Source organism: Rhinatrema bivittatum, chromosome 1 (genome assembly GCF_901001135.1).
Source record: "Rhinatrema bivittatum chromosome 1, aRhiBiv1.1, whole genome shotgun sequence".
NCBI classification, from domain to species: Eukaryota; Metazoa; Chordata; class Amphibia; order Gymnophiona; family Rhinatrematidae; genus Rhinatrema; species Rhinatrema bivittatum.
In genome coordinates this window covers 507,645,428-508,168,872 of record NC_042615.1, presented here as the reverse complement: position 1 = coordinate 508,168,872, position 523,445 = coordinate 507,645,428, and the positions used below count along the sequence as shown (strand labels likewise).

Below are 523,445 nucleotides of genomic sequence, written 5' to 3'. Positions count from 1 at the left end.
AACGGCAGGGGAGAAGAAAAACAACCAATAAGGGCTGAATAACATAGTCTGGGTAAAACAAATAAGCATGGGTGTAGCTTGCTTATTGCGGTGGTTACTTCCCCTACTACCCCTAACTAATCAAGCTTGATATTTCATTTGGATGCAGCTCCATCACTGCTCTCTACATTAATGGTGGGGGTGGAAGGGAAATAGAACCAAAGAGCTAAGAGAAACAGATAAGTATGAGAAAAAAAATGTGTGAAGCTTGCTGGGCAGACTGGATGGGCCGTTTGGTCTTCTTCTGCCGTCATTTCTATGTTTCTATGTTTCTATATGCTGGAGTAGGCATTTTTATTTCTCAAACCCTCACTTATGAGTATCTTCATCACATTGCAGATCCCCTTGGGCGTTATTTACTATTGAAGCTGAAAATTAGTGGGGGAAACTTTTACTTTTCTTAACATCATTGCCCCCCAATACAGATCAACCCGCCTTTTTGAGAATATTAGTTAATGTGCTCGAAAACCATGCTGAAGGATTGATAGTGTGCGGTGGGAATTTTAACTTCATTAGGAATACCAGGCTCGACACATCCCATTATAGGTTGACCTCGTGTGTTAAAGCGCACTCAGAATTGTCGCCATTGATGGATAGATGGGGTATTGTAGACATTTAGAAACGACGCTATCCCACTTCTAGGTCTTATACTTTTTATTCTAAGCCCCATGTGACATATTCAAGAATTGACTACTTTTTAATAGACAAGCTCTTACAGAACAGAGTCCTGGAAGCTGGGATAGGAGACATCATGTGGTCTGACCACACCCCTATATGGGTCTCATTTCAACCTTTGGAAAGAGACTTGGGATTAAGATATTGGCGACTGAATGATAGTCTACTTCAGGATGAGGGATTTTGTAAGTCTATTAGTGATAAGCTTAAAGAATATTTTCACCTGAATACAATCCCCACAGTGACTGCTGGTAATGTCTGAGAATGCTCTAAAGTTGTTATGAGTGGTTATTTTATAGCTCAGGCCTCTTTCCTCAAGCGAGAGAAGGAAAAACAGAGATCTGCTTTGCTAGATAGACTGGCGACTCTCTCACGTCTCCATATGAAATCACAGTCCTGTTCGGTGTTACAGCAACTGAATGCTGTTCGAAGTGAATTGCATGTTTTAGAATTTGCTCAAATAGCCTTCATGTTTGAATGCCCTAAACAGACATTCTTTGAGGGGGGTAACAAGGCAGGGAGAATTTTGGCACGGAAATTAAAGGCTATATCTGCCCATGATGCTAATAGGAACATAGTCATCTCCACCTCTGCAATAAGGGAATGTTTTACTGATTTTTATTCCTCTTATTTGGAATCTGTTTCACTCCCTTATTTGTCCGAAGAACAAATACAGTATTTGGAAAAGCCCAGTAGCTCACCAGAAGTCTTACAGTTTATTAAATTGCTTAAAAATGGGAAGTCTCCAGGATTGAACAGGTTTACGGTAACTTATAAGCAATTTTCCTCTGTGCTTATAGACACTTTAATGAAATTTTTCAATAGCCTCAGGGATGGAAGCTCTCTCCCACAACATTCAAACATTGCGGGGATTACGATTATTGCAAAACCAGGCAGGGATCCAACTTTCTGTGGATCCTATCGCCCAATTTCTCTAATTAACATAGACCTTAAGATTCTAGCCAGAGTACTAGCAGGGCAATTGAATGTGGTACTTTCTGGATTAGTATGCAAAGACCAGGTGGGTTTTATCCCCCAATGCATGGCGGCTGATAACGTCCGGAAAGTTACAGATATTTTATGGTTGGCTAAGAAGAAGAATATTCCCTTCCTTCATCTATCAATCGATGCTGAAAAGGCGTTCGATATGGTTCACTGGCCAATTTCTTTTTGCAACACTAGAGAAGATGTGATTCGGTCCCTACTTTTTAAACTGGCTAAAGCAGTTATACTATGATCCGTGTGCATGTGTTAAAGGGGGATACGGTAGTAGCTTTCTTGTGGGGAGAGGGACACGTCAGGTGCCCTTTATCCCCGCTTTTGTTCACCTTATTTTTAGAACCGTTTGCTTTTAGAATTAGGATGTCCAAGGGGGTTTGTGGTGTACAGAGCGGAGATACGAACCTCAAAATTTCCCTCTTTGCGGATGATATTTTATTCACTCATGCTTTCACTGCAGAATGTTACAAGTGAACTTAAGCTCTTTAGTGCAGTTTTGGGGTTTAAAGTCAATTTAGATAAATCTGAAATAGTGAATGTTACCCTAATGTATAACGAAGCTAATCTATTGAAAGCAACCTTCCCTTTTAAATGGGCAAAAAAGTCTATAAAATATTTAGGAATTCTGATTGGGCCTGATGTGCAGGATCTCTTTGCTCTGAACTATCACCTGTTGGTGAAGGCCATGGAGGGAGATTTGCTCAGGTGGGATAGAGAACACTTCTCATGGCTGGTGTGGATCACTATTGTAAAAATGAACATCCTTCCATGTTTTTTGTACTTTATCACTCTCCCAATTTTCATTAGCTCAGCTATCCTGCACATGTGGCAGAAGAAAATCTTTGATTTTATCTGAAGGAAACGCCCCCAAGGGTCTTGCACCTTCTTTTGTACCAACCAAGGGAAAGGGGGAGTCTGGGGGTACCAAACTGGAATAGTACTGTGCTGCTTCCCAACTGAGGGCTATCTTGGATATGCATAGGTTAACCACGTCCAAACATTGAGTTCAGCTAGTTCACCATATACCCTGTTTCCCCGAAAATAAGACATCCCCCGAAAATAAGACCTAGTAGAGGTTTTGCTGACTTGCTAAATATAAGGCCTCCCCCGAAAGTAAGACCTAGCAAAGTTTTTATTTGGGAGCATGCCCGTCGCACAGAACACCAGAGCATGCAGCTGTGATTTTTTTACCCTGCAGGATTCACAGTTAGTTGTCATCACAAACCAGCATAACCAGACAACTATTCAGAATATGATAAATGTTCATTTTTTTGTTCAACAATATATGTGAATTCTTCTTCATGGAAAAATAAGACATCCCCTGAAAATAAGGCCTAGTGCATCTTTGGTAGTAAAAATTAATATAAGACACTGTCTTATTTTCGGGGAAACAGGGTAGCAGAAGGGTTGCCTCTGAGTGCTTTGCCTTGGCAGCCGCAGGAAACTTGGTACATGAGGAGAGACTTACCATTTTCTTTACACACGATGCTAAGGGTTTGGTCCAAATGGAAGGCTCAACTAGTAGGACGGCGAGATTATTTCTACTCTCTTCATTTATTTTATAATAAAAACTTCCCTGCAGGATGCCTTAATAAGGCCTTTCAGGGATGGTGAACCTGAGATATAACACGATTTGAACATATGTTTTTTGGGGTCTCAATCATGACAAGTGATGACTTTAAGGCCAAATATAATTGGGAAGAGTTGGACTTCTTGGCTTATCAGGTGCCTCCGATCCCCGGAGATATCTTCCGATTTAGCACAAGGAAAAACTCTCTCTGAGCATTTATGTGGGGAAGTTGATAGGAAATGAGGTTTGATCTAAAAGATTTACTCTATTCTTAATAACCCTATTGGACAACCCTTCCCTCATATTGAGGCTTGAGAGGCAGACCTGGGGAGGAAGCTTCCATTGGAAAGCTGGGATCAGGTATTTGTGTCAGTCCATAAATGCTCCATCTCTGCAACGTTACAAGAAAACTGCTACAAGTTGCTTGTCAGGTGGCACCTCACACCGCCCAGATTGCATCATCGATACCCATCCCTTAGCGATCTTTTTTGGAGAAGTTGTGGTGAAGTAGGCACTTTTATTCACATCTGGTGGGGTTGTAAGAAGATTTCCTTTTTCTGGACTGTGGTAATTACATGGCTAGAGGAGATCTTAGGGGCTGGAGGTTTGTGATATGGGTCTTATTTTCCTTAATGTTCCATTGCAATCTTTAGGGAAACATCAACAACTACTTTGTCAACAAGTTTTTATTGCAGCTAGATGTGAACTTGCACTGAATTGGAAATGCTCTGAAACGCCTTCATTACAAAAAGTACAACACAGAGTGCATTACTATTGCCAAATGGCATCTAATTCAGGCACCCTGTATAACTCCCCCATAATTTCCTCTGGGTTTTGGATATTAGAGCCCCAACAGTATAAATGGAGAAGTACATTTGATGGCTTACCTTAGAATTTCCACTTTAATTATGGGAATGATATTACTTATTCTAATTATACCTGAGTGGTTAATTTGAGAGTATACTCCATTTATTCTTTACATGAACATTTACATATGCTGATAATGGATAACATTTCTTATGTTTTGATGTATGTACTCTCTTCAGGATAACTGCTATTTGAGATTGTAGCATTATGGAGCTCAAGTGATTTAATAACCTTTTGGTTGTACTACTTGCAGGTGAAGGGGTGGAAGTGGGGGGGGGGGGGGGTTATATATTTTATTAATTGTAATGTTTGACTTTCAATAAAATCTTTAATTACAAAAACAAATAAGCAAGTATGAGCTTGATCCAGGCTCATAGGCCAACTTTTTTCAACTGCAGAAGGCCTTAGAACAACACTTTAACCTGGCGGGGCTGTTAAGAGACCATTAAATGGTTTAGAAAGGTACCTAAGTGAGCCATATGCTAAATGGAAAAGGGTAGCTATGATGTATTGGAGTATTCTGGAAGAAAGTATGGTATTAATACCTACTTTAATTGCAGCCTGGAACGAAGACTTGGGGGTTGACCTGGATGCTAGAACATGGAAACATGTTTTGGGATCGGCACATTGTATTACTATATGTACTAAAAGAACAGAGCTCATGGTCAAATTGCTACATAGAACGTATCGCACTCCTTTGTATTACTCCATGGTTTTTTCCTGGGGCAAGCCCTCTGTGTTGGAGAGGATGTGGGAAGCGGGAAACATATAAACATGTGGCGGAATTGTCTGGACATAAATCAGTTATGGTCACAGGTTATGTGGGAGATTCTGATATTTTTGTTGTCCGTATACATGTCATGCCGTTACTGGGCCTTCTTGGGAGGTGTACAGACTCGCTTTTACCTATAAAGTTCCATAAACTCTTGGGTCAGCTATCGCTACTTTCTGGAAATGTATTCCACATATGGCGTATTGGAGAGCGCAGGTACAAGATGTGGCTGATCTTGAGAAACTTTGATATGATTTGAAAGGAAAATCCTTTAAATATGAAAATATTTGGAGTAGCTATTATAAGTATCATGGTCTCCCACAGCCAATTTCTGAGGGATGGAAGGTTGAGAGACTTACTTATTTTAATGTTCATCTTTATATTTTTCTTTTCACTGGTTCACAAGTGAACATGCTGTACTTGTTAAGATGTTTATCAATGACTACTATGTGCCTGCGACTGTGACGATAACTACTGCCTTTCCATTCATTGTTTGCCCAAAAATTCTTTAAGTAAATTTCTTTAAAAAAAATCAATTAATAGAGACAAAACATAAAAATATTACTAAAAATAATGAAAGAAAATCTTTGAGCATATTCTTTATTTATATATACAGTATATATCAATATATATAGCTAAAACTGAAGTCCTACCATGGCTATGTTTTCAGCAGCAAATGCCTGTGTCAAGGGAAATTAAGAATATAATGTTGACCTCTTGAACATTCCTTGAGGTATTGAAGAAATGACTCTGAAGATGTTACTTGTTCATATATGTTCTCTCTTGTCCAAGAATCTCTTCACAGGGGAGGAAAAACACTTGTAGATAGGAATCTCAAAATCCCTTGCAGGAAATACAGTAAAATAAAAACTCTTGTATTGAAACAAAATAAGCCAGATGGGTTAACAAGTCTATAAAACAAAATTTGACTTCATTACACAATTTAAAATAAGAACTGAAAAACATATAAAGAAAATTATCTGCATGTCATAAAAAAAACATGCAACCCATAGTGGGGGGTTTTTATACCCCATGGCACACAAACATTTTTCTTCAGTGCTGCTCCAGCTAGCAAATGTACTCCCATGTTTGACTTTTAATCCTGGAGGGATTCTTTTTATGGGGGTAAACTCTCGCTTTTGGCCTGGAATATGGTGTATTGCTTCACAGTGTGTTTAACTAATATAGATGCATCCCATGAGATGAGAGGCTGTGATAAATCAGACAGGACCAGGTGTGGGTGTTAGAATAAGTTTACTAAATGGTAATCATAAATTAAACTCCATTTGTCAATAATGTTGAAGTTACATAGACTGCTGGTACAAGTGTATTTCTATGTAGGTAGGTATCCTTTTATTGAGGCATCTGGGTAGAGCTCTATGGTGATATTTACTGTGCAAAGCTCACCCAGCAGCTATCTGGGAATCCTATGTGAGGGGTTCCCAACTTCATAGCAAAAAGACCTACCATAAGTCGTCATCTCCTCGGACACCCAGCCTGTCCTGGTCCTATAGTGTGCAGATCCAGTTAGGGTCTCCCAATCTTGTTCTTTCATCCTTAGGTGATATTTCTGGGGACTTCTCATGGGGAAAAGTCAAATGGGATCAGGCTACCTCAGTACTGCAATCCTAGTAGGGAGGGGTATCAAAAAGCTCCCCACTGCTGTTCAGGTCCAAAAAATACTTCAAAAATTAAACTAGGTACATCTGCCTTCACAGTCTCTCGCAGCAAGATCCATCACTGGTGCTTGTCCACCTAGGGTTTAGACCGAGCTCATAGGACTTTGGTCCTCTGGTGAGAGCCCTTTCCCTCCAAAAGGGTATCTGGCGAAAAAAATTTCTCATCTGTAAATTAGTAGGAGAAGGACCCTCTGGTAGGGAGTGCTCAATGAGGTGTCACTTCTTACTGAAACTCCATCTTGGTGAAACATAGAAATGACGGCAGAAGAAGACCAAACGGCCCATCCAGTCTGCCCAGCAAGTTTCACACTTTTTTTTCTCTCATACTTATCATACTTATCTGTTACTCTTGGCTCTTAGTAACCTTTTGGTTCTATTTCCCTTCCACCCCCACCATTAATGAAGAGAGCAGTGATGGAGCTGCATCTAAGTGAAATATCTAGCTTAATTAGTTAGGGGTAGTAACCGCCACAATAAGCAAGCTACACCCATGCTTATTTGTTTACCCAGACTATGTAATTCAGTCCTTGTTGGTGGTTGTTCATTCCCCCTGCTGTTGAAGCAGAGAGCTATGCTGGATATGCATTGAAAGTGAAGTATCAGGCTTCTTTGGTTTGGGGTAGTAACCGCCGTAACAAGCAAGCTACTCCCCGCTTTTTTGTGAATGCAAATCCTTTTTTCCACATTTCCTCTTGCCATTGAAGCTTAGAGCAATGTTGGAGTCTTAGAGCAATGTTGGAGTCGCATTAACCGTGTGTATGTTTATTGAATAAGAGTATTAACTCCAGGTAGTAGCCGTCATTCCCGCAAGCCACCCACTCTTCATTCACGTCCTCTTGATTTTATGGATCCACAGTGTTTATCCCATGCCACTTTGAAGTCCTTCACAGTTCTCGTCATCACCACTTCCTCCAGAAGGGCATTCCAGGCATCCACCACCCTCTCCGTGAAGAAATACTTCCTGACATTGGTTCTGAGTCTTCCTCCCTGGAGCTTCAAATCGTGACCCCTGGTTCTGCTGATTTTTTTCCGACGGAAAAGGTTTGTCGTTGTCTTTGGATCATTAAAACCTTTCAAGTATCTGAAAGTCTGTATCATATCACCTCTGCTCCTCCTTTCCTCCAGGGTGTACATATTTAGATTCTTCAATCTCTCCTCATAAATCATTTGATGAAGACCTTTCACCTTTTTGGTCGCCCTTCTCTGGACTGCCTCCATCTTGTCTGTCTCTTCGGAGATACGGTCTCCAGAACTGAACACAGTACTCCAGGTGAGGCCTCACCAAGGATCTGTACAAGAGGATAATCACTTCCCTTTTCTTACTCGATATTCCTCTCTCTATGCAGCCCAGCATTCTTCTGGCTTTAGCTATCGCCTTGTCACATTGTTTTGCCGACTTCAGATCATTAAACACTATCACCCCAAGGTCTCTCTCCTGCTCCGTGCACATCAGCCTTTCTTCCCCCATCGAATACAGTTCATTTGGATTTCCACTCCCCATATGCATGGCTCTGTACTTCTTGGCATTGAATCTCAGCTGCCATATCTTCGACCACTCTTCCAGCTTCCTTAAATCCCGTCTCATTCTCTCCACTCTTTCCGGCATGTCCACTCTGTTGCAGATCTTAGTGTCATCCGCAAAAAGACAAACCTTACCTTCTATCCTGTCCGCTCGCTCACAGAGATATTGAACAGGACCAGTCCCAACACTGATCCTTGCGGTACACCGCTTAAAACCACGCTCTCTTCAGAGAAAGTTCCATTTACCATCACACATTGTCTTCTGTCCATCAACCAGTTTGCAATCTAGGCCACCACCTCGGCACTCACTCCTAAGCTTCTCATTTTATTCACCAGTCTCCTGTGCGGGACCATGTCAAAAGCTTTGCTGAAATCCAAGTAGATGACATCGAGTGCTCTTCCTTGATCCAATTCCTTGGTTACCCAGTCAAAAAAGTCAATAAGATTTGTCTGACAGGATCTTCCCCTGGTTAATCCATGCTGCCTCTGGTCCAGCAATTCTCCCAACTGTAGATAGTTCACTATTCTCTCTTTCAACAGTGACTCCATTACTTTTCCCACCATCGAAGTGAGGCTAACCGGTCTGTAGTTACCAGCCTCTTCTCTGTTCCCACTCTTGTGAAGCGGGACCACCACCGCTCTTCTCCAATCACTCGGCACCACTCCCGTTTCTAGGGATCTATTGAACAGGTCACACAGCGGACCCACCAGCACATCTCTGAGCTCCCTCAGTATCCTGGGATGAACTTCATCAGGCCCCATGGCTTTGTCCACTTTCAGTTTCTCCAGCTCTTCCCATACATTTTCTACTGTAAATGGAGTTACATCTACTCCACTCCCCTCCAGTTTCTTGTTAACTAGCGACGGTCCTTCTCCAGGGTCCTCTTTAGTGAACACAGAACTGAAGAATTCGTTTAATATTTCTGCCATTTCTTCATCTCTCTCCACACATTGATCCTTTCCACCTTTCAATTTCACTATACCACTTTGAACTTTTCTCTTTTCACTGATGTATCTGAAAATGTTTTGTCACCTCTCTTTACCTCCTTGGCAATCCTCTCTTCCGCTTGACTTTTTGCTGTCTTGATTAATTTTTTCATCTCCCTCAGTTCTACCAGATATTCTTCTTTGTGATCCTCCCTTTGGGATCTTTTATATTTCTTGAACGCTGTTCTTTTAGCCTTTATTTTGTCAGCCACCTCCTTTGAGAACCAGATAGGTTTCATTTTTCTTTTGCTTTTCTTTACTTTTCTAACATATAGATTAGTTGCCTTGGTAATTGCTCCTTTTAGATTGGTCCACTGTTGATCCACATCTCTCTCGTTCTCCCAGCCTTTTAGTTCTTCCTCCAGGTACTTCCCCATTTCATCAAAGTCTGTGTTTTTGAACTGCAAAACTTGGGTTTTTGTGCTTCTTTTTCGTATCCTTTTTGTGATATTAAACCATACCGTTTGATGATCACTGGTGCTGAGGTGGGCACCCACCTGGACGTCTGAGACATTATCTCCATTAGTGAGCACTAAGTCGAGTATAGCTCCTTCTCTCATGGGTTCCATTACCATTTGTTTGAACAAAGCTATTTGCAGGGCATCTACTATTTTTCTACTATTATTAGATTCTGCAGATGGGATTCTCCAGTCTACATCTGGCATATTAAAGTCTCCAACGATCACCACTTCTCCCTTCTTTCCTATCTTTTGGATGTCTTCAACCAAGTGAAGACTGGTAAATATACAATTTTTTAGAAGAAGAGTCCTCTGACACAGACCCTGTATTTCGCCAGTCCGGCTGCGTCAAGAGGGACAGAATTTAATGCCACCAACCTATAACAGAAAATACAGGTATACATAGACCAGTCCAAATATAGGGCAAAATACAGGTAAAATAATTTCAGAAAAATTCAAGAGACCTACCGGTGTTCCATGCTATATTCATTCACAGGGAGCACACGACACATACCATACAGAAGGATTTTAAACGCTCACATTTTGGCGGGGTCCGTGTCGGGTGACTCTTCTAAAAATTGTATATTTACATGTGGAGTTGCCAATTTGGAATACTACAATAAATATTTTTGACAGATCAACAAAAAACTTGCTCTGCACTTGTCGTGTCTATATAAGGACAGTGACATCTGGTGGGCAACCCGGAGTTGGGGGTAGTTGTCACAAATATATGTTCCAAAAATATATAGCAAAATGTATGACAAGTGCTTTAAATAAGATCACATAACTTATATTGTAATTAAAATTTATATAAATAAAAAATGTATACATATCCTGTGTGGGTTGAATAAAGTAAAAAGGTTTCTACTGAGCTTTATTGAAAGCAAAGTCACTTATTAAAGGTGAGTAATAAAATATTTGATTCTTTTTTTTCACTATGTTTATTGTATGCTAATTATAGTATTCATGCATGTATTGTGAGTCTTAAAATATTTTGGACAAAGAAGAAATTTATAGAATGGCTTTTATGTTTTGAAAGGGTGCAGAATCCTGTAGTAGTAGATGAGGAAACTCTGTGGTCATTTCCATGCTATTAGGGAGCTGAATTCTTTATTCTCCTAGGAAAGCAGGATGGTAGTCCTCACATGGGTGACATCATCAGATGGAACCTGGCATGGAAAACTTTTGTCAAAGTTTCTAGAAGCTTTGACCAGCACACTGAGCATGCCTAATCTGCTGCTATCCACACATCCACACGAGGTCCCCTTCAATCTCTTCTTTTCTGCGGTGCAGTTGCCTCACAGTTTGTGGAGCTCTCAAAACTGTTCTTGTTTTCTCGAAAGTCAGAATGGCTAGGACCTAGGAAGGGGGACGAGGTTTTTTCCTGTTTTCCTCGCCGGGTCCCCCTTCACAGTCGGTGCCTCCTTGGTCTGGTAGATTTTTGCTGAATTTTTCAGTTTGCGGTCGATTTCCCGCCCCCCCCCCCCCCCCCACCCCCCTTCACCTCACGGTGACCATCTGTCATTGATCGCATGCCAGGTGTTTTTTCATGGCGTCGACCATTTTTTGTTGGTGCCCCCAGTGTCCGTGGACCATGTCCATCACGGATCTGCATGAGATTTGCATCCTCTGTCTGGGGGCTTTGCATGATGTCCATAGGAGTCTGTGTGACCAGATGACCCCCAAAGGCTGTTGGGCGCACCAAGATAAGATGGAGAAACTTTTTGGGGCCCCAAAGTCTGCTCCTTCTACCCCTGCGTCTGAGCCATTGACCCCAAGAGGTCGTGGGGAGCCTCTTGATGCGCTCCCCCTCACTGTTCCTCTCTCTAGTACTTCAAAGGATCGTGGAAACGGTGATAGATCCTCGATTTCACCACTCTCCTGTACATCGGGATCCTCCGCTTCCTCGGTGCCAGGGAAAGACAGGGCCAAGAACCGAGGGAGATCCCAAAAACCACCACCGGTCGCCATCGTCACACGGTTCTGTTTTTGGGGCAGCACCGGTGGCTGCCAGGCCACCACCAAAGCAACACTGGACATCAGAGGCCCCATCCTCCGATGCCTCCGGTAGTCCCAGGCATTCCCCACCGATATATGTGCCGGACACTGTGTCACCTCGGGGACCCGAGAAAAAGCCGGTAATGCCTCGTCCCCCCTTCCTCTGTCCTAGCCATTCCGACTTTCAGGATGAGTTGGACTGCAGGGTGCAATCTGCAGTGCTGCAAGCGCTTCAGAGTGTTGAGCTGCCAGTGTTCCTGGCCCCCATACTGGTGCCCAAGCCTCTACCATCGATACTCGCACCTCTACTCGAGCGTTTGGTCATCCTTTTTAGGCGCCTTTCCGATGCAACCGGTGCCTGAGGGGCCTTTGGTTCCCCATTAGCCACCGATGCCCTCCACCGGAGCAATCCTGATTCTCGAGTCCTCCGAGGAGGAAGATGCGTCCAGTACCATATTCCCCAGGCCATGGTTCCCTGAACCTTTGCCAAGTCATTCCGGCCTCCCGCGGCCTCTGGTTCCCTTAACACCAGGGGAACCATTGATTTTTGCGGTGCTCTCTAGGCCTCCGAAGCCATCAGAGCCCAGGGCGGATCCCCCTCACGGTCCTTGCCCATGCCACACTGGTCCTAGTGAGGAGGAGGAGCCCTATGACCCTTGGAGTGATGACTCCACAGAGTTGTCCTCCACTTACTCGGAGCACCCCCTCTCTGAGCCCTCTCCACTGCAGGAGAGTTGCCGGTCACCCCCCCCCCCCCCCCCCCCAAGGAACTGCCCTTTGTGGGGTTTGTTAGGGCTATGTCTGAAGCCATTCCCTTTCAGTACTCACAAAGGAGGATTCATGACATAAGATGCTGGAAGTACTCCAGTTTGTCGATGCTCCTAAGGAGATTGTGGCGGTTCCCATCCACGACATCTCTAAGGATCTCTTTCTCTGGATGTGGGAGCACCCCATTTCTATTTCCCCCATCAACAGAAAGGCGGATGCCACCTACTTGGTGCAGCAAGCCGTGGGGTTCAAGAAGTGGCACCTCCTCCACCAGTCAGTGGTCATGGTATCTGCTCTAAAAAAAAAAAAAAGGCCTGGTGCTCCCGCATGCCGCATCTGCCCCCCCAGGGTGAAATCATAGGGACCTTGATGCACTGGGCAGGAAAGTCTTCCAAGGCGCTATGTGGTCGCCTGCATTGCCGCCTATCATCTCTACATGACCCAGTACAACTGGAACCTCTGGAAATGGGTACAGGACTTTGCTGAAAACCTGCCTCAACAACAGCAGGAGGAACTTTCGGGCATCGTCCTGCTGGGTCTGGCGGTGGGTAAGCATGAGGTGCGTTCTACCTATGATGTCTTTGAGACCGACCCGCGTGGCAGCGGTAGGCATCAGTGCCCAGAGAATGGCCTGGCTCAGAGCTTCCAGTCTCCGTCTGGAGGTGCAGGACCAGCTAGCTGACCTCCCCTGCAAAGGTGAAAACCTTTTTGGGGATAAGGTCCGGGATGCAGTAACACAGTTGAAGGACCATCATGACACCCTTCAACAACTTTCCATTAGCGCCTCTGACGCTCTGCCCTTGGCCAGAAGTCCCAGAAACCCTTTCACAGGTAGAGGAAATATTATCCTCTGGCCTCCAGGGCTCAAACATCTCGCAACAGCTCCAGGGGCCATTCTCGCCAACAGCGAGTGCCTAGACTCTAGCCGGCACCACATGCTTTTGACTGGCGGTGAGGGAGCAGAAGTCAGTTGACCATACCCCTGACACTGGATCCACCAGTGGAGGCATGCTCCTTGGCTTCACCAATCGCTGGGAAGAGGTCATGTCAGACCACTGGGTCCTTACGATCATCCGTCAGGGGTACCATCTAAACTTCATTCGGCTCCCAGAGGCCTCTCCCCCATGTCCATTGTGGAGTTCTTCCACCCAACAGAACTCTCCGCCCTTCTTGTAGTAGGCACAGTAGAACCCATCAGCAGGGCCAAGGGTTCTATTCAATGTATTTCCTCATCCCGAAATGGAATGGCAGCTTTCGCCCCATTCTCGACTTCAGGGCATTGAACAAGTTTCTTGCAAGAGAAAAGTTCAAGATGGTCTCTCTGGGCACGCTGATCCCACTCCTCTGACAAGGAGACTGGCTCTGCTCCCTCGATCTCAAAGAGGCTTACGCTCATATTGCCATTTTCCCCAGCCACGGGAAGTACCTCCGCTTTGTGGTGGGAAAGGCTCATTACCAGAACAGGGTGTTGCCCTTCAGGCTAGCCTCAGCCCCTCGCATTGTCACCATATGCCTGGCGGTGGTGGCTGCCTATTTCAGGCGTCGGTCGGTACATCTTTCGTATCTAGATGACTGGTTGGTCAAGAGCGATTCCTGCACAGGGGCCATGAGTGCTCTGGCCCTAACGGTGCGGATGCTGCAGACTTTAGGGTTTATCAACTACCTTAAGTCTCATCTTTATCTGTCTCCTCAGCTGGACTTCATCAGAGCCAGACTGGATAAAGCAAAGGCGAGAGCGTTTCGGCCCTGAGATCGGGCTCTTGCCCTTGCCTCACTGCCCACCTTTGTTCGGAACAACCAGCAGGTATCCACCCGCCCTCTGCTCTGTCCTGCTAGGCCACATGGCAGTTTCCATCCATGTAACCCCTTTCACCCGCCTGTGCATGCGGAGGGCTCAATGGACCTTGTGGTCCCAATGGTGACAGGCTTCCCAGGACCTCTAGACTCATATCGTAGTCACTGACCCTCTGCGAGTATCTCTGTCCTGGTGGGAAGATCTCTCCAACATGGAAAGGGGGCTTCCCTTCCAAGTTGCTCTGCCTCAAGTGGTCCTAATCACAGATGCCTCCCCTCAGGGCTGTGGAGCCCATGTGAGCAGTATCCACACGCAGGGTCTCTGGACTGTCTCCAGAGCCTGCTGTCAAATAAACTTCCTGGAGCTCTGGGTGATCTGTTACGCCTTGTGGGCATTCAGAGACTAGTTGTCGCACAAGGAAATCCTCATTCGGACGGACAACCAAGTAGCGATGGGATTTATCAACAAGCAGGACGGCATGGGCTCATTCCTGCTCTCTCTGGAGGCGGTGCAAGTGTGGACCTGGGCCCTGTCACTGGGGATGGCTCTGCGAGTCACGTACCTGCCGGGGCATCTGAAAATGCTGGTGGACTACTTAAGCTGCTCCTTCAAGCCCCATGAGTGGTCCCCTCAACCCAGAGATAGTGGCCAAACTTTCACTGGTGGGGCACACCAGATGTTGACATTTTTTGCCTCCCCCCCACAGCCACAAAGTGAGCAAGTTCTGCTCCCTGTGGTCCAGGGGCAGGCATCTGACCTGCGATGCCTTCTCCCTCCACTAGGGGGGGCCTGCTATATACCTAACCTTTACCACTCCTCTTGAAGACATTGTTGAAATATCAACAGGACAGAGGGACTATGATTCTTGTGGCGCCCTTTTGGCCCTGACAGGTCTGGTTCCTGCTCCTGCAGGACCTATTGGTGCAGACCCCCGTCTGGCTGGGACGGTGCCCGACCTCATCTCCCAGAACCAGGGCACCCTGTGCCATCTGAACCTCTGGGCATTGGTACTGACAGCTTGAATGTTGAGTGTGTAGTCCTTCAGCCCCATGCACTCTCGGACTCTGTCTCCCAGGTACTGGTGGTGTCTCGGAATCCTTCCACCAGGAAGTCCTACAGTTTGAAGTGGAAAAGGTTTTCCATCTGGTATACGGAGCATGACTTGGATCCTTTTTCATATCCCCTCCCTCGGCTGTTGGACTATCTGTGGCACCTCTCTGAGTCTGGGCTTCAAACCAGCTCAGTCAGGGTCCACTTTAGCGCTGTCAGTGCATACCATCGAGGTGTCTCTGGCACACCTGTCTCAGTGCAGCCTTCAGTTGGCCGTTTTATGCAGGGCTTCCTCCAGCTGAAGTCCCCCCTTCAGCCTCCTGTTGCATCCTGGGATCTCAATGTTGTGCTGACATGGATCATGTGCTCTCCTTTATGAACTGCTGCAATCCTGTGATTTGAAGTTCCTCACCTGGAAAGTCATAATCCTGGTGGTGAATACTTCGGCTCGCAGGGTCAGTGAGCTTCAAGCTCTGCTGACGCACCCGCCATACACAAGGTTTTTCTACAATCGTGTAGTCTTAGCACACACCCTAAGTTTCTGCCCAAAGTAATGACTGACTTCCACCTCAATCAGTGCATTATTTTACCCACCTTCTTTCCGAGACCTCATTCCCACCCGGTGGAACGGGCTCTTCATATCTTGGACTGCAAAAGAGCCTTTGCTATTGTATGTGTATGTTGTGCATGTAAAAAAAAAAACAGAATTTTTTTTATTTTTTTTTTTAAAAGCTAAGGGTGAAATTGGCCTGAAGCAGGATAAAACGGATGCGCACCTTTGCAATTGTGGGCACCTAGCATTTGAGCGCTAGGGATGCACAATTCTTCCCTAGCACATCCTTTTTTATGCAGTTCCTTATTTACATACTGCATCGGGCGCCCTGTGCGCACGTTAGGAAAACGGGCACTGAATATGAGCGCTCATTTTAAACACGTCTTATTGCATCAGCCTGTGAGTTTGTACCTGAGGCAATGGAGGGTTAAGTGACTTGCCCAAGGTGGCAGGGAGTAGCAGTGGGTTCTGAACTATGGTTTGCCTGGTTCCCTACGAGCTGCTCTAACCATTAGGCATCTCCTCCGATGTCCCGAGAGCACAGCAGACCTGATCAGAGGTAGTGGAGGAAAACTAAGGACCTAGGGGGGGGCTTTGAGAAGAGAAGAGTCAGTCAGCCAGCCCACCTCCTAGTGCCCTAGGAAACAAGATGTTAACACAGATTAATGAAAATAACTTCGTTGATGTTAAAAAGAAAAAAAGGAATGGCACCCAGGAGGCTACCAAAGATAGAAATCTGCTCTGACATAAAGATTAAAGAGAGGTGTACAGCAAGAGGCTGCTGGTAATTTTTCTTCAGTTCAGAAATTTCTGTCATATAGCGATAATATATGTATGTATGTGCATGCATACACAGTCTTATTCAGCTGCCACTTTAGTTTTAATTATGTGCTGCAGTGGAATTTCAGAATGTACCCTTTTTAATTTAAAAAAAAAAAACCAACCCAGCAATAATTCAATTAGCAGTAGCGGAGCCAGCGTCCTGCCTGCAGGGGCCAGCTTTCTGCTACCTGGTATCTCACCTCCCCTTTGGCTCTTGTCAGGCAGTGCTTGTATGCCGCCTTTCTCCTTGCTACTTCCCATCTGGCTGTTGTCAGGGAGCTATGACACAGCCTTGCCCTTTCTAGCTTTTTTTTCAGGGACCTCCTCCTACCTAACCTCTGCTCTTACTCCTGGTCTTGTAGAAGTCAAGACATCTTTTCTGCAGTCTAGTGCAGGCATCCATCTCTTGTACCAGGAGTGGGCAAACTTTCTATAATGTGGGCCACATTACTGGTGCTTATCGGGGCCAGGGGTCGGGTCCCCTTTAGAACTCCATGAGCGGAGGAAAGAGGGGGCAGCAGTGGGCAGTCACAGTGACAAATACACTGCCCAGTGAGGACCAAAGCAGCAATCATACCAATAAGATTAATTATCAAGCAAGTTAAATAGAACAACATCTAGATATTTCAAAAACTCATATAAAAATGTTCCAAACACCCATAATAACATATTTCAACACAGACACATCAAATAATATCGAATAATTAAATCTAGTAAGGATTTAAAAAATTTTTCCCCATTCTCCATACCTGGGAACTTTTGATTTCCAGATACTCTAAGATTGTAGTGGATTTGCTGCACAGGCAGAGAGGAAGGAGGAGTTATTGCAAACATATGTGCTCTTCTTTCTGTCACTCACACACATATATACATGCTGTCACCCACCCATACCACACACACATGCTTAATGTTCTCTTATCCACCCATAACCACATACTCTCTCGCCCACCCATACCACACATACAATGCTTTCTCGCCCACCCACACATGTACGCATGTCTCTCTTTTCTCCCTCCTGCAGCATGCGATGCTCCTCTTTTAAGGCCCCACCAGTCGCGCCGTCAGTTCTGCTGGGGAAGCAATGCTGCTTTCTTCCTGCTGAGGTCCTCTTCTTCCTACCCCACCAGCTGCATAGTCATTTCCGCTGGGGATGCTCTGCTGCTCTTCTTCCTGCCGAAATACTCCTCCTCTTCTTAGCTGCCAGTCGCGAGGCTCTGCTAATGCTGACGGAGATGTCGCTGCCGACACCTAGCTCAACAAAGGCCTTCGATGTCAAACCATTGTTGATGACATGGATGCAAGGTCTGTCATTGGGTCAGGTTTGGCCACACCTGTCTTATACCTTAAGAGAAATCATCAATGGCACGTAAAGTTGTTATAGAACACCTGTGAACCAAATACATGGTATAAAAGAGGAACACAAGTCTCCTCTTTTATACCATGAAAAACATCCCAAATATCACAACTTAATCTAAACAGTACTACAACTGCTGCAGGCTTCTAAAAAGATATTTGGGTAGCCTGCACGGAATGGTGATTACAAGCCTCATAGCAAAGGTACAACAGCATTGTACTTACAAAAAAGGCTGCAGTGACCTGCATGGAGGGAACATGGCTAAATCTGCTTGGCTAATGATTTATGGAGTTTTCCTCCATGAATTTGTCTATACCTCCTTTTTAAACCCTGTTATGCCAGTTTGCATTTACCATGCCCTTGGGCAACAGATTTCACAGCTTTATTGTGCTCTAAATAAAAACAATATTTTCTACAATTTGTTTTAAATTGGCTGGTTGTTAGTTTGTTGGAGTATTCCCTTGTTTTAGTAATATTTGAAAGGGTAAATAACCATCCTTTATTTACCCATTCCACCCCACTTGTGATTTTTATAAACTTCTATCAGATAGAAACAAAGAAACATGATGGCAGAAAAAGACCATATAGCCTATCTAGTTTGCCCATCCACACAACTGCTCAGTTCTACTGCCCTTTCTCAGAGATCCCCTTTGCTTGTCCCATACTTTCTTAAATTCAGATTACTGTCCTTATTTCCTCCACCTCCATGCATCCACCACCCTTTCTGTAAAAAAATGTCCTTCAGTCTGCACCTTTCACCCTCATCCATGATCCTTTGTTCCAGAGTCTCCTTTCTATTGAAAGAAACCCATTACTTGTGCTTTGATATCTCTGAGGTATTTAAATGCTTTGGATGAAGAGGAAAAATCATATCAGTCTAGTCAGAGAGGTTATGCCCCCAACCAGTAGATGGAGAGCAAGTTTGCTGACATCACCCCTTTTAGGGTCTTGTGCTCCCACATCACCAATGTAGTGAGAGCCTCCTTCATGTACCACCATTGAATTAGACAACAATAGTTTTAAAAAGCAGATTAAGACCTGGCTTTTTCAACGAGCTTTTAATGAGGTCAACTGATTCCTTCTTTCTCTTACTTTGCTATTGGGATGATAATAGGAGATACTAAGGGTTCACAGGGATAATAAGGCGTAAAACATGACAAGAACTGCCAAGGTTTAGGCCTGGTTAATGATAGAGGGGTAGCTAGAAGGGCTTAAATGGGAAAATTAGGTTTTAAGACTTTTATTTTGTTTTTATGTTTTAAGTTTTTTAATCTAATGGATTTTATTTATTTTTAGCTTATTACTATATTGGAATCAACTATGTAATTTTTAGTGAGTTTTTAGTGAGTTATCTGTTTTACGAGTTCTTGGTTTTTATGAATTCTGCTACTGCAAATTCTAATCATTGTTAACCGCCTTGATATTATTTTGAAAGTCGGTATATAAAGTTAAAAATAAATAAATAAATAAAAATAACTACGCCAATACTTTAATCAAAATAACTTAGCTTCAATCATCCATGTTCTGATCACCAGCCAACTAGATTATTGCAATGCCCTACTTAATGGTATCTCCAAGACAACATTCAACGTTTACAATTTGTCCAAAACACCACTGCCAGATTCTTGGTAGGCGCCAAATCTTCAACATCCTATATTTACCGTATTTATTGCATTTATATACCATCATTCTGTGACCAATCATAATAGTTTACAAAAAGGTTAAATCATAAAATAAAATCATAAACTTACTATAAAACACTCATACAATAAAAAGAAAAGAAATAAAACAAAGCCATTAATAAAACAAATTGTTCAAATTATAAAATCACAAAGAGACAACAAAGGAGAGAGGAGGACAGCGCTGAGCTTTTTTGAAACATACTATGTGCCGATTTTGGGATTTGATATAAGTGAATACATAGCTATATACTTGGGATTTTGAGGAGAGGACGACGCTAATTTTTTCAAGTTAATATGTTTAGGATATGATAGATTTTTGGTTATATATATTTATATGTTTACATAATTAAATATTGTGATATAAATTGGTTGATAAGAATGCATATGTATAATTGATTGTATTTTGTATTTTTTAATTGTGGATGGATGAATGAGTATGCATGTGATAGAAGGCTTTTAGTTGTATAGATAGGGATTTCTGCAATACATGAATAAATATTGTATTTCATAGTACATTTTCTCTGAGAGAGGTAAGAAATGTAGCAGGAGCTGTGAGAAAGAGAGGGAATGAGAGCAGACTTGTAATTTAGTATTGACGCATTGACAGGTTCAGTTAGCTAGACCATTGCCACTGGCATGCTAGCTGCCATAGAAGGGTGGCAGCCATCTTGGAAATGCAGAAAGGAGGGATTTTGTAGCTGGAGCCTCTCACTGTTTTCCCACATGCTTGGAGATGTTAACAGGGCCCTCAGGGTCTGTGGGTACTGTAGCATTCAAGTTAGCTGCTTCTTTTTCCGTGTTGTAGGAGCCTAGTTTGTATTTGGTCAGCTTCTTTGCTCCATCAGGCCCTATGTTAGGGTAAATTCAGCTCCTGGGGTCCTCCTCCTTCTTGCTCTCAACTCAGCCTATTGCCTCTGGGTTTCTAGTTGCATAAGGGCTAGAAAGGAGGGATGGGGAGGATCTCAAGAGGTGAGTCCTCCAGTTTAGATGTTTCACTGGATCTCAAGGAAATGAGACATTGGAAGTGAGGATGAGTTAGAGGAGGGGAAATATTTTCCAAGGGGATGGAGCAGCTCATCGAAGGTTTGCCTCTTTAGTAAGGGGGGAATTCTGTCCCTTGGTTTCTCTACCCTTGCGGGTCCAGAATATTGCAGAGAGAGAAAATTCAGAGGATCCCTTTAGGGGTTTGCAAAAGCTGCCCAAAGCTTGTTCTCTTCATAAGTCAATTAACAGGTTGATTGCTGTGGACTGGGACTTTCTGAAGGACATATTAAGGGAAAGTATGACTTTGCTAAATAGGGAGATGCTGAGGGCCTCAAGATGGACACATTGGTTTGTGCTGTCATTAGAAGGATCACTTCCTGTAGAGGGGGTGCTTCCCTCAAGAATGCAGAGGATAGGGGACTTCCGGTCATGTCCTAAACTGAGAGGAGGCAGTTCTCTCACACTTCTGTCTTTCTCTAATTTTTTCAGTTATCCTAGCACAAGTTGGGGCCTGTTTTTAAATATGTCTCAAGGCAAAGATCAGGGCAGCTGATCCATCCCTTCTAGGAGGGCTGAGGTGACTCGTAAAAGAAAAAACGGACATCAACAGTGTCAGCAGAGCGCGTGTCGCGTGACGGGGAGTCAGCCTCAGAAGAGAGCAGGAAGTGGAGGTTGGTGACAAGGAGCGTTTTTGCCGAGAAAATCACACAACTTCTTGATGCACAACTTAGCATTATTTAAAAAAAAAAAAAAAAAAAAAAAAAGGTGGCAAATGTGGCTCAAACGGTTCACGAACATACGGAAAAACTTGAAGAGGCAGTAAACTGCATTGCAGAAGCTGAGATGACACTCACAACGGCCGGTGCCAAGATTGGATCACCTTGCTACTGTTTTATTTGACAAACTTGATGACCTAGAAAATTGGTCTTGTTGGTTGTAATATACATATAGTTGGGTTACCGGAAAAAGCTGAAGGAGTTATGCGGTCTGATTTTTCTCAAAATGGCTGCCGGATATTTTGGCCTTTCACTGCCCTAAAGGATATGTAAAACTGGATAGGGCACATGGATCCTTGGTACCCATGAGCATGCTAGGCCAAGGTCAGTTATAATTAAGGTCCACAAATTCTGCAATAAAAGGAAAAATATTAAATGCTGCCAGAGAGGCGGGCTTGCTTCAGTTTCAAGGTAACAGTCATGATTTTTTCCTGATTTTTTTTTGACTGAGCTCCAAAAACGGCGCCAAGAATGTGTCGGGGTGAAAAAGGATTTGCAGTGATTTACCCAGCTAAGTTAAAGGTTTTTGCAAACGGCAAGACGCTACTTTTTTATAGTGTTGCTGCTGCAGAAAAATATGTTAGAGTATTCTACAGACATGCATTTTGAGCCATGATTTTATTCATATTTGAAATGCTTCCTTATTGGGTCCAAGCCCTCGATACTGACTGGAGGTTGGGAGAATTTGGAACATTATGCTTGGCGCATTTACATTTGGCTGCTCTCTTTCTGGCTTCAACACCCACGACAGATGAAGCATTTCTGTTCTGTTTTTTTCCCTCTTTCCTTTTAGTGTACTCTCTGGTTGTGCTTATTGGTGGTGTGTTATTTTTTTCCATCTCTGCTTTGGCTGACATGAAGCGTATTGGGCAGGAGCAGTTTGCCGCTACCCTTTCAATGATTGAGAATGCTGACTGATTTGCAGGTTCCAGGAGCCATTTGGAAGTCCTTGGAGCTCTGGATTACTGGGATCAGCCTATCTATTGCTATCTGGAAACTAGTCTATATGTTTAGAAATGGCTACAAGATCTTATCTCAACTGATCTCAGTTATTTTCTGCTGGTGGAGAAGAACAAGCTACCCACCTCACTCCGCCAAGAAACCTGCCCCAAAATATTCAAACAGAACCTGAAGACCTGCCTCTTCACCCACTCCTACACCTAACTGCCTGCCTCCCCTCTCCACCCCTCCTAGTTCAGCTTAATCCCAGGAACCTACAGCATTTCAATCTGGACTTACCCGTTATTTAACCTGTATATAACATGCTTTACTGCCTCCTTGTAACTTGGTGATGTAATCTCCCCTGCCTCCTTGTAAATATGTAATATTATCTATATCATTTTTTAGATCACCTCTTCCCTGCACCCCTACCCTCCCTAGTTCATTCGTTCACTGTCTCCCTTTTACTCTTGCATTCCTTGTTCTTATTGTTACTTGTTCCATGTAAAGCCTGTTGCTAGTTTTGTTCTTTGTAAACTGACGAGATGTTCCCAACGTACGTCGGTATAGAAATGCCACTAAATAAATAAATAAATACATAACTTTAGTTTGTGGACTGTAATCCTTGGCTATTTGCCTCTTTTCTGACTTTTCTTTTTCTTTTCAGCTTCTCCTTGGCAGATTGCATATGTTTTACATGTTTGGAGGTTGGGCTTGGGTGGAGCTGAACTGATGGGAGACTGCAGTTGTTGCACAGCTCTTGGCTGGGGGATTTGGGAGCTTTTCCTACTAAGGTAATCGGTCCCGAGTGATATCCCACCGGTGTTTTCCCCAGCATTATGAGTTTGGGGGAGGCTTGGAGGTTCAGGGTTGGTGGGTTACTGGGGTAGTTGAGTTGCTTATGGTTTTTCATGTTTCGGAGGGCCTTAGGGTAGGGGGTGAGGGTTTGGGATGGTGAGGTTTGCAGGGCATACTTTTTCACAGTTTGACTTTTGATTTAAATTAAAAGTTCAGTGAGAGGCTTCAGATATATGGTTTTTAGGAGACTTGGTCTCTGTTCTTATTAAGAAACTTGCCCTAAGGTTTATGATGCGTTTCCTTATGGCTGGTTATACTTCTTTGCTAACTCTATATTACTGCATGGTAATTATCACGAATAAAATTAATTATGTTTCTTTGAACGTCCAGGAAATCTTTTCCTCTGTTAAAAGGAAGCATATATTGCAACTTGTGCATAGAAATTATGCACAGATTCTTCTTCAGGAGACCCATCTGACTGATAAAGAGCATGCCAAACTAAAACAGGGATGGGTGGGTCAAATCTATTTCTCTTCTCATAACTCCAGAAGTAGAGGGGTCTGTGTATTGATTGATAAACATCTCCCTCTGGCTGTTAAGTTCCATCATATAGATACCGATGGGAGATATGTCATATTGGACAGTACGCTACACTCTGATAACTTTATGCTTGTCAACGTCTCTGGCCCCAACCAAGGTCAGGTGGAGTTTTATAAAGCATTAACTGATACTATAGCTGTGTTTGGGTATGAAAATCTTTGTCTGGGAGGGGACTGGAATGTGTGTTGTGATTCCCTGTTAGACAAGATATCTCACCTGAACGTGGGATCCTCCTTTCCACCTAGTACCAAAGATTTAATAGACACTTCATCTTATTGATTTATGGTGCTTACATCATCCCACAGTTAGCGATTATACTTTTTATTCGCCGCATCATAACATGTACAGTCGACTGGATTATTTTTTATGCTCCCCACAGTTTGTGTTTTATGTTCATGATAGTAACATTTTACCTATCACATTGTCGGACCACGCACCTGTTACAATTTCTCTTGATCTGGGGGCATCACGGAAAATGAATGTAACATTGCTTGGCTGTACCCACTTCCCGACTCTCGTGAAGGAAGTGAGATCTGATTTTAATGAGCATAATCTGGAAGGAGATTACTCTTCTTTACTGAGGTGGGAGACCTTTTTGCCTGATTGCGGGGGAAGCTGATTAGCTATCCGAGTTTTCTTAAGAAAGAAAATAAGAATAAAATTGATAGCCTTACCGCTAAGATTAGGTTATTAGAGGTAAAACATAAACAAGATTGCTTGGCTAAAACTTATAAATAATTGGAAGCTTGCAAGAAAGAACTGAAATCATTGGAGGTGCATAGGATGGAAAAGGCCCTTAAGTTTACCAAACTTAAATTTTATCAGCATGGGGATAAGGATGGTGCCTTATTAGCTAGGGCAGTCAAGAAAAGACTTGAGAAATCGCATATAGTGTCGGTCAAAAGAGAAACTGGGGATGTTACGGTTGACCCTGGGAAGATTGAGGGATTGTTTGTTCAATTCTTTTCTCATTTGTACACTGATGATGTACTGGCTTCTGTTGAAAGTATAAAGAATTTCTTGGATACTCTAACTTTGCCCAGAATTGATGAGGAACAGGTGGAGAAATTGGCAGCCCCTATAATCCTTGTTGGAATTACAAGGGGCTGTTAAAACATTGCCGGGGGGGGAGGGGGTATCCTATAGATTTCTATAAGAGATTTTTGCCGGAAGGTGCTCCTTTTTTGGGGTCATTATATAATGTCGAAGGAGAACAAAGTGTGGATTTGGGTGACCTGGCAGATGCCAATATTTCTTTGATTTATAAAGAAGGCAAAGATCAGGAGGACTGTTGATCGTTTAGACTAATTTTGCTCCTTAATTCGGATCTAAAGATCCTAGCTAAGGTACTGCAACTTAGGCTGGAAATGATTCTTTCTGTTTTGATCCATAATGACCAAACAGGGTTTAAGGGTTGAGCATCCATGTTCAACACTTGACGGTTGTTTAATATCTTGCATATAGCCCGGTGCAGAGGAGTTTCAGGATTAATACTTTCTCTAGATGCTGGAAAAGTACTTGATAGGTTGTCCTGGTCTTTTTTATTTGCAGTTTTATAGCGTGCTGGTTTGCCCACCCATTATATAGCATGGGTTAAAGCTATGTATAGCCAACCCAGAGCCCATTTACTGATTAATGGTCTCCCTTTTTTACTATTGCCCGAGGCACCAGACAGGGCTGTGCCCTCTCTGCTCTTACTCAACTTAGCTATAAAAACCCTTAGCGGCTTCCATAAGGTTGAATCTGGAGATTAGAGGGGTTCAAATAGATCGAACTGAGCACAAAATTTAATTGTACGCTGATGATGTGCTATATATTTGACTTCTCCAAACTCCTCAGGTCCAATTTGCTAGCACTTTTGGGAGGAATATGGGTTTCCTGTCTGGCTATAAAGTAACAGGGACAAATCGGAAGTATTCTTGTTAGGACCTCATGTGTGTTCTTCCTGCTTGCTTATGTCAGTTTCGTCTGTGGGGAATAGCTTTAATATTTGGAGATAAATATTGCCAAAGATTTCAGACTTTTGTACAATAAAAATTATGCGGTTGCCATTCATACTCTGAAACAAAAGCTTGCTGGAATGGGTAGACTTGCCTCTTTCATGGGTGAGGAGGATAAACCTGTTGAGATGAATGTCTTGCCTAAATTACTTTGTTTCAGCATATCCCGTATTTGTACCATTGACAGTGTTTGACGAACTGCACAGCCATACGGCTAAGTTTATTTGGAACACTAAGAAGGCGAGAATACGTCTTCAACAGTTGTGGATACCCAAGAGGCAGGGGGGAATGGCTTTGCCCAACTTAAAATCTATTATTGGGAAGCAAGACTGGTGTCCTGAAGTCATGGTTTGGTCATGTGAATGTACCATGGGTTTCATTGGAACGATCTCAGATATTTTGCCATTTCTCCCGGTTGTTTTGTCCCTTCAGCATAGAGTCTGGGGAGGGTAGCCCTATTTCTGGCCTATACTCTTAAGTTTTGAGAATAAGCACAAAGATATCTGTTATGGAGCCCCGTGAGGAGCTACAGTACTGGGCTAGACTCAGAATGCACAAACACAAAGTTAGTTGTTTATTATACAGCTTGAGGTGTACCACCAGAGGTGGCAGAAGTGAGGCAAGTCTGGTAGTAGCAGTCTCAGGGACCTTCGGCAGAGGGAGCCCTTCTCACCCCGTTGGTATAGGAAGGTTCCGAAGCAGGTTTCCCAGCAAGGTAGTACTGTGGATGAGATAGACTGAGAGTTAGAGTGCTCACTAGATGTTTGCTGTAGGTATGCGATTCCACCAGGTTGAAGAAGATATTGCAGGCACCGAGGCAGGGAGAGTAGGCCCTCGAGGAGTGAGTACCTGTTCCCTGAAAGGCACCTGAAATAAAGCAGAGGGCCCCCGAGGAGCGGGTACCCAGGTTAGCAATTACCCCGAAGGGCAGAGAGAGAGCTTCCAGCGGTAGCACGGAAGCTGCTGAGTAGCGTAGACAGGAATGGATTTGAGTCCTTGCTAACTCGAGGAGCTAGCAAATTAGAATAGGTTATATACCCGGATGGCGTGACGTCAGCAAAGGGGAATGCCCCGAGGTTCGCGCCAAGGTTGGAATAAAGACATGGGTGGCGCGCGCACCCTAGTAGTTACCTGGGAGGAGCATGGCGGGAGGCTGCACCATAACCGTTCCGGGGATGTCAGAGAGGTCGGCTTGTAAATGCACTGGTAGCCATCTTTCCTAGGTAAGTGGGAGGAGCCGTGAACAAGGTGAGGCAAACGGGGCGAAGCCGTCTAGCACCGACGGACACAACAATATCTGACTGTTAGTAAAAAGATCTCGCCCCTTATATATCACCAATATACAGGAATACCCAATTATCCAGTTGCACTTTTTCTAGAGAGTTCCAGGAATGGAGGTGGTTGGGTCTTTCAATATAGCCCAACTTTGGGATGATTTTGGTCTTTTATCTTTTAATGATCTCCAAGAGGAGTATGACTCACTGATAAAAGCACATTATTTATTTAAAGTTTTTTTATACCGGTATTCGTCGAAACATATCGGTTTACATGTAACGTGTGACAAAAGGGGGAAATACATTAAACATGCAAATATTTTGCAGTTAAGGAAAGCGCAAGCAGGTCAATTTAATATCTCTGTTGCCGCTGCAACCACCCCTAAACCAGATGGAGGTGTATTTGATGGATCCTGATGCTTTCATTATTAACAAGCAATATATTGGGGGAATATTGCTTGGTAAAATTTTGGGGCAACAACTTCCCTCTGATCTAATTGATAAATGGAATGCGGATCTGAACACTAATTATTGACTCTAAGACCAGGAAATCTATTTGGGAACAAGTGCATCACAGTTCCATTTGTATTAAGCTTACTGAATTAATGGTGAGAGTGTTACATAGAACAGTAACGCTGGAATTTTTCTACTCTATTCATTTGACTTCAGATGCACTGTGCTGGTGAGGGTGTTGGGAAATAGGCACATGCATCCTTATGAGGTGGCAATGTCAGGGAGTTCGTTATTTCTGTACTGAAGTCACTCAAATTGCCCCTTTACAGGTCTTTTTGGGAAGGTGGGTTGCTCGTTGATTCCCAGAACTTTTCAAGCCGTTAATAGGCCAGCTTTTATTGGTGACCCGATTCAATGATTGCCACCTTTTGGAAGAGTAATCTTTGAATAGATCATTGGCAGGATCAAGGTACGGGTTGTGGCTAATCTTGAATACTTACAATACCCTCTTCAAAATGCGAGCTTCAAATATGACAAGATATGGGGTGTTTATCATCAGTTTTATGCTGTTTAGTATACTTGTGTAACTACTGCCCAGCTGTTTGGGCTGAAGGACTATCTCGTCATGTTCTTTGTGTTTTTGCTTGGAATCCTAAGTCGATGTTTCCTGCAGAATGTATTTTCATTCTTTGTATTGCTTTGAAACATAAATAAAGAGTTTAAAAAAAAAAAAGAATGCACAGGATAGCGATTAAAGCAGTGCTTAAACAGGCATTTGAAGTATCCCAGTCTTACTCTTCAGGTAGCTGTGTGCAGTGGGATTGTAGTACACACTGCATTCTTGTCTCCTGACAAGCATTATGTCAGTGTTGATGAAACAGCTCAGTTGGAACCAGAGGTGGTCCTTTTAGATGAATGTCTTTTATATTTTGGTTTGAACTTCAGGTAGGGGTATAGCATCTATTTTGGCAGTCTGGTATTTTTTTGTGACTATGGAACTGGTCTACTGATACTGTTTCCCAAAGGATGTTGGGTACATTTTCTTTCAAAGGGAAGTTTCTGTATAGTGAGCACTTTGTGAAGTATATGAAAGCCATTGGGGAGTCTAAAGTTCTCTGATACTAGAGGATAGACCTAAAGGAATTTCCTGTTACACTCCCATTAAGAGTCTTTCGGGCTCTGAAACGTGGAAACAGGCTACAGCAATGTAGACCTTTATAATAGGTCCCGATCTCATGGATTGATGAGTGGAGGTATGGATGGATGCTCTTAACAGTGCCATTTGCACTCGAAGCTCGAAATGAAGGATTGAGAGCCCAGTCTTCGGCACAGGGGATAGGTGGACGTTTGTTGGCCTTTTACCGAAGCTGGGACCAGATTTCTTCAGATTAGTGGTTTCTTGGTTATGCCCTTGAGTTTTCCCGTCCTGCTTCAGATGCTTTTATGGTATTCCCTTGTTATTCTACTCAGAAGAGGGAGGCCAAATAGGTTACACTCAAACATCGACTTTCACTTGGGAGCTTTTGGCCTGGTTCCAGCATCCCAGAGAGGTCAAGGATGGTATTCCATCTATTTTTTGTTTCTAAGAAGGAGGGTGCCTTTAGTCTTGTCTTGGACCTGAAGCAGGTTGACAGAGCTTGAAGGTGACTCATTTCTAGTTGGAAACATTAAGGTCAGTTATAGCAGAGATACAATAAAGGGACATTTTTTATCATCCTTGGATCTGTTGGAAGCGTATCCTCTTATATCTTAAAGACATATCATAAGAAATGTCTTCGATTTGTAGCACTGGGGGGTCACTTCCAGTTTTAAGCCCTTCCATTTGGTCTGGCTGCTACCCCTAGAATCTTTTCCAAGGTGATGATGATAGTAGCAGTGACTCTTCATCAGAGAGAGTTTTGGTTCAGACATTTGTTGACTGGGCGATCTCAGCACAGGAGAATACATTAGGTTTCAGCCAGAGTGGTTCATTGCTTATAGGGATGGGTTTGTCAATTTCAACAGGAGTAAGTTGGTTCCTTCCCAGCAATTGGAATATCTAGGAGCCTGTTAGCCAGAGAGAGAATCTGGAAACAGGGTTGAGTGAAGGACTTGTTAGGATATCAGAGTCCTTCAACCTGTAATTAGCTGCAGATGTTGGGTTTTCATAGTAGCAATGTTGGATTTGTTCCCTTGCTTGAGGGATCATATGAGGTTCCAAAGGGGGGGGGGGGGCCCGTGTGGATAAAAATGGTCCCCTTAGTCTCAGATTTACTCCAAGAGGTTCCATTGCCCTACCAAGCCAAGAGGAGTTGGTTTGATGGTTAGTGACTGACATATGAAGGTTGGAGTGGCTTTTTGACACTCCCTTGTGGATTTCGGTAGCAAGAGGCACCAGCCATCTTGGTTGGGGAGAACACTGTCAAGGACAAGTGGCTCAGGAATTTGGACCTCTTGAGGTCAGGTGGTTATCAACCAATGGAAATGAATGTGTTAAGGAAAATCCACTTGCATTTTGCTTCTCTTCTACAGGGGCATGCAGTCAGGTTTCTATTGGTCAATTCTATGATGATGGTGTATGTGGATCAGCAAGGAGAGGGGGGAACCAACAATCCTTGGATAGCTCGGAGGGCAAGCTAAATTGATATATTAGATAGAAAACCGTATAAGAATGCTCAGTGGGAGTAGAAAAATGTACAGGTAGATTATTTTAAGCCAGAATATTCTAGAATGAACCATGTCAGAGAAAGGTACTCTCTCTATAGTGTGCAGATAAGGAGAATAAGTGATAGACTTGATGTCCTCCAGCAGGAAGGCAGAGGTGAAGTGCCTTTCAGTCGAAGAAGAAAATCAGGGGTCATCAGGTCAGATGCCATGTGTTTCTGCCTTGGCTCCTGCTGGGCAGGAATTTGCTGAGGAAAGCCAAACATTGAGGCCTCATTTTCTGTTAGCTCCCATTTGGCCAGGACACCCTTGGTATGCAGATCTGGTTCAGATGTTGGGATCCAGTGACATTTCCTCATTCCAAAGGGTTATTGTTTCAGGGACCAGTAGTCCTAGAAAACCCATCTTAATTTTGTTGTGGCCTGGCCCTTGAGAGGGCATGTTTTGAGATCTGGTATGCAGGAATGGAAGTGTAGGCCAAAGAGTGTTATTGCCCTTGATTTGGATTCTTGCATGAGGGCTGGAATAAAAAGTTGGCCCTTAGCTCTTTGGTGGTGCAGGTAACTGCTTTGCTTGTTACAGAGGTCATCTGGTGGGGAAGGTCATTGTCTTCCCATCTGGATGTGTTTTGTATCCTACGGGGGGGGGGGGGGGGGGGGGGGTGTGTGTGACATATTTGTCCTTCAGTGATAGTCCCTGCATGTGATCGAAAATTTTATATTCCTAATCGGTCATCTGTTAGAACTAAGGAGGAAGAATTTTGATTAAACTTCTGACTTTTAAGGTACCGTTTTTGATTGCAAGCTTCTCAGCCAGACATAGAGCTTCAAGCACTTCTTGTAAGGAGCCCTTCTAGACTTTTTTTATATTTTAATAGAGGAAGTGGTTTATGTCCACAGGGTACCTTAGTTCCTTCCAAAGGGGGGTGTCTTTTCATCTTATTAAGGTGGTTTATCTGACTTCCTTCTGGAGGGAGATATATCAATTGGAGCCTACTTAGTTACTTCATCTGGATCTGAGAAGAAGGTGACCAAGTATTCAGGAAATTGGATTACTCTGTCCTTTTCAGCAGTTCCAGGAAGTGTGAAGCAACTGCAAAGATGTTGATAGCTCAGCAAAGTAGAGGGATCATAGCCTATGCTGTTAAGGGTTTACTTTCTCCCAAAAGGTTCTAGTTTCTCTTTATTAGGGTGCAGGGAGCTGACTTCACTTGGTGTCACTATGAGAAAATCTACAAGGCAAAGACTTAATCTTCGAGGCATTCATTTTCAATGTGTTATTGCCTTCATGTCTGAGCCAGGGAAGAGGCAGCCTTTGGCTTGGTGGCCATAAGAATGAGGTTGGCAATTTCCTGCATACAATCCCGTGTGTCTGGACTGATCTGGCTGGATAAAGAGGAGGGAGAAATGTATACTTTCCTGATAATTTCCTTTCCTTGAGTCCAACCAAACCAGTCCAGAACCTTTCCTAACTGCCATGAAAATCTTTCTACAGTATCTATTAACTGTACAAATTCTGATTGCTCTTGCAGGAAAATGTCATCATTGGCAGCTTTGTTTGGGCCAAGCATGGGTTCCTCTCAGGTAAGGAACTATTGGATTTTTGTTGATTTTAATTCTAATCCATGCCTTATAGCATCCCTTCCTTGTTATTGGAAATACTGGAAGGGACCCTATAAGGGATGATGTCAGCAAATCTCATATTCTCTGTCTCCTCTGCTAGTTGGAGGACATAACCCATGATTCTGTGTAAGGGTGCTTTGAGAAATTTATTTTTCTATTAAATCAAATTAGTTTGGTGAGCATGAAGAAATAAAAATAATTACAGCAATAAAAGTGTACTGATCAGGCTTGTAGGAATAGAGCTTGCACTGATCAGGCATATAGGAATAGTCAAGGCTACTGAAATGCTAAAACATTTGTTAAAAGTCAGCACTGAGATTTGTTTCTGCATTTTGGACTCAGTATAGAAGAAATCATATGACTTACAAGAATCCAGTCTTAGTAGCATATATGAGATACATATATGAGCATATACATATATATATATATAGCATATATGAGATGCAAACAAACGAACTCATTGTTGTACAAGTTAGAAGCAGTGACATATTTTACTGACTTTAACAGCTCAAAAGAGCTGAGCTGGCATTTACTCTGCATTGTTTGGTAAGTACTGTTTACCAAACAATAAGATATCTTATAATAAAAGACTAAAGATTTTTCTTTTACTGGCTGTTGGCATTCAGTGTTTACTACTGCCCACAACATTTGGACTGATCTGGCTGGCCTCAAAGAAAGGAAATTATCAGGTAAGTATAAATTTCATAGACACATAGAAACATGACAGCAGAAAAAGACCATATGGCCCATCCAGTCTTCCCATCAGTCCAATTAATTGAGCATTATAATTCTCATCACTTCCTTAGAGATCCCCTGTATTTATCCCAAGCTTTCTTGAATTCAGATACTGTTTTTGTCTCCACCACTTCCACTGGGAGGCTGTTCTACACATCCATCACCCTCTCTGTATAAAAAAAAATTCCTAAGATTACTCCTGAGCCTTTCCCCTTTCAACCTCATCTCATGACCCCTTGTTCTAGAGCCTCCTATCCATTGTAACAGGTTCACCTCATGTACATGGAAATCTTTGAGATAGTTGAATATCTCTATCCCACCAGATCTAAGAAACGAACCGTGCCTCTTAACGTTTAGGAAAAGACTTAAGACATGGCTTTTCAGGCAAGCCTTCCCGAACTCCACCTAACAAGATCCATCAATGACTCCTATGCTAAGTAGCTGTATATAGTGGACTCCATATTTATTTTGTTCTCTTGTATATATAGAGGACTCCTTATTTACATTGTACACTTGTATATAATTATCCTCCTCTATCTCTTTTATTTCTTATAATCCCAGTTCATGAACCCTTGTTAATTGTAACTGCTTCTCTTCTCCACGTTTATTTATGTTTTTGGTTATATTTTTGCACCCCTGTTTTCTGTAAACCGACATGATGAGAACGAGTTCTTGAATGCCGGTATAAAAAAAACCTTAAATAAATAAATAAATAAATAAATCTCTATCATAGCTCCCCGTCTTGTCTTTCTCTAGGGTATTCATGTTTATATCTTTACGTCTAACCCCATATGCTTTAGAACAAAGACCACTGACCATTTTAGTAACCATCGTCTGGATGGACTCCCCCCTGTCAATATCCTTTTAAAGATACGGTCTCCAGAATCGTTCATAGTATTCCAAGTGAGGTCTCACCAAGGACCTATACAGGGGCAATATCGCCTCCCCTTTTTCTGCTGACCTTTCCTCTCCCTATGCACCCAAGCATCTTTCTGGCTTTTACAATTACTTTATCCACCTTTTTTACCACCTTCAGATCATCAGATACAATTACCCCAGATCCTGCTCTTCCTTTGTGCTTAGAAGAATTTCACCTCCACTACTGTAACTTTCCCTTGGGTTTTTGCATTCTAAACACATTACTTTGCATTTTTTAGCATTAAATCTTAGCTGCCAGACCTTAGAACTTTCCTCGAGTTTCGCTAGATCCCTCAGGTTTTCCATTCCTTCCTGATCACCCTGTTACAGATTTTGGTATCATCAGTAAAAAGACAAACCTTTCCTGACAACTCTTTTATTTATTTATTTATTTCAAGATTCTTATATACCGCGGTACGTATAAAGATACATCACCTCGGTTTACAGACAACATTAATTTTAGCAACAGGCTTTACATAAAACAGTTTATACAAAATTAAACAGCATGAATATATTAATAACAGATTTTACAATTAACCGTTTTAAAGAATATGTAAACAATTCGCATCTTTAAGCTTTACATTAATCAAGTTTCCATAAACCAAAAAATAACTACTGTAACTATAATAAACCAAATAGTTTAACATAATGGAATAAACCGGAATGTGATTTAAGCCATAATCTGTTGGAGGGAACATTAAAGACAAGTTTAGGTTGCTTCACAGAAGTTACAAACATGAGAAGGAGGGGGATGGGGACCAGTGGGATTATTGATGTGATACAAGCAGTGGGAGTGGGAAGAACATAACGATAACAATGATCAGATGAGAGTTAAAACAATAAAACTGAATTTTACTTTTAGTCCTTGATCATTGATAGAAAGCCTGTTCAAACAGCCATGTTTTGAGATTTTGTTTGAAAGTTTTGTGGCAGGAGTCGAGACGCAAGTCCAACGGCATATTGTTCCAGATTTTAATACCAGCAATGGTAAAAGACCGTTCTCTTGTAGATACGTGTTTGATGTGTTTGAGGGGATGGGGGGTTAGTTTTGCTTGGTTGATATTTCTTATTGGTCTATTAGAGGTGCGTAATATGAACTGATCAGTGTTCACTGTGGAAGGGTCTGGAGCATAAAAATGTTGCTCATAAAAATGTTGAAAAGAACTGGTCCAAGTACCTAGCCCTGAGGTACACTGCTAGTAACAACCCCCCTTCTCAGATAAATCTGCATTTACCACTACTGTTTGTTGCCTCCTACCCAGCTAGTTTCCAACTCAGTGTGTCACTCTAGGATCAATATCAAGGGTGCACAATTTATTTATAAGTCTTCTGTGTGGAACTGTGTGAAAGGCCTTGCTGAAATCTAGTGCTCTCCCTTGATCCAACTCTCTGGTCACCTAATTGATCAGATTCGTTTAACAAGATATACCTCTGGTAAACCATGTGCCTTGGATCTTGCAATCCATTGGATTCTAGAAATTGCACTATTCTCTGTTTTAGCAACATTTCCATTAGTTTGCTCACCACAGAGGTCAGACTAACTGACCTGTATTTCCAAGCCTCCTCCTTACTTCCACTTGTATGAATAGGAATCACATCTGCCCTTTTCAAGTTCTCCAGAACTACTCCAGACTCTAAAAAAGCATTGAAAAGGTCAGCCAAAGGAGCTGCCAGGACAAGTCTTAAGTTCCCTTAGTACCCTCTGATGTATCCCATCTGGTCCCATTGCCATATACTTTAGGATTAGTTAGCTCCTCATGAACACACTGTTCTGAATATCTATTGAGGTTTACCTCACTTCCAATCTTACTTGTGTTTGTTTGTGGTCCTGCTCCAGACCCTTCCACAGTGAACACTGAACAGAAACATTTGTTAAGCAATTTTGCTTTTTCCTCATCAACCTCTACATATTCCTCCCCTTTATCTTTGAGTCTCACAATACCACTTTTGCATTTCCTTCTATCACTAACATATCTTAAAAAAAAAAGTTTGACTCCCATTTTACCGTATTTGCTGTTTTATTTTCTATTTGAATTTTTGCATTCCTAACTACTTTCCCAGTGCTGTTAATATTTCTAGATATTATTGCTTGTCTTCCTCTTTCTATGACCTCTTAAAGTTTGTCTATGTATGCTAACCTTTTCTCCCTTACCTTTTCAACTTTTTCAGAGAACTATAACAGTATGTTTTTATCTCTTTCCTTTGTTTACATTCCTAACAAAAAGGTTAGTTGTCTTTATAATATCTCCTTTTATTTTTGCCCACTGCCCTTCTACTTCCCCCTACATTTTTCCATCCTGCTATTGATTCCTTGAGGTACTCCTGTATTTTGAGAGTTAGTTTTCCTGAAGTCTAGGACCCTCGTCTTAGAATGAACCTTCAACCTTTGTGTCCTAATATTGAACCATACCATCTGGTGGTCATTGGTTCCCAGATGAACATCCATAAACATCAGAAATATTGTCCCCATTGGTAAACACCAGGTCCAGTATGCCCCCGCCCATGTGGGTTTTCTTACCAGTTGACAGAACAGTTCTCCTTGCAGAAAATCCAGGATCTCCCTACTTTTAGAAGATACTGAAGTTGGGATGTCTCAATCAACTTCTGGAAGATTGTTACATTTGGCCGGTCGTGAGACAGACCCACAACCGGCCACAATCACCGACAAGACCATGAACACAGACACCGGACCCACCATGCCTTTCTTAGGTTCATGTACATGCACAACCATGTGCACTTTAAAGACCCCGCTGCAGGAAAGCCTCTGCTGGCATGCACTGATGATGTCAGTGGCTCCTCTACTTAAGCGCCCACCCAGTGCTTCAATGACACCTCAGCAATGGGTCTGCTGCCTTGTGCAGCACGTGTTGCTCCTTCATTCCTGATTGCTCTTGCATTCCTGTTCGCTCCTGATTGTTTCTGTGTTACTGTGCTCCAGCCTGCCTTACCTTGCCCACTCTGTCTCATCTAGTGCCTCTTGTGTGTCTTCATCCATCCTTGGCCTGATCTCCTAGTGCTGATCTCTTGCTTTGGACTTGACCACGATTGCCTGCCACATAGACTTTCTTCTTGCTATACACCAGACTATACTTGCTTACCGCCTGCCCCAACCCTTGGCTTGTTCTGAGTATCTTAAGTCTGCTGCCTGTCCTGACTCCAGTGTGCCCTTGGACTCTTGCTCTCTCTACCACCTTAGGGACCCACTTAAGTCCTGCCGGCCGTCAGAACCCAAAGGGGTTCAACCTGTGGGGGGAGGTGACTAGTATAGGCGAAGCTCCAGTATGTCCCACTTCAGGGTGTATTCGCCAGCTGTCAACGTAGGCTATATATGTTTGCCTATGAGGCTGCGTCAATTATGCCATAGCAACAAAGGCTCACTCTCATGCCACTCATCACAGATTAAAATCCCCTAACAGCAGCACCTTCCTTTTCACAGCAATCCTGTGAATATCTTCCATTAAATCTCTATCCAATTCCTCTGTCTGTGATGGAGGTCTTTATATTACACACATCAAACTATATAAAGGTAACTGGTATTCCTTTTATCAACAGTCACAATATAGAACCACATCAGCAAATCACTGTTTCAATTATTTATGTATTTGTAGGACCTCTGATCTACCTGAGTGTGTTGAGCATACAGACTCATTTGTAGTGTACAGGTCCAAATTTACTTTATTAATCGCGAGGAAATTTTTTTAGAAATTTTTTTTGAATTTTTGAATATTCCTTTTCTTTAAAACGTTTCTAGACCCAAACTGTTATTAATCGTTGTGTGTATCACAATCGCACAAACCTTAGAAACAGAGCCAAACTTTCAAAATAGAAGACCACTTTGCAGCTCTAAATGCTTTTCTATTATAAAAGTCTCAAAGGTATACTCATCATTTCGAATGTCCCGACACGAACGTGTTTCAGACCGTCCTGGTCCTGCTTCAGGGGCAAAGACTGATCCGGAAGAATTTTGGGTCTCCAAAGATGACTTTATTACGGTTCTATTTCATTTCGCTCCATTATGTCTGCAGTCGGCATCCTCGACCGCCATTTCAACCAAAAAAACATGGCGGCTCTTCTGGTTTAAATACGCAAGTCCAGCATACGGAAGTGCCAACCTCAGTCTTCTATTAGGTCGTCCTCTAAATTGAAGGACTACTACTAGAGATGGAACTGCGCTGGGTTATAGGCTCCGATTGCGTCGTCCTCTATTTTAACTATTCACAGCGGGACGAAAATTAAAGCAAGTTTCCAATTTGGTCATTTAGACGGATGAAGAGTAGCAACAGATAGTCTCCCATCTCATCGGGAGTAAACAAAGTAATATCAAAACAATGCTTATGAAAGGATACGAACCAATTACTAAAAATCAAAAACGGCTAGAAGGTGAAACAAAACATATTTTAAAGCACATTGTGCCCACAGAATATATAAAGTTTGTAAAACAGAGAATGGTGAAATTAAATCAAAGAATACCAATTAATTTTGTCATTAAGTCCCAGTGGTTCAACTGAATTGAGACGGTGTATCCAAAAATGCTCCCGGCGATTTAAAAAAATCTGGATGTCGCCGCCACGGTTATTGGCCTTGGTATGTTCTAAGATTGACCATCTCAGATCTGTAAATTGATGCCCTAAACGGGAACAATGTTGAACTAAAGGTGCAGTGAGCTTGCCAGTCTTAATGCAGCTCCTATGCTCAATAAGTCACGTTCTGATCTTTCTCTTTGTACGGCCAACATATACCTTGTCACAAGGGCATTGAATTACATATATCATGCATTCTGAATCACAGTTCGTCGAAGCAGATTGTCGTACCATCATTGTAGAGTTGGGTAGATTCCATTGTGTACCTGTAATCACCAAGGCACACATGTCACAATGTCCACATGTTTGATGTCCCCCAGTATCTGGGGAAAATCTTGTAGACTGAAATGCCGAATGTACCACCAGATCACAAATGTTAGACGCTCTAGAGAAAGCGAATCTGGGGGTGGAATTAAAAATGCGATGAAGGGCAAGAACTTGCCAATGAGATTGTATGATTTTCACCACCTCATGGCTACGGGAAGAATAGCGTAAAACACACGTCAATTCCTGATTGTAGAGTTTTTGTTGGTACTGGAGTAACAAATCCTGATTTGCGAATAGAGCACGTTTGAATGCCTTTTTGATTATCGCCCTAGGATACCCTTTTTGAGTAAAACGTTCTGCTAACTCACCAGCTTGTTTTATGAATTCGGCTTTGTCTGAACAGATTCTGCGCAAACGTAAAAATTGTGAGATGGGGAGGCCATCCTTCAATTTTTTGGGATGGTAACTCGAATATTGAAGGAGATGGTTGCAGTCTGTCTCCTTACGAAACAAAGTGGGGTACAATTTTTGTCCGTTCCATTGGATTAATATATCTAAAAAAGATTCAGTGTTCCGATGGTAGTGCGCAACAAACTGAAGATGGGGATTGCAATGGTTTAACCCCTGTAAGAAATCCAACAGTTCTGCTTCAGACGCCTGCCAGATGCACAGAACGTCATCTATGTATCGTCTCCACATTAGAATCTTGGAATACCATGTAGATGTATAAATATGTTGAATCTCAAATTGAGTAACATAGAGATTAGCAATATCTGGGGCTACAGTCGCCCCCATTGCTACTCCTTGAATTTGAAGATAGAATATCGCTTCAAATTTAAAAAAGTTCTTGAAAAGCACCAATTTCAATAATTCTAAGAGAAAACAGGTAGGAATCCTGTGTGGACGTGGTCGTGAATGTAGAATGCCTTCAATCAAAGTAAAGGCTTCATCTTGTGGTACGTTGGTATATAATGAAGTGATGTCTAATGTGACAAGCCAACAGTCTTCTGGTAGTGATGGTAATTCGGCCAAAAGCCGTAACATATGGGAAGTGTCTTGTAGAAAAGAAGCTGCCTCCCTTACAAAGGGTTTAAGAAAGAAATGCACACAACGATTAATAACAGTTTGGGTCTAGAAACGTTTTAAAGAAAAGAAATATTCAAAAATTCAAAAACATTTTCTAAAAAAATTTTCCTCGTGATTAATAAAGTAAATTTGGACCTGTACACTACAAATGAGTCTGTATGCTCAACACACTCAGGTAGATCAGAGGTCCTACAAATACATAAATAATTGAAACAGTGATTTGCTGATGTGGTTCTATATTGTGACTGTTGATAAAAGGAATACCAGTTACCTTTATATAGTTTGATGTGTGTTTTACAATTTTGGAGGTTCTGGAGTAAAAGTGTTTTGGGGCATATTGTGTGTGATTGATATCGTGGTCTTTATATTACACCAGTATAAATAGATGTTCCATTCCCTTTTTCCAGATTAACCCACGGTGCCTTCACCTTAGCTCATAAGCCCAGAAATGCTGTGGCTTTAATACTGTTCTTTATATATAATGCCACGCCTCCTCTTCCTTCCTATCCAGTCCTTCTTGAATAAATAGGAGCCAGGTATAACTATATCTCAGTCATGGTTTTCTGTGTACCAGGACTCCATGACAACTAGTATATCTAAATTGGGTTCTTCAATGATTGCCTGTAGATCTGGGACTTTATTCCCCATACTATGAGCATTAGTGTACATAGCTTTTCAAGTATTGCCTTTTTTCCCCATATTTCCCATCTCTATATGAGTATTTAATGTTTTGCTTAGCTTAGGGTTTTGTTCACCCAGCCCAATGATTCTAGTTTAAAGTCCTCCTCAGTAACTTTGCTATTCTGTGTTGAAAGATGCTGCACCCCTTCTTAGACAAGTAGATCCTATCTCTGCTCAGCAATCCCTGAAATATCATCCCATGATCCAGGAAGCCAAAACGCTCATGTTGACACCATCTATGCAGCTATTCATTCATCTCTAGAATGCAAGCTTCCCTGCCTGTGCTTTTATCCTTAACTGGGAGGATTGAAGAGAGTATCATCTGTACACCTATCTGGTTTATAATCTCTCCCAGAGCCATTAAGTCACTTTGATACAATCTGTGTGGTACGATCCAGTATTGTTTGTACCAATATAGATGAGCAGCATTGGATAGTGGTCAGTAGGCTTGAGGATTCTTGGCAATCTCTCCTTGTCTTGTACTTTGGCACCCGTGAGACAGCATGCTTCCTGGGATAACATGTCTGGTTGGCAAATGGATTGCCTCCGTGCCCCTCAGAAGCGAGTCACCACCAACCTCTGCCTCCTAGTTGCAGTGCTTGCTGTGCCCATAGCTTTGGGGTTTGCATGTCCTGGTTCCTCCCCATCATTTTTTATTTTTATTTATTTAACAGGTTTTTTTTTTGTTTTTTTTTTACTCCTCCTCCTCCTCCTCTTCCAGGGCTGCATACCAGTTCTTTAGTTCAAAGGAAATCAGAGCTGTGGTGTAGGATCTAATAGCCGTAGTAATCTGGGTCCAACTGTCATCTCGTGAACCAGGTTCACCTTCCACTCTGCTTGAGTTCTCCATCTTAAATGTCTTTGATAAGCATTTCATTGATGTAGTCCTCATTCTCCCAGATGCTTCTGTCTTTGACACCTCTTTCAGTTCTGCCACCTCTTTTCTTAGGGAGCCAATCTGCAGACATCTTTCACACTGAACCGGTTCCTCACTGTGGATCAGAACATCTGTTTGGACAGCAGCAAAACTGGTAACAGTAGCAACAGGTTTAGTGATACAATGTTTTCCCGGCCATCCTTCAGTTGCCGGTAGCTTCTGGTACCTGTTGAAAGAAATGTGAGAGACCTTATTGACTTTTGTTTTTAATTAAATTCCATCTTAATAAAACCTGTAGTAAATTTACAGTAAGGGGTTGTGAGGTGCACATGCCATTAGGTGCACACTTCCGGTCCTCTTGGGCTGCAAGGGGTGTGGAACCTGAAACCTAGATTCGCTCATTGTTACCTCTAGAAGTCCTCTCCCAGGGGCTGTTGGGTAGGATATGCAAATGAGCCTTCCAGTCCTCTTCTGCTCCATATCTCCCCTATCTCATCTTTCCTCTGGGATATACATGTATAGATCTTTGTCCCTCCCCATATGCTTTACAATGAAGATTAGTAACCATTTTAGTAGCCATCTTTTAGAGTTATTCCATCCTGTTTATATCCTTTGAAGGTGCGATCTCCAGAACTATACACAATATTCCAAATGAGGTCTCATCAGGGACTTATACGTGCAAGGGCACTATCGCCGCCTTCTTTTTTTTTTCTGTTAACCATTCTTTTTCTTATGCACCTAAGCATCTTTCTGACTTTTGCTGTAACCTTATCTACCTGTATGGACACCTTAAGATCACTGCATAGGATAGTCCCCATATCCCCTTCCTGTCCTATGTACAAAGGAACTTCACCCCTAAGCTGTACTGCTGCTTGTGGTTTTTGCAATCTAAATGCATGACCCTGCATTTCGTAGCATTAAATATTAGCTGCCAGGCTCTAGATTATTCTTCAAGCTCATTAGCGTCTCTAGACAGAAGTACTGGGGAGAGGGCAAGCTATGTATGGAAGGGAACCATTCAAAGTGACATTTCCACACATCAAGCCATCTCCTCCATTACTTTAATTTTATTTATTTCAGATTTCTTATCGCTTGCTTATCACAGTAGGTAACAAACACATCAATAATATAAAACACACAAACAATATAGAACAAAAATATAGTGCAAGTATTAGGATAAAGCCAATATGAACAGATGAAATTTAAATTTGCTTCAAAATAGTTTAAGATCTATTAGAATTCTAAAGTCAATTAGTAACTCATTCCATAAGACAGGCCCAACTATAAAAGACACTTCAAGAAAAAGGCCTAAAGGTCTTCTATGCCATAAAGAATCCCAGCCAGGAGGCACTAGGGTATCCAAGATGGCGCACTAGCAAGGAGTTTGTGAGCGTTTCTCTTTTCCTGCTGGCTGAATTTCTCCCTTCAATGCCACATTTGGCTTGGAAACGGAGGGCAAGAGAGCGGGAAGGCTCAGCCACTCCCCCTCTAAACCCTCCTATCGGTCTGATGGATGCTCACAACTGAAGAGGAGCCTTTACTGTACCTCTGGGAGTTGGCTCACTGGAGTTGGATTGGGGGGAAGTGGAGCCCCGACCACCTCCCTGAGCTCCTAACATCTTTGCCCCTGGGAACCCAGCAGAAGCATAAGAGCAGTCTCTGCAGCAAGATCGGGAGCCCTTGGAAGAAGTGGGTGGTGAACTTTCGAGTGCTGAGCCTGGGGGGACTGCAGGAGGACGCTTCAGCACTTCAAAAGATCATTGTGGGAACAGGGGAGGCTGCTGGCAGGGTTGCAGCACAGCAGGATCGAGGAGAACCGATGTATTCCCTACAATTCTACTCAGTGGAACTGGTAAGACCAGTTATGTTCAGTTTAGAGACTATCTGGGAAGCTACACAGACTGTGAATACAAATATTATGGCTCAAACTAATCCTCTTATTGAGAATGCTAAGAGTGTGGAGTCCCGTTTAACAAAGTTGGAGAAAGAAAGTTCTGAAAAACAAATGCTGGAAAGTTGTACTATAAGATCTGAAAGCACTGCTGTTTTACAACATGCTTTAATTAAAGAAAATCAGTCTTTCCAATTCAAACTTGAAAACATGGAGAATCAATTAGAGGAAGAAATCTTCGATGCATAAACTTTCCTAAACTACCACATGTGCTTCCTAAAGATATGTGGAATAGATATCTGATGGAAATATTTAAAATTACTGAACAGACTCTCCCTCTAGTTTCAAGGGTGTATTACATTCTGCCCTTTAAGAAGAGGCTTTGGATAAAAATGGTATGCAAGTCTTAGCCCCAACAGAAGTTTCAAAACTGGATATCTCGGCTATATTAGAAACATCTGAAGAGAATTTGGCTAAACCAGCAACACTGGTTGTTTCATTTCTCCTTGAGTTGGACAGAGAATGGGTTTTGAAGCAGTATTTCAAGTATCGGATGCAGCCCTTCCTAAATAATAGAGTACAAATATTTCCTGACTTGGCTAGGCCTACACAGACGAGAAGGCATCAATTTCTTATTATGAAACCCCAAGTTTTAGAACTAGGGGATTTTTTTCCTGCTCAAGTTACCTTGTAAGTGTGTGGTCAAGATATTAGGGGCTTGTCATATTTTTTTTACCAGCCCTCTCAGTTATCTTTTCAGTCCAATAAAGTAGGGACTCCTTCTTCTTCCTCACCTGTTTAAAAGCTGAACAAATATGTTAACGACTAACCCGTAAAAGAAATGTATAAAAGCTGCCCTCTGAGCTAGTTTTCTTTTCCTTTATTGAATTATAATATTATTCCACTGAGATTATTATTGGATCCTCTCATATGTGGACTTTAGAAACATATATCCTGATAAGTTTTTCCTGTGAAAATACTATTTAGTACTGTATTATCAGTTTTTTCAGTTGGATGTATGTATTGCAGCTCAAGATGGTTTTTTTTTGGAATGTAATTTTTGAAAATTCATAAATAAAGAATTAAAAAAAAAAATCCCAGCCTGTTTCAACCACCCAGTGAAACTACCATTATAATTATTTGATAATATTATTCAACCAATTGTTCTATATGGAAGTGATCTGGAGTCTATGTAGAATGGGTCAAAATCTCAATATAAACCCTGCACCTCCAGTTCCATAACACATGCCACATTCACTGAAATTCCCCATTTACAACTTACCAGACAAACATATATTCAGATCGTGATGGTTTTTCAGGATCAACAACATGCTCCTTCCAATGCCACTTTGTGAAGTAACACAAAATCCTGCACAAAACACACTCAGAACTTACCTACCATACCATAAAAGCATAAATACCTAGGGTTCAAAAAGCAACAACCCTACCTACAAAAAGGCAGCTGTTACGCTTGGGCTCCGGTCAGGAGGCGTGAACACCACCCAGCAGGGTGGCTCCAGGTGGAGAGAGACAGGAAGCTTAGAAACAGTGTCTGGTTCCAGGCTGGGTCAGGGCAGGCAGCAATAAGCAGTGTCTAGTTCAGGCTGGGTCAGGGCAGGCGGCAAGGAGCAGAGTCTAAGTTCAGGCTGGGTCAGGGCAGGCGGCAATAAGCAGTGTCTGGGTCCAGGCTGGGTCAGGGCACAGTAAGCAGGGCAAGGCAGGTCAGAAGGCCCGTAGGCCACACACACACACACAGAAGGCCCGTAGGCCACACACCATAAGCGGGGCAAGGCAGGTCAGAAGGCCCGTAGGCCACACACCATAAGCGGGGCAAGGCAGGTCAGAAGGCCCGTAGGCCACACACATACAGAAGGCCCGTAGGCCACACACCATAAGCGGGGCAAGGCAGGTCAGAAGGCCCGTAGGCCACACACACACAGACAGAAGGCCCGTAGGCCACACACCATAAGCAGAGCAGGGCAGGTCAGAAGGCCCGTAGGCCACACACCATAAGTAGAGCAGGCAGGTCAGAAGGCCCGTAGGCCACACACCGTAGTCAGGGCAAGCAGGTCAGAAGGCCCATAGGCCACACATACACAGAAGGCTCGTAGGCCACACACCGTAAGCAGAGCAGGCAGGTCAGAAGGCCCGTAGGCCAGGTGAGAACAGCGAGGAAGGAGGCCCGAAGGCCGCGCAAGGAAAGGCCCGAAGGCCGCGCAAGGCAAGAGCAGGGAGCCCAGGTGAGCTCGATGCCGAAGCACCGAGGCAACTGTCAGGCAGGGTTATAAGGGCACACCCAGAACATAGAGTGGACAGAGGAGATGGACTGGACCTGTCCGGAAAGCCAGCACTAGAGGGACCCCTGGTGGTGAGGCGGTTTGCACTGCAGCCAAAACTGTAACAGTACCCCCCTCCTCAAGGCCTCCCCCTCCTCCTGGGTCCCATCTTAGCAGGGGGTACTCAAAGATGAAATCTGGCCCCTCCGAGGGCAACAACAGCTGGAGCAATTCAACAGGCTCAGATGGCTGAGTTAGAAAGTCTGTTAGTGGTACCGGTTTGAGCCCCTCCGGGGGTGGCAGCAGGACCGGTTTAGCAGGCTCCTCTCGGGGTAGTGCAGCTGGTTCGGGCCCCTCTCGGGATGAAACAGCAGGCTGGAACACCTCTCCGGGCGTTGTAGCAGGATCGGACCCCTCTCGGGGCGATGAAGCGGCCTTGGCCCCCTCTTGGGGCGATGCAGCGGGCTTGGCTCCCTCCTGGGGCGATGCAGCAGGCTTGGCCCCCTCCTGGGGCGATGCAGCAGGCTTGGCCCCCTCTTGGGGCGATGCAGCAGGCTTGGCCCCCTCCTGGGGCGATGCAGCAGGCTTGGCCCCCTCTTGGGGCGATGCAGCAGGCTTGGCCCCCTCCTGGGGCGATGCAGCAGGCTTGGCCCCCTCCTGGGGCGATGCAGCAGGCTTGGCCCCCTCCTGGGGCGATGCAGCAGGCTTGGCCCCCTCTTGGGGCGATGCAGCAGGCTTGGCCCCCTCTTGGGGCGATGCAGCAGGCTTGGCCCCCTCCTGGGGTGATGCAGCAGGCTTGGCCCCTCTTGGGGCGATGCAGCAGGCTTGGCCCCCTCTTGGGGCGATGCAGCAGGCTTGGCCCCCTCTTGGGGCGATGGAGCAGGCTTGGCCCCCTCCTGGGGCGATGGAGCAGGCTCGGCCCCCTCCTGGGGCGATGCAGCAGGCTCGGCCCCCTCTTGGGGCGATGCAGCAGGCTCGGCCCCCTCTTGGGGCGATGCAGCAGGCTCGGCCCCCTCCTGGGGCGATGCAGCAGGCTCGGCCCCCTCCTGGGGCGATGCAGCAGGCTTGGCCCCCTCTTGGGGTGATGAAACAGGCTCAGATGGCAGAGCAGCAAGGTTAGAAGCAGTGCACATAGAAGACACAGGTTGCACTGCTGTGGGCTTGATACCTCGAGCCGAACCCTGAGGCTCCTTACTTTGTTTCCGGAGGAGCAGTTTAGAGAAGGCACAGGCAGTTCTAGGACGTCTAGGGAAGGTGCTCGTTAGTGTCCACTTGGCAGCTGTGGGAAGCTGAGCCCTGCTAGAGTTAATCAGCTCTCTCCGTTGTAGAGAAACCTGTTCCCGAGGCTCTAGCACTGGTCTCACAGAAGCCTTCTTGGCCAGGTAAGTCCTGGGTTTTTCTATCCACAAACTGCCAGCAAAAATGTCTGTTTTAGTTGAGCCAGAAACAGAATACTGGTTAGGAGAGCTGATAGCTTTTTCTAATTGCACAGCTGGTCCTAGAGCAGAACAACGGGGGCAGGGTTTGCCTGGTGGTAACAAACACGGAAGACAGGAGCATTTCCACCACCCTGGTTTAGGAGCCAGACAGTTCAAACACTCCTGATAGACAGAGACATTTTTCTTGTTGCAATTATTGCATGACCAGTGTTCCTGACCAACAAGTTCACAGGCTAGACAGTTCTGATAGCTTGGATAATTCAAAGTCTGACAGGAATTGCAGGTATAAAACTTTAAAGAAGGAGGCATCTTGAATTAGTGAAAAAGTTGACTCACCGGCAGGACACAGACCTATCTCTTCCCCTGGAAAATGTGATGGCTTCGGCATACTGTTACGCTTGGGCTCCGGTCAGGAGGCGTGAACACCACCCAGCAGGGTGGCTCCAGGTGGAGAGAGACAGGAAGCTTAGAAACAGTGTCTGGTTCCAGGCTGGGTCAGGGCAGGCAGCAATAAGCAGTGTCTAGTTCAGGCTGGGTCAGGGCAGGCGGCAAGGAGCAGAGTCTAAGTTCAGGCTGGGTCAGGGCAGGCGGCAATAAGCAGTGTCTGGGTCCAGGCTGGGTCAGGGCACAGTAAGCAGGGCAAGGCAGGTCAGAAGGCCCGTAGGCCACACACACACAGAAGGCCCGTAGGCCACACACCATAAGCGGGGCAAGGCAGGTCAGAAGGCCCGTAGGCCACACACACACAGAAGGCCCGTAGGCCACACACCATAAGCGGGGCAAGGCAGGTCAGAAGGCCCGTAGGCCACACACATACAGAAGGCCCGTAGGCCACACACCATAAGCGGGGCAAGGCAGGTCAGAAGGCCCGTAGGCCACACACACACAGACAGAAGGCCCGTAGGCCACACACCATAAGCAGAGCAGGGCAGGTCAGAAGGCCCATAGGCCACACATACACAGAAGGCCCGTAGGCCACACACCGTAGTCAGGGCAAGCAGGTCAGAAGGCCCGTAGGCCACACACCGTAGTCAGGGCAAGCAGGTCAGAAGGCCCATAGGCCACACACCGTAAGCAGAGCAGGCAGGTCAGAAGGCCCGTAGGCCAGGTGAGAACAGCGAGGAAGGAGGCCCAAAGGCCGCGCAAGGCAAGGAAAGGCCCAAAGGCCGCGCAAGGAAAGGCCCGAAGGCCACGCAAGGCTAGAGCAGGGAGCCCAGGTGAGCTCGATGCCGAAGCACCGAGGCAACTGTCAGGCAGGGTTATAAGGGCACACCCAGAACATAGAGTGGACAGAGGAGATGGACTGGACCTGTCCGGAAAGCCAGCACTAGAGGGACCCCTGGTGGTGAGGCGGTTGCACTGCAGCCAAAACTGTAACAGCAGCACTGCAAATATTATATTGGGCCCTAGAATACCAATGCACGTCCTATTGGGGGAACAGAACAAACTAGACTGCTACAGAACCCTGTATAGGAACTACATGCTGGCAGAATCCCTTACCCAGGTGTCACTTGCAGAACATGGACAGACCTCTCACTGAATACAAAGTAAAGGATCACAAACCCTGACAAACTTGACTTTATTAGCAATGGAATCCTGAAGAAAGAGAAATAAAAAATACATTTCTTCCTGTACTTTGCAAAATACAAAAACAGAGATGCACATTTTCAAAAGCTGACACATTCCAATTCTCTAAAAGCTTAAAAGCAATTTTTTTTTCCTTTTCTCTTTTTATTTTCTGGGCATTTTCTTTTTCTAATTGGGTTGGTCCTGGTCTGTCTTTTCCACTTTCATCTTGTTGGTCTTCCAAGTCTTTTTCCAGGGTCTCCTTTTCATTATTTATTTCTTCTTTCTCCTTTTAATCTTAATTCTGCTTTTTGGCACTTCAGAGCAGATTACATTCAGGTACTGTAGGCATTTCCCTGTCCCCAGAGAACTTACAATTCACATTTGTACCTGAGGCAATGGGGCGGGTAAAGTGGCTTGCCTAAGGTCACAAGGAGTGGCAGTGGAATTTGCTCCCTGGCTTCCTTGGTTTGTAGCCCACTGCTCTAACCACTAGGCTACTTCTCTTGTCTTCTTGCCTTCTTTCTTTACATCTCTCTCTCTCATTGATCTTTTCCTTTCATCTTTTCTTCTTTCTCTCTTATCCATTCATAACTATTTTATCCTGATTCTCCTCTTCTGTTACCCTTCAGACCTCAGTTTCCCTCTTTTCATCTCCCACTCTTGCTTCTCCTCTGCCCCTTCATTTCCCTCTCACTTCTTCCTCAGCCTCTTATTTCTCCTTTTCCATCCAGTCCTTAGTCCCTCTTTTCCGCCCTCTCCTCTTCCTCCTGATTATCATTTCTTCACTAGTCTCAGTTCCTTCCCCTTCTGCTATGATCCAGTCCTCCTCTTCTCTCTCACCTCCTCCCTGGATTCCTGTTCCTCCTCCCAGACCCATTTCCACCACACTCACCCCTTTCAGACCTGCTCTTTTCTCTCTGTCCCTCAGACCATCCACAGTCTGCTGTCTTGTTTACACTGCCTCGCAACCCCTTTCCAGTCCCTTCAGGTCCTTCACACCATCTCTCTCTTCCTCCCTTTCTTCAAGAGCTATTTCTCTTTCTCAATCCTCCCTTGAAAGGCTATTATTTATAACCCCCTCTCTTCAAAGACTTTTCTCCCTCCTCAGGATCTTCCCTCCAGATACTCTCATCCTCTTCCCCTCTCCTTCCAGGGGCTCTTCCCCCTTTCTCAGTCCTTCCATCCAGGTGCTCTGCCCCCCCCCCCCCCCCATGCTCTCCCTCTCACACTTCAGGCTTTTTTCCCTTCTCACCCCCTTCCTTCTAGATGCTCTCCCTATTACCCACAGACTGTTTTCCCTTCTCATCCCCCCTCTTTCCAGATGCTTGTATACCTGATCATATTTGTCTGATAAGACCAACTGCTGGTAAAACCATGCTGCCTCAGGCCTTGAAATCACTGCCGCAACAGAGGATGGTGCAGCTTATGGAATCCAATTTACTCACCACCAAGGTCAGACTAACTGGCCTGCAGTTCCCAGCCTCCTCCTTACTTCCACTTTTGTGTAGAGGAACCACATCTCTTCTCCAGTCCTCCAGAACTACTCCTGATTCTAAAGACGTATTGAAAAGATCAGCCAGTGGAGCTGCCGGAGCATCTCTAAGTTCCTTAATAATCTTGGGTGTATCTCATCCGGCCCTATCACTTCATCTACTTTAAATTTAGCTAACGCCTCACAAACATGCTTTTCTGAAATGTGTTTGAGGTTTACCTCACTTCCAATCTTATCTCTGTTTTCTTTGGTTCTAGCCCTTCCTCAGTGAACACCAAACAGAAAAATGTATTAAGCAATTCCACTTTTTCTTTGTCAACCTCTACATATTTTTCCCCTTTTCTAAGTCTCATAGTGCCACCTTTGCATGTCCTTGTATCTTTAAAAAGGCTTATCTTCCCTTTTTACCTAATTTCCCAGCTTCTCTTACTTTCTCCAGATATTGTCACCCGTCTTCCTCTTTCTGCGATCTCTTGTAGTTTATGAATGCCAACCTTTTTTTTTTCCTTACCTTTTCAGCTGCTGCTTTAGAAAAACCATAGCAGCCTTTTCTTCTCTTAGCTTTGTTCACATTTCTAACAAAATGTTAGTTGCCTTTATGATTTCTGTTTTTAGTTTTGCCCACTGCTCTTTTACTTCCCCAAGATTTTTCCATTCGACTAATGACTCCTTGAAGTATGCAACCATTTTAACAAAGTTTTCCTAAAGTCTAGGACCCTTGCCTTAGAATGAATCATCAACGCTTGTACTCTAATGCCGAACCACGTACAATGGGCACTAATATACATAGTTTCCAGATGTTGCCCTTTTTTCCCCATTTCTATACAATTGTTTAAAGTTTTTCATGCCCTGAGGGCTTTTTTCACCAGTCCCTAATGACCCTAGTTTAAAGTTATCTTTAGTAGGTTTGCCAGTCTGCTCTAGAAGGACACGCTGTGTCTTGTTTGATAGGTGGATACCATCTCCACCCAGCAGTCCTTAGAATGCCTTCCCATGGTCCAGGAGGCAGAAACACTCACATCAACACTGTCTATGCAACCATTCATTCACCTCCAGAATGTGTGAGAATCTCTGTCTCAACCTTTATTCTTGACTGAGGGAACTGAGGAGAAAAGCACCCATGCACCTATCTGCTTCACCCTCTCTTCCAGAGTCGTGAAGTCAAATGTGATATGTTCAGAGGCGTAGGAAGGGGGCCAGTGCATTTGTGTTGTCTCCCCTGCATGCCCCGCCCCTCCCCCCTCCCCCCCACCATCACCTGCCAGGGCATCACCACACAGCACCAACACGCAGGGAGGAGTGGAAACCCCACTAGCATATTACCACAGGGTGCTGCCATGCAGAGCCAGTGCTTATTTATTTATTTTATTTAAAGGTATTTATATACCGTTTTTTAAAATAAAATTTTATCAAAACGGTTTACAACATGTTAAAAATAAAAATAAAATATAACTAAAATAAACTTAAATACATAAATTTGACTAAATAGCTAGATGATAACTAGCTAAAAACAAATTATTAATTAAAATTAAAATAAAATAAAGGTAGCGTGCCTTGAGCAAGGAGGGCAGGGAGGGTAAAAAGGGGGAACGAGAGGGGACGAATCGTAATATCCTTAAAGAACACTGATGGGAAGATAGGGGAAGGGAGAAGTTAAAGTGACATGTAACTGATGAGAGAAATTTGGGAGATGAAGCTTCATTTATGATCAGGGGGTTGCTTAGTGGAAGTATTAAATGCTTGTTGAAAGAGGAATGTTTTTAGAGCTTTTTTGAAATGATGAGGATTTGATATTAAGCGAAGAGGGTTGGGTAGTGAGTTCCAGAGTGATGGTCCTGCTACTGAAAAAGCTCTTTTCCTGGTGATGTCTAATCTGGCCTGTCGTGGTGATGGAATGTCTAAGAGATTTTGAGTAAGTGATCTTAAGTGTCGGGTGGGTTTGTAAATACGGAGTAAGGTGCAAAGCCAGGTGGATGAGGAATTATTAATTAGACTGTGAATGATTGAGATTACTTTATATTTTATCCTGTACTTTATGGGTAGCCAATGAAGAGAATGTAGGATGGGTGTAATATGATTGCGAATGGAGGTACCAGATAATAAGCGAGCAGCACTATTTTGAACTAGTGCTAACTTTTTTGCAGCCCTGTGCAAACAACTACTGTGCTGGACCCTCCCTATTCTCTCCTTTTTTTTTTTTACATTTTAATTTGTATTCTTTTTCTAATCAGGGTTAGTGCCAAGGCTATTAGGCACCCTAAGTGAATCTTACAGCCATGTACCCAGCCTTCCACTCACCACGGCTTTCTCCACACACAATTTCAAATTATGAATTTATAAAAGATTTTACATGAAAAAGGACACAAAGTACAGTCTTTTGAAATAAAAATAGCACAACAGCATGAATATTATATTTATGTGCACTGCTGTAGTGTCAACCAGAAAATACTGCATAGAAGCCAAAAAGATACTTGGAACATATACGGTTTTAAGTAGGACTATTGTAACACATGTAGGGTGTGGGCTTGGTCCTCACAAAGCCATGAGCAAACTATATTACAATATAATAAATCTCCCATCCTGAAAGTGCACCAACTGCCAGCACTCATATAGTTACAATCCTATGACATGGTGACCCTGCAAAAATTATACCTCCTATCAAGAAAACAGAACAAACCAAGCTTCTATAGAACCCTACATAGAAACGACACATTAGCAGAATACTAATCCTCAATCACACATGCAGCACACATAAAGACTCTCACCAAATAGAGAATAAAGTGACCATAATATTTAAATAGTAAAGTGCAGACATAAAGGGGCCGATTTTAATTCCTATGCGTGCGGGGTACATTTGTGCACACTATCCGGCATGTTATAAAATCCCGAGTCGGTGTGCGCAAGGGGATGCACACGTGCACCTTGCGTGCGACAAGCTTGAGGGGAGCCCCGATGGCTTTCCCCGTTCCATCCAAGGCCGCTCCGAAATCGGAGCGGCCTTAGAGGGAACTTTTTTTAGCTCCCTCCTACCTTTCCCTCCCTTCCCCTATCTAACCCCCCAGCCCTACCTAAATCCCCCCCCTACCTTATTTCTTTGAGTTATGCCTGCCTCTGGCAGGTGTAACTTGCGCGCGCCGGCCAACCCCCGGCACAGGCCACTGTGCCGGAGGACACGGGACCGCCCCTGGACCGCCTCCGAACTGTCACCCCGGCCACGCCCACGGACCGCCCATTTATGAAAACCCCAGGAATACGCGTGTCCTGGTGCTTGTGTGCGCTGCCGAGCCTATGCAAAATAGGTTCGGCGCGTGCGGGGGTAGGTTTTCGGGGGTTACGCACGTATCCCTTTGAAAATCTACCCCAAACTGAATTGGAAAGTGCAACAAAGCAGACTCTGTATGTATTGCACCAATGGAAGAACAGAAACATCACCATTCCTCAGTGAACATCAAACAATGAAATCAAGAAATACAAAGCATCAAAAATAGTGAAACCATGTTAATAAAAATATTTCAGAACAGAATAACATCCAATACAAAACTTATATAATATATTTTTTTATTTCACAAACACCAATACAATATTTTAAAAAAGCACACTCATCAAATAACACCCGATTAATTAAAATCAGTAAGGATAAAAAAAATCACTCTACGTACCTGGGAACTTTTGACTTCGGTTCACCACACGATTGTTGTGGAGTAGTGGGAGGGGAAGGAAGGTATACAAGCATTCTCCTCTCTCATATATATACACACTTTCATCTTTATGCTCACACACACATACACGCTGGCTGGCTCCCTCTCTCTCAGGCACACACACACACACACACACACACACACCCTCACTGGCTCCCTCTCAGGCACATGCATGCACACACACACACACACACACCCCCTCACCCTCACTGGCTCCCTCTCTTTCAGGCACATGTGCGCACACCCACACACACACTGGCTCACTCTCTCTCAGGCACATGCATGTACACACACACCCACACACACACACTGGCTCCCTCTCTGTCTCTCTCAGGCACACACACACACACACACACACACTCTCTCACTGGCTCCCTCTCTTTCAGGCACATGCGCGCACACCCACACACACACTTGCTCCCTCTCTCTCAAGCACATGCATGTACACACATACACACTGACTCCCTCTCTCTCAGGCACATGCATGCACACACACACACACACACTGACTCCCTCTCTCAGGCACATGCATGCACACACACACACACACACTGGCTCCCTCGCTCTCTCTCAGGCACATGCACGCACGCACGCACACACACACACACACACACACTGGCTCCCTCGCTCTCTCTCAGGCACATGCACGCACGCACACACACACACACACACACACACACTGGCTCCCTCTCTCTCTCTCAGGCACATGCATGCACACACACACACACACACACACACTGGCTCCCTCTCTCTCTCTCTCAGGCACATGCATGCACGCACACACACACACACACTGGCTCCCTCTCTCTCTCTCAGGCACATGCATGCACACACACACACTGGCTCCCTCTCTCTCTCTCAGGCACATGCATGCACATACACGCACACACACTGGCTCCCTCTCTCTCAGGCACATGCACGCACACACACACACACACACACTGGCTCCCTCGCTCTCTCTCAGGCACATGCACGCACACACACACACACACACACACTGGCTCCCTCGCTCTCTCTCAGGCACATGCACGCACGCACGCACACACACACTGGCTCCCTCGCTCTCTCTCAGGCACATGCACGCACACACACACACTGGCTCCCTCGCTCTCTCTCAGGCACATGCACGCACGCACGCACACACACACTGGCTCCCTCTCTCTCTCTCAGGCACATGCATGCACACACACACATACACTGGCTCCCTCTCTCTCAGGCACATGCATGCACACACACACTCTAACTCCCTCTCTGTCTCTCAGGCAAATGCACGCGCGCACACACACACACACACACACTGGCTCCCTCGCTCTCTCTCAGGCACATGCACGCACGCACACACACACACACACACACTGGCTCCCTCTCTCTCTCTCTCAGGCACATGCATGCACACACACACACACACACTGGCTCCCTATCTCTTTCTCAGGCACATGCATGCACACACACATACACACACTCTGGCTCCCTCTCAGGCACACCCTTGCTGGCTTCCTCTCTCTCAAGCTTGCAAACATACTGACTCCCTCTGTCTGAGCACATGCCTGCTGGCTCCACTCCCTTTCCTCTCCACTTCTTCATACTCACACAAATAGGATGCTTCCACTCTCTCCCCCCCCCCCCTTTCATGCTGGCACAATTCCATCTTCTCCGCACACACACTTGCTGGCTCCACTCCCTCTTCTCTACACATATACAGGCTGGCTATACTCCTCCTTCACACATATACTCAGGCTGGTTCTACTCTATACTTTCATTTTTTACTTCTTTCAGATCTCTGGGGTATAAACCATTTGGTCCAGGGAATTTACTATTTTTTAATTTGTCATTTTGCCGTATTACATCTTCCAGGTTCATGATGATTTGTTTCAGTTCTTCTGAATCATCACCTTTATATACTATTTTCAACACAGGTATCCTTTTCAGTAAACACAAAACCAAATAATTCATTTAGTCTTACCACAAGACTATGTCTTCTGTAACCTCTTGATCATGTAACAGGCCAGTCGACTCCCTTACAGGCTTCCTGTTTCAGATATATTTTAAAAATATTTTTATTTTGAGTTTGTCTTTTTTTTTGCCTGCCTTATCAATGTTTTACATTTAACTTGCCAATGCTTATGCTTTTACCTATTTTCTTCAGATGGATCCTTTTTCCAACTTTTGAAAGAAGTTCTTTTGGTAAAACAGCCTCTTTCACCTTAATCTTTCAAATAAGCTGGCAGTTGTTTAGCCTTTCTTGCACCTTTTTTAATGCATGGAATTATCTGGGCTGGGATTCCAAGAAGGGATTTTTTTTTAAGTTCACACCTGATGTAAATTCTTAACATTTGTAGCTGCACCTTTTAGGGATTTTTTTTCTATTTTCCTCATTTTATCAGTCTCCCTTTTGGAAGTTAAATGCTAAAGAAGAAGATTTACTTAATATCCTCTCAGTCATTAAATCAAATTTGATTGTACTGTTGCCAAGTGGCCTCACTATAATTACCTCTTGCAACAAATCCTATGTTCCACTAAGAATTAGGTCTAAAATGCCTCCGGTTTGCAGTGGTTCACAGACCAGCTGCTCCATGAAGGAGCCATTTATTTCATCTAGACGCTTTACCTTCATAGCATCTCCTGATGTGTCATTTACCCACTCAAAATTGGGGTAATCTCCCATTATTACTGTGCTGCCAAATTTGTTAGCTTTCCTAATTTCTGTTAGCATTTGGCCAGGTGGACAATAGTATACCCCCACCACTATACTCTCTCCTATCACACATGTAATTTCCACCCACAAAGATTTTACTGTGCGTTCAGTCTCCTCCCAGATCTTTATCCTGTTGTGCTCTATGCTGTTGGAGTTGCTAGTAAACACTGAATATCAACAACCAGTAAGAGAAACATCTTTAGTCTTTTATTATAAGATATCTCATAATAGGTGCAGTGTGGCTTACCAAATAATGCAGAGTCAACCCCAGCTCAGTTCTTCTGTACCATTACACTCAGTTAAATACATGACCAATGGGTTAGTTTGTTTGTATAACATTTTCCAACTGATTGGAATTATAATTTTATCTCATATATGCTAATAAGACTGGATTCTTGTAAGCCATATGATTTCTTGTAAATTGAAACCAGAAACAAAACGTAATGCTGACTTTTAACATACTAATTAATCTTTAGCATATATTTTAACATTTTAAGAGACTTGACCATTTCTATAAGACTGATCAATGCAATCTCATTGTGATGTAATTAACTATTTCTTCACTGCCACCACACTGGTCTGGCTTCATAGAAAACTCTCAAAACACCCTTATATTCACCCCTTTGTCATATTCAGTATGACAATATATGGTTCAAGCTCCAATATTGCTGGCCACCATCCTATGTCTTTGGTTGGTTCCATGCAGGTCCAGCCCATGGAGCAATAGGTTAGGCTAGAACTCTTACTCATCATAGGGGTGGAGACTCTGGGTTAGTCTTAAGTTAGGCAAGGTTGATTTGTAACATTTGGAATTCCTTTTTTTTTTTTAATCTCTGGAGGGGGAGAATAGGAGGAAAATAAGAGCAGTCTAAGAGCTTCTTCTTTGAGTGGCGATCAGAAAGTTCAATAGCAACACGAAGTAAGAGTAATATTACAGAAACCATAAACTGGTAGCAGACTTACAGTATGGATTATTCACACATTGAAAGCCAAGGAATAAGACAGCAACAATAAAAAAACAAAAACAAAATGCAACTGCAATAATAATTATGCACATCAGTTTCTTTCCTAAACCATTTTGGGTGCCAAACTGGTTTAGGAAAGTCCTATTTTATTGGATAGGCTGCAGTTTATTGGCTTTGATTCAAATGGCCAATATAAAAAGATCCATTGGAAATAAGATAGTCAAAGCAGTACCAAGCCTTTCCAGAATACAAAGTGAGTGTCTTATTGCAGGTGTGCCTGCCCCATGGCCCTTTGCACACATAGGGGCAGATTTTCAAAGGGGTACATGCATAAGATACACATGTACCCTCCCGAAAACCTGCCCCAACCTTCCCCTGCGCGGGCCGAGCCTATATTGAATAGGCTCAGCAGCGCGCGCAAGCCCCGGGATGCGCGTAAGTCCCGGGGCTTTGCTAGGGGGCCGTGTTTGGGGGCAGCGCAATTTTTGGGGGCGTTCCAGGGGGTGTGGTGCTGGCCCAGGGGCGTGGCCGCAGCCTCCAGACCAGCTCCAGGACCGGAACATGGCACGCCCCTATCTAAACCCCCCCCCCAACAAAGGTAGGGGGGGTTAGATAGGGCTGAGGGGTGGATTAGGTAGGGGAAGGGAGGGGAAGGTGCGGGGGGGTGGAAGAAAAGTTCCCTCCGAGGCCGCTCCGATTTCGGAGCGGCCTCGATGGGAACGGAGGCAGGCTGCGTGGCTCGGCGTGCGCCGACCCCGGATCTTAGGTGTCCCCACATGCGGTCGATGATTGCTGCGATCCCCTACACAACGGCCACTGCGGTTTCGCATGCCCTGTACCAGTCTGCTGGTGAAATATTATCATGCAGGAGTGAGAGGGTATAGGGATCCTTAGCAACAGCCAATCAATATGTCCTTGCGGTACCAGGTCGCTGAAAAAGGAAAGAAAGAGAAAAAAAAAAATTTCCCCACCGCTTGCAATACACCCGCTGATGATTGAAGAAACTGGAGCAATATCACCCGCTCACTCACCCGGGGCGTCCCGCTGCCTCTAGGGCTGTTGGTCACTGCAATAAGAGCCAAGCAACAGGAGGACTCAAGGGCAAGGACTCTTAAAGGCAGGCAGTAACGCCACTCGGCACCAGAGGATATAGTAATATGGCCGCCGCCATTTTATAGCAAATACAGCGGACTGTATCAAAAAAACAAAATCACACATAGCGCTGGGATACGTACCTTAAGAATAGTCCATATTTGAGTCAAGGGAGAGTGGGCAGTACTAGCAGAGACGCCGATTTAAAGGGCTGTATTTTGGCGTGAAACACTGCGCCAATAGGATCACACCAACACAGAACACGTAAACCAATCAAAAAGGACTTGACTCAAATATGGACTATTCTTAAGTGGTTGAAATTACACACTTTGTTAGTCCCTCCCGACGCAGCTCTGAGCGAAACACGGTCCGTGTCGGGGGACCTGTTTGACAACTGCTGTATACTGTATTGAGCTCTTGGAGTAGCCGCTTATAAAAATAAACAAGACATTTGATTGACCACATTATCTAATTTTTGGACTGTGTACTCGTTCTGCCTCTTCTTTTTTTTGTGTGTGTAACTCTGAATATCAGACATGCTGTCACTGAAATAATTTCTTCTTTATGTAATCTCCTCTTGGTTTAAGCATCTCTAATGCAGGGGCTACAGCAATGGCCAGGGCCCTCTTTATCTTTCTGGTCCTTTCCTTTTTCCATGCATCTAGACTTTTAGCCCTGGGTGCTGGGGTTCAACTGGCAGGGAGGAGGATCACAGCCTCTGGAGCCCATTACCAATGAGGTATTTCACGTTCCTAGACCAAAATGTAAAGGTGAGGGTTTATTAATAATTAGTAAAAAGGAACTAAAACTAGTTCTCTGCAAAGTAGACATTATACCACCCTGTGAAGTGGCAATACTAAAATCTCATCAGCTAAACATAGGACTGGCCTACTCCTCTCCCCCCCCCCCCCCCCCCCCCCCGGTTTACTACAAAAAGATTGCTCACCACTGATAGAATTAGAATTATTCACAAGGTATTTCCTACTCTAGAATCTTCAATAATTGTAGGAGACTTTAACCTTGAGGTAGATAAAATACCAAGAACCTTAGCATGCGAAATGTTTCTAGAAGCTATGGAAGCAATGGGATGGTCACAGTTTGTCTCGAAAGCAACAAACAAAGCAGGCCACACTCTAGACCTAATATTTGCTAGCACAAATAACTGCTTAATCAATACCTCACACACACTAGTACCCTGGTTCGATCACCAACTAATAAAAGCGGAAATAGCCATCACCAACCAAACCCACAATAGGATGGATAATAAGCCTACATTAACCTTCAGAAAAAAACCTGAGACTGAAGTTCTGGCAGAAGCAATAGAAACTAAAATACATGAACTAGATCTATCCAACACAATAACAGCTTTTGACTCCTGGGACAACATAATCAATGACATAGCTGAAACCCTTAGCCATGTGCAGATGAAAATTATTAACAAAGAAAAGAACAACTCCAAACAAAAGAAACCCTGGTACAAAGAAGAACTAAAATGCATGAAACAGAACCTTAGGAAACTAGAAAAACAATGGTAGAAATGCCATTCAACTGAATCCCTAGGAAAATACAAATCCTGCCTCACAAAATACCTTACACTAGCCAATAAAGCAAAAAAGAAGTACTACACTAAACAAATTCATGGGGCTATATTTAATTCTAAACTTCTCTATGAAATAGTGAAACATCTAATACAAGATCTGACATCTTACATTTCAAGAAATACAACTTCACAAAAGCCTCTGCAACAAGTATGCCACCCTCACTAACAGGTCGATTCAGTAAAGTCTGTGGGAGAGCCGGTGCGTGCGATGCAGTATTCAAATAGGTGGCGTGGTAGAAACGGGGAAAAAGGAGGCACTGGGGATACAGTATATGCGCTCCATCGGAGCGCACTGTACTGTATCGGCCTGTAACAGACAAAATCGATAATTTAAAAAAACATTCACAGTCACCCAACAGAAGAACATGAAGATCAAGTAACACTGTCAAATGGTTCATCATTTGACAAGGTATCAAAGCTGACAATTAGCCAAATCATTAATAAAATGAAGCCTGCCACTCACCCTCGTGACCCAATACCAGCCAGCTCATTTTAAACACCAAATCACACCAACAATCACATCCATGATTAACCATTCACTGTCAGAGGGAATCATATCCCAAGGCCTAAAATAAAACAGATCCTAAAAAAGAAGTCTGGTAGTACAGATTGATTGGGACAGTTATCATCAAATATTTAACTTACTGTTTCTAGTAAAAGTTCTGGAGAAAGCAGTTTAACACAACTTGAACACCACCTGGAAGAGCACAATATCTTATACCCAAATCAATTTGATTTTAGGAAAAACCACTCAGTGGAGACATTACTCCTTACATTATCGGACTTAATTTATGAGGTCTTGACGCAGATGAATCCTACTGTCTAGTGCTAATCGATTTAACAGCAGCCTTTGACACACTCAACCATAATTTATTATGCCACCAGCTGAGAAACATTGGGATCGACGGTACAGTTAGCAAATGTTTCTCTTCATTTCTAGACAAAAGAACTTTTCAAGTCAAACTAAGCACCCAGATATCTGACACCTTCCCATGTGAGACAGGTGACCCTCAAGGCTCAGCCCTCTCAGCAACACTATTCAATATTTACATGCTCCCAATATGTAAATATTGGGACTTACTAACAAATCTCGAAATAAATTTCTTCTTGTATGCAGATGACCTACAGTTCTAAATACCACTTTCCAGATCATTTGAAAATGCAACAGAGATAATATCTACTTATATGAAAGCAATACAAAAAGAACTTTCGCAAATTAAATTTACACTAAACCCTAAAAAGACAGAAATCATTTGGCTGAGTCAAAACACATTGATTGTTAAACCACCTGCCTTAGACTAGGCAATTTTCGGACTTCCGGCTATGATGTCAAAGGAGACGGAAGCAAAAGGGTAGAGCTCCGTGGCCCCGCTCTCCTATTCACCAAAAAGCTTCTTCTCCCGGTGCCATCTGCCATTTTTTTTTCTGTTCGGTAGTCTCTCTGAAGGAACGGCAAGCCCCAGAAGCGGCGGGAAGCAGAGGGTGAGCGCGAAAGATACTTCTCTGGACTTTACTTCATCAGCGGCAGCGCAGAAAAAAATGGCGGCGGACGTGTTTTTTTTTGTGTGTTCACTCTGTAGCCGCATGGTGCTGAGGATTGCCTCCGGGGCACCCGACTTTGTGTCCCTCAGGCTACCCGGCAAATTCTGTTGACTTTCACTGTTCTGCAGCCGTATCTGGAGTGCGCATCAGCATTGAGTGCACACGAAGACTATCCCTCCGGACCGCAACTTACCCGCGGGAGTGCTATAAAATGGCGGCGGCCATATTACTATATCCTCTGGTGCCGAGTGGTGTTACTGCCTGCCTTTAAGAGTCCTTGCCCTTGAGTCCTCCTGTTGCTTGGCCCTTATTGCAGTGACCAACAGCCCCGGAGGCAGCGGGACGCCCCGGGTGAGTGAGCGGGTGATATTGCTCCAGTTTCTTCAATCATCAGCGGGTGTATTGCAAGCGGTGGGGAAATTTTTTTTTTCTCTTTCTTTCTTTTTTCAGCGACCTGGTACCTCAAGGACATATTGATTGGCTGTCGCTAAGGATCCCTATACCCTCTCACTCCTGCATGATAATATTTCACCAGCAGACTGGTACAGGGCATGCGAAACCGCAGTGGCCGTTGTGTAGGGGATCGCAGCAATCATCGACCGCGTGTGGGGACCCCTAAGATGGCTGCTGTACCGGTGGGCGAAACTGTGACATCCTCCTTTACAGAAGAGGCCCTTAAACAAATATCACAGAGGGTTACGGAGGCCATAGATGGAAGACTCATCAAGCTTCAGAACTCTTTAGAGGACATTAAGGGCGTCGTGGAAAACCAGTCCAGAAGGTTGGATGCCGCTGAAACGACCATTTCAGATCTTGATGATAGAATGACTGAATCGGAGCATCAGGTGCTGGTCCTGCAGGGACAACAATGAGACTTGCTTGCTAGGATGGAAGAGCAGGAGGACCGTGGGCACAGGAATAATTTGAAAATTATAGGCCTCCCGGAACACGTAAAAGATGGAGAATTATGGACTTTTATTGAGAAGTGGCTTCCGGAACAGGTTGCGTTGAATCTGGAGGGGGAGCGCCTGCAATGTGAACGAATTCATCGAATAGGCCCTCTCCGGGATGATGCAGGAAGACCTTGGCCTGTGATGGCACGTATTTTACATTGGGAACATAAAACACAGTTGATGAGAGCCTTCCGTCAAAAGGCAGTGGTGGAATACCAAAATAATCGCATTTTGTTGTTTAATGATTTTTCCGCCAGCACTGCAGCTCAACGGAAACTGCTGTCACCGGCCTGTACAGCGCTCCATAAAAGGGGCATTCATTTTGCGCTGTTATATCCTGAGAATTTACGTGTTCATCACGATAAGGTTCTTTTTTTTTACCACTAAGGAAGCAGCCGATGGATTCATCAAGACTCTTCCAAGGCTTGCAGAGGAGTAAGACGTGCATGTCTGTAGTTTCAGCTTTCCGTTTTGTGGATTTGTTTAAGTTCAATTAGAAGCAATCAGGGAGTGCCAACATGGTTCCTTCAAAGAATGTAGGGGCTACCGGAGAGGTTTCTTCTGTTTTATTCGCTTTTCCTGCCAGTTATATTTGAGCTCCTGGAACATCCAAATACGCCTGCAGTGGACGTTGCCCTGTCTGCGCAGGGAGACTACTTACTCATCTTTCCCGGTCCCAAGGTGTTTCTGTTCCTTGCCTGGAAATGCATAACTATTGCAGTATGGAGGTTCTGGGGTTATCCGGAGAAATATTTTGTGGATGTTTGAGGAGGGAGCGGGGCTGGAGGTGGAACACCCTAAACCCCAATGTTCTGAGGGGGTTGGGTGGACCGATACCTCTTGGAGCGGGGATGTTGAGAGCTGCGACAGCTGCGCTTGGTGTGGATGGCTGTGATGTGTGATCAGAATGTGGGTTTGAATGTGTGGATGCTTGTGGGGGGGAAAGGGGAGGGGGAGGGAACCTCTATGCAGATGCAACGGGCTTTATTTTACTTGTTGACTTGGTATTTAGTACTTTATCCTCCAAGACCCAGGCTGGGGGGTCTTGAGAGGTCTTATGGGGATGGTATCACTGCCACCTATGTTTATCTGGGTACCTGGTATGGCACAGGTTAAAATTGTTTCCCTGAATGTGGATGGTATTCATTCACCGATCAAACGGAAAAAGTTATTCACCATGTTTAAACGTATGCATGCCCATGTAGTATTTCTTCACGGAGAGGGTGGTGGATGCCTGGAATGCCCTTCCGGAGGAAGTGGTGAAGACCAGAACTGTGAAAGACTTCAAAGGGGCGTGGGATAAACACTGCGGATCCATAAAGTCAAGAGGCCGCCAATGAAGAGTGGGTGACTCGCCAGAATGATGGCTATTGACACAATACCCTTATTAAATAAAATATACGCATGCTTACTGTGACTCCTACATCGCTCTAAGCTTCAACAGCAAGAGTAATGGAAAAAAGGATTTGCACTCACAAAGAGGGGAGTAGCTGGCTTGTTACGGCGGTTACTACCCCAAACCAAATATGCCTGATACTTCACTTTCAATGCATATACAGCATAGCTCTCTGCTTCAATGACAGGGGAGAAGAATAACTGATACTTCACACATCCAGCAGAGCTCTCTGCTACAACGGCAAGGGAGAAGAAAAAGGGTTCGCACTCAAAAAGCGGGGAGTAGCTGGCTTCTTACGGCGGTTACTACCCCAAACCAAATGTGCCTGATACTTCACTTTCCATGCATATCCAGCATGGTTCTCTGCTTCATTGGCATGGGAGAAAGACTGATACATCACGCATTTCCAGCATAGCTCTCTGCTTCAACGGCAGGGGAAAAAAAAAAAAACAAAAACAAAAAACTGATGCTTCACGCATATCCTGCATAGCTTCAACGACAGGGGTGAAGAAAAAAGGATTCGCAATCACACTTGTTACTTGTCACTGGCTTGTTACGGCGGTTACTATCCCCAAACCAAATGTGCCTGATACTTCACTTTCAATGCATATCCAGCATGGCTCTCTGCTTCAAACGGCAGGGGAGAAGAAAAAAAACCCAACAAGGGCTGTACAACATAGTCTAGGTAAAACAAATAAGCATGGGTGTAGCTTGCTTATCGCGGCGGTTACTGCCCCTACTACCCCTAACTAATCAAGCTAGATATTTCACTTGGATGCAGCTCCATCACTGCTCTCTACATTAATGGTGGGGGTGGAAGGGAATAGAACAAGGAGCTAAGAGAAACAGATAAGAATGAGAGAAAAATGTGTGAGGCTAGCTGGGCAGACTGGATGGGCCATTCGGTCTTCTTCTGCCGTCATTTCTATGTTTCTATGTACAGGAACGCATCTTAATGATAGTGAACATGCTCAGTTAAGGAGGGACTGGGTAGGCTAGTGCTTTTATTCTTCCTTCAATTCGAGACAGTGGGGGTTGGCTATTCTTGTACATAAAAATACGCTTTCCAGCTAGTGCAGACCTACCAGGATCCAGAGGGCAGGTATATTATTGTTATAGTACACTATATGCACAGAAAATGGTGTTATGTAATATCTATGCTCCAAATGTCTACTCTTCTTCCTTCTTTGCCTCTCTGGTGAGTCGATTGGCAGAGTTCTCAGAATGTCGGATGGTGCTTGGTGGAGATTTTAACATAGTGGCTAATCAGCAGCTTGATATCCGACCTTCTAAACCTGTTAATCTGCAACATCAGAACAAGGGGGTTACCCTGTTATGTGACGAATTACGGTTATTGGATATATGGCGGGTGTTGCATCTAGGTGAATCTGACTTTACATTCTATTCAAACCCACACCAGACTTATTCGCGGCTGGATTACTTACTGATTTCAGAGTCATGGTTCCTGAAAGTGACAGAGGCTAGTATTGGCACTATCTCCCTTTCTGATCATGCACCTGTAATGATGACGCTGAGCTGCGGACGTACTACTAGACCCCCATTTTCCTGGCGCATGCGTCCAGATCTTTATGCAGATAAAGCTTTCATACCTACTTACAGAATGTTGGACGGAGTACTTAAAGTGTAATGTTACTCCGGATGTAGGTGCGGAGACAGTGTGGGAGGCAGGAAAGACGGTGATGCGGGGAGCCATTATAGCATATGTAGCTAAGGTTAATAAAAAATGTAATGCGGAAATCTTAAGATTAACTGCCATTCTTAAAGATGCTCAACAGCAGCATATGACTACATTGACAGCCAATTCTAAGGAGACTGTTGATCGGGCTAGGGAAGCCCTTAATGGTCTGCTCCACCAGAGAGCTTCTAAATCCCTGAGGTATTATCGTTCTCAATTATACAAACATGGAAATAGGACTAGTAAACTAATGACCCACCTTATTTGGCCTAAAGGGCAACGGGCGTCGGTGACGGGAATCCGGGATCAAGCAGGAGGTATTTTAAACATGCCATCAGACATAGCACGCTGCTTTCGGGAATACTTTCAGTCCCTATATGGCCCTAAGACTATGGATGCCAGAATGGCTGACTCTTTATTCCGAGATCTCCCATGGCCTTCGTTGACAGTAGAACAAGCCCAGAAGCTTAACAGACCTATCACAGATGGGGAAATTTACTCAGTTATACAGAAGCTCAAATTGGGTAAAGCCGCTGGGATGGATGGGTTAGGCTCAGAATTTTACAAGGTGCTGAGATATACTGTTCTGACCCTGTTGCGACAATATTACACTGACCTTCTGTATACCCAAAATATAACTGAGGGGACCAATCGTTCTTTTATTGTTGTTATCCCTAAGCCCGGAAAAGATCCCCTGGAGGTGGGTTCTTATAGGCCCATTTCCTTGCTGAATGTTGATATTAAAATCTTAGCGGCAGTGCTTGCGACCCGCCTGTCTGAACTGCTGCCTCTCCTCATCCAAGAGGATCAGACAGGTTTTGTAAAGGGGCGACAGGGAGTACGTAATTTATGTAGGTTACTGGCGGTCCTCAGTTACCAACCGGCAGCGGAGGCTTTAGTCTTAAGTTTGGATGCAGAAAAAGCATTTGACTCCCTGTAGTGGGAATACCTGTTCTGGGCCCTGCGGCGTTACGGGCTCTCGGGAGCATTCCTTCAATGGCTGGAGGCCCTTTACAGTAACCCTAGCGCATCTATTTTACTTAATGGGGAACTCACGGAACCCTTTCCCCTCCACTGTGGTGTCCGACAGGGGTGCCCGCTGTCCCCGCTACTCTTTGTGTTGGCCTTAGAGCCTTTGGCTATCCAGCTGCGCGGGGACCTGGGGTTCTCTGGGATTAGTGTAGATGGTTACCCTCTAAAGACAGCTTTATTTGCTGATGACATCCTTTTGTTTGTAGGAAAACCACGTACTAGTGTACCCATCATTATTAATCTGTTTGACAAATTTTGTCGGGTGGCAGGGCTAAAAATTAATTATGGAAAGTCGGAGGCCTTGGCATTAAATGCTCACCTCCCGGATTCTTGGGAGGGTTCTTTCCCCTTTCAATGGGCACCTGACAAGATAAAGTTACTGGGCATATGGGTTCCCCGTCATTTGGAACGGTTGTATGAATTGAATATCACCCCGTGTATCTTAAAGCTTAGGGCGCAACTGCAGATTTGGGCATCCTTACCTCTATCCCTGTTTGGTAGAGGGGCTCTAATTAAAATGGTGGTCGTCCCCTGGCTCCTATATTTATTGCATATGATCCCCTGCTGGCTAAAGGCCGTGGACCTTCGGCAGTTACGAATGGGCCTCCAACATTTTCTATGGAAGGGGAAACGAGCCCGTCTGCCATATATGGTTTTGGAACGCCCTAGAGAACAAGGGGGATTAAATTTGCCTAACTTTCGTCTTTATAATGTGGCATGCCAGCTTCGCTATGTGGGTGAGTGGCTCATGGGGAATTACTCTTACTGCGCACATGGAATGTTAAATAGGATGTCCCAATCTGAGACCCCTTTAAGCATTTTGCAGTTGCGCCCGGGAGTGCGAAGCCGCTTAGCCTATCCCAGAGTGCTTTTGTTACCAAGTATTCGAGCTTGGCGGTGGTTGCAGTGGCTATGGGGACAGCGAGGGTTCATATCCCTCCTTATGCCGTTTTTGGGAAATGCAAGTTTTCTGCCAGGGAGGGACAGCAGGGCTGTTTTCCAGGACTGGGAAGACAGAGGTGTGGTATTTTTGTTCCATTTGTTGGACCCGGTCTCCCCTGTGATTCAAGACTTTGCCACCTTGGCCCGCACATTTCAGCTGCCTAATAAATACTTCTATGCGTATTTGCAAGCCCGTCATTACATCCAGTCTCTTCATTGGTCTGCCGAGGAACTGACAAAAGAAATAGCGTTTGCCAACAAGGTCTTTTATAATGCCTGTTTAGCTAACACGGTCACTGGATGGAAATCTTTGGGTCAATCTCTCAGACAGGATGGACATTTGCAGTGATTTGCGACCCGATGGTCGACTATGTTGGGCATACCGCTCACTCCGGACTTTATGAAAAGTTGTTTTAAGACCCTCTATCAGTTGTTGCCGGATGTTGGACTCCGTGAAGTACAATATAAAATTCTCCATGGTATCTACTGTGATGACGGCCATAGATATCAAATGAAGTTATCTGCTTCCCCTCTTTGTAGCAAATGTGGAATTACTGAGGGCCATCTGTATCATCGTTTGCTGGAATGCCCAAAAGTACAGTCGTTTTGGCAGTATGTCATTGCAGTGGTTAATAAAAGTACTGGAGCCGTTCTTAAGATTACGGGTCGTCTCTTACTGACCCATCAACCAGTGGGACCAATGCCAGGTATCCGTTCCAGAGCTAAGTTTGAGCGCATGGCAATATTGACGGCAAGTTGCACCATCCTAGCCATTTGGACTGATCCAGATGTACAGCCCACGGGTGATGCTTGTTTAAGCAGGATGGCCTCACTGCTGCAAATGGAATATATGGACTTTTGTATTGGTAAACGAGCGCCGGACAGATTGTATTGTACCTGCTGGAATGCTTGTTATGCCCAGTTTCCTACAGCCTTGCAAAATGAACTAAGCACTAATGGTTATAAACTTACTTGGTCTTAATGGAGGTTCCGGGATAGGGGGGAGGGGGAGTGGAATGACTGTGACAATGATTGTGGTATGAATGGAAATGGAAATGAAGATAGAATTGGAGTGGTAAGTGTGTAAGGTAAGTTCATGGGGGGAGGGAGACTGGGTATAAGACAAAAAGGGGAAAAATTACCTTAGGAAGTGTGATAACTGGTAGGTTCAAGTGTTGTAGTGTTCGTTTGGCATAGTGTTTGTAATGGGCACAAGTTATTGCTCAAGTTCTGTTATATTGTATGCCTGAACCGGTGTATCGCCTTCCTATCAATAAAAATTATTTTGAAAAAAAAAAAAAAAGATTAGGCAATTTTCAAATTAACCTTTCAAATCAAGTATGGGATCTAGGTGTACAGGTAGATGAGAACCTCACTATGCAAATGCACATCGGGAAATTGATTATGACAGGATATGCTAAGCTGTGGATACTACAAAGATTGAAACCACTATTAACCTTGGTGGAAGATCGTACAATACTGCAATTTTTAATATTCTCTAACCTTGACTACTGTAACTCCTTACTTCTAGGTCTTCCAGCAAGTCACTTAAAGCCACTACAACTATTACAGAATGCTGCAGCAAGACTATTAACAGGATCCAGAAAATATGATCATATTACCCCCTCACTGATTGTTCTACACTGGTAACCAGTACAATCCAGAATCTACTATAAAGTAATAACGAAATATTCCACATAGTTCATTTCAATAACAGACTGCTAGGAGTGACACTACAACCCTAAACGAACACTAAGATTCCAAAATAAAGGACTCCTGAATATCCCCACTATATGGAACACCATTTGCCGCAAATAAGAGATAGAGTATTCTCCTTAGCAGATCCAAGGCTCTAGAACTTTCTACTAGAAACTCTATGTATGCTAACAAATAGAAAGAAATTTAAAAGTGAATTAAAAACATGGCTATTCATTAACACATATAATTTAATTTAAAACTCAGAATATACGGACCCAATAAAAGACAAGAAAGACAAATGATAATCGCAGCATGAAGAATAAATCAAATGAGAGAATGCATGATTCTCAAACAACCCACAGACTAAGAATTGAAAACCATGTTATTTGTGATTACTGACTCTCCTTGCCTTATGTTCTGGTTGTAATTCCATTTGCCCCAGAAACCAATCATTTTGTTTTGTTTATGTTTATGTTTATCTGTTACAGTCATCTTGTAAACTGTTGTGATCTATACATGGAATGACCGTATATAAACTGTCTAAATAAATAAGATGGCCCTAGAAAGGGCACAGTCAGTGGCATGCGGTGACATTATTAGTTGGGATTCAGTCTCGCTCCCTCAGCCTCCTTTCCACTTCCAGCTCCCCCCTCCCCCCTCCAAACTTCCAAGTGCCCAACAAACTTGCTCCCTCCATTCTCTCTACCCTCCCATACATCCTTCCCCAGCCCTTCAGCAGTCTCGCATCCTCTGTCCCCTTTCCTCAACATATAAAAGACAGTTGGAACCTATATGGCATTTGGCTTTTTGTAATCTGCATGGAGTATGGGTTTGGCCTTCAGAAAGCCATGAATAAACAATTACAATATAGTAAACGTCCTGTACTGAAACAGTACTAACTGCCAGTACTCAAACAGTAAAAGTCTTACGTATAAAAATGCAACAATGCAAATATTACATCAGACCTTAAAACACCAATACACTACCTATTAGGTAAACAGAACAAACCAGGCTGCCTAAAACTTCCTGCAAAATAAATACCTTTACTTAAAAATATTGTACAAGAACTTTTAAAACTATATATGCCCTCTTCTTCAGATGTCAGATCAGAGACATTCACATCTAAAGATGGGTCCTATACTTTCTCAATAGCTCAGGTACAGTATTTTGGGATAATATTTACATAGCTTCAGTAAAAGCTGTCACAGCCTGCCAAGAGCACAGTTTATCCCAAGAGACAAATCTCCCATATCAAAACAACACTAACTCCCAGGACTCAAACAGCAACAACCTGACCTAGGAAAGAGCAGCACTGCAAATATTACATCAATAAAATATTTAAAAACAGCAGACATATCAAATAACTTCCAACAATTAAAACTAATAGGGATAAAAAAAAATTCTCTGCTTTCTGTAACTGGGAACTTTTGATTTCCAGTCACTTTGAGATTGTCCTGGATTAGTTGGAAGGGGGTACGAACTTTATCTCTTTCTCCTCCATACACACATGTACTCAGTGGCTCTTTCTTATAAACACACAAACTCACTCACTCACACACACACACACACCCACACCCCTCTCCCTCTCACGCAGACAAAGGCACTCTCTTGTAGGGAGATATCTCATGTTTACTACTGGATCACCAAATATGAATCATAATAGCCAAGAAACAGAGAGGCCACAAGCACTGTCACAGCAAGAGAACTTTTACCCAGGTGAACTTTAAAACTGCCCTGTCTCAGTGGAAAATGAAGAACTTTTGTCCTGTTCCACTGAAGGAAACCTTATCAGATCTGCCTGTTTGCATGTTAATGTGTCAATAGGAGCAAAGCAGACAGGGAGACAATAACTTAAGCTCCTAAGCAAGTGTCAGGGATGAGCCAAGGCGACTCCATAGGTCAGAAAGAACCCGGGGGGGGCAGTCAGAGATGGAGAAAAATGCTGACAGTTCCAGACAGCTTGGGCTTACAGATGTGGCAGTTCTCCCCCTGTAGAAATGGGGAGGGGGAGGAAGACCTGCAATGTGGCAAAAGACCACCCACCACGAGGCTGTGCATGAGATTATGCATATTCATCAGCTGGGAAGTATAAGACAGGGGGGCAAAGAAGGAAAAAGGGATAGTGACCCTGAAACCAATGGGAGGAAAAGGCTGAAGTGAGGGACCCCTGAAAAACAAAGGGAGAAAGAGAGCATAAACCCTGGGAGAAAACCCGGAGTTCAAATCCAGGAGGAGCAAGACCCTGTGCCAAAGTATCCCCAAAAAGTGAAAGGGGGCCAGAAACAGACCAGCACTCCCTGCTATAGAGAAGGGATTAAGACTAGGTTGTGGCCAGGTGATTGGAGAGAGAAGACCCCCTGCTCAGGTTGTGAAGAGTGACAGAGTCATAAACGTTGAGGGGTGAGAGCTATCCCATACAACTGGCAAGTACCCGAGCCAGAAGCAAGTCTCCTACCTGGCCAGCTTGCCCGCTCTGCCAGTACCAAGCCCAAAAAGCAAGCCTCTCCCCTATGCACATTCTCCAGCTCTCCAGTCAGAACCTGCTTCAGAGGTGAACAGAGGTATCACCTAAAGTTGGAATCAGGGGTAAGTAAGTTAGCCATAAGTGTTAATATATTGAGCAGGCTAAGGTTTAGAGCAGGTCTGTCACCATCCATGATACAGAACTTTCTTTAGGGAAAACTGATGCTTAGTGGCCAGGATGTTAGAGACTGGCATTGTTATTTTCTAAATGCTGTGTCCTGCCAAATCTGACAAATAAAAGTCTTATTTCTGAGGAGAATGCACGTTGTCTTTTCCTGACTTAAGGTCGCAAGTAAGGTGGAAGGGCTGCTGGCAGTGTCTTGTAGCAGACAGATCCTTGCACCCCTAAACTTGCTTACACTCTCACACTCAATAGCTTTGTCCCTCACCCATACAAAGGCACTCTCTCACATGCAGTGGTTCTTGCTTCTTCACACACACACACACACACACACACACACAGCCACACTCAGTGGCTCTCTCCCCTTATACACACATACAGGCAATCTCACAGTGGCTCGCTCTCCCATATAAACACACATTCAGTCTCTCACACTTGGCGTTTCTCTCCCTGACACACAGGCACTCTCTCACACTCTGGCTCTTACACACACAGGCACTCTCACACAAAAAAAGCATTCTCACACTCAGTGGCTCTCTCTCCCTCACACATACACACACATTCAAATTCAGTGGCTCACTCTCCCTCCTACACACCCATCCATGTACTCTCTCACATTCAGTGGCTCTCTCATTCCCCTCCCCAGGCACTCTCTCATACACAGTGGCTTGTTCTCCCTCCCTAACTCACACATACATACTCAGGCACTCTCACATTCATGTCTCTCTCCACACAAACACACACACAGGTACTTTCTCACATTCAATGGCTCTCTGCGCACACACACACACACACAGGCATTCTCACATTCAGTAGTTCTGTCTTCCCTCACACACACACACACACAGACACTTTCTTACACTCAGTTTCTCGCTTTCCCTCACTCAAAAAGGAATTCTGGCTTTTACACACACAGGCACTCTCTCACACAAAAAAGGCACTCACACTCAGTGACACTTTCTCCCTCACACATACACACACACACACACACATACTCAGGCATTCTCTCACATTTAGTGGCTCTCTGTACACACAAACACATGCACTGGCATTCACATTCAGTGTCTCTCTGCATGCGCACACACAAACTAGCACTCTCACATTAAGTGGCTCTGTTTCCCTCACACACACACACACACACACACACACACACACACACACACACACTCAGGTACTTTCACATTCAGTGGCTTTCTGCATGCATGCACACACACACACACACACACACACACTTTCACAATTAGTGGCTGCTCATTCTTAAATGCACTCACGCTCTCTCTCACTCATTGATTTACACAGGTTCAGGGCCTCCCCCTCTCTTCGCTATGCCGCTGGGCCGCAGGTCCTCTCTTACTCTGACCCCCCCCCCCTCCTGCAGTGGCCTGCCCGGTACTCGTATTCAGCCACCAACAGGATGGACCTCCACTGGCCAGCTGCCAAGTTGTGCGGTCTCCTGTCTTCTTTCCTCCCACCACAGGATGGGTTCTGCGGTGGCAGCGGCTTGCCCGATCACAGGTTCTTTGTGGGTGGTATGGACCATGTCAGTCACATTAATGCAACGTGAACTCCTGTTGCCATGGGGCAGATCACATGATAAACTGCGAGATCAGCCCTGTGGCAGCAGGAGATGAAGTTCACTTATTCACGACTCCTGCTGCCAGCTGTGGGAGTAAGGAAGTGAAGGTTGAATACAGCTTTGGCTTGGGCAAGGCTATGATTTATCCCTGTCCTACTTATAAAAATTTTAAAAATAAAGTAAATGGGTCAGGACTGAGGATTCACTGAATCCCTTGAAGGCTCTGACCACATGCCACTGGGCACAGTTGACTGAAGGCCAGCCAGAGAGGGGGGGGTTCAACCCAACCCAGTAGGCAGTTCTCCTTAAAAATTATCTCTCATATACGGTAGCAAATGGGGAGGTCGAGAGTGAAATCTGGGAACAGCTACTCATCCCCCAAGCCATATAGAATTCAGGTTTTGAGATTTGATCAGTGATCTGCTAGGGGCCATCTTGGAGTTGCCAGAACCTGAGGAAAAATCCTTCCCAGATTTTATTGGCTGGGCATTTACAAACAAGTAGAAGAGTTCATGCAGGATAAGGACTTCCAGTCACTGGACAGCAAAAGACCTTGGCATAGTATATGAAGAGAACTCAACCACTTTGTCAGGCTTCTCAGCTGGTTGCCAAGCTCATGTCATGTTGTCTAACTGGCTAGCAGACTGTATCACACATCACTATGCTCTAGCTGGCCTCCAGATTCTGTCAAAACTATAAAGTAAGAGTGATCGCCACCTCGGTGACTTACCTAAGAGCCATGTCCATTGAAGAAATCTGCAAAGCTGAAACTTGGTCATCAGTTCACACCTTCATGACCCTTTACTGTCTAGACAATCTATCAAAAAGTGGCAGTAACTTTGGGCAAGCAGGTTTACATAGCCTGTTTACCCTCCACGCTCCACAGAGTGGGAGTGGGGGGGGGGGGGGGGGGGGTCCTGGTTGCTTTTTCAGTAAGTGAAGCCTTTAACTTGGAACTCCCCATGTGTCATGGCTAATTCAGCCTTGCTTGTTGAGAGAGAAAGCAAGTTTGCTTACTGTAAATGGAATTTTTAGTAGACAGTAGGATGAATTAGTTATGCATAATACCTACCTGTTTCCCTGAAGAGTTGACTACCTAGCTAAAGCTAAGCTTTGAAAACAACTGAGGGGCTCATGAGGCAGCGCATGCACAAGAACTCCCTGCACATGCTTAGTAGAGTAAGAGCTCTTTGAGCTAGGAGAGACGGGTCCATTCAGCACTGTTGGATGACATCACCCATGTGTCATGGCTAATTTATTGTGCTATCTATGGAGAACCCTGTTTACGGTAATCAAACTTCATTGTTTAAACAATGTTAGAAACCCAGATAAAACATATTTCATGCATTAAAAAAGTTCAAAGGAAATCCAAACAACTGATAGCAAGGTGAAAGAGGCTATTAAAAAACAAGAAAAGCATATTTTTAAAAAGTAAGAGAGATCCAAATGAGGAGACTAGGAAAGAATATAAGCACTGGCAAATTAGATGTAAAATATTAATAAAGCAGACCAGGAAAGAATATGAGAAGAAGCTTGCTAAAGAGGCAAAACCTAATAATAAAAATGGTTTCAAGTAATTCAAAAGCAAGAAGCCTGTAAGGGAAGACAGTTGGCCCACTAGATGAGCAGGGGGTAAAAGAGGTGCTTAGAGAGGAAGGGCCATAGCAGAAAAACTGGACATCATCCAGGTAGATGTAGGCTTTTATGTCAAAGGTATGGATCAGTTGTGTTGGACTTGAGGTATTTTGAAGCACACTTTTGATATTATGGAGCCTTGGGAGACCCCAAAGTCTAGTATCCATGGTGCTGATGTGTGGGCAGCAAAACGTACAGTTTGTTCTCTATCTGACAGAAAGCAATAGAACCAGGTAAGAACTTACCGCTTAGTTCAGCATCCACTAATCAAGATAACAAGGTGTTATGATCAACGGTATCAAATGCCGCAGAGAAATCTGGTAGCACCAACACTGCCGCCTGGCTTTTATCACAGCATCTTAGGAGATCAATCGTCAGGGTCACTAGGCCTGTTTCTGTTCTATGTTTTTTTTTTTATGAATCTGGATTGATATATGGGTCAAGCAAGCTTTTTCTGTTAGCCAGTCATTCAGTTCAGCTTTTACTGACAGGTCTATTAATATCCCTAAGAATGGGATATTTGACACCAGGCAGAAGGTTTCTGGTTTGTCTGGATCCAAGTTGGACTTTTTCATAAGTGGCCATAATACAGCTTTTTTTTTTTTTTTTAGATCTGTGGGAAGCACATCCTCAATGAGGAAGACATTTTTAATTTTAGTTCCCCATGCTCTGAGGCCTTCACGTGCTAGCTTTATTAGCTTGGATGGCATGGATCAAGGGCACATGTTATTGGCCATAAGGCAGTCAGCATCCTCCTGAGATCATCCTCCATGATTGGAGTGAATGAATCCCACATCTCTGATGTATTTGGCACAGCCAGTCTTGTTTTTTTACTCCGGGAGGGGAATATCTTGATGTTGTCAACAAAGGATCTTTGTTTTGTTTTCAAAGAAGGTGGCAATTTTGTTTGCTTTGGCTGTGATGGTTTTGTTAGGACAATTATTATTTCAAATAATTTCTTGACTGGGTTTGGGGCTTATGCAGTAGAGTGGGGGAATTATGATCTTTGAAGGTGATGTTTTGGAGGAACTGAAGTAAATAACTATGAATCTAGAAGATGTATTGGAGCAACTTGATGAACTAAAAAGTAATAAATCACCAGGTTCACATGGTATCCATTCCATAGTTTTAAAATAATTCATATATCATATTGCAGACCTGTTACTAGTAATCCGTAACCTATCATTAAAATCGGCCTCTGTGCCTGAAGACTGGAAGGTGGCCAATATAATGCCAATTTTTAAAAGGAGCTTCAGGGATGATTAGAAAAATTATAGGCCAGTGAGCTAGTTGGTGTCAGACAAAATATTAAAAGCCATAATTAAGAACAAAATTACCTGGCATATGGACAGATGAGATGGATAGATGAGGCTCATCAGAAAAGTTACAGGATAGAAGGTAATGTCCTGCTCTGGGTTGGTAACCGATTAAAAAATAGGAAACAGTTGAATTAAATGATCAATTTTCCCAATGCAGGAAGGTGAATAGTGGTGTGCCCCATAGATGTGTACTGGGATCAGTGCTGTTTTAACATTTACATACATGATCTGGAAAAGGGAGCAATGAGTGAAGTGATCAAAGGTGGAGAATTAGAAAAATTATTCAAAGTTGTTAAAACACAAGTGGACTGTGAGGGCCTCAGAAGGACCTTGCCACACTGGGGCCCAGGACATTTATAAGGCAGATGAACTGAGTGTGGACAAGGGCAAAGAAACGCATATAGGAAGAAATAATCCTAACTGTAGGTACACAATGCTGTGTTCTGTTTTGGGAGTCATCACCTAGGAAAAGGATCTTATGCTGAAATCTTCGGCGGGAAATACCTACAGTACCTGAATGTAATCTGCTTTGTCTCCCAATTTGGCTTCAGGAAACACTTTAATACCGCATCTTTACTCCTTTCCCTATCCGATTATCTCCTCAGAGGCTTGGACCAAGGCCACAGCTACCTCCTTGCCCTCCTCGATATCTCGGCGGCTTTTGATACCATCAGCCACCACCACCTCCTGACACGGCTAGAAAGCATTGGCATCTCAGGAATAGCTCTCGCCTGGTTCAAATCCTATCTCTCAAATAGAAAGTTCTCTGTTAAAATTGGAAACAACCTATCTGCCTCTTACCCCTTACAGCAAGGAGTCCCACAAGGATCATCACTTTCTTCAACACTATTCAATGTTTACCTCACCCCTCTCTGCCAGCTCCTCTCCGACCTCAAACTCAAATTCTATCTCTATGCTGATGATGTTCAGATCATCATTCCCATTCACAACTCTATATCTGATGCCCTGGAGCACTGGGAAAATTGCCTTGCATCCATCAACTCCCTCCTCACCAACCTTCAGCTTGCCCTCAACACGAACAAAACGGAACTCCTCCACATCTCCTCGCAACCCCCTGACCTCCTGCCTAATGACCCCAAACTTAAACTTCTCACAGCGCAACCCTCCGTTAGGGACCTCGGAGTTCTCCTTGATCCCAATCTTAGCATGAAACCACACATCAACTCTATCCTCAAAACAGGCTTCTTCAAACTTAACGTTCTTAAGAAACTCTGACCCCTTCTATACTCCCAAGATCTCCGCACAGTGATTCAAGCCACCCTCACCTCCAAACTAGATTACTGTAATGCCCTCCTCCTAGGGCTCCCCTTGTCTTCGATAAAACCCCTCCAACTATTGCAAAATGCCACTGCAAGACTCATCACTAACACTCGTAAACACGAACACATTACCCCCATCCTCAAGGATCTACACTGGCTCCCCATCCTCTCCCGTATACACTACAAAACTCTGACCATAGTACACAAGTCTATCCACACCCACAACTCCAACTGGCTCGAACTCCCTTTCACTGCCCCCCTGTCCACCCGAGCTACCAGATCTGCCAGCAAAGGTACCCTACATATACCCTCCTTGAAAACAGCTCACCTCTCCTCCACCCGCGACCGTGCTATTTCCATTGCCGGTCCGGCTCTCTGGAACTCCCTACCAGTCCACATGCACCTTGAACCATGTGCAATCAAATTCAAAAAGAAACTAAAAACATTTCTATTCAATCAAGTCTACCAAGAATAGCTCATCCCATCCTCACTATAGCCCATCCTCACTATAGCCCTCACCCCCCGATGACCACCCATTCCCAATTTTAAGGAATTAATTACTTTGTAAATTGTTATGATCTCTTGTTTGTTAATCTATTCTTCCATACTGCCTCTTGTTAACCCCCCTCCCAGTTATCTTTCCCTGTTGAAATGTACTTTCCAAGCCTTTCAGTTAATATGTGAACCGGTATGATGTCCCCACTAATACCGGTATATAAAAGTTTCTAAATAAAAGTTTCTAAATAATAAATAAATAAGTGTCATAAAAGGTGGAATATAAATCAATCAAATAAATACATAGAATAAAAGAGAGAGTATTATAATGCTTCTGGATCAATCCATGGTGCAACCACACCTTGAGCATTGCAGTTCCAATTGCCCCATCTCAATAAAAGACATAGTGGAACTAGAAAAACACAGAGAAGGGCAACAAAAAATGATAGAGGGGCTGGATTACCTCCCTTATGAAGAAAGGCTAAACAGGTTAGGGCTCTTCAGCTTGGAGAAGAGGTGACTGAGCGGGGACCATGACAGAGGTTTATAAAATCATGAAGGGAGTAGAACAGATAAATAGGAAATGGTTACTTAATCTTTCAGATAGTACAAAAACTAGGGGATGCTCCATGAAACTGACAAGTAGCAGATTAAAAAAACAAAACAAAAAAAAAACTAGAGAAAATATTGTTTTTATTAAATGCACAATCAAGCTGTGGAATTTGATGCCAGAGGATGCGTTAACAGTAATTAACATAACTGCATTTAAAAAGGGTTTGGACAAGTTCCTGGAGGAAAAGTCCATCAACAATTATTAGCCAGGTAGACTTGGAAAAGCCAACACTGGGAGTGAGCAATAAGAAATGGATGTATTGTTTGGGATATGCTGTGAAGTTCCTAGTAACCTCTTTTGGCTACTGAGGGAGAAAGGATGCTGGGCTCAGTGAATCTTTGGTCATCTTATGTTCTTACATAATCAAAGCTTGAGCGGAGAGCAGGTCTCCTTTACATGGTGCACACGATCACAGCCTGAGCAGAGGGCAGGTCTCCTTTACATGAAGCACACGATCACAGCCTGAGCAGGGGAGGCAGAGCTCCTTTACACTGTAACAGTGGTCAGAGAGACGTACAGCGAAAGAATTTCACTTGCAGAGCCTTCTCTGGCATTGTTAATATGTACTGCCGATAACTCTTGTGAGCAGTCAGGAGGAATGATCACAGCCACTTTGCAGAGTGCAGCCTCCAAGGGAGTGGATTTTACTTGTTTGTCACTAATCAAGTGATACAGCAGAGGCCACTGCCTCAGCAGGGCACTAGAAGCCTGCTAATATTCCTAACTGCCAATCTATCCAGACATGCAGAAAGAAGAATCTTAGGAAAGCAGATTCTGACAGCTATGCACACCAATAGATGGGCTTGCATAGGGAAAAGATGAGAGCTAGAGCTATGAGATATTAGAGTAGAAATAACATCCCAGGCATTTCATCCCCTCTATCTCACTGCACCACATACTGCAGGATATAAAGAATATCCTCAGACATTTCTTCCCTTCTATCTCACTACATCGCATTACAGGGAATTAAGAACATTCCTAGACATTTCTATTCTTTCTAACTCACAGTATCACACTGAAAGGAATAAAGAAGATCCCCAGGCATTTCTATCCTTTCTATCTCACTGTATCACACTGAAAGGAATAAAGAACATCCCCAGACATTTCTATCCTTCAATCCCACTGTATCACACTGCAAGGAATAAAGAACATCCCAGGCATTTCTATCCCTTCTATCTCACTGTATCACACTGCAAGGAATAAAGAACATCCCCAGGCATTTCTGTCCCTTCTATCTCACTGTATCACACTGCAAGGAATAAAGAACATCCCCAGGCATTTCTACCCTTTCTAGCTCACTGTATCACACTGCAAGGAATAAAGAACTTCCCCAGGCATTTCTGTCCCTTCTACCTCACTGTATCACACTGCAAGGAATAAAGAACATCCCAGGCATTTCTATCCCTTCTATCTCACTGTGTCACACTGCAAGGAATAAAGAACATCCCCAGGCATTTCTGTACCTTTTATCTCACAGTATCACACTGAAAGGAATAAAGAACATCCCCAGGCATTTCTGTCCCTTCTATCTCACTGTATCACACTGCAAGGAATAAAGAACATCCCCAGGCATTTCTGTCCCTTCTATCTCACTGTATCACACTGCAAGGAATAAAGAACATCCCCAGGCATTTCTTTCCCTTCTATCTCACTGTATCACACTGCAGGGTATAAAGGACATCCCTAGGCATTTCTATCCCTTCTATCTCACTGTATCACACTGCAGGGAATAAAGAACATCCCCAGGAATTTCTAGCCCTTCTTTATCTCTGTATCACACTGTAGAGAATAAAGAACATTCCCAAGTATTTCTATCCCTTCTATCTCACTGTATCACACTGCAAGGAATAACGAACATCCCCGGGCATTTCTGTCCTTTCTATCTCACTGTATCACACTGCAGGGTATAAAGAACATCCCCAGGCATTTCTATCCTTTCTATTTCACTGTATTACACTGCAAAGATTAAAGAGCATCCCCAGGCATTTCTAGCCCTTCTATCTCACTGTATCACACTGCAAAGAATAAAGAGCATCCCCAGGCATTTCTAGCCCTTCTATCTCACTATCACACTGCAAAGAATAAAGAACATCCCTAGGCATTTCTATTCCTTCTTTATCTCTGTATCACACTGCAAGGAATAAAGAACATCCCCAGGCATTTCTAGCCCTTCTATCTCACTATCACACTGCAAAGAATAAAGAACATCCCTAGGCATTTCTATTCCTTCTTTATCTCTGTATCACACTGCAAGGAATAAAGAACATCCCCAGGCATTTCTATCCCTTCTTTATCTCTGTATCACACTGTAGAGAATAAAGAAGATCCCCAGGAATTTCTATCCCTTCTATTTCACTGTATCACACTGCAAGGAATAAAGAACATCCCCAGGCATTTCTATCCTTCCTATCTCACTGTATCACACTGCAAGGAATAACGAACATCCCCGGGCATTTCTGTCCTTTCTATCTCACTGCATCACACTGCAGGGTATAAAAAACATCCCCAGGCATTTCTATCCTTTCTGTCTCACTGTATCACACTACAGGAAATTAAGAACATCTGCCAAAGCATCAATCTCTGTATCACACTACCCCGATCCTGCCCTTATCCTTGTATCACTAGGCCCTTTACCCTGTCCTTAGGGCTCTTATTGCTTTAATAACAGGGAGGGGGGTAGTCTCTCATTTTTCCAGATGCTCACCTCCACACATGATCACACAGCTCCCCCAACTGTGGAGCTCTGTCAAAGATGAGGGGGATGGGTGGGGGCCAGCAGGGGGTTTGGAGGGAGAAATTTGCTTCAGTTGTGGATAAACAATCCCGGGGAAGGAAAGAGTGGAAAGCCTGTTATCAAGCCAACTAAATAATGCATGAAGCACAGTTTTCCATGCCTGCACTGCCTTTAACTCTTTGTATGCCAAGTTTCAGTGCTTGTTAATCCTCCTCCCTTTCACAGTAATTCATTTTCCTCCTCTCTCCCCTTGTACAGCAGCGCTGGGGAGCACACGGCATTGATGATCCTCGCTCGTCCCACAACAATTCCTCTGCTCCCTGTCCCTTCTCAGCAGCGCCGAGGAGCGCACAGCATCAATGATCTTCACTCTTCCCACAATAATCCCTCCCTCTCCCCTTGTACAGCAGCGCTGAAGAGCACACGGCATTAATGATTTTTATTATTCCCACATTAATCCTTCCCTCCGAGGTTGTATGGCAGCTGAGGAGCACACAGCATTGATGATCCTCATTCTTTCCCCAACGCACAGGCACAGACACACACACACTTACATAAATACCCTGCCTCTACCTATCTATCGCTATTTCTACAGATCCTTCCTGCATGAACTGAGCGAGAGTCTCCCAGAGAGGAACCAGCAGCTTGGCATCTGAAAGAGCACAGGCACAGAGACAAGCACATGAGACAAGCACATGAGAGAGACAAACACACAGACACCCTCCGTCTCTTCCTCACCCACTCTTTGGATTTTCTTTCTCCTCCCATCTTCTCTCTTTCCCCCCACCTCAGTCTCTTTACATCCTCTCCAGTCTCTCGTCCCCCTTCTCCCCCCTGCTCAAGGGCTCCCGACCAAGGCTCGGAACAGCCCCTGACATGTTCATTCAAAACCTGCCCCCCTGACCTCTCCCCTCTCTTCCCCTGCCCTGCCCTTCCCCATCCCGAAGTCCCCCGTCCTCACCTGAGATCCCTCTCTCTACCACCCCAACCGACCGTCTCCGCCAGCCACTCTCCCTGCGTGGGAACGATCGGAGCAGAGTGTCCCAGGTAAGTCCTGACTTCACTTTCAGGCTTTGAGCTTCTCTTTAGGTTCAGTCATTTTTGCTCTGAATCTGCTTTTGTTGTGGATTGGGGGGGGGGGGGGGAGGGAGAGTTTTTTCCTGAGTGCTTTTTCTCGGTTATCGGACAGGGCTCTGCGGGGGTCCAGGAGCAGGTGCTTGTCATGGGTTTTAATGGAGGCTCAGGGGTTTGGAGGAGCTGTCTCTCTCTCTCTCTCTCTCACACACACACATATGTGCACCGAGATTATAATGATAGCTATGTCTGCATGTGGTACTGATGTGATTACCTGTAGCTCTGTAGCCGCTTTTGGAAAATGTGTGCGTGTGTGTGTGTAGGTGTCTACACCTATATATGCCATAGTATGTGTATATGTATGTAAATGTGTATAACTCTACATTTTCTGCGCAATATGTGTATGTGGAGGTGTGTATAATTATGTGTGGGTGTTTAATGTAATGTAGGTGTGTAGAAGTCGTGTAGAATACTCTGCGTTTGACTGGGTATACCGTGCATTTACCTAGCAGTGTACCATTGTGCGTGGATGTACAATGTACTCTAAATGTGTGTGTGTGTAATTGTGTGGAGGTGGCATAAAATGTGTGTATCCTGGAACCTATGTGGGTTCATAAGGTAGCGTACAAGGTAGTGTGGCTGCAGATGTGTGTAATGCTCTGGGTAGGTGTACAATGTGGTCAGTGTGTGTATGTGTGTGTGTCTCTCAGCAGTACACACAGGGGTATGGCTTGCATACTTCCTTGCACACAGCTGAGGTTAATAATCCTGCACTTAATCCAAGACTGTTTTCTCCCAAGTTGGAGGGTGGGGGCATTCATATGTGCCCCTTTCTGCCTCTAGTCTACAGGATGTGTCACTCTATCCAGCCCTGGCCCTAGAAACACGCACTAGGAGGATAAAAAAAACCACAAGGTCCATCCTGTCTCGGCTCTGTCTTCCCTTCCTATTGCAGTGCCTCAGCCCTAATTGCTCTTTGCCTTTCTCTTCACTTTCACCACAGCTCCCACATCTGTCCAGCTCCCTATCCAGTTAATGTAAAGTGTCCCCAATTGTTCTCTCTGTTTCCGAAACCTGTCCTGGCGACCTCCACAGCCAGTCAGATTTTCAGGACGTCCATAATGAATATATGGTACATGAGATCATTTTGCATACATTGGAGACCCGGCATAAGCAAATGTATTCATGCATATTCATTGTGGATATCTTGAAAACCTGATAGGCCATGGAGTTCACCAGGTCAAGTTTGGGAAGCCTTGCTCTACAAAATCTCTCCGGCATTTCTTTCTCATTTCTTGCTTGCTGTCTCTCCATAATTTTTTCCTTCTTTCTTCTCCTTTCTCCTCTTGCCTTTATTTATTCCATCCACACTTTCTCTCCTTTTCTCTCCCATTCTCTCTAACTCCCTCATTCTGAATCTCTCCTGCTTCCCTTTGGCTCTTATCTGCCTCCTCACGTTGACACTTTCACAAGATGCAGGCCACGGTCCTTCCACTCCTCCTTTCAGAGAGAGCCATGAGATTTTGAGCATGCTGGGGAGATATTGCAATTAGGAAAGTCCCGATCTGTCAAGTGACTTTATGTCTTTAGGTAATTGGGAAGCTAGTTAATAGCTCCAGGTGCCTGTGACCTGTGAAAATACACAACGGCCAAACATGAACATGAAAAACTGCGGAACAGCTAATCAATGTGAGTTTGATCAGCCTCTGCATTGCACATGTATGTCAGAAGATCACACAAGAAATCAAAGTCGGGGACAGAAGATTTTCAAAGAGAAGTTCAGGGACTGTAGGATTTATAGAAAGTGCTGAACAGATATAGACGGACAGCAGCAGTACAAGTTTCCCTCACACCCGCTCACACACACACTGCTCCATTTCGCAAAACAGTACAGTAGTTAGTGTGGTATTATCATTTAGGGGCTGAGTTAATACACCGAGCGTTAAAACCGTGCTTTGAAACTCAGCACACAGTTTCCTAATGTGCCTGCTGAACAATTTTAAAACTCCTGATGCAGTAAGCTAATGGTATGCTAATGCAGCGGGAGTAAAATGTGGACAAACCCAAAAATGCACGCAGAAAATGCTTAGCACACATAGAAAACAGGGGAGCTGATATTCAAAACAGCTGAGCCCTAAGTTAGGTGCCTTGGTTTGAAAATCAGTGCCAAGCTGCTAACTATGTTTCCCCACCCTAACTCTGCCCTGTAGCCACCCCCATTCTAGAATCCTAATGAAACTAGAAGCCTAAATTTAGACACTCAGCCCTAGTAAATTTTCCAAAGGGCTAATTTAGCAGTCTAACTCCAAAGGTCAGGAGTATAAACTCTTAGAAAATTGGCTCCCATGTTTTTCTTGCGTAAAGGCCAATATTCAGTGTTGCGTAGGAGGTGGATCCTTGGGCTGAGGTGGGGTTGACGCAACCCGTAGGCGAGGGCCTACGGGTCCCCACTGTCAGCAGGCGGAGTGGGCTGAAGCTGGAGGCCACTGGAGCTTCACCTATACCAGCCCACGTTCCCCTCGGGTTGAGCCTTTGAGTGCCGGGGCCGGCAGGACTTAGGTGGGCCTCAAGGTTAAGTACAGGTAGTAGATGGTTCAGCCCAGAGACAGCAGCCAGCAGATGATGTGGTCCTATTCTGGACGGGATATGGAACAGGAACTCAGGCACCAAGGAGCAAGAAGGAACTGAAGGTGCCTGAGCAAAGGGAGGCCAAAGCCTTAATAGTCCATGTCCAGAGGATAGGGATAGAGGCATCACTGTCAAGCTTGAATGGAAGCTGGCGGCACTTGGAAGGTGTAGCAAGCAACATGGAACTCTGGACTCAAGAAAGTGTGAGGCGAAGTCATTCGTAGCAATGGTCAAGGCACGGAGAAGGCAGACATGGTCAGACTAGCAATGGTCAAGGCACGAAGGCAGGCGTGGTCAGACGTAGCAATGGTCAAGGCACAGAGAAGGCAGGTGTGGTCAGACGTAGCAATGGTCAAGGCACGGAGAAGGCAGGCGTGGTCTGACGTAGCAATGGTCAGAACCAGGAAGTCAATCAGCACACAGACGAGACGAACACAGAACAGGATCCAGGAGCTTGGAGAAACAGGAACACAAAGCAAGGCTCACGGAGAAGCAGCGAGTACGAGGAAACCTGGAACAGGAAACCAAGGAGACCTGTTGCAAAGGCAACGCTTCAGTGCGAGGCCTGAGCATTTAAGCGCTGAGGGAACTGACGTCAGCATCCGGGTCAGTGACCAGATTCCCGCCGCGGGCCCTTTAAAGGTTTCACTGGTGTGCGTGTGTGCGCCTAGGGAGGGGTGTGGTGCCGCCGGCGGCGTCTCTCTGTGAACCCCGTGGAGAGGCCCAACGGATGGAGGCATCCTGGCTGGAGGTCCCAGGAAGCGGAGCAGGGCCGGAGGTGCTGGTGGAAGTCCGAGGTCAGGACAGGCAGCCCACCGCCGCCAGCGACGAGGAGCTGGAGCCCGAAGATTCTGTAGAGAGGTGAGAGGGCCGCACCGCGGGGCTGCCGTGGGCGGCAAGCGTAACATTCAGCTGCTATCTGGCTGAGCAAGTTAACCAGCTAAAGTTATCTGGGTCAGTTGGCTAAAATACACAGCAGTGCGGCTTTTTACAGTGAGCTGGATAAGTTATAGGACAGCCAAATAGCTAATCTAGACTTATCTGGCTCACTAAGCCAGAAAGCGGCTGAATATTGACATTTATCTAGTTAAGTTAGCCGGGTAAGCAGCTCCCTGGAACAACCCTGTCCCACCGTTTACTTTTCCGGCTGTGTGTTTAGCTGGATAAACAGTTAGATGGCTAAGTGGTGGCCACTGAGTGCGACCGAATATGCAGACAGTGTAACTTAGCCGGCAAAGTCGTAACATAACCAGCTAAGAGGCTCTGAGTATCAACTTCTTAAATCCCAAGTACAGGTCCTAAAGTTTCCACACGTAGACTAACATCAGCCCTAGAAACTTTACTCCACCTCGGACTAGGAGTTACGTTTCCAGTGCTAAGAAAATACGAGTTAAGCCAGTGCATCTCTCTGCATCTGGGGTGGGGGGGGGGGGGGTGTTAATACCTAATGTCATCATTACCATTACATTTTCATCAGAGGATGCTAGCCTGCATGCAGATTGTTGTGCATAAAACTCGTTTGTTGTATCAGGAGTCAAGTTTGCACTCACAAAAAAAAGTGTGCACACACGTAAGAATAAATTTGTGCCGTTTGCAGAGCGCACCTTGTTACACTGGCCTCCTAGTTTAGCAAGTTGTGTTTTCCCAGCACAAGCAGTTTGGGTTTAGACCTGTTGCTGGCCATTTTCAAAGCCGTTTGTTTTGGTGACTTGGCCTGCCTGATCACCGGCCCCTTCGGAGCTGTTGAAAGGTTCATTTGAGGTTCACAAAGTGCACACTTCTAGCTTCACTAAAATGTGTCCTTCCCCTGGGTGCAGGAGCGGTTCTGTAATGAGGCAGGGTGAGGTGGTCGCTTCAGGTGGCAGAATTTTGAGGCGGCAAAAAATGCCCCTCTCAGAACGTCACTGTGGCGTCCGCCTCACCTTGCCTGCCTCTGCTGCAGCTGCTGGGGGCCACCGCCAGAACCCAGGCCAGTGGCGGCTGAAGAACAGAGAATGACTGGGGGCCACCACCGCATCTCAGGCCAGTGGCGGCCAAAGAGCGGAGAATGGCTGGGGACCGTCACCGGAGCTCAGGGCAGCAGCAACCGAAGAATGGAGAGAGGCTGGAGGCTATCGCCGGAGCTCAGGCTGGTGGCGGCTGAAGAAAGAGAAGAGGCCCCTCGTGAGAGAAAGAGGCAGCTTGCGTATGTGGTGTGTGTGTGTGTGTGTGTGCTTGTGCTTGTGTGAGAGGCAGCATGCGTGTATGTGAATCTGAGAGGCAGCTTGTGTGTATATGCGCCTGTGTGAGGCAGCTTGCTTGTTTGTGTGTGTGAGAGATCACGAGCCTGGGGAGGTGAGAGAGCATGTGTGAGGGTACTTGGGGATGGGGGGGGGGGGGGAGAGCATGTGTGAGGGTGCTTTCATGTGGGTGCCAGAGAGAGGGAGCCTATAGGGGGTGGGGAGGGGGGCACAATCTCATCCTTTGCCTCAGACAGCAGATTGCCTTGAACCACCCCTGCCTGGGTGTGTCTATGTCAAGGGGGAGGGGGGAGTAAAATAATGTGCTTAATTGGCATTTTCAAAAATATGCAAGCTAAGTCAACATATGCACCCCTTCCTGCCTCCTTTTACCACCTGCAGAACTAGGAGGTGCAAAGCAAGCATGTGGGCACTTTTAGCCAGGATTTTAAAGTGAAACCAATGGTGTAATTTTCAAAATCTTGCTACAGCGTGCGCATTGTAAAAATGCACGCACATGTGTTGTGAAAGCACTTGAATACAGCCCGAGTACCTCAGCTGCCTCCAACTGACTCCCCCCTCCCCCCTTCAGGGGTGAGTCTTCAAAGGCCCTTATCCGGATAGACTGCATTGGCTGAAAATTGTCCTCGTGAGGACCTCTGATGAGCTTCTGCAATGAACGCACTTTCAGCTGGATTATGAAAAGGCAATCTCGGGACGTATTTAGGACAGGGGAGTAAATCACATAGGTATGTCTGCCTTTTCAAAGGAAGGACCCACTGTTTTGCGCTCGCTTGGATGACCGCAGAAATAGTAGGAGGAAACCCTCCCCACGCGGGCATTTAGGACACGCATGCTTGAAGATCCTTTTCAAAGGGAAATTCCGCCGGCCCATATAGCCTTGCACCTTGGCAGTTTATTCAAAATTGCCCCCCCCCAGATTAGTTGAAAAGAAAACCGAACCATGCACTTTGGAGGTAAAATGGATGTCAGGATGTAGAGCCTATCGAGAAAAATGCCGATCCATCTGGTCTCCAGATGAAAGAATGTTTTTGAAACTGTTTTTTTTTTAATTGGCTACAGATGTATAGGCTGTGTTTTACCATCCCTCTCTACCCTCCACTCCCCCACCCCCATCCCAAATGCCATGTGGAAGAAACTGAGAGACAGTTCTAAGTAGACTGAATATGATGGCCTTAATTTTACCTCAGCTATTTTCAATAACTGACTTGCTGGTTTATTTGCCAAGCTCCTGCAGAATAACAATGGATCAGAAAACTCAGGCTGTGTTCTGAATGTGACCTTGCTTCTGCCTGATTGAGAGCACATACCAGCTTGAAGCAGAAACAGTGGCACGTGTGTGTGTGTGCGTGTGTGTGCGTGTGCGTGTGTGTGTGTGTGTGTGTCTGTGATTTTCTGAGTGCCTATGTGTCGGTTAGCTGTGTGACAGCTGTGAGCCTGGTGATGGAGCGCTTGGGATATATTTTTTCTCTGTCTTTCTTTCTCTGGAGCGCTGTATATGGTTTCCAGGAGTGGAACAATAGTCTGTGTCACCGATTCCCCTGCAATGTCCCTGACCCCCCGGAGGAGGTAGGGCTGGATTCAATGAGAGCAGCTTAGCAACTTCTCGACTGCTGTTAACTGCAGTCAGAGCCTGGAATTCATATAATAGGAGACACCCACATCCACACTAACACACACACACACACTCACACACACATACACACACACACACACACACACACACACAGCCTCCCCCCACCCCAAACACAGTCATAAATACCCTCAAAGCTAGTTCCTCAGAAACAGTGGAGGGGGTTAAGGCGATATTCTGGGGGTGGAGATAGTGAATTTAGGGGATATTGTACCTTTGCATACATGGCGGGGAGAACAATTTCCAAAGGGATTTGCCTGGGTATATTTCCTTGGGTTGAAATTTGACCCTCCTGTCAGCAGTGAAAATTCACAAATGTGTGCACTTTGGCCCTGGAGAAAAGGGGCAAGGCCGGCTCAGAGGGAGGGCGGGAATTAAGGTGCACCCTTTAGTACAGTATGCGGAACGACTGCCATCCCTGAATCTTCAAAGGGAGGTCTGCAATGAGTTTCCCTTTAGGAATTAGTGATATGGGTTCATGGGTACAGCAAGCTGTCCGGGGTATTTCAATGTTGTCCCCAACCTGACTCCCCTGAGGCTACAGAGTCAGTGACAGAGCCGGGGATTAGAGCTAAGGCAGGGAAATAAAGTGACTCCCCTGAAGTCACACACTCCGTGACAGAGCCGGGGATTACAGCTGAGGCACAGGGAGATAAAGTGACTTCCCTGAGATCACACACACACACACATACAGTTAGTTACAGAGCCGGGGATTAGGGCTGAGGTAAAGGGAGATAAAGTGGTTTACCTGAGCTCACACACAGAGCGTTAGTGGGGAGCTGGGTATTAGAACTGAATCACAGGGAGATAAAGTGATTTGTCATAGGTCACACAAAAAAATTGGGTCCGTGACAGAGCCAGGAATTAGAACTGAACCACATAAATACAGTGATACTTCGGTTCTCGAACATAATTCGTTCCAGGAGGACGGTCGAGAACCAAATTGTTCGAGAACCGAAGCAATGAAACCCAATAGGAAATAATGGAAACTGGATTAATTCATTCCAAGCCCCAGAAAATGCCTATTTACTGGCCTAATTTGTATATAATATGTAGAAAAACATGAGTCTCAACAAGAAATAAAACATTGGCAGCCTTTATAACAGCTTTATTCTTAAGGAAAGTAGAGATGGTTGATTTTGGCACGCCATACTCAGCAGACAGATCCGAAACACGTGTGCCCTGTTCATATTTGGCAATGATTTCTTTCTTCAGCTCAATAGTTGTTCTCACAGCTTTCCGTGTTCTGGCTTTCTTTGGACCCATGTCTAAGGGTTAAATTCAGTGTAAAGCGTGACTCTCTCCACAAAGCGTGACTCTCTCTCTGCACTCACACTGATGACGCAAGCAAGGCGCGCTGGGCCGAATGAACGCCATTCGGCTCAACTCGGCTCATCTCGGAAGTTCGAGTTCCAAATATTTGTTCGGATTCCAAGACAAAAGTTTCTCGAATCTCCTGGTCGAATACCGATTTGGTCGAAAGTCAAGGCGTTCGAGAACCGAGGTATCACTGTATATAAAAAAAGAAAAAGAAAAAAAAAACCTGAACCACAGAGAGGTAAAGTAACTCCTCCTGAGATCTCACACCAACAGGCCGATACAGAACGGTCAGTTTTCAAAACCCGTGGCTGTCAGCGGGTTCGAGAACCAACGCCAGTAAAATTAAGCGTCGGTTGTCGGACCCGCTGACAGCCTCCACTTCCACTAAGGAGGCGCTAGGGACGTGCTATTGTCCCCAGTTCCTCCTTATTAGCGCGACACCTAATTTAGATAGAGAATCGCATGCCCAGGAGAGGTGCCTGGGCATGCGTCGGGAGAGCGGGCGCTCGCCTTGGTGCGCCGGCTCTCCTGCATGTTTTACTGAATCGGCCTGAAAGTCAGTGATTGGAACTGAACCACAGAGTGGTAAAGTGATTCCTCCAGAGGTCACAGGGAGACTCACTGACTGAGGTGGGGGTTAGAGCTGAGGGCCAGGGAGATAAAGTGACTCCCCTGCAGTGACAGGGCTGCAGATTAGAAGGGAATCACAGGGAGATAAAGTGACTCCCCTGCAGTGACAGGACTGGGGATTAGAAGGGAGTCACAGGGAGATAAAGTGACTCCCCTGCAGTGACAGGACTGGGGATTAGAAGGGAGTCACAGGGAGATAAAGTGACTCCCCTGCAGTGACAGGACTGGGGATTAGAAGGGAGTCACAGGGAGATACAGTGACTCACCAGAAGTTTTACAGTCGGTGAAACTTTCTCTGTGGTTTAACCCCTTTCTCTTTCATTCTCTGGTGTTATTTCACGCCAAACAGAAACTGTTTTACGGGGGGTTGAAAGTGGCCCTGCATTATAGAAACATAGAAAATGATGGCAGAAAAAGACCAATTGGCCCAACTAGTCTGCCCAGCAAGCTCCCACACTTATTTTCCCATACTTATCTGTTTCATCAACCTTGTTGGTAACTGTTTGATTCAAATTTCCTGCCATCCCCTTGCATTGATGCAGAGAGTAATGCTGGAGTTGCATCAATGGTGAGCAGCATAAGGCTTATGGTTAAGGGTAGTAATCGCCGCATCCAGCAAGTTCCTTGAGCCCCAACCCCCACCCCTTCCTATTGCATGGAGATGTTTCTCCGCCCCTCAGAGCCCAGTCATGTGAAGTGTCCCAGCCTCACCCCCATACCACCATCAAGACTCCAGCTTCCTGCACTGTCCCCCCTCTCTCTCACCTCTGTCCCTCAGTCCCTGTTTCCTTCCTCCCTTTCACTGCTTTTCTTGGTCTCAGTCTCCTTCCTTTTCTTTCTGTCTCGCCCCACTCTTCATCACTCTTTCTCACTCTCGCTAGCCTCAGCTCTCCCATAGTCCTTAACTTGTAGCCAAATTGCTTACCGTCAATCTTATAAACGGCCTGGTATGGCCCCTGAGTAAGATGTTATCTCAACTGGCTTCCACGAAAAAAATGCAACAAGTTCTTCCAGGAAAAATACAAAATCAATCGTTGGCACCCAGCAGCAGTTGATTGCATATTGCATTTCTGACATATCTGTCTGGTTTTGATTTTATGAACGATGCATGAAAAGAGGGATGGCTGTGCATAGGGTATTTACGTTCCTTGCGCGATCGGATAACTGGTGGCGAGGACAGGAGACGGAAAATGAGAGAAGTGAAGTGGAGAGCAGGCGATGATAGTGTGGAAAGGGGATGGGATACAGAGAAGAGACAAGGAGGTCAGAAAACAGATGGCAAAGAGACCTGCCCATGGAGATCCAGCGGGAGACCTCAAACTTCTTTTCCACTGTGGGAGATATCTAAGCTGAATTTTCTAGCTCACCACTTATGAAGGCCAAAATGTCCCATAATGGCCCAAAAAAAAAAAAAAAGATGACCCCCCCCCCCCAATGCACAGGGCCAGTGCAAAGTCCAATTGCAAATATCCCAATGAGTTTCCCCTCTATGTTTCACAGCATTGTAAGCAATGCTGCCTAAAGTACATGTTCCCTTTGCCTGTTATAAACTGTTTCCCACAATTTAGTTGGATAATGAGAAATAGAAGAAATAGACTATGCTCAGAGCTGCTTAAGCATTTAATTAATTATCCATAGTGCCTACCACAAATTACTTCAGCAGGCTGTGCATCTCCGTGTCATGCGCACAGCTTTGGCCACCCTCGTCGTTCAGTGCTGTGTATAGCGCCATCACCCGTACAAAGAAGGCCAGCGGGCGTGTATCCGCAGACAGTGCCTCAGATAAGGCGATCCTATTTTTCTGGATGTGACATTTCTGTGGTCCATCTTGTTTCTATATTTCGTAACCGGGACTTGCTTCATCAGTGCTCTAATCATTCCTGTAACAAAATGCAATCTAACACTTGAGCCACTTTATTTACTGTACTAATTTTAGAGTAAAGAACCCCGTAGAGATGTAATAATGAGGTAATGATGAGACAGGGAATTTTGTAGAAAGATGTTCTTATAAAGAGAATGTTTTTTATAACAGCAAGGGACACTCCGGGCAGTGTGAAAACGAATTCTTATAAGGGAAAGGCTGTTGTAAGGAGGATGTATCATTTCACAATTTCTTCTTTGCCTTCTCTATCCCTCTCCCCTATTTTTGACCCCCTATAATATAATTTTTGGTCTTTTAGGGAACCTCAGACCCCAGGATGCTTTTTGCTTGTGGCTGAATGAAGCTACAGTTGGTTCACCCTCTTAAAAAAAAACCAAAAAACTAAACACAAACAAATACTATGACTCCAAAGTCCCTGTGACAGTTTTCTGTCACAAACTCCTACCGCCTGCCTTAGCATATAGATCATACAGGAAGCTGTATGCCATTAATCTGGGCTACTCCGGGAAGAGACAACTACGATTCAGTAAACAGCAGTACGATATAATTTATACCCAGGAGAATAGATGAATGGCTTACAGTGCTCCCGCAATGTAATTACTGCTGGTAAGTCAAGTAGAGAGAGACAGGGACAACGAAAGGAAGGAAGAGAGAGACCCAGTACGAAAAAGATAAACTGAGAAAAAGGATGACAGAGAGCAAGAAAGCACAAAGTACTGGATCTTAAAGACTAGGAAATGTAATCTACTGTCCATGATTTGACAGGCCTCACAGTGCTAACGATTCCATATTTTAAGTACTGGCTGAGGCATTCAGTGGCATGATAGACTTGAGGTCTTAGATCTTAAGGACCGGCTGATAAATTTCTAAAGCCCTCAAGACCCCGAGCCCTGGATGTCAAAGGCTTCTTGGCAGCTCCACTGCACCGAGATCAGGGTCTTAAAGGACTGCCCTGTGGATCTTGGATGCTGAATACAGTCGGATTCCTCCTCACTGAACCTTAATGACTGGCAGATGAACCTTACATCTCCCGGGTCTGTGCTACCTTTATGGACTTGGTGGTGGTTCCTGTTGCAGCATGGAACTTAAATCATAGATCTTTTGGACTGGTCCGCGGATTCTGGAGCACTTGAGAACCGATATGTTAGGGACTGGTTGGTGGTTTCTGGTGACACTGTGGGTCTGCTGAGTTGGCCAAAATGGAATCTTTGGCACTGAATATTCCAAGTTTCCCAAAAAATGTATTTATTTATTAAGGGCAGTACCTTGACCAAGACCCCATGTCTGCTTCCGCATGAGACTTCAGGTTCCTAGTATGCCTGAGACACTAAGACAGAGAGTGTATGTGTGTTAGACGTTTCTAGGCCATGTTTTAGTTTTAGCAAATACCTGAGAAGTCTGCGATGAGCTAATTGTAGCCTGCAGACTGCTGCCAGAACTTACCAGCCTGCGGCAGACGCTGGTGCTGGAGGAGAGGACAGGGAGGGAGGAAGTGCTACCGTCACTTCCATGACCCTGGATTGACGTCAGACCTCATTTAGAAGCTTGTTAGTGGCTGCCTTTGGGATTTTGATGTTACAAAGAAGTGCGGGGGAGACAGGCAGTGGGGGGAACCTCAGTTTCTCAGAAGACAGAGAGGTGACTGGAGAAATTTAATGAGGGAGTAGCAGGCAACATGAGTATTTTTATACTGACTTTATTCCATGGGGAAATCATTTCATTCTTTTTGTTTTATATATATATTTAACACAACACACATGGATTCCAGCCTGAGGAAAAAGCAGGCTTCTCTCTTATTTTGGCCTTTTTTTTCTTTTTAAGCCTCTATTTTTGACCCCACCTCCCCAGACGATGTACGAGGGAGGCTGTGGAGATCCTTCCCAACCCAAGCTCTGAAGGGGTGCCCCTTTCTCAGATGCACCAAAAGTGCCTTTCTTTGGCTGCCATGGTGGCAGCAGGCATCTTCCCTCCCTCTCTCCCCAGATCTCAGCGCATACCCAGGCCCAACCAGCCCCCAACAAAAGTAGTTACCTTTAACAGCACCCAATGGATTCCAACCTGTGGAAAAGACAGGTCTCCTTTAACAATGTGCACACACTGATTCCAGGGATGCAGAGCCCGGCACCTCTAAGTCACTGGTTTCAGGGGACTGGATGGGCCTAGGGGATTGACACAGAGATACAGAGCCCGGCACCTCTAAGTCACTGTTTTCAGGGGACTGGATGGGCCTAGAGGATTCACACAGGGATACACCCGGCACCTCTAAGTCACTGGTTTCAGGGGACTGGATGGGCCTAGGGGATTGACACAGAGATACGGAGCCCGGCACCTCTAAGTCACTGGTTTCAGGGGACTGGATGGGCCTAGGGGATTGACACAGGGATACGGAGCCCGGCACTTCTAAGTCACTGGTTTCAGGGGACTGGATGGGCCTAGGGGATTGACACAGGGATACGGAGCCCGGCACCTCTAAGTCACTGGTTTCAGGGGACTGGATGGGCCTAGGGGACTGGCACAGGGATATGGAGCCCGGCACTTCTAAGTCACTGGTTTCAGGGGACTGGATGGGCCTAGGGGATTGACACAGGGATACGGAGCCCAGCACTTCTAAGTCACTGGTTTCAGGGGACTGGATGGGCCTAGAGGATTGACACAGGGATACGGAGCCCGGCACCTCTAAGTCACTGGTTTCAGGGGACTGGATGGGCCTAGAGGATTGACACAGGGATACGGAGCCCAGCACTTCTAAGTCACTGGTTTCAGGGGACTGGATGGGCCTAGAGGATTGACACAGGGATACGGAGCCCGGCACCTCTAAGTCACTGGTTTCAGGGGACTGGATGGGCCTAGGGGACTGGCACAGGGATACGGAGCCCAGCACTTCTAAGTCACTGGTTTCAGGGGACTGGATGGGCCTAGGGGATTGACACAGGGATACGGAGCCCGGCACTTCTAAGTCACTGGTTTCAGGGGACTGGATGGGTCTAGAGGATTGACACAGGGATACGGAGCCCGGCACCTCTAAGTCACTGGTTTCAGGGGACTGGATGGGCCTAGGGGACTGGCACAGGGATACGGAGCCCAGCACTTCTAAGTCACTGGTTTCAGGGGACTGGATGGGCCTAGGGGATTGACACAGGGATACGGAGCCCAGCACTTCTAAGTCACTGGTTTCAGGGGACTGGATGGGCCTAGAGGATTGACACAGGGATACGGAGCCCGGCACCTCTAAGTCACTGGTTTCAGGGGACTGGATGGGCCTAGAGGATTGACACAGGGATACGGAGCCCAGCACTTCTAAGTCACTGGTTTCAGGGGATTGGATGGGCCTAGAGGATTGACACAGGGATACGGAGCCCGGCACCTCTAAGTCACTGGTTTCAGGGGACTGGATGGACCTAGGGGACTGGCACAGGGATACGGAGCCCAGCACTTCTAAGTCACTGGTTTCAGGGGACTGGATGGGCCTAGGGGATTGACACAGGGATACGGAGCCCGGCACTTCTAAGTCACTGAACTGATTGGCTCAGGGGAATGGGACAGGGATAAAGAGTCTGTCACCTTTAGGTCACAGATATTAGATGAGCATGGGAGACTGGCACAGAGATACAGAGTTGGTCACCTCTAGATCACTGGTATAAGGGAATTAACTGGCAGTGTAGGCCTTTTAAATTATTCAGTTTTTAGAAAAATGGTGAAACTGTTATTTTTCAAGATGGCATTCACCCATTTTTTAGATTTGTATTCTACTGTATGCTGTTTTTGGAATACCTGTAACATGCTTGCCAACTGCGTGTGTTAATTGTTAGAATTTCTGTTATTATAGTTTTGAAATGTATTTTTGTAATGTTATGTAATAATCCGCCTGGAGAATAAGTTATGGGGAGGCAGAATTCAATACTAGCTAACTAAATAAATGACCAAGAGATGGATACCGGGCTGCGCAGCTGCCTGGGATGTTTTGCTGAGAACAGGGACTTCGGCAGCAGTACCCTGTGTGCTGTGTAATATAAGAGTACACACAGCCAGCAGTGCTACTGACAGGGGAGGCAGAGGGAGAGCCCTGAAAAAAAACAAATGAGAGAAAAAGGGGGTGGGTGGGGGGAGGAAACTAATGTGAGAATTGTCTCATAGGAAGCTGCTAATTTATGAGCTGTAAGAGTATTCAGTATTCAAAGCTCTTAGCTGTGGGTTCCAAGCCAGGGGAACACCAGCTCCATATTATGTTTTCTCTGAAGACAAGCAAACGCTCACCAGTCACACGGACAAATGGGTGAGGTGACTCTGCCTGGCAATGAGCGGAACAGACTTTTCCAGAGCTTTCCGGTAAAGATGAAAAGTCATTGCTCTACCCCCAATATTCAGTTCCCAGTCCTCATGGCCAGGATGTTGAGGGGATATAATTAGATCTCTTGGGGGTTGTTTTTTATTAGGTGGGGGTTTAGATGTCGCAAATCCTGTCTTGTAGAAAGGTAACCAACTGTATTAGAGTTCATCTCCCTATGACTGGCACTTATCCCCAGCATATAGATGGAAACCCTATTTTTATATAGCTGTTAGTTGTCATATTCCCTCAGGATTTGTTTCTGCTGAAGCCTCCCTCCATGTCATGGGACAGCAGTGTGGTTCTAATCTTGCTGATGAAAATCCCCTTTGAATTATCATGAGCTCAAGCTTCTGACCTGCAAAGTCACATTTCTGGTGACGGTCACCTCAACCCAAAGAGTGAGTATGCTCCAGACTTTAATGACTTAATCGCCTTGCAATAGATTTTAACATAATAGACTGTTGCTTCATACACATTCCAAGTTCCTGCCCAAGGTAAGAACATAAGAACATCCATACTGGGTCAGACCAAGGGTCCATCAAGCCCAGCATCCTGTTTCCAACAGTGGCCAATCCAGGCCATAAGAACCTGGCAAGTACCCAAAAAACTAAGTCTATCCCATGCTACTGTTGCTAGTAATAGCAGTGGCTATTTTCTAAGTCAACTTAATTAATAGCAGGTAATGGACTTCTCCTCCAAGAACTTAGCCAAACCTTTTTTGAACCCAGCTACACTAACTGCACTAACCACATCCTCTGGCAACAAATTCCAGAGTTTAATTGTGCGTTGTCAGTTGTCCAACCTACATTTTCCCCCAAGCCACAGGCTCATAAGGGTGAAGCAGTATGCCATATTTCCGATTGCAAAAGAGCTGATGCCTTGGGAAAGAACTCCATGGAGCTGGCCCAGAAGTTCAGGTGGCAAGTGCTGCGAATGACCACGTGGAAGGTCCCTGGCATGATCCCTGAGTTAGCTTTTCTGCTCCCTGGGTTGACTGAAGATGCTGTCGAGGCTGCCTTCACAATTCTCAGGGTAGGGGAAGAGGAGAGGAGTCATGGTCTTTGCTCAAGGGTGACACCTGGTAGCCAGATTCAAGGCCTTGATTGTAGGGTTTCGGAAGGAGCCTTGGTGCATGATCCCTGGCCTGGGATCATCGCTGCAGTGACCAGGAGAGAGGGAGGGTTTATAAAATAGAGGAAAATATACCTGTCCGAGTGCTAATGAAGGCTCATGGTGCCAGATCCCAACTCCTGACTGAACTGAAGTACAGTGGAGCAGGAGGAAACTATGGGGGTAAAAAAAAAAAAAAAAGAAAGAGCTCCACAAAACTGGAGGAGGTAAGAGACAAAGCAGATACAAAAGAAAAGAAGAAAAATGAATACATTACCAAATCCGTTTAACAAGCCAACAATAAGTCTTAGTACTGCAATGCTAATGTAGCCCCCGTTCCATTCTGGTCCTGGGCACGGGGCACACAGGGAGAGCCATGAGCCACGCAAGGCCCCATGATCATCCCAGGATTCCTGCAGAAGGAAGAAAAACAAGTTTTAAAGAAGCTTATTATTTTGTCTCGGGGGGGCTCTTCTGCACACCAGTCAGTCACACAAAAATTCATTCTCAGCTTGTTGTTGAAAATAAAGCCTTTCCTCATAAAACTGATGGCAAAACACAAGTCCAAAAACAGCACACATGGTACTGGACACCAGTACTGTAACAAACTTCCCCAGCACAAAAACAAAAACCACAGTCTCTTCCCGTCTCTCCTTCAAGCAGGCCAGCTCTTTGGGACAGGTACCCTCTTCTTCCCTGGGCCCTCCCAGTACCCGTTCTTCAATATTAGCTCTTTTTCTCTTGGAGTCTTGGGCTGGGGGCAGTTGGACCAGTGTTTGACTCAGGTGGATTTTCCCTGACAGGTGACCCTTTCTCCTAGCACCTCCTGGTTCATCAACTCTTCCAAGCACTCTCCCTCTCTCTCTCTCTCTCCCTCTCTCTCGTGGACTCCCAGGCAACTTCCACCCTGGAATTCCTCTCCTCCACTCAGCTCTCTGGGACCTCTCTTAGGAGATGGCTCCACCCACCCCTCAGGACTCTAGGGCTTAGAATCCTACTTCTTACATTTCTCAACTTCTCCTCCTCTTCATGTTGGAGCAGGGGGTTTCCTACCGCTCTTTTACTTCTCCCAGGGGGGAGTGGTGCTCCTCCTCATCCCACTGACATTCATTTGACATCACCAACAGGCAGGGTCTGGTGACTCCTGCCTCTCTGGCTCAGCGAGGACTCAGACGTACGTACGGTGCAGTCAGAGCGTGGGATCATGGGCATGCTGCCTAAAACAGATAGAGGAGGAGCCTGGAGCCATTATAGCCAGTAAGGTTGAATACTGGGAGGGGGGGGATTCTTGGATGGGGGGGGGGGAGGAAAGAGAAACAAGTAAATACTGGAATCTGCTTCATATATTTACAGCAGAAAGCGTGAGATCACAATTTGTGCTGTTTTCAGAGCAGCACTAGGTCTTGCTGATGGTCCTTTGGAATTTGTTAATAGCTTCTGTCCAGTTGCAAAATCCTAACCAAATTCAATCAATCTGACCAAGAAATATTTGGAAGAGAATGATGTTGCCCTTACCAATAAAATGAAAGAGAGGTTGACTGGAAATGTGGTTAGTTCTTTGACGTTTGATGAATCACCAGATATTCTTGTCGGCCCTACCATAGCGATCTTGTTTTCATATTTGGATTTTGTTATGGAGAAGCCTGCAGTCTTTTTGACAAATTTACAGTTTGTAACGGCAGCAAACAGCCAAACGGTAGCACCTTGTGTCAGTAAAACTTGAAATGAATATGATCTTTCCTGGAATAATATGACAGCAGTGAATAGCGACTCAGCTTCCCACTGCGCAATTCTCACACAGGATGTGAAGCTGAATGAAAAACCTCACTTGCTTTGTTTGTCTTTCCCTGCTCTCTTTCTGCATGTTGCTGTGTCTCTCATGCGTTGTCCAAAAATGGGTGATTTAAAGAAGTTCAAAATCGATTTTGGTGCAGTTTCCAAGCATTCCAGTATAACAAAAAAAACCCACCTCTTTTGCGATAGCTGTGACGAGATTGTGTTTGAATGCAGCATTCCAATTCCTGCTGTACCAAAGATGGTTTAGTTTGTTTCTGCCTGCACAGAGTGTGCAAAATGCATGGCGGGTCTTAATGCATCTTTTAGATCAGGAACAGTTCAACAGCAGGAAAGCCAAAAAAACCCCTGAAAATGTAAGCAACTCAACAAGAAGTTAGGCAAAACCTTAATGCAAAACTTGAATTTCTGATTGAAACATTTCACCCACTGTATGAGCACAGAAGAAACTGGAATCCTGTCGTTCTCAGCAAGCTGTTTTCTCTAATACAGAGGTGATGGCATTCTGGCTAACAATATCACTGCAGAACTTTCTCGCAAAAGCACATCTGGAGAGATTCCAGAAAAAAAAACAAACCAAACCCCAGATCTTTTCATGATCATGTTGCCGGTTGATGAGCAGGAGACACTCACAAATTGTTGTCAAAGTTTTCCTGAAGAGCTGTCAAAGAAGTGGGAAGCTACTGTTACTTACAATCTGTCCCCTGAAGCTTTTTCACGGCGATGCATCATTCTGGAAAGTAATTACGTTATTTGACTCTCATCGCAGAAGTGTGGCCTCAACAGATAACATTTCAAGATGATTTTCGTGTTATGTCACCCTTTCTGGCTTCAATGAAGAAAGTGATAAACTGGAAAGTGAATTCCATGCATACATGGCAGTGCCGCCTGTTCCAGACAGCCACCCCATCCCTCCTCTTGAATTCTGGAAAAGCCACCGCACCGACTTTCCAACCTTGAGGCGTGCTGCTTCTCCCATCCTCGGTGTCCCACTTGGCTCAGCTGATGTGAAGAGAGTGTTCTCTACGTTTTGGCTGCATCCAAGACTGCAGAAGAATAAAAGACGCTTTAAAAATATTGCTGTCGGCCCACGCTACATACTGAAGTCCCCCCAAGGACATATAGATAATTAAACTCCAAAGAAGGAGCAACACATGCTCAGCTAACAAAAACCAAATGAAACCAAAAGATGAGGATATATGTACACTATTGGTGATATATCGGTGTGACCAGAGCGGTCAGTGAACGTATTTGTTGTGAAAATTTTGAGATTTACAAAAACTGTACATACTGCACTCTTGTGTAAATATAGCCTCATCTTCAGGACATAGCTATTGCCAGGCCATGCCTGTGGTGGTCCGTTACTTAAATTCTCAGGATTTTATTCAAAAGTAAACTGTTGATTCAGAGAAAATGGGTATCTTTTGAGGATTTGTTAATGAATTGTGGCATAACTGTTTAGAGGGTTGTTTTACAATCTAGAGCATGCAAACAGTAAATTTCTGTTTCTTAAAAACAATCAATCTACTTCCCCCTGTCCTTGCTTCAGTCCACCAAGCTAAACTCCAGTATTCACCCCGAAAAGTGAGGACTAATTTTTTTGCCCACTGATTTTCTCCCATTTTTATTCTTGTCAAAATAAACCCTGATAAATTCCCAGGCAAAATAAGAAAAAAAAAAAAATTGAAAATGAAGGTCCCTACACATTCTGCAGACTTGGAAAAGGCAGAGACATGTTCCTAAGGCTAAAAGGGGCGCCCCTAGTATAATGAAGAAACAATAAACAGCTCATCTGAGCTCATTTGAATAAACAGAGCTTGTATCAGTTTGTTTTCCAGTTTTTCAAGCACTTTTAAAGCAGAGTACATTCAGGTACTGTAGGTGTTTCCCTGTCTTCGGAGAGCGTACAATCTAACAGGGTCATTCATCAAATACACATGCAATCTCTATGGCGTCACACACTAGCATGCAAATAAGATAATGAGGGGAAATTATGCAAATGAGGGACTCCTAATGCCTTTAGCGGTAAAATAAAACACAATAAAGTGGGATTTAAAGTACCAAATAACACCTTTTTTGTTAATGGTAGATGGGAAACATTTTTTTTATCTCGCCATAGCGGCCGTTATTGCGGATTCCAGCTATTATCGCACGTGATAATAAAGGCCTTCTCTCAGATACACCTGTGCAGCCCTGTTGGCCCAATAAAAACAGCATTTATTACCTGTCCTGTTTTCCTAAAGGTACAATGTTAGGGGGAAGTCTGCTAGTAGTGGGATACTTGTTGCTGCGGGTTGCTCAACAACAGCAACTGGCAAGGGAGATTCAAACGCCTCCAGAGCCAGAGCTGCTAGCCTCACTGCTGGAGAACCCTGGCCCCCGGCAGGGCTGGCTACACAGGAGACCATGCCTGCTGGGTATGCCGGAGGAACACGTGGCTACCAGGTATCCCCCTCAGCTCTCAGGCTATCATGGAATTATATCAAGAACTCAAAGGGGATCTGGAGCCGGTCACGGAAAGGTCCCACACTATACCAGGCCTCACCAAATGCTGCGTTCGTGCCTGCTCTTCGCCTCGTTCCACCCTCTCTACCTCTGTGGCGACTCCCTTCGGGTCTGATGGACGGCTTGCTGCCGCGGCGTCTCCATGCCGCTTCTCCCAGGCGTCCCTGGACCGGCTCGACGCTGCGTAATCCGTCATGTTCCTGATGTCGTAGGGTGCGCGCGCACGCTCCGAAGTATGTACCAGCAAGGGCGCGAACCTCAGGGGCGTCCCCCTGTATTGACGTCACCCCGCTTCCAACATAAAAGGTCTTCACTTGCGCTTACGATTTGAGTTAGCAAGGACTACGAATCAAACTCGGTCAAGGAATACGAATTCGTCCAAGCTACTCTGCCTCCTCGGACTTACCAGAGGTACCCGCTCCTCGGGGGCCTTGCTCTCTTTTCTCTATTTCAGATTGCAGATAGGAACCGGTACTCGCTCCTCGAGGGCCCATGTTCCTGAATACTCTGAAGATTCTTTACTGCCTGGAAGCTATCGCAGATACAGACATTCGTGAGTTACCACCGCTCTCTCAGAGCTTTCTCTGGAACCAGGTACTCGCTCCTCGAGGGCCTAACTCCTTCCAGCTACTGAGCCTTTTTAAGAATCTATGTGCATGTGTCATCTACTACTGGCTATGTATACAGCATAACCTTTCTACTCACTATCTATAGTCTCTCTACAGCTCAGCAACCCTGGGATCGCAGTTCCAGTATCTGAGGGACTTCAGCCCTGCCGGGCACATCAGCTCACTACTGCCAGCTCTGGTGGTTCTACTAACCTGTCTAATAAAGAACTGTCTGTGTCTGTCTCCATACCCAAGCCTAGCCGGTGGTTCCTCTCAGGATATCCTCCTGGGGGCGCTGTCATCTGCCATCGGCCCAAGGATTCACCTATTTACATTAGAGTGCTCACTCCTCCCACTTTAGGAGCTGAGCACAACAGACTGCTATCTCTCATCTGCTTGCTCCTCTCATCAGCATTGCAGATCCTAACAGATTGCTAACTCCTCCCCTCTGGAGGAGCAGATTACAACAGATTACTAACTCTTCCCTTTGGAGGAGTAGATCTCAACACCAAACTATTGTGGGCCCTACATTTTATGGCATCTGGCTCCTCCCAAACGGCAGTTGGGGGTCATGAGGGAAATGTCCCAAACCTCTTTTTCCTGCTGTCCAGGCCAGATCATAACAGATGTACAAGGCCGCATTCATTGGTAATTAACATTCCCTCATGAAATGCAGGACTTGCTGGAATTGAAGTGAGGGTTTTATGCCATTGTTCTGGGAGCTATTGACTGCACTCACTTAGCCATCATCCCATCCCGCGGCAGGGAGGCTCTGCCACTCCATCAACGTGCAAGTGGTCTGTGACGCTCGAATGTGCATCCTCGATGTGGTTGTTAGGTGTCCAGGAGTCACGCATGATTCCTTTTTATTTAGGCAGTCTGGCCTGTTTGAAGATTGTTAAGACGGCCTCTACGATGATGGCTGGCTCGTAGGTATCAGCACTGCTTCTTTCTATAGTCCCTCTCCAACTATGTGTTTACAGAAAACAGCACTGACAAGGGGGGGCTGTTAGGGATGTGACTGCATCGGTTACATGACAAGTGGCTTGCACAGTTAGGTCTGTAAGCCATAGTGGCAGGGCCCAGCTTTCCCTCTCCATGCTGGAGAGGCCTGTTAATGTTGCAAGTCTCTTAGAGGTATGTACAGATCACCAACCCAAGGCAGTGTAGGGTTGGGAGCCAGTCTGTTCAAGACTGCCTGGTCCCAAGCAACAGCAGGCCTCATCACTGTCTGCTCTTGTCCAGCGGGGAGTCTCTAGCCTCCACATCTCCGTGACTCATCCGCAGTGGTCACACAGCAGCTGACATGGTGTTAGAGCAGGCTGCAAGTAAACAGAGGTGCATAAGCATTAGGCTGGCTAGTGGACAAGTAAGGTGGCTCCAGTTAGCAGAAGATTAAAGTGCCACCTAATCTATGCACCCAAAACATATGCAGCTACATAAGACGGATTCTCTGTAGGCCTAGCCTGCCAGTGTATATATATGGCAGAGTAAGCTGTTCTGTGTGGTAGGCTCACAGACTAGTTATCGAGATATCTTCGACAGAAAAGTGGGTAAGTAGGCCTCTATCTAGAAAAAAAGACTACATAAAATAGCGTTCCTGGCAGGCCTCCTGCCACCTCCCCTGCCCCAGGTCTCATCAAACCACCAGCCCAGACCCCCTCCCCTAACCCATTAATCAGGTGAACCTGAAAGTATCAGGCATGAGGGCACCATTTCTCCTCCTCCTTTCCTTCATCTCTGCATCCCCCAAATCAGTTTGAATCATCTAAATCAGCCTCCCCAGCAGCTGAAGCTCTTCCAACTAGGCACAACCCCCCCCCTCCCCAATACCAACACAAAACAGCCCACTCCAAGTATTGGCTGGAAGAGCCTCAGGTGCCAGGGGAGAGGGGAGGTGTACACTACAGGCAGATATCTACTCATTCAGAAAAGTGGCACAGCAGCATATCTGAGCTCTGACGCTGCCAGTTTTCACATCCCCCACCCTCTCAACTGAATGAATAAACAATGTCAAGCCAAGGTGGAATGTTTGCTAACAATGTGTGAGGCCATTTTCTCCCCACCTACTACCACTGTAAAAAGTGTAAGAAAGGATTGCTTGTGTCCAAAGACAGCATGTGCTAATTGAATGCGCACACAGGGGTACATTTTTTTTAAAAAAGCGCGAGCGCGTACTTTTGTTCGCACACCAGGCGCAAACAAAGGTAAGCCGGATTTCAATAGATACGTGCGTATCTTTTAAAATCCGGGATCAGCACGCGCAAAGGGGTGCACATTTGAGCACCTTGGGCGCGCCGAGCCCTGCGCACGTTGCCCGTTCCCTCCGAGGCCACTTCGAAATCGGAGCGGCTTCAGAGGGAACTTAACTTCCACCTATCCCCACCTTCCCCTCCCCTCCCCTACCTAACCCGCCCCCCCCCCCCCAGCCCTATCCAACCCCCCCTACCTTTATCGAAAAGTTACGCCTGCCCGAAGCAGGCGTAACTCGCGCGCGCCGGTGGCCCGCTGGCACGCCATCACTCGACCCAGGGGCTGGTCCGGAGGCCTCGGCCACGCCCCCGGATAGCCCCCGGGCCAGCACCATGCTCCCCGGAACGCCCCCCGGAACACCCCGAATGTCGCGACACCCCCAAGCCTATGCAAAATAGGCTCGGCGCGCGCAGGGTTTTTTTTTAAGGGTTACGCGCGTAACTTGTGCGCGTAACCCTTTTACAATCCACCCCACAATGCATGCTCTGATGTATGCATTGTAGTGGTAAGGAAGAAAACAATAAGTCCAACATCATTTCTAGACACAGACAGAAGCAGGCTAACACAGCACATCACTCACTCAGAAACACACATCGGTTAGGACATTGTTGTTTACAAACTACCTCCAGCACTTTATCTACTGAGGCCCATTTTTGCTGTTCCTCGTGTGTTCATCATCTACCGTCACTGATGTCTGCACCAAGCTTGTCTCTACCTGCTAATGAGGTAGTCAGAGGCTTTACTCCTCACAGAAGATTGTCTGCATCTGGCAGCCAGACAGGCATCTGTCAGAAGCCTGTATGCTCACTGATTTGTCCTTGTTATGGACATGGGCCCCTTAAGACCTGAAATGCCCCTAAATGTTGGTCTTTCTACTTAACAACACTGTAAGTGCTGAAGACATCATGCCTACTACATAGTTTGGCCTCTGTTGGAAACAGGATGCTGGGCTTGATGAACCCTTGGTCTGACCCAGCATGGCAATTTCTTATGTTCTTATGGTACCTCTGGGAGCTGTTGGCCTATACATTTTACACAGTGGCAGGATTCTGAAAGAGGATTGTTGATGACTCATGAGGTCATCGGCTGACAAAACCTCTCTATCCTTAATGCTATGCACTGAGTTTAGGACTGAGAGTCTATCAGCACACCTGCCTTGGTCTTGGTATCCATTAATTATAAAATGTGCAAACAGCATAGGATACCCATCCTATAGGAAAGCAACTATGCTATGGCAAGGGTCTCAAATATGAAAAGACCTGGAAGGCTGCAACTCAGCTTGGAAATGTACCATTTTTCTAGCTTGTGCCATCACTAAATAGATTCTGACCTATCCATTTTTCAGAGGTGACTTTCAACAACATGTGAAGGCATGACACTATCCTATTTCCAATCCAGCTTTCAGAGAGTCAGACCAGCATCCTTGTCTAGCGTCCCCAAGCAGTTAACATAGCCAACATATCATCCAAGGACTAAGGCCCTCACCATCTGTACATGAGAGTTGACTGTTTGCTTATCTAGGTGTAACAGGGCCCAGAAGGGCATGGTGGTGTGCAACCCCTATGAGATATAGTAGCTTGCAATGACCTGTGAAAAGTTTGGGATTGCCATAATATTGGACATGTGCTTACCAAAAGTCTGTACGTGAAGGCCTGCTAGGTGAGCACTCAGATATCAGCACTTGTGATACTATGCTTCTGATGTACATACAAATATATTCAGATGCACATGGATATCAGCTAGGGAATCAGGCTATAACATGTAAAGTCTGTACTTGAAGATTCTAAGTGTCAACTCGTAGCTTCAGGCTGCGCCTTTAAGCAGCTGAGCTACTTGTGCTTTCTCAGATTTCTAGAGCACTTGGCTCCATGTTCTAGGCCCTGCAGGAGTTCCATCATACCTATGCGACTATCTCACCAACATGTGAGTGCTAGGACAGGGTCCAAGGCATATCCGAGGCAAGCAATAAGGTGCAAGCTAGGGCAAGCACTATACACTGTGTTGACAGTCCTACACAAAGGCTATGACAAGATGTGACTCTTTTGGATTGACAATTAATCTGATTACATTAGGCAAGCTGCATCTCTTTGGTGTCAGGTTTATTTGCTGTCAACTTTTGTTTACTACTGTCTATTGCATCTATTGCTCCATTATCATGATGTAGCCGAACTCGAATTAAGTGGTTTCTGTTATAAACTGACCCAGACAGAGGACTCACGATTAAAAGAAAGACAGAGATGAGACTAGCTAGTAGCACTCTGCTAGGCTTTCTTCCATGGAAGGGAAAGGACTAGATGAGGACTAACAGGCAAAGTAGCATTGTATGACGCTTTGCCGAAGGTGACTGCCAGTCTGTGGGTTCTCCCCAGCTTCTGCTGGAGACACAGGGGATCCTCAGATAGATCTGGAATGACGTCTAATGGGATCCCATGCAGTAGAGCCAGATTATGGAAAACACAGCAAAGCAGCACTATCTCGGCGTCTCTGGGTGGGGTGTACATTAAAGCTCCTCCCATTTTCTCCAAACAGCGAAATCTACTTTTGAGAACTCTGAAGGTGCGTTCTATGACACAGCAGGTAGAACATAAGGCCTTGTTGTACCTTGTCTCTGCCGGCATGTTGGGCATAGCAACAGGCATGAGAAGCCAGGTCCTGCAATCATATCTCGAATCTCCTGCAGCAAAGAAAGAACGGCTGCATCATTCACACCATCGTGACTTTGTGCTCGCACTGCCAACCCACAGATTGTTATAAGATACTAGAAGCTAAGTTCTAGCTTTACGTGAGCCTTAAAAGGCTCTTTCTAAACCCAAAGTTCATGCTGCGTTTTACAGAGACACTATATGAAGGCAATAGCACTTGCTTAAGCTATGTCAGATCTTCCTGAATGGAAAACCACATATGGGGTTCCTATACAATGTGTCCACGTCACTCCTAAACAAGCTATCGCTACCCATTTCTAGCACTCCTTTAACATTGAAGCTGGACATCATAGATATCAACCTGGTGGTATGATTGTGCATGTCCCTGGTTGTTCTGCGGTATATCTTCCAGGGATACATATTTGTCAGTGTGACGAGGATTGGGCCAAAAGGCACAGCCTCCAGTTTCTATTTAACCCGTGTGATATTCCTGACAAACCATGGCTGACACTAACAGGGCACATCTGACTCGGGAGTCCCTGAACTACGGATAAAAATCATTTGTGGTTGACAAGTGACATTTGAACAGCTCCAAAAGGGAGGATTTGAACAGCCACGTGCTTAAAGTAAACAAGTATAAAGTCTGTAATGCCTGGTCACACACAGAGCTTTGTGGCCAGTGCATTGTTTGGGCACAGGAACTCTGAAGTCAGGATGGGCCCAGAAGTTTTCTTCCATCTAGATGGCACAGGAGCTCTGTAGTCAGGTCAGGCCCAACAGTCATCTTTCATGTATCTAGTCAGGACAAGCCCAGCAGTCTTCTTCCATCTAGATGGCACAGGAACTCTGTAGTCAGGACAGGCCCAACAGTCATCTTTCATGTATCTAGTCAGGACAAGCCCAGCAGTCTTCTTCCATCTAGATGGCACAGGAACTCTGTAGTCAGGTCAGGCCCAACAGTCATCTTTCATGTATCTAGTCAGGACAAGCCCAGCAGTCTTCTTCCATCTAGATGGCACAGGAACTCTGTAGTCAGGACAAGCCCAGCAGTCTTCTTCCATCTAGATGGCACAGGAACTCTGTAGTCAGGACAAGCCCAGCAGTCTTCTTCCATCTAGCTGGCACAGGAGCTTTGTAGTCAGGATGGGACTGGTTTGTTTGAACAAGTCATCTCTGAGTAAAATTAGTTACCCTTTGCCAACAACTTTGGGTCCTCAATGGCCCCTTTCCTCACCTGGGCATAACTTTGGAGGGCCTACCCCTGGACCATTCCGAGAGCCGGGGACTGCTGCGTGGAGTTGACTCCTGGGAGGATGGGGATGGCACAGGTGGAGGCTCTGGCAATCTTTGAATTAGTGCAGGATGGCAGATGCCGAGTTGTTGATGGAGGTTGCTATGGTGGTAAGGCTCTGTGTAAGGCGCCTGCTCGGTATTGGGGTTCCTGATGTGAGCCCTCCTCAACCGCACCAGCTCTGCCTGTATTTGGTGCAGGTGGAGCCCATGCCTCCTCGCCATGCGCTCGAGTATTTCGTGGACTGATCTTGTGGTGCTGCTGGGGCTGAGGCACTGTCTACAGGTCCAAAACTGGCGTATCCGGGCTGGTGGCCTGATCAGGCTGGGTGTCTGTGCATCTGCTGGGGAATGGGGGTGCTGGAGGCAGCTGGGGATTGGGCAGCTTGGTCTCATGATATCAGGCTGGAGAATGTGAGGTTCATGCCCAGCTGGAGGGGTGAGCAAAGGGGGTGGAAGCAGCCGGTGCTCTTCTAATGGTGGCTGCTGCTGCTGCTCCTCCTCCTCTTCCTCTTCCTTGCTCCACTATGTCTAAGTGTCCAATTGCAAGGTTGCAGTTCTAGCTGCTGCACTGCTGGTCTCTGGGGCTGCGCTGCTGGTCGTGGAGGCTTCACTGCTGGGACCGGTGGTTTCCTGGGCTAGAGCTTTGGAAACTGCACAGTGGGACCGGATACTCACAAATTTTCTCTCATAAACACTCTTACATGTTTACACTTACTTTCACTGCTCATTCTCTCACATTCTCACATGTCCATTTACATCTTTACTTCTGCCATCCTCCCATCAACACACACAGTCACTCACTCACGTCTCTCCCTCTTCCATACACACATGGCCTCTCACTTTCACACCTATGCTCACTTGCACTCAGCTCTCTCCTACTCCTCTACATACACTCTCAGATCTCTTCTTCCTACACAAATACACACGCTCACAGACATGCTCAGTCATTCTCTCTCCCCCCCTTTCAAAACACACTAGCAACAGCAGACTCTAAGTTGGGCTCCTGGAGCAGCAGCAGCCTCTTCCTTCTGCTCCTGTGCTGCAGAAATGGACGCTGCCTGTTTCTTACTCCTCGTTTGATGCACGGGCAGGAAATCGTAATGTTGATTGGCCAAGGCAAACAGGATGGGGTGGGCAAGTGACTGGATACAGGAAACAGGCTGTGCAGGAGCAGGTGGTGTCACGAGGAAGCGAAGTTAAGAGTTAAAAGGTCCGGAGATGGTAGAAATCACTGTCGAATTCCTCCTTTTTCAGCCGCGCAAGACCAATGACGTTCCTTCTTCTTTCCGGGTCCAAGCAGATTGGTTTTGCTGCAGCGCCCGGAGATTTCCGGTATTGGCCCGGAGACCTGGTAATTCTTTTAGAATTCCGGAGTCTCTGGGCCAAATCCGGAGAGTTCCCAGGTATGGGCTCCTCCTCCCGTCTGTTGCAGATATTTGTTATGGCTCACCTCTTTGGTCTTGAGCTGGCCCTTGATGTCGTGGTAGCGTTGGGCCACCTGCTCTCCAGTCCTCCTTAGTCAATTGCCCTGGGATATAGCCTGGGCGATTGTGTGCCAGTTCTGTCCCTTGGCTGCCCTGGACATGCTGTAGTTCTCAAAATCCCTGGGATCAGCATCTTGTTGTCCTCTATGCTGAACTTGTGTGTGCAAAGACGAGTCTGCCCTGCTGCCTGACTGCCAGATGATTGGGCTGCCACTTCCACTTCCGGAGAGTTGTCACTATCCTCTCTCTCGCACCCACTCCCCTCCCTTTCTCCCCCCTTGCACCTGCCCTGCTAACTGCCCTCCTCTGCTCTCTCTGTCTATCCCTAGCCTGCTGTCCTCCTTCCGCCACACTCGCCTGCCTATCCCCTCCTCCCTCCCTCCTCCTCCCTAGCAACTCCTGTCCTTACTCCTCCTCTTCCTATCAGTTCTGCTTTCCTCCTCCCTCCTCCTCCTCCTCCCCTTCCTCTCCTCGCGCATCCCCTCTTTTCTCGCTTTCACACCTCTCACTGTCCATCCTCTTCAGATCTTCACTCCTCACCACCACCACTCCTCCACACCACCACCGCTCTTCACCACCACCACCATCACCACTACACAAAGATAAAGTGACATACTTTACAAACAAACAAAAACTTCCACACACAGATAAAGACAAGAGACAAAGGTTAAGGTAAACAGATGAGAACAGAAGACTGGACAACACACTCAGAAATTGTTGGTTAAACTCCTACTCCAACCACTACCCAACAACTCACCTTCTCTCTTTCCCACGCCTGACACATCTTCAAAGAGGCAGCTGCAGGAATCCTGTAGATATACAAACAAAGAAAATGATGCGCGCTGCGGTATTTCAGAAATTTCTCTAGCCACGCCCCTTTTTTAAAGTTGCGGATGCTAACGCGTCATATTTCTGCTTTATTTTTAGCATTTTGATGATTCTAGGCCTAAGTTTGTACCTGAAGCAATGAGGGTAAAGTGACTTGCCCAAGGTCACAAGGAGAAGGTGTGGGATTTAAACCTTGGCTTGCAGCCCGCTGCTCTAACAACTAGGCTACTTCTCCACTTAAAGGAAGAGACTCCAAAGGTGCTGCAACTTATTTAGCCAGAAAACCAGACAGTGAGGTTGGGTCCCAGAAGATATATTCTGCCTAAAGTGCAGAGTAACATAAAGAAAAGGTGACATCCAGTTTCAAAACGTCTGATGATAATGCCAGAAAACTCTTCCTTTATGTTTGCACCCAGGACCAAACCTCTGGGCGTAACCTAACCCTATAGCTCATAAAGGTTTTTACAAAGTTTTTTCATAATCCAATCTTTGTTTGGTACTAAAACAAAAACAAACAATAAAGTTTCCAGAACAGTGAACCCTTCCAGGGAACTCTGCAGTTTCTGTATTGACAGAAGTTTCACAGCAGGAGCAGGAGACAGATAGAAAGCTTTGGCAGGAAAAGGTAAATTTTCCTTTGGAATTAACAGTCTATCAAATTGCTTTCTTAAATTCAATACCTAAAAACAGCATTTACCTGTTGAATATTAACCACACATGTATTCCTAAATGGAGGGAATTTAGTATCATTTCCACTCTTCAAGAATTTACTAAATTATCTTTAACCACTGCCAATTTAAGAGATTGATAGTCTTCGAATGGCTCCTGCAATTTGATCACACTGGCAGGAATGGAACTGATAGCCCTCTGCTGAGAGTCCACTTTACTTTCTCATACAGCGTAACCCTTTTTTTTTTTTTTTTAGTGGATTTCACTGTTGCCTGAGGGTATACAAAAGAATATGTTTCTGGGGGGCTGACTCCACTGGCATATTTCGCCCTAGCTGCATGTCCCAAGGTGTGGGTCCTTTTCTATGGGGGGAAAGGTTATTGTTTTTGGCCCAGGCAGTGGTGTGATTCTCCTTCCTGTGTGTGTGTGTGTTGCAATGTCTCTTTCTTTCTGTGATGATGTGCTGCAAGGACCAGGCAGCAGGGGTGGCTCAAGACAATCTGCTGCCTGAGGTGAGGGATGAGATGGTGCTCTCCCCACCACCCAAGGCACGGTACAGGTCAAATCATCAAAAGGGACAAGGGGCTCTCATAAGAACATAAGAACATAAGAACATGCCATACTGGGTCAGACCAAGGGTCCATCAAGCCCAGCATCCTGTTTCCAACAGTGGCCAATCCAGGCCAAAGAACCTGGCAAGTACCCAAAAACTAAGTATATTCCATGTAACCATTGCTAATGGCAGTGGCTATTCTCTAAGTGAACTTAATAGCAGGTAATGGACTTCTCCTCCAAGAACTTATCCAATCCTTTTTTAAACACAGCTACACTAACTGCACTAACCACATCCTCTGGCAACAAATTCCAGAGTTTAATTGTGCGCTGAGTGAAGAAGAACTTTCTCCAATTAGTTTTAAATGTGCCCCATGCTAACTCTCTATGTAGTCTGGCTCTTTTGTTGATTTCAAATACTGCAGAAGGGGGAAAACAGGGGTCAGATTTCTCAGAAGAGTGGCAGATAGAGTGTCAGTGATAATGTCTGTAGAAAGCTGGCAACCCTGCCACGCTCCCAGGAACCGTAAGACCTGCCTCCCACCTTTTCCCCAGAGTTTTCCCCTGGGGAAGTGGAAGATGGATGAATGGTAGGGGGGGGGGGGGGGGGGGTGTCTCCGGCCCAGTGCAAGGGCTTTAGGAATCCTAGGTGTGGCTTTGCAGTCTTGTGCCCATGCTCCCTGTCCTCATCACACATAATTACAAATTCTGCATTTATAATAATCAATTTTCCATGAAAAATAACATTGAGAGTACAGTCTTCTGAGGTAAAAATATCTCAAAATATCACAACCCTGCAAAAAGCAAAATTGGAATGCATATGGTATTAGGCCTATAGTAGTATATGTTGGTGTGGGCTTTGCCCTCAGAAAGCCCAGAAGAAACTGAATTACAATTACAATATTTGTAAACCTCCTATATTAAAAGAGCACTAACTGCCAGCCCTCAAATAGTAAAAATCCTAACTATGAAAAGGCAATGCTGCAAAAATTACACCAGACCCTAAACACCTAAACACCTCCTATTAGGAAAACAGCACAAGCCAAGCTACTATAGATCCCTACACAGAAACTACACCCTAGCAGAATACCTCACCTCATTCACACATGCGGAATACAGACAGACTCTCACCAAATACAAAAGAGACCAGAAAGTATAAACAGAAATGAATTGGAAACCTCAACAACCAGACTAAGCAGAGCAATAATGGAAAAATAGAAATGCCATTCCTCAAAACAATAAAATCAATAAATCATAATAGTAGAAACATACTGATAAAAAAATTTCAAAACAGCTGATGAATAAAAACCAATAATTAAAAACTCATAAAAATTATATTTCCCAAACAATATTTAAAATAGCACACATCAAATAACACCCAATAATTAAAACTACTAAGGATAAAAAATCCCTGTTTTCAACACCTGGGGACTTTTGATTTCCAATCATCCTGAGCTTTTTGTGGATTATTGGGGGGGTGGAGCGGGAAAGGCGGCAGGGAGGGTGATCTTCTTCCTCTTATATGCAGTATACACACACATTCATGCTCTCTTTCACACACACACACACACACACACAAACACACACAGATACTCTCACACATTCTCTTTCACACAGATACATATGCTCTCATACATGCTCTTTCACACACACACACACACACACACACACTCATACACACACACATGCTCTCATGCAGATGCTCACATATGCACACAGATCTCACACATGCACTTTCACACACATGCACACAGATGATCTCATACATGCTCTCTCTCACACACAATTGCTCACGTGTTCTTTACACATATACACACACACACACAAAACATATACTCTTTCACCCACCTAACCACACACCCACACACTCACACCCTTTACCTCACTTACATCTGTTCTATCTTCTGGGGTTTTTTTGGCTGCCGGCAGTCGTTGACCTTTTTCTTCCTCAAGCAGTGGTGGGGCCTCCTCTTCATTATGGCTGCCAATGGTCTGCAGGGCCTCATATTCATTTTCGATCGCCAGTGGGTTGGACTCCACCAGTGACCCTAAGGGCCTCCTCTTCATTTTTAGCCAGTGGCCAGCAGGGCCTCCTCTTTATTTTTGACCACTGGTAGGCTGGGCTCCGTCAGTGGCCAGCAGGGCCTCCTCTTTATTTTCAGCCACAGGCAGGTTGAGCTCCATGGTGGATTGGGCTCCGCTAGTGGCGTGCTGGGCCTCCTCTTTTTTCACCCAGCGACAGGGAGTGAGAACCCCGTCGACATGTAGCAAAATATGTATCTGGTGGCAGGGTGAGGCATCCACCAGGTGTTTTGGAGGGCACTTTTTGATTCTTCAAAATTTTGTCACATGAGGCACCTGCCTCATTATAGAACTACCCCTGCCAGACGGGACACAATGTTGGCTGTTCAAAATAAATTTACTGTGATTCTTCAGAAAAAAAAAAGCAAACAAATGTCCAGTCAAATAGAGAATCTGCATCAAATTACAACTGGGTTTTTATGCTGGTTTCTGTACTTTTTTTTCTCTTTGAGTAGGTGTCCTTTTGTGTTCATGAGATGAGGCTTATCATTCCTGTGCTGAGTGCATAAACTGTCCCAATGGGCCAGGGGACTATGAATGAGAGGATCCCCTAAGTCCCAGACAAAATCCTACCCTGAGCCCACAAAATTCAGTCTTCGTTTCCCCAGCCTGTGCTCTGTGTTCTGTGGGGTAGAAATCCAGTGGTGCGCCCCAGGATCTTTATCTTTCTCTCCAATCCCCTGATGAATGTGACCTCTCTGGAGAAAAGGGTCTGGTGTTAGAGTTTGGAATCAGCTCTTACAGCCAAGCTCCAGTGTGAGGAGGAGTGGTACGAAACCTCCTCACCAACAAAAGTGGAAAAAAACTCTCCGATCCAAAAATCTCCTCTGGAGTAAACGCCATTCCTACAGCTCTTTCCCTCACTTGGACAGGCGCTCACAGCTCTTCAGTTCTCTGGTCTCCAGATCCGGGGGACACTCATCACCAGGTAGTTCCCAGATTTTGCCACCAGTCAAAATCTAAAAGTAGTTAAATTCTTAACCAGGTTTCTCTTCAAAACGGGAGGCAGATCCTCACAGGCAGGCAGTGCATTGTTAAGAATCTCCTCTATAACAGAAAATACCAAGTCAGATTGATAAGCCTTAACTCAGCTGAGCAATCAAAACTAGCCTCAAAAGGCAACTCAAAATCACCATATTTACTAAGTCACTAGCCCCCCAAGTGGACTAAGGAAATAGCATTCACAGCCAACCTTAAAGGGAGGTGCTTTAAGGGATGTTTTCTCCCACTAAACTGGAAAAATACCTCTGTTAGGGATCTAGGCTATCTAGTGGAGATCTGGGGATCTTTACACTCTTCCCTTACCCCCAAAAATTGTTTGAATGGATGGACACATACACATATATCAGTTTTTAAACTTGCTAGACATAATAAACATATCACATAGTAAGATGTTGTTAATACCTAATCTATCCACCAGGGTACGTTTTCACAAGTGGAACCTACTACCTGCGTAGGCTTTATACTCAGGGTCTTACTGTTAAACACTCAATCGTTTAAATACCATTACACTTACAACATTAACCAAAAGTCATTTTTCCTTTTATTCTCCTGTGGCAAGAACTTCACCTAGTGCGTCATCACCCACTATATCTCACCATTCAAGATTTACCAACAACTGTATGGTAGTGGGAACCACCATAAACCCTTAGAACATACTTAAATGCTGTTACATCAACTGAGTCTCTACAGGGAAAACCCACAGAAACAGGCACCCTTGGCCTCCTCCGACCAAGAAGTTGGAGAACGATGGGCTTCAATAGCCCTTCCACCGACTGGCTGCAAGGCTCATCCAGAGGACTCAGTCCCATCAAAGGTGACAAATTCAAATACTCCAAGAGGTATCCCCCACTTTTGAGGCTAGTTTTGATTGCTCAGCTGAGTTAAGGCTTATCAATCTGACTTGGTATTTTCTGTTATAGAGGAGATTCTTAACAATGCACTGCCTGCCTGTGAGGATCTGCCTCCCGTTTTGAAGAGAAACCTGGTTAAGAATTTAACTACTTTTAGATTTTGACTGGTGGCAAAATCTGGGAACTACCTGGTGATGAGTGTCCCCCGGATCTGGAGACCAGAGAACTGAAGAGCTGTGAGCGCCTGTCCAAGTGAGGGAAAGAGCTGTAGGAATGGCGTTCACTCCAGAGGAGATTTTTGGATCGGAGAGTTTTTTTTCCACTTTTGTTGGTGAGGAGGTTTCGTACCACTCCTCCTCACACTGGAGCTTGGCTGTAAGAGCTGATTCCAAACTCTAACATCAGACCCTTTTCTCCAGAGAGGTCACATTCATCAGGGGATTGGAGAGAAAGATAAAGATCCTGGGGCGCACCACTGGATTTCTACCCTCAATCGCTTAAGCAATGAAAATACTTTATACCCTATTACATCTGCTGGTGGAAGATCTCTCCTCCTCTTCTCCCAACTTCCAGCTTCTCACACATGGTCTGTGAAAGGAAAATTACTTTTAATAGGGACACAGGACTAGACTCAGATGATATACCAGTACCTGTAAAGGAAAAATAAATTAGTGCAAAGGTTAAGATTCCAACCTGAAAAGGAGGAATTAAATAATTAAACAATTAATTGGCAAAAAGGAATCAGTGAACACCACTTTTTTGGTAAATTTTATCATTTTATTTTTTTCTAGAAGGATTTTTTCATAATTTATTTTCAACCCAAACAATATACTTTTCAACAATTAATATAAATATACCAAAACGTATTAATAAATGCTATCTATCTAGCTTCATCACTAGACAGCATAAAACATGCTTTCCTTTAGGGCTAAACACTATTCATAACAGTAACTATGAGGATCTCCTGATCTGCTAGGCCTCTTGGTGTTCAGGTCTTCTAGTTGATGAAATCCTCGAAGAAAACACAGTTCGTGAACAACTTCTTAGCTGCTCAACTCAAACATTCATCTGAAAATAAGAAGAACAGACAAACAACCAGAAAACACTTAGTCCATCTTTTCCTTGGATTCAAGAACAGTTCTAGGTGGCTCCCCTCACTGTTGGGCCCGCTCTTCATCTTCCGCCTTCTTCCTTGGTCAGGCCAGCTGCTTTGTCACTGGCTTGGCTTGTGCTGCCGCAGCTACTTCTTTCAGATCCAGTTGGGGGGGTTTTCCCAGCCCAGCTGCTGATTGTAACCTGGTCAAAAACCGCTGGAAAATGAGAGATCCCACACCAAGGAACTGATACTCCAGGACCAGCTCCAACTTCCATAAACAAGGCAACTCTGCAGCAATGGCAGCTGGTGTTGATGGCTTGAGGCCGCTAACAAGCGTGACATTCTGTGCACTTTACAGCTATGGTCTACTGCCAGGGACATCTGCAGATGGCCTCAATACTGCACCAGCTTTGCCAGATTGGGGGGTCCCAAAAACGTGGCCTGGCCCAACTATGGTGTATGCCCCATTGTCACCTGATCATCTGACTTTGGAGTGCTGTGGTGGACTACCATTTCTGTTTCTAGCCAGGATAGCGCTCAGTGTCTCTGCCATCCTCTCTTTGTGACACACACGTTCTGCCACCAACTTGATTGGGACTCCAGTGGTTCGATTTTTCGACTGAGGCTTGCTGCTTGCAGGACTGCACTGTTGCCGCGTCTCTCGCATGCTGCTCCTCGTGCTAAGCCAAGCATCACTAGCAAGCACTGTTTTTAATCTTCCCCCACTGGCTGTGCATCACAGATTTCATCGATCACATCATACGCTTGCGTCCTCTCCTCTTTCGTGCACTTTCTGTTCCGCTGCTTTTGAAAGACAGCCGTTTTTGTACTTTTTGCGGTTTTTCACTATACTTTTCCAAAATGCAGCATGGTTGCAAAACATCACAGTTCTCACCAGTAACACGATTCCGCATCTTCACCGCCCTTGAGCCCCACGTTCCCAGGTGCCATTTATGTAATCCTTTTTTTCATGCATTTGACTGTTCCAAAAGGTACATAAAAGTATTTGTTTCTGCGACTGACTCCACTAGAACCTTTTTCTCCTCCTGACCATCTGTGTCTGCAGGGAGGAAGGCAGACCTTCTTGAACCAGGCGGTGGTATGGTTTTCCCTTGGATCTGTTTTTGTGATGCTGGGCTGCAGGGACACACAGGCAGGACACAACTGGGAAAACTGGGCTGGGATAGCCAGCTTCCTGCCACATCAGACCTTTCCTCCAGAGAAGTCCCATCCATCAGGAGGGCAGGAGAAAGGAGCAAGATCTGGGGACCTCAATTGGATCTCCACTCTCAGGGACACAGAACACAGGCTGGGGTGAAGAAGACTGAACTTTCTGAGCTCAGGTAGGATTTTTCCAGGACTAAGGGAATCCCCTCACTCATTGGATTCCCCTGGCCCGCTGGAATAGTTTATTCATTCAGTGCAGGAGTAGTAAACCCAACCCTAAGGAACCCGAGATTAAGAACAACTACACAGAAAAGGTGGTAATCAAATCAGTGGAAGAGCCCAATGTAAGGAGCCCAGCTGTAAATCAAATAAAAGTTACTGATTTCTCCAGAAATAAAATCAAAGTTAACCGTGGGACGTTACAGCCAGCTGTGCTAGAGCCAGTGGTGCCAAGGTAGAAGGTAGAGCTGTACTGGAACCGCCGCCAATAGGTAAGTTGGGGGAGGGGAAGCATGAGCAAAGGTTGGCCTAGGGCACCAGATACTCCTGCACCAAGCCCTGTGCAGGAGAAGGTTGATCTTGGAATCGGCTGATTCTCCTATCAACTCCACAGGGCCTCCTTAACCTTTAACAGTTCTTTCTTCTAGGCTAGTTCCCTGGAGGTGATATCCCAGGGCTAGAAGAGCTCTGCAAAGAGCGGGCTGGAGCTTGCCGCTGCTTTATTCTCATCTCCCAGGAGGGTTTTCACTGCAGGGCTATTTACTTTGACCCAGTTCCAACTCCTTGACCCATCCTTCAGCTAAAGGAACATCATGCAACTCTTTAAGAGTTGTAGACTGATGAAACGTTGGCAGGCCTGCTCTGTTTTGGCATCTTCAGATGGAAATGTGGTCCCCTGGAAAGAAAAGAAGAAGATTCATGCCCTTACTGCTTCCTTGTTGCTCCTCAAGGGGATCCCAAAGGAGCAAGTTCCTTTGGCTGTCCCCTTCGGTTGCAATCGGCAGCCTGAAGATGGTCAGCCTGAAATGATGTCAGCAGGAGGAGAGAGGACTGAACCTCATGCAACTGCAGTGTTCAAAATAGCAACAGTGATCAGAGCACCCTCCGAGCACTCAGCGGCATTCGGAAATTGTCTTCTCAGAGCTGCCACTTTCAGTATGAAGTGGACTTCATGTCTTTAGAAAATCCACCCAGCTTTTTTTTCTCTTTTGAGCCCCAGCAGGCCTGGCAATACAGTAACAAAACATACCATTTCCATTTAAAAGGCTAGCAGACTGCATCTCCTTCTGTTACTGTCGGACAGCATTGATTGTAGAGAGGCATGTCAAGGCCCACTGTGTTAGGACCATAGCTATATCGGTTGCCAATCTAAGGTCTACGTCACTTTGAGGACATTTGTAAAGCTGCAATACGGCTTTCAGTCCACAAATTCACATCACTTTATTGTCTGGACATGGCTTCCTGTTGGATAGTAGGTTTGGAATGAGCAACTTCCATGGCCTTTTTGAGAGATACAGCTCTTCCATCCTAAGGTCCTGTTTTAAGACTGAAGATTTTGCATTGTCTCTGTTCTAAAAAAATAAGATAATAAAATCAAGGGGTTGTCCCAACAAAAACATGTTTTAACTTATTGGAGATCATTATCATGTTCTCCCCTTCTTTTGTTGAAGACATAAGTTGGGGAGTCCCACCTATGTGACTGGTAAGCCTACTTTCTTTTAGAGAAAGCAAAATTGCTTACCTGTAACACATGTTCTCTGAAGACAGCAGTGCACCCATCCCACCTCCACTTGGGAACTGTTCTTCCTCTTATACAAGAGGGAATCAGTAAATATGGTGAATTTAAATGGCTTTGATACTGAACTTAAATTTACCATATTTATTGACTCCTTTCACATATTTTGATTAAAACAGAAATTGAGAGCAGCCGAGAAGCTGTGGCATTGCAAGGAAGCACCAGATTTGAGCAGTTGAGACTCTTAGTCTTTATCAGAAAGCTCTGGAAAGTTCATTTTGTTCAGCGCCAAGCACAATCACATGGCCCCTGCGTGACTGGTGAACTGCTGTCTTCAGAGATCACCTGTTACAATTTAATATTTTGATTTATATTCTGCCTTTTGTGACTTTCACCACTTTGCAACTATGTTATATAGTCCTGAGCATTGGTCAGGGCTTCTCCTACTGGGGCTGAATTGAGGCAACAGATTCAGGCCCTGTGCTCTGGTGGGCCCCGCGCTTCAATCTTCTCTCCCCTACCACCAGCCACCGGAAGAGAACAGCATTTCTTACCTGCAGCTGCCTCCTCCTCCGCCAGCTTAACTCAAGGTGTGAACCATGTAGGGCCAAACAGTCCTCCCGCCTGGTGCTATACGGTTCAGATTTCAGACTTAAGCTAGCGGAGGAAGAGGCAGCTGCAGTTAAGCAGCACCACTCTCTTCCTGCCTGCAGGAAGGAGGGGAGAATGGATCACGCTAGTGGGAGGTGCAGATGTTAGGGGAGAATAGTACTGAAGCAGGAGACGTTTGGAGAGGACCATAGCACAGGGATGGAGACGTTGAGCTCAGATAGGCTGATTTGCCCTGAGCCCTTGCACCTCCCCCTTTAGGTTAGGCCTGGTATTGGGTATTAGAAAAATAGAAGATGACAGCAGATACACATCATAGGGCCAATCCAATCTGCCCATCCATATCTCCTGCTCATAGTCCCTTCCTCTCCCTCTTTCTCTGTATTTGTCCTATGCTGTCTTGAATTCTGATACTTATTTTCACCATTTACATTCTATGAGTCCACCATCCTTTCTGTAAAGAAATATTTCCTTTAGATTACTCTTGACTCTACCTCCTTTCACTGTCATCCCATGGCCCCTCATTCCAGAGCCTTTCCTCCTTTCTGTTGCAAGAAGCCTGCTTCCTGTGCATTTATCCTTGGAGGTATTTAAATGTAATTCAATTTTTTCCTTCTCCAGTAACATCTGACTTAATCTGTTGTTCAGGGTCAGAACCAGGTGTGTGCAGTGGGGACCCCCATACCTCCAGGAGAAACACTTACTGTGAAGTAGAAGTGACTCAGCAGTCTTCTGTGTCAGCATGCAAGGATTCCTTTCTTGGAAAATGGAATAATACAATAATAATCTTTATAAACATGATCACATGTTTCTGTACATAGGAATTGTGCCGGTGTGATTAACACAATGGGCAGGAAAGAAGACGGAAACTCAACTCTTCAGTTCAACTTATATCCTTTCTAGATGCCTCTGCAAACCCACCTCTTCCCATACAGGGTCAGGAGACACAACTGGGATTGTTAACTTCTTGCTGTCTGGTCTATAGCTGTTGGTCCTCCAACACCCCTTCTTTATGGCTAAATGGTCACCCCTTGAGATCTGTCCTCTCTAGGATGTCCCTGTGGAAGTCTGAGGGAGGCTCCACAACTGTCCATGCTGTGTCTTCATTGGGTAAATCTTTTATTTCTAATGCCGCTCTTCTCCATTCCCCAGTCTCACATCTGGGTACTTTTAACATTCTCCCAGGTTAAGAACACCATTATTTTTTGGACTTGTGTTCTGTACAAGAGTCTGTGAGCTGGTATAATCTTTGTTATCCAGATACACCTTCAAAGTACAGGTTCCTATTTAGGCTTTACCCCTTCAGTGTTGAATGGAATTACCGAAATCTCTTGCTTCTTCGTCTCATCTGGTTGCTCCACCAGTCTTGTCTATGTTCCCATCTGCAGTGACATCTGGCTGTTCTGTTGCTCTGCCTTGGTTTGTACGAGCAGTAATACCTGATTGTTCTGTAACTTCACCTTGATTCATTTTAGTGGTGATGCTCAAAAGTACATTTACTTAGGTTTCATTGGGGACCTGATGTTCGGTGAGGGTGTCTTGTTGAAGTGCACACTTTGGGTTATTGTTCAGGCTCCTCATGATGGCAATCAGCACCTTTCCTGACTTCTCTCGATGCCAGTTTGGGCTCCTTGTGGTGGTGATTAGTTGCATCTTCCCCTCCTCCTCTCTACATGAGTTTGGGGTCCTCTCCTTTTGGTGTGGGATCAGGCAGTGGGATCAGTCAGCAGCAGCCTTAGAGCAGAGCTCCTCAGAGGTGAGGCCTGCTCTTTTTCTCAGTAGCTTTAATTTTCTTGCCTCTCTTCTGGCGGATCCCCCAAGATGGTCTTGGAGCTCCTAAGGGTCCATAGACTCCAGAGTGATAACCACTAGCCTAGGCAGAACCGTTTCAAAGGCCTTGCTGAAATCTTAGTACTCTACATCCAGCACTTCCCTCTTGTTGTGGGCTCCAAAAAACATCTTCAGGTAAAAGAGAAAGATCTTTATTGGAATATTCCAGGAGAGTGCAATTACCAGCAAGGCAATTCAGGAACAGTTTCAGAGAACGTTATTGATACAGTGGGTTAAATATGTCACCACCTCTAATTTACAAAACAGTTAATTTGTTTGTTTGCATTAACATTTTCCTAATTTGTTGGCATTATACTTTTATCTCATATATATTCATACATTCTAGTATTTCAGCAGTCTTGGATAGTTAGTGCTGTAAAGATAGCTTCATAGGAAAATTTTTTCAAAGCACCCCTACAATCCTTCCTTTGTCATCTTTAGTATGACAGAATAATACAGCACTGGTGCTAATACTTAGGGAGTCTCAGTGGTCCTAGTTCTACTATAATTAGATAAGCTGCAGCTTATTAAAAGAGTAGAAAATATTTTGAAAAAAGAACATAATGACTTTGATTTAAATGGTAAATATAAAAAGGTCCATTGGGACTAAGTTTCAAGTTTTGGGTCATCAGAATGCAAAGTAATAGTCATTGTAAGTGGGCCTGGCCCTTTGTGCATACATATATATCAACGTTTGAAATAATGAGCTGCAGTGGGAAATATTGACATTAAAAATCATTTGCAGTTTTGAAGTTTTGAGTTCAAAGTAGACCCCCTAGGGAGGAGGTGGCAGGAAATTACCAACTGTCTTTTGTGGCACATTAATCTAACAAAAGGCACTTACAGCTCTCAAAGTTATTTGACCAGTAGCATGAATGAGAGAGGGTACACTTGCCATTTCTTTCCTGTGATTTTGGGACATCCATATGAATCACATGACTAAGTCAAGAAGAAGCAGGTTCAAGAGCAAGATCATTAGGGACTTGGCAATCATGGATGGTTAAAGTGGTGTTTGGCAAAGCCAGAAAGTTCAGAAGCAGCTGATGATTCTTGGAACTATGGATCTGATGATAAATGTTAGAAGTAGAATTGTCCACATGAATGTAAGTTGAAATGCTTGTCTTATGAAGTTCCAGATAGGTATTACTAGAACATATTGCAGTTTCACATTTTTTCTCCAGCCAGGGAGAAGGACAAAGCTTTCATTAGGGTAAACTTCAATAGTACCGATAGTCATCCTCACGAGGTTGGTGGATGTTTCAACCTGGATCATACTGAATACAACCATTCAGCTGAGTCAAGATGTGAGGCAAGTCAATAGTCTGTATAGTCTGGGAGATAAAAACATGGCCTTTGTATACAAGGTAAGATATGCAGAACAGCAAGGAAGGCATTAGTTGTAATAGATGAAGTGATTGGGATCAGAAGATAAGTACATCTTCAGCCATTAGTAAGATTAAAGTTCCTCTGGATTGTAGTTGTCAGACAGACATATTAGTTTCTTCCAAGATCAGCATTGCTGTGATGATGTGAGTCAGAATGAGAAGGGCAGTGCTCAGATACATCTTGTGCAGGAAAAGCAGCTTTTGTCAGGATGCAAGCACATGCCTACCATGGAATCCCCATAGACCCTTCCCAGTAGAGTTCAAGTAAACTGTTGGACAGTTCAGCAGACAAAGGATTTCAAGACCTGTCCATCATCGGAACCTGAGGGCCTGCCCCAGTGAAGGTTAGGTGTGCCTCATCTGTGTTCAGTTTTCACTGTCACAGATTCAAAAGAAGATTTCAATGGCTGACATGGACCCATTGGTCAAATCCTTATAGTTTTAAAAGTTGAATGACTCCCAAGACTGTAGTATTAGTTTACAACAAGGGCGTGGGTTATAGTATTGCGGAAACAGTTTGAAACAGGTCCATATTTTGGGCATCTGAGTCAGTCCATGCAGTCGTCTGCTTCTCAGCCTAATGATGGGGGGGTGCAGCTTTAATGTGTGATGCATGGATCTGGGCTGTCTTTTTTTTTAATGTATTTTTATTAAGGTTTACATTATTAACAACAAATATCAATGACAAGAGAATTTGCACACAGTCGAAAATAATACCAACTGCGTGAGTAAAAAGAAAAGTTTTAAGGGACAATACACATAAAGCCCACATAAAGAGAGGTCAGAAAAAGAGGAGATAATACAATCAAATAAGTCATACACCAGACACCTTATGCATTAACTTATGCATTAACCTATCCACTTATAATATTAACCTTGCTTGTCCCTTTAAAAAGTCTCCAAATATGTAGGATCAGAAAAAAACACACATATTACTTTGACACCTAATCACTTACATGGAAATTTCAGGAATAGGTGAAACATAGAAATTATGGCAGAAAAGGACCAAATGGTCCATCCAGTCTGCCCAGCAAGCTTATGGTAGTATCTGCTTCACCATACAAGTCACCCCTGTACTTATCCAGTTTTCTTAGACTGTGAAAGTCAGGGACCTTGTTGGTTGCTGTTTGAGACCAATTCCCCCTTTACCCTCTTGCCGTTGAAGCAGAGAGCAATGTTGAGTTGCATCAAAAGTATCAGGCTTATTGTTAAGGGTAGTAACTGCTGCATCACCAAGTTTACCCCCATGCTTATTTGTTTTACCAGAGTGTACAATTCAATATCCTTGTTGGTTGCTGTGAGAATCTAATTCCCCTTTTCCTCTTTTCTGCTTGCTATTGAAGCAGAGAGCAATGATGGAGTTGCATCAACAGTACGAAGCCTTATTGGTTAAGGGTGGTAACCACCACACAAGCAAGTTACTCCCATGCACTCTTTTCTTCATTCCCATCCTCTAGCCTTTAGGGATTCACAGGGCCGGATTTTATAAATGTGCGCGAATGCGTACTTTTGTTCGTGCACCAGGCGCGAACAAGAGTATGTGGGATTTTAATAGATATGCGCGTAGCCGCGTGTATCCATTAAAATCCGGGGTTGGCGCGCGCAAGGCTGCCCAAAATCGGCAGCCTGCGCGCGCCGAGCCGTGCAGCCTGCCTACGTTCCCTCCACCCCCGCACCTTCCCTTCCCTTCCCCTACCTAACCCACCCCCCCTGGCCCTATCGAAACCCCCCCACCTTTGCCGGCCGGCAGCCCCGCTCCGTGTTCCGGTCCCGGGGGCTGGTCCGGAGGCCGCGGCCACGCCCCCGGAACCCCCCCCGCGCCGAACCACGCCTTGCGTCGCCGCCCCCGAAAAGCTGCGTCACGCGCAACACGCCCCCAAAATGCCATGTCACTCTGGGCACGCCCCCGACACGCCCCGACACGCCAATTTTACAAAGCCCCGGGACTTACGCGCGTCCCAGGGCTCTTGTGCGCGCCTATGCAAAATAGGCGCAACCGGCGTGCGAGGGCCCTGTGCGCGTAATTCCGGCCGGATTTACGCGCGCAGGGCATTTAAAATCCACCCCACAGTGTTTATCCCATGCCCCTTTGAATTCTTTTACTGTTTTTGTCTTCATCACCTCCTCAGGAAGGGCATTCCAGGCACCCACCACATTCTCTGTGAAGAAATATTTCTTGACATTAATTCTGAGTCATCCTCCTAGTTCTACTGATTTCTTTCCAACAGAAAAGGTTTGTCATTGATTGTGCATCATTAAAACCTTTCATGTATCTGAAGGTCTGTATCATATCTCCCCTGCACCACCTCTCCTCCACAGTATACATATTTAGGTCCTTCAACCTCTCCTCATAAGTGATTTGATGGAGACCACCTGCAATTTTGGTCGCCCTTCTCTGGACCACCTCCATTCTGTCTCTGTCCCTTTTGAGATATGGTCTCCAGAAATTAACACAGTACTCCAGGTGAGGTCTCACCAAGGCCCTGTACAAGGGGATTATAACCTCCTTTTTCTTACTGGCTATTCCTCTCTCTCAATGCAGCTCAGCACTCTTCTGGCTTTAGCTATTGCCTTGTCATATTGCTTCACCATCTTCAGATCGCTAGACACTATCACCCCAAGGTCCCTCTCTTGCTCTGTACACAACAGCCCTTCACTCCCCATCACATACAGCTCTTTTGGATTACCACACCCCAGATACATGACTCTGCACTTCTTGCCATTGAATCCCAGCTGCCATATCTTTGACCACCGTTCAAGCTTCCTTAAATCACATCTCATTTTCTCTACTCTTTCCGGTGTGTCCACTCTGTTGCAGATCTTAGTATCATCTGCAAATAGACAAACTTTACCTTCTATCCTTTCCGCAATGTCGCTTACAAAGATATTGAACAGAACTAGTCTCAACACTGATCCAAGAGGCACTCCACTTAACACCGATCTCTCTTCAGAGTAGGTTCCATTTACTATCACACACTGTCTTCTATCCATCAGTTTGTAATCCAAGCCACCACCTTGGCACTCACTCCCAAGCTTCTCATTTTATTCATGAGTCTTCTATATGGGCCCCAATAGCCAAAACCCATTGTTTCAACTGGATGAATTGCTTCCTCCTAAACTGAGTAATTTTAGAAACATCAGGAAATATCTGGATTTTCTGACCACAAAAAATACATTTTTATTTTTAAAGTGCTTTTGAAGGACAATATCTTTGTTCCTTTCTGCACAAAAAGACACCAATAAAGTAGCTCTTGTTTGAATATTGTCTATTGACGATTCCAAGAAAGTAGATAAATTGGGACTAGCAGGTAATAAAACATCTAAATCTCCTTCTTCCTCAGCTGGAGACCTCCTAAAATTAGGAACATAATATATATTCGACAGGGCAATTCCTCTATCAGAGGGTAAGCTTAAACTCTCAGCAGTATATTTTTTAAACAATTCTATAGATGACATAAGTCTAGTAACCAGAAAGTTAAAAAACCATAAGTTCTTCTCTGATTATTTTCAAGCCTCTCCATCTGATCATGATGGCACACATTGTCCTTTATGAAGAAAGCACTAGAGGCCTGAAGAGAACCAACCTGGGAAGCAAGGGTAATAGATGTAGTCTCTAAAGCTGACAAATATAGCTCATGGTTCTCCAGTTTATTCTTGGCATCCCCCATGAGCTGCATAAATTGAGATGTAGATTGGGTTAAGGTCTGGTCCATTTTCAAAATCATTTTCCACACGTCTGCAAGTGTAACATTAGTAGATTCAATATCTTCCTCCTTATTACCCAATATCAAAGAATCTATAACAGATCTTAAATTAATTCCACTAATTATATTATCTAACACAACAGCATTTGGGTCAGTTGATAGAGAAACGACACTATTATCCACCCCAAGGAGTTGAATGTCCCAATGTCCCCATTTTTTGATCCCTCAGTAACAGTCAAAATGGACACTCAAGAAGGCTCCTGAAGAATCTGAATCCTCCAACCTAGCAGCCCCTAATGGCGTACCTGCTAACCTTTGTAGGTGACGATCCATTGGACCTATGATGGAAGACTGAGATGGAGTAGAGGTCTGAGGCTTAATTTTTCTCTTCTTCCCCATTCCAAGAAAACTGAAACCAGAAAAGAAAAAATTCTTGCCAAGGGGTGTGTCCCTTTGGCACATGGCTTTGGCGATGCGCACCGATGGCTGTGCACCGCTGAGCTAGTTTTTTATGGGGATGAAGGAGGTCGTCGCTAGATGACATCAGGGTGGACTTGAGCAGGAGTCACAGCCGGCCGATTTCTCCCCGGTAGTAACGGGCTCTAAAAGTCACTCCATTCCTTTCTGAGTGGTCCGGGCAGTAGGTTCTCCTCTCCTTCACCCCCATCTTTTTTTAAACTTTTGCAGGCCTTGAATTTCCATGCCTGTAGGTACGGTGAGTATTACTTGATAAGGTTCTTCCCAGTGGGATTCGAGAACGGATCCCTAAAGAAAGTTTTTTGTTTCATGTGGGATATCAGCAACGCAGCACTGATCTGTTGTGAAATCTTGGAAATAATACTTTGTAATATGAAATCATTGGGTCTGTTATTTAAAACAAATCACATTCAATCAAATTTATGTTCAGAGCCGGGGGTGTTGGGTATTGGCATGGGTGCCCATCAATTACTTCAGATGGGTTCAGATTAATATTTCTGGCCTTTGTATCTCTAATATGTATCAGGACTGCTGGTGCAAGGGAAGGAGTTGGAAAAGATAAAGCTGGTTCAGAATCCCTTCTCTGAGACTTCCTGAATTCATGCTGTGAAGACAAAAGAAAAAGATGCTAAAAACCTAAAAAACTGTTACTTATTCAATAGAGAGTTAAAAACAAACTTAGATCCTTCATTCATACACTGGTAAACAGTGTTCTTACCCACATTTATACTTTTATACACAAACATCCGTATGATTCCTCACTCATCACTACAGGTAATCATACATATGCAGCTGCACCCAAAAAACGCTCCCACTCTTAAAAGTACTTGGTAGAGCTAAGTTAGCCTGCCCAGACAAATGCATGAAGTGTGGTGTTGCTCTCTTTCCTTGTTTCTTGGGACTGTACTGTCCGTCCTATGTCATTTTTGGAAGGACGTCCTGCTTTTCTAGATAGACTGCTTCAATTATCCATATCGGAGTTGTCTCACCTTTCTTTGTTTGAAAACACGCAGGCAATTGATTCTATAACCACAAAACAACAACAGTTGTTTTTGCAGAAAGTGTTTTTATTGGCAAAAAAAAAAAATGATTTGGAACATTGGACAATGGCCGAGAGACCTTCATTCACGCACTGAAAGTTAAAGTTACATAAAATGGCAGTTTTCGAACATATGACTGCACGTCGGTCATCACCAACGAAATATGCTTTATATTAGACATATAGCAAGCATACATTTTGTCTTTAAACTTGAAGGCACGAAGTGTCTTTTTGGCTTCACTGTAACTGAAGAAATCACAGTAATCTTTTGAGTTCATTCTTATCATTTATTATCTCATTATGCCTTGGGGACTATGCATTATGGTTGTATTTTAAATGCTGAAAAACATTTAACTGTTCCTCACCACCACAGGAGGAGAACTGGGGGTTTTCTGCAAATATCTCCAGTTCCTGCTTAATTTGATCTGCAAAAGGGGAGGGAAGCGGTTGGGAGGAGAGGGAATGGAGAAGGTTTCACTGGAATCTGTTTCATGTTTACAGTTTCTGACAGTGTACGTTTCCTGGAAAATGAAAATAAAGAATGTAAAAAAAAAAAAGCCCTTAGAGGTAGATTTTAAAAGAAGCGCGCGTGTCTACATGTGCGCGCTACCCGGCGCGTGCACATGTGTGCCCGATTTTTATAAAATCTGGGGTCGGCGTGTACAAGGGGGTGCACACCGAGCCGCGCTGCCTTCCTACGTTCCCTTCCCCCTAACCTGACCTTCTCACCCCTTCCCCTAACTTTTCCCCCCAAAAATGTTTATCTTACCTTTTGCGCCTGCCCTCTGGGCAGGCACAAGTTGCACTCGCCGGCAACCTGCCGGCAAATGATCCTCTGATAGAGCGGCCATTGCCGCTCTGTCGGAGGCCTCTGGCCCTGCCCCGCCCCCGCCCTGCCCTGCCCCTGCTGCGCCCCCCCTCCCCTGCCCCTTTTTGCAAGCCCCGGGACTTGCATGCGTCCCGGGGCTTTACGCGCGTCGCCATGCCTTTTGAAAATAGGCCCAGCGCACGTAGACCCGGTTATGCGTGTAAATCCTCCGGATTTAAGTGCGTAACCCCTTTTAAAATCTGGCCCTTAGTATGCATTCTGTATTTGGACATCCAACACTAATAGCACTAATATACTTTGATTGAGATTTCACACAACTCTGTGCCTCAAATCTCAGCCCCTGTTACCTTTCTCAGAGGGGGTCTTCCACTTGGAGTTCTACTCTACTTTACATAATCAAAATAAACACAAACACTAAACAATCTAAGAAAAACTAAACTCAAATAAAATAGAAATTTCTCTCACCTGCCAGTATGCTGTAATAATGGGGCCCTTACATTGGGGAAGGGGTGAGAACAGGGGACTTTCCATACAGGGAAACAAGGCAAGGAACAAGTCTTTACTCACTGACCAGAAACTCCATGCTGCCCCCTATTCTGGGTTCAGACTGTGCACACTGGCATTCTTCCTACAGGCTCTGACTTGGGGGCTAATCTCAATGGGATCTACGCTGGAAGTTATGTGAGGGGCTTCTCACTTGCATGAATACGGACTGCTTTGGGGGCTTACCCAATTAAATCTGCACAGTCTGAACTCAGAACACCCCCCTTCTCACACCACGTCCCAGCTGGGGCACCAGAATTGTGTGCTCTAATCACTTAACACCAGCAGCTAAAAAGGGAAAGATCTTTATTGGAATCGTTGTGATGGCGAAACCAAACGACGGTATATAAAAATCGATAAATAAACACATAAATAAATAAATAAATATTCCAGAAATATGTAATTACCAGCAAGGCAATTCAGGAGCAGTCTCAGAGAACATTATTGACACAAGGGGTTAAATATATCACCAGCTGTAATTTATACATCAATGAATTAATTTATTTGCATAACATTTTCTTAATTGGTTGGCATTATAATTTATCTCATATAAGCTATAGAGATTGAATTTTGTAAGTCATGTGATTTCTTGTAAATTGAGCCAGAAGACAAAAACGAAACTCAATGTTGAACCGTAACATACTTTTTGACCTTTTACATACATTCTAGCATTTCAGTAGTCTTGGATAGTTAGTGCTGTATTGATAGCTTCATAGGAAAACTTTTCCAAAGCATCCCTGCCCTCTGATCTAACTCTATGGTCACCCAATTGTAGAGATCCCTAGGTTTCCACTAGTCATTTTTCCCTAGCTGAGTTTAGGTTCAGAGTTTTGTAGGGAGAGAGTTTGTAGACAATTCCTGAAGGTGCCTCCACAGAGGCTTGTCTGGATTGGTCAGCAGTACACTATAAAATCAGTCTTTGCATCAAGAGCAGTGTGTTTTTTGATTAGCATTTTGAGTTGCAGTTTTGAGTAGCAAGAGAATTTGTGGGAATGTTCACTATTTGTTTGGCCTCACAGCCTGATACAGGAGAAGAGACATTCCGTTTTTTTGGAGATTTGGAAGAGAAGGGGAATTGCTGGAGAGACTTCCCATACTGGGCCCTCAGCCTGAAATGGGGAAGAGACTCTGCCCTGGCCAATACCCCATGGTCTGGAAGAAATTGTCTTGGGAGAGTGAAGAGGAGTTTTGGAGAGAGCTGTTTTTGTGTTGTTCAGAGAGTTTTATTTTTTGGGATTCTGCTCTTGCCCGAGGAGGATTGTTACCTCTGCCTTGGGAGGTCAGAATAAGATGCTGTGATTCCTTCCACCCAGCTAAAGAGGGACAGAAGTGACCTGACAGAGAAGAGAGAAGTATTTTTGCAGAGGTTTTGTTCTTATTTTGAGAGGAATTCTTATGCCACCAGTTCTTGCCCACTGAGAAAGGGGAGAGATTTGGGATTTTGAAAACATTTAGGGACATTTTACCACTAGAGGGCCAACTTTTACCATCAGAGAAAGAGATAGGAGATCCCAGCCCCATTAGGAGTCAACTCAGGAGTGATGGGTCTTTACCTAGTAGTACTTATCATCCTAAAGAACACTGACTCAGCTAATAAACCTAAGGAAAGAAGTACCTTTGTACTGTTTATTTTTGTGTGAAGATAAATCAGAGAATTTTTATTGTGAATTGGACTTCAAATATTTTTGGTTGCAGTACATTTTTGTTGGATACCCCACCAATGTGTCTAGGTTCTTCATCCAAAAGTGCCCTCAAGCAAGGACATCAGAATAGTGAGTACACCTGAGAGAATAACCATTGAGAAACTGCGAAACTGTGTGTTGGTACTTAGCCTTGTAAGCCTAGGGCCCCTGGAAAGTTTATCCTTCTCCCTGCCGGAATGAACCTGGTACTCTGGGGCAAGTGGACTGTACTGGTGTGAGAAAGGAGAGAGTTGAGAGTATAAGTGGCCCAGGGGGAAAACAATGTGCCCCTGCATTCCAGGAAGTCCCCAAAGAAGTGGTTACAGAATCAGAGAAATTGATTAAATTTGTCTGAGGAGACTCAAATATTGCTCTCTGCTTCAACTGCAGGGGGGGGGAAGGAAATTGAACTCAAACAGTATCCAACAACAGCATGGGGTAATTTGCTTGATGTGGCAGTTATTGCCCTTAACCAAAAAGCCTGATACTACACTTCTGATGCAAACAAAGCAAACAAACAAAGCAAACAAAAAGCAAACAGAATGTTGGGAATTATTAGAAAGGGAATGGTGAATAAAACGGGAAAATGTCATAATGCCTCTGTATCGCTCCATGGTGAGACCACACCTTGAATACTGTGTACAATTCTGGTCGCCGCATCTCAAAAAAGATATAATTGCAATGGAGAAGGTACAGGGAAGGGCGACCAAAATGATAAAGGGGATGGAACAACTCCCCTATGGGTAAAGAGGTTAGGACTTTTCAACTTGGAGAAGAGACAGCTGAGGGGGGATATGATAGAGGTGTTTAAAATCATGAGAGGTCTAGAATGGGTAGATGTGAATTGGTTATTTACTCTTTCGGATAGTAGAAAGACTAGGGGGCACTTCATGAAGTTAGCATGGGGCACATTTAAAACTAATCGGAGAAAGTTCTTTTTTACTCAACGCACAATTAAACTCTGGAATTTGTTGCCAGAGGATGTGGTTAGTGCAGTTAGTGTAGCTGTGTTTAAAAAAGGATTGGATAAGTTCTTGGAGGAGAAGTCCATTACCTGCTATTAAGTTCACTTAGAGAATAGCCACTGCCATTAGCAATGGTTACATGGAATAGACTTAGTTTTTGGTTACTTGCCAGGTTCTTATGGCCTGGATTGGCCACTGTTGGAAACAGGATGCTGGGTTTGATGGACCTTTGGTCTGACCCAGTATGGCATTTTCTTATGTTCTTATGTTCTTATGATGCAACTCCAACATTACTCTCTACCTCAATGGCAGGGGGTGAAAGGAAATTGGATTCAAACAGTAACCAACAAGAGACCTGATCTTGGCGGTCTGAGTAACTGATAAGTATGGCAAACTGATAACTATCGGGCCGATACAGTAAAAATGCGGGAGAGCGAGCGAACGCCCGCTCTCCCAGCGCGCGATTCATATTTTAATTTATTTTAATTAGGGCCGGTGGTAAAAAGAGGCGCTAGGGACACTAGCGCGACCCTAGCTCCCCAAATCTGGCTTTTTCCCAGATTTTATGATATTTGAAGGTTCCTGATAATCTTAATTCTCTTTTCAACTTTTTAAACATGAATGAACTGTTTTTAGCTTTTTTAAATATTATGAATTGTTTTTAGGATCATTTATAGTTTTATTTTGTATCATTTTCATCTTTCAAAGTTAATTATTGTTTTAAGGTTATTATTAACTAATATGTAACTATTATATTTACTCTATGTTTTGGAAAATTTTTCTTTTTATGTACATTGCTTTGATTTAATGTTCAGAAAGGTGATTTATCAAATGTAATAAACTAAGTAAACCAAACTAAATAATCAAGGACGGCTGAGGTGGATATGATAGAGGTCTTTAAAATCATGAGAGGTCTAAAACGGGTAAATGAGAATCAGTTATTTACTCTTTTGGGTAATAGAAGGACTAGGGGGCACTCCATGAAGTTAGTATGTAGCACATTTAAAACTAATCAGAGAAAGTTGTTTTTCACTCAACGCACAATTAAGCTCTGGAATTTGTTGCCAGAGGATGTGGTTAGTGCAGTTAGTGTAGCTGGGTTTAAAAAAGGATTGGATAAGTTCTTGTAGGAGAAGTCCATTACCTGCTATTAATCAAGTTGACTTAGAAAATAGCCACTGTTATTACTAGCATCAGTAGTGTGGGATATATTTAGTTTTTGGGTACTTGCCAGGTTCTTATGGCCTGGATTGGCTACTGTTGTAAACAGGATGCTAGGCTTGATGGACCCTTGGTCTGACCCAGTATAGCAATTTCTTTTGTTCTTATGTTCCCTGCTTCTAGATGACACCACAGCTGGGATTTCCCAATCAGCATCCAGCAGATTGAAATCCCCTAGAAAAAACACCTCCCCTTTCCTAGCAATCTTGTGACTGTCTTCAATTTAATCTCAATCCATTTTTCTGTCTGCGAAGGTCTGTGTATCACACTAATATAAATAAATGTTCCATTCCCTCTTTCTAGATTAACCCACAATTCCTTCTATTAATCATGTAAGCCCTGCAGTTCCTTTGCTGAAATAATATTTTTGTATATATTGTAATTATTAATATATTTTGTTTTACAAGTTTATATACCACAGCTTTCATGGTTTGTGTCCAGTGCGGATTACATTAAAGCAATCATAAAATATCCATAAAAACAAAAGATAAATTAAAACAATTACAAAACAATCAAAGTTTTAAATTACACATATGCTTTCACAAAGACCCATGATTAATTGCAGTATCTTGTAATTGTAAATCAATACAGTGTACAGTTAACATAAAATAGAAAGCTAATACAATGTCGCTCTTGTGAGGGCCTAATATAAAACAGTGTCTAATGAACATAAAACCAATAATAAAAATCACAGTAACAAAGTGTAGTCATAAATGCATTAAATATAAGCCTAAAATTAACCAGCCTAACATAAATGTTGTGAATGAAGGGCAGTTGGAGAGGAGGTGTTTTAGACACCACCTCCTGAGTGGCGCAGGACTGGAATGGAGTGTGGATGGTCCGATGAGGCTGGAGCTCTGGAGCAAGGCGCCAGCTGGGCTGGAACCCTGGAACAAGCCCTGCTGGAACTGAGTGCTAGTAAGGGTGGAACTGGAACACAGGAACAGACAGGATCTGAGTGTGGGTAAACGTGGGCTGGAACAGCAGGAACAGGCTGAATCTGGGTGCATGTAAGAGTGGAGTGGATGCAGGTATACATGGAACTGGAACGCTGGAACAGACAGGGACTGAGTGCAAGCAAGCATAGAAGTGGGACTCTGGAGACAGGAACTAGAGCAAGACAAACTAGGACAAGGACTACACAGAACATGGAATATAGGGTGCCCAAAAGCAGAGTAGGCAAGAAAGACCCTGAGGGGAAAGAGAGAGAGAGGCCTAGAAGCATGAAGAGACTGGGGGTCTCAGAGCTAGGCCAGGGGTCAGAAAACAGAGAGGCAAATGGCAGACCACCAGGCAAGGAAGGGTCAGAAGGCCCGCAAGACCACAGAGCAAGGCTTGGAACAGAAGGCCGGATGGCCACAAGGCAAGACCAAGGCAAGCTAGGAACAGAACGATCGGAGGCCAGGGGCTAGGGAAAAACAAGGCTAGAGTCAGAAGGCACGGAGACCACGAGACCAAGCAAGGAATGGCTTGAAAAAGCCGTAAAGCAGAAAGATTAGAGCAGGAAGCCAAGAAGGACTCAATGCCAAAGCATTGAGTCATGGGAAAGACAGAGTTAAATAGGACTTGAGTCTGGGTATGGTACAAGCAGGAGAGAGAAGGGGTTGATTAGCCAGGGGAATGAACTCATGGAGGTTCCCTGCTGGCATGGAGACAGAAGCATAGGTGAGGACAGAAGCCAGAGAATGCTGGAGAACAGTTCAGAGATGGGTTCACTGGGGTCCTCTGGTAGAAAGGAGGCTGTACAGTGGCCGGAATTGCAACAATAAACAATGACATATAAATATTATAAATCAATAATGCTATGATATTTTAATAAGGAGCAATCAATCAGAAACACAATAAAATAGAAACATAGAAACATAGAAATGACGGCAGAAAAAGACCAATCGGCCCATCCAGTCTGCCCAGCAAGCTCCCACACTTATTTTCCCATACTTATCTGTTTCACCAACCACCAACTTCAGGGCTCTTGTTAGTAACTGTTTGATTCAAATTTCCTGCCATCCCCTGTCATTGATGCAGAGAGCAATGCTGGAGTTGCATCAAAGGTGAGCATAAGGCTTATGGTTAAGGGTAGTAACTGCCGCATCAAGCAAGTTACCCCAATGCTTGTTTACCCAGATTGCACAGATCGATGCCTTGTTGGATGATGTCTGAATGTAAATCCTGTTTTCCTCACTTTCCCCTACCATTGAAGCAGATAGCAAAGCTGTATATGCTTTCAAAGTGATGTATCAGGCTTAATTGGTTTAGGGTATTAACTGACGTAATAAGCAGCTACCCCCACTATTGTTTACCCAGATTGTGAAATTCAGTCCTTGTTGGTTGATGCCTGAATGTAAATCCTGTTTTCCACTTTTCCCCCTGCCGTAGAAGCAGAGAGCAGCACTGTATATGTATTCAAAGTGATGTATCAGGCTTAATTGGTTTAGGGTCGTAACCATCGCAATAAGTAAGCTACCCCCGCGTTTATTTGTTTACCCAGATTGTAAAGTTCAGTCCTTTTTGATTGTTATCTGAATGCAAATCCTCTTTTCCACATTTCCCTTTGCCGTTGAAGCAGAGAGCAATGTTGGGGTTGCATTAATCGTGCAAGGGATTTTTTTGAGTAAGGGTGGTAATCACCAGGTAGTAGTTAACATTCCAGCAAGCCACCCCCATGGCTCTACTCTTCATTCCCATCCTCTAGCCTTTATGGATCCACAGTGTTTATCCCACGCCGCTTTGAAATCTTTCACAGTTTTAGTCTTCACTTCCTCCGGAAGAGCATTCCAGGCATCCACCATCCTCTCCGTGAAGAAATACTTCCTGACATTGATTCTGAGTCTTCCTCCCTGGAGCTTCAAATCATGACCCCCTAGTTCTACTGATTTTTTTCCATTGTAAAAGGTTTGTTGTTGACCATGTATCATTAAAACCTTTCAAGTATCTGAAAGTCTGTATCATATCACCTCTGCTCCTCCTCTTCTCCAGGGTGTACATATTTAGGTTCTTTAATCTCTCCTCATAAGTCATTTTATGAAGACCATTCACCTTTTTGGTTGCCCAGAGAATATAAGCTAAAAATGATCACAATCATAATAACATAAAAAAAGTAAAAGAAATGTTACCTACAAGAACTATAAGAGCAAAAGAAAGCTGCTGGTGTATGGTACGCCAGCTTAATGATGCTGATTTAGGAGACTAATAGACTGGATAGGTTTTGTGAAAGAAATGACTTTAAAGCTTCTTGAATTTGAGGTATTCTTTTTCTAATCATATGGTTAGTGTGAAGGAATTCTAGAGACTTGGTGCAAGACTTAAAAAAAAAACTATTTTCGTGGGTACATTCTAATCCTGGTCGATGGAAGAACTAATAATTCCTGCTGTGATGAGCACAGAAGGTGATCTGGGTGGTGGAGGACAATAAGACTGGAAAGGTAGGGGGGAATGCTCCATCTGAGAGCCTTGAAGGCAAGACATCTTATTTTAAACTGTATGTATAAGGAGACTGGTAACCAGTGTAAGTCTTTTAACAGTTTTTTAAAAACCACACGGCTTTGGATTTTGGTGAGTTTACCTTTAATGTGAAGGATGTTAACCGGGTGACTACCTCAGATAAACAATTGTTTATTTTTGTCAAATGTCTGTAACAGAAGATTGCAGTTGGCAATTATCTGAATGTCATCAATGAGGATATAGCTAGAAAAACAGGACTCTGTATAATGGTTGCCAGGGGTGCTAGATACAAATTGAATAAAATAGGTGACAGCACCAAACCTTGGGGGATACTACAGTGTAGATGGCTTGCTAGAGATGTTGAGGAATTGCATGTAACATGTTATGTTCTGTTTTCAAGACATGGTTTAGCCAGTTGAGAGTTTGATTTCATAAGCCAATTTTGTACAGTCAATAAGCAAAAGTTGGTGATAGACTGTATGAAAGGCAGCACTCATATCTAGGCTAATAGTACAGCACAGCCTGTATCCAGATAAAGGCTGACTTCTGTGATAAAGGCTGTAAGGGAAGTAAGGGAAGTATCCATGCTAAAAACCCTTTTCTAGAAAGCCCAAACGTTGAACTTGAACAACTTTCTCAATTATTTTAGATAGGATTGGCAGGTTGGAAATGGGATGGTGGTTTCTGGCAGATCTGGGTCTAGATGTTGTTTTTTAAGGGCAGGTTGAACTGTTGCTGTTTTTAGCTTTTCAGGTAGCATGTGAGTTTCAAGCTGGTGTTCATGTTATCAAAGAGTGAAGAGAAAAGACCAAGATCAGATTCTTTAAAATGTAAAAGGTGGCAGATTCAAAGTTGAGGAGGTTTAGTGCTCATCTGTTTCAGGATTAGTTGACCTTGGCGGATGTGACTTTATTAAAAGTGCTAGTTTACTAACCCAAACTTGGTCTTCTTGTGGAGAAGAAGGTTCTTGGAAGAGGCAAGAAGGAGCTTGTGCTGAAGGAAGTGGAAGTAGCTTATTAGTTATGGTGGTTTTAAAATGTTCTGCTTGGATACAGTGTAATACTGAAGGACTGTAGGTGGCACCTTAGGGTATAGGGCAGAGTCAGTCAAAACTTCTGTCTCCATCTCCTGGAGGGGAGGCAAAACCCAGGAGTCTGGACTGATCCATGGTACTACAGGAATGATAATTAGCAGTTAAGAACCAATTTTCCTTTTTTTTTTTATCATCCTCTGTAAAGTTCCACCAAGAAAAAGTGAAGCTATTTCTAAGCAGAGGCTTGTTAATATGATTTACTCATCTGTGTGAAAGAACTCAAATGTGAAGCTGCAGTCCTGTTGCTAGTAATTTGTAACCTATCATTAAAAACAGCCACAGTAACTGAGAACTGGAGGGTGGTCAATGTAATGTGCATTTTTAAAAAGGGCTTCAGGGGTGGTCCAGAAAACCTGATTATGGTGCTGGGCAAAATGGTAGAAGCTATTCTTGAAAACAAAATTATTGGCCATCTGGCTAGACTTATCCTAATAGGGAAGAGCCAGCATGGATTTAACAAAGGGAAGTCTTGCCTTACCAATCTACTAGATTTTGTGAAGGTGTTTAATAAATATGTTGATTGTAGTGTATTTGGATTTTCAGAAGCACTTGATGAAATCCTTCATCAAATGCCTTCTGAATGTTAGGAATTATTAGGAAGGGAATGGTTAATAAAACTGAAAATGTCATAATGCCTCTTTATCGCTCCATGGTGAGACCGCACCTTGAATACTGTGTACAATTCTGGTCACCGCATCTCAAAAAAGATATAGTTCCGATGGAGAAGGTACAGAGAAGGGCAACCAAAATGATAGAGGATGGAACAGCTCCCCTATGAGGAAAGACTAAAGAGGTTAGGGCTGTTCAGCTTGGAGAAGAGATGGCTGAGGAGGGATATGATAGAGGTCTTTAAGATCATGAGAGGTCTTGAACGAGTAGATGTGAATCTATTTACACTTTCGAATAATAGAAAGACTAGGGGGCATTCCATGAAGTTAGCAAGTAACACATTTAAGACTAATCGGAAAAAATTCTTTTTCACTTAATGCACAATAAAGCTCTGGAATTTGTTGCCAGAGGATGTGGTTAGTGCAGTTAGTGTAGCTGGGTTCAAAAAAGGTTTGGATAAGTTCTTGGAGGAGAAGTCCATTAACGGCTATTAATCAAGTTTACTTAGGGAATAGCCACTGCTATTAATTGCATCAGTAGCTTGGGATCTTCTTAGTGTTTGGGTAATTGCCAGGTTCTTGTGGCCTGGTTTTGGCCTCTGTTGGAAACAGGAAGCTGGGCTTGATGGACCCTTGGTCTGACCCAGCATGGCAATTTCTTAAGTTCAGCTCGAATGGTGTTAATTTTCTTGTCAGAAGCATGGACAAAGCTGTCAGCAGTCAGGTTTGATGGAGCAGGCAGTTGCTCTGATCAGAATTTGAAGATGTGGAGTACAAGCTTAAAGAACCTTCTTTGTTCTGTGGCTTGCTTTGGCTAGGATTTTTTTTTTTTTTATAGTAACCTTTTTCTGCCTGTTTAATTCCTGCAAGATAGTGTTTGATGCTGTTTTTTTTAGTCTTCTCTAATGCTCGGGAAACTTACTTTTTTTTGCCACTTCCACTCTTGATGTCTCGACTGCTTTCTTAGGATCCTCAGCCCAGAGTGATATCATGCACATTTATCTGTGCTCCTTTGAGTGCAGCAATAGATCGGGACAACCTGATCGAAACCATTACTGAATAGATAATTCCAGTTAATAATTTTTTTTCCTCCAGGGAGAGATCAGTGAATTCAGGTGGGAATTCTACGGCTTGCGCGAGCCTGTCAAGATCAAGCTTGCTTGTTCATTTTACCAACAGGTATTTTGGTCTACCTCAGGGTTTAATTTGTGGGGGGCACCTGGAATGCATTTCTGCCGCTTCTTTTCAGACTTAAGAGGCAGAGCAAGCAGGGGTGTTCTGCTCCAGCCCATCTCCTTCAGGCAGCTTACAGGGAAAAGTGGAGGAGAAAATGATAGCCTGGAGCAGACAGAGCAGAGAAGAGCTCCTCTGCTCCCTCTACCAGCTCCTAGCTTCTTAGGAGGGAGAAGGGGGTGACACTACAGCAGAGATTACAGCGCAGAGAACAAGAACCAAAAGGGGTTGAATTAGAACAAGCTTTAAACGTATGAGGAAACAGTGCCAGTTGTCAAGGTTTCAACCATGGCCTTGATAATTAGGACTACAGCTCACAAGTTTCAAATTTATGCTAATTGAACCTCTTTTTTGTCTTTGTTACCCAGGGATTAATTTCTGACAGAAATGGCCTTCTGCCACCTTTTGTGTGGGACCTGAGGAGGAGAGATGGTGGTGGAAATCAGTTCTAGCTCCCCTGCAGAAAAGAGCAGAGCTGGTTGTGGTACAGATCATTTCAGCACCCCGCCCCCCAGGCCCCAGAGAAAGCAGAGAAACGTGTGTTGGAGTTGCTTACCCTGAGACAGGAGCAACAATCACCATGGCCTTAATTTTTGTGCAATTTGCTATTTAGTGGAGGCCGTGAGAGAGAATGGCCAAGGTAAAAAAAAAAGAAAGGAGGTGAACGCAGGTCAACCCCGCTGCTTCTGCTGTCAGAGGGTGTGCTCGTATATATGTGTGAGGGAATGTATGCGTTTAGGAGAAAGAGTGCTTCCATCCAGCCCTGGCCACACCCCTCACACAGGTCTCGCCCAGCCCTAGCCTGCTTCCTTCACTCCATCTCACTTCCTGCCCCTCCTCCCTTCCACTGCATAGTTCTGCTTCCTTTTTTTTTTTCTACAAATTAAACCCTGGCCTTAGCTGGCATACGGTGCAGAACTTCCTGGCGAGGAAGGAAAGAGATCATAACACGATGGGTCCATAAAAAGGGTGCAGCATTAATAGAATCTGACGACATATTTGGATAGATGTTCAAACCTTGGCCGGCTGAGTTAGAAGGATATTCAGCAGTATGGCTGGGCTGCTGAATATCCACATACAAAGCAATATTTAGCCAGAGAAATGTTATCTGGCTAAGTCTAGACCTGCGCAATAGCAGGTCTAGACTTAGCGGGTTAATTTATCTGGCTAAGCATCAGTATCGCTACTTAGCCAAATAAGTTATCCAGCTATGAGGCACTGCCCTGATCCGCCCATTGACCGCCTACTTTTTCTCCGGCTAAAAGATAGCTGGATAATTGACTTATCTGGCTTTCTCCCGTTTGAATACTGGACCCATTTTACCTGACATAAAAATTAGGTCTAATGTGTGGCCATCTTATATATTGGTTGTTTTACCCATTGAATCAGTGAAGGATCTGACATACCTAAAAAGAATCTGGCTTCCTGTTTATTATCTGGCTCATCCGCGTGTAGGTTAAAATCTACAAGTAACATTAAATGTGGACTTCTTGTGGAACACTCATTAACTAAGAAGAATAAGTCAAAGAGCTGCTGATTTGTAACTTGTGGAGGGTGAAAAACTAAAAGTATGTTAAATATAATGGTCTTATGCAACTTAAGGAAAACCAAAGTCTGGAGTGCAAAGTGAGAGTTTATGGAAGGAAAATGTTAATTTTATCTGCAAAGTATAGGCAGTCTGAAAATTGGGTGTTTAGGGCTCTGGTAAGTAAAAAGCTACTACCCATTCCCCAGCTAACTGGAATATAATGAACGTTGGACATGAAGTAAAGATTAGCTGGTTAATTGCTGCAATCCTAATACTACGGTGAGTGGTAGAGACAGAACGAATCAAACCAGGTGGAGACAGTTTTTTGCTGGAGTCCGTACTCACTCTTCCTACCGTGTCCTTCCTCAATAGATTATAGCATAATGTAAGTACTGTATATCCCACTCATAGCTCTCTGTGTATTATATGTCTGTGACCGGCTTATATGCAAGTCATCCTCTTCCATTGTAGCCCTTTTTTGGCAGATTTTACTGATTCCGGAGGGTACACAAAAGAATTTGTTTCTGGGGATGTCTCAACTAGCATTTCTTCCCTCTCTGCTTGTCCCAAGGGGTCGGTCCTTCTTGGCCCAAGTGATGGTGAGATCTCCCATCCTCTGTGTGTGTGTAAATAGTTTACTTCCTTTGGAGATGCTGTGCTGCAGGGATCAAGCAAGACAGAGTGTTGGGTGTTCAAAATAAATTGATGTGATTCTTTAGAACAAATCAATGTCCAATCAAATAAATAAATTGTCCAAGGTAATCTGGGTTTACATTGGTTACTGGGTCTCTCTGGGTGGGTGTCTTTTGTCTCAGACTCCTGGGATGTAATTTATCACTCCAGGATTGAGAGACCACATAACCCAGTGGGGTAGGGAAATTCTATTAGTCAGGGGATCCTCAATTCCCGGAAAATCCCTACCTGAGGTCCAAAAAGTCCAATCTTCTTCCCAAATCTGTGTCCTGTGTCCTCAAGGGTAGAGATTCAGTGGTGGGTCTCCAGATTTTTCTCTTCTTCTCTCAGACTCCTGCTTGTGTGATTTCTCTGAAGGAAAAGGCTGATGTTGACAGGAACCTGGCTACCACTGCCAAGCTCCCCATTGAGGAAAGGTGGTGCTAAAATCTCCTTACTACCCTTCCTAAGCCCCAAAACTCTCCTCTGGAGTGACAGTCACTGCAACTCCTTCACTTGCTTGTACAAGGGCTTGCATATACTTAGTTCCCAGGCCCCTGGATCCAGGGCATGTGCTTCACCAGGAGTGGACCTGGGTTTCACACCAGTCAAATTCCAAAATAGTCAAACTCTAACAGAAGTCTATTCTCAAAACAGGAGACAGATCCTCACAGGCTGGGAGTGCACTGAGAGGGATCTCTTCTTTACCAAAAATGTCAAGTTAGGTTTGTAGAGCCTAACTCAGACAGGGGAACCAAAAGATTTCCTCACTCCTCAAAAGCTGAACCAAAATGACCACACTTACTCTAATCCTAGCCCCCACCACCACCCCCATAGGCATAGATCAAATGATCACAGACATCCTCTGGGAGAGGTGCTGAAGGGAATGATTTGACCTGATACTACTAGGGCAGGGATCTAGGGGGTCTCTACACCATGATTGCCTCTTGATCTGGGACTTTATTTCCCATACTATGAGCATCAGTATACATAGCTTTCCATAGTTGCCCCTTTTCCCTAGTTCTCTATAAGTGCAAGATTTATTTATCTAAATAGTTTTATTTACCATATGGTTTTGTCCACTAGTTTCACGTGTTAAATAGCGTCAGGCACTGCATATTGATGAACACCTCATCTATTTCACAACCTTCATTTTTCTCTCTCTCCCTGTTCCCACTCTTTCTCCATCACTCTATATCCCTCCTCTTTACCTATGTCCCTCTCTCTTTGACCTGCAATGCACTGTGCCAACATACCTACCATTTCTCATGTACCTAAAGAGCTCCCTTAGACGCACTCTATCTGTCCTCTCTCCTCTCCTTCTCAACACCATCCCCTTATCACTAAACTCCCTCATCTGCCCTGGAGACTCCTGCCCAAGGCCACTCCAGCTCATCACATTAGTGCACTGGTTTGTCACAAGAGCCAGCTGATCTTGGGGATCTCAATGCTGATTTTAAGAAGGCAACGGGGAAGGTAAGGGAGAACCATCAGCCAACAGCAATGGAAGCTGCCAATTATTATAGACAAGATTAGATGCAAAAACAAATTTTCTGCCTCTCTTGGATCTTTTTTTGTGCCTGTGAGTGGAAAATCCTTTCATTCCTGGGATGGCTGCAAGTAAAGGAACAAGGAGCTCTCTCTGGAGAGCCCTTGGATGCCATCTACACTGGCAGGCATTTGCCAGCTGGTTCTTAAGAGGCCATTAATAACACCTGCTCCTCAGCTACTCATCGATGCACCCTACCCCACAGGGGAAGTCTGTTGGATGAGAAGCTCTAACGTCAAGGTTAAAACAAGACAAATTATTGAACACAGTGTGACAAGAGTGTGTTTGTGTTCATGCCATGCATAAATATCAACAAGGCAAATTAACTCCTAGTGCACTCATTTCAGGCTGTAGCGGTTGGATTGTCACTAATTGAGCTCTTTTATCATGTTCGGCCATTGGCTGAAGATGGGCGGATCTTATTGCCCAACCTAGCCCTGGTCACAGAAGTGGAGTTTAAAAGTTAAAAAAAAAAGCCAAACAAACAAGTAAAGAAACTTGCAGAACGGCCCCTTGGAAGTTCACTGAATGGTTGCTGAATAGAAGATACTGGGTCAGACCAAGAGTCCAACAAGCCCAATATCCTGTCTCCAACAGCGGCCAATCCAAGTCATAAGTACCTGGCAAGAACCCAAACATTAAATAGATCCCATGCTACTAATGTCAGCAAAAAGCAATGGCTATTCCCTATTGATTAATAGCACTTTATGGACTTATCCAGGAACTTATACAAACATTTTTTAAACCCAGCTACACTAACTGCCTTAACCATATCCTCTGGCAATGAATGCCAGAACAGTCCCCTGAGGTACTTGTGTCATAACCCTTTGGAGAATTCATTCTCTTCTTCCTATCCAACCCCCTGAATCTACATGAATGTTGTGTTAACTAACAGGCCTTCTCTTTGCCGCTTCAGGGGGTGGGAGTGAAGAGGGGGAGATGGAGGAAGACCTCCAACAACTTCCCAAGATGAAAAGCAAAGCAAAGTTCCTTCAATCAATCTTCTCTTTCTCTCGATGATAGTCAACTGCTCATTGTCCACTGTGTCAATAAATCTCACAACCTTCTTAACTTTATTTGTGAGTAACAAAAGTAACATTCCCCATTGAGTTGACCATTAAAATAAATAAACGATGCTCCATTTGTGACTGAAGTGTAACAGTTGCACACACTGCTTTTTTTGTTTATTCAGGCCTACCTTTTTACTTTTTTGCTACAGTGTTACAAATCCAATCAATGAGAGGGCAAATTGTTACATCTGAAAGAGAAAGTTTTTGGGGATAATAAATGACACTGCTAAATAACTATATGGGAAAATTTTGAGGTGTTGTTAGAATGCCCTCCAATTCCAGTGTCACAACAGCAGACAGTAGGCAGTTTACATGACATGTTAAGGTATTTTCAGTTCTTTCTTCCAGTTTGTGTGTACGGGGGAAAGTACTTAGTGTACCTGGCACTTGGGTGCAGATTTTCAGTAAGGCGCTCATTGGCAAGATAGCTCACCAAGGTATCGCCAGTTATCATTAGGCAAGCTTTCAACCCGAATCTAGCCTGCCATAATGGCAACAGAGCAGACTAGATTTAAGCCTGCTATTTCTACACATAGGGATAGCCACCTAACAGCCAACTAGCACTGAAAATTTGCAGCAGCCAGCTAAGTCCCCTGTCTGACCCAACTACGGCCTCCAGGAATGCCCACGAATTTTCAGCAGCTAAATATAGCTAAATGGACACTTCTGAACATCTATCCCTTAGTTCCTAAGTGCTTAAAGTGTCTAGAAAGAACTGGAGCCCTCCCCCACCCCATGTAACCTATATCCGTATATGTAGATAATTAGCTAGATAGGTAAGAGAGCTAGATTTATGTATGATTATTTTTTTTTCCTCACTGAGCGCTTGCATGTGGGATCTGGCAGATCCTATGGAAGGATGCGCTGTACCAGTTTCTAACCTTGCCTTGCTCTGTTTTCTTGCCTCCACAGGCAGCAGGAGGATCAGTCGCTGCCATGCCTTTCGGCTGCATCAGCATACGGGAGGAGCAGAGTTACAACAGCCTCTCCGACATCACAGAGAAGTACGAGATTGGGCAGCTCTTACGGGCGTAAGTACCCAGAGAAAAAGGGAAGGGGTGGGGGGGGGGGGGGGGGTCATGGGGTCACGGATACGGCGATCTTGACCTCTCCTGCCTGCCACAAACCTTTTTAATCCTAATGTGGTATTATGTCAGGGCTGCCAAGCGATGCGATTGCATCAGGCCATGGAGGGGTTGCACTGCACAGATCTAAAGGTTGCCTTGCAGGGGATGAAGAAGCCAGCGCAGGGCCAGCAGAAGAGTGAGGGAGGGGCTGGTGCATTACCCACCCATAACCTCCTCTTTTCACAATTCCAGGTCTGCTCTGCCCCACTATTCCCAGCTGCATTCCCTGTCTTTTCTCCACTGGTCTCCTTCCCTGATCTCAGCTCCTCTGCCTGTCCCTCTCTTTTTTTTTCCCCTCCACTCAGCATGATCCCCTGTGGTCCCTCCCCCCTCCCATGAGGAGATCAGTGCTTCATACCTGTCCAGCCTCCTCTAGCGGGCAAGGAATAGGGGGCCAATGTGTGAGGGAAGAGAGCAGACGTGGGATCGAGGTGCAGGGAGAGAAGGAAAGAGGACCCAGGATCAAACTACAGGGAAGAGAAGAAAACATTGAGTGGAATAGGAAGGGGGTAGAAGGAGGAGCAAAAGGAAGGAAAGTCGGAAATCGAGCTAGTGAGAAGGGAAGGGAGAGGATCAGGACTCAAGCTGATGGGAGGGGAAAGGAGGAGACTGGGGACTGGATTGGGTAGGGGAGAGTGAGAGAGAGAGATAGGGAAGGTGGTGGAGAGAGAAGGAGGTAACAGATGGATTGGGATGGATGGATGGGTACAGGAGGAGGAGAGAGATGGGGACAGAGGGGAGAAAGGTGGAGCAATGAGGATGAGAGAGGAAATCTGATGAGGAAAGGCAGGAAGGGATGAGAGAGAGAGAGAAATGGGAGGGATAGGAAGAAGAAAGACAGAGGTAGAGAGGGATGGGATGATGGGGAGAGATGGAAAAAAGAAGGCAGAGTGAACAGACACAGAGAAATGGGGATAGAGAGAGGGAAGAATGAGGAAGGAGAGAGAAGAATGGAGAAGGAGGGGCTTGATGGGAAGGAAGATTTCGGGAAGAAAAGCTGAGACAGTGGAAGAGTGAGGAGAGAGGGAAAACAGGCTGGGAAGAAATGTAGAGAAGCAGGACAGAGTAAAGGAGGATTGGGATGGGGATGAGAGGATGGCAAGCTGGATGGGGGGAAGAGTAGAGACTCCTTCCCTCCCATCCTCTCTTTCTCGTTCGTTGTGTGTGTGTGTGTGTGTGTGTGTGTGTATGTGTGTATGTGTGTGTGTGTGTGTATATATATATATACTGTATACCTATAGCAATTCCAACTGTCCAAACTGTGACGAAGACTGTGTGCACTTTTTACCAATTCTAACCAATTCTCAAAGTGAAAGTCCACGTGTATTTTCTGTCTGCAGATTGCTAAGGATAAAAAAGTACATGCGGTCATTTGCTCCTTATGTTTTCTGGGGTTAGAATTTTGCTTGCAAAGTACGTCATTTTGAATATGTCATCTGCGTGTGTGCACTCCCCCCCCCCCCCCCGACCTAAACACAGCCCCGAGAGCGCCTCCTTTCCATGCGGCTAAAAGTCCGGCTCCATTGCTTCCGCAGAAACTGGAAAGTGTTCCGGTTCCACTGTTTCCCTGACAACATGAACAGCATTTACCTGGAATCCTGCGCTGAAAATTCCCACTACAGCCGTTTTCATGGAAAACTGACCTAAACATGTTGTAGCACATTTGCTTCCATGCAAACTCACCTGAAAGTGTTGTAGTACCATGTTTCCATGGAAACGCCTCCTGAGAGAGTTTTAGTGCCACTATTACTATAGAAAACCTTCCCTGAAAAAGGTTCTAACACCATTGTTTCTATGGAAACCTGTTCTAAAAGAGTTCTAGTGCCCCAGGGGATGATCCTACCTGAGAGTACATCCACCAACTCTTCTTTTGAGGTCTGAGATTTCTCCCCACTTCCTCCCCTCACAGGAAGGAGTTCTGCGAGATCTGCCTTGCACGGGAGAAACAGACTGACAGGCTCTTTGTCTGCAAGAAGTTCCTGAAGAAGGACGGGCGGAAGGTCAGGAAGGCTGCCAAGAATGAGATCATGATCCTCAAAATGTGAGTGGCAAAGGTGTAGGGGAGGTCAAGGGGGCATTCCTCGAGGCCAATACCTGGAACTCTCTGAGCTTGGAAACCAAACCCCGGGTCACCAGGGGAGCTGTCCGGGTTTTCTAGGAGCCCTCTCCTTGCAAAGCACCGCTGGGGGCAGAAAATGTCTCTCCTGCACAGAGGCCTCCTCATTGCCCCCCCAATCTGAGCTGCACTGCATAGGCGGCAGAGAGGTTGCTCCCCTGCTGCTTTCCTGTGCTGCCTCTGCTATGGCTGGAGGAGGAGGAGGACAGAGGGGTAGAACAAGAGAATAAGGGGTGTGAGGAAAAGGACTGGGCAGCACGGGGGGGGGGGGGGAGAGGGGAGAAGTACTGAAGGGGGCAGTAGAAGAGGAGACTAGAGGGGCAGTAATTAGAGGGGAAAATATAGGATAGGGATAAGAGAAGGAGAAAGGGGTAGAGGGGAGATGGAGAGCAGGAGAAGGAAAGAGGGGAATAGGAGAGAAGGGGAAAAAAGTGATGTCATCTGTGCTAGCTGGTTCTCTGGTAAGTTTAGTTATCATAGTGCTTCATAGTGCTACAAAAGGCAGGAGTATAGGAAGGGAAAGTGTTCTGAGTGCACAAGATAAAGGAAAAGGAGCACAAGCAGACAAGGAGGAAGAGAAGCTGCAGAGGGGAAGGAGGGTTGAGATGGTGGTAAGGAGGAGGGGAAAAGTTTAGGAGAGAATGGAAACGGGGCAATAATGTTTTCTGGTATGTGTGGGAGTGAAAGGTAGTGATTATCATGAACCAAAAACTACACGGAGCGGAACAGAATCCTGACAGTAACCCTGCAGCTCCAGTTCTGAAAACAGACACTGTGTGTCCTCAGAAACTCCCCTCCCCTGCACCGTGATGGGTGCAGAGCAGAACTAAGATATTTCCCCTTATTACTCACCATGCAAACAAGAATATTCATATTAGGGGTCACCTCAATAAAAATGAGGTGACCTTAGAGGGATGCAAGGCCTTGGAAGCATCAGCCTCAACGGAGCCCTGGAATTCTAATGTGCTTGGCTCTACCCCCAGACTGACAGGAAACCGTAATACTGAGGTGAGTCTAATGCAGTGGAGCAGGCTCCCCCGCAGAGCAGCCTGAGGCAGTCGCTCCTATTTGCCAGCCCTAAAGATGGCCTTGAATGACACCAACTCCCTTCCCTATCAGGCACTTTGTGAAGTAACATAAAACCTTGCCAAAAACACACCCAGCCCCTATGTAACAAATCTGCCATACTATCTATGCAGATTAGAGATGTGAATCGTGTGCCAGATCGTCTTAACGATCAGATTCGGCTGCGGGGGGGCTTGAATCTGATCGTTACGATATGTGAATTGGAATCGTTTCCGATTCCAATTCACATTTTTTTAGGAGGTCCGCACCGCAAAAAAAAACAACAAAAACACATCCAACCCTTTAAATCGACCTCCCGACCCGACCCATCGCTAATTATTTTTTTACGGAGGCCCGCGCTGCAAAAAAAACAAAAAACCCATCCGACCCCTTAAATCGACCCCCCCCCGACCCGACCCATCACTAATTATTTTTTTATGGAGGCCTGCGCCGCAAAAAAAACAAAAATCCCATCCGACCATTTAAATCAACCCCCCCCTCCCGACCCGACCCGACCCATCGCTATTTTTTTTTTATGGAGGCCCGCGCCGCAAAAAAAAAAACAAACCCCATCCGACCCTTTAAATTGACCCCCCCAAAACCTTTTAAAGTTACCTGGTGTTCCAGGGGGGCCTCGGGGGGCCTCGGGGAGAGATCCAGGGGGGCCTCGGGGAAAGATTTCCCAGGCATCAGCTGTTCTAAAAAAAAAAAAAAAAATGGCGCCGTTGCCCCTTTGCCCTTACCATGTGACAGGGTATCCGTGCCATTGGCCGGCCCCTGTCACATGGTAGGAGCACTGGATGTCCGGCGCCATCTTTACTCATCAGCCCATATTATACTATGGGCTGATGAGTAAAAGGTTTTGGGGGGGTCGGGAGGGGGGGAGTCGATTTAAAGGGTCGGATGGGTTTTTTTTTTCTTGTGGCGCGGGCCTCCGTAAAAAAAAAATAGCGATGGGTCGGGTTGGGTCGGGAGGGGGGGGGGGTCGATTTAAATGGTCGGATGGGTTTTTTTGTTTTTTTTGTGACGTGGGCCTCCGTAAAAAAATAATTAGCGATGGGTCGGGTCGGGAGGGGGGGGGGGTCGATTTAAGGGGTCGGATGGTTTTTTTTGTTTTTTTTGCGGCGCGGGCCTCCGTAAAAAAATAATTAGCGATGGGTCGGGTCGATTTAAATGGTCGGATGGGGTGTTTTTCTTTTTTGCGGCGCAGGCCTCCGTAAAAAAATAATTAGCGATGGGTCGGGAGGGGGCGGGTCGATTTAAATGGTCGGATGGGTTTTTTTTGTGGCGCGGGCCTCTGTAAAAAAATAATTAGCGATGGGTCGGGTCGGGAGGGGGGGGGGTCGATTTAAATGGTCGGATGGGTTTTTTTGTTTTTTTTGTGGTGCGGGCCTCCGTAAAAAAATAATTAGCGATGGGTCGGGTCGGGAGGGGGGGTCAATTTAAGGGGTCGGATGGGTTTTTTTGTTTTTTTTTGCGGTGCGGGCCTCCATAAAAAATAATTAGTGATGGGTCGGGTCGATTTAAAGGGTCAGATGGGGTGGGGGTTTTTTTTTTGCGGCGCGGGCCTCCGTAAAAAAAAAATAGCGATGGGTCGGGTCGGGTCGATTTAAAGGGTCAGGGTGGGTTTACGGGCTTTTTTGGTGTGCCCTATTTAACGATACAATACAAATGCCCCTGACGATAAATCGTGGGCATTTGTATTGTATCGTGCACTCTAACAATTTTGGACGATTTTAAAATTATCTGACGATAATTTTAATCGTTCAAAAACGATTCACATCCCTAATGCAGATGAAGTCCAGTCGCTCATTCTCCTGTCACCAAATTGCTTGGAGGTAATTGATAAATTAAACCTCTGTTTACAGAAATTAATTGTGGCCCCTGTTTGTCCACTAGAGGTGTGTTATCTATGTGTGTCTGTGTTTTAAAATGGAAAATCTTCTAGCAGTGGAGAGTTCACCAAGAGCTCAGAGGTGTTATGAGGTGTTTTCTGTCTGATAGCCCTGGGTATTTCTCAGCCTAGGAGGTTCATAAAAAGTTCAGATGGTGTGTGCACATTGGAAGAATGACAGGGTGGTACTTCCTTCGGAAGTACCACCCTGTCATTCTTCCTCCCACAAGGCATATAAGGAGGAGATTGTGGTGAATTTTTAGAGCTGGTTTCCCCACGAGTAATGGAGATAGAGTTAGTCCGGTAAAGATCAGTGACGTGTTGTGTGGTGAAAAACAATGCGAAGTTTTCTTTGCCTGACTTGCCAGCTCTGGGATGGTCTTTTGAAGGAAAGTGAACCCTTTTCTGGATTCCCCAGAATCTGGTCCTTGTGCTGAATGAAGTTTGCGTACTGGCTTAGCTGGATAAGTGGCATTGTAAGACTTATCTGGATAAATAGCAACTTTGCATGTACTTAGCCAGATAAATCTGAATTTATCCAGATAAATAGCACACAACTGTTATACTTGCGCATTTTTATGTCTAACTTTGAAAACATACACGAGGTTTTACCTGCGGAATTTACACGTATTTATTCCCCATAAGTTGGCTTTTACATGTCTAAGTTGAGAGATTTTCTGACATACGCACAGCACTGAAATTACCAGTTCTACCAATTAGTCTCCCAGTGCACCCCAGTCCATCTGTAGGTCATTGAGATCCTCCTGGCTCTTCAGTCTGAATGCCCCCCATTTCACCCAGTCGGTGTTTCACTTTTAAGACGTTTATGATCACTTACTTCAGATGTAGAACGGGTGTAAATGTACGTGAGTAAGCTGCCAAATCTACGTATGTAAATTACTTATGAAATGTAAATATTGGCCCTGCTCTGGCACATCCCTGGCCCGTTCCTTTTGTACGTGTTCAAATTTTTTTTTAATAATTAAATTTTTTATTGTACCATCAACAACACATACAGTTGTGAAGTTCCATTGCTATTCCACAACAATAAGTAATGTTAATAATGCAAACATACCAAAATAGTTAGATTTTATACCTCCCTTCCCCCCATTTTCCCCCTCCCCCCTCCACCCCTATCCTCTCCAGTCAGGTGGTAATGTTCAACTGGCAATCCGATGCCATATCAGAAAAGGTTCCCAAATCGGTACGTGATAGGGCACTCTATTGCTTTGAACTGCTGTGAGGTGGCTTTAAGTAACGGACCATCCAAATTCTACCCGTAAGCTTTTCTTGAAATGGCGCTTTGAAAGTCTTCCAATTAGCAGCTGTTTCACATGTTGCATTCAGTAGATGCATTATCAGTCTCCTCTTCTTAGCTGGCCAGCTACTTGGATAAATTGACATTAAGAAAATGTTTGGGTTCCAGGGTATTTGTTCCGCCAGGATATCTTTGACTCTTCGTGATAGCAGAGTCCAAAAATTAGCAACCTTCTGACATGGCCACCAAAGGCAGTAAAATGACCCTACCTCTCCCCGATTTCTCCAGCTCCATGCTCAAATTTACTGGCGTCCCTTTCCCTACACATGTATTTTGAGGTTTTTAAAATAGCATATATGTGAGTATATGCTATTTACATGCACGTGAACTGATTTTTATGTGCACAACTCTTTGAAAATTCACCTTTGAGTACGTGAGGCAACAGGAGATAAAGTGACTTACCCATGGTCACACAAAGTATCAGTTGGAGGAGTAGAATTTAAATCCTGGCTTCCCTGGTTCTTAGCCAATTGCTGTACCCACTAGGGTACTCCTTCTCCTGGATAAACTGGAATAAACTCAAGATTAATCTTGATAAAACAGAAGTTCTGTGGTTTAAATTCCCCTTTTCTTCCTCTCTGAATTTGTCTCCAGTTTTGGATGGAAGACGTTTGTTAATTTTGTCCAAGTAAGGAAGCTTGGAGTTTTAATTGAGTTCACACTGTATATGGACACCCATAGAAACATGACTGCAGAAAAAGACAGTATGGTCCCTCCAATCTGCCCATCTATCCAATTAATTTAGCATTATAATTCTCATCACTTCCTTAGAGATTCCCTGTATTTATACTATGCTTTCTTGAATTCAGATACTATTTTTGTCTCTATCACCTCAACCGGAGGCCATTCCATGCATTCACCACCCTCTCTGTAAAGAAATATTTCTTAAGATTACTCCTGAGTCTATTCTCTTTCACCTTCATCCCATGACCCCTCGTTCTAGAGCTTCCTTTCCATTGAAAAATGCTCACATCCTGTGCATTGAAACCTTTGAGATATTTGAATGTCTCTGTCATATCTCCCCTATCTCGCCTTTTTTTCTGGGATATACATGTTTAGATCTTTATATCTATACCCATATGCTTTAGAGCGAAGACCACTGACCATTTTAGTAGACACCATCTGGACCAACTCTACGTGATAATATCCTTTTGAAGGTGCAGACTCCAGAATTGTACACAGTATTCCAAGTGAGATCTCACCAGGCAGCGATACACGTGCAATATCACCTCCCTTTTTCTGCTGACCATTCCTCTCCCTATGCAGCCAAGCATCTTTCTGTCTTTTACTGTCACTTTATCCACCTGTTTGGCCATCTTAAGATGATCAAATACAATTATCCCCAGATCCTGCTCTTCCTTTGTGCTTAGAAGAATTTCTCCTCCAATACTGTACCTTTCCGTTGGGTTTTCTTTGTTGCCTCCCAGTCAGCCAGTTTCTAATCCAGTCAGTCAGTCTAGGATCCATACCAATTTATATTTAAGTCTTCTGTGTGGAACCATGTCAAAGGCCATGCTGAATCCAAGTACACTATGGGATGGATTTTAAAAGGGTTATGCGTGTAATATACGCGCGTAAACCTTTTAAACCCCTCCTGTGCGCGCCGAGCCTATTTTGCATAGGCCCAGCGATGTGCGCAAGCCACGGGATGCGAGTATGTCCCAGGGCTTGAAAAAATGGGTGGGGAATGGGCGGGGCAGGGTGGTCTGGGGGCGGGCCCAAGGCCTCTGGCACAGCGTAAATAAAAAAATATAGGTAGGGGAGATTTAGGTAGGGCTGGGGGGCAGGTTAGATAGGGGAAGGGAGGGGAAGGGGGGGGGGCAGAAGGAAAGTTCCCTCCGAGGCTGCTCCGATTTTGGAGCGGCCTTGGAGGGAACGGGGAAAGCCATAGGGGCTCCCCTAGGGCTCGGCGCGCGCATGTTATAAAATCGGGCGTAGATTTGTGCGTGCAGGGTTGCGCGCACAAATCTACACCCGTGCCTAATTCTTAAAATCCAGCCCTATGTCTAGCGCGCTTCCTTGAACCAACACTTTGGTCACCCAATCAAAGAAATTGATCAGATTCGTCTGACAAGATTTACCTCTGGTAAAACCATGCTGCCTTGGAACTTGCAATCCATTGGATTCCAAAAATTGCATTGTCCTCTGTTTTAGCAGCAATTCCATTAGTTTGTTTATTTATTTATTTATTTATTTAGTGATTTTTATATACCGCGGCACGTAAAAATATACATCACCACGGTTTACAGTAAACAATAAATTAGCAACAGGCTTTACATACAACTCATCACAGAGACTGGAGTTTTAACTGGCCTGTAGTTCCCAGCATCCTCCTTACTTTCATTTTATCATCACATTAGCTAGTTACAACTGTTGTTATCTCAGGTGGATTTGGCTACTGTGATATATTACTAGTGGGTTTTGCGCTTTAAAGCAAATAAATAAATAAACAAAAAGGGTACCTAAACTACAGGTATTCCAAAACTAAGGAGCCTGCTTTTTCATGGGCCGTAAGCAGAGGGGTCTTAGTAGCTCAGCCCTTAAAATCTTCCTCAGTTGACTGTACGGTTTCAGGCTCATTTCAGTCTTTTACTGCTGGTATTTAAACTATAAATAATCTGGGTCCAGTATATTTGAACAAAAGACTCATAAAGTTAATCTCCCATGAGAATGCTGAGAGCATCTGAGGAGGTTTTACTTCATATTTCTTTGTCAAAAGAATTGAGACTGGAATATAACCGGATACAGGTCTTTTTAGTTGTTGGTCCAGGTTTATGAAATCTTCTTTCTAGTTTCTGATATTTTTCAGTATAGGAAATACTCAGAACTTTGCTTGTTTACATTAGTTTTTAATTGAAAGACTAGTTCATTTATTTGACAGATTTTGGTTTCAATATCAGTATGCTTTAGATTTGATTGTAGAAAATTGACTGCTTATTTTTTGCATGTATTAAGCATCATGAAAGGTTTGGATGGTTAGAAATAGGTCTTTAAGATGCTAATTCTTTTCTGAGGATGAGTGATAGCATGATCAATGTCTGGTAATCGTATTGGTTTATTTTGTGATATGATTTTGCATTTATTTATCATAATTCAGAAATTATTTCATTTATTTATTTATTTGAAATTTTTATATACTGACATTAGTGTACAAACATCATAGGTTTATTGATTTGAAAAGCAGGGTACATTATTTACTTTACTGATTTAGATTTAGCTCATTCATTTTCATTGGTAGCTGAAGGAGAGTTACATTCAGATACAATAGCTAATTCCCTGATCCCAGAGGGCTTATAATTTAAGGAGTAAATTTCCAAAGGGGTTTTTACATAAGCCACGTGTAAGTGATTTTAAAAGCAAGCTGATTATGCGCGTAGTCACATGTTAGTGCAGAAACGGACACAGGAATAAAGTGGGTGCTTTGCGGTATGATTTGAATGTTTGTGCATACTTTTCTGTTTTATAAGGAATATAAAGAGTGAGCATCATCAAGAATGCACAAATACTTTTACACCTGCACAAACACTTTTACTAATTCAAACTTTCATTGTCTTTTTGGATCTGGCGTTTGGCTCGATTGTTATTTATTTATATTCCACTTTTCGGGCACTTCAAAGCACATTACATTCAGGTACAGTAGATATTTCCCTATCCCCAGAGGGCTTACACTCTAACTTGTAACTAAGGCAATGGAGATTCTTCTCCTGGTAGGTGGAAAGGTCAGCTTGCTAGGAGTAGAGAGAGAGAGAGAGATCGGGGGTGGGGCTAAATGGGAAGTTGCTGATCTTGCTCATAGGTTTCTTGGTGTCTCATGGTGGTGGTTTATCATGGGTATTGATTATTTCGTCTGTTAGGTTATTTTATGTTGTATTTAATTACAATTTTATTATGTATGTTTATCTTTCTAATCACTCAGGGCTTGTGCATGAGCAATTAAGAAATTTTAATAAATACAAATACCATATTTTTTACAGGTCTGTCTTGTCTGAATCAAGTTTTGCTTCCATTCTTTTGGGGAACCTTTCAGTGTATGGGACTACATTTCTGGGTGGGGGAAGCAGGTATATGTTTGTCATTGAGGCTAACTGGGTATGTGTGAGTGATGGTGAAGTGACCTTCAGAATGAGTATTGCAAACTTAGAGACACTCAGGAGGGAGAGAGAACAGAGGAGGAGGAGGAGGAGGTACCCCTTAAAGAGGGTATATAGAACCTGGGTACAGTTAAAGACCTGAGGAGCAAGCCTTGCACAAGTTCAGGTTCAACAAGGAAACCATATTGAACCTATGCCAGCAATTAGAGCAGGACCAGTGCCATCTCCATTAATTTTCCCACCACTGAGGTGAGGTAGCCCGTAGTTTCCAGCCTCCTCTCTGCTACCACTCTGGTCAAGCGGGACCACCACCGCTCTTCTCCAGTCATACGGCACCACTCCAGTTTCCAGGGATCTATTGAACAGGTCTTTCAGTGAACTCGCCAGCACATCTCTGAGTTCCCTCAGTATCCTGGGATGAACTTCATCCGGCTCCATGGCCTTGTCCACTTTCAGTTTTCCTAGCTCTTCCCATACATTCTCTTCTGTAAACAGTTTTGTCTATCTCACCCCCATCTCTGGTCTTCTCAACCAGTAAGGGTCCTTCTCCAGGGCTTTTTTTTTGTGAATATCGAACTGAAGTATTTGTTTAATATTTCTGCCATTTCAAAGTCTTTCTCCACACATTTCTCCTTGTCACCTTTCAATTTCACTATACCACTTCGGGACTCTTTTCTGTGTGTGTGTGTGTGTTTGTGTGTGTGTATGTGTGTGTGAGAGAGAGAGAGAGAGAGAGAACATGTGATAGTATGTGTGAGGGAGCCTGTGAGAGAAAGCATGTACCTGTGAGTGTGTGTGTCTGTGTGTGTAAGCCTTTGGAGAGAGAAAATATGAAAGTGAAAGCCTCTGTGTGCATATGTGAGTGGGAGGAAGGCAAGAGAAGAAAAGAAAGAGAAAAGAGACCCTGAAAAAGGAATTAGGAAATGACCAACAGAAAAGTGGAAAAAAGATATAAAGCTAAAAAATAAATTATTTTGAGGTTTTAGCAATTGGAATATGCCATCTTTGGTAATGTGTATTTCGTGTATGTTTGTAGTTTGCTCTTTTTATAGAGTTCCATTGTTCAGTCTGGTTTCTTGTAGAGATGTGGTTCGGTTTTCGCCCTATTTAGGAAATTGAACGAAATTTCCTAATTCGTTGTTGTTTCGGAGCCTCCGAAATACGACATAAACGGCGTTGTTTCGGAGGCCCCGAAACCGGAAACGAAATTTCCCCCGAAATTCGGGGGAAAATTCGTTTTCGGGTTTGCCTGGGGAGAGGGGCAAAAATTATTTTTTTTTTATTAAAAACCACCCCAAACCACCCCAAATTTAAATTAATTATAATACACCACCCCCCGATCCCTCCCCAAGACTTACGAAGATCCCTGGTGGTCCAGCGGAGTCCCGGCTTCCATTTGCCATGCCCTCCGTGCCCTAGTCCGTGCCAGTGCAAGCCGCGCGCCAAAATGGTGCCGAATAGCCCGAACGACCATGTCACAGGGGCTTTCGGCGCTATTGGTCAGCCCCTGTCACATGGCCATCGGCGCCATCTTGTGCTCCTATCATGTGACAGGAGCTGACCAATGGCGCCGAAAGCCTCTGTGACATAGTATGGGCAAAGGCTATCGGCGCCATTTTGGTTACTGGCAGCCGAAAACGAAATCGCTCTCCGACCCTTGCTGGAGCCCCCTCCTGACCCCCCCAAGGCTTTCCAATAATCCCTGCGGGTCCAGCAAGGGTCGGAGAGCGATTTCGTTTTCGGCTGCCAGTAACCAAAATGGCGCCGATAGCCTTTGCCCATACTATGTCACAGAGGCTTTCGGCGCCATTGGTCAGCTCCTGTCACATGATAGGAGCACAAGATGGCGCCAATGGCCATGTGACAGGGGCTGACCAATAGCGCCGAAAGCCCCTGTGACATGGTCGTTCGGGCTATTCGGCACCATTTTGGCGCGCGGCTTGCACTGGCACGGACTAGGGCACGGAGGGCAAATGGAAGCCGGGACTCCGCTGGACCACCAGGGATCTTCGTAAGTCTTGGGGAGGGATCGGGATGGGGGGGGGGGGTTGTATGTACTAAAAATGTTTGGAAACGTGTTTAAATGCTTGGGGTGGGGTTTTTTTTAGCTTCGTTTCCCGGTTCGTTTTTCGGCCTGGTTTCGGGTTTCTCGTTTCGTTTTCGGACAAACGACCCGAAAACGAAACGTGAACACCCGAATTATACCACGAAATATTCGAACCGAAAAACGACCCGGCAGAACAAAACGAAGCACATCTCTAGTTTCTTGGGCTTTCTATTTCAGTTTTGTCTGCATATTTCTATTTCTAATTTGTAGCTCCTTATTTCTGTATTCGGTCTGTGATCTGCAAGTATGACAGAGGTGCAATATTTCTGCTAGAATGTAGATTCTCTGTAGGGATTGTAGCAATCCGGCTTGTTCTATTACCCCAGTAGGTGGTGTATTAGTGTTCTGGGCCTGGTGTAATATTTGCATTGTTGCCTTTTCATAAATGAGGTTGCTCTTTGAATCCTGAGAGTTAGTGCTTTTATGGTATGATATGACAAGACTCTAGGTGACTTTTTTTTGCAGGGATTTGTATTACTTCACAAACTATTTAGCAGTGGAGGGATTTTGTTTTGCTGAGGCGAACACCAGAATTTGAATTATTTTTTTTTTTTTACATGTTGGATTGTAATTGTGAACTGTTCTAGTTCTGCTCTGCACCTGTTCTTATGATTATTATAATTACTATTTTATTGTAGTTATGATGTCTTTTTAATTATGAACTCCAAGGGAGATCCTCCCTGGCCTAAAACATATAATATGGCCCCAGCACAAAGAAAGTTTACCCATCCCTGCTGTAGAGGAAAGGAACACTCCAATACAAAGACATTTTCATTAGTGAAGATGCATTTATTTACTACAATAGGTAATATTTGTAACTTTCAATAAGCTTATTTTTCTGTGGTATGTTGTCTCCATATGGGAGGTGGCTCTGGAACCTTAAACTACCCAAGCTTGGTATTTCTGCACAATCACTACTGACAGTGCCTTCTGAGGCAGGAGGGCTCCTGAGAGCTGATGTTTGGGGGGAGGCAAAGGATGAAGGCCTGGCTGCACTGGTGTGCTTCTCCTCTTCAGCTAGTGTACAAAATGAGGTCCTTCACGTGTCAGCAGAGGGGTATTTCTCCACCTGTGTTATCAGAGGGGCGGGGAGCCTTCCTCTGGTGGAGGGGCATTCTTGGAAGTGTTGGAGCCATAGGAGAAGACAGCATAGGCGGTAGTGGAAATGCAGGGGGAGCCTCCCACTGGGCTAGCGGAGGATCTTACCATGGTGGTAATGGGGCAAATGCAGGGGGAGGCAGCATCCAGGAACCCTGCAACTTCCAGGGAGCATTTATGCTGGCTATGGTTGGCATGGAGGCTTCCACTGATGCATCATCCTTCAGACAGAAGTCATGGTCTGCAATTCCTCCCATAGCATCTGGCCAATACCCTGCATCTCCTGTTTTACGTCCTGCAGCGCTTCGAGCAACACTTCCTTGAGCCCCTATATGTCCTGCCCTATGCCAACAAGCAAGCCTGCCACACTATCATTTTGGGCCAGCATGCAGCTCTCAGATGGAGTGAAAGACACCTCTTCATCAGCTCTTGGAGAAAAGCTGACCTCTTCCATTTCTCTGACTTCCCCCCATCAACACCTTATCTCAAGACATCCGGAGTATGTGGTTCACTATAGGTGGACAAGGGCTCATCCTCCCACATAGCCTAGGTGTGCTCCTCATCTCTTGTCACATCCCTCTCATGCTCCTCTGGAGCCACTACAGATTCAGCAGATCTCTCCTCTTCTGACTCACTCTGTGCCTCTGGACTGGGTGGTTGCACTACTGGATGCCGCTTGGTCTTCCCAGCCCACTGGGCCCCAGGCTGTCAGAGTCATATTGTGTGTCATCTCCTGCAAAAAGGTAAAGTATACATACTATCACTACTGACTGTTTCTATTTGGCCTCTTCTTTTCTCACTCAGCTAGGGAACAGATAAATGGGTCCCACACTACGGCCTCTAGCATTCCCTATAGAGTCCATGCAACCATTATGCACTTTTTTATATAAATCTGCAAACTTCATCAGAAAGAGGACTGGCAGCAAGGCATTGCCCCTATCTGCCTTTTGGAGCACATACTATCTGTAATTATGTAAATGTATGTATAGGTATGCAACCCCCCTGGTTGGGGTATATAAATGAAGAAAGGGGTTTCCCTATTGATTAGGATCATCCCTTCCAAATTTGTTTGGTGGAAGATTGGTCATGCAGATGGTGACATGGGCCTGTATAATGAAATTATGAGTATCCAACAATCACTCTCTTCTCTGACCTGATAGGGAGGGCTCCCTTCATTTCACCTCTAAGAACTCTGATCCCATGCCTCACCCCAGTGCTGGCTCAATAAGGATGAACGACCCCATGTTTCAAACGTCCAAACAGTTAATTACTTACATGGATATAAAGCAGATTACAGTTTTAATCACTGAATATATATCAGAATAACATAAGAAATGATACCCCCCGGAAGAACCTGGAGGAGAAACCTCATTAAGGAGAGGAACTGGCTTGAAAGAGCTTGTCTGGAATTTTCAGCTTTTTGCAACGCTGAAACTGTGAAAAATCGCCGGACCTTGGAAGCCCCGCCTCCCGTGATGTCACCAAACGAGGAGGGTGAGCCTTGGCAGGGGTGGATTGACCTATCAGGGGATCAGGCATACCCCGGTGGGCCGATCGCTCCAGTCACGTGGTCTGCCGTGCGCGGCCCGTGATAGAGCCGTGCTCGGCAGACCACGTGATGTGTCCTGGGCTGGCCTGGGCGGTGAATACCTGGGCCGGTCTGACATCATGAATCCGCCGCTGAGCCTTGGGTATAAATCCGGGGAAGGTGTTATCCCAGCCAGAGGAACCTGGAGGAGAAACCTCTTTAAGGAGAAGATCTGGCTTGAAAGAGCATGTCTGGAGTTTCAGCTTTTTGCAACGCTGAAACTGTGAAAAATCGCCGGACCTTGGAAGGCCCACCCCCCATGATGTCACCAAACGGGGACGGTGAGCCTTGGGTATAAATCCGGGGAAGGTGCAGCGTGCAGCCGAAGCCGCCGCCAAAGGGGCACACCCTTCTCAAGGATTTTTTTTATATTTGAATTTACCTTTATGGGAAGGAAAAGAAAGGTTAAAACCTGGACTTCGTCACCAACGGCACCAGTAGTGAGGGGACCAATGGATATTCATGTATCGAGAGGGGTAAGTCACCCTGTTAGAGGGTCTATCCCTGAAATATCCTTTTCATCTGGAACAACAGGCAGCCCATGGCCACAGAAGCAACCTCAAACCTTGATGGGAGAGTTATCCCCTACAGCCCAGAGTTTAATTTTGGGACAAAGGGTAATAGATAATTCAGTCTCCGTGCAGCCTCTTAGTGAGGTCACAGAGGAAATTGGGGGTCAACAGGGTTTAGGGCCTCAAGAAGTGGCCATGGATCCTATAGACCCCCAAAATATAACTCTGGGTGATGTATGGAAGGTTCTCATTAGCCTACAGAAAACTATGTCTAGCTCTATTGTTCAAAATAATAGAACAACGGTTGAGATAAAAAAAGTGATTGAATTACATAATATTCGATTGAATCAATTAGAAGAACAAGGTAAAAATGTATTAGCCCAAGTAAATGCATTACAATCGGGGCAACATATTTCCTAAAGTTTCCCTGTAAATGTTCTATAACCTTTCAAAAGAATAAATTTACATTCCAAGACCCTTCCCATCTAGAATCCTTCCTGGTAGATAAGGAACAAGGTTAAGGTTAATTGCTGCAAAAAAAAAAAAAAAATTATCTCCTTATTTTGTAATATAAATATTACAGTTACCTGAATTTATCATGTTTATGGAATATCCTCCCATAATGTGGACTATTGGTATTTTTCTTAACATGAAAAGTGGTTTAATGTATGAGATTAATTTTGTTACCTGTTACAAAAAACTATTTCTTGATTTTTTGCAAATGTGAATTTGTTTAAAATCTTAATAAAAATTAAATAATAATAAAAAAAAAGAAATGATACCCGGAACATAATAATTACAATCCTCCACGTCCATCCCTTTTTCCAACATGATTACTTTTCCTTGGATTAACCATAAAAGTTAGACTGAACACTCATATTCCTCTTAGGTCTTATCTAAATCCCAATCCTGGTTAAGGAACGAGGTTCTCCTTTTAGCATACCCATGTCAAAATTCACATCCAAAGAAGACCAAATGCAACTTCCCATTAATATGATTTATTGGCCAAATGTAGAGGGAGGTATAAACGTGGGAACCTTTGGTGGGCTTTTGTCCTTTGGTTCCTAATAGGGTGGGGAACGGGGACCCCTGGAAAGAGTAGGAACCAAAGGTCAAAAGCCCACCAAAAATTCCCACTTTTATACCTCCCTCTACATTTGGCCAACCAAAAAGCAAAACCCACAATTTAAGGGAACCCACATCATTTTATCCTCACATCTCATTAACACAATATTTTACAGTGCTCACACCTCTAAAATTTCATCCGGTGGATACCTGTTATTACTACATGCACAAAACATTTAACATTTTTCCAAACAAGGAAACCAGGATGACCCCCGGGTCCCCCCATCCAGAGCCTTTTGTATGGCTACCAGACTCAAAGAGAGTGCATTGCATTTGGGGGTCTCCCTACAGTTGGCCAGTTTTTAATTGGTATTATAGGCAAGAACCTTATATGCCTTTCTTACAAAAACTGCTCACCTTCTCGCCCTTGAGAATGTAAGATGTCCTGCTTACCAACCCCTAACACTGCAGCCTCTGATCTAGTGCTCTGGACCATCTGTTTTTCTTGGGTGAAGGTTATCTGGTGGGCAGGCTTCTTTGCCTGTCTCTCCTTGCCCTTGCGTCTAAAGTCTTGCCACTTGTGACTGATGTTTTGCACACTTGCGTTGTTGTGGAAGACAGCATTGAGTTTATGACAGATCTTCTCCCAGGTCTTCTCCTTTCTGTAGGATCCCACGTTCCTCAACGTCGTCACATTCAGGATGTTCTGGATCTTCATGGCCTCGCTGAAAAGATCCTCCTCCTGTGGCTGGAAGTTTGGCTTCCTAAGCAGGGATCCTTTCACTCCAAGCATGGTGCAGTTAAAAAGAAAGGCTAAGAGACCTACACTTAATATACCTAAATCACATTGAAAGGCAGCATAATTACACATATAGAAGGGCAGGTGTTATGCATATAAAATTATAGAAATGCATATAAAATTAACGCTGATAGCAAATGTAACCCCAATATTTAAAAAGGGCTCCAGGGGCGATCCGGGAAACTACAGACCGGTTAGCCTGACTTCAGTGCCAGGAAAAATAATGGAAAGTGTTCTAAACATCAAAATCACAGAACATATAGAAAGACATGGTTTAATGGAACAAAGTCAGCATGGCTTTACCCAAGGCAAGTCTTGCCTCACAAATCTGCTTCACTTTTTTGAAGGAGTTAATAAACATGTGGATAAAGGTGAACCGGTAGATGTAGTATACTTGGATTTTCAGAAGACGTTTGACAAAGTTCCTCATGAGAGGCTTCTAGGAAAAGTAAAAAGTCATGGGATAGGTGGCGATGTCCTTTCGTGGATTGCAAACTGGCTAAAAGACAGGAAACAGAGAGTAGGATTAAATGGACAATTTTCTCAGTGGAAGGGAGTGGGCAGTGGAGTGCCTCAGGGATCTGTATTGGGACCCTTACTTTTTAATATATTTATAAATGATCTGGAAAGAAATACGACAAGTGAGATAATCAAATTTGCAGATGACACAAAATTGTTCAGAGTAGTTAAATCACAAGCAGATTGTGATAAATTGCAGGAAGACCTTGTGAGACTGGAAAATTGGGAATCCAAATGGCAAATGAAATTTAATGTGGATAAGTGCAAGGTGATGTATATAGGGAAAAATAACCCATGCTATAGTTACACAATGTTGGGTTCCATATTAGGTGCTACAACCCAAGAAAGAGATCTAGGCGTCATAGTGGATAACACATTGAAATCGTCGGTTCAGTGTGCTGCGGCAGTCAAAAAAGCAAACAGAATGTTGGGAATTATTAGAAAGGGAATGGTGAACAAAACGGAAAATGTCATAATGCCTCTGTATCGCTCCATGGTGAGACCGCAACTTGAATACTGTGTACAGTTCTGGTCGCCGCATCTCAAAAAAGATATAATTGCGATGGAGAAGGTACAGAGAAAGGCTACCAAAATGATAAAGGGAATGGAACAGCTCCCCTATGAGGAAAGACTAAAATGGCTAGGACTTTTCAGCTTGGAGAAGAGACGGCTGAGGGGGGATATGATAGAGGTGTTTAAAATCATGAGAGGTCTAGAACGGGTAGATGTGAATAGGTTATTTACTCTTTCGGATAATAGAAAGACTAGGGGGCACTCCATGAAGTTAGCATGGGGCACATTTTAAACTAATCGGAGAAAGTTCTTTTTCACTCAACGCACAATTAAACTCTGGAATTTGTTGCCAGAGGATGTGGCTAGTGCAGTTAGTATAGCTGTGTTTAAAAAAGGATTAGATAAGTTCTTGGAGGAGAAGTCCATTACCTGCTATTAAGTTCACCTAGAGAATAGCCACTGCCATTAGCAATGGTAACATGGAATAGACTTAATTTTGGGGTACTTGCCAGGTTCTTATGGCCTGGATTGGCCACTGTTGGAAACAGGATGCTGGGCTTGATGGACCTTTGGTCTGACCCAGTATGGTATATTCTTTTGTTCTTATGTAATGTGCATGTGTACAGTCCCATTTATTTAGTGGTATATGCACATTTTCTGAGATATTTGTGCAGACCTGGGCAATAAGCTAAAAACTGGATATAAGGAATTCAAGACATGCGTGATGATGAACTCATTATCTGAAGCCTTTTAGTGGCCCTGGCTCTTCACCTCTGAAAATATTATTTAATCACAGAAGGTGAGGCCCTTCAGTTACCACAATACTTTCATCAGTATATGTTTCCTGTGTAATAGAAGACTTCAAGTTGTTTGTTCCCAGAGGGTCTTCTTTACTGTTTGTAACCTACATGTTCCATTTTTGTTAATAATGTCTGGATGGGAAGCAGCTGAGGGAACTGACAGTTCTGACCTTGCTTCAGGTGATTTACCTCATATTCTGAAGTGATGCTTTGTGTGGCTCCTTCTCCATTATAAGGAATCCAGGTGGGTGAGGGGATAATGTAATGGCAATGTTTTAAATTCCCTGATAGCTCATAGCCGGGATCTTTAATGAGAAATCCTTCAAACACTCCATTTGCCCTTATGTCTGATAAAAGACAGAGGCCCGGGGGGAACTGCTGTACTGACAGGCTGACTTCCATTGGCATGTGGGGTTCCAGAGTTGTTAGTGTTGGCAAGGTGATGAATGGATTTCTAGCTGGAAGCAGAGACCCGTGTGGTGGATAGCTGGCCCTTTCCTGGGAGGAGAGCCAGTGTATGCAGAGAGTCTCATCAGCCACCAGTTGAAGTCCAGGTAGGCCATCATCACCTCAGGTTAAGACAAATGGTGCCCTATTACTTTCATTGATATAACCAGCTTAGGGGGGGAGTTAGAAGTGGATGGTGTAGACAGCTTCTGTTGAAAGAGGTCACACCTGCACTTCTATATGACACCTCTTCTCCTTTTTTTGTAATTGAAAATGTGTATTGACGAAAACAATATTATATACATAGGTAAAATAGCACTCATAACAATCAGTCCAATTATCCCACAATAAACCACCCCCCACCCCTCTCAATAGACAATAAAAAATTATATGGATAGTGGAGTAATATATGCAATAGAGATGTAAATATGCAGCCTCAAAATAATTGAGGAAGTAGTGGTAAGAGGATTATTTAAAGCAACAGATAAGATAGAAATAAAAACAAAATAATACCAAAAATGCAAAGACCATCTCTCAAGAGTATAATAGAAAATGATAACATCCCTGTAATAATCTTCGAAGCAACCAACCAGTGAATAGACTTTCTAGTAGACATGTTTGGTAATGTGGAAGTATATGCAAAGCATCAGAGGTCAAGAAGGTTGCCATACACTATAAGGTCTCCAAATCTTCTGGAAAGAGGACTACTGTTGGCAATGAGAAGCAGTAATATAGGTCATATGAAACTGGGTATGCAATCTAAGTAACACAGCCTGGAGGGAAGGTACACCAGCTTGATTCCAATACAAGGCCAATTCTTATCCAGACTTTGGGTCGGAATGTTAAGTAAAACAGCACGAGAGTCTAATACAACCTCAACGCCCAAGACCTTTGATATCCACTCTAATATCTGCTTCCAGAATAGTGCAACTAACCCACAAGTCCACCAAATTTGAAAAAAAAGTACCACAGGAATCATAATGCTGCCAACAGTTGTCTTCTATAGAGAAGTACTGTTATGACCGTCGGTCGCAGACGGCTGCGACCGCTCTTACTCACTTCATGTGCTGCCACCCCCTCTTCCTTGGGTGAACTCGCGGCTGTGGCTAGCAGCTTCCGATGCACGTTGCCCTGTTCCGGGACCCCATATGGCGGCAGGGATGCCACCGACCGCCATGTCTTCTCTGGGCCTTCCTAGGCACGTGTGTGCGCTATGTGGCCCTCCTTTAAGGACGCCAGGGCAGGAACCTCAGGGGGTGTCTCCTCCTGATGAAATCACTAGCCCTGGACTCTTAAGCGCCACTGGGGCCTGGCTCTAATCGACTTGGCAACGAGTTCCTTCATTGCTGATTCCTGCTGATCTCTCCTCGGACCGTGGTTCCAGTATCCTGCACTTCCTGGCGTGAGACTCTCTTCGGGTACCCGCTCCTCGAGGGCTCATTCCTGTCTCTGGCTATCCGCTCCTTGGAAGGCACTGCGCCTCGGATGCCTTGCCTGCCAGCTTCCCCGCTCCTTGGGGTTGCTTCTGGAACTACTCTGCTTCGTGGAGACTCAGCGTTGGTGTACCCCGCTCTACGGGCCATTGCCTTTACTACTCTGCTTCTTGAAGACTCAGCATTGGTGTACCCCGCTTCGCAGGCCATTGCCTTTACTACTATGCGTCGTGGAGACTCAGTGTTGGTGTACCCTGCCCTGCGGACCATTGCCTTACTTCAGTGACTGTGCCGCATTTCCCCGCTCCTCGGGGTAGCACCCTGGGTACTTCAGGACTACATCACGCTCCCCGCTCCTCGGGGTAGTGCCCACGTGCATTGCCAGAGACCCATGGGGTTTCCCCGCTCCTCGGGTAAGTCTACGTCATCCTCCCGTGCTGACTCACCCTGTGGCTCCGCCCCGTGGTGTTGTTCCCTCAGCACTCCTCCATACCTTGCCTTGCATTCCCCACTCCTCGGGGCCTGCTCTGCACTTCATCTCAGGGAGTTCCTACTCTGGCATTTACATCCACACCCCAATCTCCTGCTCTCTCTAGGCTGTGTCATCTGCTGCTACTGACCTCACCTCCCAACGGTGAGGCCCAGTGGGGCTCCTCCCCATGGGTGGTACCAACTCTCACCTTGGGCCAAGGGCCCACTAACTCACAGATCCTAACAAGTACATTAATTACATTTTAACTGGAGTCAGATACCACAGGCTCATCATCTTATAGCAATTTTCCTGTAAGGAGGCTGAAATAGAACATTTACTGACATTCAAAAAAGCTAAATCCCAATCATCTTCACTCAGGGCCTCCCCGAGATCCACCTCCCAGGTACGCATATGTTTGAAAGGCTCTGCTATTTCTTGATTAAGTAAACAATACATTTTGGAAACAGAGCCCCTCAACTTGTTTGCTTGGGCACAGTAATGCTCAAATATAGATTTGCCCTTCTCCCACATAGAAACTGATTTCTGAGAAAGGACAAAATGTCGTATTTGGGCATAAACTAAAAAGTCCGCTATTCAAAGTTGGTATTTACCAGTCAACTCCCCCAATGACATAAATTGGCCCTGGGATAGTAAATGTTCAATCTGAGAAATACTATGTAATTTCCAAGAGGCAAAGGCTCCCTTTGATAAACAATTGGGAAGGAGATATTATGAAAAAGATGTGTAAGGTAAAAATATTTCCCCGTCCCTACCAGCTTAACTTTCCATTGGGCCCAAACTTTCAAAGTGGTAGACAAAGAAAATGGAAGATTCTCCAATGGCCGCCAAGTAGGCTTGGGCTGCCAGGGCAAGGCAGAAAGGGGCATAAAGCCCACCATCGTTTGTTCAATCACAACCCATTGTTTCCCCGAACTTGTTCAATAGAAATCAATCAGAGCTTGAAGTTGGCAAGCTGCAAAATACCAAAGTAGGTTAGGGACCCCCAAACCACTCCACACCCTGGGTTGGCCAATGTTCTCTCACCCTAGCTTGTTGTTGCCCAGGTAGAGTGTCCATCCAGCTAGGTTGAGAGAATATTGCCCAAATCTCTTCTTGGAGTGAGTTTCCTCACTCCGACGGCCAGCAAATCTTCACTAGAGACCACTGTTCTTTCCGTACGTCTCATGTTGAATGTGAATGTGGCCCCCAACCCCCTATGCAAGTAACTAGCTTGGCTAGTTAGCTAGATAAACTTATCCAGACAACTTAGCCCATATATTCAATGGAAGAGTAGCCTAATGGTTAGAGCAGTGAGTTGCAAACTAGGGTTCAAATCCCACTGCTGCTTCTTGTGACCTTGGGCAAAACGCTTTCCCCTCCGTTGCCTCAGGTACAATCAGGTAAAACGAGCATGCGGGCACCCATACATACGTATATGGGTGCGCAAGCAAACGTACTAGAATTTGAAATTATGCGCTCATTTATGTGCACATGGTTTAAAATATGCCTACTGAGCACGTGTGTATGCCTAATTTTAAGCAGTTACTCGAGCAAATGTAATTCGCCTGTCTTGCTTAGGACTTTGTCGGCTTTAATGCACGCAGGGAAGCAGATTTTAAAATATGCGTGCGTGAAGGATATTTTCAGTTTTACCTATTAATTTACCAGTTTGCCCATCTGGACCCGTCTAGTTCTTCAGCCTGCACTCCCCCACAGTTGATCCAGACCACTCACCCAGTCGATTAAGGCCTAAACAGAGATTTATGAAGACCTGCACCTCACCAGGAGCAGAAGTAAACATATGCAGTTAGCAGCCCGTTGCATGCTGCAGATACCAGTTTTAAAATATGGATTTACGTGTGTAACTATTGGTCCCGCCCCAGAGTGCCCATGCCCCATGCCAACTCCGCCCCTCTTCCGCCTCTTTTTTTTCCCTCAAGCACGTGCATATATGCGTGTAATTTGAAGCTTTTAAAATATGCAGTGCTCATGTGTGGCCCAGATATTCACATATATGGGCCTTTTAGCATGAGCAATGCTTTTAAAATTCACTCCTTAGATTGTAAGCCCTCTTGGGATAAAGACATACATACAGTACCTGAATGTAATCCGCTTTGAAGTGGCTGAAAAACAGAATATAACTCAAATAAATAAATATACGGCTAACTCAACTTTTCCCAGTTACACTTCTAGAATGCCCGTAATGTATCCGGCTAAATCCTAGTGCCCAAATCTTTATTTAGAAAATAATCAAAAGGGAACCAAACGGTTCACTCACTGTGAAACTTCATGTCGTTGTTATGCCGAATTGTTATAACTTGTGAGGTATTTTTTTTGTTTAATACTGTTCAATAAACCTACACGCCAAGTGGAGATCCCTTTATTCAATATTATAGAAATTTTTTATAAAAATGTTTTGTGAGGGGTTGGAGAGGTCTCATATAACCGTGTAGGCAACCCTGCCTTTTTCAAGCATATTATAATCATAGACCACCAACCTCCTCCGTTTTTTATGTGAATCTATGTGTGAATTTGTGTTGTTAAAACTTCAATAATCTTCTTCCATGTTCAAAGTTATATGATGACATCCGGAAAATATCTCTCAATGAGATTAATTAACAGTATTCCCTCATATTTCCAAATACCACGAAACCACCATTCATAAGTTTCACAGTGAGTGAACCATTTGGTTCCCTTTTGATTATTTTCTGATTATACAACACTGTGTAAGTGGCATTGATAGTTTTGGTTTGTCACAAATCTTTATTTAGCCAGATAACTTCTTAGATATCTGACTAAATGCTTTTGAATATGGACCTCGTAAAATCTTCTGCTCTGATTGTATATATAACCAAGCACCACTTTTATTGTCAGTGTAAAATTTAACGATGTCAAGTTGCAAGTCTATTTCATTTAGCACTAGTTTAGCAATTTCTACTACTAGCACTGCCCCACACAATTCAAGTTTTGAGATGATGTGGCTAGTCTGTGGAGCTAATTTAGCCTTACCAAGGAAAAATCCATTAGGGAGCTTACCTTTTCTTGTCTAATATCTTCAAGTAGGTCACTGCAACTATGGCTTTCACTGAGGCATCTGAGAAGACACAGATTCGAACGTGGAATCTGGAACTGATCAAGAGGTTGTAGGGGGAATCTCTATGCCTCCCACTCCCCTCTCTTGCTTAGGGGCAGTGCAATGTCCCATTCTTGTGTCTCTGCCGAAAGCTCTCTTAGCAAAGATTTGTTTTCTATAGTGACTGCTGCTACAAATCCAAGTGGATCATATAGGCTGTTCACCTTTGATGGGATGCCACATCTGGTATATGGTTTTTCCTGGATTGATACCTGAAAGGTGAATGTATCTTTCTTGAGCGTCCAGCTGAGACCAAGGCTGTGCTCAGTTGATGGTGTGCTGACTTTTAAGTCTAGGCCCTTTAGATCCTTTGCATGGTCCTTTGAAGAGAACACCTTCATTAACTTTGCACTATTGGAAGCTATTTTGTGCAGACTCAGGTCAGCGATGGCTAACATCTTTTGGGTCCTTTTCAGCAGGTCAGTGCCCTCTTCCTCTGTAGGCATAGACTCAAGTCCTTCATTTGCATAAAACTCCCTTTCCACAAACTCTTTGGTATCTGTACCACATTCCATTTCTCCTTCTTGTGTTGCTGTTCTGAGTCCATAGAGAGTCATGGCTAGTGATGAACTGTTGCCAAAGACATGCACTCTCATGTGGCACTCGATGTCATTGCTGATGTCATTGTCATGGTACCATAGGAATCTTGAGTCATTTCTGTTGTCTTCTTGGACCATAGTACGTAGAACAACTGTTGGATGTCAGCAGTTACAGCAATAGGCTCTTTTCTGAAGCAGATTAACCCTCCTAAAAGGCTGTTTGTTATCCAGTAAGAAACAAATCATTCAGAGAAACTCCTTGAAACTGAGCACTTGAGTCAAATACAATCCTGATTTGACTAGGTTTCTGAGGATGGCATACAACAAAGGTAAGAAGATACCAGTACTCTTCACGTTCCTTCAGTGGCAGAGCTGGCTCTGCATGACCATTGTCAAACATATTTTTCATGAAGGCTACAAAATTATCCTTTGCTCCAGATTCCTCTTCAGGGTCCAACACAAGGAAACAACTTGGAACAGAATCTGCTCTCTATTATTAGGAAGCCAAGGCCTGGGCAGTAGAACGGAAGTGGTGCCACCCAGCTGTTTGAATTATCTTTGAAGAATTCCTTATTCATTGTCTTCAGGAATTCTTTGTCTTCCATTGAAAGACCAGGTTTATTATCATCTCTTGTAGTCTGAAACACTGTGCTTCCAAGAGCCTCATTAGAGTTCTCTGTTGTGATTTTGTTCATGTAGGTCTGTGCAGTATGACCTGGTTGTTCTTTGTAGCCAAGCATGTCTTTAATGAAGAAATGATTAGGACATAGTTTGCAAAAAGATGTATGTCCATTTTCTAGCACACTGGTAGTGAAAACATCTACACTATTTGACTTGCATACTCTGTCACTGCAAACATTACATAATATTACCCAGCCAGGGTCCAGTCTTTGGGCATAAGGAGTTTTTGTGAGGACTATTACATTGTTGATGAACCTTGAGAAGTCTCAGCATATCCCTACCAAGTAGAAACAGGATCTTTGCCTGGTGGTCTAAGGGTGGAACAATATTGGCTATAGTTTTCAGGTGGGGTTGATACCATGCAGTCTCTCTGGTGTAGGAATTTCATTTCTGTTGTTAGATATCTCACTGCATTATGTAAAAGTAGGGAGAGGTAGCTCAATGCTGCCATCTACAGCTTTTATCCCGTACATCCTTACTGATATCACAGGTTGACCTTTAGGATGTAGCTTAACAAGGTATATTTTTGAGCAGGATCTGCCACTAATTTGACAATGTACTTCTCCACAAACTTTAGTGCATTTGAGAATTACTTCTTGCAACTGTTGCGTTCGTGCCTGTTCTCGCCCTCGCTTCACCCTCTTTACCTTAGTGGCGACTCCCTTTGGGTCTGATGGACAGATGCTGCCGTGGCTTCTCCTCGCTGTACTTCCTGGAATCCCCGGGCTGACCTGTGGTTGCGGATCCGCCATGTTCCTGATGACATAAAGGCGCGCGCGCACACGCGCGCTCCAGAGTTTGTACTAACAAGGGCACAAATCTCAGGGGCGTCTCCCCGTAGTGATGTCATCCGCTTCCACTTTAAAAGGTCTTTGCTTGCAACTACGAATCGAGTTAGCAAGGGGATTTCTTTCTCCGCTGCTCTGCCTCCACCACCTTACCAGGGGTACCCGCTCCTTGGGGGCCCCGTTCTCTCTTCTTGATTTCAGATTGCTAAGATGGAATCCGGTACTCGCTCCTCGAGGGCCTATGTTCCTGAATGCTCAGAAGACTCCTGACTACCTGGAAGTGATCGCAGACGTGAACACAGTGAGTTCTAATTCAGATAGGAACCAGTACTCGCTCCACGAGGGCCTATGTTCCTAATCTCCAAGACTCTCTTCTGTCTACGACGTTATCGCAGGTATAGAGATCGTGAGTCATTATTGTGGATTGCAGATAGGAACCGGTACTCGCTCCACGAGGGCCCATGTTCCTAAATCCCTTCTCAACTCTCTTCTATTTCAGAAGCTATTATATACCTATATCTTGTGCATTACTATTATAGATTGCAGATAGGAACCGGTACTCGCTCCACGAGGGCCTATGTTCCTAAAATCCTCCAAAAACTTTCTTCTCTTCCATAAGCCATCTCATACACAGATATTGTGAGTTCTCATTTCAGACTGCTTATAGGAACCAGCACTCGCCAACGGCTCCTGTTCCTGAATATACTGAAGACTCTGTTGCAGAGAAGCCATTACAGATTTCTACAATTGTGAGTGTATCATCTACTACTGGTTATGTATCCAGCATACCTTGTCTACTCACTACCTATAGTCTCTCTCTACAGCTCAGCAACCCAGAGACCACAATTCCAGTATCTGAGGGACTTCAGCCCTGCCGAGCACATCAGCTCACTACTGCCACCTCTGGTGGTTCTACCTCCTGTCTAAATAAAGAACTATCTGTGTTTGTCTCCATACTCCAGCCTAACCGGTGATCCCTCTCAGGATATCCTCCTGGGGGCGCTGTCATCTGCCATCAGCCCAGGGATTCACCAATTTACCTCAAGTGTTCATTCCTTACACGACTGCCACTCTGTGGGAAGCCAACCCACCACAGATCATTAACTCCGCCTACGGAGTATTACAATTGTTAGCTCTTCCCCTTGGCAGGGTGATCCATAATCAATTGCTAACTCCCTGGCGGACTTATAACAGATTGCTATCCATAGCAGCAGGGACTGATAACAGATTGTTAACTCCTCTCTCTCCAGGAGGAGATCCATATCAGACTGCTAACTACTCCCCCTACAGGAGGAGCTCGATAATAGATAGCTAACTCCGAGCAGCAGAATTATAATAGATTGCTAACTCCTCCTCTCTGGAGGAGCAGATCTACAACAGATTGCTAACTCTGCAGTCTAATCCACAACAAAGTGCTAACTCCTCCCTTCTTGAGGAGCCAAGCCTAACAGCAACATTGTCTGTTTTTCATCTTCCTCTCTTTTGTCCTTTAAGACAGGAATAGAAACTTTGGGGGAGTTGATTTTTGCAGTATTTGGGTGCAGGGCATTAAAATGTTTGTCATTGTCATACTCTGTGCACTTAATGGCTGCTTTACAGTCCTTAGAGAGGTGATTTGTGGAAGAGTAGTATTTGAAGATGATTCTTACTTCCTTGAATACGTTTTTATGATAACCCAGAGGCTTTTCTCTGAAGCCCCGACACTTCCTTAAAGCGTGAAGTTTCTTGTACAAAGGACATTGTCTTACTGGATCTTCTACCTTCTTGTTTGTGCCAGTAGGAAGGGTGGAAGATGTAGATCCTAGTGGTAAACTTCTATTTTTCACATAGCTGCAGGTGTTTTTTTTAATGTCACCATACCTTTTAGCTGCCCGTTCATCCCAGGATGACTTGGGCTGGTCATATCTGATACATCAAACATAAAACTTGGATCATTTCTCATCACTGATAATTTCTGGTTGAATCTGAAGTAAACTATGAAAGGTAGAAAAGCATCATTATTTCCCTTTTTATATTTTGCTCCTTGGGAACCCATTTTTCCTGCAGGCTGTATGGCAATTTCTTCAAGACTGGCTTTTCTCCATAGGCGGTATCTAGATAGCTGCAAGATATGGGTCAGCTTTAGCCGCCGCAAATTTCAGTAATAGATCTCCAAGCTCTGACAGCTCGTGATTATCCTTGTTTGAGGTTTTTGGAACATTCGCAATCCTCTTGAGCAAAGCACTCACAATTGCTTCTGGGCTACCATAGCATTGTTTAGGTCTTTGCCACATTAAAGTCAGACCCACTGAGGGATTATGTACATACCCACAGATCTTAGCCTCTTTACACGTTCTAAAGATTAGTTTCCAACTACTTTATTTATTTATTTATATTTAGATTCCGCTTTTTGCACTTTTTTCAGCACTTCAAAGTGGATTACATTCAGGTACTGTACCATTTCACCAACAGGCTAAGCTCCTCACTTGGGGGCGGATTTTAAAAGCCCTGCTCGCGCGCCGGTTCGCCTATGTTCCATAGGCCTGCCGGCACGCGCAGAGCCCCGGGACTCACGTAAGTCCCGGGGTTTTTCGAGGGGGCGTGTCGGGGGCGTGTCGGGGCGGGGCCGATCGGCGCTGTGTTTTGGGGCGGGGCGTGGCGTGTCGGGGGCGGGCCCGGGCGTGGTTTCGGCCCAGGCGGTCCGGGGGCATGGCCGGGCCCTCCGGAACCGCCCCCAGGTTGTGTCTCGGCGCGCTAGTGGCCCGCTGGCGTGTGGGGATTTACTTCTCCCTCCGGGAGGCGTAAATCCCCCGACAAAGGTAGCGGGGGGGTTAGGTAGAGGAAGGGAGGGGAAGGTGAGGGGAGGGCGAAAGAGAATTCCCTCCGAGGCCGTTCCGATTTCGGAGCGGCCTCGGAGGGAACGGAGGTAGGCTGCGCGGCTCGGCGCGCGCCGGCTACACGAAATCGGCAGCCTTGCGCGCGCCGATCCAGGATTTTAGCGGCTACGCGCGTATCTACTAAAATCCAGCGTACTTTTGTTGGCGCCTGATGCGCCAACAAAAGTACGCGAAGGCGCACTTTTTTAAAATCTACCCCTTGGTGTAATGTTCAATTCTGAGATGAAATCTTTGAATAGAAATTTCCATGCTCTGTAGTTTTTCAGGCAGTCATAAAACTTGGTGAGCCTTGTATTGACAAGCTCACGACAAGATCTGCTATGTCCATGGCCTCAGTCTAGGTATAATGAACTGCTTGTGGGATACTCTTGTAAGCTATTTGTCTTTGTTCATCATTTGGCTTGTCAGTTTGTTGTTTTTTTTAATTTAAAATGTTTTATTATCCAGTATATTGTAAAGCTTACAAACAGTAGATTAAATAGAGATGAGAACAGCAGTACAAAACATATAGGCAAATACAGAACTTTCGTTTTGCCTCCTAAGTATAAAATACATAACAGTTCCAGTGTATTATCATTTCCTCAGGTGAACAGATATCCATATGTAGAATTGCCGTTTCCCACTCTTCCCTAGTAATCCCCCCCACCCCCTCTCTCCCCTCCCCTTGCAATTTCTCAGCACTTCCTCATACTATCAGTTACGCTATTCCATCTGTGCTATGTACTGAATTAGCGGTGTCCACATCCTATAAAATTTGCGACCTGTGTCTCGTCTGTGGGCCGTTAATTTCTCCAAGTAATGTATTTGGGCAGGTTCACTCTGGCCGTGTGAAGGGCATGTGGAGGCAAGGTTGCAGCCATATCATGACTCCAGTTCACGTGAGATAGTTGCATGTGGGCAGGAAGTAGTATGTATCTCTGAACAGGCATACTTAGATCTGAAGCCAGTGGTAGTGCCTTCATGGTATTTATTTATTTATACATTTTATATACCGTCGTTCCACATAAAGATCACAACGGTTTACAGAAGCAGCAGTCACATCTATTAATCATGTGCGTTGAGCTGGTCTCGGTCAGGAGAAGACTGCATTGCTTCAACATTTGACACCCCCTCATTGTATTGGGAGGGCAAGCTGGAATACCTCGTAGAATGGCTTACTACATAGTCTCTGGAACGATGGGCTGGATCCTCTGAGGTACCGTGACTAATCTGGTTCTCCCCACCATCCTGTCCCACAGCCTTTTCAACCTGAACCTTAGTTTCAGCTGCTTCCTTTTCTTGCTGTAATACTTCTAGGTTAGCGTCTAACTTGGCTTTCTTGCCTGCAGAAACAGCGGCAGCAGCAGCAATGGCAGCATTCTGGTCTTCCTCTTCCAACTCTGCTTTCTTGCATGCAGCAGCTGCGGCAGCAGTGATGGTATCTGCAGGGCTGGTACAAGGGTAGTGGGTGCCCTAAGTGACTTCTGCCTTGCGCCTGACCCCCCTCCCATTCGCGCCACACCCCCCCCCCCACTGCCCCCCTTTCACACCGCCCCCTCCAGTCTCGGGCCTGACTCCTCCTACTTTGTTTGTGCCACCCACTGTATGCTTCTCAGGGCCGGGGGCAGCACTCGCTGCTCATGGCCCAGCGAATCTCTACTCCTCTTTGCCACATGTGGTTCTGCTCGCAGCACCACCTGGCTGCTCTTCGGCACCCCCTAAGGGTCGGCGTCATAAGCAACCACCTAAGTGCGCCTAATGGCCGTGCCAGCCCTGGGCAGCAGCAGCAGCAGCAGCAGCAGCAGCAGCAATCTGCTCCTCTTCCTCTGCTTTAGTTCTAGTTGTAAGGCTGCTTCTTTCCTGCTATAAGATGTACATACTTATGTGGCTTCCACTTAAGCTCGTGCTCTGGTTGCAGCTGCTCTTGTTGCAGGTAGGTTTGAGCATGCTGATCTTGTGGATTTGGTAGTGCATGTGGAGGACCTGAAGCACTGCAGATTCTTCTGAACATTCCACTTGAGATTCTACTTCCGCTATAATCTCTCTGACCAAACTATCGTGTCTCTGATCAATAGTACCTGAAGATCTTGCTGCTGCTGCTGCAAGCTCTTGTCCAAATTGATCCGTGTTAGAATGTGCGATATTCTCGGGACAGGATCTGGTAGCATCTATAAGTGGACCTAAGCTGGTTCACAGCTTGTTTACTTACTGAACTTGTAATATGACACATATCATTCTGAGTCTTTTTCCAGGCTTTGTCCAATTTTTCCTGATACTGGTCTCTGACAATTTCATAGATTTCTCTGGCCTTTTCTGTGAGAATCACAGTCTGTTTAGGTCTTCTATTTTACTAAATTTGATGAGGAAGGATTTCAGTCTCTACGGTTTCTGGAGACAGGGTAATGCTGTCTGTGGGTTTAGATTCTGCTATGATGCACTGCTTAGGAGTCTGTAACACTGGTAAAAACTTAAAAGTAATTTCCTTGCAGCAGGGATGAAAGCTGACAGAGTTCAGCTGGCACTGCTTAGAGTCCTGTTGTAGGTCAACTGGATGCTGTCTGAGAAGATACAGTGGGACAATGTGTCTGGAACCTGTGCTCCACTCCTGGATTTGACTGCATGTCTGAAGCATGGCCATGAGAAGAGGCCTGGCTGTAGAGACATAGTCACAGGAGCCACTGGGATGCTACTTCTTTACTAACCCCATTGTTTAATCCCTCATTTTACTATCCTATTTAAACTGTGCATAGCAAATGTGCAGCAAACATAGAATATTTTATGACATTAATATATACAGTTTGGCTTTTGCTGCCTCTGCCCCCACAAAAAGCTTGTCTTAGCAAATAATACTTTAATGCGAAGAGCTGTAGCCTTGGCTACATATTGCCCAGCACCATCATCCCTGGAGTTTTCCTAGTGCCATAAGGACATTGGTGCTTTCTGAATCTCCTAGCAGGGTTGTGCTGCTCTGAGAGCTGTGGCTATGAGGTTGCACATGTGTGAGGCAGCATCTTAACATGTGAAACGTTTTCCCAGGCTTCTGTGCAAACCTACATGCAGTGTGCAAGAGCCTGCACCAAGTTCATGTGGTTTTGCACATGTACCCTGGTTGCCTTCATTATGTTTTGACCCCTACCCTGGTTCCCTGGAGGCACTTAGTACATCCCAGGGGTAGGGGGTTCCACAATTGAACTCTCTACAGATGGCCTGCCAGACCTCCCTTATGTTCCAGGCATCTCTGAAGCCCCCTCTCCCTCTGTATAGGAACAGCATGTCCTCATTGACCCACCACAGGGAGGCCAGCTTGGCCACATCCCTGGCGGTGACATTCGGCTGTCTTGACCGGGAGAGGAGAATTTTGGAATGAGCTCTCCCCAGCAAAACCAGAAGTGCAGACAAACGTGTGAAAAAGTATGCACAGATTAAAGTTTCTGAATATGCACATACTTTAGGACAGGGGTGCTCCAGCCAGTCCTTGGAGTCCCCCCTTCCAGTCAGGTTTTCAGGATATCTCTATTGAATATGCATGATACTTATTTGCATGTACTACCTATGAATGCAAATATTTCTCATGCATGTTCATTAGGGATATCCTGAAAACCCAACTGGTTAGAGAGAGGCCCAAGAACTGGTTTAAGCATACCTGTTTTAGGGGATAGAGATACGTGTATTTTAAAACCTGTGCAAATGGGTCCACACAGGTTCTAGAATACTATATCAATTCTCTGCAAACCCCTAAACGCACATGTGTGGGGCCATGTGGAGCTGTTTGAAAGTTATCCTCTCTTTTTACCTGAGGCAGTAGAGAGTGGGGACTTGCCCAAGGTCACAGAGAGCATCAGTAGGATTTGAATCCTAGCTTCCCTTGTTCTCAGCCTGCTGCTTTAGGCTACTTCTTTAGTGGGTTTTACTCTGCCGCACTGAGTTGTATGTTTATTATATTTTAGATGGGCTGTTATATTGGTTTTTTTTCTTTTATGTGCTGAAATACGCCTTGGCTATTTTCCGTAATGTTATATAATTTTCTTTACTGGGTTTTAATTGTATGTCTACTGTATTTTAGATTATTATTTTTTTTTCTGCATGTTTTATGTGTTGCACTCTGCCTTGAGCTATTTTATAGAAAGGCAGAAGTAAATAAATACATAAAAAAATAAACTAACAGCTCCAACTCCCAGGACTCAAACAAACAACATCCCTTCCTATGGAAAGGTAGCATGCAAATATTGCTAGAACAGCAGTATACTTCTTGTTGGGAGATGCAGATTGAAAAATAGAACAAGCTAAAGATCCCTACACAGAAACGACAAGCTAACAAAATCCCTCACCTCAGACACACAAGCGAAATGCAAACTCACCAAATACAGACTAAGAGGGCAATTAGCAAATGAGTCTGGCCTGCTAGATCCATTGCACAAAGTGGCTAAATATAGCAGATTAGGTGGCTATGCTTAACTGCTCAAAAATGTGGGCATTTCAGGAGGTCAGCTTGGATTGGGGGAGTAAACTGTGCACTTACACTGAATTTTCAAATACACCCTCATAGCTTTTCCCCACATAACCCCAATTGTAGTTAGAGCAGGGACAAAGCGTGCAGGTCACTTTTCCACCCAGATAGTTTCTCTTTGAAAATGTAAGTTAGGCAGCTACAAATGCATCTGTATTACTTTTGCCACGAGAGAGTTTTTAATAACTGCCCCCTAAGGGACCATAATTTAGACAGAGAAACATGCAGACAAGAACAGAACTGGAAAGTCTAAGAAGCCAGATTCTGCATGCAGTGCCACACTGGATAAACAGAGAGAAAAGTGTATTTCCTCCTGTACTGTGCAAAATACAAAGAGAGAAGAGATGCACGCTCCTCAAGGCTGGTAGAGGAAATAAAAGACTTCAGAAAACAATGAGCAGGAGAAAGTCTGCAGATTCTTCGGAAATGGCAGCAAAACTTGTGGTATCCTGTGACCGGGCCAGAAATGTTAATCTAACCAGAGATAACTCTGAGTATCACCAGAACCTGGGAATTACCCTTGTTACTGTCTTTCTTATTTCTCTTCTGTACTTTGTAATTCTTCTTTCCTTTTTTTTCACTTAGGGGCAGTGGCGTAACTAGATATAATTTTGTTTGTGGCTCTGTTCACCTGTGCATCCTTCCACGTTCCCCTCCTTTCATGCAATTCTTGAGACAGGAGCAGCCTTTGGGACAAGACCTGGGCCCAGAGGTAAAACCAGTCAGGAAATGTAGGACCTGCACCAGCATGTGTTCAAGGCCCTGTCTCTCCCGCTGTCCTGACCGGGTCAATGGCTCTGTTTGCACAGCTCTTGTAATACCATTTCTTAGAGATCAAATCACACATCTTGAGGCCAGAAAGAGCAGAGGTGAACAGCTCTTAAAGCAGGACAATAAATAAAAATATTTGCCATTCAAAATTGGAGCAGAGGCCGCATGGGAGGCAGCCTCTGCTCCAATTTTGAATGGCAAAAAATGAGTGTATAATGAGGGATTTGAAGCCCATCCTGCTCCAAGCTATAGAATGCATTATCTGCTTCATTTACCTATACACAAGCCTGAGTATTTCTTTTCCATTTTGCAAAGTCACTCAGGTGTCATCAGTCCTCTATAGGAAAATGTGGAGAAACAGCACTGAGCATGCTCAGTTTATGATGACAAGAAACCGAATCTCCTGCCTACATTTCTATGTCCACACTGCCTCATTTGCATATTTTCTGAAGCGCTTATTCATGGAGTATGGCTCTGAAACGATCAATGACCTCAACCCCTGCACTTACACACATGGAAAAAAAAACCACACTTATTACAGTCACAGAACAAACAGAATGCTTTAGCAAGCTGAAGATCATGAGGAACTACTGGAATGAAAAGCTAGGTTGTGTGCAATTGTAAAAAAAAAAAAAAAAAACCTAGAAAAAAATCTTGTTCCCATCTAGACAATCTTTATTCTGCATCGTCACTCACAGGCTAGACTCAATGAAGGGACAGCATTCATAGAACTCTAGCCACACACCGTGCAATACCTTCAGGGTTGTCGCAGTCTCATCATCTCACAGCCTGCTCCCAAAAAGTCCAGCAAGGCAAAGAGGCACTGGCCACTGGAACCTCATCTGTCACACCTCCATCACTGCCTTACCTACCTGGCATCCCAGAGGGCTCTGATACCGTAATACAGAGGATTCTGCCTTCATCCTTCCCTCTCCTGTGTGTTTGCTCCCTGATACCTACATTAGGATTAATGGTATGCAGGCAACAAACTGCCTTCTGGAATCTCTATGGACAGAAACTCCATGTAGGATAGGGAACACTACAGCAGTGGTAGTTTACCACCATCCACCTGACCAGGAGGGTGAGACAGTGTAAAATGCTAACAGAGATTAGACACTGAAACAAAATAATAATGGAGGATTTCAATTACCCTAATATTGACAGGATGAATATCTCCTGAGCGCATGGTAGGGAGGCAAAGTTTCTGGCTGCCAAAAGTGACTGCGGCTGCTTGTTGGAGCAGCTGGCCCTGGATCTGATGAGAGGAGATACTTTAGATATGGTTCTCAGCAGAATGCCTGGTGCAGGGGGTAATTATGGAGCAACCACTTGGCAATAATGATTACAATGCAATGAAATTTAACATAATTATAGGAGGGAGAATGGTGAATAAATCTAATGTAGTAGCATTTAACCTCAGAAATGGAAACAGATAAAATGAGGAAATTAGAAAGAAACTAAAAGGAGCGGTTACAAGGAATTAAAAAATCTGCACTAGACAAGGGGATTATTTGAAAAAATCATGACGGTAACTTTAAAATAAAGCGCTTAGGTGCCCATACACATGCATATGGGCGCATGAGCAGACATATGCTGGAATTTTAAATCATGCACACCGTTGTGCACATATGATTTAAAAAACGCCTGCTTGCGCTAAGTGTGCTCCTAATTTTAAGCCATTACTCGAGTAAACGTACTTTGTGTATCTTCCCTAGGACTTTGTCGGCTTTAATGTTGCAGGTAAGCAGATTTTAAAACATGCTCACACGAAGGACATTCCCAGTCTTACCAAGGAGTTCAGCAGTTTGCCCAGTCTATCTCGAGGTCATCCAGATCTCTCTGGTTCTTCAGTCTGCACTCCCCGTAGGTTGTCCCGGACCCTTCACCCTGTCGTGTTAGACCCAAAGAGGGATTTCTGCAGACTTACACCTCATCAGGAGCGGCACCAAATAAATATACGTGGCTTACAAGCTTCCACCTGCTGCAGCCCCCGGCTTTAAAATACAGATGTATGCATGTAACTGTTGGCCTCACCCCTGAATACTAATGCCCCGTCCATGCCTCACTACTTTTCCACCCTCCTTTTATTTTTAGCATGCGCGTAGACGCGCGTAATTAGTGGCTTTTAAATCTGCCTCGCTCGTGCGCAGCTGACATACTTGCATATACGGGCTTTTTAGCACAAGCAACACTTTTAAAATTTGGCCCCATATAGAAAACCAGATAAAATGTATTCCACATGTTAAAAGAGATTAAAAAAAAAACCCCAACCCCTCACATTTTCCAATATGACTAAATAGTGCTTTAAAAGAGGTTAAGAATATGACATAAGAACATGAGATATGCCATGCTAGGTTAGATCAATGCACCATCAAGCCCAGCATCCTGTCTCCAACAGTGGACAATTGGGTCACTAGGAAGTACCCAGAAGATCCTCTCCCTGTTGCTCATTCCCAGATACAGGAAGTGGTAATCCCCATGCCTGCCCTGCTACTGTCAGTGGACCTGTCCTCCAGAAAGGCAAAAAACCCCCCAAAAGCAGGCCCTAATGAGGGAAACAGGACAGAACATAAGCACTGTCAAGTTAAATGTGAAACATTGAAAGGGCAGGCCAAGAGAGAATTTCAGGAGAGACTTGCTAAACAGGCAACAACTCGTACTCACAGCCTCGAGTTTTCTGAGACAGCTCAATGATAGATTCTGCAGCAAGGGTTAGAAAGTTTTACGGCAACGTTTTGGAAATTCCGCTGCAAGGATGCAGCACGTTTTTATAAATGTTCAAATAATGTGAATTTGTATTTTATTTATAACAAATAAGGGGCCCGATTTACTATGCATTTTTTCCTATAGAGACAGAATAAGAGAAAACCTTTAGTAAATAACCCCCAAAGTAATTTTTCTACATTGCTTGTGTGTCTAAATAATTTATTTTGTTCTTTTTTGGGGGGAGATGGGACCTTAGTGATCAGTAGAGATGTGCTGCTGTTTGAAACATTGTCTATGTCATTTCAAATGGTTTTCTAAAATTTTGTGTTTTATTTTCTATTGTTTTCTTAGAGTGCGCTGTTTACAAATAGTGTTCACCGCTTCCCTGCACAAATATACAGGCTGATACAGAAAAACGGGAGAGCTGGTGAGCGCCCGCTCTCCTGGTGCGCGCACAGTCCACTCTCCTGGGTGCGCGATTCAGGAGGGTGGCCTATGCAAATTAGGGCCCGCGGTAAAAGGAGGTGCTAGGGACACTAGCGCGTCCCTAGCACCTCCTTTTGGACAGGAGCGGCGGCTGTCAGCGGGTTTGACAGCCAATGCTCAATTTTTCCGGTGTCGGTTCTCAAACCCGCTGACAGCCACAGGTTCGGAAAACGGACGCCGGCAAAATTGAGTGTCCGTCTTCCGACCCGCGGGCCGCGAACCAATTTTTAATTTTTTTTTTTTTTACTTTTTACTTTTTTTTTACTTTTGGGGCCTCCGACTTAATATTGCCATGATATTAAGTCGGAGGGTGTACAGAAAAGCAGTTTTTACTGCTCTTCTGTACACTTCCCTGGTGCCGGCCGAAATTAACGCCTTCCTTTGGGTTGGCGCTAATTTCTGAAAGTAAAATGTGCGGATTGGCTGCACATTTTGCTTTCTAGATCGCGCGGGAATAACTAATAGGGCCATCAACATGCATTTGCATGTTGCGGGCACTATTAGTTTTGGGGGGGGGGGTTGGACGCGCGTTTTCGACGTGCTATTACCCCTTACTGTATAAGGGGTAAAGCTAGCGCGTCGAAAACGCGCGTCCAAACCTGGGCTAACAGTGCGCACTGTACTGTATTGGCCTGATAGTAACTCGGGCATTCCTGGATTTGTCAATAGACATTCATTATGTCTGTATCTAGGGCAGCAAACATTTAGGGGCAGCAGCTTAGGCTGGCAAAGATTAGCTGCGTTCTAGCTCTGCTGAATCTCATTCAGCAAATAACAGCCCTCTGCTGCCCTATAACAGACCCTTACAGGAATTGGGGGGATGAAAGCAACAAAAGTACCTAGGGGTAGCAATATCATAACTCCGTCCCTGAACCCAGAGCTCTCTGGAGAACCGCTGACCTACCCCCACCCTGCCCCCACAGCTGCTGGAGGCAGCCAGAAAGGTAGTATTAGCAAAAACCCCATGTTCCTATGTCCAACCCTGACCCCTCCCTTTTGTATAAAAAATACCCCCCCCCCCCCCACAATACCCAACCTCCCAACCCCCTCCAAATTTACCAAAATCATCCTGATGGTATACAATAACATTGCTGCTCAACTTTCTGGGGAAATCCTTGTTGGAAATCCTTTGCATGCATGCTGATAAGGTACAAGGCATGATTTCTAAGGTATATGCAGCTCTGAATCCAGCTTTGGGTGATTCCTTGGCTCATATAAAAGCATGGGAGAGAGATCTCCAGCATGAAGTATTGGAGGATGATTGGCGTTTGTCTTTTATGGGGGCCAAAAAATCTTCAATTTCTGCATCTTTAATTGAAAATAGTTATAAAATACTTTTCTAGACAGTATCTTACACCTGAAAAACTTCATAGGATTTATCCAAGAATAGATGATAATTGCTGGAGAGGCTGTCCTCAAGTGGGCACATTATTTCATATTTGGTAGGACTGTGGGGAAATTAACATTTATTGGAAGGCTGTGCCAGCTTTGATCTCAAATATTAAAAAAAAAAATCAGTGATTTTAGCACCAAAAATTGTTCCTTTAAATATCCCTGATGATAATTACAGTAAGCCTTCCCAAATTTTCATACAACAAATTTCTATACCTGCAAGATGTGAAATCGTGCTGTGTTGGCAATGGATGGAAGTTCCTAAGGTTAAGATGATGGTCCAACATGTAGATAGGGTTTACAGGCTTTGTGAAGTTACTGTCAATAACAACTACTCTAGGCGGAAATTTGAATTGATATGGGGAAACTATATCTCCTGGCGTTTATCTATAGAAAATATTTATTTTAAGTAAAGAGCTTCTCTTTGTATCATTAGTCAGGTTCCTAAATGTGTGAATTTTATTTAATGATGTAAAGTTCTCTCCTATATTTATTTTGGTGTTTAAGTGTAATTGAAATTTAATTCTTCTCTTCTTCTATACTGTTACTGTTACCATACTTCTATTAACGTTTTGTTATATGGCCCTTGTTGTAGTCATAATATCTGGATCAGCCACATGATGGAGTATAATCATTGGGGGGGGGGGGGGGGGAGGTGACCAAGGAAATGGTTCTTAGTGTGGAGAATATATCTTGATTTTTGATAATGGCTTGATAGTGTATTTCTTATTGTTAAGTCAAGAGTTGAAAAATTGTATCTCCAACTTCATTACTTTTATTTGTGATGTTTATGATGGGGTGATGTTGTTCTACCCGACTGTTATTTATGTTGTCAAACATGATACAAATAAAAATTGTTGATTGAAAAAAAAGAAATACAATTTTTGCTTTGGTCTTCACTGCAGAGGATTTATGATTTTGCCACCCCTAGGCACTTTTATTGCCTACGTGCCCTAAATGTTTGCTGCATAATGAGTGTTTATTGACAAATCCAGGGCTGGAGGTACCCACACCAGATCCATTCTTTATAGGTTACGATTCAAAGGAGCTAAAGTAAATCAAGGTGAATTTGGAAGAGGTAGTAGAGCAAATTGACAAACTGAATAGTAGCATCTCACCAGGACTTTGCCCAGAATTCTAATGGAACTCAGATATGAAATTGCAGACTCGCTGCCGGTAATGTTTAATTTCTCAAGTCTGACATTGTACCTGAGGACTAGAAAGTAGCCAATGTAACTCCAAGTTTTAAAAAGGACTCTGAGGTGCCCTTGGAAAGTACAGACCAGTAAGCTTGACATTTCAGACAAAATGGATAAAAAAGATTGTCAAGAATAGAATTACGGGGCAGACGGATATACAAGGATTAATGAAGATGAGCCAGCATTGATTTAGCAAAGGGAATTTGTGTCTTGCTAAAATATTAGCATTCTTCTAGGGTGCAAATGATCATGTGCATAAGGGTGACTTGGTTGATATAGTGTATCTGTATTTTCATAAAGTGTTTTATAAATGCCTTCATGAGAGCCTCCTGAGGAAATTAAAAAAGTCATGGGATAGAAGGCAATGTCCTACTGTGGGTTGGTAATTTATTAATAGATAAGAAACAGAGAATAGGACTAAATGGTCAGTTTCCCAATGGAGACAGGTGAATAATGGACTGCTGCAGGGATTTGCACTGAGGCTGGTGTTTAGCATATTCATTAATGATCTGGAAAAGGCAGTAAAGAGTGAGGTGAGCAGATTTAAAGAGAACACAAAGTTATTCAAAGTAATTAAACCATGAGCAGACTATTAGAAATTCCAGGAGGAGCATGTGACACTGAAGAATTGGGCAGATAACATTTAATGAGCACAAGTGCAAAGTGATGCACATAGTGAATCCTAACTGTACACACATAATGTTGGGTTCCATATTAGGAGTTACCATCCAGCACCTTGGAATTATTGTGAAAAATACATTGAAATTGTTAAGATTTTGGGCCAAGGAGGCCTTAGGCCAGGACCCCCTACCTTCTGACGACAGGCCCCAAGCTCGGTCCATCCACTGCTGCCTGTCCCGGTTTCTCCGGTGCGGCGAGGGGTTCCCCTCCGCAGGCCCGCATCTCCTCTCCTCCGCCGGTGGCTGCCGTCATGCAGCCCACGCCATTGCCACTGCCTTCCTCGACGTCCTGCTCCTTGGCGCGTGCCTCACACCGAGATTTAAAGGCGCTGCGGCGAGAAAAGCTCCCGCGGCTCCTACTAATGACGTCAGTGACTCGGTATTTAAGGCAAACTCTGCTAATCAGAGTTTGCCTTGCCAACAGGTCACCCCGCTTATCCTTAGAGTTGTTCCTGACTTGCCTCATTCCTGCTTGTTCCTGATCCTGAGTTCCAGTATTTGTTCCTGTTTGTTCCTAATCCTGAGTTCCAGTCTTCATTCCTGCTTGTCCCTGTTCCTGAGTTCCAGTATCCGCTCCTGCCTTGCTTTAGTTCCTTCGCCCTGCTTTTTTGCACTGACTTTGGCTTTGACTCCTGGACCGGACCCGACTATGAGTTTGACGCTTGTCTCTGACTCTTGGACCGGACCTGACTTCTCTTGTTGCCTGTTGTGGCCCCTGGACTGGATCTTCGCTGTTCCTTGTCTCGCTCCACACTTGGCCATCCCTGGGATCATCCACGCAGAGGCCCACATAAGACCCAAAGTCCCGGCACCCAAGGGCTCAACCTACAGGGAGCGAGGTCTGGTATTGGCAAAGTTCCTGCTTTGCCTCTGCTTCCCGTCCAGCCTTGCCTCCCGATGGTGGGGACCTGTGGGGGTCCTCCCTCATAGGTAGCACCAACTCCAACTCGGGCCAAGGGTCCATCTTCACAACAGGTTGCCAAGGCTATGGACTTGGCGGAGGCCTCCGCCCTGCAGGCCATCCTGGGCCTGGCCCTTAAGATCCAGCGACAGCAACAATACTTCGAGGCACTGGCAGCCTCCATTGAGCGTCTCAACGCCCGATTGGACTCAGGTCCTTCTTCTGTTGTCTTGCCGGCATCCTCATCTGGTCCTCAGACTCCGTCCACACCATCCAGGCCGTCTATTCCCTTGCCAGCACCTCCTCATTTTAACGGGACCCGAAGTTGTGCAGAGGGTTCATCAACCAGTGCTACATGCAGTTTATGTTGCAATCCTCAGTGTTTCCAAATGACGCAACCAAGATAAGTTTTATCCTCTCTTGCCTGAAGGGGAAAACACTGTCCTGGACTTCTCCGCTATGCGGACGCTCTCTTCCAAGACCTGCCTCATTTTAGGGAAGTCTTTCAGAGAACCTTTGATGATCCTGGGAGGCTGGCAATCACCAGTTTTGACCTCCTTCATTTTTGTCAGGGCTGTCGGCCCCTGAACTATGAGGAATATAAAACAAAGAAGCCGAAGTCCTCAGAAGTATTTTATTAAAGAGACAGTAATCCAGTAGATGCCCGACTCAAGGCCTGAGTTTCACCCAACCACGGGCTGCTTCAGGGGCTGTTCATGACAGATTATGTCAATTGTCAGGAGACATTACAGTTATCTCATTCCTTAAAAAGTTGCGTGACGCAATGACATTTGAAATTGAGTGAAGTTGCTCAAAATCACACGGTGTTATGCTTTAAAACTGTAGAGTAGAACGGACTGAAAAAATCTTGTAACAATGTTACATATGCTTGCCGCTATTGTAAAAGGCCCCTCAACTATTACATCATCGACTTTCGAAACCTGGCGGAGGAGCTGGCCTGGCAAGAAGACTGCTTCCGTCCTATGTTCTTAGACGGGCTCTCATCACAGCTGAAAGGTGAACTCGCGGCCTGTGAACTTCCCAAGACCCTGGAGGGATTAATCAACCTCACCAGCTGGATCAACTGTTGGATTGAAGAGCATAGCCAGGAGCTCCAGGTCCCTTGCTGTCCAGTGACTGAACGTTCTCGGACACCGCCCACGGGGATCATCCCCTTGCCGGGGGCCTCTTCTTCTCCGAAGTCTGAGGAACCTATGCAGCTGGGGCATGGTAGGTTCTCCCCTGAGGAGCATCAGCGCAGAAGGCAGGCGGGCTCTGCCTTTATTGTGGGGCCGCAGGACTCCATCTATCCCAGTGTCCCGTCCGGCTGGGAAACTCCAGAGCCTAGGTCCAGCAGGGGCCCTGACCCTAGATGCTGATAATCTGGTCCTTCAGCTATCTCTGCCTGGGACACTGACCTGGAACTCCTGCTGGTTTCCTACCCTGGTCCTGGTCAGCTCTGGGCAGGAGGGAATTTCCTGATGAAAGAGCTCGCCCTCCACCTTAAGATTCCCACCAGGACCATTGAAACTCCATTGCTAATCGCCTCGATTCAGGGCGTTCCTCTTCCTGGTTGGATCACGCAAGTTACTGCACCAGTCCTTATGAAGATCAAAGCTCTCCATGTGGAGGAAATTTAATTCTATCTCCTGGACAAATCCATCATCCTGTTGTCCTGAGTTTGCTCTGGCTGCAACGCCATTCCCCACAATTTAATTGGTCCACGCTGCAGCTCTCCGAGTGGAGCTCGGCAGTGGCAGTGTCAGTGGCAGTGGGGAGCTCCGAGTGGAGCTCCCCACTGCCATCAATCCTGCCTGACTCTAGTAAAACCTCTAGTAAAACCTAAATCATCAATTCTGAAAAACGCTGGGTTGCCATTTGTAATGAAATCTTCACGAAGTCTTTGAAAACATTTACGCAGAATTATGCACCCTCGAAAAAGGACTGGCACAATGCAGTAGCAGTCCGAAACACGGTCCCGTGTCGGGTCATGAGCTCCGTGCGAATAACTGCAAGAGCACCATGAAATTAATAGAGAAACACTAAAAGATAAGTGTGGAATTTTTTCCATGTTGGTATTGTTTCCTTATAGCAAATTGAATTTTAATTGCAGACAAAAAATATTCAAAAAAATTTTTACGGTTAAATTAGTCTGATAAGACTGTTGAATAAAATTGACCTATGATTATATATAAGGCCGAGTTTTAATATGCGAAAGCTCATTCGATGAAGCCTATTATGATGGTCATAATTACAACACATGAGTAGTTTGGGAGTAGCGTCTGAAAATTTGTGGAAGAAGTGTTGACTAGTATTGATATAGAGCGTTTAGTCTAGTAAAACATTCCCAGCTTGTCCAATTGGCCACCAAGTTTCCAGGCATTCCGGTGCCCTACACCAACTATTTGGATATTTGTTTACAAGAAAAAGGCTGACATTCTGTCACCCCTGTGCATGTTCAACTGCGCCATCTATCTCCTGCCTGGATGACTCCTCCCCAAGGCCGAGTCTATTTGCTTTCCATGCCAGAAACAAAAGCCATGACTGTCTATATCAAAGAGAACCTGGCCAAGGGATTCATCCACCCATCCTCCTCGCCCGCAGGGGCGGGGTTTTTCTTTGTCACGAAGAACGACGGGACCCTGCATCCTGCACCCTGTATTGACTACTATAACTCGCACGGACAAGTACCCCTTACCTCTTATTAATGAACTATTTGATCACCTTTAAGGCACCACCATTTTTCCAAGCTTGATTTAAAAGGCGCCTATAATCTTGAACGCATTCATCCTGATGACATCTGGAGGACCGCCTTCAACACCCGGGACGAGCATTATGAATACCTTGTCATGCCCTTCAGCCTCTATAATGAACATAAGAACATAAAAAAATGCCATACTGGGTCAGACCAAGGGCCATCAAGCCCAGCATCCTGTTTCCAACAGTGGCCAATCCAGGCCATAAGAACCTGGCAAGTACCCAAAAACTAAGTCTATTCCATGTAACCATTGCTAATGGCAGTGGCTATTCTCCAAGTGAACTTAATAGCAGGTAATGGACTTCTCCTCCAAGAACTTATCCAATCCTTTTTTAAACACAGCTATACTAACTGCACGAACCACATCCTCTGGCAACAAATTCCAGAGTTTAATTGTGCGTTGAGTAAAAAAGAACTTTCTCCGATTAGTTTTAAATGTGCCCCATGCTAACTTCATGGAGTGCCCCCTAGTCTTTCTACTATCCGAAAGAGTAAATAACCGATTCACATCTACCCGTTCTAGACCTCTCATGATTTTAAACACCTCTATCATATCCCCCCTCAGTCGTCTCTTCTCCAAGCTGAAAAGTCCTAACCTCTTTAGTCTTTCCTCATAGGGGAGTTGTTCCATTCCCCTTATCATTTTGGTAGCCCTTCTCTGTACCTTCTCCATCGCAATTATATCTTTTTTGAGATGCGGCGACCAGAATTGTACACAGTATTCAAAGTGCGGTCTCACCATGGAGCGATACAGAGGCATTATGACATTTTCCGTTTTATTCATCATTCCTTTTCTAATAATTCCCAACATTCTGTTTGCTTTTTTGACTGCCGCAGCACACTGCACCGACGATTTCAATGTGTTATCCACTATGACACCTAGATCTCTTTCTTGGGTTGTAGCACCTAATATGGAACCCAACATTGTGTAATTATAGCATGGGTTATTTTTCCCTATATGCATCACCTTGCACTTATCCACATTAAATTTCATCTGCCATTTGGATGCCCAATTTTCCAGTCTCACAAGGTCTTCCTGCAATTTATCACAATCTGCTTGTGATTTAACTACTATGAACAATTTTGTGTCATCTGCAAATTTGATTATCTCACTCGTCGTATTTCTTTCCAGATCATTTATAAATATATTGAACAGTAAGGGTCCCAATACAGATCCCTGAGGCACTCCACTGTCCACTCCCTTCCACTGAGAAAATTGCCCATTTAATCCTACTCTCTGTTTCCTGTCTTTTAGCCAGTTTGCAATCCACGAAAGGACATCGCCACCTATCCCATGACTTTTTACTTTTCCTAGAAGCCTCTCATGAGGAACTTTGTCAAATGCCTTCTGAAAATCCAAGTATACTATATCTACCGGTTCACCTTTATCCACATGTTTATTAACTCCTTCAAAAAAGTGAAGCAGATTTGTGAGGCAAGACTTGCCCTGGGTAAAGCCATGCTGACTTTGTTCCATTAAACCATGTCTTTCTATATGTTCTGTGATTTTGATGTTTAGAACACTTTCCACTATTTTTCCTGGCACTGAAGTCAGGCTAACCGGTCTGTAGTTTCCCGGATCGCCCCTGGAGCCCTTTTTAAATATTGGGGTTACATTTGCTATCCTCCAGTCTTCAGGTACAATGGATGATTTTAATGATAAGTTACAAATTTTTACTAATAGGTCTGAAATTTCATTTTTTAGTTCCTTCAGAACTCTGGGGTGTATACCATCCGGTCCAGGTGATTTACTACTCTTCAGTTTGTCAATCAGGCCTACCACATCTTCTAGGTTCACAGTGATTTGATTCAGTCCATCTGAATCATTACCCATGAAAACCTTCTCCATTACGGGTACCTCCCCAACATCCTCTTCAGTAAACACCGAAGCAAAGAAATCATTTAATCTTTCCGCGATGGCCTTATCTTCTCTAAGTGCCCCTTTAACCCCTCGATCATCTAACAGTCCAACTGACTCCCTCACAGGCTTTCTGCTTCGGATATATTTTTAAAAGTTTTTACTGTGAGTTTTTGCCTCTACAGCCAACTTCTTTTCAAATTCTCTCTTAGCCTGTCTTATCAATGTCTTACATTTAACTTTGCCAATGTTTATGCTTTATCCTATTTTCTTCTGTTGGATCCTTCTTCCAATTTTTGAATGAAGATCTTTTGGCTAAAATAGCTTCTTTCACCTCCCCTTTTAACCATGCCAGTAATCGTTTTGCCTTCTTTCCACCTTTCTTAATGTGTGGAATACATCTGGACTGTGCTTCTAGAATGGTATTTTTTAACAATGACCACGCCTCTTGGACATTTTTTACTTTTGTAGCTGCTCCTTTCAGTTTTTTTCTAACAATTTTTCTCATTTTATCAAAGTTTCCCTTTTGAAAGTTTAGCACGAGAGCCTTGGATTTGCACACTGTTCCTTTTCCAGTCATTAAATCAAATTTGATCATGTTATGATCACTATTGGCAAGCGGCCCCACCACCGTTACCTTCCAGCATATGATGAATGACATCTTCCAGGATCTTCTGTACTCCAAAATCTATTTAGACGATATTCTTATTTTCTCCAGGAATCTCTTGAATCATCATCAAGATGTCCGCCAGTTGCTCCAACGCCTGCACAAAAATCTTCTGTATGCCAAGTTGGACAAGTGTATTTTCAAAAAGGAGAGCTTGCCCTTTTTAGAGTATTTTGTTTCCTGCCACAGCTTCACCATGGACCTCAGCAAGCTCTAATGCATCCATAATTGGCCACATCCCTCCGAACTACATGCGCTCCAGTGCTTCTTAGGCTTTGCCAATTACTATCAGCACTTTATTGCCAACTATTCCATCCTGGCAGCGGGCCTCACCGCGCTTCCTCGCAAAGGAGTGGATTCCAAGAACTGGAGCCCTGAAGCAGTTGCTGCATTCCAAGCCTTGAAGGAGGCCTTCCTCCAAAAACCCTGCCTGCAGCATCCGGACACCACTCAACCCTTCGTCGTGAAAGTAGATGCCTCTTCAATCGGAGTTGGAGCAGTTCTCAGCCAGAGCTCCCCAAAAGGTAAACTACAGCCCTGTTCATTCTTCTCCTACAAGTTCTCCACTACTGAGAAAAACTACAGCATCGGAGACCGCAAGTTGCTCACCATTAAATTGGCGTTGGAAGAGTGGTGACCCTGGCTTGAGGGGGGCACAGCATCGGTTTACCATCTTTACTGACCATAAAAGTCTAGAGCACCTCAAGCAAACCCAACAGCTGAATGCCAGATAAGCTCGCTGGTCACTGTTTTTCTCGTGGTTTGACTTCGGCTTCAGGTACTGCCCAGGGGAGAGGAATACATGAGCGGATGCACTCTCCCACTTCTTTAAACCTGAAGATGTTCCCAAAGAGCTGCAACGCATCATCTACCCATCACGTATCCTGCTATTGGCATCCACAACAGTGCCCACTGGGAAACTGCGGTTTCTTGTAGGCTCTGTGAGAAGGTACTCAGATGGGCCCATGACTCCAAGGTGGCCTGGCACCCCAACCATTCCAGAACCCTGAGTCTTCTCCAGCAGTATTATTGGTGGCCCAGTGTCTCCCAGGATGTCCGAGCCTATGTAGATTCATGCCCCACATGCGCTCAGCAGAAGACACCAGTAGGCCGTCCCTGGGGACTTCTGCAGCCTCTACTGGTACCTCAAGAACTGTGGTCCCATCTATCCACGGACTTCCTTGTGGATATTCCTTGCTCTGATGGGAACACCATAATCTGGGTTGTCATGCACCAGTTTTTCAAAATCGCTTACTTCATTCCTCTTCCCAAGTTGCCTTATTCACCTGAGCTGGCAGGTCTCTTCTTTCTCCACATCTTCTGATTACATGGACTATCCAAAGTTATCACGTCTGATCGAGGACCTCAGTTTGTGACCCGATACTGGTGGGCACTCTGCCATAAGTTTGTTGTGATGCTGGCATTAACCACGGCATACCATCCTCAAACCAATGACCAAGCAGAATGCACAAATCGTTCTCTCAAAACCTTCCTGCGAGCTTACTCCAACACCCAACAAGATAACTGGTCCCAACTCCTACCGTGGGCATAGCTTTCTCACAATTCCCACTTCTGCAAGTCCATGGGGGTCTCCCCCTTCTCCGTCTTCTAAGGTAGACAACCACAGCCACCTCTGCTGATGCTGCTCTTGGTCCCCTCACCCGCGGCTCAGGCCACCACAGAAGCCATTCATGCAGTTTGGTCCCACATTTCTAAAATGATCCAAAAGGTGGCTGAACATTCCAAGAGAACCTCTGAAGCCCACCAGAGACTCGCCCCTGAGTACCAATCTGGTGACAAGGTGTGGCTCAGTACATGCCACATCCACTTAAGGCTCCTGTCACAATGCCTGGCTCCTAAATTCTCTGACCATTTCCGATAATCAGACAAGTTGGACCCGTGACCTATGAACTCCACCTTCCTCCGTCATTTGGCGTACACAGTACTTTCCACGTCTCCCTCCTAAAACCTCTAATCCTCTCATGGCCTACTTGCAAGATTCCGAAGCCCCCCTCCTCTCGTCTCCAAAACAGACACCACCTACCAGGTGCAAAAAGTCCTTGACGTCCATAGGAGGGGTCATTAATGAGAGTACCTCCTTTCCTGTGAGGGATACGGCCTATAAGAAAATTCCTGGGAACCCACTGTCAACATTCTTGATAAGGAGCTTCTCAAGTGGTTCCATGCTACCTACTCCAGGAAACCCAGACCTCGAGGAGGGGGCCAATTTCGGGCCAAGAAGGCCTTAGACTGGGCCCCGAGCTTGGTCCTTCCTGCTCTCACAGTAGTGGGCTGCCCTCTTTGTGGCCATGCTGCTGCTGCTGCGCGTCCTGATTTCTCCGGCGTAGCGAGGGGATCCCCTCCCCGGCTCACATCTCCTTTCCTCCGCCTGCGGCTGCCGTCACACAGACCATGCCACTGTCGCTGATTTCCTCGGTGTCCTGCTCCTAGGCATGCGCGTGCGCCTCACGCTGAAATTTAAAGGGGCCGCGGCCGGAAAAGCTCCCGCGGCTCCTACTGATGACGTCTGCGACTCAGGGTATTTAAGGCAAGCTCTCTTAGTCAGAATTTGCCTTTGCAACATGTCACCGTGCTTGTCCTTAGTGTTGTTCCTGAGTTGCTGCGTTCCTGCTTCTACCTGAACCTGAGTTCCAGTATTCGTTCCTGATCCTGAGTTCCAGTATTTATTCCTGCTTGTTCCTGATCCTGAGTTCCAGTATCCGTTCCTGCCTTGCTTTAGTTCCATCGCCCTGATCTTTTGACTGACTTTGGTTTTGACCCCTGGACCGGACCCAACTACGAGTTTGCCACCTGCCTCTGACCCCTGGACCGGACCTGACTTCTCTTGTTATCTGCTGTGGCCCCTGGACTGTGTCCTCACTGTTCCTTGTCTCGCGCCACACTTGGCCATCCCTGGATCATCCACGCAGAGGCCCACCTAAGACCAGCCTGCCCTGACACCCAAGGGCTCAACCTGCTGGGAACGAGGGATGGTATTGGCGAAGTTCCTGCTTTGCCTCTGCTTCCTGTCCGGCCTCGCCTCTCGACAGTGGGGACCTGTAGGGGTCCTCCCTCGCAGGTAGCATCAACCCCACCTCAGGCCAAGGGTCCACCTCCACATCAGAAATCCTCAGCCCAACTTGCAGTGGTGATCAAAAAGCAAATAGAATGTTAGGAATTATTAAGGAGGAAATGAAGAATAAAACTGAGAATATCACAATGCCTCTGTACAGATCAATGATGAGACCACACTTGGCGTATCATGTGCAGTTCTGGCCACCCTATCTCAAAAAAACATATAGCAGAACTATCAGTCTGTGTGCCTCAAGGCTCTGTCCTGGGCCCTCTTCTATCTACACTTCTTCCCTTGGTGCCCTGATCTCTTCTTATAGCTTTCAGTACCACTTTTATGATGATGACTCCCTCTCTATGCCAGAAATTTCACTATAAATCTTGTCCCACGTTTCAGCCTGCTTGTCTAACACTGCTCCGTGGGTGTCCTGCCACCACCTTAACTTGACATGGCTAAGATAAAACTTCTTGTCTTCCCCTCTAAACCTGCTTCTCCTTTTCCCTTTTCTCTTTCTCTTTGGATGGCAGCCTCATCTTCTGAGTTCTCTCAGGCCTGTAACCCTGGTGCCACCTTTGATGCCTTTCTTTCCTTCTCTATGCACATCCAAAACACTGGTAAAGCGGACCATTTCTTCCTCTATGTCATCACTAAAATTCAGCCCTTCCTTTCTGATCGTGCTACCCAAACGCTCATCCACTCTTATCACTTCCCACTTTGGCAGAATGATGAGCCGTGTGAAAAAAAGGGGGGGTGGGGAGGGGAGAAATTGTGCAGCCGGCCGCATCGTGGCGGTGTGTGTTTTTTGCCTGCCACGGTTGTGGCTGGTCCGCACAGTTTCGCACCCATAGCGCCACGGGAAAAGGTGTAGTTATTTCCCGTGGTGCTGCCAGCGATAATGTAGAAACAATTATCTCCCGCAGCGTTACCGAGACACGACTCTGCCCAAACCCCGCCCACACTCCTCCCCTTCCCCTAGTTTGCATTGTACCACTGCGATGTGGCAGGGCCCTAACGCACGTGATTACCGGTACATCGTGATTCGATGAACGACCCGATTGGATTATTACTGCTCGCTCTTTGCGGGTCTCCCATTGACTCATCTTTCTCCACTGCGATCTGTTCAAAGCTCAGCTGCATGACTTATCTTTCTTCAGTGTCGCTATGGCCATGTAACCCCCTCTTCTCAAGTTGCTACATTGGCTCTCTGTCTGCTTCTACACACAGTTCAAGCTTCTATCTATTCCTATCTATGCATTCACTTTGCAACTCCTCATTATCTATCCTCTCTTCTCTTTCCCTACACCCTTCCTCATGAACTCCATTCGTCAGGCAGCTTGCTCTTATCTGTACCATCCTCTTCCACCGCCAAGTCCTGACCCCCACACTTTCCACCTCGCTGTGCCAAATGTCTGGAATACCTTTCCTCCCTTTCTGCCATATTCAAATCCAGTTCAAAAATTTAACTTTTTTTTTAAACTTCTTCTTCTCTGCAGTAAGTACCCTTCTTATAGGCTCTAGTTTGTCATGTATGTTTCTCTTGACTAGATTGTAAACTTCATGGATCAGGGACTGTCTTATGTGTTTCTGTATGTGCCACATGCGTCTAGTAGCTCTTTAAAAATGATGAATAGTAGTGGTAGTAGCAGAACTAGAAATTATACAGAGAAGAGCAAGAAAAAATGATAAAGGGAATGGAAGGGAGTTTAAGGCTATTCAGTTTGAAGAAGAGATGACTAAGAGGAGATATGACAGAAGTTTAGAAAATCATAATTAGTGTGGCATAACATAATAAGGAATAGTCCTCATTTTGTTTAATTCTAAATGTAAATGGATGTGATGTTGCATGTCTATCCTATATGCTCCATTTCCTATGGTTATTTTACATACATATCATGGAGTATTCTAGTGTTGATGTTTTTATCATTTCTTTTTAATATGACATTTTATAAATATAAATAAATAAATAAATGTTTATAAATAAATAAATGTTAAATAAATAAATAAATAAATGTTAAAAAAAGATAATAAGGAATAGTTGCACTTTTTTTTTTAGGGAAAAAGTTATTAGTTTAATTAATGAAAACTTTAATATAGAGGATCAATCTATTGAAATGGGAACAAAAGAAGTAAATACCTGGGCAGAATTTGATTTAACCAGTGCCGAAGAAATTAACGCTATCATTAATTAGACTAATCCTGCAAATTATCCCTTAGATAATATTCCAACTCATACACTAAAACAGATTAAGGAGATAATTATCCCTCTGATTATGAACATAATCAACCATTCCCTCTCTGAAGGACATGTACCTGAAATTCTAAAAACTGCTGTAATAAAGCCAGTTCTAAAAAAAAAGATAATCTCAACCCATCAGTCCTCAATAACTATCAACCCATTTCAAATCTCTCATTTATATCCAAAGTATTAGAAAAAACAGTTCAAAAACAGCTAAAGAACACTTGGAAAGCAATAACATCCTCTTCCCATCTCAATTCGGCTTCCGAAAGCACTATAATACTGAATCTCTTCTTCTGTCACTAACTGATATCACACTAAGAGGATTTGACAATGGACAAAAATTTTTATTAATACTACTAGATCTGTCGGCTGCATTTGACACAGTTAACCGTTCTATTCTCCTAAAAAGACTAGCAGAAATAGGACTTACAAAAACAACCCTACAATGGTTTTCATCATACCTAATGAACCGAAATTTTCAAGTAAAAATTAACAACTCATTATCAGAGAAAATAAAACTTAATACAGGAGTCCCACAGGGTTCAGCCCTTTCTGCAACGTTGTTTAACATCTATTTGTTGCCCTTATGCCATCTACTTTCCGGTCTTGGTTTAATGCACTTTATCTATGCCGATGATATACAAATCCTTATCCCAATCATTGATTCCATTGAAGCCACATACAAAAAAACTGCCATGTACCTATTATACATAAAAAGATTACTAACTCACATGAAACTCATTCTAACTATGTCTGAAACAGAAATGTTGGAGAGCAAAACATCCGATGAACTATTATCACCTTTGATACCAGAGGACAAGCAAACAAGAACTCAGCCTATGAAACAGGTCCATGATTCGGGTTTCATTGTTGACAAAGAACTAAACCGTAAAGCACATATTGCAACCAAAATCAAAGAAGGATATCACAAATTATCAATATTAAAACAATTAAAACCTCTCTTGGATCAAAATGATTTTAGAACTATCCTTCAGTTACTAATTTTTGCTAACCTTGATTATTGTAATGGCTTACTACTAGGATTACCGTTAACAACAACACATCCACTACAAATTCTCCAAAATATGGCAGCAAGAATTCTTATGGAAACAAAAAAGCATGACCACATCACACCGGTCTTAATATCACTGCACTGGCTTCCTATAAAATACAGAGTCAAATTCAAAATTCTAACAATAATGCACAAAATCATCTATGGAGAAAAAAAAGACTGGCTCAATACAATCATAAACATACACTCACCACAGCGTAATTTACGATCTATGAATCAAGGACTTTTACCTATTTCCTCAATAAAAACTGCCCAATTAACACAAGTAAGAGAGAGAGAAATCTCATTAGCAAGCACAAAACTAAGGAACTCACTACCCACAGAAACTCGATGACAACAAAACATAAAAAGCTTTAAAAAAGAGATAAAAACCTGGTTGTTCAAGAAGGCATACTCCAAAACTCACTGACATTCACTCTCAAGCAATATACCGTTCATTTAACTGTTTTATCAGCAAAAAGATTACTGACTCCTTTTATCATTGAATTGTCTTTTAATTTTATATTAGTTTTATACAGAAATTTTATTTGACTTTTATTTTTTATCTCTAATATGTACTTGTATTTATATTTCATTTATGTGCTATTAATATTTTTTATATATTTTACTGTTTTATGTATGATTTATGCTTTATGTATTTTATGTATGATTTTAGGAATTGAACATTTATTAGAAGTTTTATGCAAATGTTGTAAACTGTTATGATGGAACCCACCGAATGATGGTATACAACAGTAAATAAATATAAATAAATAGTTATTTAACCTTTCACATGGTACAAGGACTAGGGGATACTCTATGAAACTAACTGGGAGCAGATTAAAAATAAAGTTAGGGAAGTATTTTTTCAGTCACTACACAAGCTGTGGATTTTTTGTCAAGCCAGTAGTATAAATGAGTTTTAAAAAGTTTTGGACAAGGATTTAGAGGTCAGGTCTATTAACACTATTTAGTCAGGTAGGCTTGGGAAGTGCCATCTCTTACAGTTGTGTTAAGGAACAGATCTCTCCATTAGGATCTGCAGGATACTTCCAAATATTGGGGGCTGGGCACTGTCACAGACAGGATGCTGGGCTTGATGAACCATTGGTCTGACCCAATATGGCACTTCCTTACAACTCATCCATCATCGACTGTATATTGGCCTATTGCCCTCTAAGCTACTATGCTCTACTGAACTCCTGCTGTGGATGCAAGTCAGTACTCATGGAGGAAATCATACCATGGATGGACACAACTGAAATCTGAAGAATGACATTTGCCATTCCATCTTCTTTCCTCTTCCCTAAAATATGTACTTTGGAATTACCAAAGAGCACAGGATGCCTGTCAGTTGGGCTTAGGCAGCATAAGGAGATCTGAGAGTTTTGAATGCTGGTAATGTGCTGCCACAACAGTAGCAGAATGGGGATAGTATAAAAATGCAAGCATCATATGTCTGCGCTCATTGCCTGTGTGAGAACAAGGATGGCTACCAGGGCCAGCAATTCCTCCACAATCCCCAGTTGCCACATATCATCCACCCACATTCCTAAGCAGCGTTCCTGAACCAGTACTAGAATGAAGAGGGCTACCCTTGATGGGTCCTTTGCCCAACTTTGTTAAGTCTGGCATGTTTTTCAGTGTGAGAAGGGTAGGATCTGCACACATTGTTGATGGGTCCAATGCGAGCTACCATAGTGAGTGTGAGTCTTATGTTTACAATAATACTTTGTTTTGTACTATGTGGACTTGGTCCACTAATAAGTGTTTGTTTTTCTGGGAGTAATTTTCAGATTAACTTAAGACTCCATAAGACACCTGCTCTTGATTTCAGGATCAGAGCAGGCACTATGCCTACTGGCTACCAAAAGGCAGAAGAGAAGGCATAAGGATTCCTCACTAGCTGATGAAGGACACTCTGGGGTGGAGGTGAGCCACACTGTAAGTATTTCCCTAGACACGTCTGCCATTATTCATTATGGAATCTGGTATGTATATCTGAAAGTATTTTTTCATGTGGCATCTGTTTGTCTCTCTTCAGTAGGAATGTATGAGGGCAAAATATTCATTTTGGTTTGTTCATTTGTTTTCTAGGTCACCTTCCATTGTTTGATTCATGATAAACAAAAAAAAAAATTCATACTATTCATTTTCCATTGAAGTCAATGGTGGAATCAATCCTAAGGCCAGGTTCCGGAACTGAGGCCTAGACCCAGTACCAGGGCTGGACCCGAGGCTGGGTCTCATTATTGAGGCTTCAGCCAGGCCCTGGCATTGGGTTTGGGCCTAGGCCTTGGCAATGTGACCTGGCCTTGACTGATTCTGGCATCAGGCCTGAGCCTGGTGCATGGGTCTAGGTCTTGGGCCTAGGCCTGGGCCTGGGTGACAGGCCCTAGTCTCGGCTGGGCCCCAGCATTGGGCCCAGGCATAGGCCTCAAGCCTGGGCCTTGGTGATGGGACCCAGCCTTGGCCAGGCCCCAGCATCAAGCCTGGGTGAAGACCTTGGGTTGGGCTTCAGTGATGGGATCCAGCCTGGTGCCTGGTGCCTGGGCCAAGGCCTCAGGCCTGTGCCTGGTCCTTGGTGATGGGACACAACCTCAAATCCAGGCCTAGGACCTAGCCTTGGTGACAAGACCCAGCGATGGGACTAGACCAAGGCCTAGTCCCACCAGAAGCCTATTTTGGTAATAGTGCATACTATTTGCTTATAGATTGCACTATTTCCTGAAAATAGAAAAATTAATAAATATTTTGTTTTTAGAAAAAGGAATTGGTGCCTTTGAAATGAAACAGAAATGGGCTCATTTGACATTTTTTTTAATTTTCATTTCAAACCTGTGTACTTTCCTTCTCTCCAGCATGCTAGTATGGCACTCACTATATTCGCATATCTTATTTAGGTGTGTAATATCATTCAACTACAACACAGTGCCTGTGCTCTCCTTTTTCCCCTCTCTGTTGTGCCACTGTGTTGTGTATACTGTGGTAATTTTCCTGCCTGTGCTTAAGGCATGATTCTCTATTGCTTGCAGTGGAAAGGTACATGCTCTTTCTATGTTTCTTGAGTTGTTTCTGTCATGTTGCTTGTCTTTTTCTTTCTTGGTTACATTGTACGTCTTGGTCTCTTCAGTGCATCAAGTTTTTCACATTGTTTCTCTTTTCCCTTGAATACCCAGAGCATGTAGCAGCCTCTCCAAAGGGTTGCTGCTCCACATATTTATTTATTTATTTCCAGTTGTTTTTGTTTTTATTTTTAATATACTGCCTATGTAGGTACAAGCCTGGCCAGGGTGAAAAGGTGCTTGGCAGGCCTTGAACTAGGCCCTGCTAGTGAGATCTCTGGACTCGCAGTTAACAATGAAACAGCAATTTCTCCATATAGCTAAAACTGCCTTTTATAAGCTGAAGATGGTCAGACATTAAAGAATTTCTTGCCCCAGAGTTTGTTTCGTATTGTTGTACAGTCTATGGTATGGTCACACTTAGACTATTGTAGTTCCTTGTATGTAGGCTTGCCAGACAAGCTAATTCATGAGCTACAGCTAGTTCAGCATGCCACTGCACGAGTAGTAACAGGTCTCCCTAGAAGAGAGCATAACATGTCAGTATTGAGAGACCTTCACCCAGTGAAGTAGAGGATAAAGTTTCATTATTGGAAATTGCTTTCAAACTTCTTCCAGCTGCACAGCCATGTATTTTGAGAAACACAATTGAATGGTACACCCCAAATAGATCATTGCAATCAGAGGGTGCTCGGCTGCTTGAAATCCCCGCAGTTAGTGGATACAAAGGTACATACCAGGTCCAGAGCTTTCTTGTTTGCTGCAGTGGTTGCATGGAACAGTTTGCCAGAAAGATGCAAGAGTTGCAGGATTTGAAGATTTTATTTATTTATTTATTTTTTACAAAGGGCATTAAAGCCCAGTTTTTTTTATTGAAGCATATGAGTAAGGTAACATGATTTGCTCAGTCATGTTAGTTTTATACAGTGTCATTTTAGCATTTTATTTGTTTATTGCTGTCTTGTATTATTGCGTCATGTATCAGTAAAGGTGTTTTATGAATGCACTATTGTAATCCGCACCGGACTGGTACCTGGACGTGGTGGAATATAAGATATTTTAAATAAATAAAATAAGGCAGCCTCAGACCAATGTTAGCCAGGGTCATGGCCCCCACCCCTGAAGACCCAGATTGGATCTTGGGTGGGGGGGGAGATAAAAAAAGGGGACTGCTGGGAAAAGCTCCATGTTCTGGGAACCTAATGGCTGATGGCTGCATGGAGGATGAAGCTCTGTTGCTGCGGGGTGTGCCTGCTAAAGTGACCTAATATGATTAAATCTGGACTAAAATTTCACAGAGATTAATGGGCTGCTGGACCAAGTTTGGCACCAATTGTAAATAGAACTGTGTCCTGAAAAAATAAAATCCCTTGCATTTGAGTACAGGGGAGAACTGTTTTGTGTCCGAGGGAGGGGGGATCCTAACCCCCTATCCTGACAGCTTGCCCAAACCCCTTCACTCCTCTCCCAGTGGAAGCAGCCAAAGGAAATAAGAAAGGAAGAGTAAACTCTTGTGTATATATACTTTTTACATTTATATTCTGCTTTTCAGCACTTCAGGTGGTGTAGGCATATCTCTGTCTCCAGGGGGCTCATAATCTAACAGGCTGATACAGTACAGTGCGCTCCGACAGAGCGCACTGATAGCCGGTATTTAGACGCGCGTTTTCGACGCGCTAGCTTTACCCCTTATTCAGTAAGGGGTAATAGTGCGTCCAAAATGCGCATCCAACCCCTCCCGAACCTAATAGCGCCCATAACATGCAAATGTATGTTGATGGCCCTATTAGTTATTCCCGCGCGATTCAGTAAGTAAAATGTGCAGCCAAGCCGCACATTTTACTTTCAGAAATTAGCGCCTACCCAAAGGTAGGAGCTAATTTCTCCGGGCACCCGGAAAGTGCACAGAAAAGCAGTAAAAACTGCTTTTCTGTGCACCCTCTGACTTAATATCATGGCGATATTAATTCGGAGGTCCCGAAAGTTTAAAAAAGTAAAAAAAAAAAAAAAAAAAAATTGAAATAGGCCTGCGGGTTGAAAACCGGACACTCAATTTTGCTGGCGTCCGGTTTCCGAACCCATGGCTGTCAGCGGGTTTGAGAACTGACACCCGCAAAATTGAGCCTTGGTTGTCAAACCCGCTGACAGCCGCTGCTCCTGTCCGAAAAGAGGTGCTAGGGACACACTAGTGTCCCTAGCACCTCTTTTTATCGCCGGGCCTAATTTAAATAAATTTATTTACTGTATTGTGTGCACAGGAGAGTGTCCTGTGTGTGCACTGGGAGAGTGGGCGCTTGCCTGCTCTCCCATGTTTTTTACTGTATTGGCCCACAAGTTTGTACTGAGAGTGAAGGGACTTGCCCAAGGTTTCAAGAAACAGCAGCAGGATTTGAGTGCTGGTTTCCCTGGTTTATAAGCCTACTGCTCTAACCACTAGGCTACTCCTCCGCTCCGGGTTTTTATTGGCCGTACCTTGAAGCTAAAAGGCCTTGCTCTGTCTCAGACAAACATTGCCCTGAGATAATCAATTCTCCAAAAAGAAGAAAGGTTTTTCTTTGATTGTTTTCTTTGGGACAAGAGGAATGGAGTTCACCAGATGTTGGGAGCAAGTAGCATTTTGATTAAAAACAATCTTTCTTTGCTCCAAAGCTCACATAGAAATTCTGCTGTGTAATTCAGTCCTGAAATCCGGTGTAACCCCACCCCGGTGTGCTGGTCTAGTATGGGTGAGGCCATAAATTTATTTATACTCTTTGGGGCAGGAACCCTGACTAACTCTTGTACCTCCTCTACTTCCCAAGGTATGGATCTGCTGGACTTGGGGAAGAAAAGAGTCCTTTCAGGTGCCGATGTGAAAAGGGTGGTTTTCTTACACATTCCCTTGTGTTTCCCCTGGGGAGGATGCTGGTCTCTTTTGTGAGTGCAGAAATAAATACTCTGGAGCCATTTGATTAGTGTCCAAAATAAAAGGCTTTACTGTTAAGCACTGATGATGAATGCCACAAAACCCAGACTGCATCACTACAGAAATCTCTCTTCAGTTCCTCTACAGTCTCTTCCCTCTATCTGTGCAGGACTCACTTATATCAGGACAGAGAAAACATCCACTCACTTGGTTTAAAGTGAAGTGGAGCGTCCAGATGGGCAGAGTCTTTAGGATGGGCAAAACCCCTTCCATGCTGATAAAAATAGCAAAGCCTATGGCACAGAGAGTAAATCCTTTCTTTCTCTCCCCAGAGTGGTGAACGCTGGATGGATGTCCCCAGTGATTTTGTTTCCTTTACTCCCTTTTAGTACTCCCTCTGGATCCTTGGTATATGGGACCCTCTTTGTAGCAAGCAGTTCTCTTGCTTCTAGCAGAAAGGAAGGGGCAGCCAAAACCTTCCTCCTGGATCTGGCTTTGCTTCTTTTCCAGGGAGGTGAAAGTGTCCAGTAAACTGCATGAAGCCAGCCTCTACAGATAAATCTGTCCATAAGGGACTGTGTGCCTGTATGTAGACCCCCCCCCCCCCCACCACCATGACCACACGAGAAGAGGATCAACAGTAGATTCAAGGGTCACCGCAGTAGAGCCAGCACCTGTAGGCACAGCAGCATGAGAGATGCAAGACCCAGGCGGCAGCTATTGAAACCCTGTTTTAGAGATATCATCAGCCTGAGGCCGTGGTTCAGAGGAACTACCCACCCCCAAGTCCACTATCACCAGAATGCTTCAATTAAAGCAGGAAGCATTACTGAGTGTTCCTACACCAACGAAACCTGCATTTCAGATTACACCCAGAACACTTTAATGAGAAAACCGCAAGGATGTGTTGGATTAGTAACCTGGAGGCTGCTGAGTGGCTCGGCTAGTTAGCTTGATAAACAGCGCGACTGGAGTTAGCTGCATAAGTTAAGCAGCTAACTTCAAATATTGACTAACTCCACTCCCCCAAAACACTTCTTGCCCGCCCCCAGAACGCCCCTGACATATATGGCTAAATTCCAGCCGCACAACTAATTATGTGGCTAAAATTCAGCCAGATACAGCTTTTAATATTGCAGGTTAGCCATTTAGACAGATAATGTGTCAGTCTAAATGGTTTTTGAATATCAACCTACTTGTTCGCAGATGTTTACTGGTGTAATTTACACTTCCACTATTCACAGGAAATCCTGAGTTCATAGTGCAAGATAGGAGGTCCTGGAACCAAGGAGGGTCTGTGGAGGGTGCTCCTGTTGGAAGCGTGGACCCTTGAGCCAGCTTGAGAGTAGGACAGTCCACTGAAGAAGCCAACAGTGGCACTCGAAGCTGGGAGGCGGAACTGGACTAGGAGACCTGCAGGAACTTCACCTATACCAGCCCTCGTTCCCCGCAGGTTGAGCCCTTGGGTGCCGGGGCTGGCAGGTCTTAGGCACAGGTCTCCTAGAGAAGGCCGTCCGGTGGGCAGTCTGAGTTAGGGCAGGCAGAAGACAGGAGAGATGAAGACGGTCCAGGAGTCGAGGCAGGCAGCAAAGGAACAGCACAAGGAAGCAGGCCAAAGGTCGGGGCAGGCAGTAGACAAGCCGAAGACAGGAAACACACCGAGGGTCAGTGCGGGTAGCAGACAGAGGAATCCAGGAGCCAGGCCAAGGTCAGAACCAGAGAATCAAGCGAAGACAGGAGTAGAGTCAGGAACACAGGAGCGGAGTCAGGAACACAGGAGTGGAGCCAGGAACACAGGAGCGGAGTCAGGAACACAGGAGTGGAGCCAGGAACACAGGAGCGGAGTCAGGAACACAGGAGTGGAGCCAGGAACACAGGAGCGGAATCAGGAACACAGGAACGCTGAAGCAGGATCAGGAACAGCAACTAGTTTACTTGGAGAGTTGACCTGTTGCCAAGGCAAGGTAGAGGTGTTAGAAGTGGCCTATATGATGTATAATTAGAATGTTTGCCTTTCTGTATTTTCTGAAAACATTGTTTCAATGTTATTTTGTTAAAAGCTTAATAAAAATAAAATAAAAAAAAGAACAAAGAAGTGGCCTATATATAGGCCTCTGAAGATGACATCAGGTTGGGGGCCGGGCCAAGGTTTCCCGCCACGGTCCCTTTAAATTCTGGGCTCCTGTGCATGCATGCACCTGAGGGGCAGAGTCCCCAGCAGTGTTCGGCGGTGTCTCCCCCGCGGCCAGGTTTCCCAGCAACTACTGGAGAGAAGGGGTGATATCATGTGGGGGAGCTCCGGAGGGGAGAAGAGTTGCAGGGTTCTGCCCGTTTCCCTACCGAAGCCGAGGGGCCTTCCATCAGCAACGAGTGACTGGGCAGGTGAGCCTGGTTTTCCTCATTGACTTCATCTGGAGGCACGGCGGGTGATGTCATCCTGGAGTGACCGCTGGCCCTTTAAATTGGCCGGCAGTGCAGCGATTTGCCGTCGCTTAAGCCACGCACTCCGAAGGGGCAATTGGCTTTGCCCAGCTTCATCTGGCTTCGCCTAGTTTATCTGGACAGTTATTTTGGCCCTTTTGTTGTTATTAGAATGGAGAAGAAAAGGAAAGCTAAGATAGTCACCTCATCCCTACACTTCAACCCCTATGGACATTCACGTAACAAGAGTGAATGAGATGCCTATTGTGAACTGCAAGGGGGCATTTTCTCTGCCTCTTTGAGTCCTGGCGAAAGTCCTTCTCCACAAGGGAGAAAGGAGGAGTACCTTAGTGGTTAGAACCTAGTGGCTAGTCACTTTACCCTCCATTGCCTCAGGTACAAACTTACAGGTCTATCCAGTAAAGTGCGGCCGCGTTTACCCCGCGTTTACCCCGCATTCTACTCACTTTCTGGCCGCGTTAGCCCTTCCTGCGATCCCAAATCCCCTTTAACCTACTCCTACCATGTCCTAAAATCCCCGGGCAACCCCTTCCGCACGCGGCATGCATATTGCATGCAAACGAGCGAATTAGCTATTCCCTAGCATCCCGTAACCCGCGCCCTGACTATCGCTATCTTTCCCTGCCATTTTGTCGCGTGTTTAACCTGCAAACTTACCGCCTACCCTGACCCCTGCGGTAGAGGCAGGGGTAAGGGTAGGTGGCAAGCTTTCCCCCAGCCCCCGCTCACCTGCCCCGGCCGCGATCATGGGTGCCGGTCTCCGGGGCAGCCCCAGTTCTCTCCCCTCCTCCCGAAGCAAAAAAAAAAGCGAAAAAAACGTTGCAGCCCCCTCCAATGTCTGGAGGGGGCTGAAAAAAGTAAGTCGCTTCGCCGCTTCGTACTGCCAGCCTCTTCTTCCCTCCTCCCGGAGCAAGGCTGCTTTTCGCGCCCTGCTTCGGGAGGAGGGAAGAAGAGACACTGACAGTGTGAAGCGGCGAAGCAACTTACTTTTTGCAGCCCCCATCGGACCTCTCCTGCCTCCCGCTGCGCGACTTACTTTTTTTTGCAGCCCTCCGGCCATCAGCAGGAACAGATCTTGGCTCCCCTGCCTCCCTGCGAAGACGGATGCCTGCACGGGGGAAAGCGGCCCCTGTGCGTGCAATTGGCCGCTCAAGACGTGACGTCACATGCCGTGACGCCAAACGTCGTGACGTCATGTCTTGAGCGGCCAATTGCACGCACAGGGGCCGCTTTCCCCCGTGCAGGCATCCGTCTTCGCAGGGAGGCAGGGGAGCCACGATCTGTTCCTGCTGATGGCCGGAGGGCTGCAAAAAAAAGTAAGTCGCGCAGCGGGAGGCAGGAGAGGTCCGATGGGGGCTGCAAAAAGTAAGTTGCTTCGCCGCTTCACACTGTCAGTGTCTCTTCTTCCCTCCTCCCGAAGCAGGGCGCGAAAAGCAGCCTTGCTCCGGGAGGAGAGAAGAAGAGACACTGACAGTGTGAAGCGGTGAAGCGACTTACTTTTTGCAGGCGTCCATCTTCGCGAGCAGCTGGAGGCAGGAGAGGTCGTCCGATGTCCGGAGGGGGCTGCAAAAAGTAAGTCGCTTCGCCGCTTCGTACTGCCAGTCCCTTCTCCCCTCCTCCCGGAGCAAGGCTGCTTTTCGCGCCCTGCTTCGGGAGGAGGGGAGGGGGGACTGGCAGTCCCGATTTCCTGGTATCTGTCATTTCAAATGACATTTGAAATGACAGATACCAGCGTGGCGTGAAGCGTTAGGCCCGCGCACCCAGGATACTGTATAGGCGCTCTATCCAGTAAAATGGGTTGCGCGGGCCTAACGCTTCACGGACCCTTCTTAGACGCGGTTTACATTTGCATGAAATTATAGTTCAGGATCGAGCGGTAGGTGAGCTGCACTGTGCGTGCGGCAACTGCGGGTGCGCCGGGCACTAATGCAGCTCTTCCTACCGCTCGGTACTGGATAGACCTGTTAGATTGTAAGCCCTATGGGGATAGGGAAATACCTACAGTACCTGAATGTAATCCACTTTGAAGCACTGAAAAAAGTGGAATATAAATCTAAATAAATAAATAAAATAAACACAACCACCCATTAATCCATCCAGTGATGTCATTGAGGCTAATAGTCCAGTTACTCCTGGTGGCAAGGAACGTGAGTTGTTAATTAGACCCCCTCAGGCTGAATTTTTACCAACTAATCAACTTTCCAGTATCAATGATGGTAATTTACCCATGAACTTTGGAAGGCTTCAACAGCCTGTTGAAGATCCTCCTAATGTCATGCTCGTTGATTTGTGGAGGATGACATCTAAATTGGACTCTAATGTCTCTCAAGTGAATGCATACTTGTCTTCCTAAATTAATGCCAATAGATCCTCCATTGAAGAGCAGAGTGGGAAAATCTCTGAGTTAGAAACATCTGTTCGTTTATTATCTACTAAGGTTCAGCTATTACAGAATTCTGAAAATATACATATTAAAGATAGTTTGGTTTTGCATAGTGAGGTTGATAATATTGAAAATTTGATGTAATCAAAAATTTACATTTTGTTAACTTTCCTCAAATACGTTTGTTATCTGTTTATGAAATGTTTAAGAAATTTCTTAAGGAAATGTTAGCATATAGTGATGATAATATTCTTAGTATCTTCAGATCTTTTATTTCCCTAAACAAACTGCTAGAGGGGATAGGGCTCAGAGTGAAAATGTTGATACATCATCTAGTTTGGGAGTATCTACCGTTTTAGAGGAATCATTTGATGTAATTAACAATAGAACAACATTTTTTGTTTCCTTTTTATTGGAACAGGGTAAAGAACAGGTGTTTAAAAAATTCTTTAGGAACAAAGATGCTTTATTTTGTGGTCAGAAAACATACTTATTTCCTGATGTCTCTAGATCCACACAGGCTCGTAGGAGACATTTCTTGTTCTTGAAGAGTAGACCCTTGGCCATTGGAGCCACTTTTTTCCTAAAATTTCCTTGTCAATGTTTTATTACTTTTCAGGCTAAAATATTTATATTTTCTGACCCCTTACATCTGGAGATATTTTTATTAGATAAGACCAACTTAATTGAGAGTCCAGCTTAGTTATTTAAGAATTAAGACCAGTTGAATTTTGATTTCAACTCTTCTTCCTAATTGTATTTGTTACCTTAATTATGTGTTAATATACATATGTTGATATACCTTAAGTATGTGTGTGTATATGCATGTAAATGTACACCATATTTTCCTCTCTCCCCCATGATTATTGGGTTTAGTATGCAGTGTATTTATTTCTTTTGGGAAAAATTATGTATGTTGTTTTCCTTATACTGCAATACTAGCTTTCCTTTTTTTTTATAATGCTATCACATTTGAAAATTCAATAAAGAAAAATTATAAAAAAAAAAAAAAAGGTGCTTGTTTTTCTCTTGAACCAGAGTCTGCCTGGTCAAAGGCAAGTGCCCTGCTAGTGAAGCCACAGAACCAAAGCAGCCTCAGACAAATGTTAGTCAAGAAGATGTGTGTGCCCCCCAACCTCCCCCAAGATCTAGATTGGTCCTCAGGGGGAGGGCTCAAGAAGGGATTGTTGGAAAAAGCATTGGACAACTTAATGGCTGAAGGCTATATGGCAGAGTTGAAGGTTGAAGCTCTGTTGCTTCAAGGTGTACTTGGGCTCTGAACTGGAATACTGGTGAAGCAACTTAGTTTGGACTAAACTTTCACAATAATTAATGGACTGCTGGACCGGGTTTGGCACAAATTTATAAATAAACTTGTGTCCTGTAAATACAAATTCTTGTATTCAAGTACATAGGAAAAGTGTGCAGTGTCTGGGTGGGATGACAGCATGGCCACCGGTGGATACATGCATGCATTCCCCAAGGTTCGGCCTGAAGGTGAAGAGATGCCCCCTGCTGGTGAAGGTGTAATTGCATGTGCTGCCTTCGTTTCTGCTTTGCACCTCTAGTTTGCTGATTTTGCATGGGAGGCATCTTGAGTGACTGTCCTGTTCCTGTCTTTCAGCCTTTCCTAGACATGCTCATGCTCTGCTTCTGGGAGCAGACGTAGGAGGAGGAAGAAGATCCCTCACAGATTCCAGAAGCCCACCACTCATTCCTTCCCATCTCCCAGGAAGAGAAAAAAATGATATCATCTTCTTTTTGTTTGAAGACGGTGTCCTTTGTGGTTTTTCCTAGGTTTAGTGGTTTGTGTGCATGAGGGATGGGTGTGCGTACAGGACTATGAGTGCATGTGTACAGTGTAGGTCTCAGTATTATGGGCTGGCCTAGTGGCTCAATGGCAATGCTTTGTATTGCCATTCACAAGACCCCTGCATTTGAGCCCCAAGTCAGAGATCTTCTTCTGTCTGGGTCAGCCGGGCAGGGCTGTGAAGGCAGGCAACGTCCACAATCCTTCGGGTGGAAGACAGCAGCATTTTCATTGCTTTAGGGTGGCACCTAGTGGCCGGATTCAGGGCTCTGAACAGAGTGTGTTGGGGGAGAAGGAATATAAAATAGAGGAAACATCCCCAGGTAGTTGCAAATAAGGCTCATGATGCCAGATCCCAGCCTTGGTTCCAGTTGAGCTGGAAGTACAAAGCAACAGGAGGAAACCTCTGGGTGATTTATGAGAACGAGCTATGAATGGGGTATAGAGGGGAGAGATGTATAGAATGTGTGATGATGTACTTGTGTGGCGGGAATGGACAAACAAGTGGAGCATCGTGCCATGTTAATCATGGTAACTGTCTCTTTAAAAGTGGTGAGAAATGGCACCAAATAATAATTTTATTTTGCAGCCTTTTTTTCCCTAAGAATCTTTTTTTAATTCCATTCCAGTGAAATCAGATAGAGTAATATCTGTGTGTGGCACGGTCCATTGCCTAAGATTTTCCATGGAAGAAAAGAAAAAAATACATTTTTCTTCCCAAGGAAAACAAGTGGACATTGGTTATAGATGGAAATGTCAATTATCCTTGCAAAGGTACATTTGAAATTAGGATAAGTAAACAATTTATTTATCCATGGTGACGCTTCTCTCGTCGGCTCTCCACAGCAGCCCCTTCTTCTGCCGTGCTCAGTTTTCCTCGGTGGTGCTATCGAACAAATACACAATTGTAGGCGGCCAATGTAACCGACGGAAACCAAGGGTGACTTCTGACTCGTATGCATACAGGTTCCAGATATGAGTTTTCATGCAAATCCATTCGCTCGTATCCCCACTGATACTAGGGTCATAGATGGACGAACACAACCCCAGAAGATGGTTTTTTTTTTTATTTTCCATAAAGCAGATCTAGTAATGGGAGCTGTGTGTGGATGAAAGGCAGGCCACCCTTCTGTTCTGAGCTGGAGCAAATCTGTGCAGGGGAGATGAATGAAAGCCACCCATCTGGGATGTGGGGGGATGGGGGAGTGAATAATACCCCAATGCGGGCAGGGCTAGAGATGGAGCAGAAAGCCATAATGGAGTGTGAAGGCAGGCTATGCCTCTTTTGCACCCTAAATATCTTTATTCTGGCCTTCTGGAATAACTTTCTGAGAGCCCGAAAACCCACCAAATAGGAGATAAATATCCTCTTTTATGACAATAGATATTTGGGGGAGGGAAGGAGGGGGAACCCAACATGTGTCGCCTTTTCTGCTCAAGAAGTGCCCAAACCATTCGGGATAAATTAACCAATAAAAAGTTTCTTGATTGCCATCAAAAAGATCCTAGGTATGTTCAAGGATCAAAGGTGAGCAAAGGCCTGCTCTTCCCCAGGAACTGTAGGGTAAGCTTCACCGATACTGGGACGCCTAGAAATCATTAAGAGAGAGAGAAGTAAGCTGCGCAGAGAGGTGCACACAGTCCCTGGGATTTTACAAAAACATCATTTCTCAAGCCCATATTTAGTGCACACGCACATACACAAAACATAGAAAAGCAGAAAATGATTGTGATATCTGCCTCCGATAGGCATGCACAGTCTGTGGCTCCATCGGCCTTGCTAGCTGAGCCTAACTGTTCTCCTTTTTCTCTCACGCCCTTTTTTCTTTCCTTCTTGGGCTTTTTGTCTCTCTCGTTGTTTTCTTCTGTCCTTCTCTTTGCCGCTTTATTTCCCTTGCTCTCTTTCCACTTTTTTGCCTTTTATTCCTTCCTTCTCGTTTTCTCTTTCTTTGCCTCTCTTGCTCTCTCATTCTCTTTTTCTTGCCTTTGAGTCTCTCTGTTTTCTATATTCTGCTTTGTCTCTCTTTCCCTTTGTTCTTCCCTTTTCTTTTTCTCTTGATTGTTTTGGCATGTCACCTTTATCCTTTTGTCTCTTACATGCTTTAATTAATTCTCCCCATCCTCCTTCCTATTTATCTTTTTCTTTTGTTCTTTCCATCTATCTGTCTCTTGTTTTTGTTTTTTTTTATTCTCCCATTTCTCTCATTCTTTCTGTCCTATTTTTGGTTTCCTTATTTCCTGCTCACTTTGCCTGGCACTCTCCCTTTGCTGTTCTCTTTCCATCACTGCTCCTTTCCCTTTCTCTGTGTCTTATCTTGCTCCCACTTTCTCCCCCTCCTGATATTCCCCTCCTTCCTTTCTACTTTTCTCCACTCCCTCGCCCTCTCCCCTCCTTTACAGGGTGAGTCATCCCAACATCTTACAACTTATTGACACCTTCGAGACCAAGAAGGAGTTTTACATCATTCAGGAGCTGTAAGTATCTCCAGGCTGTGCTGTTTCTTCCCTGCCACAAACTTCATCTTTTATTCATCAAAGGCGATAAAGAAAGGTAGAGAGATTAATCACAAGCTCAGGCAGGAGGTTTAGACCATCTCCCTGAGACTATGTGGTAAAGGCAGTGTGTCTCTGTAACACATCCTGCCATGGGACTGGGCGTCCCTGTAACACATCCTGCCATCAGACAGAAGGAACTAAGCAGAAGGACTGAGTGTCCCTAATAAAACAGCAGGAACTATGCACAAGGGCTGAGTGTTCCTATAACACATCCTGCCAAATAGGGACTGTGCAGAAGGGCTGAGTGTCCCTATAACACAAACTGCCAAACAGCAGGGACTATGCACAAGAGCTGTGTGTCCCTATAACAAAAACTGCCAAACAGCAGGGATTGTGCAGAAGGGTTGAGTGTCCCTAAAACACAAACTGCCAAATAGCAGGGACTGTGCAGAAGGGCTGAGTGTCCCTATAACACAAACTGCCTAACAGCAGGACTGTGCAGAAGGGCTGAGTGTCCCTATAACACAAACTGCCAAACAGCAGGGACTGTGCCCAAGAGCTGAGTGTCCCTATAACACAAACAGCCAAATAGCAGGGACTGTGCAGAAGGGTTGAGTGTCCCTATAACACAAACTGCCAAACAGCAGGACTGTGCAGAAGGGCTGAGTGTCCCTATAACACAAACTGCCAAACAGCAGGGACTGTGCACAAGAGCTGAGTGTCCCTATAACACAAACAGCCAAATAGCAGGGAATGTGCACAAGGGCTGAGAGTCCTAGTAGCAACCTCGCCTGACACAGTAGGAATACTTCTAGAGAGGATAATAATGTCTTCTCTTGGAGAGGTACTCTTGACCTGATTCGATCAGCAGCTCTCTGCTGTACTGATATTAATCACAGACCCACACTTCACATCTTCCCACAGAATAAATTTACAATTTGACTGAGCAGTTCCCAACACCGGCATAGGAGCTTACAGTGTTGCTATCCCTTGGCTCAATATCTAAACCTCCTCTGGTGCCTTCAGATTAACTGCAGCTCCCAAAAATTTCACTTCTACAGAAGAGAATTTCAGTACTGAAATAGCAGCGAGTGCTGCAGAGCAGGATTACGTTCCCACTGGCAGAGCCGTGCGGGGGTTTCAGTACTGGAATAATAGGGTAATACTAGTTTATTTATAAACAACAAATTATTTACATATATACATTATTTATAGTATTCTGACAGCAGAAACGGAAACCGTTGCATCACATAACTAAGAATGAGTGATTTGCCCAGAATGCTCCCCAGACTTGTAGGGTATAATATTCTTTTTCAGTAGCAGTGGATTCTTTAGCAGATTAATTTTCCTCAAAACTAGTGCTGCAGGGCATGATTGAGATGCTGTAACATAGTGGCCCTGGTACTGTCCCTACCACCTAGCAGGGATTAAAACTCTTGGCCATTTGAGAGTCCCAGCAAGCATTGCGCAGGCCTGGCCTGCCACCCCGCACAGGCCTCTCTCTCCTGGCAGTCTCCCACCCCGCCAACTGGATTTCCGCTTGCCACTGAGCAAGCAACCCTACGTGCAAGCTACTCCCTACTAGGGAAACTGTGAGCTCACAACTCTCAGAGAGGCTTTCACAGACTTATGTACTAAAAGTAATGGCATCCTATAGCAATCCACTAATCAGTGGCAAAAACACAGTGGAGTCTTAAGTTGAGCCACTACCAGACTGGCAAAGTTAGCCCGATAAACTTCATCCACCTAGCTGTGGGTGGTGGACTTAGAGGTCGTGTATCTCCTATGTAGTTTCTAGGGATGTGAATCGTGTGATCGTCTTAACGATCAATTTTGGCTGGGGGGGGAGGGAAATCTGATCGTCATGTTTTGTTTTTTTTAAAAATCGTTAAAAATCGTAAATCGGGGGAGGGCGGGAAAACCGGCACACCAAAACAACCCTAAAACCCACCCTGACCCTTTAAAACAAATCCCCCACCCTCCCGAACCCCCCCAAAATGTTTTAAATTACCTGGGGTCCAGTGGGGGGGGTCCCAGCGTGATCTCTCACGATCTCCCACTCTCGGGCCACGGCTGCATTAATAGAAATGGCGCCGGTGGCCCTTTGCCCTTACCATATGACAGGGCAAAGGTAGCGCCGGCGCCATTTTGGTTCCTGACACCCGACGTCAGGAGTGCAGGAGATCGCTCCTGGACCCCCGCTGGACCCCCAGGGACTTTTGGCCAGCTTGGGGGGGCCTCCTGACCCCCACAAGACTTGCCAAAAGTCCAGCGGAGGTCCGGGTGCGACCTCCTGCACTCGCGCCATATTGCCAATATTCAAAATGGCGCCGGCGCTACCTTTGCCCTCACTATGTCATACGACATATGACACGATTTACAATTTTTTGACGATAAATCGGGGGAATTGTTATTGTATCGCGGCTCTAACGATTTTTGACGATTTAAAATATATCTGACGATTGTTTTAAATCGTCAAAAAACGATTCACATCCCTAGTAGTTACCAACAGAACAGAGAATTCAATTTAAAATTCTTTCCCTTGTCTTTAAGTCAGTCAGGGAAATGGCCGTCACATTTGTACAAGCCTCGTCAACCTTTGCATTGACAAAGAGGACTTGTTGCCGAGGTACTGGATCGAAGGCAAATTGGATATGAGGAAACCCGCGGAAAGGCTTTTTTTTTTCATAATTGGCGCAACATTGCGGAACGCATTGCCCCCGACATCTGCAACTGATCTAGGACATAAAAATATTTTGGAAATAATTAAAGGCACACCTGTTTTCTAAAGCTTTTCCCAGTGCTCAGACTGACTAATCCTTTTTTAATGTTTTCATGTTTCAACTGTGATCATTTGTTCTAGCTTATGTAAATGATCTGTGTTGATTTGCACATCGCTTAGGTCAATTTTATTTATTCTAAATGGTTTATAAGTCTTTTAAATAAATAAATAAATAAATAAATAAATAAATAAATAACTAACTAACTAACTAACTAACTAACTAACTAACTAACCCAGGTAGCATGGCTGAGATATTCAATGCATGAGGCTGCCATCACCTTAAAGAGCCCTGTGGCCCAACATGGCTCCTCCCACAAGTAGAAAAAAAAAAAAGGTCACCAGGGGTCTAGTAAGCCAATCTGAGGCAACCCTGCAAAAAAATAAAACAGAATTAAAAAATAGATTAAAGGTGCTGCACGTCAACAACCCCGTCCTTATTAACATAATCCTCCTAGGAGAGAGTCCCCCCTTTCCATATAAATAATAGGCTGGTAGAGGCTCCCCCACCTCCAAACTCTTCAAATATTATGTTGGTGGCCTAGTGGCCTCCATCCCAGACCCCCCCCCCCCCCCAGATCTCCTGCACCCCAAATTCCTTAAAATCCTCATTGGTGTTCAGATTGCAGGCCCGGAGAACCCCCTAGCCTCAGGCCTGGTTAGCGCCATTTGGAAAATGGCACCGACCGGGCCTTGCCCCATCACGTGAAGGAGCAAGGCCTGTTTGGCACCATTTTGGAAAATGACATCAATCAGGCCTGGTGCTAGGGAGCGCCCGGGCCCGCAATCTGAACACCAATGAGGATTTTAAGGTAATGGGGGTGTGGAGGGGCAACTGGGGTGGGGGGGGGCATTAAGCCATTAAGTGTTGCAGGGGGGCCACTACTGGCCTATTATTTATATGGAAAGGGGTGGCTGGGGGTGGGAGGGCTCATTCTTTGGGGGTAGGGTGAGTCAATAAGGAAGGGGTTGGCTGGGTGGGATTGTCATCGCCGCATGGCACCTTTAATCTATTTTTTAACTTTTTTTTTATTGCAGAGCCATCTTCATTGGCAGCTACAGGGTGGGATGAGAGATTTAGCAAGACGCCCCAGTAACTTTTTAAAAACTTTTTTGAGGGATATCATGTTCTGCCGCATGTCTCTTTAATTCTACTGTGGGAGCACGGGGACCATGTTAAGGTCTCGGTGCTCCCATGGTAGGATACTGTTTTTGGTAAAGGTGTAGATAAAATAATGTGGTTGAAAAATGTCTAAGTTAACCCCATTATTTTATTTACATAGAATTAGGTATACATGAGCTGCTTTGCATAGATTTGCAAAATTCATGCATGCAAATACCATGTAAAGCAAATCATTGTAATACATAGATTTCAGGCTGAAACATTGTGCAATATCATGAATATTGCACAATGTCAACATGATAGGGCTATATCGCGTTATATACAGCGTTTATCGCGCATTATAGCCTTATCGCAGCATGATCACTCTCTCTATAAGTGAGCTGAATAGCTAGCTCTATCCTGAAACGCTACCACCCTGCCCTGTCCCAGGCGTCTCTGGCTAATTTTTTAACCGGCTACAAAGTTAGCCGGATAAGTCCGGAGTGGCCAGCACAGCCAGATAGTTAAAGGGGATCATTTAGCCAGCTATGTTCGAACCTAGCCAGCCAAATGACGCTGAATATTGACCCTGGTGCTAATAAAATAATATTTATTAATAAAAAGGATTTACAGTGAATTAAAAAGAAAGGCTTGAAAAAACTGCAAACAGGGAAAAAAGAAAAGGAATTTTCGCAGTAATAGAAACTTCTGCACTTAAATCAGTGTGCCTACAAAGTGAAACGCTGCATATTGTTCAGCCAGATCTGAGTAATGCTTTGCTGTCAGCACACGGCTGAACTTCCCAGCTGAAACGGGTCTCTCTCTCTCAGCTCTTTCCAATGGTCTCTGTAATGGACCCTCAGAAGCAGCATGAGGTCAGCAGCTTGGTCTGACTGTGGGATTCACGCCATCAGCTGCCCATGGAGCACGGCACTGTTATGACTGCCATCTGCTGTCCAGCTCAAAATCCTTAGAAAGAAAAATGTTTTCAAAGTCAAAGGAGTTTTAAACGACAGACAAATAATAACCTTGCAGTTTTTCCCACAAATCGTTTTGCAGAGCAGAGTGGATGGGGAGTTTACCGAGTCCTCTGCTTTCTTTTTACAGAGCTACTGGAGGGGACGTCTTCGACTGGATCTTGGATCAAGGTTACTACACGGAGAAGGATGCCAGCAACGTGATCCGGCAGGTGTTGGAAGCTGTAGCCTATTTACACAGTCTGCACATCGTCCATCGTAACTTAAAGGTAAAATCGTGCTCAGGGGGCTGCCCAGAGCTGCACAGTTTCCACACCCTTCCCAACGCATTCCAGGTGGAGCAGTAAGAAAAAAAAAATAGACTACAAATCCCAAGGTGCAGTAAAAAAAACAAAACAAACAACAACAACAACAACATCTGGGTGTGGAACAGTGAGTTACCAGTAATTTGAGAACATCGGTGATTGTCTGGAAACTGGAAGAAGCCTCCGTCTAGCATGGACTGATCGGTTATTCTACGGTGCTGTCTGCTGACCAGCAGGCTGCTGCATAAAGATTCAGGACCTCAGGCTAAATAATTCAAATTTATATATACACACTGTAGAACATTTCAAGCTAAAAAATTAAAAAAAGAATGAAGAGCAGATCTTTATCAGCATTGCACTGAAACACGTAATGCATGAATACAGCACGGACAGCTGAACAGCATGTTTTCATCAGAGCCCCATGAAAACAGTGTTGTGGTTGAGGACCCAGCTAGGCTGGGAAACCCCCATGGAAACAGTCCAGGGCTACAGGGCAAGACAGAACTAAGTTAGGGAATCTTCAGCCTAAACCAGCCACCTTCCCCGTGGTTTGAGCCCTTGGTTCTGGAGACCAGCAGACCCCAGACAGGGGCTTGGACTGTGGCTAGTGCTGGACTGGAGGCTGGAGCCGAGGCAAGGCTGGAACCAAAGGCAGGCATGGAACTGGAGTCTGAAACAGGATGCAGGGAGGTGAGGCACACTGAAACAGGCTGAGACACTGGAACAGGATGGGACCTGGAACACTGGAGTAAGCTGGGAGACTGGAACAGGATGGGTCACGAACACTGGAGTAAGCTGGGAGACTGGAACAGGATGGGACCTGGAACACTGGAGTAGGCTGGGACACTGGAACAGGCTGGGACACTGGAACACTGGAGTAGGCTGGGACCTGGAACTCTGGAGTTGACTGGGACACTGGAACAGGATGGGTCACGAACACTGGAGTAGCTGGGACACTGGAACAGGCTGGGACACTAGAACACTGGAGTAGGCTGGGAGACTGGAACAGGCTGGGACACTGGAACAGGCTGGGACCTGGAACACTGGAGTAGGCTGGGACACTGGAACAGGTTGGGACCTGGAACACTGGAGTAGGCTGGGACACTGGAACAGGCTGGGACCTGGAACACTGGAGTAGGCTGGGACACTGGAACAGGTTGGGACCTGGAACACTGGAGTAGGCTGGGACACTGGAATAGGCTGGGACCTGGAACACTGGAGTAGGCTGGGACACTGGAACAGTAGAGTAGGCTGGGACCTGGAACAGACTGGGACACTGGAGCAGGACAGGACGGTCAAGACAAAAACTAGACCAGACAGGTAACACAAAAGGGAGGCAAAAGCAGAAGGCTTAGGAAAGCCACAGAGCAAAACTAAAGCAAAAGGCTTAGGAAAGCCACAAAGCATTCAGAGACATGGGGCCATGCAGGGAGCCGATCAGACTCAATGACAAGGCCCTGAGCATAACCAGGGGCACTGTTACATAGTCTGGACCCTTCTGAGACATGGGATCACAATGACTATGAGTGGAGAGAGGGTAAGGGTAGCTCCCCAAGGGCCTCTGGTGGTTGGGAGGCTGCATAACAGGCAGAATTACAACAAACAGCAAGGACAGCTGAAGAGCAGATCTTCATCACCGTCCCATGTGAGCATCACACTAATACATTTAAAGCATTTATTCAGCACGGACAGCTGAAGAGCAGATCTTCATCACCGTCCCATGTGAGCATCACACTAATACATTTAAAGCATTTATTCAGCACGGACAGCTGAAGAGCAGATCTTCATCAGAGCCTCATGCAGGCATCAACACTGATAAAAGTAAAGCAGGAATACAGCGTGGACAGCTGAAGAGGTTTATGGAAGGAGATTTTATTTATATATGAATAGTGGGCATAGAACAATAAAATGTGTAAAACGTAAAATAAGATTTAAAAAAAGACAGGAGAATTAGGAAGCAGAGCAGAAGCAGCACAGCCATAGCTAACCTATAGCTTATATGGCTTCGGCCATAGGCGCCATCCAGCAGGGGTACCATCACTTTCAAAATTTGGTAGATGATCCGCCGGCCTTTTCTCCACTGACAGAGGCTTGGTACCTGAAGAGCTCAGCTGCCAGAGGGGAGAAGAGCTGCTGCACCATCCTCTGGGGGATAGAGGGGTGAAGCGGTGGTAGTGGTCCCCCAAAAAGGGACAAAAAAAATCACCAACGCTGCCACCTGCCCATGCACAGTTGGGAGTAGATCGGCCCGCAAGAAGCAGCATTGGCCTCTCACCCCCAGATGTCAAGAGGAGTACATCCACCAAACAGCGTCAGCCTCCTCCACTGCTATTATTTCAGCTGTCCCGCGGGCCAAAAAAAAAAACAAGCATTGGCCTTCTTCCCCACCCCCGCAGTCAGAAGTACATCCCGCAGAGCTGCATCAGCTTCCTACCCTACCTCGGCAATCAGAATGAGCATGGCTCGCAGAGCCACAAAAAACAGCATCTACCTCTACCCACCCTGCATTTAGGAAGAGCGTGGCCTGCGAACCAAAAAAAAAGAAGCATAGGCCTCCTATGCTGCCACTGTAGCCAGAAGAAGCATGTCTGCAGAGAGAAATAGAGAAAGAGAAGGAGCATGTGTGTGAGAGAGAGAGAGAGCAAAGGACCATGTGTGTGTGTGTGTGTGTGTGTGTGTGACTGAGCTTGTGAGAGCAAAAAAGCATGTATGTGTGTAGGGTTGATCATGTGTGTGTGAAAGAGAGCACAGGAACATGTGTGTGAGCATGTGAGAGCGAGCAAATGAGCTGTGTATTTGTGCATGATTGAGCATGTGACAGTGAATGGACATGTATGTGTATGACTGAGCATGAATGAGAGAGCAGAACATTTGTGTTTATGATTGAACATGTGTATATGAGAGCAAGAGCATGTGTGTATGACCGAGCATGAGAAAGAGCGAATGAGCATGTGTATGTGTATGAGCATGGGTGAGATAGCAAATGAGCATGTGTGTGTATGAGCATTTGAGAGAGAGCGAAAGACCATGTGTTTGTAAGATTGTGCATGAGAGAGAGAGAGAGAAAGTAAATATATGTGTGTATGATTGTGTATGTAAAAGAGAAAATGAGCATGTATGTATATGCCTGCGCATGTCAGAAAGTGAACAAGCATGTGTGTGATTGCTCATGTGAGAGAGCAAACGAGCATGTGTGTGTATGTGATTCAGTATATGAGAGAGGGCATGAATGTGTATGTGTGTATGATTGCGCATGTGAGAGAGAGCTAATGAGGGTGTATGTGTGTATATAATTGAGCATATGAGAGAGTTTATATGTGTATGACTGAGCATGTGATAGAGTGAACGAGTGTGTGTGTGTGTACTTGAGAATGTGAGAGAGAGCACGAGCAATGACTGAGCATGTAAGAGGGTGAATGAGCATTTGTGTCTATAATTGAGTATGTAAAAGTGAACAAGTATGTGTGTGTGTGTGTGTGTGTTTGTATGATTGAGCATGTGAAAGTGAGAGAGCAAATGAGTATGTGTGTTTTAGAGATAGGAGAGAAAGTTTGTGTGCAAACATCCCCCCCCCCCCCCCCCACTTCCCCTCCCTGCTAATCCACGAAAATCTCAGGGCATCTGGAAATCAAAAGTTCCCAAGTATGGAAAGTGGGGATGTATTAATCCTTATTAGTTTAGATTATTGGGTGTTATTTAATATATTTGCTGTTTTGAAATATTTTATTGGCATTTTGAAAAGCTTTATATGAGTTTTAAATTATTGGATGCTGTTCTAGTTGTCAGTTTTGAAATATTTGATTAGTATGGTTTTACTATTATGATTGATGATTGATTTTATTGTTTGATATTTTATGAGGTCTGGTGATGTTTCTGTTTTTTTCCCTTATTGTACTGCATTGTACTGCATTCAGAGTCTTGCTTTTTGTGGTATCTTTTTGTCTGCATATTTCTATTTCTACTTTATGGTTTCTTTATTTTCTGAGGTCATCCTGTGTTCTGCAAATGTGATAGAGGTGAGGTATTCTGCTAGTGTGTATTTTCTGTGTAAGGATCTATAGCAGCCTGGCTTGTTTTGTTTTCCTAATAGTAGATGTATTGGTTTTTTTTAGGACCTTGTGTAATATTTACAATGTTGCCTTTTCATAAATAGGATTGTTGCTTTTTGAGAGTTGGCAGTTAAGGCTGTTTTGGTATGGGAGGTTTACAATATTGTAATTCAATTCAGTTTACTCATGACATTCCCAGGGCCAAACCCACACTGAACACGCATTACCACAGGCCTAATTCCATATGGGTTCCAAGTGTCTTTTGAACAATTTTTTTGCAGGGTTTCTAGTTGTTACCATAGCAGTGTATGCATATACATTTAATTTGCATGTTGTAAGTTATATTTTTACCTCCTTTCTCATGTAAAATCTGTTATTATAAATGCATAATTTTGAATTGTGTGTGGGGAAGGCGCAACCAGAGAGGAGATGAGTGTAGAGCTGTAAGGTTCACCTAGGGTGCTTAATACCTCTACACAGGTCCTAGGGAAGAGTGGAAGGTATGATTAGTTGGAAGATAACCATGGAAGCTGAGGGAGGTGGGAGGGTAAGGAGAAGGATTTGGAGGTGAGGGGGTTTCAAGAGCACAAGATGCGGACCTTGCACCATTTTGGTGGCCCTTCTCTGGACCACCAACGCAGTATTCCAGATGAGATCTCATTAACAACCTGTTCAGGGGTGTTAGCATCTCCTTTTCTCTACTGGTGTACCTCTCTCCCTGTGCACCCCAGCATCCCTCTGAATCTGGTCACTGGCCTGTCAGACTGTGTTGCTCCTTTGAAATCCTTGCATATTATCACCCCGAGGTTGCTTTCTTGGTTGGTGCACATTTATTTATTCGTTTTATATACCGTCAATCTGAAACAATCTTAACGGTGTACACAATTATATAAAAACCTATATAAGATTACAATAAAACAAATTTTGAAAATTAATCAATATAAAACAAAATAAAAATCAAAGCCCCCTCCATGTAGCAGAGTCTCCCCCGGCTCGTGGTGTTGTAAGTTGCATTCAGGGTGAGGGTGCACTTTTTTCACTTGGCCAAATGGCCTGGCTACGGCTCTGAGCAGCAGAGCCATGAGGCTGAGATTCGGGTTGCGGAATGAAAGGAGCTGGCCTTATTTTTTGCGTTTTCCTCTGCAGCTGGAGAACCTGATGTACTACACCCAGAACAACCACTCCAAGGTGGTGCTGCGAGACTTTTACCTGTCGCGCTTCGAGAGCGGCGAGATCACGGAGCCCTGCGGCACGCCCGAGTACCTTGGTGAGTGCAGGGTGGGAGGAGGCAGGCACCGCTGGGGGATTTCTTACCCCTGAAAGGAGGAAAGGGAAGTTATGGTTCCATGTACTGTATGCTGAACGCTAGCATTCTATCCAGACCGAAAGGTTTGGAAATTCTCATTGGTCCATTGGGAAATAGATCCCATGTTACTGGTGACTGCTATATATATTTACTTCCTTCTCCTTTCCTTCTGCCCTTTCTCTCTCTCTCTCCCTCCTACTGCCTCTACTTTTCTTTCACCCTTCGCCCCCTTGTTCCTTCTCCCTATCCCTCCCTTTCCCTTTCATCCTTCTGGTATCTTTCCTTCTCCATTCTTTCCCCTTTTCTCTCTTCCATCCTCACTCCTTCTTCCCTCTTTCTCTGTCCCCTTCTCTCTTTTGATTCCTTTCTCTATTCCCCCCCCCCCCCCCACCTCTCCCTTGCAGCCCCCGAGGTGGTGGCCCGTCACAGATACGGCCGGCCCGTGGACTGCTGGGCTGTTGGAGTGATCACTTTTATCCTGTGAGTATAAAAGGCAGCAGATCCAATCAGAGCCAGCTTTAGGCAAAACAACACCCTGTGCGAGAGGCAATAAACAAAAAAAATGGCACCCTGTGTATATGCACAAGCCTGAGAAGCAAAGGCAGGGAAAGAAGTGTTGATAAAATGGAGGGGAGAGATTATGTGACCATAACGAAAAGGTGTGAACCTTTTATTTCCCCCGCAACGTGTAACCGTATAAGAAATAAATATAATAGGGCCAAAAATATTAGTGAGCTGTGAATAAGATCAAGAAAGCAGGCAGAAGAGAATAAAGGAAAAGGCTACAGAAGAGGTTAGTGATCTTGAGCCCCTCGCCTGTTCCAGGGAATCACTTTCCTCCTGCGCCTGCAGGCCGTCCCCAGTGGGTGGCTGCATGGAGCTGCTGTACAGCACATGTGGGCATGAGCCTCTGCAGCTGACAGGGCAGTCCCAGGCCTGGCCAAGTTCAGCACAATCTGTGAGGCATGGGCTGGTGTGGGCAGCGGTGGAGGTCGTCACCTACCTAGACAGACACTGCCTCTTGGGCCAGACATGGAAACAAAGGTCCAGCAGCGAGCAAAGCAGGAGCAGCAGCAGAAGCCGGTCCCCTCCCATGCAGCCCCCATCTCCATGGTAACTACATCCCCCCCCCCAGGGATGAACCCTTCCCACTAGCAGCCAGAAGAGGAGAGCAGCGTTTCTTCTTTCCGGCTGCCTTTTCCTCCCCTGCCAGCTTCTGTATAAAAATCGACTTGCAGAGGCCCAGCAGAGGAGGAGGCGGCTGCAGGGAAGAAGGGCTACTCTCCTCCGACTGCAGGGTTAGGGACGAAGCGGGGACGAGGGGGGACACAGTCGTTGTGGTCGTTGCATATTTGCACGCGGGAGGCGGGTGGGCATCCGGAACTGAAGAGTCTGCCAGCAAGAATGCGAGGAAGGGTGCAGGTAGGGCATCCCACTGCGCACAGCAACCCTGTGCAGCCGCACACGATGCACATCCCAAAATCTGGTCTTAGACCCAATCAGAATCACATCCTATCCCCATTTCTCCCTGTCGCCTGCTGTCGGTCATCCCCTTGGCCCCCTACTCCTTCCTTCCTCCTCCCGTAGCAGGGACAGGCTTTCCCCCTCCTCTTTCAATCTGAAGGGGGCTCCCCTGGCTAACAGCGGTCTCCCTTTCAGGCTGTCGGGAAACCCCCCCTTCTATGATGAGGATGAGGACGAGAGCAGCGATACCCACAACAGAAACATTTTCCGCAAGATCCTGGCCGGAGACTATGAGTTTGACTCCCCGTACTGGGATGAGATCTCGCCATCTGGTAAGGCTTCTACTTCTCAGTCGTTCATCACTGACTCTCTCTGTGTGTGCGAGCTCTTCCTGTGCCTCAGTTCTGAGCCCTGGCTTTGCCCATGGATCCGCAGGGGCGGGACTAACCTTAGGAGGGTAAGGGACCGCAGCGGAGCCCTGGGACACTGAAAATATAGAATTGGGCTGGGGCTACAAGGGCAGAGCACAGCCCTCCAAAGTGCAGGGCCAAGGGCTGCCACCCTTGCTTGATCCCCTCCCTAAAGACAGCCCTGAGCATGGGGCGATGCATCATTTCGGTTGCTATCCTAGTCCCCAGCCTGCTGCCTGACGCTGATCCATTAAGAACATCTTATGTTTTTGTATAGATGAGAACCATGGGCCGAGATGAGAGTTGTCTCCGCCCACAGGGAGGAGTCCCGTGGGCCTCACTGTCGGTAGGCGTGGTCTCAGCGACGTAGGACACAGCTGTAGTTAGAGACTTTATTATAAGGGAAGGACGCACAAGCCTGCAGAGCGGGATGATGTAAATAAATACAGTTCTGAGTAATGGGGTTTGCCAAGGTGATACCACTGATGTGATGTTCCGGTAGTGGCTCGCAGAGCGGAGTACGCCAGGAAATCCCTTCGGGATGGGTGGAGAATACCTCAGGAGTGCAGCTCAGGTAATGGCCCGCAGAGCGGGATACGCCGAGAAGACTGTACCGAGATGAAGATGATGATGACTGAGGTGCAGGAATCCAGAAGTGGATCTTGTAGCTTGGTGAGAGAATCCTAAGTAGCTCAGTGGAATAGAATATACTTTCACTGAAGAGGAAGCGGTAGTGGCCCAAGGTTCAGGGTACGCCGCAGGAAAGCTTCAGCAAAAGCTTGAGTCGTTGAAGTCTAAAAAGTACTCACAAATGGAAGTTCCAAGATAAAGTCCCAAGAAAAGGGTCAGGTAGATTCTTAAGGCAGAAAGGCCCTCCGAGGAGCAGATAGCCAGGAACGGGGAAGGGCCCCCGAGGAGCGGGTACCCAGAGCGTCCAATGCCCAACAGGGAAATCCAGAACTGAAGGTCCAAGAGTAGAGTGGATTCAGCAACGAGGAGACTCCTTGCTAACTCGTATTAGCAGAGGGCCGGTTGGCTTAAGTACAGCATCGATTTGACTTCATCCAGAGGAGACGCCCCTAAGGTTCCTGCCATGACGTGTACAAAGAAGGCCCTTGTGCGCGCGCCTAGGTGATTCCGGATCCAAGATGGCGGTCGGCATCGCCCACACCATCCCAGGGACATTGAGGAGGTCGGCATTGGCTTGCGGTAACTGCCACTCTTCCGATGATTGAGGGTGCAGGGAAAAAAGAGGTGAGCATGAGAGGTCGCAGCCGTCTGCGACCAACAGGCATAACAGAACACACGCAGGCAGTCGTGACCTCTAAAAAATTCTCTGTAGTTTCCTACTGGTTGCACCAGAAGAAGCCAAAGTACCAATCCTGCAATATGTAGATAGGTATTGTACAACAATTAACAACAGTTATTTCTTTCCATCTATGTACACAGCACTGTACTAGATGAGTCGCATTGTTAGTGTCCCTAACTTGTAGCCTAACTCGTGGGTAATTAAGGGAGCTTAAGTGCCTCACTCAACATAGGTAGAAAGAGGTTGTCAGGCCCTGAAACAGTCTTCAGGGACCCTGCAGTGGTTCACAGGTGCCCATAGGCACTCTTGGCAGGGGGTGGGGGAGGGAGCCTAGTTGAGGCAGGTAGCCCTGGGCACTGGAGAGTGGGGGAGCCCATAGTGCCCCTGCCCAGGTCCTCCCTTTCTGGACACATATCCCCAGTCTTCTTCTCCCCTTCCTTCCTCCTCCTCCTCCCTGCCTATGGCAGCACTGGAAAGAAATTAGTGTGGGGTCTGTGAGCAGGTGTGTACCATCTGGATCCCTACCGGCATGCCTCAAGCTCTGGGCCAGCGTCAGAGATAGGATCAGCATACATAGGAACTTATGAGCTGAGGTCACCCTGAGATTGCTGTTGATTAGCAGATTAAGAGGTTAGGAAGGAGGGAGCATGCATATCAACATTCCCTCTTCCCCACGCTCTCACACCTACTCTCTGTCATCCTCCCCCTTTCTTCTCTCTAGAGGTGAGTCAATGCAGTCAGAGGGGCTGCCAAGGTAGAATAGTGTGGAATAAAATGATGATAGTATTTTGAGAATGCTAAGAATCATTGGAGAGCCTTAAGACCCACGGGCTGCGGCCAATCTTGGATTCCTTTAAGCTTGGCGGGATCCATAGAAAATCCTCGTTGTGAAATAATGTACCCGAGGAAAGGCAGACTGGATTTCTCAAACAAACACTTATCCAACTTTGCGAATAAGTGACTCTCACGAAAGCATTGAAGGACGGTACGGACATCAGTGTGGTGTGTAGCCAGATCTTTAGAAAAAACAAGGATGTCATCCAGGTATGCTACAACCTTGGTAAGCAGCAAGTCTCTGAAAATTTCGTTCATCATTCATTGGAAAACTGCGGGCGCGTTACAGAGGCCAAAGGGCATCACCAGGTATTCATAATGCCCGTCTCTGGTGTTGAAAGCTGTTTTCCAAATATCATCAGGGCGAATCCATACCAAGTTGTACACACCATGTAAATCCAACTTGGTGAATATGGATGCCCCATGCAGGCGATCGAATAGTTCCGAGATCAGTGGCAGAAGGTACTTGTCTTTGTGTGTAATTGAATTCAGGCTGCAGTAGTCGATACATGGCTTGAAAGACCCATCCTTCTCGGTCAAGAAAAACAATCCTGCTCTGGTAGGAGATGTAGAGGGATGGGCAAGCCCCTTCGCAAGGTTTTCTTGAATGTACTCTATCATGGCCTTCATCTCGGGAAGAGACAAAGGATAGGTATGCCCTCGGAGAGGCGTGGTCCCAGGTAGGAGGTCTATGGGACAATCAAACCTCCGAAGAGGTGGGAGAAGATCTGCCTTTTGTTTAGAAAATACATCTTCAAAATCCGCATAGGGAGCGGGTATACCAGAAGAAGTGGCTGCCAGAGGAACCACAGGTGGCGGTACCACTTTACATAGACAAGACTGGTGGCAGGTGGATCCCCATTCCACCAGCTGGAGCGAACCCAAATCAAATTGAGGGGAGTGACGTTGGAGCCAGGGTAGCCCTAAGACTAGAATAGATTTCTCCAGTACCAATAATTCAATTTCTTCCTTGTGAAGGGCGCCAGTACACAGTTGAACTGCCTCTGTGGTGAGAAATAGTCAACTGGGTAGCGGTTCTCAATAAATGGATGCTATGCACAAGGAGGTCTCCAGAGGATGGGTCTTTATACCCAGTAGTTGAACTAGATCCTTCAGAATAAAATTGTTGCACCCGTCGGCCGCAGATGCCTGAGGCCTCTCTGTCTCACCTCTTTTCTGCCTTTCTCCGTTCCAGTTGGCAAGATGGCTGCCTCTGCTTCCACACGCCGACTACTCCAGTGTCCCCAGACCAACAAGGGCGACTGCGTTCGCCATTTTCCTTCTGGGATCACCTAGGGCATGCGCGTGCGCACTGGCCCTCCTTTTACGTACATCACGGCGGGAAACTCGGGGGCGTCCACTCCGCATGACGTCATTAACTCCGGGTATTTAAATTCTAAACTCCATTCCAGCTATGAGCTAGCAAGGATTCGTTCCTGCTGATTTCGCTCAGGTCACAGACGCCTTCGCTCTGTACTCTCTCTGGACGACCCAGGTACCCATCCCTCGGGGGCCTTGCTACGTTCCTGTTTTACCCTTCGGGGTCAGCTTGTTCCAGCTAGGACGCCCTTGGTACCCGCTCCTCGGGGTCCTTGCCTCGTCCTGGGCCTCCACTCCTCGGACGTCCCTACCTTCCTCATCCTATCGCTACAGGGTGAGTATCCCAGCTTCCAGCCTCTCTCTCTCTCTCTCACCTTTCTACAGTGTGGATTCACGGCATACCCCGCTCTGCGGACCACTACCAGATCTACCTCACAGGCTTACCATCTACAGCATGGATTCATGGCATACCCCGCTCTGCAGACCACAACCAGATCTACAGTCTACTGGTGAGAGTTCATCTCCGCAGGTCACGCTGAGGAGTATCAGTGAGAGCACTCCTCTGGGACCATCCTCCTCTGTGCAGAGATATTCTGCCCGCTCCTCGGGTTATTTCCATCATTGGCTGTATAATAAAGACTCTCTTGATTTCTGTGTGTGTACCATTAAAGCCAGCCTATCGCAGCAAGTCCCCACAGGGCTCCTCCCTGTGGAAGGTTCCATCTCTTGCTACGACCAAGGGCCCACAACACCAACAAAACATAACAGATTGCTAACTCCATGGACCCGGCTCAGCTGTCAGCCTTACAGGCCATTCCTGGTCTGGCCCAGCGGCTCAACGAACAACAGAAATCCTTGGAGGTATTAACCACCGCCTTCAATCAGTTGAATGCACTCATCCTGTTCCAGAGAAGAATGCTTCTTCTCAAGTGAGTAAGGACCAAACCACTATGCCATTACCTGCCACTACATGCTTCTCTGGAGATGCCCAGATGTGTAGGGGCTTCCTCAACCAGTGCTGCATGCACTTTTCGTTGCAACCTAAATACTTTCCTTCCGCTGTTTCCAAGACAATGTATATTCTGTCTTTACTAGAAGGAAGAGCCCTGGCCTGGGCTTCATCCCTCTGGGAACGCAATGACCCAGTCTTGAGAGACCTGTCTGGGTTTCTGACCCTTTTCAAGTCAGTGTGTGACGACCCAGCACGCCAGACTATTGCAGGGTCTACACTTTTACACTTTCAACAGGCAAATAGACCCCTACCGGACTATGGTATTGAATTTAAAACATTATCCTCAGAACTCCACTGGGACCTGGGATGCTTACGTGCCATATTTCCGGAGGGTCTCAACTCCCAAATAAAGAATGAACTCGCAGCTCGCGATTTACCAGACACCCTGGAGGCTCTTATTGATCTAGCGGAAGAGTGGATCACCGACTCCGTGACCGGACTCAAGAATCAAAGAGTTCCAAGAAACATACCTCAGGAAGTATCTGCCCTCTAACTGTCCATACGACGTCCACCCAACCTTCTGTGCCCAGTGAAGAGGATGAACCAATTGTTGTGTTCGTGCCTGCTTTCGCCCTCGCTCCACCCTCTCTACCTGTGTGGTGACTCCCTCCATGCCTGATGGACAGCTTGATGCCATGGCGTCTCTATGCTGCTTCTCCCCGGCATCCCTGGGCCAGCTCAACGCTGCGGATCCGCCATGTTCTTGATGACATAGGGCGCGCGCACTCCGAAATATGTACCAGCAAGGGCACGAACCTCAGGGGCGTCCCCCTGTATTGACTTTATCCGCTTCCAACATAAAAGGTCTTTACTTTTGCTAACAGATCGAGTTAGCAAGGACTCCGATTGGACTAGCTTCGGCTGTCCAAGACTACTTTGCACCCAAAGGATTGCTTGCGGGATTTCCATCAGACCAGCTTCACTCTTGCAACATTGCCTCTGCGGACCTACCAGGGGTACCCGCTCCTCGGGGGCCTCATTCTCTTTCTCTATTTCAGATTACAGAAAGGAACCGGTACTCGCTCCTCGAGGGCCCATGTTCCTAAAACTCTCTGAAGACTCGCCATTGCCTGAAAGAGATTGCAAGAGACGGACATTGTGAGTTCTTATTTCAGACTACAGATAGGAACCGGTACTCGCTCCTCAAGGGCCTATGTTCCTGAACACACTGAAGATTCTCCTTGCCCAGAAGCTATCGCAGGTACAGACATTTGTGAGTTACTATTTCAGAAGGTATATAGGAACTGGCACTTGCTCCTTGAGGGCCTATGTTCCTGAACACTCTGAAGATTCTCTATTGACTAGAAGCTATTCCAGATACAGATTATTGTGAGTTACCACCGCTCTCTCAGAGCTTTCCCTGAAACCAGGTACTCACTCCTCGAGGGCCTAACCCTTTCCAGCTACTGAGCCATCTCAAGACCTTATGTGAGTTATCACCTAGTACTGGCTATGTATATCTGCATACCCTGTCTATTCACTATCTCACTTTCTGTGCAGCTCAGCAACCTTGGAATCACAGTTTCAGTATCTGAGGGACTTCAGCCCTGCCGGGCATCCCAGCTCACTACTGCCATCTCTGGTGGTTATACTACCTTTCTAATAAAAGAACTATCTGTGTCTGTCTCCATACTCCAGCCTAGCCGGTGGTCCCTCTCGGGACTCTCTCCTGTGGGCGCTGTCATCTGCCATCAGCCCAAGGATTCACCTATCTACTTTCTGTCCAGCTGAGCACCATCTCTAGTACTCCGCTGGTACAGATTGCCAACTCTGCAGTCTACATCATAACATATTGCCATTCCTTAGCAGACCCATAGGAGGCAGTACACTACAGATTGCTATTCCTCCCCTTTGGGGAAGGGATTCTATCAGACTGCTATTCTCATCTGCTGGCTCCTCCCATCCGCATAGCAAATCCCAACAGATTGCTAACCTGCTAGCAGATCCCACAACAGATTGCTAACCCCTCCTTCTCCAATGCAGCTAGGCCGCAGCCACTTAACCTCTAAAGAGAGGCACTACCTCAGACGTATGGGCCTCTGCATGTACTGTGGGCAATCAGGCCATGCTGTACAGACTTGCCCCATCTGTCCGGGAAACATGCAGATCTAGGATCCGCTGGAGGACTCTTCCTAGGTCTAACTACACCCTCTCCTCCATCATCTCTCCCCTTGTCTCTCATCTGAGGAAGTCTCGAGTTCCAGACTCTAGCACTCGTGGATTCCAGTGCTGGCAGAAATTTTATTCTGAAAAGACTTGTGGAACATCTACGATTTCCTACTATGCCTACAGCTACTCCTTTGCTGCTATCGTCAATACATGGCAAGCCTCTACCTGGGGATGTCTCCCTTGTTACGCAGCCCGTATGCTTACACACTGGGGCGCTCCACTCTGAGAATATCTCCTTCTTTCGCAGTGCGGTTCTGGCTGTCATGACCGATGCCTAAAGAAAGTTACACCCTTACCATGTGTATCTACTATACCATCTTTACCTGGTCTTCCGCCTCAATATGAATCATTTCAGGACGTCTTCTCCAAACAAGCGGCAGATGTCCTACCACTGCATAGAACCTTCGACTGTGCAATTAACTTGAAACCTAACTCGGAACCTCCGAAGGGAAGGGTGTACCCCCTCTCATCTGAGGCCATGTCGGCCTATATCCAAGAAACCTACAAAAGGGGTTTATCATATCCTCAAAGTCACCTGCTGGTGCAGGGGTATTTTTGTTGGCAAGAAGGATGGATCCCTTCGCCCTTGTATTGATTACAGGGATCTCAACGAAATTACCATCAAGGAACGTTACCCTCTACCGCTGATTTCAGAGATGTGTGACAGACTCCAGGGGGCCAAGGTCTTTACCAAGCTAGATCTAAAAGGGACCTACAACCTGGTCAGAATCCGGCACAGGGATGAGTGGAAAACTGCCTTTAATACCCGTGACAGACACTTCGAATACTTAGTCATGCCTTTCGGCTTGTGCAATGCACCAGCGGTATTTCAAAATATGATGAATGAAATTCTGCGAGACCTGCTGTACCATTGCATGGTGGTATATTTAGATGAAATCTTAATCTTCTCCAAGGACATTCAGACGCATCAGGCAGAAGTGGTCAAGGTACTAAAAAGATTACGTGACAACCACCTTTACACAAAGCTTGAGAAGTGTGCCTTTCACCAAGAATCCATGCCTTTCCTTGGTTATATTGTTTCCAAAGAGGGGTTTCAAATGGACCCGAAAAAAAGCAAAACCATCCAAGACTGGCCTCAACCCACTGGATTAAAGGCATTACGCCGTTTTCTAGGCTTCACAAACTACTACCATACATTTATCAAGCATTACTTCACCTTAACTGCTCCTCCCACTGCCATGACTAGAAAAGGTGCTAACCCTTCTAAATGGTCTCCTGAGGCCATGGCAGCCTTCCAGATTCTCAAAGTGGCCTTCTTTAAAAAACCTTGTCTTCGCCATCCCGATCCGTATCGCCCAGTCATCGTCGAAGTTGACGCCTCCGATGTTGGCGTGGGAGCTGTGTTAAGCCAGAACAGTGATACCAACACCCTTCATCCATGCTCATTCTTCTCTCGACGTTTTTCTTCAGCCTAGAGAAATTATGGAATTGGAGATAAAGAGCTGTTAGCTATTAAAGTGGCATTTGAGGAGTGGCTTCCATGGTTGGAAGGGGTCCAACACCAAATAATGGTATATACAGATCACAAAAATCTGGAATATCTATGGCATGCGCAGCGACTTAACCATCTGCAAACAAGGAGGTCATTGTTCTTTAACTGATTCGATTTTCTGCTCAAATACCGTCCTGTGGAGAAGAATGTCCGGGCGGACGCCATCTCGCGTTCCTTTCTACCAGAAGATGTGCCTGATGAACCTCGCCACATCATCAGCCCTGAGAAGGTGGTCTTGGCTGCCACCCATGCGGCGCCAGCCGGTAAGACTGTGGTGGCTCGAGGTATGAGGAAAAAGCTATTAAGGTGGGCACATGATTCTCGATTGGCTGGTCACTCAGGCCAAGCCCGCATGCTAGCCATGCTTCAGGTCTTCTATTGGTGGCCCACGATGAAGGCAGATGTACAAGCTTATCTAGCCTCATGTGCTACCTGCACGAGGCAGAAACCTCTGGCCGGATGTCCCTGGGGTCTCCTTCAACCCTTACCAGGGCCTAAAGAATGTTGGACACATATTGCAACCGACTTCGTGATAGACTTACCACCTTCCAATGGAAATAACACGATTTGGGTAACTGTTGATCACTTCTCGAAGACGGCCCACTTTGTGGCACTACCAGGGTTACCGTCGGCTGCGGAACTAGCCAAGTTATTCGTGAAACACATCTTCCGCCTTCACGGCATGCCAAGGCACATCCTGTCAGATAGGGGTGTGCAGTTCACTGCTAAATTCTGGAAGGCACTGTGTCAGAAATTTGACATCTCGTTGGATCTAACCTCAGCTATGACCCGCAATCCAATGGCCAGACTGAGAGAATGAATTGGACACTCAAGCAATTTCTACGTTCTTATGTGAACTCAAGGCAAAACAACTGGGCAGATTTACTTCCCTGGGCTTAATTCGCCTTGAACTCCCTGTTGTGTCCATCAGACTCAGACGGCTTCGTCCCACATGCCTCACTTCTATTTCTGATTTCTCCACCAGCCTCGGGAGAATGGTGTCCGTAGCATCTCCTTGCCGCACCCTCCAGCATCCCCGGAGCGGCTATGGCACGGCGTCTCGACATGTTCTATCTGAGGGCCTCCTAGGGCACACACGTGCGCACGCCTCATGTCTTTATTGCAGTGTTGGCGTGAACCTTGGGGGCGACCCCCTCGAGTGATGTCACTGCTTCCGACTATTTAGCCTGCCCATTTGCTAACCACCATTGAGTTAGCAAGAATTGGAATCGCCCGGTCTAAGCTACTCTGCTGCTTCTCGCTGCTGCTGGAAGCTCTTTACACCCTCCGGGATTCTACTAACTTGGGTACCCGCTCCTTGGGGGCCCTTTTGCTTATTTCCAGGTGCCTATCCTGAATCCAGGTACTCGCTCCTCGGGGGCCTGTGTTGTCTATCCTGGTGCCTGCTACTAACTCTTCTACCTGCTGGGAACTCTATCTTACAGCTACAAGAGAGTGAGTAATAACATCTCCAGTCTGTCTCACTTATAGCTCCTCACTGAATACCTGCATCGGAGCCTTACACCATTGATGGACAGGTCTCCTCCACCGTGGATCCCAGACTGTTGCTACAGAAACTCCTCTCTACTGCCACCTCTGGTGAACTCTACAAGCTGCATAATAAAAGTTATTATCTCTGTGTTTGTGCATCTGAGTCTAGCCTGGTGCTACAGTTCCCCGCAGGGCTCCTCCCCGTGGGAGTCACTAACACTGTTGCCCTAAGAATCCACCAAACACCTCGAAAACATAACACTCCCATCCTGCTTCCGCCACTGGATCAACTCCATTCCAGATCGTCTATGGTCGTCAATCGCTACCTCCACTACCTTTGCCTCTGTCCATAGCTTCTCCAACTGCTCAAACCATGGTAGAAGAGCTGCAACAACTTTGGAGACAGATCAAGGACCTCTTACTCAAAGCGGGGCAGAGAGCCAAAAAGAACTATGATGCTCATCACCGAGAGGCACCTCAGTTCCAGCCAGGTGACAAAGTCTGGCTCAGCACTAAGTACCTTCAACTTAAAAAACCCTCTGCGAGCTTCGCGCCACGCTATGTCGGACCTTTCGCTATTCTCCGACGCTTGGGAGCATTAACTTACAGTCTGAAAATACCTCTCTCCATGAAGATTCACAATGCCTTTCATGTGGCACTCTTGAAACCGCTTATCCTTTCCAAATTCTCACCCAAGACTCTTGAGCCAGCACCTCTAGATGCTGAAGAAGATATTGTTTATCTAGTCCACGAGGTCCTTGACATGCGCAAGAGAGGTAAACACTGGGAGTACTTAATCTCGTGGGAAGGATACGGACCAGAAGAGAATTCCTGGGAATCTGCTGTCAACATTCTTGACAAAGACTTGATTCAATTCTTTCATCAAGCACATCCTAGGAAGCCAAAACCCCCTGGGAGGGGCCCTAAGAAGGGGGTACTGTTGCACCTGTCGGCTGCAGACACCTGTGGCCTCTCTGTCTTACCTCTTTCTGCCTTTCTCCTTTCCAGTTGGCAAGATGGCTGCCTCTGCTTCCACACGCCGACTGCTCCGGTGTCCCCGGACCAACAAGGGTGATTGCGTTCTCCATTTTCCTTCTGGGATCACCTAGGGCACGTGCGCACACGTTGGCCCTCCTTTTACATATGCCATGGCGGGAACCTCGGGGGCGACCCCTCCGCATGACATCATTACCTCTGGGTATTTAAACTAAACTCTGTTCCAGCTACGAGTTCTTGCTGATTTCGCTCAGGTTACAGACGCCTTTGCTCTGTACACTCTCCGGACGACCCAGGTACCCACTCCTCGGGGGCCTTGCTATGTTCCTGTTTTACCCTTCGGGGTCAGCTTGTTCCAGCTAGGATGCCCTTGGTACCCGCTCCTCGGGGGCCTTGCCTCATCCTGGGCCTCTGCTCCTCGGAGGTCCCTACCTTCCTCATCCTATCGCTACAGGGTGAGTATCCCAGCTTCCAGCCTCTCTCTCACCTTTCTACAGTGTGGATTCACGGCGTATCTCGCTCTGCGGACCACTACCAGATCTACCCTACAGGCCTGCCATCTACAGTGTGGATTCACGGCATACCCCACTCTGCAGACCACTACCGGATCTACAGTCTACTGGTGAGAGTTCATCTCCACAGGTCTCACTGTGGAGTATCAGTGAGAGCACTCCTCTGGGACCACCCTCCTCTGTGCAGAGATACTCTGCCTGCTCCTCGGGTTATTTCCATCATCAGCTGTATAATAAAGACTCTCTTGACTTCTGTGTGTGTACCATTAGAGCCAGCCTATCGCAGCAAGTCCCCACAGGGCTCCTCCCTGTAGGAGGTTCCATCTCTTACTACAACCAAGTGCCCACAACACCAACAAAACATAACAAAAATTACCTCCGGCTCCGGAGTCCACCAGAGCAAGAACTGGAAAGTACCGGGAGTCCCAGATCAAGGTAACTGGTACAGACATCTGAGGGGCAGGACCCCAACTGAACTTAGGCCCGGACAGGCGGGACAGGCCTGTAGATGGTGGCCAGGTGCTCCGCAGTACAGACACAGACCGGTTTATCTCCGCCGGGGACATCTGCCCATGTCCCAACTGCATGGGCTCTTCCGTCTTGGCCACGATAGAGATCCTACCGGAGGCAGGGCTGGTGGTGGGTGGCGAACGGGATCGAACCCGAGAGGGCTTCTTGGGCATCTGATTCTCCCGGTAACGCTCTTGGAGACGATGATCAATTCGGCCCATCAAGTCTATAAGGTCCTCAAGAGAGGAGGGGAGCTTCTGTGCAGCCAGCTCATCCTTCAGCTGTGGGGTTAGTCCATCCAGGTAGATAGTTCGTAGGCAGTCTTCCTGCCAAGCAAGTTCAGAAGCCAAAGTCCGAAATTCAATTGTGTAATCGAAAAGACTTCGTTGACCTTGACAAAGATGTAACAAACTAGTGCTTGCCACGGCATGCCGCCCAGGATCATCAAATGTCCATCAAAACACGGCCACGAACCGAGACAGTTCCCTTAGGAGGGAGTCCGATCACTCCCACAAGGGGGAAGCCCAGGCCAGTGCCTTTCCTTCGAGGCAAGACAAGATGAAGGTGACCTTGGTTAATTCGTCCTGGAAGACAGAGAGCTGCAGAGTGAACTGCATATAGCATTGATTGATGAACCCTCTGTAGAGCTGGGAGTCACCATTGAAGCGCAGTGGCACTGGTAGGGCCAACAAGGCTCTGGGCATAGAAGGAGATGGGTGTGGATGAGAAGGAGCCGGTACTGGAACCGGGTTTCTGGTTAGGGCATCAAGCCGGGAGTGGAGACGCTCAATGGAGGAGGCCAGTGCCTCGAGAAACTGCTGCTGTTCTTGTATTTTCGATGCCACTTTCACTTCAAGGGCCTTTGCTACTCCAGAAGCTCTAGGCACCCGCTCCTCGGGGGCCTCTCGCTTCCAACTACCCTTTGGGTCTTCTGCTAATTAGACAACCGCTCCTCGGGGGTCTTTCTCTGTATTCTCATTACAGGATATCGGACTTCAGGTACTCGCTCCTCGAGGGCCTGCCTGCCTTGTATCCTGCACCACGGACTCCGGTCCCACCAATTCATCCCCAGGAAGAAGCCTTCATTCCTGTGATTACCTCTACAATCTGGTGCTCCATCGCCACCCACCAGCCACGGCGTTGCCTGCACTGCGGGTCCCCACCTACCGAGAACATCTGGGTGAGACACTACTCCTGAGCCTGTTGAACTTATTGGCACTTCACGGATATCAGTGCTTTACCTTCCTGCTTACATCACCATCTACAGCAGTACAATAAAGCTTTCCATCTATCCTGTGTCTGCTATTGTGTTCAGCCTATCACTGTGGTTCCCCACGGGGCTCCTCCCCATGGGCAGAGTCATCTCCGCTGTGACCAAGGATCCACAATGCCACAAACACAACAGCAACGAGTACTCAACCAGCGAGACCTGTTGCAAAGGCAAAGCTAAGGAGCGGAGCCGAGGCTTAAATACTGGTGCTCCGCTGACATCATCATCCAGGGCCACGGCTCGGTTCCCGCCGCGGGCTCTACTTAAGTTTTAGTGATGCGCGCGCGCACGCCTAGGGAGGGGCACGGCGCCGAGTAGCAGCGTAATGGTATTGTAAGAACAAAACCTGCCATTTGAGTGGTATGGAAATGTTGGGAACAAGCAATACAAGGAGTGTTAGGGTACGATGTAATAGAATGTTTATACATTAATTGATACCACATATTGGTAGAGAAAGGTGTATGTGTAGGTAAAGAGAAATTAAGCAAAAGATCAGGGGAAAGAAGAGTAAAAGAGAAAGGAAGAAAGAAGAGTAAAGAAAAGACAAATAGATACATGATTTCTAAAAACTATTACCAATAAAGAAAACACAAATACTGATTAGCAAACTCAATAACTTGTCTAGTTAAAATATAATAAAGAAAGAAAACATGCATCTACTAAATAATACTTCAATTGTTCAAAAAGGTCCTTAGATACTCCTAAGAATCCTACAAAATAAAATAAAGTCAGTTCAAGCCCGTGAGGCTGCAAAAGCAGATACAAAAAAGTAAAGTCTCAGCAAGTAGCATCTGTGCTTGGACACGGCCTCAAGTCAGCTAAATGTGTGAAGGTAGTGTGAAGGTAGTGTCAGCATCTAAGCGAGCAGTTGTAGGTGTTAACGTTGTTATTCTGTATGGTCCAGTGTACACCGGATCTTTCCAAGTTCTGTGGGTAAAGTTACGGCGATAGACTAGATCTCCTACTGCATACACCCTCGAAGGTTCTAGCACTTTGGATTGCTTAGCTCTGGCAGCATGTATTTGTTGACTTGCGACCTGCAAATTTTTAAGAAAAACAAACAGGTTATCTGGTACCTTAGCATGTTTCTGATACTCAACTTGTTGGGGTAAATTCATAGCTCTGCCCATACACAGCTCAAAAGGAGTGAGTCCTATAGATCTCACTGGGCTCATTCTAAGTGCCATCAGTGCAGCTGGTAAGGCAGTGAGCCAAGTTTGCTCATAAGCCAACATCAGTTGCCTTAATTTTGTTTTAAGAATCCCGTTCATTCTCTCTGTCAAACCATTGGACGTAGGTTTATATACAGATACATGACGGCATTTGATGTTCAGATCTGATGTTAATGCATGCATTAATTCATTTCTGAAATGTGATCCATTATCTGTCACAATTTTCACTGGTACCCCAAATCTGGGTATAATGTGGGTCAGCAATGCTTTTGCCATACAAGTACCTGTTTCTGCTTTACAGGGTATGGCTTCCAGCCATTGAGTGTATGGACAGACACACATAAGTAAATAGCGATAGCCAGAACAAGATTGGATCATATCAGTATAATCACAATGCCATTCTAAATAAGGTCATGTCTCTCCGCGGGCCACACGGAGATGCCCGACGTGGAGCAGTGGAAGTGGTAGCCAGACTGGGAGCACCAGAGTCTGCAGCTGAACCGGAAGCACCAGGGGTGGCCAGAGGGCGGAACTGGTGGCCTACCGCCGCCAGGGACAAGGAACCAGGCACTGGAGTTACTGCAGAGAGGTGAGGGGGCCGTGCCGCGGGTCTGCTGCAGACGGCACACGTAACAGGCTCAGGAACCTCATGTGGCTCTTTCATGTGCACAATGAGGCTCTTGCCCTTTTCTCCCAATGGCAACTGGGCAGCACTGCAGTGGACAGATGAGGATGGGCTGAAGCAGAGACCATAGCAGAGAAAGGTAGAGAAGAACCAATTAGCTCCCTGCCCCAGCCTCCCCATCCTGTCCACGCTTGAACCTACCTGCTGTGTGAGGTACTGTTGCGTCCATCGCTGCTTGACACCCTCACTCCGCCCTCTTTACCTCTGTGGTGACTCCCTCCGGGTCTGATGGACGGCTGGCTGCCGCGGCGTCTCCATGCCGTCTCCCTCCGGCATCCCCGGACCGGCTCGATGTTGCAGTTCTGCCATGTTGCCTGATGACCTAGGGCGCGTGCGCGCTCTGATTGAAGTACCAGCAAGGGCGTGAACCTCAGGGGCGTCCCCCTGAGATGACGTCATCCTCTTCCAATATTTAAAGGTCTCTAATTCACTATCTAACTGAATTAGCAAGGGGATTGCTTCAGCTTTACTCCCAAGCTACTCTGCCTCCTCGGACTTACCAGAGGTACCCGCTCCTCGGGGGCCTTGCTCTTTTCTTTACTTTCAGATTACAGATAGGAACCGGTACTCGCTCCTCGAGGGCCCATGTTCCTGGACTCTGAAGATTCTCTACTGCCTGGAAGCTACCGCCGCTACAAACAATTGTGAGTTACCATCGCTCTCTCAGAGCTTTCCCTGGAACCAGGTACTCGCTCCTCGAGGGCCTAAATCTTTCCAGCTCCTGAGCTTCCTTGTGACCTTGTGTGAGTTTTGTCATCTAGTTCTGTTCATGAACCTTGTCTACACTGCCTACTCATTTCTACAGTTTCTCAACAGCTCAGCTATCCTGGATTGCTGTTCCAGTACCTGATGGGCATATCAGCTCACTACTGCCACCTCTGGTGGTTTCCAAAACCTGTTTAATAAAAGAACTAATGTGTGTCTGTCTCCATACTCAAGCCTAGCTGGTGGTCCCTCTCGGGATATCCTCCTGGGGGCGTGGTCATCTGCCACCGGCCCAGGGATTCACCATTATTATCTCAGATTCATAACAGATTGCTAACTACCAGCATAGCGGAATATAACAGAATCTGAGACGCTACAAGATAGCTGACTCCTCCTTCTTCGGAGCCATTCATTCAGATTGCTCCTCCCATCTAACGCCCAGCTTTCTTAATAGATATAACAGATTGCTACTCCTCACGGAGAACCCTAACAGATTGCTACTCCCTAGCAGATTTCTAACAGATTTCTAACAGGTACAGGGTTCTTCTCTGTCCTGCTGTCCAGAGGGGACTTTATTTTAATAAGATTCTTTATATTTCGCAACGTCCAAATTAATATCAAAGGTGTGAAAAGGGTGGGGAGATTGAGAGAGGACTGGTGAGGACAGATTGGGATTAAGAGACTGCTGGAAGGACAGATAGGACTGAGAGAGAGGCTGTTGGGGACAGGGTGGGGGAAGAGAGAGAGAGGGAAAGACTAGTGGGAGCATTGAAAGAGGGAGAAAGACCCACGCCCGTTCCTCCTTGTCTCTTGTACTGTACATTCTGGTTTCTCGGCTCTTGGTCTGGAAAAGGTTGGCCACCCCCGCCATAGCAGTATTCCCATTCTCCCTCCCTGAACCCAACACTCTCCTTTCTACCCTCTCCCCAGTAAATCACTCCTAGCTCCACGACTTGTGCTCTTCCTGCTCTCTCTCTGCTTTCAGCTGAGTCCCAACTCCTGGGATCACAGACAACTACACAGACTGAGCCGTGTCTGCTCCTGCTGCCCCTGCTCGCCTGTTTCTCCCTGCAGGCTGACACAGGAGGGGAGGGCTAAACCTGGAGTTGACACAGCAAAACAGAAAGTAATTGTTCTGCTCCTTTTTAAACCCTCTCCCCTCCTTTTCCTCCTCCCACGCTGCCTAAAGAATCTGCTCCAGCCTCCCTCCCCCATGGGAACAGTAGGGGAAGGGATGAAGCTGGAGCAAACACTGCAGAGCAGAAAACAATTGCTCTGTGCCCTTTTCCAGCCCCTTTCCTCCTGCTCCCAGGAGGCTGCTTGGAGGAGAAGGCCTGGAGCAGTAAACAGCCATTCCCAGCTATGGGGATCAGATAAGCACCTTCAAAATTTGGCACCAGAGGCCAGTGCCTATGTTGTCTATGTGTAAATCCTGGCCTATATAAATGTGGAGGGGTGAAAGGCTACAGGTGCTGGATTCTGCTCTAACCGGACTTTGTTTTTCTTTGATACAGCAAAGGAACTAGTTTCTCGGCTCATGGAAGTGGAACAGGACCAGAGGATCACGGCCCAGGAGGCGCTGGGACACATATGGTGAGAGAGAGAGGACCACCGAGAGGAAAGGGGTGACACGGGGAAAAAGTAGAATCCCACACAGGAAGGAGGGAAGATCAGTTCCCCAGTAAAGTAGCCAATTGCACGGTTTTGGACCAGAAATTCTGGTTTGAAACCAGTTGTACAGTGTCTGGTTGCAGGGATAATTGCACAATCTAATCACTGGTCAAGTCTGGCCATGGGATAGCATCTGCACCTTGACGCTGCCGGGCCGGTGTTAAGACACACAGGGCAGAAACTAAGGAGTAGGCCCAGTCAGTGCCAGGTCTGCTAAGGTTCTGCCTCGGTGACATCACTCAGTTTTGCCAAGGGATGTCTTTAAAGTGCTGGGGCCTTCGAGCAATTGCTCTGCTTCCACACCACCGTGCTAAAGCCAGTACTGGCATTGAAACCTCTGTATCTTATATGAGAGGAACCTATAGTGCTGCCTCTACCTTGGTAAGAGTCAGCAGGGTTCTGAGAGTTGTCAGAGGAGAGAGGATGTTGGGGATGCAGCTGGAAGCATTAGTAGGCCAATGCAATATCGTGCACTGAGCCTAGCACACAGGTTAACGAGCTCTTGGGCATGTGTTTTGGACTAGCGTCCACAATCCCCGATGCGATAAGGGGATCAGCGAGTCCAAAATGCGCTTCCAAACTCGCGCCTTGCTAATAGCACTCATCACATGTAAATTCCATGTAGATGAGGCTATTAGCTATTACCCCGCGATGCAAAAAATCCCTGTGCGCCCGAAGCGTGCTTTTTAACCTGTCAAATTTTACGCCTGCCCAAAACAGGCATAAAGTCTTCCCGTGCGTCAAGGGCTCAACTTAAAAACAAAAAACTGCTTTTCTGTGGTTCCTCCTACTTAGTATCATCGCAGATGAGCTGCCGCGCTGAAAGAGACTCGCAATGGATAATTTGTGCGTCCCTAGCACTCTGCCTTGGGCACCCAGGAGAAGTGGCTGTGCATCAACAGCAGCCTGGCCAGAGTTCCCTCCCCACCCGGTAGGGCTGTTCCCGATTAATCCTTTTCACTGACAATTGTCAGTGAAAAGGACCAATCCCCTTTCAGAACAGCCTTCTGAAAGGGGATTGGTCCTTTAACTGACATGTGACAGTGAATAAAACCGATCCCCTTTCAGGAAAGCCTTCTGAAAGGGGATTGGTCCTTTCACTGACATGTGACAGTGAATGGACCAATCAGAAATAAGTGAAGCAGTGAATAAATTAATATTAAGTTCCCTGTGTGTGCAGGTTACCAAAACTGTTGCTCAGTTTATGAGCTTCCATTTTATCCCACAGCAGCTAATTTACTGGGACAATATACACGGCCCTGAGCGTACATATTGTGGGTGTATATTGTGTGCCCAGAAATTTATTTTATTACGTTAAGACTTTTGTTTTCCTATGGTGCTGCAGAAAGCAAGCGACAGGGTGACGTACTGCCCAGTGAAAGGAGGGGGCTGCATTGGGATAGCACCCTGCCACTCCTGCCTCCTTGCTGCCTTTTGCACAGCTTGCTGATGTTACATCTCTCTTCCCCTCTCCCTCCAGGATCTGTGGCAATGCAGCATCTGAGAAGAACCTCAAAGACGGAGTTTGCGCCCGCATCGAGAAGAACTTCGCAAAAGCCAAGTGGCGGGTAGGCAGCATTGATGTGGGAGAAGAAGGGTGGGATTTGGGGGAGGAGCTAAGTGGAGTCTGTCATGGCAGAATTAAGCACTACTTAATAACATAATAAATAATAGCAGATAAATATAAAAATGGTAAGGATGGCCTGCATTTGTCTGTCAAAACAAACCAGAAGGTGGTCTGTCAAAGCCAGAAGGCAAAGATAAAGCAAGACAGACCAGTTGCCTTCGGTAGGGATTATTTATTCACACAATTATCTTGATAAAAGAGCCCAACTCTGGCCGAGTTTCGCACAAGGCTGCTTCAGGTGCTACAAAATAATCAAACATTAAGGTAAGTATAAATAAATAAAGAAATGATAAAAACACAAGAATTGCTTTTTTCTCTGTTTTTTGGTTTTGTTTTTATTTTCTGTACATTTTATATTGGCTCCCATGTACTTTATATTGATATCTATGTACTTATATGCATTAACTATTTTTATTTATTTAGAATTATTTTTATTATTTAGAATTTTCAGTGAACATTTGCATATTTAAATGTATTTATTTTCTTTTACTTAGAATTCCTTATACATGTCCTGTGGATTATATGTTTTATTATTTATACTAATCCTTGTGTTTTTATCATTTCTTTCTTTATTTATACTTACCTTACCTTACCTTATTTTGTAGCCCCTGAAGCAGCCTTGTGCAATACTAGGCCAGAGTTGGGCTCTTTTATCAAGATAATTGTGTGAATAAATAATCCCTACCTGTCTTGCTTTATCTTTGCCTTCTGCATTTGTCTGTGGCAGGAAAGAGGATCTTAAACAAGAAATTCAGGTCATACGTTATCAGGCATTTAAACCAGAGGACAGGGGTGGCAAAAGTGGCCAATGAAATTAGAATGTTACCCCCAAGCAATACAGGAAGAAGGAGGAGAAAATAAAATCTATGAGCTCAATATTCCACACTTAACCAAAAGAACAGAAAAAGTGACTAGGAAGCGAGAGAGGCTGAAAATGCTCGTAGTCTGGACAATAAAATTCCAGATCTGCTGGCTCTAATGGTGGAGGCGGACTTAGACATTGTTGCTTTGATTGAACTGTATCCCAGTCATGGTTCAGTGAGTCTCATGATTGGGATACGGACATCATGGGCTATAACTTGTTAAGGAAGGACAGAAAAGAAGTAGCTCTTTGTCAAAAAACAGGATCCAAGGGAAATGCTGTGGGGCTGTCCTAAAAACGAGGATGGTGCTTCCATCTACACTGGAGTGGTCTCCAGGCCTCCAACTCAAACAGAAGAACTGGACAGAGATCTGGCTGAAGACCTCCAAAAGGTGGGAAAGAAGGAAGAAGTATTGCTCATTGCAGATTTTAATCTGCAGATTGTGGATTGAAGCATCCCTACTGCAGAATCTGCCAGAAGTAGAGAAACAGTGGATGCCCTTAAGGGTCTCTGCTCAAATAAATGCTGATGGGAACCCATGAGGGTGGATGGGAATGATACTCAACCTAGTGCTCACAAATGGGGATAATGTCCAGGTAGGTGCTCAACTGAGCACCAGTGATCATCAGACCATATGGTTCGATATAGCAGCCAGGATGGAAATCCAAGTTTTGGATTTCAAAAATACAGATTTTGGTAAAATGGGGACATACCTGGAGGAGTCGCTAGAAGTCTGGGAGAAGATGGGTAAAATGAAATAACAGTGGGCCAAATTAAAAGGAGTACTACAAAGGCAACAAATCGTTATATCCCCCTCTGGGTGTAGTTTAGGCTTCCATGTATCAAGGGAGGGGCGGTTAGCATAGAAGAAATAATCTTATACATTCTTGCAGGTTCACTTGTCTGAAGGGAAGTAAGACGGTGTCCCAAAAGCTCCTGGGTCTCTCCACACAGATTTTCTGAGCGGTAATATTCCCCCTCAGTTCAGCAGTCTAAATACAAAGACACCCAGATCAAGAGTTTGCAAAATTTTATTTGTAAGTAAATAAAAATAAGACTAGGAAGAAACACTGATAAAGTGAAACTGTTGTGCTGATGGTGGACCTTGGACTGAGGTGGGGTTGACGCTACCCGCAGGGCAAGCCTTACGGGTCCCCACCGTTGGGAGGCAGAGCAGACTAGGAGACGGAGGCCGACTGGAGCTTTGCCAATACCAACCCACGTTCCCCTTAGGTTGAGCCCTTGGGGGCCAGGGCCAGCTGGACCTAGGCGGGCATCTGTGTGAAGACTCCCAGTTGGTGTAGACAAGGGTACGCCAGGAACCAGCAGAGGTGTTGGAGGGCCGAGGATGGTCCGGACGAGGCAGGGTTCCAGAGACCCAGATGCCAATGGGAACAGAGGAGGGCAGGGGGCGTCCAGGTAAAGATAGGCCGAAGCCTGAGAGGCCAGGTTCGTGGGATACCAAAGGAGAGTCCAAGGCAAGCTGGAGTCGGGACAGGCAGCAGGAAGGCACAGTCCCGGAAGTAGAGCTGAGGACAAAGCCAGGAGATCAGATCAAGCGTAGCCCAGACGAAGCAGGGGTCAATACCAGAGAATCAGTCTAAGGGTACAAGTAGCAGACGAAGGAACAAGCAGGAACAGGAACCAGGAACAACGACAGGAACAGAAGACAGGAACGATGACAGGAACAGGAACCAGGAACGAGCAACAAGCACACAAGCAATTGTGGAGACCTGTTGCCAAGGCAGGGAACAAGTGGCTGGGCCCTGCTTTATATACAGAAGCCCAGTGGTGTCATCCTCTGGGGTCGCGAGCTACTTTCACACCACAGCCCCTTTAAGAGTGCATGAGTTGCGTGCGCCTAAGCCAGGACCCGGAGGAAGCAGGGCAGCGGCATCACTCCGCTGCCCGTGCGGGGAGGCCCGCTGGGCGCAGGGAGGAACCGCGCAGGAGTCAGATGCGGCAGAGGTGGCTGCAGGCGCTCGGGGATGGAGGCGGCTGCCCACCGCCGCGAGCAAAGGTGAACCAGAGCTGGCAGCTGGATTCCTGGGGTGAGCAGGCCCGGGCGGGGGCCTACCACGGCCAGGACGCGTAACAGAAACACACAAGCAGCAATAACAGGAGACAGAGAAAAGCCCAACTCTCTGAAATACACTCTGAAAAACAGTAAATTATGCAGTAGTATCATTCACTTGTAGCAACAAACGGATTACTTGGTCGAACAGTTTTAACAGTAAATACAGCATAAGTACAGCAATACTGGGTACCTGAACATTGTCTGACATCTCTAAATGTGCATGTAACCCTTCCTTAGTGTACGGGTTGGGTACAGAGGGGGACATAAAGTTATTTATAAGTTCTTTGAGGCAGGGACCCTGGCTAGCTTTTTCTTCTCTTCCCATACCAAGGTGTAGGTCCTTTGGACTAGGGGTGCAAAGGAGTCCTCTCCGATCCCAGTACGGGGTGGCTGGAGGGTTTACCTGATTTTCCCTCATTGTACTGTGAGCTGTGCGCTGTGTGCCAAACAAACCGCACTCGGACCATGCAGGCAGTGTCCAAAATAAATCTTTACTGATACAAATGGCAAATCACACACCACAGTCTCTGCTGCACTTTTTCAGATTACAGCTCCTTTCTCCTCTATCTGTGCATTAGTCTTTATTAAGTCAGGAATCCATCTACACTTCTGGATTAGATTGTGCAGTGGTCCCTCTGGGCATGGGCCCCTTGACTGGATGGAAAACCCCTCCCGATGGCATAAAATCCTATCCTGGCACGGAATTCAATGTCTTTATTCCTCAGAGCTTTGGTAGACGCCAGTTGGGTGTCCTCCCTTTAATGTGGATCTTTTTCTCAAGGTTAGTAGATTAATCTTCTGGTGGGATCCCAGGAGGTAGGAATCCTTGTTGGTTTGCAGGGTTTACCAGTCCCCTTGATGGGCAGGAAAGTGGCAGAAAAACATTTCCTCCCAGATGTTGGAAAAACAGATCTTCTTTCCCCAACTTAGGTAATCAGGAAATCCTTTGCAGCGGGTCACCACCTTTGTTTGGCAGATCTTCCATAACCACTGGGCGTCTTCAGCTCAGGGTTCCCCAGTCTCTGGTATCAGAAAGGCCAAGGCCTCCAGCAGGGCTCCTCTAAATAAATGTTCAAAATCCCAAAATAGTCCCAGAGCAGCCTTTCTGAACCTCGTGTGAGGACAGTTCAGCAGCGGAGTCCTTTGGCTTGTCTTGGAGGGTTTCTCTCTCTCTCTGACTTCCAAATAATACTGCCCTCAGAGCCTATTGCAGAGCTCTGCTATAAAAGCCTTTCCATAGGGGCATCCATTACAGCTCCGCCAGTGGGAGGGCTGTCCATGAATGCATACGCCCCTAATTATTTCTCTAACTGCACCAGACTGTTAAAGGACCTATTAGTAACCCAAGAAGTGGTCTGGGTTACATGCACCTAATCATTGATAGGACATCTGATGGAGTTGCTTAGTGGCAAGTTGGGGTTTTATTTTTCTTGTATTTGATGCACAATCCTCACCCAGCCCACTAAGTCTCTGACTTTAAATCTCTCTAGGTACAATTCCCAATTTGCCCACAGCACTTGAGTGCAGATCCTGGGGCAGTACAAACCCGACTCTTGTTATTCAGTAGAGTCAGAATTTCTGGTGAAGCCTGGCAGAGCTGGTGGATTTCTTTTCTCTGTCAAAATAGCTGACACTCTCCTCAAACAGGTGTGGGCAGGGCAGAGACCACCTTCTCACTAGCACTCCCCTGCAGAAACTCAATTCACTTAGTTTTTGTTTTCCCACAGGGGCAGGGTGCAGTCTTCAGATAATCCTCCAGTCTGAGGTGTGAGTAGCATCAGGCAGCTCCCCGCAGGTCTCTGGATTTCTGGAACGGCTTGTGAGCATCTCCTTCAGCTCCTACAAAGGCAGCAAGCTGCTCTTTCCTGTCTCTCACAGAGTACCCGGTCCTCTCTCTGCTCTGAACAGCCCAGGAGATTCAGCGTTCCAAACACACATGCTTCTTTTTTTCTCATCTTTCATTGGTTCAGAGGTTCTCCAGCTCCAGTTAGTTCTTGGGATCAGCTGATTCCCTGTTTTCCATGCAGCTTTCCCCACAAACCTGTTAACCCTTTGGTAGTGCACTCTGAAGACCAGTGATCCACAACCCTGTCGTGGGGGCCCACCAGCCAGTCGGGTTTTCAGGATATCCACAGTGAATATGCCTGAGAGAAAATGTGCACGCCCTGCCTCCATAACATGCACATTTTCTCTCATGCATATTCATTGTGGATATCCTGAAAACCCGACTGGCTGGTGGGCCCCCGGGACAGGGTTGGGGACCACTGCTATAGACAGTAGCTGTAAGATATAAAAGAAACTGCTTCCGCTCCATTTTTTTTCTTCCAGCCAGGACAGGTGTCAGACTCAGTGCTGCAGAAGCACTAATTGAACAAGTTCAGTTTGGCATCCTGTCCAAATTCCTAATCCTGGTGAGGTATAAATTCCTCCCCCCCATACTTAAGATGGGCATGCCATCAGTCTCTGTAAAGGAAGGCACTTGGTTAGAGCATATCTGCCTAATACACACTCATTCCTAACTACAGTCAAAACAGTAATTACATATAACAGGTAACCAATCAGGTTACGTCAACCCCAATGTTCTCTTACTATCAGAAACGGGAATCCAAGAAACAGTTTGCATAGGGACATTAGCAGGTGTCATAGGAAACTTTCAGAATGCGTCTAATGGCCCTTTTTTCTTTTGCTTCACAGCTTCCCCCAGCATTGGTTGGCGCACGCATGTTATAAAATATGACGTCCGCATGCACGTGCGCGGGTGTCCTGCAACTCGCGTGCGGTGGGGGGGGGGAACTTTATAAAACATGCGCAGCAACGCAATCGGGCCTTTGCGGGAACTTTCCTATACCCCTACCTACCCTGCCTCCCTTTTCCCCTCTTCTCCCCGACCCCTAAACTAACCCTACCTATCCCCTATTTTTTTTGGTTTGGTACTTACTGCTCCTCCGGAGCAGAAGTAACTTCCACGCGCTGGCCGGCTGCCGGCGCGCACTTCCCCGGGACAGGGCCTTAATGGCCGCTGTCCCGGCCGGCCCCCGCCCCACCCTCGCCCAGAACGCGCCCTCCGTCCCGTCCCTTTTAGCAGGCCCTGCACTTCTGCGCGTATTGGGGGCTATGCGCATGGTCGAGCCCGTACTAAAATGCCTGCAGTGCACACAAGGCCCGGCCACGTATGTAACCCCCTGGTTTTTGCACGCGCGCACGTTTTAAAATTCGGGCCTTAAGCCTTTGGGCTTCAAGACAATCTAACATCTTCATAAGCCGGGTCTTGTGCTTCTACAGGGTTCTTCCAAACACAACGAGGTCATCCGGATACACTGATTCCTCCATGAGGTTCATATCACCAACAGTTCTTTCCATTGGCTGCTGGAATGTATTAGGAGCTCCTATAATGCCTTGGGGCATTCGCTCAAACTACTAGAACCCCAGAGGGCAAATGAATGTAGTTTTCTCCTTGTCGCCCTCTTTTATGGATATCTGGTAGTACCCAGTTCTTCAGTCCAATACTGAGAACTTCTTATTCCCTGTCAGAGAATTAAATACGTCATCTATCAGTAGCAATGTATACTGGTCAGGGATGATATGTTTGTTCAATATCTGGTAATCAATACACATCCTGATGGCCCTGTTCATTTTCCTTGCCATCATGATCAGAGGCATAGGGGGGCTTCTGGATTCTTTGCTGATACCTGTATTTAGTAACTTCTGCAAATGTTTCCTGACGTCTTCAATGTCCCCAAATGGTAGGCGATGTGACCTTTCACCAAAGGGACACGAATCATGAAAGGGAATAGGGTGCCCTACCCCTTTTGCCAACCCACTCATGGGTTGAGACTACTTTGGATGATTGGGACAGCTGGTGAATCAATTGGTCCTTCCACTCCTATGAGATTGGGTGTGAAGGATTGTATAGGCGTCTCCCTCAATCTACCTTAAAGGACCGGGCTCAGATATTCCGCCCGGTCCTCCTTAAGTTTGGACTCCCCAAGGTATCCTGGGAGGAGGGAGGAGTCCAACCCCTGAGCATAAAACCTGAGGGCCTAGAGAGGTTAGATGGGCCCTGGGGAGCTGATGGAGTCCCAGTGTACTGACTGAGGACTTATCTCTAAGGTTGGTAAACTGCTTGTACTTAAAGCTTAGAGACTGCCTGAGTTCAAGGAGTCTCTTCTCTTCTGCCTCTTGGATGTCTTTAAGATCACTATAAATAAAGAATGCTTTAAGCAAAGCCAGAGTTTCTGTGTGCATTCCTCTGGCTGTAACCATGCTACTGACTGCTGGAGTGCCACAGGGTAATTACCAAAATTAAACAAAGTGAGGTCAATCTTGGTATTATCAGGCACGGGCAGGGATGGTCCCATGGCAACTCACTGTACACTTAAGTTACCTCAGAATTTGCTTCTAATATGATCTCCTCCTTGAATGCATTCTGGAACCAGACCAGCAACCACTTGTGCTTCACTGTAGAGGCTGGTAAAATTCCTCGTTGGATCAACAATTCCCTGGGTAGACTGAAATCTGGAGGGGTCTAGTGCTGTTGTCCCATCAGGGTGCTAAGCTTTACTTGTCAGGTAACTGTTGTCACAATCTCAGGAAGCAACTCCAAAGACTCAGAGAAAACATACCTTTCTATTCCCAGATCTTTGTTCGACACTGCTCCACCTTTCTGTAGGCCTCCCGATACAAAGAATGAATGTAGAGAACATGAGCGTAGTAGGGTCCTGCCAGCTCCTTGCACTTTTGGGCTAACTGCCAAATAGGCTGGCAGCGGTTCCAATGATGAGGGGCATGTTATCCTGCCCCCTTAGATTCAGGGCACACTCGTCATCACCAGAATATTTTCCTCAGTTCCAGTTACATTTTCAAGGAACTCTACATCCACAATAACATAGCTTGAATCACTCAGTCCCCATATGGCCAACCCTTTTACTGGATGTATGGGTCTCATACCAATGGTCGAAGATGATGTTGATCTGTGCACCCATTGTCCAATAAAGCTTTTACAGGGGTGCCATCTATCTTCACAGTTACCGGGGGCTTGGGCCCAATCAGTCCCTTTGTAAAGTTAGGAGCTGTTGAGATGGAAACCATAGGGTGTACATTGGAAATGGTTGCATTACGGGATCCTAGTTGCTCCTTCTCCGAGCCCCTCCGAAGTTTCCCAGGGCTGCAAGGGATGAGTAAATTTCTGCACCACCAGCCACAGATCTTCTGAATTCCTACAGCATCTAGCCGTGTGACCAACCTTGCCACACCGGTAGCAGAACTCTGCCTGAGGTGACTCTAGCTCAGGGGAATGGCCAGCTGCATGATTCACCGAAGTTCTTTCAGGGCCTCTCAAGGTCTAGGGTGGCTGACCAGAAAATTGTGGCCCCCGGGTCAGACCTCAGTGCCATCTTCAAGGCAGGGATCTCCTGACGCAATTCAGTAAGCACGTGGGGTCAATCATCCACCTGATCAGGAACTGTCTTAGGAGCAGCTCCCAACCCAGCCTGTTGAGACAGGGGAGAGGCAGCAGTGTAGTGTGCTCTCAATGAAGCTGCCTCCTCTTGCAGCTTGTTAATGGATTCGGCCAGGCAGGACACTTCAGCAACTTTGGCAGAGGTTCCAGCAGGAAACTCCTGGGATAAATGATTTTCCCCCAAGGCTTTTGCTGGCTGTCTCTTGCTCCTCTTTATCCCAAATCTTTTTACCAATTGTAGGATCCAGGGGCATAGACCTTTCTTTCAGGAAACCACAAATCCACCATCAGCCGGTCAGACTGTGGTGCACCTCTCACCAATTGCTCCAGGAGGGCCAAGTCTTTCTCTGAGGTTGCAAGACCCCGGTCTAGATTTAGGCATAGGCAACAAATTTTGATAGGTGCCAGAGCATTGCTGTTGCTGCTATGCTTTTATCAGGGCCTGCCTCCTAGCTGCTTACATAAAGCGGCACTGTCCCGATCCTGCACGGTGGCAACAGCAGCAAGCTAAAAGAAATTCAGCACAGGGCCTGCAGCCAGCGGCTGTATGCTCAAGGTCCTTTCTCCTGTATGGGTTTGCATAGTAATAGGAAGACAGTATGGGAGGAGTGTGCGGCCCGGTGCAGAATTTCTTTTAGATTGCTGCTGCCGCCACCATCAAGAATCAAGACAATGCCGCTTTAGGTAAGCAGCTGCTTATGGGTGCCAGCAATGCAAATCCAGCTCAGGAAAGTCCCCCTTTTCAGACTACTGTCCGTATAAGAATGCCAAATGCCTCAAATAGTCAGACAGCCTTTTCCCTATCTTTCTAACTGGTCTGTCTGAACCAAAAACACAAATCTGATCCGCTTTCAATAGTGCCAAAGGTACTCTCTAGGTCATCCAGGCACTCTTCAGCCTTAGCTCTGGGTTCTCAGCTTTCACCGCCCCATAAATCTCTAAAACAGGACCTCACAACACTCACCCAAGCATGGTCTATTCTTCACTGCAGAACAACCCCACTCGGGGACCATCCAGGTGACCTGCTCGATCTCATTTTCATAGTCATCTCTCCTCCAGGCACAGAAAGCTTTCCTGAAAAAGTCTTCAATCACTTGTAAAAACTGTTTTCACCTTGGGGCTTCCTGGCTGCCAATAGCCAGTAGGAGAGATGCAGTGTCCTGAGAAACAGTTTCTGCTGGTGCAAACATTTCTTTTATGTCTGTAATTGGCCTTGGCTTCTGTGCTAAGAAATCAGTAAATTCTTCCATGAACGTGCTGCCACCTGGTGTTGTGCTACTATCACCAATCCCCTTCTTGCACTAGGATTTCCCATGGAGTGGCCTCCTCTACAGGTATTATCGCCTTAGGCAACATTTTGCCTGTGTCAGTGTGGTGGCAGCCATGGCATACAGAACAGGTCATCAGTCTCTCCTGAATAGGGTCATATGTTCACCCTATCAATTTTACACTCTCCAGACCAGTGGCAATCTCCTGAGTCCAAGGGGATGTCTGGCACCAGGAATGGCCTTTCAGGGTCCACTTTCTCACCTCTGCACCAATCTTCAAGAATTTATAAGGCCATTGATACTATTTTTTTTTTTTTTTACAATGGGTGCTACTAAAATAATACTCAAATTTTCTGGGCATGGTACAGGCATTGACTTTCACATAAACGGGCCACTACTTCTGTGCAACCCCCCTCTGAGGTAGTTTCTGTTAACTTGTGCCAAGGGAGGAGCAGTTAGCATAGAAGAAATAATCGTATACATTTTTGCACACCCAGGTCTCCCCACACAGATTTTCTGAGCACTAATATTCCCCCTCAGATCAGCAGATCTAAATACCCAGATCAAGTGTTTGGTAAATTTTACTGATAAGTAAATCAAAGTAAGACAGTAGGAATTGAAATTCACAAATAACAATAACAGGAGATAGGGAAAAGCCCAACTCTCTGACATATACTCTGCAAAACAGTAAATTATGCAGTAGTCTCATTCACTTTTAGCAACAAACTGATGACTTGGTTGAACAGTTTTAACAGTGGATATAGCATAAGTACAGCAATACTGGGTACCCGAACATTGTCTGATATCTCTAAATGTGCACATAATCCTCAGTGAGGCCCCTGCTGGAGTTGCTTAGTGGCAAGTTGGGGTTTTATGTTTCTTGTCTTTGATGCACAATCCTCACCCAGCCCACTAGTCTCTGCTTTTAAATCTCTCTGGGTACAATTCCCAATTTGCCCACAGCACTTGAGTGCAGATCCCTGGGGCAGTACAAACCTGACTCTTGGTAATGCAGTAGAGTCAGAATTTCTGGTGAAGCCTGGCAGAGCTGGTGGGTTTCTTTTCTCTCTCAAAAGAGCTGACACTCCACTCAAACAGGTGTGGGCAGAGTAAAGATTACCTTCTCTAACTAATACTCCCCTCCAGAAACTCAGTTCACTTAGTGTTTTTTTTCCCCACCGGGGAGGGCAGGGTGCAGCCTTCAGATAATCCTCCAACATGAGGTGTGTGAGTAGCATCAGGCAGCTCCCCGCAGGTCTCTGGATTTCTGGAATGGCTTGTCTGCTCTCTCCTGTCTCTCACAGTGTACCCGGTCCTCTCTCTGCTCTCAAAGCTCCAGCAATGCACGTCTGTTTTCTCATCCTTCTTTGGTTCAGAGGTTCAGCTTCCATTGGCTCCTTGGCTCCCTGTTTTCCATGCAGCTGTCCCCACAACTCGTCTCTTGGACCTGTTAACCCTTCGGTGGGGGGTTCTGCAGACAGTAGCTGTAAGATATAAAAGAAACCGCTTCAGCTCCATTTTTTTTCTTACACCCAGGACAAGTGTCAGACTCAGTGCTGCAGAAGCACTCAATTTTATCCCCAACTCCTTGATTTTCTTTTTCTTGGTGCCAGGGGTAGTTAGAAGCTAAATACCCCAGGTTCAGTAAAACAAGCCTGAAGCACTAATCGAAACGGGCCAGTTTGGCTTCCTGCCCAAGTTCTTAGTCCTGGTTTAGTTATAAACTCGGGGGGCAGGCAGGCACCTTTTGAGAACCAGGTCATATTTATGTAAGAGGAAAAACAAACCAATCTGTTTCTCAAAGGAGGTGGCTGAAAAAATGAAAGGAAAAAAAAAACAGCGTTCAAGAGGTAGAAAAAAAAAATCCCTAAAAGAGGAACACAGGGAAGCATATCTGGTAAAGCTGAAGGAGGTGAGGAAAGAAATCAGAAAAGCAAAAGGCCAAGCAGAAGAAAGGATTGCCAAACAGATAAAAGCAAGATGACAGTAATATTTCAGATATATCAGAGAAAGGAGGAAGGTGACAAGGAGCAGTATGTGGAGAAAGATGAAGAACTCGCAGAAATATTAAACAAATACTTCAGTTTGGTGTTCACTAAAGAAGACCCTGGAGGAGGACTGTTGCTGGTTGACAAGAGCACAGATGGGAGTGGGATAGATGCAACCCCATTTACAGAAGAGAATGTATGGGAAGAGCTAGAAAAACTGAAAATGGACAAGGCCATGGATACTAAAGGGTAGATTTTAAAAAATTGCGCGATCACGTACTTTTGTTTGCACACCAGGCGCAAACAAAAGTACGCTGGATTTTATAAGATACGCGTAGCCGCGCGTATCTTTTAAAAACCGGGGTCGGCGCGCGCAAGGGGGTGCACATTTGTGCAACCTGCGCGCGCCGAGCCCAGTGCGCGCTGCCTGTTCCCTCCGAGGCCGCTCCGATTTCGGAGCGGCCTCGGAGGGAACTTTCCTTCGCCCTCCCCCCACCTTCCCCTCTTTTCCCCTACCTAACCCACCCCCCCGGCCCTATCTAAACCCCCCTTACCTTTATTCCACGATTTACGCCTGCAAAAAGCAGACGTAAATCTACGTGCGTCGGCCGGCTGCCCCGCTCTGTGTTCCGGTCCCGGGGGCTGGTCCGGAGGCCGCGGCCACGCCCCTGGAACACCCCCGGGCCGAAACCACGCCCGCGTCGCCGCCCCCAAAATGCCGCGTCACGCCCCCGAAACGCCGCATCATTCGGCCATGCCCCCGACACGCCCCCTCCCGCCCCTTTTTAAAAACCCTGGGACTTACGCGCCTCCCGGGGCTCTGCGCGTGCCGGCAGCCTATGCAAAATAGGCGCGCCGGCGTGCGAGGGCCCTGCGCGCGTAAATCTGCCGGATTTACGCGCGCAGGGCATTTAAAATCCGCCCCTAAGGGAGCTCAGAGACGTGCTGGCAGGGCCACTAAAAGACCTGTTCAATAGATCTCTGGAAACAGGAGTGGTGCTGCAAGATTGGAGAAGCACAATTGTGGTCCCACTTCACAAAGGTGATAGCAGAGAGGAGGCTGGTTAGCTTCATCTAGGCGACAGGAAAATTAATGGAGACTCTGGTAAAGGAAAGGATAGTGAACTATCTGCAATCTGATGGGTTGCTGGACTCAAAGCAACATGGTTTCATCAGTGGAAGATCCTGTCAAATGAATCTGATTTTTTAAATTGATTGACCAGAGAATTTGGAACTAGGAAGAACGCGCAATGTGATTTACCAGAATTTCAGCAGAGCTTTTGATACAGTCCTGCATAGGAGGCTCATGAATAAAATGTGAAGCCTGGGAGTGGACACCAAAGTGGTAGAATAGATTACAAATTGGTTGACTAACAGGAAACAAGGTGTGGTGGTAAATGGATCCTGCTCTAAAGAGAGAACAGTGTTACATGGAGTGCCTCAAGGATCAGTTTTGGGATCAGTTCCATTCAATATCTTCGTGAGTGAATTTGCAGAAAGCCTAGAAGGTAAAGTTTGTCTTTATGCAGGTGATACTAAGATTGTCAACAGAATGGATACACCTGAAGGAGTAGAGAAAATGAAAAGTGATTTAAGAAAGCTTGAAGAGTGGTTGAAGGTTTGGCAGCTGAGATTCAATGCCAAAAAGCGCAGAGTCATGCATCTAGGTAATTCAAAAACGTCCTATGCGAATGGAGGTGAAAGACTAATGTGCATAGACTGGGAGAATGACCTTGGGGTGATAGGGTCTGGTGATCTGAAGGCATGGAAGCAATGTGACAAGGTGATGGCTAAAGTTAGAGGATGCTGGACTGCTTAGAGAGAGGAATAACCAACAGGAAAAAGGAGGTGATAATGCCTTTGTACTGGTCTTTGGTGAAGCCTCACTTGGAGTACTATGTTCAGTTCTGGAGGCTATGTCTCAAAAAGGATAGAGATAGTATGGAAGCAGTCCAGAAAAAGGAGACCAAAATGGTGGGGGTCTGTATAGGAAGACTAACCTACGAGAAGAGACTGAAGGATCTAAATATGATATGATACCTTTTTGGTTGGAAAAGGAAACTAGAACTAGGGGTCACAATATGAAACTCCAGGGAGGACAACTCAGAACCAACATCAGGAAATGTTTCTTCATGGAGAGTGGTGGTGGATGCCTGGAATGCCCTTCTGGAAGAGGTGATGAAGACAAGAACAGTAATGGAATTCAAAAGGTCATGGGATAATCTCTGCAGATCCCTAGAGGCTAGAGGATGTAAATGAAGAAATCGGGTAACTTATGTTAACTTTAGGTGTAACATTTCTGTCAGAGGTGTAACTCTCTTTTGGGTATCTCTTGGAATGCAGGGGCACACAATAGTCCATGGGGCCATTTCTATATCCAGACCTCTGCTTCTCTCCCGCTCAAAGCAGTTCTCCATAGGCCATCGGGGTTCCAGAGACCTTTCCATCAGAGGGAGGATACCTTTGGGGGCCCTAGGTTCATAGGGATGGGACTCCACTCTCAGTTTTGTCACACTCTCATAGTTGGTACTCATGGTCTGCAGATCCAGCTTATAGCTCTGTTCCAAGACACAGAGCTTATAGCTCTGTGTCTTGGAACAGGCCGGACAACTTGAATGGTGCTCAAAATTAATTTTTACTGCAACAAAAGTAAACTGGAAAAAGTCCAATTCCATAAAACAAAGTTCATGAATCTTTACACAAAACCAAAAAAATCAACAGTGCCTGTTCTCAACTTGTTGTTCTCTGAGCCATTATCCATTTTGCAGGCCGATACAGTAAAGCGCGGCCGCAGTTACCCCGTTTCTAACCCGCTGTGTACTCACAATTTCGCCGCATAAGTCTAACCCACGATTCACTATCTGTTTTTACCGATCCTTACCGCTTCTTTAACTCGACGCGTATCCCTTTCTGCCCGCGACATGTATATGTATGTAAACGATCCGATTAGCTATTCCCTCCCATACAGTAAGTAAAGTGCGCCCCGACTATCGCCTTTTTAACCTGCTATCTTGCCGCGTCTTTAACCTACTAATTTACCGCCTACCCTGACCCTTGCATTAGTGTGGTTCACTGGTTGCTCAGCATATTCAATTTAAAGCTTTAACCTTGGTATTTAAGGCTCAGCATGATCCCATACATTCCATTGCACTGTCTGTATTCACAAGAATGTAATTATCTGATTCTACCACCAAAAGCTGCCCAGTCCCAAACCAACCCAATCCACAGAAAAAAAATTCTTCTCGCACTTAGCCGCCCAGTCCCAAACCAACCCAATCCACAGAAAAAAAAATGCTTCTCGCACTTAGCCGCCCAGTCCCAAACCAAACCAACCCAATCCAATCCAAGCCCAAGCAGAGAGAGACGAAATTTCACAGTCCCAAACTTTCCCCCAGCCCCTGCTCACCTGCCTTGGCCGCGGCCACGCAAGCCCCCAGCAGCAGCAGTAGAAGGGCATCAAGAGAGAGCGGCTTCAGCAGCCCCGCCGGCGAAGATGAATACGTGCACGCCTGTAGGTCCAATATGGGCGCTCAAGGCAGCAAAGGCGCATGCGCACACGCCGTGACCTCCAACGTCCAGCTAGTCACGGCGTGTGCGAATTCGCCTTCGCTGCCTTGAGCGTCATCTTCGCCGGCGGGGCTGCTGAAGCCTCTCTCTCTCGCTGCTCTCTCTCAACGCCCTTCTACTGCTGCTGCTGGGGGCTTGCGTGGCCGCGGCCAGGGCAGGTGAGCAGGGGCTGGGGGAAAGTTTGGGACTGTGAAATTTTGTCTCTCTCTGCTGGGGCTTGGATTGGGTTGGTTTGGTTTGGGACTGGGCGGCTAAGTGCGAGAAGCATTTTTATTTTCTGTGGATTGGGTTGGTTTGGGACTGGGCGGCTAAATTTTGTCTCTCTCTGCTGGGGCTTGGATTGGGTTGGTTTGGGACTGTAGGAGAGCCATCCACTTCCTGGTACCTGTCATTTCAAACGTCATTTGAAATGACAGGTACCAGCGCACCCAGGATACTGTATAGGCGCTTCATGGATAAGCATTGGACGCGGGTTGGACGCGGCTTGCATTTGCATGCCATTTAAATACAGTATCGAGCGGTAGGTGATCCGAACTGTGCGTGTGGCAAATGCGGGTGCGCCGGGCACTAACGCATCTCTTTCTACCGCCCCTTACTGTATCGGCCCATTGGTTAGGGACACCTGTAGTAGTACTCACATTCCTGGGTGATCAAAAAGTGAGTTCCTGGCACAAAGGCCAAGTATAATGGAAATCAATAATCCTGGGGACTTCAAGTTTTAAAGTCCAAAAACAAATTGATTCTTCTCAAATCCCTTCTCTTCTCTTCTGTAGGGCAGGTGCAATCCCCACTTCATCTGGTAGTAGAGCAGAGCAGCACCCTATCCTGATCCCCTCAGGCGGGGGTGGGGAGGGGGAAGGGGGGCTTCCCTCCTGAATGGAAACAGGTCCAAAAGCAAAATGTTTTCACGTTACTTCTGCTCTTCCCAGGCACAGTCTCCTACTAAATAGCAAAATCCCTTTACCCTATTAGCTAGGCCAGGGGAGCCTAGAAAAGGTCTTCTCCGAAAATCTCCTCCTCTCATTCCCAAACGCAAAACAGAGCTCACCTCTGCACCTGCTCAGCCAGGTTTTATAGGGCAGAGATGACCGAGCCCAGCACCTTGGGTGAGGAAAACTTAGGGATGAACTAAAAAATTGTCCAACGTTCACCTCTAGAGTTAAACAAGGATAATCATGGTAGTAAGGGATCGAAGAATCCCTTAGAGGGTTAACCTACATGGATAGCAGCTACTACCCTTAACAGAAAAGTTTAGGAATAACCTGCATGGAGCAGCAGTTTACTATCTTTGAAAGAAGGCTTGGGGATAACTTGCACGGAGTGGCAGTTACTACCGTAAGTAACTTGCTGGGCAGATTGAATGGCCCATTTCGTCTTAATCTGCTATCATTTACTATGTTATTATCTGGTCTGCCCAATCGAAATTCATCTCTTTTGGCTAGATTGTTAGTGCTGGCGGCACTAACAGGCCGAGGGTGCCTCCCCTTACCCGCGACCCGACTACCATCATCTCCCCGGGGTCTGTGCTGCAGCGGCAAGCTGCTGCCGTGACTCTCCGCCAGCTCAGGCCTTCCCGTGGCCACATGGAGGCCGAGACACTGTCAGCTTCGATGCTCCTGGACTCCTCTTAGCGCACGTGTGCGCTGACACTCCGCTTCTTAAAGGGGCCGTGGCGGGAAAACCAGGCCTGACCCCTAGATGTTGTCACGACCCCCGGCCTTCTTAAGGAAGTCCTCCTGATCACCCTAACAACTTGGCAACAAGTTCCTGACTGCTTGCTTCCGGCCTCCTGTGTGGATTCGTCTTCCAGAAGTCCTTCTTGTCTACCCTGATCTTGGACCGGAACCGACCTTGCCTTCAGCCGCCTGCCCTGACCTCGGACCGGAACTCACCTTGCCTTCAGCTGTCTGCCCTACCTCCTTTGGCCACCCTTAGGACCAGCCACGCAGAAGGTCACCTAAGTCCAGCCGGCCCTGGCACTCAAGGGCTCAACCTGCTCAACCTGCGGGGAACGAGGGCTGGCACTGGTTAAGCATCCGCTTGCCTCTGCTTCCCGTCCAGCCTCGCCTCCCAATGGTGGGGACATGCGGGGTTCGCCCCACAGGTAGCACCAAGTCCACCTCGGGCCAAGGGTCCACGTGCGCTAACATAGATGCGTGTATAAATTCTCATATGTAACCCAACACCAAATCCTCTCTAACCCATGCCTTTTCCCATCACTGATCTCCACATCTGTCCCAAGCATGGCCAAAATCTGCCACAGTGATGGCCTCCATCACCTCTGCTAGTACACCATTATAGGCTTTACCATTTTCAACTTTGCTTCTTACAAAACCAATACCCAAGCCCTGTCCTATACATTATTACCAAATTTTGTAATAAACCCTAAGCTAAGAAGATTAGCAAGGCATAGTTAAGAAAGTGAAAGAGCCAGCCTCCCGATGCTCACTGAAGTCTAACCATGATGTTACACTGTCTTCTTTTTTATTCCACTTTTCTCAGTGCTTCAAAGTAGATTACATTCAGGTACTGTAGGTATTTCCCTATCCCCAGAGGCCTCCCAATCTAAGTTTGTACCTGAGGCAATGGAGGGTAAAGCAACTTGCCCAAGGTCACAAGGAGCAACAGTGGGCTGTGAACCCTGGTCTCTTGGTTTATAGCTTGCTGCTCTAACCACTAGGCTACTCCTCCACTTCTTGAAAGCCTAATTCTGTTGTACCGTGGTTGTTTGTGGTTGTAACTGCCTCTCCCTACAGATTTACTCCCCCCCCCCCCCCCATGCTTTTTTGGGGGCCTAATGCAATCATTCCACAACTGTGTAGGATGTAACCACTGCTCCAAGCAGCTTACCCCAGTGCTTCACTGCTGTCCTCTTGTCTTGAGGGATCCTCTATTTATCCCTTTTTTTTTTTTTTAATTCTCTTACCATTTTTGCCTCCACCACCTCCCTCCAGGAAGGCGTTCCAGGCATCGCCCACCCTTTCTATGAAAAAATATTTCCTGACAATGTTCCTGAATCTACCCCTTTGGAATTTTGTATTCCTAGTTCTACAACTTCTTTTCCATTGAAAAAAAAAAAAAAGGTTTGCTTTTAAAGATTATTAATACCTTTCTATTATTTAAATGTCTCTATTACATCTTCCTTTGCTGATTACTGTGGGAAGGGGTTACATGACATCCCAGAGACTGTTATAAGGGGGATTTCAGGGCTGCTGTGGGAATAGGGGAAGAGAAGAAAGAAGATCTGAGCAGTTAGGAGATAAGGTTGAATGATAGTTTAGTTTTGTTTACTCAGGGAGAGAGACAGGATGAAGGCAGTCCAGGGAAGGGCGACCAAGAAGGTGGATGGTCTTCATCAAATGACTTATAAGGAGAGATTGAAGAATCTAAATATGTACACCCTGGAGGAAAGGAGGAGTAGGAGGAAAGGAGGAGTAGGAGGAAAGGAGGAGTAGGAGGAAAGGAGGAGTAGGGGTGATATGATACAGACTTTCAGATACTTGGAAGGTTTTAATGATCCAAAGACAATGACAAACTTTTTCCATTGCAAAAAAATCAGCAGAACCAGGGGTCACGATTTGAAACTCCAGGAAGGAAGACTCAGAACCAATGTCAGGAAGTAATTCTTCATGGAGAGGGTGGTGGATGCCTGGAACGCCCTTCCGGAGGAAGTGGTGAAGACCAAAACTGTGAAGGATTTCAAAGGGGCGTGGGATAAATAAAGTCTAGAGGATGTGAATGAAGAGAAGAGGCATGGGGGTGGCTTGCGTGAATGACAACTACTACCTGGAGATGAATATCCTTATTCAATAAACATACACACGGTTAATGCGACTCCAACATTGCTCTATGCTTCAACGGCAAGAGGAATTGTGGAAAAAAGGATTTGCATCCACATAAAAGCTTGCTTATTATGGCAGTTACTACCCCAAAACCAAAAATACCTGATACTTCACTTTCAATGCATATCCAGCATAGCTCTCTGCTTCAACGGCAGGGGGAATGAAGAAAAGATGTTTTATATTCCGACATCTACCACAAGGACTGAATTACATAGTCTGGGTAAAACAAATAAGCATGGGCGTAGCTTGCTTGTTACGGCGGTTACTACCCCAAATCAAGCCTGATACTTCACTTAGAATACATATCCAGCGCAGCTCACTGCTTCAATGGCAGGGGAATGAAGAAAAGAGGATTTATATTCAAACAACCAACAAGGACTGAATTGCACAGGCTGGGTAAACAAGCGTGGGAGAAGCTTGCTTATTATGGTGGTTACTACCCCAAACCAATTAGCTGGATATTTCACTTAGATGCAACTCCAGCACTGCTAAGTATGATGGTGGGGGTGGAAGGGAAATAGAATGAAAAAAATAATTTAAAAAGGACAAGAGAAACAGAAAAGTATGAAAAAAAAAAGTGTAAAACCTTGCTGGGCAGACTGGATGGACCATTTGGTCTTCTTCTGCCGTCATTTCTATGTTTCTATATGTTTTTATATACCATTCTTCAACAGTTGTGTTACACCAATTTATGTAATGACCCAAAGATGAATGTTACGTTTGTAAACCATTGTGATCGTCACTTGGAATGATAGCATAACCTACTAACTAATGATGTAAATAACTAACTAAACTAACTAACTATCTAAATAAAAGACAAACAGGCAAGGAGGAAGCTAGAGAGGCCTTATGTGATGGCTGATAACAGTCAAATGGGAATGATTGAGGGGAAAAGAAGTGAATGATGGCTCTTTGATGATAGCTGGATAGGAAACTTGAGGGGGCTGCTCAGCGTATGTTGAAAGCTGGTTGGAAGATAGTAAATTACAATCAGGCCGATAGAGTACAGTGCACTCCGACGAAGCGCACTGTTAACCCGCCATTGGACGGGCGTTTTCGACGTGCTAGCATTACCCCTTATTCAGTAAGGAGCCGAAAACGCACGTCCAACCCCCCTGAACCTAATAGCGCTCGCAACATGCAAATGCATGTTGATGGCCCTATTAGGTATTCCTGCGCGATTCAGAAAACAAAGGGGCGGATTTTAAGAGCCCTGCTCGCCGGTGAGCCTATTTTACATAGGCTCACCAGCGAGCGCAGACCCCGGGACTCGCGTAAGTCCCGGGATTCTCTGAGGGGGGCGTGTCGGGGCGTGTCAGGGGCGGGGCCGAGCGCCGCGCCGTTTTCGGGGCGTGTCGGCAGCGTTTTGGGGGCGGGCCCGGGGGCGTGGTTACGGCCCGGGGCGGCCCGGGGGCGTGGCCGCGCCCTCCGTACCCGCCCCCAGGTCGCATCCCGGCGCGCTAGGGGCCCGCTGGCGCGCGGGGATTTACGTCTCCCTCCGGGAGGCGTAAATCCCCCGACAAAGGTAAGAGGGGGGTTTAGACAGGGCCGGGGGGGTGGGTTAGGTAGAGGAAGGGAGGGGAAGGTGAGGGGAGGGCGTTAGAGGATTCCCTCCAAGGCCGCTCCGATTTCGGAGCGGCCTTGGAGGGAACGGGGGTAGGCTGCGCGGCTCGGCGCGTGCCGGCTACCCGTAATCGATAGCCTTGCTCGCGCCGATCCAGGATTTTAGCGGATACGCGCGACTATGCGCGTATCTACTAAAATCCCGCGTACTTTTGCTGGCGCCTGATGCGCCAGCAAAAGTACACAAACGCGCCGTGTTTGAAAATCTACCCCAAAATGTGCAGCCAAGCTGTAGATTTTGCTTTCAGAAAAAAGTGCCTACTCAAAGGTAGGCGCTAATTTCTTCGGGCACTGGGAAAGTGCCCAGAAAAGCAGTAAAAACTGCTTTTCTGTGCACCCTCCAACTTAATATCATGGTGATATTAAGTCGGAGATCCCGAAAGTTTCCAAAAGTAAAAAAAAAAAAATTGAAGTCAGCCCGCAGCTGTCGGGTTGAAAACCGGACGCTCAATTTTGACGGCGTCCGGTTTCCGAGCCCGTTGTTGTCAGCGGGCTCGAGAACCGACGCCAACAAAATTGAGCGTCGGCTGTCAAACCCGCTGACAGCCGCCGCTACGGTCCAAAAGGAGGCGCTAGGGACACGCTAATGTCCCTAGCGTCTCCTTTTGCCTGTTTTTACCGCCGGGCTTCATTTGAATAGAGAATCGCACACACAGGAGAGCGGGCGTTTGCCCGCTCTCCCGTGTACTTTACTGTATCAGCCCAAATGCTAGAAATGCAAAGCAGTGTGATAAGGTGGTGGCCAGATGCACAGGAATGATGGGGGTACACAAGGAGAGACATAACTAGAAGAAGGAGGTAATAATGCCTCTGTGCGGGTCTTTGATGAGCACCGTGTCCAATTCTAGAGGCCTCACCTCTTAAAGGATATAGACAGGTTGGAGGCAGTCCAGAGAAAGGCCACCAAAATGGTGCAGGATCTGTACCTAAAGCTGTATCAGATGAGACTTAAGAACCTAACTATATATACACCCTGCAACAGGGGATTTCTACCCAGCCCTTGACTACTTAAGCCGGTCAGGTTTTCAAGATCTCTGCAATGAAAATGCCTGACATTGAGGTGGTACAAGCAAAACTATCTTGTATATATTCAATGCAGAGATCCTGAAAAACCCGACTGGCTAGGGGGCCCTTGAGGACCAGATTGAAGACTCCTTCCCTAGAGGAGAGTCATAAGGGATATGATATGAGACAAATATCTCAAAAATATAAATAATGTCCAAGCCTTTTCCAATGTGGAAAGGAAGTTCTAGATCAAGATATGAGGCACAAAGCAGATAAACTCAGGAGTAAATTTAGAAAATATTTCTTCAGGGAAAGTATAGAGGATGCATGGAATGGCCTCCCAAAAGTGGAGGTGGAGGCAGAATTTAAGAAAGCCTGGGACAAGCACAGAGGATCCCCAGTTGTGAAGAAGAGAAGGGGAAGCCAGAGATCAACTGCGGTCTATGGCATTGTAGGAGGAAGTAAATTGGGCAGGTTCTACATGGGCCTTATGGTTCTCATCTGCCATCAGATTCTCTGTTTTATGTTTCAGAAGGCGATCCGGGTCACAACCTTCATGCAACGACTGCGGCCTCCGGAGATGGCTGCTGGGACCCGACTTCCAGTTACTCCCCGTTCCTCCATTAGCGTTTCTCACGAGGTCACCGTTGAGACCGCTTCTTCAGCACAGCAGCACCGCCACCCCCCCACGCCACGGAAAGAGACCCCCGGAACCAAGAATGGCCAATCCCAGAACAGACTCAGCCCAGAAGTGGTGGAGGCCATATCCAGCCAAGACGAGAGTCACTGACCCCTGTGTCCTCTCCAGTGTACAGCCATAGTGGGAGGGGGAAGGGAACACAGATAGAGGGGTGGCCCTTTACTAGTGCATGTGTGGGATCTGATTAATCCATGTACCCACCCACCACCTTATTAGCTCTAGCAGCTCTTACTTCTATCCGCACAGGAAACAACAGCATGGGAATTAAACAGTTACAGTCTGAGCCGAGGACAGTTCTCTTCTACATAGAGCTCATGATGACAGCCTGAGTGGGGAGCGATTCTCTTTTACACGTGCCCTTCTGATATATGCCCACTATTCTTCTGAATAGTTTAGACCTGCAGTAGCTTTAATCATATTATGATTCCGAGAAGTGCTACATACAGACACTTGGACTTGACACCAGAAGGGCCGCCAGGCAAGACTTCTGACTGTATACCCTGACACCCATGCACCCCCTCCTCCCCTGGACAAGCCATGGACCTTCTGTCCTCCTGCTCCTCTCCCTTCCACCGCCCTGGGGACCTGACCTTTCTCAATCTCCTTCCTTAATGGCCCTGTTGATTTTTTAAACATCTGGATGTTCCTGGGCCAGGCCTTCTCCTCACCTTTCCCTCCTCTTGCCTGTTGAAAGAAAAGGATTTGCATGTTTCAAACTAGGGGTGGTTAGCCCTTACTTTTCAAGCCATTTTATTACCGAGGTTTGTGCTAGCCATTGCCACACAGAAGAATTATAATAAAAAGAAAAAGAAAGCACACAGAGGTTCTCTCTGTCTGTCTGTCCTTTCGTCAAGTCTGTTTGAGGAAGGGACTGTGCTGCCATTCTGTCACTGCTTCGGACTCTCCTGATGCACGGCTGGGGCACTGGAAGAGGACAGAAGCATTTTCCCTAGATCTTAGTGAAATCCAAGTATACCACCCAACCCAGCCCTGATCTAATTCTCTGGTCATCTAATCAAAGACGAAATTGGTCATATTCGTCTGACATGATCTCTCTCAAGTAAAGCTAGGCTGCCTCACATCCCACAACCTGGCAAATTCAAGATACTGTACTATCTTTTTCTTCAGAAGTGCCGCCATTCCTTTTCTCACCACTAAAGTCAGACTAACAGGCCTGTAAATTACACTATTCTCCCTATTACCAATGTAATACAGGGAGACAACACCCACCCTTCTCCAGTCCCACAGAACCACTCCAGACTCCAAAGGTCCTTCAGCAGAACTTGTCTGAGATACCTTAATATCTAGGATACATCATAAGGGAGCTCAGAGAAGTTCTGGTGGGTCTGTTAAAAGACCTGTTAAATAGATATTTAGAAAAGGGAGCAGATTCACAGGATTGGAGAAGGGTGAATGTTATCCCTCTTCATAAAAGTGGTAACAGGATGTTGGAAACAATAGGCTGGTTAGTCTGTCCTTGGTAGTGGGGAAAATTAATGGATACTCTACTGAAGAAAAGGATTATGAAATATCTAGAATCCAGAGATTTTGCAGGATCCAAAGTGGCATGATTATGCGAGAGGGAGATTATGTCAAATGAATCTGATTGATTCCTTCCATTGGGTAACTACAGAATAAGATTGGAGACAGGTGCTGGATGTGGTGCATTTGGATTCCAGCAAAGCTTTTGATAGGAGGCTCGTAAATAAAAGTGAGCAGTTTAGTGGTGGGAACTAAAGTGGTGGACTGGATCAGAAGCTGGATGAGGAATAGATGACAGAGTGTGGTGGTAAATGGAGTTCATTCTGAAGAAAGGAAACTAATGAGTGGAGTGCCTCAGGGATCAATCATGGGGCTGATTCATACCTTTGTGAGTGATATTGCAGAGAGGTTAGGAAGAAAAGTCTGTTGTTTTGTAGAGGATGCTAATATATGCAATGGAGTGGATGGCATAAGAAGCAATGTAAGAAAGCTCAAGGTGTGATTGACTACCTGGCAGCTAAGTTATCAATACTAAAATATAGCAGAGTTATGCATTTGGATGCAGAAATCCAAGAGAGCAGTACACAGTGGGAGCTGAGTTACTAATGTTCAGGAAACAGAAAAAAGACCTCGGGGATGATGACATTTAATGATATCAAGGTAATGAAACAGTGCAACAAGGTAACCAGAGCCAAAGAGTTGCTACGATGCATAGGAAGATGCATACTTAGTAGAAAAAAGAAAGCGATTCTGCCATTGTACAGGTGGGTGATGAGACCTCATTTGGAACAGTGTAGCCAGTTCCAAAGGCTTTACCTCTGGAAGGACATAGGGTGGAGGCGGTCCAGAAAACGGATGCCAAAATGATACTGGGTCTGTACCAGAAGTCCTAGGAGATGAGACTTAGGCATGTAAATTTGTATATGTTAAAAGAGAGATGAGACAGGGGAGATATAATAGAGACATTTACATACCTGAAAGGTATTAATAAAGCACAAGAAGCAAAGGTTTTTTTTTCCATAGAAAGGAAGTAAATTCAGAAGCAATGTCAGAAAATATCTTTTCACAGAAAGGGTGGTGAATGAGGCATTCCCATGCCCTTCTGCGGTGGTTAGTGGAAGGCATGGGATTTACGACGGTATACTGGTTAAATTTGTATACTGGTTAAATTTGTGTTTTCATTATGATGATTTGTATGTTTGGATATATAAAATAAAATATTTGAACTAAAGAAAACATGAGTTAAGCACAGAAGATCCTTAATAGAGAAAAAGTGAAGAGATAGTGCAGGAATTAATTAGCTGCTGGGTCTGTCTGGCAGGTTGCACATACAGTAATAACTAGAAGTCCTGGCACAAACTCAGGTGCTCACATTACTAGGTCTGGCTGGCAAGCTACATCTCACATTGACTAGATCAGAGTGGTATATTGGTGGAAGGTACCATCCAGAAAGGGCACAGGGACCTAGGAGGCCAGATGTTCAAAAAGCAGCTGTGCTGGTGTTGGTGACTGTTTGGATTATTTTGTGACCTTGTGGTATGAACTAAAAAGGGGATCATTTGGGCTCAACTACCAGGAGGCCAGCGTTCAATGGCTGGCAACTAGGATATATTCTTGGGCACGAATAACTGGGCAGATTGAGTCCGATGGTCTTTTTCTGTCATCATCTACCATGGGGGGGGGGGGGGGGGGTAAATTTTCAAAGGGAGCTAGTTTGCTAGATCAAAGTCTTTCAAAATTTACTGGGTTGAGCGGCTAAGTCATTAGTTTTAATAAATGACTAAATTTAGCCTGACAAATTCAGGGTAGGTCCAGGAGGTTAGGTCATGGGAGAAAGTTAGGTGGTTAGTGCTCATTTTCAGAACTAGCCTCTTAACTTGGCCAGCCAAATCTAGGCATTGCCATGGTAGTCCTAAATCTGGCTGGCCAGATTCTTCCTCTATCCTCCCCTCTCCCTAGAAGTAAATTAGGCAGGGGGAAAGAGTAACAGCACTCTCATCCCTTTGATCCTTCCCTCCCTCCTTCCAAAGTAAACAATTAGATGGAGGGATGATAGCCCTCCTGTCCCCCTCCAGTAATCCTCCCCTTCTATTGCCTCAATATAAAAGTCTGGCGGAGGCCAACAACCTCACCACTGTGATGCCCCTCCCTTCTACCTGAATGCAAAGATTGGAAGGTCTACAGCAGTGGTATTCACTCCATGCCTTCCATGCCTTCGAGGGCCTCAGACGGGTTGGGTTTTTTTGGGGGGATATCCTTAATGAATATGCATGAGATAGATGTGCATACAATGAAGGAAGGATGCATGCACATCTATCTCATGCATACTCATTAGGGATATCCTGACAATCCGACCTGTTTGTAGCCCTAGAGGGCTGGAAGTGAATGCCAGTGGTCTATAGCCTACCCGAACAATCCTCCCTCAAATAATCCCCATGCCCTATTGGGGGAGTTAAAGCTATATACTCCTCCCTGCTCGGCTTGGGGAGAGTTTTTTCAGGGAGGATGGAGAGGGACAATCAGTGTGTGTGTGAGTTGTGGTGGGAGGTTGCTGTTGGCCCTCTGCTTAACTTTTAACTTTGTCAGGAAGGAGGGAGGTTCACAGTGTGGGGTGGGCTATGGGCCTATTACAGGTTCACTCTGTGAGGATGGTAAAACACAAGGACACAAAGGGCCAGTATCCCCCAAGCAGCTCCTCTGGTGAAATCCGCTATCCTGAAATACATATGAAGCCAGTATCCTGTGGGCCTCTTTCTGACAGGATCTGCCACACAAAGCACTACACACCATACTCCCAGCACAACTGTGGATGCCAGGATAAGCAGTGTTTTACTACCAATGCTAGATCACACTCCAGAAAGCAATGCAGTAAAGGTTAGGTATAGATAATAGCAAAGACATCAGTTGCAATAATGTAGTTCAAATACTTTTCTTATGATTATTAGGAGGACAGCTGATAGTTTGGGATTCTTTCTTTCTATCTCTCTGCCGTCTCCCTCCCCTGCTTCTGTTAGTTATACTCTTTTTGTCTGCACATCTGAATCCTTGTTTTGAGAAATGCCTACAATATGCCAAAACATTCTGGTTTTTGCTTGTGCTTCTAACTCCCTCGCCACAGAACCTGCAAATCTGGTGATAACTCCTCCCTTTCTCATAGTTGTTTTACAGACACGTGATGTGGAGTCCAATGAGGCCTACCTTCTGAATTTATACTAAGCCAAGCTTTTCAGACTTAGGCAAAGCAATTCCATTACTGCCCCACACTTAAAATTTAATTGGATCAGATGGGAGCAGACTTAGCTAGCTAGTGCTAGTGCTAGTGCTAGCTAAGTTTAGGTGTGCATATGAGCAGGCTAAATCTAGCAGGCAAGTTCCAACCAGTCCAGGCAAAAATGGCAGCAAAAAACTGCACTGACAACACACAATGCGGACTTTTGCGAGGACATTATCGTTGTGGAAATTGTTTATTTTGTCCTAACATGTTACAAACTAATCAATTCATTAATACCTTTGATCAACAAAACATACGATCTGCATCACTTTACCACTTGTTCTACAGATTTTGTGGTATAGAAAGACTAGGGGGCACTCCATTAAGTTAGCATGTGGCACATTTAAAACTAATTGGAGAAAGTTCTTTTGCACTCAACGCACAATTAAACTCTGGAATTTGTTGCCAGAGGATGTGGTTAGTGCAGTTAGTGTAGCTGGGTTTAAAAAAGGTTTGGAGAAGTTCTTGGAGGAGAAGTCCATTACCTACTATTAATTAAGCTGACTTAGAAAATAGCCACTGCTATTACTAACAACAGTAGCATGGGATAGACTTAGTGTTTGGGTACTTGCCAGGTTCTTATGGCCTGGTTTGGCCTCTGTTGGAAACAGGATGCTGGGCTTGATGGACCCTTGGTCTGACCCAGTATGGCATGTTCTTATGTTCATGTCCCTGCCCCCGCCTATATGTAGGAAAAATGTCAAGAGCTCTTAAAAAAAGATTGTCTGAACATAAGAGCTGTATGAAGAACAACAGGATGGAAGCACCCATGACATCACATTGGTCAGAATTTAACACAAATTCTCAGATCTGAGATGTTGTGTCATTGATTGGGTAGAATGCGATATAAGGGGAGGTGACCAAGTCAGAAAACTATCTCAGCAGGAACAATGCTGGATGTTTACACTGCACAGCATTGAACCATTCGGTATGAACACTGGTATTGAATAGTGCTCATTTTTGTAAGATTTCTGATAGGGAGTTTTTCCACAAGGATCAATCTTTTGGGAAAATTCTGAAGTAATAGGAAAGAAGAGAATATGGACGAGGCATTTACAATAAGAAAATAGAAATAACATGTTTTGACAGACAATGCCGAATGTGCATGCTCGATAACTCAAATTTAAGTATTAAGAATAATATTTTTGTGATTTGTTTTCCAAAAAATATAAATATTTGATTTTTTCAAATTTCAATATTTGAATTATCAAACACATCAGATTTAACTATTGGGTATTTCTGAGAATCATACCTGCCGCAATAAACCAGCGAGCGTATGCGTTGGCGTTTTTTGTTCAAATCGGCATTAGCGGTTTTGCCGCTGCAATGAGGAGTTGAATACTGAAGCGACTGGAAGTATGTATCAAAGGAAGTAGCAAATTATAATCTTAGCAGTTTTTAGATAAGAATTTTAATTAATTGTGTGCTCTTATTTTTTTAGAATTTGTCTTGAAACAGCCAGTAGGCGAAACACTGGCCACCGTTGGCAATTTTGGCAACCAGCCTTGTAGATAATGAGCGCAATAATAGGAGATAAGTCTTAGTTTTTAATTTAATACACAAAAATAACCATAAAAAGCATAAAAAATTTAGGGATTAATAAAATAATTAAAAAGTGGATGGTTTGGAGGTTTTTTAGACCAATGATTGAATTACCTGATTGTATGCTTATACATTCTGCTAGAACAATGCATATGGGGATCTGAGGTCGTTTCCTCCTATTGATTAGTATTCGTCTAAGATCAAAATAATTTATATAATTATCTGTGAAAGCAATTCATTCAGGCTGATTTAATAAAAGGTGTGGGAGAGCCGGCACTCTGAGTTGAGTGCCTGCTCTCCCGACATGCGTCCAGGCACCTTTCCTGGGCGCGCGATTGTGTATTTAAATGAGGCCAGGTGCTAATAAGGAGGCGCTGGGGACAATAGCGCATCCCTAGTGCCTCCTTATTAGTGGAAGAGGTGGCTGTCAGCGGGTCTGACAACCGACGCTTAATTTTACCAGCATCGGTTTTCGAACCCGCTGACAGCCACGGGTTTGGAAAACAGACGCCGACAAAATTAAGCGTCCGTTTTCGAACCCTCCGACCGGCAGGCAGATTTTTTTTTTTTTGGGCCTCCAACTTAATATCACTATGATATTAAGTCGGAGGGTGTACAGAAAAGCAGTTTTTTTCCCACTGCTTTCAAAGTTAACGCCTGACTTTGGGCAGGCGTTAACATCTGAGAGTAAAATGTGCGGCTTGGCTGCACATTTTACTTTCAGTATTCTGGGCGAATAACTAATAGGCTCATCAACATGCATTTGCATGTGATGAACGCTATTAGTTTCAGGGGAGTTGGCTGTGCATTTTCCACATGCTATTACTACCCTTACAGTACAAGGGGTAATAATAGTGTGTCTAAAACGTGCGGCCAAACGGGGGCTAAACGGTGCGCTCTGCTGAGCACACCGTTCTGTATTGGTTTGTTAGAGTGTTAAATCTAGCAGGCTACATTAGGTATACAAAAAAGTGCAAAATTATGCATCAAGGTCGCAGAAACCCAGAAAAGCAATACCCGATAATGGGTGAGGGTACCAACGTGCACCAATCAGGAGAGAGACCTTTGCGCTAAAAAACTTAATAAAAGTAAATTACAAAAAAAATATATACCCTGTAGGAATGTAATTTCTAAAACCAAGACTGGAGCCAGTTCTTCAGTTAGATGCGTTTACCATATACCTCAATGTCTATAAGATAAGGTTTTTCCAGTCCTGGTTCTATTCCCGTTACATGCATGGACCTGTAGCTCCTGTTTCTTAAGAAAATGGAGCTACAAATCTGTGCATGGAGTAGGAGTGATACCAGGCCTAGTTCAGCTTTTCTGTACTGACATGCAGCTATATGGAACCCTGCCTACTGTACAGAAGTTAGCTCAGTCCAGGGTCAAAGATTTGGCACCCAAACCCCTAATTCTTATATAAATTTAGAATACCTTGGAACAAGAGAATAGCTAGGACACATCAGTCGGTGTGTTGTATACTCCCTCTCTACCAGGAAGGAGGGTGTGGATCTGTTTTGGTTCCTCCTGCTGCAGCTTTTGACCTCGAGAACCATAGTGATGAGGTGAGGGATGTCAATTGCATGATCAAGGAAGGAGGATGCAGTGGCAGCAGCCTGGGCCATAGCAACATAGTAAATGCTGGCAAAAAAGACCAATTGGGCCCATCCAATCGGCGCTGCTGAGATTTTTCTGCTAGTTTTTTTTACCACTCAGGATAGTTGAGCATGCAAGCTCCTACAAACAAACCAACATCCACCCCTTCCCACTGATCCTTTGTCTTCCATCTGACCTCTCGATCCCCTCCTACCTCTGTCCTCCCCATTTGTCCCAAGCATGTCCAAATTCTTCCACAATATTGGCCTCCACCATCTCCACTGGTAAGCTCTTTCAGGATTTTGACTCATACAAGACCAGTACTCAGTCTAACTCCCAAGCCCTCTTCCATATCTTAACAAGTTTTGTATCAATCCACACAGTCACCAAAACTAATGAGGTTGTTACATCGGGCTTCCTCATGCTCATTTATGTTGGAATTTTAACCAAGGTCACTCTGGGCAGGTTTCCTCAGCCTTAGAAGCTCAACGAAGCAATATCAGTGCTGTTTATGGTTGTATAACTCCAGCCTGCGTGAGTGGGGCCATAAAAGAAGGAATTTCTCTTTGGGGCTGGAACCACTCTTAGCTCTTTCACAATCTCTCTTAATTCCAGGGCCGTATCCTTTCTAGATGGGGGGAAGGAAGATTTACTTCCAGGGCCCAATATGACAGGGGTGACCTTTTTACATATTCCCCTTTCCTTTGTGTTCCCTTGGGAGAGGGGACTTGTCCTCAAAATGGGTGCAGTGAGTGTGAAAGAAATAAATGGGAGTCACTATGTTAGTGCCCAAAATTAAAGTTTTTACTGTTCAAAGAATGGTGGTGAATGGAACAATAACTCAAACTGCAGCACCACAGAATTCTCTTATTTTCTTTTCTTACAGTCTCTGTTATGGAGTCTCAGTTTTAGTGGACCCTTGGGCCGACCTGGCAGAGTCATACTGGGTCAGACCAAGGGTCCATCAAGCCCAGCATCCTGTTTCTAACAGTGGCCAATCCAGGCCATAAGAACCTGGCAAGTACCCAAAAACTAAGCCTATTCCATGTTACCATTGCTAATGGCAGTGGCTATTCTCATAGTGAACTTAATAGCAGGTAATGGACTTCTCCTCCAAGAACTTATCCAATCCTTTTTTAAACACAGCTATACTAACTGCACTAACCACATCCTCTGGCAACAAATTCCAGAGTTTAATTGTGCCGAGTAACAAAGAACTTTCTCCGATTAGTTTTAAATGTGCCCCATGCTAACTTCATGGAGTGCCCCCTAGTCTTTCTACTATCCGAAAGAGTAAATAACCGATTAGATTTACCCATTCTAGACCTCTCATGATTTTAAACACCTCCATCATATCCCCCCTCAGCCGTCTCTTCTCCAAGCTGAAAAGTCCTAACCTCTTTAGTCTTTCCTCATAGGGGAGCTGTTCCATTCCCCTTATTATTTTGGAAGCCCTTCTCTGTACCTTCTCCATCGCAATTATATCTTTTTTGAGATGCGGCGACCAGAATTGTACACAGTATTCAAGGTGCGGTCTCACCATGGAGCGATACAGAGGCATTATGACATTTTCCGTTTTATTCACCATTCCCTTTCTAATAATTCCCAACATTCTGTTTGCTTTTTTGATTGCCGCAGCACACTGAACCGACGATTTCAATGTGTTATCCACTATGACACCTAGATCTCTTTCTTGGGTTGTAGCACCTAATATGGAACCCAACATTGTGTAATTATAGCATGGGTTATTTTTCCCTATATGCATCACCTTGCACTTATCCACATTAAATTTCATCTGCCATTTGAATGCCCAATTTTCCAGTCTCACAAGGTCTTCCTGCAATTTATCACAATCTGCTTGTGATTTAACTACTCTGAACAATTTTGTGTCATCTGCAAATTTGATTACCTCACTCATCGTATTTCTTTCCAGATCATTTATAAATATATTGAAAGGTAAGGGTCCCAATACAAATCCCTGAGGCACTCCACTGTCCACTCCCTTCCACTGAGAAAATTGTCCATTTAATCCTACCCTCTGTTTCCTGTCTTTTAGCCAGTTTGCAATCCACGAAAGGACATCGCCACCTATCCCATGACTTTTTACTTTTCCTAGAAGCCTCTTATGAGGAACTTTGTCAAACGCCTTCTGAAAATCCAAGTATACCATATCTACCGGTTCACCTTTATCCACATGTTTATTAACTCCTTCAAAAAAGTGAAGCAGATTTGTGAGGCAAGACTTGCCCTGTGTAAAGCCATGCTGACTTTGTTCCATTAAACCATGTCTTTCTATATGTTCTGTGATTTTGATGTTTAGAACACTTTCCACTATTTTTCCTGGCACTGAAGTCAGGCTAACCAGTCTGTAGTTTCTCGGATCGCCCCTGGAGCCCTTTTTAAATATTGGGGTTACATTTGCTATCCTCCAGTCTTCAGGTACAATGGATGATTTTAATGATAGGTTACAAATTTTTACTAATAGGTCTGAAATTTCATGTTTTAGTTCCTTCAGAACTCTGGGGTGTATACCATCCGATCCAGGTGATTTACTACACTTCAGTTTGTCAATCAAGCCTACCACATCTTCTAGGTTCACCGTAATTTGATTCAGTCCAACTGAATCATTACCCATGAAAACCTTCTCCATTACGGGTACCTCCCCAACATCCTCTTCAGTAAACACCGAAGCAAAGAAATCATTTAATCTTTCTGCGAATCCCTTATCTTCTCTAAGTGCCCCTTTAACCCCTCAATCATCTAACAGTCCAACTGACTCCCTCACAGGCTTTCTGCTTTGGATATATTTTTAAAAGTTTTTACTGTGAGTTTTTGCCTCTACAGCCAACTTCTTTTCAAATTCTCTCTTAGCCTGTTTTATCAATGTCTTACATTTAACTTGCCAACATTTATGATTTATCCTATTTTCTTCTGTTGGATCCTTCTTCCAATTTTTGAATGAAGATCTTTTGGCTAAAATAGCTTCTTTCACCTCCCCTTTTAACCATGCCGGTAATCGTTTTGCCTTCTTTCCACCTTTCTTAATGTGTGGAATACATCTGGACTGTGCTTCTAGAATGGTATTTTTTAACAATGACCATGCCTCTTGGACATTTTTTACTTTTGTAGCTGCTCCTTTCAGTTTTTTTCTAACAATTTTTCTCATTTTATCAAAGTTTCCCTATAGCTTGCCTCCCCACCCAGTGGATTGCTTGGACCTGAAGGCCCTTCTGCTTGCAAATCACCACTGCAGGTACCAGAATGCAGGAGCCGCCTGAGCAGGGAGTATATGGGCATTTATAACCAAGTCCTGGGCTTCCCCTTGCTTCCACTTCCAAAACTGGGTAACTCTGCCATGAACTAGTAAAGAAAGTACACTATTTAATGTTATGACAGTGGATATAAAATGTGTATTTATTGAAAGTACAACCCTTACATGTTACCTTTCCCCCTCCAGATCTTTCAGAAATCATGTGTAAGGCTGACTAGGCCTCACTATGTTCCTAGAATGTGGAAGCTTGCAGCAATGGAAGGCTCCACTGGGAGTGCATTAAATTATCGAGTGATAGGATCCATACTTTACGGGGGTTTGGGGGTGAGTCAATGTCCACATTTTTTGGGAGGAGTCATCGATGAAGGGATCAAGGGAGAGGCAGCAATGCCTGTGACTTCTTCTAGCTCCTGTAAAGAAGAAGGGTTTTGTGCTGGTTTAATAAGAAATATGTGGATTTCCCTCTTCCACACAGCTACTTCTCCCCTTAATCAGTCATCAGGCAAAGATGTTTTAAGTTTGAAATTATGTATTGCACAAATAATTTTCCATTACTCACAATTGTTGCTTCCAAATGTATATATATGCCCCAGGCAGAGATCTTTGTAACTGGAGATAGGCAGGAGAAGGGAGATGGAGTTTCTTGGGATACAGGATGAAAAGGCTAGGGGTTCTGAAGCTGATTAGTCTTTAGGATTAAAGCGATGAGGAGAGATGTAAAAAAGCTAATTGTATTTCAGAAGCTGCAGGTACTTTTAGCCTTTAGGCAGCATGCTTGAGACTGTCTAACAGTCTTGGAGAGTGATTACAGGAAACATCCCAACAAGCTGGGGCTAGAGGGCGAGATCCAATGGTAGCGAGCCTAGGATCCATGTGATGCAGGGGGGGCATGAAGGGCAGTTCCTTGAGCCAATAAGGCACTAAAGAAGACTCAAGTTAGATTGAGAGGGCAGGCAGACCCTTCCCAATTAGAGAAGTGGGGGGGGGGGGGGGGGGGTAGGGAGTTTCTCTTAAAGGCAAAACTCCCCTTAAAGGCAGGGCTCACAGGCTTTTATCATGGGTTACAAGTAAGGACTGCACTAGACACAGTTAAACTGCAATGTATATACAGATACCAAACTGTACCCACTGCTGGGGACAGAACAGGTTTTGCTTTTCTTTCCCAGCGGAGTGGTTGGAGTGATCTGGTAGGGGTTCTGCAGTGCTCCGGAAGATGTTTGTTCCTCTAGGTCTTGGAGTCAGGACAGCTTGCCTGGGTGGCTGAAGACATCAACCAGGTATTGCCATTACTTTCTGAGGGAGAGAGGAGGGATTCTCTAGTCCCTGAGGGGTCTGAAGGGGGAATTGATCTCATTGGGAGAATGAGGAGGTCCCAGGTTTCCTACTAATTGATACAAAAAGCACAAGAAGCTGTACCATTGTACTCTAGACTGTTAGAAACTATACAAATTCTCTACTTTTTTTTTCTATTTTTGTACTGCTGGCACTCTTTACCTTTGTTGTCAGTAATGGATATTTTTGCTTGGAACAGCCCCCGATTGTGGAGGTTTTGTTTTTGAGAGACTGTGTGTGAGTATTGATCCTTCCTGGGCCCTGCAGCTTTGCTGTTCCCCCCCCCATGGAAGAATCCTGAGCCAGAGCTGCAGCCAGGCTTTCCTCAGCAAGTGAAGGTAACACATATAAAAATATTAATTTTGCTTCCATGCACTTGAGGCAGTTGTGAATAAAAGCTCTCCTTGGTGGCAGCTGTGGGGCTCCGTCCCTCCGGTTCTGGAAAGCTGGTGCACATCAGGCAGTTCTTCCATGGGTCCTGGGGTAAACAGTATCTCAGCAGAGGATGAAGGTGAACAAGAAGGCGAAGGAAGGGGGTTCCCTTCCGATGCTCTGGCTTTCAAAGATAATGAAAGCAAAAAGATCTGGCGGATTTCATTCTTGGAGTTTTTCATCAGGCCTTGTCTCCCGCAACTCGGAGAAGAGTTTGTTCAGAAAGACACGGCCGCTCTAGCTGCTGTGCTAAGGACCCGAGTGCTCAGAAGATTCTTTTTTACTCTTTGAATTGTAAAACCTGTAGACAGAATTAAAAAGGAAAGGGGGGGGGGGGGTCGTAAGTACATTATTTTCAGATTTCAGAAGTCAAAATTCAAAGCCACTCATTGTCCAGATGCTCAGATGGCTCCAAGCCTGCAGGGCCAGGTATAGCCTGTCTTGGGTTTGTCTGCTTCACCCCCTGTTGCATGCTGGGAGTTATAGTTTCTGCCAGTAAAGCAGGGACTACAAGCCCCACAGTCCTGCACATGCAATGAGGGCAAAACTAGACTAGCATCAGTCTTTTTAAGAACAACCTGGCAGCCTCCTCAGTATTTTAATTTCAAAAAGAGGCAGGTAACAATCTGATTCCCCACCACCACTGCCAATACCAACACCAAACCACACAACAAGTAGTAAAAATGCTCACCCTGAATGTTACACATTTTAGGGACCTGAAAGTGAAAGTGCTCCTCATTTTCCCCCCTCCCCCTCCCTGTGCTGAGTAAGCTAGGGCTTCCCAAACCTGTCCTGGCGTCCCCCACAACCAATTGGATCTTCAGGAGAATCCTCCGTGAATGTGCGTGAGGAGACCCAGTAGATGAAAGTTAATTGCAGATCTCCTGAAAACCTGACTGGCTGCAGGGTCACCGGGACATGTATGGGAAGTTCTCTGCCCTCTCCCGAATGCCAATGACCCTCCTTCTCTTACCCACCCCCTCCTTGTAATCCTCTCCTCCTCCTCACTCTTCACCTGCACCCCCTGCTCCTCCACCCGTGCACCCTCAGAACCCCAAAGCAGATCACTTCTGTGGTGAAGAGGAAAAAGATTCTCAGCAGCGGAAGGGAGAGGGGACAAGGGTGGAGAAGGGGGAACGTGTTGGTAGCAGGAGGGCTGGGAGGGTAGAAGAGAAGGAGTATCAGCACATGCAGGGAGTAGAGGAGGGTCACTGGCAGTGGAGAGGACTCGAGAATCAAGAAGCAGCAGGGCTAGGGTAGGAGTGTCAGTGCAAGGAGACAGGTGAGGAAGGGGAATAATGAGGAAGACTTAATAGAGAGGTGTGTGTGTGTGTGTGTGTATGAGTGGGGGGGGGGGGGGCGACAAGGGGAATAGGAGTGTAAGAGAAGCATTACAGGGGGTGGAAGAAGACACCACCAGAAGGAGAGTAATAAAGGGGGGGGAGAGAGGATATGAGGAACTGGAGGCACTGTGGGTGAGGGGTGAAATAGCAGAGTGCAGGCATGACGGGGGATGGAAAAAGGAGTTGGAGTTGTCACAGAGGGCAGGGTGAAAAGGTGAAGGCACCAGCAAACGGGCAAGGAGGAGAAGAGGGCATCTCTGAGGGAGAGAGGGAGGGAATGGGAAATGTGGTGGGACCTGAAGGTGAAAGCATTGCAGGGAAGGAGGTAGTACTTGAAGGCACCACCTTGGAGGTTGAGCCAGTCAGTCTCAAGGGCACAGGGCGGGGGACGACTCATGGTGCCACTAGAGGGGGACATGAGGAAAAGAAGGGGAGAGGCAGAAGGAAGTGGGGGCAGATCAGTATTCTAGGCAGGGATGGTCGGCCTCATGGTGGGGGAGCAGGGTGTGGCAGTGTTACAGGGGTGGGAAAAGCTTGGTGGCATTATCAGGCATGGAAGGGATGAGACGTGGCTCAGCAGTGTCACCTGGAGGGAGGCATGCAAAGCATGAGCACGCAGGCTACCCCCTTCTCGCCTCTCTCTGCCACCATTGGCGAGTTCAGGAAGTGAGGCGGCACCTGTTGTGGTGACGGACACAAGCAGATCGTTACCAGGGCTCCAGGCATTGCCTTCGCAATACTAAAAAAACAGCGGCTGGAATTTAATTGGCGATGGTTCTAAACAATTGCTAATTTATTTCTTGAACATCCCTGCAATTTAGTTTATTTTGACACTCAAAATTAGGAGAATGCTTTGAGGGTTTGGACCGGGCACATGATCCCCTAAAATATCACTCTGTGGTCACAGCCCTGCCCTGGTAAACTTACATGGAATAATTCTTCAGGATCACTTTAGGAATCTGGTTGTAGGCAAGGCTGAGGAGAGAAGGAATCCAGAGTCAGACAGTGGTTAATTCCTGTGGCTCGTAAAACATGGCACACTGGGTCAAACCGAAGGCCCATTGCACCCGGCACCCTGCTTCTGACGGCAATAAGCAGCAGGAGCTCAGAGGCAGCTTGTAGAGTTGTCTGCCTCCCATCCCACCCTCTCACTTTCCAGCAGTCCCGGTTCAGGGGTTAAACTGAACCCGGATCTTGTGCTATGAAGCCTGCGACTGCTCTGTCTTTCATAAATCCGGCTAATCTCTCTCTGAACCTGGTTATACTCTGCCTCCACAGCATCCTGTGACAGTGAAGATGCACAGGATGAGTGAAGTATTTCCTGTGTGTTTTAACCTTCTTACCAGATAATTTTATTGGATATTATGAGACACTGAATAACCATTCCCTGTTTATCTTCCTGATTTTATAATACCTCTGTTATATCTCCTCTCCGTTGTCTCTTCGCCAGGCTTTACAGTCCTGATCTTTTGAGTCATGGGGGACGGGGAGACCGGGGAGGGGGGGGGGAGGGAGTATGTACAGAAGATTTGAAAGCACTCAGATCCCCTTTGCGTAAGCATAAATTATGAGACTAACTACTCCGTTAAAAGCAGAAAAGCTGGTAATTATGGGTTGAACCCCCCCAGAATTCCTCATCCAGGGCTGAGGTGGAGCAGCAGTTGCAGCTTCCTCCAACGTGGCGAGACTTTAATTACCTGAGCACATGCAGCTCACTGCACTCCCGCCAGATGACATCCAGGGTGGGGACGCTCTGCAAGGTCAGCGAGTTATTGCTGAGCTCTAGTGTGCGCAGCGTCCGATTCTGGAGGAGGTGTGCAGCCAGGGAGTCGATGCAGGCATCACCGAGGCCGTTGGCTTGCATTCTGCCATTGGAAGAAGCCAGAGTGGGGGCAGGGTAACAAAACAAAACAGGACACTGGGGTCAGGCCTAGAAGAATTTACAACTTTTAGAGAAGTCTGTGATAGGAGGGTTGTAGGTATTAGAGACGTCTGTGACTGCGGAATTGGGAGTTTTAGAGATTTATGATTGGGCTCTGACTTTTAGAGGACTCGGTGTCCGGAGGTATCTGCGATGGAAGGGCTGTGAATTTTAGAGAAGTCTGTGACTGGGGGTGGGATATCATTAGAGAAGGACCTATCATTATCATTAGAGAAGGACCTATCCTTCTCTATGACTTCAACACAGCCCAGGTTTTGGTTTTCATTACCATTCTGTAGTAGCCACCTTTAGCATGGATGGCAGAAAGCCAGAGCCTCAGTGGTGGACACGGATACATGCGACATCTGCTTACTCACCCCAGGCACTCCAGCCGGCACCGCGGGTTGCTCAGCACAGGCCAGAACCATCGGGCTCCCTCATCCCCCAGCTTGTTAAAACCCAGCTTCAGCTGAGAGAGTGAAGGCGTGGCCAACAGCAGGGAAGAAAGCTCAGGGACACAGGCTTCGGTGAGATCATTCTCCTCCAAACTAAACAGATGCATCAGATCAGGTTAGAGTCACAGGCTCCAGGATGGGTTGAAAGAGTGGTCAATGGCTGGGAATGACAAGGGGTGCTGCAGAGCTGGAATGGGACATCTCGGTACGAGAATTTCAGGGGGGGGGAGGGGTGCACTGCAGGTAGGGTTGCCACCTGGTTCCATGTTCATGCGAAATAGGCTAATCCAGTCGTGCTTTTTGCTGCACTGCATGCATGGACAGGTGGCAACTCTAGGAATACTAGAGGATGCTATAAATCAAACCCAAACTGGATTCCAGATTACCAGCAAGTCTTCCCCACGCCCTCCTCAGCCAAGATAATAATTTATCTGAGATGACTCACCTGAGGTGCTGAAGGAGTTCCGTCTCCGCAGCCTGCAGCCCTGAGCACAGCAGCATCACCGCGTCGTCTCTGAGCTGGTTGCCACTGAGGTCCAGCTGTGCCAGGTAGGGGTTGGTAACCAGGACAGAGGAGAGGTCGGGGATGCAGACTTTGGTAAACAGATTCCCTGAGATCCTGCAGGCAATGGGGGGAAAAAAAAAATTGCAAAAGAAAAACAATGGAATGTCTGAGAATGAGCCTCCTCTGGGAATGAGAGGATAGAACCACAGCAGCTGAGGGGAGGCAAGAGAACAACTATTGCTTGTCGACCAGTTGAGGGTGGCTCTTCTTACAGGTAGCCACTAAAGCTGCTGCCTCAGCCTGTAGACCAGAAAGTCCCTGCTCCTGGTTTGAGACACAGTCTTTAATTTTATAAGCTGAACAGGGATCTGAATCCCTTTGTGGATAACTAATGTCCTCCTCTGTCCCATATACCCTACAAGACTGTGGCCATTGCGGGAAAGGTGTGGCATCACAGAAGATAAAGCCTTCTCATCAGCCAACGAGAGTGAAGCTTTGGACAAGCGCTCTCACTCCCAGTCTTGCTCTCATTCCCTCTTTATCAGTCTATGTCCCAATGCCCCAACTCCTCACCTAAGTGTGTGGACAGGACACTTGGTGGCACTCAGGGTCAAACAGATTCGCCGGAGGCTGTCATTCGAGAGCTTCGTATTCTGCAACATAATTTTCCTGGGACGATGGTTGGGGATCATCCAGGAGCAAAAGGTCACTGTGTCCTCCTCTGGCAGGAAGCAGATCTGTAATCTAAAGCACCAGGTCAGCAATAGGCCAGAGAATGATTTATGCATCCGGCCCAGAATATTTATAGAGCCCTGTCATTACTTACGCAGCACTAGACAATGTCACCCCTCCAAAGAGCTTATAAATTAAGTGACTTTCTCCAGGTCACACAAGGAGTGGAGGATAGAGGGTTGACAGCTCTGTGCTCTAGCCATTAGGCTATATCCCAGCCCACAAACACGAGGTCTCTGCTCTAAAGAGTTTGCAGCCTACTTTTGAGCACAGGAGAGGTTAAATGATTGGTGTAAAGTTACATGGCAAATAACAGATGGAGGTGGGATTGGAACTTGGGTCTCTGGATATCACAGCTCTATACTTCAATCAGTAATTTGGAAGACTGCATAACCTGGAATGCTCTTCTTCCGCCTCACACACAAAGGATTTGCCAGAAACAAGGTTTGCGTCTTGATAGGAAGGAGTGGGGGATAAGTAGGTACAAGACTGATTAGAACAGGGCAGCTCTTGGTCTCACCTACACATCTCCGAGCCCTGCACTGCAGAGCACTTGAACATCGTCTCTCTCTTGCCCACGGGGGAGATGCTGCTGGTGAGCTGGATGCTGGTCACACTTTGCTGTGGCGAGAGGCTGGAGCAGATGTCTCTCAAGACTGTGTTTGGAAGGTTGCTCACCTCCAGTCTGCAGAGGGAAAGACAGAGACAGAGATCAGCAAAAAAAGGGTCACTAACTAGGAACATTTATTATTTAAACTAGGAAGTCCATATTCAAAAGCCATTTAGACGGATAACTTTGCTATCCAGACTATGTCTGAATATAGATCTCTAGGAGTCCACTTCCTCACAAGATTGCTTAAAGCAGATAACGATCTTACAACATTCATGCATAGCTCTCCTGACGGATATGTCTCAAGAGACAGCTATAAAAGCAGTGCAGTTGTCATTAGTCCACTTAAATACACAGAAATAAAGGTTAACAAATACCTTATATTTTTTTTTTATTTGATAATTTTTTTCATTGAGAGACCGAACAAGAGACAGAAGGGGAAGAGTGAGAAGAGGAGGGCAAAGAACAGAAAGATGGGGATAGAGTGAAGGAGAGGGTGAGAGTCCTCAGAGGAGCTGGAAGCAATATTGTCTAACTTTTGACCTTCCCAGTTTCTACAGACACACCTCTGTCAATCTCCTCCTTTACAAGGGAGACATTTTTAGATACTCTAATTAATTATTCCTCTTAGGGCAGAGCTTCCCAAACCTGTCCTGGGGACCCCACAGCCTGTTGGGTTTTCAAAATATCCACAATGAATATGCATTAGATGAGTTTGATTATCATGGAGACTCAGTATATGCAAATTTATCTCATGTACCTTCATTGTGGATATCTTGAAAACCCGATTGGCTGTGAGGTCCCTAGGGCAGGTTTGGGAAGCCCTGTCTTACAGTAAACTGAATAGTCAACCTCCCAAGAGTGTTTTGAGGGACACAATAGAACGTGTGGTTAGAATTTGGGGCACCAAGTCTTTTTTTTCTTCAAGTCAGCACCACATGGTGGTCAGTGAGTCTGAACCGAGCGGTGCCTGAACCTCCCGCTCACAAGAGAACATGGTGGCAGAAGCAGCAGTGGTTAGGCAGCAGGCAGAAGGTGAGAAGGTAGGGATAGTAACGAGATGAAGACTGGGGAAGCTGGCTGGAGGGGGAGGGGACTGACTGTAGCTTGCTAGCTGTGAGGGGATGGCAGGTTGGCTGCAAGGGGGTTTGTTAGCTAGTTAGGGGGATGACTGGCTGGCTGGGGAGTGACTGGGGAGGAGGAGGAGGAGGATGGCTGCCTGGGGAGTAGATAAGCTGGTGAATGGTTGACTCATTGGGTTGGGGAAGGTAGGGGATGACTGAGTGGGGGTAGCTAGCTAGTAGTAAGGATAAGAGAGAGATAAATGGCAGGGTGAGAGCTTGAAATTGCTGGGGACGAGGGAAGGGTTGAGAGAGATAGACTGGTAAGGATTGGGGAAGGTGACTGAAAGAGAAAAGGAAAGGAAGAGGGAATATGGCACTCAAGCGCTCAGTGGCTTGGTTATAGCAGAGGAAAACCACACAGGAACTCTGGCTGTGCTTAAAGTGCTCTTTATTTACAGTAATCTTAAAGACACACAAGTGGCAGCAAACAACAGACACCTTGAACTCAGACAGTCTCTAAGCTTTACGTACATGCAGTTTTACCAAATGTACAGATAAGTACTCAACCAGTAAGCTGGGACTCCATCAGACTCCATCAACCAGTAAGCTGGGACTCCATCAGCTCCCCATCAGCTCCCCAGGCCCTCAGGTTTTATGCTTAGGGGTTGGACTCCTCCCTCATCCCAGGATAGCTTTAGGAGCCCAAGCTTAAGGAGGACCAGGTGGGATATCTGAGCCCGGTCCTTTAAAGAAGACTGAGGGAGACGCCTGTACACTACCTCACAGGGAGAGAGAGCGAGAGAGAGACTGATGGGGACCTGTATTCAATTGAAAGTAAATATCTGGTTTACTAAGCTTTTTTCCCTAGAGGCAGAATGGGAAAACAGCCTCAGCAAATTAGGCCCTAAAGGAGCTGCAGCAGACTTTTGAGGGGGAATTCCCCGCTCCCTTGCTTTTCACTCCAAGTTGCTGGCTAACTTTGTGGGCTGGCTCCTAGATCCATAGAAAATTTGTCAAGGCCTGGGTTAGAATGAGGGATGCTAGCTTAGATAAAATTTGTCTTGATGGAGAGAATTAAGAAAATGGCCATTTTTGAACCAACGTGAAGCTTGCTCTATCCAAAGATTTGGCCACTCTGTATAGTAGGTAAATATGGATTGCGGGTTGACTCCATGTCAACTGGAAATGCTGAGTCAGTCCTAGTTTTTCTCTCATGTTTCTATGGATTTGAGGATTCTATTTTTTTCATGACAATTTGAAATAAAAATCCATATAGATGCAATGGGGAGTAACACCAGGACTGATTCAGCCATTTCCTGATGTCCTAGAACTAGTGGGCAACCTATTTCCCTTGGCAAAAGAAATGCAAGACTTACTGTAGCAAGCGGCACTTCTTCAGTACTGGTAGCAAGTGCCTCACCTCCTCCACTCCTAGGTTGCAGCAGAAGAGGTGCAGGTTCTGAACAGCTTCACAGCACTGGATGCAGTAGGCCAGTACCAGGCAGTCACTCCTCTTCAAGGGGAACATCACGAATGAAAGATTATCCAAATCAACCATGACTTGCTTCACAAAGCTGTCCTGGTGGAGCTCATAAAGGCAGTGCAGGAGTTCCAAGTGGAAATGGGGGTCATTCATCCTTGGGGAGCAAGCTGCTTTCTGGATCCAGCTGAGAAGCTCCTCCTTTAAAATGATGGAGGAGAAGGCAGGAGATGGTGGTTGGAAAAAGACCAACTGATTCAACATTTGGTAGGAGCGGGGGTTGCTCAAGCCGAACAGAAAACGAATTGTAAAGAGAAGCTGACCATTCTCTTCCTTCAGTGTTTCTTCCACCAGCTGATTGAGCTTCATCTGGACTTGCTCACTGGAGACAAAGAAGAACATGGCTGCAAAGAACTCCTGAAATGTTACATGACCAAAGCTGTAGAGTGTTTCTACTAGGAGGTTTTGCCGGAGCACTGTGTTTAAGAAGATGGTGGAGATCTCTGTTGTCTCCAGGAAATGGGCCTCTAGATCTTCCTTTTCAAATATTACCCTCTGACTCAAAATACCATGGAGCGCCAAGGAGCCAAGTTTTTCAAAGATGCCTCTGGTAGAAGCTCGTGTTGAGTTCTCCAGGGACTGGTAGTGGTGATGCCGCAACAAGATCTGGATAAAATGCAGGAAGATCTGAGTGGTGGTATGGATGTGAGACAGCTTGCAATCTTTCTCCATTTGCTCCTTCAGGATGGTACAGACGATCCAGCATACTAGGGGCACAAAGGCACATAGTGGAATGGTGTCATTGCCTTTGATGGCCTGGTAGGCCTCAAAGGCTTGTCGGTCATTTTGGAAGAAATTATAGAAGAAGGCTTGCCTCTCTTCCTCCAGGAATCCTAGGACCTCCAAGTAGCAGTCAGCTTGGATACAGCTCTCAAGTCTGTCCAGGGCAGTGGGACGGGTGGTGATGAGCAGACTAGCGCCTGGAACCAGTTGTTTTTTCAAGATGAGACTCACAATGACCACAGCAGGATACCGTGAGGTATTGTCCGCTAACTGGATCTCTTCATCTTGAGATAGGAGAGACTTCAGCTCATCAAACCCATCCAACAGGAACAAAAGCCTTTGCGGTTGGGACAGAATTTGGTCCAGCAAGGGTTGGAGACCCTGCCAGTTGGCCAACATGAGATCATGCAAGCTAACAGGCCTCTTCTCACAGCCCAGTTCCTTGAGGTTCAGATAGAAGACATAGTCAAACCTGCCCTGGTAGAGTCGTTCTGATGCCCAGTCCAACATCATCTTACGCACAGTGTATGACTTCCCAATGCCAGCAGGACCCTGTAGGATGACTGTCAGGGGCTCCCTCCCCTTTTCAGTGTCCAGAAATGTCTCCAGGTGAGTACGGACTGAGTCCCTCTCATGGAACTTGTTCAGCATTTCCAGATGTGTCTGACCGTGGGATAACAAAGCTATTTCTTTCTCTTCAGGGCTCCGGTGCTTCTTGATGATGAGCAGGTCAATGTAGCGCTCTTCCAGGTACACCCAGTCTCCTGGGAGGGAGTTGTAGTCTTTCAACTTCTCAAACTTCTGCTTGATAGCTGCTTTGTACAGTGCCTGCCAATCTAAAGTTGAGGACAAGATCATTATTTCCCACCCAAAATCTGTATGCTTCTAGGACAACGCCATTGAAAAAAGGAGTCCTCCATTGAAAAAATATCTCCCTCCATAGAACTCTAGTTTTAAAGAAACTTTCACCATTAAAACATCCATTACAAAGAACATTCCACTTACAGAATTCCTGTTCTAAATAATATTTAACTTATAAAACTTATAGATAAAGAATATGCTAGTTATAGAATTTCAATGGAAGTGATTGCTGTTATAAAAACACTTCCCTGCTAGGGAAATCTTACACAGGTTTTAGCATTGTCTCTATTATAAAGTCATCCCCTTATATTACTCCCACTGTTTGATAATTATGCTCCAAAGTCTTCAGTCCCATACAGGGAGCTTACTTAAACATGTAGCCCTTGCTTAGATTTAGGGGATCCCTATTGTATACACTATGAGGAAAGGAACCCTAGCATTACAGCCAAAGCATATCTGAGCATGCTCTGGATTCAGTGAGTCAGAGTGAGCTTGGAGCCAGAGAAAGAAAGAGCATGAGTGCACAGAAGAAACTGCTGCACTGGCGCAGAAAGCAGACCCACTATGGAGCAGGTAAACCAACCTTCAGCTTCCTAACCGAGCATCCTAGTGCTCCTGGAGAAGATCACGCAGGACATCTAAGAGGAATCTCCCTCTGAGACAGTCTTTCTTAAGATAACACCTACATACTTGAGTAAAGGGCTGTTTTCCCATCGAGGCAAAGAGAGGAGAAACCGCCTAACCCCAAGCAGGGAGCTGGAGCAGGGAGGAGATTTTGGTCTACTAAAAAGGAATATCAGCTCGCAAAGGCAGGGACCCAGCTGAATCCTGGAAATTCTCTAATATTCCTGTGGGAGTCATAAAAGACTGTTTCAGATTATTCTAAGACATGTTCTATTGAACATGAAAGCTGCTAGTTCCACTGCTCCATACATAATATTTCTGGAACCATATTCACTGACTTTTCCTGAGAAATGTAGGCTGTACATATACATTGCCTTTGTAAACAGAGTCAGCTCAGATGGCAACCACACCAGAAGCATGGTTGGAAGCTATTCCCTAGAATGTCCCAGGATTTATATTCTGCCACAGAGGACTAGTCATCCTGCACAGTTAGTGATGCTCCAGCCTCCACACCACCTGATTGACCAAAGACATAAAGAACCCTAAACTGATGAGGTTGGTTTCGTGAGTGACGGATAACTATGGTTACAAACACTTACATATCTCTGGCTCCTTGACAGGTTTTTCTGGAGCTGCTAATCCTGAAAGAAAAACAAAGATGGCATTTCTAAAATGACTGGAAATCGCAGGGCCTGCAGTTCTAGTGGTTCCCTAACTGGGCTTGCGCCCCATGCTAGACTAAATGAAAGTGCACAGAAATCTCTTTCAAACAGAAGGCGTCTCCTGTCCCACAGAGCCCATGGGCTCTGAAGTGCTGGGAATGCTTTTTGCTGGAGCCCTGGGAGGGTTTGGCTAGCTGTCCTGCTTTATACGGGGGGCAATCCTGCGCCTTTAAAGAAATTATCCTACATCTTGTTAAAGCAAGAACAGCACACACAATTGTCCCGCTTTTAATCTGGCTGTACAAGGAAAAAGAAATTTGATTGCATTTCACATGTGACTCGCGTGGGCAGAACTAGGATTTAAAAAAAAAAAAAAAAAAAGCAGGGTAAAAATGCTGTGGTATTCTTCCCTCCCTCTCCCTGCTCTCTTTCCCCATCTCTCTTCTCTTTCCTTTCGCTCCTTTTCAGGTTCCTCCCCTTTACCAGGGGCATCATTATGTATGGGCAGATGGGGCCCTTGCCCCAAGTCTCTCCCTCTGTACCTTGAGTCCCCCGGAGCCACCTTTAAGCTTTTCTAATGTGGCTGCCCTTCACCAACTTCCTCTTTGCCCCTTTCAGATGCTTGTAATTGGCCACTCTTCCTTTCATGGCGTCATTGTTTGATTCGCATAGGACTCCATAGACCCCCCACAGTTCAAACATTTTGTCATTGAACTTTGCCAGCATGAAGGAAGAAGCCGGGCACCAGCACTGCAGAAGGAGGAGCAGCCGGTTATAAGCTTCTGACAGGGGCAACGAGGAGGGGAGGGGGAAAGCCCCCTGGCATCATTTCCACCATCTCTTCCCTTCCCTCTCCCTCCACCCTCTGGCATCATTATCATCATCATCACCTTCTTCTCTTCCCGCTCCTTCTGCCTTCCTGGCATCAGGCTTTTTGTTGGTTAGACTGGGAATGACCCATGTGAATCAATAATTATACCCTGTATGATTTACGTGAAGAATTCCCAGAAGGAGTTCATACATTGTGAGAGGGTCTGGCACCCAGGCAGCCAGTTTCTTGTGTAGCACCACCCTTGTGTGCGTGTCCTGCACAGGTGGGGCCATAAACATATTTATAAGTTCTTTGGGGCAGGGACCCTGAGTAGTTCTTCTCTGTGCCCCTTTCCCCAGGGTGTAGGATCGTTTGGCTTGGGGGGAAAGGGTTCCTTTCGGGTCCCAGTGCTGGGGTAGCTGACTTCATTTTGGTTATCCCTGAGAGAGGGGTAAACTCTCTTCTCTGTGAATGCTCCGTGCCCAAATATAGATGCTGGATGCATTGGGTTAGTGTCCACCCTTAAATTTACTGAATAAAGTAGTTGCAGATGGCACAATAAATATTGTTCTAGCACCACACTCTCTTTGCTTCTCTTATAAATTACAGTATCCACCTCTACCTGTGCAGGAATCTTTGAATGGGCAAGGGATCCTACCAACCTCCTGGGTTAGGTGAGATGGAGGTCCCAGTGGGCAGGGCAACCTTTAAGCTGGACAGGAAAACCCCTTCCAGGTGTTGCACCCGTCGGTCTCAGACAGTTTCGTATGACATGCCTCACCTCTGTTTCAGCCTTCTCCACCAGCCTCGGCAGAATGGCGTCCGTTGCATCTCCTTGCCGCATCCTCCAGCTGCTCCGGAGCGGCTCTAGCACGGCGTCCCGCCATGTTGACCTGAGGCCTCCTAGGGCGCGCACGCTCGCACGCCTCACGTCTTGTACCAGTGTTGGCGCGAACCTCGGGGGCGTCCCCCTCAAGTGACGTCACTGCTTCCCTCTTCAAAAGGTTGCCCATTTGCTGACTCTTGCCGAGTTAGCAACAGATTGGATTTGCTCTGGTCTGAAGCTGCTCTGCCGCTTCTACTGCCTGCTAGAAGCTACCTTCACCCTTCGGGGTTTACTAACTTGGGTTCCCGCTCCTCGGGGGCCCTCTGCTTATTTCCAGGTGCCTATCCTATTACAGGTACTCACTCCTCGAGGCCCTGGTTGTCTATCCTGGTGCCTGCTACATTTCTTCTACCTGCTGGAACACTACCTACATAGAAACATATAGAAACATAGAAATGACGGCAGAAGAAGACAAACGGCCCATCCAGTCTGCCCAGCAAGCTATGCACTTTTTTTTTCTCTCTCTCTCATACTTGTTACGCTTGGCTTCTAGTACTCTCTAGTTCTATTTCCCCTCCCCCCACTATCAATGTAGAGAGCAGCGCTGGAACTGCATCCAAGTGAATATCCAGTTCAATAAGAGGTAGTAACCGCCGCAATAAGCAGGCCACACCCCTGCCCCTGTCCACCCAGACTATGCAATCCACATACAGATCCTCCCTTCCTCATTCCCCCTGCCGTGGAAGCAGAGAGCTATGCGTTGAATGAGAAGTATTAGACTTTCTCCCCTGCCGTTGAAGCAAAGAGCTACGCTGGACATGCATTGAAAGTAAAGTATCTGCCCAGCTACACCTCGCTTCCCTGTGAATACAAATTTTTTTTTTCTCTTCCACATTACCTCTTGCCGTTGAAGCCCAGAGCAATGATGGAGTCTCATCAACCCTGTGCATGTACACTGAACAAGGGTATTATCTCCAGGTAGTAGCCCCCATTTCCGCGAGCCACAATAACAAACAACAAATATTGAACAAGCCTAATAATTGGCAAAACCTATAGCCTATGACCTCACTGGTAATTTTACATACTCTTACCCACCCCTGGTTTTTTTTTGTTTTTTTGTTTTGGGGTTTTTTTTGAGATGGCAGCCCTCCATCAGGTGGAACACCGACCACTGGCATCCTGCTCTGTGAATGCCTCTGTGGCTACTGCCGCTTCATGCAGTGTTCTGCAGCCTCCTTCCACCTTTGGGCTTGCGGGCCCCGGTTATTGATCCCTGCGTCTGCTACTTTTCGTGGCTGTGACAACTGCCCCCCCCCCCCCCGCCACACACAACAAGACCTTTAATTAGGGCTTTAAGGGCTGCTGCTTCTCCCTTTTACTGCAACAGGTCTGAGGCGATCTCTAGCTCAGCCTTTCTGCGCACTTCGGCGGCGGCTGTGGCAGCAGCGGCTTCCTGTTGTTCTTCTATTTTGAGCCCTTCTATCTTGAGGGCTGCTGCTTGTTCAGCATTCTGTATGCGAGCCACCCCCTCTTTATTCACGTCCTCTAGACTTGATGGATCCGCAGTGTTTATCCCATGCCCCTTTGAAGTCCTTCACAGTTTTTGTCTTCACCACTTCCTCCGGAAGGGCATTCCAGGCATCCACCACTCTCTCTGTGAAGAAATACTTCCTGACATTGGTTCTTAGTCTTCCTCCTTGGAGCCTCAGCTCGTGACCTCTGGTTCTGCTGATTTTTTTCTGATGGAAAAGGTTTGTCATTGTCTTAGGATCGTTAAAGCCTTTCAAGTATCTGAAAGTCTGAATCATATCACCCCTGCTCCTCCTTTCCTCCAGGGTGTACATATTTAGATTCTTCAATCTCTCCTCATATGTCATTTGATGAAGACCCTCCACCTTTCTGGTCACCCTTCTCTGTACCGCTTCCATCTTGTCTCTGTCTCTTTGTAGATACGGTCTCCAGAACTGAACACAGTACTCCAGGTGAGGCCTCACTAAGGACCTGTACAAGGGGATAATCACTTCCCTTTTCTTACTCGATATTCCTCTCTCTATACAGCCCAGCATTCTTCTGGCTTTTGCTATCGCTTTGTCACATTGTTTCGCAGACGTCATATCATTAGACACTATCACCCCAGGTCTCTTTCCTGCTCCGTGCTCATCAGCATTCCCTCCTCCCCATCGAATACAGTTCATTTGGATTTCCACTCCCCATATGCATGACTTTGCACTTCTTGGCATTGAATCTCAGCTGCCATATCTTCGACCACTCTTCCAGTTTCCTTAAATCCCGTCTCATTCTCTCCACTCCTTCCGGCGTGTCCACTCTTTTGCAGATCTTAGTGTCGTCCGCAAAAAGACAAATCTTACCTTCAATCCCGTCCGCAATGTCGCTCACAAAGATATTGAACAGGACCGGTCCCAACACCGATCCTTGCAGTACACCGCTTAAAACCGCTCTCTCTTCAGAGAAGGTTCCATTTACCATCACACATTGTCTTCTGTCTGTCAACCAATTTGCAATCCAGGCCACCACCTCGGCACTCACTCCTAAGACAGCTACAGAGAGTGAGTACTTCTTCTCTCAGTCTGTCCATCTGCCCATCTGCATCGGGCCCTACACCACCATTGTGGAATGGATCTCCTCTGCCGAGGATCACAGACTGTTGATACCTATCCTCTCTCTACTGCTCATTGGGAACTCTGTCTACTCAGCTATAAGGGAGTGTGTTATAACATTTGTCAGTCTGTCTCTCCTACAGTGCCTTCTTGGATATTTGCATCGGGGCCTTACACCACCTTTATGGGACGGGTCTCCTACGCCAAGGATCACAGACTGTTGCTATCTAATCCACTCTCTACCACCACCTCTGGTGAACCATACATGCTGTATAATAAAGATATATTCTCTGTGTTTGTGCATCTGAGTCTAGCCCGGTGCCACAGTTCCCTACGGGGCTCCTCCCCATGGGAGATACCATCACTGTGGTCCCTGAGAATCCACCAAACACCTAAATATCATAACAGATAGCTAACTCCATGGATTCGGCTCAGCTCATCGTGTTGCACGCCATTCCAGGCCTGGCCCAGCAGATCATCGAACAACAGAACTCGCTGGATAGCTTGACTGTGGCCTTTAATCTACTGCACTCACAGATGAATGCTTCTACTATCTCAGGTAAAGAAGAAACCCTGCCAGAAGTGAAGGTTAAGACAGTTGTACCCCTCTCCACTCCTATTCGCTTCTCAGGGGAAGCCTGGAGATACATGGGATTCCTCAGTCAATGCTGTATGCATTTTGCACTTCAACCTAACAATTTTTCCACAGCTTATGCCAAGACTACGTATATCCTGTCTTATCTGGACGGAAGAGCACTAGCTTGGGCTTCTCCGCTTTGGGAGTGTGATGACCCCATCCTGAAGGACTTTGCTGGGTTTTTGGAACTGTTCAAATCTGTATTTGATGACCCTGCCAGGTACACAATCACAGGATCCACATTGGTTCATCTACAGCAAGGTAATAAACCTTTACCAGACTTCGCCATTGAGTTTAAGATTTTGGCTTCAGAGTTAAACTGAGACTCAAGATGCCTGAAGACCCTTTTCTTTGAAAGCCTGAACTCCCGACTAAAGGATGAATTGGCAGCTCGAGAAATGCCTGAGACCTTGGAGGACCTGATGAAGTTACCCACAAGAATTGATCAGCGACTTTGGGATAAGGTTCATGAGGTTAAAGGTTCCAAGAGATCTAGCCAGGGAGAAATCCGAGTCAAGACAATACCTAAGCCTATTCAGTCTAAAGCAGTTGCTGGCAAAGAAGAACCAATGCAACTAGGCCGTAGTCACCTGACTTCTAAGGAGAGAAGAACGTGGAGAAGATTAGGCCTCTGCATGTCTTGTGGTCAAGCAGGCCATGCAGTACAAAAAAATGCCCTATCTGTCCGGGAAATGGGCAGACCTAAGTCCTGTGGGAGGACTCTTCTTAGGTCTAACTACACTTTCTCCTCCACTCTCTCTGCCAGTCTCTTTGATAAACGGACCACTTGAATTCCAGACTCTTGCCCTAGTGGACTCCAGGGCAGGAGGGAATTTTATACTGAGACGTCTAGTGGAACATCTGTGAATCCCCACTATGACTATGAAGCCTCCGCTTCTGTTATCCTCTATTCATGGGGAGCCCTTACCGGGTGAAGTAACCCTACAAACGGAACTGGTCAGCTTAAGGACTAGAGCTCTTCATACGGAATCCATTTCCTTCTTTGTGCTTGAAAAGGCTATGCATCCCTTAGTACTCGGGTTACCATGGCTACAAAAGCACATGCCTCAATTCAACTGGGCTAGACTAGAGCTTTCACATTGGGACTCAGATTGTCATAGCAAATGCCTGAAGGAGGTTTCACCACTACCCTGTATGCTTACAATTCCGTTGATGCCTGGGTTACCACCTCAATATGCATTGTTTCAAGATGTGTTCTCTAAAGAAGCCGCTGATATCCTTCCGCCACACAGCTCTTATGACTGTGCGATCAATTTGAAACCGAATACCGAACTATCCAAGGGAAGAGTTTACCCCCTCTCGGTGGTGGAGAATAAAGTGATGTCGGAATACATCCAAGAAAATCTACAAAAAGGTTTCATAAGACCATCCAAGTCTCCTGCAGGAGCAGGGTTTTTCTTTGTGGGGAAGAAGGATGGTACCTTACTTCCATGCATTGATTATCGTGGTCTAAACGAGATCACGGTCAAAGACCGCTATCCCTTACCACTCATCTCTGAGCTGTTTGACCGCCTACAAGGGGCTAAGATCTTCTCCAAGCTGGATCTTAAAGGAGCGTATAACCTTGTCTGTATTCGTTCAGGTGACGAATGGAAGACAGCTTTTAACACCTTTGAGTATTTGGTGATGCCCTTCGGCTTATGTAACGCTCCAGCTGTCTTCCAAAACATGATGAACGACATCCTGCGCAACCTACTCTACCAATGTGTCGTTGTCTATTTGGACGACATCCTGATCTTCTCTCAAGATCTGAATACCCACATTATGGATGCCAAGAGAGTGTTACAAAGACTGCGGGAGAACCGTCTATATGCTAAGCTGTCCAAATGCGAATTCCACAAGGAATCTGTACCGTTCCTTGGGTACATAGTGTCTAACAAGGGGTTCCAGATGGACCCACAAAAGCTGGAGAGCATTCAGAAATGGTCCCAACCTACTGGTCTAAAAGCTCTCAGAAGGTTTCTGGGATTCATAAATTACTATAAAACCTTCATTAAAAATGATTCCTCACTAACTGTGCCTTTAACAGCTCTGACAAAGAAGGGTGCCAATGTTGCCAATTGGTCTATAGAGGCTGCCACCACTTTCCAAAAGCTGAAAGACGCTTTCTCCAGCAAGCCATGTCTCCATCACCCGGATTCTACATGCTCCTTTATTGTCAAGGTGGATGCCTCTGATGTTGGTGTAGGGGCTGTATTAAGTCAAACCAGTGACTCCAAGATCCTGCGGCCATGTTCCTTCTTCTCTAGACGATTCACACCGGCTGAGAGGAACTATGGAGTCAGAGACAAAGAATTTTTGGCAATAAAGATGGCGTTCGAAGAGTGGAGACCCTGGCTTGAGGGTGCTCAACACCAGATTACGGTTTTTACTGACCATAAAAACCTAGAATACCTTTGTTACGCCTAGCGCCTCAACCATAGACAGGTGAGGTGGTCCCTGTTCTTTAACAGGTTTGATTTCATCTTGAAGTACCAACCTGGAAATAAAAACGTCAGAGCGGATGCCCTATCTCGCTCCTTCTTATCTGAGGATGTGCCTGATGCTCTGCAACACATTATTTAACCTGAGAGAGTCCTTCTTTCAGCCACTCACCCAGTACCTACGGGCAAGACGATTGTGCCTGCCAACCTCTGGAAGAAAGTACTAGCATGGGCTCTTGATTCTAAATTGACTGGACAACCCAGTCAATGGAGAACCCTGGCAAAGCTGCAAAAATTCTACTGGTGGCCGTCTATGAGAGAGGACGCCTTCGCTTATGTAGCAGCCTGTACCAACTGTGCCAGACAAAAGCCTCCACCCGGTTGTCCTTGGGGCCAACTACAACCTTTACTCATACCAGATGAGCCCTGGACTCACATCGCCACAGACTTCGTGGTGGACTTACCCCTCTCTGGGTGCAACAACACTATCTGGGTAACGGTGGACAGATTCTCAAAAATGGCTCACTTTGTGGTGCTTCCTGGCTTACCATCTGCCAGTGAACTTGCAAAGCTCTTCATCAGCCACATATTCCGCCTGCACAGAATATCAAAGCACATCGTCTCAGACAGAGGCATACAATTCATAGCCACATTCTGGAAGGCTCTTTGCAAGAAGTTTGATATCACTCTCGACTTCACTTCGTCTTACCATCTGCAATCCAACGGCCAAACTGAGAGGATGAACAGCACCCTCAAATGGTTCCTCAGAGCCTATGTCTCTTCACGCCAGAACAATTGGGCTGAACTTCTACCGTGGGCTGAGTTTTCCATCAACTCTCATCCAGCAACATCTACTGGATCAACACCATTCGAAGTGGTATATGGATGACTACCTTTGCCACTTCCGCTTTCAGTGTCATCCCCAGCAGCACAAGCCACTGCCAATGAAATTCAACAACTTTGGAAGAAGACAAAGGAGATGCTCATCAAAGCTGGAATTCTAGCAAAATGAGACTATGGCATGCAAGGCATGGCTCCTGAACTTAAGCCTGGTGATAAGGTCTGGTTGTCTACAAAGCACCTTAGATTGAAGTTGCCCTCTGCTCACTTCTCTCCACGCTATGTCGGACCATTCCCCATCCTCCGACGTCTGGGCAATCTCTCCTACAGTCTCAAACTTCCTCCAGCAATTAAGATCCATAACAGGTTTCACGTCTCATTACTGAAACCGCTCATACTCAACAAATTCAGCACCAAGACATCAGATCCCCATCCTGTTGATACAGAAGAGGACCTCGAGTACAAAGTAGACGCTATACTTGATGTACGGAAGAGAGGCAGAGTATGGGAATACTTCCTGTCATGGGAGCGATGACAGATTGCTAACTCCCTAGCAAGGTTGGTAACAGAGTGAAGCTGATGGAATGCTGCAGTAAGTTTCTCCAAGGTTTCTTGCTGTTCTGAGATGCATTGAGCCAGGCCCGGTATAGCCTGCAAAGCCGAGAAGTGTGCCGGGTCCATGGTGTTACTGACATCCCATACCTTAAGCTGGATTCCCAGGAGTACTGCTTCTCCAATTTAAAGCCGGATCCACTGGAGTTAGCAATCTGTTATGCTTCGACTCCTGAGGAAGGAGGAGTTAGCAATCTGTTATGCTTCGACTCCTGAGGAAGGGAGGAGTTAGCAATCTGTTATGATCTACTCCTCAAGAAGGGAGGAGTTAGCAATCTGTAATGAATCTGCTCCTGTGGAAGGAGTAGTTAGCAATCTGATATGCTCAGCTCCTGTAGAGGGAGTAGTAAACAATCTGTTAGGGTTTAGACTGCGGAGTAGCAATCTGTTATGAATCTGTTGCTGAATACTCCTGATGGAGAAGGAGTAGCAATCTGTTATGAATCTGTTGCTGAATACTCCTGATGGAGAAGGAGTAGCAATCTGTTACCAACGGAGTGCTTGGAAAAGTGTGGAGCATAGTGATTTGCCTTTTTTGTGAACTTTATGGTCATCTCTGTTGAGGGTTAGGACATGTGTTATGGATGGCGCAATGGTGTGGTTTATTGAACTAGGGATTTCTCAGGATGAAGGATGATAGTGGGTTGCTTTAGATGTGAGCTAATGGATTGTGTTGTGATCTAGGATGGGAGTGACAAGTTTTATTGTGCAATTGTGGATTTGAGGAGATTGGAGATGATGGGCTCAATTGCTATGATTTAGTATGTTTTTATGATTTTGGGTTTGTTGTAAACTACTTTGAGGTTTTTGATTTAATTTGATGTTTTATTCTCCATTTTTTCAAAACTAGTTTGAATAAAGCAGCTTACAAAGAATAAAGATACAAATATAGAGAATAAAATCAACAATACAATAAGTAAGATATATATACACACATGACTAAAATCTTCAAAAACCAACTAATCTGATTAAACATCTATTTCCTGCCTTGAAGCAAATCAGTCTTGAGCAGAAAAATGGTTCTTTTAGTTTTTTAAGGGTGTCCATTTTATTTGAATTATCAAATAATTGAAATTTATGTAATTAAAAGCAGGTAATTACATATAATGAGAAATTACTTCTTACCTGATTAATTTCCTTTTCTTTATTATAGACAGATGAATCCAGAACTAGTGAGTTAAGCACCTCTACCAGCAGATGGAGACAGAGCAAAGCTGACATCACAGTACACATTCCCTTGTAGTGACATCAGCCCGCCAGAATTCTCTGCAAAAGCCAACTGTGGACAGACTAACAAAAACTTTATTAACAACAGATAACCATTCCAGTACTCAGTCAACAGGACACACTGAGCTCAGACAAAGAATGTATTCACACTAGTCTAGGGACTGGGTTAACACTTACCAGTAATCCCTGGAGCACATAATCAGGCAGGAGGACCATAGCACAGTTATTCGGCAGCCAAGGCCAGGAAGCTGGATTCATCTATCTATCCTAAAGAAAAGGAAATTACCAGGTAAGTAGTAATTTCTCATTTCTTAGTGTCTAGACAAGCTACTCCTGAATAGGGCGGGAGGCTGCCCATGGTCCAGTCAAAACTGTATGTGCAAAGGCTGTGTCCTCCCGGGCCTACACATCCAGACGATAATACCTGGAAAAGGTGTTTATTTTATTTATTTATTTATTTGTTTTTCTATACCGTGTTCAATCTGGAATATCGCATCGGTTTACAGTGTAACTAAGGTTTTTAGGAGGACGGGGAGGATGGGGAGGACGGGGGGGGACGGGTGCTACTTATTATACATTGAAGCTTTATAATACATTGAACTTTATAATATTTTACCTTGTATTTCAACTGAACAATGGGGCAATAGTGTGTTCTGTAGTGTAAAGCATCTAACATTCTAACAACATGGTATGTGATGACTTCAAGATTTCGTACATTATTTTTAAATGAGAGTGGGGGAGCAGTGTAGGGGGAGCAGTATGTCATGCAAGGAGTTGTACAAGGTATTTTACAGTATAGCATCATACATTATGGTAAATTACAGTACACCAACATAAATCGTGGTGAATATCACTTCTCATTAGGCTGTGATGTAACTTGTAATTGTACTTAAAAGTCATTAGGTAGTGGTATATCTTGTATCTGTGCATACATTAGAACAAACTATAACTTATGTTTATTTAATAGAGGAGAGTCAAAGTTGTTTCTCTTGGCTGGAATGGAGTAGCATAGGGAAACAACGATTTTTTCATTGCATTGCATTGCTACTATGAATGTCATAGTGATATTTGTGAAGGTATAAGAGTTCAAGGGATAGCATGGTGGCATTTCGGGTAGGGGAGGGGTAGGACTGTGTTGTGTAAGTGAAGTATTGTAGGGGGGGTCAGGATGTCTTGAGGGGGAGAGATGGATGGTGTTATGGGAGGTATGCAGGGGGGTGGGTGGGGTGGGGTGGTCGGTGGGTCTGCAGGGGGGGGGAGTGGTCTTCTAGGTTGGATGGTAGATAGGAAATTAGTTAGCTGATGGGAAGGCTTTTTGGAAATGCCATGTCTTGAGGGTTTTTTTTAAGGATTGAGTTGTAGGGTCCATTCTTAGTTGCATTGGCAGGTTGTTCCAGAGCGAGGGACCGGACATGGTTTGTTGCGTCTGTCGCTGCTTGATGCCCTCACTCGGCCCTCTTTATCTCTGTGGCGACTCCCTCTGGGTCTGATGGACGGTTAGCTGCCGTGGTGTCTTCTTGCCATCTCCCTCCGGCGTCCCTGGACCGGCTCAACGCTACGGATCCGCCATGTTCCTGATGACGTAGGATGCGCGCACGCTCTGATTAATGTTCCAGCAAGGGCGCAAACCTCGGGGGCGTCCCCCTGAGATGACGTCATCTGCTTCCAATATAAAAGGTCTCAGTATTCGCTAAACTAATCGAGTTAGCAAAGGGGGATTGCTTTCTGCCTCATCAGACTTACCAGGGGTACCCGCTCCTCGGGGGCCTCGCTCTCTTTTCTTTATTTCAGATTGCCGATAGGAACCGGTACTCACTCCTCGAGGGCCCATGTTCCTGAACACTCTGAAGATTCTCTACTGCCTGGAAGCTATCGCAGATACAGATATTTGTGAGTTACCATCACTCTCTCAGAGCTTTCCCTGGACACAGATACTCGCTCCTCAAGGGCCTAACCCTTTCCAGCTACTGAGCTTCCTAAAGACCTTATGTGAGTTTTGTGTTCCAGTTCTGGCTGTGAACCCAGCATCCCCTGTCTACTCACTATCTATAGTTTCTCTACAGCTCAGCAACCCTGGGATCGTTGTTCCAGTACCTGAGGGACTTCAGCGCTGCCGGGCATATCAGCTCACTATTGCCACCTCTGGTGGTTCTACTAACCTGTCTAATAAAAGAATTATCTGTGTCTGTCTCCGTACTCAAGCCTAGCCGGTGGTCCCTCTCAGGATAGCCTCCTGGGGGCGCAGTCATCTGCCATCAGCCCAAGGATCCACCTATCTACATTCCTCTACAGCTGAGTGCCCTCTACAAGCACTCCGCTGGTAACAGATTGCTACTCCTTCTCCATCAGGAGTATTCAGCAACAGATTCATAACAGATTGCTACTCTGCAGTCTAAACTCTCACAGATTGTTTACTACTCCCTCTACAGGAGCTGAGCATATCAGATTGCTAACTCCTCCCTCCACAGGAGCAGATTCATTACAGATTGCTAAATCCTCCCTTCTTGAGGAGTAGATCATAACAGTTTGCTAACTCCTCCCTTCCTCAGGAGTCAAAGCATAACAGATTGCTAACTCCTCCCTTCCTCAGGAGTCGAAGCATAACAGATTGCTAACTCCTCCCTTCCTCAGGAGTCGAAGCATAACAGATTGCTAACTCCTCCCTTCCTCAGGAGTCGAAGCATAACATGGTTAGGGCACGTTCTCGTGTTGAGGTCAGGTGAGTGGATTTTGGAGAAGGTAAGGAGGACAACGTTGCAGCTCAGCAAATGTCGACGGGAGATGATAATCTAACCTCCGCCCATGATACTGCCTGAGCCCTAGTGGAATAAGCCTTAACCTGATTTGGCAACAGCTGCTTGGCATCCAGATATGTAGCTGTGACTACCTCCTTAATTCAGTGAACTATTGTAGCCCGCGAAGCCGGCTTTCCCCGTTTACCACCACCATGGAAGACAAACAGGTGATCTGTCTTCCTGAGGGGTTTAGAAACTTCCAGATGATATGTTTCTTAAAATCCAAGGATCGCAACAGGCGATATTCTTCTGCATCTCTTTCTCTATGCAGAGATCACAGGGAAATGGACTGATTCAAGTACAAATCTGAGACCACTTTTGGCAAAAAGGAAGGAACACTATGCAACTGTGACCCTCGGAGTCACACGAAGAAACAGCTCCTGGCAAGACAAGGCCTGCAGCTCAGATACTCTACATGGAGAACAAATCATCACAAGAAATACCATTTTTCAAGGTCAGTAACCACAAAGAAATGTTAGGCATCAATTGAAATGTAGGACCTGCTAAAAAATCCAAAATCAGATTGAGATTCCACAAGGGCACTGGTAACCACAAGGAAGGACGGAGATGTTTCACTCCTTTTAAGAAACGGGCCACATCTGGATGAGCCGACAAGGGTTTAACAATCACCTGACCCTGAAACAGGCAAGAGCCGCTTACCTGTACTTTTAATGAATTAAGGGCCAATCCTTTATTCAAACCATCCTGCAAAAATTCCAAAACAATCAGAATCTGAATCAAACAAGGAAGAACCCCTCGATCTTCACACCAAACCTCAAAACCCTCATCAAACCTGCACATAGGCTAGGAAGGCTAGGAAGGGGAGAATTTTCTAGCTTGTAGCAAGGTGGCAATCACCGCAGCAGAATATCCATGCTTCAGCAATCGAGCCCTCTCAAGGACCATACCAAAAGACAAATCAAGTTAGATCTTCGTGAAGAACAGGCCCCTGTTGCAACAGATCCCTGTGCACTGGGAACTGAAGAGGGGAAGTCTACCAAGAACCTTCGCAGATCCACATACCATGGTCTCCTGGGCCAGGCTGGTGCCACCAGAAGCACCATTGCTCTGTGACTCTTGACTCTCCAAACCATTCTGCCCAACATGGGCCATGGAGAAAAGGCATACAGCAGTTTTCCTCTGGCCATTCCTGCACGAGAGCATCAATACCCAAAGACTTTGGATCTCTCCTGCGACTGAAGAATCGAGGAACCTTCACATGGCAAAAAGTCACCAGCAGGTCCAGAAATGGCAGAACCTAGCGATCAACTATTAGCTGAAACGCCTCATCTAACAATTCCCATTTTCCTCTATCCAGACTCTGCTTGCTGAGAAAGTCTGCTCTTATACTGTCTTTTCCTGCAACGTGTGAAGCTGAGATCTCCTGAAGATGCACTTCCGCCCATTTCATAAGTTGGTCTATTTCCTGCAACACTTACCGGCTCTTGATTCCTCCCAACTGATTGATGTAGGCCACTGTCATCACATTGTCTGACATTATCCAGACAGCTCAACACTGCAACCTGTCGCTGAACTGCAAGCATGCCAACCGGTCCGCCCAGGCTTCCAGCCAATTGATGTTCCAGAGAGACTCTTCTGCAATCTGCTATGACCGTCAGCCGCGGGCAGCCACAACTGACCCAACTCATGTCCTGCCATGCTTGGCCCTCTACTCCGGGTGAGCTTGCGGCCCTGGTCAGCCACTGTCACCGCATTGTCCCTAGTCCTCCTTGCTCCATGTAGCGGATGGGACGCTGCCGACCCACGCTCCGACTTCAGACTTCCCTAGGTGTGCACGCGCGCGCGCCATCGGGTCTTCTTTTAAAGGGCCAATGGCGGGAACTCCCGGGCCATCCCTGACTGATGACATCATTACTCGGAGATATTTAAGCACCTCCTTTGGCCTACGCAAACTGACTTGGCAACAAGTTCCTTGAGCTCTCTTATGCTTGTTCCTGTTCTCCAGACCAGCGGTTCCTGCCTCGGATCTCTACTCTCTGCACTGGACTCTGGCTCGGGTACCCGCTCCTTGGGGGCCTGCTTTGCTTCCCTGAGACTCCGTCTCCATGCTTCCCCACTCCTCAGGGTAGCCCCTGTGCTCCTTACCAGAGATCCTGCCTCTCACTTCCCTGCTCCTTGGGGCAGCCTCAGCATTACTTCATCAGAGTTCTGCCATTTCTATGCTTACCCGCTCCTCAGGGCAGCCTCAATGTCACTTCACCAAAGACTCTAACTCTATGCTTCCCTGCTCCTCGGGGCAGCCACTACGTCAATACAACAGAGACTCTGACCCTATGCTCCCCTGCTCCCCGGGACAGCCACAATGCTACTTTACCAGATACTCTGCTCCTACACTTCCCCGCTCCTCAGGGCAGCCTCTATGTCACTATACCAGAGACTCAGTGGCTATGCCTTTCCCACTCCTCGGGGCAGTCTCTGCATCACTGCACCAGAGATTCTGGCTCCGCGCTCCCCATTCCTCGGGGCCTGCCCAGTGCACCTCTGCATCGGAGATCCTTCCTCTGGTACATTCTATCTCCAGACCTGCTAAGTACTGCGATTCCTCTGAACTGTGTCACTCTGTTCCTGCTCCTTGGGGTGCCTCGCAGTATAACTTCAGCACAGGCACCTGCGATCACATGGTAGTGACGCAAGACATTTCCCTCTCATCTTAATTACAGTTGTGTCCCTGCTGCCCCTGTTCTAGCTGGCCTCGCCTCCCGATGGTGGGAACCTGTGGGGTCCTGCCCCTCAGGTAGCATCAACCTCCATCTCGGGCCAAGGGTCTACGAAACCCACAAAATCTAACATACTCCAGTACCCCTGCACTGTCAGCTCCTGACAGTGAGATCCCCAGTCTTGGAGGCTCGCATCTGTTGTGAGTTCCAGCCAGTCCAGTGAACTCAGGAAAACCCCTTTCCTTAGACATCCACTTTTAACCACCACTGCCGTTGAGTGCAAATCTCCATCGGCAAGTAGAGCCAAATCAAACAGTCTTGAGACTGTGGGCTCCAACGAGACAGCAGAGTGCACTGAAGAAGATGCATATGTGCCCTCGCCCATGGCACCACCTCCATGGTGGCTGCCATCAATCCAAGCACCTGTAGATAGGAATACACTGTTGGGCGTCAGTAGAGGCATAGCTTCTAAATACGGCTCTCTGGCAGGAAAATCGTGCACTGTTCTGTGTTGAACCAAACATTGAGATACTCTAGCGACTGAGCTGGCCGGACATTGCTCTTGGCCAGGTTCATGACCCAACCTAACTCCTGAAACAACTCATCTTGCATGAGACCCGGAGGCTCTCTTCCAGTCTCTTGACCTGAATCAGCCAGTCATCGATGAACGGATGTACTAGAATCCTATCCTTTCTCATCTCCATCGCCACCACTACCATGACCTTGAAAAAAGTTCTGGGTGTGGAGGCTAAACCAAAAGGAAGAGCTTGAATCTGATAATGATGCCCCAAAACCATGAAATGCAGAAATTTGTGATGCTCTAGTTAGATGGGAATATGCAGGTATGCCTCAGACAAATCTAGATACATCAGGAACTCCCCTGACTGTACTGCCATTATCTCTGAGCACAAGGTTTCCATATGAAAATGAGTCACATGCAAATGAAGGTTGACTCCTTTGAAATCCAGGAAATGCAAAATGAGCCCTCCTTGGCTACAAAGAAATAAATTGAATATCAGCCCGTATTTTCTTGAGACATGGGAACTGGAACCACAGCCTGCAGGCTGAGAAGTCTTGATAATATCCACTCCACTGCCTGTCTCTTCTGCGGAGAATTGCAGGGAAACACCATGAACATGTCCGAGGAACACTGCGAAACTCCACCACATAGCCATCTCATATCACCTCCAAAACCCACTAGTCTGTAGTGATCTCGACCCACCTCCGATAAAAAAGAGAGAGGTGACCTCCTATCTCCTGTTCCCGGAAGTGGGTCGGCACATCTTCATTGGGAAGCTTAGGGTGCTCCATTACCCAAGCCTATTCTCCGTCTGGGCTGCCTGGGTCAAATGTATTGAGATCTACCCAAAGGTCGAGTCCTCTAAAAGGCCACTCCTCTGTAGGGTCGAAAACGTCAGAATCCTATAATATGACCTCTCGAGCTGAAGGATTGGGGCACTTGTTTCTTATCCTCTGGCAATTGAAGAACCGGGGACTTATCCCACTAATTGGCCATTTTCTGCAGCTCGCTCCCAATCAAGAGTGAGTCTTTAAAGGGAAACTTTGTAAGGTTAGACTGAGGTTGTATTGGCTGACCAATTTCTCAGCCATAGCTGATGCCTAGCCACAACTACCGAAGCCATCCCTCTGGTCGAAATACAGACCAAATTGCAGCCCGCATCTGCCAAAAAGACGGCTGCTGGTTCTATCACTGCCCTGGAACTTAAACCAGACTCATCGACCTCTTGAGAGAGCAGCAAACAAGAGCAAGCCACCAGGGACTAACAAGAAGCTATCTGCAAGGTCATTGCCATTGCCTCAAAGGCCTGCTTAAAAATAGCCTCGATTCTTCTATCCTGTGCATCCTTCAAAACCACTCCCCCTTCAACGGGAATAGTCATCTGTTTGGTAATGGCACAGAAAATGCAATTGCTCTCTCGCAACCAGATCCAGGGGTTACAGTCCATACAAGACTCGTCTTCCTTTAAAATTTTCTTCTGGGGCGCCCCAATCAAGATTAATTAATTCTTGAATAGCCTCCATAATAGGAAAGAAACATGAGGCTTTGTGCAAGGAAACCAGAATAGGATTTTCTTTGGCTCAGACATGGATTCAGCCCCAGGTACTCCCAGCATCTTTAATGTCTGGGAAATGAGATCCGATAACTCATCTTTATGAAAGAATCGCAACATAGTTCTATAAGGTTCCAATCCCAGAGCAATCTCCCCATCCTTCAGGGAGTAAGGATCGGTCTCCTCATCAGTCCTGTCTGGATCCTTATTGGGAAAACTAGCTCCAGGTATACAACGACGCTTACCTGCAGCACCAGGCGTGTGGGATTTCACTGTTGGCCAGGGCCGAGGACTGTGCCTGAAGAAAAGACTGCAGTCCTTGAAAAAATTCCAGCCAAGAAAAGGCTGAAGGATCCATGCCAATGCCCAGGGGGTAGGTGTCTTGTGCCCACTGAACTACCTTCCCCTGCTGACGAACCAGTTCGGGGAGTCCCAGGATCAGGCGACCCTTCTGGTAGCTCTTTCTCCATTCTTGCACCAGACTGGGAAGAAGTGGGCTTTAGTAAAATCAAAGAGGAGGAATTCTTCCCGAGCCCCCAAACAGAGCTGACACAAGTTAGAAGGAATGCCAGGCTGAGATGCTCGAATGTGACATAGGGCAAGGCGCTTAAGTGTCTTCGCTATAGGCGCCATCAGATAAGGCGCACCACACTGTGCCGAAATAAGCATCCATCTTGAGCTCCGAAAGGTCAATCAGGGAATGACGTAAACAAGTGCATACGTGCATATGTGCATAAAATAGGGCATGTGTGTGCACGCATAAAATGGGTGCCCTGGTAGGTGCTTCTTTTTTTTATTTTTTTCAAAATACTTTATATTGAAAGAGAAAGAGAGACTTAATTAAACAACAGGACTGAGGCCCCAATTCTCCCAGACATAAAAAGAAAATACAAAGAGCCAACAGGCCAAATATTAGAAACATATCAAGCTAAAAAGGCTTCTCGAAAAGTGCAGTAATATAGCATTAACCCAGAACGAACAATGACGAAAATATACACATGGCAGGGAACAACGTTAAACAAGTATTAAAGACATTCCCTTTCTCTGTTCTAAGTTTCTTTCCCACAGAACATACCACACCCCATCAGCTCAGCAAACAACATTCACACACACACACTCACCATACACACCACAACACACAACCCAAAACCCCAACCAACTGCTACTCCTCAGGATCTCCAAACTTTAGTCCTAGGGATCCAGCCCTTTCCCACCCCCACCCCCATACATCAGTTAAGATACGAGAAGAGAAAGATAACAAAAGAAAAATATGCAGAAAAAAGCAGGAATAAACCCCACACAGTGGATATCATCCCTTTATAAAAAAATATAAATCAGTAAGATCCAGCCCACTCCCGGTAGGCACTTGTATGCGCTTAATTAACCACTGAACTAGGCACCCAGCTAGGCACTCAACTAGGCGCACAACCAAACACATAACAGGCTGCACAGTTGGGTGAACAAGGCACAATCCGGCGGAACTGAAGAGGGCAGTATGCGGCGCACAAAAAGCATGTGAAGGCACTGCTGCAGCCTACCATGTGGCAAACCAACTGAGCCTCGGAGCGGGGCCTAGCTGCAAGGGCTGCTCAACTCGCCAGGCTACACACCCCCCACCCCCAACTCCCATACACCACTGGAGGTGGGAACAGCAGTCAGATCGCTCGCCAAGCACGGAGACCAGGTGGGAGGAAAGGAATCACTTCTCAACTCCCCTGCTCTTCTTAGAACTTTTTTTTTAAACTTTACCTGAGCTCAGCCCATCCCAGCCAAGTACAAGCACGGTCTCCAGCTTCCTGAACCCGCTTGCCTTTCAACTGGTATCTGGTACCTGGTATCCCAAGACAACCCACGGTGGCCTGCCATCCCTCCCATGGTGAGCATCTGTACGGGTTTCCCCTGGCTCGGCTTGGCTGGCTGCCGCGTTCTCTCTGCTACAATGCCACCATCTCTCAGGGGCCTTCCTAGGTACATGTGTGCCCATTCCTCCACTTTTTAAAGGGCCATTGGCAGGAACCTGGGAGCGCCGCCTTCTGATGATGTCATCCACTTCAGGCTATATATGGCTGCTGCAGTCAACACTTCAGTGCCTCGGCAATAGGTTGACTACCTTCTTGGTAGAGCTACTTGCCACAGCTTATTCCTGTGTTCCAGGCTCTGTGTTCCTGTACTCCTCGTTGGTCAGTGTGATCATTGTCTTCCTTGTGATCAGTCTTCTCCCTCTTTGGTCCCTCTTCGTCTCCATCTGTGTCTCTTGTGGTCCATGTCCTCCTGCTGGATTCTTGGTTTGACCCCTGGCCCCGGACCCAATGCTACACTACTCTGAGGATCTCTGCCTGCCACTGACCACTGCCTGGATCACGACTCTGCCTTTCTCTGCCTGCCACTGACCACTGCCTAGATGATGACTCTGCCTCTCTACGCCTGCCATGGACCTCTGCCTAGACCACGTCCCTGAGTACCGCTCCTTTCTTGCTCCTCTGCTCACTTCTTCAGCAACCAGCCTTATCTGGTGTCTGCCTGATTGGCATCTTCTCCTGATCTGGTCTGCAACTCTACCTTCGCTTCAATTCTTCACAGAGGCCCACACCTAAGACCAGCCGGCCCTAGCACCCGAGGGCTCAACCTAAGGGGAATGTGGGCTAGTATTGGTGAAGCTCCAGTTGGGCCTCTGCCTTTGCCAGCTCTGCCTGCTGATGGTGGGAATCTGCAGGAAGAAGCCCTGCAGATAGCGCCAACTCCCCCTCAGCCAGAGGGTCCACTTTGCCAACAGCTTATAGGGGAAAAGTTATAGAATTCTTTGATGAGGTGAGGGGCTTAGATGTAGGAGGCCGGCTCCTATGTGTTCTCCTTGGTCCAAATCCTTTCTAGGAGATTAGATTGTGAAACTTGCTCCTGATGTACTTAGTGTCCAGAATAGCTTGAATTTCATATTCTGTTTCTTCTTCAGAAAGCACACTTGTAGATGTGGGAACAGGCCAGATGGTCTTGATAACCATAGTGATTTTAATAGCAACATATGGAAGGTGTTGTGGATACTCAGCATAGGAGGTAGGAGAAGTTGGTAGTTCACTGGATCGACCTGGCAGGTAATAAGGAAAGGGACAATGAAGCACAGGGCAAACTTCATCAAAGGAATCCTGAGATGGAGATTCCTGGTTTAAGTCATACCCTTTCCCCTGGTTTGAAATGGGGTGCTGGGCAGGACTTCTTCGAAGTGATAATTGCTTCGAAGGAACCGCCGAGCTATGGCTTACCCCACTGACTTCTTATCAGCCTGCTTCTTATATTTTTCCGTAGCCTGAAGGAGGAGCTGGCAAGTCTTCCTCCAGAGATCTCCAAGTCTGTGCAGTATTATTAGCCACAGGACAAGGGACGGTCATGGAAATAGGGAGAGGAACCCATGGATGCTGACCACAAACTGTGCAGAAAGGAGAGGAGCCTAATAACTCCCCTATATGATTATTATGGCACAATTCTGCCCATGGCAGGAGGGAAGCCCAGTCATCTTGCTGGTTGTTCACATAGGTCCTTAGAAAAGCCTTGAGGATCTGGTTAATCCGATCTGTTTGACTGTTGGTCTATGGATGATACCCTGATGAGAAATCAAGGGCGACATCACATTTCAGGCAGAGGTTCCTCCAAAATTGTACCCCCGGGGAATTGACCAGGTGATCAGGTAATTCTTGCAGACGGAACACATTCAGGAAGAATTGGCGTGTGATTTCAGTGCCAAGGGTTAGCTTGTAAAGGGCACAAAGTGGGTCATTTTCGAAAAGATGTCCACCATGATCCAAATTACTGTGCATCCATTGGAGTGAGGCAGGTTAGTTATGAAATCCATGGCTATGTGGATCCATGGCTTCTTGGGAACTGGCAGTGTCTGTAAAAGGCCCCAAGGTCGCGCATAAGAAGGTTTGTTGGCAGCACATTTAGGGCAGGACTCGACGTATCATCAGACATCTTTAGCTACCTGGGGCCACTAGTAGTGGTGGGAGAGTAAGTCTAGAGTTTTCTGGAATCCTGGGTATCCTGCCAACTGGGAATCATATGCCCAATAGAGAATCCTCTCTCGCAGGCATTTAGGTACCAAAGTATTTCCGGGGGGTATCAGAATAGCGGTGGCAGTGAGGACCTTAGTTGGGTTGAGGACATGGAGGCTCTTATATATCTGATACTTCAAAGGAGCATGAGAGGGCATCTACGCAGAGGTTTTTCACAGTGGGGTGATATTTCAGTAAGAAGTTAAAATGGTTGAAAAATAATTACCATCTTGCTTGCCGGGGATTCAACTTCTGAGCTTGTTGAAGGTATTAGAGGTTCTTATTGTTATAATTAGTGAGGTTTGGGTGGACACTTGGACACTGTGGCAGCTGACCACGTCCACGGGGAGCAGTCCCATGAGGAGCCACAGGTCAGGCTCAGCTGAGGACACACAAACACAGAGATTGATCTTTATTTAAACAATGTTGTGTAGCCACCAGAGGTGGCAGTGATGAATAGTTGAAGTAGCCGGCTGGGCTAGTATCCCCCAGGCACTGGAAAAGTGACTCCTCTGGTAGCAGTGCTATAGTGGAAAGAACTGAGAGTAATGAGTACAGTGGAATATGAACAAGCCCCAGTATGGAGAACCCCAGGATAGGAAGAGCAGCCCTCGAGGAGCGAGTACCTGATCCCTGAGAGCTGAGAGGCTTGTAGGAGATGTACTCATACAGCAGTTCCACATAGGAGATGGCACTAGGGCTGGAACGGAGGCAGGCCCTCGAGGAGCGAGTAACTGGTTCCAGGGAAAGCTCTGAAGTGGAGATGGTAGTACTCACTGGTGTTGAAGATAGCGAATCCTTCCAGGCAGAAGAGAAGGTAGGAGCAGGCAGCGAGTCAGGGAACATGGGCCCTCGAGGAGCGAGTACCGGTTTCCTGATAGCGACCTGAAAGGCAAGTAAGGCCCCCCGAGGAGCAGGTACCCCATTAGCGATAAGAGTCCAATGAAGATTGGAGGCAGAGTAGCTGGGTACGGAGAACGAATCCCATCCGTAAGATTCCCCCGCTAACTCAAAGGCAAGCAAACAGTGTAGGCTTTAAATATCCGGGCAGCGTGACATCATCACAGGGGGATGCTCCTGAGGTTCGCGCCAAGTAGGAAATAAGAGCGAGGGCCGCGCGGCACACGCACCCTAAGGTACAGACAGAGCAAGGCAGGAGGCAGCGCCCAAGCCAGTCCGGGGACGCCGGAGAGGACGGCAGACAGAAGCTGCGGCAGCCAGGCATCTATTAACAGCAAGAGGAGGAGCAAAAGGAGAGAGGTAGGAGAAGTGCAGTCATCGGGAAGGGACGGTTGCAACACTTATGATCCATGTAAATGATAATAGGATAGACCGCTCCCTCCAGCAGGTATCTCCACTCCTCAAGGGAAAGTTTTATGACCAGTAACTCTTGGTCTCCAATAGTGTAATCCCTTTCCGTAGGTGTGAACTTTTTAGAATAGAAGCACAGGGCGAATACCCCATTATTGTTGTGCTGAGACAGAGCAGTCCCTACCCACATAGAGGAGGCATCTACTTCCACGATGAAGGGTTTTTGAGGATCAGAGTGCTGTAGCCAAGATGCCTTGAGGAATACTGCCTTAAGCTGACTGAAGGCTTGACCTATGTTTTCAGGCAAATTCCTGGTGTCAGAGCCTTTCTTAGTAAGAGAAGTGAGAGGTGCCGCTATAGAAGAATATTTATGTATAAACTGCCTAGGAACCTCTGGAGGGCTTTGAGGCTTACTTGTCTAGGCCAATCTTGTATGGTGCTCAACTTGTCTGGTTCCACCTGCAGGCCCCGGTGAGAGATAACGTATCCCAAGAAGGGTCGTTCTGATTGTTCAAATGAACATTTCTCGAGCTTGGCATATAAATGATTCTCTCGGAACTGTTGTAATACCATTTTCATATGTTCCTGGTGCTGGGGTAGAGAGCAGGAGAAAATAAAGATATCATCCAGGTAGACGAGTACAGATGACTGTAAGAAATCCCAGAAGATTTCATTGACCATATGCTGAAAGACCACTGGGGCACTGCACAACCCAAAGGGCATTACCAGGTACTCATAGTGCCCATTGCGAGTATTGAATGCCATCTTATTTATTTATTTATTTATTTTGATTTCTTCTATACCGACGTTCCTGTATGGAATACAAATCACACCGGTTTACATTGAAAACAGAACAGTCGCTTGGTGGCGATACAAGGAAAATTTACAATTTACAATTTATATCAAGGAACAATTAAATCAAGTAGATAAAATAACTTCAGTACAAATTAAATCAACAATTAAATCGAGTAGATAAATAATTTCAGTATAGAAATAAATAACTTCAGAGCAGTTAAAAAATTATTATTATGTTGCCATCAAGTAATGAACACGAAGACTGAGGAGCTGTTGAGTTTTAGGTAGAGGGCTCTCAGCTTGAGGAGCTAGTTAAGGGAGAGCATTGGACTGTGAAATGATATCTGCTGGGTTACAGGATAAATGCTGGTTAACTTGAGCAGGTAGGATAGTGGATTAGAGTCGAACAGGACTGGGATGCCATAAGGGGAAAAACTATAAGGGGGCAGGAACATGATGTGGGCAGATGAGCATGCTAGCTTTGAAAGGGGGGGCCCCTGAAAGGGCTGAGAGAATTATTTAGAGGGTGCGACATAACCTGGACTGGGAGGCGGCTTCAAAGAGAGCTTAACTCTCCGGTAAAGGCTTGGCTGAAGAGCCAAGTTTCAAGTTTTTTTTTGAATGCCTGATGGCAGAGTTCTTGTCGGAGATCAGGCGGAAGAGTATTCCAGAGGGTGGGACCCACTGTGGATAAGGCACGCTTCCTTAAGGATGTTTTAGCAGGGGGGGCATAGAGAGTGCCTTTGTAGGCTCTTCTGATGGGTCTATCCGATGTGTGTGGATGTAGCTGGATGCTTAGCTTGAGGGGGGAGATGTTGTGAATATCTTTGTGGATCATCATGAGGACTTTGAAAAGAATCCTGAATTTGATGGGTAACCAGTGGAGTTTCTGAAGGATGGGAGTGATGTGCTCTCTTTTGTTTGAGCTGGTGAGAATCCAGGTGGTGGCGTTCTGAACCATCTGCAGGGGTTTAATGGCGATTGCAGGGAGACCGAGGAGGAGGGAGTTGCAGTAGTCAACTTTCGATAGGATGATGGATTGAAGCACCAGCCGGAAGTCTCGGAAGTGAAGGAAAGGTTTCAGTTTTTTAAGAACCTGCAATTTGAAAAAGCATTCTTTTGTGGTGTTTTGTACAAATTTTTTTAGGTTTAGTTGGTTATCCAGCAGAACCCCTAAATCTCTAATGGATGATGAGTGATTGATAGTTGTTTTGGCAAATTGGGAGGAGCTTGGGGAGTTGAGGAGAATGTTGTTTTCATCCAGCGAGATGATGAGAATCTCATTCTTATTGGTATTGAGGATGAGGTTAAGGCTGGTGAGGAGGCAGTTGATTGCTTGAAGACAGCTATTCCAGTGGGACCATGTTTTTTGAAGAGAGTCTGTGATAGGGAGAAGGATCTGGATATCATCCGCGTAGAGGTAGTGGGTTAGATTTAGATTAGTGAGTAACTGGCAGAGAGGGAGAAAATAGACGTTGAAGAGGGTGAGTGAAAGGGATGAGCCCTGGGGAACTCCCAGGTTGGTTCTGATTGGGTGTGATTCTTTGTTGTTGATCCTCACCTTGAAGAATCTGTTGTCAAGGAAGGATTCAAACCAGCTGAGCGCAACTCCCTTAACACCTATGTCTGCCAGACGTTCTAATAAGATTGTATGTTTCACCGTGTCAAAGACCGCAGATAGATCGAGAAGCGCTAGGAGATAAGGTTGTTTTCTTTCCAGGTTAAGGAGGATGGTGTCCGAAAGGGAAGATAGGAGGGATTCTGTGTTTAGAGTTTTGCGGAAGCCAAACTGAGATGGGTAGAGAAAATTATTGTCCTCCAAGTATTCAGACAGTTGTTTGTTTACTATATTTTCCATAATTTTGGCGATCAGAGGCAAGTTCGCTATGGGGCGGAAGTTAGCTAGGTCCGTAGTTGATAGGTTGGGATTTTTTAATAGGGATTTAAGTATTGCGAATTTTAGTTGGTCAGGCACCCGTCCTTGGGCCAAAGAGCAATTAATAATATCTGCAATAGGCTTAGAAATGATGTTCAGGATAGAGAGAAGAAGATTGGGAGGTATTAGGTCCGACGGATGTGAGGAAGGTTTGAGTTTCTTCAGAATGTTTTCAATTTCCAGTGAAGATGTGGACTCAAAGGATTCAAGGGAAGAGTTACGTTGCGGTAAGGGTATGAGTGGGAGGTTAGAACTCTGATTAGAGGCCGTGAAGGGTGTGATGAGGTTGGTGATTTTTTTTTTAAGTAGTTGGCCAGATCTGAAGCTTTGCTGAGGGCTAGGTCATCCAGTATGATGGGTAGAGCTGGTTTGGTGAGAGCTGAGACATAGGAAAACAAGGCTTTGGAATAAAAAATAAAATGATGGATTTTTTTAGAGAAGACATCTTTCTTGGATCTGTGAATGGCATTCCTATAGGCATTAAGTTGGGCTTTGTAGGCCAATAGAGTCGAGGATCCGGGGGTTTTTGCGCCATCTATGTTCTTTGCTTCGTAGGTTTTGCTTAAGGGCCTTTAGTTCTGGGGTGAACCAAGGTTTCCTGTTGTCCTGCGTTAGGTGTAAAATTTTGGTGATTGTTGGGCAGGATTGGTCTGCCACTTTGTTAGTGATATTGATACATTTGTGAAGGGGATGAGTGGAAGATGTATACTTCTTCCACTCATCCCCTTCACAAATGTGGATAAGGTTATAGGTGCCCCCGAGGTCAAGCTTTGTGACGACCTTGGTGCCCTGGAGTCTATTGAATAACTTCAAAATTAGATGCAAGGGTAGCGGTTTCTTCTAGTGATGGCATTGAAGCCATGGTAATCAATGCATGGCTGTAGGGACCCAACCTTCTTTCCCACAAAAATAGAATCCAGTTCCTGCTGGAGAAGAGGAAGGTCGAATGAAGCTGCACTCCAAGTTCTCTTTGATATAATCAGACCTGGCTTGTGTCTCTGGAATAGAGACAGAATAGACAAACCTCTGAACAGAGTCTGGCCTAGCAAGAGGTCAATGGCACAATCATAGGACCTATGAGCTAGGAGTTATTCCACTTGCTATTTACTGAACACATCAGTGTAGGCCACATAGGCCAAAGGGAGTCCTTGCGGTACTGGGATGCCTGCCAGAGCAGCAATCAACAGAAGTATTACTGGGAGTAGACATCCTTGATGGCAACTGGACCCCCAATGGGAAATTTCAAGAATTTCCCAATTAATAGTGGGGTTGTGTTTGATCATCCAAGGTAGTCCAGAATAGTAGGGTTCACCACCTTGGGTAGGACAAGGAAGGTAATCTGTTTATGATGCAGTGCTACAATCTGCAAAGTAAAGGGAGTAGTAGTCATTACTAGATTGCCCGGTAGGGGCTCTTCATATACAGAGGAAACTTTCCCAAGAGGCACTAAGGGAACCAATGATGCATTGCAATATTGTACCAGGGCCTCCTTAATAAAATTTCCAGCAGTGCCTGAGTCCAAAGAGGCCTCTGTGATGAATTCTTCAGTGTTGGTTTTGAGGGTGACTAGAATCAGCATTTGTAGAGAGGATGAGGAGGAAGAATGACCTAGGGCTGCCTCTCAAACTAACCCTAGACTGAGAAGTTTCCCAACTTCTCCGTGCATTTAATGGTATAGTGCCTTTGTCCGGCACAATACAGGCAGAGGTTGAGGCTTCTGTACCTTTGTTTTTCTTTGTTTGTCAATTTAGCTCTTCCGAGCTGCATGGGTTCCTCCATGGCAGGTACTGCTGTGGATTCCTTTGTGGGAAGCACTGATGGACGCTGAAATCTGGGCGCCAACTTCAGCTGCCTTTGGGAAGAGTCCCTCTCCCAGGTTCCCTGGAATGGGATATCGACCTTGATGCAGAGAGAAATAAGGTTTTCCAGACTGAGTGATACATCTATTTCTGTGAACTCATCCTTAATGCAGTCATTAAGACCTTGCCCAAAAATGGCGACTAGTCTCTGCTCATTCCATTGAAACTCTTACATAAGATTTCTGAACCAAATGGTGTATTCACCGACAATTTTATTTCCTTTTTTCAGGTGGAATAGCTCCTCAGTCGCAGAGGAGGAGCATCCAGACTCATTGAATGTATGACGAAATGTGTCAGAACTCTTCTAGGTTCCTCATAAAGGCTAGGGCCAGGCTGGCTAGCAGGAACATGTCAAAAAGTTTAGTGATTGCAGTTAAACTTAAATCTGGACATTTGTAAAATGCTGGCAGTGTTGTATACAGGGACATTTGACTCAATTGCTGCAGTTCATTAAACAGACAAAGGAATCTTTCAGTTCTATGCTGTTTTTCTTCTCCCCCTCCCCCTCAAGATAGCACAGGGCTGAGGATGAAGTTTACTGTAGTCTGGCTGTAGGGGAAACTCGCACCTGTAGCTTAAAATGCATGAAGCACTAGTTAGCGAAGCCTTGGCAGATCTTTGGGTCCTCTTGTATCTAGGTGGCAGAGCCAAATATGCTATAGGTGCAGATGCATGAACTAGTGGAGGCAGCGCAGGCGCTGGTAGTCATGTTTTTAAAGCATTTATGTGGAAGGCCAGTCCCTTCAGTAGACCTGCTATCTGGTTCAGATATTCTTGATGCTACTGGACTTGGTGGGCCAGACCGGGAATAGCTTGAGGCATGGATGTGTCTGCCAAACTCATTGTCTCAGCAAATCTGTCACGGAGTGTGAGTATTTTGTGTGTGGTGTGATGGGTGCAGCCCAGCAGGGAAACACACTCAAGCTGGAAATGGAATTGTGCTTCACCTTTACCAGCCTTTTCCACCGCAGGTTGAGTCCCTGGTTTTGAAGGGCAGCAGAACTTAGGTGAGGAAACAGCAAGAGAGCAGTCAAGCAGCACGTGGATACAGCTGAGGTCAGAGCAGATAGCAAAAAAATGAGAGTCCACATCTGAGCAGGGATCAAGGCAGGTAGCAAACACGTAGTGCTGGTATCTGAGCAGGAGGTCAAGGCAGGTGGCAATCTGAATTCAGGCAAGGGTCAGGTAACCAGCAGACAGTCCAAGAGGCAGGGGCAGAGAGGACAGAGGAAGGAGCCAGGGACTAGGAAAGGGCAGCCAAAGCAAGGAATGAAACAGACAAGGCCGAGACAAGTAAGACAAGGACTGGAACAGGCACAGCAAAAGCAAGCCAAGAAGCAACCAACAAGAAGAAGCAGAAAGCACAGTAGGAAACCTGTTACTGTGGTGCTGGGTGATGGAACTGAGATTCCTTATATACCAGAGCTAGGATGACATCATCAGTCAGCGCCCACAGGAATGCTGACTACATGGTCTATAAAAGGGCTACAAGAAGTGCAGGTGTTTTCAGCCAGGCCCAAGGATACAGCACACTGCAGAAAGCTATGCTGGGAGTGTTTGGAGATAAGGGGTGTTACACTTTTCCCTGTTGTACCTTGTATCCAATGCTTGGTCTCTGCTGCTCTCTGATCGAGCACTGGGTGGGTAGTTCTATCCTTTTAACTCTCATTCAGATTGGCAGAATAGTGTATCAGCTGGGCTAGCTGATGATCCTTTCCTTCTTTTCTCCAGTATAGTCTTTAACTACCAACTTCTTATTCAATATTTGAGGTCTCAGTTCATTTTGAAATAGTTTATTTATTTATTAATACTGACTAGGAGTTTTCTTTTCTCTTGAAGACAAACTCAGGAGTGTGGAAATTCACTCCCTCAGACTTGGGCAAACCCTCTACTCCAGGAACAAAACAGTTACAGTAGGCTGTCTAGTGTACCACCACAGGAGCAACCTTTGAGGCACCACCTGTAATCTACTGCAGGCAGGGAGACAGAAGGCCAATGTCCTCCTTCTCCCACTTCCTAGAATCTCATCTCTGACCACTACTGAAGCAAAACTGAACAACTGAGGCCACTCCTATGGGAGAGGCCTTACCAGCTGGTTCAACCCATTCACTCTACTCTGCCAGCTCCAGCCTTGCATCCTCTGGGAGAGACATACAGGTCTATCCAGTAATGAGCGGTAGGAAGAGCTGTGTTAGTGCCCGGCGCACCCGCGGTTGCCGCACGCACAGTGCAGCTCACCTACCACTCGATCCTGTATGTAAATAGCTTGCAAATGCAAGCTGCGTCTAAGAAGTGTCCATGAAGCGTTAGGCCAGCGCAACCCATTTTACTGTATAGAGCGCTTATACAGTATCCTGGGTGCGCGGGCCTAATGCTTCACGGCCACGCTGGTATCTGTCATTTCAAATGTCATTTCAAATGTCATTTCAAATGTCACATGTCACGCTGAAGACGTGACATGTGATATCACGTCTTCAGCGGCCGTGCAGGCGTCCATCTTCGCGAGCAGCTGGAGGCAGGCGAGGTCGTCCGATGTCCGGAGGGGGCTGCAAAAAGTAAGTCGCTTCGCCGCTTTACACTGCCAGTCCCTTCTTCCCTCCTCCCGGAGCAAGGCTGCTTTTTGCACCCTGCTTTCGGGAGGAGGGGAGAGGGGACTGGCACGGGGGAAGCCACGATGTCCGGAGGGGGGCTGCAAAAGTAAGTCGCCGAGCGTAGGATTGCCCGTCTTCTCCCCTCTCTCTCTTGCAACTTTTTTTTTCGCTTTTTTTTTGCTTCGGGAGGAGGGGAGAGGACTGGGGCTGCCCCGGAGATCAGCATCCATGGACGCGGCCAGGGCAGGTGAGCGGGGGCTGGGGGAAAGCTTGCCGCCTACCCTTACCCCTGCCTCTAACGCAGGGGTAGGGGTAGGCGGTAAGTTAGCAGGTTAAACACGCGGCAAAACGGCAGGGTAAAAAAGGGATAGTCGTGGCGCGGGTTACTGGATGCTAGGGAATAGCTAATTCGATCGTTTACATGCAATATACATGCCGCGTGCGGAAGGGGTTGCCCGGGGATTTCAGGACGCGGTAAGGGTAGGTTAAAGGGGGTTGTGGATCGCAGGAAGGGCTAACGCGGCCAGAAAGTGAGTAGAACGCGGGTTAGGAGCGGGGTAAACGCGGCCGCACTTTACTGGATAGACCTGACAGTAGGGATCCATATGGTTCCTTACATCTGTAAAGCAAGCTTCACCTCTTTAGTGATTATTTTCCTGTTTTTCTGATTTTGAGGAGTCGTTCATTTCTGGTCCCTCCTCAAATGGGTGGCTATTCCCCTCTTTCTACTTTCCCATGCATGCTCAGAGTTCAGTTCAGCTCTCTGTTTGGTTTGATGTTACAACTGTAAGAGAAAGAGGTTTAGGATTTTGTCCCAGTGCTGCTTCACAGTCTACTCAAAAGGTACCTATCAAGGACCGTGTGAAGGAGCCCTCAAGGACCCAACATTGCTGCCTTGGAAGAAGAAGACGTATTTTTCCTGATTGATAGAGAACTGAAAGTATTTTTGCATTTTTTACCAGCTCCCACCAATAGGGCAGCTATCGCCCGCTCTAAAAGAACTGGAGTGCAGTTGTTTGGTTTTCCCTCAATCGAAAGTGGGACTTACTAGCTGTGATTTTTGGGAAAGGTTAAACACCCAGTTTTGAAACGAGAAAGAGTTTTGGGGGGTTTCGCTTCACTGATAGCCTGTGTCAATTGAGGAGGAGAATTTCTTTACCCTCTATGGGGAAGGATTTTTGGACACTGCTTCAGGGTCAGAGAAGAGTAGAAAAGAGAATGAAGATAAAGGAGTAGTAGCATGGGGATTGTAATTCTTCTGTTAATGCTGATGATTTTTCCTATTTCGGATTGAATTTTTTGTTTTTTTTAAAGTTGACATAAACCCCATTTTTGGTTGAACACCGTCCAACGTCTACTGTGAGTTTCTCCATTTGGTTCCTGGCTACTGAAGGCAGCTACCAGTGAGCACTGAACTGGGAGTATTGAGGGAGACAGTGTGTTGAGATCACCACACCACATAGAGCTTCTTCCGGAGGCTACGAATCCCCTCCCTGCTAGCAAACCCTGGCACCCAGGGCTGAAGTCTGGCATTGTGAGCAGTGAGAAAGGGTCCAGGAGAAAAACTGTGGCCCTGGGACTTTGCTGTGACCCCTCCATTTGGTGGGCCCCAGACCAAGAAAGGGTTACACATCTATAACTGAGCAGGCAAGGAGAGTAAAGTTCTGTGCTTGTATTCAAAGGAGTTTGCTACCTGTGTGTGAAATCTGCATCATGCACCCTCAGAACAGGGACGCAACACCAGCTTGATCTGTGGACTTTTCACATCTGCTCCATACTACCTCAGACCCAGGTTCTTTCTTCCTCCTCTCCCCACAGCTCTCCTCCTACTCCCAGCAGGAGGAGAGCAATACTTCCTAACTTCATCTGACTTCCTCTACCGTACAATTCCAGTCCTGCAATATGAACTGTTTGATGCTAGCCAGTCCCACAAGAATAGCATGAGATCTATAGGGTACCACGTGGTTTATGTTGTGTTTGTTATCATATTAAATTATGATTTATATTGTGTCTCATGTGCCTTGTCATTCTGGGCAGATTGCACCAAAATGTAAACATCTTAAAATCCAATACAGACATAAACAGCTAAATATTAACAATATAGACAATACAGATTTATAAATATTTAAAACAATAAAAAGACTGCAAGCAAGCATGCATAACCATTCATGCCACAGGACTGGAACTGCATTGTAGAGATGCCCAGATGCAGCTCCGTCTGAACAGCTGCTCTCCTCCTGCCATGGGTAGGGGAGAGGATGGGCAATCAAGCTGTGGGGAGGCAAGGAAGTAAAGGACCCAAGACCAAGCTAGAGGAGAGGGGAGAAGAGGGAAGCAGACCAAGGACAGAGCTGGGGAGGGAAGCAGGGGTTGCTACGGGATAAAGAGCAGGGTCTGTCTCTTGTATGTATCTGTATGTATGTATGTATGTATCTTGTATGTATCTGTATGTATGTATCTTGTATGTATGTATGTATGTATCTTGTATGTATCTGTATGTATGTATGTATGTATCTTGTATGTATGTATGTATCTTGTATGTATCTTGTATGTATCTGTATGTATGTATGTATCTTGTATGTATGTATGTATCTTGTATGTATCTGTATGTATGTATGTATCTTGTATGTATGTATGTATGTATCTTGTATGAATGTATGTATGTATGTATCTTGTATGTATGTATGTATGTATGTATCTGTATGTATGTATGTATGTATGTATCTTGTATGTATCTGTACAGCTGCATATTTCTTGCAGTACTGTATAAATGAATGATAGTAGTAGACAGGTACTGGATGAAAAAGTGATGAGGTAGGTATGAACAATGACACGGGAAGTGAGGGCTTTGCCAACCAACAGTGAGATTTTAGGGCTGCCACCTGAACTAGGTTAACCCTAATGGGCTGACCCAGTTCTGATTTTGCCCCAGTGCAAGATGATGGGGGTCATATCTACTAAAGTGCAAATGCAGCAGAAACGTGCACTAGTACCTTACCGCATTTTGGGAAATATAGTGTCATTTTGCTGCAAACTTATAGTGGCTACGTATTATTTCCAGGCCAGGCCAGAAGTCAGTTGATCGCCCCTACCTTGTGCACTTCTCTCCAGGTTGGCAGCAAGGCCCCTTCTTATTGATGAGGTTCAGGACCTGCACAGCCAACACCACGGCAGGACCCTCCCCGCAGTAGCTCAACATAAGGCCTGCAATGTCCATGGCATCAGCTCTCTCCAGGCTGCCCCGAGGGATTCTGCAGGGGGCATCCTCCAGCCGGATTTCACACAACTTGATCTTGAACCTTCTCAGCTCGACTTCTAGCAGATCTTCCAGCACGGAGGTCAGGAGGTCGCGGGCGCTCAGAGCCATGCTGCCAAGCTGTTAGATGAGAGTGAGGAAAAGGACACAAGAAAGATAATATGCAGCAAAAATAAATGAGGGGCGAACACCAGGATTGCTACTGTGCTGTACTTGGTCCCGTGGTGGGGCAGTATGTGTGAGGCAACTTGCAAGTAATGTGGAGTATAATGTTCACTGTGTGTAAATGTTCAGCAGCAACACTCTGTGTTAATAAATGTGTCAGCAAAGGTCATGGAGCACCAGAGGACACCCTGTGAAATAAGAAGTTAATTGTTCTTGTTTATATTGTATAGCCGAGTCTCTTTGGGATAATGCTTACCCAGACCAAAATAAACTGTACGTAACCATCTATAACATGACAATCTATAACATGACATGGTGTCAAACGTTTGAAACTCAGGTGAGTCTGACAGCCTCAGAGCCAGTTTTCCAGCCTGCAGGGAGGCCCTCAGTGCATCAGAATGGCAAAGCTTGACTCCCGCCTGACTGGCACCAGCGGATAGGCAACCAGGCTGCAAGTGGAGGATGAGGTGGGGTAAGTGTGTACCCTCGTTTACACTGTGGGGGGTCTGAAGTTGTGCACACCTTCAAATTATTTGTCTTTCAGGCTCAGAGAGACAACGGCAGGTATGAGAAGGTCCTGGAAAAGCAGGAGGAGTACTTTATCACTAAACATAATATAATTTGTGAGAGGACATTCTCAGCTCAAGGAAGAATTGGTGAAAGCTTTCATTAGGCAGCCGTACAAGCTGTCTGAAAACTGACTTTGGAGCCGCTAAAGAGGCCTAGATTTGGGACATGCTGGTGACTGGAATTCAGGACATAAGTATGTCACCGAAGCTGCAAAAGCAGAAAGATATGATGCTGCCCACAGCAATAGAGAGGGCCAGGCACTAGGAATATACATTTGTTTGAAATGAAAATGAAAAAACGTGACCAATGAGCCCATTTTCATCTCAAATCTCAGATACATCAGCGAAAAGAGAAAGGTCCAAAGTGGTATAGTGAAATTGAAAGGTGGTAATGATCAATGTGTGGAGACTGACGAAGAAATGGCAGAAATATTAAACGAATACTTCAGCTCTGTGTTCACTAAAGAAGACCCTGGAGAAGGACCATCTCTACACAACAAGAAACTGGAGGGAAGTGGAATAGATGAAAATCCTTTTACAGTAGAAAATGTGTGGGAAGAGCTAAAGAACCTGAAAGTGGACAAAGCCATGGGGCCTGATGGGATTCATCCAAGGATATTGAGGGAGCTCAGAGATGTTCTGGCGGGTCCGCTGTGTGACCTGTTCAATAGATCCCTAGAAACGGGAGTGGTGCCGAGAGACTGGAGAAGAGCGGTGGTGGTCCCGCTTCACAAGAGTGGGAACAGGGAGGAGGCTGGCAACTACAGGCCAGTTAGCCTCACTTCGGTGGTGGGAAAAGTAATGGAGTCTCTGCTGAAAAGAGAGAATAGTGAACTATCTACAGTCCGGAGAATTGATGGACCAGAGGCAACATGGATTCACCAGGGGAAGATCCTGTCAGACAAATCTGATTGACTTTTTTGACTGGGGTAACCAAGGAATTGGACCAAGGAAGAGCGCTCGATGTCATATACTTGGATTTCAGCAAAGCTTTTGATACGGTTCCGCACAGGAGACTGGTGAATAAAACGAGAAGCTTGGGAGTGAGTGACAAGGTGGTGACCTGGATTGCAAATTGGTTGACGGACAGAAGACAATGTGTGACGGTAAACGGAACCTTCTCTGAAGAGAGAGCGGTTTTTAAGTGGTTTGTACCGCAAGGATCGGTGTTGGGACCGGTCCTGTTCAATATCTTTGTGAGCGACATTGCGGACGGGATAGAAGGTAAGGTTTGTCTTTTTGCGGATGACACTAAGATCTGCAACAGAGTGGACACGCCGGAAGGAGTGGAGAGAATGAGACGGGATCTAAGGAAACTGGAAGAGTGGTCGAAGATATGGCAGCTGAGATTCAATGCCAAGAAGTGCAAAGTCATGCATATGGGGAGCGGAAATCCGAATGAACTGTATTCGATGGGGGGGGAAAGGCTGACGTGCACGGAGCAGGAGAGGGACCTTGGGGGGATAGTGTCTAATGATATGAAGTCTGCGAAACAATGCGACAAGGCGATAGCAAAAGCCAGAAGAATGCTGGGCTGCATAGAGAGAGGAATATCGAGTAAGAAAAGGGAAGTGATTATTCCCTTGTACAGGTCCTTGGTGAGGCCTCACCTGGAGTACTGTGTTCAGTTCTGGAGACCGTATCTACAAAAAGACAAAGACAAGATGGAAGCGGTACAGAGAAGGGCGACCAGGAAGGTGGAGGATCTTCATCGCATGACGTACGAGGAGAGATTGAAGAATCTAAATATGTACACCCTGGAGGAAAGGAGGAGCAGAGGTGATATGATACAGACTTTCAGATACTTGAAAGGTTTTAATGATCCAAAGGCAACGACAAACCTTTACCATAAGAAAAAAATCAGCAGAACCAGGGGTCACGATTTGAAGCTCCAGGGAGGAAGATTCAGAACCAATGTCAGGAAGTATTTCTTCACGGAGAGGGTGGTGGATGCCTGGAATGCCCTTCCGGAGGAAGTGGTGAAGACCAGAACTGTGAAGGACTTCAAAGGGGCGTGGGATAAACACTGTGGATCCATAAAGTCAAGAGGCCGCCAATGAAGAGTGGGTGATTCGCCAGAATGATGGCTACTGCCTGGAGACAATACCCTTATTCAATAAACATACACATGGTTACTGTGACTCCAACATCACTCTAAGCTTCAACAGCAAGAGGAAATGTGGAAAAAAGGATTTGCACTCACAAAGACGGGAGTAGCTGGCTTGTTACGGCGGTTACTACCCCAAACCAAATATCCAAATTACTACCTCCACCTTCCTCTATTCCTGATGCCTTTCAACTAGCTTGATCACTCCATTCTTATACTTCACTTCAATGCATATCCAGCATAGTTCTCTGCTTCAACAGCAGGGGAAAAGAAAAACTGTTACTTCACACATCCAGCAGAGCTCTCTGCTTAAACGGCAGGGGAGAAGAAAAAAGGATTCACACTCACAAAGCGGGGAGTAGCTGGCTTGTTACGGCGGTTACTACCCCAAACCAAATGTGCCTGATACTTCACCTTCAATGCATATCCAGCATAGCTCTCTGCTTCAACGGCAGGGGAGAAGAAAAAAACTGATACCTCACGCATATCCAGCATAGCTCCCTGCTTCAACGGCAGGGGAGAAGATAAACAACCAATAAGGGCTGTATAACATAATCTGGGTAAAAACAAATAAGCATGGGTGTAGCTTGCTTATTGCGGCGGTTACTACCCCTACTACCTCTAACTACTCAAGCTAGATATTTCACTTGGATGCAGCTCCATCACCGCTCTCTACATTAATGGTGGGGGTGGAAGGGAATTAGAACCAAGAGCTAAGAGAAACAGATAAGTATGAGAGAAGAAATGAGGGAAGCTTGCTGGGCAGACTGGATGGGCCATTTGGTCTTCTTCTGCCGTCATTTCTATGTTTCTATGTTTCTATGTTTCTATAAATAAACTGAATTTTTATTTCCTGAGTGGATGGCACTATATTATTTTAGGGCCATTGAAACGTATGGCCGAACATCAATATAGCACCATCAGCTTGGGAGGAAAGTGCTGCAGTAATGACACTCAGGCACATCCTTCCAGCAGATTGTGTCATTTTTCATCAACAGAAGAAGAAAAGAGATGGCAGAAGGCCTGGTTGTGGGCTTCCAGGTCTGGGTATTGGGCCTGGGCTTAGGCCCGGACTCGGCGATGGGACCCAACTTTGGGCCTAAGTCTAGGACCAGGCCTCAGCAAAGGGATCTGGCCTTGGGCCAGGCCCCTGGTGTTGGGCCTAGTACTAGGTCTGGGCCTCAGTGATGGGACCCATTATTGGGCCAGGGCGTAGGTAATGGGACCTGGCATCAAGACAGGCTCCAGGATCGGGCTTAGGCCACAGGATCTGGCCTCAGGCCTGGGCCTAGGCCTTGATGACAGGACCTGACTTCAGACTTGGCCCTAGCATTAGACATAGGCCTACGCCTGGGACTAGGCCTGGGCCTCAGCGACAGGTGACAGCCTATGCCTATTTTTTCTTTTACAGATAAATCAATGAGGCCTATAGGTTGCTTCCCCCATTGACTTCAATGTAAAATGAAAAAAATAAATAAAATAATTTTGTTTTCATTTGAGACAAATCTGACAAATGACTATGATTTACGAAATGAACAAGCTGAAACAATTATTTTTAACTCTGCACACTCCTACCAAGTACACAGAGTAGAGAGAAGGCAAAAATAAGCCTCAGAATAGGAAGCTAAGCAAGAGCAAGCTGCAATATTGAGCAAGCACCCAGAGACCTTAATCCCAGAGAAAAATGAGAAAATGTGGAAGGTGTGGTGGAGCTCATCTGTCCAGCCTTAGGCAGGAAATGCAGTATGTGCCAGTATGTGTCTCCACTTTGCTGCAGTGTCCCTGTAAAGGAGTCCATGCAGATCCTCTTTAAAAAGTCCAGAACCAGGCATTTAGTCCTTAAGGCAGCCCACAAGGGAATCCATGGGGGAGAGGAATAAGAAGGCAGGCTTCATGGTGGACTGCAGTCCCCACATGTGAGAAGGAAGCAAGAGCTATGCTAAAACCAGGGCTTAATATGTAGACAAAAAAGGAAGTGGAACTGAGAAGGGGAAGCAGCCTAAGAGGGAGCAGGGAGCAGAGCTAAGTCTAGATGTAGCCTGTGTGAGGAGGGGGCTGGATGTGAACTCTCTCTTACACACACTTGCACACATGTATGCAAACACACTCAATAGCAGCAGAAGAAGTGGGGCGGATAAGCATTCACCTTGTGTCTCTTCACCCTTTCTCATCCTCTCTCATAACCTTTCAATTGTGCCAGAAAGCTGCACAAAAATTAAGGCTATGTGGCTGCTCTCGTCTTGGCGTGAGCAGCTTTAACACTCTCTACTCTGCTTTCTCTGGGAGGGGGTCTGAGGAGGGGCCAGAAATGATCCTGCCACTACTGACATTGCTCCATTTCTACAGGGAAGCTAGAAATGATTTCCTCACTGACTCTACTCTGTCTCCCTGGAACCTGGGAAAGGGCCGGCAAAATACCATTTTGGGTTGTTCCGCCAGAAATTAAAGCCAGGGTAACAGACACAAAAAAGGATGGAGTCAGCACAAGTCTGAAACGTCTGCATTCTGGTGCTTATCGAGGCTAGAGCTGAAGCTCTGACAACTGGCACTATTGCCCGTAATTTTCAAATGTGTGCAAATTCAACCACTTTTTGTGTCTGGGTTTTGTGCAGAAGCCTCTGCTTCAGTAACACCCCTTCACCTCCTGTTCCCTGTAGAAGAGGAGGGGGAAAGGGAGCAACAAGAGGGAAGGGGCTGAATTAGGGAGCAGTGGCTCTTGTCTGCTCCAGGCTGCCTGAAGAAAAGGCGCTGGAGTAACACAACTGCTGCTGCTCTGCCTCTTGAGTCTGAGAAGAAGTGAAGGAACTGCATTCCAGGCTGTTCCCCCACAAATTAATCCCTGGCTAAATCCACTTATCTGTAAATTACTGTATTTCTATTTCCAGCACTGCTAAAGTAAGCAAGCAGGCTTTTATTTGTTAATTTTGCTTGTAAATAATAAAACTCTTTAGAAGAACAGCCGGGGTCCAGAGTGCTCTGTCCTCTGGCAAGTCAAAGATCCCTCATGTTGTGTTACAGTCCTGCACTAAGAAGTTGCAAGAGGTAGTCATGCAGGAAAGTGAGAAATCTTGGCTTCTAGGTTCTGAGACATGGGGAAACAGCCAATAGCAAGCTGACTGTGAAGGAGTTAACATCAGGTCAGGAGCTAGCATGATACAAGACCCTGCAAACTGCAGGTACTCCAATGAAATTCAAATTGGATTCTGGAGCAGACACCACTATCATAACCGCAACTGCTTATGAATGACTATGTAAGAAACCTCAAGCCAGTTAACTTGACTCTGATAAGCCAAGGGAGCATGGTACCCCTGTTGGGGGGGGGGGGGGGGGGGGCAGGGGTTACAGGAGAAATTCATCCCATCCACCTCAGTAACAGCAACACAAACATCCTCCACTATCAGGCACATTCAGGCTGATGCAATACAGCGCACTCAGCCGAGTGCACTGTTTAACCCGTGCTTGGACGCGCTTTTTGGATGCGCGTCCACAACCCCTTATTCTATAAGAGGATTAGCGCCGTCCTAAACATGCGTTCAACCCCCCCCCGCGAAACTAATAGCGCTCATCACATGAAAATACATGTTTGTGAGGCTATTAGCTATTCTCCCCCAATTCAAAAAAAAAATGTGCACCCGACATGCACATTTTTACCCTCAGAAATTAACGCCTGCCCAGAGCAGGCGTTAATTTCTGAGCAGCTCAAAAAGTATACAGAAAAGCAAAGAATACTGCTTTTCTGTACTTCCTCCAACTTAATATCAAGGCGATATTACATCGAAGGAACAAAAAAACCGAAAATATTTAAAAAAAAAATAAATTTTTAAGTGTGCCAGTGGTCAGATTAGGAAAAGGAACGCTAAATTAACGAGCATCCATTTTCTCTAACCCACTAACAGCCACCTCTCCTGGGTGCCCGCTGCCATGGAGGGTCAAGGGGCACACGTTTGTCCCTAGCGTCTCCTTGGCAGCACGATCCCTCATTTAAATATTCAATTGTGCAGCCAGGAGAGGTGGCTAGACACGTGTTAGGAAAGCAGGTGCTCAACACTGAGCACAGTTTTCCGCACTGATTTATTGGATCAGCCTGATTGAGAAGCAATGCAAAACCCTGCAAAAAAAAATGCACTAAGACTCTATAGAGCAAACCTGTCATACTATAACAGCTCTGACTGCCAAACTCAAACTCCAATGATCTTACCCATAAAAAAGCACCAAAGCAAATAATGCTCAAGGACCTAGAATACCAATACACTTCCTGTATGTTTTCATTACTGATTGAGTATGTTTTTGTAAGCCTCTAAGACCTTTGGATTATGTGGCATAAAAATGCTATTAAAAAAGTAAATAAATACATAAATGCTGATAAAACAAGCTGGACTGCTATAGATTCCTACATAGAAACTACACTCTCAGAATCCCTCATCTCAGTCCCACATGCAGAACATAGACCCTCACCAAATTCAGAATAGCTGCCTAGAAATTAGAAATGTACAGAAAATATTGAAATGGAGATCCCAATGAGGCAGACTAAATCTCCTCAAACAGTGGAGAAAGAAACAGAATTCCCTCCTTTCCTAATCAAAATACAAAGATATAAGACATGCACGTTCCCAAGCTGACATTTTTCAATCATTAAGCGCAAAATAAAATGCTTTTTCTACTTTTGTTGTCTGGGCATTTTACTTTTCTAATTGTGTTGGTCCCAGTCTCTTTTCTGCCTTCCTCTTGTCTATCTTCTCCTAACTTCCAGTCTCCTTTCCATTTTCTGTTTCTTCTCCCTCCTCCTGTCTTCTTTGTTTTATCTCCTTCCTGTCTCTGATGTTGTTCTTTCCCTTTGATCTCTTTTCTTCATTTCTCCCTGCATCTCTCCACACCAAGCTATGTTTCATACCTTCTCCACTCTCTCATTCTCCAGCCCTTAACCTTCCCCTTTTCATCTCATCTATCATCTTTCCATCTCTCACCTCCTTCTCAGTTCATCTTCCCACTTTATGATCCTTTCCACGGTCCTCCCATTCCCCACTCTGTTCTTCCTTAGCCTATTTCACAAGTCCCTATTCCTCCATTTCCACCTGCTATACTCACCGATCTTCAACCTCTCTTCTCAACCTGTCAACCCCTCATTAGCCCCAGCTTCTTGTTTTACTTATCCTCTCTCCTGTCTCTCTCCTATTTCTGTCTCTTATGCCCTACCCAGCTTTCCTTTACTCCTCTTTCACTTCCTCTCCTGTCCCATTTTTACTCTCTCTCAAACCCTTCACCTTTCCCTCCAAATCCCTTTCCGCTGCTTCTCGCCCTCCCCCCAGCCCTCCAGGTCCTTCACATCGTATCTTGACCCCCTCCCTTTAGCCCCCCTTCTCAAATCCACATTTTCATTTCCTACCTCCTAGCCCAGCTAGCACACCCACAATCATACTGCCCAACCACCTGCTGAGTCCCTGCTGTACCTCAATCCCTGCTCAAACACCATATTCTTATTCTCTGTACCCATCCCTGTGTCCCGGTTCTCCCCTCACCCAATCTGAGTCCCTGCTATCCCCCCAATTTGTTCAGTCTCTAAATCTCCATTCTCACCTAAACCCAGGCCCCACTCTCCCACCACCCAGTCTCTGTCTTTGAGTTCCTATTCTCCCCCAATCCCCGTACGTTCTCTGACGACCCGTTCTTCTCTCCCATTCCTGAGTTGACCATTCAGTCTGGCAGACCTTGCTCTTCGCGCCCAGTTTGGGAGTTCCCATTATCTTCTGGCTGCTGCCTGAGCTGTACCTGTTCTGTGGTGGGGCAGTGTGTGTGTTAGGGATGTGCATTCGTTTCATCTGTTTCATACGTTTCCTATACAAGCATGTAATATGAAACGTATGAAACATATGAAACGAATGGACATCTAATTGACATGTAATGGGAAACGTATGAAACAAATTAAACGAATGCACATCCCTAGTGTGTGTGTGTGTGTGTTGTGTGTGTGTGAGGGAGGTTTGTACTGCTACTGTCTGTGCAGGTCCCTGTTCTATGTTGGGGCAATGGGTCTGAGGGGGAAGCTTCTTTTGCTGTTTCCTGTGCTGTACTTTGTTCTCTACAAATATATTCTCTGGCCCCTCACCTGTAGCTTAGAAGAGGTCCCGCAGTGATGATCCTTTTCTGATGAAGAGAAATGAAAAGCGCTTACTTGATCCTGAAGAATAAAATGGGGAAGTGTTTACTGACAGCTGAGGCTCGAATTCTGTGTTCCTGTTTACTTTCAGCGTACTATAATTTCCGGAAGAATGAACGTTCTTTATTTGGCCCTTATTCAATTCCCCAGCATGGCAACTCTTCCCTCTGAGCCAGCACTGCCCCAGCCCCATGGGATTTTACACTTGTGGGGAGACCCCCCCCCAAATTTGTGTTTCTTTTTTAGTTCTAGTTGCGCAAGATATTTTGGATGGGGGAAGACCTTGGGATTTTCATTGGTTAGAGATAATCTAAAATGTTGTAAATGTTTCAGTGTGTAATACAACTGAATGTGCATGGGATGGCATTTGTGTGTGGAGAAATCAAGGGCATATGCTAAAGTTTGTGAATAAAGGGTTTTGGCATTGGTGATTTGCTCTCTGTACTGCCCCCAGCACTGACTTCAATGTTTCCATCCTGAAATGGGGTACCCTGAGGTATTTGTTCACCTTTTCTAGGCCTAATATTGGATGAAACATTCCTTCTTTCCTTGGAACTATGAAGTAAAACAAATAACATCCCCATCCTATCTCGGACTCAGGGACTGGGACTACCAAGTGGAGCAGTTTCTCTACCATTGACTGAATGGTTCCTTTGTTTATTTGGGATCTGCATGGGGACATTCGGTATTTGTGGGGAATAGGGGTGGCCAGTTCAAGGGCATAGCCCTGCCAAATAATCTCTATGACCCATCTCTCCTTCATAATATGAGTTCACTCCTCATAAAGAGAGTAGGATTAAATGGTCAATTTTCTCAGTGGAAAAGGGTAAACAGTGGAGTGCCACAGGGATCTGTACTTGGACTAGTACTTTTCAATATATATATATATATATATATATATATATGATCTGGAAAGGAATACGACGAGTTAGGTTATCAAATTTGCGAACGATACAAAATTATTCAGAGTAGTTAAATCACAAGCGGATTGTGATACATTACAGGAGGACCTTGCAAGACTGGAAGATTGGGCATCCAAATGGCAGATGAAATTTAATGTGAACAAGTGCAAGGTGTTGCACATAGGGAAAAATAACCCTTGCTATAGTTACACGATGTTAGGTTCCACATTAGGAACTACCACCCAGGGAAAAGATCTAGGCATCATAGTGGATAATAATTTAAAATCTTCGGTTCAGTGTGCTGCAGCAGTTAAAAAAGCAAACAGAATGTTAGGAATTATTAGGAAGGGAATGGTTAATAAAACGGAAAATGTCATAATGCCTCTGTATCGCTCCATGGTGAGACCTCACCTTGAATACTGTGTACAATTCTGGTTGCTGCATCTCAAAAAAGATATAGTTGCGATGGAGAAGGTACAGAGAAGGGCAACCAAAATGATAAAGGGGATGGAACAGCTCTCCTGTGAGGAAAGACTGAAGAGGTTAGGGCTGTTCAGCTTGGAGAAGAGACGGCTGAGGGGGGATATGATAGAGGTCTTTAAGGTCATGAGAGGTCTTGAACGAGTAGATGTGACTTGGTTATTTTCACTTTCGAATAATAGAAAGACTAGGGGGCATTCCATGAAGTTAGCAAGTAGCACATTTAAGACTAATCGGAGAAAATTCTTTTTCACTCAATGCACAATTAAGCTCTGGAATTTGTTGCCAGAGGATGTGGTTAGTGCAGTTAGTGTAGCTGCATTCCAAAAAAGGTTTGGATAGGTTTTTGGAGAAGTCCATTATCTGCTATTAATCAAGTTTACTTAGGCAATAGCCACTGCTTTTAATTGCATCAGTAGCATGGGATCTTCTTGGTGTTTGGGTAATTGTCAGGTTCTTGGCCTCTGTTGAAAACAGGATGCTGGGCTTGATGGACCCTTGGTCTGACCCAGCATGGCAATTTCTTATGTTCTTATGACCTCTGTAATCAATACAAGGGCGAAGGGATGCCCCTCTCATAACGCCGCTGTGGCATCTGACTGTGTAATAACATTCACACTGTGGTGGTGGGCTTTCTGAGCGCGGGGAGGATGCGGATGCAGCAGCATTTTTTTCTTTTACTTGCTGGCTGCCCATCAGCTGCAGGCACAATAAACTGAAGACTGCACACATAGGGCACTGGCGCCGATAACCTAAAGAAAATGCGCGGCCGAGAGCAGCAATTGTCCATGTGCACAGTTTCATGGACAGATGCCGAATTCCGGACGCAGGCTGGAAGATGAAGGAATTGGGCTTTCAGTGCAAGCAAATAGATATAAATATATTTCAGGATTTTTCAGCTGATGTACAAAAGCCTAGGCAAGGCTTTGCAAGAGTGAAGAAGAAGTTACAGGAAAAAAAGGCGCACGGTATGCCATGCTTTACCCCGCAAAACCGAGGGTAATTCGTGAGGGAGAAGCTGTGGTGCTCAAGGCAGTAAGAGAGGTGCAAGCGTTCTTGCAGAGAAATCTGAGTGCTGATGGTGGCGAGGCGAGCTGAGTGCCACCATGGCTACTTATCCTTTCTCTACTCTGTGTGAAGCCAGGCTTCATGGGGTAGCAGGAACGGGTTCCTTAATTGGACAGTTGCCAGTTTACACCGGACTGGGGGCAGTGTGGGTATAGTGCTAAATGAAATATGCTCTAAGGTCAGGGCTGGGCCTAGGGGGAAGGATATGGGTGTGGGGGTGTGTGTGTGTGTGTGGGGGGGGGGGGGGTGATAAGGATATGGGTGGGAGGGCTACAATGGGTTGATTTTTAGGTGAGCGGGACGTGGGGGTTCCCTCACCTGCCTGGTTCTTTTCTGTGTAGGAGTGGGAAGGGGAGTGGCAGTGTTGGGGCTAGCAGTGCTCTGAGATGGATATTTCTGTTTAAGGGTACATGCTGCCATCTATTTTTGAATATGAAGGGGTGTGTTTCAGTTGGTTTCATTGAAGGGGTTTCTATATAAAAAAAAATGTACCAGAAGCGCAAGCTAGGAAAACTTTATTTTACATAGATGCCGCTGTATTACAGATTCCTGGGAACTCGATCTGTCACCTTGCTTCTATACAATTAGTTGCAGGACATGGCTAATGTTCCCATTAAAGTATTATTATCTCTGGCTCCCCCCGTTAAGAGCAGCCGAGTTCTTGGCTGTCTCAGAAAGAAAGGAGCGCAGATCGCTCTGCTCCAGGATACGCATCTCACTGATGCAGAGCACGCTAAGTTGGTGTGTGACTGGGTGGGAAGGGCTGAGTTTTCCTTCCATACAGTGACGCACTGCCTGCCATTTCTTTGGGACTTCTGACCCTTCCTTTCCTCCTTCTGTAGACTTTCCAATCACCGGAAGGGCCAAACTCCAAGGGGACTCTCTGCCACCCCACCCCCCCATGACCCTCTCGATGATTTGACCTGAGCTTTGCCTTTGTGGCGGGGGGGGGGGGGGGGCACCATCTCGTCCCTCGCCTCAGGCAGCAGATTGTCTTGAGCCGCCCCTGGTTTCCACTTTTGCGCAGCAGGGACTACGTTTGCTCTCCACCAACCCCCATCTCCAATGGCAAGTTGAGCAAAGCTGTGAGGGATACGATCAGCACTTTCCTGAGCTATGTCAGCATCCTGGAGTGTGTACAGTACACCATTAAGCTCCATGACCTTATCCACATTCTCATTTGTATAAGCACTTCCTCTTCTGTAAATGGATTTCTGATCATTTCACATGCATCAATGTCGTTTCCTGGCTTAGTTCCATTGTCTTCCCCCTTCTTCTGCAAATACTAAGCAAAAGAACATCTTTAACCTAGGGCCCCAGTGGGACCCCTACGAAGGTGTGGCCTTATAGATGGGCTATGCATTTTCAGAAGGAGAGAGGAACGTGCCATTTATCCCACAGCACCCCCACGGGAGGCTGCTGCAATGGTAGGTTCCTGTGTCTATATAAGATCGAGGCCTCTAGAGGAGTGGTGGATTTTTGAGTTGAATGGGAGAAAGGGGGTCACTTCCCTTTTTCTAAAGAAATCCTAGGCCCTGTTCAGTGGGACATGGATTTGTGCAGATTTAGGAGACTTTCTGATTGATTGTACCTTTTTAGCTTAGAGAAGACTCTTTATTTTGGAGCTTCAGCTGGAAAGGAAGTTTTTCCACCCTTCCTTTCTCATTTTGTTTGAGAACTTGTTTCTTTCCCATCTGATTAATTCAGCCCACAAGAGTCAGTGCACACTTCTTGGAGAAGGATGCAGGAGAGAGAAGAAGTGGCACCCTGTGACGGGGTTTATGTCCCAAACCAGACCCGTCAGGTAAAGACCCAGGAACCAAAGATTCAGGAGAAGGGGGGGGGGGAGGAAAATAGGGCAACACCCGGCTAGAGACGTCCCTTGGTTCCTTCCCCCAGAGGTTGTAGGTCCAGAGGAGCCACAGGTGTGGGAAATTAAGGGTGGAGCTGGTGAGGCCAATCCATGGTTTCAGGGGGAGGGCCAAAGTGAGGAGGGGCTGTTCCGAGCCAACCAGCTGCGAGTGGAGGAGGAGTCTCTAGAGGATAAAAAGGATGCCCTGGGAGAGCAGTCTCAGTCTCCTGCTGGGGACTGAGGAGGAAGGAATGGGCTGCCTGGCTGCTCTGGGAAACTTGGACACTGGATATCTCTGATGGGATGAAGGACTGCAACCACTATCACAAGGAAGGTGAGCGTGGGGACTTCTGTTGGTTTGGACTTATGATAAAGACACTTTACCTAGAGAACTGCCAAGTGGGTGGTTGTATCCTGGGACGAGAAAAACCATCCCAAGAGATACGGTGGGTGGTGGCAGTTAGGCCCAGTGGGGCCAGACTTTTTGAACATTGGATCTGTTTGTTGGAGATGAACTTTTGAAGCCAGACTTCAGAAATTGAGTGGCTGGCTCAGTAGGGAAGGAATCTTCCTCCCATCCAGGGGGAGGGGGTTCAAACCCCACCTGAGGACTTTGTAAAGGAAAATAACTTTAACTATTATTTGAGTCCCTGAGTGACCAGGGAAGCTCATTCAGGGATTGGATCCCGGGAACAGACGCAAGCGGCAGTATACAGACCGGTCACACACCCACAAGGTGCTTACTCACAGACTATACCCACCTGGTATCCACCAGAAAGTCAAGGAGGTACCTAATTGGTACAAAAGAGAGAGAGGAGTGGAAGTAAAGAAAAGGATCCAACCTGAACTCAGCATTACTCAGGTACCATTTTCAGTCAAGGGACTCTAAATCTGAGCAAGAGTCCTGAGAGTCTATAAAATCCGGTTGGCATAGCTGTTGGAGGCTCTAAATTTCAGAAAGAATAATGGGACCCCAGCAACAAAAAGGCGGGACCATAAAGTTGCTGATTCAAGTATTTATCTCTGGATTATGGATTTATCAAAGGAAAAGTGCATTCTGGGTCAGATTCCTCTTTATTTTACAAATGCTGGAATGCCAGTGGAGTGTCCCTCTGATTCTTTTAAATACACTTGGTAATTGACACAACTAATGCTCTAGGTGCTGGAGGATATTCCCCCACCTCATGAAGAATCTACTTGAAGAAAGTGGACTGTAACTGTGCATGTGGCTTAGCCCCAGTATAGTAACACAGTAAATTATGGCAGAGAAAGACCATAAATGCCCATTTAGTCTATCCAGCAGTGATTTTATGTGCATTTACCCAAAGTAGATCAAATTCCTACATGGATCCCAATCCCCAATTCTGTTGTGTCCCCTTTAGGGTTGCAACTGCCACTCTGCATGTTTCCTCTTACCATCCAGGAAAATATTTTGACTAACCCTATGAATCTTTAAAGTATTTCCTGTGTTCAGAGTTACATTAAAGTGTCTATGTCTGCTGAAAGTCCATTCCCTAGGGTATCTCCTAAGCACTGTAAAATATATTCCATCCTCCACCCCCACCCCTCAGAGCTTTAATAGAATATAGCAAAACAATCATTTTTAGTGCACTACTGATTTTGACCACTAGATGGTGACATTGTAACTTAATATAAATCTATTTTCTAATGACTATCCATTTTACTAGATGAGAAATAAAGGTCTTACAAACACATTTTGGTTGAGATCTTCTCATTGAACTAACTATAGTCTTGAGGGAGCCAGAACTGGTGAGAACAGGATTTTGCACTGGGTAAGTGCTGGGATTTCTCTAGACTCAATGGTATTTTATTAGCTAAGAGAGTGTGCTTAAGCTCTAGGGCCTCTCTCCTTTTTTGAGCCTCTGGTGGGATGGGCTCTGCCAGGGCCCCTCTTTCTCTCTCTTTCCTTGCTTGGGCCACCAGTGGGATGGTGTCTGCTGCAACCCCAACAGGGCTTCTCTCTTCTTCCTTTATTGGGCAGCAAGAGGGATGTGCTCTGTCACAGTATCTTTCTCTCTTTCCTTTCTTGGGCCACTGGCGAGAAGGGCTCTGCTGAGACCCCACCAAGGCCTTTATTGGATAGCCAGCGAGACGTGTTCGATTGCTGCTTCTCTTTCTTTCTTGGGCTATTGGTGAGATGGGCTCTACCGTAGCCCCCCCCCCCCCCCCCCCCCCTCCCAAGCCTCTCTCTCCTTCCTTTCTTTCCCAACTGGCTTCCTTTCTTTAGTGAGCCTCTCCCTCTCATCCACCGCTGCTGTCCTCCTTGCGTTTGCCACCCAATACAATTGCACATTTTGCTCGCCCAGTAGCACCAAGAGCCTTCTTCCATCTGAAAGTACTTCTGGGAAGTAAAACTGTTCCAGGCTGCTTTTGACTAGGAGACTTCGAGGAAAAGAGGGGCACAGAGCAAGAAAGAGAAGGCAGGAATAAGAAGTTCAGAAATATTCAAACAATAACCATTCAAGGTAGAGAAAGCTTGTACCCTGTAGAAAATCTAAGCCAAGCAATCTCACAGGATGGCAATATACTAAAGAAATACTGTGGAGACAGAACACACGCCCTGCTTGATATTGCAGTTACCACTATTATCAAATGTTGTTCATATTAAATAACTACCAAAAACATGCAATTCTCCATAACGTTCAGGTAATTTCATGAGACCTAAGGAGCACTGCCTCAGCAGCAGTCCAGTGAATGTCTTCTCTGCTCCTTGTTTTGCTGTTTCAATTTCTTTAGCATAAGCCTCTTGCTGTCACAACGTAAGATGACATTTTGTGAACGAGAGAGCTCATCAACAGTGCATGGCTTTGTGCAGAGATGCCAGTGGTAACAAGCATCTGATGAAAAGAGAGCACAATATGGATGAGGTGTGCCATTACTCACCACGGTGCTGACCACTTTGAAAAACGGTCAGATCAGTGTGCTTCCAATTTGCCTTCAGGAAGTATGTTAGTGGCAAGCACGGTTACTTGTGGATGGATTTCTGTGTCCAATCCAGGATTCATGAGCTTGAAGGAGTCTCTTTCAGCTGAGAATTCATCGTTGTTCTTTGTACGGTACTCAGGTCCAGTTAGCCATGTTGTCTTCATCAGATAATAATTCAAGCCGTGGTTAGGTTGAGGTGCTAATTTAGCCTTGCCAAGGATAAATCCTGTCTGGGATCTTCCTTCTGGCATCTGTCATCTTCATATAGGCCACAGCGGCTATAGCCTTTATGGGGGCATCTGAAAATATACAAAGTTCTTTGAGGTGAGCTGCAGTGAGAGATATAAATGTATACATAAGTGAAATCTGGAGCTGCTCAAGATCTCACAGGGAATCCTTCCATGTTTCCCATTTTCATTTCTTCTCTGGAGGCAGCGGGGCATCCCACTCTTTTCTCCCTGTTGAAAGTTCTATTAATAAAGACCAGCCTTGTATGGTGACTGGAGCTATAAACTCAAGTAGATCATATAAGCTATTGCCTGTGGACAGCAGGAATATGGTTTCTTGTCACTTGAGACTTGGAACATAAATATGTCTCCTTTCAGGTCCCAGCTTTGTTCAAGACACCACTGGAGTGGTGGCATGTCAACTCCCAAATCTAAGTTCTTCATGTGTTTCACGTGATATTCTGAAGGGAATGCTTTCATTACCTTGGAGGCTATTTTGTGGAGCCTCAGATTGACCTTGGCTAACATTCAGGCCGATACAGTAAAATCCGCGAGAGAGCGGGCGTTTGCCTGCTTTCCTGGCGCACACACCGGCCACTCGCCGGTGCGCATGATTCTGTATTTAAATTAGGTGGTGTGGTAGAAACAGGCAAAAGGAGGCACTAGGGACACTAGCGCGTATCTAGTGCCTCCTTTTGACCCAGAGCGGCAGCTGTCAGCGGGTTTGACAGCCGATGCTCAATTTTGCCGGCGTCGGTTCTCGAGTCTGCTGACAGCCACGGGCTCAGAAACCAGACGCTGGCAAAATTGAGCATCCAGTTTTCGGCCCGACAGCCGCCGGCCCATTTTAAATTTTTTTTTCTTTTTTTTTACCCTTCGGGACCTCCGACTTAATATCGCCATTATATTAAGTCGGAGGGTGCACAGAAAAGCAGTTTTTACTACTTTTCTGTGCACTTTCCTGGTGCTGGCAGAAGGTAGGCGCTAATTTCTTAAAGTAAAATGTGCGGCTTGGCTGCACATTTTACTTTCTGTATTGTGTGGTCATACCTAATAGGGCCATCAACATGCATTTGCATGTTGAGGGCACTATTAGGTGCCGCGGGTTGGATGCGCGTTTTCTGCCCCTTACTGAATAAGGGGTAAGGGAAAACGCGCGTCCAAGGGCAGGTTAACAGTGCGCTCCGTCGGAGCGCACTGTACTGTATCGGCCTGATTGTCTGTGCTCTCTTTAACAAGTTAATGGTTGTTTCTTCTGTGAGTATGGACTTCAATCAATCTTCCACATAGAAGTCTATTTCTATGAATTGTCTGCCATCAGTGCCATACTCCTCTCCTTCTTGTGCTATCCTCCTGAGTCCATAGATGGCCACTGCAGGTGATGGACTGCTGCCGAAGACATGCACACACATCCTGTACTTAATAATCTTGTTGCTGAAGTTGTTGTGTTGGTACCACAGGAATCTTAAGATAGTTTCTGTAGTCTTCATGAACAATGACTTTTTTTTTTAGGTATGTTAGTGAGAAGGAAGTGCGAAAGTGGCATTATGAGACTAGAAGTGAAGGGGAGGAATAAGTAGAGGCTGATGAGGAAAAAGCTAAATTGCTTAACAAATACTTCTGTTTGCTATTCACTGTGGAAGGGCCTGGAACAGGATCACATAAAATGAACACAAATAAGATTGGAAGTGAGGTAAAACTCACTTCCAATCTTATTTGTGTGTTCATGAAGAGCTAACTAAACTTAAAGTAGATAAGGCGATGGGGCTGGATGGGATACATCCGAGGGTATTGAGAGAACTTAGAGGAATCCTGGAAGCTCTGCTGGCTGACCTTTTCAATGCTTCTTTAGCATCAGGGGTAGTTCTGGAGGACTGGAGAGGGGTGGATGTGGTTCCTAATCATAAAAGTGGAAATAAGGAGGAGACTAGAAACTATAGGCCAGTTAATCTAACCTCTGTGATGAGCAAATTAATGGAATCACTGCTAAAACAGAGGATAGTGCAGTACTTGCCAGGTTCTTGTGGCCTGGATTGGCCACTGTTGGAAACAGGATGCTTGGCTTGATGGACTCTTGGTCTGACCCAGTATGGCATGTTCTTATGTGCCGATGCTCATGCAATCCATTGGACAAGATTTACCAGAGGCAAATCTTGTCAGACGAATCCGATCAATTTCTTTGATTGGGTGACCAGAGAGTTGGATCAACGGAGAGCGCTAGACATGGTGTACGTGGATTTCAGTAAGGCCTGTGACACAGTTCCGCAGGAGAAATAGGCAGTGGAGAGCAAATAAACTGCAACCCACTTTCTGTTTTTCTGTGCCTTAACAATCAGACAACCCAACACAGCCTATGTTTCCTGCCAGCTCACTAAATATACATTTCAAAAATAGATCAAAATATTTCATTATCCCCGGACCCCTCTTAAATAAAAGTTCACCGTTTTTCAATAATACTCCAGTTGAAGGGAGTTCAGGATAAAAACTCTTTGCAGTGGTAATTAGTGTCATCTGTTTCTGAAACTATAACTTTTTATCTACTTTCAGGAAATATAATCTGTGGTGGGAAGCCTTTTTATGCATAAATCATTTTTACAGAAAAAAGACAGGTTGAAAAGTATTTCTGTTATATGAAAACTAGCACTGGCTAGTACTAATTGGACCGAATAGGGATGTGCAGGTGCAAAATTTTCATTTTGATTGATTTTTTTAATTTTGGTGGAAATGTTCTACATTTTATTTAATTTTTTTTAGATGCTTAATTTCCTGAACAGAAAAAAAAATATTAAACAACCCCCCCCCCCCCCCCCAAAAAAAACAAACAAAAAAAATTAGGTCTTCCTGAGGCCCTCCAACCTTCTCTCTGTAAAATCAAGTTCGTGGCTCAGGCCTACCCAACTGAGCTGAGCTGGAGCCCCCCCCAGGCCCCTCTGATCCCCATTCCTGCCCTACCTAGGCCCGGTGCTGGGGCCCGGCCTGAAGTTTGATCCTGGTGCCAAGGCCTGGTCCTTTGCTGAGATATAAGCCCAGACAAGAGGCCTAGAACCAGGTCTCCTGACATCTTCTTTCTTTGATCTTCCAAAAATAATGCCATCTATTTGAAGGACATGCTGCAATGACATCACTGCGGCACCTTTCTCCAGAGTGAATGGCACCATTTTGATGAACAGCCATTTAAATGTATGGCCTTACATCAAGATGGAACCATCTACTCCAGAGGAAGGTGCCGCAGTGATGTCATTGCAGCATGTCCTTCAAGTGGACTGTCATTTTTGAAAGATCGAAAAAGAAAGAAGACATTGAGAGGCCTGGCCCTGGTCTGGGCCTTGGCACCAGGCCTAGGTCTAGATGATAGGGCCAGGCCACAGCACCAGGTCTAGGCAATGGCACCAGGCTTTAGGCCAGGCCCTGCCATGGGGTTTAGGCCTAGACAATGGAACCAGGCCTTAGGCTGGATCCCAGCGATGATTCCAAGCCTAGATCTCAGCAATGAAGCCAGGCTTCAGGACAAGCCCTGGTGCCAGGCCTACACCTAGGCCTTGGTGACGGAATCAGGCCTTACGCTGGGCCCCCATGATGGGACCAAGCCTAGGTCTCATCACCAGGACAGGATTTAGTAATGGGACCAGGTCTCAGGCTAAACCCTGTCACTGGGTCTAGGCCTCAGTGAGGGGGCCAGGCATTGGTGATGGGACCGGGTTTGGGGTTGTCCCCAGCACCAGGCGTAGGCCTCAGCAACAAGACTAGGCTCAGGCCAGGCCCTGGCCTGGTACCATGACCAGGCTTTGGGATGGTACTAGGCCTCAGGCCCAAGGAAGCCCCAGGGAAACCTTGGGTCAACTTCGAAGGGGTTTTTTTTTTCACTTTTTTTTTCTCAAAAAGAAACAAAAGTAAAACCAACAAAATTTTGTTTCTTTTGTTCCATTTTGAAAATGTCATAAAATGAAATAGAACAAATGTACATCCCTAATAGTTTCCTGTAAAAGATTTTACAAGATTCTATGATGAGTTAAACTTTATTGCAGAATTTTTCAAAGTTTTGCGACAATTATTTGGCAAATGTGCATAAATTTAAATTATTTTTCATTAAAAAAAAATAGTGGTTCTCCAACCTTGCTTTGTGTCTGAATTTATTTGGCTCATTTGAGAGTTTTATGCATAGCAAAGTTCTAGTATCAATATATGGGGAAGAGAGGGAAAGGTAATCTCAGAGATGGGGAGAAGGGAGGGAGGATCAGAGATGGGAAGAAAAGGGGAAAATGGAGGGTGGGAAGACGGATAATGGAGGAAAGGGGGAGGAAGATTCTGGGATCTTGGGGGACTGTAGAAGGAGGAGGTTCTGGGATCTTGAAAGGGGTTGCAGAATAGGGAGGAGGAGGTTCTGGGATTCCTAAAGAGGTAAAGAGAGGGGGTATCTCAATCCTGGCTCCAGCAATGTCCCCATTCATATGCCTACCACCCCGCTCTCTCCCTTCCTTGACTCCAGCCCTGGTCTTACCATCTGCTGCACCTTCCCATCCCTGTCGTGTTTCCCTCCCTTCCTGTCCCCATCCCAGGTGCACACACACATATACATCCCCTCTATTCAAACCTCCTTAAGCACCTCTATTCATTCAATATCCCACCACCACTGTCTCCCTCCTCTACCTCGCTCCCCCCACCGGACCAATCCAGCTGCAGGAAGAGGAGGAGAGCAGTGACAATATATCAGGCTACATCCTCCTCTGCCTCCAGGCCCAGCTGTTCAAAGTTGCAGTCAGGCCCCAGGCAGCCGAGGAGGAGGATGTGGCTTGACCTGTCTCTGCTCTCCTACTCTTCCTGCTGCCAAATCAGCACAGACTGCTGCCAGCAAGCCTCTGACTCCACAACGCAGCTGGTCCCTGGTGTTCTAGGGCGAGAGGCAAATTCTGCTGGATTTTGCGGCCCTCCTCAGAGCTGCAGAATTTGCGGGAGACCGGGGGCCCCGGTTATGCCTCTCCCTAAACACTTTAGTCGTCCTCTGGCTGAGGTCACTGCCTTGTTGCCCTGTTTCATTATCTTAAGATCATCAGATGTGGTCACTCTGAAGTCTCTCTCCTTCTCGGTGCACATCTGTATCTCACTACCCATCATGTACTGCTCCCTTGGATTTTTTTTACCCTCGGGATCCCCTTTTGAACTAGAGCAGATATTTGGAAGTAAATCGCTTTTCAGAATACAGGGCTGTGAGGCTATAGATCAGGGGTGGGCAATTCCAGTCCTCGAGGGCCACAAACCTGTCGGTTTTAGGATATCCTAATATGCATGACATAAATTTGCATACAACTGAGGCAGAGTGCATGCAAATCTCTCTCATGCATATTCATTAGGGATATCCTGAAAACCAGACTGGTTTGTGGCCCTCGAGGACCGGAACTGCCCACCCCTGCTATAGATACAATCCTGCAAATCTTTTCCCCAGATAAAAACCCAGCACTATCTGCAGGTAGAGAGTTGGGCTACAGAAAACTTCCAAATGTTTAGTGCTAAAGGTTGCTCCTGAAAGCCAAGTCCTGCTAGAGCTCATTACCAAGAGACATCTAAACCCTTGGAAGCTACAAGGGCCTAACTGGAGAAAGAATGTCTGTCCCACTACGGCTGAAGGGGACCTGTTGGTTTTTCTGCTGCTGCAAAACTGTTTTGTCTTGGGAAATGCCGCATTACAACCTGTTATTTCACCCACACCGGTTTCCCACGCAGTGCTGTGGCTAGGATAGGATCGAATAAGGGCGACTGCCCCAGGTCCCATATTTCGACATCGGCAAGCAACCCATTCCCTCCCCCTACCAATTCCACCTCCCCCTGTCAGCACAGACCTCTCCTCCTCCCTTCCACCGGCAGCAGGAGAGCAGGCCTCCTCCTCTGCCTTCAGTCTAAAGTCTGAACTGCGGGAGGCCATGTATTTAGACTTCAGGGAGAAGCACGCAGAGGAGGCAAGAGGCAGATAAAGTGTCGCTGGGGTTCAGCGCCGCGACCTAGCTGCAGCCCCTGTGCTCTAGCACACAGAGGGTCTCTGGTTTCGATTTCCGTATCTGACCTTCTGCACCTGGGTCGGCTGGGGCTGAGGATGCTGCAGGGGCAGTGTTCACAGCTCCGGGAGTGATGAAGGAGCTGGGGGTCATCATTCAGGGTGACACCCGGCGGCTGGATTTGGAGACAAGATAGTTTTGGAAGCAGCTATGCTGCATGGCTGCTGGCCTCGAGGCTGACACGGTAATGACCAGACTAGGAACAGAAGGAGGGTCTAATAAAATCAGGGGAAAAAAAAAAAATCACCGTGCAGCTGACAATGAAGGTTCATGGAGCCATATCCCAGAGCTGGTTCTGACTGAGCTGGGCAAAAAAAGAGAAAGGAGGAACTACTAGACCATATAGAAAGCAGTCTTTCCTTTCTACTGGTGGGTGGGGGGAGAGGATTGCACCTGAAGTGGGTGGGGGAGGATTGTGGCTGGGTAGGAGAGAGAGGAGAATTTAGAAGGTGCAATTTAGAATGCACCTTCTTTAAGGGTAGTCTAGTCTCTTTCTAGTAAGTGTAACCCACCTTCGTCGGGGGTCACCTTTGGCAGTCGCGGGAGTGGGGAAAGAACTGGTTTCAAATTTGGAACCAGCTAAAACCAGGATTCAGTCCAGTGGGACCAGCAAAAGCTGGGAGGCCCAAGGGGCAACTTGCACTCAACCAGGAAAAAAAATCAAAGGTCCACACACAAAATGTTGCTCCAAAACAGAGAATTTATTGCAAGTGATACCAAGAGCCATTCTTCGGTTACCAATATGCCCAGGAAAGCACTAGGTAGAATAGGTTAGTGGATGGGAGAGGACCCATTCAAATTCTAGTCCCTCCCTTTGAGGGGCCTGGGAATGGCCACCCCCCTAGGAAGCTTTATAACAGCTCTCATCTGAGAGTCTGGAGGCAGTCCCTTAAAGGTTTTGGAGAGTTAGGAGGTAGTGAGGAGCTTACCTATTTTGTGCTTTTCAGGCCTAGTCAGGGGGAACAGGCTAACCCAGCCTAGGATTCCTGACCAGGGTCAGGAGGGGGTTCCTGCAGGTCTACTCCCTAGATGTTCTAGGTACTCCTCTGGGTAGTTTTCGGAATTTTGACTTTTTCGTGGTAGAAGCCTCACTGGACACCTGGACCGTTCTCAGATTCAGGGAACGGAGAACCTGCCCTCAGAGGTGGTGAACCGTTGTGAGGAACAACTCCAGTGTTCTTTGGTTGAGGGAAAGACTATTAAGTTAGACATCCAGGAGGAAGATTGTTTTGACTGCCCCTTCCTATCTGCAATGGAGCAGGGTAAGAAAACTGTTTCCAGGGACCCCCTCCCATAAGGGGAGAGTCAGAGACTGAAATAACAGTGAGTAACAGAACTGTAAAGATTCTAGAGGACGCCCATCAGGAGTCATCAGCCCTTAGGGAGAGAGAGTTTACTCTCTGTGCAAGGGCAGGATTTTTGGCCATCCCTGGATCCTACCATTCTCCTAACCCAGGTGGGTGGTAGGATCCCTTGCCTTGTGAAAGATTCCTGCACAGATACAGGCAAAATCTGTAATTGAGAAAAGACTGTGCAGCTGGAACCATATTTATTGTGCCACTTGCTACTGTCTTATTCAGCTAATTTTTAACACTAACCCAGTGCATCCAGCGTCTTTACTGGGGCATATAGCATGCACAAAGAAGAATGGTTATCCATGGGAGAGGGGAAATCCAAGTGATGTCAGCCACCCCTATACTGGAACCCAAAAGGAACCCTTTTCCCCCCAACCCAAAGGACCCACACTCTGGGGAAAGGGACACTGAAAAAATGCTAGTCAGGGTCCCTGCCCCAAAGAACTTATAAATACGTTTATCGCCCCACCCATGCAGGGCATGCACACCTGGGTGGGGTTACATGAGGAAAAAAAACCCACAAAGACCAAGCAAAAGGAAGGTAGATAGTAAAACAGTCCAAGAAAAATTCTCAACACAGCTCAGCTGCTCCACAAAAACTACTCACAGCTAGTTCATTCCTCTAAGCCTAAGAGCTTTGGACAAAGCTCTTCTTGTTCACTATCAGCAAGGTCATTTATCCTCCTCCAAACCCCTGCAGATTTCCCTTGACTTCTCTTCACCTCCCTCCGACTGGGGCTTCCCCGGGCAGGATGATGTCTCCTAAAACCTTAAGGTCTTTATCCTCCCTGCTGGCACTCAGTTAGTACTAGCAGGAGCTATCCACCTGCTTTTCTAGCAATCTCTAGGCTCTACACTTCAGTTCTGCACCCCTTTCAAGATGCACTGCAGGATTCTACAGTTCTTCAAAAGACTTCACACCATTCTGTGCCAGACCATGGCTCAGAACCTCTGAGAATCCTTGAGCAGGATCTTCCTTCAATTTCCTTCAGTTTCTTCAAACTCCACCCTGCACTTTGCGGGAAGCACTTTTTACATCCCAAAAGAAACCTCCCACAGTTTATTGACTGATTCACGTACCCCTGAACTCTACATGAACCTTCCCTTGCTGGAAAATCTTAGAGAAGACCCACAGGATACACGCTAGTGGCCTACAAGGGACCTCATAAGCATTTATCTAGGATATAGATCCACAAACAAGTGTGCAAATTATATTAATCCATCAACAGTTGGTTAAGGGAATCAGTTTATCTCCTATGCTTGAGTTGTAATCCTGGCTGTACAACTGACTCTTTCTCTATGACCAGAGACATAGCCTGAAGACCACCACATCACAATATACTGAAGTACTGTAATAACCTCTGATGTGACAAAATCGCATTACCTGTGGATCTGGTATCAGTTAGTATCTCAGGTTCCGATGAAGGGGGTAACAGCCAGAGAACATTTTGGTGTGTCCTTAGAAATGAGATTGACAGTGCTAAGAGAGTTTCCAGAGGGCAGCTGGGAATGAATTCAAGCAAAGATCAAAGGTGAAGTTTACTGTGCATAATCAATGTTATCAACAGGAGAGAGGAGAGGAGGAAGACACACCTAGTGTTAGATGTCAGCAAACAGCAGCTTCTGTAGTACCTGTTCTGTGGTGGGGCAATATATGTGTGTGTTTGTGGTGGGGAAATATGTATGTATGTATGTGTGTGTGTGTATGTGTGTTTGTGGTGAGGCAATGTGTGTGTGTCTGTGTGTTGTGGGGCAATATGTATGTATGTATGTGTGTGTGTGTGTTTTGTGGTGGGGCAAGTGGTGCCACCTCCGCACCAGGCAGGCAAGTTACCAAGCAATCCTCACATCCACCAGCCATCCAGCTAGCAACCTTCCTAATAATTGAATCACCAACTATAACGGCCATCCTAACCCTTTCCTCCTGGACACGTGCCCCTGGAGACCTATTCTCAATGCGAGAGGATACTACATCAAATTGAGGGCAGGTCCTAGCTACAGGATAGCTTCCTGCCTCAAGCTGATGCTCTCCTTCCAGGTGACCTTTCTCCTCCAAAGCAGCACAAGGGCTGCCAGATTGGAGGTGAGACTTCTCTTCTTTATCCCTGAAGGTTTCATCTATATACCTCTCTGTCTCTCTTAGCTCCTCCAGGCCTGCCACTCTAGCCTCCAGAGATCGGACTTGTTCTCTGAGGGCTTGGAGCTCTTTGCACACATACAACCTCTTGCCAACTGGGAGATAATCATACATGTGACAGCCGGTGCAAAAGACTGGAAAGTCTCCCTCTTGCTGCTGGACTATTTCCTGCATCATAATTTTGTTGATTTGTTATCGATTTAAAATTTCTAAGGGAGCAGGGATGTAAACCTAACCTAAAGTACTTAGTCTCTGGATGTATGTTATATGTGTCTGGCAATGACCCTCAAAATACTACAATTAATTTACCTATATCTTCCTAGTTACCAGAGCCGTTGCGTTCCTATGGCCAATATGGCCTTGGCCATAGGCGCTACAACCAAAGGGCGGGTCCTCAGCAAAAGAAAAACAGTGCTGCCCCGTCGAAATTGACAACGTGGTCAGTGCAGCCCCAGTGGAAACACTGCTGATTCTGGCGGGGCCGTGCTGCTTTTCCACTTACTAAGACAGTGTTTACCAGGCCGACGTAGGAGGCAGCAGCAGTCTCCTTCTTCAGCCCCTGTGGCCAAGGGAACAACTTCCAGCAGGGCACACTCCTCCTCCTCCTCAGGAGACCTGAGAGGGAGGTGCTACAGTGATGAATTGAAATGTGAACCTTGGGAAAAGGATCTGTAACTGTAGCGGGAACTGACATGGACTAGGAAGTAAACTGTTCTTGGCTGGAATTTACCATAGGTTTCGGAGGACTTCACTGCTGAAGAGAAGCAAGAGTGAATCTTCCTAGAGCTGTCCTGGATATTTTGTGATTGCGAGAAGGGGGAGAACTACAACTGCAGCTGAAGACTGGCAGGACCAGAGGGGAAACTGTGCCTGCTTGGTACTCAGTGTAGGGCTCGGGAAGTTTCATCGTACAGCAGGAGTGATCATCCCTTGAGCTCTTCTGGACATAGTGAGTGCTGGAAGAGACTGTGATTGGGATAAAAACATGTTTTTGCTTGATCGATTGAAGAAAATACTGGAGCTGAGAGATCTGGAGTGACATTTTGGATGAGAACGGTAATTTATCCTGGTTTTTCTTGCTGTTCTTTCAAATGTTTTCTTCTGAACAAATCTTGGTAAAACTATCTCTGCTGTGGAGCACAGGTTTGGTGTGGACAGTGGGTTATTTCGTGGAAAAGTCCTTGGCCCAGTTTTGGCCCTGCAGGTTATCCTTCCCCCCCCCCCAGCCTGAGGTACTTTTTTTCCCCCACCTTGGGAGAGCAGCGCCGGTGCTCCCTAAGGCTGAGGAAGTTGACTTCGGAGGAAACAGGAGGGGACACAAATGAAAACTCCAAGTGCCACAACCTCTTTCTCTATCTTCGTCCTCTGAGTCACTGTCTCTTCCCAACGATGAGAAAAATAGGAAAACCTCTTCTCCAAAATAGGAAGGGAAGTGATGGTGGGAAAAAAAACACTTCCTCCTATCCCAGGTAAACGTCAGTCCTCACCTTTCAGCAACCACAGTCCCCCACTGTTAACTGAATGCAGGGAAAAATGTAAATCCCTACCCAAACCCCTATGGCAGGGATGTTTGCCCTGATGAGTTGGGAGCAGGTCAAGAAAACAACCCAACTCTTTTAAAAATCAAAACATCTTCTTCTCTTCTCCTATTGGACTCTCCCTCTTCCAGGTCTGTGTAGGCAACAGGCAAGCAGGGTAATTTCCTACCTCTCTGACACAGGCTATGGGGCCTGAATTTGGGAAAAAAAAATCAAAACATTCCTTCAGCGCCAAAAAGAAACCTACAACCAACCACACTTTAAACGTTTTCCAACCGATTTATAAAGGGGAGCCCAGCATTCTAGGTGGGGAAAAATCCTAGAACATATATACCCTCTCCCTATAACTGGTCAAGGGCAAAACTATTGGTAAGGGAGCGAAGCAACCCGTATATCAAGGAATTGACAGGTCTCCAGACCAACAGTGGGAAACTCTGGGTGCTGTGGCAAAAGCAGGCTCAAGCAGGCCCGGAAGAATAGGCTCAGCCACATCTGAAGAAGCAGCATCGGGTCTGAGCAGCTGAAGGAGGAACATCAAGCTGCATGGGCTGGGAGGAAGAGGAGCAATGTTGGGCCCACATGGCTGAAGGAGGAGGAGCATTCAACCTCCAGAAGAAGACATGGACAGTGCTCGCTTCCATAGCAGAGAAAGAGGAGGAAAGCAGTTGGCCGCATTGGCCTGAAGGAAGAGGCTTCTGCTGCTCTGGGGTCCCAAGGAGAAGGCTGCTGTCCCTGGTGGGTCCTGAGGGAGCGAACGTGTCTGTGTTTGTGTAGGAGGAAGAAAAGCGAAAGTGTGAATGGGCATTGGTGTGAGAGTGAATGGGCATGTGTGTTTGGAAAAGGGAGATAAGTGAGTGAGCATGTGTGTGAGAGAGTGTGTGCCTATGGGAGACAGAAAAGAGTAAAAGTGCAAGTGAGGATGTGTGAGAATGAAGTTGTGAGCGTGTGAGAATGAGCCTGAAAGTGAGCATGTGAGTGTATTACTGTATGTGTATAAGAGTAAGTTTGTGCTTGTCCGGTCCCTCCCCCCACCCCCATCCATACTAATCTACCTTATATACTCGTGTATAAATTGATCTCATGTCAAGTCGAGGGTATTTATGGGTCCCAAAATTAAGAAATTTCTGTGACTCGTGGATAAGTCAAGTGTAAAACCTACGGGGACTTAGGACGATGACGAACTTGCGGTCGCTCAGGCGTGTCCTCTCTCCTCCCCTGCGGGGTCGCAGTGGTGCATTTTGAACCACGTGGATCTAAGTGTGTAATCAGACCCTGACTTGGGACATAAGTGATGACGTTAGCATGTAGGCCCAGCCATCTTGCTGCAGTGTTGGGGTTAAAGGGTTAACCTCTGACATGGCAGAAGAGGGTCTTTGGTGTTTTTTCCTCATGTTTTCAATCAGTTCTGCTGGTCTATAAGCTTCAGCAGTTATTTTGGCTAGCCTTGCAGAATGATCCTCTTTTTACCTATCTTTATTGCTGAGCCCAGACTGCTCTGGTCACTGTTATCTCCAGTTTATGCACAGCCTTTCTTTGTTTACTTATTTTACTTTTCAATAAAGTTTGGAGTTGAAGAAGGGGCCTCTTCTGTCTGTGAAGTAAATACTGAGTTAAGCTACCTGTTTAATTAGCTCATAGGAAACATGCCTCAGAAACAGAATAGTTAAAGGGCTTGAAGTAAGGAAGAGTCATTTACCTGGTGGTGGGATATGGAACAGAGGGCACTGTGCAGAAGGACTGAGTGTCCCTGTAACACATCCTGTCAGACAGGGACTGTGCAGAAGAGGTGAGTGTCCCCGTAACACATCTTGCCACGAGACAGCAGGAATTGGGCAGAAGGGCTGAGTGTCCTGTAACACATCCGGACTGTGCAGAAAGGCTGAGTGTCCCTATAACACATTCTGCCATGAGGCAGCCAAGACTGGGCAGAAAAGCTGAGTGTCCCTGTAACACATCCTGCTGTGAGACAGCAGGGATTATGTAGAAGAGCTGAGTGTCTTAAGCTAGTTTTAACTATTCCTGTATCCTTTGCCTTAAAAGAAAGGGTACTTTGCCTTGAGAAGATATGAGGAAACTGGGAAATTGATTTAAATAGGTGTTAACTAAAGTATTGTCTGAAAGGGAAACAAGCTGAGAGAATAACCTGGCAAATAACTGTAGTGTGAACCATCAAAGAATTTCAGCAGAAGGAATTCACCTTAGAAGAAAAGATCTATGGCAAAGCAGGAGCTTCAATCCTGTGGGTGGACTGAGAGTAGAAGCTGCATGTGCTAGTGACTGAACAAGATCTGTAAGTATTGCTTTGCTGGGAAATTATTTGTGACTTAAACCTTGGGAGAAAAGAGACATATGTGGGATTTTTTTGCCTTTAGAATTTAAATACCAGCTTATTCCTGTGTCTTTTTGTCCACCATCCTGCTCCCTCTCACCGCAAGCACATTCTGGTTTATAGACTGTAATCTGAATTAAAAGGATAAGAGGGAAATTTTCACCACAAATTTAGATAAAACAATGTAATGTTCCTGTCCTTATAAGTAAATTGACTAAAGCCCCTTTGCTGGTCATTGAGAACAAATATAAAATAAACCAAATAAATTTAATAATAATAATTTATTTATATTCCAGCTTTTGTGACACTTCAAAGCAGATTACATTCAGGTCTAGTAAGTATTTCCCTATCCCTAGAGGGTTTACAATCTACAAGGATCATTCAGAAAGCCACGCTAGGCCATTTACACTACAACAAATGCTTTGTATATCACAAGCCCCAGCACCATGCATATTTAAATGAGATTATTAACATGTAAATGCATACTAATTAGCTGATTGCTGATCAAAATCATGCAAATCAATTAACACGACTTCCCTAAAAAAAATCACAAGCTGCAATATTTTACATGAAGGTAGCTACAACTCAAGAGTTGTAGTTAACTTCCCCTCAGGAGCATTGGAACATTGACATCCTGATGCTCCTGGGACATGGCTTAAAGGGGTCAATATCCCCCAAGTCACTTCTCACCCCCCCCCCCCCCGAAAGTAATGAAAATGCCCTGGGCTCTGCATAGACTCTCTGTGCCCCCCCCGCCCCCCATCACCACTCCCCTGGAGTTGACTGTAGATTTAAAAAATGTTGTGGAAATTTTAAATCTGGTGCAAGCCCTACTCCCCACTCCCCAACCTCTCCCCTTCAATACGCAAATCCAGTCCCCCAAGGCCAGGGCCCCTACCCCACCCTAGCCCGCCCTCTGGACTCCCCTAACTCACAATTTTATACCCAGTGGCCCAGTGGGGGCCTGGAGCGCATGACGGGGCAACGAACACTGCTGAGCCTAGAGTAGAGGGTGCTCCAGGCCCTCACTGGGCCATTGTGGATAGAATTGTGAGCTGCGGTTACTGGAAAGTGGGGGGGAGGGGTCCCAGCTTCCAGAGGCCATAATTATTTATTGAAGGGAAAGGGGTTGGGAAGGGGGCTTGGGGGTGGGGCTTGCGCCAGACTTAAAATTTGTACACAGTTATTTTTAAATCTATGGCCACCTTCTGGGATGGCAGGAGGGGATAGATATATGCAGACCCCTACAGTTTATTCAGTAATTCTGGGGTGGGGGTGTGACTCAGGACTGTTGGCCCCTTTAAGCGATGGTGGTCCCATAATCCTGGGGGGCCATTGTGTGTTATAAAGGCGGCATTTACATCAGAGGTATTTTTCCCCATAGAGTTTTACTATGAAAAAATGGAAGTTCCATGGGAAAAATACTGTGGCTTAGTGAATGCCCCCCCCCTAATTTGTTCCTGAAGCAATGGAGGGTGACATGCTTTGCCCATGGTCACAAGGAGTATCAGTAGGATTTAGACCCTGGCTTCCTAGGTTTATAGCCTGCTGCTCTAATCATTAACAGGCCGATACAGTACAGTGCGCTCTGACGGAGCACACTGTTAACCTGCTCTTGGACGCGCGTTTTCCCTTACCCCTTATTCAGTAAGGGGCAGAAAACGTGCGTCCAACTCACAGCATCTAATAGCACCCTCAACATGCAAATGCATGTTGAGGGCCCTATTAGGTATGCGCGCGGGATACAGAAAGTAAAATGTGCAGCCAAGCCGCACATTTTACTTTCAGAAATTAGCGCCAACCCAAAGGTAGGCGCTAATTTCTTCCGGCGCTGGGAAAGTGCACAGAAAAGCAGTAAAAACTGCTTTTCTGTGCACCCTCCGACTTAATATCATGGCGATATTAAGTCGGAGGTCCCGAAAAGTAAAAAAAGTAAAAAAAAAAAAAAAAATTTGAATTCGGCCTGCGGCTGTCGGGCCGAAAACCGGACGGTCAATTTTGCCGGCGTCCGGTTTCCGAGCCCGTGGCTGTCAGCGGGCTCGAGAACCGACACCGGCAAAATTGAGCATCAGCTGTCAAACCCACTGACAGCCGCCGCTCCTGTCAAAAAGGAGGTGCTAGGGACGCGCTAGTGTCCCTAGCGCCTCCTTTTCCCCGTTTTTACCGCGTCACCTAATTTAAATAGAGAATCGCGTGCACCGGCGAAGGGCCGGTGCGCGCGCCGGGAGAGCGGGCGTTCGTCCGCTCTCCCGCGGACTTTACTGTATCGGCCTGTATGCTACTCCCCCACTCCAAGGCCCTGTATATTAGATTAATCCCTACTTCCTTTGCAACCTTAAATAACAATTCAGTAACATTAAGATGCAAATAGCAGTGTAGCTGAGATGAGGACTGTCCTGTGTTTTGCACCAAGTGCCGCATTTATGATTATCTACCTGTTGGTGAGAGGTTGTATGTGTGCCCTGGTGGAAAGAGTTCATGGCTGACAGAGAACAAATTCTATCTCTGGAAAAAAACATTCAGCGCGGGATTCGGGAGCCCTCGCCCAGCAGCATCACATCCCTCACCTGGGTTTCCATGGTAACAGAAAACCCATGCAAGAGGAAGGGACGGGGCCTGGGCCCGTCACTGCGTGAGGGCTCCCGGATCCTGCGCTGAATGTTTTGGGTTTTTTTTCCAAGTAACTGGTGCTGCAGATCTGCACCAGGACTCTGAGGTGAGGGAAGGATCTGGACAGATGAGGTCTAGGTCTAGGACCTCGTACTTTCAATGACCTGGGGGTGAAGGGAACATCTCCCTTTACTCTACAAACATACCTGAGAACTCTCCGGATTTGGCCAATACCGGAAATCTCCGGGCGCTGCAGCAAAACCAATCTGCTTGGACCCGGAAAGAAGAAAGAACGTCATTGGTCTTGCGCGGCTGAAAAAGGAGGAACTCGACAGTGATTTCTACCATCTCCGGACCTTTTTAACTCTTAACTTCGCTTCCTCGTGACACCACCTGCTCCTGCACAGCCTGTTTCCTGTATCCAGACACTTGCCCGCCCCAGCCTGTTTGCCTTGGCCAATCGACATTGCGATTTCCTGCCTGTGCATCAAACGAGGAGTAAGAAACAGGCAGCATCCACTTCCGCAGCACAGGAGGAGAAGGAAGAGGCTGCTGCTGCTCCAGGAGCCCAAGTTAGAGTCTGCTGTTGCTAGTGTGTTTTGAAAGGGGGGGAGAAAGCATGTCTGTGAGAGTGAGTGAGTGTGTATTTGTGTAGGAAGAAGAGATCTGAGAGTATGCAGGTGAGTAGGAAAGAGCTGAGTGCAAATGAGCATGGGTGTGAAAGTGAGTGGGCATGTGTGTATGGAAGAGGGAGAGGCGTGAGTGAGTGAGTGAGTGTGTGTGTGTTTTGATGGGAGGATGGCAGAAGTAAAGGTGTAAATGGACATGTGAGAATGTGAGAGAATGAGCAGTGTGTGTAAACATGTAAGAGTGTTTATAACAGCAAATTTGTGAGCATCCAGTCCCACTGTGCAGTTGCCACGCCCCCTCCCCCCCTGCTAATCCATGGTAATCTCAGGATGACTGGAAGTCAAAGGTTCCCAGGTATGCCTACAAATATTTCTGAGAAGGAACCCCCGCCCCCTCCATTGCCTATGGGTGCCAACTTATAAAAATGGGCCCTGACTGCAGAAAGGCTGTGTCCATGAAAAAGCAGGGACTGTGTCGAAGCATGGAGTCTCTTTTACCCCTTTATCCTTTTCATATTTGTCTCTCACCTTCATTGCCTTCTTCTACTCCTCCTATCTCCCTCCTGTTCCCCTCCTCTCTTTTACCACTTCACTGCAGGGCTGAATTAAAGTGGCGTGCGCCCATAGGCAACTGGAAGTGGAGGGGACGATCTCCCCTCCCTCCCCCAATCACCTCTGCCCAGATCCCTCCCATTTCAAAGCATCCTCCTCCACCCCAAAACTTCCATCTCCAGAGCACGGTGCAGGCTCTAGGCAGCAGCAGAAGCAACTTGAGATTTAAAAAATAATTCAGCGTGGGGCCTCCTGCAGACCCTGCCGTTCTGAAAGACTCCACAGTGCCCTGCCCCTTGAGTGGGTTTCCAAGGTAACAGGAAGCCTGTATGGAAGGACGAAGGTGAGGAGTCCCTGGGCCCTGTCAGTGCATGAGGCCTGAAGTAGGCCCTGCACTGTTTTGTTTTGTTTTTTTATCTTGAGTTACTGCCTCCACCGCTGCCACCTGGAGCCAGTGCTGCTAAGAGAAGGGAAGAGACTCTACAGCAGCAGCAGGCCCTGGTGAAGGCACTTGTCTTATCAAGATTAGACTACTGTAACTCACTATTCTTAGGCCTTCCTGCAAATATAACAAGACCATTGCAACTTCTGCAGAACTCTGCAGCTAGACTCTTGACAGGTACCAGAAGATCTGAACATATCACCCCAATATTAAAAAAACTTCACTGGCTGCCGGTCAAATACAGGGCCCAGCATAAAATCTTATCACTAAAACACAAAACCCTCTACAATGAAAAAACTGAATGGCTAACCTCTTCACTTCACTTCCACACCCCCTCAAGAACCACCAGATCATCTGGAACAGGGATGCTACCAATTCCTTCCCCCAATATTGCCCACCTATCTCTATTGCTGGACCCCCTTCTATGGAACTCCATCCCGCAGGAATTATGACTAGAAGCTGACATCAAATTATTTAAAAAGGGGATTAAAACTTGGCTTTTTTAAACAAACCTAAACAAGCTTTTTAAACAAGCCTACCAAGAGCTGTTAGCATAATTATCTTACACTTCTGATTTAATACCAAGGTAATGTATATTTTTATTTTTATCATATTATCTGTACCCTAACTATACTACCTCTCTAACAGCCCGATACTGTAAAACCGCGGGAGAGCGGATGAACGCCTGCTCTCCCGGCGCACGCACCGGCCCTTGGCCGGTGCGAGCGATCCAGTATGCAAATTAGGCGACGCGGTGCAAACGAGGGAAAGGAGGCGCTAGGGACGCGCTAGTGTCCCTAGCGCCTCCTTTTGGCCTGGAGTGGCGGCTGTCAGCGGGTTTGACAGCCGATGCTCAATTTTGCCGGCGTCGGTTCTCGAGCCCGCTGACAGCCACGGGCTCGGAAACCGGACGCCGGCAAAATTGAGTGTCCGGTTTTTGGCCCGACAGCCGCGGGCCGAATTCCAATTTTTTTTTTTTTTTTTTTTTACTTTTTTTTACTTTTGGGGACCTCCGACTTAATATCGCTATGATATTAAGTCGGAGGGTGCACAGAAAAGCAGTTTTTACTGCTTTTCTGTGCACTTTCCTGGCGCCGGAAGAAATTAGCGCCGACCTTTGGGTCGGCGCTAATTTCTTAGAGTAAAATGTGCGGCTTGGCTGCACATTTTACTTATTGGATCCCGCGCGCATACCTAATAGGGCCATCAACATGCATTTGCATGTTGAGGGCGCTATTAGGTGCCGCGGGTGGGCCGCGTGTTTTCCTCCCCTTACTGAATAAGGGGTAAGGGAAAACACGCGTCCAGAGCAGGCTGACAGTGCGCTCCGACGAAGCACACTTTACTGTATCGACCTGTAAGTGTTTGCATTTTGATTATTTAGCCTACTATTTAGTTTGCTATGTTAGTTATATTATGAAATAATGGATTTACTTCTTTCTTCTTTGGAAATGCAAATAATTTTAAATGATTAATTGCTAACTACCATAAACCGATTTGATATGCTTGCATGAAAAGTCGGCGTATAAACATTATTAAATAAAAATAAAATAAATGGCAGCGGCAGCAATGTTCTGACACCTGTAAAACCTTGGCACCGGAGGCAATTGCCTAATGCCTAAATTTGAGCTCGCTTCACTGGCCCTGCTTAGCTCTCCCTGCTACTGGCTGTCCTTGTTCCTTGCTTTTATTTTTTTATCCTTGATTTCCTCTTTTGTTGCATCTTCTTTTATCATCTCTCCTCCCTTCGTTCTCTGCTCCACACGCCAGAGAGCCCTGCTTGGGCAGGCATGAACTGCAGCCTCCTGGCTACATTTTCCATTTGTTTCCTGGGGTGGGGGGTGTTGTAGGAGCATCAGTGAGCTATTAATATTATGGAGGTGGGGGGGGGGGGGGGAGTTATGTATTTCTCCTGGCAGAGAGGGGCTTAGGTAACATCGGAGACACGCAGAATCACGAGCCTGTTCCTGACTGCTTGCGCTGGAAGATGAGGGGTGGGGAAGTAACTTTCATTTCTAGCCCCCCAGCATCTCCTTGGGTGAGCAAGAGCTGGGGAGTACTAAGGAAGGCAAGAGAACACAGCTCCTGCCTCAGACACAAGACCTGGTTCACCACTCAGCAGGGATACCATGGGGGTCCAGTCTCCAAAAAGGGACCATGGAGTGGCCATGTCCCCCCCTCGGCCAGTGAACTGGTACTGAGATGGCTGGACTAGTTAAGAAGGATTAACCAAATGGCTTCAGGCCATCAGGGGGCAAGCTGAGCCAGCCCTGTTGCAGCACATCACATGTGCCGTTCCTAGAATGGGAAGAGAGAGATGGAATCACTGCAGGAGACAGACTCGGAGACTGGTGCAGAGCAGAAGTAGGATGCTTCTCCTTATTACCGACCAGACAGAAAGGAATATTCAAATTCTGGTGGCCCTCCATTACCAAACACTTTGTGACTTAACACAAAACCCTGCAAAAAAAAACACATTCAGCACCTATGTAGAAAACCTGCCATCCTATAACAGCACTTATTGCCAGAACTCAAACAACAACAACCTATGAAACCGCAGCATTGCAAATAGAACAGGCCCTAGAACCCAATACACCTTCTCTTGGGAGATGCATCTTGGAAAGTAAAACAAGCTGGATTGCTAATGATCCCTACACAGAAACTACATGCTAGCCGATTCCCTCACCTTGGTCACACATGTGGCACACAGACTGACCCTCACCAAATACAGAATAAGGGACCACAAATTAGAAATAGAAACATGTAGACAAAACTGAACTGGAAACCCCAAGAAGTCAGACTCTGCACTCAGCACTAGAAATAGAAACCGAAACGCTTTTCCAGCTGTGCTGTGCAAAATACAAAGAGATCAGAGATAAACATTTCTAAAGTTGACAAGAAAATCAAAGACATCCCACAAAAGAATGAACAGGAAAGGTTCTGTGACATCCTGGGGAAAAGAAGAAGAACAGTAGCAAAATATATGGTATTCTTCCACCAGGCCAGAAACATAATCTGGGAAAGCAAAACCCAGCATCCATCAAGCAGAGACCAAAACCAAAAACAGAAAGCATGTATTCAAAAGTGATCCCACATGGGGGCAATTTTCTAAGGGAAAGAGGCCTTTGCTGATGGAAAAAAAATGTCCTTTGAGAATTGGCCTCATTTCCTGCCGCTCACTAGAGCAAGGAAAAGTATGAGCATTGTCCATAGGCATGGCATGCCAAAACACGATCCTGGTCCGGTCACTCTTCCACAACATTGGCCAAGCACAGTGGATTACCTTTCCACAAGATCGTGGAAGAGGTTTTTACCCAAAGTTTCTGCTAAGAAATTGTAAATATAAACCATACACGTGGTGGAAGAGAAATGTTTCAAATAAATAAATAAATGTGATTTTTGCATTAAGGCTAAAAGTAGACTTGGCGGGTACAGCTGTATACGACAGCACTGTCTATTATAGCGCATGTTTGTATCAAATGTTATATAACCTGTTTAGAACTTATTTTATAGGTTCAGTTTTTAATAAATAGCTACTGTTTCTTTTTTTTCTTTTTTTTTGGGTCAGAAATATAATCTGATCAGAGACAATACTGAACATCACCAGAACCCAGGAACTGTCTGTGTTGTTTCTATTCTGTACCTTGTAATTCTTTCCTCTTACCTCTTAGTCTGATTTATTCTAAGTCTATGTGGAAAATCTTTGATGAATCCTGCTGTTTATCTATTACTGTGGCAACACATGTATGTTCTCCTGACAATAAAGTTTCTTGAATCTGAGAGAGGGAGTGAGAGACAGCTAAAGAGAGACTATTTGTATTGCCCACGTTATAATAAAGGAGAGAGGAATCACCACACACCATAAGCTGAGGAGAGTGAAACAAGAGGTCAGTCGGTATCCCTTGGTCACTGACCGCTGGCCGACTTCTCGTCGTCCTTGCTCTGGCCATTCTGCCTCTTACTGTCCTGCTTCTGGCAGAGGCGCGTGGAGGTGGCGGCGGCAGCGGCTACAGCCTTGAAGCTACGCTTACGCTTCTGGACATTCTGCTCCGGGTGGAAGAGGATGATGTAGGCTTTGGGAACGTAGAGCATGCCCAATGAAACCGAGGCACTCAGGCTCATGGATACTGTCAGCGTAACTGTCTGGATGTAGATCTGTGGAGAACGGGCCACAACTCATCACATTAGTAAGAACAAGAATGGTTTTTTTTTCTTTTTGCATCAGTGCCTAAACTTGACCCCTGAGGTGTTTTAGGGTTTGCAGCACTTTTCAAAGGGCTGTCAGCCCTCTGTAGAGTAGCAGCTAAAATCTACAAAGAAAAATGTTATAATTGGCACAGTGATACAGAAGAGCTTTTTTTTGTTTTTTTAATAATGAGAGATGTCATATTTCTCCCATGGTTGAAGTACAACTTTGGGATTATTTATCCAGTAACAGCTGTCAGCATTGTCTCTCTTCCATTCTGTTTAGCCATATTTCTCTCTCTCCTCTGTCTCTTTCTTTTGAGAATTAGAATTGAGACACAGGGAGGTAAAGTGACTTCTCCAATGTTACATATAGAGAGTCAATGACAGAGCCAGGGATTAAAATCAAAGCTGAGATTTAATGCAAAAAAAAAGAAAAAGCTGCCGTTTCATGCATTTGGCATACAGAAATCCAAGGAAGACTTGCAGGATACAGGGTGAGATACTGATGTACACCAAGTAGGAGAGAGACCTCAAGGTCGGGGGCTGCTGCCAACTCCCAAGAAACATTTTTAGTGACAGATTTATTATTTTCTGCTGATAATCCAACTTTTTTTCTGGCTCTCTCTCTCAGGTCTGCTAAGTGGAGGGTGAAGGAGAAACCTCTTGGATGATCAGCTGAGCCGAGGAGCGGGTTGCCCCCTTTCCTACCACTGGACAGGTGCCATCAGACTCTTCTTGGACCCCCTGCCCCTGTCTTTCTCTGCTCACACCACCTCCCTCTCCCTCTAACCAGTGCACAGCTTCAGCAGCTTCCAACCCTGTTAGAGGGACACAGAAGGGAGACACAGTCAGGGTTGCCAACTGCTGGTTAGACCTTATGGATTGGTCCATGTTTTGGCTGTTTTGTTTTTTTTAATGACAGCCTCATAAACTTGCACTCAGTTGGCATTCCTGCTTGGGGTGAACATATCTGAGGATCTCAAGGGAGTAAAACAGCGTGACAAAATGGTGGCCAAAGCCAGAGGAGTGCTAGGGTGCTTCGGGAGAGGGATAATCAGCAAAGGAGTTCTGGACAACCAATATTGGTTTGAAATACTTTTTTTCTTACGCATATACAATGGATACAACTATTGTACATGTTACACAGGGATTCATGCATATGAGTACATGGAAAATTACACAGAATACACAGAGATACGCAGTATACCGGGGTGGGCAAACTATTTTTTTAGGTAGGGCCACACTGTGGCTTTCGCCTGCATCAGGGGATGGGCGATGCCCCTCAGAACTACAATCACAAATCCTGTGTGAAATTCTGTCATGATTCTTCCTGTGCCTCTTTTTTTTTTTTTTTTTAATAAATGCCTCATCTTGCGCCAGAGGGAAATGAGAGAAGAGGAAGGGAAGGAGCACCACGCTGATGTCCTGAGCAGCCTGTCTGACGCCATCTTTGTCTCCTCCGACCTACCTTCTGGCCTCACATCGTCATCAAAGACCCAAAATGAGGCAGTGATGCGTGCGATAGGACACTGAACTAGAGTGCCAGTGGGTTAGAGACAATGAAGATTGAGTTGAGGTAGGTGAGCCAGAAATAAAGGGGAAAATGGGCTGGTTCTAGCCTGCAAGTTAGTTTGCCCACCGCTGTAGTACACATATGATATATACATGCAATCAATATATATATGTATATAGACACACACAAAGAACATGATACATATATGTACTTGTAACATATCATGTACACATGAGATATATATATAAATAGCATCAAATATTGGAAAAAATGTGATCCCCTCAAAACAGCAAACACCAGCTTATACCTGAAGAACACTCAGACAAATTTTATAAACATATCAAAAAATATTTTTATATAAAATGTTTTTGTAAATATCTCCTAATAGCAATATTATAGTCTTACAGTAAGAAATTTCTTAACCTATATGAAATAGCCAGTTCATAACTCTGCCACTCTAGCTGTATTGCAAGCATAGCACTTTATAACATTGCTACGTAAGCTGACTTCAAGTTGTAATGATCACTGGCAAAAAAAAAACATCCATGTGAGAAACCATCTGACAAAAAATTAAACTGTGTGCCAAGCCAGTATAAATGGCTAATAAATTTGGTGTATACCAGTTATTGTATCTTGCTTCTTCACAGACAAAATTACTCCTTATTATATAGAAACCCATCTACCGGCTGTCACAGAAAAATCCCCTTATGTTATTATAGATATTAGAACAAAGACCTCGATAAAGGCCTCCATTTCACCTCTTACGAGGCTTCTTCAGGGAGCCTTTATAAAAATGAAGTTCCAAACGTATCTGCCAGCTTCCACTCAAAAGCATGGGGATGTTATAGCTGCATTGGCTTTAATCATTCAACAGCGTTTGAACATTGAGAGCAACAACAAAGACCTCCATTTCTCCTCTTACAAGGCTTCTTTGAGGGAACTGGATAGAAAAAAAAGCCAAACTTATCTGCTGGCTTCCCCTTAAAACCGCAGGAATATTATGGTTGTGTTGGATTTCTCTCTCAATAGCACCTTTGTTCTAATATCTATGTTATATAACATAACGGGATTTTTCTGTAACAGCTAGTATATGTGTATCTTAGGAAATGGCGCGGGCTATCCATTGCTCCTTCCATGTGACAGGGGCCGACCAATGGCACCAGTAGCCCCCGTCACATGGTAAGGGCAAAGAGCCACTGGCGCCATTTTGATTAGTGGCAGCCGACGGCCCAAGAGGGAGAGATCGCTCCCGGGACCCCGCCGGACCACCAGGGCTTTTAGTAAGTCTTGGGGGGTGAGGGGTTGTATTTAAATAAATCTGAAGGGTTGGGGTGGGGGGATTTTTGTGGTTTTGGCGAAAATTGCTGAAAAAGAAAACCCACGACCCGTTGGAAAACGAGGTTTCTACGGGTCGCCCGACCAGACAGATAAAAGCGAAGCACATCTCTATATATACTATTGAATAATTTTGTATATGAAGAAGCAAGATACGACAGTTAGTATATGCCGACTTTATTAGCCATTTCTATTGGCTTTGCATGTGATTTAATTTTTTGTCAGATGGTTTTTCGCATGGATATTTTTTGCCAGTGATGATTACAACTTGAAGTCAGCTTACATAGCAATGTTATAAAGTGCTATGCTTGCATGACAGCTACAGTGGTAGCGTTATGAACTGGCTTTTTCATACAGATTAAGAATTTTTTTTACTGTAAGATTACACTATTGCTATTATGGGATGTTTATAAAAACATTTTTTTCATATAAAAATGTTTTGCTATGTGTTTTATATTTTACATATATTGCTTTGTGTATATATATATATATATATATATATGCTGAACTGCTTAATCCACCAGAGAGGATTAGTTTTGTAGATTTGTGTTTTTGTTTATTTTTTTTATCTGAATCATCTCACTATTGACCTGAAATCGTAAGAAGATCTCACCCATGATTGCTCTAGTGAAGCCTTATCCATGTTAGAGCAGCAGTCTATGGGGGTAATTTTCAAAAGGATTTATGCACTTAAAACTGGGTTGTATGCATGTAAATGCACGTTACACGGGTAAATGGACTTTTGAAAAGTGCTACAATATCTGCTATTGAACTGTCAATAGGTTTTATGAGTGCAAGTGCACTTTAAAGGTGAATTTTCAAAACACTATGGGGTAGATTTTAAAACATGCACACGGTTCCCAGTGCGCGCACCTGCACGCGCCAATTTTATAAGATGTGTGCGCTTGTGCGGGCGGCGTGTGCAGGGGGGGGTGAATTTTAGTAAATTTTGTGCAGCGATGCAATCAGGCCTTCCCCCGATCCCTACCCCTCTGCCTATCCTTCCTTCCCTTTCCCCTCTCCACCCCGACCCCTACCAACCTACCTGAACATTTTTTTTATTTTTCCACTTGCTGCTTCTCCCGAGCAGAATTAGTTTGTGTGTGCCGGCAGACGGCCAACATGCGCTTCCCTGGGACAGCGGTTAAATTGGTGACATTTCAAGCTAATGCTGTCATTCGATATAACTTAAAGATGTAATTTATCACAACGATGTCACCCCCTGATGCAGAAACATTGGTTTCAAAATGCAGAACATTTTGGGATGGGACGTGTATTCTTTGCACAAAGATAAGTTTTTGAATGCACTAAGAAAAAACTTTGAAAAAAATCATACAGTATGCCAGATGATTATTTATAAGACAATGAAGGTCTAAGTACTAGTAGTGTCTATTATTATGATGGCATAAGTAAATATATATTGCTTTGTGGTAAAGTGTTTCTTATAGTATAAGTGATATTAAACCTGTTTATTGTATGCTATTGGCCAGGTAGGAGGTCTGGGTGAACTGGGGGGGGGGGAGTTCAGGCTGAAGAACCAGGAGAGTCTCGATGACCTGGAGAAGGACTGGGCGAACTGGTAGACTGACTGGTAAATTGGTAATTTCCTTCATGCAAACATCTTTTAAAATTGGCCGTCTTATACTCGTAAATCCTATATATGCAAATATGGCCTACTTTATATTCATGTGTGAGACTTTAACCTCCAGGCAGACACAACACCGAGAACCTTAGCTTGTGAAATGTTTTTAGAAGCAATGGAAGTCCTGGGATGGTCACAATTTGTCTCGAAAGCCACTCGTAAAGCAGACCACACTCTAGATCTGATATTTGCAAATACTAATAATTGCCTAATCAATACCTTGCACACGATAGTGCCCTGGTCTGATTACTAATTAATAAAAGCAGAAATAGCCTTCATCAACCAAAGCCATAATAATATAGATAATAAGCTTACTTTTACCTTCAGGAAAAAGATAAAGAGACAGAAGCACTTGCTGAAACATTAGAAAATAAGATCCATGAACTAAATCAAACCAATTCCACAATGGCATTTGATTTTTGGGATAAGTTAGTCAATGCTATAGCTGAAAATAATTTTTGTCTGGACAGGGCTAAAACTCCAAACATATAAAGCCCTGGTACAATGATGAATTACAAAGCACTAAACAGTAGGGATGTGCATTCGTTTGCGACAAAATAGGAAATAGAGATGATATTTCCTATTTCGTTAGGTTTCGGGGGGGGGGGGGGGGCGATGAAACAATAAGAAAACCCACAACATTTCTTGTGATTTTCTTATCATTCTTGGGGGGGGGGGGGTGAGAAAGGGCATATTAAAAAAAAACCCAAACCCACCCCAACCCTTCAAATTTAATTAAATTGCAACCCCCACCCCCCACCCTCCTAACCCCCCCCCCCCAAGACTTACCGAAAGACCCTAGTGGTCCAGCGGGGGTCCCGTCGGGCCATCGACTGCCACTAATCAAAATGGCGCTGATGGCCCTTTGCCCTTACCATGTGACAGGGGCTATCGGTGCCATTGGTCGGCCCCTGTCACATAGTAGGAGCAATGGATGGCCCGCGCCATTTTTTAAGATGGCGCCGGCCATCCATTGTTATCCTAGGGAGTGTTTTAATTACAAGAATCATCTAGGAAGAAAAATAATGGGAAACAGAACAATATATTAACTTGTGTAATGCATTATAATTCCAATTCATGGCGTGGGCCATCCATTGCTCCTACCATGTGATAGGGGCCGGCCAATGGCATGGATACCCTGTCACATGCTAAGGGCAAAGGACCATCGGCGCCATTTTGATTAGTGGCAGCCGACAGCCCGAGAGCGGGAGATCGCTCCCGGGACCCCCACTGGACCACCAGGTACTTTTAAAAAGATTTGGGGGGGGATCAGGAGGGTGGGGGAAGCTAAAGGATGTGTTTTAAAGGGTCGGGGTGGGTTTAGGGGTTATTTTTGTGTGCCATTTTTCCCGCCCTCCCCCAAATCAATAAGAGAACCTCACAAACAATTTCATGGGGTTTTCCTATCGGTTTCGGGGAGCCCCCGATTTTCAGTCGGCAGAAAAACGATTCACATCCCTAATATATACAATATACATACGTACGCAAATCCTTTTGAAAATTATCCCCTTTGAGTGTAAGACAACTGTTGTGACAGAAAAGAAGCTCAGGCAGTATAAATTTTGCAATAGTAGCACATCATTCTTGAGCAAATAGCCCAAAATGACATCTCCTGCCACAGGCAGATCAAAGTATAAAGTGACCTGCTGAGCCACTCACATGTTCACAGAAACCAAGCCAAGTAGCAATCATGGTCATCTTCAAATTCAATGAATACCATATATATGTATACATGAAGTCCACAACATATAGGACACACACAATGTGAGCCTCATTCTTTTATCATACATATACAATCCATACATAATATGTAATACATCATACATGTATGATATGTATAAGAAAGTGAAACTGAAGTGCATTATAAAGTTACACATGCAGGATATGAGGTAAAAACACAACAAAGTTATGAGGAAAATGCTGTTCTAGGGATTTGCTGATCTATGGGCTTCAGATGAAGATCATTTGGGGGTTCAGGATGGAATTATTTTTTTGGGTCACTATGCTGCGGCACAGACTGTGTTTTATTCCATCTTCCCCTGGGTTACCATGTAGAGAGAGCTGTCAGCCAAGCAGAATGTTAGACTCAATGGCCCAATGGTCTTCTTTCAACCTAACCAGCTGTATACAAAAATGCTTAGATAATATATAGAATTATCCACATATATGTTACACCTCATATAGTCTATACATAATGGGCCGGATTTTAAGACACAAGCACGGGTTACGCGCGTTACGCATAACCCTTTTAAAATCCGCCCCAGTATGCAGTATGCAGTTCTGACTTGTTAAGTAGCTGCCCCAGGAAAGCGGGGTAGGAATCCAGGGTTGGGAGAAGAATAGATACCATATCAAGGGGTCTTGCAGATTTTGGTTTTCCCTATTTTTCGGTCATGCTACAGATTCACTCTCTCCCTTTTGTGTATGTGTCTATGTGTGGTTTGTGTGCCTGGGCATATGTGTGTTGTGTGTGTGTGTGTGTGTGTGTGTGTGTGTGTGTGTGAATATCTGGGGCTAGGCCTGTGCCACTTTGCAGTTGAGTGTCTGTAGCTGTATGGTGTGGCACAGGAGCGGTAGGGACCTGCTACGTTCAGTTGGATTACCAGTTTAAAACTTAAATAATAAGCAGCATTAGTGGACTTGGCACGGAAATAAAGGACAATAAACCAAAGTATAATATTGGACTAACAATATATTTCTTGACCAGCTTTTGGGAGCTAACACCTTCTTCATTAGGTCAAAACAAAATGAGAAAGTTGGAGCAAAAGATAACGTTGCCTGAACATACAAGTGAATCACAGATTGCACTACAATGGTAGTTTGAATGTCATGGAGGAAGTGGGCAGTTGGGGGGGGGGGAGATTGGATGTATTAGAGTGATGATAAGATGAACAAGAGACATGAAATTAAATCTGGTAGCAAGTTAAAAACCCCAGGCCTCCATTAAGTCCTGCTATCAGGATTGTTGCCGGGCTAAACAGTGCCCCGTGCGGTCATGGAGGCAATGGAAGCCCTCCGATGACATGGCCTACACAGGAGCTCATTTTGGCTACAGTAATGACAGTGGCATCGCGGTGCGCCAGTGCCCTGGGCGAGCAGGCGTCTTGCCCGCCCCTTCCGAATGCCCCTGCCTATTAATTTACTGTTGAAAAGTTTGATTCTTTTAAATTTCCAACTGTCTTACATTCCTGGATTGCGCTGAATCGCCCTTTTAGCACCCTGATTATGAGGTCATCGATACAGTGGTCTGTACCACCACGGAGGTGTCGCCTCTCTCTTCTTTGAAATGTGTAATTTTATGTCTGTGTAAGTTTTGTCTGGCCTTTAACTTCTTGCCTGTTTCACCAGTGTAGCGTTCTTCTTGACATTTTCTAGACTGAATAATACATACGACACTGGAGGAGGAGCATGAATAAGCTCCCGTTATGTTGAATGTCTCTCTCACGTGAGTAACGTGGGGGGGTTCCCTTGAAAGGCGCTGGCATGGTTTGCAGTGTGGCGACTTGCAGGGTTCTTGTGCCAGTTTCTTCTTTTTTCAGAGTTTCTATTCGAAGTTTGCTTCTCACTAGTTTTTGTTTCAGGTTCAGTGATCGCTGGAAGGCTCATTTCAATGGAGAAGGAAACATTTCTTTTAGTGAGTTATCCTCTGGAAGTAATGGTTGTAGGCCTTTCATGATATTTGGTAAAATTTTCCAAGGATGCATGTTACTACAAGGGGGTACTCGCTTTGTGCTTTTCCTTTCTTTGTACTGCAGTAGCTCTACCCTGAAGGTGCAATCCTTCTGTAGATGATTTTAGGGCTGTGGCCCGTTTGAATGAAGGATTCAGTCAGGACTTTGAGGTGGTTTTTTTCCTCGTCTTTGAGTTCAGAACATATATGGTGATAACCATATGGCTTGACTCTGTATAATGGACCTTTTGTATGTGAAGAGTGGAAGCTGGAAACTGTGAAGGGAGCTGCTGGTTTTCTTCTTTTCTTCTTCTTTTAATCTTTACTTAATTTTCGAAAAAACATACAAAGTTAAACTTTGATCCAGAAACCAGCATGGGACTCAAAGCATTAACACAATTTAGAAGAAATACAAGTAGGTAATTACACTCACCCCATTACCAAAGAAATAATGAGGAGGAGAAGTACAGAAATAATGGAGATGAACAGGAGAGATACATCGGCATCAGAACGGGGCAGGCTGCAGGGACCACGGCCCCTCCAACATTTGGCCGACCTGTACCATTTCTAAGCCGCGTTGTTCAGGCCACAGCAGTGACTCCTCTCTTCCCCAACCCAGTTGCCTAGTGCTCTAATCTTCCCCCTTCCATGCAGTTTTCTCACGGCAGAAGTAAAGCCATAACCTTAAATAAGTAGCGGCAGTACACGTGAGCCCTCTTCATTGGCGGAGCTCCTTCCCTTGCTGTCACTGCTGCCGCCGGTGGGAACTTCCTTCTCTTGCTGCTGCCCCGAGCCACAGGAGCTGCCTTCATCATTGCTGCCCCTGCCAGACCTGTATTGCCTCTGCTGCGGCCCTCGATAGTGGGGGATTCACACTTACAGGGATAGGTAAGTGGATGGTGGTAGATGGAGGACTGGGAAAGCTGGGGAACGGAGGCTGGAGCTGGTTGGAAGAGAGGAAGGGGAAGGATGGGGCTACAAGGGAGAAACAGCAAGAGGACGGGAAGAGTTATGAGCAGGGAGAAGAAAGAGCAAGAGCTTAGAGCAGGGGAGAGGTGGAGGAGGGAGGGTTAAGGGGAGAAGAGGCAGGGGTATAGAGGGGATGGGGCAATAGAAGAAAGCAAGGGTGGATAAAGAATGAGGGGAGAGGACAGGGCAGGGGGTAAGAGCAATAGGGGGTGGGGATGGGGAAGAAAAGGGGTTGAAGGGAGGAGGATGGGGGAGAGAGGTGGGGGGCTGAAATGGGGAGAGGTGAGGCCTGGGAGCAGAGGGAAGATGCTATTGGTAGGGGAAAGAGAGGAGAGAACTTTTCCTTTGTCCCCAGTCCCCTCCTCTCTCTCCCCTCCCACCTGCCCCTTCTCCCAGCTCTCCCACCTCCCTTCAGCCCCATTTTATTTCCCACCCTTTAATTTCTTCTCTTGCCCACACCTCTTCCTTTGGCCTACCTCCTCCTCCTTATTTCCTTTGCTCATACCCCTCTTGCTCTCTCTTCTCCCTGCTTTCACTCCTCCCCCCTCATCTTGTTCTCTCTCTCCCTCTTCCCCCCTCCCCTACCCACCTCCCTCAAGAAAAAGGCCAAAGGCTTGGCAGCCTCAGTAGAATGCTGGTATTACGTGGGGGCCGCCAAGTCTTTATTGTTTTTTCTTCTGGGGGTTGTGAGTGGGTTTTATGTTTGGAGGTCGCAGAGCATTCATCAATTTTCTTATAGTGGGGCAGGTTTCTCCCCTCAGCTACCTCCCATTTTTTCTTTTTTTATTATTTAATCTTTATTGAGTTTTATAATAAACAAAAGACAGTATCAACATGTCATGGAATTTCCAGGGAATATCATTACAAATATTTCTCCAGTAATACAAACCACTAAGTGGTATACATCTATTTAACTTATCCCTGCGGTTACTATGCAAATAAGGGAGAACAAAATGAAAATTGGAGCAATCATACTATGTATATCTCAAAAAACAGGAAAGAGAGAAATTGCGGTACTTATTACACATTGGCACTTCTAACAGAATCCTCCCCATTATCCCCAGGTGAATTTAGAAATTTCTCTAACTGGTCAGGTTCCATACAAACATAACGTGCATCATTTATTTTCATAATACATTTTTGCAGGGAAATCTTATAGTTATCAAAGCTCCCATCTGGCGAGCTCTGGAACATAGTGCCAAGAACTTTTTACGACATACCTGCGTGGATCTCACTATATCAGGGTAAATCCAGATTTTTTCCCCCAAGTACATTTTATTATGATTTCTAAGAAATAATCTGACAATTAGGGTATCATAGGTAGGTATCATAAATCTGACAATTAAGGTCCCTCTTTTTTCTACTTGTTCTTCTTGTGTAGTTTCTAAGAAACCAGTTAAATCTCTTACGCCTGCTCTCCCAGCACGCACACAGGCCACTCTCCTGTGCGCGCGATTCAGTATTTTAATTTATTTTAATTAGGGCCGGCGGTAAAAAGAGGCACTATGGACACTAGCGCGTCCCTAGTGCCTCTTTTTTGACAGGAGCGGCGTCTGTCAGCGGGTTTGACAGCCAATGCTCAATTTTGCTGGCGTCAGTTCTCAAGCCCGCTGACAGCCACGGATTCGGAAACTGGACGCCAGCAAAATTGAGCGTCCAGTTTTTGACCCACGAGCCGTGGGCCCATTTCAAATTTTTTTTTCTATTTTTTTTACTTTTTTTTAACTTTCGGGACCTCCGACTTAATATCGCCATGATATTAAGTCGGAGAGTGCACAGAAAAGCAGTTTTTACTATGTTTTGGACACGCGTTTTGGACACGCGTTTTGGACACGCTATTACCCCTTACTGAATAAGGGGTAAAGCTAGCGCATCCAAAATGCGCGTCCAATCACGGGGTAACAGTGCGCTCCAGCGGCCTGTTAATGGGGACTCCATCTGAGGCAATTCCACTTGAGTATTCACATTCATACCATCTTGTCTTTGGTCATTGAGGAAATACATTTTTATAATATTCGGTAATTCTCCATTAGGCCGTCTGACTTGTAAATACTTTTTAAACTGCTCTTTAGGATAAATTAATTTACATTTAGGAAAGTTAAGTACCCGCAAATTATAGCGTGCATTATTTTCCAGGTTCTCCATCCGCTTTTCAAGTCTTGAATCTCCTTGTCTTAAATTTGCTTGCACAGATTTCATCTCTTGGATTTGCGAATCCATCTCTTGGATCTTATTTGTATGATTCAACACCACCGGATTCACAGCGTTTAACTGTGTTTATGAGTCTTTAATCACAGTGGTTAAAGACAGAATTGCATTTTCAAGCAAAGTTAAGGCACTCCACACTGTTTCCAGAGTCACCACCGAAGGTTTTTCAAGTAGCTTTAAAGGCAAACTTTTTGTTGTTCCATGGTTTCCTTGGGGTGTTCCATCTGACTCCTTTCTTGTGTAGGCCCCACTGGAAAACTTCCATCAGCACTACAAAGTCCTCCAATATTAGCCTCACACAGGACGATTAACACATCACCGCCCTGGGACTGCCCCACTGGGCAGACGGCTGGGGCCCCCTCGATGGCCGCTTCCCCACCAAACGACATCCGTCCATGGTTTAGAGTCGGGCCCACCAGGCTGGAATGGACAGGAGGAGAGGGAGTTGCCGGGGCTCCGGGGCTCAAGGATATCTCGCCAAGCAGCGTTAGAGCCTGCTCCCCCCTCTGACGCTGCAGATGGCTCTCCCGAAGCATTTCCCACAGCGGCAAAGAACTCCCTTATTCTCGTCTATTGTAGGGTAGGTGTCTGGGAGGTCGAGGATCCTTCCCTCACCTTACCCTTTCTTTTTGTATGCGGCATATTTCGAAAGGCAGGTAAAAAAATTGACGAGTCAGAAGAGCCCTCTAACCGGCGGCCATTTTGTTCTCCCACCTCCTCTTTTTTTCTGCCCTGTCCCTTCCTCTCTCTCTCTCTCACCTGCCATCAGCCCCCCTGCCCCCAGCATCACACCTCTTTCCCCATTCCCCTCTTCACCCTTCAGCCCTTCCTCGCTCCCCCATTCAAGCCAGAAAATGTGAAGGATGCTACACTGGTTAAAGTGGCAAGAAATTAAAGACGAGAAAAAACTTTTTCACTCAACGCACAGTGAAGCTCTGGAATTTGTTGCCAGAAGATGTGGTTAGTGCAGTTAGTGTAGATGGGTTCAAAAAAGGTTTGGATGGGTTCTTGGAGGAGAAGTCCATTAATGGCTATTAATCAAGTTTCCTAGGGAATAGCCACTGCTATTAATTGCATCATTAGCATGGGATCTTCTTACTGTTTGGGTAATTGCCAGGTTCTTGTGGCCTGGTTTGGCCTCTGTTGGAAACAGGATGCTGGGCTTGATGGACCCTTGGTCTGACCCAGCATGGCAATTTATTATGTTCTTACATAGACACAAAATGATATATTACAAAAAACGAGTAAGGCAACAGCTCCGTTACAGTACAGACCACTGCATCAATGACCTTATGATCAGGATGCTGAAAGGGCCCGGGTTTAGGAGGCACTCCGGGCCCTCAACCTGAACATCAATGATGATACTAAGGTAATGTGGTGTGGGGCCACTAGCCCACTAACAGAATTTGTGACGAGTTGGGGAGTGAGGGGCCACTACCGGCCTATTATTTATATGGAAAGGGGGGCCAGAGGGTGAGGGGCTCATTATTTGGGGAGGTAGAGTGCATAAGAAGGGGGTTGGCCAGGGGAGGGGTCATCATCACGTGGCACCTTTCATCTACTATTTTGGCGGGGCCGCCTTGATGGATGGCCTTGAGGTGGGGGGGGGGGTCTAATAAGACCCCCGGTGGTTTTTTTCTGTACTTGAGGGGGGAGCTGTGTTGGGCCACGGGCCCTTTAATTCTACTGCAGGAACATCGGGAATCACATTAGTGTCTCAGTTCTCCTGCGGTAGAATAGCGTTTTGTGGAGAAGTGTCGTTAAATAACATTGCAGACAAATTTCTAAGTCAGCCATATTATCTTCCATAGGATTAGGTGTGCATGAGCTGCTTTGCATGGATTTGCAACATTCATGCATGCAAATGCCATGCATAGCAGCTCATTGTAATAGGGATGGGGGTTTTGGCCCCAACATCATGCACTCACTATATACTTTTTAATGCGTGTTACAGCCCTATTGCAGTTTGATAAATCTCCCTATAACTTTGCTATTGAATTTAGAGCTCAGGAAGAATAATTTTCAAAAGCCATTTATATAGTAAATACACCTTAGAAGCACTTAAAAAAGGAAAGTATGTTTATAATTTCCCTTTAGAAACTGGCGCAAAGCCCATGGGTAAAATGCCTTTGGACATTTCACCAAAATGTATAGTTCTGAAAATTATTCTGCATGCTTTTAAATATTAAACTTTGTTAATCATATACCCAGACATATGCATAATACAAATATGTTTCAGAAATCATGTCAGTGTCTGATGAATGTGTCATCTGTAATTTTTGGTTGTAGAGTGCAAAAAAAGGAAATCATGAAATATATAAAATTATAGAAATGAATAGAAATCCATATTATATTGGCTGAAGGTAATCACTGAAATGTCTGTCTTTGCTGAACTAGGATGTTTACTTGCCATATAAAATATTTTCAAATTCAGTTACAGTAACACAAACTCTTTCCATTACCAAGCACATTGTGAAGTAACAAAACCCTGCAAAAATATCACTCTATATTGTAGCAGACCTGCCATTCCAAAACAGCACTAACTCCCAGAAATCAAACAGCAACAACTCTACCTATGAAAAGGCAGCAATGTAAATAGGGCACCAGGTCCTAGAATAGCATTACTATGCGTCCCAGCAGGGAAAAGATCTGAACTAGTATTTAAAGCCGAGAGTCAGGAAACCAGGGTTCAAATCCCATTTCCCCCACTGAAGCTCCTTGTGACCTTGAGCAAGTGGAATTACTTCCCAGTTCCTCAGGTAGCCACAAAGATTTCAAGTTCTTAGGGACAGGGACTTATTGTACCTGCATTTAAGAAATGCTGTAAACTACCTTGAGCATTTTTTGGAAATGTGGGCTAAAAATCCAAATTAATTATCATCAATATATCTACGGAGAAACAGAACATGGTTTGAGAATACAGAAACTGCAAATCAGCAGAACACCTCATGTTGGTCACACACACAGAACAAAAAAATAAAAAAACCCACCAAATATAGAATAAGTAACCACAAAATAGAAATAGAAATATGCAGACAATGGCTAAACTCTTGTTTACTACAGCTTCAAAATCTCCCCTCCTGTTCACTGCAGGACAGGGGAGAAGGGAAAGCCACAGGAGGGGAGGGGAAGGCTTGGATTAGGGAGCAGAGTAGCTCTTATTGCTTTGCTCTGTCCATTGTAGCCTCACACCCCTCCCATCTTGTTCCATGCATGAGGCCTGGGAGAAGAGGAGCTGGAGCAGGAAGCAGAGGACTATTCTGTATTACCTGAGATTCAGTGCACTGGTCAGTAGACTCATTGGGGCCCAGCTCTGTGTGCTCATGCACAATGAAGCCCATGGGACCATCCCCAAAATTTCTGCACTCTAGGTGATCACCTAGTCTGCCTAATGAAAGAGTCAGCCATGACTAAAAGGAAATTCAGAACAATTTAGGATCATAGGGCATCTGAAGTTAAAATGATCAAAACACTTCAATACTAATATAGACTTAACAGACAGACACTTTTTTTTTTTAACTCACTACCAGGCATAATTTTGTGACCCTCTATTACCTTATCTGAATGTAATCTGCTTTGAAGTGCCAAAAGTGGAACACAAATAAATGAATATATATATATATATCACTCTAAACATCAACCTCCCTCCCCCCGCCACTATCCTATTCACATCACCATCTCTCTCTATACAATACACATGGGGTAGATTTTAAGAAAGTGCGCCTTCGCGTACTTTTGTTGGCGCACCAGGCGCAAACAAAGTATGCTTGATTTTAGTAGATACGCGCGTAGCCGCGCGTATCTGCTAAAATCCAGGATCGGCGCGCGCAAGGCTGCCGATGTCGTGTAGCCGGCGCACGCCGAGCCGCACAGCCTGCCGCCGTTCCCTCCGAGGCCGCTCCGAAATCGGAGCGGCCTCGGAGGGAACTCGCTTTCGCCCTCCCCTCACCTTCCCCTCCCTTCCTCTATCTAACCCACCCCCCCGGCCCTATCTAGACCCCCCCCTACCTTTGTCGGGGGATTTACACCTCCCGGAGGGAGAAGTAAATCCCCGCGCGCCAGCAGGCCGCTAGCGCGCCGAGACGCGGCCTGGGGGAGGTTCCGGAGGGCGCGGCCACGCCCCCGGACCACCCCGGGCCGAAACCACTCCCCGGGCCCGCCCCCGAAACGCCGCGTCCCGCCCTCAAAACACCACGCCGATCCAACACGCCCCCCTCGAAAAACCCCGGGACTTACGCGAGTCCCGGGGCTCTGCGCGCGCCAGCAGGCCTATGGAACATAGGCGCACCGGCGCGCAAGGCCCTGCTCGCGTAAATCCGGGCAGATTTACGCGAGCAGGGCTTTTAAAATCCGCCCCATAAAATGTTGCCTTCTGTCTATTAGTGGCCAGTATTATGCACTTGCAGCTCTGGCTGCCACGCAGGATGGAAGGAGGCTCAGGCAGTGATGGGGGGGGTGGGATGAGGGGGTTGATGTGTTAGAGTGATAAGGTGACAGACTGTCCTGTACTAACTGGAAGAGGCAGCAGTAGGCAAGGGGAAACAGGACAGCAGTATGTCAGGCTGGGGAAGCGAGTGCTGGGGTCAGGTAAAGAGGGGCAATGTTGACATACAAATATTCATCGCCCTGCAAGCGTTATGTGGGTGTCAGCTATTTGTAATTTCATCTATGATTCACGTGTATTCAGGCAACGTCATGTTTTGCTCTGACCTGCTCATTCTCTGTTGACCTGACTGGAAGGGAATGTCAGCTCCTGAAAGCTAGTCAAGAAATGTATTGAATAAACTATAACAGTATCACCTGAAATAATATTTGTTTGTTTATTGACTTTTGTTTATGTGAAATTGAACCAGAATATGAGTGGTGTGAGATGGAGAGGTGCACAACTGGTATCTAGCACCAAAATAACTCAGAAGGTCCTTTAACGTGTTCCAAAATATACATATTTCTCTTCTATGATGGCAAAGCACCCCAGAACTTAGCTCTGTGTCTGCGTTTCAAAGGGGAGAGGAAGGGATGGGGGAATGGTGGTGAATTTACCTTCTCAGCAGACTGAGCAGTGCCAAAGAAGATGGGCACGAAGGCGAGCCAAATGATGCATGTGGTATACATGGTGAAGCCAATGGGCTTGGCCTCATTAAAAGTCTCAGGGACTCCCCGGGCCTTGATGGCATAAACAGTGCAGGTCACCATGAGGACGATGCTGTAGCCCAGGCAGCAGACCAGCGACAGGTCTGACATGTCACACTTCAACACTCCCCGGGCCTGCTCTGGATTGGGGGTCCGCTGTTCCTCATAATCAATAACACTGTGAGGTGGAAGCACCCCCAGCCAGACCACTGTCCCCACCACCTGCAGACAGATCAGGCTGAAGGTGATAGCCAACTGTGAGGTGGGACTGATGAACTTTGGCGGGGTTACTGACTTCTTGCCCTGTTCGAAGATGCGGTAGATGCGATTGGTCTTGGTCAACAAAGCAGCATAGCTGATGCACATCCCTAGACCCAGGAAAAGGCGACGGGAAGCGCACACCGACACGCCTGGCTCAGCAATCATCAGGAAGGTGATGGAGTAGATCAGGAAGATGCCACTCAACAGGACATAACTTAGTTCACGGCCAGAGGCCCGGACAATGGGCGTGTCATTGTGATGGATGAAAGTGGCTACGATGACGGTGGTGGCTACAATGCCCAGCACGGCCAGGAGGATGGGCAAAACAGCCCAGGGAGAGTGCCACTCCAATTTGACGATGGGGATGGGGCGGCAAGTGGTGCGGTTGGGGGAGGGCCGGGAATCGAAGGGGCACAACTCACAGGTGAACTCATCCAGCTGGTATTGGTAGCCATCACAGAGCTCACAGTGCCAACAGCAGGGTACACCCTTCACCATCTTCTTCCGTTCACCAGCGGCGCAGGGCAGGCTGCAGACTGAGGTGGGGATGTCCTGCTGCCCACCTGACCACTGCATCTCCTTTATCTGTGAAAAGGCAATAAGGGGAGCAGAAGAAGACAGAGGAAAGAGAAAATGGGAAGGAAGAGATGGGGTAAGGAGTGGAAGTAGAGAGCAGTAAGAGGAGAGAAAGGGGCAGATGAACAAGAACAAATGGAAATGGAAATCAGGAGAGAAGAAGGGAGAGGGACAGGGAGAGTATGGAAGAGGGAGGATTGAGAGGACAGAAGGAAGATGAGAATAGGAGGAAGGATCGAGAGCAAGTAATGGAATAACAGCAAGAGAGAGGGAGGAAAGGATAGAGAAAGAGAGGGAAAAAAGAGTGTAAAAAAAGTGAGAGCACAGGAAGGAAGGATAAAGTGGAAGATGTCAGGACTCAGATTCAACCTAATGCAGTGCAGTTCAAGCACATTCATGCCAACATCAAGTTGATGGCAATGTTCATACTCATCTTAGATCTAACAAACAGATAAATAGGGCCCAGCCCAACAGTTCAATGGCAGTCCCATAGATCCTATGGCATACACCCCATCACCCTCCTCTTCCAGCTGGGATGCACCCGGTCCTTTATGCAGTGAAGCCACAGGTGGGAGCAGGACTCTCTGCGTGACCCAGTAGGCTTTGCTGGCCGTGTGTGGTGTGAAGGGTGATGGGTAGTGGAACTTGATCTCATTATTTTGTTAAAGCCTTTCATTCTGCTCCTGTCCTCTGAAGTCCTCCTGAACCCCCTACCTACCCTAGGGGTGACCCATGATAGCAAGGCAGTCACATACACAAATTATCCTACATGCACACTGAGTCAAATGTGTCTTTGCTTCTGTATACCACCAATGATATCACAAACGCACAGATTGCAGGAGCCTAACAGACACCATAATACGGAGAGCTGGAGATGGAAGACATTCTGGTTTGGGCCCCCACCGTAGGAAGTGGGGCGGTGCTCCAGCCTGGGGGGCCAGGAGAGTGCTGCTTACACTGAGACGAAGGTATTCTGTCCACTGGCCAATCACCCTGTAGCCAGGTGCAGAGGCGTTGGTCAGCTGGTATTGGAAAATGTCGTATCGTCCCGGGGCATCGCCATTCTCATTGAACATGACGGGAGTCCCAGCACTGCCTGTAGCGGGTGGTGCGACAAAGGCAATAGATTTAGTTAAAAGGCAAGGCCTAGTTAGTAAATATCCTTTACATCATGATGCAATACTTGTGTAGTTGGATGTGAGCTCTGCATTTGACACCAATCCTGTTTGCTTGATGATACATTAAAGGGAATAGGGATTAGAGAACGGTGTATCGGGTCACATTTAACAGGATGTCGACAACAGGTTATCTTTTAAAAGCGATCCCTCGGCATGGATCCCTGTTAACACGGGAGTTCTGCAAGGATCCTGTTTATCATCTGTTTTATTTAATATTTACACTCGTTCACTTGCCGATGTAATGGTCGCTCCTGGTTTTATATTCAAGTTTTATGCAGATGATGTCCAATTTTATATTCCTAATTCAAGTAAAGGGGAGGTATCTGTTGCAGAATTGACAAAAGGTATGATCAATATTAATAGCTGGTTGGAGACCTATGGTTTTACTTTAAATCATTTAAAAAAAATGATTACATGGTTATGAAAAAAGGAACCCATTCAACTTCCTGTAAATTTTGATGTTGCATGAATAACCGGTGGAATTACAAGATTAAGGTACATGATTTGGGAATGGTAATGGATTCCAGTCTTTCGTTTAGTGCTCAAATTGCTAATGTAACAAGAATATCATTTTTTAAATTAAAGATGATTTGACCGTTAAAATATATTTCAGCAATGGAGGAATTTAGAGCAGTAGTTCAGGCTGTGTGATTGAGTCAGATAGATTACTACAATGCGATTTATTTAAGCTTACCAAAATTGTCTATTAAAGCATTGGAGTTGGTCCAGAAAGCTGCTATTTGTATAATAGTTGGTTTGCCTTGGGGGACAAGCTTGACTGCTCATAAAAAGGAGCTACATTGGCTTCCAGTGAATGAGAGAATACAGTTCAAAGTTTTAACACTGGCACATAAATCGTTTTTTTTTTAGAACAGACTATTGTGGATAAGATTAAAGTTTATGTGCCGGCTCACAATTTGCATTTCTCAGGTCAAAATCAGTGAACTGTTCCATCGATCAATTGTTTTCTATTACAAACAACTACTTGCCATGCTTTTTCTTTAGCTGTACCAGCACTGTGGTATATGTTGCCATTATCTGTGCATCAGGATAATAATTATTCAAGAGTATGCAGGTTCCCTGGTATTTTAAAGTCAATGCAATGAAGATGCTATATGGTTTTTATGTTTTTAATATTTGTGCTTTATGAAGATCTGAATTTGTATTATTTTGGTATTGGTATTGTTTTTTTATTGTGAATATATCCGTGTAATACACTTTGAATCTTGAGATATAGTGGAATATAAAAATAGTAAATAAATAAATAATGGCCTTATTTCTTGCTATCCAATGACAGGGTAAATTTAACAATTTATGATATCACAATGATGTTGGACTTAACTAAAGCAATGGAAAACTATGGGGTACATTTTAAAAGAAGCGCGCGGGTGTACATGTCAGTGCGCTACCCTTCTTTATTCCTTTTGTCTCACTTCTCTTCTCTCTTTTTTCCTGTTTACATCTTTTCCCTTCTTTCTTGTTTTTTCTGTTTATCTCTCTGTCATCCTAATTTCTTTTTCTATTTCTTTTTACCTAACTTTTTTGCCTCTTGCCTAATTCTCTCTTTTTCTCATTTTTGTTTTTGCTTCAATGCTTTGTATTTTTTTCCTCCTTCTATCTTTAGGCCGATACAGTACAGTGCGCTCCGGCACTGTTAGCCCGCGTTTGGACGCGCGTTTTCGACGTACTAGCTTTACCCCTTATTCAAAGGGGTCGAAAACGCGCGTCGAACCCCCCCCGAAACTAATAGCGCCTGCAACATGCAAATGCATGTTGCAGGCGCTATTAGTTATTACCCCGCAATTCAGTAAGTAAAATGCGCAGCCAAGTCGCACATTTTACGTTCAGAAATTAGCACCTACTCAAAGGTAGGTGTTAATTTCTCTTGGCACCGGGAAAGTGTACACCCTCCGACTTAATATCATGGCGATATTAAGTCAGAGGTCCCAAAAGTAAAAAAAATTTAAAAAAATAAAAAATTTAAAATCGGCCCGCGGCTTGAAAACCAGATGCTCAATTTTGCCATGGCTGTCAGCGGGTTTGAGAACCGACGCCGGCAAAATTGAGCGTCGGCTGTCAAACTCGCTGATAGCCGCCGCTCATGTTAAAAAAGAGGCACTAGGGACGCACTAGTGTCCCTAGTGCCTCTTTTTACCGCGGGCCCTCATTTAAATACTGAATCGCGCACACAGGAGAGTGGCCTGTGCGCGCACCGGGAGAGCAGGCACTCGCCCACTCTCCCACGACTTTTACAGAATCGGCCTGTTTGTATCTCTTGCTTTGTCATCTCATGCTTTCTCCCATATTTCTTTTTCTCTTTATCTTACATTCTGTCTCTTTCATCCTTCTCCCTGATCTTTGCTAGTCAGGACAAGACAGTGACATGGACTTACCGTTGAAGTTGACAGCGTGGATGTACTGTAGGAGCAGACGCCCACTCATAGGGTCCATTTCATCGCAGAGTCCAGAAGCACCGGAGCAGAGGTCATTGTGCATGTTGTGGAGGGCATGAGCCATGGCGTACACTGCATCGATCACAAACTGCACTTTTCCCTCTTGTTCGTATGCTGAGTCCTTCCCAATCTGCTCCTCTCCTGCCAGAGTGGGAAGACTGAGATCAAGCCTGAGACTCATGGGTTCTAATCCCATGTCTACCACTGACTCTGGTAAAATCTACACGGGAACCTCTATATTAAGAACATCTTTTTTTTTTTTTGGTGTATTCTCACAGTTTTATTATCTTTTATGAAAATGACCCACCAAAATCTACATCAATAATTTAACTATACAAACCTTAACAGATGTCCAGATAGCTTGATGGGCCACGGAGAGCAGAGATTGGGTTATGGAAGCAGAGAGTGAGATTCACAGAGATTTACCACCAGGGCTGAAGCTTCCATTAGGAAAACTAAGTAGTTGCCTACAGCACCAAAATTTGTGTGTGGGGCAGAAAAATCCCACCAGCACAAGACCCAATGAGGTGCTGTGCTAGAGCCAATATCAAAAAAGGGAGCGCTGTGCTACAGCTACTGCCATAGGTAGGAGAGAGTTTTGTGCTGGAGCTGCTGCCAATAGGTGCATGACTGAAGGTTCACATAGGGTGCCAAATACTCTTGTACCAGCCAGTTTACCATAAAGCATTTCATAATGTTTAGCCCCCACATGACTGACCTAAATCTTTTTCCCCATACTGGTTTGGTCCTAGTCTTTTAAGGCCAGAGCTATCAACCTTACCTACAATTTTATAAAACCCAGAAACAATTTTTGATGTAGCCATAACTTCTTCACAAGACACCACACAACCAGGGTTATCTCTTTAGTTAGTTCAATATTTTTTCCTAATGTCATCTGTCAATTACCATTTTCAAACGTTGTGATGGAGGGAAATTATATTTGACTTTCAGGGTGGTAAATGGCAGAATTCTGTGTTTTGCTCGGCTTGTGAACCCTTGGACCGACGGGAGGATGGTATACCTTAGGAGAAGATCCGTAGGTTCTCCCGTCGGGCGGCGAGGCAGAGCAGGAGACGTGACCAGCTGACCCTCGGCACTGGAGACTGAGGTGACTGTGGAGGCAGATGCAGAGACGAGAAGAGAGGAGCTGTGTCTTTGCCACTGGAAGTCTGTAGTCCCCCCAAGAGGAGCCCATAGGGACCCAGACCGCTGGGACTTAGGTGGACCTTTGAGAGGTCAAGGAACTTGGTGCAAGGACTGACTGAAGCTTCACCCCTGGAGACCCGTGGTCCCCCCGGGAGGAGCCCGTAGGGACCCGGGCCGCTGGAACTTAGGCGGGCCCTTGAAGACAGCGGTCAAGAAGGAGTCCAAGGTCAAGTGCCAGAGGGAAGTCGCTTACCAGTCCGAGGTCACACACCAAGGGATCACCACTTGCCTGTCCGAAGTCAATACCAGGAATCACCGCTAGCCGATCGGAAGTCAATAGCAGGAATCACCACTAGCCAATCCGGTCAGGAAACAGGAACACCAAGACAAGACAGGAACGGATCCAAAGCACAGGAAGACTCACCGAAGCAAGCAGGCCTGACGAACGAAGGACGTTGCCAAGTCAAGGAATGAGCAGAGGAAGCTGGCTTTTATACTTCCCCTGCTCTGGCTGATAGAGAACAGCTGCAGCTGGTTAAAGGGATCGGGTCCCTTTAAATCAGCCAAGGAGGCGTGGCCTCGTGCCTAAAGATGGCGGTGGCCATCTTGGATTTCCTCCGTGGAGGAAAATGCTGCTGGATGCCGCGAGGGGGGAGCAGGGACGGCTCCCCCTGCGGCGAGCAGCACGGGAACCCGTGCCGGAGCAACGGGCCTCAAATCGGGACCTTCCCCCGGGACTCCCACGGCGGTTCGCCATCGCGGGCAAGGTAGGGGGACCGCGGTCGTGGCCTACCACGGCCGCGGAACACAACACTCTGCCACTCTCTAGTGCATGACCAAGAGAGAACGTGATTTCAATAGCAGGACTCATAGTCTGGAATATGATACCTGAGTCTTTACGTACTACAACTGATTTCAAAATCTTTAAAAAAAAAAAAGGACTTAAAATTTGGCTCTGTACATTGATCCATCTGAGCAGCAATGAAACTGTCTGTTTTCATGAACTACTCATTCGAGCAGTATATGTATAGAATTGTGAATTGTTTTATGGACTAGTATTGCTGATTTAGGTACATACTATATATGTTTTTAGCCTGTTAATCATTTTGCTATATACTTGAAAGGACGATATATAAAATCGTGTAAATAAATAAATAAAACATGACTGCTAAAAAAGCCAATTAAATACAAGAACTGTTAATTTTTAGTAGAATTAAACTATGGTGGCATTAAGTGTGTCTCATTCACTTCACTGCTGCTTGTGAGTCAACTTTCCCAAAGATCCTTAGATTAGATCCAAGAACTGGATATTCACCAATACCCCTTAGAGTGTGCGGGTTAGGATTCAGTGGTGTGCGGGGACATTTATAGCAGGGGATTCAGTCTCATTCCCTAAGCCTCCCCTCCACTACCATCTCGCCCTCTTCTGAGTCACCAGAAGTCTCATTCCCTCAGTCCCTTCTCTCCTCTCCCCTCCCAAACCCCCTCCATACACACACAAACACACACAGCAATCTGGCTCCCTCAACCCCCTCTCCCCATGACACAAAGACACTTAGAACCCATATGGCATTAGACCTATTGTCCAATCAAAATGGTCCCAAGGTAGAAAACTCAAAAACTATACCAAATGAAATAATTCCACCACTTTATATAGAGAGAGAAACACTCAATTCAAGAATTCAATGATAGGCTATTTAGGACCATCATATTTAGGACAAATGGCATCGCTAATAGCTCTAACAACTCCTACCCCTGCCTTGGACTGCCTTCTCAGATCTGACTACTGCTTGGACCTTGATTATTCTTTGCCTGCCGCCTGGCACTGACCACTGCCCAGATCTGACCTCGCTTGCTTGCTGCCTGCCTGGACTCTTGGTTTGTACCTGGTTACTCTCTGACTGCCACCTGCCCCGACCTCAGCTTGGTCCTGGACTCTCTCTCTTTCATTGCCCTGTGGGACCATTGCCTAAGTCCTGCTGACCCCTGGAATCCAAGGGCTCAACCTGCGGGGAAAGGGGCTGGTAAAGGTGAAGCTCCTGTTCTGTGCCTGTCCCAGGGCACATTCGCCAGCTGTCAATGTGGGCCTAGTGAGTTCGCCCACTACACCACAGCACAAGGGTCCACTCTCCTTACAGACTGCTGAGGCCATAGACTCAGTGGACTTGTCCACACTACAGGCTGTTCCTGAGTTGTCTCAGAATATTCAACAGCAGCAAGGGGTCCTACACCAAATGACTGAATTACTCAAAAGACTGGCAGTGAGGATGGATTCCATGCAGGCCTTGATCCCAGCACTGGCCCCTGCAGTTCCATCTCTACTGGATCCCGCCAGTCTCTTGGAAGCTATACCACACCTGCCACCGCCGCCCAGGTATCTCGGGGTTCTGAAAGAGTGCAGCAACTTCATAAACTAGTGCAATATGTACTTCAAACTCCACTTGGCCCTGTTCCCTCTGACTGGGCTAAAGTCACGTACATTCTTTCACTGATGGGTGGCATTGTCCTTGCATGAACCTCTCCATTGTGGGAGTGCAATAACCAGATCCTGCAGAACCTGGACAACTTTCTAGAACAGCGCTGCCTGATATTCAACCAGCTTGGCTACACCTCAACTACAGTTGCGGAGCTATTGTGCATCCATGAAGGGCCATGCAATTTCGCACCCTGACATCAGAACTCCATTGGGGTGAAGACAGCCAGACAGCCATCTTCTGCCAGGAGCTTTCTGATCAGATCAAAAATGAGCTGGGTGGACGTGACCTTCTGCCCATCCTGGATGGTATAACTGCCCTGGCCATCCAGGCAGACTTGCGATTTCAAGAGCGTGCTCAAGAGTATAAGGCACCCCAGCAGCCCATCTGACTGGCTCCTCGCTTCCAACGTCCCTTGGCACCTTCCCCTGATCCAGAGCTGGTGCCCCCTACAGAGGAACCCATACAGTTGGGTCACTCAAGGCTGTCTGAAGAAGAAAAGTGAAGGTAGAGGCAACTCGGGCTCTATTTGTATTGTGCTCTGTATTGTGCCTAGGATTAGTAGGAGAGGCAATTCTAAACCAGATTCCACCCTCTCCACAGATACTGGTACCTGTTTGCCTGACTTTGAAGAGGTCTTCAGGAGCGGGCACAAACTTCATCGAGGAGGCAGCAATCCACCAGTATGGTTTACCAACAACTACCTTGGAGAATGCTCTATTTATTCTATGGGGAACCTCTTCTGGGCTGAATCACTGAAGTGATATTGCCCCTTACCATGCAGACGGATCTTCTCCATAAGGAGACCTTCACCTTCTTTGTGCTCCATAGTGCAGTCAACCCTGTTATCTTAGAGCTGCCCTGGCTCCATGAACACCAATCCTCCATCGACTGAAGCACCTTGCAGCTGGCTCAATCGGGTCCTACCTGGGCAGAAATATGCTTAGGATTGGTCCAACCACTATCATGCCTGGCCTTCTACCCTAATATGCTGCCTATGCTGACATCTTTAATAAGCAACAGGCGGAAACCTTACCACCACATACTTTCTATTATTGCGTCATCGATCTACCTGGAAAGATGCCACCTCGAGGTCACGTCTACCCCTTATCAGCACCGGAGACTGCTGCCATGTCACAGTATATTAGGAAAAAAATAGACTGGGGTTTCATCTAGCCCTCCTCTTCTCCAGCCAGAGCCGATTTCTTCTTTGCTGGAAAGAAAGATGGGTCTGTCAAGCCCTGTACTGATTACAGGGGCCTTAACGCTATCACTAGAAAAAAAACATTATCTTTTACACTGTTATGATATCGAGGTGTTTGGTGGATTCTTAGGGGCAACAGTGATAGTGACTCCCACGGGGAGGAGCCCCGTAGGGAACTGTAGCACCAGGCTAGACTCAGATGCACAAACACAGAGAATATATCTTTATTATGCAGCTTGTATGGTGCACCAGAGGTGGCAGTAGAGAGTGGATTAGATAGCAACAGTCTGTGATCCTCGGCGGAGGAGACCCGTCCCACAATAATGGAATAAGGCCCTGATGCAGATATCCAGTGAGGCGCTGTAGGAGAGACTGAGTAGCTGAGTAGATAGAGTTCCCAATAAGCAGTAGAGAGAGAGGATGGGTAGCAACAGTGTGTGATCCTCGGCAGCGGAGTCCCGTTCCACAATGGTGGGGCAAGGCCCGATGCAGATAGACAACGAGGAGCTGTAGATGGACAGACTGGGAGAAGTAGTAGCTGATAGGTAGTGTTCCAGCAGGTAGAAGTATTGGTAGCAGGCACCAGGATAGACATACAGGCCCTCGAGGAGCGAGTACCTGGATTCAGGATAGGCACCTGGAAATAAGCAAAGGACCCCCGAGGAGCAGGTACCCAAGTTAGTAGAACCCCGGAGGGTGTAGATAGCTTCCAGCAGCAGCAGAAGTGGCAGAGCAGCTTCAGACCAGAACAAATCCAATCCATTGCTAACTCGGCAAGAGTCAGCAAATGGGCAACCTTTTGTAGTCGGAAGCAGTGACGTCACTCGAGGGGGACGCCCCCAAGGCTCGCGCCAACACTGCTATAAGACGTGAGGCGTGCGCACGCGCAGGCCCTAGAAGGCCTAGGAAGCGAAGTTGAATTTAAAATGTTTTTGGAGGAAAAGTGCATAAATCATTATTAACCATGTAAACTTAGGAAAGCCACCGCTTATCCTGGTTACGAGCAAGAAAGATTGGACTTATTCTTTTGGATCCTGCTATGTTCATGTGACCTAGATTGGCCAATGTCAGAGACAGGTTGCTAGGTTTGATGGACCTTTAGTCTGTCCAAGCATGACATTTCTTATGTTTTTCATACTGTAGCTGGTTTGCTAGCATCTTCCCCCACCAATAACATTACTTTATTAAGTACATCAGCCCTTACAATAACTACCAAACATACTGGCATTGTTGTGTTAAGATCACCTTTATATCAAGTGCAAGGTGCCATGTCCCTGATGCTGTCTCTAAGAGATACATTTTCCAGCAGCTGGGACAAGTGACCCAGTTTCTAAAGGAAGACCTTTGACACTTCCTGGCATATTCTGGTACCTGCAGTTGATTTCCAGTAAAAAGAAATGGGAACTAGTAATCTCACAATACAATGGAATGCCGGCTCAAAAAAACAAGAATGGGCCAGAAAGTCTCTCTCAAAAAGCCATGTTACCCAGGTGTTCTGCAAATGATGGCTTTATGCCTTGGTTAGAAACAGGCCTTATCGGTTAGTCTCTCCCATGTACAATGCCTTCACTTCCTGCCAGGCTCTCTCTCCTTCCTCCCAGTATCAGAGAGTTTTATAATGCAACATCCTTGCAGTGATTGCTACGGCTGGGCCAGTAGAGATGCAGGAAACACATACTTATGCTCTTTTGCATCCTGGCTCTACCTCCACATAACCCTGTTATCAGAATTAAAAGCTCTCAGCAGCTGTGATTGCAGAGCAGTGTTAAGCAGATTCAGGGGGAGGGAAACCGCATAACATAGATTACCGGGATAGTGCAGTCTGACCCTCTACCCACCAACCTCTTGGGGAGGGATGGGCGAATGCATCGTTCTGGTTTTACCTGTACATTTTCGGGATGTCTCTTCAGGCTGGGCTCTAGGCCGGGTGAGCTTGCATTTAAAATCGTCTTCCCAAAACTCAGCAAACCAGATGTTCCTCCGGTTGTTCTCCAGGGAGCGGCTGGTAAAGTACTGGTCGAATCCTAGAGAGGAAGCGTGGACAGAGATCAGGACGGAGGTAAGGGGGGAACAGGTTAGAAAAGTGTCTGATCATCTGGAAGGGCAGTTATGTAATTAATTAGTTTCTTATTTTTTTTATTTGAAATGACTTGTTCCTGTGCCCTGCAAAGTTTGGGGCAGAGTAGATAGCAACACACAGTACCCAGCAGTTAACCCGAGGATGGTAGAAATCTCATTGCTGGAGGGTGATAAGAGCAGGGCAGGGTACAGTGAATCCTGGCAGTGGAAAGAGGAGATGGGAAAGCTTAAATGCACTGAAGTCCCTTCTAGCCCATCCCATGATTCTAGATGACCTCCCCCTCTAGGTTTCTGGAAGGGACAGATTTCATGAGGTGGGGGAATGAAGAGAGGAGTAAGGTTAGTTTAGCTTCGATTTCAGGCAGTCCCACAAAGATCTTCAATAAACCAAAGGCTTGAAAGATGAGAGCCAGATACATGAAGAGGTATTAATAGAACTGAGCGGGTCTTGTTTCATTTGTTCCCTCCCCCGTCTTCGGTCTATTAAGAACACCTGTGGAAATCGTGCACATTCTTTTACTTAGAGTGGGGCAATTTTCAAACAGACTGTATAGCTGTGTTTTTACCATGTGCACTTTGTAGCAAATTTTCAAAGAGAAGCTGCCCAGATGGTTTCCCATGGGGAAAGGAAGAAGATAAAATTGGCATTACCATCTTAAAGTTGAATAAAACTGCTTAAGAGGTCACACATTTATCAAAAATCTCACTTGTAACATTCGCAAGTGAACAAGACTAATCGGAGAAAATTCTTTTTCACTCAGTGCACAATAAAGCTCTGGAATTTGTTGCCAGAGGATGTGGTTAGTGCAGTTAGTGTAGCTGGGTTCAAAATTGGTTTGGATAGGTTCTTGGAGAAGTCCATTAACTGCTATTAATCAAGTTTACTTAGGGAATAGCCACTGCTATAAATTGCATCAGTAGCATGGGATCTTCTTGGTGTTTGAGTAATTGCCAGGTTCTTATGGCCTGGATTGGCCACTGTTGGAAACAGGATGCTGGGCTTGATGGACCCTTGGTCTGACCCAGCATGGCAATTTCTTATGTTCTCATGTTCTTAAGACAGCTGTAAAGATAATTTTCATCATTTCGTAACATATCAGTAAAAGTATTGTTGTAAACCAGTTCAGCTTCTAGTACGTTTTTATTGTATAATGCCTTGAGTGCTAATCACTGTTGTATACAGCAACTTCTAACTGGAATCGAAGTATAACTGCAATGCACAGGGCCTAGAAGACTTGACTTCTCCCCTGCTCAGGGAATGCTGACCACACAGATTTGGCAACCATAGGGGAAGCTGTAGCATAAAAACCTATGTGTGAGATATGTGTCATAGAATTTGTAAGCAGATAAGAACATAAGAATATGCCATACTGGGTCAGACCAAGGGTCCATCAAGCCCAGCATCCTGTTTCCAACAGTGGCCAATCCAGGCCATAAGAACCTGGCAAGTACCCAAAAACTAAGTCTAGTCCATGTTACCGTTGCTAATAATAGCGGTGGTTATTATATAAGTCAACTTAATTAATAGCAGGTAATGGACTTCTCATCCAAGAACTTATCCAATCCTTTTTTAAACACAGCTATACTAACTGCACTAACCACATCCTCTGGCAACAAATTCCAGAGTTTAATTGTGCGTTGAGTGAAAAAGAACTTTCTCCGATTAGTTTTAAATGTGCCCCATGCTAACTTCATGGAGTGCCCCCTAGTCTTTCTACTATCCGAAAGAGTAAATAACTGATTCACATCTACCCGTTCTAGACCTCTCATGATTTTAAACACCTCTATCATATCCCCCCTCAATCGTCTCTTCTCCAAGCTGAAAAGTCCTAACCTCTTTAGTCTTTCCTCATAGGGGAGTTGTTCCATTTCCCTTATCATTTTGGTAGCCCTTCTCTGTACCTTCTCCATCACAATTATATCTTTTTTGAGATGCGGCGACCAGAATTGTACACAGTATTCAAGGTGCGGTCTCACCATGGAGCGATACAGAGCCATTATGACATTTTCCGTTTTGTTCACCATTCCCTTTCTAATAATTCCCAATATTCTGTTTGCTTTTTTGACTGCCGCAGCACACTGAACCGACGATTTCAATGTGTTATCCACTATGACGCCTAGGATCTCTTTCTTGGGTAGTAGCACCTAATATGGAACCTAACATTGTGTAACTATAGCATGGGTTATTTTTCCCTATATGCATCACCTTGCACTTGTCCACATTAAATTTCATCTGCCATTTAGATGCCCAATTTTCCAGCTTCACAAGGTCTTCCTGCAATTTATCACAATCTGCTTGTGATTTAACTACTCTGAACAATTTTGTATCATCTGCAAGTTTGATTACCTCACTCGTCGTATTTCTTTCCAGATCATTTATAAATATATTGAAAAGTAAGGGTCCCAATACAGATCCCTGAGGCACTCCACTGCCCACGCCCTTCACATCTAATCTGCTCAGTTCCACCCTGGCACAAAACCATAGACACCAGTTGATGACATGGCTCAAACATAGTCAAGGAGTTGCACTAGAGCCAGATTAGAGAAGTAATAAATGAGTGAGAATGGCAATGGGTGAGTGCAAATCGCAGCCCAGTAAGCAGGTGGTCACCTGAGGTATGAAACCCAATGTTTCATACCTCAGGTGACCATCCAGCAACAAACATGTCTATGAACCAGTCTTAGTTTTCTACCTATTGAATGCATAGTCCGGTAGCTCCTGTTGAGAAACACAGTCAAACAAAATAACAAACCAAACCAAGCTAAACATTCAATGAGAGTAAATTCCAGGACTGGCTCAGCCTCCCCCATACTGAGATGCTGCTGTCCATTGCCCTCCCTCTCACCTTCGATAGAAGCCCGCTTGGGTAAGATGGTCACTGCACCTTCTGCCACTTCCTCCTGGTTCAGGATGGGGGAGGTCTTAGCACCCCAGCTGTCTGAGCCCACCCACAGAAAGTGGCCTGTCTCATTGGCTCTACCAGCCGCTTCCAGCACTTGCCTGGGCAAAAAAGCAGAAAAATGATTCAGTTGTTAGCAGGAGACCGAAGAGCTGGGGCAAATGCAGTGGATGTAACAGCAAATAAAAGAGAAAAATCGCCTGTCTGCCCTCAGAGAGTTTAGAATGTAAGTTTTAGGGAATCTTTGGCTGATGGGTCACTAATGCATTCACATGACTGATTCATCTTCCAGTAAACAAGCTGAGAATGAGTTAAATTTGTGGTATTAATGCATTTGCAACTCATGAGGTAGAAAATACAGCGGGAATACTGTATTAGACCACCAAAAATAAAATTAAAGGGAAAGAGCAAAGTAGTTGGAGATGATGCCTCAATAAGGCAAATGGTTTTTGTTTAAAGATGCAAGCTTTCAGACTAAAATTTCTCCTCATGCAGATAAAATGCAGATCCTCCAAGAAAGGACTGACTAACCTTAAAATACCAGATGACTCCAGGTCATCATGGAGAAGCTGGGTCAGTCCTTGGTTTGCCTTATTGCATGTAGGGACTTGTAGTTCTTATTTTCTTTCTAAAAAAATAAAAAAAAGCAGGACTACATTTCTCAGCATGCAGCAGGCGGCTAAAACTAGGATTGTTTCAACCTGTCTCCAGTGGCATGCGCTATTGACTGCTTCTCTATAGAGTAAGCCCTACAGCTAAGTGGCACTCAGGTTGATATTTTGAGAAACATTTTTATTGATGTAAGGGTGGGTTTTACCACTAGCCTTGGTAAAACCCAGAGTGTATGCGGGTTGCTGGGAGAGCATTCCACACATACCCCGGGTCTCTCGCACTCACTTGATATCATCTTCATTGGCAAAGATGATGATTCCCCGAGCGTTAGAGGTCTCCAGCAGGCGCTTGATCACTTTGTCATACTCCCCAGGCCTGGGCTCTCGTGGGATTTTGAGGGACTGAGCAATGCAAACACCTCCTGAAGTTGCAAAAGGATCGAACAATCACTGAAAAGAGTAATACCATTATTACCATTATTAATAAGTATTATGTACTGTAAGGGGGTCCCAAATGTGTCCCCTTATTAGTGTTGCATCAACAGACGCTGCCATGAGAAGTGATGTCAGAGCAGGAGGGGGGTCAGAACTTTAGCAAAACTCCTGTGCCCACGTGAGTACAGGGTTCTTCAAGGGGGTTATCTGCCTCTCTCAACAGAGAGAAGCTGATCTCCCTCCAAGGGAAGAGGATTGCCTGCCTCCTGTCTTGGGAGGATGACTGAGGCCCAAGGCTGGAGAGGCCAGGGCCCCCCCCCCCCTCCCAGGACTGGGAAAGTTTTGCTGCAGGATTTCTAGTCTTCCAAAAGATCCAATACAGAAGGATTTCTTCAGATGGGAAGAGAGTGAATTCCTGAGTCTGTATGAGAAGACACAGAGGTAGTCTCAAGGAATAGAGGTGTAAGACCCTACTCCTCATCTTTCCAGGGAGAGGGCTTCCAAGCAGGAGAAGAGCAGATTTTCAAGTTGGAGTCCAGCGAAGACTGCCAGGCTTGAGGGTCTGTTTCAAAGCTGCCACCTAAAAGGGAAGCATCAGCTCCAGAGTTGCTGGCTTATTCTGAGGATTGTTTGAGTTTGCTTGTTATTGGGATACAGAGCGAGTGCTGCACCCAAGGAAGCAGGTACCAGGGGAGGTGACCAGGAGGAGGGGGGGTCCCTGATCCAGAAAGCTTACTTGCCAGGGTATGCAGTAGTTGCTGTTATCTTAGAGACTTTTATGTTTGTGCTTCTGGACTATATCTTTTCTGTACTGATTGGTACACTACACCATGGTGTACTAGATGTGGATATTTTGTTTTCCTGAATTCGGTGACCAGCAAATGATTTTAGTTTTTTTTGATCAACAGTAACTGTGTGAAGTCTGGGTTCTAACTGATCATAAAAGGGCTCCAGGTGAGAAGAAAAATCTCTTAGGGCCTTGAAAGAATGACTCTTCCACCACTACCCCATGCAAGAAGAATATAAGTGGGATAGGTACTGCTCTCTCTGGCCCATCTCCTCCCCCCCGCAAGCCCCTGCATGCCAGGAGAAGCTGGGGCAGGGGCTACATAGTACATACCAGTGAATCTCTTTCCCATGCCATTCACCTCTACAGGCTTCAGTGGTTCCACTCTCTCAAGTATCCCTTCTCCATCTCATGCATATCCAGAGACATTAACGGTATCACCACCCCCCCTTAACAGAGAACAAAATCACAAGTGTCCCTCTCACCGGCCTCGCGAGAGATCTGGACGAAGGCTTCCACGCCACTCTCACCGTAGCTGCCCTCAGACGCCAGCGTGGACACGTAATTCCAGCCCAGCGCTTTCACAATGTCCACCATGGCCTGCGCCTGATAAGAGTCTGGTGGCACCACGCGTGAGAAAAAGTCATAGCGGTTGTTGTCGCTCAGCTCTGGTGCTGTGGAGGCGTAACTGATCTGAGGGATCTGTGGGGGGAAGGCGGGAGGAAAAGAATGAGTGGGCCGATGAGTGCAAGGCTTGGCTCATACACAGTTTCGCCAATGCATCTCACCCCCTACCCCGCAGCACTCCTCGCTGCTCCATTCTTGAGACGTGCGCACACACAAACACAGCTCTGCCGAAGCGCCTCATTCCTGCCCTGCTGTTCCAGCATGTCCTTTTTTATTTATTTATTATTTTTTATGTAATAGTTTTTGTATACCGTTGTTAAGTTAATAACCATCACGACGGTTTACAATAAGGCACATAAAAAGAGCATTAAATATCTAAAAACATTACTAAATGTTAAAAGGTGCCAATCAATTAAAATTCGGTAACAAAAACAATCTCAAAGTTTTAAATGCATATGAAACATCTAAAAACTAAACCCATTTCTCAAGTGTATACTGCATCTTTTGGATCTCCCTCCCCTCTTCTCTTCAGCTAAAACAAACAAGTTTCAAGTAACAGCGGGGCAGTGATGTACAATACAGCCATACACAAGATGCGGGGAATGTGACTGCGGGATTTCTAGAGGGAACTCGTGCCTTGCGGATGTTCTCCCCACTCCTTGGAACTTTGAATGGGCATCTTGAGTCGCGGCTCCTGAAAGGAGCTCTGAGTAAAAAGATTGCTTTCACAGATGGCCATTTATATTTTTCCCCCTTTCTGTTAATGTTAGGCTCAGCAGGGCAAGGAGCTGTGCAGGAGAGGTACATTAGTGAAATTGCTCATGAGAATATGTGAATGGGGGCTTGTTCTGTACATACGCAGTATATGCATCAGAGCTAGATAAAGTCATCCCTCAGTCTTTTCAAGGCTGGAAAAAAAAAAAAAATCCAATTATTCAGTCTGATACAGCAGGCTGGGTTTATTTGGCCTGTAGTAAAGAAGTCTGAGCAGTGACTGAAAAGCAGCCTTCAGACACATAAGTGGGAGTTATGAAGCGCAGAGTGATTGATTTTTCTACATCAACACCTGCAGACAGGACAAGAATGTAGTGCACTTACATTAAAGCAGGGGCGATGTAGGTTAAGCACTACAGAATAACTTTCTGGCTGTGACAGTAATCGAGCAAAGAACAAGAGAGGCAAGGCCATCTCTATCATGGGAGGGGAGAGGGGGGAAAAGGAAGGAGAAGGGGAGGGGGTTTAAGAGCAGGATTACGTTCTAGTGGCTGTACTGGTCCTGCATAAGAACATAAGAAATTGCCATGCTGGGTCAGACCAGGGTCCATCAAGCCCAGCATCCTGTTTCCAACAGAGGCCAAAACCAGGCCACAAGAACCTGGCAATTACCCAAACACTAAGAAGAACCCATGCTACTGAATCAATTAATAGCAGTGGCTATTCCCTAAGTAAAGTTGATTAATAACAGTTAATGGACTTCTCCTCCAAGAACTTATCCAAATCTTTTTTGAACCCAGCTACACTAACCACTGCAGAGTCTTTGTAGGCTATGAAACCTTTCCGTGGGCCACCAACATAGATGTTATAGTACATGAATTTTTCAGACCACACATCTAAAGACCTGGGAGTTTTCAAAAGCTCAGGGTCTACAATATCTGTTCTGTTGGACTTTAAAAATGTTTCTTACCTACAAAGACTCCTGAAAACAGGTTAGGGAAACATCTGTCTGGGATGGTTTGGCAATAGTGGATTCTGTCTCAGAGTGGGGAATGAGGCAGATGACTACTCGAGGTCCCCTCCAGCTTTATTTTCCTCTGATTCTGGATAACCTCCTGAGGTCCCCTCCAGTTCTGTCCTTTTATATATTCTAGATGACCTCTTAAGGTCCCTATCTTTCTATGGTTCTATGAATCTTTTTATAAGTCTGTGTTTTAGCCTTGTATATGATCATGTAAGCATACCTCTGCATATGCATGTGTGTGCTCAGTATGAGTACACAATATATGCACATTTGAAAAGCCATGTTTCCAAGTAGTCGCAAAAGTTGAAACACTTCACACCTTTAGGACTGCTCTTGTATGGGACGTGTGTACACAGCACATTCTTTCTATAGGACAGCTCTTGTATGGGATGTGTGTACACAGCACATTCTTTCTATAGGCAGCTCTTGTATGGGACGTGTGTACATAGCACATTCTTTCTATAGGACAGCTCTTGTATGGGATGTGTGTACACAGCACATTCTTTCTATAGGACAGCTCTTGTATGGGACGTGTGTACACAGCACATTCTTTCTATAGGACAGCTCTTGTATGGGATGTGTGTACACAGCACATTCTTTCTATAGGCAGCTCTTGTATGGGATGTGTGTACACAGCACATTCTTTCTATAGGCAGCTCTTGTATGGGACGTGTGTACACAGCACATTCTTTCTATAGGACAGCTCTTGTATGGGATGTGTGTACACAGCACATTCTTTCTATAAGCAGCTCTTGTATGGGATGTGTGTACACAGCACATTCTTTCTATAGGCAGCTCTTGTATGAGACGTGTGTACATAGCACATTCTTTCTATAGGCAGCTCTTGTATGGGACGTGTGTACACAGCACATTCTTTCTATAGGACAGCTCTTGTATGGGACGTGTGTACACAGCACATTCTTTCTATAGGACAGCTCTTGTATAGGACATGTGTACACAGCACATTCTTTCTAAAGGATAGCTCTTGATGGGACGTGTGTACACAGCACATTCTTTCTATAGGACAGCTCTTGTATGGGACGTGTGTACACAGCATATTCTTTCTATACCTGGGGGCTGCTCTGATTGCTCTTGGCAGAGTGAACGAACCACATGGATCCTTTCTATGGCTTGTGCCCATAAGTGGCACCACCACACTCTTCCATGGACATGTGTTCGAAGGGTAGCAACAATAACTCACCCAGAACCTTCTCTCTCCTCATCCTGTAATCTGCTTTACTCTAAGAGTGGATTCTGCTTGCACAGTGTCTGCCATGTAGAGAAATCACCCTGCCCTGGCGGGGATTCTTGTCCCCAGCTCCCTCTGCCCTGCATGGACCTGAGTAGCAACTCCAGCATGAACGTTAGGAACAGGGAGAGAGTCAGGAATGAAACTCTTCCCAAGACATGATGGCATTCATTCTCACAGCATCTCATAGCTTTTCTTTGTATTTTTTTTTTTTTTTTTGTTAGTATGTCTTTGTTATCTTTGCTTATTGATTTTCCAAATGGAAGGTAGCTCTTTTACCTGCTTTCAATTAGTGTCTCTTTCCTGACCCTCTTTCTCTCACTGTCCCGTTCTCATTCTCTGTCCCTTGCCATCCCCATGTTCCCTCTTTTGCTGTCTCTGCCCCACACCTCTTTGCTTGTGTGCTATCTCTTGCTATGTCCTTGAGCTCTTTTCTTCTTCTATTTAGCTATCGCTCTCCTTTCTCTCTCTCAGCCTTGCTCTCACAGTTTCTCCCCTTTCTCTGAGCTACCTCTCTTTCTCTCTGTGCTCTCTCTTGCTGTCTGATTCCCTCAGTCTGTTCTGGGAGCCCATGTGATATACGACCCCCACAACTGTTATCGGATTATGTACTAATCTCATGGAATGGAAATCTCCAACAGCTGGAACTGCAACGATCCAGCAGAGAGAAGACAAAAGGCAACCAGCCCATGAACTGCAAGGGCAGCCATTCAGTCATCCTCAGGGATGTAAGCTCACTGGCATCTCCCCTCATCAACATCTTCATCAGTCTTGCACAGCACAGCATTCTGGGACTTGTAGTCCATCATTTCCAAATGCAGCAAAGGGTGTGGTTAAATCCACCTCTTATTTCGCATAAGATCATGTGCAAAATAAAAATCATAAAACCTATTTTTTTTCTGTTGTTGTGAACCATTTTGTCCAAACTTTTTGCTGATGGGTTCCGCACTGGCTCTTTTTCTCAAAAAAAAAAAAAAAATAGTCAGATCACTGTGAAAGCAAATGGTGGAAGGCACGGTATTACCTGCAGGAAGAACAAGGTGATATTGCCCTTGTATAGGGCACTAGTCATATTATAAATGTTATTATGCTGTACATTGCCTTGATTTGCATGTAAGAACGGTGATTAAATAAATCAATAAACTAAAGTAGTGAGACCCCCACATGGAGCAATGTGTGCAGTTCTGGAGGCCGTACTTTTGTAAGGACATTGGGAGGATGGAAGGGCTACTAAAATGGTACAGGGCCTGTAACACAAACCGCAGACAGGAAGGCTTAACGCTTAAGACACTCAGAGCTGTTCATGCTGGAAAGGGGAAGAGAAAAAGGGGGATGTGACAGAAACATTCAGATATTTAGCAGGCGTCAATTAAATAGAAGAAAGAAGAAGCATGTTTCTTAAAACAAATTTCAAGAACAAGGGGTCGATGATATGAAGCTGGAGCAGGGCAGAATTAACCCTTTGATTGGCCCTAGGCAATCAAGTGCACTGGACCACCCTCCCTCCCACTGCGACATAAATACATTTTCAACCCATCACAAATTCATGAGCACTGGTAGCCTCTACAGCTGATTACATCATGTTAATTTTAGAATGATCGTATCAATTCCCCCCTCCCCCACCCAGCATAATCACATCATTCCTCTCATCTCCCAACCCAGCCTTGCATGATCGCCTTCATCACTACTCTCATCCCCTCAATCCTCTGGCGGGAGCTGGCAATCAGCGCTTCTTACCTACTGCTGTGCTGCCTCCTCCTCTGCCAGCTTTCTTCTGAAGTCGGAACCACACAGGGCCAGCGGGTCATGCAATTCTGCTGGACCCCAGGGGGTTCCAACTGCAGAACAAAGCCAGCAGAAGAGGAGACAGTAGGTAAGTGGTGCTGATCATCAACTCCCGCCAGCCAGAGGACAATGCACAGAGGGTGAAGAGGATAGACAGATAGGGGCTGGTGGCTCTGGCCCACCTCCACTTAGTCTTTTCTCTGCCAGACTGCGGCTGGACATCATCTGGGCTACTGTGTTCAGTTCTAGAGACAATATCACAAAAAGGACAGGCAACCAAACGATGTGGAATCTGAACCAAAAGACATATGGGACGAGACTTGGCAACCTAAATGTGTATACCCTGGAGGAAATACGGGGATACGATACAGACTTTTAAATACTTGAAAGGTATTAATATAAAGCACATGAATCAAACCTTTTCCCAATAGAAAGGAAGCTGTAAAACCAGGGGTCGTGAAATGAAACTCCAAGGTGGTAGATTCAGGAACCAAGTTCAGGAGAAGGTGGTGGATGCCCTCCCAGAAAAAGTGGTGATGACAAAAACTATTAACGGAATTGAAAAGGGCGTAGGATAAGCACAGTCGATCCTTAATGGCTAAAGGAGGGAAATGAAGAAACAAACTAACCTGTGGCTAACTTTAGGTGTAACATTTCTCTATGGGGGTAGTGTACATGGAGTGGCAGCTACAACCCGAAAGAGAGGGCATGGTGGGCTGGGGGTGGGGGTAACCTGCATGGTGTGGAAGGTACACCCCTAAACACCATGCTGGGCAGACTGCTGAACCATTTGCTCTTTATCTGCTATCATTTACTATCAGGCCGATTCTGTAAAGATCGCGGGAGAACAGGCGCTCCGTGTTGAGCACCCGCTCTCCCGACACGTGCGGCCAGCCACCTTCTCCTGGGCGCGCGATCCTATATTTAAAGGAGGGCTCGCGCTAAAAGCAGGCGCTAGGGGCGATTACGTGCCCCTAACGCCTCCTTGACCCAGGAGAGGTGGCTCTGTCAGCAGGTTTAGGAAACCGAAGCTCAATTTTACGAGCACTGGTTTTCAAAGCCCGCTGACAGCGATCGGTTAGGAAAATGGATGCTGGTAAAATTGAGCGTCCGTTCTCCTAACCGGATCGGCTGGCACATTTAAAAAAAAAAATTTTTTTTTTTTTTTACATTTTTTGGTTCCTCCGACTTAATATCGCTAGGATACTGAGGGTGTACAGAAAAGCAGTGTTTTCTGCTTTTCTGTACACTTTTCCGGGCTGCTCATAAATTGTGCGGATTGGCCGCACATTTTACTTTTCGAATCAGGGGTGACAGACTAATAGCCTCATCGACATGCATTTACATGGGATGAGCGCTATTAGTTTTCAGGGAGTTTGACCGCCCATTTTCGAGGCGCCAAATCCCTTACAGTATAAGGGGTAACAGAAGCCCGTAGAGAACACATGGCCATCCCCTGTTAAACATTGCGCACGGCCGAGCTGACTACAGAATCGGCCTGCGTGTTACTAAATTACCAGGGCAAAACTCTGCCGGTACACTGGTTGGGAACCACATCTGACACATCCTCCATAAACATTTGATCCTTAGGCACTTGCCTAGTTTGCCTATTAACCCAGCCCTGAGTTGCAGAGAGGAAGCTCAGATGAACTTTTATTTTGTTTTTCTTCTGAGGGCGTAGTAGATGTGGGGAACAGCAGGTGCAGGAGTGGTAGTATAGGTAAGAGAAATGGGATGGGAGCCTGGGTTTATGGAATTAGTATGGAAGCTTGCACACTAATTCACCTGGAACTGTACAGGGCCAAAGAGGGAAGAAGACACAGCCAACGTGCACAGAGAGGTGGTACGGCTGCATCGAGCTCCGAAGAAGAAGAGGGGGGTAAAGTCAACCAATATGAAACTAATTGGGGGGAGGCTGCACGTTTTGTAGCATGGGCTGCACGGCTGACAGCAGGGGGACTTTTTTTTTTTGACAGCGGGAAGGCCGATGGTGACAGCTAGAACTGTGTATTCAGTCAGGCTTGTACAGCTCACAGCTGAGACCTGACCTTAGCTAGAGCAGTGTAGGCAGGCGGGAGGGAGGGAAGAGAGGACAGGAAGATGGGGACGTGCAACTGGTCAGATTGGGTGAGCTAAATGGTCCTTTAGCAATGCATAGGAAGTGGGTCTCTTTCAATGGAAAGGAAGCTCTGGAAGGAGGGGGGTCAAGGGATGAGGGTGAAAGGGGACAGACTCAGGAGCAATCTTAGGAAATATTTCTTTACAGAGAGGGTGGTAGATGCCTGGCATAGCCTCCCAGCGGAGGCGGTCGAGACAAGGCCAGTATCTGAATTCAAGAAAGCATGGGATGATTACAGGAGAGCTCTGAAAGAGCGGTAGGGAATTGTAGAATTGAGTAGTTTGCAAGGATGGGAGGACTGAATAGCCTGATTGGTCTTTTTCTGCCATCGTGTTTCTAAGTCTGCTGATATCTCCTATGTTTAAAACTGAGGCAAGATGAAAAGGTCACTGCTAAATATGCTTCTATACAAATAAGTCCTAGGGAAAGGTGATCACATCAGTCTATGTTTGCACGTGGTGCTTGTTGTTTGTAAAACAGGGAACTGAGGAAAACAACATTTAGAGAAATGATGCCTCAGGCTCACTAATTAACAGACCCAGGCCTGAGACGATATTCCTGAACCATTTTAGGTGCGGGTGCCTACTCACTGAGAAGAGCCGCAGCACGTTAGCAACCATGATGGAGACGGAGCTGGCAGAGGCACCGATGACTCCCACCACACGCTCGGGCCTGCTAAGGATCGGTGGCTCGCCATTGGAGCAGCGGACGTTTGACATGTCCTTCTGGATGAGCGCCTGGACAAAGGTGAGGGACTGCTCCAGGGCGTAGATGTCCCGCGAGCAGGTGTCGAGGATGCGGGCTCCCAGGGTGAGATTGGGCAGCAGGGTGGGGTCGCTGTTGATCTGATCCAGGGCGTAGAGCATGGCCTCCATGCGATGGATTCCCTTCTCTTTCTTCACCTCACCACAGGGGACCCCCGCCGGGCCCTTGGCATGGACAGGAAAGAGCCCACCCAGGGTAATGTCGCCGTCGATCTTGATGGATTGGGGCTGCGTTGTTTGCTGGCCCCTGGCCAGCCAAACGGAGGCCCCCAGGAGCCAGGCTAACCTCAGCAAGGGGGGCCGGTGCCAGGAGCCGGAGGGCCAATGCATGGCTTCTGGTTCTTCTGTCACCCTTCTGTTCTTCTCAGGGGCCTGAAAAAAAGGTGAACGGTGGGAAAGAGTAACTTTTGTGTAAACCGTTTACAAAAACATTTTACATAGCTTTCAGACAGATGGACAAAAGAGGCTTTTCATGTAAACCGTACCAGTGCATCAGAGACACACACAGACTTTTGGTTTTTTTTTTAAAACCCCTTGTTATCTTCAGCAGTCTCTGACACCCCCCTGTCTCACCCCTGACAGTCTTACCCCAGGCAGCACAGGAGTCTCTGGAGTGCCCTAGGGCCAGAGAGGCCACTTCGTCCAAGGCACTCCCTCAGCGCTGCTGGATGGATGGTAGGGACCCCCACTGTAGTGTCGGTTCTCTTCCCTTCCCCTCCCCTGCCTAAGGACACCACCTGCATGGTACAGCATGGCCCGACCATCCTGACTGGACAGGGGATACGAACCTGGATTCCCTGCGGCCTGAGGCACAGAATGCCTTCGTGCCCCTCCCCCCATGCAAGCACACAGCCTTTCATCGTGTCAACTGAATCCAAAACATTTCACAGACACAAGACACCTACATTAACAAACACTCCGCAGCAAACCCCCACACAAACAAAGCCACAAGGACCTCATATAAGGTAAACCTAAAAAAAGTAATAAAACAGCAAAACCTAAAACTACCTTCTGCTCAAGCAAACAAATAACCTTACTCAGTAAAAGCTAGGGGAAAGAATTAACTATTTCCGAAAAGAGTTTACTCTTTAGTCTTAAGAATATCTACTGGATATTCTCTGTTTGTGCCTTTTCCATGCTGACTCCTCAGCTGCACAAATGTTATGTATTTCATTCAACCAGCACAGGTACCAAGCAATAGTACCTGGCCATTTCAACATGCCAATGCTGTGATCTGGTCTATAGGGTAAGGCGGCAACCTGGCCCTCATCTGACCTCATACTATTACAATAGGGGACATGCACCACAATAGGGGACATGCACCACAATAGGGGACATGCACCACAAAAACAGCAACAAAGACTGACTTTTTGTACTTGCGAAGAACCACTAATTAGCTGGAAAATAAACATTAAAATGTCCAGTTTCTAAACACCTATGAATAGAAGCCCAAACTTTGGTTTATGTGATATGTGCTGTATGCAACTTATTTTATGATTATTGTTTAATGTAATTCGCTCTGAGCACATTTTTTTAACACATGCGGCCTTTCATACAAAATTGCATGAAAAAGTGTTTTACCGACACACATAGCCTCCTCCCCCACTCATACACACACACACACACACACTTTCATGCAATTTGTATCAAACAGTGCCCAGTTTTAATGCTTCCCTTGTTACATCAGGCCCTGAGATTGGATGCTCACATCAAGAAAGCTAAAATGCCATTGGACAAGGAGAAGACTGCTTTATGATGTCATACCATCTGAAGTGACAGCATAGCTCTGGATGCTCATGAGAGCTGTGATGTCATTGACTGAGGACGAGGAGGCTGGTTTGTGACATTATATTCATATCATAATGCTAGAAAGCACTGTTTTGTGACCATCACCCCACTTTAAAAATGAATACATTCAATAAAAAATGTCCCCTATTGTAATAGCATGAGGTCAGATGAGGGCCAGGTTGCCGCCTTACCCTATAGACCAGATCACAGCATTGGCAGGGTGAAATGGCCAGGTCTTTTGAGGCCAATGAGAGCCCCCAACCCACATGACACAGGCTAATTTTTTCTCCTTCAAACTAGGGATCTTAGAAATCTTGCTTTTGCAGCCTCTCTTGTGTGCAGCCAGAGGCCATTATCATTGGAGCTAAGAAGAGCAGTTCTCAGGACTGAGCTGCCAGGGGAACTCCTTTCCATGAATTTTTCCCTCCCCTCATCACTTTATCCTGTCACTCCTCAGTGCTAAAGAGCTCATGTCAGGAAATCATGTCCCCCCCTATAAAAGCTGAATACAGTCTCCAGGAATAAAGGGTCCATTTCCCAAAGGAATGTCTCCAGAGATTCAATGGGTAGATGTTATTTGTTTATTTAAGAACACTTTATATTCTGCCTCTTCCTAAAGTTGATCTCAAGGCAGATTACAATAAATTGAAATGAACAGAGGCATTAGAGCAGCTTGCAAGCAATCAGAATGTGCAGTTCTGATAGCATCGGGACCCAACGTAGGTAAACCCATTTGTGAATAGTTTCAAGACCCATTTGTGTCCCTGTTGTGTGTAACACAGTCCCTCGCCGGGAGTTTAGGAAGAGGGGCTGAAGATGTGGGTCTTATTTTATGTTTATATATTTGTACTGCTCGCAATATATTTTTGATATTTACTTTGTGACTTGCTAGAAAGTGCAAAGGAATGCTGGGATACCTCATGTAAATAAGCAAACAAATAAAAATGGATCTTCCGAAACGGTAAAAAGTTTCAGGAAGAAATTCTCTGGGAATCCAGTGACTAACAGAGACTACCCAAGCATTAGCAGATAATCACCGAACTTCAATGTCCTTCTAGTCCTCTCACAGCCCAGACGCCCTAGCCCTGGCCACTGAAATGCCGTTACACTGCAGGACCCAGCCTTCAAGTGTGTGTCCAGCTCTCAGCCAGAACAGCTGAGCCTCTCGCTGGCTTTGGCAGCATTTTGACTGGTGAGGAAGCACCTAGACCGGTGCCATTGCAGCATGGGAGGGTCAGCTGGCCCGGTGGCTGTGTGCTGCCCTGCGGAAGGTCTATGGGTTGATCTCTGAGTCGGGTATTCTGCTCCCTGGGGTCAACTGAGGCCTAGAGGGTGCTGCAGAGATCATATTCACAGCCCCCACCCCACGTAGGGAAGGGAGTTGTGATCACAACTTAAGGGTGGCAGCTGGTGGTCGGATACAGGGCCCAGGAAGGGAAATGCTGTAGCATTGTTCAAATAATAACAATGATGTAGAGACACCTTGGTCTCCACTAGATGGCTTGAGCTCCCAACCCTTGGTTAGACATCTACAGAAGACCATGCCATTCAATACTGCACCTCCCTCAGAGGCTTGCAGGAACTGGAAGTCCTTTAGGCATAAGAAAGGACTGGCACACGTGAGAAGGAGGCAGTGTAGTTTTGTTTTCAGTGTGCTCTCTAAGTTTAGATTCCGGCCTAGAGAAGAAAGGAAGAGATACTACATTGCCAGATCTTGGTGACAGACTGGAGGGAAGAGAGGATTACAGAGTGGTTGTTGATATTTTTACTATTTGTGAGATTTTTTTGTTTATTTTTCAATTAAACATCATTGCATACATCAGAACATGTCACCCTTGTGACACAATATATCCCATCAGCCTTGCAGAAGCTCGAGCATCCCAATCTAATTGTGAGATTTTTGTGTCTAGTGACCTGTACTTTCCGGGAGGCAGTAATCCCCTCTCCAGAAGTGCAGGAGGGATCTGCATCCCCCTTCGCTCCATTAAGGGGAGGTTGCAGAGACCAGTCAGTGAAGATCGAGTATTGTGTTTTCCAAGTTGTATTTTTCATCATTAGTAGGAAGTATTTTTTTCTGCTCCCTTCTTTACCCAGAGCTAGACTTTTCCTCCAGAAAGGTCAGCAGTTTGACTACTGAAGAGGATACTAAAGGAGAAGAACATTTGGCTGTACTAGGACACTTTCTTGTTTCATTCAATCAATATCAGTAAACTTTAATTTGAACACACATCCGGCGAGTCCCGAAGCGCTATGGTAGCACACATACACAGAAGCTTTTCGGTGCCTGGGCCCAGAAGGTTAGCCTCCCCCCCCCCCTACAATTAAAGAATCCAACCCTTGGAGACAGAAGAGTTGGAGAAATAGCAGAGGAGCTAGCCAGGTTACAGAAATTATTTTATGGACCCTTAGGAAACATTACCATCCGCCAAAAAAAGGATTACAATGATAACAAGGAGGAGTCCTGGTGCATGGGCACCAGCCCAGGACTGTCACTGCAACGATCGGAGTGGGCAACGTGGGGTTAGGGATGTAACATCAGGGAAAACCTCCCGAGTGATTACAGATGAAGGCTCACGGAGCCAGAATGCAGCCCCGGGTTTCGCTTAAGCTGGAACTACAAAAAGGGAGCAGGAGGAAACTGCCAGGCCAAAACCAAAAAAATAATGAGACCAGTGAGCAGTGCCAACTGCCAGGCAGTGACATGGATGGGGTGAGCAGAACGGGTGTCAGGGGAAGGGAAGAGAGTGCCATGCCATCACCACAGAGGCAGAGGAAATAAGCTTTACTATATGGCTATGTCCTTGGCAGGGGGGGGGAGCCTCTGCCCACAATATCAGAGGGGGAACCCCCTTTTCAACTGCCAAGAGAACCCATTCGGCCCAGCAATGGTCCTCCTTTTATAGCCCTTCGATGTCTAGTCATTAAAAAGCTCATCCCAAGGTTTTGGGGGTTTTTTTTTCTTTTACTCCCATTTTCTCTCCTCAGCAGTCTGTGTGCCCCTCACCCATCCCCGGGCAATTCTAGGGTTCCCCTTTGTCAGCTCAAAGGCTTGGACAGGGCCTTCACAAGGCGCACTCTAAGACTTCCCTCTCTCTGCAGCACCCCAAGACCCGAACCTGGATTCCCTGAGCCACAACGCTAAGGTGATGCCAGCCCCACTTCTCAAGCGCTTATTCCGTTCCCGCTATAGAAACATGACGGCAGAACAAGACGGGAGGTCCCTTCCAGTCTGCCCATCCATCCAATTAATTTAGCATTATAATTCTCATCACTTCCTCAGAGATCCCCTGTATTTATCCCATGCTTTCTTGAATTCAGATATTGCTTTTATCTCCACCACTTCTACCTGGAGGCAGTTACACACATCCACCACCTCTCTGTAAAGAAATATTTTCTACGATTATTCCTGAGTCTACCCCCTTTCAACCTCATCTCGTGATCCCCTTGTTCTAGAGCCTGGTTTCCATTCAAGAAGGTTCACCTCCTGTGCATGGATTCACTTATTTATTTAGATTTTTATATTCCCCCTTTTGGCACTTCAAAGTAGATTACATTCAGGTACTATAGGTATTTCCCTATCCCCACAGGGCTTACAATCTAATTTTGTACCTGAGGCAACAAAGAGTAAAGTGACTTGCCCAGGGTCACAAGGAGCAGCATTGATATTTGAACCCTGGTTTCGCTGGGTTGTGGTCCGCTGCTCTAACCACTAGGCTAGCCCTCTCTATCATATCACCTCTATCTCGTCTTTCTTCTGGGGTAATGAGACCCAAGCTTGCACCTGCTGCTTTTGGCTTCCAGTTCACTTGAAAGTGCCTCCCAAATGGGGCTACGGTGCCATTAGCCTTTCCTCACAGCTACCTGGCAATTTTTTTTTCCACTTCTCCCATCTATCCCTGCCATAACATTGAAGGCCCTTTGGCTAAGAGGCAGGGACTGCTGTTAGCTCTGGAACGCCGTCCATATGCGCTCTTGATTCAGCTGCAGAGGTCTCGCCTCTGCAGCTGAATCAAGAGCAGTGACTGGGATTCCTTCCCTCTCAGGGGCACTGACTGCTGCCCCTGCAACTCGCCCCTGCCAGCCAAAGAGCAGAAGTCCAAGAGCAGGATTCAAAGTCACTTCTCCCACACGGTTCAGGCTAGCCCATCAATCAGAATTTTTTTTAACCAGAAAGTTGCGAGTCAACCATGTTCACCTCAAATGGCAGTTAAGTCCCAAAACAAACAGAAATCAAATTTCAATAAATAAGGAAAACTTACACTTTGTCTACAGAGCCTCTCTGCTGCCTCTGGCCAGAGGCAGAGTTCCAGGTCAGCGTGGCAGATGATGGTACCTTGGCAAGAGTCCCCAGCACTGGAACACCTCACGCTCCCTCTATCTCCTTGCTCCCCTCATCTCTGTTTAGGACCATGGATTGTGTATTGCTCTATTTCTGTCTTCTGGATTTTTTGAAAACATAATAATTGTGCTGGAAACAGCCAGACTAGGATCCCTTTCAGTTTTCAGGTGCTGGGATTGAGTGCGAGGCTGATGGGGTCCACTAGTTCCTCTTCCTCCACCACACCATCCTCTGAGAGCTGCCCGCAGGGGGAAATCTGTTTGAAATGAAAGTGGCTTCAAAGCTGCTGAGAGCTCAGTGCCCCCTAATGCGCTCTGATTTGGAGAGGGAAAGAGGGATTTAGTGAAAAAAAAAAGAATAATAGAGACAGAACGAAAAACAGACAGAAAAAGAAATAGAAAAAAGATTAAAAAAAGGGAGACAGGGAAAGAAATAGAGACAAAGAGAGAAAAAGACACAGAGACAGATGAACAAGTGACAGAGAGATAGAAAAAGAGAGAGACAGGAGGAAACTGCTCACATGTCACACATGAGTACTCCTGACCCTGGCAGTACTCCCCTGCTTCTCTGCCATACCCCCCCCCCCCCTGTAATATAAACAGCTATGGCAACGAGGTGATAAAAACCATGCTAAGATCTGCACTCATTTTTGAGCACAGATTTTACTTTACTAATGCAGTAGAAACCCATAGTACTGTAGGATGCAGTACGCTAATGGCAGGCAAATTGATCAGCAGTAAAACAGGTGCACTAAATGAACAATGTGCTAAAAAATGTGAGTTAACCTGAAAATCCGCACTAATGCAGAAAAGTGCTTTAAAAAATTGCTTTAAAAACAAGAATAGGGAGGTAAGTGACCAGTTGGAAGGAGTGTGATCAAAAATGGCCTTGCATGCAAGATTGGCACTGTACATCCTGACCTGGGCACAACCTTGTATGCATGGCCATTCGGGCAAGGCATAGAAGGTAAAATCAAAGGGTAAACTTTCTAGGATGGGCACCTATAGTTAAACAGTATGCATTTTGGCACATCCCGACTTGGACACAAAAGAGTGTGAACTATATGGCTGTAGGTGCCAACCCTAAAGAGCTTAGCCTTTCATTTCACTTGTCATGTCTTGTCCAAATGGCCTTGCATGCGAGACTGTGCCCAGGTCATGATGCAATCTTGCATGCAAGGCTATTGTGGCACAGTGCCAGTGCATACTGTTCAGCTGTAGTTGTCCACCCCAGATATCTTCGATTTTACTTTCCATGCCTTGCCACAATGGGATGGGCATCTATATCTGAAGAGCATGCACAGGCACTGTGGCACAATGGCCTTGCATGCAAGATTGACATTGTGCATTAGGGGGGGTGGGGAGTACGATGTGTGTGGGTGCACATTCTCCCCCTTGCACATCCCTATGTAGCCTTATGCCCCTATGTGTAGGTGTGTCGGGGTGGGGGAGTTAATGTTTAGATGGGGTGTGTTGTGGGATGGGAGTGTGAATGATGTGTGTGCATTGAGACAAGTTGCCATTAGATCCACATGGGGGAAGCCACACCTCTCGCAGGTGGGCTGCATCGCTGTCTCGGACAGTTCCCACTACCCAGATCTAATAACCTGCGACTAAGAAAATCCGCTTTGACGTTTTTTCCTTCTGTGATGTGTGACACCACTATCTGCTCCAGGTTCTGCTCTGCCCAAAGAATCAGTTCTTGAGCTTCCTGGGCAACTGCTCGACTCTTGGTTCCTCCCTGCCGATTGATATAGGCTACTGTTGTCGCATTGTCTAGCAGGACCCTTACCGACCGACCTTGCACCAACGGCAGAAATGCAAGTAAAGCTAAACGCACTGCCCTGCTCTCTAAACGACTGATAGACTAGGAAGCTTCTGTCGCGGACCAGCTGCCCTGAGTAGACTGCTGCTAACAAACCACTCCCCAACCAGACTGGCATCGGTAGCAAGTATTACCCAATCTGGCAACTCCAGGTCGACACCACAAACCAGATTGGAAGTCAGCAGCCACCACTACAGGCTGTCCCATGAAAATCCCTCAAGCGGTAAGGGAAGATGGAATTCCTCCGAGAGCGGGTTCCACCGAGACAACAGTGCCCCCTGCAGAGGCCCACGCCACTAACTCCAAGGTTGAAGCCATCGAACCCAGAACCTGCAAATAATCCCAGACTCTGGGCATCGGCAACCCCAATAAGCACCAAATTTGTCCCTGCAGCTTGAGAACCCGCTCAAACACCTTGCCCCTCTGAGTGTCGAACCGAGCCCCCAGATACTCGAGGGACTGAGACGGCACCAAGTGACTTTTCGCGAAGTTCACCCCCCAGCCGAGCAGCTCCAGAATACTGATCACCCTCTGCACTGACTGACGACAAAGATCCTCCGACTTCACCCTGATAAGCCAGTCATCCAGATAGGGGTGCACCAGCACTCCCTCGTGACGCAGTGCCGCCGCCGCCACCACCACCATAACCTTAGTGAAAGTGCGCGGTGCTGTGGCCAACGCAAAGGGAAAGGCCTGAAACTGAAAATGTCGACCCAGAACTATGAACCGCAGAAACCGCTGAGACGGTTGAATGGGAATGTGCAGATACGCCTCTGTCAAATCCAGAAAAGCCAGGAACTCACCCCTGTGCACCTCTGCAATCACCAACCTCAGGGTCTCCATCCGGAACCTCGAGCACTATATTTATTCGCTTCAAGTCCAGAATTGGGTGGAAAGTGCCTTCCTTCTTGGGAATGGAAATCCTTCTCTTGCTTTGTTCATCCCAGAGAAACGGAACCACCGCCCCCAACTTCCGCAACTGGTCCAGCATCTCTAGCACCAAATGCTGTCTTTCTAAAGACCCGCAGAGAGAGACTAGAAACAAATCACGAACGGACCAAACAAATTCTAACATGTAGCCGTCTCTTATCACGCTGAGAATCCACTGACCCTGCTTAATCTTGGTCCACTCCCCATAAACCGCGTTAGGTGACTCCCTACAAAAGGAATGGTGGAGAGGATCAGCCTCGCCTCATTATGAGGACAATAGCCCCAGCTGCGACACTACCTGCGGTGGATCTAAAGGGCCTTTGGCCCCCCGCGAAAGGACTGACCCCAGGGCTATCCCTGGACAGAAAATTGTTTCTGCCGCCCTGGAGCAACTCTTGCCGGGTGTGACTTCCTACTGTTTTGAAAACGGGACCTGAGGGGGGAAGTGACATCAGCCTTCGGAATGACAGCTTAAGAGATGAGATCCAGAACCCCCCCCCCCCCCCCCCCCAAATGCTGAGATGTGTGGAAGAAAATTGCTGATTTAAAACAGTTCCCCTTTGAAGTGGCAGAGCTGAAGAAAGCTGGAGGCCTGTCAGCAGAGGAAGTTGGAGAAAATGTAGGTGTGTCAACCCCCCTTTCAGCTGGAGCAGCAGTGCTGGATGTCCCGTCTATGCCACTTGATTGCTCCCTATCTCAGGAGGATTTTCAGAGGTGATTTAGTGAGCTGCGGGAAGGGATGGGATCCCCTGCAGCAGGAACTCAAATCGATCACAGCTTAGTTGAAACCTGCACGCTGAGCTGGGTCAAGGTGTGCATGCAGCGGAACAGAGGCTGTCTGAGCATGAAACATTTCAAGAATGCTCTCAGCAAGAAATGAAGACTAAAAGCGGATAAGTTAATGTGCCAGGAGTAGCTTGAGGACTTAGAAAACAGGTCCAGGAGGGGAAATTTGAGGTTCCGAGGAGTCCATGAGGGAGACTGTGAACGCGTGGTGAAAGATATTTGCTCTTTGCTTTTGAGCCCCATGGGCAGTGAGGAAACTGCTCCTAAAATCCTATTAGATAGAGCCCATAGGGCTTTGGCTCGCACACAAGGCAATGCTCCTCACAATATTGTGGTCTGTTTCCGTGAATTTGCTGTCAAGGAAAAGATTATGGTGCGAGCGAGGGAAAACAAAAGATCTGCAGTGGCACGTACATAAGGAAGAAATTTTTCAAGATTTGTCACCGATCGCCATCAAGAAGCAACGTGAATTTAAAGAGGTCCTACAGGTGTTGAGGACTGGCAATCATGCATACAAGTGGTTGTTTCCTTTTGGATTACAGTTTACTGTAATTGGAGTGACCTCCAGGGTTAAAATTGTGGAAGAGGCAGAAAAGATTCCTCAAGCTGCTGGTTTGGTGAAATCTGCCGGTGCCACTGCGAGGCTGGCCGCTATGGTGCATCCTAGCATGAGCAATTTCAGATGGCAACGCATGCAATCTGGAGGGAAGCATCTGCGGAGAAACTCAGAAGGATCACCTCCATTAAAATACCTAAAGACTTGCGGGGGGGTCTCGCCTTAGAGATGTACTGCTGAGATCTGCTGCTGCTGGTCTTTGGCAAGTGAGCTTGTTTTTCATGCTCTGAATTTTGTGGGCTCAAGTTGTTTTGGAGATTTTTATTTCTCCGGTGTTTTGTTTGATTGCTGCCTGCTGGGCTATTAAGGGGAGGACACATGAGGGGTTTGTATGCGGTGGGTTGGTTGGGGAGGGGTTCAAGAGCTGCTGGGCTGAGATCACTGCCGTCATTCCTTCAGGTGGTAGTAGGTGTGATTTGGGAAGGGAAAGGGAGGAGGAAAGGGAACAGGAGGGTGCAGGAGGGGGGGGGGGGGAAGAGAGAACTCTAGGGACATTGGGTGCTTGCTTTTGTTGGCTAGGGCACTTGTGGGGGGATACAATAGTGTTTGTGTTGCAGTATCTGTGGGATAATAGGAAGGATTGTACCTGCTATTGTATTGGGGCGGATTTTTGGAGGAGTGGTAGGTGGAGTTCTGTAAAATGGGGGAGTTAGAGACTATGTCTTAGAATGTTAAGGGCCTGAATACCTATATTAAGAGGAAGCCTTTGTTGCAAGATGCTCTAGGACAGCAGGTGGATGTATTGTTTTGTCAGGAAACACATTTAAAAAGGAAATACGAAAGGTTACTGGCCTCTACCCACTATACCTTACAGTTTTTTGCTGCTGCTCCAGTAACTAACAAATATTGTGGGGTGGGTATTCTGTTCTTCAAAAATGGGGTGGTGGATGTGATTTTGGGCAGGTACCTTATCATTACATTTAGGATGGATAGAGATATGTACACTCTGGTAAATGTGTATGCACCCAACATAGGACGGGGCAATTTTTAGAGGCACTTTCAAAAACCTTGCAGCAATGGGCAGAAGGTTATCCTGTTATTGGGGGGGGGGGGGGTGGGGGGGGGGGGGGGGCGGGGAGTTAATCTTACCAGATACCTGTTCTTGGATAACAGTGGTGGGGAAGGGGGGTATTCTCGAGTCAACAGGAAGGGTTTGAAATCGTGTATGGTGGATTGGGACTTGGTAGATGTTTGGCATCTCTTTCATCCCTCTGAGAAAAAGTATACCTTTTTATTCCAAGGTTCACGGGGTTTATTCTCGGATTGATTTCTTTTTGGTAGACAAAAGCCCTGGTAAATAAAGTAGGGGTTACAGAGATTGAGGCAATAACATGGTCGGATCATGCGGCCATTTCGTTTTCCCTTAAGGGGTTGTGGGACCAATTGGGAGAGAGGTTTTGGAGACTTAATGACAGCCTGTTTGATGACAGTGAGTATAGTGAGCAGTTAGGTAGGGAAATGGGGCAGTATCTGGCTGAAAATGAAAATAGTGGGGTATCTTCAGGGACAATATATGACTGCTTTAAAGCAGTAGCTGGGGCAAATTGATTGCTAGAGCGTCCTATTTAAAGAAGATAAGGGAGAAGACAAAAGTGGAGTTATTGGAGAAGCTAGGTAGATTGGGGATTCGGACAAGAGATTAGCCGAACCCCAGCTTGGGGCACAACTTGACATGTTGAGGGAGGAATTACGGGATTTAGCTATAGGGGCAATCACTCTAATATCCTCTTCAGTAAACACTGAAGCAAAGAAATAATTTAATCTTCCCACAATGGCCTTATTTTCTCTAAGTGCCCCTTTAACCCCTCGATCGTCTAACGGTCCAACTGTCTCCCTCACAGGCTTTCTGCTTTGGACATATTTTTAAAAAGTTTTTCTTGTGAATCTTTGCCTCTATGGCCAACTTCTTTTCAAATTTTCTCTTAGCCTGTGTTATCAATGCTTTACATTTAACTTGCCAATGCTTATGCTTTATCCTATTTTCTTCTGATGAATCCTTCTTCCAATTTTTGAATGAAGATCTTTTGACTAAAATAGCCTCTTTCACCTCACCTTTATTAATTCATGGAATACTGTGCTTCTAGGATGCTTCTAGGATGAAAATACTGTGCTTCTAGGATGAAATTTTTTTAACAATACACACACGTGAAACAGTTTTTACCTTTGTAGCTGCACCTTTCAGTTTTTTCTATTTTTCTCATTTTATCAGTTTTCCTTTTGAAAATTTAGTGCTAGAGCCATAGATTTACATACTATTCCTCTTACAGTCATTAATTCAAATTTGATCATATTATGATCACTATTGCCAAGCAACCCCATCGGCATTACATCTCCCACCAAATCCTGCACTCCACTGAGAATTAGATCTAAAATTGCTCCCTCTCTTGTCAATTCTTTCCTGATGTGGCAAAGCCACACAAGGGAAGAGGAAGCAATTTCTAATGATGGGGCCCTAGGTGCTGTAGCTTGGGGCCATGTTGTGGTTAAATTATCCTTGTAAATGTGTCCTTAAATTTCAGGGTGAGCTATATATTTTCTGCGATCCCCTTCAGATATTGCATTTTTCAGTACCAGGTTTAGGTGTGTGCCCTTCATTAGCCTCCTCTCCAATGCCACCTGTCCCACATGAATCTGCCTGATAGATGGAACACTCCCTTTGTTTAGGATGCTGATAATTTGTTCACTGCTTCAAACTCTGGACTGTTTGTTGCATCACAAGCTGTTTAGCTTGTCTTGGCTTTTTTTCCCCGCTTCATCTGCATGCTATGGATATCTGATGCTGTTTTCCATAAAAGATGTATTCTTGTTTTTGTAAAATGTACAATTTAGGGAAAAATGTAATTTAAAAACCTCAATGACAGTTTATTAGTTTTTTATATTTCACATTTCCTAAAACACCCTCATCATCTTCTGGTCAAGGCACACGTCGCACGGTTCAGCTTCAAAATGTCATTGACTAATCACCCCTCTCCCGAGCACGCTGCACCGGCTCCTACAAGTACTGCCGTCTGCTGAGCGCCCACTCTCTACAACAGGCTTGCCAACTTTTTCTTTTAACCCTCCTTGTTTTCTTCACAGCCTGCCATTAGGCCCGTTCAAACGAGCAAGATTCCATCGGTCAGACCAGCACGTCGGTCAGAGATGCTCTCTTCTCCACAGCTTCTTACCCATCCCACTTACTCATTCATATCCTCTTCCCTGCCCCTCTCATCTTCCCTTTCCTTCCCCTCTGACCTCATCCACAACCCCTTCCCTCTCCCTCAGCCCTCCTCCACAACTTCTTACCCTTCCCACTTACATCCTCTTCCCTTTTCCTTCCATCTCCTCTCATCTTCCCTTTCCTTCCCCTCCCACCTCATCCACCCCTTCACTCCCTCTTTTTCGCTTCTACAGGGCCGGCTGTACCCTGCTGAACCTGTGAGATGCAGAGGGCGGGGGGGGGGGCGCCGCTACGGGGACCTGCCTCCCTCCGTACCTCCCTCCCTGTGTACTGTGGCTTCTCACTGCTGTCCCTCTAGTGCCTATTAAAACGGGCGAGATTTGCTGTGCTCCGGCCATCCCGACTCCCTCCCCCCTTCCCCGGCGGCGGAGGGACGGGTTCAGACTGCTGTTGGTCCGACCTCCTCCCCCCCCCCCCCCAGCACCGCGAAGGCCCAGAGGCAGCAGCGGCGGTGGCAGGAGCTGTAGCGGCGGCCGAGGGGAATCTGGCGAGGCGGCGTCAACTAAACAAGTCGGCGAGAGATGTCTTCCGCGCATGCGTGGCCCCTAGGTGAGAGCTACAGAGCAGCTCTGTACTGCGCATTCGCGGACGTCGGTTCCCAGCACCCTTATAGGTATGATGATGATTGGCGCAAAAGGCCCCGCTCCGCCTCTTTCTCTGACGTCACGGCCACCTACGTTTCTTTTAATGGCGGCCTCGTGCGCTGAAGCCAGTGTGATGGCCTGAGGTAAAGGGAATGATTATTTATTTACATATATAATTGGAACTCGAATGATCCACCGGATGGGTTCAATGACGTCACAAATGAAATGACAACGCTTGCGAGCACGCTGAGTGACTGAGACGGAGGGCTGGAATAACGTGGTGCTTGAGCGCACAGTGGGTCGCTGTCCTTTACCTGAAAAAAGGTGTGGACAGAGGCGCTAGTGTCTCTAATTAGAGCGGGTTTACTCGAGTTCATCTGGTCCGCAGGGACGAGCCGAGCGAGGCTTTATTCTGTCTGCACTGCACTGTGGGACTTGTCAGGTAAAAGCCAGAACTACAATTCCTAGCATGCAATTGTACAGTCGGAAGTGTCGGTTGACCCACAGTGCTGCCTCCAAAGCTTTCTGGGACCTGTAGTCCCCTTTGGGAAGTGCTCAGCTCAGAAGGCTTTGGTGTAGACCTAAGCTAGTAAATTGACATGGTGACTGGACTGTTATGGGAATGGGAGCCCTCATCTTAACGCTGACAAGATTGCTTTCCTCTACTGCAGATATCTTTTGTAAAATAAAAATGAAATAGCGTTTGGTGAACTGAATTTGTGAGATATAAAACTGGTGGGAATGTGGTAAAATGTCAACGGTTTCACTCTTACTGGATTTGTAGCACATACATCTCCAGTTAAGTCCATGTTTGCACAGGAGGAAAAACCAGGCTTGTCTTAGACCTGGGACAGGTTGCTCACCACATTCCCATATTTTTAAGGGAATGACCACTTACGGTTACATGCAGGAATAGGCTGAGGCAATCTTGGGTTTACTTCATTGCATTTGTGGTCTTATCGCTGCTTGCTCTTTCTGTTCTTGGTAACTTGGAGCCATAAGAAAAATCTAACCCATGCAACATTTTTTCAGCAAGGCAAGCTAGGGTGGTTTCAGGTTCAGGATCATTCGGGGCAAGCTGAGCCAATCCTGGTTTAACCACATTGCATGATGGGATATAGTAACAGATGACAGCAGATAAGGGCTGCCCAGTTCTCTCTGGTTCCTTACTACTTTGGGTAGATGAGCATAACTAGTTCCATATGCTGACACCAGCTCCCCCATGTTTTCTACCGTTGCCTTCTATCTCTTTCCTAAGCATGCTTAGATTTTGTTACAGTGCTGGTCTCCACCACTTCTGCTGATGAGCTTTTTTTTACCTAGTTGTCTTTCTGTGTGGTTCTTATAGATCCCGTACCTAGTCCAGGCCCTATCCAGGGTTGCCGAGCACCTATAAAAGTTAGTAAAAAATGAACCTGTCTGAAAAAGTTTTTGTTGCCCATAAATTTATGAATGGTTGACAACCCTAGATGCACATCTCTTCTTTTTCCCTCTGATGGGCAGGATCCAAAGTCATATGCCTTTCTCCCACCTGCTGCTATGGGAGACATTTGTAATGCTGGCTAGTATAAAATAAGTTGGGTTGTAGTTGTCAGTCAAAAACCTTAAGAGCTGTCAGTAAAAATATTTCTTGGGAATTGGCGATCCTGTCTTCAAACCCCCCATGTCTTGCCATCAAGCTTTGTAATATTTCTAACAATCACTAAAATTAGTGAGACTTTTGTCTGAAACATCTGGCCACCCCATATTTGTTGACATTAGGGTTATAATCATGATTGTTCTATGCAGGTTCCCCCAGCCTTCATGGAAGCCTAATGCAGCTGTAGCCCCAGCCCATTAGCTTGTATTCTTCAGTCTTTGGTCGTGCATTTTAAGAAGCATCTATGGACGTGCATATTTCCCGGTTTGCGCACAAAAGAAAAAGTGCAAAAAAAGGCATGGGCATATGGGAATTTAAATGGAAACCAGCGCTTAAGTATTTACGCACACAACTGTGTGCTGGGGTCCCCTACCACGTAAATTTACTCCCCCCCCCTATAGATGGCGTATAAGTTATCAAACAAAAACTAGGCGAGTCAGTGGGGTTTTAAGAGTTGGGGGAGGTAGGGTAAAAGAAAGGTAGTTGCCTTACTCACAGAGGGAGAATGAAAAACAGCAGAGACAGGATGGGGAGACAGTGAAGAGACGAGAAATCCGGAATTCTGCCACAAATTTATAAAAGGTTTTTTGTAGCCGCCACCGTGAAGACCCACATAGGATGGCAGGATAGCTAGCCAGTTAACCTTGGGCTCCCCCAGAGATCTGGCTGTGCCCCTGCTGCAGTGACTGGGCTATCTGTTAAGTTTGAGAGGGGAGGGATATAAAATGCAGAATAAAATCCCAGGAATTCATAAGCAAAGGCTTACAGGGCCCTGACTCAAAGGAGGGGCAAGTTCTGACTGAGCTGGAAGTCTGCTGCTGCTCCCTGCCCCCTCCCCGCCCCCCACACCCCACACAAAAAAAAAAAAAGACAGAACTGGAGGCCCATGATTGCAAGGAGCTTGTGAGCTCATTGACCGCCCTGTTCCTCAGAACGGACATGGGTGCGTGTACCTGGCTTTCCCAGTGTGCTGCTTTGACTTGTGCTGCTAGCATCTCTGATTTCCACCGGCTTGATTCTTCTCGTGCTGCAGCTTTCACCGCATAACCTGGAAATGTCAGAGACAGGTGACCAGATGGTGGCCCAGCAGCCTCCGGGGATGGAAGGCAATGCAGGGGAAGAGGAGGAGAGGAGCTTGGAAGGCCTCTGGGAAGATGAGGAAGACTTCAGTGGAGATCCCAAGGAAGAGGCGAACATGAAGCATACAACTCCGGGGATCATTTACCTGGGCCATATTCCTCCACGACTTAGGCCTCGGCACATCCGGAATATGCTGAGCGCCCATGGAGAAGTGGGGCGCATATTTCTCCAGGCAGAAGGTAAAGAGGTCTAGAGAACAGTGTGTATGCCTCAGTGCCAGCATACATGATGTATTATGAGGTAGTAATAATCCTTTGCACGCAACTCAAGGGCAGCTTGACCTAGATAGTTTATTCAAACTGAGGCATTCTGAGAGAAATAGCCCTGTTTTTTCTGTAGGGCTTCCCAAACCTGCCCGGGAGACCCCACAGCCAGTCACGTTTTCATGAGATCTGCAGAAAATAGGCGTGGGATAAACGTGCATGCATTGGAGACCCGGTATACACAAATTTATCTCGGGCATATCTATTCTGGATATCCACGAAACCCGACTGGCTGTGGGTTCACTAGGAAAGGTTTGGGAAGCCTTCTGCTGTGCTATGGTATGTCCTCTTTAAAACTGGAATGGAACAAACCATAATGTATGGGATGGAGTGGATCACACTAGCCAAAAAGAATGTTAAAAGTATCTCTCATCATTTTGGCTGTAGTTAATTGAAACGGAGGGAGTCTTGCATGAGGTCGCATGGAAAGTCAGTGACTGAGCTGGGAATCAGTGAACATCTTTTATGGGGTTAAAGAGACAGCTCAAGGTAACAAGAATTAAGCATAATAACAATTGCTATTCAGCAAGCTGCACAGTTTGTTTTTATTTGTATATGGTTGTGTCACCTTCTAACAGTTCTTTTCTCCCTTTCATTGACAAACATTCCATCCTCGGCCTTGTGCTGTTGAGCCCTCTCTGCCTGTTTAACAGAGGAGGTTTTCCTCACCGCTAAGCAGATGACTTAACCCCGTCTTTCCCTGCTTTCCTTCCCTTTCCTCCGTCAGATCGCTTCGTGCGGAAAAAGAAAAGGAAGGCAGGCACCAATGCCAAGGACTTCACCGAGGGCTGGGTGGAGTTCCAGGACAAGAAGGTGGCCAAGCTGGTGGCTGCTAGCCTGAACAATTCTCCTATGGGTACAAGGAAAAAGAACCGTTTTCATGATGACCTTTGGAACATGAAGGTGACAAGCCCCTGTCTGATCAGAAAAGTTGCTTGCACTACTGCTGCTTATGCTGTACCTCTCCTGTGTTAGGGGTGTGTGTGTGTGTGTGTATGTCTTGTACTCCTTCTGCCTGTGCTGTACCTATCTTTGCTGAGGCAGTGTATGTGTGAGGGAAACTTGCACTGCTGCTACCCGTGCTGGGCTTAGGGGTAACTGTGTGAGAAAGTTCGCATTATTGCTGTTTGTGAATTCATTAAAATCTTTAGACTTGAGTGTTATTAAATCTTAATAAACACATTTTAACTCAGAAAAAGTATTGAGTGTTGTTAGCCATGCCTTAATATGTTATTAGGAATAATTAACAAGAGAATATTTTTCTGTTTTCTTCTCTTTCCAGTATCTCCATCGTTTCAGCTGGTCACACCTTAGTGAGCAACTGGCCTATGAACGGCAGGTACGGCGGCAGCGCATGCAGGCAGAAGTGTCACAGGCCAAGCGAGAGACAAACTTTTTCTTGCAGAATGTGGAAAAGAGCAAGAGCTTTGAGAAAGCTGAGCGACGGCGGGCCAGGGATGGCCCCGTAGATAGCGCCACCACAGTGGAGAGCAGCTGGCACTTCACCCAGCGTAAGACAGAAGAGGAGATCCAGGCCCAGAAACTGGGCAGGGGGCAGCAGAAGTGGTCCTCTAAGACCAAGGAGTTCCAGGAGAAGGCACAGTCCAATCGCTCTCTGCTGGCAAAGATTTTTAATACAGAGGCCGCACAGGAGTAGCTCCTACTGATCTCAGATTGGTGATCCATAACGCTAAAGAGATTGAGCAGGAAAGAAGAGTTTGTCTGAACCAGTCCCTTCTGTGTCCAAACTCCAGAAACCCAGATCATCAAGGCACAGGGAAATTGCAAACTGCCTGCCTATTCAGGACAGCGTCTGGGTGAGGTCTGTGTGCATTAGATTCAGCCAAGATGAAGAATGTCCGAGAGAGATCACTTTGGTTCTGGTTCACAGAAATTGCCTCATTCCATCTTAACTGTTCATGTCCTCAGATTTTTTTTCTGTAGGATATAAAATGTGAAATGGGTCAATGCCTCAAGCTTCTGGAAGAGATATCTTATTCTCCTATGGTCCAGCATACTCAAATTCTACCTTTGGGCTGACTTTCAAGAACACTACTTCCAATGACCATTGCAGGCTTGTTGCTGTGGAACTTGAGTGGGGCTTCTGTTGGACTTCATTGTACAATGCAGCTGATGTGGCGTTTGGCAATTTTGCTAATCTGTAAAGACATTGATGATTTTGCTAAAACTTTGCCTCACTCCATGTCAGTTAGGTTTTTAACATTCACAGGATATGAAAACATTGTTTTGTAAACAATAAATATGAACTCCATAACAAACTTCAGTGAAATCATTATGGAAAGCAAAAGTACAGGCATTCATACAATTGCAGACTGTCTCACCTCAGACTTGACCAATAGATCCCCAGCTAGATGAGCCAAATATCCATGAAGCCTACATTTGTAAAAATAATGATGAGAAAAAGACAACCATCATCGCAGAAAACAGTGGGTTTCCCACTTTTTTCCAGAAAAGATGAAGGTGTGTGCCTCAAATCCACAGTATGATATCAAGGATCTCAAAAAAGCTATAGCGGAACTGGAAAAATCACAGAGAAGGGTGACTAAAATGATAAAGGGGATGGTAGAGCTCACTGCTGAGGAAAGGCTGAAGAGGTTAGGGCTGTTCAGCTTGGAGAAGAGACGGCTGAGGGGGGATATGATAGAGGTCTATAAAATAATGAGCGTAGTAGAAAGGGTAAATACGAATGGGTTGTTTTACTTTTTCAAAAAAATACAAGGACGCGGTGGACATTCCATTAAATTAGTAAGCAGCTCATTTAAAACAAACTAGAGAAAATATTTTTTAAGTCCATACACAACTAAGCTCTGAAACTTATTGCTGGGGCATGTGGTAAAGGCAGTTAGCGGAGCTGGGTTTAAGCAAAGTTTGGACAAGTTCCTGGAAGAAAAATCCATAAACCATAATTAACCAGGTAAACTTGGGGAAAACCACTGCTTATCCCTGGGTATTAGTTGCATGGAATCTACTGAATTTGGTACTCTTGCCAGGAACTTGTGACCTGGCTTGGCCACCATTAGAAACAAGAAACTGGGCTTCTTAGGTCTTCAACCTGACCCGGTATGACAACTCTTAAGCAAGGATATCAAAGACGGAATTTCCTAAGAGACTGCAGTTGAACCCATTCCGTCTCACCTTCTTACAATTAATGCCAGAATGCTTCCCACACAGATATAATCCAGCTGTTTATTATACTGATCCCATGCATAGCCCCGGCAGCACACAGTATAGATGGAATCAAGAGGTAGCTGGATTTCTGGAATTTACATAACTACTACTCTCTTTACATAGTGCCACTAGATGTACACAACCCTGAATAGAAACACATAAGAGACGGGCCCTTTTTCATTTCATTTAATATTTCTATATCGTACACACCAAACTTTTAAAGCAGTTCTATATGAAGCTTTTAATCTACTTGACATACAGTCCAAACAAAATAGAGGCTTTGGGTTAAAGTCAAGAAAAGGCAAGATTGGGAATAAACCAGAAGCAGGTGGGCTATTAGATGGAATTAGTGAGGAAAGGGATTACTTTAACTGAATGAAGCCACAAGAAATCAGGCCCCTTCTAAAAGAAAGTCTAAGAAAAACAGGAAGTGGACTGGCTGGGTGGTTCTGTAAGTCAAAATAAAATCAGCTCTTCAAAGCAGTACAATGCAGATGCTCTTAAGAATCACCAAGCAAGCTTTTAAACTAAACAATTTATTATTGACCAAATGTGATAGCAGGACACTATTACCAAATATACAGCCTTGTACGAACCTCCCCAGAGTTTGTGCAACCTGAACATCCATCATGTATCTTAGCTAATCTTCTTCGTGTGAGGTAAATTATAAAGAATGTTATACAGATTGTATTTAATCTTGGTACTGATGAAAGATAGTTAAGCTGATACCCAAATGTCTATCCATATCCCCTCCCTAATAACTAAACCATTTCAGGATTCTTTACTCTCCTCTAGGAATGACTGAAGTTTAGCTCTTGTGTCAGGCTCCTGTAAATACTAGAAATTTAACCGCTGGATACAATTTCTGTTTAAAAGAAAATTCTCCTACTTTATTATTCACCCAGTGGAAGGAGGCAAAATAGTCAACCTGGCTGTACTGGAATGGACACAGCCATGCAAAATTTTCTTTTCAGGTCTTCAAACTATAGCTGGGAATCCATAAAATAAAACTGTTGTATTCTGAAAATTCTTGCATCTCTCTAGTCCTAAAAAGATGTGGTGAGACTGACCAGGCAGAATATATACAGCTTGTTCCATAGAGAATGTGCAGGATGGGGTAAAGACCTGATTTAGAAATCATCAAACTCCTTCCTGAAAAAAGTAAAATTAACTGGTGAATTACCATAAATTGTGTTGAGACTCACCTTTCTTGGTACCTAAATTAGATTGTTTAAAGTCAGGGGCAGCTCTAGCCATGAGCACACAAGTCTGATGCCTCAATCAATCGTCCAATACTATAACTCTCAAACAGCTGTTCTGTTTAGTGCTCCAGTGCCTTCCCTCCAGGCAACCTGCAGAGAACAGGACTGGAGAAGGGTGCTTATCAATTTTATTCTCTGCAGTACCTGCTCTAGATTCACACCTTTCTCTATCTGTCCCCTCAGGAGAGGAGGATTGAAACTGGAGCATACACTACAGGTAGTGGTACCATGAGGGGAAGGGCTGGACAAGGTAGCTGGGGAGAGCCCTTGAGTAGAAATTGGCAGCAGACTACTGCTTGTGTAAGAATCAATCAGTATGGTGTATCCCTGTGGGTTTCTAGTGTGGTTGGTATTAATTTTTAGAATTTTTTTCCAATAAGGGCAGTAGGATCTCTGTAACACTAGTGTCCTATGTTTTGTACAGAATCATTTTTGGGGGCTGGGAGGGAGGAGTTGGGGGGGGTGGAAGGGGGCTCATTGTTGAATTAAATTCATCAAAATCCTAGGGGGAGACCTTTTGGACCCAAGCCCAGTGGGGAAAAGCAGCAGAGAATTCAGCCTGTTTGCTGTTAGGGTCATACACTACTTCCAGGCTACAAAACATCCTTTTGCTATCCAAGACAAATCTCTCCTTGTCCACAATCTGTTTTCTCAGCCAACTTACATGATTTGGCAATGAGCATTCCAAATCTCCTGTTTAACTCAGTTTTGTTAGCCTCAAATAAACAGGAAACATGTCCTTGAATCCTCAGGTCTCCTCAAATGGAGCTCCTGTATAAAAATGATATCAGCTCTTAGTATGTCTGGAATTTCACAAGCAAGGCTTCTGTTTTGGAGGGTGATTCAGGCTCCCCAAATTACCGTAAGTCTTTGTATGAGATTACAGCTAGAAACCTCTCCATTACCTAAGCACAATAGCAACTTTTTCTTAGGAGCTCTGACCTCACCCCACTCATGTCAGCTGTGACCATCACCACTGTAGTCTTCTTACTCTACAGCTACTCTTCCTCTTTCCAAGCTGGATATCAAGTGCACGCTGCCCCACCTGAAAATCTCCCCATCCACAATAAGCCTTTTGAAAATAAAAATAAATACATTTTTATCAAATAAGTTTGAAAATAGAAACTTTTTTTTTTCTGTTGTTGGTCTCTAGAAGTGACGATTTAAAAAAATCCTTAGAACTGAGATGTTATAAGTTGGAATTTTCTGCTAAATCGCCATGAACTGTACAAGCAATATCCCAATGCTAAAAATGTTATCACAATATTACCAAGTGATAAATGGATACAAATTTTTTTTTTTACTTATTTTAATTTTTTAATGTTTTAGTTTTTAACAATAAATAATTTTTACATCATTCTATTAGAATTTTTTATTTTTATTGTTTTATTTTTATTAATAACAAGACTGCTCAGACTGCTACTTTTCCAGGAAAGGAAAACCTCACACAGCACTAACACTAGGATTTTCATGCTTTCTCTTGGTGCAACACATACAATCATGTTATTGCCATCACTGGTGAAAAAAAAAACAAAAACCCTTTCAGTCTAATCAGTACTCATATTTTGATGTGTTTATACAAAAACAATACCATCGAGCTTCACTTTCAGGGCATTGGGTTCATTTTCCGAACAACATAGTTTTACAATCAGTTCCACATAACCCAGTAGTGCAGTCAACTTTTAAACACTGCTGCGTATTCAATCTTCCAATTACAGCCACAGTTCTTTTTTTTTTTTTTTTTGTTTATTTAAGCATCCACAACAATTATAGAGGCAATGGTACTGCTGTTAAGCGCCATGCCATTTTTATGATGCTTATGGCCAGGGAGACAAGAACACTTAGATTTTCAGTGTAAAACATAATCTTTTATTGAACAATATAAGTATTCTTGGGAGATACTGATGTCATGCCTCTGACAACCTGTCCACCACCATCTCATCGCATACAGGAAGTGATCCTTCTTTTATATAGAAACATAGAAATGACGGCAGAAGAAGACCGAACAGCCCATCCAGTCTGCCCAGCAAGCTTCGCACTTTTTTTTTTCTCATACTTATCTGTTACTCTTGGCTCTTAGTAACCTTTCGGTTCTATTTCTCTTCCACCCCCACCATTAATGTAGCGAGGAGTGTTGGAACTGCATCTAAGTGAAATATCTAGCTTAATTAGTTAGGGGTAGTAACCGCCGCAATAAGCAAGCTACACCCATGCTTATTTGTTTACCCAGACTATATAATTCAGTCCTTGTCTGTATATAGATCCACTTTTCTTCATTCCCTCCTGCCTTTAAGATCATGATAACATATAGATAACATACAATATTGTGGAAGCTTCTAGACTTGCGTGACTGCCCAAAGAATCATTTACATAGGTTGTCATGTCAACAGCATGATGTGACTATCTCTGAACTGCCCTGATTAGTTTTCCCAGGTGTGGCCCATTTGCCCTCACACTCGAGATAGTCCTTTGTTCTGTTAAAAACTCCTGAGAATAGTGCCTGACCCACCGTTGGTTTCTTCTTTGTGACCCAATGAATAGGCCTCACCTTTCTGGTGCCAGCTTGTCTGCCTTTATAGATATCCAGGGAAATTCTGCAAGTCATGCTCAGAAAGTCACAGAGTTCATTCAGCCCAGGCAGGCTAAAGAAAAGCAGAGGATTCTGGGGATTTCCTTCTCCATGTTGGTTTTCTGTTCAGGCCCACTCATCACTGCACATAACATGTATACCCACAAACATCTATATAACAAAGAAAAATATCAGCCTCTACAACACATGCAGTGAGAGCCCACACTTCCCTCCCAAGTGCCCACAGCTGGCTAGCCAAACACAGCATGAGGGGAAAAAAGGTACCCAGCTAGCTCTCATTAACATATACTTAAAAGTATCGAATGCTCATGACCCCTTATTCGGGAGTTGGCCATACTTCAGTAAGACCAGTATCTAGACTAAACCACGTCCATAGAATTTTAAGTTACGGCTTACCAAGTTTATAAGTTTCTCCACCAGGGTGATCTCGTGTACCTGCTGATGCCACCCCGCCAAAGTAGGCGCAGATTTCCACAGTGTAACAATCGTGAATCTACCTGCGTATATCAGCTGATTCACCAATAGGCATTTAGAAATTACCAATCAAGTATCTTTCCAAGTTCCCAAAAGGCATAAGGCTGGTAGGAGGTCTATATTCACTCCCAATATACAGCTGAACTCTAGCCCAGAACTTCACTACATACGGGCAAGGCCACCACATATACAAAAATATCCCTGGTTATCCACATCCCCTCCAGCATAAGGTAGAGGATCTGGATGAAAATCTAGAGTAGAACAGTGGGTACCTGTACATCCTGTGGAGAAGCTTGACTGCATATAGAAATTTTGTGAGCCGCCTTCCAAATAGTTCTCCACTCAACAGAATCCAGATTCAATTGCAGATCTGCATTCCACTGTGATATAAGTTGTAATGGTGGGTCGCTAGCCACATGGCAGAGTTGCATTGCTTTATATATTTTAGAAATTCCCTTAAGAGACGGATCTTCCTGCTCAGAGACTCACTCTAGCGGGTGGAGAATCTGTAATTCCTGTATCCCTTCAGCTCCTCCATCAGTGCTCTATATAAGGGTAATGAGTCCTCCGTTATTTCATACTCTTCATGTAAATCTGCAAAGACTTTAGGGCTCACACTTTCATCTTCCCATAGTTGCCCCAAACATTTTAGGCCCTGCTTCCACCACTCAGTCTCCTCTTTTTTGCTGAACAAACACCAAGGTCCAAAAATTATACTGGAAAGGGGTGAGTGTGGAATTCGGCTGAAAGGACATACTCATTTCCTTGTGCACTACTTTCCATATTTGCACCATATGTGAAATGTGCGAACTCGCACCCCCTACTCTTGGAACATTTGCCCCCAAGTCAGGTGCAACAATAACCTAGGTAGCTCTGCCCCCTCCCCACCCCCTACCCCCACCAATTTAACTTCTAGGGAATACAGTGGAACAGCTTGATCCTTGTGCAACCAAACCATCGCACCTGTTAGGCTTGCTACCTAATAATGTCTGCAATTTCGGGAGGGCCATACCACCCACTTCTTTTGGCGGCCAGAGAGTTTGCAATTTTATGTGCACTGGCTTGTTTTGACAAATTTAAGGAACACTCCATTGATTAAAGAGGAAAAGCTATCCGGCAAAAAACAAGGAACATGCTGGAAAAGATACATTAATCTAGGTCAGTGGTTCTCAACCTTTCTAATGCCGTGACCCCGCAATACAGTTCCTCATGTTGCGGTGACCCCTCGCCCCGCCCTCGCCCCGTGAGGGTGGGGTGAGGGTGGGGCTTTGGTCATATGGGGGCAGGGTTATGGATGGGGTTGGATTTTAGTGCACACATCATTTAATTATGACATTTATAATGTGAATGTAACTCAACTCACCATAGGTTCTCACATGCATGGCACACTGACCCATGATCGTCACGGGGCTAGATGTAAAAGTACAGTTTGTATCCACAGGAACCCCCCTGACCCACAATAATGGATGTAAAGCAGAATTATGACATTCCCCATACAACTCACCCTACAAAAAAGATATTCTGGTTCTAGTGACATCTCAGTAACAGCAACTCAAACTCCTTCTATTTCCAGGCTCAATAGCCCTACTTATGAAAAGACAGCAGTTTACCACCAATGCATGTCCTCTGAGAAAACACAACAAATAAGACCGATACAAACGCTTACATGCTAGCAAAATATCTCATCTCGGTAACAGACACAGAACCGACCTAACATACTCCCAGGATCTGTAGTAATGCACATAAACTAATCCGCACACAGTTACACCTGTATTATGGAATATACTCAAACAGGAGCAACCCTATCTATGAAAAGGCAACACTACAAATATTAAATCAGGTCCTAAAAACCAATACACCTCTTATTAGGAAAACAGAACTAGCAAGCAGCTATAGATCCCCACACAGAAATAATTGTAAAACTATACTAATAAGCAGAATAAATGTTTCAAAACAGCTATGAACATCCAACAATTAAAAACTCATAAAAACTATTAAACATTCTCCAAACACCAATAAAATATTTCAAAAAAGCAGACATCACACAATTAAAATGGCAGTCAAGAAAAATAAACTTAAAAAGCCACCTTTACTTACCCCCTCCAGCAGCTCTCCTACTCCCCTTCCCTGCAGGCCGTGGCACTCACCAGAAGCAGCAGTAGAAGCTAAGCTCTATACTTATGGTCCTCTTCCTTAGTGCCCATGTCTCTCACACACACACACCATACCAGTCATGCCCCCATGACCAGTTTCTGTCTCTCACACACCAATCATCTCCCAAACAGTCTTTGGCACACACACACCAGTCACCTTCCTGAACAGTTTCTCTCATGCCATACACACACACACACACACACAGGCTTCCCACTCCCGTGTTCTACTTACATATACGGGCTTCTCACTCTCATAATCACTTTCTCACACACACACACACACCAGTCACCTTCCTGAACAGTTTCTCTCATGCCATACACACACACACACACACAGGCTTCCCACTCCCGTGTTCTACTTACATATATGGGCTTCTCACTCTCATAATCACTTTCTCTGTCTCTCTCTCTCACACACACACACACACACACACTCACTCACCAGTCTCTCACTCCCATGCTTGTTCTCTCCACATGCACAGGCTTCTCATTCCCATAATCACTTTTTCTCTGTTACACACACACCAGTCTCTCTCATTTCCATGCTCACTCTCCACGTGCACAGGCTTCTCATTCCCTGAATCACATTCTCTCATATTCACACACACACACCAGTCTTTTTCTCTCACACACACCATCACCTTACCAAGCAGTCTCTCTCTCTCATGCATGCACACTCACCCAGGTTTCTCACTCCCATGCTTTCTTTCACCCCCACAACACCAGGCTTCTTATGCCCATGCTTTCCCACATACCCAGACTTCTCACTTCCATGCTTTTTCTCTCTCTCACACACACACATCAGTCACCTCCCTGACTAATGTCTCACACTCTCACATACACATCAGTCATCTCCCTGAGCAATCACTTTCATTGTCTCTCACATACACACACACATCAGCTCTCTGACCAGTCAATCACACACAGGCTGGCTGGCTGCTTCTCTCTCTTTCTCTCACTCACTTCCTCTTCTCCCCCGAGCACAAATGGGAGCTGCAGCAGCCTCCGCTGGCCAAGAAAGAAGAATCCCATCGGCCGCGGGAGGCTCATGCTGCTGTCTCCTTTCTCCATTACCGGCTGCTTCTATTGCTCGGGGACCGATGCTGCAGCCACTGCTGCTACTTTTTCGCGCGGCGCGGCTCTCTCTCCTTCCTGCGCACCGCGAATCACTTCCTGTTCCGGGTCACGGGAGGGGGGGGCAGGCGCAGGAAGAAGAAAAGGCCCAGCCGCAGGTGCAGAGCTTCTTCTAGCGCCGCTGCCATTCCCGCTGGGCTTGAACGTGCTGACAGCCCGGCGGCAACGGCAGCGGGAGAGACCGGGAGTGCGCGACACACCTGACGGTGCTTGGCGGCGCCGCGGACCGGCAAAAAACTCCCACAGCCCGGTCCCGGTCCGCGGACCGGTAGTTGGGGACCCCTGCTTTAGGCGACCCCTGTGTTTTGGGTGTTCGACCCCCGCCGGGGTCGCGACCCACAGGTTGAGAACCGCTGATCTAGGTAGAATGTTCATTTTTAGGACTCCAGTTGAAAGAAATGAATCGCCTCTAGGCCTGTCTAAATTCAATCCACTATTGGGACATAATTGGATTTAGATAAGTCCTGCGGATTTTGAGGAATCCACACCCCTAAATATTCGAGACCCTCCCTTGTTTTCTTAAAAGCAGAGACTCGGGGGGGATGTCTTTAAGATCCGCAGATCCAATAGAAAAACCTCTGATTTAAACCAGAAAATCTGCTGTAAACCACAAGGATCTTTAACAACTTTGGACATGAAACCCTCAGATTCATCAAAAATAATAGGACATCACCTGCATATAGCAAAATGATGTGCTCTAATCCTCCTATTGTGAATCTTGTTAGACCTAGGCAAGAACAAATCTTTTGAGCCAGTACTTCAATAGGTACAGTAGGTCAAATAGCAATAGTGACACAGGGCATCGCAGTGACACAGGGCATCGCAGTTTGAAAATAACTGCGAGTATAGCCCATTAGTTATTACTCTAGCTCTGGAAGGCACGTATAGGGCCTTAATCCAGACTCTAAATGTATCTGGAAGCCCCACTTTTTCCATAACCAAAAATAGAAAGGGTCACTGAAGCTGATAAATTCTTTCTCTGCGTCTAGTGCTATGACCAACGCTACCACTTCTCTTATTTAACCAATTGCATAATGTCAATTGGCCGCCTAGTATTAGTGATGGATAGCCTGTACTTAATGAAACCAGTTTGATCTTCCCTAACTAATGCAGGACCATCTTCAACCAAAGCTGGAGCACCTTGGCCAAAATTTTTATGTTTGGGTGGTAGGAACCAGGATCAATACTATCACAGACCTGCTTATGGATTAATACAATGGTAGCATCTGTTAATGTGTGTTCCTTCTCTAGAAATCTCTGCAAATGGTCAAACATCCCCAACAGAGTTGGGGACACATCTATTGAAAATCATATATAAAAATCCAGGTGGAAACAATCTGGCCCTGGACACTTACCATTCAGCATCCCCATGATCGCCTTACATATTTCTGCCGCCAATCTCTATCATATGTCCCCTATCTTGCCTTTATATGTTTAGATCTTTAAATCTATCCTGATATGCTTTAGAACAAAGACCGCTGATCATTTTAGTTGCCAACCTCTGGACCAACTCCCACGGGTTTATCTCCTTTTGAAGGTGAGGTCTCCAGAATTGTACACAGTATTCCAAATGAGGTCTTACTAGGGATCTATACAGGCAATATCGCCTCCTTTTTTCTGCTGACCATTCTCTCCCTATGCAGCCAAGCATCTTTCTGGATTTGCCATCGCTTTATTGATCTGTTTCTATCTGATCTTAAAGTGGCCAATCACCCCGCTTGTCTTGTGTACTTAAAAGAATCTCACCTCCAAAACTGTACATCTCCCTTGGGTTTTTGCAGCCGAAAAGATGAAATTTAAAAGCCTGGCATACGTCAAAACCAGGAGATACATGCACAAGTCGGGCTCGCACATGCCAAACTAATTTTAAAGCCGCCCAGATATGCACATATCTTCCACGGCCCTCACATCTTGGAAGTTTTCAAAAAGGATGTGGGTGAGGCATGGGCATTTCAGGGCGTATACCAGAGATGTACATGTAAATACTTGCACGCCTGGGCGCACACCAAGATCCCCTGACACATAACCATGCTTCTGCTATGGTGGAGATTTAAGCTATAAAATAGCAAAACCTAGGCAGATCTGTGGGGTTTTAAGGGTCGGAGCTAACTGGGGGGGGAGTGAAGGCTATTAAACTAGGGGGGTTTGGGGGAACTAATCCTTAACTGGAGGAACTGGGGAAGAACTGGTTTTACTGGCAATGGCATCGGCACGTGTACCTTTTAATATCCCCCCCCCACTTAAGCAGTAGAAGCGGCATTTGCATGCATAGGTGTGCATCCACAGCCAGGCTATTTTATAACATGAGCTTATGTTATAAAATGGCTATATATCAGGATGTACACTGGCACACATGCACCAATGTGTGCCCACACGTTGGTATGAAAGTTGCCGTCTAAATGTATTACTCTGCTTTTAGCATTAAATCTTAGCTGTCAATCTTTAGCCCATTCCTCAAGTTTTGCTAGATCAGTCCTCAAGTTTTCCTCACCTTCCTGTCTACCCTGTTGCAGATTAGCTAGCCTGTGGAATTTAACTGTCACCTTTACACTCAGAATCCCTGTTTGTGGTCCTATTTGCTTGCTTACTTGATGCTTGGAAGTATGAAGTGTCTTACCTTGTTCTTTCAGACTACAAAATATATTTATAAATCTATGACGAACGTAGTTTTGGGTTGTTCCCTTTGTAGAACCTTGTTGCTGAGGGTATAGAACTAAACCAGAGCAACCAGAAATTGTTACCTCAAAGTTCAAGTATGATGCAACCAATCAAGCTCAGAAGAAATTACTTAATTTGTTCTATTTGTAAAAGACACAAAATGCATTCAATCACTTGCTATCCCGCTATTTTCTGGTACCAAATAATATCTTTCTCCAACTGATAACTGGTAATTTATCCTAATCTATGATCTTAATCTATTTACATAATATCTCTAACAGGCCTACTATTTCTTATAATTTTTGTTAAATTTGTAGTTATTTATTTAAGGTTACTAATAGGTACGGTTATATACAATTTTCCAAAACCCTTTAAAATGTTTTTTTGTATCAAGAGTATTCTATAAACAATCCTGTTGCTTTAGATACTACAAATCATACCAATTAAAAATAAATTACCTGAATTATATGCTACTATCATACTAATTAAGTTCCTCCTGGATGAGTAACAGAAGTGGAGCAGACAGTGTACATTTTACAAGATGACATCAATGCAGCTAATGAGGATCTTAACATAGCTAAAGAAACTGTACAGATGTATGAAGATAAGCTTGAAGACCTGGAAAACAGGTCCAGAAGGAACAATCTGAATTTCTCTGGAGTTCCCAAGATCATGACCTAAAGTGAGCTGCAAGGTTTTTGGAGAAATGACTCACAAGTGAACTAGGGCTGGGTGTCCATTTCAGAAGGCTGCACATTCAGAGGGTGCATAGAGTAGGCCAGAAAAAGGATACAAATGGAAGGCTTGAGTGGTAATTGTACGTATTTTGAATTTTGCATATAGGTCTGTGATTCAAGTTGACATATGACAATAAAAGAATTTTGATCTTCCAAGATTACACTGCGAAAGTGTCAGCTAATAGGCATGAATTTCCCTGGTATGTTAAAAGTTTCATAAGATGAAGACTTTTTGCGAAAGACTAATTTACCTTGCAAAACTGAGAGTAATATAGAAAGGAAAGATACTTTGATTTAATTTGGTGTCTGAGGCCCGCTCATTTGTGTCTGATATAGAAAAATAGGCTGGAGTGATGCAGAGAATCTGAGATGGGGGTACCTTTTTACTTCATGCCAACAGGCAAGTCCACACATTTTGGTACTTTGTTGAAAATTGTGAGACTATGTTCAGTGATTTCCAGAATTTCAGAAAATAAATAGTATCTCTTGAGAAGGTTTAGTTACATCTAACAAATCGGTCATGTTTTGAAAATTTCAAGCTGGATAATGCAGGAGACTGCAAACACACATGTAGAAGGAGGGAACCTTGCTAAGCAAGAGTACTTACTTTTGATCTTTTGCTGTGAGCTAGGAGATGAAGTTCAGTGACATACATAATTTAAAATGAGGAATGGAGTTCGCTGGAAAGGTTTTGCTGCAGCTAGCGACAGAGGTACATTTCAGAGTTAGGTGCATAAAAATAAGCATGTACATGTTTAAGTATCCTGGACACACGTAATCTGTATAATAAACATACAAAAAAATGTTCACATTCAAAGTTCAGTTTTTCATCATGCCCAATATCTTGCCAAACAGAGGTATCCGCCTTCAAAGCATAAGCTATTTGCTCCATAGATGCAACTTCTGCAAATGTAACTCTCCAAGGTTCTAGCTGCGGAGAAGACTTCCAAAATAAAAGGCAATTGTTAACCGAGCCATCTGAAGGAAATGAGATACAAGTATCCGTTTTCTTATTTATAGGGGGGTAGATTTTAAAAGGTGCGCACGGGCGTACATGTATGCATGCACATGTATGCAAATCGGGGGTCGGTGCACGCAAGGGGGTGCATAATTGTGCACCTTGCGCAAGCCGAGCCCGCTCTGAGCCACGCTGCTTTCCCCAGTTCCCTACCCCCCCACCCCACCTTCCCTTACCTCCCCCACCCTTCCCCCCTACCTTTTTTGTCTCGCCCGCTCCAAGTCGCGCTGTCTTCCCCAGTTCCCTTCCCCCCCCCAACTTGGTGTTAACGCATGCGATAACTTGTTAACATGTGCATTAAGGCCATAACAAATGCGATAACCATGTTACCACACAGCCTTCTAAATCGTCTCTCAGTCTCTCTCTCTTTTTCGTAGCAAGGGCATTATCCATACGTTATTATAACATTTTGATGAATCTAGGGGTTAGTGCTTAATTTCAGAATTGTTGCACAAAAGACTGGGGGCATTCCATTTCTCACCCCCAAGAGGAGCCCTCTCTTGCTGACAAGAGTGGCATCCCACATGACCTTACTGTAAGCAAGAAGTGCAAGACTGAATTTTCGTGGACCCAGAGGAACACCCCCACATGAGATTCTCATGAAGGAATTTCAAACTTCGTGTTCCATTATCTCATCAGCTCCTCTTATAGCAATAAGAAATCTGCCTTGATCTCAGTTTAATTGATGGAAATGGAAGATCCAATTTTTATGCTATAGAAATTGAACATATTTTTGTCTTTTAAGACTATCATGGAAGTTTCTATAAATTAGAAAAAAGGACAAACACATTTTTTAATCTTTGTCTTTCTATTTATTGATTATCAAATACATTTTATAAACAAACTTGTGAAAAAGGATTAATGAGAGAAAAAAAACAAATACAATAATAAGCATATCAAGTCCACAAAAAGGGATCCAATACACAAAATATAGGAAAATTGAAGCAGGAAAACAGAAAGCAAATTATACTATGACCTAAGCTCTATAGCGGTCTGACATTAACTAATCAAGAATTATTTCTTTGAAGCTTAATTAAACATTTACATGGATCACATGGAAAAAATAATGCTCACTTCCCCCCTCCCCCAAGTGCAACATCCCTTGGCTTCATCAGAAGAAACTGCTTCCTTCTCTTCTGAGTTTCTTTGGAGACAACAGGGAACATTCAGACTTTACAGTTCACAAACATTACATCCTTTACCTTAAAACATCCTAGGGAGCCAGTCTCTATCGAGATCCAAAGCACAAGTAATCATCAAATTAGACAAAACAACGCAGTCTGCATGCACTCCCTCCAGCTAAATCCAGAGTGTCCAGGGAATCCTGAGAGGACTGGACTTGCCCCTCAGCTCCATGACGTTTGTATAAAGCAGGGCTTCCCAAACCTGGCCTGGAGACCCCACAGCCTGTCAGGTTTTCAAGATATCCACAATGAAAACGCATGAGATAAATTTTCACCTACTGATTCTCTGTGGGATGCAAATTTATCTCACGCATATTCATTGTGGATATCCTGAAAAACCCAACTGGCTCAGGACAGGTTTGGAGAGCCCTGATTTAAAGGAAGGTAGAAAGCCTTGGAGCAGGGTTTCCCAAACCTCACCCGGGGACCCTAAAGTCATTTGGATTTTCAGGATATCCACGCTGAACGTGCACGAGATAAATCTGCACACACAGTCTCCATGTTATGAAAATTTATCTCGTGCATATTCAGCGTGGATACCCTGAAAAACCAGCTGGCTGTGGGGTCCCCAGGACAGGTTTGGGAAACTGCCCTGGGGAGAGGCTGCCCAGACTCAGCTACACCCAAAAGACATGATACTTTAATAAATAAAAACACTTGAAAAGATCTTGGTTGATTTTTAAGAGTGCCTTGTCCAGGAGCAAACAACCATTGTCATCACTGGATTGTCCATATACTCACCATAAAAACATCTGCCTGCCCTAAGGTGGGCAATAAAATGGCCACCTCCCCAAGCATGCACAAGAATGCCAAGGAAAAGACAAACGGTTTGCCAAAACGGAGGAATGAGAGTGAAGCCTCTCCCAGTATCAATCCCAACAGAGCTGCTCCTCTCCATATGGAGGAGTCATCTGCTCTCCTAGTTCAACCTGGCGAACAGAAACAACCTCTTTGACCACAGCCAATATACAGCAGGGATGGGAGAATATCAAGGCTGGGTAAATCAAACACATTCTGTCACACTGCTGGCCACATCCTTAACCTGTGGTCCCACTCAGTACCATCTCTGTTCCAATCCTCCCCCCAATAACATCTCTGCTGCAAACAAGGGGCAGAGAAAGAGAAGGCAAGTGGGACTGGAACATGTGTGTGGGGGTGGGGTGGGATATGCCCCAAGGAGGGGGATTCCATCCTATAAAATGCAGGAAGGTGTATGGTCCCATATGAAATAGGGAAGCTGGGGCCATTTACATCTGGGTCCTGTGCAGGTGGGTTGCTTGTCATCTGATCTCCAGCACATGATTGCTCATGGGTGGACGGCAACCTCCCAGACAGAGCCTTCACTGACCTCCAGGGCTGCCAAGTGTCCATAAATATGAGTACGAAAATGACCCATCTGTTGGTCAGTAAAAAGAATAATTGTTGCTGATGAAAATGATGATCCCGCAGTATGATCGCAGGTGCCACATTTTGGCCACATCATTACTGTGGGCTGCTGGAACCAGTCCTCCAGTGATCACATGGGAGCTGGTAGATGAAGTTGGTGGTGAAGGACAGGCCGTGCAAGAGTGGATCCCAGGGACCACTCTGATGGTCCCACAAATCCCAAAGGATACCCTGACCACCATCGTGCTCTGGAGGTTCTACAGACCCCAAAGGGCACTGGGCCAAGCACAGTTCTCTGGAGGTACCACAGATGCAGAAGGGCACTGGGATAAGCTTCCAGGAGCTTGACCAGGACAGAGCTCCCACTGAGAGAAGTACTGCTCCCACTGAGAGAAGTAACATCAAGGGGATAGTTACCCAGAAGCAACAAGGACACAACCAGACCAGAGCTGCACCCTGACTCTGAGAGCTACATCTTCTTCATGTGTCCGCCGTTGCTGGAGACAGAGACTACTGGCATTGGACCAGGACCACACCCCCTTTGTAGCCCAGAGGGAATTCACAAAAGCGGTGTGCCCTTTATCTCCATCAAGCTGTGGAGGAGGGATATTCCCCCAAGGTAATGGACTAGTCTAGCATATTCAAGGAAAGCAAATTAACAGGTAAGTATAACCTAACCGCAGTCCTATATTGGTATCATAACCTACTTCAGTTTTGCATAATGTTAATTAAGTGCTCTTACATTGGTATAATCAGTTACCCAAAATGTCCATCATTTATTAATTTCTCAAAAAATATATAGAGTTAAAAACTAAAAATATATTTCCCCAACTGCTGTATGAAGAGACACAACAATGGTCATGTTGTTTCAGCAGTCAGCGTGCCTACCTTGGGGATCCAAAATTTAAAAAAAGTAAGATAGTCTGCAAGTTCCTCCTGCGATTTTGCCTGTTTTCTCAGCCTCCTGTTTCCTGAACCTTGTCCTGGGGCTTTCTCATCTGATATTCTCATAGACCCTTGTCTGCTTTGGACTTCTGCCCTGGATTCTGTACCCATTTCATGGATTTCCAGCCTTTGCTTGAATTCCTCAGGAATTACCCTGAGCAGGAACTCCTAGACGATTGACCTGAATTTAAAGTACATGATTTATTATTTCTGTAGATCACCTATTGCTCAGTCGGCACCCTAACAGAGTTGCTCAGGGGGTGTGTTTTATTATTCTGGAGGAAAAGTCAGTTAACCTGTTGAAGCCGCTGCCTTTTCACCAGCTACTTGACTCAATGGGCAAATTTCTGCTCTCAGTATTCTTAGCTCGCAAGTCCAAACTCTGGCTGGTGCCACATCCTGACACCCACCTAAATATAATGCTTTGCAACCATCTAATGGTAAGTGGTCCCCTTCTCCTGGGGCAAAACCTTCGGTTCTCACCTTATATCATAACCTACTGGGACTTAACCTGGAAAATGATGAATGCTGCTGTTGGCATGGCCAAGTTGCTAGCATTCTTTGGCCTCCTGTGCTTCCAGGAGGATGATGTCTCTTCCACCCTACTTTTTCTTAAAAACCTGTTGCCGTAGTTCTGACTCCATTTCTCCCTTCATCGTTTTTTATTTTACGATGCACCATTTCCAGGGCCCAAGAGCAGAGAGCAAAGATCTCCTCGCCTACCTCCTGGCTCTTGTGAAAACAGCTATCGGCAAGGGCAGGAGGCTTGAGTTTGGGTTTCAGTTTAGTTTATTAAGATTTCTTTAACGCTTACTGCATACACTCTAAGAGTGACTAACAAATCACATATATAATAATTAAAAAAATAAAACAAAACTGCTGGACTATCCTTCACTGACCAGTGGGCCCTGAATGATGTGCTCTGTTTACTCCCTTTCCATTAGATTATCTTTTGTATCTGAATATGTAACCCTTCCCCATGCATTAGTTTAAATTTATGACTTACAGAGACTCATTTAAATGGGTTTTTGTTTGAATATTTTATATCTATTTTTTCTTTTTCTGATTCATATTGGCTCCTCTCCCATTCTGTAGAGGCATAGCAAATCAGGCCCCAAGTCTGCCTTCATCACCAGATTCCATCATTAGGCAGGATCAGCTATCAATCTGAAATAGATCCAGTTTCTTAAGAAAAGCAGGAACTACAAGTCCAAAGCTGCAATGGGGGCCAAACCAGAAATCATTCCGCCCGTCCCTTACCACCTGAAGCTATCTGGTCACTTTATCTGAACCTCAGGACACAAGCATATTCAAAAGAGACAGAAGCCACCTACAGGGAAGGGGGATCCGACTGGTTCATGCAGTTGTGACATCAAAGCCAGTATGAACCAACCCAATGCGGTGAATGCATGAGGTAACTGAGCATTCTTGCTTACATGGCTTTACCTAAGATCTTCAGGGAGAATTGCTAGCACAGCAGCTTTAAACAGTTTCAAATAACCGGTGGATGCCTCAAAGTCTCGCAGGTTTATTTAATCTCCCATCACTTGGAACGTGCTGGCTCCCAACATCAACCCAGGAATACTGATTTCTCCAGCCCATCCTCCACCTGCAGGTACTCAAGTAGTGAGGGGAAATACTCGGATTGGTACCGGGGACTATTTCTCACATAGTTCAGGTACTCAGGGGTACCAGGGCACACAACATTGTCAGCCAGGAGCACGGTTCCCTTGTGAAGCAAACCATTTTCCTGCAAGGAGAGAAATATAGAGCTTTAGAAATGCCGAGTTACTGCATCTACAACCATCCTGTGAAAAAAAGGTAAAAGCCAAAAGTATGATGCTCGCTCCCTCTTCATAGTGCCTGAAAATCAGCTACTCCAAATTTTTGCTAGAGCTGAAGCAACTTCTTTTTAAAATGAAGCAGGTTCCAACCTGGACTGCTCTTACAATTTATTTTTGCAAAATGGATTCCATTGCTGAAGACCTTCCAGAAAACAGAATTCCTGCAAAACCCAACCAGAAACTCATCTGAGTGCTGTTTGTTGCATATCTGTAAGAGCCCTGCTCTAGCCTGCAACTTACCTCTAGGAGTTTGGTGTCTGGGAGGTAGCTAGCCTTCCAGTGGTCAATAAAAACCAGGTCAAAGGTCTCCACATCCACTTTCTTCTTCAACTGCGGAATGAACTCTGAGGATGACCCAACCATCAACTCCACCTAGGGTAGAAGAGCAGGCACTATGTGAGTGTGGCATAATCCGAATGACTTGTGCCATGACAGAGAACTTAATCCACCACAAAAGTATAAAATGGTATTAAAAAATTCATTTTAATAAGTGTGCAAATTGTATGGTGGTTTTGAAATGTATTCAATCCCTTCTCAAATGTCCTAAGTTCTCCCATATTACCACCCAGTTCATCCTGTCCCAGTTTTAGATCCACTACATGCAGGGATTTGCTCTTATTTTGCTAAGGAAAAAAGTAGGAACTACAAGTCCTCGACTGCAATAATAATAAAACTAGGATTGAATCAGTCTGCCTGAAAAAAGAATGAAGCCGGCTGGTAACACAAAGGATCCTCGTTAATGTTTCTGCGGTCCCTATGATCCTATATCCAGTGATGTTACTAGCAATTAATTTCTCCAGTGCATTTTTAAAAATGTCTATTCCCAATATTTGGTGTATATGTATGCTGCAATTCCTCTTTTGGGACCAGAGGATGTGGTTAGTGCAGTTAGTATAGCTGGGTTCAAAAAAGGTTTGGATAAGTTCTTGGAGGAGAAGTCCATTAACGGCTATTAATCAAGTTTACTTAGGGAATAGCCACTGCTATTAATTGCATCAGTAGCATGGGATCTTCTTAGTGTTTGGGTAATTGCCAGGTTCTTGTGGCCTGGTTTGGCCTCTGTTGGAAACAGGATACTGGCCTTGATGGACCCTTGGTCTAACCCAGCATGGCAATTTCTTATGGTCTTATGTTCTTATAAGATCTGTTACACCAGCTCTGACTAAAGGCTCCCTTCCCAGCTTCCTGCCTCTGAGTGGGCAAGCAGCAGAAGGCTCTGTGAGAGTGTGTAAGACAAAGGGCATATGGAGAGTTGTCTTACTTTACAGCAGTCAAAGTTTAGGGATGCACTGAACCCCATCATATTAGAATTATCCATGTAGATGAGATCTATCTTCAGATATCATCTCTCTGGTTCTCAAACTCAGGTACGTCATCTCTGGATCACTTTATATTGATCCAATAAAAGGTATTTAAAGTCTGTAAAAAAAAAAAAAATCAATTTTTCCAGCACCAATGTAATTACTGCAGCAGTGTGTATAAATAGTGGAGTTTTCAGCCATCCAATTAGAGGTGCTGTAAAAACTTCCAAAAGGCTCTGTCAGTGCGGTTCATTTGAACTGGCTGCCACCCAGACCCAACACTACATCCTTCATACTCTCTTGCCATCGTCCTTTCCCAAGCTCTTGTCTTCATTGTCATCCTGCCTAGAGGAAAAGCGGGCACATGTAACTCAAATTTCCAAGTGCTGTTACTGACATCTCCTAAACTATAAGGCAGTAGAGACTTAGAGAGAATGATGGAGATGCTTCTATGGGCCCGCCCCCCATACACATACTCACTAATCAGCATGGGTTGTTCAGTAGTAATATTAGCAAAAAAACCAACCCATAGGTACTACACTACCAGCACCAGAAACCTATAGGTGCTACCAGACAGAGAGAAAGCTTAGTTGCTCATCTGTAGCATGTGTTTCCTGTAGACACCAGGATAAATCATCTGCACAAGTAGATGCCATCCAACAGCACTGAGACAGAAAAGCTCTCTCAGAGCTCAGACAGACTGCAAATTTCCTCAGTCATTGTATCAAGTTATCCCCCCAACTCTAAGGGGAGGAATTGTGGCTGATTTATCCTGCTGTCTAAAGAGAACACCCATTACAGGTGAGCATCTTAGCTTTCTCCATGAATAAGCAGGATAAAATCAGCCATATGACTGGGGACTCCCATGCTGAGGACTGCATATGATTATGCAGTAGGATCATTGCAACCCACAATTATTGCCTCACGTTGGAAAGTAGAGTTGAAGGAATTAATTGAATAAGCTTTGAGGAACTGTGCAAAGCTGTTGACTTTATGCAAAACATTTTCTAGGCAGTAATGAGCACTAAAGGTATAGATGGAAACTTTCACTCTTTGCGGACGACATTCTCCTCACCCTTACCCATCCTTTGACTTCCGTTGCCGGTGTAACGGAGGAACTACAGGCATTTAGTATGGTGTCTGGGTTTAAAGTTAACATGGATAAAACGGAAATCTTAAATATTTCCGCTGAGCCTGAAGTCATGACTGCTTTGGTACGCCTTTATCCTTTTAAAATAGCCCATAAGGTGTTAAAATATTTAGGAGTCCATATTGGAGCGAATTATCATGACCTATTTCGCCTCAATTATATACCACTGTTGCAACGGATTAGACAGGATCTCCACCTCTGGGACAGGGGGCAATACTCATGGCTGGGGAGGGTGGCCATCCTCAAAATGAATGTTATTCCTCGTTTTCTGTATTTTTTCCATACCATTCCAATTTACATCTCTTCTGCAGTACTTCGCTCCTGGCAGAAAATACTGTTTGACTTCATCTGGCGTCGGCGCCCGCCCCGGGTGTCGAGGCGTCTACTTTACCAATCCCGTGACCGAGGGGGTCTGGGTGTTCCAAACTTGCTATGGTTGTATGCAGCTGCACAACTGAAGGCGTTACCTGATGCCCATAGTCGTCGCTCTCCAAAGCAATGGGCTGCTTTTGAGGAGCAGGTCCTTGGAGGCATGCCACTGACTGATCTTATCTGGCAGCCGCGCAGCACCTGGTTACCGACAGGAGTCAAGACGGGGGCTCTCGATGCTATGCTCCGTCTTTGGGATCGATGGAAAGTTAAACTGACAGGAGATCGCTATTATTTTCATACTACTGGACTTTATAATCATTTGCAATTTCCGGCTGGTCGTCAACATGGGGCTTTCCGGGCTTGGAGGAGGAAGGGGATCACTCGTATCGAACACTTACTTAAAGGAGAGACTCTGATGTCGTGGGCTGAGCTTCAGGCTCTTTACCATTTACCTGCATCTGATTTTTTAGCGGGAAGTCAAATGCTACACTTTCTCAGGTCACCCAGAATGATGGATTCTATTCATCGGGGCAAGTCTCAATTTGAAAAGCTCTGTGCAGAAGTTGACAAAACTAAGGGAATGATCTCCAAACTCTACGCCCTCCTTGCCGTGACAGACGGGGCTCCCTTTCCTCACATGAATGCCTGGGAACAAGACCTAGGCTTGACGTTCTCAACCAAGGACTGGCATTATATATATTCCCAGGCCCGTCGGTGCTCCATATCGGCTCTTTACCAGGAAAATTGCTATAAAATGATAACTCGCTGGTACCTTACCCCTCATCTTCTACACCGACGGTGCCCCCACCTAGACGCTCAATGCTGGCGGGGCTGTGGCCATACAGGGACCTTTTTTCATATCTGGTGGCAATGCCCACCAGTGGCGGGCCTTTGGCTAGCGGTAGCCAAATGGCTGGAGACCATTCTGGGTGTTTCTGGACTGTATAAGGCCAGCTTTATGCTCCTCCACCATCCTCCTCTTACTCTCCGTAAGAATCATAGACTCTTGTGCCAACAAGTTTTTATTGCTACTAGATTGACAATTGCACAAGTTTGGAAACAAGCGGCGGTCCCCCCGTTATCGGTGGTTCAACACAAAGTTCATCTTTCTTGTAAAGGTATAGATGGAAGGCCAAGTGGCCTTGCAGATATCGTCTATGAAAGCAGAGTGAAGATGAGCTAGTGAAGTTGCAGTAGCTCTGGCATGATGGGATTTTACTGCACACTGAAAGTATAGTACTGAATTATTATATCAATAAGTGATGCCATCCGAGATCCAAGTAGAAAGAGTCTTCTTTGTAAATGAAAAACCCTGTTCGGCTGGGTTTAAAGAAACAAACAGCTGTGAAGACTTCCTGTGCAATTTTGTTCTTTCCAAATAGAAGAATAAAGATCTTCTGCTGTCCAATGTATGAAGAACCTGCTTGCTCTTTGGCACAGAGAGGGGAATCAGCTAGCAGGGTGATTTCCCCAGCAGGAGCAGGGCCAGACTCCAGAACAAAGCTGGACAGGGTCTTCTGCCTGACCAGCCACCTCTCCCTTGGGTTGAGCCCGCAGGTTCTGATGGCTTGCAGGGCTTTCTGGGAGTAGTACATAGCAGGCTGGGGTCTGGGCTGGCACAGATTAGATGAAGTCAGGGTCCAAGCAGGAGGTCAGGGCAGGCAGGGAACAGACAAAGTCAAGGCCAGAGGCAGTTTGAGTCAGCAACAAGATCAGTCCTAGGAATGCAGACAGGGAAGGCAAGGTGAGACAGCAAAAGAGAAACAGGCAGGAGCAGGGGACTGGCACAGGAAACAAGGGCTGGAACAGGAGACAAGGCCTGGGTCTGGAAACATGGACTGGAATTGGAGGCAAGGCAGATGAGGGAGACAAGGGCTGGAACCGAAGGCCCACAGGAAGCAGGGGCCACAGCGAGGACTGGGCAGGACAAGAACAGAAAGAGCAGGACAAGACTAGAACTGGACAGGGCCACAAAAACCAGGACCAGGAATATACAGACACGGGCTATTAGGAAACTAATACAAAGAAAGTTACATATAAAGCATAAGAACATAAGAAATTGCTGTACTGGGTCAGACCAAGGGTTCATCAAAGTTGCTTATACAAACTCCAAAGAGCAATATACAAAGTCCTTTTCACTTTGTTTACATTATATTATAAAATATATTCCAGTGCAAGTTGAATGTAAACAACAGTTTATGCAAACCAAAAGTTACGATATAAGGAGGGGCTTTCAATTAACCTACAAAGATATCACAGTTTCTATTCAAATTTCAAACAAGCCATGTGCAATATCCCATTAGCTTTTTCATATAACCCCCCAACCTTACAATATCCTTTTCACTTTATTCAAATGACATGATGTGTACTCTCTTTTGGCACATATTTTCACTTTGTTCACATCAAACAATCGCTGACAGCATGTCTATAATTCTTTTCTGTCTTGCTTCAAGTGATTAGCTTCTTCTTTTTTTATGTGTCCCATCGTTTTTTTTCAAATCACTGATAGCTTGCATTTCCCTCAAAATCTAGTAAATTACCCTGCTAAAGTAATAGATAGGTTTTTAGGCTCTTGCTATTTTTCATCAGATCTGTTCCAGCCTAAGATTTCGAAGAAGGCTGTTCCCAAGACTTGGCACTAAGGTAGAAAAAGTTATATTTCTTAACTTCACCTTTTACCACCTGCAATGGCAAAATCAACGCATAAGCTTCTTGGCTTGATATAAGGGTGTGTAATGGCTCATACCATGAAATTATTTTCCTTCAGATACTCAGAACCATTTCCCCATCAGTACCTAAAGGCAGAACTAACTGCTTAAATTTTGTCCTAGCCTTAATCAGAAGCAATGAAGTTCCTGCAACATGGGATTAACCTGCTCCCTACACAATTTTGAGGGTCAGATGTGCAGCCGAATTTTACACAAGCTGCAACTTCCTCACCAGCCTCACCGAGTGACCCAAAAAGGATTTGTTAAATTCTAAATGCAAGGCCACAAGGGTTAGGGCCTACCTTCGTGGCATCCATCCTATGCTTCCAAAATCCTGCGGATTTGACAAATCACTCCTAATTTAAGAAAGGCACCCTTTGCTGCTTCTAAAATCTGAAATAAACAAAGGGTTCATAACAAACCCAAAGGCAAGGAGCATTATTTAATGTAGGGACCTAAAGAAGGCTCTCCGGTGAGGGTAACCCTGTTCTCACTCTAGTTTTTGCCCAATTTCATTTTAACTTACTAACAGCCATTTGTTTTTATCCCGCCAACTCAAATTCAGTGAGTTAACTACAGAGCCGTAACCAGGCCATGTGGCATCTATGGCCAAGGGAAAATTGGGCGCCTTCATCCCTAGCACAACACACGACACCATGAGCTGGGAGGCTGTTAAATGGAGGGGGGATTTGAGTTTTATTTTCACACAGCTCCTTTGGGCTTCCACCTCAGTCAGAACCTGTAGAGAGATGCTGATGCCAGGAGAACTTCATTCACAACTCCTGGGGATTTTTTTTTTCCCCCCCCCTCAGCTTCCTTTAATCCAGTCATTGCAGTGTCCCTCCTGAGCTGGGGGGCCATGCAGCAGAGTTCCGGGCTGAATATGCCCGGATAAGTTAGAGTTAGCCGGATATGTGGTATTTGGCTAACTATAAACCCGCCCTATGGCGTATTAACTTAACCCGGAAATCTCTGCTCCTCCCCAGAAAGCCTCCCTCCCTCCCCAGGAACGCCCCTGACTTATCCAGCTAGAATTTAGCCAGATAAGCCTTTTAAATATGCAGCTAAGCCATTTAGACAGATAACTTTCCCGTTATCCGTCTAAATGGCTTTTGAATATGTACCCCATCACTTATAACAACATTTATATTATATTTCCATGCATTGCTATGATGCTAACTAGAACACCCTGCAAACCAAGTAAAAGAAAAAAGGCACTTGGAACCAATATGGTATTAGGCCTATGATAGTGCATGTTAGGTGTAGACTTGGCCCTCAGAAAGCCACGAGTAAATGGAATTACAATTACAATATACTAAACCTCCCATACCAAGACAGCACTAACTGCCAGCATTCAATCCTACCTATGAAAAGGCAACATTGCAAATATTAGACCAGGTCCTAAACATCAAACACCCCCTATTAACAAAACAGAACAAACCAGGTTGTTATAGATCCCCACACAAAAACTACAAACTAGCAGAGCTGCTCTCCTTGTTCACACATGTCGAACACAGACAGACCCTCACCAAATTCCTAACACTCTCTCTCTCACACACTCAATCACACACACAGACACACACCATATTCTCATTCAATCTGTCACATGATAAATCATATACCACCCTGGTTTTTTGTATTTTCCTCCTTCAGTTATATTATAAACCGGCATGATGTACCCACGAATGTCGATATATAAAAGCTAATAAATAAATAAAATAAATAAATAAATATACACATACAAACTCATACTTTGACACAGGCTCATCATTCACAGACACTCATATGCTCTCTCATGCATGCTCAATCATATACACATACACACTTGTTCATTCTATCATGCTCAACTATACACATTCATTCTTTCATATGCTCAGTCTCACACACACACACACACACACACGTTCATATCTCTCTCTCACATGCTCAGTCATACACATACACACTCATAGGCTCTCCCTCATATGCTCAATCATACACACACACTCATAGGCTCTCTCTCACATGTTCAATCAGACACACATACTCATATCTCTCTCTCATATGCTCAGTCAAACACACACACGCTCATATCTCTCTCTAGCATGCTCAATCATGCACACACACAGACATTGGTCTCTCTCACATGCTCAGACACACACATGTTCATACCTTTCTCTCACATCCTCAATCATACACACACACACTCACTCATACCTTTCGCTCACATGCTCAGTCATACACATATACACACTCATAGGTTCTCCCTCACATGCTCAATCATTCACACACGTACACACATTGGCTCTCCCTCACATGCTCAGTCAAACTCACACGCTCTCATAGACTCTCTCATCTGGCCTCCAGGTATGCTGAAGCAATGGGAGGGAGGTCAATGTTTCTTGACACTGTGCGGGCCACACTATTTCTATTCATTGCTGCTCCTTGAGGCCCTGCTGGCCGTGCTACTTTTCACTGCAGGGCAGGGAAAGGGAGGAAAAGACAAATGCTTTTTGGTGTCCCTGAGGCCGCACTGCTCGGCACTACCAGAGTGGGGAGGCAGGGAGAGAAGAAGACCGATGTTTTTTGCTGCCCTATGGGCAGTGCTACACTTCATTGCCGGGGCAGGGCGGGGGGGGGGGGGGGGGTCAGGAGTGTGAGCCACGCTGATCTTCATTGGCCTGGCAGGAGGAAGGAGGAGGAGATTGAGTTTTTGAGCTCCGTGGGTGGGGAGGGAAGATGAGGCTGGAGTCCAATAGTTTTCGCGTAACGGCACCCCTAGAGGATGGAGACTATGGGCCGAGGCCACATTGGCCATAGGCTAGCTACGGCTCTGGTTAACTGGCGCTGCCCCCTTTGACTGTAAAGGGAATAAGAGCAGTATATCATCTGTGTAATACCAGACTTCCTAATAATTTGTCATAACGGGACCAAGTACATATTAAATAAAAGAGAAGAGAAGGTGGAGTCTTGCAAGGCCTCCTGGCCTAAACTGTCTAAGGCTTGATATCTTATCTCCCGCTTTAACTCTCTTAAAAAAAGATGAAATCCAATTAATAGCAGACCTCTCAGCTAATAAGGTATGATCTGTGGTATCAAACGGTGATGAGAGTCAAAGAGCAACAGGAAAGAGGGTTCTCTTTTATCCAAAAGGTGAAGCACATCATCAGCCAAAGAAACCAGGACCATTTCTGTACTGAAACCACTTCTGAATCCAGACTGAAAAGGGTGTGGGCCTGAAGTCTCATCTAAAAAAAAAAAAAGCAGTCAGTCTGCCAACTACTAAATGCTCCAAATTTTCAAAAGGTTTTATCGCGTAAATTGACTTTGTGTGCATAAACGGGCTTTTGAAAATTGCTACGATTTTACTTTTACGCGTGTAGCTCCTTGAAAATCCACTCTAATGCCTGTTGAAAATTAGAGGGAATGTTGGCCTTGGGATGTAACAACGCAAGATTAAACAAATAGAAACTGGAGGAGGGTCTATCCTAGGGAAGGGAGAGCAGGACTGCTCCTAGGACTGCTGGATAGTGGCCCTCCCTCGCAGCCGCTGTCTTCTCGAGGCTGGGAGAGCGCGAAGGCTGGGGGACCTGGCAGTGTCCTGGAGGAGAAGCAGCTGCAGGCAGTGCAAGGTGGTGACAAGAAGTGCTTTCTGCAGACGCCAGTGGCGGGTTTGGACCAGAGTGCCCTTCCCTTAGGCAGAATGCCACAGGGACAGGAGCGATGCAAGAGTATTTGTCGTCCTAGGTGAATCTTCAGTCATGCAGCCCCACCTCCAACTTATCTATTGGTGGCTGCTCACGCACAGCACTTCCTTTTTTTTGGGCAGTATTTAGCTTCCCCCCTCTGTCCCTCGTGCTAGCGGGATCTTGCCGCCCCCCCCCCCCCCAAAGTTTGGCGCTCCAGGCGATCATCTAGTTGGCTTAATGGAAGCACCGGCACTGCGCAGGAAGCTAGGGAGCCAAGGCTGTTAGGGGTGAATAGGGCAGCTAGAAACAAACCTATGAGACCACCACCGAAAGAGGAGAAAAAAACGGGAGGCAGAGACAAAGAAAATTTGTACTTCTTTCATTGTTTATGAGAGACTGGGAGAGGGATAACCTATTATTGTCCAGTGTTTAAATGTCATTATAATTCTAATTACATAAAATAATGCTCACGCACATGCACACCATTATATCAGGGTGAGGTCCAAAATGCATTGCAACAGGAATTTAAATACATTAATCAAAACTGAGTTTAAGACCTTGGAATCCAGTCCAGCCATCGCAATGATCTGCTTAGCGACCTTGGCATAAGCAGGGTTCATCTCCATGGTAACCAGAAGGGCTCCAGGCTGCAGGAGTCTGCCGATGCGCACTGCGGAGTAGCCACAGTAAGTACCAAGCTCCAAGACTTTGTTTGGCTTTGTGTCAGACACCACACGGTCCAGGATCTTCCCTGCAGCAGAAAAGAGGAGACAGAGAAAAGCATCAGGATCCAGCACTCAACTCCCCTTTCCTGTACTGTCCTCCTGGGCTGGGGATATACAGAAAATATACCTTTATCACTGCCTACGTGCATAGCCCATTCCACCTTGGAACAATATTCATCGATGGCATTTACCACGCTCAGGGCGTCTCCGCAAACTGCGTGCTTCTTCACGTATGCCAGGATGCGTTCAGGTCGGGAAGAGCGCGTCAGGAAGTCCCGGGTCCTCTCGTCGATGTTGTCGTGCCACCACAGAGCCCAGTGTCCATCGTGGAGGATTTGATGGCGCAGCAGCAGCAAGATCCCAGCAAGGATCACACCTGCTGCTATCGCTACCACATACAGCATGGCACCCCCCTGGTAGAGAAGGGAAAAAAAAAAACCCTACTAATTTCCATACAGCTTGCAGCGAGAATTAGAGTGCTGTAAGATTAGACTGAGCTCCTTGGACTTTTGATCTCCTATCAGCCTCAAACTACATAAAGGAAGAGCCTCAGCCTAAATGAAGCATTTTTTAAAACTATGTTTACCTTCAAGCATGTGTAGTTACAAATAGGTCATTTTCTCCCTATGGTAACATCAGGTGTTGCACTAGGCAAGGGTAGCCATTATCTCCATTCTTTGATCTGGATCTGGCCATGGAGCCCTTAGCGCAGATGGTTAGAAGGTAGAGAGAAGGGCAACCAAAATGATAATGGAATGATTCCCCTATGAGCAAAGGCTAAAGAGGTTAGGGCTCTTCAGCTTGGAGAAGGGACGGTTGGAGAGAAATAGGATAGAGGTCTATAAAATCAAGAGTGGAATGGAACAGGTAAACGTGAATTGGTTATTTACTTTTTCACAAAGTACAAAGACTAGGCAACATATAATGAAGTTACTAGGTAGTACATTTAAAACAAATAGGAGAAACTATGTTTTATTCAACACATAATTAAACTCTGGAATTTGTTGCCAGAGGATGCAGTAAAGCTGGGTTTAAAAAGGGTTTGGACAAGTTCTTGGAGGAAAACTCCATAAACCTTATTAAGGTGGACTTGGGAAAATCCACTGCATAGCCCTGGGATAAGTAGAATGGAATCTATCGATCTTTTGGGATCCTGCCAGGCAGTGGCATAGCCACTGGAGTGGTCCAAGATTAACATGGCTGGGCAGTAGGCATACAGGTCTAGGCCTTACTAGTTATATTTTTATTGATAAATAATGCCTTAACAGTGCATCTGACAATGGATTTCTAAGCAATCTGCAACAGCCATCATGCATCACGTGTGACACTTTAAAATATTTTAATTCAATTATTTCAAGTACACATCAACATTTAAAATGCTTATTAGCAAGAGTTTTGACTGAGAGGTTGAATTGGATTATTTCCTTGGTCCACTCAGATCAAGTTGGATGCATACCCAATAGAATGGCTGCAGACAATGTGCACAAAATTGTTGATTTTATTTGGTAGGTTAAAAAGAAGATCTACTTTGGTAGTGGCATTTGCATTGGAGAACCATAAGAACTTGGTTTTTCAGAAATATTTCCTCAATAAAAATTATGCCTTCTGTGGACAAATAGTACAAATTTTTCCTGATGTGTCTAGGGTAACCCAACACAAAAGGAAACAATTTTTGCTAATGAAGCAGAGGGTTTTGGCCCTAGGGGCTACCTTTTATCTAAAATATCCATGTAAATGCATGATCTCCTATCAGAGGAATAAGTTTACTTTCGTTGACCCAGCGCACTTAGAAACTTTTCTTCAAGATAAAAGTGGCTGAATGGTATACAGCCCTTATATAGGAGTTAAAAAGTTTGGGAAAATGGAATAATTTCTCTCAATTTTATGTTTTTTCATAATTTCCTTTAAATATTATTTTAGTAGAAATGCTCCCCCAAAGATTATGGGGTCTGTATTGTGTTAGTTACATACTTTTTTTTTTCCTTTATGATTGAGTGTATTGTAATGCTAATTATGTTCTAACGCACAATTTTCCTTTTCTTATTACATGTAAATGTTTTTTGAGAAAATCAATAAAGTATAAAAAAAAAAAAAAGAAGAAAATTCCATCCTTTCTTCTACCTATTGATGCTGAAAAAGCATTTGCCATGGTGCACGGGTCATTTTAGTTTAAGACTCTGGATAAGATGCACTTTGGATCCTATTTTATGGGTTGGATTAAGAAATTGTACGAGAACCTGCAGGCCTGTGTTAAAGTCAATGGGGGGGTGGGGGGGGGGGGGAGGTATGGGGAAAGCTTTCTGGTGAGCAGGGGCACAAGACAGGGATTCTTGTCCCCACTTCCCTTTGCTTTGTTCTTGGAACCCTTTGCCACCAGAGTAAGAGCAGACTCAAACATTAAGGGCATACAGTTTGGAAACACTCACTTGACATTATCCCTATTTACTGATGACATATTGTTTACTCTGGAACAGTTCAGTGCTGTATTGGGTTTTAAAGTTAATCTAGATAAATCCGAGATCCTGAATGTTTCAGCTAAGGATCATAGTATTGGGCATATTAAGCAGACGTTCCCTTTCAAATGGGCTAAACAGAAAATTCATTATCTGGGGGTCTATATTAGTGGCTGTGTAGAGGATCTATTTAAATTGAACTACATCCCATTAGTAACAGCCATAGTGAAAGACTTGGATAAGTGGGAGGAGTATGGATTTTCTTGGTTGGGGAGGATCGCAACCACTAAGATGAATATTTTGCCCAGATTTCTGTATCTTTTTATGACATTGCCTATTTATATTTCCTCTGTTATATTACAATCTTGGCAGAAGAAGATCTTCAACTTTATCCGGAGGCGCAGACTCCCTAAGGTATCTCATTTAGTTATGTTCCAGCCTAAATTTAGAGAGGGTTTGGGACTCCCTAATTTGCTTAGGTACTATTCTGCATCCCAACTGCGAACAATAATAGACTGAAATAAAAAGAATAATGTGAAGCAGTGGGTATTTTTAGAGCAATTTTTAATAGGTCTAATGTCTCTCCAAGCATTAACATGGCAACCAAGGCATTCTTGGAAATCATTGTTGTATATGCTGTTTTCATTATGCAACACTTATAAAGTCCGGTCCCAATGGAGAGATAAACTGGTTGGCAAACAAAGTTATTTTTATTTGACACAACTCTTTCATAACAGGGATTTTCCCACTGGTCTACACCTTACAGCTTTTGAGGAATGGAAGGATAAAGGAATTTTTTTGTATTGAGCAAGTGACAGTGGGGGGGGGGGGACTTTTAAATTTTAGAGAGTTGATTGACAGATATGGAATGAACATAAGAACATAAGAAATTGCCATGCTGGGACAGACCAAGGGTCCATCAAGCCCAGCATCCTGTTTCCAACAGAGGCCAAAAACCAGGCCACAAGAACCTGGCAATTACCCAAACACTAAGAAGAACCCATGCTACTGATGCAATTAATAGCAGTGGCTATTCCCTAAGTATAATTGATTAATAGCCATTAATGGACTTCTCCTCCAAGAACTTATCCAAACCTTTTTTGAACCCAGCTACACTAACTGCACTAACTACCTTCTCTGGCAACAAATTCCAGAGCTTTATTGTGCGTTGAGTGAAAAAGAATTTTCTCCAATCAGTCTTAAATGTGTTACTTGCTAACTTCATGGAATGCCCCCTAGTCCTTCCATTATTCGAAAGTGTAAATAACCGAGTCACATCTACTCGTTCAAGACCTCTCATGATCTTAAAGACCTCTATCATATCCCCCCTCAGCCGTCTCTTCTCCAAGCTGAACAGCCCTAACCTCTTCAGCCTTTCCTCATAGGGGAGCTGTTCCATCCCCTTTATCATTTTGGTTGCCCTTCTCTGTACCTTCTCCATCGCAACTATATCTTTTTTGAGATGCGGCGACCAGAATTGTACACAGTATTCAAGGTGTGGTCTCACCATGGAGCGATACAGAGGCATTATGACATTTTCCGTTCTATTAACCATTCCCTTCCTAATAATTCCTAACATTCTATTTGCTTTTTTGACTGCTGCAGCACACTGAGCCGACGATTTTAAAGTATTATCCACTATGATGCCTAGATCTTTTTCCTGGGTGGTAGCTCCTAACATGGAACTACAGCAAGGGTTATTTTTCCCTATGTGCATCACCTTGCACTTGTCCACATTAAATTTCATCTGCCATTTGGATGCCCAATCTTCCAGTCTTGCAAGGTCCTCCTGTAATGTATCACAGTCTGCCTGTGATTTAACTACTCTGAATAATTTTGTATCATCCGCAAATTTGATAACCTCACTCGTCGTATTCCTTTCCAGATCATTTATATATATATTGAAAAGCACCGGTCCCAATACAGATCCCTGAGGTACTCCACTGTTTACCCTTTTCCACTGAGAATATTGACCATTTAATCCTACTCTCTGTTTCCTGTCTTTTAACCAGTTTGTAATCCACGAAAGGACATCGCCTCCTATTCCATGACTTTTTAGTTTTCGTAGAAGCCTCTCATGAGGGACTTTGTCAAATGCCTTCTGAAAATCCAAATACACTACATCTACCGGTTCACCTTTATCCACATGTTTATTAACCCCTTCAAAAAAAATGAAGCAGATTTGTTAGGCAAGACTTCCCTTGGGTAAATCCATGTTGACTGTGTCCCATTAAATCATGTCTTTCTATATGCTCTCCAAATATAAAGAAGGAGCAATACTGCACTCCACAAATCGTAAACAAAATCCACTAAGGAGTGCAAGAAGACTCTAGGTCCAATAATTTCATTTTCAATATTATTTATTTCAAGTTTTAAATGTTCCAAGGAGCCACTCCTGTTTTAAAGTAATGCACAAATGAATGACTGCTTCAGGGTCCCCCGACACGGACCCCGTGTTTCGCCCGAAGGCTGCGTCGGGAGGGACAGTCTCATCTGTATATATATTTTTTTATCTGTATGTACTTTCAAACAAAAAAACTTCTTCATCTGCATATACTTTCAATATTCGTTTGTGTAGAATGACATTTCTCATGTTGTTGCGTGCAGGCTGTCCTGCTCTGATTGGTTAGCTGACTCTCTTCTCTGATTGGTGGTAAAAAACGCGCCAAAATAGTTCTTTAAAACGCTGAGTTTAGTCTAGCCGCCCGCCCTCCTTGCCGTTTTGAGCTGTGTGAACTCCTCAGCTGACTTTAAGGTACGTGTCTCGGCGTTACTAGATATACTCTGTACCCTTAAATTGGTCCATTACTTTTAATGCTGATATTTCGTTCTCTTTTAGCTTTTGTTGAAAATATAGACTGTCCCTCCCGACGCAGCCTTCGGGCGAAACACGGGGTCCGTGTCGGGGGACCCTGAAGCAGTCATTCATTTGTGCATTACTTTAAAACAGGAGTGGCTCCTTGGAACATTTAAAACTTGAAATAAATAATATTGAAAATGAAATTATTGGACCTAGAGTCTTCTTGCACTCCTTAGTGGATTTTCTATATGCTCTACAATTTTGATCTTGAGAATAGTTTCTACTATTTTTCCCAGCACTGAAGTCAGGCTCACTGGTCTATAATTACCCGGATCGCCCCTGGAGCCTTTTTTAAATATTGGGGTTACATTGGCCACCCTCCAGTCTTCAGGTACAATGGATGATTTTAATGATAGGTTACAAATTTTAACTAATAGATCAGAAATTTCATTTTTGAGTTCCTTCAGAACCCTAGGATGCATACCATCCGGTCCAGGTGATTTGCTACTCTTTAGTTTGTCAATCTGGCCTACTACATCTTCCAAGTTCACAGTGATTTCGTTCAGTTCGTCTGAGTCATCACCCCTGAAAACCATCTCCGGAACTGGTATCTCCCCAACATCCTCATTAGTAAACACGGAGGCAAAGAATTCATTTAGTCTTTCTGCAATGGCCTTATCTTCCCTAAGAGCCCCTTTAACCCCTCTGTCATCTAATGGTCCAACCAACTCCCTCACAGGTTTCTTGCTTTGGATATATTTAAAAAAGTTTTTATTATGAGTTTTTGCCTCTATGGCCAACTTCATTTCAAATTCTCTCTTCGCCTGTCTTATTAATGTTTTACACTTACCTTGACAATGCTTATGTTTTATCCTATTTTCTTCAGATGGATCCTTCTTCCAATTTTTGAAGGATGTTTTTTTGGCTAAAATAGCCTCTTTCACCTCATCTTTTAACCATGACGGTAATCGTTTTGCCTTCCTTCCACCTTTCTTAATGCGCGGAATATATATGGACTGCGCCTCTAGGATTGTATTTTTAAACAATGTCCAAGCCTGTTGAACACTTTTAACCTTTGCAGCTGCACCTTTCAGTTTTTTTCTAACTATTTTCCTCATTTTATCAAAGTTTCCCTTTTTAAAATTTAGTGTTAGAGCTGCAGATTTACTTATTGTCCCCCTGACTTTCTAGCATTTGCTCAAGTAAGGTATTTCATCTCCTCTAGGGAGATCACTGAATCTCTAGTGCATCAAAAAACCCTGTTTGAAACCCACTGTGATAAAGTTGACATATTAAAGGGGATTACTTCAAAATTGTAATGTTTACTTAAGGCAGAATTTAAAGTGCCTCCCAAACATATTCAAGCATGGGAGAGAGAAATGGGGGAATCACTGAAAGGTAGATTTTAAAAGGGCTGTGTGCATAAATCCATGCACACGTGTCTGGAGCTACATAGATAAATAGAAGTGATGGCAGAAAAGGACCTTATGGCCCATCCAGTCTGCCCAGCAAGCTACCATAGTTATCAGTTTCCCATACCTATCAGTTATTCAGACCGCCAAGTTCAGGGTTCTTATTGGTTACTGTTTGAGATCAATTTCCCTACCGCCCCCCCCCCCCCCTCCCTGCCACAGTTGAAGCAGAGAGCAATGTTGAAGTTGCATCAGAAGTGTAGTATCAGGCTTTTTGGTTAAGGGTAGTAACCGCCGCATCAAGCAAGTTACTCCCATGTTTATTTGTTTTCCCAGATTGTACAGTTCAATCTCCTTGTTGGTTATTGGCTGAATCCAATTCCTCTTTCCTCTTTTCCCCCTGCTGTTGAAGCAGCGGCGATGATGGAATTGCATCACAGTATGAAGGCTTATTTGTTAAGAGTAGTACTCGCCACATCAGCAAGTTACCCCCATATCTCTTACTTCATTCCCCCTCCCCCTTGCCTTTGGGATCCACAGTGTTTATCCCATGCCCTTTTGTCTTCACCACCTCCTCCACCAGGCATTCCAGGGGTCCATCACCCTCTCCGTGAAGAAATATTTCCTGACATTGATTCTGAGTCATCCTCCCCGGAATTTCAATTCGTGATCCCTAGTTCTATTGGATTCTTTCCAGTGGAAAAGGTTTGTTGTTGATCGTGCATCATTAAAACCTTCAAGTATCTGAAGGTCTGTATCATATCTCCTCTGCTCCTTCTCTACTCCAGGGTATACATATTTAGGTCCTTCAACCTCTCCTCATAAGTCATTTGATGGAGACCTCCCACTATTTTGGTCACCCTTCTCTGCACCGCCTCCAATCTGTCTCTGTCCCTTTTGAGATAGGTCTTCAAAACTGAACACAGTACTCTAGGTGAGGCCTCACCAAGGACCTGTACAAGGGAATTATCACTTCCTTTTTCTTACTAGATATTCCTCTCTCTATGCAGCCTAGCTTCTTCTAGCTTTAGCTGTCGCCTATCACAGTGCTTCGCCATCTTTAGATCTCTAGACACTATTACTCCAAGGTCTATCTCCTATTCCGTGCACAGTGGTGCTTCACCCCCATCACATACAGTTCCTTCAGATTGCCACATTCCAGATGTATGACTCTGCACTTCTTGGCATTGAATCCCAGTTGCCATATCTTCGACCACTCTTCAAGCTTCCTTAAATCACATCTCATTCTGTCCACTCCTTCCGGCATGTCCACTCTTTTGCAAATCTTAGTATCATTCGCAAATAGACAAACTCTACCTTCTATCCCTTCTGCAATGTCGCTCACAAAGACATTGAACAGAACCGGTCCCAAAACCGATCCCTGCAGCACTCCACTTAACACCGTTCTCTCTTCAGAGTAGTTTCCATTTACCATCACACTCTGTCTTCTGTCTGTCAACCAGTTTGTAATCCATGCCACCTCCATGGCACTCACTCCCAAGCTTCTTAATTTGTTCACAAGCCTTCTATGTGGGACCGTATCAAAGGCTTTACTAAAATCCAAGTAAATCACATCGAGCGCTCTTTCCTGATCCAATTCTCTAGTCACCCCATCAAAGAAATCAATTAGATTCGTCTGACAGGTGTTGCACCCGTCGGTCGCAAATGGCTGCGACCTCTGTTTCTCACCTCTCTTCTACCTGCTCCTTTGATTTCCAAGACTCTCTTGGCCTTAGCCTGCAAACGCCGCTCTCCCCAGCATCCCTGGGACGACGTGGGCAATCCCAGATGCCATTTTGGAATTGGAGTTACCTAAGCGCACACGCGCACAAGCCCCATCTTATTGCCATCTTGGCGGGAACCTCAGGGGCGTGCCTTCCAGTGACGTCACCCGCCAAAAGGTATTTTAACCTGTTTCTTACAAGCTTTCAATGAGTTAACAAGGACTTCCGTCTTGCCTGATTCCACTCCTACAGAGACCATCTCTTTGCTTCACAGTACTCGTTCCTGACTACTGAAACTGAACCTAGGTACCCGCTCCTTGGGGGCCTACTTACTTTGGCTATCCGCTCCTCGGAGGGCCATCTCGCTTGCAGGAATCCTTTGCTTCTGTCTGTGAGTACCATCATCTACCACCTCGGTAACAAGACCTCCGGAATATCCCGTTCCCTCGGGCCACTACCGAGTGTTCTCTGTTACCTGCCTCAACTCCACTACATGAGTGCTCTTGTCTACTCTGCCTCTCTGCTACGAGTGCTTGTGTCTTCACCACCTGATTCACGGCATATCCCGCTTGCTACCAGGAGGACCAGCATCTCACCACCTCACTCCAGACGAAGCTTCTACCCACTTTGTGGGAGACCTACGTTCCTGCTTAATAAAGATATTCCTCTGTGTCTGTCTGTTAAGACTAAGAGCCTGTTGTAGTAAGTCCCCACAGGGCTCCTCCCTGTGGGTGGAGTCAATTCTCACTACGACCCAGGGCTCCACAACCACACCGAATTATAACAGCAAGACCTTCCCCTGGTGAATCTGTGCTGTCATGGATCGAGCAAGACCCCAGATTGTAGGTAGTTCATTATCCTTTCTTTCAGCAGAGTCTCCATTAATTTTACCACCACCGAGGTGAGGCTAACTGGCCTATAATTTGTGAAGTGGGACCACCACCGCTCTTACAATAATCTAACGGACATAAAAATATTGGCTAATAATCTAACAAACTAAGTACAACAGCTTGACCACATTCCAAAAATCAAATTGTGTTAAAATGTATTTTGATGCTGTGCTAATCATAATTTATGAAATGTAGATTTTAGAATGGAGTTGAGTTGTGGGCACAAAGAAAGTGAAGTATCAAGAATGAAACCCAAGTCTCATATTTTGGTTTAAAACAAAGCAAATGGCTTTTTAACTGAAAGCTATTCATTCGACACAATCCAAAGTGAGTTAGTTCCAGACTAGCACTTTATGGCTGAATAAAGATCAATGTTGTATATCTCTTCCAAACTTAAAGGTATATTATTGGGCTGCAAGGCTGGCAGGAATTATAGATCATATTAGTGTTAGGGTTTGTGGGTATGTGGGCCCCGGGTCGAGGTGAGAGATGGTACCGCCCATGGGGAAGAGCCCCATGAGCCTCACCGTCGGGAGGCGAGGTCTCAGCTGCGGGTGCATGGAACAGCAAGTACTGGAGAGAGAGAAGAGAAAGCGACACTGCCCGCAGAGCGGGGAGTGTATTAAACAGTCACACAGACACAGAGGTGCCACTAGGTCTGTGAAGTGGGGTATACCCAAAGAGAAGTCCTCTGAAGAGATGATATGGCAATGGTCCGCAGAGCGGGATATACCGGCGAGGGTTCCTCAGTAGAGATGATACGATAAGGTTGTTGATTATAAAGTAGGCCAAAACAGCTGTGAAGTTTTTGTAAAGCAGTTTGCCTCTCTTCTTTAAAAAGGTCTCAAGCTATCCGGAACAAAACTTGTGCAAAAGTCAAAAATTGCAGCAAAAAAGCACTCTGGGACTTCACCACAATTCTTCAATTTAGCCCTTTTTTTAGGGGGGGGGGAAATATTCCTGCAGTTTTGCAAAAAAAATTCTGGTTGCTTATTTTCTCTGTAGAATTTCTTCTCCTTCCAGAACTCGCAGTAAATTAAACCTGTGTAGTTTCACAAGTGTGAAAGCCAAACAGCTAGCATGATTTTAAACCATGAGATCCATAGTCAAAAGCCATTTCGATGAATAACAATAGTTAACCATCTAAATGGCTTACCTGGATATATTTAGCCCTTATCTGGCTAGAATTTAGCTGGATAAGAAAGGGGGCAATCCATGGGCAGACAAGAGCTATTCCAAGGAGGAGTGGAGTTAGCCGCACAAGTTAAGCCGCTAACTGATATTCGGAGTTAGCTGCTTAACTTATGCAGCTAACTCTAGACAAGTCATAGGGCTGCACTAAAGTTAGCCAGTTAGTAACTTTAAGGTAGTTAACTAGATATGTTTATACAGCTAAATAGCTGAGCCGCACAGCAGTTGAAAATGGACCCCCAAATTTTCAAGTGCAGTCCTGAAAGTAACTCATTTATCACTGCTACTTATTTCTCTAGTGCATCTAAATACACAGTGCAGTATGAAATGTACAGAAAGGCTGTCAAAATGTTACTTTCAATATCTGAGGGAAATGGTTTTAAAGCAATTTCTAGTGCAGAAATAGATTCTTTCATTCCCTAAGAAACAGGACAATATTAAGAACATTCCCTACCATGCGTGTTCAACTTTTAATTCAAAAATCAGAATGAAAACTAGATTTACAGGGAAATTATCAATATTGCCTCAGTTTTTATATTACTTTTACCCCAGTACAAGAGGTTAGGGTGGTTCTTATAAACAAAGCATCCCTGACAAGGAAGGTTTGATTTTAAATTTAGACATAAATAACTTTCATTCTGAAGCTTAAGTGGTTCCAGAGCTTGCTTTGACAAGTTGCAAGCATTTTTCTGAGAGCAGCTGATTTTAACACCAACTCAGAAAAACTGAAAAAGCTGAAGTTGGTTCCTGGTATCCAATTCTCTTTCTGAGACTGTTACCCTTTACTTAATTTCCCACTCAATGACTCCAGCTTCAGGATGGTAGGAATGCTGGGGATATCCCACAACACCTAATTACAATCCTCAGACAATTCTGAGGATTAAAATTGGATGCTAATCCTACAATTTGTAGGTTTGTCACAATAGAAGTGTTCCTCATAGACACAAATTAACACAGGCCAATTCTGTAAAGATCGCAGGAGAACGAGCGCTCCATGTTGAACGCTCGCTCTCCCGACGTGCGGCCGGCCACCTCTCCTGGGCACGCAATCCTATATTTAAATGAGGGGTCCGTGCTAAAAGGAGGCGCTAGGGGCGATTACGTTCCCCTAATGCCTCCTTGGCCCAGGAGAGATGGCTCTGTCAGCGGCTTCAGGAAACCGAAGCTCAATTTTACGAGCGTCGGATTTCTGAACCCGCTGACAGCAATTGGTTAGGAAAACAGACGCTGGTAAAATTGAGCATCCGTTCTCCTAACTGGACCGTCCGGCACATTTTAAAATTTTTTTATTTATTTATTTATTTATTTATGTTTTTACAGTTTTGGTTCCTCCGACTTAATATCACTTTTCTGTACACTTTTCCGGGTTAATTTATGAGCTTAAAATGTGCGGATTGGCCACACATTTTACTTTTCGAAACAGGGGTGACTGACTAATAGCCTCATCGACATGCATTTACATGGGATGAGCGCTATTAGTTTTCAGGGAGTTTGGCTGTGCAGTTTCGAGGCGCTAAACCCTTTGCAGAATAAGGGGTAATAGACGCCCCTCCAAAACATGCGGCCAAGCCCCTGTTAAACAGTGCGCACGGCCGAGCGCACTTTACAGAATCGACCTGAATGACTATTATTCACAGTTAACAACTGTGGTGTTTTGGTCCTAAGGCAAATACCACCTGGAAGGCTTAAGGCTCGCCCCCATTTGCTTTCAGCTGTCTGCAATAGAAAAGGAAATCAGTGTCACCTGAAAAAGGAATTTGTTATGATTTTAAAAACCACTGCAACTGTACAGCCTCTAAGATATCTGTCCCCACTGCCACGGAGAATTCAGAAACCCAGGAATGAATGGGTCACAGAGGGCCCTGGCAGGGTAAGACCTATGACACTTCTGCCAAACAGTATCCAAACAAGATGTCTTTTCTGCATTGGAAAATGAAAGATGCTCCAGACATGGAAACTGAAGTGGTATCTGAAAAGAAAGTAGACACCAACCTCTTTCAGCTGGGTGACTATCAACGATATTAACTTGAGGGTCACATTTTAAGGGAAACACAAAGGTGAATTTTATTTATTTGGATTTAGTATCCACCTTTTTAAAAATGAAATTCACCCCAAATGGCTTACAGTACATTAGAATAGCAGCAGATTAGCAAAGATCATTTGCAGCTTTAAAAAAAACAGTGCATACCAATTTATAAAGTAGCAGCAATTAAACATTGCAACATGGCAATAAAAAGGTGCATGACAAATATTGACTAAGTTCTATAAACAGCATAGTTCATACTTCAGGAAATAAATAACATGAGGCAAAAATGTTTGTTTACAGCAGCATGTTTAAGCAGCGTATCTAAAGCATTCCAGGTGATGCCAGGTAGTGTCACGTAGTCCCTCCGTGTCTTTATGGTAGGGGACAAAGGCACCATATTGAATGTTGGTGGCAGCTGGCTCAGAGCCTGGGGAGCACTCTGGGCCCTACCAGGGATTGAAAAGGTACCTCATGAGGGGGAGGGGAGAGTGGCTCTGGTGCTATTGGGGGGGGGGGGGGGGGGGCCTGGAGGGCCTTTGAGGGAGGGCTTTGATGGGAAGGTGATGGCCAGGGAGGAAAGCCTGATACTGATGGGGGGAGGGTTTATGCCAGAAATGACATAAAAACTAGATAACACAATAGTTACAAAATAAAAGCATAAATAATAAAAATTAAATGATAACAACTAATTAAAGATATTTAAAAATTAATGAAAATGTAGAGACCATACCTTTTTATATGTATCGGCTTCTCCAAAGATCAAGCACACAGAGTATTACTGTTTGAAAAAGGTCAAAAGGCTCCTTATGGGAAACGTGGTTATATCAGGGAAATCTGAAAACCTAAAGATACATATACATTAAAAAATGTAAATTTAAAAAAGGTGTTTACTCGAGTAAAAATTAAATATAGGATAAAGAATAATGGATAAAAATGTGGAGGAAAAATGAGGGGACAATAAAAGGCATATGATAAGGTCAGTATGGTGTAAATAAGGTAAACAGTGAGAAAAAGTAAACTATTTAAATATATATATGTAACATTTACACTCACACAAGATCAACCAGTCACATCTCCTGTTTTCTTTCTTTTTTTTTTTTTTTGTCAAAATACTTTTTATTAACAGGTGGGAAGTGGCCTCCGCCACCCAAGCAAGAGTAAAGTACAAAATAGAACCATAATAGCAAAAATAACATAGTACAACCATAGCCACAACAGACTTCCCACCATATTTTTGTATTTTCACCCCAATATCCGTTCCCCGTCCCAATCCCCTATCCTCCCCCATACATCACATACATTCCCATTCATACCTTAACCCCCCCTTTCCCTGCCCCCCTATCTTTAGATGACCATTGCGTAGTGTACCCAGTATGTCGTAAGTCCTCTTGAAGAGATTTAGGAAGATTGTTAAACCAAACATCCCAACAAGTACAATAATGATTATCAGGCCGCCTCCTGCCAGCCATGTAGTCCAGTCTCTCCATATGTGCCAGGGAGGCCATTCGTCCATACCAAGCGGCAAGCGTAGGCGTCGCCAAAGGTTCTGTCCAAACCGCAAGAATGGTGCGACAAGCCATCAAAACAGCTACGCGCTCAAAGCGGGCCTTAGAACCACTGCCCGGCAAACGGCGAGGTGCAGTACAGGTAAGTAGCAACCAGCCGGTGAGACGGATGGGTTCTCCTGTGCACGTGCCCACCACCGTCAACACGGCCTGCCAAAAGGGTCGAAGCAATGGGCAGTCGATCAACCTGTGGAGCAACGTGCCTGCAGCATTCCCACACTTAGTGCAGTCAGGAGATGGAGCCAACTTCATGCGAAACCGACGGACGTCGTCGTAATACAGACAGTGAAAAAGCTTAAACTGAAGCTCACGTAATCCCAAGTCAGGTAATAGCTTATATAGGTTGCGACACCAGCTCGCCATCTGTCGCTCAGTAACAGGAGATCCCAAAACAGTGGACCATCGATCAGCCAGGCTACGAATTGGCGCAGCACCGCCTAATTTCTGGCCAAGTTTTTTCCAGCAGGTAATAGTGTTTCGCAAGTAGGCAGTATCAAAGATGGAATTGGCAAATTTCAGTTCCGCCTCCAACTCCGACTTCGTCCAGGCACAAGCAGTTAAGTAATGGCGAGCTTGAAGAAAAGCGTAAAAGTGCTTCACGGGCAATTGGAAGGTGCGTGCCAGCGTGGCAAAGTCCAATAGCACACCTGAAAGAGAGTCATACATGTGAAATGCAAACAGCACCCCATGGTCCGCCCAAGTGCGAAACACCAAGCCACTCTCCCGACCCGGGAGAAATTCTACATTTTTCAGAAAAGGCAGCAACAGGGACCGCCCTCCCGATAAATTATGTTTTTTCCGCATCCATCGCCAAGCGCGGATACAGGGCGCTAAAAAAACCTTGGGATAATAAGCACGGCGACGTTGTTCAGCCCGCACTTGTATAAGGCTTAGAGGTGACCCCGGGGATGACATACAGCCCAACAGTCCTTCTTCACAGTAGCGATAAGTGCCCGTCAACCATTCTCCTATAAACCGCATTTGGCAGGCTACATTATACAACCGGAAATCCGGCAAATTAAGCCCTCCCCACTCCCTCGGATATTCCATAGTTCTATAGGCTAAACGGGCGCGTTTCTCCCGCCACAGAAAACGTTGAATGCTGGAGCGTAAGCGACGGACATCAGCCACCGTCAGCCAGCAGGGGAGCATATGAAGGAGATATAATAGTTTGGGGACCAACACCATTTTGACAAGGGCGCCCCTGCCAAAGAGTGACAACGGTAGCTGTTTCCACATAACTAGTTGCGCCTGAAATTTGGCAACACAGGGGGCTATATTTAAGGAATACAACTTCTTCAAGTCCCTCGGAATCCAGACTCCCAGGTACTTGAGCTTGTCCGAGGCCCACCGAAAAGGAAACACTCCATCCCACGTAGCTGGGAGATCAGCCCGCAAGGCCAGAGCCTCGGATTTATCATAATTTATTTTTAGACCGGTTATCAAATGGAAGCGGTCAAACAGATTAATAATGGCCGGTACACTGGTGCGCGGCTTCCCCACAAATAGAAGGAGGTCATCGGCAAACATAGCCAGTTTTAGGGGGTGACCATCCAAACTGAGCCCACTAATAGTCCTCTCACGTCTAAGGCATGTGGCCAAGGGCTCTAGTGCCATAATAAATAACAGAGGGGATAGGGGGCACCCCTGGCGAACACCCCGTGAGATAGGAAAAGCCTCGGTAGGTATCCCATTAAGTAAAAGAGTGGCACTGGGGTTTTTGTACAGAATATGTAACCATTGTAAATAAGCCCCGGAGAACCCATACCGTTGTAATACCCAGAACATATACTCCCATGAAATAGAATCGAACGCTTTTTCAGCGTCTAGGCTTAAGATCAATGCTTCAGCTTCGGTCTGGTAATTCAGTGTGGCCAGCAATCTCCGAACATTCCGCACCCCTTGTCGTCCCTTAATAAAACCAGTCTGATCCTCATGAATTAGGGTTGGCAAAATATCAGACACTCGAGCCGCTAAGATAGAAGCAAGTATCTTTATGTCTACATTTAGTAGCGAGATGGGGCGATAGGATCCCACCTCCAAAGGATCCTTCCCCGGCTTGGGAAGGACGACTATAACAGACTGATTGGAGGCGGGTGAAAGAGCGTCGACATGCAGTAAGTCAGCATAATAAGCTTGCAACGGGGCAAGCACCCCAAAGTTGAGGATCTTATAATACTCAGAGCCAAATCCATCCTGCCCCGCCGCCTTCCCAAGCCGCAGCGCCTTAATCACTGCATAAATTTCCGGGGTAGAAATGGGACAATTTAACTTCTCCAAATGCTCTGATGTTAGCTGAGGCCATGGGAAGGCTGCAAACATCTGATTAGCCAGGTCCTGATGCATAGGCTGGGAAGAATAGAGAGTCCGGAAATACTCTAAGAACCGGTTTGCTATGGCAGTAGGAGTGGTCTGATGCACCCCGTTATTGTCTCGGATACCAACAATCGAGGCTCGTTGACCACGGGGCCGAACTAGGTGCGACATAAGTCGACCTGCCCGATTACCATATTGATACAGGTGATAGCGGTAATAGCGGTAATAGCGGAGGGATTTGGAAGCCCGTTGATGCAACAAATTATTTAAAGTCTCCCGCGCCCGATCTACAAGGGCCTTAGCATCGTGGGACAAACCCCCCATGTGAGCCCCCTGAGCAGCTTTGAGAATTCCCGTCAGTCTTAAAATTTCTGCATTGCAACGGCGGTTTTTCTTAGCAACATAGGCAATAACCGCCCCTCGCATTACCGCCTTCCCGGCCTCCCATACAGTCGAGGGGGAAACACCCACAGTAGTATTAAGCTCAACATAATCCTTCCAACATGCCTGCAGATACCCATGAAACTCTTTATCTAAATAAAGATCAGGTCTCATGCGCCAAGAGTGCAAGGGCCGGGCCCCCAAACCCCATTGTAGAACCATAGATACTGGGGCATGGTCGGATACTGAGATGGTCCCTATAGTGGCGTCTTGTACCTTAGCGAAGCATTGATCAGAGATTAGCAAATAATCAAGCCGAGAATAAACATTGTGAGGGTGTGAAAAAAAGGTAAAATCACGCTCCTGCGGGTGTAAAATCCGCCAAATATCCAGCAACCCAAGTTCCTGACACAGGAGGTTTACGCCCTCCCCCCCCCTCCGTCCGGGAGGCTAGCTTAGGGGGTGCATAATCAAGTTGGCGGCTTGCAACAATATTAAAGTCACCACCCAGTACCAAACTATAGTTAGAAAAATTGGCCAAAAGAGTGGCCAAAGAAGCAAAAAAACCATGGGAGTATACGTTGGGCGCATAAATGGCACAAAACACAATACGTTGTTGATACAAAGAGCCCGCCACCAAAACATATCTACCTTCCTCATCTTGGCAAAGGCGTTCAAGCTGGAACGGTAAATTTTTGTGAATAAGGATGGCCACTCCCCGTTGTCTCCTATTATAAGACGAGTAATAGGCCTGACCCACCCAGTCTCTTTTTAATTTAGCGTGTTCCCCATCTCCCAAATGGGTCTCTTGCAAAAGCGCTACTTGCGTTTTCATACGTTTAAATAAAGTAAATAATTTAGTCCGTTTAATTGGGGAGTGGATGCCATCCACATTCATAGTAACAACTTTAACAGGCGCCATCACATGAAGGGAATACTGGCTGCAAAAAACAGTATGTGACCGGGGCTCCTTGGACCTCGGACCCTACTCACGAAAAATCCCTCCAGGCCTCCCAGCCTAGGCCCAGTGAGAAATAGTACTGGTGTTACACCGGTCTCTAAAGGAAACTGTAAGGTCATCCCCCCTACCCACCCCAGCTTACTAACACACATACCCACAACCACACAACACATCCATACTATCAGCAAAAGTCCCCCCCCCCATACCCCATGGTGCTCAATTTACCGAGCTCCAGAAGTATAGCACACCAATCGTTACCTCCCCTTCTCCAACCTCATCTCCCCCAGTCGCTGCCAGAACAGATTCAACAGAGGCATCAAGAGTAACAAGAAGCCAACAGTAAGCTGACGCAATGTCCCACGTACAAAAAAGGAAACCTCAAAAAAAAAAAACAATCAGTCTCAAATAGGATGCAGAACTTGCACATCTGGTTAGCAAAGTCCAATAAGGACATGAAACATGAGAACAGGGAATGCCAGTCCCCGAGGGTGGCCCCAAGGTAGCAGAGCAAACTCTCTAGCAGTGCCCCCTCAAAGGAGGAGAAGGAAACAAAAACACAAAAAAAACAGGTTCCTCCGAACACAGTAAGGGAGTCAAACTCGCCCCGAGGCACGCAGGTAAACAGGAACTGTGGTTGGCAAAAGATAATAAACCAAGAACAGAGTATCAGGCCACCAAAAAGTCCGCTCTTCAGTCCCCGGCCAGCTGGGGAAGGCTCGCCACAAACCGCTCCGCTTCCTCCTTGGAATTAAAAAAGAGGGTTTTATTTTCATGCTGGACGCGCAGTTTCGCCGGATAGAGGAGGGCGAATCGTATGCCTCGGTTGTGTAGTGCGGTGCAAGCCGGGGCCATGGCCTTCCGCTGCGCAGCCGTGCTAGCCGAGAAGTCATTAAACAACAGTAGTCTGTGACCATTGTAGATCACCTCATTTTTTTGGCGGTAGGACCGCAAAAGCCTAGTCTTATGGTCCCAATTAAGGATCCTGGCCATAACTGGCCTCGGCCGTCCAAGGCCCTCTCGCATGGGTCCCACACGGTGCACCCGTTCACATTGTAGCTGGTCTCCCGCAAGGAGGAGGCCTACCTGCTGAGGGAGCCATTTCTCCACCAGATCTCGTAAGTCCCCTTCCTTCACCTCCTCTGGCAGGCCTATAATTTTGAGGTTATTCCGACGTCCTCTGTCCTCCTGTTCCTCCACCTTAGCAAGGATCTCGTGTTGTCTATTTTGGAGGTCCACTATGGTCCTTTCTGAGGTCACCAGCCGGTCTCCCAGATCAGATATAATCCCCTCCGCGGTATCCAGTCGCTTAGCATGGCCTTCAACCGCCGCTTTTATATCTTCCATCGCGGTCTGGAGCTTGTACAGCCGGCCATCTAGCGCTTCCGTCACCCGCTGCGATATTTTTTGCAGGGCCTCTTCGTTCACAGACGCCAGCAGAGGTTCCCCAGACTGAGCTGCCGCGGCCATCTTGGCCGCACGCGGGCGATGCAGGCGGCGTTCAGATTTCCCTCGGACGCTCGATCTGCGCATCCCCCACGGGCCAGTCAGGGCCAAAAATCCGCAGCAAGGACTCCTGCAGCCTGTCCTTAAGTCCGGCAGCGATTACAATTAATTTTGTAGATTTTCTTTACCGATTCTGGGGAGCGAGGCCACGGAGCTATCCCCGTTCACTTCCGCCTCCTGCACGTCATCGCCGGAAGTCCCTCCTGTTTTCTTTCTATTCCTCCCCCAAACTCACTAAGAAGAATACAAACCACATGACAACATACCAGTATTAAATTAATTTTGAACAGCAAAATAGGCAAATACCTACTGTACTCAAATGTAATTTGCCTTGTTTTACAATACAAAAGCTTGAGTTAAATACACTAAAATAAAACAAAAGAAATTAAGGAAATAAGACATTGAGAAGATAAACATTTGTGTAACAGAATGTATTGTTATTTCTTCTTTCTCTAACCATACTATTCTTAAGTTTCCATAGCATGCCTTTTATGATGCTCTTTTAAAATTCACTTAAATTCCATTTTACCACAGAATAAAATCACTAACAGTGAAAAAAAAACAAACCTTTCATTCAATGATAAAAGGGGGGTTCCTCTCTTTAAAATAATGAGTCAATACCATTTACGAACACAAGAACAGCCATACTGGGTCAGACCGAGAGTCCATCAAGCCCAGCATCCTGTTTCCAACAGTGGCCAATCCAGGTCACAAGTACCTGGCAAGTACCCAAACATTAAACAGATCCCATGCATTACAGGACACTGATGAATGGCCCTAGCCTGTCGGCATGAGCAGGTTCCTTGACCGCAAAGTTGAGCGTAGTACATAGATCAAGCTTCTCCAGCAGGGAGCACAGGAGGACCCAGCTGGGCTCCCCACAGTCAGATCGGGGAGAAAATGACTGATGGGAACATCACTTTAGGCTGAGCCTGTCGCTGGAGGATTGCATGACATTTGGATCTGACATACTAGCTTACTAAATGCCTGATATCCTTTTCATTAATGTGCACACATATTCATGCTATTTTCTTTAGTAGGGATACTTGAGAGCAGGGGTGGGCAGGGGATATATGGTCGTATATGGGGGAAAAAGACATGGGAAGAGTATGGCTCTAGGGAGTAATGAGAGAAGAGAAGGGGGGAGAGGGGAGAGAGAGGGGGTGGGGAGGAGGAGAACAAATGAAGTGCCACATTACATAGGTATTTTCCTTGTCTCTGTTGCCTTAATTGGGGGCCTATAGGGTATTTGACTCATAGCAATTACTCATTCTGTTTATCAGTGTACTCTAGCATGCCTGCTCTGCCACTTGGACCAGAAAGTTACCCATACCTTGTCATAGAGAAGTCTTTGCCTGTGAAGCATATATGTAAGTTTTTCCACGCCAGCAAGCCATCATTGGTGCAGATTTCTAAAGTGTACCTATCGTTAACCCACCTGTGTGAATGAGGTGATCTGAAAGTTGACATTTTGCTGTACTTAAGTTGTGATTTCCCCATCTCCCCAGTAGGCAAAACAATGGTTCAAGTTTAACATTCAAACCTAGAATTCAGTGCATCTCTAGCCCAATCTGCTTCCAAAACTCCTCCACACAAGGGCAAACCCACCACACATGCCTACTTGCCCACAACCTCTCCAACACAAACTTGAGGTGCTTATTGAAAAATGAGGGCCCGATTTTAAAAGGGTTATGCGCGTAACCCTCTTAAAAGGCCCCTGTGCGCGCCAAACCTATTTTGCATAGGCTCGGCGGCGCGCGCAAGCCCCGGGACGCGCATAAGTCCCGGGGCTTTGCAAAGGGGGCGTGTCGGGGGCGTGTATAGCATCTCCCAGGAACACTTGTCTTTGACTCTTCTTTAAAAAGCCAAATAAACTAAATTTTAAACCTCTTGCTGAGTCGAAGTGTTCTTGTTGCCCTGGCCCTGAGTACAGAAATTATGTACACGGGTGGGCGGCGCGAATTTCAGGGCGGGGCGGGAGGCGTGTCGGGGCGTGACGCCGGCCCAGGGGCGTGGTCGAGGCCTCCAGACCAGCCCCCGGGTTGAGTGATGGCGTGCCAGCAGTCCGCTGGTGTGCGCAGATTTACGCCTGCCTCTGGCAGGCGTAAATCTGCCGACAATTGTAGGGGGGGGTTTAGATAGGGCCGGGGGGGTGGGTTAGGTAGGGGAAGGGAGGGGAAGGTGAAGAGAGGGGGAAGGTGAAGAGAGGCGGAAGGAAAGTTCCCTCCGAGGCCGCTCCGATTTTGGAGCGGCCTCGGAGGGAACAGGCAGCGCGTGCCGGGCTTGTCGTGCGCAGGTTGCACAAATGCGCGCTAACTCCCGATAGTGCGCGCTAACTCCCGATAGTGCGCACTAACCCGAAAATCAGGGCCCCCGAAAAAAAAACCCCGAACCACAGGAAAAATGAAATTCCCACAGGGGGGCCCCGAAACAAAGCCCGACACAAAATGTTTACCTGAAGCACATCTCTAGTATTTAAATTAGTTCCGGCGCTAATAAGGAGGCTGTCAGTGGGGCTGACAACTGATGCTTAATTTTACCAGCATCGATTGTCGAACCTGCTGACAGCTAAAGGTTCGGAAAATGGACGCTGGCAAAATTGAGTGTCAGTTTTCCAACCCGCGGGCAGATTTGTTTTTTAAAAAGAAGATTTGGGGTTTTTTTATTTTTGGGGCCTCCAACGTAATATCGCTATGATATTAAGTCGGAGGTTGTACAGAAAAGCAGTTTTTTCTGCTTTTCTCTACACTTACCCGGTGCCGTCTGAAATTAACGCCTGCCTTTGGCCTTTCTGACAGCAAAATGTGCGTGAGGTGTTGGATGTCCGGAAACGAGGCACCATTTGGGAGTATCTCCTGGCTTGGGAGGGATTTGGCCCTGAGGAGAACTGGATAAATCGTTGCTCAAAGACTTTCATTCAAAACACCCTGGTAAACCCAAACCTTCTAGGGGGAGGCCTAAAGGAGGGGGTACTGTTAGCGGCGTCGGCCGCAGCAGACCCTTCTCTGGCTCGACCCCGGTACAGCTTTGGACTCTTCCTCGATTCCATCCTCAGACTGTCTCGACCTGCTGGAGGCGCCTGCATCCAGACATCTTAGAGTCTTCAGAGGAGTCGCCTAAGTCCCAGCGGCCGGACCCCTACGGGCTCCTCCTGGGGGGGTCGCGTGCTTCCAGGGTGAAGTCTTCTAGCAAGTCTCTACAGTCCAAGAGGCCTTGCCCTTCAACGGTAGCCAACTACCTCGACACAAGGGTCCACTTTCATAACAGATTATGGTTGTCAAAACTCCAAAGAATGTAGAGATTGCTGTACGATTTAAATTAAAGGGCTACCATACCTTTAGCAGTCCTCCATTTATAGAAAAATGGTGTTTTAGAAATGAGGACACCCTAGTATGCATGGATGGCTGTAGGATTTAAAAGGGCTACCACACATTCTAAAGCACTCCATAGGTAGAAAAGGTTGTTTTAGTTGTTAGCACACTATAGTATGCATGGATAGCTGCAGAATTTAAAGTAAAGGAGTACAACACATTCGGAAGTCCACCTTATGTACAAAAATGGTGTTTTTGTTGTTAGAATATCATAGTATGTATGGATGGCTGCTGGATTTAAAGTAAAGTGTTACTACAAATTATGAAGTACTCCATAAGTAGAAAAAGGGTGTTTTACTAGTTAGAACAGCATAGTATGCAGGGATGGCAGTAGGATTTAAAGTAAAGGGCTACCTCACATTCTGATGTCCTCCATATGTAGAAAAAGTGTGTTCTAGTTGTTAGAATACTATAGTAAGCAAGGACGGCTGTAAGATGTAATGTAAAGGGCTACCACGCATTTTGAAGTACTCCATTTGTTGAAAAAATGTTGTTTTAGTTCTTTGAACCCCACAGTATGCACGGGTGGCAGCAGGATTTAAAGTAAATGGCTACCACACTTTAACACTTTACTTTAAATCCTGGTCTAACAAAAACACCTTTTTTACACATAAGGTGGACTTCAGAATGTGTTGTACTCCTTTACTTTAAATTCCGCAGCCATCCGTGCACACAATAGTGTGCTGACAACTAAAACAACCTTTCCTACATGCACGCATATAAGTGCATGTTATAAAATCGGTGCATCCATGTGCACGAGCCAGCAAACGCGCACACATGTGCACCCGCGTATGGACTCTAAAATCTACCTTTTTGTTTAGTTCCTTTTGTTTAAAGTCTAAACTGAGATGTTATGCGCTTAAGTGTGATTTACACTTTGCTTCTCAAAATATGCTTAGTGTTTCCCATGTGTCTGTGATCCTATTGAGTGGTAAAAGGACTAAAGCATTTTCTGTTTTAACACCTGAGCTATGTGTTATGAATTTGTTACCAGACGTGGACCCTTGGCCCAAGGTGGTGTTGGTGCTACCTGTGGGGGAAGGCCCCCATAGGTCCCCACCGTCAGGAGGCGAGGCCGGACGGGAAGCAGGGACCAGCTGGAGCTTCGCAACTATCAGCCCACATTCCCCCCAGGTTGAGCCCTTGGGTACCGGGGCCAGCTGGTCTTAGGTGGGTCCCTGCGTGGATGATCCCAATGGTACGGCCGGGCGAGGTGGAGGATCATGAGGGCCTGAAGGATGAAGTAGACAGAAGGTGTGATCAGGCCTGGGCCGGGGTTCGGAGGCAGGCAGCAGAAGACGAGGAGAGGTCCGGTCCAGAGGTCAGAGGCAGGCGGCAGAAGACGAGGTCAAAAGACAAGCCAGGTCAAAAGCCAAGATCAGTCTGAGGGAAGAGGAATCCAGGAGAGGAGAAGGAGGGCAGGATCAGGAACGCTGGAGACAACAGCAAGGAGACCTATTGCCAAGCCACCTGCTGGGAACCCAATGCAGCCTTAAATAGGCTGGGGTCGATGGGGTTGATGATGTCATCTGAATGGGCCGGCAGCATTTTCCCGCCACCGGCCCTTTAAATCCCGACTGGGGCCACACGTGCACACGTAAGGGAGGCCCATGCTGAGGCGGCAGTCGGCGGCGTCCCGGCCGCCGACAGAGCAGGGGAGGCCCCAGCAGTGTGGGAGCGAGGCGGCCTGTTTCGGGAGAAGCTCCCCACAGCTGCCAGAGAGCCAGGGCCTGTTGTCGATGCTGGAGGGCATCGGGAGGTAGGTGGGCCTGGCTGCAGGGCTCTGCAGCCAGCAAACGTAACACTATGGAATTATATTCTTTGGGAAATTTGAAATATATCGGATTATTTAAAATTTAGAAAATTGTTGAAAACTGTTTTATTTTCAAAAGCTTTGTTAAGTACTTGTTCTGTTTTTATCTATGTTTTTTGTATTTGTAAATCTGTTTTATTACTATATATATATAAAACAAGAAAATGGAGGGGGTGGAGTAGCCGAAACTCTGTTTACAGAAGAGAATGTATGGGAAGAGCTAGGAAAACTGAAAGTGGGGCCTGATGAGGTTCATCCCAGGATACTGAGGGAGCTCAGAGATGTGCTAGCAGGTCCTCTGCATGTCCTGTTCAATAGATCCCTGGAAATGAGCGTAGTGCCGAGTGATTGGAGAAGAGCGGTGGTGGTCCCACTCCAAAAGAGTGGGAGCAGAGAGTAGGCAGGAAACTACAGGCCAGTTAGCCTCACCTCGGTGGTGGGAAAAGTAATGGAGATGCTACTGAAGTAAAGAATAGTGAACTATCTACAGTCAGAAGAATTGCCAGACCAGAGGCAGCATGGATTCACTAGAGGAAGGTCCTGTCAGACAACTGGGTGACTAAGGAATTGGATCGAAGAAGAGCGCTCTCGATGTCATCTACTTGGATTTCAGCAAAGCTTTTGATATGGTCCCGCACAGGAGGCTTGTGAATAAAATGAGAAGCTTGGGAGTGAGCGCCAAGGTGGTGGTCTGGATTACAAACTGGTTGACAGATAGAAAGCAGCATGTGATGGTAAATGGAACCTACTCTGAAGAGACAGCAGTGTTAACCAGAGTGCCACAAGGATTGGTGTTGGGCCGGATCTTGTTAAATATCTTTGTGAGCGACATTGCGGAAGGGATAGAAGGTAAAGTTTGTCTTTTTGCGGATGATACTAAGATCTGCAACAGGGTGGACATGCAGAAGGAGTAGAGAAAATGAGACATAATTTAAGGAAGCTTGAACAGTGGTCAAAGAACATGGCATCTGGGATTCAATGCCAAGAAGTGCAGCGTCATGCATCTGGGGTGTGATAATCCAAAAGAGCTGTATGTCTTGGAGGGCGAAAGGCTGTTGTGCACGGAGCAAGAGAGGGACCTTGGGGAGATAGTGTCTAGCGATCTGAAGATGGCGAAGCAATGTGATAAGGTGATAGCTAAAGCCAGAAGAATGCTGGGCTGCACAGAGATAGTCCCTTTGTACAGGCCCTTGGTGAGACCTCACTTAGAGTATTGTGTTCAGTTCTGAAAACCGTTATCTGAAAAGGGACAGAGACAGGATGGAGGCGGTCCAGAGAAAGGCGACAAAAATGGTGGGGGGGGGGGGGGGGTCTCCATCAAATGACTTGTGAGGAGAGGTTGAAGGACCTAAATATGTTTACCCTGGAGAAGAGGAGGTACAGGGGAGATATGATGCAGACCTTCAGATACCTGAAAGATGTTAATGATGCACAATTGACAAACCTTTTCCTTTGGAAAAAAAAATCAGTATAACTAGGGGTCACATAATGAAATTCCAGGGAGGACGACTCAGAACCAATGAAAAGAAATATTTCTTCATGGAGAGGGTGATGGATGCCTGGAATGTCCTACTGGAGGAGATGGTGAAGACAAAAACAGTGAAGGAATTCAAAGGGGCTTGGGATAAACACTGTGAATCCCTAAAGGCTAGAAAATGGAACTGAAGAAAATAGTGCATGGGGGTAACTTGCTGGTGTGGCAGTTACTACCCTTAACCAACATACCTGATGCTTTGGATGCAACTCCAACATTGCTCTCTGCTTCAACGGCAAGAGGTAATGGGGAATTTAACTCAGATGGCAACCAACAAGGGCCCTGACTTTGACGGTTTGGGAAACTAAGTAAGGGGCTGACTTGTATAGCGCAGCAGATGCTACCATAAGCTTGCTAGGCAGACTGGATGGACCGTTTAGTCCTTTTCTGCCATCATTTTCTATGTTTCTATGACTGTGATCTTCAATGATTTTGAAGGAATTGTGGAATATAAGAAGAATTAATAAATAACAATAAATTTCTGGCAATATATATATTTTTCATACATTGGTTTTTATACATAGGGATCAAAAAGGGTTTTCGATTGAAGTATTGATCATATAGTCCTTCTCTCCACTTTTATGAGGTATTCTCCAATGATTAAGTTTACTAAATTGTCATTACCTTTTTTGTATTTGTTTTATTCATTTGTATTTTTGTTATTAATTTCTAATTGTATAATGAATATACTTTTGTGAGTTTGTTATTAGTAAGTAGTTCTTATGGTTTTTATTGTGCTTATAGACACTGTTAAAATGATTTTTATTTATAGACATTAGAGAATTTATACCTGATTCAGGCAATGAACCAAAACATGATTATGTCAGGTCTATGAATATATTCATATGGTATTATCTGTTTTACTTTTGTACCATAGTATAATATTTTTAAAATAAAATGTATCTGCGAATTTTATAACATTTTCTTTTGTATCAATAAATATTAGTTTTCACCATTTATTATTATCTTTTATTCTCAGATTTATTTTAACTATTTTATTTTTTCTTTATATCCAATATGTAAGGTTTTATTTGTTTTTATTATCATTTTCATGCACACATCCCTCATCTTTTGGCTTTCCTTGTATTTGGCAGTGTAAGGCTTCTCTTCCCTTTCCTTTAATCAGCTAGAGAGACAAAAAAGGTATCACTGAATGTCACTAGGTTATCAGCATTGATAATGAAATTCTAAAGTATCTAAAGGTTTTGATGAGAAATATTAAGTTCAATAATTAATTCAATCAACTCTATTATTGTCGAATTAGTAAAAGGTGGGGGTGAGTGGGGATTTATAAACCAGAAGTTACATTAGATCAACTGTCGATTCTAATTGTAATGTAAGCATTTCAATCCCTGTTAGAGACCTACTTTCCAGTTTTTCAATTTAATTGCAAAAACCGTACTGCTAGTCCATACTTTTTTTTTATATGAATCTTTTATATGAAAAAAAAGAATAGCCAGAAGGTCAAGCCTGCATTAAACATAAACAGTCCCCTTCTTTAAACCAAGTTTCTGTAAGGAAAAGTATGTGAAGATTCAGGGAAAGAACAACAACTCCGATCATCACATATTTAGAAGACATAAACCTAACATTAAATAACCCGCATTTCAAGAAGGATAAAGCGAAATCTGTATTTTTAGGGTAATCAGGCAGTGGAACATTGCATAAAGTATGATAATTCGGCAATCTGCAAGAGAATAAGGCATTCCCTCAAAGCACCATAGCGACCGTGCCCCAGCTTAACTGGGATCCTCGCCCCACCCTCTCCGTTCCTGGAAACAAGAACCAGAACCTACCAAGCTTCCATGACAAGAGGGAAGAGAGCGGAGGCTCCGTGCGTGAGAAAGGCGGTCGAGCTAGCGCCGATGGCCTGGCCCCCAGCTGAAGGCGTCACGGCGATGTCAGAGACGATAGTAGTGTGCGTGAGGAGCAGCACCGGCGGGGGGAAATGCAGGCACCTCCCCTGCAGGCAGCGAGAGCCAGCGACAGAATTATAGGAGGCAGCCGGAGGAGAGGTCTTGCAAACCCTTCCCAAAGCAGCAGCAGGAGCCGTGGCAAGGAGGGCAACTTTCTGCCCCAACTTATATTATCTGTTGGGGGGGAGGGGAGCAGAGCTTACCAGAAGCCTCCGCAGGGAGGTCGAGGGCACCTGGCAGGAAGCAGCTAGAGGGCAGCTCTTTCAGTGCCCTTACCATACAGCAGGAGGAAAGGTGTAAAGCTGGCAAAAAGAGTTCAGGACACAATGAGGCCGATGCAATATTTGCGCGCAAAAAAAACGGGTGCTCGGTGTTGAGCGCCCGGCCACCTCTCCTGGGCGCGCAATGCAATATTTAAATTAGGGGTCGAGCAAAAAAAAGGAGGCGCTAGGGGAAATTTGTGCGTCCCTAGCGCCTCCTTGCCGTTGGGCGCACAGGAGAGGTGGCTGTCAGTGCGGGTTGGGAAAACCGACGCTCCATTTACGAGCCTCGGTTTTCTCCCGCTACCAAAGGCTTGGACCGTGTATCTTGTGTGTGCCTATTGGGCATCCAGAATTTTTATTTTTCAAAAACTTTTTTTTTTTTTTAACTAAATCTGCTTTATTTGGTTCCTCCTACTTAGTATCGCTACTACTATTAGGAGGAAGCACAGAAAGCAGGATTTTACTTTTTTTTTTCAATGCGCCCTTGAGCGTGGCATACCTTTACACCAGCTCCGGGCTGGCATAAAATTTGCCACATTGCAATGGGCGCATTGTCCGTGCGGGAACTTTTTTTGCATCCCAGGGATTAGCTAATAGCCTCATCTACATGGAATTTACATGTGATGAGCACTATTAGCTACACAGTGATTTCAACGCACATTTTGGACGCGCCGATCCCCGTATTGCAGCGGGGGTTATGGATGCACGTGTCCAGTCGCGTGCTAAGCCGTGCGCTAGACTCTGTGCACGGTATTTCATCAGACCCAATAAGATGAGGCAGCGCGAGATAAGAGAAGCAGCCTGGCGATTCAAGTTATCGGTCATCAAAAAGTGCGCAATGTGGAGTGGAGCCCAGCAAAAAGGAGAAAGCAGAAGGCAAAGAGAGAAGACCTTTGGAAACCCCAAAAGGGCCAGCTTAGTTTCCGACCCCAGTGAAACATGCTGTAGGCAGAACAGAGGCAGCCAAAATGAAGAAGGGGGGAAAAGAGGCAAAGGATCACACAAAGCAGCAGGCGCCCTGCCACTGGCATTGATTCAGACAATTTAAAGCAGCAGCAGTTACCAAAATCAGCATAGCCAAAAGTCATTGTTAATGGGAGAAGCTTGGGTGGAGGCTGGAGATGCTCACCTGCAGAACACAGCACAATTATAGTACAACTTTTATACCTGGAGACTCTCTCTGGATTTGGTCTGAGGACGCCAGAATTCTGAAGGAATTGCTGGATCTCTGATCCAACCCCACAAAACTTCAGATGTGGCAAAGAAGTACCTGTGTGGGCCTCGGAAAAAGGAAATCGTCTGGACCCTTGCAGGCAAGAAAGCAGGATAGTTGTTCATGCAGGAAAAAGAGTGCCATCTGCCCGCTCAGCCAGAAGAAAGTGAAGAAGCAACGTCAACTATGTGACTGAAGAAGGAGAAATCCTATCTGTAGTGCAGGCTGAAGGAGAAAACTGCTGCAGCTGGTGGGTTCATTGCAGGAGAGAGAGAATGAGTGGGGGATCCGTGTGTGTGTGTGTGGGCAAGAGAGTGGGCATGTGTTTGTGTGAAAAAGAGTGAGTGGGCATGTGTGTGAGGGAGTATGGGAGAAGAGAATGTGTGAGGGAGCATGTTTGTGTGTGTGTGTGTGTGTGTGTGGGCATGTACGTGTGTGGCTGTGTATAAGAGTGATCATGTGAGTGTGTCAGAGTATGTATGTATGAAAGAGGAGAAAGTTTGTGCACATATTGCCCAGACCTGACCCCTCACCCCGTCTATAATCAATGGCATTTTCCACCATTTTTACCATTCATTCTATGAGCCAGTGTGGCCAGATAAGAGGATGTTTATGCTTCCCCTGAAGAAGGCATGGCAGTGCCGAAAAATTGTCAATTTTGGGCGCGTTCTCAGGACTGATAGTAAGAACATAAGAACATGCCATACTGGGTCAGACCAAGGGTCCATCAAGCCCAGCATCCTGTTTCCAACAGTGGCCAATCCAGGCCACAAGAACCTGGGAAGTACCCAAAAACTAAGTCTATTCCATGTTACCATTGCTAATGGCAGTGGCTATTCTCTAAGTGAACTTAATAGCAGGTAATGGACTTCTCCTCCAAGAACTTATCCAATCCTTTTTTAAAAACAGCTACACTAACTGCACTAACCACATCCTCTGGCAACAAATTCCAGAGTTTAATTGTGCGCTGAGTAAAAAAGAACTTTCTCCGATTAGTTTTAAATGTGCCACATGCTAACTTCATGGAGTGCCCCCTAATCTTTCTACTATCCAAAAGAGTAAATAACCGTTTCACATCTACCCATTCTAGACCTCTCATGATTTTAAACATCTCTATCATATCCCCCCTCAGCCGTCTCTTCTCCAAGCTGAAAAGTCCTAGTTAAGCACTGTAGTCATGAAGTTTAAAACTAGAAACATTTTTCAACGGAAGATAAGTCATTTAACTTTTTTTGATATGGAATTTTAAAAGATTATTAAATTAATAAAGAGTGGCTATTTAGAAAAAAAAATTAAAAAGTTATCACAATAGTTATTAGGACATGGGAAACAGTATGTGAAGTTAACTAGGTGCTCTTCTATATGATACTGGTTGTAGTCCATTGTGGGCAAGAGCCTGAGGAATATTTGGTATAGAGCACATCAATTATTTATTTATTTATTTATACCAACATTCATTTGCATATCACATTGGTTTACAATTAATGGGGATATTAAACAAGGATTAGAAAAGGAAAATAATCTGATACTAATTCCCATTTTTAATATTAAATATGTTTCCTCGTTGGTGGTTTAATTTTTGATTCTGTACACCAGGTTTTTTTTTTTGCTGATTAAGTTTAATGATAATCAGTGAAAATCTCAGGATAATTAAAAAAATCAAGAAGTACCCAAGTATGCCCAATAAGGATCAGAAACACTGAGAGAGAGAATGCAAAAAGCAATCGGTGGTGTCAAATCATACAATTTAAAGCACCAGCAGCTACTGAAGTCAGCCCAGCCAGAGTCTCCTCTTTCCCATCCCTCTAGGCACACATGCTCTCTTTTGCCCCTCCCTAACACACCAGCTCCAGCAATGTAGTCTCCTTCAGTCTGCACGGTCGTCGACGGGACTCCTCTTTTTTTTCTTCGGCTGCACAGGCCAATGCTGCTCCCCTTCCTTTCTCCAGCCGCCCCAACCGATGCTGCTCCGCCTCCTGCTTCTGGCCGCACAGGTTGACGTTGCAGTCTGCTTTTGCCCCTTTCCATCTGCAGCCACTGCCCGCCCTTCTTCCCACCCGCCTGGGCCCATGCACGCAGGAAGGAGGAGATGCATTCGCCACGCTGCCTCCAGGTCTGTGGTACTCCAGCCCGGCTGCCTAGCCTGCGTGGGGTTTCCACTGGCCCTGAATAGCGCCTTACACAGACCTCGGGATCAGAGGGATCCCTGTGCCCGACCAACGCTCTACAGCCTACAATTGAAAGCGACATGGGTAAAGAAGGAGTTAGTGCTGCTGCCGCTCTTGGCTCTGCGGCCCTGGCATGGTTCCTGCGTTGGCGGTGGCCTCGATGGAAGGAGGAGTTAACTGCCGACGTTTGGGCTGTGCCTGAGAACATTACTTTGTTAACACTCTGGAAAGCAATTCTGATCTAAGGAGATTTACTTCCCGACGCACAAAATGTTTCAAGTAAGCTCAGAGGATTGGAGAGAAAAGGTGGATGTGCAGCAGTTAGGAGACTTGAGACTTTGGCTCTGTGGGTGTGTTGTAGCTAACTAAGGACAATATGATTACTACCAGGAGAATTAAGACTTTATTTATTTATTTATTTAGAGAATTTTATATACCGACAGCCGTTTGCACATCGTATCGGTTTACATATAACTTATAACTATTTGGCAATGCCTTTACATAGAACAGGAACAAAGTGTACAAAAACTAACAATAACAAGATAACCTGGATAATGAGAAACTATTTACAGGATTCAATGGTCAAATTTTAAACACCAGGGGAATCCCCTTGCTATTAAGATTTCCTGGGACTCTAATATCTCTGGAATACTTGGTTGAGTGCAGTTTACTAAAGACATGTTGCCACCTAAGCCAAAGGTTATTTATATCTCCACAAAATGTTTAACCTCTCACACAGGAAGGCAAGATATGGCCCTGGCCCAGGCACAAGGAAATACTTGGAAGTTGACAAAATATGGCCATGTGCCTTTTCTTCCGAAATATTGCTCAATCTCTTTTGGGTTTATGCTTGAGATGCCAAATGTATCTCATGTGACAGAGGCTAAAGGGAAGAATGGTTTGGGGTTTTTTCTCCCAGCAGTTGCCTCCTATTCCTTTGTATTTCCAACTCAACTGGAACCAAGGCAGGAATCCTGACACCATGTGCCTTCATTTGCAGCTGCCCATGGGTTTTACCCCTATTATTAATCTTCACTCCATTCCCTCTTCCCCTGCAACTGTTTCTAGTCATTGCAATGATGGGCCTAGGCTGGGGGGGGCATGCACCAGGGATCTTTCTGAAATGCTGCAATCCTGGGCCCTGAATCTGGCTGGTAAGGGTCACCCTGAAGCAATGACCATAACTCCCTCCTCCCTCTCCCTACCTTGGAAGGCTGTAAAGCCTGCCTCTGTGGCATCCCCAGCCCAAACCAACCAGGTGGTGCAACCAGCCCAGTCTGGGAGTCCAAACCAGGGACCTGCTGCATGGACGTGTGCAGCAATTCTGCTGAGCCACTGGGCCGGGCAGGGAAGAATTTTATAGCCTTGTGGCCTAAAGTTGCTAGGTCAGGGGCTACCTGTTCTTTGAGATAACATTTTTATATACAAAAGAAAACATTTTTCAGGTTAATTATATAATTTTGGGGAACCTTCTCAACTTTCTGTGTTTATTGTCAAATTTTCAGTATCATCACTTGAAGCTCACTCCAAGTGAAATAATTAGCTGCATCTCATTCCTTCTCATCGTAAGGCGATAGATTAGGTCACTGTTGCCAACAGCTTGTAACTCCTTGCAGCAGATCTGCCTCTGTTTTCTTTAATAATATTTTTTTCTTTTTGTATTATCTGCTCATTCTCCCCTCCCCTCATTTCCTTTCTAGAACTAAGAGTATTTTATTTCATCTCTCATTTGATTATTGCATTTTTGTTCTTATGGTCCTTGTAACATTACATATGTGAACATATAACAAAGTAAAAAGTTTTAAAACTAAATTTTCTGAAAGTGCATGTGGTCATATCTTTATCTTATTCAGAAACTGTTTAAAGATTGCACAGTTTTTGTACAATAATGGATTGGCGACCCAAGAGGGATTTTGTTCTCTACAAGCTGTGATCAGTGATTAAGAAGCTATAATCATAAGCGTATACTCTGCAGCAATATGTTTGCTCGTGTAAATTTTGCTGCAATTACATGGCACACTTTGCATATATTTCCATATTAAATGTAAATTTGCATTTGACTTTATTTTTATAAAGTTGTTTTCTGACATTTGTGTGCCCAGATAATTTACTTTGTTCTTTTTCAGAGGAAAGGGATCTATTACAGCACAAAGCTTTGGCCAGCCTCAGATATGCAGATTACCTGGGCAAGAGGCTAGAGCTCAAGCCACAAACCAAATGTACAGCTCTGAGCAACTGGAGCTGAGTATGCCCTAAGGCTTTCCAAAGACCTGCAACCCTACCTCTGAGGAGCAAACTGGTCCTTAAGACTTCTGAAGGGAGGTGCTGGGGTTCCAGGAAAGCTTTCGGCAATTTAAGAGCTGCAGGGTCAAGTTGTGAACATCAAGGGGAGCCCTGTAAAATCTGTAAGCATATTTGTGTCTGTAAAAGCTAAATGTTGAAGTACTAGGGCTGGTTTTAGTGTCAGCGAATCCCTGTACCAGCACTGAAAATCACACCCTTTATAGCTATGCAAGGCGGTGGGAAAGAATCCCCCCCTGGGATGCTTTGGCTAACAATGCCCCCTTGAAGGCTGGCAGAGGAAGGGGGCTCCCTCGCTTCCAGACGCAGTGCAGTCAAAGCTGCCACCGTGCCCCTGAAGTGACAGCACTCTGTGTTACCACACAGGCTGCACACCCCTAAAGCCAGCCCTGCAAAGTATTGTGTAACTGCATAACTGAGCTGAACTAGACTGAATTGCTTTAAGTTGTTTGAACCTGAAATCCCTGTCTGTCTCTTAAATAAGAGAATAGGTGAGGTTAATGAGCTGAGCCTCCAAAATGGGCTCGATGTTACTGGAGTGTGGCCTGGGAGAGATTCTGGGTTGGGGAGGCCCTTGACGTTTTCCCCAGGGTGCGGTAAATGGTTGATAATATTTTGATTTGGAAAGAAATCACTCTAAGACAATTACTATGAACAGCCACTAGATGGCACAGTAAATGGTAAAATGAACTCTGAGGATAGCTTTCAAAGAATTCTATGTAGCCCCATATGCGCGGAGCTCTATTACAGCATTTTATATCTTGCGCATATCAGGTGCATCCAGATTATAAAATCTGCACGTGTTAAGTGTGCATGCGAAACAAAAAATATGCGCATACATTTGATATTTATAAAATAGCATGTGCACAAGTACAAGCTATTTATACACATATGTGCTAATTTTACATGCATAATTCCTTTGACAATTCACCTCTGTGTATATTAATGAAGTGATAGGTTCTGGATGGAAGATTGGGATCTACTATGAATGTCTCCTTTAAGAGATCTGGGAAAAGGGTCTTCTAGGGGGAGTATTCTTGGGATTATATAAGGACAGTGTTCAAAGTCTGGCAGGGGGAGTTATGAGAAACACTCAAGAAGAGTGGGGTGTCCAGGATGCCTCTCTTTAAGGAGAGGATTCCACAGGGGCTTTCTTCCTCAAGGGGGAAGCCCAAGGCTGGAGAGGAGTTTCTTCCCACCAGGGAAACAACCAGGGGCCTTGTCCTGGGTCTGAAGATAGAAGAATGTTAGTACAGTTAGTGCAACTGGGTTCAAAAAAGGTTTGGATAAGTTCTTGGAGGAGAAGTCCATTAACTGCTATTAATCAAGTTTACTTAGGGAATAGCCACTGCTATTAATTGCATTAGTAGCATGGGATCTTCTTAGTGTTTGGGTACTTGCCAGGTTCTTGTGGCCTGGATTGGCCTCTGTTGGAAACAGGATGCTGGGCTTGATGGACCCTTGGTCTGACCCAGCATGGCAATTTCTTATGTTCTTATGTTCTTAATGGTCAGAGGTTCCACCATCAGTGGAAGATCTAGGAGACGAGAAGGCCTCGGAAAGGTGAGAGCAGAGGAAATTGGAAAAATCTTCAGCTACTACCTAAAAGATGCTTGAAGTCAAGGATATAGAATCTTAGAGCAGCGCTGGAGGTGCCGGGAGCGGGACAGAGGATCCCTTGCTTCCAGCAAGCAAAAGGAAGGTACTGGAGGGGGTGGGGAGGGTCGGGGAATGGGGGGTATCTGCGGCCATCTCTCTTAGCAGGAAGGAAGGGAGGGGGTAGGCTGCTTAACAAAATAGAGAAAAAAAAACTGGCACAGGGAGCCTCTGCTCCCAAAAAAGTTTTTGGAGGTGAAATGAGAATGGCCCAACATGGGCTTTTCTAAGATTTTATGGTGATGGGGAGGGAGGAAATTGCCCCGGAGACCCTCATATTTGAAAGCTTTTACGTTTTTCATTTTTATGACAATGCTTCTTAGCCGGATATCTTTTCAAGATATCCGGCTAAGTAGCAAGTTATCCAGCCACACATGGCCAGATAGCTTAAAAACATAAAGCAAGTATAGTCAGCGGGATGTTTATCCCGCTGACTATATGGGTCAAGTCCACTGACCGCCCTACTGAATATGGACATCTTCATGTTCTGTGTACAATTTGCTTTTTGTTATATGGAGAAACAAAGTTAGTGAGTGTCCTGGCAGCAGATCACTGATTGTATAAGAATCAGCCAGTACAGTGTATCCTCTTGGCTCATTCAGTATGGTCGGGGACAACTTTTAAATTGTCTCCATAAGGCCAGCAGAATCTTAGTAACACCAGTGTCCTGTGTTTTTAACAGGATTGTTCTTGGGATGGGGGTTGATCACGATTATTGCATTTAAAAGTTTAAAAATCTCAGGAAGAGAGACCATATGATGGGATTTCAGAGGCGGGAGATGGAGAAGCTATTTGTAAATAATCTAGCTACAAATCTAGCAACTTTGTCACAGCTCTAAAGTTTCAATCAGATTCCCTACTTAAGGAGCATTTCTGGAAGCAGGAAAGCGAAAGAGTGGGAGATCTCTTCTGGCTCACTTCCCCTTGCCACAGCCCCTCTTCAGAACAGGGTCTGCTGGTTGAATATCTCTTCCTGAGATTGATGTGGGTACTCATAGGCGCTTAGTCTCAGTGAAACACTTTTTGACATGTCACACAAGAAATCATTATTCCTTTTCTCCTAAGATTTTGATTTTTTTTTATCACAGGCAGCCTTTAACAACAAGCATAAAACTGTAACATGACATTTGTGTTAGCTAGATAAAGATGCTGAGCTATAAGGTTGTAAAACATTTTGAACTGTTTCCATCCAAAAACAGAGACAAGGTCAGTTTACATTTCATCCAAGATTATAGAAACATATCTAGAACTAGAACTAGAACTAGGATGAGGCCAATCGACATTCCATCTAAGATTATAGAAAATATTCTTAGAACAAACACAAGACTGCTAATGCCGCAAATTCCAAGAAAACATTCACATATCAGGAGACAATTAATTATCTTGGAAAATGAGAGCAAATTACCATATAGCCATTCAGATTATTTGTTTATAATAGAAAGCCAATCATAGAAATTGTGACAATTTTGTAAAATAGTTTAGGGGTTGGAAATATACAGGTGTAAATTCTATATAATGCTTTGCTATCAGTAAAATCATTTGAGAGGGAGTTTATGCTGCTGTCTTGCATGACACTCTGCCTCTCCATAAGGTACCTTATTATTTAATGTCTAAGATTTATATTATTTTATAGCATTTAATAAAAAAAATTTCTCTACAGCTAGCTTTAAGCATTCTTATTTCAATAAACCACAACAAAACACACTGGGGAATCCAATGATGTCACTGCTGAGCTCTCTCCACTGAAAGAAGAAAGGAGGAATCACAGCTAACAAGAAAAAAAAAGAACTGCAACTTTATTACCTTAGTAGTATGACAGACTGACAGTAGCATGTGTCCTGGTGATGCTTCTGTGTAAAAGGCCACAGGCCAAGCATGGACAGAGGTAGTGGAGTTGTTGAGTGTTCGGATAATGTGGCTAAGTTTGTACATTAATTTTTATTGAAGAAGATTTTCAATTAAGCTTCAAAATAAAAATAAAGTAGAAAGAAAGACTAATGACAAGATGGGTAGGACTCTGAGTGTAATCATTACACCATGCTAATCAAGTCAACTCTCCTTTTATCAAAACCTTTTATCAAAAAATGGTCATAGCACTTTCAGCATAATATGCATAAAAATGTAAATATATCAAATCTGTTTTTTGTTGTTTGAATATTTAATACAAGATAAAGTCCAGTTTGTTTGAGGTTATTTTAGAAACCTCAATATACAAGCATAAATCAGGGTCCACTAGTAAATTTGCACAAGTAAAAAGGGAGTGGGCCAGGGCATTCCAGGGAGGAGCCAACATTTACGCGTGTGAGAGAGGCAATGGTGATGGGGCCACTTGGCAATAGTGATCATAACATGATCACATTTGAACTAATGACTGGAAGGAGGACAGTATATAAGTCTATAGCTCTAATACTAAATTTTCAAAGGGGAAATTTTGATGAAATGAGGAAAATAGTTAGAAAAAACTGAAAGATACAGCTGCAATGGTTAAAAGTGTACAACAGGCGTGGACATTGTTTAAAAATGCCATCTAAGAAGCGCAGTCCAGATGTATTTCATGCATGAAAAAAGGTGGAAGGAAGCCAAAAAAAACAACCTTCAAAAATTGGAAGGATCCATTTGAAGAAAATCAGAAAAAGCATAAGCATTGTTAAGTGTAAAATATTGATAAGAGAGAATTTGAAATGAAGTTTGTGGTAGAGGCAAAAACACATTTAAAAACTTTTTAAAATTTATACAAAGTAGGAAATCTGCAAGGGAGCCAGTTGGACTGCTAGATGACCGAGGGGTTAAAGATATGGCCATTGCAGAAAAACTAAATGAATTCTTTGCTTCTGTGTTTACTAATGGATGTTCGGGAGATACCGGTTCCAGAGATGGTTTTCAAGGATGATGAGTCAGATGAACTGAACCAAATCACTGTGAACCTGGAAGATGTAGTAAGCCAGATTGACAAACTAAAGAGTAGCAAATCACCTGGACTAGATGGTATTCACACCAAGGTTCTGAAGGAACTCAAAAATGAAATTTCAGATCTGTTAGTTAAAATGTGTACACTATCATTAAAATAATCGATTATACATGAAGACTGGAGGGTGGCCAATATAACCCTAATATTTAAAAAGGGCTCCAGGGGTGATCTGAGAAACTACAGACCGGTGATCCTGACTTCAGTGCTATGAAAAACAGTGGAAACTATTCTAAAGGTCAAAATCACAGAGCATTTCGAAAGACATGGTTTAATATAACACAGTCAGCATTGATTTACCCAAGGGAAGTCTTGCCTCATAAATCTGCTTCATTTTTTTGAAGGGGTTAATAAACATGTGGATAAAGGTGAACCAGTAGATGTAGTGTATTTGGATTTTCAGAAGGCATTTGACAAAGTCCCCCATGAGAGGCTTCGAAGAAAACTAAAAATTAATGGAGGCGATGTCCTTTCGTGGACTGCAAACTGGTTAAAAGACAGGAAATAGAAAGTAGGATTAAATTGTCAATTTTCTTAGTGGAAAAGGTAAACAGTGGAGTGCTTTTGCATGAATAATGCTGAGAGATAGAGAGAGACTCTTTAGAATGCCTTCATAGTAGTCAACTATTTATATCACTATAGGAGGGCCAGCTAATAACGTGAGGTGAGGTTTTGGTGGTGGTTTAGAGTTTTGGAGCCAGTTTGACATGCAGAGTGAGACATACGAACAGCACAGTACACCTTGGTGAAGATCTGATGTCAGTTGGAGTGAGGAAAGTCTCACAAAAATGAGATTTCTACATTGTTCTCTCTCTCCCACCCATCCCTTTCAAAAGTTTGCATTTGTTTCATGCAGTACCACAATTATTGCATGTGTTATGCTGTTAACGCTATAATGCATTTTGATGAATGACCCTGCAATTTTGCAGATGATACAAAATTATTCAGGGTAGTTAAATAACAAGCAGATTGTGATAAATTGCAGGAGGATCTTGAGACACTAGAAGATTGGGCATCCAAATGGCAGATGAAATTTAATGTGGATAAGTGCAAGATGATGCATATAGGGAAAAATAACCCTTGCTGTAGTTACACTATGTTAAGTTCCATATTAGGAGCTACTACCCAGGAAAAGGATCTAGGTATCATAGTGGATAATACATTGAAATCGTTGGCTCAGGGTGCTGTGGCAGTTAAAAAAGCAAATAAAATGTTAAGAATTATTAGGAAGGGAATGGTAAATACAAGGAAAATGTCATAATGCCTCTGTATTGCTCCATGGTGAGACCGCACCTTGAGTACTGTGTACAATTCTGGTCACCACATCTCAAAAAATATATAGTTGTACTGGAGAAGGTACAGAGAAGGGTGACCAAAATGATAAAGGGAATGGAATGGCTCCCCTATGAGGAAAGGCTAAAGAGGTTAGGGCTGTCCAGCTTGGAGAAGAGATGGCTGAGGGGGGATATGATAGAGGTTTATAAAATCATGAGGGGTCTAGATTGGGTAAATGTGAATTGATTATTTACTGTTTCGGATAATAGAAGGACTCGAGGCACTTCATGAAGTTAGCAAGTAGCACAGTTAAAACAAATCAGAGAAAATTATTTTTCACTCTATGCACAATTAAGCTCTGGAATTTGTTGCCAGAGGATGTGGTTAGGGCTATTAGTGTAGCTGGGCTTAAAAAAGGAGGAGGAGAAGTCCATTAACTACTATTAATCAAGCTGACTTAGAGAATAGCCACTGCTATCACTTGCATTAGTAGCATGGGATCTACTTAATGTTTGGGTACTTGTAACCTGGATTGGCTACTATTGGAAATAGGACGCTGGGTTTGATGGACCCTTGATCTGACCCAGTATGACAACTTCTTATGTTCTTATATATTTTATAAGCAGTTTATGCATGTGAATGTCATGGTTGTGAGCCCTTAGGCTGTGGCATGGTTGACACAGTGGGTTGAGCCTTTGGGTTCCAGAGGCCAGCAGAACTTAGGCGAGTGTCTCTTAAGGAGTGGTCTGTGAGAGTCCAAGTATGGGCACTGTTCAAAGCAGACAGCAAGCAGACAATGTCTGGATCTAGGCCAAGGGTCAGGGCAAGCAGCGAGCAGACAAAGTCAGAATCCAAAGCAGAGGTCAGAACTGGGGAATCAGGCCAAGGCAGACAAGAGACAGAGACTAGACACTGAGGGACAAGACAGGACAAATTGGACAAGGCAAGGCAGAGAGGACAAGGCAACAAAGGCAGGCAAGCGCAAGGACAAGGCAAGGCAAGACAGCAGGATACCAAAGTAGGCACAGGGACACTAAAAGAAGGCACGGGAATAGCAACACATACTGCAAGGCAGGAGGACCTGTTGCTGAGGCATCTGTAGTAGTGCAGCTGAGGCTTAAGTGCCCAACCGCATGATGTCATCACTAGGTGCTAGCAAGGAGATTCCCGCCATAGGAACCTTCAAGAGGCAGCGTGCCTTGCCACGCATATGCCTAGGGAGAACCAGGGGGAAGCGGTATGGCAGCATGCTGGCTGAGTCAGCAGTAAGCGTGGTAAGTCATGAGCCTGTCCCCTGGTCAGCCAAAACTTTACAGTACCCCCCTCTTAATCCCCCTGTCCAGGCTTCTAGGCTTGAGCTTCTGGGGAAGGTGCCAATGAAATTCTTTCATGAGTCGGGGGGGCTTGAACATTGGAGGCAGGCTCCCATATGTTCTCTACAAAGCCAAAGCCCTTCCAAGAGATGAGGTATTGAAGTTGGTTCCAAATTCTCCTAGAGTCAATGATTTCCTGGACTTCATATTAGATGTCTTCCTCTGATGTTACCTCTATTGGATTAGGAGGGAGTCGTGAAGGCCATGACAAAAGTAGAGGCTTGAGTAGTGAAACATGGAATGCACTGTGAACCTTGAAGGTCCGTGGTAGCTTTAACTGAAAAGCTACTGGTTCCATCTGGTGATTGATAGGAAAAGGTCCAATGAAACCGAGAGAATATTTAATAGGAGTTCTGAGCCATAGGCTGTGGTTACTTAACCATACCAAGTCCTCCAGTTTGAGGGGGGATGACAGCCTGTGCCTCTTGTCAACTTGTTTTTGTATTAACCTGCAGCTGCTGTAGGGAGTTGGCGGATCTTCTGCCATAGCTCCTTGAGGTTTTGGCACATGATATCGGCTGCGGGAAATGGGACACTGAACCAACACTGAAATGGAGATCAGCATCCGAGGATGTCTGCTAAACACAATTTGAAATGGAGAGGATCCAGAGGAGCTTCCCACATGGTTATTGTGGCAGAATTCTGTCCATGGAATGAGGGAGGTCTAGAAGTCCTGTTAATTGACAAAAGCTCTCAAGAAACCCTGAAGGATTTGGTTGGTTCTCTCTGTCTGTCCATTACTCTGTGGGTGATATGCAGACGAGAAGTCCAAGGACATTTCCAGTCTTTTGCAGAGACTTCTCCAGAAGCGAGCCATGAATTTCACTCTGTGGTCAGAGAGGATGTGCTCTGGTAAGTCAAGGAGACTGAAGTTATGTTGAAAAAAAAAGAGAGACAAGCCAATTCTGGCACAGACGGAAGTCCAGAAAGTGGTATGAAGAAAGCCATCTTGGAGAACCAATCCATAGAAGTAAAGCCATTAGAGAGAGGTATGTCTGTGATGAAGTCCATTGCCACATGATTCCAGGGTTTCTTGAGGGCTGGCAATGACTGTAAAAGCCCCCAAAGGCAAACATGAGAACTCTTATGAATAGCACAATTGGGACAGGATTCCACGTAGTGCTGCATATCTCGCTTTACTTGATGCCACCAATAATGGCAAAGAACTAGTTCCAAGGTCCTGGCGAGTCTCTGCTGGCCTGTTAGGCAGGAATCATGGACCCATTTCAGCACTTTTTCTCACAACCATTTTGGTACCACTATCTTCCCTGGTGGATCAGGCACCGCTGAAGTGACCACGATTCTGGCTGGATAGATGATGTGATGAGGGGGTTCCTGGGAGTCCTCAGTTTCAAAGGATTGCAAAAGAGATTCAACCCATTGGTTTTTCTCTGCCAGCTGGTACCTGAGCTCAAAATCAAAGCTGTTACAAAGTAGAGACCATCAGGTCTGTCATGGATTTAGGTACTGGGCCTATGGAAAATATTCCAGATTGTTATGGTCTGTGAAGATCGTGATTGGATGTCTGGCCCCCTCCAGGGGATGGTGCCACTCCTCCAGGGCCATTTTTATAGCCAGGATTTCTCTGTCCCCAATAGTATAACTCTTTTCCATTGGGCTGAACTTCTTGGAAAAGAAAAAGCATGGCACAAAGGTCTCTTGGTTATTGTATTGAGCAAGGACAGCCGCTACCCCAAAGGCAAACGCATTGACTTCCACAATGAAGGGTTTAGAGGGATCCAGATGCTGGAGACAGGGATCTCAGAGAAATACCTGCTGGAGGAGGCAGAAGGCTTGTTCTGCTTCTTTGGACTGTCTGGTGTCGGTATTCTTTTTAGTAAGAGTGGTGAGTAGGGCCACCAGGGAGGAGTATCTGTGCATAAACTGTCAATAATAATTGGCAAAGTCAAGTAATCTTTGCAGTGCTTTGAGTCTGACGAGTTGAGGCCAGCCTTGAACAGCCTTTACTTTTTCTAGGTCCATACATAGGCCATGCTAAGAGATGATGTTACACAGGAAAGGCAGTTTATCCTGCTTGTAAGTGCACTTTTCAAGTCTGGCACATAAGCGGTTCTCCCGGAGCCTCTGCAATACTTGTTTCACATGCTTGCGGTGCTATACCAGGGTGCGAGAGAAGATGAGAATACCATTCTCATGTTCTTCAACATGGGAATACAGAAAGTCCCTGAAGATCTCATTGACCATATTTTGGAGTGTTGTTCAGGTCAAATGGCATGACCAAATACTCATAATGACCATCACAGGTGTTAAATGCTGTTTCCATTTGTCTCCTTCCTGTATTCAAATAAAATTATAGGCTCCTCTGAGCTCCAGTTTAGTGAAGATTTGTGCTTCACGCAGGCGATTGAATAGTTCTGTGATCAGGGGTTGTGAAGTTCTTTTGAGTTATTGAATTGATGATACCTCTATAATCTATGCACAGTTGAAAAGAGCCATCTTTCTTGCTCACAAAGAAAAATCTGGTCCCTGCAGAAGACAAGGAAAGGCAGATGAAGCCACGCTACATGTTTTCCTGATTGTAAGTGGACATGGCCACAGTTTCAGAGACTGAGAGCAGATAGACCCTGCCTCTAGGGGTCCTCTTATCTGGATGCAAAATCTGTGAGGTGGCAGGGTCTCTGCTTGCTGCTTACTGCTTCCTGAAAACATTTGCAAACTCTGTGTACAGAGCAGGAAGGCTCAGGAGGTCTAGGATCTGTGTCCGAGCTAGGGTGACCGGTGGGAGGATCATGGAGAGACAATGTTCTTGACAGAAAGTTTCCCAGCAGACAATCTGGAGAGCTTCCCAATCTATGGAGGAATTGTGAAGTATGAGCCAGGGCAATCCAAGTGTGATGGGACTGACAGCCTGGGGTAGAACAAAGAAAGAGATGCTCTCCTGATGCAGAAGTCCCATCTGAAGCATAATAGGACCAGTAGCCACAAATAGGCAGCCAAGAAGAGGTTCACCATATATTGAAGAGATGGTCATTGCTTTGTCCAAAGACACCATCAGAAGATTGTATTGGTGAACCATAGCTGCATCTATAAAGTTACTCCAAAAATCCAGCTATATGTGGGACTCAATTGTGACTTGCTTTCTTGCAACCGTCATACGTAGCGTCAGTAGATTAATGGCTTATAGTGTCAAGCCCATGAAACACTGGGCTTGAATAATCATAGGTTGCTGCAAGTGTTAAAGAGCAAATACTGTGTGAATACTACAAATATTTGCACTTATCGGTTTCCACCAGAAGGGCAGGTAATGTTTCACATCCTGAAGTACAGGAAGTCACAATTGAGTCCCACATATAGCTGGATTTTTTGAGTATTTTGAAAGTTTCTGTTTTTCAGCTATCCTGAGTGTTTATAATTTTCTATAAAGTTACCACCAGCTCCGGAATCCAAAAAGGCCTTGGTTTGTACCTCTGAATCTTGGAAGAAAAAGAGAACTGGCACCAGTAGCTGTGGAGAGGACAAAGGCCAGCCTAGGGTTGCCTCTCTGACCAACCCTAGGCTCTGAAATTTCACGCCTTTTCTGGGCAAGGACTGGCAAAGTATCCCTGGGCTGCGCAATAGAGGCAGAGTTTAAGTCGCCTATGCCTCTGCTTCTATTCTTCAGAGAGGTGGAATCTCGAAGTTGCATGGGTTCTTCCGAGGCAGCGGTGACCAGCTCATCTGTTGTGGTGACCAGAGGCCTCTGGAATTTGAGAGTCAGTCTGAAATACCAGCAGGATGCCTCCCTCTCACGGGCTTGCTCCTGGAACCGGAGGTCCAGCCATATGGCCAGGGCAATGAGGCCTTCTAATGCGGGCGACAAATCCTATTCTGCCAATTCATCTATTATATGATCTGTCCGGCCTTGCCAAATGATGGCAGTAAGGCTGTCTTCACCCCAGTGGAGTTTTGAAGCCAGGGTGCAGAACTGAATGACATAGTCGCCCATGTGCGACTATCCCGCCTGATGCAGAGCAGCTCAGTAGCTGCAGACAAAACCTGACCAGGCTCGTCAAAAACCTACCAGAACTGGCTGAGGAAGTTGTCCAGGTTTCTCATCAAGGGATTGTCCCACTCCAAGGGCAGGGATGCCCAGCCTAGTGCAGGTAATATCCAGTAGAGACAGCATAAAAGATCCTTTGGTACAATCCGAAAGAAAACTGGCGGCCTGCAGGTCAAAGTGCATTCTGCACTGGTTGATGAAATCTTAGTAGCCCTTAAAGTCACCCTCATACCTGGGCAGTGGCGGAAGATGTGGCATGGGTCCCATTGCCTGAGTCGGAAAGGCTGGGGGAGGCACCAGTGCAGGTGCTGGAGCATGAACCTGCATGAAGTCCATCCTGGCCACCAGGCATTGAAAGATGCCAGACAGACATGTTGTTGAGCTAGTCTTGTTGTTGCTGGACCTGAAGTGCCCACCCGGAAATAGCTTGAGCTGGAGCTTCACCTGTACCAACCTCATTCCTCGCGGGTTGAGCCTTTGGGGTCCAGGGGCCAGAGTGCTTAGGTGAGTGTCCCTAAAGGAGCAGGCAGAGAAAGTACAAATATAGGCAGTGTTTAAAGCAGGCAGCAAATAATCTGTCCAGGCTAAGGGTCAGGGCAGACAGTGAGCAGACAAAGTCAAGGCAGAGGTCAGAACCGGGGAATCAGGCCAAGACAGACAGAGACTAGACACTGAGGGACAAGACAGGGCAAGGCAACGGGACAGCAAGACAAGGCATGGAAACACTGAGACAAGGCATAGGGAGTAGCAACACATACTGCAAGGCAGGAGGCCATGTTGCTGAGGCATCTGTAGTAGGATGGCTGGGGCTTAAGTACCCAGTGTGTGATGTCATCACTAGGCACTGGCAAGCAGATTCCCGCCATGGGGCCTTTAAGAGCGGCGTGCCAGGGGAGAGCTGGGAGGAAAGCAGTATGGTGGCATGAAGGTGAAGTCAACGGAATCCCAGGCCACAGCAGTAAGTGCAGCTGGTCGCAGGCCCATCCCACAGCCGGCCAAAGCATTACAGTAAATTTGGCAGCTTACTTGCATATATTTTAATCCTGCTCAATATCTGGAGTAAGTGATCATATATGTCTTAGAAGTGAAGTCTAACTGAGTGTGGGGGGGGGGGGGGGAGGGATATGGGTGAAATAGTGGGACTTCAGGTTGAAGAGCCCGAATGGTCTCGATGACCTGCAGATGGTCTGGGAAAACTGGTGGACCAATTGGTAAAACTGGTAATTTTATTGTCATGCGCATAGAAAATCTCTGACATCTGCATATAAAAGCCAATTATTGGAAGGTAAATGCGTCTAAATTATGTCTGTACAATCTACTTGAGTATCCCCTTAAAATTTGAAGTAAAGATACACGTTTATCAATTGTGCACACTTATCCGGCTAAATTCCAATTTATCCGATTAAATTTCAACTTGCTACTACTTATCCAGATAAGTTCGATTAAGTAAGATAGCCAGATAATTCTGAAAAAAAAAGCCCTACTTAGATGGATAAGTCTTAAAGCGCTACTTATCTGGCTAAGTCAGGGAGCCATTGCCAATGCCACCAACTCTCTTTTTGCGGCCCTGAGCATCGCTGTCACTCCATGTGGCTCTAAGCCACCAGCCGACACCATCTCTGCCTTCTTGCAGCAGGAAAGCCACCAATGCTCCACTCCAGCTCCTGACCTCCTAGGCATGCGTGCGCGCCTCCCTTCCAGATTTAAAGGGCCAGCACCAGGAAAAGCTCCGTGGGTGTCATCGATGACATCATCTTCCAGGGACTATATAAGGATACTCCCTGCCTTCATCCGATACCTTGGCAATAGGTCCTCTCTCCTTGAGACGTGCATTGCCAGATCCTGCGTTACTGAGTTCCTTCTGTGCCCCTGGGTTGACCTTGGCTTTGACTTTGGTCTGGACTTTGACTATGAGCTATGCTGCCTGCCACAACCCTTGCCTCGTTTTCCAGGCTTACCAAACAGGCAGTGAATCCTGGTTCAACTCCAGAGGGTCTGTATGACCTCTTCATTCTGTCACAGGTCAGACAGGCTGGGCTGGGATTTCCCCCTAAGGCCAGACTCTGGGTCAAGGCCAGACTGGGTCTTCTGCCTGTACTAGCCACTTTCCCTGCAAGGTGAGCCCTTGGGTTCTGGCAGCCAACAGGACTTAACTGGAACACAGCACAGGCTGAGAGCTGGAACACGGCTAGTTCTGAGGACAAGCAGGAGCTGGATACAGGTACTGAGGGCTGGTAGGAGCTGGGTACAGGCAGAGCTGAAGACACAGACTGGAACCAAGGGCACGGCTGGGATTGAAGACAAGGGCTGGAACAGAAGACAGGCATACAAGGGCTTGAAGAGAGGGCAAGGCCTGATCTGGAAGCAGGGACTTGACTGGACAGGACAAGGACTGGATTAGGTTTGGATAAGGACAGGACCAGGACAAGCAAACAACAAATTTTGAAGGCCTGAACAGGCCACAAGGCAAGGCAAGAGGCAAAAGTAGGCCAAAAGGCAAGGTAATACAAGGAAGCAAGGATGGTCAGGTCAAGGAGTCAAGGTGACTCAACGAAGAAGCAAGTAGTGTATGGGGAGGCTGTGCTAAACAGGCATGGAACTGCAGCATCATGTGATGAGCAGGGAGGTGGCTAGAGCGGCTGGGAGCGAGGCTCCCAGATGACCTCTGCTGGCTGCATTGCAGGCATCTATTGACATAGCTGGATAAGTAGCATTTTAAGACTAATCCGTCTAAGTAACGCTTTTTCCAGTCTTTTCTGGCTAGTAACACCTTTGCCGCTACTTGGCTGGATAAATTGTAACTTAACTGGATAAGTGCTGCATGTTTAAGCACATATTTGCGCGTATTTATAACCCTGCACATATCATATACATGCAGGTTATAAAATATAGTAGTAGTAGTATCTTTGCACGTGCCCATATATACATATATATATGGGCGTACACAAGCAGCTTTTAAAGTTATCCTCCCTGCAAGCATATGAGCAGCAGCACAACAGCACAAAATGTGTGCCTAAGAGTGTGGGGCAGATATTCAGCCACGGAGCAGCTAGTTAAGTTAGCTGGATATAGCTATCTCTCTTCCTTAATGGGGATATTCAGTGGCATGGCCATGCCACTGAATATCCCTGGCTATCTTAAAGTTAGCCGGTTTTGTCAAACCGGCTATCTTTAGGACAGCCCTATGGGCTGACCAGAGTTAGCTTCATTGCGGCTAACTCTGGACCACCCCAAAATGCCTCCTGCCTGTCCCCTGTACCGCCCCTGAATTATGTGCCTAAATATCGCCGGCTGTCCATTTAGACGGATAACATGTCAGTCATCCGTCTAAATTGCTTCTGTCTATCAGCCTCCCTGTGTTTAGCTGTGCTATAAAGCAAGAGTGAGAGCAAGAAAGTGTATGTATCTGTGTCAGTCAGTTTGTGTGTGTGTGTGTGTGTGTGTGTGTGAGTATATGTTTGTGTGTGTGTGTGTAGCTGTGTTAGACTGAGTAAGAATGTGCATGTGTGTGTGTGTGGGGGGGGTATGTGGCTGTGTAAGTGTGCATTTCTGTGTGTGCCAAAATGTATTGATCTGAAACTATGAGTGTGTATGTCTCTGTCAGATAGAGCAAGCAAGAATGTGTGTGTGTGTGTGTTCTGTCTGTCAGAGAGAGCAAAAGTGTATATTAACCACTCCCCTTCCTGCCCCTCTACTAATCTACACCAAAAGTCAAAATTTCCCAGACATGCTGGCTGGCATCACTGTGTAGCAAAATGTTCCAGATACTTTCTTTTTTGTGCTGCGGTAGAATGTATTCTTTTTTTGGTTAATTTTCTAGCTACTTTTTAACCCAATTTGAAGACATTTCACAGTGTATCTGGTGACTTTCTTTAGGTAGGAGTTGGCAACATTGCTCCAGCCTGGGCAGATCAGGATGAGGAAGCAGCCTCAGCAGCTGTTGCTGTCCTCCGACCAAGCTCAGATCAGTGCAGGGGTGCAGAAAGGGAAACCACCACCACTTCCATGTAGCCCCCCCCCCCCCCCCCCCAATCTCCTGAGGCAAATCTACCACGAGACACTGCCTAAAATATATGGTTCAAGAACAGAAGGCTGAAAACCAGAGTCTTACAAGCCCGTGATCATTTTTCTGAATATGACCATAGTTACAGAATTGTCTTGGGATTGCAATGAGGTCTTTCAAGGATGTCTGGAGCATTATTTTATCACCCTGAAGACACAATTAGTGAGTGGAGAACTATGATAAAGGGGACAGTGTCCAGAAAGAGAATGGACAAAGTGAAAGTTTAACAAAAATGCGGAATATAAATCTAATAAAATAAATAAATAATACAAGTGGCTAGTAAAAGTATTTGACCCCCTAAAAAAGTCAGCAGATTTGGGTGGATTACAAATGACACTTAGACAGACTGTTCCAGACCGTATATCTATTGCAAACCAGTATGCTCTTAAAGTAAATTTCAAAGTCACAATTCATTTTTCTGCATTTTTTGTAAAATAAAATTAAAAACTGAAAAATGCTGTTTGCATAAGTATTCAACCCCTGTGTAAACTCCAAGTTTACACAAATGAAAGATATTGCCCTAACAACTGGCCTCTACCTGTGAATCATCAAAAAAGGTCAGCTTTTTTGGATCAAAGATCCCTCCTAATTCTAGTACCGTTGGTCAGACTGTGAATCTCTGAAGAAAAGCTGTGAAAATGAAGATCAAAGAGCACTCTAAGGAAATTAAAAATAAAATTATAGACATGAACAAACAAGGAAAAGTTTACAAAATAATATCCAAGTGCTTGGATATCACAGTGAGCACTGTTGGATCAATTATGAGGAAATGGAAGCTGCATCATACCACCCACATACTGCCTAGACCCTCAAAACTGAGCATCAGAGCAAGGAGACTTGTGAGGGTAGCAAAGGAGAGGTCAACAATCACTTTGAAGGACCTACAGAGTTCAGTGGCTGAGACTGGAGTGGAGGAACACCAGTCAACCATATCAAAAGCTCTGCATACAACCAGGCCCAGTGCGACCGGGTGTGCAAACCATGCAATTGCACATCCTCACCCGGGGGTGGGTGGCATCGGGAGCAAGGAAAGGCCCATGCTACCACCAGTGAACCCGATCCAACTGGCGGTGGAAGAAGCAGGAGGCCCGTTGTGGCCACTGGTGTTCCCCATCCCACCAGCGGCAGAAGAATCAGAAAGCCCATTTGGCCACCAGAGTTCTCCAATCCACCGGTGGCGGAAGAAGCCCATCCTGCAGCTCCTCCTCAATTACTGGCCCTATCGCAATTCAATACTCGCGGAGCTAGCGCTTCCTGTATTCTCATCTCACGATGAGATGAGAATACAGGAGCCTGCCTGGGATGGGTGGATGTGGATGTGTGTGCGTGTGCATGCTTGGGAGCCTTCCTTGGATGGGCAAGGTGTCTGCAGGCGCGAATGGGAGCTGCCTGGGTTGTGTGTATGTATGAGAGAGAGAGAGAATGGGACTGCAGGTGGATTCCAACCTGCCAGCAGCTAAAATGAAGAGGAGGGCCTGGGTGCTGCTGGCAGATCCCAACCAAAGAAGAGCTGGACATGCCTGTGGGTTTGTCTGAGAGGAAGTGTATGTGTGTATGAGCGTGTGTGTATGTGTGTGTGTGTGTGTGTGTGTGTGTGTGTAAATATAAGAAAGCGAGGACACAGTTTGAGCACTCCACTCCCACTAATTCACGACAATCTCAGGGTGACTGGAAATCAAATGTTCCTAGGTATGGAGGGCATGAATTTTTAAAATTCTTTTTAGTTTTATTTTTCAGATGTTATTTAATGTGTCTACTGTTTTGAAATATTTTATTGGTGTATGCGACATTTAAAAAAATTGTATGTGAGTTTTTAATTATTCAATCTAACAGGAAAAAAATTATTCAATCTAACAGGAAAAAATAAAAAGAAGGGACCATATAACAGAAACTCTAGCAGAACTACATTGGCTACCAATTGAATACAGGATCAAGTACAAAGCCTTATGCACAATACACAAACTAATATATGATAAAGAAGCAGACTGGCTAAATACAGCTCTAAGAGTCCATGTCCCACAAAGGAACCTTCGTTCAGCTAACAAGGCACTACTAACAATCCCTACAGTAAAATCAGCAAAACTAACCCAAGTAAGAGAAAGGGCCTTATCACTGGCTGGGCCCTTTCTATGGAACACGATGCCACCCGAACTCAGATTACAGAGTGACATCAAATCCTTTAAGAAAACCTTAAAGACATGGCTCTTTAAGCAAGCCTTTCCAAAAGAAACAAGGGGGTAGAGAGGGAGAGAGAGAATGAGAAATACAGAAAAATGCAGCTAAGAATAAATGGCATCCCAATATTATAAATACATAATACGGTAGAGAAATAGACCGAAATAAAGTACCTCAATAAACTTTCCCAGACTAATCCATCACTACCCAAAATTTTTAACTTTATGAATGATATTGTAACCATTTTTAGTTGGCACTTGTTAGAATGTACGATACCTACCTACATATACCTATTTGTGCCTATTTGTAAACCGTTGCGATGGTACATAACTTAGCGACGGCATAGAAAAGTTTTTAAATAAATAAATAAACAAACAAACAAATAAATAAATAAATAAATGGATTATTTGTCATCTGTTTTGGAATATTATTATTAGCATGTCTTTACTATTATGATTATGTATTTATTTTATTTCTTGATTTTATTGTTTGATGTTTGAGGAGTCTTGATGGTTCTGGTTTTTATTGTTCCATTGCATGGAAAGTCTGGCTTCTTGTGGTTTCCATGTCACATTTATATTTCTACTTTATAGTTGCTCTATTCTGTATTTGGTGAGGGTCTATTTATGCTCTACATGTGTGACTGAATTGAGGCATTCCCCTAATAGGAAGTGTATTAGTGTTTTAGGGCTTTTGGAGAGTCAAGTTCACATACAACACATGTTACAATAGGCCTAATACCATATGGGTTCCAAGTGTGATTTTACAGGCTTTCTGGTTGGCATCACAGCAGGGCAAGTAAATATAATGTAAGTGATATTTTTACTCAGAATATGGTACTTTGATATTTGTTATTATAAATGCATAACTCTTAACTCTGTGTGTGTGTAGCAGGCTGATGGCGGAGGTTTGGGGTGAGGGCATTGTGCAAGGCTATAAAGTTCGCCTAGGGCCCCTACTAATACCCGGGGAGGGGGGGATGGGAGGGGGCGACAGATGGTATCAGTTTTCAAATTTTGTATCACTGAAGGGAGCTGGGATTTTTTTTTTTGTGGGCCCGGGACAGACAATGAATGAACAAGGGGTGGGGTAAGCAAAGCATTTGTTCGCACAGGGCAGCAAGGAAGCCTGTACCAGCCCCTGCGTGGGAGGGTGGAGTCATTACTGAAAAATAAAATACATCAAAGCATGTCTGGAGTTTGCCAGAAAGCATCAGAGTGACCCAGCTAAAATGTGGGATAGGGTTTTGTGGTCAGAGGAGAAAAAAATGGAGCTTTTTGGCCAAAATTGAAATGTTATGTGTGGAGCAAACCTAAGACTGCCCATTCCTCAGCAAACACTATCCCAAAGGTAAGGTATGGGGGGGGGGGGGGGGGGGGGGGGAGTGACCAAAATCATGTTGTAGGGATGCTTTTCCTCAGCAGGGATTGGGCATCTTGTTAAAATTGAAGGAGGGATGGATGGTGCAACATGCAGGGAGATTCTGTAAGACAACCTGCTTCAGTCTGCTAAAAAACTAAAACTTGGGAGAAAGTTCACCTTTCAGCAGGGCAATGATCCCAAGCTCAAGGCCAAATCAACACAGGAATGATGGAATAACAAAAAGGTGAATCTCTACCATAGCCAAGTCAAAGTCCAGATCTCAGTCCAATCGAGAATCTGTGGTACTGTTTGAACATTGCAGGCCATAAGTGTCATCCAACCAACCTGAACAACCTGGAGCAAATCTGCCAGGAAGAATGGGCAAAAATCACTCCCAGTGTACAAAACTGGTAGGAACTTACCCCAACAGACTTATTTATTTATTTATTTATTATTTTTCTTATACCGAATTTCATGACAAGAATCACATCAACCCGGTTTACAATTAACAATGTGTGTAAAGCAGAGGGTAACATAGTAATCAATATTCCAACTTCAAACACAAACAATAGGATGGAAGTGAGAAAGTTACAATAAAACAGGGAGAATTAACTTGGATCTGGAAAAGGGGGAGATAACTGAGCAGTATAGTCCTTACATTGCAGACAATTGCATAGTTGTATAGTAAGAAAGAATCTATATGATACAGTTGTGTAACGTGATAAAAGGGTGCTGGGTATGAGTGTGGTTTCTTTTTTCAAACCAGTTTTTGAATAATAGTTAGTGCTGTTGGGTGGCGGTTTTAATCTAGGCCTGGGAATGCTTTTTTAAAAAGCCAAGTTTTTAGTCTTTTCCTAAATGTTAGTGTGCAGGGTTCTTGTCTCAAGTCAGGTGGGATAGAGTTCCATAGAGGTGGACCTGCTGAGGAGAAGGCTCTGCGACTGAGAGATTTATGTTGGTAGGTTTTGGCATGTGGAACCTGTAGTGATTCTTTGTAAGATTCCCTGATGGGTCTGGTGGATGTGTGTTTTTTAAAGGGGATTTGTAGGTCGAGCCGAGTGTGATGGTGGATGGCCTTGTAGATGGTTGTGATGGATTTGTAGATGATTCTGTAGTGAATCATCTACTTAAAGCTGTACTAGTCTGAAGGAGTTGAATACTTATGCAAGCAGCATTTTTCAGTTTTTAATTTTATTTTATAAAAAATACAGAGAAATAATGAATTGTGACTTTGAAAATTTACTTATGAGCATACTAGTTTGCAGTAAACATACTGTCTGGAAGAATCTGTATAATTGTCACTTGTAATACACACAAATCTGTAGACTTTTTAAGGGGTTGAACGCTTTTGCAAGCCACTGTATATATATAAATGGTGATACCTTTTTATTGGTCTAACCTAATACATTTCTTGACTATGGGCAGGATTCCCACGAAAAAAAACGGGCGGGGGGTGAAGGGGGGTGGGCCTGTGAAAGGCCACAGCTGTTCGCACTGCGGTAGTGTGATTTCACCAGCCGCGATGAGGCTAGCTGCAGCCTTTTGCAGCAAATAGCGACACTGTAAAAGGTGTAGCTATTCGCTGTGCTACTGCCGGCGATAATGTGCCTCACATTATCGCCGGCAGCAGTGCCGCAGCTGACTCCTCCCCCTCCCCACCCTGACTCCTCCCCTCCAGCTAATTTAAATCCTATCGCACGCGATAAACATTTAGAAAATAACCCCCTTTCTTTGGAGAGCTAATACTCTCTTTTTCCTGAAGACGAGAGTATTAGCTCTCCAAAGCTAGTCAAGAAATGCATCACATTATTCCAATAAAAAGGTATCATCTCTCATCTCTGTGTACCTGCTCTCTTTTAGACCACTTGTATTTTTATTTTTTGAATTATTGTATTTATTATTATTTTTATTGTTAACCGCTTAGATCTTATAAACATTTGTATATGCAGTATAAAAACGATTTTAAATAAATAAATACATCTTTTATATATATATCTTTTATATATAAGCAGAAAAACATTCCAAAGGACTGGACAAAAGAGCACTAGTACTGTTGTTATGGAATTAATTAAAACAGAAATCTTTATTAATCATTCACAGAAAAATAAAATTAAAATAAATGAACACCTTAATGTTAACAAATGTGGCACAAACAATCATGTGACCCTTCCACAAATAAGTATTGATAAGTTAAACATGGATCAATTGCAGACTATGCACTCCTATGGCGTGAGTGCTAATATATGTGTTGTCAGTGCTTGACCATCATGGCACAATTACTTTCCAGCAGTCTGTTACAACAATAATGAACAGGAAAACTGTTTTAAACAGGAGGTATGCTTTACCTTGATAAATACAATGACAATGTTGGAAAGCACAAAAAATGAGTAGCCAGTGTATTATCCAAAAAGTGCTTGCAATAAATCAGAAAACAAATAGGTAATGTGTTCCTCCTGGGTATGGTGTCAATTGCCCTGACAAGGCTCTTGTTTCACTAAAAGCGGCTTCCTCAGGGGGGAAACTCCTGGTATAAAGAACACCCGATGATCTTTGGTAGGCTTCTCATCTAACAGGGAGAGAAACCAGGAGTATATGGGCTAAAACGCCCTTTGACTTGTTAATTATTGATAGATTGGCTCAAATACTAGACTGGTGGAGAAGTTTCAAACATAATCAGGCTGATACAGTACAGTGCGCTCCGGTGGAGCGCACTGTTAGCCCGCGTTTTCGACGCTCTATTTTTACCCCTTATACACTAAGGGGTAATAGTGAGTCGAAAACGTGCGGCCAAGCCCTCTGAAACTAATAGCGCCCGCAACATGCAAATGCATGCTGATGGCCCTATTAGTTATTCCCGCGCGATACAGAAAGTAAAATGTGCAGCCAAGCCGCACATTTTACTTTCAGAAATTAACTTAGCGATATTAAGTCGGAGGGCCCAAAAGTTAAAAAAAAGTAAAAATTAAAAAAATAAAAATTAAAAATCTGCCCGGGGCCCGCAGGTCGGAAGACAGATGCTCAATTTTGCCGGCATCCGTTTTCCGAACCCATGGCTGTCAGCGGGCTCAAGAACCGACACCGGCAAAATTGAGCGTCGGCTGTCAAACCTGCTGACAGCTGCTGCTCCTATCAAAAAGGAGGCACTAGGGACGCGCTAGGGTCCCTAGTGCCTCCTTTTACCATGGGCCCTCATTTGCATGTTGTTCCCTCATGAATCGTGCGCATAGGAGAGTGGCCTGTGCACGCGTCGGGAGAGCGGGCGCTCCCCGGCTCTCCCACGACTTTTACTGAATCGGCCTGTGAGTGAGTAGAAAGGTCACTCAACATTAAGTGGCCAAATTAGTGTGCAGAGAAAACATAAGCAGACTTAACTCAGCACACTGAAGGAACGTGACAGTCAGGCAAGGAGACCCGCACATCTCAATAAAAATCCACTGTGTCTGAAAACGCGGGCAGAGCCCCCGCTTCAGGCTGCCTCGCGGTAAGGATCATGATTGAAAATGTATTTACCATGGCTAAAGCCTTCCTCCCACTGTGAATTCTCACCAGCAGGAACCAATAATGAGGTGCCTTATTTTGTAAAGCCTTTGTTTCTATGCACTCAAGTAAAGTAGCAGGGCAGCCAAACTACTTCATCCAAGAAAGAGAACAGGCCACCAGGCTTCAGCCTCAGCTCCCTAACACAACTTGTGGTATGTGGAAAGCACAAGAACTGGAAACTTCCAGTGGTGAGTCAGCAAACATGAAGTCATATCACAAGAGATTTGTAACACTTCTCCTACACTTTTTTTTCGAGACAGAAACCTAGGAGGGAGGGAGCTGAATTAAAGCTCCCAAAATCCAATTATTATTTAACCTAGAGAGCAAGAAATCAAAAAGGTACTTATACAATTAGTGACCGCATGAACTGAAAAAAGAAACCCATACAAAATCGACCAGCTGAGAAAATGACAATTGTGCTGCTGATCACAGAAGATCTGCAGATGAATCATTTCCTCATGAGCATTTGCAAAAGCAAGTAGAAAAATGGCTTTAAACAATCCCCTGGAAACAAATAATACCGGACAGAAAAACTATCCCAGACTCCTTCCAACATCCACCAAAGCTGTTTCTGGAGAAGACAAGTTTCTCGACTCAAGTTAAGCTTCTAGGTGTTGATTTAATTTGCCATCAGACACTAGTTGAGTGTCTGTCTGTTTGTAAGATTCTTGCTTGACTATTGAAGATCCATTTTTTTTTTCCTTTTTTACTGCCTCATGTTTTGGGGTTTTTTTTTAATCTTCTCTTCTTATTCTTTTAAAATTCTAAATGCAAAGCTTCAATGACTTACCTAACTAGAAGTTTTTCTTTTTTGGAGAGATGAATCATACAGGGAGCAGAGCCAGTGCCTGAGCCTTCGCAGCTGTTGAACAAGGGAAACAGTGTCAGCAAGATTAAAATCAAATGCGCAGAGAGAAGGAGGAGAGAGTGTATGGCCCTGAATTTTTAAGTCCGCCTGCATGACCCTCCCCGTCCCCCTTGCCCCAGAACATTATGTTACTTGTAGTCATGGTTTTTAAGTCTGTAAACAACTTTAGATCCCAAAGCGCATATAGAGGAGAAGATGACAAATAGAAAGAAACTACACCTTGACATCGTCCTGGGAGTTATATCAAATGGTAAACGATTCTGGGCATGATGCCAGAAAGCCTGGCACTATTAACAGATTGCAGCAATAGTTTTTGTGCAAGCTGCTTGTGGAAGAGTGGATATCTGCAGCGGCAGCAGAGTCTTCTCAACCATATCTCGGCTCTATTGCTTCTTCTTTTGGCCTTATCGCCAGGCTCGGAGAGAGCAGGAATTAGGCCCATGCCAGCTAAGAAAAGTAGGCCCCTATGTAAGGTTCTGATGTGACACTTAATAAGAGAAATCGTTTTCTAAATTTCCCAAATAATTTTTATTTATTTAAGAAGACTTTACGAGCTTTTTTTGTTAGCAAATTCTTCAATTACAATTGAAATTTTTATTTATACATGTTAGAAATAGATATATTTAGCTTTTTTTTTAAAATTCTGCCCAACAAAAGTAGGCCCCTTGAACATTGTAGGCCCTAGCCAAATGGCCATGCTGGCACCCCCTCTCTCCTGGAGTGCTTATCACTAGGACTCTTGTCATTTCTGGCCCAATATATTTTATCTGTTTATGTTTCTATGTGTTTTCCCTTTCAATAGAAGGTATTCATCTTTTCTCTTGGCAACGCACCTGCCTGTTTAACAGTTTATTTTCTGAGTCTGCTTTTCAGCTGTCTGTGCTGTATTCCTGTTTTTATGTCTATCAGTGCGACACTTGCAAAAGGATGTGATGAAGATCTGCTCTTCAGCTGTCTGTATTCATGCTTTATGTATATTAGTGTGAAACCTACATGGGGCTTGGATGAAAATCTGCATTTCAGCTGACTGTGGAGTACTCGTGCTTTATGTGTTATCAGTATGGTGCCCACATGAAGCTTTGAAGAAGGTTCAGTCTTTAGCTGTCTGTGCTACATGCAGAGTTTAATTTCTGGAGGAACAGCCTGCAAAAACAGTTCTCACCGATATTAACTAATTTTTTTTTTCCAGGCTAGGTGTGGCTGTTCCCTACTTTTGAGCAAATAACTCTTGCACAGGAGCAGCAGTGGGTGGGAGAGGGGAGGCCACGAGACAAGAGACTGATCCTACCACAGTGCCATTGCTTATCGCTGCCACTAGCTCACCATCAAGCACCCACATTCAGTCTCTCATTCTCTCCATCTGTCTCTTCTTAGCTTCCATTTCTTTTTTCTTCGTTACCATCGCTTCTCACATCTTTCAGCTCTCGCTACCTCTCCATTTGCCTCTCCTAGTCTTCCAATCTTTCTGTCTCTATAAAGCAGTGTAAGTTAGACCCTCCTTAAAAGTTCAGGACCAGGCTGGTCTACCTGAAGACAGCCGCAGGGTATCCTGGTTGCAGGGCATTTCCCCTGGAGAGAGGGATAAGAAGCCAGGACCCGAAAAGAAAGGGGGACCCCCCAGACATGAGGAGAAGGAGGAAGAACGTTTGCTAAAGCTACTACAATTTTTGTTTCCATCACTGCTGAGATAAGCAGGTTCTTGTTTGTTTGATGTTTTGCCTGTAAAAATTAAAAGTCTATAGAAGAATAGCCGGAGTCTAATCTAGACTGTCCTCCTGCAGTCAGAGACCATGCACGCTGTGTTACGGTCTCCTATTCCTTCCACCTCCACCTCCACACCATTCATCATCCATATAATGCCTCCATTTCTATTCTTAACCCTTGCCACCTACCATCTTACATTTCCCCCGTCCATCCTTCTGCTGCCTCCTCGCTGCTCCCAGCATCCACCCTATAAGCCTCCTCCTCAAATGGATAGACATGGCTTAATAAGGAAGAGCCAGCATGGATGTAACAAAGGGGAGTTCCATATTCAGAAGCATTTAGACAGATAGCTCAGAAGTTATCCAGCTAAATGAATATTTGGTCAGTTAACTGACTATCTTATTATCTTATTAGCCAGATAGATTAGGGGCATTCCAGGGAGGAGTTAAGCTACTTCTGATATTCAGAGCTAGTTGGATAACTTATCCAGCTAAGTCTTGTTGGGCCAAAGAGCTGTACTAAAATTAGCCGGATAAAGTTAGCCAGCTATGTTAAGAACATAAGAAATTGCCATGCTGGGTCAGACCAAGGGCCTATCAAGCCCAGCATCCTGTTTCCAACAGAGGCCAAAACCAGGCCACAAGAACCTGGCAAGTACCCAAACACTAAGAAGATCCCATGCTACTGATGCAATTAATAGCAGTGGCTATTCCCTATTCAATAGCATGGGTGCAGAAACTTAGCTAGATAAATTTATCCAGCTAACTTTGCTATCTGGGCACTGATTATACCTGTGAACATTTGTCACCCTGAGATGGTGGGTGGGAAGGAATGGAATATTATGAAATCAGCTTTCTCTCTTACCTCCTCCAACTAATTCACACTTTCTCTCTTTTTCTCCAACCCACCACCATCACCTTTCCCCCTCCAAGAGATGACCCCAGCATACTTCCCCTTCCTCTCTCCCTGACCAACACTCTTTGATCTCACCCCCTAATAAGTCACAGCTCCATGACTGCATCCTCACTCCACCTGTGTGAGTTCCAAATCTGGAATCACAGCTGCAGCCCCTCTCCATTTTCTTCCCAAATGCAGCTTGCAATGTTTGCTCCAGACTCACCCCACTGCTCCTGTTCTCTACAGGCTTACTGAAGAAGGGGAGCGGCTGAGCGGTATACAGAGAGGCCCTGAGATTTCTAGTGTTTCCCCTGAGACCCTGCAACTCAAGCAAATTTCCTGAGTCTCAGAGTGAAATCCTGAGAGTTCCCAGGTATGACAGTGACTGAATATGGACCTTGGGAAGTCTTCCTTACCAATCTAATAGAATTCTTTGAAGATATAAATACGCATGTGGAGAAGGGTGAATCAGTCATCATGGTGTACCTGCATGAAAGTAAATTAAAATGTCATGAGATAGGAGGCAATGCCCATATCTGGGAACTTTTGATTTCCAGTCACCTTGAGCATGTCGTGGATTAGTTTGTGGGCAGAGAGGGGCAAGGGGATACAAACTCTCTCTTTTCTCTCTCACATACACAGGCAGGCTCCCTCTCTCACTCATGCAGACCAGATCTCTTTTTCTTCTCCATTCCTTGATCCATGAGCAAACCTATCTGGGCCTCTCGCACTCTTCTGCTTCTGTCTCTTGACCCACTGGGGTAAGAGGACAGGTACCCATTCCACTATTGGTGCTGCTCAGGAGCCCATTCCACCTCCAGCTCTGCTCTGTTGGGGGGAGGAATATAGGGACTGTTTCACTGCTCCTCCTTGTGTGCTGGACCTGCAGTGTATTCAAAACTCACAGGGTCTATGTTGATCTTGTACATCTGCTAGGGACAGCAGGATTTGAACCTGTGGCCTCAGGTGTTCAGGACCATGTGGACCCTGAAGCAATAGTCACTCTGGTAAATATCAAGAAATGTTAAGAAGGCCGGCCTTCAAGGGCCTCCTATTGGATCAGCATTAGATGTGGCTCCTAATAGATAGCAGTATATAAGGAAGCTCACTAGGCTTTGCTGGTCCAACAGCCCACACTGAGTTTGCTCCATGTATCTCTCTTGCCTGGTCGTTGTTCTTGTGCTCCTGCATTCCAGTGTTCCTGGTTCGTGGCTCCTGCTCCTGCCTCTGGCTCCTGTTTCCAGAGGCACCTGGGGTTCCTGGTGCCTTCCTGAACCTGAAGAGACCTGGTGGCCGCCTGAACCCAAGGACTCAACCCTCAGGGAATGGTAGCTGCTGCAGGCGAAGACCTTGCTTCAGAACATCCACCCTTACTTAAGGTATTGTCTGTCTGCTACTGTTTGTACATTCTAGACCCACAGCAGAGCGGGCTGTGACAATTTGGACCAGCCCAAAACAGGGATAGGCTGATGGAGCAGCTGCAGGACTGTGCTAAAGGCCTCATGGAGGAAGGGAAAGGGCTTCAGGCAATTTTATTTGATTCTACACGTCTCCTTGATTAAATTTTGAAAAAGACGCTCTTGTGGCATCCTTTTGTTTGTTGCTTACCTACGGTTTCACTGGATCGCCTACCCTGCTGTTTTTTGGGTCCAGCTCTATGCTCTGCAGTTCAAGGTTGAAATCTGCCAGGAACAAAGTACATTAGTTAATAGTTACCCCTTCCAGAAAGGTTTTATGGTAAGAAGGGGGGAAATACGGGAGGTTTTACACCAATATAAACTATGGTTTTAATTGAACCTCCATTCCTACGCCTCTGAGTAGTAAAACGTTGGCTTCATAATCAGCCTACTGACTAAAAAAGGCCCTCTTATGGGTTACTCCATTTTTAGAATGGGATGATCTGGTCGTAAATCAATTGGACTCATTTAAGGGAGCTCTCTCCCAAGCCTTCGGTGACTCTGATCACATGCAAGTAACAGAGAACAGAATCTTGGAGCTGTTCCAAGGATGCTGCAATGTAGTATGCAGGCTGCACCGAGGACACTACAATGTAACTGAGTATGTAATAGAATTTAACCAGGTTGCTAACAGTTGGTACTAAAATGAACTGGTCCTGCATGCTCATTTTTGTTGGAAGTTGGTGCCCCACATCAAAGATAAACTAGTTCGTTTAGTTCGTAAGTAGAACCTCAGTGAATCTAGAGGTTCTACTTACTCTCTGGTTAGAAATGAGTGGCACCTGGGATAGCAGGCCCACAAGAAGAAAGGAGCAATATAAGCTTTCAAGGGACAAGATGCTCCCACAAACGGTCCATCTACCCTCAAGGAACTCATGCTGGTTGATGACCCTAAGTGTTGCCTCGCTAAAGAGGAAAAGGAGCAGCAGCATGGAGAGGGGCTATGTCTTTATTGAGGCATTCCAGGGCATTTCTGAGATTCTTGCCAAAGTAAGCCTCAAGGTCAAGGGGGCCCCCAGCAAGGAAACTCCATCTCCTGACCTCAGTAGAGGGGGGCGTCGAGAGGTGGGCACTTCTCTTGAGCATTGACATGGCCCTGGGGGTCATCTCTCTCTTTCTTGTGCCACCCTGCCAATGGGACTATCTTGGGAAAATAACCAAATCCTGGCATTAGCCATGATCAGTTCCGAGACATCCATCTGTTTTCTGGATCTAATGTTTGCTAAACAACATTGAGTCCCCATATGATCAAAAGATCTAAATATCTTGGTAGGAACCATTGATGGTTCACCCCTAGCATCAGGGCCAGTTACTGCCAAAACCCAAACCCATGTACTGCCAACTGCATAGTAGCACCAAGAGACTATCATGTTAATTCTCATTAAGACACCACATTTTACAGTCATCCTTGATCTTCCATGGCTGGAACGACATGAGCCACATATTATCTGGAAGATTCAGCAGGTAACATTCCCCTCCATATACTGAAGCCAATATTCAGTAGGCCATTTAAAGGACAAGTTATCCAACTACAGTTAGATGGATAACTTGTTCAGTATATTCAGTGGGACAAACGTCCCACTGAATATGCTTGTTTAAAGTTATCTGGCTACATATAGCCAGATAACTTTAACCCTAACCAGCTCAGAGATATCCAGGTAAGTAGCACATCTTAAGAAAAAAAAACACAAGTTGCAGGCCTCCCAACATGATATCCACCCCCTACTACCACAAATATCTAACCCCCTCCCCCCCCCCTTTTGCTGTATCAAAAAGCTGCTTATAACAAACTTTCATACCAAGATCGCAACCAGCCCGGGCCTCACCCCTCCCTCTCCAGTAAAACACACTCTAAATTTCCCTCCTCTGCTTCCCGTCCCATAGTCATCCCCCTCCCCCACCCTAGGCCTACACCCTCCCATCCCAGTTTCCTGTAAAATTCTCCCCATTTCTCTGTGCCAGAATCGCTGTGGTCTGCGATCTCGGTCGCTTTCAGCATAACTGAGTTCTTTCAAGATATGCTGGACTAGTTTATGGTGATCTGTCTAGATGATATTTTGATATTTTCTGAAAATCCAGCAGAACATGACAGACAAGTCTGTCAGGTCCTGGAAATCCTTCAAAGACATAAGCTATACATAAGTTAGTAAAATGTGAATTTGAGAAATGGCCCATAGAGTTCCTGGGTCACATAATTTTGCCCGACATGATATAGATGGACCCGAGGAAGGACAGTGCAGTGACCCAGTGGCCTGCGCCAAAGAATATTTATTTATTTATTTAGACATTTTATATATCATTGTTCCATATATAGATCACAATGGTTTACAAGCTGTGCTAGCATTGTGAAACCAGGATACAGGAAATGCCAGTCCCACAAGTTTTGAATATGCTGCATGGCAGCAGATCAGTTGGAGTGTCAGAAGGGGCTCTTACATATTCAGTATGTCCAGATTATGCGTGATCATTTCTTCCTAGAAGGTGTTTTTCATTTGCTTTTTAATCAGTGTATGAAAGGTAAAGATGTGGTCAGTGGTTCAGTGCTTGGAGAGGAACCCAATCTGACTCCTGTGCAAGTTTTTACTTTTAGGAATTGCATAGCATTACTTTTTGTTGAGGACACTACAAAACAGTTTACTAATATTTCTGTATAATATTGTTGTTGACAGGGACACAATAATTACTTGGGCTAGTGTTATGCCCTGGGGTAGTATCTCTAAATGGATTAGTTTTACACATACTATGACAGGAATGAACTTCATTCATAGGTCAGGGCATGTTGGGTACAGTCTCAGTCTCTCAAATGGACTGCTAGTACTTTTCTTAATACTTGCATTGTGCCAAAGTGAGACCCCCTTCTGGAGTTCATAGGGAGAAATATGTACAAATAACTTATCAAGGTGTGTCTGGAAAGTTCTTGTTAATCAAGCCAGTAGCACCCAGTATAGTCTGGATTCTTTCTGTAACTTTCTGCTGCATTTTCTTGGTCTCTGACTGCACCTCTTGGCACTTGATGATCTGTCTCTCAATATATAGCACAGAATAGTTGCTTGGAATTGGAATGTCCCAGATTTTTATTTATTTGATTTATATTCCGCTTTTCAGATACTTCAAAGAAGATTACATTCAGATGCTTTAGGTAATCACAACTTCTTTAGTTCTCTCAGTGTCATGATCCCAGTGTTTTTCTGGAATAGTGATGTTATAGGGCGGGGTAGGCAACTGTGATCCTCGAGTGCTGCCAGCTGGTCAGGTTTTCAGGATATTCACAGTGAATGAGACGCATTTGCATCCAGTGGAGGCAGTGCATGCAAATGCATCTCATGATTATTCAGTGTGGATATTTTGAAATCCCAAATGGCTGCTGGCATTCGAAGAGTGGAGTTGCCTCCCTCTGTTGTACTGTTTACATAGTTTCAAATGAATGAGCCATAGCACCTTAATATGCCTCTTTGTATTCAAGCCTTCTGATATCAGCACATCACACCTAGTGATGATGGGCTGACTGCTGGACCATTTGGCGACTGAAGTCACCTACTCAGACTCCCATGGCAGCATGCATGCGGCCTTCTGCTCTCCTTATTGGTGCCATGGTGGGAAACGGGTTCCAGCGCTGGAAGATTATGTCACGGCCAGCAGGCCATTTAAACCCTGATGTGTCTGCAAGCCGGTGCCTTCGCAAAAGGTCTCCCTGCTTTGCTGCAGTGCATATCGCTTGGCCTTGTTTGGCTGTCATGTCTTATTCCTGCCCAGTCTCATCCTCCCCGCCTTATTGCTCCATTCCTGCTCTGCCTTGTTCCAGCCTGCCTTTGCCTTGTCTCTGCCCTGCCTTGCTCCAGTCCTTGCCTGCTCTCCTTCAGACTGATCTCTCATGCCTTGACCACAGACTGGAACTTGACGCTGCCTGATCTCCACCTGCCCCAACCATTGTCTGGACCTGACATTATTTGTTGTCTGTCTGTCTGTCCTGACCACTGCCTGGAACCTGACACCACCTAATCTCCACTTGTCTCGGCTATTGCCTGGACCTTGACGCTGCTGCCTGCCATCTGCCCTCACCTGGGCCTGTTTCTTGCCGACATCCATCTGGTACCCATGGGATCCTAGTCTAAGTCCTGTTGGCCTCTAAATCCAAGGACTGAACCTGCGGTGGAGGAGGCTGGTATAGGTGAAGCCCAGACCTGGTCCCAGTCTCAGTGAGTGAGGGCCCGGCTGGGTCACCAGTGGGTCAGCGCCAATCTCGCCTCAGTGCAAGAGCTCACATACCATGACATAACCATTTCCAGTCTGTTTTACAGAATTTGCATTTGTCTATTTCACCATTTTTTTCTATGCTGGTTGTAAACCATCTTGTAGTCCACTGTCCTGTGTTGCAATTATCAATCTCGCATTTTTAGGTTTAAGTCCACGTCTCCTTAGCTATTCCTGTGTCGGGTTTTGAGCCACATGTGACTACTGTATTTCCTTTGTGGCTGGTCCAATTCTTTCAAGAGTTTTTTTTCTTGGCTTGGAAGTTCTATTGCCTCTTTCTCCAAGTGTGCTGGCATATTCCCACTCATTCTTTCTGTTCGTTGGGATGCTTGTCCAACTTTAAGACTGGAGGCCCGTCTATGATTCCAAAACTGTTTTTGAGTGTGAGGATTGCAAGCTGATTGATGTATTGTATCCCATGCCATATCAGTTTCAGTCTCCTGCAGTATTCTTTACTGATCTTTTCTCTCAACGATTTGTGCTCAGTGGCAGATTGGCCCATCAAGGCTTCGGGTATGCCCCGATGGGCCTGTCAGGTCAGTCACGTGATTTATATTAGTTGCAGCGGCCCCATGCCTGCGGAGATGTTGTGACCAATGGAAGGCCTGCATTCATCTTTTCCTATAGAGCAGGAGTCGCCCTCAGGCTCGCTGCCCGTATTTATGGTTATTTAATTTCCTCGCGGCAGCGGCTCCCTGGTCATGCTCCTCTTGCTGGCCCCTCTCACTATGTTCCGTCTCTGTGGTGCTTTTCCTGGCCTACTCCTTTCCCATGCCTCCCCCATGTTCAGTCTCCACGGCGGGGGCAGGGGCTTCCTGTGTCTGCTCCTCTCTCAGGCCTTCCGTGTGTAGGCTCCATGGCAGCGGCAGCAGCTCCCTTTGCCTGCTTCTGCTGCTCTCCTACACCCCCCTTTTAGCCTCAGCGCAGTGAAATGTTGCCGCTGCCTACCCTCACACCTGTGCTGCCTCACCAGACAGCAGCCAACCGCCAATACTTCCAGGCCTCCTACTGTTCTATGCCACCAGCACCTCATCCTCAGGCCATGACTTGCATCTCTCCCCTTACCATGCCTAGGGACACTTCCTCCAAGAGCATTACCAGTCTGCCGACCCAGACCCTATTGTCCTGTGCCCATGCCTGGATCCTACCTAAGCACAAATGTAAGAAAGCATTTATATTCACTTATATGCGCAAGTCAGCACGCATGCAGAAACATGCGTATTTGTGTCAGCAAGCGTGAGTGCGTGTGTATCAGTGAGTATCAGCAATCGAAAGCATATGTGTGGGTGGGTGTGGGGGTGGGTGTGGCCAGCACAAGAAGGTAAGTGTCAGCCAGCATCTGTATATAGGTGTGTGTGCATCCCCCACTTCTGACTAATCCCAGGTATGAAGAGTGGGGAATCATTTAATCCTTATTATTTGTAATTGTTAATTGTTGCTTAATGTCCTCTGCTTTTCTTAAATATTTTATTGGTGTTTGGGAGCTTTTAAAAATGTGCATATCTTTTTAATTATTGGATATTCTTATTCAGCAACTGGTATTGAACTATTGTATTCTTTTTATTCTTATGGTTTTACTATAATGAATAATGTTTTCTATTTCTTGATTGTATTGTTTGATAGGAGGCATGGGAATGCTTCGTTTTTCCATTGTTGCACTGCAGACAGAATCCACTCCCCACCCACCAACAGGTCCTGTGCTGATTTTTATTCCTATTGTTGCTGCCCCTATTTTCCAAACCAGCCAAAAGAGAGGAGAGGGAAGGGGAGGAGAAGGAGGACCCAGGAAGGGGTCCATGGAGAGGACTGAAGGAAGAGGACACAGGAAGAGATCATGGGAGATGTAAAAGGGAGAGAACCTGGAAAGCGGCAAGAGGGAGAGGATCTGGAAGAAGGTCAAGGAGGGGGGCCAGGAAGGAGAGAACCCCAATAATGTTTGTCCGGGTCCACCAGGATTCTAGTTAAGGCACTGCCTGTAGCACCCCCTGCTATACCAATAATGAGACACCGCACACACAGTTCTGCCAATGTAATGTACCTGAATTGTGCCCTGCACAATCCCTTTTAATTCCAATTCCAAGACTCACACACTGATTGATCTCTGCTAATGCACCTCAGTCCTGCCCTGCAGCACCCTATTACTCCAGCCCCCCACCCAATACAGTTTTCCCTGAATCCCGTGTTTGGAAGAGACTGGAGCATGAGAACTAACATATTATTTGCACTGTCAGAACATTTTCCTTTTCACAGTCTCTAGTCCCCTCTTTATTCTGCTTTATCTTAAAGCTTTTGTTTTTCCAGAATTGGTACATAAAGGAAGAGGGGTGTGTGTGTGTGGGGGGGGGGGGGCAGGGGATACAGTAGAAATCTGTGAGTTTGAGAAAATAAAAACTATAGGGAAAGGGAAACAGGAGGATTTGGAAAATACTCAGCATGGAGAGATTTAGAGTTTAATAGGGAGACTCCCATTCTCTCTCTCTCACACACACACACACACACAAGGTATTGAAATACACACACAATCCATTCAGGCTCCCAACTATTTCATGCAGATAGGGTCCTGAGGGTCTCTCTTTCTCCTCCACTGCTGAGGAGGGCAAGAGTCATTTCGCAGCTAGAGGAGCCCGTTCCGCAGCTCCTCCTTGTGTGCCGGCCCCGCGGAATTCAAAACTTACAAGGCCAGTACTTCTTCTATGCTCATCTTGTCATGCACAAGAGCTTAGAGGAGGCGCTAAGCCCCGTGGGTTTTGAATACCGCGGGGCCATCACACAAGAAGGAGCTGCAGAATGGGCTCCCTTTTCATTTTTCTCCCGGGTCAGGTCATGTGGCTGAGGCACGGCCTGTGGGTCTCGCCTTTCTTCTGACGCCAGTGGGACGGGGTCCGCCGGCAGCTGCACAGGCATCTCCCTGCTTCCTTAGTGGACCCTTTCCTCACTTTGCTGCTGCCCTCCCCCTCCCAGGTGTGCTGCCTCGTGGAATTGTACGGTGTTCATACCCAGTACCACCGGGCCTGGTCCTAGCTGTTCATTCGCTACATGCTGCCTGTTAATTACCATATCTTGATGCTTGTGCTATACCTAGAAAGAAAAGGCATGCACGATTATTACACATGTTCTCAGAGGGGAGTTCCTTCAAGTTTAACTGTAAACCTGTTGGAGCAGCTTCCTTCAGAGTCTCACGAGTCATCTGTATTTGATAAATCCATCTCGTTTTGAGCAAGTTTTTATTTGATTGAAAAGGCACCTGCATAGTTACTGAGCAGCCCTCCCCGTCATCTGAATCACATTTCAGCACTGCATTTACACTTTGAGCTACTTCCATTGACTGCTATGAAGCCCTGTGATCACATTCTCCTAGCAATGCCTCCAACCCAGGAAATACGTCTGTCTGCCTCGCTTTCACTTTATCCTGGGTTTGGCACATATTCTTGTCTAAGTGTGTTGGTCAAGCGAGGTCATTTATTTTCACAGGTCAAGGTCATCATTTGTGAGTATATTCCTCCTCTGTGTCAGGATTAACAGGGACATCCTACAGCTCACAGAACCTTTGGGTTTCCTCACAGACATCATCCAGCTTAACTCTGATAAGTAAACTCTGTCTCATCAACAGTTCTCTGCAGAACACTAGAGGCTTGAGAAAATGCTGTCTCTTCTGTTTTCAGTATATGAATTGTACTAAGAACATGGCAAAAAAAAGCCAACAACAATGATCAAACCCACCACATTCTAATTTTTACAAATCTTCAACAAACCTGTTGCTTCAATGAATCTTCAGTAGGGAGTCACTGACAGTTCCATTTTTCCATCTACGTGCTCATCTTGTGTCTCTTAATCTAAATAATTGCAGATTCACTCCAAGCAAGCATAGTGTGTGCCAGGCTGTGAAAAAAATGTAAACAAACTGTTGAGCATAAAAAATCCTGATGCTGTCCAATTTAATTTGCAGGCCTCTACTAAAACCAAATTCAATGGATAAGGGGTGGGTGTATGTGTCTCTATATAGCTGTGGGAGTGATCTTGCAGCTTTTTTTTTTTTTGCTGTATTCTATTTACATGATG

General features: G+C 45.4%; 5 protein-coding genes across 12 annotated transcripts; 2 read left to right on the top strand and 3 right to left on the bottom strand.

The window, feature by feature from the left end:
* Positions 1-81,382: 81,382 nt before the first annotated feature.
* On the top strand, positions 81,383-270,713 carry LOC115096480 (caM kinase-like vesicle-associated protein). Its single transcript, XM_029611149.1, has 11 exons — positions 81,383-82,141; positions 146,890-147,008; positions 149,014-149,145; positions 216,231-216,305; positions 221,315-221,453; positions 226,685-226,805; positions 227,249-227,324; positions 228,504-228,640; positions 245,731-245,809; positions 247,368-247,455; positions 269,738-270,713. The coding sequence occupies exons 2-11, from the start codon at positions 146,914-146,916 to the stop codon at positions 269,993-269,995; spliced, it is 1,200 nt and encodes a 399-aa protein (XP_029467009.1). The 5' UTR covers positions 81,383-82,141; positions 146,890-146,913; the 3' UTR covers positions 269,996-270,713.
* An 11,423-nt stretch (positions 270,714-282,136) lies between these two features.
* On the bottom strand, positions 282,137-327,333 carry LOC115098272 (NACHT, LRR and PYD domains-containing protein 3-like). Its single transcript, XM_029614780.1, has 11 exons — positions 327,059-327,333; positions 322,329-322,426; positions 293,809-293,850; positions 290,838-292,560; positions 288,308-288,472; positions 287,629-287,799; positions 286,996-287,169; positions 286,473-286,643; positions 285,872-286,039; positions 285,102-285,149; positions 282,137-283,132 (listed from the first exon to the last, which is right to left on the bottom strand). The coding sequence occupies exons 1-11, from the start codon at positions 327,331-327,333 to the stop codon at positions 283,081-283,083; spliced, it is 3,087 nt and encodes a 1,028-aa protein (XP_029470640.1). The 3' UTR covers positions 282,137-283,080.
* Positions 327,334-365,237: 37,904 nt separating this feature from the next.
* Positions 365,238-415,166, bottom strand: LOC115098268 (metabotropic glutamate receptor 6-like). Its single transcript, XM_029614765.1, has 10 exons — positions 414,738-415,166; positions 406,199-406,744; positions 398,576-398,792; positions 397,155-397,290; positions 396,204-396,358; positions 393,162-393,302; positions 386,395-386,595; positions 383,780-383,919; positions 381,897-382,832; positions 365,238-365,486 (listed from the first exon to the last, which is right to left on the bottom strand). The coding sequence occupies exons 1-10, from the start codon at positions 415,164-415,166 to the stop codon at positions 365,238-365,240; spliced, it is 3,150 nt and encodes a 1,049-aa protein (XP_029470625.1).
* Positions 415,167-420,381: 5,215 nt separating this feature from the next.
* Positions 420,382-425,780, top strand: ABT1 (activator of basal transcription 1). 5 transcript variants are annotated; one of them, XM_029611101.1, is made up of 5 exons: positions 420,382-420,424; positions 421,808-421,857; positions 423,132-423,417; positions 424,229-424,404; positions 424,784-425,780. In XM_029611101.1, exons 1-5 carry the CDS (start codon positions 420,397-420,399, stop codon positions 425,156-425,158), a joined length of 915 nt encoding a protein of 304 aa, XP_029466961.1. In that variant the 5' UTR covers positions 420,382-420,396; the 3' UTR covers positions 425,159-425,780. The 5 variants fall into 5 exon arrangements, with proteins under 5 accessions (XP_029466961.1, XP_029466995.1, XP_029466977.1 ...); XM_029611117.1 differs by lacking the exon at positions 420,382-420,424 and adding an exon at positions 420,502-420,602; XM_029611125.1 differs by lacking the exon at positions 420,382-420,424 and adding an exon at positions 420,609-420,901.
* Positions 425,781-439,505: 13,725 nt separating this feature from the next.
* LOC115096451 (catechol O-methyltransferase A-like) lies at positions 439,506-511,173 on the bottom strand. Of its 4 annotated transcripts, none has more exons than XM_029611078.1 (7): positions 511,000-511,173; positions 467,226-467,337; positions 466,214-466,438; positions 454,127-454,412; positions 453,832-454,025; positions 444,316-444,447; positions 439,506-443,981 (listed from the first exon to the last, which is right to left on the bottom strand). In XM_029611078.1, the coding sequence occupies exons 4-7, from the start codon at positions 454,401-454,403 to the stop codon at positions 443,802-443,804; spliced, it is 783 nt and encodes a 260-aa protein (XP_029466938.1). In that variant the 5' UTR covers positions 454,404-454,412; positions 466,214-466,438; positions 467,226-467,337; positions 511,000-511,173; the 3' UTR covers positions 439,506-443,801. The 4 variants fall into 4 exon arrangements, with proteins under 4 accessions (XP_029466938.1, XP_029466947.1, XP_029466920.1 ...); XM_029611087.1 differs by lacking the exon at positions 511,000-511,173 and adding an exon at positions 481,736-481,949; XM_029611060.1 differs by lacking the exon at positions 466,214-466,438 and having other exon boundaries at positions 511,000-511,171.
* Positions 511,174-523,445: the final 12,272 nt, after the last annotated feature.

Bases quoted from the DNA above. Each gene is read 5' to 3' on its own strand.
- LOC115096480 (XM_029611149.1), top strand. From the start codon at position 146,914: ATGCCTTTCGGCTGCATCAGCATACGGGAGGAGCAGAGTTACAACAGC. The intron at 226,806-227,248 runs GTGAGTGCAGGG...TCTCCCTTGCAG, and splicing joins CGGCACGCCCGAGTACCTTG to CCCCCGAGGTGGTGGCCCGT. The intron at 247,456-269,737 runs GTAGGCAGCATT...TTTATGTTTCAG, and splicing joins TCGCAAAAGCCAAGTGGCGG to AAGGCGATCCGGGTCACAAC.
- LOC115098272 (XM_029614780.1), bottom strand. From the start codon at position 327,333: ATGGCTCTGAGCGCCCGCGACCTCCTGACCTCCGTGCTGGAAGATCTG. The intron at 285,150-285,871 runs GTAATTAAAGTC...TTCTCTCCTCAG, and splicing joins AGTGAGCTGCATGTGCTCAG to CCTTGCCTACAACCAGATTC. The intron at 283,133-285,101 runs GTAAGTTTACCA...TTCTGTCTACAG, and splicing joins ATCCTGAAGAATTATTCCAT to GTTTTACAATTCAAAGAGTA.
- LOC115098268 (XM_029614765.1), bottom strand. From the start codon at position 415,166: ATGGAGACCCTGAGGTTGGTGATTGCAGAGGTGCACAGGGGTGAGTTC. The intron at 398,793-406,198 runs GTGAGTAGGCAC...TTCCCCCCACAG, and splicing joins ACGTGCTGCGGCTCTTCTCA to ATCCCTCAGATCAGTTACGC. The intron at 397,291-398,575 runs GTGAGAGGGACA...TTGCAACTTCAG, and splicing joins CCAGATCTCTCGCGAGGCCG to GAGGTGTTTGCATTGCTCAG.
- ABT1 (XM_029611101.1), top strand. From the start codon at position 420,397: ATGTCTTCCGCGCATGCGTGGCCCCTAG. The intron at 421,858-423,131 runs GTTAGTAAAAAA...CTCGTGCTGCAG, and splicing joins GTTGCCGAGCACCTATAAAA to CTTTCACCGCATAACCTGGA. The intron at 424,405-424,783 runs GTGACAAGCCCC...TTCTCTTTCCAG, and splicing joins ATGACCTTTGGAACATGAAG to TATCTCCATCGTTTCAGCTG.
- LOC115096451 (XM_029611078.1), bottom strand. From the start codon at position 454,403: ATGCTGTATGTGGTAGCGATAGCAGCAGGTGTGATCCTTGCTGGGATC. The intron at 454,026-454,126 runs GTATATTTTCTG...TTTCTGCTGCAG, and splicing joins GCACGTAGGCAGTGATAAAG to GGAAGATCCTGGACCGTGTG. The intron at 444,448-453,831 runs GTCTTAAACTCA...CTTCTACCCTAG, and splicing joins TGGCTGGACTGGATTCCAAG to GTGGAGTTGATGGTTGGGTC.